This window comes from Pleurodeles waltl, chromosome 10 (assembly GCF_031143425.1).
Source record: "Pleurodeles waltl isolate 20211129_DDA chromosome 10, aPleWal1.hap1.20221129, whole genome shotgun sequence".
Classification (NCBI taxonomy): domain Eukaryota; kingdom Metazoa; phylum Chordata; class Amphibia; order Caudata; family Salamandridae; genus Pleurodeles; species Pleurodeles waltl.
In genome coordinates this window covers 438,587,951-439,164,666 of record NC_090449.1, presented here as the reverse complement: position 1 = coordinate 439,164,666, position 576,716 = coordinate 438,587,951, and the positions used below count along the sequence as shown (strand labels likewise).

The window sequence follows — 576,716 nt, the reverse complement described above, 5'->3', positions numbered from 1 at the left end:
CGCGTCAAGGTTTGGTGCACCTCAGTCCAGAATGGTTCTAGCTGGGGACAGTCCCAGAACATGTGTTTGAATTCTACCCCCAATGAGCCACATCGTGGGCAGCTCTCGCTCTCTTTCCCAGAGTATTTGTTGATTCGTGCAGGTGTAAGGTATGCCTGGTGGAGCACATAAAAATTAATGAGCTTGAATCTGGCATTTCGTGTCATTTTAGGGAGGCCCCTCAGAATACGCCCCCATTCTTCTTAGAGATATTTTGGTTCAGATCTTTCTCCAAAGTTTGTTTAAGAAGGGTCGGGGGTCAGTCCTGTCTGCTCGCATCAAACCATAAAGGGTTGAGACTGCTTTATGCTTGCCAGTTGCGGAAGCCATATATGATCATGCCACCTGTATTGGAGGTTCTTCCCCTCTCCCCCGCCATTGCCTACGAATACTGGCCGCTAGTGCCCCATGTATTAAAAAGTGCCCCCACCTCCCCCCCCCCCGGTAGTCCAAATTCCGCTCTGAGGGCCTCAAAGGACATCAATGATCCATCCTTCAATAATGCACCCACCGTAAGGATCCCGGCCTCCACCCAGGCCTTGAGTTCATTCCAAGAACCCCTATGCGGTAAGGCCCGTAAAGATAATAGAGGGAGTTCTGGCGATTAGGGGGTCCCTATTTTAATTTTACGCAGGAAAGCTTTCCAACACTGAGTCAGGATTTTTCATTCAGGAGGGTCATGTTTCCCATCTCCGGTAGTTCTTGATAAAACTTCGAACAGCCTGGGCCCTGACGGGGTGAACACCTTTACTCTCGCTCCTGTTTCTACTCTGCTCGATATCCATTGTGTTAACCATTGGAGTTCAGCCACAAAATAGTAGGTTTCGAAATCGGGGACCGCTAGCCCTCCGTCTGTGGATTGTCTTTGGAGTTTGGCCAGGGTTACTCTCCTCCGCCCCTCGCCCCATATGAATGTCACTACCATTGTTTCTAATTCTTTAAAGATGGCCCTGGGAATCCAGATTGGGAGCACTGTGAAGTGGTATAGTAGTCGTGGGAGCACGATCATTTTGAGAATCGCTATTCTCCCTGCTACTGATAATGGCAAGGTCTGCCAAAAGGACATACAGGACCTTTTAGAACGTATGGAGCAACCTATGTTGCCCTCTAGGATGTCTTGGGGATCATGATAAATTTTAACTCCCAGATAAGGGAGACCGCTCGGGACCCATCTGACCAGGTCTAGGTTCAGCAAACAAACCGGTTACTTTCAGTCCTGAGTATCCCCCAAGCTGAGACAGCATTTGTTGCGCTCGGGGTAAATCTCTTTGGACATCCTCCAGAAATATTAAAAGGTCACCAGCGTAAAGGGCTATTCAATGTCTTTCGCCTCCTGCTGAAATTCCCAGACCACCATCTTCCGCTCTTGCCGCAGCAGCTACTGGTTCCATTGCCAAGGCATATAAAAGCGGTGATAAAGGGCAACCCTGCCTGGTACCCTGCTCAACTATGTAGCTTATGGATATTGCCCGTCCCGTGCACACTCTGGCTGTGGGCTTGGTATACAAGAGTTTCACCCAGGAGATATATTTGGGCCCTAGTTTAAGCCGGGCCATCACAGTATAAAGGAACTCCCATTCCAAGCTGTCAAAAGCTTTCTCTATGTCTACCGCCAGGACTCCAGTGGGAGTGGCTGCAGATGACTGGTCCCTCATGATTGCTAGTAGTCTACGAATGTTGCGGCCAGGAATGAAACCAGCTTGATCTGGGTGTATCAGTGTAGTCATAAGTGGGAGGAGTCTGGTTGCTAAGATCTTACTTAGGATTTTGTAGTCAAGGTTTAACATGGACTATGGCCTATAGGTCCCCATTTCTGTTGAGTTTTTACCAGTTTTCATGAGGGGAATTATGACCGCTTCCTGGGCTGTTGCAGGTAGTACGCCCTGCTCTCTGACAATTTTGTATAGGTTTTCCAATCTAGGTCTGAGTATGTCTACGTAAGTGGCATAAAATTCAATAGGAAGTCTGTCTGTCCCTGGGGTTTTCACCTAGCCAGGCTTTTTATGGCCTCCCTGATTTCTGTCTGTGTAATGGCCCCTCCCAGTCATTCCTGAATCCAGGTGAAAGTGAACCGAGTTACAGCTCGGATAGGTAACCCTCAGTGGCTTCCCTGACGTAATTGAGTCTACTCTTATATAGGTATTCATAGTAGGTTGTGAAGTATGAGTTGATTTGTTCTTGCCTGTATATGTGAACCCCCTGCTCAGTGGCTAAGTCCAATGTGACTGGGGACCAGTGGGATTGAGATACAACCCGTGCAAGCATTCGGCCCGCTTTGTCTCTCTCTCCATGTACTCGAGTGAGGTAATTTCTACAATCAAAGCATCGGAGGCGTTCTGTACAATCTGCCACTTCTGCTCTAAGCTCTAGTATAGAGTTCTGTAGGCGCGGTTTCCCGGGTCTACTTCTCTCAGCCTCTCTCAACTTGTCTTCAGCCTGTTCGGTGTCCCTGAGGAGAGTACTACACACCCCCACTGCCCCTGCTATACACCTCCTCCTTACCACCTCCTTAAAGGCATCCCATTCACTCAGGGGGTTAATAGCGGATGCTTTGTTATCCTAAAAAAAATGAGTGATGTGTTTCCACAACTCTCCAAGGAAGAGCGAGTCCTCCAGAAATTCCGGTTTGAGCCTCCATGTGGGGATGGGGGGGGGTCCACCTTAATGACAACAAAAGGAGGTTGTGATCAGAAAGTGTGCGGGTTAAATATTCCGCATTGTGTACATGCGGGTAGACATCTGGCATGCAGAAGAACGCATCCAATCTAACATGCAACTCATGTAAGTGGGAAAAGAAAGAGTAGTCTCTTTCGTCTGGGTGTAATCTACGCCAGGCATCAATCAGCCACCAGTCCTTTTGCCAGGTTGAGAACTGCCAAGCCACCCTCACTAGAGGAGAATCATTCAGTGGCGGGTGTGATCTGTCCATAGCGGGGTCTCCGACACAGTTGAAGTCGCCCCCAACACCACTGAGGATTGCAAATACAGGGCTAATAGACCAGATATGCGCATGAAAAACTCTCCCTGGTCCGAGTTGGGTGCATACACATTAATCAACGCCAGCTCTCTGCCCTCCAACCTGCCCCGAACCACCACAAATCGGCCTTCTGGGTCTATGAGGTTATCCAGCATCGGAAGGGGACCCCGGCCCGAATCCAAATTTGGGTACCCCTCGCGTAAGCAGAATATGAGGTGTAATATGCCTGGCCTCTCCATCGCTTTTGGAGCGCTTTTCCTTCTGCTTGTGTTAAGTGTGTTTCTTGGAGCGTTGCTATCTGAATTCCCCTTCGCTGTCAATAAGAAAAAATCTTGTATCTCTTAACCATCGAGTGCATGCCCCTGATGTTCCACGTGAGGTACTTATAGGAGTTTAGTATTACCATTTCGGAATCCCCCCCTCTCGGTTAGATACCAATTTGTACCAACACACACTCCACCCATTTTAGTAGTCTCACATGTCAGCTCCAATTTCCCTGTGAATTCTTTTAGTGGCTCACCTATCCCCGTAAATGAAACCCAACAGGTAACAACCCAACTCCCCATCCCCGGGGCAAAAGTAGGAACGTCTCTCATCCAAACTAGAAAAGGAATTAAACCAGTCTATTAAAGTAGGGGGTGCTCTTAGATCGAACAAGAAGTATACCGTAACACCCTCTCCCCACCTCAGGGGGAGAGTAGTACACAGGAATTTTGTAGTCCCTGTCCTCCTGCAAGTTCAGCAGTTCTCTTCTCGCAGGACTAGATAGCGATCTCAATGCAGGCCGCTACGGTCATGGTAGTCAAGCCAGTTTTCCATCTTGGAACTCGGGTTTTCCTGTAGGTGAGTCCGGGAGAGAGTCTTTCAGATGATACAGTCTGAGGTGCCCGGCGTCACGTCTGGGCCAGTCTTGTCTGATGAGTGTGAAAGTTCTGATTCCTGTTCCGAATCTGATTGTTCTAATTCTTCTTGAGTCTGCTTATAGGAGCCAGGGTCAGAGCCACTCAAGGAAGCCGCAGCCTCCATCGCTTTTTATCTCTCTTTCAGCATTTCAATAGGAGATGGACTACCCATTGTACCGGCTTTAAGGTGTCTGCTTTTCCTCTTTCGTTCTAGGCGGGAGCCCCCTGATTTGTGTGCACCTCTTCTGCCGTACTGAAGAATAGTATGCCATTTTTAGTCACTACTCTCAATTTGGCAGGGAACATCATTCCATATTGGATTCCCATTTTGCGGAGTTTCTGTTTGGCGTCCCTGAAGGAGGCTCTTTGCTTCTGTACTTTTTTGGAGAAGTCTGGGAAGATACGGATCACATGGTTGTCCGTGTACTGTCTCCTCTTTCCTGCATTGGCTGAGTAGATAGTCTCTGTCCCTATAGTGGAGTAGTTTGGCTATTATTTGTCTCGGGGGAGCCCCGGGAGGAGGGGGCTGAGCCCGGACCCTGTGCACTCTTTCAATTGCAAAGAAGGGAGACAATCCATCCTCGGCCACATCCTCCTTCAGCCAGCGTTCAAGAAACTCCACCAGGTTGGATTTTTCAGTGCGTTCGGGTAGGCCAATCACTCGGATATTTTTTTGTCGTGATCTGTTTTCCGCGTCTTCTGCTCGCAGTTCCAACTCTCAAATCCGTTTTTCCATTTGTTGTGTCATCTTGGCAGTGTCTTTAATTTCAGGTCGCAGTTCCTCCAACTGCCTGTCCGTGGCAGTCACTTTTTCAGCCAGGCGGCAGTGGTCGTCTCTGAGCACAGTAAGGTCAGTGGCCAATGTGTCAATTTTTCCTTCTAGTGCCACACGAAAAGCCGTTCTGGCCTGCAGCACATCCTGACCTCGCCTTTCTTCTGGGGTGGGATTCAGGGCATCTCCCTGGTCGGTCATCTCTCTTGAGGTGGGCCCATTCCTGGGTTCTGTTTCCCTTTTCCGGACCGTTTTGCCCATCTTGTGCGCCATCCAGCGTGCTCACCGTAGGTGACTGTGCCTCTGTCCACCTGGACCCACCCATGCAATAGATCAGGGCGAATTGCAGAAGAAGCTGTCAACCTCTCATCCTGCCGAGCCGCCCCCGATTGAAGCAACAGGAGGGGCCCACAAACCGGTCCCGGGCTACCGCTCCGTTCCGCGGTATCCACGCTCCACCCTTAGCGCCGTCAAGCTCCGACAGAGCTCCCCGTCAACTCCATTCTGGCTCCTCCCCCTATCGTCAGAGGGATTCTATTACCAGAAAGGGAGAGGAAAGAGGGGGGCACCCCACTGTCCTCTGCTGGCACAATTTTGCAGACAGGGCCTCCACAGCAAGAGGGGCCACCCTAGGCCCCCAGGGGCCAGGGATGGGCGAGAGCCCCCTCACCGGGACGTCTCTGTTCTGGGATGGCTCTTCCGGGGGCTCCGATCCCCTCCCAGCCCCACGCAGTCACCCGGAGCTTCTGCTCCACTCAGGATGCCCCCAAGACCCCTCACCTCGGTGTCGTAGAGGAAAAACACCTTTGCACGCTTTCAGGCAGCGTCTACACCGATATTATTATGCCGGTCGCCATCTTTGATTTTTTGCGGCTCCGAGCCACTCCGTTTTGCTGCCTCAAACTCAGGCCGCAGGCTGTAAAGCCGCCTGCAGCCCGACCGCCAGTCTCCTCGCACCCTTAGCCCCACTGCTGGCTGGGCTGCGGGACCGCTGAACTGCACGATTCCCCGAGACGGGGAGACGAGGACGGGAGCCCCACAAAGAGGCTGCTACCGTCATGGAGTCTGGCCACGCCCCCCTAGGCAGATTCCTGATGACCTCAAGAAAAGAAGAAGGACTGCTGAACTGAAAACCCCACAGAGAAGAAAAGGAGACAACACCTGACTCGGCCCCAGCCCTACCGGCCCGTCTCCTGCTTCAAAGACCCTACAAAAGGAAAGCGTTGCATTCTGCAGGACCAGCAACCCCTGAAAAGCCTCCAGGGTACTGCCTGCATCACCGAAGACCAAGAAACTCCCGTGGACAGTGGACCAGTCCAACAAGAAGAAGAGGAAACTACTTCCATGGGACTCCCACCTCACTCCAGATGCGTGAGTCCAAAACCACTCTTCACCCGATGCCCACCGCCCGTCCACGACAACACCTGCAGGGGGAATCCCGAGGACCCCCCTGACTGCGACTGACCTGGACAAAGATATCCGATGCCTGGAGGAGCACTGCACCCGCAGCCCCCAGACTCAAGAGAAACTGACCACCGGCGCAGCAGTGACCAGCAGGCGGCCCTCCGCCCAATCTGATCAGTGGCTTGTGTGAGGAGCCCCCCTATGCCTTGCCTGCAGCGCCTAAGTGACCCCAGGGGTCCCCCCATAGAGAACCCGACACCCTGTTTGCACCCTGCACCCGGCTGCCCTGTGCCACTGAGGGTGCATGTTTGGTACCTACTTGGGGCTCCCCCATTGCTTGTCTAAACCCCCCCCGGTCTGTCCTCTGACAACACGGGTACTTACCTGCAAGCAGTCCGGAACCCTGTCTCCATAGGGGCCCACGTTATTTTGGCTCCTGTTTGACCTCTGCACCTAACCGACCCTGTGTAGCTGGTGCTTGGTGTTTGGGGTTATTTTGAACCCCCAACAGTGGGCTACCTATGCTCCGGAGACTGAATCTGTAAGTTGGTTACTTAACTCCAAAACTGTACTGTACTCCCCCAGGAACTGTTGCAAATAGCACCATGCCCACTTTTAAAATAGCTTTTTGCCATTTTAAGCATGCACATTGTTGATTCCATTTAAAGTCCTGATTATACCTATGCAAAGTACCTTTCATTTAATGTACTTACCTGCAAATTGAATCTTGTTGTTCTAGAAATAAATTAAGAAAACATATTTTTCTATATAAAATCCTATTGGTCTGGAATTAAGTCATTGAGTGTGTGTTTCTTCCATTGCTTGTGTATGTACAACAAATGTTTAACACTATCCACTATCCGCCTAACTGCTCGACCACACTACCACAAATAGAGCATTAGTATTATCTATTATTGCCTCTGTCAAACCTCTGGGGAACCCCTGGACTCTGTGCACACTATATCTCATTTTGATATAGCTTATACAAAGCTACCTTTCTACATCAATGCACTATTTTCTTTACCTGATCCGGTTCATGCAATTGAACAGAAAAATAATAAAAGATTGTGCTCTGCACTGTTTAGTGTGTTAGAACAGTTGTGCAGTGATAGAACAAAAACATATTCTGCATCTTCTATTAGAAATCTTGTAAATCTGTACACTGGATCCATACTCTTCACTCTAAATACTCAAGAAGATGCACAAGAATTCTTGATGGTCCAACTTGGTATCTTAGAAGAAGAAATGTTACCTATTGATGAGTTATTTGGATTACATTCCTGATTATGACCTTGGCGGATGGGCTACTCCATCACAAACATGATGGATAACCCGCCCATCATATTGCAAGTTTCATTATATGCTATGGAACTTGTAAAACAGCGGACAGGATATCCGTCAGGTTTGTGATGGAGTATCCCATCTGCCAAGGTCGTAATTAGGCCCTAAATTACTCATGGCAGCATGATTGTGAAAATTGTTCCTTTTCTTCAAAAACAGAACTGGACTCAGAACAATGTATCTACTTAACTCCACCAGAGTGTAAAACTGTCAGTTTTGAGAAATTGTTTGAGGATACAGAATAATACCTGCACAAAATGCAACTCAGATCTTCTATAAACTTTCAATATAAGAAGAACTGGCAAGTATACCAACCTAATGCTACAGCGATGCATTGCAGATGGAACTAAGGGGTATGTTTAAGCAAAGTGAGGAAGCGACACTTTTCTTGTACCCCTTACCGTACCCCTAATGCCACAATGTGCGTGCCGTATTTAAATTACGGTGCACCATGGCGGCAGTTAGGGGACTAGCATCAAAATGTTTGATGCTAGTCCGGCGCTTTGCAGGATTAGCGCTAATCCTGCAAAGAACCCAGAGGCCCATTGTAACATATAGAAGCCTCCTTTTAATACCTGCTCTGAGCAGATGTTAAAAGTGCCGAAAAAAATGGTGCAATGGAATCTCTTAGATTTGCTTGCACCATTGTTTTCGCCTCCCTAACAGCCAATTTGTAATTATGGCGTTTTTGGCCTTCTAACGCCACATTAGCATAAAAAAAATGACGCTAATGTGGAGTTTGAATGGCGCTAGGGGCTCTTAAATATGCTCCTAAATTTCAAACACAAATTAGAAATTTTAAAGCTGGACCAATCTCTATTTCTGGTAGAACATATATCTGTATGGGTATTATTTTTCATGGAGGATTAAGTATTACATCTGGATTCTACACCATCTTTCTAAAAAATACAACTCAATGTACAGAGTGTAATGATAGCAACCTTGAATTCAAGCAGAGATTACCCTACAAACTACCAAATTCTTAACTTCTCTTACTTGAACCAAAATCCTAAGGAGCATTACTATTAGAAAAATTGAATAATGCACTTCTGGAGCTTCTAAAACACCAAATTAGGACATCATGTGGCCTATCAAGGCAGCTGTCTTAATAATGGATTCCAAATCATGAAATATACCAATTCTTCAAGAATGCAGCAGATAAACCACTAAATGTGCATCACAGGTCAGAAACTAACAACCAGGACAAAGTTCTACTGAAGAGAAAACGAAATACTGCTAAACAAATGTTTGAAGAACAGCTTGAAAAACAGTAAAAGAGTTACACCACTGATATACTCTACTCTCTAATGGATTACTATATTTTATAACATCATGTGGCATACCAAAGGTGATGTCTTTATATGCCTTTTCACCTATCAGTATGATTCAGACACATTAATTGTATTATAAAACGACAATATACAATAAATTATCTAACAACTATAGGTAAAACAGGTAAATATTTGTAGTGAGTGTGATGCATATTAATGTTAATTTGAAATAACATACTATGTACTTATGGGGATTTGTTTACAATATATATGATTGTTTTTTCAGCCACCATTCAAAGATGAGTACCTAAACACATTTCATACACAGTGCAAAAGTATAGAAGCTGAGAACGGTGAAGGAAGGGAATATAACATGATTAAATAATATGAATAGTTGCTATACAATGATATAAATGCTTTATGTTTTATTTGCGATATCTTATTTTATTACAGATGATGAACTTTTAATAGAGAAATTTATTACAAAAAATCGAACTTATATTTAAATTTTCTCTCTTTCCACACAGATTGAGGGACATGTTTTTGTATCACAATGTAGGTAAGTAATTACTTCTTTCTTCATTCATACACTGTAGGAAGCTGCCTATATAGTGCACTAAAACGAAGTACACTGGGCAGAGAGGCCAGTGGATCCCCAAATGTTTGCATAGGCACAAATAGATAGGTCTTGTATTCTTTTTGTGGGAGTGTGGGCGAGAAGCCAGGCTGACCAAGGAGTCATTTTAGACCAATTTTGAAAAGTAACAGTTACTTTTATATATGCGTTGAGCCTAAGAACTTCGTTATAAGGTAAGCAGTTTTTAAATTACAAATACTTTGCTGTTTCAAAAATCAACACAGTGCAATTTTCAGAGCCTTCATTGTTAGCCTATGGAAGGAAAACAAGAATGCAGTTTCTCAGGTGAATACATAGCTTACAACCCCAGTCTTCAGGGCTTCAGGCTGGCACTGGGCAAGGTTCAGGTTGGTACCAAGTGTGCACCCACCGTGGCACCGGGGCGGCTGGGTGCCAAGGTCGAAGTCGGAGCCCAATTTTAGTCAGTGGAGACTCTGGGGACTGAAGACCCGTTGCTCTCAGGTAAGTACAGGCGATGTCAGAGGTTGGTCTCTGGGGGTTGAGGCAAGCATCGGGATGGGGGCCACAAGGCAGCACCAAACGGACACCCTCATTGGCACAGGGGAGGCTGGGTGCAGTGTGCCAACACAGCATCTGGTGCCCAGTGCTATCTAATGGAGACAGGTGGTATCCGCTGCAGAGATGCTTACATGTGAGTAGATTCGGGTCAGGAGTGGATCTCCTGGGGTTAAAGCAAGGACAAGGGGGTCACAAGGCAGCACCAAAACTTACACCCTCAGTGGCACAGGGGAGGCCTGGTGCAGAGGGCCATCACATCGGCGGGCTCCCAATGTTAGTCAAAGCAGGAGATCACTTTCAGAAACTGGCTGCAGGTTCTGGCCAGGGGGCTGGTGAGAGGTCAACACATAGCTGTCCAGGTAAGTTAGGATGCCAGTTGACACCAAGGGTCCAGCTCCCTAAGGCCCAGGGGCTCCAGGTGCAGGAGTGTCTTTTGGCGTCAGAAACAGCTTACCCAGCAGGTTGAGGTTAGGGGAAGCCCTCGGATTTAGGCTGCAGGTGTTGCTGTGGAGTCCACCCGGGTCAGCCCATGACAGACTCTGGGTCAGAAGCGCTGGGGAACCTTCACTGGACTGGTGGGACACTTGGACGCGGGCCATGGACATTGGGTGCAGTGGTGGTTCCAGACTGCAGTTTCGCAGTTCCTCAGACAGACTTCTTTCTTCTTTGGAGATGTTTATTTCTTCTATTGGATTTAGATTTTGGTGGACGGTATGAAACTGAACCATTGTGATGGAGTAATCTGTCTGCTGAGTTCTAAATCAGGCCCTAAGTAGGTAGTGGGAGGATGGGAAGTGCAGTGGGTGGAGCTGAGGAGGCTCAGGATGCAGGAGAGTGATAACAAGGTAAGGAGCACTGGGGCGAGGAAAGGGAGTCAAAATTGAAAAAAACTGAGGCAAAATTAGCAGAAATGAGAGCAGAGAGAGGCACACAAAACCAGGAGAAAATGAGCTGAAAATTGGGTACAAAGGTATAAACACAGGAGAATGAGCTATAAACAAGAGCAGAAAATGGGGCACACAAAGGGGTAAAAACGAAGCATACAGAGACACAAACAAGGACTGAAACGAAGCATACAGAGGCACAGACCTGGGTTGAAACTAGAAGAAAATGGGCTCAGAGAGGCACAAAACAAGGGCAAAATGAACAGAAAATGGGGCAGAGAAGAGTCACAAAACAAGGGAAAATAAACAGGAAGAGACACAGATGGGCAAAAACAAAGCACGAAGAGGCTCAAACAGGCAGAAACAAACAGAAAATGGGACAACAACGAAGCAGAAAGAGGCACAATTAATCCGGAGACAAAAGAAAAATAGGGCACAAAACAGTCAGAAAGCAGGGAAAATGGGGTACAAACAAAGGCAAAAACAAAACACACAGTGGCCCATACAAGGGCTAAAACGCAGCACAGAAAGGCACAGAAAGGCATAAACAAGTGTTAAAATGAGAAGAAAGTTGGCACAGAGAGGCACAAAATAAGAGGAAAAATGACACAGACAAGGGCAAAAATGAAGCACAAACAATGGAAAAATGAGCCCATCCTGCAATGTGATCTCAAAATGTGCACTGTACAAATAAAGGATTTAAGCACTCGTGTTTACACTGCACTCACTGGTACATATGAGATAGCCTTTGAACACTTGAGCTCATAATGTGTGCTTTACAAATTTTGGGCCAGATTTGCAAGGAACTGGTGCGGCGCTGCGCCAAAATTGACAGCACTGAATCAGTTCTGAATCGCAGGGATGTGTCATACTTACAAAACTATGGCGCACCCCTGTGTTTCCTCTAGTGCTGGCTCTAAATTTTGCTGCCAGTGCCAAAGCAGGCATCCTTGCACCAAAGCGCAAGGGTGTCTGCGCTGAAGGGAGTGATTGTTCATGTGCTGAAACATGTCCCTTCCTCCACATAAACAATTTACAATGGAGATTTGGCACGTCTATTTGTGAGGCAGAATGCAGCACACATAGAAGTAGCAAGTCGTTGTTACTGAATGATTGTTTATGTGCAGGAAGGGACACTTTACTGCACATAAACAATCATTCATGGTGTTTTGCTCTTTCTATGTGTGCTGAAGAATGCAGCACACATGGAAAAAGAAAAAACAAGGAGAAATAAAAGTATTTCCCCTTGCTGCGCCATGCTAGTGCAACCCCTGGGGTGGCGTTAGTTTTTGATGCTGCGTCAGATTTAATATTCCTTGTAAATCTGGGGCAGCGCCAAAAGCAATGGGTGTTTTGGTGTAACACCCACAGCAACACTCATTGCAAGCCCCTCTGCCACAGAAAACTACTGCATCTGAGCGGCCCTTATTTTCAAGGGGGAGTTCAGACACAAGAAATTAGCATAGCACCTCTTTGTATATATGGCGCAGTGCACAGCCCCACCTGAGCATCACAAAAAGTGACTCTCTGGTGCTGCTAGGGGCTTCTAAATATGTCCCTTTATTTTTTAAAGTACATGATCAAGAGTTCAACCTGCACTCAATTATCCAGTGGCTCGATGCAGTCTTACATGGTGTGACAGGGCACTCCAGGGGCTCACTTCTGCATACACCAACCCCGCACCAGCCTCAGAATTCTGTACAGAGGGAGCTCCGGAGCTGCTGGAAGCGGGAGTCTTGGAAGGCTTGCTTTGGGGTTACCAGAGAGGCCCTGTGGCCCAAAACCCACTGCAGCAAAGAGTGTTTGACTGGACTATCTGAGGCCTGCTCATGCATGTGTTATCAACATGCTCCTGTGCACAACTATTTCCCTTGATGAACCACCAGAGGCCCCCCATTTCACTTTCCAAAGTGGGCTCTGCAACTTTCATTGAACTTCACTGTGATTAGCTGCCAATGTCGTGCTTTTCAGTGTGTTATACACACAATTCACTATATCTATAGCATTCATATCCTTATCCAGTTCAGTCAATATTTTGTGTACCTCAATGTGATTCATATCCAATTTCAGTAATGCACATATTAATTTCACGTACGCTGTTATTTACCTCACTGTTATTTCTATCCATCTCAAGATTTGTTATATATAAAGCATTCTCTAATGTCATTTTTTAAAATGAGCTTTTATGTTATATTAGCTCAATAAAAAATAGTAAACTTTCCATCAAAAGATCACAGTAGAGTACACACATGGAACAACATATTGTATGACCAGGGCCACTGGAATTATATAGTTCTGCAGCATGGGCATGTTTTTGCATGATTATAGACTTGCTGCATTTGGCACATAATCCACTATCTGTTACAAAATACTCAAGTTTGAACAAAAACAAATGTTGTTTCTAGCGCAAACAGATCAAAACGTATGAAAAACATGACAACACATGGTCCTGTGCACTGGCACTGGAATGCCTTTTGAAAACATTCTTTGGTCATTTGCTTGTTGCTGCATTTGGCATTCAGTTGGTACTAATAAGATGAAAACTTTTCACAGACAACCAATCAGTAGATTTGTAGAGAGCTACTTGTCACCCATTGAAGTATCCAGGAGCTGGCACGGTCCAGATGATTAGCCAAATAGCCAGGTTTTCACGGACTTTCGGAACTCTGGAAGAGATGGGGAGGGCCATAGATGAAAGGGTAGCTTGGTCTGTGACTTCGCTACTAAGTAGGAGAAGCAGCGACCTCTGCATCTGCTACATCAGATGGATGAAAATTAGAGAAACGAATGCAAAGGTGTCCGGTGGGCTGATGGAAGTTCAGGCGGTGGTTCAAGTAGGCAAGTCTGCCATTGTATGAGGCCTTGTATGCATGGATCAGGATCTTGAACTGGCATCTTTTCTATACAGGAAGGCAGTGGCGTTTCTAGAGGTAGGCAGTGATGCAGGTTCATCTAGGGAGATCCAGAATGAGTCTGACTGTGGTGGTCTGTACTGTCTGTAGTCATAGGAGGTGATCTGTGATCCCATGTAGAGAGAGTTTCTGTAGTCCATTTGGCTGGAGAAGAGAGCCTTGGTGTAGGAGGCTGGACTGGCTTATAGTGAGTACCAAGGGGTACTTACACCTTGCACCAGGCCCAGTTATCCCTTATTAGTGTATAGGGTGTCTAGCAGCATAGGCTGATAGATAATGGTAGCTTAGCAGAGCAGCTTAGGCTGAACTAGGAGACGAGTGAAGCTCCTACAGTACCACTAGTGTCATATGCACAATATCATAAGAAAACACAATACACAGATATACTAAAAATAAAGGTACTTTGGGCCATATTTATACTTTTTGACGCAAAACTGCGCCAATGCAGTTTTGCGCCCAAAAAATTAGCGCCGGCTAACGCCATTCTGAAGCGCCATGCGGGCGCCGTATTTATTGAATGACATTAGCCGGCGTTAGCCGCCGGCGCTGTCTGGTGTGCGTTTAAAAAAACGCCGTACACCAGGCAGCGCCGGCGTAGGGGGAAAATGGCGTATGGGCGTCCACAAATGGTGCAAGTCAGGCTGAGGCAAAAAAATCGCCTCAACCCGATTTGCGCCATTTTTTTACGACGCCCAACCCCCATTGAAATGACTCCTGTCTTAGCAAAGACAGGAGTCATGCCCCCTTGCCCAATGGCCATGCCCAGGGGACTTCTGTCCCCTGGGCATGGTCATTGGGCATAGTGGCATGTAGGGGGGCACAAATCAGGCCCCCCTATGCCACAATTTTTTTTAAAAAAAAATACTTACCTGAACTTACCTTAATGTCCCTGGGGTGGGTCCCTCCATCCTTGGGTGTCCTCCTGGGGTGGGCAAGGGTGGCAGGGGGTGTCCCTGGGGGCAGGGGAGGGCACCTCTGTGCTCATTCTGAGCCCACAGGTCCCTTAACGCCTGCCCTGACCCAGGTGCTAAAATCCGGCGCTAATGCGGGTTTTTTAGACCCGCCCACTTCCGGGCGTCATTTTTGCCCGGGAGTATAAATACGACGCATATGCATCGGAGTCATTTTTTAAGACAGGAACGCCTACCTTGCATATCATTAACGCAAGGAAGGTGTTCACGCAAAAAAATGACGCTAACTCCATGAACTTTGGCGCTAGACGCGTCTAACGCCAAAGTATAAATATGGAGTTAGTTTTGCGTCGAATTTGCGTCTAAAGAAACTAAGCAAATTCGGCGCAAACAGAGTATAAATATGCCCCTTTATTTTTATGACAATATGCCAAAGTATCTCAGAGTGTACCCTCAGTATGAGGATAGCAAATATACACAAGATATATGTACACAATACCAAAATATGCAGTAATAGTATTAGAAAACAGTGCAAACAATGTATAGTTACAATAGGATGCAATGGGGACACATAGGGATAGGGGCAACACAAACCATATACTCCAAAAGTGGAATGCGAACCACGAATGGACCCCAAACCTATGTGACCTTGTAGAGGGTCGCTGGGACTATTAGAAAATAGTAAGGGTTAGAAAAATAGCCCACCCCAAGACCCTGAAAAGTGAGTGCAAAGTGCACTAAAGTTCCCCAAAGGACATAGAAGTCGTGATAGGGGAATTCTGCAGGAAAGACACAAACCAGCAATGCAACAATGATGGATTTCCAGTCGAGGGTACCTGTGGAACAAGGGGACCAAGTCCAAAAGTCACAAGCAAGTCGGAGATGGGCAGATGCCCAGGAAATGCCAGCTGTGGATGCAAAGAAGCTGCTACTGGACAGTAGAAGCTGAAGGTTCTGCAAGAACAACAAAGGCTAGAGACTTCCCCTTTGGAGGATAGATCCCCCACACCATGGAGAGTCGTGCAAAAGTGTTTTCCTGAAGAAAGACCACCAACAAGCCTTGCTAGCTGCAAATTGTGTGGTTAGGGATTTTGGATGCTGCTGTGGCCCAGGAGGGATCAGGATGTCGCCAATTGCGTCTGGGGACAGAGGGGGCGTCGAGCAAGACAAGGAGCCCTCTCAAAAGCAGGCAGCACCCGCAGAAGTGCCAGAACAGGCACTACAAAGTAGAGTGAAACAGTGCTCACCCAAAGTTGCACAAAGGAGTCCCACGCCGCCGGAGGACAACTTAGGAGGTCGTGCAATGCAGGATAGAGTGCCGTGGACCCAGGCTGGACTGTGCACAAAGGATTTCTGCCGGAAGTGCACGGAGGCCAGAGTAGCTGCAAAAGTCGCAGTTCCCAGCAATGCAGTCTGGCGTGGGGAGGCAAGGACTTACCTCCACCAAACTTGGACTGAAGAGTCACTGGACTGTGGGAGTCACTTGGACAGAGTTGCTGGATTCAAGGGACCTCGCTCGTCGTGCTGAGAAGAGACCCAGGGTACCGGTGATGCAGTTCTTTGGTGCCTGCGGTTGCAGGGGGACGATTCCGTCGACCCACAGGAGATTTCTTTGGGGCTTCTAGTGCAGAGAGGAGGCAGACTACCCCCACAGCATGCACCACCAGGAAAACAGTCGAGAAGGCGGCAGGATCAGCGTTACAGAGTTGCAGTAGTCGTCTTTGCTACTTTGTTGCAGTTTTGCAGGCTTCCAGCGCGGTCAGCAGTCGATTCCTTGGCGGAAGGTGAAGAGACAGATGCAGAGGAACTCGGATGAGCTCTTGCATTCATTATCTAAGGAAACCCCAGAGACAGGGACCCTAAATAGCCAGAAAAGAGGGTTTGGCTACCTAGGAGAGAGGATAGGCTAGCAACACCTGAAGGAGCCTATGAGAAGGAGTCTCTGATGTCACCTGTTGGCACTGGCCACTCAGAGCAGTCCAGTGTGCCAGCAGCACCTCTGTTTCCAAGATGGCAGAGGTCTGGAGCACACTGGAGGAGCTCTGGGCACCTCCCAGGGGAGGTGCAGGTCAGGGGAGTGGTCACTCCCCTTTCCTTTGTCCAGTTTCGCGCCAGAGCAGGGCTAAGGGGTCCCTGAACCGGTGTAGACTGGCTTATGCAGAAATGGGCACCATGTGTGCCCATGAAAGCATTTCCAGAGGCTGGGGGAGGCTACTCCTCCCCTGCCTTCACACCATTTTCCAAAGGGAGAGGGTGTAACACCCTCTCTCAGAGGAAGTCCTTTGTTCTGCCATCCTGGGCCAAGCCTGGCTGGACCCCAGGAGGGCAGAAACCTGTCTGAGGGGTTGGCAGCAGCAGTGAAACCCCAGGAAAGGCAGTTTGGCAGTACCAGGGTCTGTGCTACAGACCACTGGGATCATGGGATTGTGCCAACTATGCCAGGATGGCATGGAGGGGGCAATTCCATGATCATAGACATGTTACATGGCCATATTCGGAGTTACCATTGTGAAGCTACATATAGGTAGTGACCTATATGTAGTGCACGCGTGTAATGGTGTCCCCGCACTCACAAAGTCTGGAGAATTGGCCCTGAACAATGTGGGGGCACCTTGGCTAGTGCCAGGGTGCCCTCACACTAAGTAACTTTGCACCTAACCTTTACCAGGTAAAGGTTAGACATATAGGTGACTTAGAAGTTACTTAAGTGCAGTGTAAAATGGCTGTGAAATAACGTGGATGTTATTTCACTCAGGCTGCAGTGGCAGGCCTGTGTAAGAATTGTCAGAGCTCCCTATGGGTGGCAAACGAAATGCTGCAGCCCATAGGGATCTCCTGGAACCCCAATACCCTGGGTACCTCAGTACCATATACTAGGGAATTATAAGGGTGTTCCAGTAAGCCAATGTAAATTGGTAAAATTGGTCACTAGCCTGTTAGTGACAATTTGAAAGAAATGAGAGAGCATAACCACTGAGGTTCTGGTTAGCAGAGCCTCAGTGAGACAGTTAGTCATAACACAGGTAACACATTCAGGCACACTTATGAGCACTGGGGCCCTGGCTGGCAGGGTCCCAGTGACACATACAACTAAAACAACATATATACAGTGAAAAATGGGGGTAACATGCCAGGCAAGATGGTACTTTCCTACACAACCCCCCCCAAACGAAGGACAATAAGACTAGCCATGACCTGATGAGTCTTCATTGTCTAAGTGGAAATATCTGGAGAGTCCATCTGCATTGGAGTGGCTACTCCCAGGTCTATGTTCCACTGTATAGTCCATTCCCTGTAGGGATATGGACAACCTCAATAATTTAGGATTTTCACCTTTCATTTGTTTTAGCCAAAGTAGAGGTTTGTGGTCTGTCTGAACAATGAAGTGAGTGCCAAACAGGTATGGCCTCAACTTCTTCAGTGCCCAGACCACAGCAAAGGCCTCCCTCTCTATGGCAGACCAACGCTTTTCTCTAGGGGTCAACCTCCTACTTATAAAAGCAACAGGTTGATCCTGGCCCTCAGAATTAAGTTGTGATAGGACTGCCCCTACTCCTAATTCAGATGCATCAGTTTGGACATAGAATTTTTTAGAGTAACAGAGCACATGGCCTGCTTCAGCTCCTCAAAAGCTTTCTGACAGTTTGCTGTCCATAATACCTTTTTAGGCATTTTCTTGGATGTGAGGTCATTAAGGGCCATATTTATACTTTTTGACGCAAAACTGCGCTAACGCAGTTTTGCGCCAAAAAAATTAGCGCCGGCTAACGCCATTCTGAAGCACCATGCGGGCGCCGTATTTATTGAATGGCGTTAGCCGGCCGGCGTAGCCGACCGGCGCTGCCAGGTGTGCGTGAAAAGAAACGACGTACACCAGGCAGCGCCGGCGTAGGGAAAAATGGCGTTTGGGCGTCCCAAAATGGGGCAAGTCAGGCTGAGGCAAAAAAATCGTCTTAACCCGATTTGCGCCATTTATTTTGGGCGCCCAGACGCCATTAACATGACTCCTGTCTTAGCAAAGACAGGAGTCATGCCCCCTTGCCCAATGGCCATGCCCAGGGGACTTGTGTCCCCTGGGCATGGTCATTGGGCATAGTGGCATGTAGGGGGGCACAAATCAGGCCCCCCTATGCCACAAAAAAAAATAAAAACTACTTACCACAACTTACCTTTTCTTCCCTGGGATGGGTCCCTCCATCCTTGGGTGTCCTCCTGGGGTGGGCAAGGGTGGCAGGGGGTGTCCCTGGGGGCAGGGGAGGGCACCTCTGGGCTCATTCTGAGCCCACAGGTCCCTTAACGCCTGCCCTGACCCAGGCGTTAAAAAGAGGCGCAAATGCAGGGTTTTTGCCCCGCCCACTCCCGGGCGTGATTTTTGCCCGGGAGTATAAATACCACGCACATGCCTGGGAGTCATTTTTTAAGACGGGAACGCCTATCTTGCATCTCATTAACGCAAGGAAGGTGTTCACGCAAAAAAATGACGCTAACTCCATGAACTTTGGCGCTAGACGCGTCTAACGCCAAAGTATAAATATGGAGTTAGTTTTGCGTCGAATTTGCGTCGAAAAAAACTACGCAAATTCGGCGCAAATGGAGTATAAATATGCCCCTAAGGGGCTGCAATGGAGCCATAGTTCTTAATGAACCTCCTGTAATACCCAGTGAGGCCTAGGAAGGCTCTCACCTGAGTCTGAGTAGTAGGGGGAACCCAATCTATAATAGTTTGGATTTTCCCCTGAAGTGGTGCAATCTGTTCCCCACCAACAAGGTGTCCCAGATAAACCACCTTCCCCTGCCCTATCTGGCACTTTGAAGCCTTGATAGTGAGGCCTGCCTTTTGTAGGGCCTCTAAAACTTTCCATAGGTGGACCAGGTGATCATCCCAGCTGGAGCTAAAGACAGCTATATCGTCCAGATATGCTGCACTAAAAGCTTCCAGCCCTTGCAGGACTGTATTCACCAACCTCTGAAAAGTGGCAGGTGCATTTTTCAATCCAAAAGGCATTACTGTAAATTGGTAATGGCCTCCAATGGTTGAAAATGCAGTTTTTGCTTTTGCATCTTCTGATAATTTGATCTGCCAATCAAGTCAAAAGTGCTTAGATACTTGGCAGATGCCAGTGTATCTATGAGCTCATCTGCCCTGGGTATAGGGTGAGCATCAGTTTTGGTTACCTGGTTGAGACCTCTGTAGTCTACACAAAACCGCAATTCCTTCTTTCCATCCTTGGAATGAGGTTTTGGTACAAGTACCACAGGAGAGGCCCATGGACTTTCAGAGTGCTCAACCACTCCCAGTTCTAACATTTTCTGCACCTCTTGCTTTATGCAGTCTCTGACATGGTCAGGCTGCCTATAGATCTTACTTTTGACAGGCAAGCTGTCTCCAGTATCTATAGTGTGCTCACACCAAGAAGTGGTACCTGGCACAGTAGAGAAGAGTTCAGAAAACTGACCCAGGAGATTTATGCAATGGTCTTTCTGCTCAGCAGTAAGACAATCAGCCAAAACTACACCTTCCACTAGAGCATCTTGTTCTGTGGAAGAGAAGAGATCAGGTAGAGGATCACTGTCTTCTTCCTGTCCCTCATCAGTTGCCATGAGCAGGGTGAGATCAGCCCTGTCATAGTAGGGTTTCAGGCGATTGACATGGAGCACCCTAAGGGGACTCCTGGCAGTGCCTAAGTCAACTAAGTAGGTGACTTCACCCTTTTTCTCAACAATTGTGTGGGGTCCACTCCATTTATCTTGGAGTGCTCTTGGGGCCACAGGCTCCAAGACCCACACTTTCTGCCCTGGTTGGTACTGAACCAAAACAGCCTTCTGGTCATGCCATTTCTTTTGGAGCTCTTGGCTGGCCTGAAGGTTTTTACTGGCCTTTTTCATGTACTCAGCCATCCTTGATCTGAGGCCAAGTACATAATCCACAATATCTTGCTTTGGAGCTTTTAAAGGTTGTTCCCAACCCTCCTTGACAAGTGTTAGTGGACCCCTAACAGGGTGTCCAAAGAGGAGTTCAAAGGGGCTGAAGCCCACTCCTTTCTGGGGTACCTCCCTGTAGGCAAAAAGGAGGCATGGTAAAAGGATATCCCATCTCCTGCGGAGTTTTTCAGGGAGTCCCATAATCATGCCTTTGAGAGATTTGTTAAATCTCTCCACCAGTCCATTTGTTTGTGGATGATAGGGTGTAGTGAACTTGTAAGTCACACCACACTCCTTCCACATGGCCTTTAAGTAAGCAGACATGAAATTGCTTCCCCTGTCTGATACCACCTCTTTTGGGAAGCCCACCCTGGAAAATATTCCCAGGAGGGCCTTTGCCACTGCAGGTGCTGTAGTGGTCCTTAGAGGAATTGCTTCAGGATATCTTGTGGCATGGTCCACTACCACCAAGATAAACCTATTGCCTGAAGCAGTAGGAGGGTCAAGGGGGCCAACTATGTCAACCCCTACCCTTTCAAAGGGAACCCCAACCACAGGCAGTGGAATAAGGGGTGCCCTTGGAGTGCCACCTGTCTTGCCACTGGCTTGACAGGTTTCACAGGACTTGCAAAATTATTTTGTGTCCTCTGACATTCTAGGCCAATGAAACAAGGGAACAAGTCTGTCCCAAGTTTTCATTTGTCCCAAATGTCCAGCTAGGGGAATGTCGTGGGCTAGAGTTAGGAGGAACTTTCTGTACTCCTGAGGAATCACTAACCTCCTGGCAGTTCCAGGTTTAGGATCCCTTGCTTCAGTGTACAAGAGGTTGTCCTCCCAGTAAACTCTGTGAGAGTCACTGACATCCCCATTAGCTTGTTTGACAGCTTGCTGTCTTAGACCCTCTAGTGTGGGACAGGTTTGCTGTGCCACACTCAGCTCCTCCCTGGCAGGCCCCCCTTCACCCAAAAGCTCAGCAGTGTCTGCTTCCAGCTCCTCTGGTGTAGGTTCTGCACAGTGTGGAAATTCTTCTTCCTCAGAAGTAGAATCCACTGTAGAGGGAGGGATAGTAGGTAGTGCTTTACTTCTACTAGCCCTAGCTTTAGGGAGCACTTGGTCCATTGTTCCAGGATCCAAGTCACCCTGTCCTTTTTGCTTTTTGGCCTGAGCCCTGGTTAAAGCAAAAATATGCCCTGGGATGCCCAGCATTGCTGCATGGGCCTCCAACTCCACATCTGACCAAGCTGATGTCTCCAAATCATTTCCTAGTAGACAGTCTACAGGTAAATCTGTGGCTACCACAACTTTCTTTGGATCAGTAACCCCCCCCCAGTTGAGATTTACAACAACCATGGGGTGGCTAAGTGTGTTGTTGTGAGCATTGGTTACTTGGTACTGGTGGCCAAGTAGGTGTTGTTTAGGGTGGACCAGTTTCTCTATTACCATAGTAACACTGGCACCAGTGTCCCTGTAGGCCTGAACCTCAACACCATTTATTAGGGGTAGCTGCTTGTACTTATCCATGTTAAGGGGACACGCAACTAAGGTGGCTAAATCAATAGCCCCCTCAGAGACTAACACAGCCTCTGTGGTCTCCCTAACAAGACCAACCCCAACTAAGTTACCAAAAGTGAGCCCAGCTACTCCCTTGGATTGGCTATTAGTAGGTTTGCTCCCACCACCACTGCTATTAGTAGGGAACTAGGTGTAGCAGTAGGGGTTGTAGTGGTAGGAGGCTTGGTGCTTTTCTTTGGACAACTGGGATCTGTTGTCCAATGGCCTTTTATTTTACATAAATAGCACCATGGTTTCTTGTCTTTGTTTTGATTAGAAGAGGATTTGGGCCCACCACCCCCACCAGAGTGTTTTTGTGGGCCTGATGAAGACTCATTTTTAGATTTGTCCCCACCCTTGTCAGAAGACTTACCATCCTTCTTCTTGTTGTCATCTTTGTCACCCCCTGTATGAACTTTTCTGTTCACCCTTGTTCTGACCCATTTGTCTGCCTTCTTTCCCAATTCTTGGGGAGAGGTCAGATCAGAGTCCACCAAGTACTGGTGCAACACATCAGACACACAATTATTAAGAATATGCTCTCTCAGGATCAAGTTATACAGGCTGTCATAATCAGTAACTTTACTGCCATGTAACCACCCCTCCAAGGCCTTCACTGAATGGTCAATGAAATCAACCCAGTCTTGTGAAGACTCCTTTTTGGTCTCTCTGAACTTTATCCTGTACTGTTCAGTGGTTAAGCCATAACCATCCAGGAGTGCATTCTTAAGAACTGTAAAATTATTGGCATCACTCTCTTTCACAGTAAGGAGCCTATCCCTGCCCTTTCCACTAAATGATAGCCATAGGATAGCAGCCCACTGCCTTTGAGGGACATCCTGTACAACACAGGCCCTCTCAAGTGCAGCAAACCACTTGTTAATGTCATCCCCCTCCTTATAAGCGGGAACTATCTTGTGCAGATTCCTGGAATCATGCTCTTTTGCAGGATGACTATGGGGAATACTGCTGCTGCCACCATGGGTTTCTAAACCCAACTTCTGTCTTTCCTTCTCTAGTTCTAAGGACTGTCTATCCAAATCCAGCTGTTGCTTCTTAAGCTTCAGTCTGGTTTGTTCCACTCTCAATTTATTGAGCTCCCTTTCTCACAATCTGTCATCAGGGTGGGTGGGAGGGACATGTCTTGAAACAGAGGTATGGTGAGAATTGACAGAAGGAGACCTATCCCTTACAGAAGGCACCCTAACAGCTTGGTTAACAGAAACCTCACTTCTACTGTGGTGAGAAGGAATACTCTTGTTATGATGTGAGACATCACTATCTGTATGGTGTGACTCTACAACAGTACCAACTATGCTAGGCTGTCTAGTAATGGGCAGGCTAGGAAGTTTCTTTCCTGAATCTTTTCCTAGGGGAGTCCCTGGATCAGATTGGGAACCATTAGCTACTTTTTCAACAGATGGGGCCCTTCTGGCCTTATCTTGTTCTTTAAGCATATTAAGCAATAATTCCAAAGAAGGATTCTTCCCTACACTCAAACCTCTCTCTATGCAGAGACTCCTTGCTCCTTTCCAGCTAAGGTGATCATATGCAAGTTTGGACAGATCAACAGTTTGGCCTGTGCCAGACATTTTTAGAAAGAGTTTAAGTGACAGAAAAAGAGAAAAAGTTTTTCAGAACTTTTTAGAAAGACAGAAAAAAAAAACTTTTAAAACTTTTTAAGAACTTTTAGAAAGTTTAGAGGTACTTTTCAGCACTTTAGAAAAGAGGTGAGAAAAGAAATGCAAAACCTTTTGGTTAGGTGTACATACACTGAACTTGTTTTGTATATTTTTCTCTTATGAAAAGTACAATGACAAAAGTGGTTAGTATTCTCAAAGCACTTATCCCACCACTGCACAACCAATGTAGGAGGCTGGACTGGCTTGTAGTGAGTACCAAGGGGTACTTACACCTTGCACCAGGCCCAGTTATCCCTTATTAGTGTATAGGGTGTCTAGCAGCATAGGCTGATAGATAATGGTAGCTTAGCAGAGCAGCTTAGGCTGAACTAGGAGACAAGTGAAGCTCCTACAGTACCACTAGTGTCATATGCACAATATCATAAGAAAACACAATACACAGATATACTAAAAAATAAAGGTACTTTGGGCCATATTTATACTTTTTTTTGCGTCAAAAAAATTAGCGCCGGCTAACGGCATTCTGAAGCGCCATGCGGGCGCCGTATTTAATCAATGATGTTAGCCGGCGTTAGCCGCCGGCGCTGCCTGGTGTGCATGGAAAAAAACGACGTACACCAGGCAGCGCCGGCGTAGGGGGATATGGAGCTTGGGCGCCAAAAAATGGGGCAAGTCAGACTGAGGCAAATTTTTCGCCTCAACCCGATTTGCGCCATTTTTTTCGACTCCCAACCCCCATAGAAATGACTCCTGTCTTAGCAAAGACAGGAGTCATGCCCCCTTGCCCAATGGCCATGCCCAGGGGACTTCTGTCCCCTGGGCATGGTCATTGGGCATAGTGGCATGTAGGGGGGCACAAATCAGGCCCCCATATGCCACAAAAAATAAAAAAATAAAAATACTTACCGGAACTTACCTTAATGTCCCTGGGATGGGTCCCTCCAGCCTTGGGTGTCCTCCTGGGGTGGGCAAGGGTGACAGGGGGTGTCCCTGGGGGCATGGAAGGGCACCTCTGGGCTCCTTCCGAGCCCACAGTTCCCTTAACGCCTGCCTTGTCCAGTCGCTAAAAAACAGCGCAAAAGCGGGCGTACGTCATTTTTTTTGACCCGCCCACTCCCGGGCGTGAATTTTGCCCGGGAGTGTAAATACGGCACACATGCCCCGGAGTCAATTTTTTAGACGGGAACGCCTACCTTGCATATCATTAACGCAAAGTAGGTGTCCACGCTAAAAAATTACGCAAACTCCATGGACTTTGGCGCTAGACGCGTCTAACGCCAAAGTATAAATATGGAGTTAGTTTTGCGTCGGAATTGCGTAAAAAAAAACGACGCAATTCCGGCGCAAACAGAGTATAAATATGCCCCTTTATTTTTATGACAATATGCCAAAGTATCTCAGAGTGTACCCTCAGTATGAGGATAGCAAATATACACAAGATATATGTACACAATACCAAAATATGCAGTAATAGTATTAGAAAACAGTGCAAACTTGAGCTTCGGGTAGCAATTTGAATATGTTCTTAATCTTTATTTCGGCCAATTTGGCCATAAAAGATGTACACAAAAAACACACATATGAACATGTAAAACCATCAAGGAAAAGTAAACAGGAAACACATCAGATAAAAGACCATACAATTAAAATAAAAACTTAAAGTTAGATAGGAGCCTGCAACTTTAAAATACGGGTACGAATATGCCAGACATTGGTAAGGAATTTGGCTAGTGCAAACACAATTGGACCTGAAACATCAGTTTTTAAAATTCTGTACACCGGGAGGTACTCCCTAAAACCAAGGTTTCTAATAAGTGGTAGGAGCCAATATTTCCTGGCGGCCTTGTAAGTTGGACAAAACAAGACCACATGCAGATCACTTTCCTCTGCTCCCACACATGTCGGACATAGCTTGGTAGATGGCAGTGTTGACCAGGAGCAGGTGTAAGATCGCAGAGGCAATGTGCCATATCTCCATTGGAGAAATAGCTTCCTGGCCAGCACAGGAGACATAGCATCCAGAACCCTCTCCAAGCGGTATGAGTCCTTGCTTTGCGCGAATACAGATGTTAATGACCCCTCGTTCTTGCAGTCTAGGGCCATAGCTAATTTCTGCTCGTGGTAAGCACTGACCAAAGCTCTTCGTGAGATCCTTAGTGAGGCGTTAGCTGGATCCGACCACAGGTCAGGGAGGCCCAATCCCATACAGGACTTTTTTATATATTTTATCCACGGGATCTGTAGAGCTTTAGGGTGGGTTAAAAACTCCCTCAGTTCCGCCCTATAAGAAGAGAGTTCTTCGGTGCTCCATAGCCTTCGCCAGAAGACTATGGGTCTGAGACCTAATTCATCTGCTCTTGGTCTCAGACCCAGATCCATCCTCAGGGGGAGGAGCGGAGTACTGGACGGGAGTGCTACTATCTGTCTAATGAAGTTGTTCTCAGTTATAGACAAACTGCAGGAAGCTGTGTGACCCCACAGTTCCGCCCCGTACATCAGAGCTCCTCTAGCCTGTGCCTTGTATATCTGGATAAGCGGCCCCAGCGGTCGATATGTGGAGCTTCTCATCAACCGAGCAATGCCGCCAGTGGTCTGCACTAATTTAAGATTAACCCTAGTCTGGTGAGTTCCCCAGGACATGGTTTCATTCAACGTTACACCTAGATATTCAAAGGTGGAGACTCTCTCTAAACGTGAAGCTCCCAGTAAGGGGTTCGGGCGTGATCTTGGAGTTGGGTTCAGAACCATAAACTTGGTTTTGTTAGGATTGATTTCTAACCCCCTATCTGTGCAAAAAGCCACAAAAGAATCAAGGATCCTCTGTATCCCCATGGGGTTTTGGACAGCAGCAGGGTGTCATCTGCAAACATGATTGCAGGCACCCTGCTGCCATTCAATTTTGGGGCATCAGTGTATTCAGTTCCATTGAGATGGGCGATTACCCCGTTGACGAAGAGGCAGAACAGGGTCGGTGCCAATACACAGCCCTGTCTAACCCCCCTGTCAACGGGGAATCTGTCCGTTAATTCCCCGTATTTCCCGCACCTGACCCGGGCATAGTTATTATGGTGCAATCTCTTTAAAATTATCAGGATGTCTGGGGGGACCCCCATCTCAGCCAGAACACTCCAGAGTTTCCCTCTGGGCACGAGGTCGAACGCAGCCCTCAGATCTACAAATATAGTGTATAAACTACCCCCTTCCAATATTGCTGCCCTCCAATAGATAACGTTCAGACGAAAAACCTGGTCCACTGTAGAAACTCCCTTTCTAAATCCCGCCTGATACGGACTGAGGGCACCCGTTTCTTCCACCCAGTCCTGAAGCCGATTCAGCAGTATCCTGCCAAACAGCTTCTGTGACACGTCAATTAGACTGATTGGTCTGTAGTTGGCTGGGAGCAGGGGCGAGCCCTTTTTAAATATAGGAACCACCTCTGCCCCCAGCCAAGTACTCGGAATTTCCATGCCACACAAAACTCCATTAAACACTGCAGCCAGATAGGGGGCCCAAACACCGGGCTCCTGCTTTAACAGGTCCCCGGGCAGGCCATCCAATCCTGGCGCCTTTCCAGCTTTAAGTCCCATTAGTGCTACCTTCACCTCCCCCACTGTTATCAAATCCCCGCCATACTCTACCAGTCCAGTACCGAAATCAATCTTAGTTTCTCCCTGCTCGGAACTGTAGAGAGACTGGAAGTGTGCCTGCCACACCCCTGCTGCAATATTTGGTTCTATTGCCGAATGGAGGTTCCCCGACCCCCCGTTTAATACTCTCCAAAACCTTCGGTGGTCTCTTGTTGCGAGGGAAGTGGTAAGCTCCTCCCACTGGTTCTCCTCCCATTCGGTTTTAGCATGGATGACCAGTTTTTTATAAGCCCGTCTACTTTCTCGCAGCTTCTCTCTATCTGTTCCCTCCTTGATGCATCTGAGGAGTTCTCCCTTTGCCTTCCTGCAGACTGCATTGTACCATAAGGAGTTATGTTGTTGGATCCTCTTCTGATTCTGGACCCTGGTAAAAAGCTCAGAGGCCGCTCCCTTTATAAGGTCCTCATGAGCCTGATATAATTTCTCATGGTGGAATATATTGCCCACATCGTTGGCTAGCTCTCCCACTTTTTCCAGAATGGGAATTAAACCTGTGTAGAGCTTCGAAAGTTTCACTTGGCTCGTAGCTAGTTTATCCCACCTGATTCTTCTCCTGTTATTGTCTAATAGTAGTTCAGGTTTGGACTCCCCCATGGTTGTTATGGAGGCCTTTGGCCCAGGATGGCTAAGATCGAGTTCAAGGGCGTTATGGTCACTATCCAGTCTCTCCACCACCCTAAAGTCCAGGATAGAAGACCAGTTCACTATCTGTACAAGAGCATAGTCCAAGCGGGACTCTCTTCCCACTCTGTTGTACGTGGTTTTGCTTGGTACATCAGACTTAATACGTCCATTGCAGGCTCTAATTCCATGCTTTAGGGTGAGAGCAGTAATCTGCAAAGCCACAGGCGTCCATGCCTTTGGGGAAGGTGCTACAACAGAGGGTACTGACCACCTGAACTCTTCTTCCATGGGAAATCCCTCTACGAGACCGACCAACGGCTCGAAATGGGAATTTAAATCCCCTCCCACTATGTAAGGGATATCTCTTGGCATTTCCGCTAAATATACTGAGAGCTCCTCTATAGTGGGGGATTCACGCGAAGCTCCCACTGGCCTGGAGTAAATATTTATCAGGGCAAGTTTCGCTAGGTTCGGCCAGGCTAATAAAACCACTAGGATATCATCTGATGGCACCGGTAGGCGTGAAGCCTGACATCCTAAGTGGGAAGCCACCCAAGTTGTGAGTCCACCAGAGGGGCGGCCCTTACCCTCCCACCTAGCCGAGATGGAAAATGACTCGTAACCTTGATGGTTGTAATCTTCCCTTGCCCAAGTCTCTTGAAACATGCAAACATCCCCGGACTCAATGTAAGTTATCCAATCTTGGGTGCCCAGTTTGCTGGCTAAACCAGCCACATTCCACCAAATTAGTCTCATGTGCGCTGGAGAAGCCACAGAACAGATTGCAGGGATGGAGTGGGGGGAAGAGCCAGTACCAAAGCCAGAAACTACACCAATTACTCTAACAGGGTCATTTTCAGAAGTGGGTTCAGCCGGATCAGGCAGTTTACTGGGACCATTATCCGAGGTCACAGGATTTGAGTTCGGGTTTGGGGGCAGTCAGTCCACACCATCCAGACCATTCAGACAGTTAAAACGATTGTGGTCCAAAAAGGGAGTCTCCGAAGGTCGATAAACTGGACGTGGAGCATATCCCCTATGTCTAGATCTTCGTTCCACCCTTGTCCAGTTACCTTGTGACAAGTCATGGTGCAAGCGAATGGGAGGGAAAAAGAAAGAAACTGGCAAAGTCTGTATGGTAGAATCCAGTGATCTATTTGACCCAGCACAAATGTATAGTACTGTTCCAGGGTCTCGAAAAGACACAATGAAACAGTCCCCTGCTATTGATTTCCCCGACTTCCCCAACCATGGTCCCCTTCTTACCATAATGATCTCATTGTTGAGGTGAGCTGGAAGAGGTCTGTTCCAATTCAACCATTTAATGGTTTTCCTCTTGAGTGAGTGATAGTTCTCATTTTCACCCAATTCTAGAGAGGGAACACCAGCCAACACCACCATGAGGCTGTTAGCCTCTGGTGGTAAGTCGGGTCCTCGTGGTCTGGGGGCAGGCTTACCAGGGAGTATACGTTGGAGTGCTGGGCCATCTGTATCTGATGGTAGGATGTTAGAGTTAGTAGGTAAAATTGGAACTGGGATAGCCATAGGTGGCTGTAAAAGAGGGGCGGCAGTGGTGCCCAAGGGAGGCCCCGTGTGAATCGGTGGGTTTTGTATATTGGGGCAGGTTCCTATTGGTAGATTGGACTCAGTGGTTCTACTCTGTTTGTTGTCCAAAATTTTCAGGGTGGTTAAAGTTGCCTCCAGAGTGGTCAGCCTGAATTCTATTTTCTGCAAGCTCTCGCTAATGGGCAACAAGAGTGATCTAATTAAGGATTCAATGCTCCCCAAAGAGCTACCGGGAAGTAATGTGTTAAGTGGACTCTTCCCTTTGTCGCTAATGGAAGCAGTGGTAATAATATTAGTACCCTTGGGGGGAGTAGCCTTCTGCACATTAACTAAAGGCCTGTCCAACATAGGTACGGACTTGAGTGACTTTCCAAAATCAGAGTGGGGGATCTTTTTCTTCCCCTGACCACCCCTCATCTTCCTTCTGCGTTTATTTGGTGGTAGGTCATACACCTCTGCCACCACAGTTTGCTTTAGCTTATTAATCTTGATTTTGGCTCTGGTGTGTGTTTGGGTGAATAAGTCAACTGCCGAACTACTGGCAACTAATAGTGGAGTGGTGTCCGTAGTTTGTTTGGGAGGTGGGCCAGAAATGGGAGAACTATCCCGGAGTAATAGGGGAACGTCTTCTTGGGATGAAAGATCCGGGCTGCCATTGAGGGAACCTTCCTCTTGGGAGATAGGATAGGGAGTTATGTCACTGAGGGGCCTATTTTTCATGTGTTCAATCGAGCGACGACGCTCTGTCCTACGCATCTCCAGAGAGGTTTCGATTCCCCCATCACCCTTTACCGATTTAAAGTAATTGTCCAGAGTCCCAGTGTTGGCTCCCCCCTCCTTCGCTGCTGTTCCACCTAGGGCTGATGATGGCATACCCAGAACCTTTTTCGCATACCAAGTAGGATCAAGGAAATGCAGGTGAAAGAGAGTGGGCCCAGCCCAGCCTCCTGCGTGCCCTGACAGCCACAGACGGTCCCGCCCTTGTCCCGGGCTTATCCTTGGGCGCTCCCGCGACGCGGAAGTAGCTGTTTGAATTTGTAAGAGAAAAGTTAAGCTATGAGTGGGGATAGCGGCCAGGTGACAGGAGGCGCGGGTTAACAGGACTGCTGGGAGACGTAGTCCTGTCCCAACGCTCGCAGCCCTGCACTCGCCCAGTCCCTCACTGAAACTGTCCGTAGGTTTTGCACAAGCGGATCTCACGCCGCAGCGGGACCCGCAAGGCGGGTTCCGCAAGAAGTAGAGGAGAGTCCAAAGGCAAACCAGCAGCAAACAGCAAGTCCGACGGTATCCCAGGGGAGTGGAGCTCAGAAGTGGTTTTTCAGGCTGTGAGTGGGGCGGGGCTTGCAGGGAGAGCGGCCAGGTGACAGGAGGCGCGGGTTAACAGGACTGCTGGGAGACGTAGTCCTGTCCTGTCGCTCGCAGCCCCTGCACTCGCCCAGTCCCTCACTGAAACTGTCCGTAGGTTTTGCACAAGCGGCTCTCACGCCGCAGCGGGACCCGCGAAGCAGAGGAGAGTCCAAAGGCAAACCAGCAGCAAACAGCAAGTCCGACGGTATCCCCTGGTTATGGTTTCCCAATTACTTTTAGATGTGAGGCTTCAAGGAGCAGCCCCCTCCCGCTCTGCCGTGCTCTTTCCACTGCTTCTGCACGCGCTAAAGTTTAGGTTTCCATCACATGTACGTCGCTTCAACTCACAAATCAGTAAACGCGTGAGCTACAGCACCTTATAACCCAGGGGACAAAGCAACTGCAGCGGCTCCCTCCTATAAGCTGCAAACGACAAAAGAATAAACATGAGAACTTTTTCATGTAAACAGCTTTTGTTTTCCGTGCCTTCGTATTCAACGAAGGGTACTCCCCTACAAGATGGCCGCCACACTTTCACCGAGCCAGCAAGCAGGGCGTGTTCGTGTCGTGAGGCTGGATGTCGTACCCGCAGAGGCGGAAGACCACGGCGGGCCTGAACAAGACGGCGGCGGGAGACTCCACCCGGCCGGCTCCCGTCCGCAACGGGGAGGACACCAACCCGGCTCCGGAATCCACCGACACGATCAAGGTGACCGAAAAGAGTGGCCGGAGCTCTCCCGAACAGCAGCCGCCGATCCTCCTCTGCAGCGTCTGCAAGCGTCAGTCTTTGGAACGGTAGTTTGCAGCTTTGGAACGGTTTTCACCAGTCGCAGCCCCAGCAGGCTGTAGTTGCTGCCCTCACGCGGCTTAGAGCAAAGGTTGAGGTTAGATTATGTATTCACCAAAACACGGTCAGCTATCGCATGTACTCCCCGAAATCGGTCCAATGGAACTTTTGTTTTGTCAAGTTACAGCCAAGAAAGCAGGCTCAGTCGGGGGTCGGACCTGCTGCGCAGCGGGGCTTTCTCAGCAATTTGAATAGCTTACGCGCTAAAGACTCGAGAGGGACTACATATCCCAAGCTGCTTTGAGGCCCCAGGAGGCGGCCATTTTCACCTGCACCCACTTGACACCAACGAGCGCTATAAAGCGTGTGGGGGCACTTCGCTTCGCGGGGCACGCGCGGGCCGCACCTGGGTGAAGCCCGGGCCAAGGGCGGGCCCGTCCACGCCCGGCAGAGCCCAGAAGAGGCTGGGCTGGGTCACCCCCTAACATTTGACCATTCAAGTAGGCATCATTGATCTTAGCTCTATGCGCTATTGCCAACACTGTGCCATCCCGTAGGTTGCTTCATTATACTGATACTCTGTAGAACATTTTATCACCAATAACCGTCCCAGATGGGTAAAAGGAAAGAAGGAAAGCAATAGAGGCTGGGGCAGGGGCTGTGCTAAAAGCTAAGCGAAAAAGACACAAGCATGCAGCTAGTAACTGCGTTATGGACAGAATTGACTCTCTTTTGGGTGAATACAAGTGAATTTTAACTACTCCTCACAGAAATAATTCTAACGGCACTGTGGGGGAGGACTCCCCAACCAATAGGAGGGCTGGCCCAAAGAAAATTGCTGAGATTTTTGTGAAATGTGGGCAACAAGATACAGCTACTACAGGGCAGGGAGAGGGCAGGAATGTTATCACCCACACTGCTCCATCTCCAGTGCAGGAGCTACCACTGGGCTCTAACGATTTCATCCAGTGCAGCAACCGCTTTAATCCAATAATTAACACCCTAGAATCACATGATGACATCGACCCAGGTATAAGGGTGGATGGGCTAGCAGCCGCAAGCACACACTTAACCCACATAAACCCACAGCACACTCAATGCATACAAGATTTAAAAAAGGAAGTACTAGAACTTAACCTCTTTTTTAACTCCTTAACTGCAATAGTAAAACAGTTAACTCTTGCAGATGGCACGGCCACCATTAACCTTACCCAAAGCCCATCCCTACAGGCACTATGACGAATCTGCCCATTCTTTCAGCACCCAGCTGTGATGGCCTCCTCTCAGTCGGTGCTAAGACCAAGAACTTACTCCACCCTCCTTCGAACAACAGTTTAGGCACAGGGAAAACACTAGATGACCATCACAAAATCCCTAAACTCATGAGCAATACTGCCCCAAGATACTCTGCACAGCCTGCCATTGATTGGTCTCAATCAGGTAATGTAGTTCTAATGGTCAACGTTCCCAAGTTAAACACATCGACACATAAGGAAGGGGCAGACTCTATTAAAAACAAGGCAATCCATTGGATTTGCCATGTAAGAGGCTGTCGCTCTGTAATACGTGAGGACATAATCAATGTAGCAAGATGGCCAGACCCGGGAACACACTTTGACATTTTAAAACTGACACTCAAGGACGGGACCATGGTGGACAATTTGGTGGCCCTAGATGCTAAAACAAGCCCACCAGCACATTCGCGCATCCAGTTCAAATACCCTAGGTCACCTACACACTGCGGGGATTGCCCGAGCTGCTGCCCAGCAAAAAATGTATCTACCCTTGGCGAGAATGATTGACTTAAAGCTTCATCTAAAATCTACGCTGATAAACCTCGCAACCAACTAATATCAATCACCCCCAGGACTGCTGCAATTCCTAACACTGCCAGTGCAAGTATTCTCTCTCCCATTCATGACATATTCCCCAAGACCTTTGACAGTTCACTTTGCAAATATGACAATACTGCACCTTTCATCTTGCAGGAATATTGCCCACCAAATCCAGAACTGATAGCCAAGCCTGCAAGCACTTCCCTCACCAGCTCCACTAGAGGAATATCACCACTCACCCCAGGTCTCACTAACCAACATTGGCATTGATCTACTTCTTCCCACTCAACCATACCTGCCAAATCAATCTCTGGCAGCTAATCATGTAAATACCAAGCAACTAGACAGGATAGTTCAACCACTCACTGGGGTACGACTTGTCTCATGGAACGTGGCAGGTTTGAAATCTATTCTCCCTCTTCCATCCTTCACCTCTTTTATTGATGAACATGACATATGTCTTCTTCAAGAGACAGACATGGTCAACTAATCCACTTTTTCGAACAGGCTATTCAAACTTCTACATCCCTGCCGTGCCCAGTACTAGAGGCAGGCCTTCAGGGGGCTTGACTATTTGGATCAGAACATCACTTAACTGTCATATATTACAGCTACCCACTGATTCTCCCGACCTGTTAGGTCTTCGTCTATCATTTGGGCCTGACACTGTTGTGAACATTTTCAATATCTACACCTGAGGGGTCGGGGGGGGTCAAGTCTCCAAAACACTTTGGGGGTCATTCTGACCCTGGCGGCCGGTGACCGCCAGGGTCACCGACCACGGGAGCACCGCCAACAGGCTGGCGGTGCTCCCAAGGGCATTCTGACCGCGGCGGTTCAGCCGCGGTCAGAAAGGGTAAACCGGCGGTCTCCCGCCGGTTTACCGCTGCCCCATTGAATCCTCCATGGCGGCGGAGCGCGCTCCGCCGCCATGGGGATTCAGACACCCCCTACCGCCATCCTGTTCATGGCGGGAAACCCGCCATGAACAGGATGGCGGTAGGGGGTGCCGCGGGGCCCCTGGGGGCCCCTGCAGTGCCCATGCCAATGGTATGGGCACTGCAGGGGCCCCCGTAAGAGGGCCCCACAAAGTATTTCAGTGTCTGCAAAGCAGACACTGAAATACGCGACGGGTGCAACTGCACCCGTCGCACCCCTGCAACTACGCAGGCTCAATTCTGAGCCGGCGTCCTCGTTGCAGGGGCATTTCCGCTGGGCCGGCGGGCGCTCTTTTGGAGAGCGCCCGCCGGCCCAGCGTAAATGTTTGAATGGCCGCCGCGGTCTTTTGACCGCGGTGCGGTCATTTGTCGGCGGTACCTTGGCGGATGGCCTCCGCCGTCCGCCAAGGTCTGAATGACCCCCTTTGTGTCCTGGCAGCCCTTTTGCAAAACTGCCCCTGCCATCATAAAACCATTGTGGCAGGTGACCTCAATGTCACATTCGAACCTCTAGACTGGGATGATCTCAGGTCCACAGACGAGGAGGATCGAGCTTGGTCTATCCCCGCCCTGTGCATTCCACCCATTAAAAGATGGACGCAGGTCGCAGTCCAAGTTAAGTCACTGACCATGGAATTCGGGCTCAGTGCGTTAAATGGCAGAACCAAATCAGCCGCCAAAGGCCATCACACATTCAACAAAACCAACCACACCAGCAGAATCGACTACTGTCTATTTGACATAAGATTATGGCGCCTAGTCATTGATATGACGATCGTTGAAAGAACTGAAAGTGATCATAATCCTCTCTCTGTTCACACGTTAGCCTTGGGCAACCTCTCGCCCACCATTAACTCCTCAGTAGCAGCACCAGAGGGTATTAGCCTGGTTAACGACAAACGACACTTAAAGTGCGACAAGGTTGCGGTTCGGCCCGCACTCATCAACGCAGCCAATAACTCCCTAAAGACTACATTAATGAACCTAGAGGTGGGTCCCGCAATCCCCTATAAGGAAATAAGCTTAATCCACACCTCATGCTTCAGGGATATCGCAGCCCACTTCTCAGTATCCACAGCCCATGATGGCAAGAGACCCATAGGTAGGCACCGCTGGTTCAATAAAATGTGTTGGTCCCTAAATAAGCGCTTAATCCAAGCTATTAAATCTAAGGATGCCCCCGATCTGCCTAGCTAGAAAGTCCTACAAGTCAGCCATACGCAAAGCCAAGCGTGACCAAGACGATAAGTGGTAGACAGCACTTAGTGACGCTGTGCGCAAGAGGAACTGTAGTCTGTTCTGGTCCCTGGCAGCGCGAGGCCCAGAAAGCAGTGAATTGGACATTACAACCAACATCGCCCCGAAAGACTGGGTAGATCATTTTAGCAGGCTGTACTCCCATGACCATGATAGCCCCACTCCTGTCTGCATGGACCCCTGCCTAAACACTTCTTTAGCACCCACAACTGAAGTACCCCAGCTGTTCTCTCAAAGTGACATAACTTATTCCCTAGGCACCATAAAAAGCAGCAGGGCCCCTGGCTCGGATGGTGTCCCAGCTGACCTGTTCTCAACCGACATAGCTTCCTGGTCAAGATACCTCACCATCATAGCAAACGCAATGGCATCTGGGCGCCTGTCCCTGAGTCCTGGAAAGGGGCTATTGTTATCCCAATCTTTAAAAAGGGCGACAGATCACTCCCCTGCAACTACAGACCAATTAGTCTAATTGACTGTGTGCAAAAAGTCTTCTGCCATTGCCTCTTGGGAAAGATCGAAGACTGGATGACTGAACATGATATCCTTAGTCCCCTCCAAACCGGTTTCCGGAAGAAAATATCTACCACTGATCAAGCCCTCAGGTTCCTATTTTTATACTGGAAAACAGTGCTCATTGGTAAAGGGAGCCTTTACGTTGCTTTTGTGGATCTAAAGTCTGCTTTTGACCTAGTACCTCGCAACAAACTATGGGACACTCTCTCCTGAATGGGAATCCCGGAGAATGTCCTAGCAATATTGATGCGGCTCCACGAGGACAACTAAGCACGAGTTAGGTGGGACAACAAGGGGCAACTAACTGATAGAATCCATGTATCAAGGGGTGTGCGACAAGGGTGTGTCCTTGCCCCGACCCTCTTCTCTCTGTATATCAATGAAATCGTCCCTTCCCTGCTTAGAGTGGAGGCTGACGCACCATCACTTGGCACACAAAAAATCCCTATCTTGCTCTTTGCAGATGATACTCTCCTGATATCCAAGACCCCTAGTGGACTAAGGAAACTCCTCACGTGCTTTGAGAAATTCTGCTCAACGCGGGGACTTGAAATCAATGCCTCTAAAACAAAACTAATGACCCTTAATCCCCATAGATCCTTTAGAGGGAAGTTTACACTAGAGGGCACCACACTTGAGAAGGTGGGCATTTTCAGCTACCTGGGTATAACATTGACTGACAACATGTCTTGGAAATCACACATAGGAAACCAAGCCTTAAAACTAAAGCAAACAACAGGGGCACTATAAAAAAAACTTCCACCTCTCATACACAAAACCAATTCGCCCAGCAATACAGATATTCAAAGCCCAGGCTGTGACCTCAGCACTTTACGGGGCTGAACTATGGAGTTATGCCAAAATCCAAGACATAATCATCACTGAGAACAACTTCCTGAGAAACCTTGTGTCCCTTCCACCAAGCACTCCACTGTTCCCCCTTTTTAAGGATCTTGGCATAAAACGCATCGGTCATAAAGCCCGCCTACGCCCTCTGCTGTATTGGCGGCGTCTCTGGACTACCCCAGAGCTTGAAACCTTTACTGAAGCCCTGCAGGTTATTTTAAAAGCTGATCATCTTCACAGAATCCCCTGGCTACGATACATCAAGGTGTCACTTTACTCACTCGGGCTCAGTGAACCCTGGAATTCACCAACCATCTCTGTCTTTCCCTCGAAAAGCGAACTAAAGAAACTATATTGGCAAATGGCAGATCACGAAGATATAGGGGCCGCACTTCAAACTACATTATCTTGTGATTTTGTTAACCTAAAAGCGACATGCAAGTATGAGGCTTTTTGGGACATAATCACGGTCCCAATGGAAAGGAAACTGTACTTTCAGCTCTGCATTGGAATGCTACCATTAAGACTTTTCACCAGCCGCTGGTCACACAAAGAATCAACCGCCTGTCCAGCCTGCAAAGCCCCTGTCGAGAATCTCCCTCATGTCCTTTTTGCCTGCCCCACGTACACCGCCTCGCGTAGGAAATGGCTGGCCCTGGCATGCAGACTGCTGGAAGTCCACAGCTCTGAAATCGACCTGGGGATACTCATATCAGACACTAGGCCAACGCTAGTGATCGCCGTTGCCAAGTTCCTCAGAGTTAGCTGGTTTGTCAGAAGGAAATTCTTATCTGTCTAATGATTCCAACAAGACTGTCCCATCGCACTGTGTGAGTGTATTTTATCTTTATTCCATTTTTTTATCATTATATGTATCGTTATATTTATTACCTTGTGTATTTATTTGTATTTATTGCTGCTATGCGCTTTTATGGCTCTTGTAGCCGAAATAAAGTTTCTTTGACTTGACTTGAATAGCTTACGTAGCATGCGGAGGATGAAGAAGCAGGGGAAGGTACGGAGTTAACCTGAGGCATCATGATTAGCTTGTTGTCCAGAATAATGCTTAGGTTCCCAGCATGGTTAGTGGGAGTAGGAGTAGATCCGAGTTCTGAGGGCCACCAGGATATGTCCCATGGGGAGCTTTTATTTCTGAAAATCAGTATCTCTGTCTTATCTGTGTTGAGCTTCAGGCAGTTGTCCTTCATCAAGTTAACAATGTCTGTAATGCTGTTGTGAGAAATGGTCTTGGTGTTGGTGGTGTCTTCGGAGAGGGAGAGGAAGAGTAGTGTGTCATCAGCATTGAATTTTGGCGATGCTGGCCAGGGGTGTCATATACGTTTTGGAGAGGGTGGGGCTGAGCGAGGATCCTTGGGGTACTCCAAAGATGATTTCCTTAGGTTTGGAGTAAAAGAGGGGAAGGCAGATTGTTTGCATTCTTCTGGAGAGGAAAGAGGTAAGTCACCAGAGAGCTGCTCCTTGGATCCTTATGTTGCACAGCCTTGTGATGAATGTATGTTGGGAGACCGTGTTGAAGGCTGCTGAGAGGTCTAGGATAATAAGAGCCTCAGTCTCTCCTCAGCCAAGTAAGGCTCGGACATCATCAGTAGCTGCGATGAGGGCTCTCTCTGTGCTGTTGTTGCTGCGGAATCCGGATTGAGAGAAGTCGAATAGGTGGTTCCATTCCATACTTGAGAAGATTTGTTGGTTGATGTTTTTTTCTTATACCTTGGACAGGAGCGGGAACAGTCAGATCAGTCAATAGTTGTTCAGTTTACTGGGGTTTGCTGATGGTTTCTTTAGTAGGGTGCTGACTTCTGTGTGTTTCCTTTCCTCAGGGAAAGTGGACATGGCAATTGAGTTGTTGAACAAGGTGGTGAGTACATGGTTGAAGATGTGGTGATGGCATGGGTCGACTGGGGCCCTGAGTGGATCAATTTCACAATGGAGGCTATGCCCTGTAGGGCAATTGGGTCCAATTGGGTCTCATTCTGGTAATCAGATATCTGCGGTAGTAGCAGGGTTGTTGTGTTGTTGCAGAAGTTGATGGCCTTGTGCTTGGTTTTGATGTTTCTATGGTTGTTGGGGATCTTGTAGTGGAAAATGTTTGCATGGTTGTTGCAGAATTCCTGTGAAGGGGTTATGTTGTTTGCTGTGGCTGAGGAATTGGAAAAATGTTTTACGATGCTTAAGAGTTTGTTGCTGTTACTCGAGCTTGATTTGATGTGTGAGGCTGATATGTTTCCAATTCATAGTCGTGAAACAGTGCCTGGAGTGACAAAAGACTTTTGTAATCTTTTTGCTCTGCATGGATGGCGCTAACTAGTCCTATGCTTAAAGACTGTGCTGTAAAAATGGCAAGGGTCTGATTGAGATCTTGACACAAAGGTTTCTCCGTCACAACGGTGACTGCTATCCTGTCCTTCAAAAAATAAATGCTATAGGATATAATGGGATTTATATTTTGGCAGACGAGATATCCATCACCGTTGTGACTGAGTAACTCATGTGCCATGATCTCAATCAGGCCCTTTGTCTCTTTCTAGCTTGGTATGAATTGAACTGTAAAATCCTATGCTTAAAAACGTTTCTAGAAAAATTGACATTTAAAGTGAGCAGATTCGGAGTGCCGGTGGTAGTTTGTAGGGTGTTCCATAGAAAGGAGCTGCCCTCCATCTAAACTTGGGAACTACCCAGAGTTCTCTACCTCTTTTTTCACATAATTTATGAGGCACTATAATCCTGAAACAATAAAGATATATACATTTGTGTGCATGCATATATATATATATATATATATATATATATATATATATATATATATATATATATATATGTATGAATTTTTATATATGCATGCTACCTAGCAGCGATCGCCACTAGGTAGCTGTAGTTAGGACCTAGTTTCTAAACAAAAAACGTTTTTTTACTTGTTTATATCTTTGGCGCCACTTGACAATTCTTCACAAAACTTTTTTTTTTTATTTGCCAGTCAGTTTCTGTCTGGAAAGTTTGTGTGTGATCGGTCCAGGGGGCTGAGAAAAAGGAGGTGTCCCAAAACACATTTTCCCCATTAATCTTTCCATTGAGATTGTAAACAGCAATAGCGCTGAAACTACTGGATGGAATTTTCTCAAATTTGGCAGAAAGGTAGGTCCTGGTCCAGAAGCAAATCCTTTTTTATTTAGGTCTAAATCTGTTCAGTAGTTTTATAGAAATAAAAGACAATCTAAATTGGTACATCTAGGGATGCAAAGGATTTGCGACTCCTCCCAATCTCATGATGCAATCTGATTGGCTGGCAAAACTTCAACAAAGAAGCCATTGAAGTGTTGGCAGCCATCTTGGGACTTGGCTGACCGAGTCCCTGAAAAAAAAAAAAAATACAAAATAAAATATGAAAGCTACTAAAATGTATCCACAAAAGCATATAAAAATGAATGTCTATAATGACAAGTTAAAAGACACTTGAGCATTGGGTAAAAGGGGCAATTTAAAACATCAGCAGTGGCGCCAATAAAGCCGAATTCAAAAGTCAATAGTGGTCATTACGACCCTGGCGGTCGGAAACCGCCAGGGGTAATGTAGCGTCCGTACCGCCAACAGGCTGGCGGTACGGAGGCCCTCATTACGACCGCGGCGGTACCGCCGGGGTCGCACCGCCGGGGCCGGCGGTTTCCTGCCATTTTAGCCCCAGTGGTGATAATCCGCCAGGGCAGCGCCGCAAGCAGCGCTGCCCTGGGGATTATGAAACCCCTACCGCCGGACTGTTTCTGGCGGTTTGCACCGCCAGGAAAAGGATGGCGGTAAGGGGTGTCCTGGGGCCCCTGCACTGCCCATGCCACTGGCATGGGCAGTGCAGGAGCCCCCTAACAGGGCCCCGGCCAGCTTTTCACTGTCTGCATAGCAGACAGTGAAAAGCGCGACAGGTGCAACTGCACCCGTCGCACGACCGCAACACCGCCGGCTCCATTAGGAGCCGGCTCCTATGTTGCGGCCCAGCTGGAATGTCATTATGGGGGCCATGGCGGTTACTGCCTGGCGGGCGGCGGTAGCCGCCCGCCAAGGTTGTAATGACCCCCAATGTCTTTTTAAAAATTGCTAATTATATCAGGGACAATTGAAGCCAGGAAATGTTTCACTTCGGCAGATGGTAAAATATCCAAATAGTTTCCAAGGAAAACCAAGGAGCACTCATGTTCCAAAGTCTGAGCTCCAGCAGAGGCAGCAGCATTCCGTGTTGTGCCCAATGTTGAGTTAAAAGCTGCATGATAGATGAAGAGCAACTCATAGACAGCTTTCAATAGCAAACACACCCTCAAGGCGCATGTCTGGTAAGGAGCTGTAGGAAAGTACCATCTTGCCTGGTATGTTACCCCCATATTTCACTGTAAATATGTTGTTTTAGTCTATGTGTCACTGGGACCCTGCCATTCTGGCATTGGGGGGACAATTCCATGATCCTGCGGGTCTCTAGTATAGTACCCGGGTACTGCCAAACTGCCTTTCTGGGGTCTCCACTGCAGCTGCTGCTGCTGCCAACCCCTCAGACAGGTTTCTGCCCTCCTGGGGTCTAGGCAGCCCTGGCCCAGGAAGGCAGAACAAAGGATTTCCTCTGAGAGAAGGTGTAACACCCTCTCCCTTTGGAAATAGGTGTGAAGGCTGGGGAGGAGTAGCCTCCCCCAGCCTCTGGAAATGCTTTGATGGGCACAGATGGTGCCCATCTCTGCATAAGCCAGTCTACACCGGTTTAGGGATCCCCCAGCCCTGCTCTGGTGCAAAACTGGACAAAGGAAAGGGGAGTGACAACTCCCCTGACATGCACCTCCCGGGGGAGGTGCCCAGAGCTCCTCCAGTGTGTCCCAGACCTCTGCCATCTTGGAAACAGAGGTGTCTGTGGCACACTGGACTGCTCTGAGTGGCCAGTGCCAGCAGGTGACGTCAGAGGCTCCTTCTGACAGTCTCTTACCTCTCTTGGTAGCCAATCCTCCTTCCTAGGTAGCCAACCCTCCTTTTCTGGCTAGTATATATTCAAAAAATTGTTCAGAGCAGAACACTAGATCAACATCCCGTGATAATTGTGAGAGCCAAAGCCATGCCAAAAGTGAATTAAAAAGTGCCAAACAATCCAATGACAATCGATCTGTTTAAAATAAATTATGTTACACAGAGAGGGTTGTCACACTTAAGAGATGACCATAATATTTGACCAGTACGACATAAAGCTATAAACTAATGTGATAATTCCATGTGTAAGGGATAGTATGAAATGAATATGAACGCCTCCATATTCGAGCCAAAGATCACCGAAAAACCCAAATAGAAAAAGAGTGTCCGAAAACCAGCTAGTAAGGTGTAAACAGAAGAGAGAAAGTGCAATAGAATAAGAATAAAAATTAACATCACACCCAAATGTTCATGAGAGACCTGCACCTAATACTAAATCACATAATGATTAAAAAGCCTACCTTGATTCAAATTAAATCTTATGTAGGAAATCAGTCCTATGAAAACTATGTAAAGTCTGTGGAAAAAGTCAAAACCATTACATTAAGTAATCCAAGTCTATTTAAAAAGTCCAAAATACGCATCTGTATCCAAATACCAGCAAAAAATATATAGTAATCGGGTCTGGACTGACCTTTAATCAGTACATAGTATCCCATAGTATGTCATCTAATGAAGAAATCCTAATGCGTTCCCAAACCACGAGGTACGGGGAAAAGAATAATCGGCGACTGAGTATATGGCTTGTAAAAACCTAAAGCGAAGAAGATGTGAACCAATAAGAACCTAATATTAGCCTAGAGTACACCCAAGATGCACATAGTAACAGATAAGCCCTTACCTATCTTCAAATAACTATCAATATCTAGAAGAGACACTCCGTGGTGCGGTACTCCCACGTCGCGCTTAGTAACTGGGAGACAAAATCGTAGGTGGTTCGTATGGGGCGGATGCGTAATGAAGTAACCTCCCGTCAAAGGTGAGGAAATAGAAAACGGACCAACATCAATTAACAAGCGCCATCTTGGTATTCTACGAGTAATTGTTACTATGTGCATCTTGGGTGTACTCTAGGCTAATATTAGGTTCTTATCGGTTCACATCTTCTTCGCTTTAGGTTTTTACAAGCCATATACTCAGTCGCCGATTATTCTTTTCCCCGTACCTCGTGGTTTGGGAACGCATTAGGATTTCTTCATTAGATGACATACTATGGGATACTATGTACTGATTAAAGGTCAGTCCAGACCCGATTACTATATATTTTTTGCTGGTATTTGGATACAGATGCGTATTTTGGACTTTTTAAATAGACTTGGATTACTTAATGTAATGGTTTTGACTTTTTCCACAGACTTTACATAGTTTTCATAGGACTGATTTCCTACATAAGATTTAATTTGAATCAAGGTAGGCTTTTTAATCATTATGTGATTTAGTATTAGGTGCAGGTCTCTCATGAACATTTGGGTGTGATGTTAATTTTTATTCTTATTCTATTGCACTTTCTCTCTTCTGTTTACACCTTACTAGCTGGTTTTCGGACACTCTTTTTCTATTTGGGTTTTTCGGTGATCTTTGGCTCGAATATGGAGGCGTTCATATTCATTTCATACTATCCCTTACACATGGAATTATCACATTAGTTTATAGCTTAATGTCGTACTGGTCAAATATTATGGTCATCTCTTAAGTGTGACAACCATCTCTGTGTAACATAATTTATTTTAAACAGATCGATTGTCATTGGATTGTTTGGCACTTTTTAATTCACTTTTGGCATGGCTTTGGCTCTCACAATTATCACGGGATGTTGATCTAGTGTTCTGCTCTGAACAATTTTTTGAATATATACTATTGTTATAGTCATTGTTCTCATATATATGTTTTGCAGCCCTGACGAAGTCTGTGAGATGATTCTCTCATAGGACGAAACACGTGTTGGCTATGGTTGCTACATGAACATTAAGACTATGGATGCTACATGAATATCTAATTCAAGGAGGATTGTTCTACTTATGGCAAACCTTGTGTTCTAAGAAATAAATGATTTATGAACTTTCTATGTTGTTATTACCATGTCCATACTGAAGTTTCTAAACCGTATTAACTTTCAATCTTCTGATCACGAGTGCCCTGACAGCTGGCCTTTTCATTGTTAGTTTCCCTTGAAACATTGGAGGATTAAGGAAGATCCTCTTGCCAGGATCACCGTGCCACATTGTGGAATACTAATATTATTACATGGACTCACTGTGAGCGCCCAAATCCTATGATTTTCTTCCTATGTGTTTTTGTTCTAATTCTTTGATGTTAACATAGGGGTGCTGCTCCAGCCCATTGACAAATTTGTTTAATTTTCTTATTTTATAGTGTTTTGCCTGTACTCTATTTCGTGAATATGGATCGTGATAAATTAGCAGCAGACATCTTTGGTAGTTTAGAGCAGACAGGGACTTTACCTAAGTCACATTCAATCGGTGCCCAACACACCAAAATGGGGCTCCGGGATAAGTTTGTTAAATTAGAGAAATTAAAGAAACAGGAGGTATCCAAATGGTGGGATGGGGCCACCTTGAAACAATACCTAAAACTTAACAGGATACCTAGAGGGTTACGGTCACATATTTTTCCCACTTTTGATGATCTTGATCCAGACCTATTAGATAGTTGGGAACAGGAACTGGTATCAAGTTCACTCAGACTCATGAAAATTTTAATAGAGAACTCTGAGAGAAAAGTGACTAGATTGCAATCAGAAATCTCTAAACTAGAAATAGAGATTAAAAATATGAATATGGAGGAACCAACTGCAAAAAAAATTACAATTCTGAATGAAATTATTGAACAACATCAAAATGAGATTACCCAAAAAAAAGCACGTAAACTCAGACGAGATGAATTGGATTATAAAAATGGCAGGATCTTTACATTCGCCCGTAAATATGATCATCTAGTCAAAAGCTATGAACCTCCACAAAACTACGATGCAGGTTCTTCATCCTCACTTAACAGCGTTTCAACTAACAACAGTGATACAAGTGCCAACTCTAATCTTTCCAGACAAGATACGGTAATGCAACAAGGCACTCCATCTTTTTTAGCAGAGGTGCAGAGGATAAGACAGGGACAATGGGAAGGAAGTCGATACAGGGTGGACCCAGAAAAACCAGGAGGGGTGGCAGAGGTAGAAAACACAGACACAAGGAAAGGGATGAAAACCAGATCTTGGAACAGGGGGAAATAAATAACTCTGATGGCTGCTCTATCAATATCATTAATCTCTCCAACCTGAAACTTACTACCCACGACCTAAGTCTCCTTAGTAAAGGACTGGGGTTCTGTCCAGGAGATTTTGGAGATTTTCAGAGAACGAAAATTGACTTTTTCAAATTTACTAGACGTTTAAAGTTGAGGAGGCACTTTGCCAATCAGCCTGACAGCAGGGACACTAGTACCCTTTTTGACGGTCACAGTGACGGTCAACATTTGTCCATTATAGACGTCCAGAATACAGCTACCTTACTGTCGATTACAGACAATGAACAGGATCCCACTACCATAACACGCATCTTATCAGATCTTGACATCCCTTCAGACTCACTCCAAAGTGGCTTGAGGAGAAAATCAGTCTGGACACCTACCTTGACGAAGGACAACTGTATAGATACTTTTTTTAAGGTTGTCTGGCATGACTTAAATAAAGTAGAGTCAAAAAATTTGAGTCGGCAACATGGTTGGCATCAAAACCTCACTCAAGTAGAAAAGACCAATTTGAAACTTTTACAAACCAATAAGGAGATTACCATCCGGGAGGCGGATAAAGGGGGAAACATCGTAATTATGAACACTGCAGATTATGACCTAGAGATATATAGACAATTAGATGATGTTATCTGCTATGAGAAGATTTTGACAGACCCCATCCCCGTGCTTGAGAATAAAATTAATAGATTTTTACACGATTGTCTGGACCACTCACTTCTAAAAGAGGAGGAATATATGTACTTACGTGTTCACAGACCTAGAAATCCTTGTATATATGCACTTCCTACAGTGCATAAAAACCCAACTTCCCCTCCGGGCAGGCCAATTGTTTCAGGTATTGGTGGTCCCACAGAAAAACTTTCGGAATATGTTGATATTTTTTTACAGCCCATTGTAGGTAACTTACCATCTTATATCAAAGATACCAAACATATCCTTAGCATACTTACGGACATCACCTGGGAACCAGGGATGACTCTAGTTACACTAGATGTTACTTCCCTCTACACTAGTATTAACCATGAACAAGGAAAGGAAGCATTACGCCATTTTCTTTATAAAAGACCGGCAAGCCTTTATGGCCACACTCAAATGTTGATTAACATGGTCGATTTGATCTTGAATAATAATGTTTTCTTGTTTAAAAATGACTGGTATCGCCAGAAACAAGGCGTAGCTATGGGATCTAAATTTGCACCAGCATATGCTAATCTTTTTATGGGATTGTTCGAACAAAATAAGATCTGGAGCAAAGAGGGCAGCAAGTGGATTTCAGATATACTCTATTGGGGCAGATACATTGATGACTGCTTGATGATTTGGACAGGCGATTTACAAGAACTTGACAACTTTATCAACTATCTAAACATTAATGAGTCTAATATTAATTTTACTTCGGAACATAGTACGACCAGCATCCCCTTTCTGGACGTCGAACTTCTCATTCACAACAATAAAATAGAGAGTTGACTATATAGGAAAAGTACTTCCTGTAACTTTGTTTTACATGCTAAGAGCGCACATCCAGTCCATCAAATTAATTCAATACCATATGGTGAGATGGTAAGGGCAAGACGCAATTGTAGTCGTGAAGAGGATTTTGGACTTTGCATAGAAGATATGAGTAAGAGATTTCTAGCCCGGGGTTATTCCTCTAGGGTGATAGATAGGGCCCGGAAAAGGGCCACACGTCTAAAAAGGACAGACATATTGGCTAAAAAATCCCGTCCAAGTGACAAGACTATTCGTTGTATTGTTGATTATACGAAAACCGCCACTTTACTACACAAATGTATGAAGAAACATTGGTATATTTTAACATCAGATCCTATTCTTAAAAAAGTGATTCCAGATACCCCGGTTTTTACCTATAGAAGAGGTAGAACTCTTAAAAATTTCCTATGCCCTAATTTTCGCAGTAAACCAAACCAGGACAACTGGCTTAATATCCGTGGAAAAGGCTTTTTCAAGTGTGGACATTGTGGAATGTGTAGATGGGCCAAGTCAGGTATAACTTCATTTAAGAGCCCTACTGGTGGTCAATACTACATTAATTGTAATATCACATGTGATAGTAATTTTGTCATCTATATGATTATGTGCAGATGTGGCCTATACTATATAGGTAGCACTATCAGACCACTCAGAATTAGGGCAAGTGAACATTTCAGAGCCCTGAGACAGGGAGATGAAAGATACCCCATAGTAAACCATATGCAACATTGCCCTAAACAGAATAACATTTGTGGCTTTGATTTCTTTGGTTTTGACCATATCGTTAGAGACCCTAGAGGAGGGAATAGAGAGTTGGCCCTCCGAAAAAGAGAATGTTACTGGATCCTGAAACTTAGAGCGGTAGAAGATGGTCTTAACAGCAATTTCGAAATGGAATACTATTTGGGTGATTAATGCAACTTATGCTTACCTAACATGGTAATTGACAACTAGCTATGTCACAGGGTTTTCTTACTTTTGTTATGAATGTATTAAGCTGGGTAATAATGAATTGTTCTTTAGCCTTAGGCTAATTGAATTGTATGCTATATTGGGACTTATATACAGCAGATTGTTTGAGAACATGGGATTGGAGTTGTTCTCTTGAAGGATGCATAACTTTACTGATCTACTTTGTGACAGACTACACCAATGCTTATTCTTCTCCTCATGTATTATTCATATGCACTGTACTAGACCATTAGTAACAATTGTAATAAGTAATTATCATTAATCTATATACCATATATCTACCCTCTTGTATGCCATATATTGTATTCCTGCCATTTGTGAGGTTTACACATGATGTGAATGTGGAACGCCGCATTGTAATATAGGAATTATCATTAATCTATATACCATTTATCTACCCTCTTGTATGCCATATACTGTATTCCTGCCATTTGTGAGGTTTTACACATGATGTGAATATGGAACGCCGTATTGGTGCACTATACTTTCTTTCTCTCTTTATTCCATCATTGAGCTACATAACCTTTCTATTTTAGACTTAGTTCTTGATACTTTTTTCCTCTAGTACACATTGGGGTCTCTCTAGTTATACTGGCTTCCCTGATTTGTTATTATACTATCATAGCATTGGATATGTGTATTTTGAAGGAGCCTTGATGTTACTTGGACGTACCGTTTTGCAGTTTTTCTCGTCGCTAACAATTACTCGTAGAATACCAAGATGGCGCTCGTTAATTGATGTTGGTCCGTTTTCTATTTCCTCACCTTTGACGGGAGGTTACTTCATTACGCATCCGCCCCATACGAACCACCTACGATTTTGTCTCCCAGTTACTAAGCGCGACGTGGGAGTACCGCACCACGGAGTGTCTCTTCTAGATATTGATAGTTATTTGAAGATAGGTAAGGGCTTATCTGTTACTATGTGCATCTTGGGTGTACTCTAGGCTAATATTAGGTTCTTATTGGTTCACATCTTCTTCGCTTTAGGTTTTTACAAGCCATATACTCAGTCGCCGATTATTCTTTTCCCCGTACCTCGTGGTTTGGGAACGCATTAGGATTTCTTCATTAGATGACATACTATGGGATACTATGTACTGATTAAAGGTCAGTCCAGACCCGATTACTATATATTTTTTGCTGGTATTTGGATACAGATGCGTATTTTGGACTTTTTAACCTCTTGGGTGCCTTGGACGAGATGATCTCGTCCAAGGCTACAGTTCCCCTGTGCCTTGGACGAGATCATCTCGTCCATGGCACAGGGGAACTTGGGGGCGCGCTAGCGCGCCCCCCGTGCACCCCCCTTCACCCTCCAAGTCGGGGATGGAAGGGGAAGACCTTCCCCTTCCACCCCCGACCCCCCCACCCCGCCCTGTGACGTCAGCGCGCGCGTGCGCTGATGTGTCACAGGGGCCTCCCTCGTCGCGCTGGAAGCTCTGCTTCCAGCGCGATTGAAAAAGAAATGCAAAAGCATTTCTTTTTCAATCACTTGGGAGGCCCGGAGGGGCTTCAAAGGGAAGGAAAAGTATTTCCTTCCCTTTGAAGTCCCTCCGAGGGTTTCAAAAGCCGGATTGCTTGCAATCCGGCTTTTGAAACCCCACTAGACACCAGGGATTTTTTTTTTTTCTTTGAAATTGACAAAAGGGAGCGACCCCTTGGGCAAGGGTCGCTCCCAGGGGGGGCATTTTTTTGAAAAGGCCTTTTCTGCCCACCCTGGGGGCAGAAACCTCTAGGCACCAGGGACCATTTTTAAAAAAAAAATTTATTTTTTTGTTTCATTTTTTTTTATTGAGGTGGGGAGCGACCCCTTAGGCAAGGGTCGCTCCCCTTGGGGGAAAATTATATTTTGGCCATTTCTGCCCCTCTTCGGGGCAGATTGGCCTATTTTGATGAGGCCAATCTGCCCCCAAGGGGGGCAGAAACCACTAGACACCAGGGATTTTTTTTTTTTTTATTGTTATTGACAAAAGGGAGCGACCCCTTGGGCAAGGGTCGCTCCCAGGGGGGGCATATTTTCGGGAAGGCCTTTTCTGCCCCCCCTGGGGGCAGATCGGCCTACTATCAGGCCGATCTGCCCCCAGGGGGGGCAGAAACCTCTAGGCACCAGGGACCTTTTTTTTTTTTTTTCTTTCTTTTTTTTTTTTTTTGGTGGGGAGCGACCCCTTAGGCAAGGGTCGCTCCCCTTGGGGGAAAATTATATTTTGGCCATTTCTGCCCCCCTTGGGGGCAGATTGGCCTATTTTGATGAGGCCAATCTGCCCCCAAGGGGGGTAGAAACCACTAGACACCAGGGATTTTTTTTATTTTTTATTGTTATTGACAAAAGGGAGCGACCCCTTGGGCAAGGGTCGCTCCCAGGGGGGGCATATTTTCGGGAAGGCCTTTTCTGCCCCCCCTGGGGGCAGATCGGCCTACTATTAGGCCGATCTGCCCCCAGGGGGGGCAGAAACCTCTAGGCACGAGGGACCTTTTTTTTTTTTTTTTTCATTTTTTTTTTTTTTGTGGGGAGCGACCCCTTAGGCAAGGGTCGCTCCCCTTGGGGGAAAATTATATTTTGGCCATTTCTGCCCCCCTTGGGGGCAGATTGGCCTATTTTGATGAGGCCAATCTGCCCCCAAGGGGGGTAGAAACCACTAGACACCAGGGATTTTTTTTTTGCGTGAATTTCACGCAAAGGGAGCGACCCCTTAGGCAAGGGTCGCTCCCTGGGGGGGAGGGCAATTTATTTTAGGCCATTTCTGCCCCCCCTGGGGGCAGATCGGCCTATTATTAGGCCGATCTGCCCCCAGGGGGGGAAGAAACCTCTAGGCGCCAGGGCAAATTTTTTTTTTGTGTTTTTTTTTTTTGTTCTTTCTTTTTTTTAGAGATGGGGAGCGACCCATCAGGCAAGGGTCGCTCCCCTGGGGGGCAAATTGTATTTAGACCATTTCTGCCCCCCTGGGGGCAGATTGGCCGATTTTAGGTCAATCTGCCCCCAAGGGGGCAGAAACCACTAGGCACCGGGGATTTGTTTTTTGGCGCCAATGTCACGCAGGGGGAGCGACCCCGTAGGCAAGGGTCGCTCCCGGGGGGGGGGAGGGGGGGCAAATTTATTTTAGGCCATTTCTGCCCCCCCGGGGGACAGATCGGCCTATTATTAGGCCGAACTGCCCCCGGGGGGGGGGCAGAACACTCTAGGCGCCAGGGCAATTTTTTTTTTGTGTTTTTTTTTTTTGTTGTTTCTTTTTTTAGAGATGGGGAGCGACCCATCAGGCAAGGGTCGCTCCCCTGGGGGGGCAAATTGTATTTAGACCATTTCTGCCCCCCTGGGGGCAGATTGGCCAATTTTAGGTCAATCTGCCCCCAAGGGGGCAGAAACAACTAGGCACCGGGGATTTGTTTTTTGGCGCCAATGTCACGCAGGGGGAGCGACCCCGTAGGCAAGGGTCGCTCCCGGGGGGGGGGGTGGGGGTTGGGGGGGCAAATTTATTTTAGGCCATTTCTGCCCCCCCGGGGGACAGATCGGCCTATTATTAGGCCGAACTGCCCCTGAGGGGGGGGGCAGAACACTCTAGGCGCCAGGGCAATTTTTTTTTTGTGTTTTTTTTTTTTGTTGTTTCTTTTTTTAGAGATGGGGAGCGACCCATCAGGCAAGGGTCGCTCCCCTGGGGGGGCAAATTGTATTTAGACCATTTCTGCCCCCCTGGGGGCAGATTGGCCAATTTTAGGTCAATCTGCCCCCAAGGGGGCAGAAACAACTAGGCACTGGGGATTTGTTTTTTGGCGCCAATGTCACGCAGGGGGAGCGACCCCGTAGGCAAGGGTCGCTCCCGGGGGGGGGGGGGTGGGGGTTGGGGGGGCAAATTTATTTTAGGCCATTTCTGCCCCCCCGGGGGACAGATCGGCCTATTATTAGGCCGAACTGCCCCCGGGGGGGGGCAGAACACTCTAGGCGCCAGGGCAATTTTTTTTTTGTATTTTTTTTTTTTGTTGTTTCTTTTTTTAGAGATGGGGAGCGACCCATCAGGCAAGGGTCGCTCCCCTGGGGGGGCAAATTGTATTTAGACCATTTCTGCCCCCCTGGGGGCAGATTGGCCAATTTTAGGTCAATCTGCACCGGGGATTTGTTTTTTGGCGCGAATGTCACGCAGGGGGAGCGAGCCCGTAGGCAAGGGTCGCTCCCGGGGGGGGGTGGGGGTTGGGGGGGCAAATTTATTTTAGGCCATTTCTGCCCCCCCGGGGGACAGATCGGCCTATTATTAGGCCGAACTGCCCCCGGGGGGGGGCAGAACACTCTAGGCGCCAGGGCAATTTTTTTTTTTTTTTTTTTGTTTCTTTTTTTAGAGATGGGGAGCGACCCATCAGGCAAGGGTCGCTCCCCTGGGGGGGCAAATTGTATTTAGACCATTTCTGCCCCCTGGGGACAGATTGGCCAATTTTAGGTCAATCTGCCCCCAAGGGGGCAGAAACCACTAGGCACCGGGGATTTGTTTTTTGGCGCCAATGTCACGCAGGGGGAGCGACCCCGTAGGCAAGGGTCGCTCCCGTGGGGGGGGGGGGGTGGGGGTTGGGGGGGCAAATTTATTTTAGGCCATTTCTGCCCCCCCGGGGGACAGATCAGCCTATTATTAGGCCGAACTGCCCCCGGGGGAGTGGCAGAACACTCTAGGCGCCAGGGCAATTTTTTTTTGTGTTTTTTTTTTGTTGTTTCTTTTTTAGAGATGGGGAGCGACCCATCAGGCAAGGGTCGCTCCCCTGGGGGGGGAAATTGTATTTAGACCATTTCTGCCCCCCTGGGGGCAGATTGGCCAATTTTAGGTCAATCTGCCCCCAAGGGGGCAGAAACCACTAGGCACCGGGGATTTGTTTTTTGGCGCCAATGTCACGCAGGGGGAGCGACCCCGTAGGCAAGGGTCGCTCCCGGGGGGGGGTGGGTGTTGGGGGGGCAAATTTATTTTAGGCCATTTCTGCCCCCCCGGGGGGTAGATCGGCCTATTATTAGGCCGATCTGCCCCGGGGGGGGGGGGGGGCAGAAACCTCTAGGCGCCAGGGGAATTTTTCTTTTTTTTCTTTTTTTTTTTTCTTTGTTTTTTTTTTTAGAGATGGGGAGCGACCCATCAGGCAAAAGTCGCTCCCCTGGGGGACAAATTGTATTTAGGCCATTTCTGACCCCCTTGGGGGCAGATTGGCTGAGTTTAGGTCAACCTGCCCCCAAGGGGGCAGAAACCACTAGGCTCCGGGGATTTGTTTTTTGGTGCCAATGTCACGCAGGGGGAGCGACCCCGTAGGCAAGGCTCGCTCCCGGCGGGGGAGGGTGGGGGTTGGGGGGGCATATTTATTTTAGGGCATTTCTGCCCCCCCCCCCTGGGGCCGGCTGAGCTACAGGCCAAACACGACAGGTAGGCACCTTGCAAAAAACACCTCTGTTTTCTGTGAAAAAATATGTTGTGTCCACGTTGTGTTTTGGGCCATTTCCTTTTGTGGGCGCTAGGCCTACCCACAGAAGTGATGTACCATTTTTATCGAGAGACTTAGGGGAACGCTGGGTGGAAGGAAATTTGTGGCTCCTCTCAGATTCCTGAACTTTCTGTCACCGAAATGAGAGGAAAAAGTGTTTTTTGGGCCAAATTTTGATGTTTGCAAAGGATTCTGGGTAACATAACCTGGTCAGAGCCCCGCAAGTCACCCCATCTTGGATTCCCCTGGGTTTCTAGTTTTCAAAAATGCACTGGTTTGCTAGGTTTCCTCAGGTGTCGGCTGAGCTACAGGCCAAAATCCACAGGTAGGCACTGCTTTTTATAAAAAAATGTGATGTGTCCACGTTGTGTTTTGGGCCCTTTCCTTTCGTGGGCGCTAGTCCTACCCACACAAGTGAGGTATCATTTTTATCGGGAGACTTGGGGGAACGCTGGGTAGAAGGAAATTTGTGGCTCCTCTCAGATTCCAGAACTTTCTGCCACAGAAATGTGAGTAACATGTGTATTTTTAGCAAAATTTTGAGGTTTGCAAAGGATTCTGGGTAACAGAACCTGGTCCGAGCCCCGCAAGTCACCCCTCCTTGGATTCCCCTAGGTCTCTAGTTTTCAGAAATGCACAGGTTTGGTAGGTTTCCCTAGGTGCCGGCTGAGCTAGAGGCCAAAATCTACAGGTAGGCACTTCGCAAAAAACACCTCTGTTTTTTTCCAAAATTTAGGATGTGTCCACGTTGCGCTTTGGGGTGTGTCCTGTCGCCGGCGCTAGCCCTACCCACGCAAGTGAGGTATCATTTTTATCGGGAGACTTGGGGGAACGCTGGGTGGAAGGAAATTTGTAGCTCCTCTCAGATTCCAGAACTTTCTGCCACAGAAATGTGAGGGACATGTGTTTTTTTAGCCAAATTTTGAGGTTTGCAAAGGATTCTGGGTAACAGAACCTGGTCCGAGCCCCGCAAGTCACCCCTCCTTGGATTCCCCTAGGTCTCTAGTTTTCAGAAATGCACAGGTTTGGTAGGTTTCCCTAGGTGCCGGCTGAGCTAGAGGCCAAAATCTACAGGTAGGCACTTCGCAAAAAACACCTCTGTTTTTTTCCAAAATTTAGGATGTGTCCACGTTGCGCTTTGGGGTGTTTCCTGTCGCCGGCGCTAGGCCTACCCACGCAAGTGAGGTATCATTTTTATCGGGAGACTTGGGGGAACGCTCGGTGGAAGGAAATTTGTAGCTCCTCTCAGATTCCAGAACTTTCTGCCACAGAAATGTGAGGGACATGTGTTTTTTTAGCCAAATTTTGAGGTTTGCAAAGGATTCTGGGTAACAGAACCTGGTCCGAGCCCCGCAAGTCACCCCTCCTTGGATTCCCCTAGGTCTCTAGTTTTCAGAAATGCACAGGTTTGGTAGGTTTCCCTAGGTGCCGGCTGAGCTAGAGGCCAAAATCTACAGGTAGGCACTTCGCAAAAAACACCTCTGTTTTCTCCCAAAATTGTCGATGTGTCCACGTTGCGCTTTGGGGTGTTTCCTGTCGCCGGCGCTAGGCCTACCCACGCAAGTGAGGTATCATTTTTATCGGGAGACTTGGGGGAACATAGATTAGCAAAACAAGTGCTATTGTCCCTTGTCTTTCTCTACATTTTTTCCTTCCAAATATAGGAGAGTGTGTAAAAAAGACATCTATTTGAGAAATTCCCTATAATTCACATGCTTGTATGGTCACCCCGGAATTCAGAGATGTGCAAATAACCACTGCTCCTCAGCACCTTATCTTGTGCCCTTTTTGGAAATGCAAAGGTTTTCTTGATAGCAATTTTTTACTCTTTATATTTCAGCAAATGAATTGCTGTATACCCGGTATAGAATGAAAACGCACTGCAGGGTGCAGCTCATTTATTGGCTCTGGGTTCCTCGGGTTCTTGATGAACCTACAAGCCCTATATATCCCCGCAACCAGAGGAGTCCAGCAGACGTAACGGTATATTGCTTTCCATAATCTGACATTGCAGGGAAAAGTTACAGAGTAAAACATAGAGAAAAATTTATGTGTTTTTCACCTCAATTTCAATATTTTTCTTTTTCAGCTGTTATTTTCTGTAGGAAACACTTGTAGGATCTACACAAATGACCCCTTGCTGAATTCAGAATTTTGTCTACTTTTCAGAAATGGTTAGGTTTCTGGGATCCAGCATTGGTTTCATGCCCATTCCTGTCACTGACTGGAAGGAGGCTGAAAGCACAAAAAATAGCAAAAATGGGGTATGCCCCAGTAAAATGCCAAAATTGTGTTGAAAAATTGGGTTTTCTGATTCAAGTCTGCCTGTTCCTGAAAGCTAGGAAGCTGCTGAGTTTAGCACTACAAACCCTTTGTTGATGCCATTTTCGGGGGGAAATCCACAAGCCTTCTTCTGCAGCCACTTTTTCCATTTTTTTTAAAAAAAACGAAATTTTCACTGTATTTTGGCCTGCATTACTTTTCTTACTATTACTTACCTGTTTTGGGTTTGTGTACATATGACTTGTGTATATTACTTACCTTCTAACTGAGGGTACTCACTGAGATACTTTTGGCATATTGTCATAAAAATAAAGTACCTTTATTTTTATTAACACTGAGTATTGTGTTTTCTTATGATATTGTGCTATATGATATAAGTGGTATAGTAGGAGCTTTGCATGTCTCCTAGCACCACATAACTGCCATTGGAAAGTACATGGAATGCTGGTCTAATCAAAGAAACAGGAGTACCCTTCAGAAAACAGGCCAATTTTGCGACCCCCGCATTGCAGTGGCTGTGAAGGGACACCTGCTTGCAGATCATAGAATGACTAACAGTAGTCTCACATTCGCTTCCGCTAAGAAAGACCTCTGTTTCACAGTTCAGACAATTATAATCAAAAGGCAAGTCCCACTCTTCCTTCATATAGCTATCACAGAAATGCTCATACCTGCCCACAGCAAGATGTTTCAAGGATTTCGAAGAACGAAAGGTGGATATCGGCAGATTAATAATGCCATGCATGAGCCAGACAGTCGAAGGACTCTGCTATCATAAAAGGCAATGTTTCCAACTTTTCTATATGAAGCATGGTGAAACTCACTCCCCTTTTGGCCATTGCCTGTTGTTTCTCTGATAAATTAAAAGCAGCGAACAATTTACTACCGTTAATGTATCTCCATGGAACAAGGCCATTTTTCAATGTTTGTAACGTCCAACCAAGCTGCATAATAGAACGCAGCTGACTTTGTCCATGGTATAACCGGGACATGTCTGACTGAATGATATCAATAGTAGACAACACTATGTTTGTGAGTGAATAAATTCTGTTGGGCAGGGTGTTCATGCCATTATCTACAAACGCCAAAGCCTTTTCTAAGTTTTCCTTATCTATCTGCCTTAAACGTGCAGCAGCTTCTATCTGAGAAAGTTTCCACATCTCATTATACATGGCATATACAAATCTTTTAGAGCGCTGTTTCCTAGGACCTAACAGGAAGTCCTGCAAGTCCAAATCTTCAGAAAGTGTGTTCAGTGTTTAACTGTGGCTAACATGTTAGACTATATCCATTGTGCACACAGCTTACCCACACTGTATGTAGTAACTATCCCTGTGTGTTGACCTTAGATGAAGCGAGGATCTGGCCGGCTAATCTTAAAACCCCCCCGAGGAGTTTAAAAAACGAGCCTGACATCCATTGGTGTCTATTGGCCAAACTAACCACCCGCCAGGACTGGAAAGTGAAGAATTATAGGTACCAGCCTGAACTTTTGCATCTAGCTCTTCTTCTGTGTTATTCAGGAAGAATTGCCATCATTAAATTTAGCCGGAGTGGGGATATTGGGCGTGTTCATTTCTTTTATTTTTGCTAACCTGAGGCAGGACGTCTGTTGAACTGTGTCATTGAAAAAAATAATTTGTACAGGAATCAGGCATGCTCTAAATAAGCCCTCCTAACCCTGTGTTTGCCAATCTTGTGTCCCCTATACACTATTTAAATCAATATTGTTCTTCCAGTGATCGTAACCTTCAATGGTAAGACGGGAAACAAAGGCATCTGAATATATCAGTTTTGTATCTGTTAGCAAAATTGGCCTAATTTTTGAAGGAGGCAATTTGAAAAAATATGGCTCGGAATTTCTTGTGTCATGCCCAGAAAAATAAGTGATTTTTTCTAAATAATTTTTTGGGCTCCCCACCGGTGGCGATGAACAATGTTCCCACTGTGTGTAATTAAGTACAGGTCTATGTCTGGTTGCACAGTGCAGGTAGTAATGTTCCCAATTATTGTAGCAGAACATTTCTCCATAATTCATTGTATTCATTTATACATCATCACTTTCAAATATTGAATAGTCCTTCATTTCAGTTAACATAGAATCAACTGTCTGGACATCTCAATCATCGGATACAACACCGGGTGTGATAACATCTGTCATGGATATTTAGAATACATATGGAATTTGAATGACCTCAGTTGGCCCGTATAATTCAATGGGAACTTTGTCCTACACATTCCCATCAGAAACAGGTACAGCTGAAATGTTCACCAGAGACAAATCTCTGCGAATATTGTGTGAGGAATGATGTGAGGTTAGAACTTCATCTACCGGCGCTACAGTTGCGCGTTCTGGAATGTAATGACCATTTAGAAGTAATAAAAAAACTGTCACAAAACCAATCTATACAAATAAGGTACAAAATATTAGGCAGAACCATAAATAGTTCCAGGGATATATCATGCAGTTTGTTTTAAGCTATAGATATAGTATGCATGTCTTTGAATCATTTGCTTGAGTGGATGAGTCTGAAGAAAGTCATCAATGTCGATGAAGTAACCAGAGCCAGTCTCTGCAAAAACAGGAGCAAGTTTAGTACTTGTAGATGTGTTCACTTCACGTGGAGGCTCATAGTAAATAGTGCCATCAGTCTATGTTGTATTGGTGTATAAGACGGACAATTCTTGACTAGGTGTTGCAGTAGAAGTGGTGACTGGAACCAACAAGAGCTCCTTCTCCGCCCTCCCCATGGTCGAGGAGGAATTTATAGCATTGTTGGACATTGTATCATAGTCAATAGTAGTGTTGTTCACTCTGTTCTGAAGAGGAATGTCCTGTTGGGTAGTGAGAGGGGATTGGGAACTAAACAAGGGTCCTCTGGGTCTACTGTGCAGGATCGACCACATGTGTAGTTTGACATTGTCAATTGAAACAAATCTGTTTCCTCAGGAACCAAGTAATGGTGATAATATTACAGTTCTGGTACCGTGTGTTCCCAAGACTGAGACTGGTGCTCTGTAGGATGGACCAAATTCCTTCTTTAAAGCAATCTTTTCCCGAACTAGGGGCCAGATGTAGCAAAAAAATATTTAGCGAGTTGCAAATTGCGAGTCACAGCGACTCGCAATTTGCAACTCGCACAATATTATGCAGAAAGGTGTCTCAGACACCTTCTGCGACTCGCTATGGGGTCGCAAAGACCCACCTCATGAATATTAATGAGGTGGGTCGCAGTTTTAAAGGAAAACGAGCTGCAAAAAGAAAAACTTCCGAAACCATTTGGTTTTGGTTTTTTCAGAGTAGGCAGTGGTCCATAGGACCAGTGCCTGCTCTGAAAAAATATTCTTTTTGGCATTCACAAAGGGGAAGGGGTCCCATGGGGAACCCTTCCCTTTTGCAAATGTGTTACCATCCACTTCAAGTGGATGGTAACTGCGAGTTGGTTTGCGACTGCATTCGTGGTCACAAACCAACTCTGCATGGCGATGCGGTCGCAAATAGGAAGGGAACACCCCTTCCTATTTGCGAGTCGCAGCCTCAAATTGCGAGTCGGTACCGACTCGCAATTTGAGGTTGTGCATCGCGTTAAGCCTTTTGCGTGTCGCAAACTGCGTTTTTCGCAGTTTGCGAGGCGCAAAAGGCTTCCTACATCTGGCCCCAGATCTCCAACTTTAGGAATCCAGCCAGTGGAAGTTGCTGGAATTTCCCTTATTCCTAAGGTGGCAGCATTGGTGGATGATTTTTCATCTTGAAAGTATTGAAGCTCCTGTAAGACAGTGAGACGTTCATTTATGTCAAAAGGTGTTTCTGCTGCCACCATACCTGAACCATCAAGATCCGGGACATATATAGGTATCCCAAAGAGAACCTCATAGGGAGTTTGTCACCCCAAGGACCGTCTTGGCAGATTATTCAGTGCTCTCTGGCCCCCATATAGGTGATGAAGCCAGCTGCGGCCAGAATCTAATACTCTAGCTGTTAAGGACTGCTATAGATCATGGTTCCGCTTCTCCACAACCAAATTTCCCTGGGGATGGTATGGTGAAGAGTAATGGAGTTCAACACCCATCGTCCCCATGGTGTCCCTGAATGCCTTAGAGCCAAATGCAGGGCCCTGGTCCGAGTAGAATGCTGCAACCGCATATGTACCGATAAAGATCAGCAAGTCTTTTATAACAGTTCGAGCATCAGCCGACCACTGAGGCCATACCCACAGGAATCTAGAACAAGAATCTACAGCGACTAGAATGTATTTGTATGCACCATCCGGTTGGAGTGGACCACAGTGGTCCAGGTACACACATTGTAACGGCCTACTGGACACTGCGAGGGATGTTTGTGGTAGGCGTTTGATAATAGAGCCCTTTATCTGCTGGCAGATGTCACAACAACGGACATATTGCTTTGTATTTTTTTATAGACCCAGCCACCAGAATCTTTTCTGTGAGAGTGTTACCGTGGCCGAAATACCAGCATGAGCAGAAGCTACACCCTTGTGTGCTGCTTTTACTAGATCTAATCTCTGGTCTTCGTTGGGGATTGCTCGATCTCCAACCCCAGGAAGTGTAGCATAAGCAACATTCTGTGCACTGATGTGGTACGAATATTTTGTATGGCATGCTTTTGGGAGAGGCTTGCCTTCATCCGAAGCTTTCACAGCAGTCACTATTTCATTATCCAATCTCGTGTGGGAGCGAGTCACTGTAGCCACTGAAGCTGTAGCTACTGCGTATTTGGCTGCTTTGTCAGCCAAAGTATTACAGATAAAGTGTACGCCTACATGTTGGTGGCCCAATGTATGTACTACATGGACGCATGGCAGCTTATCCTTAAGATCAGCCACTCTCCCCAAAATGTCTTGTGTTTTATGGTGTTCCCTTTAGAATCTCTAAACCTGTTCAGTTTCCAATGATTAAGATAATCATTGTATTATTGAATACAGTAATATGAATCACAGACTATCAAAGTCAGTCTTCCTGTCTCCGTTTATTCTAGCACTAAAATAAGGGCTTTGAGTGTGGCTAACTGAGATGTGCATTACCCTAGGGTCTGTGTGTAGGTATTATGAGGGTGGAAGACTCCATCCTTCATCACTCCACTCACGGCACCACAAGCAGCTGAGTATTGATATTTGTTACCTACAGCTGGTTGGGCTGAACCATCAGTATAAATGACAGTATCATAGTTATCTAAAGGTAAAAGATGGAGAGGAGCGGGGCACTCTTGTTCATATTGGAGAAATTCTTGTGTCTGAAGTTTAGGATCAAAAATATAATCAACATCAGTAGCTGTCAGAGAGGTCGCCCACTGAATCCATCATGGGTTTAATGCTTTAGTGTTAGGAACGCTCGCTTTGGTGACGGCATCTAGTGCGATTCCCCTGGGCAAGTGGTCTCTCTTTTATGACAGCCATCTGAACTGCAGTTCGAATTTTTTCTACGGGTGCAAAGAGTTGCTCGGCATTTGAGGATAAATGTGATTTATATGCTATGGGCACCATGTTATCCTCATTGAAGGTGACATACATAAACCTAAGGGCACCAACAACTATTCTGATGACCAAATTCTTTTTATTGTCACAGGTGTGTAAGTGTTTAGCTTCTAGCATGTCCCGCTGCAAATCCATAAGGATGCGCGTGTGTTCAACTGTCCAGTGTCTGCTAGAAAAATCTGGACGTATTAAGTCGTATAGTGACTTGGTGCATTGTGCATAGTCAGGGATGTATGTTCTGCCAAAATTAAAGAAACCAAATATAGACTGTAATTTCCTTAGCGTATTTGGTGGGTGCAGTTGTGCACATTTCTCTAGGAAGTGCGGGGCTAGGCTCTTTCCTTCGCTTGATAGCTCATATCCCAGGAACAATACACCTAGAAAGGCAATCCTGCTTTCCTTAAAGTTGAATTAATAACCAACTCCTGCAAACCCCATAATTATTCGATCATTCCTTACAAGATGAATGTTCAGGTCGTCGTCCGTGAGGTAAATGTCGTCCACATAGGATACCGCCTCTGGATCAATATCATGTAATAATGATGTTACTCGGGCGGAGAACAGTCCGGGACTATTCTTATAGCCCTGGGGTAAACGGCAAAAGCGTTTTTGTGAGCCAAATGAGAATGCACTCAGGTCCCAACTTTCTTCCGCTACATTCTGGCAGAAGAACCCATTGGAGATGTCCAACGTTGTTTTATATTTTTGGCGCACTATATTATTTATCAGTGCTGTGCTATGTGAATTTTGTGTCGCATATGTACGTGTATGATTGTTTAAGTGTCTGTAATCTAAGACTATTCTATAGGAATGGTCTGGCTTTGCAACCGGGAATAATGGATTATTCATTGCAGAGGCGCAAGGCTCAATTACCCCCTGATATTCTAGCTGAGCGAGTATTTCCCTCACTGGAGCTTTAGCCTCATGTTTGAGTGGATATTGTGTCTGAGGCTGGGGTGTAGACCTGATAGGTATTATATGACACAGAGAGTCCCTGTCTGAACCTACATGATTGCAATATAATGCAGGTGCCTGAGCTAGAGCCCAACTGACAGCGTAGGCTTCCTGTTTCGCCTCTGGAACAAGATTAGAGAAAGAAGGCAAAATTTAATTTTTCCCATGTGGGAGCTTACGGACGTGTTCGGGCGGCCAATCTCTTTCGGCCAATAGGATGTCACAGTTAAGTTCGTCCCAAAAGAGCACACGTCTCCCTCAATTTGGATCTTTAGATCCTAAAGTCTATCTGGTGGGAGTACGTGCCCGTCCGCCGTTTCAACTGCAACAAAATCGCTCGTTGATGTCGCATCCAGATGATCTTTCAGACTCTGGCGACATATCTTGACCTCTGCTGCGCTGTCTAGCAGTGTCACTGCCCACGTCTTGTTCTTCAGCAATGTTCTCAAGTGTATTCGCATTTTTAAGCGAAAGTTCTGCCACCTTTTTCTTTTTAAACTGTGGCTTTTGTTGCAAAGTATCCTCTTGTTTTTTTTACTGTAGACTGTGGTGAGTCTTTCTTTTGTTTCACGTAATCAGAACGTTGGTCAGGAAGGCCCCCTCTCTTGCTACGCCTATCCGGAGCATCCTGAAAGGAACGAGAGGGACGTGAATCAGTATATCTATCAGGAGTTCTTATATTCTCCCTATTTCTGAGAGTATATCTCCTTTCGGAGTTCTACGGATGCGGAGAGTCTGCTCTCTGTTTCTGTCTCTCTTTAAATTGTTTTGGCTTCTCCCAGCTCTTTTTCAAACCCTCTTGTGTCTGTTTTGTACCTTCCTTAGGGGTGGTACTCAGTACTTCCAATTTCTTTGGCTTGGCTCCCAGACTATCCCGTCCTATACTAGTATAGGTATCGGAAATAATTTTTGGTAGCTGCCTCTCTTGATCTAAATGTGGAGTTTCTCTGAGACGCTGGCGTAAAGTCAGTGCTATCGCTTCCCCTTCAATGTTACTGAGTATTATCGATGTTACTGCGTCAAAATTACTCATCAATTTCACCCCCAAATCTAGGGCAGGTGCTGCCTCATGCTCATTCTGTATTTGTTTTAACACCTCCGGTAAATTGGCAAGTGTCGGGGTACCATGTGTGGTAGTATATATTGCAGCAAAGACTATACCCCAGGTGGCACAGTCATCCACCAAGGAAGCCATCCCGAAGGACAAGCACATTGTTAGAATTCTATGTTTCTCATGTGGTCCCCTATGGGTAAACACAGCTTCCAGCTGATTTGTTTTCTGGGCTATCCAATAAGGTATTTTCTCCCGTTCTGTGGGAACATTACCCATAATATTACCCATAATAGTTTGTTAATCGCAGTAGCCAATTGGTATCCAGCAGGTGCTGGTGGTGCTGGACGCGCTGGTGTTGTGTTCAAAGTCCACATTACGAACTGAACAAGCCGTCTATATAATGTTACTACTTCATTATATACGTTTCGCAGATCTGCTGCTTGCAAATTTTGTCTACCCGGGTGAGGTGTGTATGTGGCAAACATAGGCCACGTAGGTCCGTCATGACCTAAGGGACAGAGGGCCAGATGTAGGAAAATCCTGAATTGCGACTCGCAAATTGCTAGTCTGAGCGACTCGCAATTCAGGATGCAGGATGGTGTCCCTGACACCATCTGCAACTTGCAAGGGGGTCGCAAAAACCCACCTCATTAATATTAATGAGGTGGGTTGCAATTTGCGACCCCCTTGCGACACACAGCACTCACAGAGATGGTGGCCTGCTGGAGACAGCAGACCACCATGTCTGTGACTGCTTTTAAATAAAGCATTTTTGTTTTTTTTGTAATGCAGCCCGTTTTCCTTCAAGGAAAACGAGATGCATTACAAAATGAAAAAATGAAACGTGTCAGTTTCATTTTTTCAGAGTAGGCAGTGGTCTATAGGACCACTGCCTGCTCTGAAAAAATGTTTTCCAGGCCATTCACAAAGGGGAAGGGGTCCCATTGGGACCCCTTCCCTTTTGCGAATGGGTCACCACCAGTGTGACACTGGGGGTAACTGCGATTGCTCTGCGACCGCGTTCGTGGTCACAAAGAAATCGTGCATCGTGCTGCGACTCGCAAATAGGAAGTGGAACACCCCTTCCTATTTGCGACTCGCAGTCCCGTTTTGCGAGTCGATAACCAGGTTACCGACTCGCAAAACCGGAATAGGGCATCGCGATGTGGGTTTTGCGCGTCGCAAACAGCAAAAATCGCTGTTTGCGACGCATAAAACCGTTGCTACATCTGGCCCCTAATCTCATGCACTGTATTACATGTGGTAGGGCGCCTTCAAACCAGTTCTGATGCTCCTGATAAGTGAGCGGTATTTCATGATACTGGTATGCTTGGTACCATTGAGGTACATTAGCAATTCTATGTGTGAAATGTAACTGACCTGCAGTCTTCCTCAGGAAAGGTGACCCAGGAGTAGAACGTTTCTGTTTGGTTAGCTTCATTTGCTTCTACTATGAAAGTGACATACCCGCCCCCTTCTTTAAGCCATGCGCTACTAGATGTAATGTTAATGCTTGTCTAGCATTCTCAGGAATTTCTATGTCCATTTTTTTTTTTGTGTGCTTTTTTAGAGATGGAACACCAAGTGGGGAGTATATTCCTCTTATGAGTCTGAGCTCGAACAACCTACAGCCTAATTAGGTGTTCCCTGTTCAGCTGAGGAGGATTTCCCAAAGACCATGGACATCTCCGCATAATGGTACTTAGGGTACCTGTCGTATGTGAGACAGTGATAGTCGGGGTACCCGTAAATTAGTGCCTCAACACCATTGTTGGTGGCACCATGTCGTAGTTGGGACTCTTGCTCTGGGAAAGACTGCTGGTTCAAGGATGACAGTCCTCATGTTTGTAGGCGGCTATGCCCATCCTACAACAAGTCGCAACTGTAATCCCAACCCCTCTCGCTCACTAGCAGTACCTCACCAAAAACCCAAAGAGTTAAAGGTGATTTGTCGCAGCCATTACGCATGGACTCAGAAGTATGACATCTCAGGGATTATTGTGGTTAAGCGGAGATAACCTCTTTCTTGCAGAGATATCATGCAAACACAGGCAATGACGAAGATGCAGTAATGTTTCAATAGTTTTTATTTAATAAAATGCGGTAAATCACATGGGCTGCAATGATTAGGATAATGAACAGTGCAAGAAATAGAATTGTAAAGACAAGAGTCATGATTATTGTAGGAAAGTACCATCTTGCCTGGCACGTTACCCCAATTTTTACTTGTATGTCAGTTTGTTTTTGCCTGTCTCACTGGGATCCTGCTAGCCAGGACTCCAGTGCTCATAGTTTGTGGCCTGAATGTGTGACCCTGTGTAGTGACTAACTGTGTCACTGAGGCTCTGCTAATCAGAACCTCAGTGATTATGCTCTCTCTGTCTTTAAAATTGTCACTATAGGCTAGTGACCATTTTCACAAATTCTAATTGGCATACTGGAACACCCTTATAATCCCCTAGTATATGGTACTTAGGTACCCAGGGTATTGGGGTTCCAGGAGATCCCTATGGGCTGCAGCATTTCTTTTGCCACCCATAGGGAGCTCAGACAATTCTTACACAGGACTGCCACTACAGCCTGAGTGATATAACGTCCACATTCTTTCACAGCCATTTTACACCGCACTTAAGTAACTTATAAGTCACCTATATGTCTAACTCTCACTTGGTGAAGGTTAGGTGCAAAGTTACTAAGTGTGAGGGCACCCTGGCACTAGCCAAGGTGCCCCCACATCATTCAGGGCAATTTACCCAGACTTTGTGAGTGCGGGGACACTATTACATGCATGCACTATATATAGGCCTATATGTAGCTTCCCAATGGTAACTCCGAATATGGCCATGTGACATGTCTACGATTATGGAATTGTCCCCCCATGCCAAATCTAGTATTGGGGTCTCAATCCTATGCATCCCCGGGGTTCCAGCATCGACCCCGGGGACTGCCAAACCAGCTCTCTGAGGTTTTCACTGAAGCTGCCAACCCACAGACAGGCTTCTGCTCTCCTGAGGTCTGGGCAGCCCAGGCCCAGTAAGGCAGAACAAAGGATTTCCTCTGAGAGAGGGTGTTTTCCCTCTCCCTTTTGAAATAGGTTTTAAGGGCCTGAGAGGAGTGGCCTTTCCTGGCCCCTGGAAATGTTTTGAAGGGCACAGTTAGTGCCCTCCTTTCATAAACCAGTATACACTGGTTCAGGGAACCCCCAGCCCTGCTCTGGCGTGAAACTGGACAAAGGAAAGGGAAGTGACCACTCCCCTGTCCATCACCAACCCAGGGTTTGTGCCCAGAGCTCCTCCAGTGTGTCCCAGACCTCTGCCACCTTGAATCCAAAGGTGTGAGGGCACACTGGAGGCCTCTGAGTGGCCAGTGCCAGCAGGTGACGTCAGAGACCCCTCCTGATAGGTGCTTACCAGACTAGGTGGCCAATCCTCCTCTGAGGGCTATTTAGGGACTCTCCTGTGGGCTTTTCCTCAGATAACGAATGCAAGAGCTCACCAGAGTTCCTCTGCATCTCCCTCTTCGACTTCTGCCAAGGATCGACTGCTGACTGCTCCAGAACACTTGCAAAACTTCAACAAAGTAGCAAGAAGATTACCAGTGACATTGTAGCACCTAATCCTGTTGGCTTTCGCGACTGTTTCCTGGTAGTGCATGCTCTGGGGGCTGTCTGCCTTCACCCTGCACTAGAAGCCAAGAAGAAATCTCCAGTGGGTCAATGGAATCTTCCCCCTGCTACCACAGGCACCAAACTTCTGCTTCACCGGTCCTCTCGGTCCCCTCTCATCGTGATGAGTGTGGTCCCTGGAACACAGGTCCTGGATCCAAGTGACCACGACAGTCCAGTGGTCCATCAGTCCAAATTTGGCGGAGATAAGACCTTGCCTTCCCTTGCCAGACAGTAATCCTGTGTACTTCATGAACTGCAGCTGTTAAGGCTTCTGTGTACTTTTGCAAGGAATCCTTCATGCACAGCACAGCCCAGGTCCCCAGCACTCCTTCCTACATTGCCCAACTCACTGAGTTGACCACCGGCTTCGTGGGACCCTCCTTTGTAGTGTTGAGATGACCGCCATGCTCCGTTTTCTTGAACCCATGTTAAAGTACTTCTGTGGGTGCAGCCTTCTTCTGCATGAGCTCCCTGTGTTGCTGAGGGCCCTCTCTGTCTCCTCTTCCAAGTGGCAACCTCCTGGTCATTGCTGGGCCAGGCAGACCCCTTTTTCTTTAAACACGACCTTTGCAGCTAGTAAGGCTTGTTTGCGGCCTTTCTGCAAAGAAACAACTCTACATCCTCCAGCATTCCGTGGGACATCTTCTGTGCAAAGGAGAAGTTCCTGGCATCTTCCGTTGTTGCAGAATCTTCAGCTTCTTCCACCCGGAGGCAGCCATTTTGCTCCTTTATCTGGGGTTTAGTGGGCTCCTGTCCCCTGGACACTTTTGTGACTCTTGGACTTGGTCCCCTTCCTTTACAGGTCCTCAGGTCCAGGAATCTGTCTTCAGTGCTTTGCTATCAGTTGTGGTCTTTGCAGAATCTCCTTTCACAACTTTAGTGGGTTTCTGGGGAAGTAGTGTCACTTTACTCTCACTTTTCAGGGTCTTGGGGTGGGGTATTGTAAGGAAATGCCTCCTTGGCATAGTTACCCCCTGACTTTTTGCCTTTGCTGATGCCAAGTTATGATTTGAAAGTGTGCTGAGGCCTGCTAACCAGGCCCCAGCACCAGTGTTCTTTCCCTAACCTGTACCTTTGTCTCCACAATTGGCACACCCTGGCATCCAGGTAAGTCCCTTGTAACTGGTACCCTGGTACCAAGGGCCCTAATGCCAGGGAAGGTCTCTAAGGGCTGCAGCATGTCTTATGCCACCCTGGGGACCCCTCACTCAGCACCTGTACACTGCTTGCCAGCTTGTGTGTGCTGGTGGGGAAAAAATGACTAAGTTGACATGGCACTCCCCTCAGGGTGCCATGCCAACCTCACACTGCCTATGGCATAGATAAGTCACCCCTCTAGCAGGCCTTACAGCCCTAAGGCAGGGTGCACTATACCACAGGTGAGGGCATAGGTGCATGAGCACTATGCCCCTACAGTGTCTAAACAAAACCTTAGACATTGTAAGTGCAGGGTAGCCATAAGAGTCTGGGAGTCTGTCATACACAAACTCCACAGCACTATAATGGCTACACTGAAAACTGGGAAGTTTGGTATCAAACTTCTCAGCACAATAAATGCACACTGATGCCAGTGTACATTTTATTGTGATATACACCCAGAGGTCATCTTAGAGATGCCCCCTGAAAACATACCCGACTTCCAGTGTGGGCTGACTAGTTTTGCCAGCCTGCCACACAATAGACATGTTGCTGGCCACATGGGGAGAGTGCCTTTGTCACTCTGTGGCTAGTAACAAACCCTGTACTGGAGGGAGGTGCTTCTCACCTCCCCCTGCAGGAACTGTAACACCTAGCGGTGAGCCTCAAAGTCTCACTCCCTTTGTTACAGCGCCACAGGGCATCCCAGCTAGTGGAGATGCCCGCCCCCTCCGTCCACGGCCCCACTTTTGGCGGCAAGGCCAGAGGAGATAATGAGAAAAACAAGGAGGAGTCACTGGCCAGTCAGGACAACCCCTAGGGTGTCCTGAGCTGAGGTGACTCTGACTTTTAGAAATCCTCCATCTTGCAGATGGAGGATTCCCCCAATATGATTAGGGATGTGCCCCCCCCCTCAGGGAGGAGGCACAAAGAGGGTGTAGCCACCCTCAGGGCTAGTAGCCATTGGCTACTAACCTCCCAGACATAAACACCCCCCTAAATTGAGTATTTAGGGGCCCCCAGAACCAAGCAAGATAGATTGCTGCAACCTGAAGACGAAGAAGGACTGCTGACCTGAAGCCCTGCAGAGAAGACGGAGACACTAACTACTTTGGCCCCAGTCCTGCCGGCCTGTCTCCCCACTTCAAGAAAAACTGCAACAGCGATGTGTCCCCCAGGGTCCAACGACCTCTGAAGCCTCAGAGGACTACCCTGCATCTAAAAGGACCAAGAACTCCTGAGGACAGCGGCCCTGTTCCACAAAGACTGCAACTTTGCAACAAAGAAGCAACTTTTAAAGACCATACGTTTCCCGCCGGAAGCGTGAGACTTTCCACTCTGACCCGACGCCCCTGGCTCGACCTGCGGAAAACCAACACTACAGGGAGGACTCCCCTGCAACTGCGAGCCCGTGAGTAGCCAGAGTTGACCCTCCTGAGCCACCCCAGCGATGCCTGCAGAGGGAATCCAGAGGCTCCCCCTGACCGCGACTGCCTGCTTCAAAGAACCCGACGCCTGGGAAACACACTGCACCCGCAGCCCCCAGGACCTGAAAGATCCGACCTCCAGTGCAGGAGCGACCCCCAGGTGGCCCTCTCCCTTGCCGAGGTGGTGGCTACCTCGAGGAGCCCTCCCCTTGCCTGCCTGCATCACTGAAGAGACCCCTGGGTCTCCCATTGAAACCTATTGCAAACCCGACGCCGGTTTGCACTCTGCACCCAGCCGCCCCTGTGCCACTGAGGGTGTACTTTTTGTGCTGACTTGTGCCTCCCCGGTGCCCTACAAAACCCCACTGGTCTGCCCTCCGAAGTCACGGGTACTTACCTGCTGGCAGACTGGAACCGGGGCACCCCCTTCTCCATTGAAGCCCATGCGTTTTGGGCACCACTTTGACCTCTGCCCCTGACCGGCCCTGAGCTGCTGGTGTGGTAACTTTGGGGTTGCCCTGAACCCCCAACGGTGGGCTACCTTGGACCCAACTGTGAACCCTGTAAGTGCTTTACTTACCTGAAAAACTAACAAATACTTACCTCCCCCAGGAACTGTTGAATTTTGCACTGTGTCTGATTTTAAGATAGCTTATTGCCATTTTTGCCAAAACTGTACATGCTATTGTGATGATTCCTGATACCTGAGTGAAATACCTTTCATTTAAAGTATTGTTTGTAAATCTTGAACCTGTGGTTCTTAAAATAAACTAAGAAAATATATTTTTCTATATAAAAACCTATTGGCCTGGAATTGTCTTTGAGTGTGTGTTCCCCATGTATTGCCTGTGTGTGTACAACAAATGCTTAACACTACCCTCTGATAAGCCTACTGCTCGACCACACTACCACAAAATAGAGCATTAGAATTATCTCTTTTTGCCACTATCTTACCTCTAAGGGGAACCCTTGGACTCTGTGCACACTATTCCTTACTTTGAAATAGTATACACAGAGCCAACTTCCTACACTGGTGGATCAGCAGTGGGGTACAAGACTTTGCATTTGCTGGACTACTCAGCCAGTACCTGATCACACAACTAAAATTCCAAAAATTGTCATTAGAAACTGATTTTTGAAATTTGAGCTATTTTTCTAAATTTTTAAAAGTCCTGCTAGGGCCTGTGTTAGTCCCTGTTAGCAATTCTTTTAGAGTTTAAAAGTTTTGTAAAAGTTTGAATTAAGTTCTAGAGATAGTTTTAGATTCTTAAAAAGTATTCCAACTTTTAGAAACAAAATGTCTACTACAGAAGAGATAGTGATGGAACTCAACCTCACCCCTAACCTGCATCTTAGGATGTCAGAGTTAAGGTCTCTCTGTAAAATCAAAAAGATAAAAACTGGTTCAAACCCTACCAAAGTACAGCTCCAGGAGCTCTTGGCAGAGTTTGCTAAAAACAACCCCTCTAATAATGGCCTCACAGAGCGGGACACTAGTGATTTGGAGGAACTCCCACCTCCAGTCCTAGATAGGGAGACCAGGGTTTCTCCAACCCTGACTCCACAAGTGATAGTCAGAGATGCTGCTTCTCTCACAGGAGAGTCCAGCAACTCTGGAAGCATTGAGGGCAGCCTCAATTAAGATGACCTCCTGTTATCCAGGATGGCCAAAAGATTGGCTTTGGAAAGACATATCCTAGCCACAGAAAGGGAAAGGCAAGAGATGGGCTTAGGTCCCATCAATGGTGGCAGCAATTTTAATAGGGTCAGAGATTCTCCTGACACGCTAAAAATCCCCAAAGGGATTGTAACTAAATATGAAGATGGTGATGACATCACCAAATGGTTCACAGCTTTTGAGAGGGCTTGTGCAACCAGAAAAGTAAACAGATCTCACTGGGGTGCTCTCCTTTGGGAAATGTTCACTGGAAAGTGTAGGGATAGACTCCTCACACTCTCTGGAAAAGATGCAGAATCCTATGACCTCATGAAGGCTACCCTGATTGAGGGCTTTGGATTCTCAACTGAGGAGTACAGGATTAGGTTCAGGGGGCTCAAAAATCCTCGAGCCAGACCTGGGTTGATTTTGTTGACTTCTCAGTCAAAACACTGGATGGTTGGATTAATGGCAGTGGTGTAAATGATTATGATGGGCTGTACAATCTGTTTATGAAAGAACACCTGTTAAGTAATTGTTTCAATGATAAACTGCATCAGCATCTGGTAGACCTAGGACCAATTTCTCTCTAAGAATTGGGAAAGAAGGCAGAACATTGGGTAAAGACTAGGGTGACCACGACTTCCACAGGGGGTGACCAAAAGAAAGGGGTCACAAAGACTCCCCAGGGGAAGAGTAATGAGACATCCAAGGGTAAAAGTAAAGAGTCTTCTACAGGGCCCCAAAAACCTGCTCAGGAGGGAGGGTCCAAAGCCTCTTCACAATCCAATTTTGGGTACAAGGGTAAAAACTTTGGGCCATATTTATACTTTTTGACGCAATACTGCGCTAACGCAGTTTTGCGTCAAAAAAATTAGCGCCGGCTAACGCCATTCTGAAGCACCATGGGGGCGCCGTATTTATTAAATGACGTTAGCCGGCGTTAGCCGCCGGCGCTGCCTAGTGTGTGTGAAAAAAAATGACGTACACCAGGCAGCGCCGGCGTAGGGGAATATGGAGCTTGGGCGCCAAAAAATGGGGCAAGTCAGGCTGAGGCAAATTTTTCGCCTCAACCCGATTTGCGCCATTTTTTTCGACTCCCAACCCCCATTGAAATGACTCCTGTCTTACCAAAGACAGGAGTCATGCCCCCTTGCCCAATGGCCATGCCCAGGGGACTTCTGTCCCCTGGGCATGGTCATTGGGCATAGTGGCATGTAGGGGGGCACAAATCAGGCCCCCCTATGCCACAAATAAAAAAATAAAATTATTACTCACCTGAACTTACCTTATGTTCCCTGGGATGGGTCCCTCCATCCTTAGGCATCCTCCTGGGGTGGGCAAGGGTGACAGGGGGGGTCCCTGGGGGCATGTGAGGGCACCTCTGGGCTCCTTCAGAGCCCACAGGTCCCTTAACGCCTGCCCTGACCAGGCGCTAAAAAACGGCGCAAAAGCGGCTGGACGTCATTTTTTTTGACCCGCCCACTCCCGGGCGTGAGTTTTGCCCGGGAGTGTAAATACGGCGCACATGCCTCGGAGTAAATTTTTTAGACGGGAACGCCTACCTTGCATATCATTAACGCAAAGTAGGTGTCCACGCTAAAAAATGACGCAAACTCCATGGACTTTGGCGCTAGACGCGTCTAACGCCAAAGTATAAATATGGAGTTAGTTTTGCGTCGGAATTGCGTTAAAAAAAAACGACGTAATTCCGGCGCAAACAGAGTATAAATATGCCCCTTTGAACCCAAGAAGGCCTGGTGTCGTAGCTGTAACCAGCAGGGACTCCAAACTGGAGACAAGGCCTGTCCCAAGAAAGGTTCCACTTCTACTACTACTCCAGTTAGCACTGGAATAGCCAGTCTCCAGGTGGGATCAACAGTGTGCCCAGAGCAAATCAGGGTTCATACTGAAGCTACATTAGTTTCTGAGTGTGGGGTGGACTTAGCCACACTGGCTGCCTGGCCCCCTAATATGCAAAAATACAGGCAGCAACTCTTAATTAATGGGACTAGTGTAGAAGGCCTGAGGGATACAGGTGCTGGTGTCACCATGGTGACAGAGAAACTGGTTTCCCCAGGACAATACCTGCCTGGACAAACTTATTCAGACTAAAGTATATCCCATGGCTATGGTAGCTTTAGAATAGGGAGGGGTCAATGGCCTGAAACAGGTAGTAGTCTCCTCAAATATCCCTGTAGACTGTTTGCTTGGAAATGACCTGGAGTCCTCAGCATGGGCTGAGGTAGAACTCAAAACCCATGTAGCCATGCTGGGTATCCCTGAACTGGTGTGTGTCAAGACAAGGGCACAGTGCAAAGCTCAGGGTGAAAAAGTGGTGTTGGAGCCTGGAATAATGGCCCAACCCTCCAAGAGGAAAGGAAAGAAGACTGGGGAACCAGCTTCAACACAACAAAAGAAAGGGAACCTCTCTTCCCAGGAAGGAGTTCTGCCCTCTGAGGGAACTGAGCCCGTGGAGTTGGTACCTTATCAGGTTGAACTCTTAGGCCCAGGGGGACCCACAAGGGAACAGTTGTGTAAGGGGCAAGAAACATGTCCCTCTCTTGAAGGCCTTAGGCAGCAAGCTGCTGAAGAGACCAAAGGAAAAATCTCTGGAACACATAGAGTCTATAGAGAAGATGGACTCTTCTACACTGAGGCAAGAGATCCCAAACCTAGTGCCACTAGGAGAGTGGTAGTGCCTCAGGAGGTTAGGAAGTTCATTCTGACCTTAGCTCATGATATTCCACTTGCTGGGCTTTTGGGACAAACCAAGACTTGGGAGAGGTTAGTCAACCATTTCTGTTGGCCCAACATGTCCCAGAAAGTAAAGGAGTTTTCTGTCTCCTGTGCCACCTGTCAAGCCAGTGGTAAGACAGGTGGACACCCAAAGGCCCCCCTCAATCCACTTCCAGTGGTGGGGGTTCCCTTTGAAAGAGTGGGTGTGGACATAGTGGGGCCACTTGAACCTCCCACAGCCTCAGGGAACCAGTATATCCTAGTGGTAGTGGATCATGCTACTAGGTACCCTGAAGCAATTCCCCTTAGGTCCACTACTGTCCCTGCAGTAGCTAAAGCACTCATAGGTATCTTTACCAGAGTGGGATTTCCTAAGGAGGTGGTGTCTGACAGGGGTACCAACTTCATGTCAGCATACCTGAAACACATGTGGAATGAGTGTGGGGTGACTTACAAATTCACCACACTATACCATCCACAAACCAATGGTCTTGTTGAAAGATTTAACAAGACATTGAAAGGCATGATCATGGGGCTCCCTGAAAAGCTCAAAAGGAGATGAGATGTTCTCTTGCTATGTCTTCTTTTCGCCTACAGAGAGGTGCCTCAGAAGGGTGTAGGGTTTTCCCCCTTTGAACTTCTGTTTGGCCATCCTGTCAGGGGACCACTAGCTCTTGTAAAAGAAGGCTGGGAGAGACCTCTTCATGAGCATAAACAAGATATAGTGGACCTTGTACTAGGCCTACATTCCAGGATGGCAGAGTATATGGAAAAGGCAAGTAAAAACCTTGAGGTCAGCCAACAACTCCAGAAGATGTGGTATGACCAAAAGGCTGCTATGGTTGAATTTCAGCCAGGGCAGAAAGTCTGGGTTCTGGAGCCTGTGGCTCCCAGGGCACTTCAGGACAGATGGAGTGGCCCTTACCCAGTGCTAGAGAAAAAGAGTCAGGTCACCTACCTGGTAGACCTAGGCACTAGCAGGACCCCCAAAAGGGTGATCCATGTGAACCGCCTCAAACTCTTTCATGACAGAGCAGATGTGGATCTGTTGATGGTGACAGATGAGGACCAGGAAGCGGAGAGTGAACCTCTCCCTGATCTCCTTTCCACTAGCCCTAAAGATGGCTCAGTAGATGGAGTGATCTATTCAGACACCCTCTCTGGCCAACAGCAATCTGACTGTAGGGAAGTCTTACAACAGTTTGCTGAGCTCTTTTCCCTAACCCCTGGTTAGACACACCTGTGTACCCATGATGTGGAGACAGCATGCCTGTCAAAAACAAAATTTCCTGACAGTCTGACCAAGTTAAGGAAAGCATCAAAGTGGAAGTCCACAAGATGCTGGAATTGGGAGTCATTGAGCACTCTGACAGCCCCTGGGCTAGCCCAGTGGCCCTAGTCCCCAAACCTCACACCAAGGATGGTAAGAGAGAGAGGAGGTTTTGTGTGGACTACAGAGAACTTAATTCTGTCACCAAGACAGATGCCCATCCCATGGGCAGATGAATTAATTGACAAACTAGGTGCTTCCAGATATTTAAGTACCTTTGACTTGACAGCAGGGTACTGGCAAATCAAAATGGCACCAGGAACAAAAGAAAAGACAGCATTCTCCACACCTGATGGGCATTATCAGTTCACTGTTATGCCCTTTGACTTAAAGAATGCCCCTGCTACCTTCCAACGGTTGGTGTATCAAGTCCTTGCTGGCTTGGAGTCCTTTAGTGCAGGTTATCTTGACGATATTGCTGTCTTTAGCTCCAGCTGGCAGGATCACCTGGTCCACCTGAAGAAGGTTTTGAAGGCCCTGCAAGCAGCAGGCCTCTCTATCAAGGCATCCAAATGTTAGATAGGGCTGGGAACTGTGGTTTACTTGGGACACCTTGTAGGTGGAGGCCAAGTTCAGCCACTCCAACCCAAGATCCAGACTATTCTGGACTGGGTAGCTCCAAAAACCCAGACTCAAGTCAGGGCATTCCTTGGCTTGACTGGCTACTACAGGAGGTTTGTGAAGGGAAATGGATCAATAGTGACACCCCTCACAGAACTTACCTCCAAGAAAATGCCTAAGAAGGTAAACTGGACTATAGAATGCCAACAGGCCTTTGACACCCTGAAACAAGCTATGTGCACAGCACCAGTTCTAAAAGCTCCAGATTACTCCAAGCAGTTCATTGTGCAGACTGATGCCTCTGAACATGGGATAGGGGCAGTTTTGTCCCAAACAAATGATTATGGCCTTGACCAGCCTGTTGCTTTCATTAGCAGGAGGTTACTCCCCAGGGAGCAGCATTGGAGTGCCATTGAGAGGGAGGCCTTTGCTGTTGTTTGGTCCCTGACGAAGCTGAGACCATACCTCTTTGGTACTCACTTTGTAGTTCAAACTGACCACAGACCTCTCAGATGGCTAATGCAAATGAAAGGTGAAAATCCAAAACTATTGAGGTGGTTCAGCTCCCTACAGGGAATGGACTTTATAGTGGAACACAGACCTGGGACTACCCATGCCAATGCAGATGGCCTTTCCAGGTTCTTCCACTGAGAAAATGAAGACTCTCTTGGGAAACGTTAGTCTCATCCTCTTTCATTTGGGGGGGGGGTTGTGTAAGGAAATGCCTCCTTGGCATGGTTACCCCCTGACTTTTTGCCTTTGCTGATGCCAATTTATGATTTGAAAGTATGCTGAGGCCTGCTAACCAGGCCCCAGCACCAGTGTTCTTTCCCTAACCTGTACCTTTGTCTCCACAATTGGCACACCCTGGCATCCAGGTAAGTCCCTTGTAATTGGTACCCCTGGTACCAAGAGCCCTGATGGCAGGGAAGGTCTCTAAGGGCTGCAGCATGTATTATGCCACCCTGGGGACCCCTCACTCAGCACATGCACACTGCTTGCCAGCTTGTGTGTGCTGGTGGGGAGAAAATGACTACGTTGACATGGCACTCCCCTCAGGGTGCTATGCCAACCTCACACTGCCTATGGCATAGATAAGTCACCCCTCTAGCAGGCCTTACAGCCCTAGGGCAGGGTGCACTATACCACAGGTGAGGGCATAGGTGCATGAGCACTATGCCCCTACAGTGTCTAAACAAGTCCTTAGACATTGTAAGTGCAGGGTAGCCATAAGAGCATATGGTCTTGGCGTCTGTCATACATGAACTCCACAGCACCATAATGGCTACACTGAAAACTGGGAAGTTTGGTATCAAACTTCTCAGCACAATAAATGCACACTGATGCCAGTGTACATTTTAGGTGAAATACACCCAGATGGCATCTTAGAGATGCCCCCTGAAAACATACCCGACTTCCAGTGTGGGCTGACTAGTTTTGCCAGCCTGCCACACACCAGACATGTTGCTGGCCACATGGGGAGAGTGCCTTTGTCACTCTGTGGCTAGTAACAAAGCCTGTACTGGGCGGAGGTGCTTCTCACCTCCCCCTGCAGGAACTGTAACAGCTGGCGGTGAGCCTCAAAGGCTCACCCCCTTTGTTACAGCACCACAGGGCATCCCAGCTAGTGGAGATGCCCGCCCCCTCCGGCCACGGCCCCACTTTTGGCGGCAAGGCCGGAGGAGATAATGAGAAAAACAAGGAGGAGTCACTGGCCAGTCAGGACAACCCCTAAGGTGTCCTGAGCTGAGGTGACTCTGACTTTTAGAAATCCTCCATCTTGCAGATGGAGGATTCCCCCAATAGGATTAGGGATGTGCCCCCCTCCCCTCAGGGAGGAGGCACAAAGAGGGTGTAGCCACCCTCAGGGCTAGTAGCCATTGGCTACTAACCTCCCAGACCTAAACATCCCCCTAAATTGAGTATTTAGGGCCCCCCAGGACCAAGCAAGATAGATTCCTGCAACCTGAATACGAAGAAGGACTGCTGACCTGAAGCCCTGCAGAGAAGACGGAGACACTAAGGCCCATATTTATACTTTTTGACGCACAACGCAGTTGTGCCTCAAAAATGTTACCGCCGGCTAACGCCATTCCAACGCACCATGCGGGTGCCTTATTAATGGAATGACGTTAGCTGGCGCTGCGGACTGGTGTGCGTAAAAAAATATGACTCACACCAGGCAACGTTGGCGTATGGGAAAATGGGGGTTGAGCGTAAAAAAACGGTGCAAGTCAGGACTGAGGCAAAATTCAGGCCTCAAACCGGATTTGCGCCATTTTTTTTTACGCCCAGCCTCCATTGACATGACTCCTGTCTTAGCAAAGACAGGAGTCATGCCCCCTTGCTCAATGGCCATGCCCAGGGGACTTCTGTCCCCTGGGCATGGTCATTGGGCATAGTGGCATGTAGGGGGGCCCAAATCAGGCCCCCCTATGCCACAAAAAAATCGGATAAAAATACTTACCTGAACTTACCTTTCCTTCCCTGGGATGGGTCCCTCCATCCTTGGGTGTCCTCCTGGGGTGGGCAAGGGTGGCAGGGGGTGTTCCTGGGGGCAGGGGAGGGCACCTCTGGGCTCCTTCCGAGCCCACAGGTCCCTTAACACCTGCCCTGACCCAGGCGTTAAAAAACGGCGCCCATCAGACTGTGCGCCGTTTTTTAAGGCCCACCCCCTCCTGTGCGTCAAAATGACGCCAGAGTATAAATAAGGGGCACAGGCCTTAAAGTCATTTTTTGGAAGGGAACGCCCTCCTTGCATATAATTAACGCAAGGCTGGTTCCCCCTTCCAAAAAATGACGCACATGGTGGAATTTTGACGCCCGCGGGGTCGGACGTCAAAGTATAAATATGGGGCAAGGTTTGCGCCGATTGTGCGTCAATAATTTTGACGCGCATTCGGCGCAAACAGAGTATAAATATGCCCCTAACTGCTTTGGCCCCAGTCCTGCCGGCCTGTCTCCCCACTTCAAGAAAAACTGCAATAGCGACGCGTCCCCCAGGGTCCAACGACCTCTAAAGCCTCAGAGGACTACCCTGCATCTAAAAGGACCAAGAATTCCCGAGGACAGCGGCCCGGTTCCACAAAGACTGCAACTTTGCAACAAAGAAGCAACTTTTAAAGACCACCAGTTTCCCGCCGGAAGCGTGAAACTTTCCACTCTGCACTCGACGCCCCCGGCTCGACCTGCCGAAAACCAACACTACAGGAAGGACTCCCTGGCGTCTGCGAGCCCTTGAGTAGCCAAAGTTGACCCCCCTGAGCCCCCCCAGCGACGCCTGCAGAGGGAATCCAGAGGCTCCCCCTGACCGCGACTGCCTGCTTCAAAGAACCCGGCGCCTGGAAAACACACTGCACCCGCAGCCTCCAGGACCTGAAAGATCCGACCTCCAGTGCAGGAGCGACCCCCAGGTGGCCCTCTCCCTTGCCCAGGTGGTGTCTACCTCGAGGAGCCTCCCCCCTTGCCTGCCTGCATCGCTGAAGAGACCCCTGGGTCTCCCATTGAAACCTATTGCAAACCCGACGCCTGTTTGCACTCTGCACCCGGTCGCCCCTGTGCCACTGAGGGTATACTTTTTGTGCTGACTTGTGTCCCCCCCAGTGCCCTACAAAACCCCCCTGGTCTGCCCTCCGAAGTCGCGGGTACTTACCTGCTAGCAGACTGGAACCGGGGCACCCCCTTCTCCATTGAAGCCTATGCGTTTTGGGCACCACTTTGACCTCTGCACCTGACTGGCCCTGAGCTGCTGGTCTGGTAACTTTGGGGTTGCCCTGAACCCCCATCGGTGGGCTACCTTGGACCCAACTGTGAACCCTGTAAGTGCTTTACTTACCTGAAAAACTAACAAATACTTACCTCCCCCAGGAACTGTTGAATTTTGCAGTGTCCGATTTTAAAATAGCTTATTGCCATTTTTGCCAAAACTGTACATGCTATTGTGATGATTCAAAGTTCCTAAGATACCTGAGTGAAATACCTTTCATTTAAAGTATTGTTTGTAAATCTTGAACCTGTGGTTCTTAAAATAAACTAAGAAAATATATTTTTCTATATTAAAACCTATTGACCTGGAATTGTCTTTGAGTGTGTGTTCCTCATTTATTGCATGTGTGTGTACAACAAATGCTTAACACTACCCTCTGATAAGCCTACTGCTCGACCACACTACCACAAAATAGAGCGTTAGAATTATCTCTTTTTGCCACTATCTTACCTCTAAGGGGAACCCTTGGACTCTGTGCACACTATTCCTTACTTTGAAATAATATATACAGAGCCAACTTCCTACAGGTATCTTGGACACCCTTAGTGTTTTCTTATACTCCCAGCGACCCTCTACACACTACACTAGGCCAGGGGTCCCTAAGTGGTTCGCATTCCACTTTCTTAGTATATAGTTTGTGTTGCCCCAGGCCTATTGCATCCTATTGTATTCTACAGTGTTTGCACTACTTTCCTAACTGTTTACTTACCTGATTTTGGTTTGTGTGTATATTTTGTGTATTTTACTTACCCCCTAAGGCAGTATATCCTCTGAGATATTTTTGGCACATTGTCACTAAAATAAAGTACCTTTATTTTTAGTAACTATTGTGATTCTTATGATATAGTGCTACATGATATAAGTGGTATGGTAGGAGCTTTTCATGTCTCCTAGTTCAGCCTAAGCTGCTCTGCTATAACTACCTCTATCAGCCTAAGCTTCCAGAACACAACTGATCTACTAATAAGGGATAACTGGACCTGGCACAAGGTGTAAGTACCATCAGGTACCCGCTATAAGCCAGGCCAGCCTCCTACATTGGTGGCAGCGGTGGAATGAGTACTTGTAACTGCTTTACCACTTTGTCATTGGTGCTTTTCATAAGAAAAACATATTCTAAATACTTACAAATATACACAGTTAACCTAAACAGTTTAACTCTCTTTCTAAAAACTTTTCTAAAAAGTTTCTAAAACATTTTCAAAAGCTTTGAAAAGTTTGAAAAGTTTTTCTCGTTTCTTTAAAATTTTCTACAAACATTTTTCTCTCTATCTTAAACTCTTTCCTAACAATTATGTCTGCAGTAGAGCTTACTCCTACAGTTGTCCAGACAACCTATGGTAGTTTAAACTTTAAAAGTTTGAGAGGTCTCAGCATAGAAAGAGGTTTAAGCATTGGTAAGAACCCTACCAAAGATCTTCTCCTTAGCCTTCTCCTAGAAAGTGACCAGAACCAGTCTGGCACATCCCAGGACCAGGAGGTAGAGGAGGGGGTACCCAGCAAGAATCAGGGGAGGGCCCTGAGGACTCTGGGGAGGGTTCATCTAAAGAACTGTCAGCTAATAGGCCATCTAGTGAAGCTAGTAGTGGGAGGGGGGTCACACATCAGTAGGGCATCTTTCACTCCAAAAGGCCAGGTATCTAGGGTTCAGGTAGTTAGAGACAGGACCACTTCTGCACATTCCCACTTTTTATCTGTGTCTCAGAATTTCCAAGCCTCCCACCAAGAGAATAACACCCTAGACGGGGAGCTCAGAAAGCTGAGGTTGGAAGAGGCCAGGCTGAAGCTGAGACAGCAGCAGTTGGCCATAGACAGTGAATCTCTAGATGTAGAAAGGGAAAGGCAGAGGTTGGGGTTGGTTCCCCATTGTGGCAGCAGCAGTGTTCTTGATAGTAATCCTGTAGGAGAACAAGATTCTAGGAACCTGCAAAAGATTGTCCCCCCTTACAATGAGGGGGTTGACATCAGCAAGTGGTTTACTGCACTTGAGAGGGCCTGTATGGTACAGTTGGTCCCTCAAAGGCAGTGGGCTGCTATCTTGTGGCTCTTTTTCACTGGAAAGGGTAGGGATAGGCTCCTTACTGTCAGAGAAAGTGATGCCAATAATTACAAAGTTTTGAAGGATGCTCTCTTGGATGGACCACTGAACAATACAGGATTAAGTTCAGAGACACCAGAAAAGAGTCCTCTCAAGACTGGACAGATTTTGTTGACTGCTCAGTGAAGGCCTTGGAGGGTTGGTGACATGGCAGTAAAGTATCTGAATATGAAAGCCTGTATAATCTGATCCTGAGAGAGCATATTCTTAACAATTGTGTGTCTGATTTGTTGCACCAGTACTTGGTAGACTCAGATCTGACCTCTCCCCAAGAATTGGGAAAGAAGGCAGACAAATCGGTCAGAACAAGAGTGAACATAAAAGTTCATACAGGGGGTGACAAGGTTGGCAAAAAGAAGGATGGTAAGCCTTCTGACAAGGTTGGGGACAAAAGTAAACATTCTAAGTCTTCATCAGGCCCACAAAAATCCTCTGGGGGTGGTGGGTCCAAATCCTCTTCTAACAATCAGAAAAAGCTGTGGTGTTATTTATCTAAAGTAAAAGGCTATTGGGCAAGTGATTCCACTTGTCCAAAGAAAAACACCAAACCTCCCACCACCACAACCACAACCCCAACTGCAACCCCTAGTGCCCCTAGTAATAGCAGTGGTGGTGGGAAATCTATTACAAATAGCCAATCCAAGGGTGTAGCTGGGCTCACTGTTGGCAATGTAGTTGGGGTTGGTCTTGTTAGGGATATCACAGAGGCTGTTTTAGTCTCTGATGGTGGCATTGACTTTGCCACCTTGGTTGCTTGTCCCCTTAATATGGATAAGTACAAGCGACTACCCCTAATCAATGGTGTTGAGGTTGAGGCCTACAGGGACACAGGAGCCAATGTAACTATGGTGATAGAAAAACTGGTCCACCCTGATCAACACCTACTTGGTCAGCAGTAGCAAGTGACTGATGCTCATAACAACACTCTTAGCCACACCATGGCTGTTGTGAATCTCAACTGGGTGGGGGGGGGTTACTGGTCCAAAGAAAGTTGTGGTATCCACTGATTTACCTGTAGATTGCTTACTGGGCAATGATTTGGAAACATCAGCTTGGGCAGAAGTGGAGCTGGAGGCTCATGCAGCAATGCTGGGCATTCCTGGGCATATATTTGCTTTGACAAGGGCTCAGGCCAAGAAGCAAAAAGGACAGGGAAACTTGGATCCTGGAACAATAGACCAAGTGCTCCCAAAAACTAGGGGTAGGAAGGGGACACCCCTGCCCACTATCCCTCCCTCTACAGATGATTCCCCTTTTGAAGAAGACAAATCCTCTCCCTGTGCAGAACGTACACCAGAGGAGCTGGCAGCAGACACTGCTGAGCTTTTGGGTTCAGGGGGGGCCAGCCGGGGAAGAGCTGAGTGTGGCACAGTAAACCTGTCCCACATTAGAGGGTTTAAGAAAGCAAGCTGTCAAACAGCAGAATGGGGATGTCAGTGATATCCATAGGGTGTATTGGGAAGATGACCTCTTGTACACAGAGTCAAGGGACCCTAAACCTGGAGTTGCCAGGAGATTGGTCATTCCCTTGCAGTACAGAGAGTTCCTTCTTACCCTGGCACATAACATTCCTTTGGCTGGGCATTTGGGCCAGACGAAAACTTGGGAAAGAATTGTCCCCTTGTTTCACTGGCCTCATATGTCAGAGGACACTAAAGAGTTGTGTCGCTCTTGTGTGACCTGCCAAGCCAGTGGCAAGACTGGTGGCACTCCAAAGGCCCCCTTAATTCCACCTCCAGTAGTTGGGGAGCCCTTTGAAAGGGTAGGGGTTGACATAGTTGGCCCCCTTGACTCTCCAACAGCTTCAGGCAATAGATGTATCTTGGTGGTAGTGGACCATGCCACTAGGTACCCTGAAGCCACCCCCTTAAGAACCACTACAGCTCCTGCAGTGGCAAATGCCTTCCTGGGAATCTTTTCCAGAGTGGGTTTCCCTAAGGAAATGGTGTCAGACAGAGGTAGCAACTTCATGTCTGCATTCCTAAAAGCAATGTGGAAGGAGTGTGGTGTTACCTACAAGTTCACCACCCCTTACCATCCACAAACAAATGGTCTGGTTGAGAGGTTTAATAAAACTCTCAAAGGTATGATAATGGGACTCCCTGAAAAACTCAGAAGGAGATGAGATGTCCTGTTACCTTGCCTCCTTTTTGCTTACAGGGAGGTACCCCAAAAAGGAGTGGGCTTCAGCCCCTTTGAACTCCTCTTTGGGCACCCTGTGAGAGGTCCTCTTGCTCTTGTGAAGGAGGGTTGGGAACAACCTTTAAAAGCTCCTAAACAGGACATAGTGGACTATGTACTTGGCCTAAGATCCAGAATGGCTGAGTATCTGAAAAAGACCAGTAAAAACCTTCATGCCAGCCAGGAGCTGCAAAAGCAATGGCATGACCAGAAGGCTGTCTTGACTCAGTACCACCCAGGACAGAAGGTGTGGGTATTGGAGCCTGTGGCCCCAAGAGCACTCCAGGACAAATGGAGTGGACCCCATCTAATTGTTGAAAAGAAGGGTGAGGTTACCTATTTGGTAGACCTGGGCACTGCCAGGAGTCCCCTTAGGGTGATTCATGTCAACTGCCTGAAACCCTACTATGACTGGGCTGATCTCACCCTGCTCATGGCAACAGATGAGGGACAGGAAGAAGAGATTGGCCCTCTCCCTGATCTCTTCTCCACCACTGAAGCTGATGGCCTAGTGGAGGGAGTAGTCTTAGCAGATTGTCTTACTGCAGAACAGAAAGTAAACTGTGTCAATCTCCTACTTTAGTTTTCTGAACTCCTTTCACTTGTACCAGGTACTACTTCCTGGTGTGAACTTACAATTGATACTGGAGACAGCCTGCCTGTCAAAAGTCAGATTTATAGGCAGCCTCACCATGTCAGAGACTGCCTTACACAAGAGGTGTAGAAAATGTTGGACTTAGGGGTGATTGAGCCTTCAGAAAGCCCCTGGGCTAGCCCAGTTGTGCTTGTACCAAAACCTCACACCAAAGATGGAAAGAGAAAGATGAGGTTTTGTGTGGATTATAGAGGGCTCAATCAAGTAACCAAGACAGATGCTCACCCTAAACCCAGGGCAGATGAGCTTATAGATACACTGGCTTCTTCCAAGTATCTAAGCACTTTGATCTAACTGCATGGTATTGGCAGATTAGGTTATCAGAAGATGCTAAACCCAACACTGCATTTTCAACCATTGGAGGGCATTATCAATTCACAGTGATGCCCTGTGGTTTGAAAAATGCACCTGCCACTTTCAGAGGTTGGTGAACACAGTCCTGCAAGGGTTAGAAGCTTTTAGTGCAGCATATCTAGATGATATTGCTGTCTTTATCTCAACCTGGGATGATCCCCTGGTCTACCTATGGAAAGTTTTAGAGGCCCTGCAAAAGGCAGGCCTCACTTTCAAGGTCTCAAAGTGCCAGAAAGGGCAGGGTAAAGTGGTTAATCTGGATCTAGGCCACCTAGTAGGTGGAGAACAGATTGCACCACTACAGGGGAAGATTCAGACTATCATGGACTGGGCTCCCCCGACAACTCAAACCCAGGTGAGAGCCTTCTTAGGCCTCACAGGGTACTATAGGAGATTCATAAAGAATTATGGCTCCATTGCAGCCCCTCTTAATGATCTCACTAGCAAGAAGATGCCTAAGAAGGTATTGTGGACAGCTAGCTGTCAAAAAGCTTTTGAGGAGCTCAAACAGGCCATGTGCTCTGCACCTTTCCTAAAAAGCCCTTGTTACTCCAAGAAATTAATTGTACAGACTGATGCATCTGAATTGGGGGTTGGGGCAGTACTCTCACAACTGAATACTGAGGGCAGGATCAACCAGTTGCTTTTATCAGCAGAAGGTTGACCCCTAGAGAAAAGTGTTGGTCTGCAATAGAGAGGGAGGCCTTTGCTGTGGTCTGGGCACTGAAATACTTGAGACCATACCTGTTTGGTACTCACTTTATTGTTCAGACAGACCACAAACCTCTACTTTGGCTGAAACAAATGAAGGGTGAAAACCCTAAATTGTTGAGGTGGTCCATATCCCTACAGGGAATGGACTATACATTGGAACATAGACCTGGGAGTATCCACTCCAATGCAGATGGACTCTCCACATATTTCCACTTAGATAATGAAGACTCATTTGGGCAAGGTTAGGCGTATTGTCTTCGTTTGGGGGGGTTGTATAAGAAAGTACCATCTTGCCTGGCATGTTACCCCCTTTTTCACTGTATGTATGTTTGTTTTGCCTATGTGTCACTGGGATCCTGCCAGGCAGGACCCCAGTGGTTATAATGTATGCCCTGTATGTGTTCCCTGTGTGGTGCCTAACTCTATCACTGAGGCTCTGCTAACCAGAACCTCAGTGTTAATGCTCTCTCTCTGCTTTAAAATTGTCACTGCAGGCTAGTGACTAATTTTACTAATTCTCATTGGCACACTGGAACACCCTTATAATTCCCTTGTATATGGTACCTAGGTACTCAGGGTATTGGGGTTCCAGGAGATCCCTATGGGCTGCAGCATTTATTTTGCCACCCATAGGGAGCTCAGACAATTTTTACACAGGACTGCCATTGCAGCCTGAGTGAAATAACGTCCACGTTATTTCACAGCCATTTTCACTGCACATAAGTAACTTATAAGTCACCTATACATCTAACCCTCACTTGGTGAAGGTTAGGTGCCAAGTTACTTAGTGTGTGGGCACTCTGGCACTAGCCAAGGTGCCCCCACATTGTTCAGGGCAAATTCCCCAAACTTTGTGAGTGCGGGGACACCATTACACGTGTGCACTACATATAGGTCACTACCTATATGTAGCGTCACAATGGTAACTCCAAACATGGCCATGCAACATATCTAGGATCATGGAATTGTCCCCCCAATACCATTCTGGTATTGGGGGGACAAGTCCATGCATCCCCTGGTCTCTAGCACAGAACCTGGGTACTGCCAAACTGCCTTTCTGGGGTCTCCACTGCAGCTGCTGCTGCTGCCAACCCCTCAGACAGGATTCTGCCCCCTGGGGCCTGGGCAGCCTGGTCCCAGAAAGGCAGAACAAAGGATTTCCTCTGAGAGAAGGTGTTACACCCTCTCCCTTTGGAAATAGGTGTGAAGGCCTGGGGAGGAGTAGCCTCCCCCAGCCTCTGGAAATGCTTTGATGGGCACAGATGGTGCCCATCTCTGCATAAGCCAGTCTACACCGGTTCAGGGATCCCCCATCCCTGCTCTGGCGTGAAACTGGACAAAGGAAAGGGGAGTGACTACTCCCCTGACCTGCACCTCCCAGGGGAGGTGCCCAGAGCTCCTCCAGTGTGTCCCAGACCTCTGCCATCTTGGATTCAGAGGTGTTGGGGCACAATGGAGAGCTCTGAGTGGCCAGTGCCAGCAGGTGACGTCAGAGACCCCTTCTGATAGGTGCTTACCTCTCTTAGTAGCCAAGCCTCCTTTCTCAGTAGCCAAACCTCCTTTTTGGGCTATTTAGGGTATCTCCTCTGGGCTATTCCTCAGATAACGAATATAAGAGCTCACCAGAGTTCCTCTGCACTTCCCTCTTTGACTTGTGCCAAGGATCGACTGCTGACTGCTCCAGGACGCCTGCAAAACCACAACAAAGTAGCAAGACGACCACCAGCAACATTGTAGCGCCTCATCCTGCCGGCTTTCTCGACTGTTTCCTGGTGGTGCATGCTCTGAGGGCTGTCTGCTTTCACCCTGCACTGGAAGCCAAGAAGAAATCTCCAGTGGGTCGACAGAATCTTCCCCCTGCCAACGCAGGCACCAAAATACTGCATCACCAGTCCTCTGGGTCCCCTCTCATCCTGAGGAGCATGGTCCCTGAAACACAGGAGCTGGGTCCAAGTGTCTCCCACAGTCCAGAGGCCCTTCTGTCCAAATTTGGTGGAGGTAAGTCCTTGCCTCCCATGCCAGACAGCAAACCTGTGTACTGAGTGATTTGCAGGTGCTCCGGCTTCTGTGCACTTTCCCAGGACTTCCTTTGTGCACAGCCTAGCCTATGTCCCCAGCACTCTGTCCTGCATTGCCCAACTCACTGAGTTGGACTCCGAAGTTGTGGGTCCCTCCTTTGTGACTCTGAGTCAACTGCTGTCCTCAGATATTCTATGTGCCTGTTCTGGTACTTCTGCGGGTGCTGTCTGCTTTTGCAGGGGCTCTCTGAGTTGCTGAGCATCCCCTCTGTCTCCTCTTCCAAGGGGCAACATCCTGGTCCTTCCTGGTCCCCAGCAGCACCTAAAATCCTCAACCACAACTCTTGCAGCTAGCAAGGCTTGTTTGCAATTTTTCTGCGTGGAAACACTTCTGCTTCCTCCAGCATGCCGTGGGGCATCTTCTGACCAAAGGAAAAATTCCTGGCATCTTCCGTTGTTGCAGAATCTTCAGCTTCTTTCACCCGGAGGCAGCCATTTTGCACCTTCATCCGGGATTTAGTGGGCTCCTGCCCCCCCCCGGACACTTTTGTAACTCTTGGACATGGTCCCCTTCTTTTACAGGTCCCCATGTCCTGGAATCTGTCTTCAGTGCTTTGCAGTCAGTTGTGGTCTTTGCAGAATCTCCTATCACAACATTTTTGTGTTTCTGGAGAAGTAGGGTCACTTTACTCCTCCTTTCAGGGTCTTAGGTTGGGGTATCTCGGACACCCTTAGGCCCGTATTTATACTTTTTGACGCTAAACTGCGCTAACGCAGTTTAGCGTCAAAAAAGTTTGCGCCGGCTAACGTCATTCTGAAGCGCCATGCGGGCGCCGTATTTATTGAATGGCGTTAGCCGGCGCAAGCAGACCGGCGCTGCCTGGTGTGCGTGGAAAAAAACCACGTACACCAGGCAGCGCCGGCGTTGGGAAAAGTGGCGCTAGGGCGTCTTAAAAATGGTGCAAGTCAGGTTGACGCAAAAAATCACCTCCACCCGATTTGCGCCATTTTTAACGACGCCCAGACGCCATTTACATGACTCCTGTCTTAGTAAAGACAGGAGTCATGCCCCCTTGCCCAATGGCCATGCCCAGGGGACTTATGTCCCCTTGGCATGGTCATTGGGCATAGTGGCATGTAGGGGGGCACAAATAAGGCCCCCCTATGCCACCCAAAAAAAAAACAAAAAAAAGAAATGTATACTTACCTGAACTTACCTGAATGTCCCTGGGATGGGTCCCTCCATCCTTGGGTGTCCTCCTGGGGTGGGCAAGGGTGGCAGGGGGGGTCCCTGGGGGAAGGGGAGGGCACCTGTGGGCTCATTTTGAGCCCACAGGCCCCTTAACGCCTACCCTGACCCAGGCGTTAAAAAGTGGCGCAAATGCGGGGTTTTTTGACCCGACCACTCCCGGGCGTGATTTTTGCCCGGGAGTATAAATACGACGCATTTGCGTCGCCGTCATTTTTTTAGACGGGAACGCCTTCCTGGCATCTCATTAACGCAAGGAAGGCGTTCACGCAAAAAAATGACGCTATTTGCCCATACTTTGGCGCTAGACGCGTCTAACGCCAATGTATAAATATGGCGTTAGTTTTGCGCCGAATTTGCGTCGAAAAAAACGACGCTAATTCGGCGCAAACGGAGTATAAATATGCCCCTTAGTGTTTTCTTACACTCCCAACAACCCTCTACACACTACACTAGGCCAGGGGTCCGTAAGTGATTTGCATTCCACTTTCTTAGTATATGGTTTGTGTTGCCCCAGGCCCATTGCATCCTATTGTATTCTACAGTGTTTGCACTACTTTCCTAACTGTTTACTTACCTGATTTTGATGTGTGTGTATATTTTGTGTATTTTGCCTACCTCCTAAGGGAGTACATCCTCTGAGATATTTTTGGCACATTGTCACTAAAATAAAATACCTTTATTTTTAGAAGCTCTGAGTATTGTGATTCTTATGACATAGTGCTATATGACAGAAGTGGCATGGTAGGAGCTTTGCATGTCTCTTATTTCAGCCTAAGCTTCTCTGTTATAGCTACCTCTATCAGCCTAAGCTGCCAGAACACTACTAATCTACTAATAAGGGATAACTGGACCTTTCAAAAGGTGTAAGTACCATCAGGTACCCACTATAAGCCAGGCCAGCCTCCTACAATTATGAAGACCCCCACCATCTTGTGTTAGCAGGGAAAAACAAAAAGGTGGTCATTACAACCCTGACGGTTGGTTTTAAAGCGGTGGTAAGACCGCCAACAGGCCGGCAGTAAAAAAAATTGCAATTACGACCGTGGCGGAAACCGCCAACAAAGACAGCCACTTTAACACTCCGACCGCCATGGCGGTACAAACAAACAGCATTGCGGTCACTGCCAACAGACAGGCGGAAGACAAAGTACCGCCCACAGTATCACAACTGGTCAATTCGCCACCTTTTCCGGGGTGGATTCACTGCGGATAATAACACGGCGGAAACAGGATTCCGAAGGGAAAAGCTCACCTCTACACACCCCACGAGGAACTAGGACACCATGGAGCCGGAACTCTAAATTCTCCCTGCGATAAACACGTGAGTACTGCACCTACAACACAGGGGAGGGGGAGGGAAAAACAGGGACACACACATGCAACACCCCCACCCCCACCCTCACCCACTACAACACACACACTAATACATATTAATACATGATAGTCACACCCCCCAACCCCCCCGGAAGAATGCAAAGACAAAAGGAAATTAGTGGAACCATTGTAATATATTAAAATCAAGTAGGCAAATATATATATATATACACCATAAACAAAATATACACCAAGCATAGTAGTCCAGGTAGTGCTCCAATTAAGTGCGTGGAACACTGGGCACACAAGATCCCCGACCACGACGGAGAGAACACTGCAGGGGCATCAGAGAGCAAGAAAACAGGCACCTCAGGGGGAGGGAAACGGGGGGCACGACGCCAAATCCATGAGAGGGCCACATGCCCACTGTCCAATCCTGGGGAATGCAAAGCCACAGTCTCTCAAGTCTCTACAGTGGGTCGGTTGCCCACTGTTCAATCCTGGGGAGTGCAAAGCCACAGTCTCTCAAGTATCCACAGTGGGTGGGTTGCCCACTGTTCCATCCTGGGTAGTGCAAAGCCACAGTCTCTCAAGTCTCTACAGTGGGTGGGTTGCCCTCTGTTCAATCCTGGGGAGTGCAAAGCCACAGTCTCTCAAGTCTCTACAGTGGGTGGGTTGCCCACTGTTCAATCCTGGGGAGTGCAAAGTCACAGCCTCTCAAGTCTCTACAGTGGGTGGGTTGCCCACTGTTCAATCCTGGGGAGTGCAAAGCCACAGCCTCTCAAGTCTCTACAGTGGGTGGGTTGCCCACTGTTCCATCCTGGGGAGTGCAAAGCCACAGTCTCTCAAGTGGATAACAGTCTCCACTGGTTCTGGAGGAGGCATTGTGCCCAGAGTACTTCATCCTGCTAAGGACAGAGGTAGTGGATGTATCTCTCCACTGGTTCTGGAGGGGGCTTTGTGCCCAGAGTACTTCATCCTGCTAAGGACAGAGGTAGTGGATGTATCTCTCCACTTGTTCTGGAGGGGGCTTTGTGCCCAGAGTGCTTCATCCTGCTAAGGACAGAGGTAGTGGATGTATCTCTCTACTGGTTCTGGAGGGGACTTTGTTCCCAGAGTGCTTCATCTTGCTAAGGACAGAGGTAGTGGATGTATCTCTCCACTGGTTCTGGAGGAGGCTTTGTGCCCAGAGTGCTTCATCCTGCCCGTGACGGACTCAGTAGCATCAGTGCCCTTTGCGCTCATGGGGCAGCAGTGCTTGAGGTGGCGGTGCCCTGTTCAGCGGGGCTTGAGGCGGCGGTGCACTGTTCAGCTGTGCTTGAGGTGGCGGTGCCCTGTTCAGCAGGTGCTTGGAGCGGCGGTGCCCTGTTCAGCGGTGCTTGAGGCGGCAGTGCCCTGTTCAGCGGTGCTTGAGGTGGCGGTGCCCTGTTCAGCGGTGCTTGAGGCGGCGGTGCCCTGTTCAGCGGTGCTTGGAGCGGCAGGCTCCTTTGTAGTGACTCAGCCTCTGGCGGTCCTCTGTAGCCCAGCGGGGCTTCTGCTGGCGGTCCTCTCTGGCCCAGCGGGGCTTGTGCTGGCAGTCCTCTCTGGCCCAGCGGGACTTGTGCTGGCGGTCCTCTCTGTCCCAGCGGGGCTTGTGCTGGCGGTCCTCTCTAGCCCAGCGGGGCTTGTGCTGACGGTCCTCTCTGGCCCAGCGGGGATGATGGCGGTGGCCTCCTGGGCAGCGGGGATGATGGCTGTGGCCTCCTGGCCAGCGGGGATGATGGCTGTGGCCTCCTGGGCAGCAGGGATGATGGCGGTCTCCTCCGCCGTGCTGCTCTTCCCAGACTTTCCTGGTTTCTTGTGTCCCTTCCCCACCTTGGAAGGTGTCGCAGCTGATGCCAAACTCCCACCGGGACCACTGGGAGCGGCTTTGGTGGCTGGAGTCTTCCCCCTCTCCTGCCGGGCACTGGCCTACCTTTGATGCTTCACAGGTGGGGGACTGTCTGTGCTGTGGCTCCGTGCTACACAGGCTGCGCTGGTGGAATGGTGCACTCCAGATTCTGGTGACTACAGGCACCACTGGTCCCGGAGATGTTGTGGCTGAGGTGCTAGTTCGGGACCTAGGAGACGGACGGGGTGGGGGAGGTGTGGGAAAGAGGTCAAGGTTGGACAGGAAAAGTTTTTGGGAGACACTGGGACGGGTAGCTGGAGGGGGTTTGGGAGTGGAGGAAGAGGTTGTGCTTGTGGGAGGTGTTCATTTGCTGACTTTGAGTGAAGGTGCATGCGCTGGAGGCTGTTGTGAGGTGGATGGCTGTTCGGTGGGTGTGTGCCTGCATTTGTGTATCTTGGGAGGGGGCGTCACAGACACACTGGGAGAGGACACAGGGGATGTGTAAATGGTAGTGGAGGTGGTGACTGCACGTGAGCGGGGTGTGGTGGTGTGTGTGTTGGTGATGGCAGTAGTGGCTGTTGATGTAGTGCATGCAGGTGTGAGTGGAGACGAGACTGGGAGGTAGGAGGGAGACGAGGAAGAGGGGGACACAGTGGAGGCAGTGGATGTTGGTGTGTCTGCATGTGTGTGATGCTTGCGTGAGTGCCTGTGGGATATTTGGTGCTTATGTCTGCCTGAGCTTCCCTTGTATGTTGACGTGTTTGCATGCTGGTCTGAAGGTGTGCTTGGGATAGGCTGGGGTACAGGGGATTGGGTCTGGGTGGAGGAAGTTGGAGGGGGAGGCTAGAGACAGGGACAATGGCTGCCATCAGTGCTGAGGCCAGAGTCTGAAAAGCTTGCTGAAGGGCTGCCTGACCAGAATGAATGCCCTCCAGGAATGTATTTGTTTGTTGCAACTGCCTTTCTACACCCTGGATGGCATTCAAAATGGTAGATTGCCCAACAGTGAGGGACCTGAGAAGGTCAATGGCCTCCTCACTGAGGGCAGCAGGGCTGACTGGGGAAGGGCCTGAGGTGCCTGGGGCGAAGGTGATGCCCACCCTCCTGGGTGAGCGGGCACGGGGCAAAGGCTGAGGGGCTGCTGGATGGGTGGTGCTGGTAGGGGGGGTGGTGGCTGTACCTGTAGATGCAGGGGGCACAGATGTTGCCACCACCACAAGGGAGCTCCCATCAGAGGATGAGTCCGTGTCGCTGGTGTCAGCTCCTGTCCCCGCCGTGGAGCTCCCCTTGTCGTCCATCCCACTGATGAACTCTGAGTCCGTAGTTTTGCCCTCCAGGGCCATGTGAGATGCAGCTCCCTCGTGCTCTGGTGCCACTACTCCTCCGCCTGATGATGCTAATGCACACAAGAACAGGGAGACCACAAAAAGGGGGAGGACGACAGAAGAAAGACATGTTGAGTGCATGCATTACCGCTACTGTTGGCGGACACGACAGATACACAAGCCCCCTGCACTACGCCGCGCTCTTGGGCTCCACTGTTCAATTCCAGGGAAATGGCCTACTAGGCTATGGACGACATCTGCACACATGGATGACACAGGGGCATGACTAGGTGTACTTGACACTCTACTGAGGTAGGGTGGGGTGCCACATGGCCTGCCTTATGGATGGACCTTGCCTACTAAACTCGCCCTGGCCTAGGGAAATCCACAGCCCACCTCCCCCACCCAGACACCTCCACTGCGCACTAAATCGTCAGGATGAGAGCCCCTTGTGGCTGCTGTGATGCCCTCAAGCGCCCATCCAACTCCGGGTACGCCACCGCCAGGATTCTGAACATCAGGGGCGTCATGGTGCGATGGGCACCCCTCCCACGTTCGGAGGCCATCCCCAGCTGAGCCTCCGCCGTCTTCTTGCTCCAGCGGCGAATGTCTTCCCATCTTTTCCGGCAGTGGGTGCTCCGTCTGTGGTAGACCCCCAGGGTCCAGACGTCCTTGGCGATTGCACGCCAAATATCTCTTTTCTGTTGGGTGCTGACCTACATGATTTGTACAGGGGGAAGAGAAACTTATCACCAACTGCACCGTCACAGTTATTGGCCCCCATCCCTACCCTTGGCATGTGGCACATGCACTCACCGTCGTTTCATGCACGCCCCACTCTCCCCCATAGCCCATACAGCATGCTCCCAGTGTACTTACCTGTTTGTCTGGAGGACCACAGAGTAGCGTGTACTGGGGGAGGACCACATCCAAGAGTTTCTCCAACTCCTCCAATGTGAAGGCAGGGGCCCTTTCCCCAGACACTTGAGCCATTGTCTCTTCCAGACCGAGGTCACAGCAGCACTTGCAGTGTAGGTCCTCTCCTGTCGAAGATCAGGTATCGAGTGATTGAACAGATAGAAAATGGCGGTCACTTCCGCGGCGGTGCGTACCATCACCACCGGCGTACCTTGCCATTGGCTCCTGGGACCCATAGGGTCCAATATTAACCAATGCAGCATTGTGCCGCGGTCTTCGACAGCCTACCGCGACGGTGTACAATGCCAGCGCAGTTACCTCACATCCTATTGTCCCACTTTACAGGTCAGAAAGCTGCCATTTCAGGGGCCCACATGGCTTCACTTTTAACTGCATCACACATACGTAGGCCTAGACTCAACACACATACAGGCCACTTTTTGGATTATGATTCGTGTTCTGTGTAAGCTGTGGCTACGTACCTCTGAGTTGTTTGACTCTGTGCTCGCTGTTGTCCTTCATAGGCACCGTCCACTGGGACATGTGAGGAGATGGCGGCATCCTCCGGTGTACCGACCGTTGGTGGACCTGTCGACAATGGAGGAAAGACATGTGATCATCACCTACAGGCTTGACCGTGCCACAATCCAGGAACTGTGTACCCAGCTGGAGCCAGACCTGATGTCAGCTATCCACCATCCCACAGGAATCCCCCCTCAAGCATTTCCTTGCTAGTGGGTCATTTCAAACAACAGTGGCCATAGCATCAGGGATGTCCCAACCTATGTTTTCCAACGTGTTGTCCAGAGTGTTGTCTGCCCTGCTGAAACACATGTGGAGCTACATCGTTTTCCCTCAGGTGGAGGATTTGCCTACAGTGAAAGGTGATTTCTATGCCCTGGGACATATCCCCAACATCATAGGTGCCATTGATGGGACCCATGTGGCTTCGGTCCCCCCCGCCCACAGGAGTGAACAGGTGTACGGAAACCGGAAATGTTATCATTCGATGAATGTACAGATGGTATGTTTGGCCGACCAGTACATCTCCCATTTGAATGCCAAGTTCCCTGGCTCAGTACATAACGCCTACATCCTGCAGAATAGCAGCATCCCTTATGTGATGGGTCAACTCCAGAGGCACCGTGTGTGGCTATTAGGTGAGCACCTGGAAGCAAGACAGTGGGAATGGTTGTCTGGGTCTGGAATATCCCTACAGGTTAGTGTGTGTCTAACAGTTGTCCCTCGCCATTTGCAGGTGACTCTGGTTACCCCAACCTGTCGTGGCTACTGACCCCAGTGAGGAATCCCAGGACAAGGGCAGAGGAACGCTACAATGAGGCCCATGGGCGAACTAGGAGGGTGATTGAATGGACCTTTGGCCTCCTGAAGGCCAGGTTCAGGTGCCTCCATATGACAGGTGGATCCCTATTCTACTCACCAAAGAAGGTGTGCCAGATCATCGTGACCTGCTGTATGCTTCACAACTTGGCTTTGCGATGACAGGTGCCTTTTCTGCAGGAGGATGGTCCAGATGGCGGTGTTGTTGCAGCTGTAGAGCCTCTGGACAGTTAAGATGAGGAAGCAGAAGAAGAAGACATGGACAACAGGGACTCAGTGATCCAGCAATTTTTACAGTGAAACACAGGTAAGAATACAAACCTGCCTACTACATGTACTTTAACACTACTACCTCTCTACTGTCTGTCGTTTTCACCCAGTGTATGGTCACTGAGTTGTCACTTTCCCTTACGATTTCACAGATGTGTGTCCCACAGTGTGACTTCTGCTTTGATTCATCATGGACTACAGCTGTGTGACATAGGTATGTTGACATTACAAATGAAAGAGCTTTTTGCCACAGTAATTGCTAATACACTATTTCAAAATCACAGACTGACTCCAGATTGTTTTGTGCTTTAAGGGTGTTTATTTTAGTGCTCAATACTGGAGGGGGTAGCAAAATGGTGAGGGGTGATGGTGGAGGAATATCCATGGCAGAGTCCAGTCTATTAGTCTCACAGGTGCATTGCCCAAATGGGCATAGGAAGTGGAGCTGGGGCAGTTTAAGGATGGACAGGGTGACAAAATGGGACAGCAGGATGACATTCAGGGTGGTCTCATTTCTTGGCGGGGGTCTTGGCATTGTTCTCTGTCTTTGTCCTCGATCTCAGGGACTGTTTGCGAGGTGGTTCTCCCTCTGCAGGGGGTGGGGTGCTGGTCCTGTTCACTAGCGCCGGTGGAGGTGGTGGGCAGTACATCGTCCAGGCTAGTGTCAGGGGCCCCTTGTAGTGCCACAGTGTCCCTCCTGGTGTTGAGTACTTCCTTCAGCACCCCTACAATGGTGCCCAGGGTGGAATTGATGGTTCTGAGTTCCTCCCTGAAGCCCAAATACTGTTCCTCCTGGAGGCGCTGGGTCTCCTGAAACTTGGCCAGTACCGTTGCCATCGTCTCCTGGGAGTGGTGGTAGGCTCCCATGATGTTGGAGAGGGCCTCGTGTAGAGTGGGTTCCCTTGGGCCTGTCCTCCCCCTGTCACACAGCAGCCCTCCCAGTTCCCCTGTGTTCCTGGGCCTCCGTCCCCTGGACCGTGTGCCCACTACCACTGCCCCCAGGTACCTGTTGTTGTTGGGGTGGTGGGTTAGCCTGGGTTCCCTGTAGTGGTGGACACACTACTGATTGACGTGTCCTGGGGACGGAGGTATGGGCCCGCTGGGTGGGTGCTGTGCTGGTGTTTTCAGAGGGGGGAAGCTCTGTGGTGGCCTGTGACTGTGTGAGGGGAACAGACTGTCCCGAGGTCCCCGATGGGCCAGGCTGGTCATCTAGATCCAGTTGGACAGAGGTGCTGTCATCACTGTAGGCCTCTTCTGTTGGTGGTGTGGACATGTGTGGACCCTCCTGTCCGGTGACGTTGGGTAGAGGTCCTGCAGGGGTATAAAAGGATGTTTATTACATCTGTGTGTGGTATGGTGTGCAGTGGGTGTGTGACCGTGTACCCCAGTGCTTGCATTCCTGTGTGGGACCTTGTGGGATGATGGTTTAGGGGGGTGTATGGGTATGTGCAGTGGCCATGCTTTAGTGATAGGTGTCCATGCTTTGTTGTTGCATGCAGGGCTTGGTGTTAGGTAGGGTGGGGATGTAATAGTTAAGATTTGACTTACCAGAGTCCATTCCTCCACCTACTCCTGCGAGGCCCTCAGGATGCAGAATCGCCAAGACCTGCTCCTCCCATGTTGTTAGTTGTGGGGGAGGAGGTGGGGGTCCGCCGCCAGTCCGTTGAACCGCAAGGTGGTGTCTTGAGACCACGGAATGCACCTTCCCCGTAGGTCGTTCCACCTCTTCCTGATGTCCTCCCGATTTCTTGGGTGCTGTCCCACTGCGTTGACCCTGTCCACTATTCTTCACCATAGCTCCATCTTCCTTGCAATGGAGGTGTGCTGCACCTGTGCTCCGAATAGCTGTGGCTCTACCCGGACAATTTCCTCCACCATGACCCTGAGCTCCTCCTCCGAGAACTTGGGGTGTCTTTGCCGTGCCATGGGGTGGTGTAGGTGATGTGTGGGGTGGTGTTTGGAGTGATAAGTGTGCTGATATGTAGTGGTGTGTAGTGTGAGGTGCTTGGAAGTTATGTGGGTGATTGTGTTGTGTGCCTGTGGATGCTAGTATTGTTGATGGTGGTCTCTCTCTCTTGCCTTCTCTCAGTAATTGTGGTCGTAGGGGTTTGTAGGTGATGTGGGTGTGTGTTTTATATTGTATTGGGTGTGTGGGAGTGGTATGTGTATGTGTATCAGGTGTGTGTATTTTGATTTGTCCAATGTGGCTGTGTTTTGGAGATGTGTGTGTATTTTGAGCGCGGCGGTGTGTACCACCAATGGAATACCGCGGTTGAAAGACCGCCCCATGGATTCGTGGGTCGTGATGGTGTGGGCGTATTTCTGTTGGCTTGACGGTGGAGGTTTTGTTTTTGCCAGTTTATCACTGACCTTTGGTGTGGCGGACTTGTGTGGGCATCTGAATATTGGCGGATTCCGTGTTGTGGGTCATAATAGCTGTGGCGGATTTCCGCGGCTGCGCAGGTGTGTTGGCAGTCTTCTGCACGGCGGTAAGCGGCTTTTACCGCCAATGTTGTAATGACCGCCAAAATGTCCTCGTACCCTATTGTGATAGGCCTAACCTTCTACCTAGAGTAGAGCTGGGTATGTTAAACTTAATCTGCCAATGCCATGTCACTGGAAGGACCCCCCCAACCCTAGTTACCTTGAAATGAGGTCTTGAGCTCAGACTTCGGAAGAACATGAAATCCGGGGCAGCGCCATGGCGACGTGCAGCATCGATAGCAGCAATGGTATCTGGTCAGAATCCCTCTGATTATCTGGTTAAAGTGTGATATATTTATACAGATCTACTTGGGCCCCTGACATAGGTTGTTCCAAAACAATAGATAACACTGTATGCTTGGGACGGTAATTTCTAATGTGAGCACCTACAGTTTGTCTTTGTCGCATGAGTTGACGCCTTAGCGCGGTGACACTGATAACCTAACTCTAAACAAAAGGGCCTAAGTATAAACAATGCAGCCATCTTAGAAGAATTAATTAAATAAATGATCTAAGACAGAGAAAGCTAAGTAGGTTAAAAGGTAGGTGTAGGTAGGTAAAAGTAGGTGACAGGGGCACAAGTCTGCAAGCCAAAGGCTAAGCTAACTCCTGGTATCCCATTAAAACAAACTAGGATTCACTACACAGGTCTGTGCTGGGGGTCCATGCATTGGTGTTGCATGCAGGCATTGGTATTGGGATGGGTGTGTTGTGATGCTGCGGTATAGTCGTAAAGGGTTGTGGGTAATGTGTGTGTGTGTTTTATAGTGCTGTAGGTGTGTAGGTGTGTGGGTGTGTGTGTATGTGTGTCAGGTGTGTGTTATTTAAATTGACCAATGTGGTGTTGTTTTGTATGTGTGTGTGCATTTTGAGGGCAGCGGTATGTACTGCCAGTGGTTTACCGCGGTTGAATGTCTGCCGCTGTAATTCATGGGTTATCATGTTGTGGGCATATTTCTGTTGGCGTAACGGTGTTTGTTTTGGTACTGCCATTTTCTCACTGACCTTTGGGCTGGCGGACTTGTGTGTGTCTGTATAGTGGCGGATTTCTATGTGTGGGTCATAATACGTGTAGTGGTATACCGCCGCGGTCGCAGTATGTTGGTGGCAGTCAGCATGGCGGTAAGCGGCACTTACCGCCAATGTCATAATGAGGGTCATAGTGAGGATCAGGCCTATTTGTTCTAAACCCCCCGAAGAGTTTACAAAACATGTATGGCACCCATTGGTGTCTATTCGCCACAATAACCAACCCCCAGGATGTGAAAGTGATGTGTTAAGTGTTCCATTCTGGACCTACTCATCGAGCTGATCTTCAGATGCATTTATGTACTTTTGCCATTTATAAAATTTTGCAGGGGCAGGAATACTGGGCACATTCAAATCCTTAATGTTTGCAATGCCTGAACAACTTGTCTGTTGTACAGTTTAATTAAAAAATATAATTTGAACAGGTATAAAGAATCCTTTCCCTTTATTTGTCAATATTTTTTTCCCCTCACACATTTCAAGTCTATCGACTTCAAACAATATTCATAGCCCTCTACAGCTAACCAGGAAACAAAGGAATCAAAATAAATACATTTTGGATCAGAAAGTAAAATGCGTGGGCTTTCCATTACTGACAATTTAAAGTAATACGACTCAGCATTTTTAACATTGTGCCCAGAGAAATATGCAAACTTATCAGCATACGACACTGGCAGAGTCAGACAGTGTTCCCACTGCGTATGATTAAAAATAGTCTTTGGGGTACTTGCTCTGTGAATAAAATGATGTCCTTAAGAATTATAGCAGAACATATCTCCATACATTTCTTTGGATTTGTAAATGTAGGAGGCTGGCCTGGTTTGTAGTGGGTACCTTGGGTACTTACACCTTATACCAGGTCCAGTTATCCCTTATTAGTGAAGTAGTAGTGTTCTAGCAGCTTAGGCTGATAGAGGTAGCTATAGCAGAGCAGCTTAGGCTGAACTAGGAGACATGCAAAGCTCATGCAATACCACTTATAGTTACACATTACTTATAAACAAGTAAAGACAATACTCAGGGGGTTATTCTAACTTTGGAGGAGGTGTTAATCCGTCCCAAAAGTGACGGAAAAGTGACGGATTTACCAACAGCCGTATTACTAGTCCATTATATCCTATGGAACTCGTAATACGGCTGGTGGTATATCCGTCACTTTACCGTCACTTTTGGGACGGATTAACACTCCTCCAAAGTTAGAATAACCCCCTCAGTGTTACCAAAAATAAAGGTAGTTTATTGGGGTGACACAGTACCAAAAATATCTTAGAGGCAATACTCCTTCTGGAGGTAAGCATTATACACAATATATACACTAGACACCAAAATAAGGTAAGTAATTAGACATAGGATAATGCAAACAATAGGAAATGCTATAGAATGCAAAGGGAGAAAATAGGTCTAGGGGCAACACAAACCATATACTAAGAAAGTGGAATGTGAATCACAAATTCCCCCCTAGACAAGTGTAGTGTGTGCAGAATCGCTGGGAGAGTAAGAATACAGTAAAGGTAAGCAAATTATCCCACCCCAGAGCCCAGAAAAGCAGGAGTTAAGAACTGCAAGTTTCCTCAGGATACACTGCACCTCGTGACATGGATTATTGCAGTAACCAACCAGGTCTGCAAACAACAATTGCTGGATTCCTGGACCTGAAGACCTGAAAAAGAAGGGGACCAAGTCCAGAAGTTGAACGAAGTTCTAGGAAGGACAGGAGCCCCTGCCAACCCAGAAGAGGGTGCAAAAGAAGAGTCCCCAGTTGGAGAAGGACTACAGGAATGCACCCTAGGAAGTTGCCAGTAGGTTCCTGCATGATGCAAAGGATGTCCCACGACGTGAAGATGGATACAGACATGATTTCATGTTGGAAGTCGCCAACAAGCCTTGATTATGATAAAGTTGCGTTTTGCGTCAATATGGCGCTGGCTGGACCCAGGAGGGACCTGGGGACCTCAACTCTTTTTGAGGAGGAAGAGGGGGCCCTCAGCAGTTTAGAGAACCCTCAGGATGCCAGGCAGCACCCACGGGAGTCCCAGGACACGGGCACAAAGGAGGTGCAAAATGCAGTTGGTGTAGCACTACAAAGAAGGGTCCTACGCCGCTGGAGGTCAACTCAGCAAGTTGAGCATTGCAGGAAGGAGTGCTGGGGACCTGGGTCAGGCTGTGCATGAAGCAATTTTGCAAATAGTGCTCAGGCGCCTCAGGAGGTGAAGAAGACACAGTGCGCAGGGGTACTGTCGCTCTCAAGGAAGGCAAGGTCTTACCTCCTCCAAACTGCATCAGCAGGACCTCAGGGCAGTCTACATTGATGGGGTCTACCCTCTGTGCCCTTAGGAGCACGCTCATGGCTGTGAGAGAAGGTCAAGGGTACCGGTGATCGTCTTGGAAAGTGCCTGCGTGAGCAGTGGAGTGACTCGGTCACCCCACGGGAGATTTCTTCGGTCCTTCTGGTACAGGATGAAGACAGGGAGTCCTCAGAGCGTGCACACCGTGGACACTGTTGCAGTTGCTGGCTGGCGCGGAAGTTGCAGAAGAAAAGTATCCCTTGTGGATACTTTGTTGCTGTTACAGCGGTTCCTGGAGCAGGCTGCGTTCGTCAGAGGATGAAGTAGTAGTTGCAGAGGATTCTTGAAGGAAACTTGCAAGCAGAATCTAAAGAGAACCCACAGGAGAGACCCTAAATAGTCCTGAGAGGGGGATTGGCTACCTTATCAGGTAAGGACCTATCAGGAGGGGTCTCTGACGTCACAGGCTGGCACTGGCCACTCAGAGCCCTCCAGAGTGCCCCCACACCTTGAAAAGCAAGATGGCTGAAGTCTGGGACACACTGGAGGAGCCCTGGGCACCACCCCTAGGGTGGTGATGGACAGGGGAGTGGTCACTCCCCTTTCCTTTGTCCAGTTTCATGCCAGAGCAGGAGACAAGGGGTCCCTGAATTGGTATAGACTGGCTTATGCAAGGAGGGCACCATCTGTGTCCTTCAAAGCATTTCCAGAGGCTGGGGGGGTACCCCTCCTCAGCCTGTAACACATATTTCCAAAGGGAGAGGGTGTAACACCCTGCTCTCAGAGGAAATGCTTTGTTCTGCCTTCCTGGGACTGAGCTGCTCAGACCCCAGGAGGGCAGAACACTGTCTGTGAGGTGGCAGCAGCTGTAGCTGCAGTGCAAGCCTCAGAGAGTTGGTTTGGCAGTACTGGGGGTCCATACTGGAGCCCCCAGGATATATGGAATTAGCTCCCCAATAGCATATTTGGAATCGGGGACAATTCCATGATCTTAAACATGTTACATGGCCATATCGGAGTTACCATTGTGAAGCTACATATAGGTATTGACCTATATGTAGTGCACGCGTGTAATGGCATCCCCGCACTCACAAAGTCCCGGGAATTGGCACTGAACTATGTGGGGGCACCTTTGCTAGTGACTTTGCACCTAACCTTCAGCAAGTGAAGGTTAGACATATAGGTGACTTATAAGTTACTTAAGTGCAGTTAAAATGGCTGTGAAATAAGTGTGCGTTATTTCACACAGGCTGTAATGGCAGTCCTGTGGAAGGGTTTGTCTGAGCTCCTATGTGTGGCAAAAGAAATGCTGCAGCCCATATGGATCTGCTGGAACCCCAATGCTCAAGGTACCTCGGTACCATATACTAGGGACTTAATGGGGGGGTCCAGTGTGCCAATTGAAATTGGTAAATGAAGTCACTAGCCTACAGTGACAAATTTATAAGCAGAGAGAGCATACACACTGAGGTTCTGATTAGCAGAGCCTCAGTGACACAATCAAACACTATACAGACACACTCATTAGGCCATAAACTATGAGCACTGGGGTCCTGACCAGCAGGATTCCAGTGAGAAAGGCAAAAACATATTGACATACAGGTAAAAATGGGGGTAACATGCCAAGGAAGATGGTACTTTCCTACACAACCCCCCCCCCCCCCCAGCGAGGGAGAATTAGGCTAACCTTGCCCAGATGATTCTTCATTGTCTAAGTGGAAATCTTTGAAGAGTCCATCTGCATTGGAGTGGGTACTCCCAGGTCTATGTTCCACTGTATAGTCCATCCCCTGTAGGGAAATGGAACACTTCAACAACTTAGGGGTTTCACCTTTCATTTGTTTAGGCCATAAAAGAGGTTTGTGGTCTGTTCGAAAAATGAAGTGAGTCCCAAAGAAGTAGGGTCTCAGCTTCTTCAGGGCCCAGACCACTGCAAAGGCCTCCCTCTCTATGGCAGACCAATGCTTTTCTCTAGGGGTCAACCTCCTGCTTATGAAAGCAGCAGGTTGATCTTGGACCTCTGTGTTCAGTTGTGATAGTACAGCCCCTACTCCTAATTCAGAAGCATCTGTTTGAACAATGCATTTTTTGGAGTAGTTTGGGTTCCTCAAGACAGGTGCAAAACACATTGCCTGCTTAAGCTCCTCAAAAGCTTTCTGACAGCTAGCTGTTCACAATACCTTTTTAGGCATTTTCTTGCTGGTGAGGTCATTAAGAGGCGCTGCAATGGAACCATAGTTCTTAATGAACCTCCTGTAATACCCAGTGAGACCTAAGAAGCCTCTGACCTGGGTCTGTGTAGCAGGGGGAACCCAGTCCATAATGGTCTGAATCTTCCCCTATACTGGTGCAATCTGTTCTCCACCTACCAGGTGGCCCAGAAAACCACTTTCCCCTGCCCTATCACTTTGAAGCCTTGATTATTAGGCTTGCATTTTGCAGGGCCTCCAAAACTTTCCAGAGGGAGACCAGGTGATCATCCCAGGTGGAGCTAAAGACAGCAATATCATCCAAATATGCTGCACTGAAAGCTTCCAAACCTTCGTGGACTGTAGTTATCAGCCTCTGAAAAGTGACAGGTGTATTTTTCAAACCAAAGGGCATAACTGTGAATCGGTAATGCCCTCCTATGGAAGAAAATGCAGTTTTTGCTTTAGCTTCTTCTGACATTTTGATCTGCCAATACCCTGCAGTCAAGTCAAAAGTGCTCAGATACTTGGCAGATGCCAGTGTATCTATTAGCTCATCTGCCCTGGGTATAGGGGAGCATCCGTTTTTAGTTACTGTATTGAGACCCCTATAGTCCACACAGAACCTCATTTCTCTCTTTCCTTCTTTGCTATGCAGTTTGGGGACAAGTGCCACTGGGCTGGCCCAGGGGCAATCAGAAGGCTCTATAACTCCAAGGTCTAACACTTTCTGAACTTCAGCTTTTATGCAATCTCTGACATGGTCAGGTTGCCTGTACATTTTTCTTTTGACACGTCAATGTGTCCAGTGTCAATTGCATGTTCACATCAAGTAGTTGTACCAGGTGTGAGTGAGAAGAGTTTAGAAAACTGATCAAGGAGATTTTTACAGTCTTCCTTCTGCTCAGCAGTAAGGCAGTCTGCCAGAACCACTCCTTCCACTAAGCCATCAGCTTCAGTGTTAGAGAAGAGATCAGGGAGACAGTTACTCTCTTCTTCCTGTCCCTCATCTGTAGCCATGAGCAGGGTTAAGTCAGCCCGGTCATAGTAAGGCTTTAGGCGATTGACATGAAGCACCCTAAGGGGACTTCTGGCAGTGCCCAAGTCTACCAGGTGGGTGACCTCACCTTTATTTTCTACAATTAGATGGGGTCCACTCCATTTGTCCAGGAGTGCTCTTGGGGCCACAGGCTCCAATACCCACACCTTCTGTCCTGGGTGGTACTCTATCAGGACAGCCTTCTGGTCAAACCATTGCTTTTGGAGCTCTTGGCTGGCCTGAGGGTTTTTAGTGGACTTTTTCATGTACTCAGCCATTCTACTTCTTAGGCCAAATATATAATCCATAATGTCTTGTTTTGGAGCTTTTAAAGGTTGTTCCCAACCTTCCTTAACAAGAACAAGGGGACCCCTAACTGGGTGACCAAATAGGAGTTCAAAGGGACTGTAGGCCACTCCCTTTTGGGGTACCTCCCTGTAGGCGAAAAGGAGGCATGGTAATAGGACATCCCATCTCCTTCTGAGTTTTTCTGAGAGTTCCATAATCATGCCCTGAGACTTTTATTAAACCTCTCAACCAATCCATTAGTTTGTGGATGATAAGGGGTGGTGAACTTGTAGGTGACAACATATTCCTTCTACATTGCTTTTAGGTATGCAGACATGAAGTTACTACCTCTGTCTGACACCACTTCCTTAGGGAAAACCACTCTGGAAAAGATTCCCAGGAGGGCCTTTGCCACTGCAGGAGCTGTAGAGCTGTAGTGGTCCTTAAGGGTATAGCTTCTGAATACCTTGTGCACGGTCCACCATCAGAAGGATGAATCTATTGCCAGAAGCTGTTGGTGGGTCAATTGGGCCAACAATATCAACCCCTACCCTTTTAAAGGGCACCCCAGCCACTGGCAGTGGGATCAAGGTGGCCTTTGGAGTGCCCCCAGTCTTGCCACAGGCTTGGCTGGTGACACAGGAGCGACAAAACTCCTTTGTGTCTTCTGACATATGGGGCCAGTACAAATGTGGAACAAGTGTGCCCATGTTTTACTCTGGCCTAAATGCCCAGCTAAAGGGATGTCATGAGCCAGAGTTAGGAGGAAGTCCCTGTACTGAAGGGGGGTGACCAATCTCCTGGAGGCACCAGGTTTAGGGTCTGTTGCTTCAGTATAAAGTAGACTATTCTCCCAATAAACTCTGTGTGTGTCAGTGACATCACCATGTTGCTGCTTGACAGCTTGCTGTCTGAGGCCCTTCAATGTGGGACAGGTTTGCTGTGCCACATTCAGCTCTTCCCTGGCAGGCCACCCTGTACCCAAAAGCTCAGCTGTATCAGCTTCCAGCAACTCTGGTGTAGGTTCTGCACAGGGAAAGAATTCCTCTTCCTCAAAAGGGGAATCATCTGTGGAGGGAGGGATAGTGGACAATTGTTTGCCCTTCTTACCCCTAGTTTTTGGGTGCACTTGGTCCATTATTCCAGGATCCACCTTTCCCTGTCCTCTTTGCTTCTTGCCCTGAGCCCTGGTAAGAGCAAATATATGCCCAGGAATGCCCAGGATTGCTGCATGGGCCTCCAACTCCACTTCAGCCCAAGCCGAAGTCTACAAATCATTGCCTAGCAGACATTCTATAGGTAAATCAGTGGCTACCACAACTTTCTTTGAACCAGTAACCAACCCTCCCAGTTGAGATTCACAACAGCCATGGGGTAGCTTACAGTGTTGCTATGGGCGTCTATCACTTGGTACTGGTGATAAAGTAGGTGCTGCTCAGGAGCAACCAGTTTGTCTTTCACGATTGTGACTCTGGCTCCTGTTTCCCACTAGGCCTCAACCTGAACACCATTAATCACGGGTAGCTGCTTGTACTTAGCTATATTAAGGGGACAAGCAACTAAAGTGGCTAGGTCAATGCCACTAACCCCAACTACATTACCAATGGTGAGCCCATCTACACCCTTTGATTGGCTATTAGTAATGCTCTTCCCCCCACCACTTCTATTACTAGGGGCACTAGTGGTTGTAGTTGGGGTTGTGGTGGTGGGAGGTTTGGTGTTTCTTTTTGGACAATGACTGTCAGTTGCCCAATGGCCTTTGGCTTTACACAAATAACACCAAGGTTTCTTATATTTGTAAGAAGAGGATTTGGACACACCACCCCCAGAGGATTTTAGAAGGCCTAATGAAGACTCTGATGGTTTTTTATCTTTGTCCCCACCCTTGTCATGTGACTTACCATCCTTCTTCTTGTCATCCTTGTCACTCCCTGCATGAACCTTTCTGTTCATTCTTGTTCTGACCCGTTTTTCTGCCTTCTTTCCCAATTCTTGGGGAGAGGTCAGATCTGAGTCCACAAGATACTGGTGTAACAATTCAGACACACAATTATTCAGAATATGTTCTCTCATAATCAAGTTATATAGGCTTTCATAGTCGGTCACCTTACTGCCATTTAACCAACCTTCTAGGGCCTTCACAGAACAGTCTACAAAGTCTGTCCAGTCCTGTGATGACTCCTTGCTGGTCTCTCTGAACTTGTCTGTACTGTTCAGTGGTTAAGCCCAGACCATCCAAGAGTGCATTTTTCAAAATTTGACAGTTATCTGAATCATCCTCTCTGACACGTGGCCTGGGGTTAAATACTATGCAGCCATCATTTCACTTACTTCTCCTCGTGACCAGATGAAGCTGCTACTGCACCGCCACAAAGTAAGTTTCTTCCTTGTTAAACAGTAGCAGATGTTGAGGTGAGTGGGTTATAGATTTGCTCTTCCCCAAATGTGACGTTGGATAACTCACAGGAGCAAGTAGGTATTTCGGGATGTCCTGTTTATTTGATATACACCCCCACCATGACCGCCTTGTTTCACTCGTTCCGCCTTTCTCAACTGTCTCTCACGGTTTCCCACATTCCAGAATACCCCAGCTCCATCTATCTTGTGACATACGAGACGCATGTACACGAGAACACCACAGATTTCGTTGTAGGAAACAAGGATGTTTGCTCAACTCTACTGAGGCACAGTTACCTCCTTTTCTTGTCTGAGGTACTACTACCTTTGAGGTGAACATTAAGATGCTAATCTCTAATAGAAGTGAGATCTGCAGTAGTGCATTAGGTGTACTTCATACAGTCTCCTTCTAACAATGGTGTGATATTCAAAACAGCCTTGCTTCAGAAGTCTGTCAGTCCTTGACACTAAATATTATAAACATGTGACCTAGATCTGTGCTGGGGGGTTAAGGTTTTTCCTAAAACCTATACTGCATTTACAGTGCTGTGCGAAACCTGTTTGCCTCTGTACCAGAAAAGATTGAGATTTCTTTTCACCAGTTTAGGATTTTGGCCCAAGCAGTGATCGCAGGGGACAGAAATGACCAACTTTCCCAGTTGTCAGTAGCATTCAGCTGCACTTCTATCATACATTATCCAAGGTTGATATGGAGTATAGAAGAACTAATGAGCTGCATGTATATTGTGCTGGCAGTTTGTGTATCTTATTGTACACAGTTTTGGTGTGTAGAGTAGTAGTGTTTTTATATTTAGCCTGTGATAGTATTGGACTGGTTTCTCTCTTTGATAAAATATGTTGCTGTTGGAAGGGATATTCAGCTGCTCTGTATAGCACTTGCCAACACAGAGCCTTGGAGAAGTTCTTCTCTCTGCTTGTTCCAGCTGCTTCCAAATAATTGTTGAGATGCCCATCCATTACGGCGCAGACTGCTACTGCTGAACTAAAGCCAGTGTGCATGGAGGTGCAGAGATGTAAGGACAGGAAATTATGCCTGAGCACTTAAGTCTCCTGTAGGTTGCATTATTCCGATATCTAAACACAGTAGTTACTCTCTTTGTAATTTAAAGGGCATGATTTTGTAGTTCTTTTCATGAAATGTCAACTGACATCATTCCTTTAGCCTCTAGTCTTGCCATTCTGTAGTCGTAAAACCTGGAACCAAGGCGTAACCGATTCATCAGTATTGCCTAGTAAGCCCATGCATTAGTGTTTCCTTGGGGAATTTATATGAATATCTTGTAACGTTCAGTTTTTGTGTTCTTGGTGTAGAATCTTTCTTACTCAAGGTTTGACAGTGCGGCATTAACTTGACGCCTATTGTGTTCTCTGATAAACCGCAAAAAAGATGCTTCAGAAATGAGACCGCAAGCACTGTGTACCTACAGTGGTCAGAAATTATTTTGATGCAATTTGTACAACACCCCTGTACTGACTGATGCAAGTCATCCATTTGACCCCCAGATATTGCATGGTAGCACTCTGCAGTTTGGGGACTCCAGCTTACCCCGCCAACATCACTTTGCAGTGCCAACAGCTTCTGGAAAGGACAAGCCACCCTAACTCTTGGGCTTGGCAAAGATAAAGCAAGGCTGTGCGCTCAGAGATCCCATAGCAGAAAAGATCTAGAATCCATCCTGGAGGTGAACTGATGATGTACTGGAGTGTAATCTGTATCTGACTGTGACGCGCGGGTTCTATCTTCCTCTGCTGGAGACACAGAGTAGAAGGTTCTCCCTTTATAAAGCACCTGTAAGCTCTGCCCGCTGAGCCACGCCCCGTCCACCCTCGAAGTAGGTAAAGGAATGCCCGCCTTTTACCAGGATGATGGACAGCTTTCCAAAATGACCCCAATGCGTTTACCGCCGATTCCGGTGGTGCGTTGTTGATGCTCCGAAGCACGAGGACATCTCCACAAAGACGCACTAGTAACAATAACATTGCCAAAGGCACACAAGGTTGCTGGAGACGTTTACCCCGTGGCCCATCACGTACCCCTAGTGTACAATATAAACAGGGCGTATAAAACATGATAGGTAACGATTACTGACATACTCGTAGAAAATACTCCGGTTGGGTAGACCACGATGCTCATTTTACAGAAACTAAACCGCAACAGGAAGCACTTAGAAATATAAACGTAGCAGGTGCCGCAGTTGAAGATCAGCCTCTGGAAAGGACAAGCCACACTAACTCTTGGGCTTGGCAAAGATAAAGCAAGGCTGTACGCTCAGAGATCCCATAGCAGAAAAGATCTAGAATCCTTCCTGGAGGTGAACTGATGATGTACTGGAGCGTAATCTGTATCTGACTGTGACGCTCGGGTTCTATCTTCCTCTGCTGGAGACACAGAGTAGAAGGTTCTCCCTTTATAAAGCACCTGTAAGCTCCGCCCGCTGAGCCACGCCCCGTCCACCCTCGAAGTAGGTAAAGGAATTCCCGCCTTTTACCAGGATGATGGACAGCTTTCCAAAACGACCCCAATGCGTTTACCGCCGATTCCGGTGGTGCGTTGTTGATGCTCAGAAGCACAAGGACATCTCCACAAAGACGCACTAGTAACAATCACATTGCCAAAGGCACACAAGGTTGCTGGAGACGCTTACCCCGTGGCCCATCACGTACCCTTAGTGTACAATATAAACGGGGCATATAAAACATGATAGGTAACGCTTACTGACATACTCGTAGAAAATACTCCGGTTGGGTAGGCCACGATGCTCATTTTACAGAAACTAAACCAATAACAATAAAATACACACACACTCTTTTAAACCTGTCTGACTAAGTATTTTTTACCCATGATTCTAATTATGTATTGTATGTGCATGTGTGTGTGTGTGTGTATAAATATATATATATATATATGTATGTATGTGTATATGTTGTTTCTGTGTCTGGCATGTTTGTGGATCATTGCATGGGTTGTTATACTAGATATCTATGAATTTCTGCTCTCTTTTTATCACACTTATCTACTCATCACTCTTATGTCATGTCTCTATCAAACTATCCTCCATTCTCACTCGGACTCATCCCAAATCCCTTCGACCACTTTCATCTCCTAAATATCTCTGCCTAAGCTCTTCCCTCCACCTCCACATCTAACTCACCAAACGTCACTCTACCTCTGTGACCTCCCACACAACCCTACTAAATTCTCCTGCATTCATCTCACCCTGCTACTATGCTCTCCCTAACCCTTCCACATCCTCTTTCTCCTCCGCTCCCCTTTTATTCATCTCAAGCCTTTGGATTGAGTAAATGAAGGATAAACTCCCAACTAACACTTCTGGATTTCTTTCCTCCTCCACCCCTCCATTACTCCAGTCAATCTAACTAACAAACTCTCATATCCGCAACTCAAATTAACTCATAATAATACTAAAACTGTACTCCTTATTTAAATTATACTAATCCATCACTAATTCTTGTTGGGTACCGGAGTAGCGTGCTACTCATCGAAAAGCGCTTCGACGCCTCGTCAGGGGTAGTAAGCGCTATATAAATACGATTACAATTACAATTACAATAAGAAGTCTCTCTCTTCCCTTGCCAGAGAAGGATAACCAAAGAATAGCAGCCCACTGTACACTAGGGACCCTCTGAAATTTACAGGCCCTCTAAAGTGCAGCAAACCACTTGTATATGTCATCACCATCCTTGTAAGGAGAGACAACTTTGTGCAGATTTCTAGAGTCTAGAGGTTCCCTAACATTTCAATTTCTAAAACTGCTGCTGCCACCATGGGGAACTAACCCTAACACCTGCCTTTCTTTCTCCACAGCCAGGGATTCCCTGTCTAAGGCCAACTGTTGCTGCATTAGCCTCAGTCTGGCCTCCTCTAACCTCAGCTTTCTGAGTTCCCCATCTAGGGACTAGTCCTCAGGGTTAGATGTGTGGGATGTCTCTGAAACAGAGGTAAGATGAGAGTGTGCAGAGGTAGATCTATCTCTAACAGGGGCCACTCTAGTGACCTGGCCTCTAGGGGTGAAAGGAGCACTACTTGTTGTGTGAACTCTTCCCACTTCCATTTTTACTAAGTGGCTTATCGACAGATAGATCTGTGGAAGTACCCTCCCCAGGATTTTCAATTTTCTCCTCTGAGCCTTCCTGGTTGGAATCAACCTCTACTCTCTTTCCCTGTCTGATCTGGACCAGTGGCGAGTCTCTGGTCATCTTGGAGGAGAAGATTTAAGAGGAACTCCTTATTGGGGTTCTTCCCAATCCCCAAACGTCTTTCAATTCAGAGACCCCTCAAACTTTTAAAGTTAAGATTCTCATATGTTGTTTTCACAACTTTAGGGGTAGCATCTACAGAAGACATGTTGAAAGAGAAAAAAAGTTTGGGAAAGTGAGTAAAAAGTTAGTAGAATAACAGGGCTAACTTTTTAGAAAAAAAAAAAGCTTTTCCGAACTTTGTAAAGGCTTTTTCAAAGTTAAAAATAACTTTTAGAAAGTTAGAAAATTACTTCTAGGTGTATATTATATATGCTCTAAATATCGGAGCAAGCTTTTCTTGTGAAAAGCACCAGTAACAAAGTGGTAAAGCAATTGCAAGTACTTATCCCACCTCTGCACCACCAACGTAGGAGGATGGCCTGGTTTGCAGTGGGTACCTTGGGTACTTACAATTTTTACCAGGTCCTGTTATCCCTTATTAGTGAAGTAGTAGCATTTTAGCAGCTTAGGCTGATAGGAGTAGCTATAGTAGAGCAGCTTAGGCTGAACTAGGAGACATGAAAAACTAATGAAATACCACTTATAGTTACACAGTACTTATACACAAGTAAAGACAATACTCAGTGTTACCAAAAAGGTAGTTTATTTGGGTGACACAGTACCAAAAATATCTGAGTGTTATACCACCAGAAGGAGTATTGCCTCTAAGATATTTTTGACACCAAAATAAGGTAAGTAATTAGAGACAGGATAGTGCAAACAATAGGAAATGCTATAAAATGTAATGGGAGAAAATAGGTCTGGGGCAACACAAACCATATACTAAGACAGTGGAATGTGAACCACGAATTCCCCTCTAGACAAGTGTAGTGTGTGCAGAATTGCTGGGAGAGTAAGAATCAGTAAAGGTAAATAAATTACCCCAGCCCAGAGCCCAGAAAAGCATGAGTAAAGTACTGCAAGTTTCCTCAGGACTCTACACCTCGTGATATGGATTATTGCAGCAACCAACCAAGTCGGCAAACAACAACTGCTGGATTCCTGGACCTGAAGACCTGCAAAAGAAGGGGACCAAGTCCAGAAATTGAAAGAAGTTCCAGGAAGGGCAGGAGCCCCTGTCAACCCAGAATAGGGTGCAAAAGAGTAGTCCCCAGTTAGTTGAAGACAGCAGGAATGCACCCAAGGAAGATGCCAGCGGGTTTCTGCATGATGCAAAGGATGTCCCACGATGTGAAGAGGGATTTCTTGTTGGAAGTCGCCAGTGCTTAATTTGTAAATAAAAACGTGCCGGTGCTCAAAGCCTTCCTCTTAAACACGCGGCTGCTGCAATTAAATGTGAGAACACGGAATACTGAGGCAGCGTAATCCTGAAGCCATGAAGGCCTCTTCAATCCATTTAAAGTGAATCCCTGCCTCTTCAGCTCACTTTTGAAGCTTTCTGCTTTCTCCCATTGTAACGCGTTTTCGTTTTTCTCTTCCTCTGTCTTTCCCATATGTGTCTTTTGCTCGCAGCAAATGCTTGGGGAAGAAGAATAAGCGCCGGCCCTAAAAATTAAGTGCAGGTGCTCAGCACCAGAAACAAGCGCAAATTAAGCACTGGAAGTCGCCAACCAGCCTTGGTTATGACAAAGTTGCGTTTTGCATCAAAATGGCGCTGGCTGGACTCAGGAGGGATCTGAGGGCCTCAACTCTGTGTGAGGAGGAAGAGGGGGCTCTCAGCAATTTAGAGAGCCCTCAGGATGCCAGGCAGCACCCACAGGAGTAACAGGACACGAGGACAAAGGAGGTACAAAATGCGGTTGGTGCAGCACTACAAAGAAGGGTCCGACGCCGCCAGAGGTCAACTCAGCGAGTTGAGCATCACAGGAAGGAGTGCTGGGGACCTGGGCCAGGCTGCACATGAAGGAATTTTGAAAATAGTGCACAGAGGCTTCAGGAGGTGAAGAAGACGCAGTGCACAGGATAACTGTCGCTCTCAGGGAAGGCAAGGTCTTACCTCCCCCAAACTGTGTCAGCAGGACCTTAGGACAGTCTATGTTGATGGAGTCCACCCTCTGTGTTTCTAGGAGCACACTCGTCGCTGTGAGAGGAATCCAGGAGTACCGGTCGTCGACTTGGAAGGTGCCTGCGTGAGCAGTGGAGTGACTCCGTCACCCCACAGGACATTTCTTCAGTCATTCTGGTATGGGATGAAGACAGGGAGTCCTCAGAGTGTGCCCACTGTGGACACTGTTGCAATTGCTGGCTGGACCTGAAGCCAGAGCAGAATAAAAGTTACCCTTGTGGATACTTTCTTGCTGTTACAGCGGTTCCTGGAGCAGGCTGCGGTTGATCCGAGGTCAGAGGATGAAGTAGTAGTTGCAGAGGATTCCTGAAGGAAACTTGCAAGCAGAATCTGTAGAGAACCCACAGGAGAGTCCCTAAATAGCCCTGAGAAGGGGATTGGCACCTTATCAGGTAAGGACCTATCAGGAGGGGTCTCTGACGTCACCTGCTGGCACTGGCCAGTCAGAGTCCTCCAGAGTGCCCCCACACCTTGCAAAGCAAGATGGCTGAAGTCTGGGACACACTGGAGGCACTCTGGGCACCACCCCTAGGGTGGTGATGGACAGGGGAGTTGTCACTTCCCTTTCCTTTGTCATGTTTCGCACCAGAGCAGGGGGCAAGGGGTCCCTGAACCAGTGTAGACTGGCTTATGCAAGGAGGGCACCATCTGTGTCCTTCAAAGCCTTTCCAGAGGCTGGGGGACGCTACCCCTCCCCAGCCAGTAACACCTATTTCCAAAGGGGGATGGTGTAACACCCTGCTCTCAGTGGAAATGCTTTGTTCTGCCTTCCTGGGACTGAGCTGCTCAGACCCCAGGAGGGCAGAACCTTGTCTGTGAGATGGTAGCATCTGTAGCTGCAGTGCAAGCCTCAGAAAGGTGGTTTGGCAGTACTGGGGGTCCATAGTGGGCGCCCCAGGATGCATGGAACTGGCTACCCATTACCAGATTTGGAATGGGGGGACCATTCCATGATCTTAGACACCTTACATGGCCATATTCGGAGTTACCATTGTGAAGCTAGATATAGGTATTGACCTATATGTAGTGCATGCATGTAATGGCGTTCCCACAAAGTCTGGGGAAATGGCCCTGAATTATGTGGGGGCACCTTTGCTAGAGCAAGGGTGCCCTCACACTTAGTAACTTTGCACCTAACCATCAGCAAGTGAAGGTTAGACATATAGGTGACTTATAAGTTACTTAAGTACAGTGAAAATGGCTGTGGAATAACGTGTGCGTTATTTCACGCAGACTGCTGTGGCAGTCCTGTCAAAGGGTTTGTCTGAGTTCCTTATGGGTGGAAAAAGAATGCTGCAGCCCATAAGGATCTCCTGGAACCCCAATGCCCTGGGTACCTAGATACCATATATTAGGGACTTATAAGGGGGGTCCAGTGTGAAATTGGTAAATGATGTCACTAGCCTACAGTGACAAATTTAAAAGCAGAGAGAGCATAAGCACTGAGGTTCTTATTAGCAGAGCCTCAGTGACACAGTCAAGCGCTGTACAGACACACACATTAGGTCATAAACTATGAGCACTGAGGTCCTGACCAGCAGGATCCCAGTGAGAAAGGCAAAAACATACTGACACACAGGTGAAAATGAGGGTAACATGCCAAGGAAGATGGTACTTTCCTACAACCCCTAGTGGAGATGTGGGGTCCTTGAAAGCCCTTGAGGCGAAGGCAAGGCCCTGGTCTGATTGGAAAGCCGCAACAGCATATGTGCTGATAAAGACTTGAAATCTTTAATAACAGTTCGAGCATCAGCCAAACATTGTGGCCAAACCAATAGAAATCTACAGCATGAGTCAACAGTGACCAAAATGTATTTGTATGCACTGTCAGGTGTCAGGGGACCACAATGGTCCAAGTATACACATAGTAATGGTTTGTTAGAAATTAGGAGGGGTGTCTGTGGTGGGCGTTTGACTGTGGACCCCTTTATTTGCTGACAGATGTCACAACAAAGGACATACTAATTGGTCTGTTTATATAGACCTGGCCACCAATAATGTGCTTGTAACAATGATACTGTAGCCGCCACACAAGCATGGGCAGAAGCAACTCCCTCATGCACTGCTTTGATCAATTCTGGTCTTTGATCTTGGTTGGGAATCACATGATTACCCACCCACGGTATTACAACTAGGGCAGTATTGAGGCATGATATGCGGTAGGAATATTTGGCAGGATATGCCTTTGGGAGGGGCATGCCGTCAGCCAAAGTTTCCACAGAAGCCAGTGTTTTATCTTCCAATATAGTTCTAGAATGAGTTACTGCAGCAACAGAAACCATAGCTCCTTCTGATTTGGTTTCTTCATCAGCCAAGGTATTGCCAACGATGTGTATTCCAACATGCTGGTGTCCTAGTATATGTACAACATGGAAATTAGGTAGCGTTTCCTTCAGATCTGCTACTTTTCCCCACAGAGGTCTGTGTTTGATGGTGTTGCCTTTTGAATCTCTGAACCCATTCTGACTCCAGTATAGCAGACATTCAATGAAGGACTGGACACAATAGTACAAATCACAGACAATCAACGTCAGTTGTTTTGGATCGGTGTGTTCCAGTGCCATCATCAGAGCTTTAAGCTCTGCCAATTGTGCAATGCAGTCCCCTAAAGTCTGCGTATAAACATGCTGTGAATTGAATTCACCATCCTTCATGTAGCCACTCACGACTGCACAAGCAGTGGAGTATTGATGTTTTGTGCCTATAAGTGGTTCGGCTGAGCCATCAGTGTACATATTTTTTTTATATTGTTCAATTCTTGAGTTTGTAATTTTGAGTCAAAAATATAATCAACATCAGTGGCCGTCAGTGACATTGCCCCTTGAATCCAACATGGTTGTAGTGCTTTAGCGTTGGGAATGGGCCCTCAAGGGCTGGAATCGGAGACACGATAATGATACATTTCTCCTGGGCCACAGGTCTCTGATGGTAGACATCTGAACAGCAGTGAGAATTTTCTCAGTGGGAGCAAAGCAAAGTTCTTCTGTAGAGTACAAATGTGATTTGTATGCAATCGGGACAGTCTCACCCTCATTGAACGTTACATAGGTGAAACCAATGGCACCAGCAATCACTCTGATGACAAAGTGTTTTTTGTTGTCGCTTGTGTGTAAGTGTTTAGCTGCAAGCATGTCTTGTCTTGCTCTGAGAATGCGTGTGTGTTCGACTGTCCAGTATTTACTGGAAATTCAGGACGTATCTAGTCATATAAAGGTTTAATGCATTCTGCATAACCTGGAATGTATGTTCTGCCAAAATGTAAAAAGCCCAACAAGGACCGGAGCTATTTGATGGTGTTTGGAGGTTGTAATTGTGCATATTTTTCTAAAAATTGGGGAGCTAGGCTCTTGCCTGCATCTGATAATTAGTATCCCAAAAGCAGGACACTAAGGAAGACAATTTTTGTTTTTTTTTAAATTGAATTTGTAGCCTAATTCGGCGAATCCCTCAACAGTGCGGGCTACCCGTCTTACATGTTGTATGAGGTCGTCGTCCCTGAGGTGGATGGTATCTACGTAGGACAATGACGCAGGGTCAATGTCATGTAAAATAGATGTGACAAGAGCTGAAAACAGTCCTGGACTGTTCTTGTATCATTGTGGGAGTGTGAAAAATTGCTGAGAGCCTAAACCACTGAAACTTTTTAAGTCCCTAACTTCAGGTGCTATATTTTGGCAGAAACATCAGTTGGAAATATCCAACGTTGTTTTATATTTTTTGTGAACTATGTTGTTCATAAGTGCTGTGTACATTTTGGATAGCAAATGTGTGTATGACTGTTTAAATGTTTGTAGTCTAAGACTTTTTTGTATGAATGGTCTGGTTTAGCTACGGGGAACAATAGATTGTTCATTGGTGGGCACAGAGTTCAATTCCACCCTGGTACTCTAACTGTGTGAGTATTTCCCTCACAGTGCTTTAGCTTCATGATTTATTGGATATTGGGTTTGAGGTTGGGATTTAATGGGTATTTCATGATAGGGGGAATCTTTATCCCACCGTACGTGGTTGCGATATAACGCGAGTGCCTGTGCCACTGCCCAATCAATGGGATGAATTTCTGCGAGCTTTCTTCGAAACAAGGGGCAAGAAAGACTGTTCAATAATCTCTTCCCCATAGGGTAGATTACGGACAAATTCTGGTGGCCAATCCTTCTCGGCGAACAAAATATTGTAAATGGTAACAACGCGATCCCAAAAGATGGCATTTGTTGTGCTTTCAATGTCACCTTCTAATTGTATAGTTACTTTATACACCCTATAGGGCGTGGAGACACGCATGTCCGCAGTCTCAACTTAAAAGAAGTCATCTGCTGTTTTCACCTCCAGGTGCTCTTAAACATACCAGCAAACTATTGTGACCTCTGCTACACTGTCTAGCAGTGCAAATGCTCACTCCCTGTTCTTCATTAAAGCCCTCTTCCTGAGTGGCATGTCGTATTGCAATTGCTGCCACTTTTTTCTTTTTTAATTGGTGTTTTTGTTGGGGAAGTTTCTCTCTTTTTTAACACGAACTTCGGACAAGTGTTGTGAGTCCTTTCTTGGTTTCTTGTACTCTGTTCGCTGCTCTGACCGCCCACCTCTTTCACTGCGTTTTCCTGGTTAGTCCTGAAAGGAACGAGATTGGCGTGTATCAGCATATTGATGTAGGAGGCTTGCCTGGTTTGTAGTGGGTACCAAAGGTACTTGCACCTTATACCAGGTCCAGTTATCCCTTATTAGTGAAATGTAGTCAGCATCTAGAAACCAGGCTGTCTAGTGGTAGCTGTAAGCAGAGAAGCCAAGGCTGCACTAGGAGACATGCAAAGCTCTTGCAATACCACTGTAGTCACAGAGTAATCACACAAATGAAAGACAATACTCAGTGTTACAAAAATAAAGGTACTTTATATTAGTGACACTATGCCAAAAATACTTTGGAGACTATACTCCCTTAGGAGGTAAGTAATATACACAACATATACACTAGTAACCAAAAACAGGTAAGTAAACAGTCAGAAAACAGTGCAAATAGTGAAAATCACAACAGGTTGCAATGGGCCTGGGGGAACACAAACCATACACTAAAATAGTGGAATGCGAATGTCGGTTTCCCACCTATGCAAGTGTAATGTGTAGAGGAGCGCTGGGAGTCTAAGAAAACACCAAAGGTAAGCAATAGAACCCACCCCAGAGCCCAGGACAGCAGGAGTAAATCACAGTAAGTTTCCTGAAGCACACAAGAAGTCCTGATAGAAGATTACGCAAGAACCAGAAGAGACTGCAAGACACCTGCGATGGATTCCTGGACCTGAAGACCTGTGGAAGATGGGGACCCAGTCCAAGAAGCACTGAAAAGTCTAGGGAGAACAGGAGTCCCTGCTCCTGCTAACCCGGATGAAGGTGCAAAAGAAGAACCACCGGTGAGAAGACAAAGTCAGTTATGCACCCAAGAAGACAGATGCGGGTTCCTGGTTGGTGCAGAAGATGTCCCCCGTCGGATGGATGATTGCAGTCTGGTTTGTGTCACTGGATTCTGCCAACAGCCTTGGCACATGCAAAACTCGTGGTCAGCGGAAGATGATGCTGCCCGGGACTAGGAGGGACCTGGTGGCCTATACCCAGGAGGGGGAGACAGAGGGGGCTCTCAGCAACTTAGAGAGTCCTCAGAAGACCAGGTAGCACGCACAGGAGTCCCACAGCATGGGGGCAAAGAAGGTGCAAATGTGGCCCACGCAGCACGACACAAAGGGATCCCATGCCGCCGGAGAACCACTCAGGAAGGTGTACGTCGCAGGATGGAGTGTTGGGGGCCTAAGCTGTGCACGAAGAACTTTGTGGAAGGTCGCACACAAGCCTTGGCAACTGCGAGTAACTCAGTGCATGGGGGTACTGTCTTGCATGGGGAGGCTATAGGAGGCTGGACTGGCTTGTAGTGGGTACCAAGAGGTACTTACACCTTGCACCGGGCCCAGGTATCCCTTATTAGTGTAGAGGGGTGTCTAGCAGCTTAGACTGATAGAAAAGGTAGCTTAGCAGAGCAGCTTAGGCTGAACTAGGAGACGAGTGAAGCTCCTACAGTACCACTAGTGTCACTTGCACAATATCATAAGAAAACACAATACACAGATATACTAAAAATAAAGGTACTTTATTTTTATGACAATATGCCAAAGTATCTCAGTGAGTACCCTCAGCATGAGGATAGCAAATATACACAAGATATATGTACACAATACCAAAATATGCAGTAATAGCAATAAAAAACAGTGCAAACAATGTATAGTCACAATAGAATGCACTGGGGGCACATAGGGATAGGGGCAACACAAACCATATACTCTAGAAATGGAATGCGAACCACGAATGGACCCCAAACCTATGTGACCTTGTAGAGGGTCGCTGGGACTGTAAGAAAACAGTGAGGGTTAGGAAAATAGCTCACCCCAAGACCCTGAAAAGTGGGTGCAAAGTGCACCTAAGTTCCCCAAAGAGCACAGAAGTCGTGATAGGGGAATTCCGCAAGGAAGACCAACACCAGCAATGCAACAACGATGGATTTCCTGACGAGAGTACCTGTGGAACAAGGGCACTAAGTCCAAAAGTCACGATCAAGTCGGAAGTGGGCAGATGCCCAGGAAATGCCAGCTGTGGGTGCAAAGAAGCTGCCACCGGATGGTAGAAGCTGTGGATTCTGCAAGAACAACAAGGGCTAGAAACTTCCCCTTTGGAGCATGGATGTCCCACGTCATGAAGAGTCGTGCAGAGGTGTTTCCGTGCAGAAAGACCGCAAACAAGCCTTGCTAGCTGCAAGGGTCAGGGTTAGGGTTTTTGGATGCTGCTGTGGCCCAGGAGGGACCAGGATGTCGCCAATTACGTGAGGAGACAGAGGGGGCGTCCAGCAAGACAAGGAGCCCACTCAGAAGCAAGCAGCACCCGCAGAAGTGTTGGAACAGGCACTATGAAGTGGAGTGAACCGGAGCTCACCCGAAGTCACAAAGGAGGGTCCCACGACGCCAGAGGACAACTCAGGAGGTCCTGCACTGCAGGTTAGAGTGGCGGGGACCCAGGCTTGGCTGTGCACAAAGGAAATCCTAGAAGAGTGCACAGGAGCCGGAGTAGCTGCAAAACACGCGGTTCCAAGTCTAGCGTGGGGAGGCAAGGACTTACCTCCACCAAACTTGGACTGAAGAGTCACTGGACTGTGGGAGTCACTTGGACAGAGTTGCTGAGTTCAAGGGATCTCGCTCGTCGCGCTGAGAGGAGACCCAGAGGACCGGTGATGCAGTTCTTTGGTGCCTGCGGTTGCAGGGGGAAGATTCCGTCGACCCACGGGAGATTTCTCGGGAGCTTCTAGTGCAGAGAGGAGGCAGACTACCCCCATAGCATGCACCACCAGGAAAACAGTCGAGAAGGTGGCAGGATCAGCGTTACAAGGTCGCAGTAGTCGTCTTTGCTACTTTGTTGCAGTTTTGCAGGCTTCCAGCGCGGTCAGCAGTCGATTCCTTGTCAGAAGGTGAAGAGAGAGATGCAGAGGAACTCTGATGAGCTCTTGCATTCGTTATCTAAGGAATTCCCCGAAGCAGAGACCCTAAATAGCCAGAAAAGGAGGTTTGGCTACTTAGGAGTGAGGATAGGCTAGCAACACCTGAAGGAGCCTATCAGAAGGAGTCTCTGACGTCACCTGCTGGCACTGGCCACTCAGAGCAGTCTAGTGTGCCAGCAGCACCTCTGTTTCTAAGATGGCAGAGGTCTGGAGCACACTGGAGGAGCTCTGGGCACCTCTCAGGGGAGGTGCAGGTCAGGGGAGTGGTCACTCCCCTTTCCTTTGTCCAGTTTCGCACCAGAGCAGGGCTGAGGGATCCCTGAACCAGTGCAGACTGGCTTATGCAGAGATGGGCACCATCTGTGCCCAGCAAAGCATTTCCAGAGGCTGGGGGAGGCTACTCCTCCCAAGCCCTAACACCTTTTTCCAAAGGGAGAGGGTGTAACACCCTCTCTCTGAGGAAGTCCTTTGTTCTGCCTTCCTGGGCCAAGCCTGGCTGGACCCCAGGAGGGCAGAAACCTGTCTGAGGGGTTGGCAGCAGCTGCAGTGAAACCCCAGGAAAGGCAGTTTGGCAGTACCCGGGTCTGAGCTAGAGACTCGGGGAATCATGGAATTGTCTCCCCAATGCCAGGATGGCATTGGGGTGAAAATTCCATGATCTTAGACATGTTACATGGCCATGTTCGGAGTTACTATTGTGACGCTATACATATGCGTGTAATGGTGTCCCCGCACTCACAAAGTCTGGGGAATTTGCCCTGAACAATGTGGGAGCACCTTGGCTAGTGCCAGGGTGCCCACACAGTAAGTAACTTAGCACCCAACCTTTACCAGGTAAAGGTTAGACATATAGGTGACTTATAAGTTACTTAAGTGCAGTGGTAAATGGCTGTGAAATAACGTGGACGTTATTTCACTCAGGCTGCACTGGCAGGCCTGTGTAAGAATTGTCAGATCTTCCTATGGGTGGCACAAGAAATGCTGCAGCCCATAGGGATCTCCTGGAACCTCAATACCCTGGGTACCTCAGTACCATATACTAGGGAATTATAAGGGTGTTCCAGTATGCCAATGTAATTTGGTGAAATTAGTCACTAACCTGTTAGTGACAATTTGGAAAGAAATGAGAGAGCATAACTACTGAGGTTCTGGATAGCAGAGCCTCAGTGAGACAGTTAGTCATAACACAGGTAACACATACAGGGCACACTTATGAGCACTGGGTCCCTGGCTGACAGGGTCCCAGTGACACATACAACTAAAACAACATATATACAGTGAAATATGGGGGTAAAATGCCAGGCAAGATGGTACTTTCCTACACCCCCCCCCCAAACGAAGGACAATAAGACTAGCCATGACCTGATGAGTCTTCATTGTCTAAGTGGAAATATCTGGAGAGTCCATCTGCATTGGAGTGGGTACTCCCAGGTCTATGTTCCACTGTATAGTCCATTCCCTGTAGGGATATGGACCACCTCAACAATTTAGGGTTTTCACCTTTCATTTGTTTTAGCCAAAGTAGAGATTTGTGGTCTGTCTGAACAATGAAGTGAGTGCCAAACAGGTATGGCCTCAACTTCTTCAGTGCCCAGACCACAGCAAAGGCCTCCCTCTCTATGGCAGACCAACACTTTTCTCTAGGGGTCAACCTCCTGCTGATAAAAGCAACAGGTTGATCCTGGCCCTCAGAATTAAGTTGTGATAAGACTGCCCCTACCCCTAATTCAGATGCATCAGTTTGGACAATTAATTTTTTAGAGCAACAGGGGCTTTTCAGGACAGGTGCAGAGCACATGGCCTGCTTCAGCTCCTCAAAAGCTTTCTGACAGTTTGCTGTCCATAATACCTTCTTAGGCATTTTCTTAGATGTAAGGTCATTAAGAGGGGCTGCAATGGAGCCATAGTTCTTTATGAACCTCCTGTAGTACCCATTGAGGCCTAAAAAGGCTCTCACCTGACTCTGAGTTGTAGGGGGAACCCAATCTATAATAGTTTGGATTTTCCCCTGAAGTGGTGCAATCTGTTCTCCACCTACCAGGTGTCCCAGAGAAACCACTTTCCCCTGCCCTATCTGGCACTTTGAAGCCTTGATAGTGAGGCCTGCCTTTTGCAGGGCCTCCAAAACTTTCCATAGGTGGACCAGGTGATCATCCCAGCTGGAGCTAAAGACAGGTATATCATCTAGATATGCTGCACTAAAAGCTTCCAGCCCTTGCAGGACTGTATTCACCAACCTTTGAAAAGTGGCAGGTGCATTTTTCAATCCAAAAGGCATTACTGTGAATTGGTAATGGCCTCCAATGGTTGAAAATGCAATTTTTGCTTTTGCATCCTCTGATAACTTGATCTGCCAATACCCTGCAGTCAAATCAAAGGTGCTTAGATACTTGGCAGATGCCAGTGTATCTATTAGCTCATCTGCCCTGGGTATAGGGTGAGCATCAGTTTTGGTTACCTAGTTGAGACCTCTGTAGTCAACACAAAATCTCATTTCCCTTTTACCATCTTTGGAATGAGGTTTTGGTACAAGTACCACAGGAGAGGCCCATGGACTTTCAGAGTGCTCAACCACTCCAAGTTCAAGTATTTTCTGCACCTCTTGTTTTATGTAGTCTCTGACATGGTCAGGCTGCCTATAGATCTTACTTTTGACAGGCAAGCTGTCTCCAGTATCTATAGTGTGCTCACACCAAGAAGTGGTTCCTGGCACAGTAGAAAAGAGTTCCAAAAACTGACCCAGGAGATTTATGCAGTGGTCTTTCTGCTCAGCAGTAAGACAATCTGCCAAAACTACACCTTCCACTAGAGCATCTTGTTCTGTGGAAGAGAAGAGATCAGGGAGAGGGTCACTCTCTTCTTCCTGTCCCTCATCTGTTGCCATGAGCAGGGTGAGATCAGCCCTGTCATAGTAGGGTTTCAGGCGATTGACATGGAGCACCCCAAGGGGACTCCTGACAGTGCCTAAGTCAACTAAGTAGGTGACTTCACCCTTTTTCTCAACAATAATGTGGGGTCAACTCCATTTGTCTTGGAGTGCTCTTGGGGCCACAGGCTCCAAGACCCACACTTTCTGCCCTGGTTGGTACTGAACCAAAACAGCCTTCTGATCATGCCATTGCTTTTGGAGCTCTTGGCTGGCCTGAAGGTTTTTACTGGACTTTTTCATGTACTCAGCCATCCTAGATCTTAGGCCAAGTACATAGTCCACTATGTCTTGCTTTGGAGCTTTTAAAGGTTGTTCCCAACCCTCCTTCACAAGTATTAGGGGACCTCTTACAGGGTGCCCAAATAGGAGTTCAAAGGGGATGAAGCCCACTCCTTTTTGGGGTACCTCCCTGTAAGCAAAAAGGAGGCAAGGTAACAGGACATCCCATCTCCTGTGGAGTTTGTCAGGGAGTCCCATTATCATTCCTTTGAGAGTTTTATTAAACCTCTCAACCAGTCCATTTGTTTGTGGATGATAGGGTGTGGTGAACTTGTATGTCACACCACATTCCTTCCACATGGCCTTTAAGTAAGCAGACATGAAATTGCTTCCCCTGTCTGATACCACCTCTTTTGGGAAGCCCACCCTGAAAAAGATTCCCAGGAGGGCCTTTGCCACTGCAGGAGCTGTAGTGGTTCTTAAAGGAATTGCTTCAGGATATCTGGTGGCATGGTCCACTACCACCAAGATAAACCTATTGCCTGAAGCAGTAGGAGGGTCAAGGGGGCCAACTATGTCAACCCCTACCCTTTCAAAGGGAACCCCAACCACAGGTAGTGGAATAAGGGGTGCCTTTGGAGTGCCACCTGTCTTGCCACTGGCCTGACAGGTTTCACAGGACTTACAAAATTCCTTTGTGTCCTCTGACATTCTAGGCCGATGAAACAAGGGGACAAGCCTGTCCCAAGTTTTCATTTGCCCCAAATGTCCAGCTAAGGGAATGTCGTGGGCTGGAGTTAGGAGGAACTTTCTGTATTCCTGAGGAATCACCAATCTCCTGGCAGCTCCAGGTTTTGGATCCCTTGCTCCAGTATACAAAAGGTTGTCCTCCCAGTAAACTCTGTGAGAGTCACTGACATCCCCATTTGCTTGTTTGACAGCTTGCTGCCTTAGACCCTCTAGTGTGGGACAGGTATGCTGTGCAACACTCAGCTCCTCCCTGGCAGGCCCCCCTTCACCCAAAAGCTCAGCAGTGTCTGCTTCCAGCTCCTCTGGTGTAGGTTCTGCACAGGGTGGAAATTCTTCTTCCCCAGAAGTTGAATCCACTGTAGAGGGAGGGATAGTAGGTAGTGTTTTACCTTTACTAACCCTAGCTTTAGGGAGCACTTGGTCCATTCTTCCAGGATCCAAGTCACCCTGTCCTTTTTGCTTTTTGGCCTGAGCCCTGGTCAAAGCAAAAATATGCCCTGGAATGCCCAGCATTGCTGCATGAGCCTCCAACTCCACTTCTGCAGCAATGCTGATGTCTCTAAATCGTTCCCTAGTAGACAGTCTACAGGTAAATCTGAGGCAACCACAACTTTCTTTGGACCAGTAACCCCCCTCACCAGTTGAGATTCACAACAGCCATGGGGTGGCTAAGAGTGTTGTTATGAGCATCAGTCACTTGGTACTGGTGACCAAGTAGGTGTTGTTCAGGGTGGACCAGTTTCTCTATTACCATTGTAACACTGGCACCTGTGTCCCTGTAGGCCTGAACCTCAACACCATTTATTAGGGGTAGTTGCTTGTACTTATCCATATTAAGGGGACAAGCAACCAAGGTGGCCAAATCAATGGCCCCCTCAGAGACTAACACAGCCCCTGTGGTCTCCCTAACAAGACCAACCCCAACTAAATTACCAAAAGTGAGCCCAGCTACTCCCTTGGATTGGCTATTAGTAGGTTTGCTCCCACCACCACTGCTATTACTAGGAGCACTAGGTGTAGCAGCAGGGGTTGTAGTGGTAGGAGGTTTGGTGCTTTTCTTTGGGCAACTGGGATCAGTTGTCCAATGGCCTTTTATTTTACATAAATAGCACCATGGTTTCTTTTCTTTGTTTTGATTTGAAGAGGATTTGGGCCCACCACCCCCACCAGAGTGTTTTTGTGGGCCTGATGAAGACTCATTTTTAGATTTGTCCCCACCCTTGTCAGAAGACTTACCATCCTTCTTCTTGCCATCCTTGTCACCCCCTGTATGAACCTTTCTGTTCACCCTTGTTCTGACCCATTTGTCTGCCTTCTTTCCGAATTCTTGGGGAGAGGTCAGATCAGAGTCTACCAGGTACTGGTGTAACAAATCAGACACACAATTATTAAGAATATGCTCACTCAGGATTAAGTTATACAGGCTTTCATAGACAGAAACTTTACTGCCATGTAACCACCCCTCCAAGGCCTTCACTGAATGGTCAACAAAGTCTACCCAGTCTTGTGAAGACTCCTTTTTGGTTTCTCTGAACTTGACACTGTACTGTTCAGTGGTTAAGCCATAACCATCAAGGAGTGCATTCTTAAGAACTGCAAAATTATTGGCATCACTTTCCTTAACAGTAAGGAGCCTATCCCTACCCTTTCCAGTGAAAGATAGCCATAGGATAGCAGCCCACTGCCTTTGAGGGACCCCCTGTACATTACAGGCCCTCTCAAGTGCAACAAACCACTTGTTAATGTCATCCCCCTCCTTGTAAGGGGGAACTATCGTATGCAGATTCCTAGAATCATGCTCTTTAACAGGATTACTATCTGTAATAATGCTGCTGCCACCATGGGGTCCTAACCCCAACCTCTGTCTTTCTTTTTCTAAATCAGAGGACTGCCTATCTAAATCCAGCTTTTGCTTCTTGAGCTTCAGCCTGGATTCTTCCACTCTCAATCTATTGAGCTCCCTTTCTAACACTCTGTCATCAGGGTGGGTGGGTGGGGCATGCCTTGACACAGAAGTATGGTGAGAATGAACAGAGGGAGACCTGGCCCTAACAGATGGCACTCTAACAACCTGGCTAACAGAAGTATCACTCCTACTGTGATGAGAACTCACATTAGTACCAGCATTGCTAGGTGGCCTGCTAATGGGCAGGTTGGGAAGGTTCCCCTCCAAATCTTTTGCTAGGGGTGCCCCAGGGTCAGATTGGGAACCATCAGCTAATTTCTCATCAGAAGTGCCAACTAAGTTCTTAACTTGTTCAATGAGCATATTAACCAACAGTTCTCTAGAGGGATTCTTCCCTACCCCTAAACCTCTTTCAATGCAGAGACTCCTTGCTCCTTTCCAGCTAAGGTGATCATAAGCAAGTTTGGACAGATCAACAGTTTGACCTGTGCCAGACATTATAGAAAGTGTTTAAGGGACAGAAAAAGTTTTTGGAACGTTTTAAAGAACAGAAAAAAAACTTTTAAAACTTTTAAAGAACTTTTTAGAAAGTTTAGAGGTACTTTTCAGCACTTAGCAAAGAAGTGAGAGAAGAAAAGCAAAACTTTTTGGTTATGTGTGCATACACTGAACTTCTTTTGTATATTTTTCTCTTATGAAAAGTACAAAATGACAAAGTGGTAAGTAGTTGCAAAGTACTTATCCCACCGCTGCACAACCAATGTAGGAGGCTGGACTGGCTTGTAGTGGGTACCAAGAGGTACTTACACCTTGCACCAGGCCAGGTATCCCTTATTAGTGTAGAGGGGTGTCTAGCAGCTTAGACTGATAGAAAAGGTAGCTTAGCAGAGCGGCTTAGGCTAAACTAGGAGACGAGTGAAGCTCCTACAGTACCACTAGTGTCACTTGCACAATATCATAAGAAAACACAATACACAGATATACTAAAAATAAAGGTACTTTATTTTTATGACAATATGCCAAAGTATTTCAGTGAGTACCCTCAGTATGAGGATAGCAAATATACACAAGATATATGTACACAATACCAAAATATGCAGTAATAGCAATAGAAAACAGTGCAAACAATGTATAGTCACAATAGAATGCAATGGGGGCACATAGGGTTAGGGGCAAATCAAACCATATACTCTAGAAGTGGAATGTGAACCATGAATGGACCCCAAACCTATGTGACCTTGTAGAGGGTCGCTGGGACTGTAAGAAAACAGTGAGGGTTAGAAAAATAGCTCACCCCAAGACCCTGAAAAGTGGGTGCAAAGTGCACCTAAGTTCCCCAAAGAGCACAGAAGTCGTGATAGGGGAATTCTGCAAGGAAGACCAACACCATCAATGCAACAACGATGGATTTCCTGACGAGAGTACCTGTGGAACAAGGGGACTAAGTCCAAAAGTCACGATCAAGTCGGGAGTGGGCAGATGCCCAGGAAATACCAGCTGTGGGTGCAAAGAAGCTGCCACTGGATGGTAGAAGCTGTGGATTCTGCAAGAACGACAAGGGCTAGAAACTTCCCCTTTGGAGGATGGATGTCCCACGTCGTGAAGAGTTGTGCAGAGGTGTTTCTGTGCAGAAAGACCACAAACAAGCCTTGCTAGCTGCAAGGGTTGCAGTTAGGGTTTTTGGATGCTACTGTGGCTCAGGAGGGACCAGGATGTCGCCAATTGTGTGAGGAGACAGAGGGGGCGTCCAGCAAGACTAAGAGCCCACTCAGAAGCAAGCAGCACCCGCAGAAGTGCTGGAACAGGCACTACAAAGTGGAGTGAACCAGAGCTCACCCGAAGTCACAAAGGAGGGTCCCGCGACGCCGGAGGACAACTGAGGAGGTTGTGCACTGCAGGTTAGAGTGGCGGGGACCCAGGCTTGGCTGTGCACAAAGGAAATCCTGGAAGAGTGCACAGGAGTCGGAGTAGCTGCAAAACACGCGGTTCCCAGCAATGCAGTCTAGCATGGGGAGGCAAGGACTTACCTCCACCAAACTTGGACTGAAGAGTCACTAGACTGTGGGAGTCACTTGGACAGAGTTGCTGAGTTCAAGGGACCTCGCTCGTCGTGCTGAGAGGAGACCCAGAGGACCGGTGATGCAGTTCTTTGGTGCCTGCGGTTGCAGGGGGAAGATTCCATCGACCCACAGGAGATTTCTCGGGAGCTTCTAGTGCAGAGAGGAGGCAGACTACCCCCACAGCATGCACCACCAGGAAAACAGTCGAGAAGGTGGCAGGATCAGCGTTACAAGGTCGCAGTAGTCGTCTTTGCTACTTTGTTGCAGTTTTGCAGGCTTCCAGCGCGGTCAGTAGTCGATTCCTTGTCAGAAGGTGAAGAGAGAGATGCAGAGGAACTCTGATGAGCTCTTGCATTCGTTATCTAAGGAATTCCCCAAAGCAGAGACCCTAAATAGCCAGAAAAGGAGGTTTGGCTACTTAGGAGTGAGGATAGGCTAGCAACACCTGAAGGAGCCTATCAGAAGGAGTCTCTGACGTCACCTGCTGGCACTGGCCACTCAGAGCAGTCCAGTGTGCCAGCAGCACCTCTGTTTCCAAGATGGCAGAGGTCTGGAGCACACTGGAGGAGCTCTGGGCACCTCCCAGGGGAGGTGCAGGTCAGGGGAGTGGTCACTCCCCTTTCCTTTGTCCAGTTTCGCACCAGAGCAGGGCTGAGGGATCCCTGAACCGGTGCAGACTGGCTTATGAAGAGATGGGCACCATCTGTGCCCATCAAAGCATTTCCAGAGGCTGGGGGAGGCTACTCCTCCCAAGCCCTAACACCTTTTTCCAAAGGGAGAGGGTGTAACACCCTCTCTCTGAGGAAGTCCTTTGTTCTGCCTTCCTGGGCCAAGCCTGGCTGGACCCCAGGAGGGCAGAAACCTGTCTGAGGGGTTGGCAGCAGCAGCAGCTGCAGTGAAACCCCGGGAAAGGCAGTTTGGCAGTACCCGGGTCTGAGCTAGAGACTCGGGGGATCATGGAATTGTCTCCCCAATGCCAGGATGGCATTGGGGTGACAATTCCATGATCTTAGACATGTTACATGGCCATGTTCGGAGTTACCATTGTGACGCTATACATATGTCATGACATATGTATAGTGCACGCGTGTAATGGTGTCCCCGCACTCACAAAGTCCGGGGAATTTGCCCTGAACAATGTGGGAGCACCTTGGCTAGTGCCAGGGTGCCCACACACTAAGTAACTTAGCACCCAACCTTTACTAGGTAAAGGTTAGACATATAGGTGACTTATAAGTTACTTAAGTGCAGTGGTAAATGGCTGTGAAATAACGTGGATGTTATTTCACTCAGGCTGCACTGGCAGGCCTGTGTAAGAATTGTCAGATCCCCTATGGGGGGAACAAGAAATGCTGCAGCCCATAGGGATCTCCTGGAACCCCAATACCCTGGGTACCTCAGTACCATATACTAGGGAATTATAAGGGTGTTCCAGTATGCCAATGTAATTTGGTGAAATTGGTCACTAGCCTGTTAGTGACAATTTGGAAAGAAATGAGAGAGCATAACCACTGAGGTTCTGGATAGCAGAGCCTCAGTGAGACAGTTAGTCATAACACAGGTAAGACATACAGGGCACACTTATGAGCACTGGGTCCCTGGCTGGGAGGGTCCCAGTGACATATACAACTAAAACAACATATATACAGTGAAATATGGGGGTAACATGCCAGGCAAGATGGTACTTTCCTACAGAGGCAAGCTGTTACCTCCACCAAAGTTGGACAGCTGGACCTTGGGACTGGCGGGGTCACTTTAGTCTACCACCCGTGTTGCTGGATCCACGCTCGTCATCTGGAGAGGGGACCTACACCACCGGTCGTCGCTGCAGAGAGGTGTCTGCTGAAGCAGGGAAGAGACTTTATCACTCCACAGGATATTCCTTCAGTTCTTCTGGTGCAGGCTGAAGACAGGCAGTCCTTGGAGGATGCACGACCTGGAAACTGTTGCAGTTGCTGGCAGGAGTTGAAGTTTCAATGTTGCAGAAGTCATCCTTGCTTCTTTGTTGCAGTTTGTTGAGTTCCTGGAGAGTTCAGCTGCGGTTCCGTTGGTAGAAGATGAAGTAAAGGATGCAGCGGATTCCTGCCGGAGTCTTGCAACCCGAATCTGAAGAAACCCCCAGAAGAGAGACCCTACATAGCCCTTAAAGGGGAATTGGTCACATAACCAGGGAAGCACCTATCAGGGAAGGTCTCTGACGTCACCTGCTGGCACTGGCCACTCAGATGCTCCCAGAGTTCCCTGCCCACCCTGAAAACAAGATGGCAGAACCCAGGGACTCCCTGGAGGAGCTCTGAGCACCACCCTTGGGGTGGTGATGGACAGGAGAGTGGTCACTCCCCTTTCCTTTGTCCAGTTTCACACCAGAGCAGGGACTGGGGGTCCCTAAACCGTTGTAGATTGGATTATGCAAGGAGGGCACCCTCTGTGCCCTTCAAAGCATTTTCAGAGGCTCTGGGAGGCTACCTCTCCCATTCCTGCAAAAACATATTTCCAAAGGGAGAGGGTGTAACACCCCTCTCCCAAAGGAAATCCTTTGATCTGCCTTCCTGGGCTTGAGCTGCTCAAGAAACAGGAGGGCAAAAACCTGTCTGTGAGGTGGCAGCAGCTGGGACTCCCTGGAAAACCTCAGAAGACTGGCATGGCAGTACTGGGGGTCCATAGTGGAGCCCCCAGAGTGCATGGAATTGTGCAACCAATACTAGAATCAGTATTGGGCTACAATTCCCAGTTGTTAGACACCTCACATGGTCATAGTCGGGGTTACCATTGTGAAGCTGGACTTAGGTACTGACCTATGACCAGTGCACGCGTAAAATGGTGTTCTCGCACTCACGAAGTCTGGGAAAATGGGCCTGGATGACGGGGGGCACCTCTGCTACTGTGGGGATGCCCTCACACATAGCTACTTTGCACCCAGCCTTCAGGGTTGGAAGACCTGACATATAGGTGACTTATAAGTGACCTGGTGCAGTGAAAAAGGCTGTGAAATAGTACATGCACTATTTCTCAGAGGCTGCAATGGTGGTCATGTAGAAGCCTTTGCATGAGCTCTCTATGGGCGGCAAACGTAATGCTGAAGCCCATAGGGATCCCCTGGAACCCCAATGCCCTGGGTACCTAGGTACCATATACTAGGTACTTATAAGGGAGGACCCGTATGCTAATCTGAAGTGAAATACTGGGATCCCAGTATGTAAGGTAACATTTGGAAACAGAGAGAGCATGAGCACTGGGGTCCTGGTTAGCAGGACTCCAGTGACAATTTAGAGCACAGTGAACCATGCTGACAAGCAGGCCATTAACCATAAGCACTGGGGTCCTGACTAGCAGGGTACTTTCCTACAATTGATATCTGTCAGGCTTTATTATACTATCTCTATTCCTAAGATTATAGCAGCTTTGAGGGGTCTCCAAATGCGGACACTCTCCCCTTTCTTTTTTAGACATTTGTTGTTTTTTATCCCAGCGTTTTCTAGGACCTTCAGGTGCTTGCTTGGTAGAATCTTTATTAGATTTAACCTGTAATTGTGGTTTAATGGGTCTGGCCCCCAGACTATCTCGACCAATACTAGAGTAGGTCTCGGCGATAATCTTTGATAGGTCACGTTCTTGATCTTGCGCAGGAACTTCCTGGAGGCCCATACGCACTGCTAGTGCAACTGCCTCCCCTCTGAGATTACTCAATATTATTTATTACACTGTGGCAAAATTGCCCATCAACTGCATCCTCAAATCGAGGCAGCCCTGTATTCATCTTGAATTTGTTTTTAACACCTCCAGAAGATTGGCAAGTGGTGGTGTACCTTGTGCGGTAGTATAGAGCGTGGCAAATATTGTGCCCCACGTATCACAGTTATCTACTGTGGGAACCATCCCAAATGGCAAGCACATATGTATTATTCTATGTTTATCCTGAGGACCTGTATGGGGAAAATCTGCCTGTAGCGCATTGATTTTTTGAGCTAACCAAAACAGAATCTCCTCTCATTTGGCGGATACTTTACCCATGATCAAATGTACAGTTGCTGGCGTAACTGCATGTGATTGCGCTGGGGCAGTCCGTATTGGGTTGGTATTTAGGGCCATATTTATACGTTTTGACGCAAAACTGCGCTAACGCAGTTTTGCGCCAAAAAAATTAGCGCCGGCTAACGCCATTCTGAAGCGCCATGCGGGCGCCGTATTTATTGAATGGCGTTAGCCGGCGTTAGCCGACCGGCGCTGCCTGGTGTGCGTGAAAAAAAACGACGTACACCAGGCAGCGCCGGCGTAGGGAAAAATGGCGTTTGGGCGTCCAAAAATGGGGCAAGTCAGGCTGAGGCAAAAAAATCGTCTTAACCCGATTTGCGCCATTTTTTTTTGGCGCCCAGACGCCATTAACATGACTCCTGTCTTAGCAAAGACAGGAGTCATGCCCCCTTGCCCAGTGGCCATGCCCAGGGGACTTATGTCCCCTGGGCATGGTCATTGGGCATAGTGGCATGTAGGGGGGCACAAATCAGGCCCCCCTATGCCACAAAAAAAAATTAACAAAAATACTTACCACAACTTACCTTTTCTTCCCTGGGATGGGTCCCTCCATCCTTGGGTGTCCTCCTGGGGTGGGCAAGGGTGGCAGGGGGTGTCCCTGGGGGCAGGGGAGGGCACCTCTGGGCTCATTCTGAGCCCACAGGTCCCTTAACGCCTGCCCTGACCCAGGTGTTAAAAAGAGGCGCAAATGCGGGGGTTTTTGCCCCGCCCACTCCCGGGCGTCATTTTTGCCTGGGAGTATAAATACCACGCACATGCCTGGGAGTCATTTTTTAAGACGGGAACGCCTACCTGGCATCTCATTAACGCAAGGAAGGTGTTCACGCCAAAAAATGACGCAAACTCCATGAACTTTGGCGTTAGACGCGTCTAACGCCAAAGTATAAATATGGAGTTAGTTTTGCGTCGAATTTGCGTCGAAAAAAACGACGCAAATTCGGCGCAAACGGAGTATAAATATGCCCCTTAATGTTTGCATTACAAACTGGACTAACAGTCTGTAAATTGCCGTGAGCTCAGTATATAAGCGGCCAACCTCAGCTACCGCCAAGGCTGCATCAGGGTGCGGTGTGTATGTGGCCAGTAAAGGCCAGGTAGGACCATCATTGCTCAGTGAACCTAACCTAACATGTGATATTGATAGGGGTAGGGTGCCATCAAGCCAATTATTATGGTCTTGATAAGATGAGGGTATCTCTAAATATGCATAAGCTCCATATTGTGCAAGTATGTTAGCAGGTGTATAATAATAAAATGTGTTAGTGTTCCCATCAACTGCTGAAAAGGTGACCCAAGGATACAATTTTTCCGTTCTATTGGCCAGATGAGCCTCCCTAACAAATGTGACTGGACTCCACAGGCTGTGAGGCCATTTTTCAACAAATGTGCTGCGAGGGGTGGTCACATGTTTGCTGCAATTGCTTCCCTTTGTGGGTTTGCCATGGTAATGGTAAAGATATTTGCTCAGAGATAAGGACACAGAATGGGATTGATCCTTTTGAGGTTCAAGCTTGAACAACCTACAGTGTTAGTTAGGTACTACTACTTAGCTGAGGAGGAAATCCTCAACACCACGGACGTCTCTGTTTATATTAATGAGGTACCTTTAGCACAAAGTGAGCCAGAGATACTTAAGTGGAACCAAAATAAGTGACTGACCAAACTCTGGCAGCACCTTGTCAGAGAGGTTCTCACAGAGAGGACTCCTCAGGGTATCTCATCCCTTTCCTCAGTTACATTAGTCTCACACAGACAGAGACAAACAGGAGCAGAGGATAGTTCAATAAGGTTTAATGAATTAACTGCATCATAGATAAAATGGCATGTTTTACAATAACTAGGATGATAAAACATGCTAGAACAAAATTGTGACTAGAAGAGTGAAACACAAAAACAGTCACACCATACTGTCACTAGGAATAATATATGTATTTCCTACCTAAGCTATGTTAGAGCACATCGTGATAAGCCCTAATCCGCCCTTCAGGTTTCCCCCTGGGAAGCATCATCCCCCATACCTGAGCAAGGAAGCCTGTTGCAGTAGGCTGGCCTGGTTTGTAGTGGGTACCTTGGGTACTTACACCCTACACCAGGCCCAGTTATCCCTTAATAGAGATAGTAGTAGTGTTCTAACAGATTAGGCTGATAAAGGTAGCTATAGCAAAGCAGCTTAGGCTGAACTAGGAGACATGCAAAGCTCCTGCCATACCACTTATAGTCACACAGTACTTCTACACAAGTAAAGACAATACTCAGTGTTACCAAAAATAAAGGTAGTTTATTTGGGTGACTCAGTACCAAAATATCTTAGAGGCAATAGTCCTTCTGGAGGTAAGCATTCTACACAATATATACACTAGACACCAAAATAAGGTAAGTAATTAGACATAGGATAATGCAAACAATAGGAAATGTTATAGAATGCAAAGGGAGAAAATAGGTCTCAGGGCAACACAAACCATATACTAAGAAAGTGGAATGTGAATCACAAATTCCCCCCTAAACAAGTGTAGTGTATAGAGAATCGCTGGGAGAGTAAGAATACACTAAAGGTAAGTAAATTACCCCACCCCAGAGCCCAGAAAAGCAGGAGTAAAGTACTGAAAGTTTCCTTAGGACACACTAGAAGTCTTGATTAGAGTTATTGCAAGAACCAAGCAACAAATGGTGGTTTCCTGGACCTGAAGACCTGCAAAGGAAGGAGACCAAGTCCAGAAGTTGAAAGAAGTTCCAGAAAGGACAGGGGCCCATGCCAACCCAGAAGAGGGTGGAAAAGAAGAGTCCCCAGTTGAACGAAGACTGCAGAAATGTTCCCTAGGAAAATGTCAGCGGGTTCCTGCAAGATGCACTGGATGTCCTACGAAGAAAAGCTGGATGCAGGTGAGTTTTGGCACTGGAATTCTCCAACAAGCCTTGGTTCCGGCAAAGTCGCATTTTCTGTCAAAATGGTGCTATCTGGCCTCGGGAGGGGCCTGAAGGCCTCACCTCTGTGAGAGGAAGAAGAGGGGGCTCCCAGTACTTTAGAGAGCCCTCAGAGCACTAGATAGCACCCACAGGAGTCACAGGACACGGGGACAAAGGAGGTGCAAAATGCGGTTGGTGCAGCACTACAAAGGAAGGTCCCACGCCACCGGAGAACATCTCAGCGAGTTGAGCGTTGCAGGATAGAATGCTGGGGGCCTGGGCCAGGCCTTGCATGAAGGAATTTTGTAAATAGTGCACAGAGGCCTCTGGAGGTAAAGAAGATATGGTGCACATGGGTACTGTCATTCTCGGGGAAGGCAAGGTCTTACCTCTTACCAAATTGGGACAGCAGGACCTCAGGACAGTCTGCGTCGATGGGGTCTACACTCTGTGTTCCAAGGAGCATGCTCGTTGCCAGGAAAGGAGTCCAAGAGAACCAGTTGTCGACTTAGAAGGTGCCTGTGTGAGCAGGGAAGTGACTCTGTCACTTCATGGGAGATTTCTTTGGTCCTTCTGGTGCAGGGTGAAGATAGGGAGTCCCCAGAGTGTGCACACCATGGAATCTGTTGCAGTTGCTGGCTGGAGCGAAGTTGCAGTGGAAATGTAGCCCTTCTGGATACTTTGTTGCTGTCCAGCGGTTCCTGGAGCAGTCTGCGGTTGATCCGAAGTCAGAGGATGAAGTGGTAGTTACAGAGGGTTCTTGAAGGAAATTTGCAAGCAGAATCTCAAGAGAACCCACAGGAGAGACCCTAAATAACCCTGAGAGGGGGATTGGCTACCTTATCAGGTATGGACCTATCAGGAAGGGTTTCTGATGTCACCTGCTGGCACTGGTCACTCAGAGCCCTCCAGAGTGCCCCCACACCTTGCAAAGAAAGGTGGCTGAAGTCAGGGACACACTGAAGGAGCTCTGGGCACCACCCCTAGGGTGGTGATGGACAGGGGAGTGGTCACTCCCCTTTCCTTTGTCCATTTTTGCGCCAGAGCAGGGACTGGGGGTCATTGAACCGGTGTAGACTGGCTTATGCAAGGAGGGCACCATCTGTGCCCTTCAAAATATTTCCAGAGGCTGGGGGAGGCTATCCCTCCCCAGCCTGTAACACCTATTTCTAAAGGGAGAGGGTGTAACACCATGCTCCACTAGGAAATGCTTTGTTCTGCCTTCCTGGGACTGAGCTGCTCAGACCCCAGGAGGGTAGATCCCTGTCTGTGAGGTGGCAGCAGCTGTAGCTGCATTGCAAGGCTCTGAGAGCTGGTTTGACAGTACTGGAGGTCCGTAGTGGAGCCCCCAGGATGCATGGAATTGGCTCCCCAATACCAGATGGTGCCCTCCTTACATAAGCCGTCTACACCGGTTCAGGGATCCCCCCAGCCCTGCTCCGGCATGAAACTGGACAAAGGAAAGGGGAGTGACCACTCCCCTGACCAGCACCTCCCAGGGGAGGTGCCCAGACCTCCTCCAGTGTGTCCCAGACCTCTGCCATCTTGGATGCAGAGGTGTGAGGGCACAATGGACGTCTCTGAGTGGCCAGTGTCAGCAGGTGACGTCAGAGACCCCTCCTGATAGGTGCTTACCTTTCTCTGTAGCCAATCCTCCTCTGTGGGCCATTAGGGTCTCTCCTGTGGGCATCTCACCAGATAACGAATGCAAGAGCTCACCAGAGTTCCTCTGAACTTCCCTCTTCGACTTCTGCCAAGGATCGACCACTGACTGCTCCAGGACGCCTGCAGAAGCGCAACAAATTAGCAAGAAGACTGCCAGCTACATTGTAGTGCCTCATCCTGCCGGCTTTTTAGACTGTTTCCTGGTGGTACATGCTCTGCGGGCTGTCTGCCTTCACCCTGCACTGGAAGCCAAGAAGAAATCTCCTGTGGGTCGACGGAATCTACCCGTTGCTAACGCAGGCACCAAACTTCTGCATCATCGGTCCTCTGGGTCCCCTCTCATCCTGACGAGCGTGGTCCCTGGAACACAGGAGCTGGGTCCAAGTGTCTTCGACAGTCAAGTGTCCCTTCTGTACAAATTTGGTAGAGGTAAGTCCTTGCCTCCCCACGCCAGACAGTAATCCTGTGTACTGTGTGAACTGCAGCTGCTCGGGGATCTGTGCACTTTTGCAAGACTTCCTCTTGTACTCCGTCCTGCATTGCCCAACTTGCTGAGTTGGATTCTGGCATCGTGGGACCCTCTTTTGTGACTCTGAGTCAACTGCTGTCCTCAGATCTTCTAAGTGCCTGTTCAGGTGCTTCTGTGGGTGCTGCCTGCTTCTGCGAGAGCTCTCTGTGTTGCTGAGTGCACCCTCTGTCTCCTACTCCAAGGGGCGACCTCCTGGTCCTTCCTGGGCCCTAGCAGCACCCCAAATCGACTCTTGCAGCTAGCAAGGCTTGTTTTCAGTCTCTCTGTATGGAAACAACTCTGCATCCTCCAGCACGCTGTGGGACATCTTCTGACCAAAGGAGAAGTTCCTGGCACCTTCCGTTGTTGCAGAATCTTCAGCTTCTTCCACCCAGAGGCTGCCCTTTTGCACCTTCGTCCGGGGTTTAGTGGGCTCCTGCCCCCCCTGGACACTTGCGTGACTCTTGGACTTGGTCCCCTTCCTTTACAGGTCCTTGGGTCCAGGGAACCGTCTTCAGTGTTTTGCAGTCAGTTATTGTCCTTGCAGAATCCCCCATCTCGACTTTACTGTCGTTCTAGGGTAGTAGGGTAACTTTACTCCTACTTTTCAGGGTCTTGGGGTGGGGTATCTTGGACACCCTTAGGCCCGTATTTATACTCCGTTTGCGCCGAATTTGCGTCGTTTTTTTCGACGCAAATTCGGCGCAAAACTAACGCCATATTTATACTTTGGCGTTAGACGCGTCTAGCGACAAAGTATGAAGAAAGAGCGTCATTTTTTTGCGTGAACGCCTTCCTTGCGTTAATGAGATGCAAGGAAGGCGTTCCCGTCTAAAAAAATGACGGCGACGCAAATGCGTCGTATTTATACTCCCGGGCAAAAATCACGCCCGGGAGGTGGCGGGTCAAAAAAACCCGCATTTGCGCCTGAATTTAACGCCTGGGTCAGGGTAGGCGTTAAGGGACCTGTGGGCTCAGAATGAGCCCACAGGTGCCCTCCCCTGCCCCCAGGGACATCCCCTGCCACCCCTGCCCACCCCAGGAGGACACCCAAGGATGGAGGGACCCATCCCAGTGAAGTACAGGTAAGTTCAGGTAAGTATAATTTTTTTAATTTTTTTATTTTTTTTGTGGCATAGGGGGGCCTTATTTGTGCCCCCCTACATGCCACTATGCCCAATGACCATGCCCAGGGGACACAAGTCCCCTGGGCATGGCCATTGGGCAAGGGGGCATGACTCCTGTCTTTACTAAGACAGGAGTCATGAAATGGCGTCTGGGCGTCGAAAAAATGGCGCAAATCGGGTTAAGACGTTTTTTTAGCGTCAACCTGACTTGCGCCATTTTAAGACGCCCTAACGTCATTTTTTCCCAACGCCGGCGCTGCCTGGTCTACGTGGTTTTTTTCCACGCACACCAGGCAGCGCCGGTCTGATTGCGCCGTCTAACGCCATTCCATAAATACGGCGCCCGCATGGTGCTTCAGAATGGCGTTAGACGGCGCAACATTTTTTGACACTAAACTGCGTTAGCGCAGTTTAGCGTCAAAAAGTATAAATATGGGCCTTAGGCCCATATTTATACTTTTTGACGCTAAACTGCGCTAACGCAGTTTAGCGTCAAAAAGTTTTGCGCCGTCTAACGCCATTCTGAAGCGCCATGCGGGCGCCGTATTTATGGAATGGCGTTAGACGGCGCAATCAGACCGGCGCTGCCTGGTTTGCGTGGGAAAAAACCACGTAGACCAGACAGCGCCGGCGTAGGGGGAAAATGGCGCATGGGCGTCTTAAAATGGGGCAAGTCAGGTTACGTCGAAAAAATCGTCTTAACCCGACTTGCGCCATTTTTTAACGACGCCCATCCCCCATCAACATGACTCCTATCATTGTAAAGATAGGAGTCATGCCCCCTTGCCCAATGGCCATGCCCAGGGGACTTCTGTCCCCTGGGCATGGTCATTGGGCATAGTGGCATGTAGGGGGGCACAAATAAGGCCCCCCTATGCCACCAAAACAAAATATAAAAAAAAAAAAATTATACTTACCTGAACTTACCTGAATGTCCCTGGGGTGGGTCCCTCCATCCTTGGGGGTCCTCCTGGGGTGGGCAAGGGTGGCAGGGGGGGTCCCTGGGGGCATGGGAGGGCACCTGTGGGCTCATTTTGAGCCCACAGGCCCCTTAACGCCTGCCCTGAGCAGGCGTTAAAAAGTGGCGCAAAAGCGCCGTTTTTAGCCACGCCAACTCCCGGGCGTCTCTTTTGCCCGGGAGTATAAATACCACGTAAAGTCCTGGGAGTCATTTTTTAGACGGGAACGCCTCCCTTGCATATCATTAACGCAAGGAAGGGGTTCACGCTAAAAAATGACGCACATTCCGGGAACTTTGGCGCTATTCGCCTCTAACGCCATAGTATAAATATGGCGTTAGTTGGCGTTAGTTTTGCGTCGAAATTGCGTCAAAAAAAACGACGCAATTTCGGCGCAAACGGAGTATAAATATGGCCCTTAGTGTTTTCTTACACTCCCAGTGACCCTCTACACACTACACTAGCCCTGGGGTCCATTCGTGGTTCGCATTCCACTTTCGGAGTATATGGTTTGTGTTGCCCCTAGGCCTATTTCTCCCTATTGCATTCTATTATGATTCTACATTGTTTGCACTACTTTTCTAACTGTTACTTACCTGATTTTAGGTTTGTGTGCATATATTTTGTGTATTTTACTTACCTCCTAAGGGAGTATGGGCCAGATGTACGAAACGATTTTACCCATTCTGTGTCTATGGGAAAAAGCTTTCGTACATATGGCCCTATATCCTCTGAGATACTTTTGGCGTATTGTCACTAAAATAAAGTACCTTTATTTTTAGTAACTCTGAGTATTGTGTTTTCTTATGATATAGTGCTATGTGATATAAGGGGTATAGTAGGAGCTTTGCATGTCTCCTAGTTCAGCCTAAGCTGCTCTGCTATAGCTACCTCTATTAGCCGAAGTTGCTAGAACACCTCTAATCTACTAGTAAGGGATAACTGGACTTGTCACAAGGTGTAAGTACTACAAGGTACCCACTATAAACCAGGCCAGCCTCCTACATTGGTAGTGCAGCAGTGGGAAAAGTAATTGTAACTGCTTTACCACTTTGCCATTTGGTGATTTTCATAAGAAAAACATATACCAAATATTTCAATATATACACATTGAACCAAAACAGTTTAACTGTCCTTCTCTAAAACTTTCTAAAAAGTTTCTGAAAAGTTCTGAAAACTTTTAAAAGGTTTCAAAAAGTTTGAAAAAGTTTTTTCTCTGTGCTTTCAAAAGTTCTAAAACTTTTTCTCTCTCTGTCCTAAACCTTTTCTATCATGTCTGCAGCAGAGCTCACTCCCAATATTGTTCAAGCAACCTATGAAAGTTTAAACTTTAAAGGTTTGAGGGGTCTCTGCATAGAAAGATGTTTAATCATTGGTAAGAATCCTACCAAAGACTTTCTCTTCAATCTTCTCCTAGAAAATGACCAGAACCAGTCTGGCCCATCCCAGGAACAGGAGGTAGGAGGGGAGGGTACCCAGTCAGACTCAGAGGAGTTCCCTGAATAGATTGGGTAGGGTTCTTACAAAGACCTGCCACCTAGCAAGCTACCTAGTGACACTGGTAGTGGGAGGGGGTCACACATTAGTGGGGAACCTTTCACTCCTAAAAGCCAGGTTACTAGGGTCCAGCAAGTTAGGGACAGGTCTCTCTCTGCCAATTCCCAAATTTCCTCTGTATCTCACCAGTCCCAAGCCTCCCACCCTGAGGATAACTTAATGGAAAGGGAACTCAGAAAGCTGAGGTTGGAAGAGGCCAGGCTGAAGCTTAAACAGCAGCAGCTGGCCTTAGACAGGGAATCTCTGGATGTAGAGAGGGAAAGGCAGAGACTGGACTTAGTTCCCCACGGTGGCACCAGCAGTGTTTTTGATAGCAATCCTGTTAGAGAGCAATATTCCAGAAACCTGCATAAGATAGTCCCCCCTTCCAAGGAGGGTGGTGACAATAACAAGTGGTTTGCTGCACTTGAGAGGGCCTGTATGGTACAGTTGGCCCCTCAAAGGCAGTGGGCTGCTATCTTGTGGCTATCTTTCACTGGTAAGGGTAGGGATAGGCTCCTTACTGTCAGAGAAAGTGATGCTAATAACTACACAATTTTGAAGGATGCACTCTTGGATGGATTTGGCTTAACCACTGAACAATACATGATTAAGTTCAGAGACACCAGAAAAGAGTCCTCTCAAGACTGGACAGACTTTGTAGACTGTTCAGTGAAGGCCTTGGAGGGTTGGTTGCATGGCAGTAAGGTGAAAGACTATGAAAGCCTGTATAATCTGATCCTGAGAGAGCATATTCTTAACAATTGTGTGTCTGATTTGTTGCACTAGTACTTGGTAGACTCAGATACCTTGCCTCCTTTTTGCTTACAGGGAGGTACCCCCAAAAAGGAGTGGGCTTCAGCCCCTTTGAACTCCTCTTTGGGCACCCTGTGAGAAGTCCCCTTGCTGTTTTAAGGAGGGTTGGGAACAACCTTTAAAAGCTCCTAAACAGGACATTGTGGACTATGTGCTTGGCCTAAGATCAAAAAGGCTGAGTACAAGAAAAAGGCCAGTAAAAACCTTCAGGCCAGCCAAGAGCTGCAATAGAAATGGCATGACCAGAAGGCTGTCCTGACTCAGTACCACCCAGGACAGAAGGTGTGGGTATTGGAGCCTGTGGCCCTAAGAGCACTCCAGGACAAATGGAGTGGACCCCATCTAATTGTTGAGAAAAAGGGTGAGGTTACCTACTTGGTAGACCTTGGCACTGCCAGAAGTCCCCTTAGGGTACTCCATGTCAACCGCCTGAAACCCTACTATGACAGGGCTGACTTAACCCTGCTCATGGCTACAGATGAGGGACAGGAAGAAGAGACTGACCCTCTCCCTGATATCTTCTCCACCACTGAAACTGATGGTGTAGTGGAGGGAGTAGTTTTGACAGACTGCTTTACTGCTGAGCAGAAGGAAGACTGCAAAAATCTCCTTGATCAGTTTTCTGAACTCTTCTCACTCACACCTGGTATAACTATGTGGTATGAACATACAATTAACACTGGAGACAGTTTACCTGTCGAAAGTAAAATTTACAGGCAACCTGACCATGTCAGAGATTGTATAAAAGCTGAAGTTCAAAAAATGTTAGATCTTGGAATTATTGAGGTTTCTGATAGCCCCTAGGGTAGCCCAGTGGTGCTTGCCCCCAAACCTCATAACAAAGAAGGAAAGAGGGAAATGCAGTTTTGTGTGAGCTACAGAGATCTCATTACAGTAACCAAAACAGATGCTCACCCTTTACCCAGGGCAGATGAGCTAATAGATACACTGGCATCTGCCAAGTATCTAAGCACTTTTGACTTGACTGCAGGGTATTGGCAGATAAAAATGTCAGAAGATGCTAAAGCAAAAACTGCATTTTCCACCATAGGAGGGTATTATCACTTCACAGTGATGCCCTTTGGTTTGAAAAATGCACCTGCCACTTTTCAGAGGCTGGTGAATACAGTCCTCCAAGGTTTGGAAGCTTTTAGTGCAGCATATTTGTTCGATATTGTTGTCTTTAGCTCCACCTGGGATGATCACCTGGTTCACCTCTGGAAGGTTTCGGAGGCCCTTTAAAGGCAGGCCTAACTATCAAGGCTTCAAAGTGGCAGATAGGGCAGGGGAAAGTGGTTTATCTGGGCCATCTGCTAGGTGGGGAACAAATTGCACCACTTCAGGGGAAGATACAGACCATTATGGGTAAGAATGATGGAGGTGGGTAGAGTAAAAGAATTACATGTATATTCCCCTGACATCTTGGCCATAGTTATACAACCAATTTTGGGCTCCCCTGTTTTGTGTATAAACATCTACAATAGACCTGATCCTTCTCACCAGCTCTCTCCAACTATAGAGCTTTTGAATTATATTGTAATGGATTTTTATTCAACCCATCATTTGGTTATAGATGGGGATTTTAATGTGCCAATTGAGCCCAACCTTGTCTTTGCTGAGGCCGCGCAGACTGAAGACTGTATATGGAACATCCCTCCTTACTCCGCCCCGTTAAATCCCCCTAAAGTTAGTAATAGGGCTCGGCAGGTATTAGACCTTATGATACTCCGTGGCCTTTCCACTGGTAATGGGCGTTTTCCTGCTGATACCCCTGCTAGTCCAACTTTTTTTAGGGGGTCTTACAGCAGCTTTTTGGACTTTGACCTTTTTGACTTGAGGGTTTGGCATCATATAAGAGATGTGAGAGTGGGCAACCAGTATACCAGCGATCATGCCCCTCTTTTGGTAGTATATGATAGACAGTATCTTTCAGGTCTTATGTCTTCCAAGCCTCCTCCGGACTCTGAAATTACTAATGTCCTGAAGGTCTCTAATAATAAGCGCGTGGTAGGATGGGAATCTTTCCAGAACTCTAACAAACTATGGGGCAAATTATATGCCTTAGTTTTCAATCACCCACTCTTTGTCGACCACTCTTTATTCACTTCAATTGAGGTTATGACCCTACACCTGGATCTTTTCTCTTACCTAAGAGATCTATTTTTTAAATCTGTCAGGGAACCAGTTCATCAATCATCTAACTCCAATAATAAGTTGTTCGACAAGAGATGTAGAAAGGCCAAGAGCTCCCTGATAGAAGCATTAAGAACAAAAGATAGAGATGAAATAGCTTTTGCTAGACGCAATTATGCTTCCACATGTAAGTCTTGCAAAATTGACTGGGAAGAGGCATTATGGAAAGACTTGGCCCAGGCAGCCAGACTTTCAGATTCCAAATGCTTTTGGTCCTTGGTGGCCCGAAAGGACCGAAATCAAGCATTAAAGCCAGAGTGTCACATCTCTCCTGAAGTCTGGCTCACTCATTTTAGGAAACTGTGTGGGTCCCCATTTGAATGTGAACCTGTAAGCTATTCGGAATCATTATATTTAGATTTGCCTTCGATTACTTTGACACCTTTCTCATTGTCAGAATCAGAGCGCGCCATCACAGCCCAAAAATTAGGGAAGGCTCCAGGGCCAGATGGCATTCCCTCAGATATGTATAAATCAGATTTGACTAAATGGGGCCCATATGTGAATAAGGTCTCAAATGTCGTCTTGGCAAGCAGATCTTACCCCCGGTCATGGAAAGAAGCAACCATTGTACCCATCCATAAAAAAGGGGAGAGGGGAATCCAAGTGAATTATCATCCTATCAGCCTCCTAGATAATCTACAAACATTCTTTTGTCATCAACTATTAAGTAGGGTAAAAAAATGGCTAGACGATAACCAAGCGCTCAGTCATCTCCAGGCGGGGTTTAGAGATAAGGTAAGCACAATCGACCGCTTTCTCTCAATCAAATGGAAAACAGTTGACGTGGATTCGGGCCATCTTTTTGTGGCATTTGTAGATCTGAAATCCGCTTTCGATCTTGTTCCACGCCAAAAGTTATGGGAAGTTATGAGCAGAGCGGGGGTCCCAGATTCTATGATAAATATAATTAGAGATCTCTACACTGGCAATTGTGCTAGAATCCGCTGGGGCTTGAAAGGTGAACTTACATCGGAGATTCCCACAAACAGTGGCATGAGGCAGGGATGTGTGTTGGCTCCTACACTCTTTCTCTTATTTATAAACGCATGCATCCCCTACCTCTTGAAATGCTCTAATGACGCCCCTAGATTGGGAGGGCAAAAGATACCATGCCTGTTATTTGCAGATGACACCTTGTTATTATCACAAACAGAGTCTGGCCTTTCCAATTCGCTCTCAATGTTTGTGGCTTCTGCATAGATCATGGCTTAGAAATCAACTCAGCTAAAACTAAATACATGGTGTTTGGGGACAGAAGACACAAAATGAGAAGACGCATTTGCTTGGAGGGCGTCCAAATGGAAAGAGTGGGAGCCTTTGATTATCTAGGGTTGAAACTAAAAGATTCCCATAAATGGTGCGCCCACCTGCAGAAATCATCAACATGCTTGAAACAAAGGGCAGGTGGTGTTGAAAGATTTGCAGCTAGGTCCCCCAGATTTGCCATCACCCCTGCCATAGAAATATATAAATCTCAAGAAAGGGGCGGGGGCCTTATACGGAGCTGAATTATGGGGCTACTGCAATTTGGAGAACTTAGAAAAAGTGGAAAACTACTTCCTGAAGAAGATGTTGAGGGCCCCCACCAGCATTCCTACACTGCCAATTCGAATGGATGGATCTCAATCTCTATTTCATTAGCCATATCGCTGCTCTAAGGCCACTCTTATATTGGATTCAGATTTGGTGTTCAGATTTTCTCATCCCCTATAGAACTGGGCTGAGTAATCTGGTGAGCACATGCTCTACTACTAAAATCAAGTGGTGTTCCTATGTGGAGCGGTTGTTCTCTATTATTGGGCTGGGGAACTACTGAACAGATCCCTCTTACATCCCAAAAAATGCCACCCAGATCTTGAAGGACGCTTATTGGCTAAACGTCCAAACATCATATTTGGCATTAGCTCCTCCTTCCATCATGATTGACAATTTCTTACAAATCAAATGCCACTATGAGTTTGAGCATTATATGGACATAATACTCTCTCCATTTGCACGTGCCTTGTATATCAGATTTAGAATAGGGGTTCTTCCCCTGTGTTCCTTAACCTACAATTGGTCCAACTCAGTTAATAAGTCCAATTTATGCCTAATGGGCTGCGGGAATGAAGAAACCATTATTCATGTTCTTTTCCAATGTCCCGCATACACTAAACAAAGGGCTTGTTGGATCATTCCCTTTTGTAAACTTATGGACCTTAGGAACTGCTTACCAGCCTTGAGGATATTCAAATCAGATCCATCTGCGCCATTGGCATGCTCTTTGGCAAAATTCTTTTAATCCATTTGGCATCTCCGAATTGGAATTTTAAAAGGTAAATCTTCCCCATGTGCATTGGCTGTGGGCAACGCAATCTCATAAGTCGGTGCACTATATTGTACGACCATTAATATATTTTAGATCAGTTACCATTGTATAGTAGATACTGCAAGCTCCTGTTTATACTCGTTTATTTATTTAAACTAACATGCAACTTACTTTGTTTTAAGCTTTTATTGTATTGTACGGTTACATTTCAAAAGCCAACGATTTTATATTCTATCCTTCTTTTAAATACTTTGTACTGTGCTTTTATGGTATATTTTTAAAGCTGATTGATGATTGATTGACTGGGCTCCCCCTACAACTCAGACCAAGGTCAGAGCCTTTTTCGGTCTCACTGGTTATTACAGGAGGTTCATTAAGAACTATGGCTCAATTGCAGCACCTCTTAATGACCTCACCAGTAAGAAAATACCTAAATAGGTATTGTGGACAGCTAGCTGTCAGAAAGCTTTTGAGAAACTTAAGCGGGCAGTGTGCTCTGCACCAGTCTTAAAGAGCCCAAACTGCTCCAAAAATGCATTGTCCAAACAGATGCTTCTGAATTAGGGGGGGGCTGTACTATCACAACTTAACACAGAGGGCCAGGATCAGCCTTTTGCTTTTATTAGCAGGAGGTTGACCCCTAAAGAAAAGTGTTGGTCTGCCATAGAATGGGAGGCCTTTGCTGTGGACTGGGCACTGAAAAAGCTGAGACCCTACTTGTTTGGGGCTCCCTTTATTGTTCAGACAGACCACAAACCTCTATTATGGCTTAAACAAATGAAAGGTGAAAACCCTAAATTGCTGAGGTGGTCCATTTCCCTACAGGGGATGGAGTATACAGTGGAACATAGACCTGGGAGTACCCACTCCAATGCAGATGGACTCTCCAGATATTTCCACTTAGACAATGAAGACTCATCTGGGCAAGGTTAGGCTTATTGGCCCTCGTTTGGGGGGGGGTTGTGTAGGAAAGTACCATCTTCCTTGCCATGTTACCCTCATTTTCACATGTATGTCAGTATGTTTTTGCCTGTCTCACTGGGGTCCTGCTGGTCAGGACCCCAGTGCTCATAATTTATCGCCTAATGTGTATGCCTGTGAAGTGCCTAACTGTGTCACTGAGGCGCTGCTAACCAGAACCTCAGTGCTTATGCTCTCTCTACTTTTACATTTGTCACTGTAGGCCAGTGACTTCATTTACCAATTTCAATTGGCACACTGGACCCCCCTTATAAGTCCCTAGTATATGGTACTAAGGTACCCAGGGCATTTGGGTTCCAGGAGACCCATATGGGCTGCAGCATTTCTTTTGCCACCCATAGGGAGCTCAGACAAACCCTTACACAGGACTGCCACTGCAACCTGCGTGAAGTAGTGCACACACTATTTCACAGCCATTTTCACTGCACTCAAGTAACTCATAAGTCACCTATATGTCTAACCTTCACTTGCTGAAGGTTAGGTGCAAAGTTACTAAGTGTGAGGGCACCCTTGCACTAGCAAAGGTGTCCCCACATAGTTCAGGGCCATTTCCCCGGACTTTGTGAGTGTGGGGACGCCATTACACGTGTGCACTACATATAGGTCAATACCTATATGTAGCTTCACAATTGTAATTCCAAATATGGCCATGTAACATGTCTAAGATCATGAAATTGTCCCCCCATTTGAAATCTGATATTGGGGAGCCAATTACATGCATCCTGGGGGCTCCACCATGGACCCTCAGTACTGCCAAACCAGCTCTCTGAGGCTTGTACTGCAGCTACAGCTGCTGCCACCTCACTGACAGGGTTCTGCCCTCCTGGGGTCTGGGCAGCCCAGTCCCAGGAAGGCAGAACAAAGCATTTCCTCTGAGAGAAGGGTGTTACACCCTCTCCATTTGGAAATAGGTGTTACAGGCTGGGGAGGGGTAGCCTCCCTCAGCTTCTGGAAAGGCTTTGAAGGGCACAGATGATGCCCTGCTTGCATAACCCAGTCTACACTGGTTCAGGGACCCCTTCTTCCCTGTTCTGGCGCAATACTGGACAAAGGAAAACAGAGTGACCACTCCCCTATCCATCACCACCCCAGTGGTGGTGCCCAGAGCTCCTCCAGTGTGTCCCAGCCTTCAGCTATCTTGCTATACAAGGTGTGGGGGCACTCTTGAGGGCTCTGAGTGGCCAATACCAGCAGGTGAGCTCAGACACCCCTCCTGATAGGTCCATACCTGATAAGGTATCCAATCCCCCTCTGAGGGCTATTTAGGGTCTCTCCTGTGGGCTCTCTTGAGATTCTGCTTGCAAGTTTCCTTCAGGAATCCTCTGGAACAACTTCAGACTCTTCCAACACGAAATGTCATCTGAAACGATCTTCATGCCGTGGGACATCTTTTGCATCATGCAGGAACCCACTGGCATCTGTCTAGGGTACATTTCTGAAGTCTTCGACAAACTAGGGACTCTTCTTTTGCACTCTCTTCTGGGTTGGCAGTGGCGCCTGTCCTTCCTGGAACTTCTTTCAACTTCTGGACTTGGTCCCCTTCCTTTACAGGTCTTCAGGTCCAATAATCCAGCAGTTGTTCTTTGCAGACTTCGTCAGCTGTTGCAAAATCAAAAAAATGAGGTGTGGTGTGTCCTAAGGAAACTTGCAGTACTTTACTCCTGCTTTTCTGGGCTCTGGAGTAAGGTAATTGACTTACCTTTACTGTATTCTCATTCTCCCAGCGATTTTGCACACATTGCACTTGTCTAGGGGAGTGTTAGACCTGACAGCCTTAGGGTGGTCACCCCTAACTTTTTGCCTGCCTCCCTCCACTTTTTGGACTGTGTTATTGCTGGTTTTCAGACTCTGCGCACTTTACCACTGCTAACCAGTGCTGAAGTGCATATGCTCTCTCCCTTTAAACATGGTAACATTGGATCATACCAAACTGGACTATTTAATTTACGTATAAGTCCCTAGTAGAGTGCACCATGTGTGCCCAGGGCCTGTAGATTAAATGCTACTAGTGGGCCTGCAGCACTGATTGTGCCACCCACTTAAGTAGCCCCTTAACCTTGTCTCAGGCCTGCCATTGCAAGGCCTGTGTGTGCAGTTTCACTGCCAATTCGACTTGGCATTTAAAAGTACTTGCCAAGCCTAAAACTCCGCTTTTTCTACATTTAAGACACCCCTAAGGTATGCCCTAGGTAACCCATAGGGCATGGTGTTGTGTAGGCAAAGGACAGGACATGTACCTTTGTAGTTTACATGTCCTGGTAGTGTAAAACTCCTAACTTTGGGGGTCATTACGACCCTGGCGGAAGGCGGAGAACCGGCGGTAAGACCGTCTTAACCGCTATGGTCATCCGCTGGTTCTCCGTTCCGCCCGCCAGGGCGGAAGCGACCGCCGGGCTGGAGACCTGGGTCTCCAGCCCGGCGGCCGTCACTATACCGCCGGCGGTATTTGGACCCGGCTTACCGCCGTGGATTTCCAGCGGTTTGAACCGCCATGAAATCCATGGCGGTACACACTATCAGTGCTAGGGAATTCCTTCCCTGGCACTGATAGGGGTCTCCCCCACCCCTCACCCCCACCCCTCCCCTACACCACCCACCACCCCTGCCATCCCCAAAGGTGGCAGGGCCCCCCTCCCCACCCCGACCCCCAACATCACAGAACTCACACAGACACGACACGCACGCAGGCACCACCAACGCACACACGCACACACACCGACATACATGCCTACATCCACACACTCAGTAAGACATGCACACCCATATACAGACATACACGCACACATCCATACAGACATACATACAGACATACACGCACTCATTTCCATAACACGCAACACACCCGCAAGCATACACACACTCACACACCCCCTCTACATACACAGAAGCACACCCCCATGCACCCACACAACACACAACACCCCCCGACCCCCCTCCCCTAACGGACGATCGACTTACCTGTTCCGTCGATCCTCCAGGAGGGGACGGGAGCCATGGGGGCTGCTCCACCGACACCACACCACCAACAGAACACCGCCGCGCCGAATCACAGGACGTGATTCGCTGGGCGGTGTTCTGTTGGCGTGGCGGTGGAGGTGGAGCAACCTCCAATTCCCTGCCGCCCGCCAGTATGGCTGTTGGCGGCTCTCCGCCCTAAAAAGGACGGAGAGCAGCCAACAGTCATAATACGCCGAGCGGCAAACCGCCACTACTGGTGGTCTTCCGCATGGCGGTCCCTCGGCGGTCTTGTAAAAAGACCGCCAAGGTTGTAATGACCACCTTTGTTTTTACACTGCTGTGAGGCCTGGTCCCTTCATAGGCTAACATTGGGGCTGCCCTCATACATTGCTTGAGTGGTAGCTGCTGATCTGAAAGGAGTAGGAAGGTCATATTTAGTGTGGCCAGAAGGGTGATATAAAATTTTGCTGACTGGTGAAGTTGAATTTAATATTACTATTTTTGAAATGCCATTTTTAGAAAGTAGAGCATTTCTCTGCACTTAGGGCCAGATGTAGCAAAGGTTTGCGAGTCGCAAATGGCCCGAATCGCTATTTGCGACTGCGCAAAATTGGAAATGGGATGCAAAAAAAACATTTCAGACTCGCAAAAAGCGATGCGAGCCGTTACCGACTCGCAAAATGTGCGACCCTATTTTGCGACCAGCAAATAGGAAGTCGCAATTTGCGAGTCGCAAACCATATGCAATTGCAACTCGCATATTGCGACTAGTCGCAAAAAGCCCAGTTGCATGTCCCATTTACCACTAACTCAGAGCAGGTGGCAATCATTACCAAAGTATAAAAGGAGACCCAGAAGGCATCTGGGTTACTCAAGATGGCGGAGATATACCTGATAGCAGTGAGGAGGAGAGTCCACGCAGCCCAGCAGAGGAGGAGGAGGAGCCAGAGACAGGAGAAGATTTACAGAATAAGGCAGACTCTTTTTCAGCAAACTGAGCAGGAGATCTCCGACAAATACCGACTTAGCAGCGCAGCTATACTTGAATTAATTGAATTACTCAAACCACAGCTAGAACGCCAGACTCTGCGCGGCTGCGCCATCCCTACGCATGTGCAAGTGCTATGCTCACTGCACCTCTTGGCCTCGGGGAGCTATCAGGGGGTCATTGCTGTGGCAGGTGGGGTATCTCAAAGTGCACTATCAAGGTTCCTCAGGGCATTCCTAGATGCCATACTCACACACATGTCTCACTTCATATACCTATCCAGGAATGAGGCAGAAATTAACAGAACCAAGCTGGACTTTTACCGGATTGCCAACTTTCCCCATGTCATAGGGTGTGTAGATGGGACACATATTCAAATATGCCCCCCTGCAAACCTGGAATATCTGTTCCGCAATAGAAAGTGTACCCACTCACTCAATATTCAGGCTGTTTGTGACGCCCATTATGTCATCACTGACATTGTCGCAAAATTTCCAGGCAGTACCCATGACTCCTACATTTTTAGGCACTGTGGGATACACCAACGCCTGGAACGTGGGGAGTTTGGAGACGGATACCTCCTAGGTAGAGCTGCATACACCTTGTAGACATACACACAGATCAATGTGCACACCAACCAGGACTTTCTAACAGTGTACTGTTTGTGCCCAACAGGTGACAGTGCATATGCACTACGGCCATGGATAATGACTCCATTCTTAACACCCAGCAATGAATGCGAGAGGCGATACAACAGTGCACATAAGAGGACCAGGAACCTGATTGAACGCACCTTCGGATTGCTGAAAGCAAGGTTCAGATGCCTCCACCGCAGTGGAGGTGCCCTCCAGTATACCCCCATTACAGCATTCAAAATGGTTGTTGCATGCGCCATCCTGCACAATATTGCCACCCGACGTGGGCTACCTCTCACCCCTGCAGACCCAGATTCTGAGGATGAAGAGCAGGAGGAACCACAACGCCATCATGGGGATTGGAGCATCGCAAATCAAGGCAGACTGAGACGGCAACACATCGCAACCCAATACTTTGGAAGGTACGTGTCAACTTCAACCATACTCACCTATTGATCAAAAACTCCATTTGTTAAGTGGAACAAAAAAACTATTTAATATGTGCAGAAATTAAACTATTTACAATGACAAACTGTTCAGGGACTTCAAAAAGCCAACCATGCATGGGGCACATTGCCGTCATGTGCCCCAACATCAGGGACAGGGTTTAGTCTCTGACCTACGGCGGCCTCTGCCAGCCTGGCTGGTCCCAGGTTGTACTGCAGTGCTCTGCCTGGTACTCCCACTCCGGAGCACCCTAGTGTCACCAGCAGAGACACTGCTCACAGTGGAGCCCTCTTCGCTGTCCTGGGGGGTGTCCCCTGTACCCTTGGACACATGCCGTGCCTCCATTAGATCGATCACATGGGTGATCCGACCCAGGCCTCTTACCACATCCCCTGCAAAGTGGCACATTTCCGCTTGGAGGCCGACTGTCCTTCTTGACAGGCCAGTGGTGTTGACTGCCAGTCTGCCAATTGATGAGGCCATCCTGTCCAGCCTCTAGAGCAGCTGGCGGTCCCTGCGCCGCCCACCCTCGCTCTGTGACAGAAGTCCAGCCACCAGTTCCCGCATGGACAGGGCTAGGTCCCCAGTGTTTGTGCCAATGACGTCCAATTGTGTATGGAGCTGCTGCATGCTGGTCTCATTGCTCCTTACAAAGCGGTGCAAAACCCCACTAATTCTCCCTAACATTTGCTTCTGCAGGCGCTGACCACATAGTAGTTGTGCCTTGGTCATGGTGGTCGATGGACGCCCGGACTCAGCCTGCAGCCCTGCTCTCCTCAACCTGTGTCGCCTGCGCAGCGGTGGATGCCCTGTGAGCTGTACCATGGCACTCCTGGCTGTTGCTGGCGCAGCCTCCGGAACCACTGTTGCAGCAGGTGTAGTCATCAAGGGGATGGTGTTGGTGGTGCAGGTGGGAGTGGTGGCAGCTCCTGTGCTTTCCTCATGGGGCTGGCTGACTGTTGGCACCTGGCTGCTGTGGCTTGTGGTGGTGTCTTGTGGGAGACCTGTGGGACATGGGGAACAGACTGTCAGTGTCTACTATCTGTTGCACACTTCCTAATAAACATTTGCCTATTGACTGCCTACTTGACTACATTGCCCATGATGCATCCTTCTGGTGTTTGCTACCCTGCAATGGAGCTATCTTGGTTGTGCATGCCACTGTGTACATGTTGGGTGGGGGTATGGCATTGATGGGGGTACAGGCATATCACATGGTACTCACCGGTTGATGTTGTGGGCTCAGAGGTGTCCAGATCTCCGAATCCTGTAACTGCCTCCTGCTCCAGGGTCTCCTCCACCCTTTCCTCCAGGGGTGTGGGTGGTGGTACGGATGATGGTCCCCCTCCTGTGCCTCTCATCTCCTGGAGCCTTTCTGCCACCCTCTCCTTGGTCCGGGAGCGGAGGTCATACCACCTCTTCTTCATCTCATGCACACTCCTGTGGCTGACCCCCAGGGAGTTCACTTTTTACTGAATTTCCAGCCAGAGTTGTTTTTTTGTTGAGTCTGGCACATTGAGGGCTGCCTTCCCAAAAAGATCATCATAGTGCTGACAGCATTCTTCTGTCAGCACCTCCAGCTCCTTCTCAGAAATTTTTTGTTTCCTCTTTCTGGGTGTTTCTGCCATTGTAGCTGCTGTTCCTCCTGTTGGCTGTTCAGCAGTTTAAAATGGGTGTGGTCCTCCCTCCTCCCAGGTGTATTAGTAAACTTCCTGGCTGTGATGTCATCATCATGTGCCAGGAACTGTTTCCAGAGTGTTCTGGAGTGGTTTCTGGAGTGTTCTGCAGCACCTGCAATCAATTTACATGGTACTCGCAATTTGCGACACCCACTCGCAAATTGCGAGTCTGTTTTTTGCGCGGTCGCAAACAGCGACCTCGCAGACAGCGGACTCGCTATCTGCGTTGCGACTCCGGGTGCGAGTCGCAATTTGGCCACAGAACTTGTACCTGCATTCCTATTAGCGACACGCAATTTGCGAGTCGCACATGCTCGCAAATTGCGAGTCGCTAATTTTTTTTTACCTACATCTGGCCCTTAAATCTTTCTGTGCCTTACAATCCATGTCTGGCTGGGTTTAGTTGACAGATCCTTGTGCATTCACTCAGACACACCCCAAACACAGGATACTCAGCCTCACTTGCATACATCGGCATTTTGAATGGGTCTTCCTGGGCTGGGAGGGTGGAGGGCCTGCTCTCACACAAAGGACTGCCACACCCTCTACTGGGACCCTGGCAGACAGGATTGAACTGAAAGGGGACCTGGTGCACTTCTGAGCCACTCTTTGAAGCCCCCCCCCCTTCAAAGGCACATTTGGGTATATAAACAGGGCCTCTGCCTCTTCCTACTCAGACACTTCCAGGAGAAGAAACCTGTAACCAGAACCTGCATCCTGCCAAGAACTGCCCTGCTGCCCAAAGGACACACCTGACTGCTTTCTGTGAAGGACTGCTGCCTTGCTGCTCTCTGGCTGTGGTGAAGAAGTGCTCTCCAAGGGCTTGGAAAGAGCTTGCCTCCTGTTCCCTGAAGTCTCAGGACCAAAAAGACTTCACTCTTGCAACTGGACTTCTTGTGCGGCAAAAATTTTAGGCACAGCCTGCTAAGAACGACGCACAGCCTGTCCCGCGGTGAGAAATTCACTGCACGCCAAACCGGAAAAACGCAGCGTGACTTCGCAAGGAGAAGATCGACGCGCCGCCTATGTTGAGACCGGAACTTCGGCGCACGGCCCACCGGATTGACGCACAGCTGACCTGGGACGACGCAGCCCGACTTCCTCAGAGGAATCGACGCAGCGCCTGCTGTGAGGTAGAAAATTCCACGCAATACCCACCAGATCAACGCAGCGCTTGTCACATCGCTCCGCAAGCCCAGGATTCCACGCATAGACCCTGGGGTGTCTGAAAACCCCGCAACCCGAAGAGGAACCACGACGGGCAGTGGGAATCGATGCACAGCTGTCCCGACATGAACACGAAATGACGCATCGCCGTGTGCAGCCCGAGAAATCGACGCACACGCCTTTGTTTCCATGCTTCTCCTCCTCTGCGGGCCTTTGCAGAGATTTTTTACGCGAGCCAGGTACTTTGTGCTTGAAAGAGACTTTGTTTACTTTTAAGAGACTTAAGACACTTTGGGGGTCATTCAGACCCCGGTGGGCGGCGGGAGCCGCCCGCCTGGCGGGAACCGCCGAATGACCGCACCGCGGTCAAAAGACCGCGGCGGCCATTCTGTGTTTCCCGCTGGGCTGGCGGGCGACCGCCAGAAGGCCGCCCGCCAGCCCAGCGGGAAACCCCTTCCCACGAGGACGCCGGCTCCGAATGGAGCCGGCATAGTGGGAAGGGTGCGACGGGTGCAGTTGCACCCGTCGTGAATTTCAGTGTCTGCAATGCAGACACTGAAATTCTATGTGGGGCCCGCTTACGGGGGCCCCTGCAGTGCCAATGCCATTGGCATGGGCACTGCAAGGGCCCCCAGGGGCCCCACGACACCCCTCACCGCCATCCTGTTCCTGGCGGTCGGAACCGCCAGGAACAGGATGGCGGTGAGGGGGTCGGAATCCCCCATGGCGGCTCAGCAAGCTGCGCCGCCATGGGGGATTCCTCAGGGCATCGGAAAACCGGCGGGACACCGCCGGTTTTCCTGTTCTGACCGCGGCCAAACCGCCGCGGTCAGAATGCCCTGCGGGGCACCGCCAGCCTGTTGGCGGTGCTCCCGCCAACCCCGGCCCCGGCAGTCCTTGACCGCCGGGGTCGGAATGACCCCCTTTATATCACTTTTTAGTGATATCTCTACATTAACTTATTGCATTTTTGATCGTTTTGACCTGCAAATATTCCGATAAATATTATATATTTTTTTAAACACTGTGTGGTGTATTTCTGTGGTGCTATGTTGTGTTATTGTATGATTTATTGCACAAATATTTTACACATTGCCTTCTAAGTTAAGACTGACTGCTCAGTGCCAAGCTACCAGAGGGTGGGCAGTGGGATAATTTGGATTGTGTGTGAATTACCCTGACTAGAGTGAGGGTCCTTGCTTGGACAGGGGGTAACCTGACTGCCAACCCAATTCCCCATTTCTAACAGGGGGAATTTGTGATTTGCATTCCACTTTCTTAGTATATGGTTTGTGTTGCCCCTAGACCTATTTTCTCCCATTGCATTCTATAGCATTTCCTATTGTTTGCACTATCCTATGTCTAATTATTTACCTTATTTTGGTGTCTAGCGTATATATTGTGTATAATACTTACCTCCAGAAGGAGTATTGCCTCTAAGATATTTTTGGTACTGTGTCACCCAAATAAACTATCTTTATTTTTGCTTACACTGAGTATTGTCTTTACTTGTGTATAAGTACTGTGTGACTATAAGCGGTATTGCAGGAGCTTTGCATGTCTCCTAGTTCAGCCTCAGGTGCTCTGCTATAGCTACCTCTATCAGCCTAAGCTGCTAGAACACTACTACATTTCACTAATACAGGATAACTGGACCTCGTATAAGGTGTAAGTGCCCAAGGTACCCACTACAAACAAGGCCAGCCTCCTATAGAGCCCAGTCCATAATGGTCTGAATCTTCCCCTGTAATGGCTTAATCTGTTCTCACCTACCAGGTGGCCCAGATACACCACTTTCCACTGCCCTATCTGGCACTTTGAAGCTTTGATAGTTAGGCCTGCCTTTTGCAAGGCCTCCGAAACTTTCCAGAGGTGACCCAGGTGGTCATCCCAGGTGGAGCTAAATAAAGCAATGTCATCTAAGTATGCTGCACTGAAAGCTTCCAAACCTTGGAGGACTGTATTCACCAGCTTCTGAAAAGTCGCAGGTGCATTTTTCAAACCAAAGGGCATGACAGTGAATTGATAATGCCCCCCTATGGTAGAAAATGAAGTTTTTGCTTTAGCATCCTCTGACAATTTGATCTGACAATACCCTGAAGTCAGATCAAAGGTGCTTAGTTACTTGGCAGAAGCCAGTGCATCTATTAGCTCATCTGCCCTGGCTGTAGGGTGAGCATCAGTTTTGGTTACAGTATTCAGACCCCTGTAGTCCACACAAAATCGCATTTCTCTCTTTCCTTCTTTGCTATGTGGTTTGGGGACAAGCACCACTGGGCTGGCCCAGGGGCTATCAGAAGCCTCAATAACTCCTAGATCCAACATTTTCAGAAGCTCAGTTTTTATGCAAGCTCTGACATGGTCAGGCTGCCTGTAAATTTTACTTTTGACAGGTAAACTGTCTCCAGTGTCAACTGTATGTGCACACCAGGTAGTTGTACCAGGTATGAGAGAAAAGGGGTCAGAAAACTGTCCTAGGATATTTTTGCAGTCTTACTTCTGCTCAGCAGTATGGCAGTCTGCCAGAACCACTCCTCCCACTAAGCCATCAGCTTCAGTGTTGGAGAAGAGGTCAGGGAGAGGGTCACTCTCTTCCTCCTGCCCCTCATCTGTGGCCATGAGCAGGGTTAAGTCAGCCCTGTCATAGTAAGGTTTCAGGCGATTGACATGAAGCACCCTAAGGGGGCTTCTGGCAGTGCCCAGGTTCACCAGAAAAGTGACCCCACCTCTTTTCCACAATGAGATGGGGTCCACTCCATTTGTCCTGGAGTGCTCATGGGGCCACAGGCTCCAATACCCACACCTTCTGTCCTAGGTGGTATTCTGTCAGGACAGCCTTCTGGTCATGCCATTGCTTTTGGAACTCTTGGCTGGCGTGAAGGTTTTTAGTGGCCTTTTTCATGTACTCAGCCATTCTAGATCTTAGGCCAAGTACATAGTCCACAATATCTTGCTTTGGAGGTTTTAAAGGTTGTTCCAAACCCTCCTTAACAAGAGCAAGGGGACCCCTAACGGGGTGACCAAATAGGATTTCAAAGGGGCTGTAGCCCACTCCTTTTTGTGATACCTCCCTGTAGGCGAAAAGGCATGGCGAGAGGACATCCCATCTCCTTCTGAGTTTTTCAGAGAGTCCCATGAACATGATCCTGAGAGTATTATTAAATCTCTCAACCAATCCATTTGTTTGTGGATGATAAGGAGTGGTAAACTTGTAGGTAACACCACACTCCTTCCACATTAGCTTGAGATATGCAGACATGAAGTTACTACATCTGTCTGATACAACTTCCTTAGGGAAACCCACCCTGGAAAAGATTCCCAGGAGGGCTTTTGCCACAGCAGGTACTGTAGTGGTCCTTAAGGGCATAGCTTCTGGATACCTTGTGGCATGGTCCACCACCACAAGGATAAATCTATTGCCAGAATCTGTTGGAGGGTCAAGGGGGCCAACAATGTCAACCTCTACCCTTTCAAAGGGCACCACAACCACTGGCAGTGGGATTAAGGGGGCCTTTGGGGTGCCACCAGTCTTGCCACTGACTTGGCAGGTGACAGAGGAGCGACAAAACTCCTTTGTGTCTTCTGACATATGAGGCCAGTGAAAATGTGGAACAAGTCTGTACCATATTTTACTCTGGCCTAAATGCCCAGACAATTTAATGTCATGAGCAAGAGTTAGGAGGAATTTCCAGTACTGAAGGGGGATGACCAGTCTCCTGGTGGCACCAGGTTTAGGGTCCCTCGCTTCAGTATAGAGGAGATTATTCTCTCAGTAAACTCTGTGGCTGTCATTGACATCCGTATTCTGCTGTTTGACAGCTTGCTGTCTGAGACCCTCTAATGTGGGGCAGGTCTGCTGTGCATCACTCAGTTCCTCCCTGGCAGGCCCCCCTGCACCCAAAAGCTCAGCTTTATCAGCTTCCAGCTCCTCTGGTGTAGGTTCTGCACACGGAGAGGATTCCTCTTCCTCAAAAGGGGAATCATCTGGAGAGGGAGGGATAGTGGACAAGGGTTTGCCCTTCCTACCCCTAGTTTTTGGGATCACTTGGTCCATTGTTCCAGGATCCAAGTTTCCATGTCCTCTTTGCTTCTTTGCCTGAGCCCTAGTAAGAGCAAAGATATGCCCAGTAATGCCCAGCAATGCTGTATGAGCCTCCAACTACACCTCAGCCCAAGCTGAAGACTCCAGATCATTGCCCAGCAGTCATTCTACAGGTAAGTCAGTGGCTACCACAAATTTATTTGGAGCAGTAATCCCCCAGTTGAGATTCATAACATCCATGGGGTGTCTAAGAGTGTTGCTATGGGTATCTGTCACTTGGTACTGATGACCACGTAGGTGCTGCTCAGGGGCAACCGGTTTCTCCATCACCATTGTGACACTGGTAACTGTGTCCCTGTAGGCCTCAACCTGAACACCATTAATCAGGGGTAGTTGCTTGTACTTATCCATATTAAGGGGACAAGCAACTAAGGTGGTGAGGTCAATGCCACCGTCAGAGACTAACACAGCCTCAGTGATCTCCCTATCTAGACCAACCCCCACTACATTATCAATGGTGAGCCCAGCTACACTCTTTGACTGGCTATTAGTAGTGCTCTTCCCACCACCACTGCTATTACTAGGGACACTGGTGGAAGCAGTAGGGGTTGCGGTGGTGGGAGGTTTGGTGTTTCTTTTTGGACAATGAGGATCAGTTGTCCAATGACCTTTGGCTTCACATTGATAACACCATGGCTTTTTATTATTGTTAGAAGAGGATTTGTTCCCAACACCCCAGAGGATTCTTGTGGACCTGATGAAGACAAAGAAGATTTTTTATCTTTGTCCCCACCCTTGTCATGAGACTTACCATCCTTCTTCTTGCTTCCTTAGTCACCCCCTGTTCATCCTTGTTCTGACCCGTTTGTCTGCCTTTTTTCCCAATTCTTGGGGAGAGGTCAGATCTGAGTCCATAAGATACTGATACAACAAATCAGACACACAATTGTTCAATATATGCTCTCTCAAAATTAAGTTATATAGGCTTTCATAGTCACTCACCTTACTGCCATTTAACCAACTTTCTAGGACCTTCACAGAACAGTCTACAAAATGTATCCAATCCTGTGATGACTCCTTTCTGGTCTCTCTGAACTTTATCTTGTATTGTTCAGTGGTTAGCCCCAGACCATCTAAGAGTGCACTTTTAGGAATGTGGTAGTTATCTGCATCATCTTCCCTGACAATAAGGAGTCTGTCTCTCCCCTTGCCAGGGAAATATAGCGACAGGATAGCAGGCCACTGAACTTGAGGGACCCTTTGAACTTTACAGGCCTTCTCAAGTGCAGCAAGCCACTTGTATATGTCATCTCCATCCTTGTAAGGAGGGACAACTTTATTCAGATTTTTGGAATCAAATGAGGGTTCCCTAACATTAGAATTCCTGAAACTGCTGCTGCCACCATGAAGAACTAACCCCAAACCCTGCCTTTCCTTGTCCACAGCCAGGGATTTCCTGTCTAAGGCCAACTGTTGCTGCTGTAGCCTCAGCCTGGCCTCCTCTAACCTCAGCTTTCTGAGTTCCCTATCTAGGGACTGTTCCTCACGGTTAGAATTCTGGGATACTTCCGAGACAGAAATAACACTGGAATTTGCAGAGGCTGATCTGTCCCTAACTTGAGCAACCCTAGTGGCCTGGCCTCTAGGTGTGAAGAGAGCCCTACAAGTGTGTGAACCCTTCCCACTCTCAGTTGTACTAAGGGGTCTATTAACAGACAGATCAGTGGAAGCACCTGCCCCAGGATTGCCAGTGTGCTCCTCTGAGCCTGCCTGGTAGGAATCTTCCTCTTCTCCCCCCTATGTCTGATCTTGACCAGTGCTGAGTCCTTGTCATCTTTCAGGAGAAGATATAAGAGGAACTCCTTATTGGTCATAGGTAGTTTTTACAAGTCTAGGGGTAGCTTCTATAGAAGACATATTAAAAGAGAAAACGTTTAGGAAAGTGAGTAAAAAGTTAGTAGACTAACAGAGCTAACTTTTTTTGAGAAAAGAAGAAAACTTTTCAGAAACTTTGTAAACCTTTTGCAAAGTTTTAAGAACTTTTTAGAAAGTTAGAAATGACTTTTAGGTGGAGATTATGTATAGCTCTAAGTATTGGAGCAAGCTTTTCTTGTGAAAAGCACAGGTAACAAAGTGGTAAAGTAATTGCAATTACTTATCCCACAGCTGCACCACCAATGTAGGAGGCTGGCCTGGTTTGTAGAGGATACCTTGGGTACTTACACCTTATATCAGGTCCAGTTATCCCTTATTAGTGAAATGTAGTAGTGTTCTAGCAGCTTAGCCTGATAGAGGTAGCTGTAGCAGAGCAGCTTAGGCTGAACTAGGAGACATGCAAAGCTCCTGCAATACCACTTATAGTTACACAGTACGTATACACAACTAAAGACAATACTCAGGGTTACCAAAAGTAAAAGTAGTTTATTTGGGTAACACAAGGCCAAAAATATCTTAGAGGCAATACGTCTTCTGGAGGTAAGTATTATACACAATATATACACTAGACATCAAAATGAGGTAAGTAATTAGACATAGGATAGTGCAAACAATAGGAACTGCTATAGAATGCAATGGGATAAAATAGGTCTGGGGGCAACACAACCATATACTAAGAAAGTGGAATGCGAATCATGAATTCCCCCCTAGACAAGTGTAGTGTGTAAAGAATTGCTGGGAGAGTAAGAATACAGTAAGGGTAAGTAAATTACCCCAACCCGAAGCCCATAAAAGCAGGAGTAAAGTACTGCAAGTTTCCTTAGGGCACACTACAAGTTGTGATTAGAGGTATTGCAAGAACCAAGCAAGACTACAAACAACAAATGGTGGATTCCTGGACCTGAAGGCCTGCAAAGGAAGGATACCAACTCCAGAAGTCGGAAGAGGTTCCAGGAAGGACAGGAGCCCCTGCCAACCCAGAAGAGGGTGCAAAAGAAGAGTCCCTGCTTCGACAAAGACTGCAGAAATGCACCCAAGGAAGATGTCAGCAGGTTCCTGCATGATGCACTGGATGTCCCAGGGAGAGAAGTTGGATGCAGGTGAGTTTTGGTACTGGATTCCTCCAACAAGCCTTGGTTCTGGCAAAGTCGCGTTTTGCGTCAAAGTGACACTGTCTGGACCCAGAAGGGACCTGGGGGCCTCAACTTTGTGTGAGGAGGAAGAGGGGTCTCTCAGCACTTTAGAGAGCCCTCAGAACACCAGACAGCACCCACAGGAGTCCCAGGACACGGGGATAAAGGAGGTGCATGTTGCAGTTGGTGCAGCACTACAAAGGAAGGTCTCACGCCGCCGTAGGACAACTCAGCAAGTTGAGCATTACAGGATAGAGTACAGGAGACCTAGGCCAGGCTGTGCATGAAGGAACTTTGCAAATAGTGCACAGAGGCCTCTGGAGGTGAAAAAGACGTGGTGCACAGGTGTACTGTCGTACTCAGGGAAGGTAAGGTTTTACCACCTCCAAACTGGGACAGCAGGACCCCAGGACAGTCTGTGTTGAAGGAGTCCACCACCTGTGTTCCAAGGAGCATGCTCGTCACCAGGAGAGGAGTCCAAGAGAACCAGTTGTTGACTTAGAAGGGGCCTGCTTGAGCAGGGAAGTGACTCCATCACTCCACGGGAGATATCTTCGGTCCATCTGTGCAGGGCAAAGACAGGGAGTCCCCAGAGCATGCACACCATGGAAACTGTTGCAGTTCCTGGCTGGAGCTGAAGTTGCAGAGGAAGAGTAGCCCTTCTGGATACTTTGTTGCTGTTGCAGCGGTTCCTGGAGCAGTCTGCAGTCGATCTGAGGTCAGAGGATGAAGTAGTAGTTGCATAGGATTCCTGCTGGAAACTTGCAAGTACAATCTGGAGAGAAACCCACAGGAGAGACCCTAAATAGCCCTGAGAGGGGGATTGGCTACCTCATCAGGTATGGACCTATGAGGAGGGGGTCTCTGATGTCACCTGCTGATACTGGCCAGTCAGAGGCCTCTAGAGTGTCCCCACACCTTGGAAAACAAGATGGTTGAAGTCTGGGGCACACTGGAGGCGCTCTGGGCACCACCCCTAGGGTGGTGATGGACTGGGGAGTGGTCACTCCCCTTTCCTTTGTCCATTTTCACACCAGAGCAGGGACAAGGGGTCCCTGAACCAGTGTGGAATGGCTTATGCAAGAAGGGCACCATCTGTGCCCTTCAAAGCATTTCCAGAGACTGGGGGAGGCTACCCCTCCCCAGCCTGTAACACCTATTTCCAAAGGGAGAGGGTGTAACACCCTGCTCCCAGAGGAAATGCTTTGTTCTGCCTTCCTTGGACTGAGCTGCTCACACCCCAGGAGGGCAGAACCCTGTCTGTAAGGTGGCAGCAGCTGTAGCTGCAATGCAAGCCTCAGAGAGCTGGTTTGGCAGTACCGGGGGTCCATGGTGGAGCACCCACGATGCATGTAATTGGCTCCCCAATACCAGCTTTGAAATGGGGGGAAAATTCCATGATCATAGACACCTTACATGGCCATATTCGGAGTTGCCATTGTGAAGCTACATATAGATATTGACCTATATGTAGTGCACACGTGTAATGGCGCCCCCGCACTCACAAAGTCCCAGGAATTGGCCCTGAACTATGTGGGGGCACCTGTGCTAGTGCACGGGTGCCCTCCCACTTAGTAACTTTGCACCTAACCTTCAGTAAATAAAGGTTAGACATATAGGTGACTTATAAGTTACTTAAGTGCAGTGAAAATGGCTGTGAAATAGTGTGTGCACTATTTCATGCAGGCTGCAATGGTAGGCCTGTGGAAGGGTTTGTGTGAACTCTTTATGGTTGGCAAAAATAATGCTGCAGCCCATAATGGTCTCCTGGAACCCCAATGCCCTTGGTCCCTAGGTACCATATACTAGAGACTTATAAGGGGGTCCAGTGTGCCAATTAAAATTGGTAAATGAAGTCACTAGCCTATAGTGACAAATTTAAAAGCAGAGTGTTGCGCCACGGCCGCGTGCACGGGCCGATGCGGCGCAATTCACTGGGAATGCGGCAGCCCGCGGGCAGGCAGCAGGGGAAGCCGCGGCTCGGTTTCAGGGTCGCGGCACCCGCCGCGGCCCTTTTCTCCGGCCGCAAGTTCCAGGGCAGGCGCGGCGGGATAGGAGACCCCAAATCGGGTCTCAATCCTTGCCGCACTCAGCGTGTAAGAATAGATAAACACACCTGGGATTCCTGGGACCCCCTCCTTGCCACCACTCACCTTTTCACACAGCCAAAAGCCGTATGCCTGCACATGACTCATTTTTATGCATGCTTTTCCCCTTCCCAGCATGCTGTTCACTTCCTCTCTTCCCTGCATGCATTGTTTCTCTTTTCTTAGGAGCATGTTTTCTATTCTAGTTATGACCTTTTCCCCAAACCAAGATGGTGGTTTTACTACTTCCTGTTTTCCCCTTCCTGTCTAGGGGTATATAAGGGGAATCTATCTTCCTTCTCATTGCGTTGCAACACTCCTGCGGTGGTAGTCACACTCCGGCTGGTTTCCTCTTGTGGCGCCAGTTGTTCTTGATCTGTCTTCCGTCTCCAGAATTCCTGAATTCCAGAATCTTAAGTCCTAATGTCCTTGTGTCCTCCTTCTGTTTAAGGGAGTTCCTGTTGGAGGTTTTTTACCCTTTTGGGGTTTTTCCTCTGGGACTCCTTCTGGAGGGCACAGACTGTAGTGGCTTACTATTGTCAAACAGCACCGTGGCTACCGGAAGGGGTCGCCCCTACCTCGGCCAGAGCAGGACTTGCAGGAACCGGGGCCGCGCACCACCTCTCTCCAACCTCGACGGTAAGCCCTGGGTGAATCATGACAGATTGCAAAGCCCAAAACTCCAGTTGTTGTCCGGAACCATGGAGAGTCCTGTGATGAGTACAGAACCAACAAGCCAAACCCTGCTTCTGACTATACAACAACAGGCCCAAGAACTCCAACAGCTACGTACGAAAACACTATCTACTGACAAGCCTTCGCCTCTAGAACCACCGATGTTCCTACGGTCTCAGCCACTACGCCTCGCTTCTCCGGGGATCCTAACAAATTAAGAGAGTTCCTGGATGCATTGACAGTCTATTTCGCATTCCGCCCCTCACAGTTTATGCAAGACAAGACCAAGGTGGGGTATTTGATTAGTGCCCTATCTGGGCCAGATTTAGCATGGGCAACTCCTTTAGTGACAAGCAACGACCCTAGCTTATCTAATTATTCCAGCTTTGTCACTGCCTTTAAGCAGATGTTTAAGCGCCCTGGACTTGAGTCTTCAGCAGAAGAAGCTCTCTGCGATATTCAACAAGGAAATCAAGACGTATTACAATACATCACTTGTTTCAGACAATTGGCAGCAGAGACTTCCTGGGTGGAGCGTACTTTGGTGACCCTGTTTCGCAGGGGTCTCAGAGAGGACATTAACGACGAACTGGTGCACTGTGCCAGAGTAGAGAATCTTAAGGGGTTAATGGATCAGACCCTGATGATAGAATACCGGTTAAATGAGCGAAGGATGGAGAGAAAGAAGAGTCGCTTACCATCACACTCGGTGACGTCCCGCACCCTTCCTCATCGTTCCGAGGAGGTTTGTTCTGAAACTAAGGGTGCTAACGATGAAGAGCCTATGCAAATCGATATGGCTCGAGGGCCGTTATCATCTAGTGAGCGGGAAAACAGACGAAGGAAAGGACTTTGTCTGTATTGTGGTGCTGCTGGTCATCTAATTCGCACATGTCCCGTCCGTCCAGCCAAGCCTTTTGGAAACGCCAATTCCTGTCCTCAGTGAGAAGGGTGAGGACGGGATATTGCGAAATACCTTCCATTTGTTCCTCAAGGGAGGAAGGAACTGCTCTTTTCCTTTTACCCGTTATCCTCCACTTAACAGATGGCCGGGAAGAAAGGGCACTGGCCTTGCTGGACTGTGGAGCCAGTGGTATCTACCTAGACGAAGCCTGGGCCCAGGAAAGACAGATTTTGCAAATACCTAAGGAAGTACCAGAACAAGTCCACACGGTGGATGGATCACTCTTGGCCTCAGGACCAGTACAGTATACCATCCCTACCCTATGTCTCCAATTCGGGAAAAATCAAGAAAACCTTTCTTTTGATTTGATTTCTTCACCACATCACGTTATGATCCTGGGAATTCCATGGTTAACTCGGCATAACCCTTACATTAACTGGGAAACAAGAACCATTTCTTCATCCTCTCACTTCTGCCAACACCACTGCTACTTAGCAGGAGACTATTGGTCCCCAAAGAGTCTCTTAATGGCACCCCCTAAGGTGGGATGTTCTATTAACGTCCTACAGGGAGTACCCAGACATTATCAAGAATATGCCGATGTCAGAAAGACCTGAACTGCCACCCCATAGAGAATACGATTGCGCCATTCCTTTGGAACCAGATGCCGTGGTTCCTTTTGGGTGAATGTACTCTCTAACAGAACCTGAGAAGCAGATCCTCAAGGAATACCTAGAGGAGAACATACAGAGTGGATTGATTGCTCCCTGCTCTTCACCTGCAGGGGCTCCTCTCTTCTTTGGACCAAAGAAGACGAAAGATTTGCATCCCTGTATTGATTTTAGAGGATTAAACAAGATCACTACGAAGGATCGATACCCGCTACCTCTTATTAAGGACATCTTAGAAGCTGTCCGAGGGGCAAAGAGATTCACCAAGTTGGATCTTAGAGGAGCATACCATCTTTTAAGGATAAAGGAAGGTGATGAGTGGAAGACCGCCTTCAGAACACCTTTCAGTCACTATGAATACTGAGTAATGCCGTTTGGACTCACCAATGACCCCTCCATTTTTCAAAGATTCATGGACTCTATTTTTTCTGATCTTCTACATCAAACAGTGGTTGTTTATCTAGACGACATTTTAATATTTTCTGTCCACCCAGAACAACACACTAAACATGTCCTTCAAGCCCTAGATAGACTCAGACAACATAATTTATTCTGCAAACCAGAAAAATGCGAGTTTGATCGAACAGAGGTAAAATACCTGGGATATTGCATTAACCAAACAGGTGTTGCCATGGATTCAGATATGATTCAAGCTAAACTGGATTGGCCGTCCCCCTCTTCCATCAAAGAAACTCAGTGTTTTTTGGGATTGGCCAATTTCTATCGACAATTTATAGTGGACTTTGCCCAGAGAACCAGTTATATTACTCAAACCCTTAAGAAAGACAACCTAAGGAAGGGTTTTTGTTGGACACAAGATGCAGAGTTGGCTTTTCCAGAATTGAAGAAAGCCTTCATTCAAGCTCCCATTTTACGGCACCCAGACACCAACAAACAGTTCATTGTTGTCGCAGACGCCTCAGAAAGAGCCATAGGGGCTGTCTTACTACAGAAATAAGATGATGATGAGTTAGAGCATTTGGTATTCTACCTTTCACACATATTATCTGATTCAGAGCGGAATCATTCGGTGTTAGAACGAGAGTTACTCGCCTTGAAGACAGCGTACACGGAATGGAGACACTTCCTGATGGGCTCAAAAGAACCCTTTGAAGCCCGGACAGATCACCGAAACTTACAATGCTTGAGAAACTTTCAGTGTCAGAATAGCCGGCAGGCTCGATGGGCTTTCTTTTTTAGTCAATATGATTTTTACATTACATACATCCCTGGTTCTCAGAATATCTTGGCCGATGCTTTGTCTCGGCGTTACCCTGAGTGTAGCGATTCTCCTGTACAGAACCTATTCGAAAGTAACAAGATCATTAGTTTAGTACAGACATTCCTAGACCAGGTCAGGTCAGAATATTCCCATCTGGAAACTACAGAGATAAACAAGTTGCGCCCGCAACTTCATATAGATCAGGGATACTATTACCATAACAAAGCCCTGTTCTTACCCACTAAGTTAGTCCAGACAGAATGTGGTTCTAAAAATTCTGGACCCATGTAATTTACTTGCCACAGCAGTACGATTTTAGTATCAAAAGACCGATAATGACTAGTACACTAAGCATGAGCATTTTCTCTCAATTCCAGCAGCGTTTTCACCTCGAAATCGCCATTTTCGTCCTGCACTCATGGCTCCCATTTTATACACGACAGCCATTTTTAAAAGTTGCCCTCACATAGGCTTATAATACAGTCAGATTTGATTCCAAGGACACGTACACCTTGATTGACTTTTCTCTGACCTGGGCAAGCTGGAACCATTGCCTCAGGCCAAACCTGTTTGGTCAGTCCCTCTCCAAGTGGCCGAATCAGATAGCATCAAGGCACACCATGCCATAAAACCCTTATTATCGCTCACACACCCTGCCTAATCTTGCTCACACCTGCACCTGCTCTTTTCTTCTTCTTACTTTACGAGGGGGAGGTGCCCGTTTTTATTGGGGGTCCACACTTATCTGATGTAAAATACTAGGCCTTGCCGGGTAATTTATTATGGGTTGGATGACATGAAATATGAGGTTTCATCATGACACTGTTTTTTCCTTTGTAGTGAAAACATGTGAATGACCAACCAAAATGTCAAGAATGTTTGCCTGAAGCTTAAAAAACTGAATATAAGGAAACCTGACTTTGCATTGAAACACAGTCTCCTGAGAACATACAAACCGTGCTGTTGTACTTCTAGGACGCTTGTTACTTGGTTGCAGCCAATAAATTCGATCTTTAACTTCACCTAGAAGACTCTGAGTTTCTGTGGTCTGAATCAGGAAAGTACCCGAGGTCTTTGGGTGTACCCTGGCACCACTGGGTTACCGGATCAGTACCGGTTCTGAAAAACCCAGTACCTCAGTTGGCGCCCAACGTAGGGCGATACCAGCGGTACCGGTCCAAGCCTGAGGTCCGTGAGGAGCTTCGTGTGAAAATTCTGGAGGAAGGCCGCCACTTCATCGACCCCAGCATGTCGACGTGGTCTGAAAGTCTTTGCTGCGAGGTTCCCCGCTTCCCGACGGCTACGAAGGACTGCTGCCCTGGCTATCGCCCTGATTTGGACCCTTGATGTTTGGTAGAGCGAAACGATAAGACGAGTCTTCTGGTGATGTCATCGATATTTTCAGTTAAATATAAGTGGAGCGTCTCCCAGTCCTTAGTTGGACACTTGGTTTGGTCCTTAGTTGGACATTTGGTTTGGTATCCCTTCGGGATCACTTTGATTTGGAACTTGCAAGTACCAAAGCCGAAGGACTCGTGTATTCACGAGACTATCGTAAACGATAATCCTTTGAAGTTTGAAGCTAGACTAGTGAGCGAAGATGCCTGGTCTTAGCAGACTTGGAAATTTGTTTTGTCTTGGTTGTAAAAGGGACTCCCGGTTGGAGGACTCATGTCCGGTTCCTCCGATTGGAACTCCAACCTATGAACTATATGTGAAGCACGGAGTGGGCCCCATCACGTTTAATAAAGTATGGGTCTGCTATTCTTGGAAATAAATGTCTGTGAGGCTGTTTTTGCAGTTTTTTGGAACACTATTGAGAAAAGTTTTCTTTTCTCTTGTAAATATGACTTACAACTAGGATCTGCAAACGGTTCTGTAAGTAAATTGCAACGGCGCTATTTATGAAAAATGGCTAAAGCGCGCTGTATTGTGTGTCCTGAGTGTTTTCTGTTTATATCTGAAATGAGCTCAATGTGTGTTTGTGGGTCTTCTTGATGTTTTCAGTTTGTTAAGTAAAATGTTGGTTAATTAATATTAAGTAGAAACTTAGAAAAAATCCAGAAATTAACCATGTGATGTGCTAACATAGCTATATGTTGCTCTTTAATTTATAGAATGAGCAATTGTGCACATATACAAAACTGCCGTTAAATGCTTAATAAATTAGAAAACACATTCAATAGATATAAATAGGGCCCCCCAAAAAAAAACGAAATTATCTATTTTTGCAAAAAAATAAATAAATTTACAGCATTTTTCTTAGATGCATTGTATTAGATGTTCACAGGCAAACTTTTCAGCTGCAGTATATTTGATAGGAATGTTCAATTCAGCCAGCCCTTTCCCAGTTAAACACGGTAGGAATTTTGCATAACCTTCCTTTTAAATGAAAGTGGCGCAAAAATGTGACGCATTTCAAGTTAGGCTTATGCGCTTAGGCTTGTGAGTTAATGTATCCCAAATAATAGGCAAGGGATGCGGCTTGCTTTTATATGTGGAATTATCACAAAAAAAAGAATAATTGGGTTTAAAAAAAAAAAAAGAAAATTATTAATTATGGAAAAATTATTTAAAAAATAAGTGCCTTTCAAAATCGTTTTTTAATATTTATAAAGCTTAATACCTATACTATGACCTCCTAGCATTAAATTTAATTTAAGTTATGTTGCACCGCTAAAATGACATTTATATGTGCAATTTTCCCTTGGCGCAGGAGCAAACAAGCTCATTTCTATAAAGTATAAGTTAATATTTTCAATGGCTGAATCATGAATTGTGTAATAGACATTCTGGTAATGCATATTATGCAAGAAAATTGTAGGATATTGATTTTTAATGCCTAAAATATCAAAGTCGATTTTGGGCAAAAGCACTGTTTAAACTGCATTTTCTTTCATTCAGAGTACTTTTTAAAGTGTCTCAGGCTTCAGTAAATGCATACATTTAGGTTTGATATATATTTGCAGGTTGTGCCTTCTTATGATTCAATGAGGCAATGTGCCAGTACAAAGGCTTGTTTTAATATCGAGGTTGAAGGTTCTAACTTCAGCTGGGCCTACTGAGACGTTCATTCATTCGAGGTTGATGAAATATGTACCATTGCATGGGATTGCAACAAGCATTTATTCTAACAACTGGTATGTGTGTTATTAAGGTTTGTGAATTATTCACAGTAAATGTAGTTTAATAATCTGGAAATAGAGATAAAAAATTTTAGCGCCTAAAAAGGAATTTTTTTTTTTTTTTAAATAGAGTGAATTATTGCAGGTTAGAAGGAAAACAGGAAGGCCTACTGTCTTTGACAGATTCAGAGTGGCAGAAGCTAGGAGAGCTACAGAGGCTGGCTCAAGTCACGCTGCTGAGATGCTATCTTTAGTTTTCCCATAAACAATGGAGGAGGCTGTCATGTTGACACTTGTGACCTTTTAAATTAGGGCCTTGTCTCTGTGAAATGCAGAATGACCCTACGGGCCTCTAAAAGTGGGATTTCTGGTTTCTCCAGAAGAACATCAATACAATTAAAGAACTTAGGCCCATATTTATACTTTTTGACGCTAAACTGCGCTAACGCAGTTTAGCGTCAAAAAATTTAGAGCCGTCTAACGCCATTCCGAAGCGCCATGCGGGCGCCGTATTTATGGAATGGCGTTAGCCGGCGCAAGCAGACCGGCGCTGCCTGGTGTGCGTGGAAAAAAACCACGTAGACCAGGCAGCGCCGGCGTAGGGGGAAAATGGCGCTAGGGCGTCTTAAAATGGCGCAAGTCGGGTTGACGCTAAAAAATCGTCTTAACCCGATTTGCGCCATTTTTTCGATGCCCAGACGCCATTTAAATGACTCCTGTCTTAGTAAAGACAGGAGTCATGCCCCCTTGCCCAATGGCCATGCCCAGGGGACTTATGTCCCCTGGGCATGGTCATTGGGCATAGTGGCATGTAGGGGGGCACAAATAAGGCCCCCCTATGCCACCCAAAAAAAATTGAAAAATATAAAAAATTATACTTACGTGAACTTACCTGAATGTCCCTGGGGTGGGTCCCTCCATCCTTGGGTGTCCTCCTGGGGTGGGCAGGGGTGGCAGGGGGGGTCCCTGGGGGCAGGGGAGGGCACCTGTGGGCTCATTTTGAGCCCACAGGCCCCTTAACGCCTACCCTGACCCAGGCGTTAAAAAGTGGCGCAAATGCGGGGTTTTTTGACCCGCCACCTCCCGGGCGTGATTTTTGCCCGGGAGTATAAATACGACGCATTTGCGTCGCCGTCATTTTTTTAGACGGGAACGCCTTCCTTGCATCTCATTAACGCAAGGAAGGCGTTCACGCTAAAAAATGACGCTCTTTGCCCATACTTTGGCGCTAGACGCGTCTAACGCCAAAGTATAAATATGGCGTTAGTTTTGCGCCGAATTTGCGTCGAAAAAAACGATCATGGGCGCCTCCAATATCTCATTCATTGGAAAGGCTACCCTATGAGAGAGTGTTCCTGGGAAGACGCCCTTTTGGTTCATGCCCCTCTTTTGTTCTGTTGTTTTTTCCGGCTTTTTCCTCACAAGCCTGGGGCCTCGGGGGGGACCTACTGTTGCGTTGCGTGCACGGGCCTCTGCGGCGCAATTCACAGGGAACGCGGCAGCCCGCGGGCAGGCAGCAGGGGAAGCCGCAGCTCGGTTTCTGGGTCGCAGCACCTGCCGCAGCCCTTTTCTCCGGCCACAAGTTCCAGGGCAGGGGCGGCAGGATAGGAGACCCCGAATCGGGTCTCGATCCTTGCCGCCCTCAGCGCGTAAGAATAGATAAACACACCTGGGATTCCCGGGACCCCCTCCTTGCCACCACTTACCTTTTCACAAGGCCAAAAGCTGTATGCCTGCACATGACTCATTTTTATGCATACTTTTCCCCTTCCCAGCATGCTGTTCACTTCTTCTCTTCTCTGCATGCATTGTTTCTCTTTTCTTAGGAGCATGTTTTCTTTTCTAGTTATGACTTTTTCCCCAAACTAAGATGGTGGTTTTACTACTTCCTGCTTTCCACTTCCTGTCTAGGGGTATATAAGGGGAATCTATCTTCCTTCTCATTGCGTTGCAACACTCCTGCGGTGGTAGTCACGCTCCGGCTGGTTTCCTCTTGTGGCGCCAGTTGTTCTTGATCTGTCTTCCGTCTCCAGAATTCCTGAATTCCAGAATCTTAAGTCCTAACGTCCTTGTGTCCTCCTTCTGTTTCAGGGAGTTCCTGTTGGAGTTTTTTTACCCGTTTGGGGTTTTTTCTCTGGGACTCCTTCTGGAGGGCACAGACTGTAGTGGCTTACTATTGTCAAACAGCACCATGGCTACCGGAAGGGGTCACCCCTACCTCAGCCAGAGCAGGACTTGCAGGAACCGGGGCCGCTCACCACCTCTCTCCAACCTCGACGGTAAGCCCAGGGTGAATCGTGACACAGAGGGAGCATAAGCACTGAGGTTTTGGTTAGCAGAGCCTCAGTGACACTATTGAGCACTATACACACACACTCATTAGGCCATAAACTATGAGCACTGGGTTCCTGACCAGCAGGATCCCAGTGAGACAGGCAAAATCATACTGACATACAGGTGCAAATGGGGGTAACATGCCAAGAAGGATGGTACTTTCCTACACCGTGGCGGTCCGAACCGATGGACCGGAGATGATCATCTCCGACCCGGCGGTCCAAAGAGGGCCGCAGTAGTATTAGGAGCCGGCCTTCAGACATGGTTTCCGCGGCGGTAGCAACGCTACGAAAACAATGGCAGAAGGGCTACCAGTGACAGGGAATTCCTTTCCTGTCACCTGTAAACGGCTTTCCTCCCCAAGCAAGCACTAGATCCCCCTACACTCCTTCAGCCACAGCACCCCCCACACCCACTCCTGACACAGCGACCCCCTCCTCCACCCCCTCTTGACAGAGCACCCCACCCCCATCCTCGCATACATGCATAGACACCCATAGGCACCACGCATACACACATTCACCCACACTTACATAGACGCATCCTCTCACACGCAACCATGCGCTCATTCATAACAACATCTATACATGCATTCTTGCATGCATACTCACACCCATCCAAACATGCATTCTCACACGCATACACACTGCCATCTATACACACATTCTCACACGCATACACACTGACATCCATTCTCCCATTCTCACACGCATACACTGACATCCACAGATGCACTCACTTCAACATTCAGACACGCCTACAACCACACATACACACATTCAAGCACACACGCAGACACCACACACTCATACATGCACACACAACACTCCCCACCCTTCCACCCTTCTCCCCTATCGGACGATCACCTTAGCTGTTCTGGGGAGAAGGTTGTCCGGCAGGGAACGGGATGGGGTACTTCCACCATCGGCAGCACCCCAACCTGCAGGACACCTCCAGGCTATATTATGGACCATAATATGGTGGGCGGTGTCCTACTGGCGGGCGGGGCCGCTGGTGGAACCGCCAGAGCGCCTCCGCCCGCCAGCACAACTACTGCCGGATTTCCCCCAAATTGTGGTGGAAATCCAGCAGTTCCTGTGATTTGGAGGGCGGGACACCACCAGCACTGGCGCTCTCCTGATGCCCGCGGCTTTGGCGATCTTCATGGAAGACTGCAAAGTCATAATGAGGGCCTAAGTGCGACTACAGTGGTATTGCATGAGCGTTTCATGTCTCTTAGATAAGCCTTGGCTGCTCATCCACAGCTACCTCTGGAGAGCCTGGCTTCTAGACACTGACTACACTACACTAATGAGGGATACCTGGACCTGGTACAAGGTGTAAGTACCATAGATACCCACCATACACCAGGCCAGCCTCCTACAGTTACCCACAGGGTTTAATGGCAGGAGGGGCTCCTGTACACTGAGGCCAGATACCTCAAACCTGGTGCAACCAGGAAAGTGGTAGTGCCCCAGCAGTTCTGAGAATTTCTCGTCACTCTAGCCCATGACAGCTGGGCATTTGGGCCACAATAAAACTTGGAGTAGGTTAGGTAACCACTTTTATTGGCGAGGAATTTGTCAAGAGTGAAGGACTTTTGCCAGTCCTGTACTACCTTCCAAGCCAGTGGCAAAACAGGTGGACACTTAAAGGTCCCCTTAATGCCACTAGATGTTGTTGGGGTATCCTCTGAAAGGGTAGGGGCCACTCCTTGGCCCTCAAACAGCTTCAGAACACACATATATACTAGTGGTAGTAGATCATGCCACTAGATATCCTGAGATTATACCCCATAGAGCCATTACTGCACGTGCAGTTGCCAAGGCTCACCTGGGTATTTTTACCAGAGTACGGTTTCCTAAGGAGGCAGTATCAGACAGGGGCTCAAACTTCTTGTCTCCATACTTAAAACACACGTGGGAGAAATGTGGGGTGACCTATATGTTCACCACCCCACACTATCCTCAAACAAATGGGCTGGTTGAAAGGTTTAACCAGACCCTAAAAGGCACGATTGAGGGACTTTCTGAAAAAACTTAGAAGGCAGTGGGATGTCCTGCTTTCTTGCCTGCTGTTTGCCTACAGGGAAGTGTTACAAAACAGGGTAGGTTTCTCTTCATTTGAACTTTTGTTTGGGCACCCTGTTAGGGGACCACTAAGTCTTGTTAGGGAAGGGTGGGATTAGCCTCTCAAAGAGCCCAAGCAAGATTTTGTGAACTATGTGTTTGGCCCACGTTCCAGGATGGCTGAGTGCATTGAGAAAGCCAGCCAAAATATTCAGGCCAGCCAGGAGCTACAAAAGCTCTGGTATGACCAGAAAGCTGCCATGGTTGAGTTCCAACCGGGCAGAAAGTTTGGGTGTTGGAGCCTGTTGTGCCAAGGGTCCTCCAGGACAAATGGCCTGGGCCCTATCCCATCCTTGAAAGAAAAGGGTAGGTCACTAACTTAGTTGACTTAGGCAGTTGCAAAAATCTCAAAAGAATCATGCATGTCCACCTAAAACCCTACTATGACAGAGCTGATGTGACCATGCTCATGGTTACCGATGAGGAACAGAAGGATGAGAGTGAGCGATCTCCTCTCCAGCAACCCACAAGATGGATCTGTAGATGGAGTGGTCTTATCAGACACCCTCACAGACCAACAGCAAACTGATTGCAGGCAAGTCCTCAACCAGTATGCTGAGTTATTCTTCCTAACCCCTGGAAAGACAAACTGGTGTATCCATGATGTGGACACTGGTGACACCTTGTCTGTCAAGAACAAACTGTATAGATAGTCAGACCATGTCAGGGAAAGCATCTAGGCAGAAGTTACAAAGATAATGGATGTGGGTGTCATTGAACCCTCAGAGAGCCTTTGGGCTAGCCCAGTAGTTTTGGTCCCCAAACCTCACTCTAAAGGACAGAAATAAGAAATGAGGTTTTTTGTGGACTACAGGTGCCTCAATGTCACTCTCAAAACAGATGCCCATCCAATTCCAATAACTGATGTGCTCATAGACACACTAGGGGCAGCCAAATATCTGAGTACCTTTGATTTAACATCTGGGTACTGGCAGATTGGCCTGACCCCATGAGCAAAATAGAGGTCAGCAGTTTCTACTTCTAGTGGCATTATCAGTTCACTGTTATTCCTTTTGGATTAAAAAATGCACCTGCCACCTTCCAGACGTTGGTGAACCAAGTCCTTGCTGGACTGGAATCTTTTAGTGCAGGTTATCTGGATGACATAGCTGTCTATAGTTCCACCTGGAAAGATCACAAGATCCATCTAGGGAAAGGTTCTTTAGGCTCTGCAGAAAACAAACAAGCCTCACTATCAAGGCCTGTAAGTGCTAGATAGGGTAGGGAAAAGTTGTTTACTTTGGCCACCTGGTTGACGGAGGCCAGGTACAACCCCTACCACCTAAGATCCAGACCATTCTGGCTTAGAAATCTCCCACAACCGAGACACAGGTCAGGGCATTTCTTAGCTTGACTGGGTATTATCAGAGATTTGTGAAGGATTATGGCACCATAGTGGCCCCTCTCAAAGAACTAACCTCCAAGAAAATACCCCAAAAGGTTAACTGGACAGTGAGTTATCAAAGGGCCTTTGAAACTTTGAAGAATGCTATGTGCTCTGGTCCAGTCCTACAAGCACCAGTTGGCTCTAGACAATTCTTAGTCCAAACAGATGCTTTTGAAATGGGGATAGGAGCAGGCCTTTCCCAGAAAAATGATGATGAACATGACCAGCCAGTTGCTTTTATATGCAAGACACTACTCCCTGGGGACAAGAATTGGAGGGCCATAGAGAAGGAGGCCTTTACTGTGGTTTGGGCCCAGAAGAAGCTGAGGCCATCCCTGTTTGGCTCTCACTTCATAGTTCAGATTGACCAAAGGACTCTGAGATGGCTATAACAGATGAAAGGTGATAACTCCAAACTGCCTAGGTGGTCCATTTCCCTTCAGGAGATGGACCTTCAAGTGGAACACAGACATGGGACTACCCATACCAGTGCAGATGGCTTTTCCAGGTTCTTCCACTTAGACGATAAAGACTCACTAGGGAAAGGGTAGTCTCATCCTCTTTTGTTGAGTGGGGGGAGTAGTGTGATGAAAGGTCTCTTTTTGACATGGTTAGCCCCCACATTTTGCCTGCTATGGATGTAGCCTAGAAGTTGTTAGTCCCCAGGGCCCCTGCTAACCAGGTTCCCTGGGCCGGAGCTCTTTCCCTAAACTGTTGCGAGACATTGGCATTATTAGAGACATCCATAGCTACCTACATAGGTCCCTAGTAAACAGTACTTAGGTACCCAGGGCAGGAGGTACTAAGGGTAGGCCCCTGTGGGCAGTAGCACAGACTGTGCCACCCTCTAGGACCATGCATTCAGCTGAACCCAACACTGCCTTTTCAGGTTGAGTGTCCTGATGCCAACCTAAAATATAAACTCAATATGGCACACTGCCTGTGTGCCTAGTCCACTACACACTGCATGCATTATAGATAAGTCACCCCTCTGGCAGGCCTTCCAGCGCTAAGGCTGGGTGCACTATACTGTATGTGAGGGCATAGCTGCATGAGCAATGTGCCCCCACTGTGTCCTTGCCAAGTCTGGGACATAGTGACTGAGCAGAGCAGCCATTTAAATGCATGTGCTGGATACTGCCCAGTACGGGTTTCACACCAACATGATGGCCACTCTGAACTCAGAGTTTTTTTTTATATCAAATATCTCAGAACAATAAAAACAAACTGATGCCAGTATTGGATTTATGACAAAATGTACCCAGGGGCCACCTTAGAGGTGCCCTCTGCAAAAGCTAACTACCCTAGCATGGTTGCTGACTGGTTCTAACCAGCGTGCCACCTCCAGGCAGCCAATCTACAACCCTGGGGTGGGAGATTCTTCTCCTTGGGTTATAGAACAACACCCTTCTTGGGTGGAGGTGCTAACACCCCCTCCCTCAGAATAGTGCACTGCCCTGGAGATGAGCTTCAAAGGGCCTACCGCCTTTTAAACTTGACCCCCAGGCCTGCTGCTAGATGCAGATGGCTGCCCCTGTTACCAACCCCCACTTTTGGATGGAGCAATGGTGGGAAATTCAAACAAAGAGTAGGAGGAGTAGCCCCATCTGGCATGCACCACCCGTAAGGTGTTGCCTGAGAGGTGGACCCTCCATTTCATTTTTCTCCATCTTGGATGGAAGGAAAATAGCCAATCAGGTATAGGGAAGTGACCCCTGCCCATAGGAAGTGGTCACTTAGTGGGTGTAGCCACCCTAAGGTAGATTACCAATCGGTCACTACTAGGTTCCCCCTAAAACACCTACTGAATACAGTATTTAGTGGGCATCCCTAGACCAGGAAGTTAGATTTGACTGACAGAAGAAGACCAGCACAAAGGAGATCTGAAGCACAAGAACTGTGGACCTGCTGCATCAAAGAAAAAGCACCAAACCCTTCCTGCTGCACCCAGGACCCGACAGTCGCTGCTGAGGAGCTGCTGGACAACTGGACAACTCTAGAAAAACCCCAAAGGACCTCCAGGCTGTGCAAATTACCAGTGAACTCCCTCCAGAGTGGAAGTACCACTCTAAAACCACAAGAAACCAACCAGTCAGTGAGGGTCACTTCACTGATGAGCCACTAACTCCAGAACCAGACACTGCAACTGGATCAAACTGGACCCCAATAACTGTGAAGACAAACCCTGCGAGTGTGCCAAGTTTGGTGGCACTGCAACCTCTAGCGGCCAAACTCTGCCAATACCTGGTGTATTGGTCAGCCTATGCCCGACACTAGGAAAGACAACCCACCTGGGGCTGAAAAAGGACCAGGAGGAAGCTCCCATCAAGGGACTTCAGAAACAACCCAGACCTCCCACTAGAGTGCCCCCGTTGTCCTTCAATTGGCCCTTGAACTGGCCTTCCTTCTGCTTCCAAGGGCATCCTTGAGAACAGCTCCTGGCTCACCGATTCGTTCTGCACTCGCCCACTTTGTGCTCTACACCGAAGAACCTGTTGTGTCCCGAGGGTCCCCCACCCCTTGTGACCTCAACACTCCAAGGGGACCCCCAGGAATCATCTTCAAACTTACCTCACTTACCTCTGCCGTCCTTTTCCAAGTGGTCCCTCGCTGTGGCCCTGCACAAACTCCAGAGACCTTTTCCCGCTGCTCCCGCTGGAACCAGGAGCGCCCAAATTTCTCCAGCTGGCAGTGTGCCCACCGATGACCTTGACTAACCTGCAAAAGAAGAACTTGGTAAACCCACTGTGTGATTTTATATGTAATTTTAAAGCTTATCCACAACCGATTCCTATGGTGCATAATTTCGAACAAAAAACTATTTATTAAACTTCAAAAATTCATATCTCAAAAAGCACTTAACCAATTTTGATGCTCTTGGTCTTAACATTTATATAACAGTCTGAATTATTTTTATAAATTGGTCTTGCGATATTCCTTTCAGTGTGTGTGCTGCAAGATTGATCCTGTGAGTACAACAAACGCTTTGCACTTCTCCAAGATTAGCCTAACTGCTCGGCCAAGCTACCTTAAAAATTAGAGCATTAGGTGATCTAGTTTTTACTCCTGGAAACCAACCTGTGGTTGCTTGCCCCCCCTGCAAAGTGTGCCTAGCTTTGCACACTACAAGGAGGGCTAGTCTCCTACATGGCACTTTTTGGAATGGTTAACCCCCCACACTTTTTCCATGATATTGATGCTGACTAGACTGAGTGTGTGCTAGGATCCTGCTAACCCAGCACCAGTGTTCTTACCCTAAACTGTACCATTGTTCCCACCATTGGCACACAGCTAAGTCCCTTGTAATAGGTATCAGTGGTACCAAGCACTCTGTGACAAGGGAGGGTCCCTAAGGGCTGCAGCATGTATTTTGCCACCCTAAGGGACCCCTCACCAACCACATGCACACCGCCATTACAACGTGTGTATGCTTGCAGGGGAAAAAAGTAAAGTTGACATATCAGCCCTTCCGGGTACCATCCATACCAACCACTGCCTGTGGCATAGGTAAGTCACCCCTCTAGCAGGCCTTACAGCCCTAAGGCAGGGTGCACTATACCACAGGTGAGGGCATAGCTGCATGATCAATTTGCCCCTTTAGTATCTAGGTCCAGGCCTGAGTCTTTGAGGCTCACTGACAAGTGTTGCAGTTCCTGCAGGGGGAGGTGTGAAGCACCTCAGCGCAGAGCAGGCTATGTTCCTGACCTCAGCACAAAGGTTCTCACCCAAAGGGGTCAGAATCTTGTCTGCTATGGCAGGCCTGCACTTGAGGGTTGGGTACAATATAGGGGGAATTTCTAAGATGCCCTCTGGGCAATTTGCAATAAACCCAACACTAGCATCAGTGTGGGTTTATTGTGCTGAGTAGTTTAATACCAAACTTCCCATCACTCAATGAAGTCTTCATGGAGTTGTGGAGTTTGTAGTGACAAACTCCCAGACCATGTACGTAATATGGCCACACAGCACTTACAATGTCTAAGAATGGATTTAGACACTGAAAGGGCACATTGCTCATGCAGCTATGCCCTCACCTATGGTTTAGTGTACCCTGCCTTAGGGCTGTAAGGCCTGCTAAAGTGGTGACTTACCTATGCCACAGGCAGTGTTTTGTAGGCATGGCACCCAGAGAGAGGTGCCATGTCGACTTTGCCTTTTTCTCCCCACTAATACATACAATATGCAGTGGCAGTGTGCATGTGTGTGACGAGGGGTCCCTTAGGGTGGCATAATATATGAGGCAGTCCATTGAGACCTTCTCTGGTCACAGGGCCCTTGGTACCACGGGTACCCTTTACAAGGGACTTAGTTGTGTGCCACAGGTGTGCCAATTGTGAAAACAATGGTACAGTTTTAGGGAAAGAACACAGATGCTAGGGCCTGGTCAGGAGGATCCTAGCATACACTCAGTCAAATTAGCATCAAATATGAGGCAAAAAAGTGTGGGGGGGTACTGCAACAAGGGCCCAGTTTCCGATAAGGATGATTTTAATGTTTGAAGCTACCCACTACAAACCAGGCCAGCCTCCTACACATGGCGGTATGAGTGGAGATGTGGCAGGTTGGCAGAGGCCAACCCTACACACTCATAATGTGGCAGTCTGCACAGCCAACCTGTTGGCGGTGGGACCCCCACATTTACCCTGGTGGTCAAAATGACCCCCTTAGTACTTACAACCATGAAAGAAAAAACTCAGGGGGTCATTATGACCCTGGCGGAAGGCGGAGAAGCGGCTGTAAGACCGCCAACAGGCTGGCGGTCTTACTTTGTAGAATTATGACCCTTCCGCCCGCCAGGGCGGAGACGACCGCCGGGCTGGAGACCAGGGTCTCCAGCCCGGCGGCCGTCACTATACCGCCGGCGGTATTTGGACCCGGCTGACTGCCATGGATTTCATGGGGTTTGAAACCGTCATGAAATCCATGGCGGTAAGCACTATCAGTGCCAGGGAATTTCTTCCCTGGCACTGATAGGGGTCTCCTACACCCCCCACCCCCATCCCGACTCCCTCCCCTACACCCCCCACCACCCCTGCCACCCCCCAAAGGTGGCAGGGCCCCCCTCCCCACCCCGACCCCAACATAACATCACTCATACACACACGACATGCACGCAGGCACCACCACCACATATACATGCACACACCCCAACAAACATGCAAACATCCTCACACACAGTCAGACACGCACATCGACATTCAAACATATACGCACACATCCATACAGAGATACCTACAGACATACACGCACTCATTCCCAAACACACAACACCCCCGCAATCATACACAATCTCACACACCCTCTCTACATACACACACACACACCCCCATGCACGCACACAACACACAACACCCCTCCACCCCCTCCCCTCACAGACGATTGACTTACCTGGTCCGACGATCCTCCGGGAGGGGACGGGAACCATGGGGGCTGCTCCGCCGACACCACACCGCCAACAGAACACCGCCACGCCGAATCACAGGATGTGATTCGCTGGGCGGGGTTCGGTTGGCGTGGCGGTGGAGGTGGAGCAACCTCCACTTCCTCGCCGCCCGCCAGTATGGCTGTTGGTGGCTCTCCGTCCGTAAAAGGACGGAGAGCTGCCAACGGTCTTAATAGGCTGAGCGGCAAACCGCCAACAATGGCGGTCTTCCGCACGGCGGTCCCTCAGCGGTCTTGGAAAAAGACCGCCGAGGTCAAAATGACCCCCTCAGTGTTACAAAAATAAATCTACTTTATTTTGGTGACACATATACAAAAAGTACTATAAAGACTCTACTCCCTTAGGAGGTAAGTAATACACAAATTATATACCCTAGTATGCAGAAATAGACATAAAAACAGTTAGAAAACAGTGCAATTAGTGAAAATCACAATAGTCAGAAATGGGCCTAGGGGAAGCACAAACCATATACTATGAAAATGGAATGCAAAAGTCGGTCACCCACCTAGGCAAGTGAAGTGTCTAGAGAGAAGCTGGGAGTACTAGAAGAGCCCAAAGGTAAGTACCACAACCCACCCCAGCGACCAGGAAAGCAAGAGTAAATCACAGTAACTTTCCTAGAACACACACAAAAATGAGAAGAATTATGAAAAAACCCAGAAGAGACATCAAGACACCAGCAGTGGATTCCTGGACAAGAAGACCTGTGGAAGAAGGGGACCAAGTCCAAGAAGCACAAGAGTCCAGGAAGAACAGGATCCCCTGCTAACCCGGATAAAGGTACAAAAGGAGAACCACCGGTGGAGAAGAAAAGTCAGTACTGCACCGAAGAAGACAAAGTCGGGTTCCTGGAGGATGCAAGTGATGTCCCACGCTGGATGGAGGATTGCAGTCGGTTTTGCATCATCGGAGTCTGCCAACAAGCCTTGGCACACGCAAAGCTCGCGGTTAGCGAAAAATGGCGCTGCCCAGGGCCAGGAGGGACCAGGTGGACTCTACCCAGGAGGGGGAGTCAGAGGGGGCTCTCAGCAACTCAGAGAGCCCACAGAAGACCAGGCAGTGCACACAGGAGTCCCACAGCATGGGGACAAGAAAGTTGCAGAAGAGGCCCATGCAGCACTATGACAAAGCCTCCCACGCCACCGGAGACCCACTCAGGAAGCTGTGCATTGCAGGATAGAGTGCTGGGGCTGGAGCTACAAGATGCACAAAGAACTTGGAGGAAGGATGCCAACAAGCCTTGGCAGCTGCGGTGAACAGGGGTACTTTTTTGCGTGGGGAAGCAGGGTCTTACCTCCACTAAAGTGGGACAGCTGGAAGTGAGGACTGTCGGGACCACTTCAGTCCACCACCCGTGTGTTGTGATTACCTCATCTAGGTCTAATTCTTGTGTTGTGTGCAGCCAGCTTTCCCAGGGGTGCTGGCTGAATCATGTTACATTAAATAATAAATGTGGTTAACTGCATTGAAGTGCCATTGCTGGGTTTAATCAAAGCTTGTTAGTTGTTGCTGTTACTGTGCACAGTTGTCTTTGCCAAGGCTTGTTTATTCTGCTCCCAGGAGAAGGGTTTGTAAACACCTGAGCCTCTGCATGTTTCTAGACAGCTGCTGTCCTGATTACTAGGCAACACCCTCGTGTTCTTCTGTTTGCCATGTGCTACACATGACTTCTTCCAAGAGAGACTATAAATAGCCTCACCCAGGTCAGGCAGTGCTTGACTTTCTTTCCTGTTTCTGTGGAGCTGAGGTCAAGAGGGTCAGCAACTCTTCCAAGCTTCTTCACTGTTTCCAGACAACCAAGGAAAGTACTAAGCTGAGTTTCACAGACAGCCCAGCAGATAATTCCCCAAGGCTTTCTCACTGTTGCGCGGCATCCAGGATCCAGGACTTCTTCCAGTAAAAGTAAGTGACAAAATGAAAGGCACTCACAGTAGCGTGAATGCTTTTGAACTAATCATTTGTGTATTTAAAAAAAAATACTTTGGTGACTTTCATTTCAGAAAGAGAGACATTCAAGGTAGTTAGCAAGAATGTCTGAAAGACTGTTTAGTCTTGATTATTTTTATTATTACTCTTATCCAATCGCTTATTGTCTTTAACTTGTGACCTGTGAAAGAAAACGACACGCCTAAAACTGCGTACTAAGAATATAACCCTCATTAACTTTTATGTGCCACTTGTTACTAAGAAAATCACAAATTCCTACAAATCATTTTCAGCTTTGACCCATACTGAATGTCAGTGATTGTCACAAAAATGAACATGGGGGCCATCATATTTTGAAAGCCTTCAGAGCTTTATTGTTCAACCAGTGCTTAAGCATATTTGCTTGTGGGAAGAAAATATTCCTGTTTTGTTTGTTTTAGTTACGTTACGAGTTTAGTGTGTGCAACAACATCAAGAGTGATTACTTAACACGATATAGGACAGAGAGAAGTCCCGGGCAATAGTGGCGCATTCCTGCTAGCCCTATGGAGTGGTGAGAAAGTACAAGGAAGCGAGTTGAGTGACAGGTGATAACTGGGGGTCTGAGTAAGTGCATTAGTGTTAGTTGTTTAAAGGGTAGCATATCACTCATACCTGTTCCTTTTCCGTATAGAGCCTGATTCCTCAACAATGCAGTGACACCGACCACCTGCACCCTCAATACTAGGGGCCCAGCTGGACCACGCAGCAGTGGCAGTATCTCTCTCTCTCTCTCTCTCTCTCTCACTCTCTGTCAATCAGATCCGCCTCCCTTAGGGGACACCTGCCAGAACTCCCATGTTAAGATTAACAGTGCCGAGAGGTGTCCTGAGAGGACGGGGGAACCGTCATTGCCCCCGCAGACGACCTGCTTTTCAGGTGAGTGCTCAAGCTCTCACATCATGTTGCAGGATCCATGCAGCTCAGCAGGAGAAGGGATCCATGCAGCCGGTCGTCGTCGCAGTTGGTTCCTGCAGAAGCAGGGGAGTGACTCCTTCATCCCAAGGGAGATTCCTTTGCTCTTCTGATGCAGGCTGAAGACAGGCTGTCTTCAGAGGATGCACAACCGGGAAACAGTTGCAGTTGCTGGCAGGAGCCGGAGATACAATGTTGAAGAAGGCGTCTTGCTTCTTTGTTGCAGCTTTTAGAGTTCCTGGAGGTTCCAGATGCAGTTTTGTCAGTGAGAAGTCACTGTGGGGGATGCAGAGGATTCCTGCTGGAGTCTTGCTATCTGAATCCAAGGAACTACTTAAAGAAGAGACCAGAAATAGCCCTGAAAGGGGGTTGGTCACCTAACCAGGTAAGTACCTATCAAGGGAGGGCTCTGAAGTCACCTGTTGGCCTTGACCACTCAGATCCTCCAAGAGTTCCCTGCCAACCTTGAATCCAAGATGGCAAAACCCAGGGACCCTCTGGAGGAGCTCTGAGCACCACCCCTGGGGTGGTGATGGACATGGGAGTGGTCACTCTCCTTTCCTTTGTCCAGTTTTACACCAGAGCAGGGACTGGGGGTCCCTGAACCGTTGTAGACTGGTTTATGCAAGGCAGGCACCAAATGTGCCCTTCAAAGCATTATCAGAGGCTTGGGGAGGCTTCCCCTCCCAAGCCTGCAACACCTACTTCCAAAGGGAGAGGGTGTAATACCCCTCTCCCAAAGGAAATCCTTTGTTCTGCCTTCCTGGGGTCAAGCTTTTCAAGCAACAGGAGGGCAGAAACCTGTATGTGAGGTGGCAGCAGCTGGGTATGGCTGGAAAACCTCAGAAGGCTGAAATGGCAATACTGGGGGTCCTCAAAGTAGCCCCCAGAGTGCATGGAATGATACAACCAATGCTTACAAAAGCCTTGGGGTAAGATTTCAACATGTTTGATACCAAACATTCCTATGTTCAGAGTTACCATTATGTAGCTGGATGTAGGTAGTGACCTATGTCCAGTACACGTGTAAAATGTCATCCCCGCACTCAAAAAGTTCAGGAAAATTGTCCTGGAGGTTGTGGGGGCACCTCTGCTAGTGCAGGGGTGCTCTCACACACAGGTACTTTGCTCCCTGCCCTGAGGGCCTGCCATAGGGGTGACTTATAAGTGGCCTTTGCAGTGAGAAAGGCAGTGAAAGGGTGCTTGGACTTTTTCACACAGGCTGCAATGGCTGTCCTGCAGAAGTCTTTACATGGGATCCCTATGGGTTGCAAACTACATGCTGCAGCCCATAGGGATCCCCTGGAACCCCAATGCCCTGGATACGTAGGTACCATATACTAGAGACTTACAAGGGGGAACCAATATGCAAATTGTGGGTGAAATACAGAGTTTTGGGAGAGAGAGCATAATCACTGGGGTCCTGGTTAGCAGGATCCCAGTGAACACAGTCAAGCACACTGACATCAGGCAGAAAAAGGTGGTAAGCATGCCAAGAAAGAAGGTACTTTCCTTCTTTCCCTTCTTTCCCGGTGCTATCCACTCCTGGTGGGACTCGTTGTCCCAGGAGTCTGCTTGCTGCTGGGGGCCGAACCCTCAACGCGGGCGCATAAAGCACGCCTCGCAGCTCCGCTGGTTGTTCCCCTTATTTCCCTCCTTTCCCGGTGCCATCCACTCCTGGTGGGACTTGTTGTCCCAGTAGTCTGCTTGCTGCTGGGGGCTGGACCATCAACGCGGGTGCATAAAGCGCTCCTCGCAGCTCTGCTGCACGGGATGCGCTCGGGCCGCGGCCAGGCAAAGCCTGGGCCAAGGGCAGGCCCGTCCATGCCCGTCATAGCCCGTTGGAGACCGGGCTGGGCAATCCCTCTGAGTCCCAAGCATTTTTACTCAGTGGGCTCATGATTCTTGTCAGCACGACTATTAAGATTGGTGCTTCATTGGTGCAGTGGTTAAGGAATGTTGATTGGAGCGCCCTGGTCATCAAGCCCGGGGTGGGATTTCTTCCCCCAGACTCTTCCTCTTTTTTGGATCTAAATTGTAGCGTACTTCACGCGCTTACCATCATCCGGAAGAGGCCGAACAGGGCGAATCACTGTGGAAAATCTACAAGTAAGGAGGATTAATAACTTTCTCTTATAGCAGGGGAAAATGGGGAAAGGAAAGCTATTGATATTGCCACCCCTCGGATTGGTGTAAAAAAAGTATAAACTAGGTTAAGTACCCAAACGAGATCTGGGCCCAATACAGACCTTAGCGCTCTTCATGCTATCGACTAGTTATTCGAAGAGGCCATATTACATAGTAATTCACACTCATCTTGTACTGGTAGTGGAACGCTTAAGAAAAAGAAAATCCCACCCATGTTCAACAAGAGCAAGAGTGGGAACCTACAAGCCAAGTGCACTCACGCTAATATTGACAATGCCAAGGCCCCCCAGGAGTTAGAGGGGCTATTTCCTCACACTCCTCTGATATTTCCTGAGGGCGATCCGGATCTCTCCTGCTTGCCAGAAAGATGTGACATTTTCAAGGGCCGAACCTATTCCCATTCCTTTAAGTCCTGTGGTCAAGGTGGTCCCTAACATTTTGTGTGTAAATTGTTTTGGGCCTCTGGATGAGGACATGGATTTGTCTACATGTACATCTCATCCTGATACGGGAGTTATTGTGGATGCTATCACAAATTCTGTTCCTATTGTCTTGGCTCCCACTCCTGAGGGTCTGCATCCTTCAAACAAACTATTAGAGTTGACTCCTGTTTTACAGAAAATTGATGAGATAAAATCTATTATGTTATAATTAACGGGTCTCATGAAAAAGAATTTATTACAGAGTAATAGTTGCAAGTGCCCGCTTTTATGTCAGGAGGAAGGGGCGGTGGGAGATCTGTCATGTCTAGGCCCATACCAGGAACTGATAAATTTCCACAGATGAATGACCCGGTCCAGTCTGTTGTTATTCCGACTACTTCTAGTACAGGGGTCAAACACCAGGAAGCACATGCAAGTGTTATCTGGAAGCTAGAAAGCCAAGGTCTTATTTCTAGGTCTCATCAGGGATTTTCTACACTTGCCTCTACGCAGTCCTGTGTCGTAGAAGTAGGGCCTAGGAGAGAGGGTAACCAGCCTCTTCCCCATAGGATTGCCAATTCTCCTACTCTTCCCTCTCCTCCACTACCCAAAACAACAATTGAACCCCAGCAACATCAGAGGATGTATTGGAGACGTAATAGTCATACTATCTATATGATCAACATACCCATGTTATTGCCAGGTGCCTTTGAAGATGAAGAGTCTTTGATAAATAAATCTATCCATTGGCTATGTACCCCGCGCAACTGCCTTTCAGTTATCCGCTCTGATATTTACCTGGTGAAAAGGCATTGCGTTGTGGGTTCAAACTATGACTTCATCTCTGTTTGTTTCTCCAACAGGGATCTGCTGGAGGAATTGATAGACTTTGAAGCAAGCACACAGTATTTGAATCCCTTGAGAGGAACTGCTATTAGCCTTGCAGTTCAGCAACCCCGTTCCAGGCTCTAGGAAGATTCTTACTCCTACTTCCGTCTGTTTATCACAAGCTGAAATGGGATCCACTACCTTGCCCCCAGTAACCGGATGACTACATTTTATCCAAATAGTGCCCCTGGGGTCACCCTATAGTGTTTTACATCTTGAGGGAAACGTTGTTCCCTGAGATGACCTCGAGCTGACAAAGACAATGTTATCATTGATGCCATGGAATTTAGTAGGATTTGGAAAGAAACTGGGAGATACAGAATGGACCACCTATATCAGTAGGCAGGACATGTGTCTATTTCAAGCAACCTGGGTTGAGCAACAGACCCATATTCAAGGGTTTACTTCATTTAGCATTCCCGCTCAACCGCCAGTTAAGGGTTCGCGTCGCGCCAAAAGAGGATTAAATAAGAAGCTATGTTGTCACCACTTGCTATTAAATATAGATTCGGTTGATTTAATGGGAGTTCAACTTACTTTTGGTTCGGACTTAAAGATCATAATAATAAATGTATATGCCTGTTCAGTTTCACAGGGCTTAGAATCTCAGACATTAAGTCAACTGTCTGAATTCTTGGATTCCCTACATCCATCGACTCTGGTAGTAATAGGAGGTGACTTGAATTGCACCTTTAAACCATCCATTCTGAATAGCGGGCTAACTGATGAAGAAGACGAACTGTGGGGAATTCCGCAATTAACAAAAACAACTCTCGAGTGGCCTCACAGCTGGCTGCATTATGTTTAAAATATGGCCTTAGGGCATGTAATGGACGCACATCCTCTGATATGGACATGATGCCGATATTCAAGAGAAGCATTTCCGCTAGTATTATCGATTACTTCTTAGTGGATGTCAGATTGTGGCCCATGTTAAACGACATGAAGGTGGATGCTCGTCCTGAGAGCGACCACAATCCTCTACTCCTTAGTTTGAGTGGAGACGAATTTAGGAGGTCCATTCATGCAAAGAGGTCAGCGGTCCCCACTGCTGTATTGAGCAATAATTGTACTAGAGTTTGTTGGCCTAAGGTTATGTCTAACCCTTAATTGTTATTGGGGATTCATAAAGCTTTTATTGATTAGACATCGGACTATGTAGATCATGAAGCAAATAGTACCCCTATTCTTAATATACACGAGTCACTGCTAAACAGGCTTCAGAATATTTTCTATAAAAACGTTTTGCCTAAACGTATACCTTCCAACACGACAGCAGCCAACACATGGTTCAATAGTGACTGTGCAAAGGCGAAGTTGGCGCTTAAGACTGCAATTATGGATGGTACCCGGGGGAAGTTCGTTCCTCCAGATGCATATACAAAAAAGTATTAATGCAGGCAAAAAAGTATTGGGAAGATGCTGTTTGGCAGGATTTGCTCGCTGCAGTAGAATTAAAAAATAATAGGTTATTCTGGAAACTGGTATCTAAATGACAAAGAGGGAATAGGTCCAGCTTCAGGAACCACATTCAACCTGAGGTTTGGGTGACACATTTCTCCCAACTCTATGCTGCTCCTTCTGAGTCGCCAAATAGTATTGTGTGTGACCTTGCTTTTTTATCCCGAGTTACCCTCTGTGATAGTTCCAAGCAAACCGACCAGGATCCTCAAACATTTGAGGATATCATTAATTTTTCCCTGGAGGAGACAACAAATGCGATTCAATCCCTAAAACCAGGCAAGGCCCCAGGACCCGATAAGATACCAGGGGCCATATTTATACTTTTTGACGCGAAACTGCGCTAACGCAGTTTTGCGTCAAAAAAATTAGCGCCGGCTAACGCCATTCTGAAGTGCCATGCGGGCGCCGTATTTAATCAATGACGTTAGCCGGCGTTAGCCGCCGGCGCTGCCTGGTGTGCGTGGAAAAAAACGACGTACACCAGGCAGCGCCGGCGTAGGGGGATATGGAGCTTGGGCGTCAAAAAATGGGGCAAGTCAGGCTGAGGCAAATTTTTCGCCTCAACCCGATTTGCGCCATTTTTTTTTACTCCCAACCCCCATAGAAATGACTCCTGTCTTAGCAAAGACAGGAGTCATGCCCCTTTGCCCAATGGCCATGCCCAGGGGACTTCTGTCCCCTGGGCATGGTCATTGGGCATAGTGGCATGTAGGGGGGCACAAATCAGGCCCCTCTATGCCACACAAAAAAAAAAAATATATACCTACCTGAACTTACCTTTATGTCCCTGGGATGGGTCCCTCCAGCCTTGGGTGTCCTCCTGGGGTGGGCAAGGGTGACAGGGGGTGTCCCTGGGGGCATGGGAGGGCACCTCTGGGCTCCTTCAGAGCCCACAGGTCCCTTAACGCCTGCCTTTTCCAGGCGCTAAAAAACGGCACAAAAGCAGCCGTACGTCATTTTTTTTGACCCGCCCACTCCCGGGCGTGAATTTTGCCTGGGAGTGTAAATACGGCGCACATGCCTCGGAGTCAATTTTTTAGACGGCAACGCCCACCTTGCATATCATTAACGCAAAGTAGGTGTCCACGCTAAAAAATGACGCAAACTCCATGGACTTTGGCGCTAGACGCGTCTAACGCCAAAGTATAAATATGGAGTTAGTTTTGCGTCGAAATTGCGTAAAAAAAAACCGACGCAATTCCGGCGCAAACAGAGTATAAATATGCCCCCAGGTGATTTAAACAAATCCAAACTGACGATCTGGTCCTGGTATATAAACCTGATTTCCAATTGCTGCAGGGGTGCAATCCCGGGCACTTGGAAAGGTGCAGAAATCATTCCAATATACAAAAAATGAAATGCCAACTTACCTGTCAATTATAGACCAATTAGTTTAATTGATAACGTGCAAAAAGTCTTTTCGAAACAACTTCTGGATAGACTGATGGAATGGATACATGACAACCAGGTTCTATCCCCATTGCAGGCAGGCTTGCGCCCAAAAATCAGCACAATACACCAGGTATTTAGATTGGTCCTCCTGCATTGGAAGTATGTTGTCCTCGAAAAACAACCTTTATACTTTGTATTTGTGGATTTGCGAACAGCTTTTGTTCTGGTCCAAAGAAATAAGTTATGAGAAGTATTATTTAGGCTAAAAATACCTTATAATATAGTTGATCTCCTGAGGCGGTTGCATGAGAATGCTTACGCACAGGTGAGATGGGGTGAACGAGGCGAGTTGACAGACAAAATTCCCACTTATAGGGGAGTGCGCCAAGGTTGTGTTTTGGCTCTACTTCTGTTTTTACTTTTTATCAATGAGGTAGTCCCTATATTGCTCTCTTGCCAGAATGATGCCCCAATACTGAATTCCCAAAGAAACCCATTCTACTTTTTGCTGAGGATTCTCTTCTTATTTCTAAGACGCCAATGGGTCTTCAAATCCTTGTAGATCACTTTAAATCCTTCTGTTCGGACTACGGTCTGGAGTTGAATGTCGACAAAACTTGGTTAATGGTGTTCGGCACAAGACCCAGTGGTAGATGTTCCATTATCCTAGATAGGTCTATCTTGACCCTGGTAAATTCTATTGATTATGTAGGAGTGAGGATTGCTAGTAACATGCTTTGGGAGGAACAGATTGGGAAGAGTGCGGGGCTTCTCTAGAATAGAGCAGCTGCAATCCTACACTTTTACAAAAGCTCTGTGTCTAAAGCTGTATCCCCTGCTATTAACATTTATTTGGTTAAAGCTCAAAGTGCGGATGCTTATGGTGCAGAAATATGGGGATTTTCTGATTGTAAAAAAATAACTGTAGGTGAAAACCATTTTGCCAGGGCTTTAATTGCTTGCCCGAGGAGTACCCCGTTAAAACCTCTGTTTCTGGATCTGAGGTTCAAACGAATAATGGATTTGATTATTCTAAAACCATTATTATACTGGGTGAGGATTTGGACGGTACCTGAACTTGCCATATATAGAGATTCCTTTTGTGACATTTTCAAAAAAACCAATGTGACTTCTATCCCATGGGTCAAACACATGTCTAAATGGTTTCACACTTTAGGAATGACAAGATTTTAGGAAAATCCACAGGGATTGGAGAAGTCACATAGTTCCATTGTGAAAATTTCCTATTGGACCAATATAAGTAACGAGTTAACTCGTAGCAGTTTGGATGGTCGTTTGACTATCTCTTTCTTGGATTTTAAATCAATCCCACACTTCGAACCATATTTGGACCATATACCTGATTTGTTGGGGAATGGGTTGTATGCAAGTTTCCGATTTGGGAGCCTTCCGCTGCTAACTATGACTAGCAAATGGGGGTCTGCCCCCTTGTCTGATCTGTGCTCCGCATGTCTTGGTAACCCTGAATCAGAGGAGCACTTTATGTTCTTTTGTCCAGCTTATTCTACTCCTCAGTCTAATTGGATCTGTACTATCTGCTGTGCTTTGGGTGTGACTCAATATAGAGTAGCAATGAGAATATTAAGGAGTGATACATCCAAGCCATTGTATCTCACAGTTAGCAAGTTCCTTGTGGCTGCGTGGCTTATAAGGAAGAGTTTTTTAAATGAGTAGTTTTTTATGAATCATTTCTATGCGTATGTATTTTATAATTTTTATTTATATGCTATATTTTAATGTATTATTTTATATCTCGATTTTATAGCATTTCTATATTATCTTGTTTGTATTTTGATGCTTTGATGGTCTTGTTACCGCATAAAGCTTGTGCATGATGATGAAGGTACTTTCCTACAGTAACACTGACATTTCCTCTCACAGTTCTTCCCTGGAGGGTCCCTCTGGGCCTAAGAGATCTGGGTGGTAAGGCTTAAGCTCTGCAGGCTAGGTTCCCTCCAGGAAGGGTGAATCCTTTTCCTGAGAAAAAGGGTCATGATCCGGGATCTGGTTTGAAGCTGGTCCTCCAGTCTCCCTGCCTTTTCTCTAGGGAGGCTGCTCCACTATTTCAGGATCCAGCTCTCCTTTTTTCTTCCTAAGTTTGTTCTGTGCCCTAGTCTTGACACATGCCCATTATTGGATCCCTAGCATTGCTGCATGGTTCTTCAATTCTACTTCAGCCCAGGGGGAATGCTCCAGGTCATTTCTAAGCAGGCAATCTACTGGGATAGATGAGGACACAACCACTTTTTTTTGCCCTACTAATTCCCCCACCAATCAAAGATTACCATAGCCATGGGTTGGAACTCTGTCTCACTGTCAGCACTGGTGACAGGATAAGACTTCCCTACCAGGTACTGATTTGAGTGGACCTGAGTTGCCATGGTAATACTAGCCTCAATGTCCCACAGTGCTTCCACTTTCTCACATTAATCAAACTATGCTGCCTATATTTTTGCATATTGCTTGGCCAGGCAGCACAGGATAATTCTACCCGACCCTCAGTGACTAATGCTGCCTTTCTAGGTTCACTGTCATGGTCAGGCCACACCTCTGAACTCATCTGGAGATTGGCAACTGCATTTACTGCAGATTGACTAGAGGCATTCTTTTTATTTTTACAGCTAGAGTCTCCAGTTTGGTGCTCTTTAGTTTTGCAGTCATGGCACCAAGCCTTGTTGGGATCAAAGTGTTTTCCTTTGTACCTACCCATAGACTGTAAACAGTCTCTGGGCCCACCCTCCTGTGCATGTTTTTAGGGGGCCTAAGAAGAGTCTTTTTTATATTTGTTTTGGCTGCCATCTTTCCCTTGGGGGGCTTTTTGGTCTCTTTCTTTTGGTCTCCCCCCACAGTGGTGATTTTGGTTACCCCTGTCTTTACCCAATGGTCTGCCATCCTCTCCAATTCTTGAGAGGGAAGTGGACCCAGGCCTACCAGATGTTGATGTAGCCTATCATTGAAACAATTACTTAGCATATTCTCTTTCATGAATAGGTTATACAGCCCATCATAATTGTGTACCTTGTTCCTAGCTAACCAATCACCCAGCATTTTTACTGAATAGTCCACAAAGTCTATCTAAGTTTGGTGCTGGGTTTTTCGAGCCTCCCTGAACTTTATACAGTACTCTTCAGTTGTAAATTGAAAGACCTCAATCAGGATGCTTTTCATGAGGTCAAAGGGTTGATTTAGAATTTGCCTCATTCAGTGACAGGAACATATCCCTGCACTTTCCCAGAGAATAACTCCCACAACAGTGTGTCCCAATGCTTTTTCTCAATTTCCCATTCAAGATAGTCTCTTTTAAAGGCAGAAAACCATTTGACTATATCATCCCCTTCAGTGAAGGGAGGGACAACTCCTTTTGGGAGTTTGATGTTAAAGGATTTCTTCCTCAACACTTGTATGCTGCCACCAGAGATGGGTCCTAGGCCCAACTGTTTTCTCTGTTTCTTTAGTTCCAAAAGCTGTCTCTCTAAGGCCAGCCTTTTGGTCAACCTGGAAATGCCCAGGTCTGCTTCTGTGGGTGCACAGTGCTACAGAGAGAGAAGCTAGCCTCGTCTCCTCTATCCACAGATTTCTCATCTACCACAGATGAATCATCATCTATTTCATCTGGGGGATTATTTCTTTCTGGTGGGCCACCATAAACCTAGGTTTCTCTACAGTGGGGCTTTTCCAAGTACAAAATTGATGCAGTCTTCAGAGTCTACTTAATTGGTCATAGCTATATGCCTCATAAGGTTCCAGGTTGAGCTGCTGGTTCTGGGACTCTGCGGCTGTCATTTTACTTTACAAAAGTTGGGACGTTTTTAAGAATTTGGAATCCCGTTTTTGGATAGGGCAACTAAAGTAAGACTTGTAAAACGCTTTGCTGGAATGGTAGGGACCTCATCAGATGCCTAATGTTTAGCCAATTGAAAATAAAAAACAATTATGCTAAAGGCAATTTGGAGAGTTATCCGTGCGCTCACAAAACTAACAGAGGGTGTCAGCAAATGCAGAGTCTTTATCCCACCACTGGTTCGCCAAATGTAGGAGGCTCACCCTCTTTGCGGTGTGCTAAGTTAAGTACACTGTGCAGGGGGTCCAGGACATCACATGTTGGTTTAGAGGGGTAAAAACTAGATCACTTAATACTCTAATTTTTAAGGTAACTTGGTCAAGAAGTTAAGCCAATCTTGGAGAAATGCCTAGCATTTGTTATACGCACAGCATCAATCTTGCAACACACACACTCAAAAGAATAACTCAAGACCAATTTATATAAATACTTCAGATTTTTAAATACATTTTAAAACCAAGATCATCAAAATTGGTTAAGTACTTTTTGAGATATGAATTTTTGAAGTGTAATAAAAATAGTATTTTCTGTGTAATTACGCACCATAGGAATCAGTTATGGATAACCTTTAAAATACATATAAAATCACACAATGTTTAACATGTTCTTCATTTGATGACTGGTCGAGGTCGGTGGTGGGCACACTGTGTCAGCTGGAAAAGTTCAGGTGACTCCCGGTTCTGACAGGCTCAGTGGGAGAAGTTCTCTCGAGCTTGTGCAGGGCCACTGCGAGGGACCACTTGGAAAAGCACTGCACAGTTAAGTTTAACAGTAAATCCTGAGGGTCCCCTTGGCGTTTCAAAGTTGCAAGGGGTGGGAGACCCTTTGGGCACAGCAGGTTCTTCGGTGCAGTGCATGGAGTGGCCTGGTGCAGAGCGAATCGGTGAGCCAGGAGCTATGCACAAGGATGCCCTCAGAAACAGGAGGTAGGCCGGTTCTAGGGTCAGTTGCAGGACAATGGGGATACCCTGGTGGGAGGTCCAGGTTGTTTCTGGAGTCCCTTGACTGGAGCTTCTTCCTGGTCCTTTTTCAGTCCTGGGTTCGCTGTCCTTCCTGGTGTCCCATGTGGGCTGAACAACACCTTGGGTATTGGCACGGTTTGGCCGCTAGAGGTCTCAGTGCCACCAAGCTTGGTAAACTGGCAGGGTTTGTTCTCACACTCTTTTGGGTACAGTTTGGTCTAGCTGCAACATCTGGTTCTGGAGTTAGTGGCTGGTCAGTGAAGTGACCCTCACTGGTTTAATGTTTTCTTGTGGTTTTAGAGTGCTACCTCCATTCTGGAGGGAGTTCTCTAGTAATTTGCAAAGCCTGGAGGTCGCCTGGGCTTTTTGTAGAGTTGTCCATTTGTCCAGCAGCTCATCATTGGCAATTGTTGGGCACAGCAGGCAGGGTTTGATGCCTTTTCTTTGATGCAGCATGTCCACAGTTCTTGTGCTTTGGATCTTCTTGGTGCTGGTCTTCTTCTGTCTGTTGAGTCTGATTTCCGGGTCTATGGATGCCCACTAAATACTGTATTTAGGGTGTTTTAGGTGGAAACTAGTAGTGATCAATGGGTCATCTACCTTAGGGTGGCCACACCCACTAAGAGGCCACTTCCTGTGGGCAAGGGTCACTTTCCTACACCTGATTGGCTATTTTCCATTCATTCAAGATGGAAGAAAATGAAATGGAGAGTCCACCTCGCAAGCAGCACCTTAGGGGTGGTGCATGCCAGATGGGACCACTCCGCCTACTCTTTGTTTGAATTTCCCGCCTTTGCTCCCACTAAAATTGGGGGTTGGAAATGAGGGAAGCCATCTGCTGCTAGCAACAGGCCTGGGAGTCGAGTTTCAAATGCTGTAGGCCCTTTGAAGCTCACCACAAGGGCGGTGCACATTCCTGAGGTAGATGGTGTTGACACCACTAACCAGGAAGGGCTTGGTTCTGCAACCCAGAGAGAAGAATCTCTCACCCCATGGTTGTAGATTGGCTGCCTGGAGGTGGCAGGCTGGTTAGAATCAGTCAGCAAACATGCCAGGTTAGTTGGCTTTTGCAGGGGGCACCTCTAAGGTGACCCCTGGGTTTGTCATAAACCCAATACTGATACCAGTTTGGATTTATTATTCTGAGTTGTTTGATACCAAAAAACCCAGGGTTCAGAGTGGCCATTATGTTGCTGTGAAACTCGTACAGGCCAGTGTCCAGCACATCCATTTAAAATGGCTACTCCGCTCACTCACTATGTCCCAGAGTTGGCAAGGACACAGTGGGGCATATTGCTCAGGCAGCTATGCCCTTGCACACAGTATAGTGAACCCTGCCTTAGGGCTGGAAAGCCTGCCAGAGGGGTGACTTATCTATAATGCATGCAGTGTGTAGTGGTCAGGGCACACAGGAGGTGTGCTATGTCAAGTTTGTATTTTAGATTGGCATTGGGACACTCAGCCTGCAATGGTAGTACTGGGTGCATCTGAATGCATGGCCCTGGAGGGTGGCACAACGAATGCTGCTTCCCTCAGGGGCCTACCCTTAGTAATTCCTGTCCTGGGTACCTAAGTATCATTTACTAGGGACTTATGGGGGCAGCTAAAGGTGTCTCTAATTGTGCCAATGCATCACAACAGTTTAGAGAAAGAGCTTTGGCCCAGAAAACCTGGTTAGCAGGGGCCCTGGGCACTAACTACTTCTAGGCTACATCACATACCAGGCAAAAAGTGGGGGCCAACCATGTCTAAAAGAGGCTTTTTCTCACAGGCCACTTTCCCACACATGGGATCTACCTGTGCCCCCCTCCACCCCCAGTGTTCATCTAACCCCCCTCAGCTCGTGACCCAACCCCATGGGTACTTACCTGCAAACTGTTCTCTTGCAAGTTTCCCCAGTCTCCGTTGGTTTCCATTGGGCACCCAACACCAACTTTGACCTCCTGTGATGCTGGTGGTGCACCCTTGGTGTCAACTTGAACCTTGCCCTGTGGACACCCTAACCCCCGAAGACTGGGACCATAATTTGAGTACTTACCTTTAAACTGTGTATGAATATTTTCCCACAGGACTGCAATGCCTTCAATGACATTTGCACTGTGTTGTGATATTGAAAAGTATTACTTATCTGAAACCTTTACGTACTGTGATTTACAATTAAAGTACATTTGATACTTGAAAGTGATATATTCTTGAAATTGTACTTACCTGCAACAAAGACCCTTTTGGTTCTAGAAGTAAAGTAACAATATCTTTTTTTGCTATATATAATAAAAATTGGCCCGGAGTTAGTCATTGAGTGTGTGCCTCATTTCTTGACTGTGTGTACAACAAATGCTTAGCACTACCCTATGATAAGACTAACTGCTTGGTCACACTGCCACAAAAGAGAGCATTAGTATTATCTACTTTGGCCTCTGCAAAGCCTCTGGGGATCCACTGGACTCTGTGCACACTATACCTCATGTTGGTATAGTATATAGAGCCAGCTTCCTACAGTCATTACCTCCAGTTACCTCTACAAGCACACAAGAAATGATGTTATTTACAACAATACTTACCTGCATGATAAAGTAGAAATACTTATCTGTGTTGTAAATGTCTGCATGTAATGGATGCGTTGTAAAGGCTGGTTTCTTGTTTTATATTCTGTTAAATGTGTGGTATATTATTTTTTTGTCCACATAATACCCTTTCAGAATATGTGATATTAAGTTCAATATGTAATATTAATTTTAAAGCAAATCACAGAAGTTCAATACAAGCCATATTCATTTAAACAGGGGTCATTTTCATTTAAACATTGCTTGTATTAATTTTGATGTGTGCTTTAGTCATTTCAAAGCATGCCACCTTGATCTCACATAGTTTTATATTCACTTAAAAAAATGTCATATTCATGTTAATCATTGTCATATTAATTTTGATATGGGCCATATTAATTTCACCAGGTGTAATATTCATTTGAAAGTGGTTCATATTCATCTTAACATGTCTCATAGTTCTTTCAATGTATGTCTCATTTATTTTAACACATCATATTAATTTTATCATGACTCGTATTCATTGCAACACGTATCTTAATCATGTCAATGTGTATCATGTTACGTTCAATGCAAGCCGTATTCATTTTGATAAATGTCATGTTCTTTTTAACGTTACTTGGATTCATTTTAAAACATGTCAAATTAATTTCAATGAAGTTCATGTTCATTTCAACTTATGTCATATTAATTTTAACATGCGTTATATTCCTTTCAATAAATGTTATATTTATTTGAATGGAGGTTGTATTCATATTAACACTTGTGTTATTCATTTTAAGGTGCAACTTATCCATCTTAATAAATACAATAATAATTTAAATATGTATCATATTAATTTCAACGCATGCCATAAATATGTCCATAAATCTCATGAGAATTCTTAGCTCTGGTGATACTCATTTGAAGGCATGTCAAATTCAGTTCAATGAGGCTTACGTTCATTTCCACACAAGCCATATTCATTTTAAATAATCTCCTATTTATTTCTGTATATCTCATATTCATTGCAATCTGGGTAATAATAATTTCAACACAGTTCATATTCATTGCTATATGGGTAATGTTAATTTCAGTGTGTGGTATGTTATTTCAATTTGCAATATATTCTTATTAGAATATAACATATTAATTTAAGTACCTTATATTCATTTCAATGTAGGTCAGATTCCTCCTGGCATAGGCCAGTCATTTCAAGAAATGCCCCATTCGTTTTGATGAATATTGCAGTTGTTTCAGTGACTGCTATATTGTTTTCAGTGCAGGCCTTATTTTTTTTAGCATGATTGATATATATTTTAGAATATCTCTTATTCAATTCGGAGTGTGTTATTTCTTTCTTTCACTAAATAGCATATTCACTCTGCCAGGTTTCATATTTGTTTTGGTTCAAGGTGGATTCACTCTGCCAGGTATCATATTTATTTTGGCACATATTGTATTCATTTTGGCATGTGTCACATTCATTTTGCAGCATGCTATGCGTTTCTGAAGGTGTCCTATATGGGGAGCTGTGGTTTTGACATGAACAGCTTCCCATAGTTCTGTTGCTCTTGTAAATACTTTCTGAAAAGGCCAGAGCCCAGTGAGTTGAGTGAGACAGTGCTTAGAGTCTTTACTTTAGGAACATGAGACAATGAAGGTACAAACTCAAAGGCCAAATGCCATTATAACTAGCAACGATATGATGAAATAGGTGACACACATATTCTGTGCATTCACTTAATAAAGATATTTCCATGCTCACATGACAGTGAATGTGACCTGCCTGGATATCTCATTGTTGATATTTTGCTGCCAAAGTAGAAAACAAACCATAAAGAGGAAAACATGCACATCCATACGAGCGCTGGTGTTTTGGGGAGTCCTAAAGATGAAGACCAAGCAGACATAAGCATTCATTAAGCCTTTAGCCAGTATTTATTGAGTCGAATTTACATGATAAGTTCAAGGCCTTAAACTGCAAGTTATTGAATGGGTTACGCATGAATGAATTACAGGATGTAGAGAGCAGAAGTAAGAGTGGAAAGGAGGAATTTTGGGAAGCAAGGGACACTCGACAATTATCTTCAAGTCCCAGCGAGAATGGGAAGAGAACTGATAAATAATTTTAATGCGCAGTCAAGGCTATTTTGGTCTGCATAAAATTCCGATGTATATAGGTGACACAACCGGGAGTATTGGTGATTCCAGTCATGTCCAAGCATCAGAGTTCTTTTAGGGCTTGAATTTGCAGACAAAGTGTTTCTGCTGTCTGCAGCCACTGTCATTCCATTTCTCAAAACCTGCAAAAAGAAAAGTCATATTAAAAGGAAGAGTTATTTAAAGCGTTTCACTAGCTCATAGCAAATTTTAGAAAATACAAAATAATGTAATGTCACTAGGGAGGTATGAAAAAGCTTCTTCTGCAAACACAGAAGAACATGAGCAATATATGTGAAAGGGAGAAATATATATATAGTCGGCAGCACAACATTTAGACCAGAAATGGTTTACAACAGGATAGTCGTGGTACACTGCATCTTACATCTGTGAATAGAATACACAAGTTTAGAATAAGTGTTCAAGACCCCAGCAAACTCAACCTCAAGAACATACACAAAGCCACCCCCAGTGTTGTAATGATAAAAATAACGGAGAAGAGACCGTCAGAGCCAGTGCAGCCGTTTAGCATGGGGAAGCAAAGAAAAACATTCTTACTTTTGAAGGTTGCGTCATTAATGGGGCAAGGAGGAGAGGGACTCAAGCTTAATGGATGGTAGCAGAGAAAGACTAGGTAGGCATTGTGGTAAGGTGACATTCTCAATGATGAACGATTATGGCACTATAACTATGTCTCAGGTATATGGGGTTTGCAGTTTCCTTAATAAATAGTTAATATTGGATATTAATATGTACAGCGATTACAGACAGATACATACAAGAATGCAAAAACAAACTGAAGTCTGTACACACAGAGCAAACCAGGACAACATACACATCAAGGAAAAATAAGAGAAATCTATGGCCCATATTTATGAAAAAGTGGCGCATCAGAGCTGATGTGCTACTTTTTCTGCACCCCATTACCAGCACCCATTGACACCATGGTTGCATTGTATTTATCATAGGGCACACCATGGAGGTCGTTAGCACAATAGTGTCACAATTTTTTATGCTATTGTGGCGGTTTGCTACACTAGCGTCAAAAATGTTGACACTGTTATACCAAAGTGCAAGGAGGCCCATAGGTTTCTATGGGTGCGTCATTTTATTGTCTGCTTTGAGCAGGCATTAAAAATGATGCCAAAAATGGCACATTGACATCTGTTAAATGTCACTGCGCCATTTTTGCAGGCCTCCTAGTGCCGGAATGCCCCTTTCGCATACATTATGCCTGACGCAGACATAATGTGACACAAGGGGTTACAAAGTAATGCAATGGGTACATTGTGCCACTTTGTAAATGTGACGTGGGGAAAAAGACACCTTAGTGCTGTCTTATCATCAAAAAGATTAAGCTAAGGTGGCGCCAGGGACTCTTAATATGCCCCTATATATTTTAAAAGGTATGACAACCGCAAGAAGGCAAAATCAACCTCTGGCATCCACTTCCTGAAGATTATATTTTAGGGCTTCATTTGATGGAGAGTTTGGACATGATGAGGAAGTAAGTTGCAATGGAGAGAGACAAGTAGGACCGGATCTCAATGAAGCATTAGTCAGTTTTGATGAGGATGAAGATTCTGGATGGCAATCCATAGTTTATGGGTATGTTTGTAATACATAATGGTAGTGAAAGATAGGTGTGCAGACGCTGATTGAAACCATTCGGGAGGCCACAGGGCAAGCAGGGGTTACTGGGCCTCAACTGTGGTGCTTGGGGACGTTTCCTACTAGTGTCCTGTGGTTCGCCCTACTACAGCACTGTACATTTTACTACACCTAGGCATTGTAATAAATATATACGTGAGTAGCATACAAATGTATTGTGAATAGGCCCCAGGGTGTTCCAGTACGTCAGAGAAAAAGAGCTGAGATACCTAGTGGTAGAGAGGACACACGGTTGCTGAGAGATTTATGCATCAACGGTATCAACACATCAGATTTAGAGACCTGTGGCATATACGAGATAATTGATGAAAATACAGTAAGGCATCAAACAGCTTTCAAGGAGAAAGCAAGAGTTATGATTGTCATAAACTTAAAGGTTCAGATGGAGTGCACGTTATCCATCTTTGGACTCAGAGGAAAGGACCTTCTGTCCAAAAAATGATGGGATCCTGTAACGTGAATCAATCAATAGGGGAAAAGGGTACCTTGACGAGTGAGCTAGTGTCTTTGGGGAAAGAAAGGGAAGACAAGTCGGATCATAAAGTGGGTCTAGTCATGTAATTGAATGAAGCACTTCTATGGTACCTAAAGAAGTTAGCGCAATAATATTGAGGTACTTCTTGTAGTATGCTAAGAGACAGTGTGGAGAGCAACGGATTGCTTGATTGCACCCATATTATTACTCCTGAAAAGTGATGAAACCTACAATCTGTATAGTGTACCCGCAATGCAATAAAGGCACCACAACCTGAGTCATTACCATTCAGGATCTACAGCTACAACTACAGTCAGAACAATGCAAACATTTTTCCCTACATTCACTGTGGATGTCACTACAGCACATGGGACATTACAACACAGGTAAGTATTGATAGTCATTAAATAGATGTCTATCTAAATTACACAGTGGGGGTCACCCCTGTGTAGTTATGATTTGGATAGACATTTTTAATTTCCTATAACTGTTGACCCAGTAATTGAATATACACAATATTTTCCAAATCAGTATAGAGTCAAATAAGGTCTGGCACAGCGATTTTCCTGCAGGTCTGTGCAGAGGAAAAAAGTAAAAAATTGATAAAATGGGGCGAAAAGGAAGTATTTTCCAATTTTACATCCTATAGAAAATTCTGCTCATGCCTACAGCCCAAAAAAGGTGAACTGATTTGCACCAAACTGGGCACTACAGTAGAACTTTACTTAGAAAGCATGCTTTTATTGGTTTGCTATAAATCTGTTGAGACGTTTTTGAGATATCATTAGTTTAAAGAGTTGCTGAGCAGTTTTTAAAGGGTTAAGAGTTTTGTATATCTCTGACATTTGAGATTCACAAACTATTTGTGAGACCAGCAAATTAAAAAAGAGTGATCTGAAAAAGTGAGCCTTTTGCCCCATCATCTCTTTCACAACCACAATTCCAAAGTGAGAACTTCTGTACCTGTACCAAGAAGTCTGGCTGGCTTCTGCAGAAAAAGAAACACTTTCTTATACCAGCTATTACAGGATACAAGCACAGTCCTCCTTTCCTTAACATTATAAATTAAATGACAGCTTATGGAGCAAGCCACAAGCCACAGCGGGGGGCACTCAAACAGGAACATGGGCAGAGTCATTAAAAAAAAAAAAAATACTTAATCAATTTTAGCAGGTCCAAGAAAGAAGAAATAATACAAAAGATGTAATCAATAACTTACATGATCGTAATAGAATAACACATTCTCAAATTCTCCCGGGAAGGGTAATTCATATAGCTTATGTAAAATCAATAAATAGAACTCAATTCCCAATTAGAGTTAAAAATGCTAAAGTCTTGTATTATTATATTATTATTATTATGAGGGTGAAACAAGACTTATCCCCCAAAAGCACTTAGACTTTTGTAATGCACCAATATGTTGTGCATAAAGTTGCTCCTTGGAATGCACAAGTTTAATTTTTACCTCCCAAGCCGCGTGAGATGGTGTTAGAGATGACTTCCAGGCCTGAAGAATTAATGATTTGGCAATCAGAGAGGCGATAAACAGAATTTGCTGTGCACAAAGTGATAGCCCGGTATGGCTAGAGATACCAAACAAAGCTCCAACAGGATCTGGGGTGAGGGTAGCCCGGACCTCAAGACTTAGCCACTGGAATATTTTTTCCCAGTAGTCTGCAAGCTTGGGACATGTAAAACATAAGTGAAGCCAGTCCCTCTGGATGCCGCTACATGTATGTAGGGCGGGTGAGGTGCGGGTTGGGGGTCAGGGTAATTTTCAATCAGGGCAGGTGGGGGGGTCAGGTTTTTAAGGGTCCGGGGTGGGAGGTCGGAGTAATTTTGTTTTTAGGGGTGGGGGTTGGGGTAGGACGCGGTCAGGTGAATGGTGCTGGGAGAGGGTTGAGGAAGTTTTTAGGGGTGGGGTGGTTGCTTTTTTTTTAAAGGGTTGGGGTAGTTTTGTTTCTAGGGCGGTGTGGGGGGTTAGGGTACTATGGTTTTTAGGGTGGGTGGGAGGGATGGGGTAATTTTGTTTTTAGGGGTGGGGGATCGGGGTAATTTTGTATTTAGGACAGGTTTTTAGGGGCAGGGGTAGGGGGTTGGGGTAATTTTGTTTTCAGGGGTGGGGTAGTTTTATTTTTGGGGTGGGTTGTTTAAAGGGTGGGTGTGTGGTTGGGGTAGGTTTTAGGCTTCAGGGTGGGTAGTTTTTAGGGGCGAGTGGGTTAGTTTTATTTTTGGCGAGGGTGGGGCAGTGTAGTTTTATTTTTAGGGCAGGAGTAATGGGGTCGGGTAATTTTGTTTTTAGGGGTGGGGCAGTTTCATTTTTGGGGTAGGGTCAGTTTTTAGGGTGGGTGGATGGGTCGGGGTAGGTTTTAGGGCTCAGGGTGGGTGGGGGTATCGGGTACTTATAATGGGCGGGCGGGGGGTCGGGGTAGTTTTTTTTTTAGGGAGAATTGGGGTCAGGGTAGTTTTATTTTTAGGGCGGGTTGGGGTAGTTTCATTTTTAGGGCGGGGAGGTCAGGGTAGTTTTATTTTTAGGGTGGGTGGAGGGATGGCATTCAAAAACAACGCATGCCGTTCCACACATGCCTTTACTAGGCATGCTTTTACAATGAAAAATCATTGTAAAGGCATGCGTGGTAAAGGCATTCACGGGAACAACACAGTTGTTGTTTCAACTGTGTTGTTCAGGCATGCGTGGTTGGCGCATGCGTTGTTCCATCATACATCCAATAAAAGAGCTTCGGACTTGGTGTGGTTGATCCTATAGCCACCGAAATCTGGAAAAAACGTGATTTTCACAAAGGCCCTTTCAATGTTCGAGGACTCTAGAAGATAAAGAATCACATCATCTGCAAACAATTTCAATTTGGGTGCTTAGGGACTAGGAGGATTTATAGAGTTTTCTTGACAAAGAGCCACAGCTAGCGATTCAATAAAAAGTGCAAAAAGCACGGGAGAGAGAGGACAGCCTTGACGCGTACCTCAACCGACTTACAAGGTCCCTGCTATTCGTGCATTGACTAAGATCTTGGAAGGAGCCTTGGAGTACAGATTTTGCAGTACCTGAATAAACTGCCTGGGGAACTTGAACCTGTCTATGATCAAAAACAAAACTTCCCTTTGAACTAATCCAAATGATTTCTCTACATCAAGCATTATAATAGCAGCCGGCTTGTTGTTGTGAGAAAAGTAATTGATGGCCTGAACTAGAAAATTAGTATTTGTCAACATCAAGGCAGTGCGCGCTCTACGGGCGACAAAAATGCAAAAACCTTGCAATTTCAAGCTAACGTAATCTATGCATTGTGCTGATATGCTGTTGTTTAACCTTTTGCATTGCAGAGTTTAATCCTGAAGACTTATGTTCAGCGTGCATATAAATACTGTTCATATGCAATGTACTGCTGCAGGCTTTCAGACTGTGTCAGGGTGTGGTCCCTTTCCAAGGCCTTCTAGAAGCTTTCCCTGCAGCATGCCTGGGTGTGGTTTGTGGGCTGGGCTAAGACTCTATAAAAGGGAGTCAGCCCAGCTCCACATGCTCACTATTCAGAGGTCCCGGTGCAGAGCAGCAGCATCTTCCTGAGCTCCTGTTCCGGAGGCCTACTTTGATTTTCCCTTTTACTTTGTTGGTGATTCTTGATCAGGGCAGTAAGACGGAGGTCAGGCTGGGCCCCCGATCCCGTTCTCAAAGGCTTCCGAGTTCTTGGGCCTAATTTGCATGATGAAACACTTTGGTTCTTGTGTGTGTGAATGTGAGCTTGGTGTTTAAAAGGCATTCACATGCTGAACATTCGAATTGGCAAGACGCGCAATTCATTTCTTGTGCTTCATTTCATGTTATTCATTGTGCGCTACCATTTCCTGGCATTCACATGGTGGCATTCGAATCGGCAAGACGCGCGATTCATTTCTTGGGCTGAATTCATGTTCTTCATTGTTCACTACCATTTCATGGCACTCACATGGTGGCATTCGAATCGGCAAGACGCGCAATTCATTTCTTGTACTTAATTCATGTTGTTCATTGCGTGCTACCATTTCATGGCATTCACATGGTGGCATTCGAATCGGCAAGACGCGCAATTCATTTCTTGTGCTGAATTCATGTTCTTCATTGTTCGCTACCATTTCATGACACTCACATGGTGGCATTCGAATCGGCAAGATGCGCAATTCATTTCTTGTACTCAATTCATGTTGTTCATTGCGTGCTACCATTTCATGGCATTCACATGGTGGCATTCGAATCGGCAAGACACGCGATTCATTTCTTGTGCTTAATTCATGTTGCTCATTGCACGCTACCATTTCATGGCATTCACATGGTGGCATTCGAATCGGCAAGACACACGATTAATTTCTTGTGCCGAATTCATGTTCTTCATTGTACGCTACCATTTCATGGCACTCACATGGTGGCATTCGAATCGGCAAGACGCGCAATTCATTTCTTGTACTTAATTCATGTTGTTCATTGTACGCTACCATTTCATGGCACTCACATGGTGGTATTCGAATCGGCAAGACGCGCAATTCATTTCTTGTACTTAATTCATGTTGTTCATTGCATGCTACTATTTCATGGCACTCACATGGTGGCATTCGAATCGGCAAGACGCGCAATTCATTTCTTGTGCTTAATTCATGTTGTTCATTGCACGCTACCATTTCATGGCATTCACATGGTGGCCTTCGAATCAGCAAGATGCGTGATTCATTTCTTGTGCTTAATTCATGATAGTTATTGTATGTTACCAATTCCTGGCATTTACGTGGTGACATTCGAATCAGCTAGATGCGCGATTCGTTTCTTGTGCTTAATTCATGTCATTCATTGTGCGCAACCATTTTATGGCATTTACAAACTCTTGTGGAAATCCGCAGTGTGCGTAATTCATGTTCCTGCATTCTAAGAAACTAAAGTGCTAAAATTCTAGATGTTATATTGCGTGTGCATAATAAGTCCCTTAAGTACATTTCCTATAGTGTTATAGAATGCATTCAGATTATTTTCTGGTCCCCATGCAAAGGCTATGTTTTGAATTTGAAAACGTAATTGTAGAAGGTTCTGATGTTTTCTAATCCTTGTGTAACATTTCATTGAGAGGTTCATTTGAACAAGTGTATTAATCTTTCTTGATTCCTTCACAGATGACCAGATATCTTGAGGCCTAGCTATTTAGTCCATGCTAAGTTATCCATGTTTCTAGTATAACAATGCTTAGAATCATAGTCTAGTAATGATTAATGTGATATAATTTTTATATTGTGTGTTTTAACCTTTTTGCGTCCTACAGGTCTCCTTCCTAGCAGTTCCCTTCCTAATCCCCTTTTCCCCACTTGGACTCTCTGAGACTCTGTGATATTCTAATCAGAGTATTGGAGCTGTTTTGTGGTGGACGTGTTGGGAACGTGCACAGACCCCGAGGATCTGGTGACTCTGACAGTATTAATCGATAAAAGCCTGCCTAGAAGAAAACCATACTGATCCTCCTGAATTATCACTTGCACCACGGAGGTGGTTCTATGTGCCAAAATCTTTGCCAGAGGTTTATAGTCATAATTTAACTGATCAGGCTGTAGGAGTCTGGTTTCTCGGGAGGCTTACCCTTTTTTCAAAAACTAACAATAGTAGCCCTTGTAAAGGAGGCTGGGATCTCTACCCCTTAAGTATTTTGTGAAAAAGACTGACCAAGAACTCTGCTATTTGGCCCAGTAGAGCTTTATAGACTTCAGCCGGAAGACAATCTTCGCCACAGGCTTTCCCATTGGATGAGCCAAGAACCACCTCCTTCGCTTCTTAGAGTGAAAAGGGCGCTATTAAAATTTCCTGGGATTCAATCAATCAATGAATCAAAAAATTTATAGAGTGCGCTACTCACCCGTGAGGGTCTCAAGGCGCTTGTGTGGGGGGGGGGTGAGGGAGGGGTTACTGTTCGAACAACCATGTCTTGAGGTTTTTTCCGAAGAGTAGGAGGTCTTTGGTTTTGCGGAGGTGGGTGGGGAGAGAGTTCCAGGTTCTGGGGGCGAGGTAAGAGAAGGCCATGCCTCCTGTGGTGGTTCGTTGGATGCGGGGGACTGTAGCTAGTGCGAGGACGGCTGATCGGAGGTTGCGGGTGGGAGTGTGGAAGTTTACTCTTTCGTTGAGGAAGGTCCGGCCAGTGTTGTGGAGGGATTTGTGTGCGTGGATGAAGATCTTCAAAGTGAGTCTCTTGTCCTTGGGGAACCAGTGAAGGGATTTGAGGTGTGGTGAGATTCGTTTGTGGTGGGGGAGGCCGAGGACAAGGCGTGCGGCTATGTTCTGGATTCTCTGGAGTTTGCGTTTGAGTTTGAGTGTGGTGCTGGCGTAGAGGGCGTTACCATAGTCTAGTCAGCTGCTGATGAGTGCATGGGTGACTGTCTTCCTGGCCTCTGGGCGAATCCATTTGAAGGATTTTTTTAGAGTGCAGAGTGTGTGGAAGCAGGAGGATGTTAGTGCGTTGATTTGCTTTGTCATGGAGAGAGAGGGGTCCAGTATGATGCAGAGGTTGCGTGCGTGGTTTGCGGGGGTGGGTGCAGGGCCTAGGGCGGTGGGCCACCAGGAGCCGTCCCATACGGTTTTGTTGGGGCCGAAGATGATGATATCGGTTTTGTTGGAGTTAAGCTTGAGGTGGTTAGTTGTCATCCAGTTGGCGGTGTCGAGGAGAGCAGCGTGTAGGTTGGTTTTGGCGGTGGTGGGGTTGCGGGTGAGGGTGAGTTGGGTGTCGTCTGCGTAGGAGAGGATAGTGATTCCGTGTGGTCTGAGGATGTTGGCTAGGGGGATCATGTAAATGTTGAAGAGTGTGGGGCTGAGGGAGGGCCCTTGGGGGACTCCGCAGATGATCTTGGCAGCGGTGGAGTGGAAAGGTGGAAGGCGGACTCTTTGGGTCCGGTTGGTGAGGAAAGAGGTGAGCCAGTCAAAGGCTTTGTGGCGAATTCCTGTGTTGTGGAGGCGTGTGTGGAGTGTGTGGTGGCAGACAATGTCAAAGGCTGCGGAGAGGTCTAGGAGGATGAGTGCGACGGTCTCAGCTTTGTCGACTTTGGTCCTGATGTCGTCAGTGCATGCGATGAGGGTGGTTTTCATGCTCTGGTTCTTGCGGAACCCGGATTGTGAGGGGTCAAGAGTGTTGTTTTCTTCAAGAAAGTGGGATAGGCGGGTGTTGACTAGTTTCTCTGCAACCTTGGCGGGGAAAGGGAGGAGGGAGATGGGGCGATAGTTGGAGAGGGCCTCCAGGTCGGCTTTGTTTTTCTTTAGGAGAGCAGTGATTTCTGCGTGCTTCCAGGGGTCTGGGTAGGTGGCGGAGTCGAAAGAGGAGTTGATTATGTCACGGAGTATGGGGGCGATGGTTGGTCTGGTTTTGTTGTAAATGCGATGAGGACAGGGGTCAGAGGGGGATCCGGAGTGGATGGAGTTCATGTTTTTTTCGGTTTCTTCGTGTGTGGTGGGGGCCCAGGTGGTGAGTGTGATGGGGGGGTCATGAGTGGGGGTTGAGTTGGGTGAGTGCGGGGTGTGTGTGGTGGGTGTGTGTGGTATGAAGCTGTTGTGGATGTCCAGGATTTTGTGGTGGAAGTGGTTGGGGAGGGCATCACATAGGGGCTGTGTGTGTGTGGTGTCTATGTTGCTGTCTTTGGGTTTGGCTAGCTCTTTAATGATGGTGAAGAGTTCTTTGCTGTTTTGGGAGTTGTTGTCAAGGCGTGTCTTGTAGATCTCTTTTGGTGGTGTGTATGAGTTGGTGATGGGTGCGAATGGTGGTTTTGAGGGTGGAGAAGTTGGTTGTAGTGGGTTCTTGTCACCATATTTTCTCCGCTTAACGGCATTTGCGCTTGGAGTCTTGGAGTTTGGGGGTGAACCATGGGGCGTTCTTGATGTTGCGGGTGGCGATGTGTTTCTGAGGGGGGTTAGTGTGTCTGCGCAGGTAGTGATCCATTTAGAGAGGTTGTGTGCCCCTGCATTGGGGTCGTTGGTTTGGGGGGGAGGTTGTGAGCCAGTTGGGAGTTCAGGCGTTCTGTGGGGATCTTGTCCCACATGCAGTACGGTGTGGTGTGTTGATGGTGGTGTGTGGGGGGTTTGGTGAAGGAGAAGTGGACGCAGTGGTGGTCAGTCCAGTGGAGTTTGGTGGTGTGGGAGCAGGCTGTGTGTTGGCTTGAGGTGAAAATTGCGTCAAGCATGTGTCCTGCTGAGTGGGTGGGTGCGGTGACTGTGAGAAAGTAGCTTCTTTCTAGCCTTGTTACCCCCACTTTTGGCCTGTTTGTGAGTATATGTCAGGATGTTTTCACTGTCTCACTGGGATCCTGCTAGTCAGGGCCCAGTGCTCATAGTGAAAACCCTATGTTGTCAGTATGTTTGTTATGTGTCACTGGGACCCTGCTAGCCAGGACCCCAGTGCTCATAAGTTTGTGGCCTATATGTGTTCCCTGTGTGATGCCTAACTGTCTCACTGAGGCTCTGCTAACCAGAACCTCAGTGGTTATGCTCTCTCTGCTTTCCAAATTGTCACTAACAGGCTAGTGACCAATTTCACCAATTCACATTGGCATACTGGAACACCCTTATAATTCCCTAGTATATGGTACTGAGGTACCCAGGGTATTGGGGTTCCAGGAGATCCCTATGGGCTGCAGCATTTCTTTTGCCACCCATAGGGAGCTCTGACAATTCTTACACAGGCCTGCCACTGCAGCCTGAGTGAAATAACGTCCATGTTATTTCACAGCCATTTACCACTGCACGTAAGTAACTTATAAGTCACCTATATGTCTAACCTTTACCTGGTAAAGGTTGGGTGCTAAGTTACTTAGTGTGTGTGCACCCTGGCACTAGCCAAGGTGCCCCCACATCGTTCAGGGCAAATTCCACGGACTTTGTGAGTGCGGGGACAACATTACACACGTGCACTATACATAGGTCACTACCTATGTATAGCATCACAATGGTAACTCCGAACATGGCCATGTAACATGTCTAAGATCATGGAATTGTCACCCCAATGCCATTCTGGCATTGGGGAGACAATTCCATGATCCCCCGAGTCTCTAGCACAGACCCGGGTACTGCCAAACTGTCATTCCGGGGTTCCACTGCAGCTGCTGCCAACCCCTCAGACAGGTTTCTGCCCTCCTGGGGTCCAGCCAGGCTTGGCCCACGAAGGCAGAACAAACGACTTCCTCAGAGAGAGGGTGTTACACCCTCTCCCTTTGGAAAAAGGTGTCAGGGCTGGGGAGGAGTAGCCTCCCCCAGCCTCTGGAAATGCTTTGATGGGCACAGATGGTGCCCATCTCTGCATAAGCCAGTCTACACCGGTTCAGGGATCCCCCAGCCCTGCTCTGGTGCGAAACTGGACAAAGGAAATGGGAGTGACCACTCCCCTGACCTGCACCTCCCTGAGGAGGTGCCCAGAGCTCCTCCAGTGTGCTCCAGACCTCTGCCATCTTGGAAACAGAGGTGATGCTGGCACACTGGCCTGCTCTGAGTGGCCAGTGCCAGCAGGTGATGTCAGAGACTCCTTCTGATAGGCTCTTACCTGTGTTGCTAGCCTATCCTCCTTCCTAGGTAGCCAAACCTCCTTTTCTGGCTATTTAGGGTCTCTGCCTTGGGGAATTCTTTAGATAACGAATGCAAGAGCTCATCAGAGTTCCTCTGCATCTCTCTCTTCACCTTCTGCCAAAGGATCGACCGCTGACTGCTCAGGACGCCTGCAAAACCGCAACAAAGTAGCAAAGACGACGACTGCAACCTTGTATCGCTGATCCTGCCCCCTTCTCGACTGTTTCCTGGTGGTGCATGCTCTGGGGGTGGCCTGCCTCCTCTCTGCACTAGGAGGTCTGAAGAAATCTCCTCTGGGTCGACGGAATCTTCCCCCTGCAACCGCAGGCAACAAAAGACTGCATCACCGGTCCTCTGGGTCCCCTCTCAGCACAACGAGCGTGGTCCCTGGAACTCAGCAACTCTGTCCAAGTGACTCCCACAGTCCAGTGACTCTTCAGTCCAAGTTTGGTGGCAGTAAGTCCTTGCCTCCCCACGCTAGACTGCATTGCTGGGTACCGCGTGATTTGCACCTGCTCCGGCTCCTGTGCACTCTTCCAGGATTTCCTTCGTGCACAGCCAAGCCTGGGTCCCCGGCACTACTTCTTGCAGTGCACAACCTCCTGAGTTGTCCTCCGGCGTCGTGGGACTCCCATTTTGTGTCTTCGGGTGAGCTCCGGTTCACTCCTCTTCATAGTTCCTGTTTCCGGTATTTCTGTGGGTGCTGCCTGCTTCTGTGAGGGCTCCCTCACTTGCTGGGCACCCCCTCTGACTCCTCATCCAAGTGGCGACATCCTGGTCCCTCCTGGGCCACAGCAGCATCCAAAAATCCTAACCGCGACCCTTGCAGCTAGCAAGGCTTGTTTGCAGTCTTTCTGCGTGGGAACACCTCTGCAAGCTTCTTCGCGACGTGGGACATCCATCCTCTAAAGGGGAAGTTTCTAGCCCTCTTTGTTCTTGCAGAATCCACAGCTTCTACCATCTGGTGGCAGCTTCCTTGCACCCTCAGCTGGCATTTCCTGGGCTCCTGCCCACTCTCGACACTGTCGCGACTATTGGACTTGATCCCCTTGTCTTACAGGTACTCAGGTCCAGAAATCCACTGTTGTTGTATTGCTGGTGTTTGTTCTTCCGGCAGAATCCCCCTATCATGACTTCTGTGCTCTCACGGGGTAGTAGGTGCACTTTTCACCTAACTTTCAGGGTCTTAGGGTGGGCTATTTTTCTAACCCTTACTGTTTTTAAACAGTCCCAGCGACCCTCTGCAAGCTCACATAGGTTTTGGGTCCATTTGTGGTTCACATTCCACTTTTGGAGTATATGGTTTGTGTTATCCCTATACCAATGTGCTCCTATTGCAACCTATTGTAATTCTACACTGTTTGCATTACTTTTCTTGCTATTACTTACCTAATTTTGGTTTGTGTACATATATCTTGTGTATATATCTTATCCTCATACTGAGGGTACTCACTGAGATACTTTTGGCATATTGTCATAAAAATAAAGTACCTTTATTTTTAGTAACTCTGTGTATTGTGTTTTCTTATGATATTGTGCACATGACACCAGTGGTATAGTAGGAGCTTTACATGTCTCCTAGTTCAGCCTAAGCTGCTTTGCCATAGCTACCTTCTATCAGTCTAAGCTGCTAGAAACACCTCTTCTACACTAATAAGGGATAACTGGACCGGGCACAAGGTGTAAGTACCTCTGGTACCCACTACAAGCCAGGCCAGCCTCCTACAGTGACCAGTTGTTTGAGTCCGAGGTTGGTGAGGTTGTCTATGAGGGAGGTTGAGTTGTGGTCTTGAAGGTTCTCCAAGTGAAAGTTGAAATCACTGAGGAGGATGAGTTTGTGGAGGTGAGGGCGTGCGAGCTGATGGTGTCGGCGATGGTGTCGCAGAAGGCGGGGCGTGGTCCTGGTGGTCTGTAGATTAGTGTACCTCTGAGGGTGGAGTTGTGGTAAATGTGGATTAGGAAGTGCATGTGTTCTGTGTTGTCGATAGTCTCTTGGGAGCTGGTGGTGACTTTGCTGGTGTCCCTGTGTAGGATGGCGATGCCACCACCTGGCCTGTTGTGGTGGTCTTTGCGTTGGAGTTTGTATCCCTTGGAGGTGGCGATGGTTATGTCGGGTTCCCAGGAGGGGCTGTTCCAGGTTTCCATGAGTGAGGCGACGTCTGGTGAGTGTGATGTGATGAGGTCCCAGAGTTCTATGGCAAGACCAAACATCAGTCATTTAATTCATGTCCTCCTGCACGCACAACGAGCAGTATCTCCTTAATCACCTAGTCAGAAAATCGGAAGACAGGCAGGCCGGTACTCGCAGATTCCTTAATACTTGTCGTCCTATACAGATGCAGCCTTGTCACCGAGCCACACTTCCCTTACGAGCCAAGGTCTGAGGGAGCCGCGGTTTGCCTAGCTGATTCGAGTCCAATCCAGTGCTGATAGAGATCCTGAAAACCATTGCGTCCTCGGACGTGTTCTCAGACGCATGGAGACCAGCCATCTTACTGCCCTTCCTGGAAAAGGCTCAGCCACGGAGCATGACAGGAGCTCCACGTGACAATTCCTAGTTTGAATTTTTTATTAGATCGCAGCCTACCAAGACAGCGCAGCTGTCGGGTTTGCTAAAGACATCTTGGGGACACTCTGAAAGTTGACAGATGAATGCATTCTGCCCACTGCTTGCCATTGGCTTTGAGGTTTGTAACACACATTTTCATGCTTTACATTTGCTGGTTTTATTTGCTTTAGGCTGTCCAACTTAAGTTTGTACCTTTCCTTGCCAAAACCTTTTTAACAGTATCCATCCACATGCTCCCTTTATGTAAATAGCCCTGTAATTTTGTTCTTATCTCATCACATTTGCTGTGCATTCAAAGATCAAAGTCATATGTAGGGGCTTTCTTCTGACGGCACTTGTTCACTTTTCTTTCTCTGACTTCAAAGTGAGAGGATTTATGTCACACTCTTGCTGGATACTTGGGATAGGAAAAAAAAATTCTAGCAAACAACATTTAAATGAACTGTGTAACTATTTCTGAATATATCAGAATTGGGAACACAACTTAAGCAAATTTTCTGTCATTTCTGAAGTGTGTTAGAAACAAATACTTTAATATGATAAAAACAAAACATTACACTAGGGGGTGCAATTTCCACACATTTTCATCTGTGCACTAAATAATTTTGTTAGAAAAACTGTATGTCTGTGCAAATATAGTGGTCATTTGAATTGGAAATGTGTTGTCTGTAATGGCAGTGTGCTACCACACCATGAATGCTTCACTCTATGCAGCTCCACTCTACTCTGCACCACTCCACACCACTGCACTCCACTCTGCACCACTTCACACCACTACACACTGCACCAGTCCACTCTATGCCACCGCACTCTGTGCCACTTCACACAATCACTCTCTACTTTACCCTGTACCACTCTACAATCAATGCCAAATCACATTTCGCCACTCTACTGTACACCACTGCTCTCTTCACCACTGCACTCTACACCACTCCAGTCTAGACCACACCAATCTACTTTGCACAACTCCACTCTACCCCACTGTACTCTACGCCAATCTGCAGCGTTGCACTCAACACCTCTGCACTGTATTCCAATACACTTCACGCCAATGCAGTTTATCTGTAACACTCAACTCTATGCCCCTGCACTCTATGCCAATTCACTGTACAACACTCCAATCTACTGTACACCACTGCTGTCTATGCCACTGCACTGTTCACCACTTTATGCCATTACACTCTATGCCACTCAATGCAAATGCACTCTACACTGTACCACTCCACTTTATGCCATTTCACTTTGCTCTGAAACAATCTATTCTACGTCACTGCTCTCTATACTACTCTACACCACTGCACTCTGGCACCCTACTCTGCAGCACTGCACTCTCCACCAATGAACCACACACTGCTCTACTCCCGCACTACTCCACTCTAGGCCACTGTACTCTATGTCACTGCAATGTACAGCACTACACTATACTCTGGACCACTCTTTGCTACTCTAATCTGCACCACTCTATGCCACTGCACTCTCTACCACTCAGCTCTGCTCTGCACTCCATGCCACTGCACTCTATGCCACTCTACTCTACTATGCGCTACCGCCCTCTGCATCACTCAACGCTGCGCCATTCCACTCTGCACCACTCCACGCCATTCTATTCTGTGCCACTCTGGTCTGTGCCACTGCACCCTGCACCATTGCAGTCTGCTCTACTGCACTCTAGGCCACTGTACTCTATGTCACAGCACTGTACAGCACTATACTCTACTCTGGACCACTCTATTCTACTCTGCACCACTCAAAGCTACTGCACTCTCTACCACTTGACCCTGCTCTGCACTCCATGCCACTGCACTCTATGCCACTCTAATCTACTATGCACTACAGCCCTCTGCATCACTCAACTCTATGCCATTTCACTCCGCACCACTCTACGCCACTCTATTCTGTGTTTCTGCACTCTGCGCCATTGCACTCTGCACTACTGCATTGTACTATGCACCACTCTAATCTACTCCTCTGTATTCAACAATGCTGCATTGTATGCTGCTGAATTCAAAGCCAGTGCATTCTGCAACACTACACCAATGCCCTCTACACCAGTCCACTCTACTCTATGCCACTCCAGTGTATACCACTCTACTTCAATATTTGCCATTCCACTCTACACCACACCACAACACTGTCCTCTATGCCACTAACTTTTAGCTTTGCTGAACAGCAACGAGCCTGGTGTACAAAATGCCTACTGGAAAAGCCAATAGCTCTTGCATAGGTGAGACCTGTTGGCTTTGCCAATGGTTGTTTATCGTTACCCGTCCTTTCTCGCCAACGCGATCAATTGCAAGACCCTGGCTTTTTATGCGAGTCAGTAGATTGTAGGAACACGGGCTCATTAACATGCAAAAGCAACAAAGAAACGTGATTAAACCTATATAAAAATTCTGGTGAGTGCAGAGTGTGGCCAATCAAGTGTCCGTGTCAAAACGAGGTTTAATTTGTTTGTACAATTATTTTTTTGTTCTAGAGCGTTTTGTTGAAACTGAAAGCCTGTTGACTATGGTAAAAACGTGGGACCATACAGGTCCAGGCTTCTAATTATTGTAGAAACGTTTTCTTCTATTTAACCCTAACATGTCTTCTCGGGGATCATCCATTGATTGCAAGGATTCAGAACGTTTTTTCCCTTTTGATTGATTTTCATGGGTGTCTAAACTATAAAGGGTAAGAACATGCATATCTGTTTTTAAATGCAAGATCTGTGGAGGAGGGCCTTGGTTTTCTGAGGCTCTAACACAAAATGTGCAACAGTTCTGATGTTTTGGGATGTTCACGTCTTTTTGATGGTGAACATGGAGTGACTTGGCGCACGGGTGCATGAAACATATATAGCGGACACATAACAAATATTTTCCGGGTAGGCACATAAATGACTTGGAAGAGGTAGGTTTTTTTTTGGATATATATCTGCATGCAGGTGACACCGACTTCTTTCTGTGAACTACTAGTATTAGCTCAGGAGCCCTTTGCCGACCGTTATAAAAGAACATGGTAATAATACCATTGTTTTGCTGTTACACTTTTGATTTTTAGGCCCAGATTCACAAGAATGTGGCACATCAGTACTGATTCGCCAGATTTCTTACGTCCCCCCACCGCCACTTAACAACACCATGGGTGCGCCGTATTTACAATATAGCGCACTATGGCGCACGTTAGGCAGATAGCATCTACATTTTTGGCACTACTGTGGCGCTTTGCTGCACTAGTGTAAAAAAGTTTGATACTAGTGTAGCAAAATGCAGGGAGGCCCATTGACTTCAATGGGTGCATCCTTTTAATGCCTACTTTGAGCAGGTATTAAAAATGATGACAAAAATGATGCAATGAAATCTTGTAGAATTCACTGCGTCATTTTTGCAGGCCTTCTAATGCTGGAACGTCCCCCCCATGCATACATTATGCCTGACGCAGGCATAATGTGGTGCAAGGGTCGTAAAGTGAGGCAATGCATGCATTGCACCACTTTGTAAACATGGCACATTAGCTTGAAAAAACGACGCTAATGTGGTGCAAGGTGGCGCTAGGCTGGCCCTTAGTGTATGGTCATTTGTCTTCCATTAGTCCTGAAGAGGCCTGGATGGGTGTATAGGTCGAAAATCGGCGACTTGTGTTTTTTCATTGGGCAAGCTATTTTAAAAGGGATTTTGACTAGAGTATTTTATTGGAAAGGAATGTAGCAATAAATGGACTTGTCTAGTTATGACCTTTCCCTTGCTACCTCATGGTGTATGATGTATTTGAAATATATTATATACCACTTATTTGATTAAAATGTGGTTTGGATGGGCACGAAGTGACCAGAAATGTGTACATTTTATATTTTGTGACGTGGCTATGTTGATTTAGATATATTAATATTTCATTTGCATTTTAATATTGTCGAGATGTCTACAATGTATTTCATGCATGCACTCTCCAGTGTATAATAACGATTAAGAAATATACACAAGAGGCCAAGGATGTGTGTCATATGTTTTAGCTAAGTTTGTCAGTTTACGGTTACGCAAACAAATTAGTTTTATTTTGCAACTTAAGTATTCTGTTGATTTATCATTGTGGTTTTCACTAGATCACTTGGCTGGAATGCGGTGACAATCACTTCGAGGTCACAACATTCCAGGGAGTGTCAAGCTTCTGGAGGAGATTTGAATGTGGTCAGTTACGATCAGTTTGCTTCCTGAGGAGGTTAGATTTACATGCAATGAATCTACTAATTAAGGTTTATGAAGAACCTTTGAAGTGAAAAGCGTATTCTTAACACTGGTGACAAGGGAGAAACTTCCTAGATAAATCGAAACCCACGCCACCCATATTAACGGTCTTTTGAAGTGATATTGTGAACACCGAGGTGAGCCACCAAGAGAGAGTGGAACGGCTGTTTATGTTTTTGCTGACCCGAGGTGTGGGTGGAACTTTGCCGCATTTTGGAGAGAGGTGTGCCCTCGTTGCTGTCTGTGAGCAAAATGATGACGCCGTGAGCATGTGACGTTTCGTCCAGCATGATTGACGTCATAAGAACGTGACATTCCATCCAGCGTGACTGAATAAAACTGGGGCACGTGAGTACTGGAGAGCAAGCAGTTTTGTTGCAGCAACATTTCTTCTAACGCACAAGGGAAAACTTGATCATAAATGCCTACACCCATTTGTGATGAATCCTTTTCACACGGGTCACTCGGCAACAAGCGGTGATCCGTACACCAATAATATTTAATTATTTATTGACAGGTGGATCACTCAGCAACAAGCAGTGATCCGCACACCTTTGAGATTACTTGGTGATCTGCACACCATTGATATTAATTATTTGCTGACAATAAATGAGGCAGAATTTCATTTTTCTCCCTCTCTCTCTCAAAATATATATATATATATGTATATATATATAAATATATATACACACACAAGTTATTTGCTGGTCTTCGTTTCAGTGATCATCACACTGTAGTCCTCTTGAACAACTGAGAAGTAGGTTGTTAGCCCAAAGTACTTCTACTGTTACGGAACCTCCTCATTTCCTTTCAGAAAAGGTGGTCCTATTTTGTCATGGAAAAGATAGAAGCAGATTTTTGTTTCATACTTACTTGCGATTGGTGAAGAAAAAATGTCTGCAGTACGCAAACAAGCTGTACTATTACATAATTTAGGAATAGAAGGAAGAAATGTGTATGAGAGTTTGGAGGAAATCATCATTGGTCATGGGGAGGGTGAACCAGGTACTGTTTTGACATGTCTGTAATGATGTTGGAGAACCATTTTGGTGCACAGATTAATGTGGTACTGGAAAGGCACACATTTTTCATGAGAGTGCAGGGGAAACCGGAGAAAATTGGCACATATGTTACAGCCTTGAAAACGTTAGCTAGTAACATGCACATTTGAACAGCTGACTGATTCCTTTTTCAGAGACCAGATTGTCAGGTGCACAAACAATGTCAAAGTACAAGAAAAATTATTAGGAAAAAATCCTACTTTGAAAGAGGCGATAGCTATAGTTGAAGGTATGGAGAATACTAATATGTGGGTGCGGGAAATGCGTGATGAAAAAGAAAAAGGCAACATGCTTGTGGATGAGTCAGTGAATTAAGTAAGAGGAGTAGGTTGACATGCAGAGAAGGAAGTAGACAAACATGAGAGAATGAAGAGCAAGGAGGGAGATAAAAAAGTTTGAGAAGAAATGTTCTCAAAATGATATTCTAATATCAACAAAAAGTTGAGATGTGAGATATTTTAGATGTGGGAGCGAAGGATATCTTTTCAATAGTCCTAGATGTTTCACAAGGTTAGCAGTCTGCAAGAGATTTGGTAAGAAAGGGCACTATGCCAAGGTGTGTAGATAGAATAAACAACAGGCAATGAGTTGTACTGCAGGAGAAGACAAATTTGAAGAAAAATGTATTTTTAGTATAAAGGATGATGCATGTGTGGACGCAGATCCAATAGAAATGCCAGAATGTGAAATTGTGGTGGGAGGAAAAAAAGTCGTTGTACTTGCTGATTTTAGGATCACCATAAACGATTATTGGGAATGGAAAAATTGAATTACTACCACCAGATATAAATCCTGTTGGGTACGGAGGCAAAAAAAGGATCCAAGATTTAAGAGGGCCCAGCACCATTCCAACACCAAATTAGCTTCATTTTTGTGACGCCAATGTAGCGTTGGAAGGCCAAAAAACGCTGCACCATATTTGCAAGCATTGCACCACTTTGCAACCCCTTGCGCCGCATTATGCTTGCACCAGGCATATTGTATGCAAGGGGGGTGTTCTGGCACTGGGGGGATGACAAAATGGTGCAAAGAAATCTAAGAGATTTCCTTGTGTCATTTTTATTGCCACCTTTAACGTCTGCCAAGAGCAGGCGTCAGAGGGAGGCTTCCATTGTTTTCAATGGGCCTCTGAGTGCTTTGCAGGATTAGCGTCAACATTTTTCGCGCTAATCCTACAAAGTGCCGGACTAGTGTAAAAAATGATGACGCTAGTACCCCTGTCTACTGCCATGGTGCGCCGTATTTTAAATAAGCCGCACACATGGTGGCGTTAGAGGGGTGCTAAGGGGCACAAGAAAAGTGGTGCTGCACCAGGTGCAATGTCACATTTTTCATAAGTCTGCCCCTAAATGTTTTGGGTTATTCGGTGATGAGAATTCAATTTGATAAGCGTGAAATAACTCAGAAAGTGTATGTAGTGAAAAGGGGTGATAACCTTTTAGGTTGGAGACATCAAAGGGACATCGGGATAATATTACATCCAAATTCCATACAGAAAGTGTTAATAATGGCAAATGAAGGATTCTCAGATGAGATAGTTTCTAGGGTTCCTAAAGTATTTGGAGATGATTTAGGGTTAATAAAGAATTTTGAACATGTAATTGTTCTCAAGAATGGTGCAATACCATGTGTGTCTAAAGTATGGAAAGTTCCTTATATGATGTTAGCACCCCTCAAACAAGAATTGAAAAAATTAAAAGAAAGAAGAGTAATTGAAGAAATTGAGTGCTCAAAGTGGTTGGCCCCCATTGTTCTTGCACCAAAGGATGGGGGTAGAGAGATTTGCATGTGTGTTGACTTGAGAGAATTGAATAAACACATCTGGGTTGAAATTACCAAATCTTTCTGAAACTCTGGCCTTAATAAAAAATGCTAAGTTATTCAGTGTGATGGATTTGTCCTCTGCTCACCACCAGGCTATGCCCCATCCTGATTCTACGCCATTAACATCACGTCTAACCTCTTTAGGAGCATTTAGAGTCATCTGGATGCCCTTTGGACTGGCTTCTGCAATGGCATGCTTTCGGAGGGTCTTGAAGAAAGTGTTAGAAGGGTTGGAAAAGTTTTGTTTTTCCAGGATGATATTTTGGTCTATGGACGAAAACAATGTGAACATGAAAAAATATTGTGGAAGGTGTTGGAGTACTTACAGAATGCAGGCTTGGTGATAAAAAAGGAAACGTGTAAGTTCAGAGTATCCACTGTAACTTATCTAGGGCACACTATCTCAGATGAAGGTATAAGTCCAAAAATGGATTTGGCAAATAGTATTGTGGAAGCTCCAAAACCAGAAAACAAAGACCAAGTACGATAATTTCTTGGTTTGGCTGAATTTTGTCCAAAATGTATCTAACATTTTGCTAGTGTTTCTCAATCATTGAGGTTGCTGCTAAAGAAGGGTGCCCACTTCAAATGGACTGAAGAATGTGATCAGTCTTTCGACAGTATTACATGCAGCATTGGGAAATTATCAACTTTGAAACATTTTGATGCTCACAGGAACACAATTTTACTGACCAATGCCAGTCTGAAGCATTTGGGTGCAGTTGTAACCCAAATGGTGAATGGTTAAATGAAGGTGATAGCTTTTGCTTCTCACTTGTTAAAAGGTGCTGAAGAGCATTATTCAGTTATTGAACAAGAGGCCTTAGCAGTATATTGGGCAATTATCCACTTTAAGTTATTTTTCTGGGGAATACCATTTGTGGTCAGATCAGATCATCGACCTCTCACTCGTATGTTCTTATGTAAGGAGATGGAGAATGTATCCGCCAGGATCAGGAGGTGGTCAGATGGATTGACCAGTTATAATTTTACAGTTGAGTATATACCTGGAGCAGGGAATGCAATGGCAGATTGTCTCTCTAGACTGCTGATCAACCAGAATGTAGATGTGTGTGAAAAAGTAGTTGTAGATTGGGTATGTGAATCAGCCCTGGAGGAAAGTGAGTGGGATGAATGCTATTTTGAACAACTTAGAATTATCTACATTAAAGGTACTCATTGTAAATGGTTGGCCAAACAAGAAAAATATACCAACTAATGTGGAAGGATTTCTTTGTGTAAAAGACAAACATTAGTGATGGGAAATACTAAGAGGGGAATAGGTGGTGCCTCCTGATGTTTTGAGACATAATTAAATTAACTTGACTCATGAAGGGTATTTAGGAAGAAATGTGACCAAGGCTAGTTTGCATGAATGGTACTGGTGGCCAAGAATGTATCAAGAGGTTGAACTGGTGGTAAAGGATTGATGGCATTGTGGGAATAATGACAAAACAAAGAAAACTCACACAGTTCCTCTGTCACCTGTTGAGGTTCCAGTGGAGCCACGGACTAAGCTAGGTCTATCTGTAGCAGGGCCGTTTGATCTTCTAGCCAATGATGAACGATATGTTATACTGCTGGTAGACTATGGCTGTCATTATGAACATGGCGGGAAAGACCGCCGACTGCTGTGTCGGCTGCGAACAGAATCCTGCCATCGGCGGTGAATGGAAACCCGCCATATCATGAACGAAAAACTCAACCACGCCAAAAATTCCCATAACACCACTCCCCGCCATGACTCTGTCTGCGGGAATCCCAGCCCACCCCACCCCTCCACCGCCAAGCACACCCACATCCTGCCCTCCAAATAATGATGCACAAATCACCTCAGCGGACAGTGGAGGCCGGAAGACCATTGGCGGCTGCGACCACCATGGAAGGCAAGTGGACTCAACAGCAAGAAGTGCACACATTGGACAGGCGTATCACCCACATACTTGGCACACATCCAGAACCCCATAAAACACCCCTAGACACACCCCAGAATCCCTTGCAACAAAAGCAGGACAGGGAGATGGAGAGCACCAGAGCCAGACAGCGAATGCCAGCATACAGGACCCTCAGAAGAGCACCCTTACCTCGTCCCCAGTCCCGACACCATCCACCACACTCACTATGTCCCCCCCAAAAATCCACGCTTCACTGAAAGGGAGTTAAGGACCATGGTGGACAAGATCCTGAAGGTGGAGACACAAATCTTCGGGTCCGAGGTGCAGCACACACCCATCGTCTGGAAATTGGAGCAGTGGCAGACCATTGTGAACAGGCTGAATGCAGTGGACACCATCCACGCACCAGGGACGACATCCGGAAGAGATGGAACGACCTGCAGGGGAAGGTCCGTGGCATGGCATCCAGGCACCACATCGCAGTGCAGAAGACTGGGGGAGGACCGCCACCAACACCACCCGACTACAACGACTGGGAAGAAAAAGGTACTCGCCATTCTGCACCCAGAGGGACTCACAGGTCTCACTGGAGGAATGGACTCAGGAAAGTCATCTACAATTACCCCATATACACCACAGCTACAATGCATGCACCACCCCACCCCACCCACACCCACCTGGACCTACACCCCACCCAGCCATTACCTACTACATCCACCCCTCTGCATGACCCCAAACCCACTAACAGGGCCACATCACTCCCGCTGTGCACAGCCACCCACCCCTGCACGTACCCACAATGGAACAATACCCCCCACCACAATGCAACCCCACACTGGCGCAAAAGGCAATGGCAACCACACAAAGGCACCCTGAAAGTAACACCAGCACAAAATAGTCCAGTCCTGTACACCTCAAACCTACATGCATATGTAACAGACATGTCTATGTCCCCAAACAGGCACCACCACCCATGCAACCCTAACGGACGGGACAAGGAGTGCCACTGCCCTCCAGGGAGTCAGAGGCACCTCACAAGGCACTGGTGAAGGATCCCTGGACACTGATGAGCAGGCAGACCCCCCACACAGTCCTGGATTCTCACCATGCAGCAGTCCCACCCAGGAAACCACTGACACCCCTACCACCCAGTCAAGACCAGCAGGCCAGGGCAGGCGTACCCACACCAGTGTACCCAGGGCACAGACTGGTGGAACACTGTTACAGAGGCCACAGTCTCCCACTCCCAACATGCAGGAAGGCGAGGGCCCAAGTACAAGTGGCACTGCCAGACCTGTGCAGGGGACACAGGCACAGGGGGCTAGGACAAGTTCAAGGGTCTCAGTGGGCCAGGGGGGAGGCCACAGGATGGATGCAGCAGCCCAGGACATTATTTCAGAGGTATTGGGGGCCTACCAACATACCCAAGACAGGTTGGCACATATTGTGTCCACCCTGGAGCAAAGTCAGAGGATGCAGCAGGAACAACACCAACAGGCCATGGAGCAGTGGAAAGAGCACAATGCCACAATGGCAACCATAGCTGGAGCACTGCTGCAGTTGGTCAAAAACCAGTCTGACACCCACACCAGACACGAGGCCCCCACAACAGCCCTGGACAACCAGCATCAGATGACCCAAGCAGTAGAAACATCCCAGGAAATACCCTCCCAGGAAACCCAAGGGCCAACCATGTCACCCCAAGAAGCTCCACAGTAGGTGCCCAAACATACTCTTAGGCCAAGATATGGCACTGGAAACCCAGCTAAGAACAAGGCCCCCCAACAATTGACTCTGCTACTAATGCAAAGCAACCATCCCACTCATTCCCCAACAACACTTAGCTGAGGGCAATTTGAAGTACTGTTTGACAAAATGGACCCATCAATACCATCCAACAAGGCTGCCACCAAGTTGGTTTTGAGGACCCCCAACCCTTATGACTCCCATCATTGTATACAGAATAATTCACTCACTTCTACCAATAAAACACATTTCATACCTGTAACACTGTCCCCTGTCTTAAATTGTGAACAAAGTGGAGTATGGATGCAACTGGCAGAGAACAACTTTATTGTCAATTTTGTGCATGATGGTAGTCCTGTGTGCCCAAATGGTGGCAAGGAGGGAATACATATATTTTCAGTCAGTACCATGCAGAAGTGGGCCATGTATTGCCTATCATGACCAACCCCCTCCATATGACAGAGCACACTGACGGTATTAGTCACTAACCCCAATGACAGGCTTAAGTCCCACAGAGTTATTGGCAGTAGAGTTGTATCAGTTGGTTCCTGGAATTTACATCTTCCCCTTCCTCATCCTCACCATCGCTCTCCTCACCTCTCCGAGGTAGCTGATCAGGACCTATAGCACCCTCCACCTCCAAGAGGGGGATAGAATGTCTCACTGCCACGTTGTGCAGCATGCAGCAGGCCACCACTATTCTACACACCTTCTCAGGCCCATAGGCCAGGGAACCCCCAGAGATATGTAGACACCAGAATCTAACCTTCAGGAGACCTATAGTTCGCTCTATTACCCTCCTAGTACGTCCATGGGCCTCATTGTAATTCCTCTCTGCATCCGTCCTGGGATTCCTCACTAGTGTCAGCACCCAACGCAAGTTTGGATAGCCAGAATCACCTACAAAATGGTGCAATACAGACTCATCATTGTTATGACAGACAGGTTGGTTTTCTGCAATGTGTCAGTTAATGACATGCAAACTTACCTAATCCACCCTATGTCCTCTTGTAGTTGTTCCATCTTCTGTGGCACACTACTGTCCCTCAACAAAAAGGAATCATGGACTGAACCTGGAAACATGGCATTCACATGGGAAATGTACTGGTCTGCAGTACATACCAATTGGATGTTCATGGAGTGAAAGTTCTTCCTGTTTCTGTACACCTGTTCACTCACTCTTGGGGGGATGATAGCTATGTGTGTGCCATCAATGGCACCTATGACATGGGGAATGTTGGCAAAGGCATAGCAGTCAGACTTGATGGCAGGGAGGTCAGTACTTTGGGGAAACTTCACATAGGATTGCAGATGTTGTACAAATGCATTCAGAAATCTTGTCAGTACCTGGCTGAACTTTGGCTGTGAGAAACCAGCACCCATGCCCACTGTCACCTGAAATGAGCCAGTGGCCAGGAAATGGAGTGCGGAGAGCACCTGCACCTCAGTTGGAATGGCATGCTGATTTTGATTTCCCGGAGTTAGTGCAGGATCCAGTAATGCACAAAGGTCCTGAATAGTTGCACGTGTGAGTCTGTAAGTGATTATGATCTGATGCTAAACCATGGTCCCCATATCTACAAGTGGTCTGTACACCGATGGTGCCCTTCCTCGCCAAAAGGGTCGATACCTACGAGGGGTTACAAAAAGGAGTGATGAAGACACATACATAGGCACACTTGTCATCATCTGTGCACAACATTGTTCATTGCGTGTCTCTACAATAACTGCTACCTGGCAGATATACATGTACATCACAAGGAGGGAACAGAGTATTTCATGTGTGCTACAATACTGAATGGACAGAGGCCTAGGTGCATCATGTGGCTAGTAGGGCCTGCATTGTGAATATTGATTAATTATAGATGCGTAGGTAAAGGCAAAATATCTGCCCACTGTAAATCTGCCCTTTCGTTGTGGAAGTGACCTCATACCGCTAGTGGTTGACGTCACAGCATAAGGCGGTGTTTACCGCTGTTCGCACCCTCGTTGGTTAACATGGGTACCAATGGGGAATCCTGGCGTATCATGATCGCCGCTGGTGGTGACGGTGCACACCGCCGCTGAACGTACACGCATTTGTCATCGTTTTGTTAACTTGACTCCATGATCTCGTGTGGACAGGTACTCCACTCTGTGTACTGCTGTGGACTGCCTCTGGCTATGAATGTGCCACGTGTTGCAGGGGAAAGGGCCCCTGCCTTCACCCAAGAAGAATTGGAGAAGCTAGTGGCCGGGGTCCAGTCCTTGTACGCGAAACTATACGGACAGCCAGAGGTACAGGTGAGTCTGGGTTTGGAGGGCACTGTGTTTGTGTAATGGATGGTGTTTATTGCACATATGTGTGCACCTCTGAGCCTGCATGGGCAATGGTGCATGCCATGCTGCGTGCAACTGTCCTGTATGTCTGAGAGTACTGTCCGTCCCATAGTGGACGTTTAGCCAGCTGTTCCTATCATGCAAGTGCCTGACCTCTGTGTTCCATTTCTGTGTCGCCCTTCTAGGTCAGCGCCCAGCAGAAGAGGGCACATTGGCATGCCATCGCCAAGGAGGTGCGGAACCTGGGGTGAACAACCAGCAGAGCATCCACTGTCGAAAGATGTGGGAGGATCTGCGGCGCTAGGCGGGAAAGATCACTGAAGCCCAGCTGGGGAAGGCCTCCCAACGTGGAAGGGGTGCCCTTTGGGCAATGACCCCCTCATGCGACAGATCCTGGCGGTGGTGTACCCAGACCTGGATGAGCGCTTGAAGGCTGCACAGCAGTCAGAAGGGGTGAGTACTCATTGACCATACTTCAGTCTGGAAGGATGTCTGGGTATGCAATAGGGTTCATGCTGCTTAGAGGCAGGGAATTTGACTGGTGTCCATCTACTGTATGTTTCCCAAAGGGTGTAGGGGTGTCCCTGTCAGCTTTCATCTACTTCTACTCCTAAGGTATTTCAGGGGATGGGTGTGGAGCAGTATTCTTGTCAGTAGTCAGGGGCATGTCCATGGGCATAGTGAACGGTGCTGCCTGTTGGGTGTGTTTTCTGGGTGGGTGTATGTCTGACCATTATGTACCTGCATTCAGCTATTTACAAGTGTCTCTCCTGTTTTGTCTCCCCATCCCTGTTCTCTTGTGTTGGTTTGGTACAGCATCAACATCAGGCGAGGGAGCTGAGACACCGGCACGTGGGAGGCAGCGGCCCATGGATCCTCTGAGGCAGAGACAACGGACGCCCAGGGGACCAGTGGATGGGAGGGCGAGGGGACTTTCACGGGGGAGGCTACTACCACAGGAGGTAGTGACTCTGAGACCTCCTGCGATGGGGGTCCCCCGGCGGTGGCGGACCCTAGTGCACACGCCACTACCGTTACATCTTCCGCCACCCCCATTCCATCACCGCCCTCCCTTCTGCTCCCACCGAGTTGCCCGTGCACGCCCACCCAGAAAGGTGGGCATCTCCTTCGCCCCAGGTACCTCCTCCCCTGCTCCAGTCAGCCCTGCTGCCCTCACAGAGGAGGCTATTGACCTCCTGAGAACCATCTCTATAGGGCAGACAACCATTGTCAATGCCATCCAGGGGCTAGCACTAGAGGTGCAGCAGATAAATGCCTATCTGGATGGCATTCACGGTGCCGTGTCTGCCCTACAGAGATCTTTTCAGGCTCTGGCCTCCTCTTGGATGGCAGCCAGTTTTCCTGGCCATTCCGTCCCCCCTCCAACCTCCTCTACCCCTTCCAGCACCCAACTCCCTTCACCCTTTCAAAGCACACATTCAGACACACTGACAGGCACATCAACCCACGAGAAGCACACTTCAAAACACGAGCATCACACCTCCCACCACAAGCATTCACACAGCCAACAGACACCTGCACACACAACAACGTCCACTTCCCTCAGTGTGCCCACCTCTTCTGCCTCCCGGTCTGTCCCCTCTACATCCACACCCTCATGCACTGCACCTTCACTCACTATTACTGCTTCTCTTCCTGCACTCAACACAATAGCAGACAGCCATACATACACCCCTGGCCATTCCGTCCCCCCTTCAAAGGAGAAGCCCACCCCCCTCCACAAGAAAGTCAAAGGCCCACCCCGTCGAAAATCCCTACCCCCATCACCCCCTGCCCCCTTCCGTGAGGTGCCTTGATGCCCATATGGTGCCCCATTATGTGGAGTACCCAGCACTTGTGGGAGTCGGGGGCCCGTTGTGGCCCACTACAATTGTGAATCTACGGACAGGCCATTGGCCCTGTTTGCACTGTTTGGCTCAGTGAGCTTCATATTAAAGTTTCTGTGTGGCCTGTGTTTGCGCTTCACGCCGTTAACCCTGGTCATTTGTTTCACTTTTTTATGGGTGTGGGGTTTTTGTATGTACTATGGTCGAGTTGCATTAGCCTTGTGTTGGGTAAGTTTTTCTTGCTGTGGGGTGTATGACTTGTGCTGCTGGGAAGGGTTGAGGGGCGTTGCCGGATGGGTGGAGTGGGTGGGTATGTAACTGTGCCCTTTCCTCCCTTGTCGTAGGTTGCGGTACTTACTGTTGTCGTCTTTGTTGGCGGTCTCGGTCGTGTAGGTACATGGCAAGGAACAGGGCTGACATGATCTGCAGCTCTCTATCCATGGCTGCCACAGCGTGTTCTGTGGGACTCCGGTGCGTGGTTCCTTATATTTGGTTCATTTCTGCCTGGCTTTGTGTGGCAGTGGTTCCTGCCCTGGAGCTGGCGGCGTAATGGAAGTTCATAATTTGATGGGCAAGTTGGGCTTTTCCGACGGCCTGTGGGCGGACTCTGCCGTCATTGGCAGCACTCAACTCCTGGCGGTGGCTGTGTTGCATTTGGATCATTATTTGGCGGTCTGGACCGCTCCTCTGTTGGCAGTTTCTACCGCCACCGCTGGTGGAGCGGAATAGACTGCCATGTTCATAATGAGGGCCTATATGTCTAAGTGGGTGGTTATGAAGTGTGGCTACAGTAAACACTACAATGGTAATCACATTTTTAAAAGAAGAATTTTCTAGGGACGGTGTTCTAAAAACCCTTACAACTGATAATAGGGTACAGTTTGTATATCAGGAAATAAAAAAAGTTTCTTAAAGAATTGTCAATTACTCATTTCAAGACAGCCCTGTATTCACCTCAAGCCAATGGTTTAGCAGAGAGTATGAATAAGATATACAAAAATTGTGCACAGCGTGCGCTCTTTAATAAGACATCTCTAGAGGAAATGTTGAGAGAAACCTGGTGGGCACACCATGTCACTCCTAATAGTGTAACATCTATGGTCCTCATTATGAGCATGGCGGTCCAGACCACCATGCAGGCAGTGGCAGAAATAACTGCCACAGGCATGGTGGTCTGGACCACCACCATATAATAAACAAGGGAAGACCACCACAGGCAGACCTCCGCCACTGCCAGGCTTCCGCCGACAGGCAGCTTGACGATGGCAGATTTCTCTATCCGACAGGGCATCGCTGTCCTCTGAATAGAGAGCCCTTGTTCCTCCAAACTTTCCCCTGCGGTTTCCTCAGGGCCCCTCGCGCTCAGCCCCATCACGCAGGTCAAGTGATACACGTGACGGGTGCTGCTGCACCCGCCACACTGCGGCATTGACGACGGCTCCATGTGGAGCCGTTGGCAATGTCCAGGCCCAGCATTCCATTGGGCCAGTGGGTAGAAACACTGTTTCTACCCGCCGGCCCAGTGGAATGTATATTATAGGGCCTGCAGGGTCTTCTACAGGCTGGCGGTCTATGTTTGGAACACCAGCATGAACACGACTGGGAATTCTGCCATGTTCATAATGAGCCCCTATATCTCCATTTGTTTCACCTAAAGACAGGAAGAAACATTGTAAACTCAATTCTGTTAGGCTAAAAATAGGTGGGGAACAAAATGTGGACTTTCCAAATGATGAGCGGGTTTTGCATAGGAGTAAACATCAAAATACAAATAAAACTCACTTTGATGCTAATAATTGTGCATATGAATCAAAGTTTCAGGTCGGTAACAAAGTTTTAGTGAAAAGACCTAAGAAAGGGGTTTTCAAAATTCATGGGTTCTTTTGTGATAACTTCTCTTAAAAGGAATGTCACAGTTTTAGACTCAGGGGATGTCTGGTGTTTATCTAGATTAACAAAACTAAATGACGATGGTTCAGAAACTATGCTGAAGGAGAGCCTTGGGATGGAGGATTTGAATGATGATAAAAAGTTTTTGTTAAGAAAAGAGAGATATAAACCTGCTAGGCACAAGGACTACGTAATGGAGAAAGTTACAAACTGTAGACCTAATCAAGTCATGAAATGGAAGAATTTTATTAAATAAGGGAACCTTCAACTGTTATCCATAAAATGAATGTATGTTTATGTATATAATATGTTTCATTTTCTTTTTGTACACGTATAATTTCCATGATGTAATTTGTTTCAGTAGATGCTTATTATTTTAATAATATTGATTTTTAACTGTTGTGTTCTCATAGATATATAAGGGAGGGAGGTGTGCTGTGGTTTGCACTAGATCACTTGGCTGGAATGCGGTGACAATCACTTTGAGGTCACAGCATTTTAGGGAGTGTTAAGCTTCTGGGGGAGATTTGAATGTGGTCAGTTACGATCGGTTTGCTGCCTGAGGAGGTTGGATAAACATGCTACAAATCTAATCAAGGTTTATGAAAAACCTTTGAAGTAAAAAGCATATTCTTAACTTTTATCCTCATACTTCCCTTTGTCTTTTTGTCACAAATGCGGCCTCGGCTGCACTGCCCAAGACTTTCCTAGAGGAGGCAAAGTGGTTCATCATTGATTCCAGCGGGTCTATTATCGTAGAATCAAATGTCTTTTAGAAATTAATGGGTAGGCAATATGGAACTGGGGCTTTGCCAGATGGAATGAGCTTAATTGCATTTTAAAATGTATTTTTGTCAAATGGCTTATTTTTATATTAATCTTTTTCGAGACAGATAGCTGTCATTGGAAAATTCTGGAGAAACTTTCGGCATATCTATTTAGATGTGGCTATAGCAGGAGTGTATAGCTTGGAGTCGAGTTTCCAGAACACATTGACAATGGCATCCATTGCTTATTGCGTTGAAGTCATATTTAAGCCGTTTAATTGTTATTGAAGCTAATGTATCTTCAGTGTGCCTATATAAAATTTATTTAGCTTTTATATCAGCCATTAACCTGACTAAGAAGGATAGGATTTATTTGTTTTTTTAGCCATGTGTTATGACGCTGCACAAAGTAGTCTATATGTAATATTTCTTAAGAAGTATAGACCACCAACAGTACCAGCTTGCCAGTCAGCTCCCAGTCTCCAACTGAACTCCACAGAACATTACTACCATGGAGACCGTGAACATTTCAGGCATGAGCTGCTGCACTTACTTTAAGAGAAAATGGGGCATATTTATACTCTGTTTGTGCCGAATGTGTGTCAAAAAGTTTGACGCACATTCGGTGCAAACCGTGCACCATATTTAAACTTTGACGTCCAAGCCCGCAGACGTCAAAATTCCTCCATGTGCGTCATTTTTTGGATGTGGGAAACTGCCTTGTGTTAATGACATGCAATGTAGGCGTTACCGCCCAAAAAATGACTTTAAGGCCTGTGCGCCTTATTTATACTCCTGCGTCATTTTGACGCACAGGAGGGGGCTGCCTTTAAAAAACGGCCCCAGTCTGATGTGCGCCGTTTTTTAATGCCTGGGTGAGGGCAGGTGTTAAGGGACCTGTGGGCTCACTTCCATGGTCTCTGACCATGGAAAGAGTCCAGAGGTGTGCCCTTCCCTGCCCCCCTCGCCCACCCCTGGAGGACAGCCATGGATGGGGGGACCCATCCCAGGTAATTACAGGTAAGTTTGGTAAGTATTTTTTTAATTTTTTTAAAGTGGCATAGGAGGGCCTAATTTGGGCCCCCCTGCATGCCACTGGGCCCAATGACCATGCCCAGGGGACAGAAGTCTAAGACAGGAGTCATTTCAATGGGGGTTGTGCATCAAAAATTGGCGCAAGTCCGGTTTGAGGCACCATTTTTTTACACACAACCCCCAGTTTCCCCTAACGTCATACCTTAAATAAGGCACCCGCATGGTGCGTAGGAATGGCGTTAGCCGGTGGTAAAATGTTTGACGCAAACCAGCGCCGGCGTAAAAAAGTATAAATATGGGCCAATGTAGCTAATGTATCAGTATAACACATCCCCTTACATAACAATACAATAAAGGAAACAAGGTAAACATGTAGTGTGGAAATGATAACATCAACAGCATAAGATAAAGATAGATGTAAAACTATAAAGCAACTCATGATGTGTTACACGCATAACAAATATGTAGTGTTGCACAGTAATACAAGGGCCCCTGCAGGCAAGCACTAATTCATAAATTAGTCCCTGAAATGTTTAGATATTTTCCTAGATCACATGGTAGAATTAATTCCAGAAGTATTTCTCCTGAAAGAGTAATTGGATGAAGTTGTTTGACCCCATGCGTCCTTGCTCCTGGCAGGACTTTGTCACCTTTTTCATCTGGCAACCTGTTGCCCCTGTACTTCACTAGTCAGGACCTGCTCCACTAACTCACACAGCGAGCTGTCACCACATGTCTCCTAATGGAGGTAATGGCAAAAGGCCCCATAAATTTAGTCACTCCTATCCTCTCCCAAAGTGGTTTCTTCACTAGTACCAGTTCTCCTACATTCCATTTTTAGCTTTTCACTGAGTTTTTCACATCATATCTGCAAAAATACTTCTGCTGATATGACCTGATTCTGGCACCCACCTACTCTTTATCCAAAATAGCAGTTCACTTGCTGTTGGCAACCATTCAGGATTTAATTTGGAAATGTCTACCCTACCCCTCAGGATGAACTCAAAAAGGGATTTCTGTGTCACACAATAGAGAGTGATGTGATGTGCCCACCACGTGTCTCTTAGAATCCCTTCAAGAGGAAAGCTAATTTCTATGGCTCTTTACACACAGGCCTTCACTACCCTGTTCATGTGTTCCACAACACCATTGGCCTGTGGTGCATAGAGAGCTGTTCTTTGATAGGTGACTCCAAAATCAGTCAAAAACCTTTGCATTTCTTGTGCGTAACTTGCACCCCATTTTCAGTGACTAAATACTTGGGTACTCCTTCACTTGCAAACTCATCCCTGAGAAATTCTAAAACTGTCTTGGTACTCACTGTGCCCACACACCTTGTGGATACCAATTTAGAGGTATAGTCCACTAACAACAACACAAATCTCTCAGTTGGTGGCAACAATTCAAACAGGCCCATTATATCCAGACCTAACTTGGTCCATTGCTCTTCTGGCTCAACAACTGGCGATAAGGGAACAGAATTAGAGACTTGGGTTTTATCATTAGAGGCACACTAACATTCCTTAACCGCTTCTTCTACATGCCGATCCATGCCCGGCCTTCAATTCTTCTCCCAATCCTGAGCTTTAGTAAGAATTTTGCCAAGATGTCCCTCATGACCCAGGTTTATTATCTTGGACACCATGTTCATGGGAGGAACAACTTTCCCTCCTCTCTTGAGGTTACCTTGATATAGTGTGAGTTCATTCCTTACTGACCAAACTTTACCAACATAGGTTTTTACTGTGGAAAACAACACATCTTCCTTTCTACACTTCTCCCTCTCCTCTCTTGAAATAGTGGGCTCCCTGACCCAACTTAAACAGTTCACTTCAATTGTGGCCACTTCACTCTTGGTCGCTACCAGCAACCATGACAAGCAGTCAGCCACCTTGTTCGCCACACCAGAAAGATATTTCACCTGACAATTAAATTGTTCTAAACCTTCATGCCAATGTTTAAGCCTCAAGTTTAGCCTCTCACTTTGGTTGCAAGAAATGATTTGCACCAGTGGGTGATGGTCTGTCCTCACTAAGAAAAGAATACCCCGCAAACACAACTTGAAGTGCCTCATTGCCCAAACTATAGCTAAGGCTTCTCTTTCAATAAATGAATAGTGCTCCTCTGCTTTCTTCAGCCCTCTAGAGGCAAATGCGACTGCCTTTTCTTCACCACCATCTACTTGAGTGCGTACTGCACCCAATTCTTTCATATTGGCATCAGTGTTAAGGATGGTTTTCTACATAGTGCCAAAATGACTAAGGGTAGGCATTATACTAATTTCATTCTTCACTGTCTTGAACATTATATCACACTCATTAGAGCATGCACACTGAATACCTTTTTTAAGCAGCACTCTGATAGGTTCCATTACACTGGCAAAAAGCTTTTGAGTAGAACTCTGCGAGTCCAAGGAAAGGCCTTATTTGCTCTTTATCACATGGAGTGGGAGCATTCACAATGCTGTCTGCCAACTCCAATTTGGGTTGAATGGCTTTGATCGATATAACATGGCCTAGGTATGTGAGAGACGTTACTCCAATTTTACATTTCTTTTTTTTTTACTCTGAGACCCTTATCTGTCACTTTTCTTAATACTCTTCTCAAAATCTCATCACGCTCACACCCATCTTTACCATATACAAGAATATCATATTGAAAAAATTGTATTTTGGGTAGGTCACTAAGGATCTTTTTCATAATTTTCTGAAAACAAGCTGCAGCCGAGGCTAGCCCAAATGGCATCCTCACAAATCGATGAGCACCCAGCAGAGTTACAAAGGAGGCAAAATGCCCCGAATCCTGGTCTAATCGTACTTGGTGGTATGCCAAGGAGAGATGTAGTACACTAAAATTCTTTGCTTCTCCAGCATAGTGAATGATTCTGCAATATTAGGGAGTGGTTGGAGATCCATCCAGATCCACTTGTTGAGACTTCTCAAGTCCACACACATCCTGATAGATTTTCCACTGTCCTTGGATGCCACTACCGCTGGCACCAACCAATCTGAGGATTCAATCTCCTCCATGATTTTCAAGCCAAACAATCTTTCCAGTTTTCTCTTCAAAAGTTAAAGCATGATATCAGAAACCTTACTTACCATGTGCACACACGGTTTGGCACCTTGTTTTAGTACTATATGATGCTCAAAGTCCATGAGCAGACCCAACCTGTCACTAAATACTTGTGGAAACTCTTTGAAGACATTTCTTACCACCAGTACAATCATCAATCAACATGACCTGATCACATTGTGTGCATTAGAATGTAAAATTATCCTTAGGACTCTTTGTTACCTTCAACTTAGGTGGTTGTCCTCCCTTTTGGCCACATACATCTTTCCAATGGTCTCTCTGCTCTTAAATTCAATCTTCATTACCACATAACCTAACACATAAATGTATGCACAACCATAACTAACCAGGATGATATCTGGAGGAAGTAGCTTTTCATTAGGAAATGCTTCATCCTCTAACTCATTTCCAATCATTGTAAGTGGGGAACCCAAGTCTGCCAAAACAACAGACTGTTTTCCTGAAATATCAACCTCACATTCAGGTATGATTATCAACCAAGCATCCACTTCACTACCATAGCCTTTCACACATAACACGACTGTCCATAGACCATCCGTTATATTTGCTACATTCTCTACCATTCACACTCTCTCTTGTGGACCTGCATACCCTTGCATAATATCCTCTGAGGCCACACTTGAGGAATGTGGAGTTCTTTGCATCACAGTTCAGACTACTATCAATTGAACTAAAACTCCACAATGAGAACACTTGATTTTAGTAGTCTCAAATGGAGTTTTAATTTTAACCATCCCTCCAGGAGTCACTTTAAAAATGTCCCCCTCCACACCTTGCTGCGTTTCCCTTCACCCCACTTCATGCATGCTACTTGGGGTAGAAATGTTAACCAGATATCATCACATGACTCGTCATCTCCTTTACCCAGCTAGATGTGTTTTCTACTCTTTCGACTATAGCAATCGTCTCTTTGAGTGAACGATTCCTCGACAGTAGTTTCTTTTGTACCCTACTGCTGTTTATACACCTCACCAATTGATCTCTGTTAGAAATGGGGTCTCTAGTTGGCAGAAGTATACACCCTCGTCCAAGTAGGGACCACAATCCTAGTCAGGGTAAATCACAACACAATCCAAATTATCCTTTGCCAAACCTCCGGTAGTTTGACACTGAACAGTCAGGCTTAACTTAGAAGGCAATGTGTAAAGTATTTGTGCAGAACCTATACCATAACACAGTGAAAACACCACAGAAAGACACCACACATGTTTGGAAAAATAAAGAATATTTATCTGAATACAATACTGTTCAAACAATGAAAATCCAATGTACACAAGCAAAGGTATGAATTTTTAAAGATTAAATCCAACTAAAGCACATAGAAAACATAATAGTTACAACTAGGGCTATCATGGCGTCGTTGGCGGAGTTGTTCCCAACAATCCGACACACCTGTATGGCTCACGGAGTCACATGGACCCCCCAGATAGAGTACCTTTTGAAAACGAAGAACAAGGACGTTCCACGGGGTTGGAAACAGGCAAAGCCGGAGTCGGTTCAGCGTCAATCCCTTATGGCTTCAGAGAAAAGAGGCATTGGTTCTGCGCTGCAAAGCAGGTGGAGGTGACTCATCAGTACCGTCCAGATGCAGGGGGAGATGATGCGTCATCGTCCACGATGTGTCGATTTCTTGTGACCCGGCAGGGGTCGCTGGTCCTGGTCCGTTAGCATGTGATGTGTCAACTTCGCAGTGTTGCGATCACCTTGGGTGATGTCAACAGAGTTGCGGCAACATCGTACTTGCATTCCAGGCTGCGGTTGTTGCGTGCAGCGAGGTCCACGGAGCGGGAGCAGGCTGCGGCGTTGCTGACATGACTGAAGTTGTTCTGGAGTCACTGAAGTCGGGTACTAGCAAAAAGCTAGTTGTTGAAGTCTTTGCTATCCCTCAGACTTCAGAACAGGAGACAACCTCAATCCAAGCCCTTGGAGAGCACTTTTGGGGGCAAGGCAGAGTCCTTCCAGCACAGTCAGAGTCTAGCAGGCAGCAAGGCAACAGCAGGGCAGCACTCCTCCTCAGGAAAGCAGTCCAGAGAGTCCTTTGGACACCCAGGCAGATCTTCTAACAGAGTTCAGGTGTAGGTCCAGAAGTGTCTGAGTTGGTGGGGTCAGAGACCCAGTTTATATACCTAAAAATGCGGGGGAGTCTTCAAAGGATGGTTTTGAAGTGCACAAGATCTCCTTTCAGCCCAGTCCTGTCTGCCAGGATGCCACTTGGGGGTTATCAGTCCTTTGTGTGAGTACAGGCTACTGGCCTTTGAAATGTAAGTGTCAGGCCCTGGAAGACTCATTCAGTATGCAGATGAATGCAGATGTGACTGAGTGTTCTGTGTTTGTGGTTGTCTAGGTGAAATGCACAAGGGAGCTGTCAACCAGCACAGACCAGACATTGATTGGAGACACACTGTAAGGCACAGAGGTTTTAAGTGCAGAAAAATGCTCACTTTCTAAAAGTGGCATTTGTAAAATAGCAATATAAAATCCAACCTCACCAATAAGCAGGATTTTATATTACCATTTTGGCCATATTAAATATGACCTGGTTACCCCTTTCAGATCAGAATCTACCACCGAAAAAGTACATGAAGGCAGTCCTAATGCTAGTCTATGAAAGGAGCACACAGTAGTGGAAAACACATTTAGTAGTTTTTCACTACCAGGACACATAAAATGCATATGTACATGTCCTGCCCTGTATCTGCATAGCACCATGCCCTATGGGTTACTTAGGGTCTACCTTAGGGGTGACTTACATGTAGAAAGAAGGGAATTTAAGGCATGGCAAGTACTTTTAAATGCCAAGTCGAAGTGGCAGTGAAACTGCCCACACAGGCCTTGCAATGGCAGGCCTTAGACATGGTAAATGGGCTACTTATGTGGGTGGCACAATCAGTGCTGCAGGCCCACTAGCAGCATTCAGGGGCATATTTATACTCCATTTGCGCCGAATTTGCGTCGTTTTTTTCGACGCAAATTCGACGCAAAACTAACTCCATATTTATACTTTGGCGTTAGACGCGTCTAGCGCCAAAGTTCATGGAGTTAGCGTCATTTTTTTGCGTGAACACCTTCCTTGCGTTAATGATATGCAAGGTAGGCGTTCCCGTCTTAAAAAATTACTCCGATGCATATGCGTGGGATTTATACTCCCGGGCAAAAATCACGCCCGGGAGTGGGCGGGTCTAAAAAACCCGCATTAGCGCCGGATTTTAATGCCTGGGTCAGGGCAGGCGTTAAGGGACCTGTGGGCTCAGAATGAGCCCAGAGGTGCCCCCCCATGCCCCCAGGGACACCCCCTGTCACCTATGCCCACCCCAGGAGGACACCCAAGGCAGGAGGGACCCATCCCAGGGACATTAAGGTAAGTTCAGGTAAGTATTTTTATTTTATTTTTTTGTGGCATAGGGGGGCCTGATTTGTGCCCCCCTACATGCCACTATGCCCAATGACCATGACAGAAGTCCCCTGGGCATGGCCATTGGGCAAGGGGACATGACTCCTGTCTTTGCTAAGACAGGAGTCATTTCAATGGGGGTTGGGAGTGAAAAAAAAATGACACAAATCGGGTTGAGGCGATTTTTTTGCCTCAGCCTGACTTGCACCATTTGTGGACGCCCATACGCCATTTTCCCCCTACGCCGGCGCTGCCTGGTGTACGTGTTTTTTTTTAACGCACACCAGACAGCGCCGGTGGCTAACGCCGGCTAACGTCATTCAATAAATACGGAGCCCGCATGGCGCTTCAGAATGGCGTTAGCCGGCGCTAATCAAACATTCACCCCCAGTCACAGATCTGGGTTTAATCCATAGTTTTTTTGTATGAGGCTGGCATGGTTTGCAGTGGGTACCTATGGTACTTATACCTTATACCAGGTCCAGTTAGCCCTAATTAGTGAAATGTAGTCAGTGTCTAGAAGCCAGGCTCGCTATGGGTAGCTGTAGCTGAACAGCCAAGGCTCATCTAGGAGACATGAAAAGCTCATGCAATATCACTGTTGTCACACAGTACTCACACACATGAAAGAGAATACTCAGTGTTACCAAAATAAAGGTACTTTATTTTGGTGACACAAATGCCAAAAATACCGTAGAGACTATACTCCCTTAGGAGGTGAGTAATACACAAATTAAAATTTACATTAGTATGCAGAAATAGCTGTAAAAACAGTAAGAATACAGTGCAAATAGTGAAAATCACAATAGTTAGAAATGGGCCTGGGGCAACACAAAGCATATACTAAGAAAGTGGAATGCGAATGTCAGTTTCCCACCAAGGCAAGTGTAGTGTGTAGAGGGATGCTGGGAGTATTAGAAAACACCAAAGGTAAATAATAGAACCGACCCCAGAGCCCAGGAAAGCAGGAGTAAAGCTCAGTAACGTTCCTAGAACACACAAGAACAGGAGGAATAAGATTATTCAAGAACCAGAACAGACTGCAAGACTCCAACAGTGGATTCCTGGACTTGAAGACCTGTGCAATAAGGGACCAAGTCCAAGAAGCACAGAAGAGTCCAGGGAGAACAGGAGCCCCTGCTAACCCAGATGAAGGTGCAAAAGAAGAACCACCGGCGAGGAACAACAGTCAGTACTGCACCCAAGAAAATGGATGCGGGTTCCTGATTTGTGCAGATGATGTCTTCTGCCGGATGGAAGATTGCAGACTGTTTTGCATTGCTGGATTCCGGCAACAAGCTTTGGCACACTCAAAGCTCATGGTTAGCGGAAAGTGGCGCTGCCTGGGACCAGGAGGGACTTGGTGGACTCTACCCAGGAGGAGGAGTCAGAGGGGGATCTCAGCAACTCAGACAGTCCACCGAACACCAGGCAGACAGGAGTCCCACAGCATGGGGACAAAGAAGGTGCAAAAGGAGGCCCACGCAGCACTACAACAAAGGATCCCATGCTGCCAGAGAACCACTCAGGAAGCTGTGCATAGCAGAATAGAGTGCTGGGTGCTGGAACTGCACGGTGCACAAAGAACTTCATGGGAGGATGCCAAGAAGCCTTGGCAACTGCAAAACACGCAGTACACATGGGTATTGTCTTGCATGGGGAGACAAGTTCTTACCTCCAACAAAGTTGGACAGTTGGACATCAGGACCGTTAGGACCACTTCAGTCCACCTCCCGTGAGGCAGGATCCACGCAGCTCATCAGGAGAAGGGACCCACGCCGCCAGTCGTCCTTCCAGAGAGGTGCCTGCTGAAGCAGGGGAGTGACTCCTTCACTCCAAGGGAGATTCCTTTGTTCTTTTGGTGCTGGTTGAAGAAAGGCTGTCCTCTGAAGATACACAACACGGGGAACAGTTGCAGTTGCGGGCAGAAGCTGAAGATACAATGTTACAGAAGTCGTCTTTGCTTCTTTGTTGCAGTTTGTAGAGTTCCTGGAGGGTCCAGATGCAGTTTCTTTGGTGAGAAGATGAAGTAAAGGATGCAGAGGATTCCTGATGGAGACCTGCAATCTGAATCTGAAGAACCACCCAAGCTAGAGATCCTAAATAGCCCTGAAAGGGGGATTGGTCAGCTAAACAGGTAAACACCTATCAGGGGAGGGCTCTGACATCACCTGCTGGCACTGGCCACTCCGAAGCTCCCAGAGTTCCCTGCCAACTTGGAATCCAAGATGGCAAAACCCAGGGACCATCTGGAGGAGCTCTGAGCACTACCCCTGGGTGGTGATGGACAGAGGAGAGGTCACTCCCCTTTCCTTTCTCCTGTTTTGTACCAGAGCAGGGACTGGGGGTCCCTGAACTGGTTTAGACTGGATTATGCAAGGTGGGCCTCAGCTCCCCTTCCGAAGCCTGTAACACCCATTTCCAAAGGGAGAGGATGTAACACCCCTCTACCAAAGAAAAACCTTTGTTCAGCCTTCCTGGCCTTGAGCTGCTCAAGCAACAGGAGGGCAGACACCTGTCAGAGAGGTGGCATCAGCTGCGGCTGCATGGAAAACCTCAGATGGCTGGAATGACAATACCGGGGGTCCTCTAAGGAGCCCCCAGAGTGCATGGAATCATACATCCAATGCTTGCAAAAGCATTGGGGTATGATTCCAACATGTTTGATACCAAACATGCCTATGTTCAGAGTTACCATTATGTAGCTGGACATAGGTAGTGACCTATGTCCAGTACAAGCGTAAAATGGCATCCCCGCACTCTCAAATTCAGGGAAAATGGTCCTGGAGGTTGTGGGGGCACCTCTGCTGGTGCAGGGGTGCCCTCACACGCAGGTACTCTGCAAATCAGTCTTGATGCTGCTCCCCATGATAACAGTCCAGCCTGAACTGCTAGGCCAGGTCCTCCCTGGACTGGAAACAAGCATCCTGGAACCGGCTTCGGGGTATCACCCCTACTTAGCCATGCTAGCTTGAAACCAGTGGACCAGTGAGCATTGGACTCTTGTCTAGGCATACCCTTCCCACTTAGGGTGATAAAGGCAAAAAGAATAGAAGATAGATGAAATGCAGAACAAATCGAAGGATTCACCCCCAGTCACATAACTAGGTTTAACCAATTATTAAATGATTAGCTTTTTTGCTTACCACTCCACCCTAGTTTGGACCCAGCCATGTGCAAATCAGTCTTGACCCTGTTCCCCATGGGAACAGTCTGGCCCAAACTGCCAGGCAAGGCCCTCCGTGGCAGCAAAGGTGCCCCCACGCTCTCCAAGGCCAATTCCCCAGACTTCTGCTGGGATACCATTACATGCGTGCACTACATATAGGTCAATACCTATATGTAACTTCACAATGGTAACTCCAAATATGGCCATGTAAGGTGTCTAAGATCATGGAATAGCCCCCCATTCCAAATCTGGTATTGGGGAGCCAATTCCATGCATCCTGGGGACCCACCATGGACACCCAGTACTGCCAAACCAGCTCTTTGAGGCTTGCACTGTAGCTACAGCTGTTGCCACCTCACAGCCAGGGTTCTGCCCTCCTGAGGTCTGAGCAGCTCAGTCCCAGGAAGGCAGAACAAAGCATTTCCTTTTGGAGGAGGGTGTCACACCCTCTCCCTTTGGAAATAGGTGTTACTGGCTTGGGAGAGGCAGCCTCCCAGAGCCTCTGGAAATGCTTTGAAGGGCACAGATGGTGTCCTCCTTGCATAAACCAGTCTACACCAGCTGAGGGACTCCCAGTCCCTGCTCTGGCGTGAAATTGGACAAAGGAAAGGGGAGTGACCACTCCCCTGTCCATCACTACTCCAGGGGCGTAGCCCAGAGCTCCTCCAGTGTGTCCCAGACTTCAGCCATCCTTTTTTCCAAGGTGTGGTGACACTCTGGAGGCCTCTGAGTGGCCAGTGCCAGCAGGTGACGTCAGATACCCCTCCTGATAAGTGCATACCTGGTTAGGTAGCCAATCCCCCTCTCAGGGCTATTCAGGGTCTCTCCCGTGGATTCCTCTTCAGTTTCGGCTTGCAAGTTTCCATCAGGAATCCTCTGCATCCACTGCTTCATCCTTTGACCTCACATCGACCACAAACTGCTCCAGGAACCACAGTAACTGCAACAAAGTATCCAGAAGGGCTACTTCAACTCCAGCCACCAACTGCAACAGTTTCCACAGTGTGCATGCCCTCTCTTCACCCTGCAGCAGAAGGACCGAAGAAATCTCCAGTGGAGTGATGGAGTCACTTCCCTGCTCCAACAGGCGCCTTCTAAGATAATGATCTGTTCTCTTGGACTCCTTTCCTGGCGACGAGCGTGCTCCTTGGAACACAGATAGTGGACTCCTTTGACACAGACTGTCCTAAGGTCCAGCTGTCCAAATTTGGAGGAGGTAAGAGCTTGCCTTCCCCGTTTGCAACAGTACCCCTGTGCACTGCATCATCTTCAGCCCCTGAGGCCTCTCTGCACTATTTGCAAGAATCCTTTGTGCATAGCGTGGCCCAGGTCCCCAGCACTCTACCCTGCAACGCTCAACTTGATGAGTTGTTCTCCGGCAGTGTGGGAACTTCTTTTGTAGTGCTGCAGCAATTTGCACTTTCCTTGTCCACGTGTCCTGGGACCTCCGTGGGTGCTGCCTGGTCATCTGTGGGTTTCCTCCAGTGTTGGGAGCCCCCTCCACCTCATCAGTCTGAGTTGAGGGCCCTAGGTCCCTCCTGGGTCCAAGCTGCGCCATTTTGACGCAATCTGCAACCTTGCTTGAATCAAGGCTTCTTGGACGAATCCAGTGCTGCAACTCACCTGCATCCAACATCTCCAAGTGGGACATCCTTTGCAGCACGCAGAAAACCACAGCCATCTTCTTTGGTGCTTTTCTGCAGTCTTCTTCCAACCGGAGACTCCTCTTTTGCACCATCTTCTAGGTTGGCAGGGGCTCCTGTCCTTCCTGGAATCTTCTGCGACTTCTGGACTTGGTCTCCTCTCTTCACAGGTCTTCTGGTCCAGGAATCCACCATTTGTTGTTTGCAGTCTTGCTTGGTTCTAATAACAACTTGTAGTATGTTCTAAGGAAACTTGCAGTACTTTACTCCTACTTTCCTGGGCTCTGGGGTGGGGTATTTTACTCACCTGTATGTTTTTCTTGCACTCCCAGCAATCCTCTACACAGGGCACTTGCCTGGGGTGGGGGGGGGGAATTCGTGATTCGCATTCCACTTTCTTCGTACATGGCCTGTGCTGCCCCTAGGCCTATTTCTTCCTATTGCATTTTATGGTATTTCCTATTGTTTGCACCATCCTATGACTATTTACTTACCTGATTTTGGTGTCTGGTGTATATATTGTGTATCATACTTACCTCCAGAGGGAGTATTGCCTCTAAGATATTTATGGCCTGTGTCACTAAAATAAAGTACCTTTATTTTTGGGAACACTGAGGCCTGCATTATGACATTGGCGGAAAATCCCACTTACCGCCACGCTGACGGCCGTCAACTTACTGCGGCAGTGGCTGATATCCGTTCAACATATTATGATACACACACACACCAATACGAAAGAATTCAGCCACATACACAAATCAGCCAGAACAAAGGTCAGTGATAAACTTGCGGTATCAAAACCCACACCATTATCCCAATAGAACAACGCCGACAACATTATGACCCATGAATCACCATGGCGGACATTCATTGGCGGTAAACCATTGGCGGTATATAATGCCGCACTCACAATGGGCACCCACAGACAAAACAACACCACATTGGACAATTCAAACAACACATACCTGACACCCATACACACACCACACCCACACACCCACACCACTATAAAACACACACCCAGAGTACCCACAACCCTTCACGACTATACAGAGGGACACCAAGACCACTGACACTACTAGAGCCACACACCACTCACACTTATACACCATTCACGCACTCCACATCACACACCCCAACACATTACCCAACACACCCTCACCAACACACCTCACATAACACCTATGGCACCACAAACACACCCCGGGGTATGTATCCATCTCCTATTCATCCGCAGCGGTAGGTATCTAAGGGATACAAGAGTGAGGAGCCTGTCACAAACTGAACATTGGAGCCACAACAGGAGTTTGCAATCTGTTAACTTGTAATGTGTCAGTGTGATTTGTCCAATATGTGCCTATTTCTCCTGTGATGCAGCATGAATCCATAGGGCTGCCCACCCCGAAATGGCTTCTGCCAGTCCTGTGTGGAAGGACAGGTGGAAGTGAGGTAATTCCGCTGATGTTGTGCGCCGTGGCGGGAGGCTGTCCGGAACCGCAGTGCAACTCCTCATTGGTTTATATTGGCCTCTATGGGGTACAGTGGCCAATGGTGATCTACGCCGGCTGTGACGGTATCTACAGCTGCGGACGTGACTGCCATTTTCTATCTGATTCCTCACTTGTTTCCTGACCTTCCACAGGAGAGAACCTACACTGCATGTGCTGCTGTGACCTGTGTCTGGAACCTACCATGGCCTGTGTGACCGGGGAAAAAGCTCCAGCCTTTACTTCAGAGGAGTTTGATAGAGTGATGGATGGGGCCCTACCCCAGTACGGACTGCTGTATGGGCCTCCAGACCAGCAGGTGAGTACACTGTGGGCACGATGCATGTGGCATGGATGAATGCAGTGGTGTGTGTGAAGGCCTCATGTAAGGGGGGTGGGTGGATGTCCTCTTTGCGGCGTACAGCTTGTGTGCTGGGCTATGTTTGTGCCAATGGTATTGGGAACGGGTATTGTGGGCCATATGTGTAACTGGCTTAACTGTTTGTCTAATGGTGTTTTCCTGTGTGTATTGCCTCTGCAGGGCAGCACCCATCAAAAGAAGGGTATATGGAGTGCCATCGCCATGGAGGGTGCAGACCCTGTGGGTCTATGGCAGACGGAGCAACCACTGTCGCAAACGGTGGGAGGACCTGAGATGCTGGGCACAGAAGATGGCGGAGGCCCAGCTGAGGATAGCTTCCCAATGAGGAAGGGGTGCCCATCGAACCCTGACCCCACTGATGACCTGCATACTGGTGGTGGCCTATCCAGAGCTAGATGGGCATTTGAGGGCATCATAGCAGCCACAAGGGGGTGAGTACAGTGCCCATCATTACAACTTACGCCTGGTGGGGTAGTATCCGGGTGGTGGATGTGTGTCAGTGGGTGCCCCTAGGCCAGGCCTGACATAGCAGCATAGGTCCTCTGGTGGCTAGGGTTCTGAAGGGATAATCCTGCCTACCTAGCATGTAAACATCCACTACTGGTCAGTTGGTGGTGTGTGCCCCTCCTCATGCCTTGGTGGCTAGCAATATCAGTGGTGGTTCAATGCATAGTGCATAGGCCTGTTCCCTGTGTGTGAGAGTGCTGTGCACGTTAACGGTGGTGTTGGTGCAGCCATTGACCCAGTGTATCCTTTGTCTCTCTCCCCCCTTTTTTGTTTTGTCATCCTGTCCTTATGTGCATTAGCATCATCTGGTGGAGGAGCAGAGGTACCAGCAACGGAGGGAGCTGCATCCCACAGGACCCAGGAGGCAGAGTCCACTGACTCTGAAGGCAGAAGTGGTACGGAGGACGAGGGGAGCCCCATGGCGGAGACGGGAGGGGACACTTCAGACTCAGGTACCTCCTCCGATGGAATCTCCCTGGTGGTGGAGGACACTTCTGTGACCACCCCAGCTATAGGTACAGCCTCCACCTCGGTACCTGCACCACTCTCCCAGAAGCCCCTCAGCCAGCTGCCAGTGCCCGCTCACCCAGGAGGGTGGGCATCTCCTTCGCCACAGGCACCTCATGCCCTGCCCCAGTTAGCCCTGCTGCCCTGAGTAAGGAGGCTATTTACCTCCTGAGATCCATCTCTGTAGGGCAGTCAGCCATTGTGAATGCCATCCAGGGGCTGGCAGCCGAAATGCAACAATCTAATACATTCCTGGAGGGCATTCACACTGGATTGGTGGCCCAACAGAGATCGATTTGGGCTCTGGCCTCCTCTCTGATGGCAGCCATTGTCCCTGTTTCTACCGTCCCCCCTCCAACTTCCACCTCCCAGTCCCATTCTCCTCAACCCCAACTCATCCCAGGCACACATACAGACGAGCATGCACATAAGACAACACCCAAGAGTGTCACAGGCAAACACAAGCACCACACTTCATCCCACAGGCACTCACACAAACACCATTCATTTGTATACACAACAACATCCACTATTTCCACTGTCTCTCCCTCCTCCCCCTCCTCCATCTCCCACCCAGTTACGTCCACACTCACACCTGCATGCACTACATCATCATCCATTACCAGCATCATCACCACACCAAGCAGAACACACACCTCACTTGCAGACACCTCCACAAAGTCCACTGTGTCCTCTCCCACTGTCTGTCCCTCCCTCCTAAAGTACACAAACGCAAGCACTCACACACCCAACAGCCATCCACCTTACAACAGCATACAGCCCATGCACCTGCACCCAAATCCAGCAAACACCTCCAACAACCACTCCCTCATCCTCCACTCCCATTCATTCTCCCTCTTCCCGCCCCAATGTACCTAAGAAACTGTCCCTATCCACCACTGACCTCTTCCCTACCCCTCCCCATCCATTCTGCATGTATGGCCAGGGTAGGAAGAACCCAGCCAAGCACCTCAGCCACACAGTCCATGGGCCCAGTTCCATCTGCACCTACTCGTGGTAGAAAGGGATCCAGGCCACATTTACTGAAGGGGAAGGAGCCTGCACCAACCTGCCTAAAGGGGAAGGAGCCTGCACCATCAGGCAAGAAGGCAAGGTGCCTGCACCTTCCACCCGAAAGGGCAAGGAGCCTGCACCTGCAGCCTGAAATGGCAAGGAGCCTGCACCAGAAAGCAAGAAGGGCAAGGAGCCTGCAGCAGCAGGCAAGAACTGCAAGTAGCCTGCACCTGCCAACCGAAAGGGCAAGGAGCCTGCACCAGCAGGCAAGATGTGCAAGAAGACTGCACCTGCCACCCGAAAGTGCAAGGAGCCTGCACCAGAAGGCAAGAAGTGCCAGGAGCCTGCACCAGCAGCTGTCAAGGAGCCCCCACCACCAACCATGGTTGTGCATCCATCCGAGGGTGCAGGAGCCTCCCATCACCACCAGCACCACCACCACCACAACCACAGTGCATCCATCTGAGGGTGCAGGGGATGTGCAGGAGCCTCTCACCACCACCAGCACCACCACAGTGCATCCATCCGAGGGTGCAGGGGATATGCAGGAGCGTCGCACCACCACCAACACAGTGCAGCTCTCACCACTGGCGGAAACAATGTAATCCTGCCTCCATGGGCTACTGTGCGCCTGTCCCCTCCAGAACCAGTGGGTAAGTCACCCACTCGAGAGACTGTGGCCTATCACTCCCCAGGACCAAGCACAGGGTATGTTGTCCCTTCCAGAACCAGTGGACAAGTCACCCACTCAAGAGACTGTGGCCTTGCACTCCCCAGGACCAAGCACAGGGCATGTTGCCCCCTCCAGAACCAGTTGGCAAGACACCCACTTGAGAGACTGTGGTCTTTCACTCCCCAGGACCAAGCACAGAGCATGTTGTGCCCTCCAGGATCAGTGGGCAAGCCACCCACTCAATAGACTGGTGCTTATCACTCCACAGGACCAGGTAGAAGACATGTTGCCACCTCCAGAACCAGTGAAGAAGACACCCACTTGTGAGACTGTGGCCTATCACTCCCTAGGATCAAGCACAGGGCATGTTGCCCACTCCAGAACCAGTGGTCTTGTTTCTGCTCCCGGCTAAGGTGCCTGCCTATTTGCCAACTGATGCCCCTGCAGTGTTCTCTCTGTGTTGATGCAGGTGACAAGTGGGGCCTTGGTGGAGGCTGGCCTGGTTTGTAGTGGGTACCTTGGGTACTTACACCTTATACCAGGTCCATTTATCCCTTATTAGTGAAGTTGTAGTGTTCTATCAGCTTAGGCTGATAGGGTTAGCTATAGCAGAGCAGCTGAGGCTGAACTAGAAGACATGCAAAGCTCATGCAATACCACTTATAGTTACACAGTACTTATACACAAATAAAGACAATACTCAGTGTTACCAAAAATAAAGGTATTTATTTGGGTGACACAGTACCAAAAATATGTTAGAGACAATAGTCCTTCTGGAGGTAAGTATTATACACAATATATACACTAGACACCAAATTTAGACAAGTAAATAGTCATAGAACAATGCAAACAATAGGAAATGCTATAGAATGCAATGGGAGAAAATAGGTCTAGGGGCAACACAAACCATATACTAACAAAGTGGAATGAGAATCACAAATTCCCCCTGTAGGAAGCTGGACTGGCTTGTAGTGAGTACCAAGGGGTACTTGCACCTTGCACCAGGCCCAGTTATCCCTTATTAGTGTATAGGGTGTCTAGCAGCTTAGGCTGATAGATAATGGTAGCTTAGCAAAGCAGCTCAGGCTGAACTAGGAGACGTGTGAAGCTACTACAGTACCACTTAGTGTCATATGCACAATATCATAAGAAAACACAATACACAGTTATACTAAAAATAAAGGTACTTTATTTTTATGACAATATGCCAAAGTATCTTAGAGTGTACCCTCAGTGAGAGGATAGGAAATATACACAAGATATATATACACAATAGCAAAAATATGCAGTATAGTCTTAGAAAACAGTGCAAACAATGTATAGTTACAATAGGATGCAATGGGGAAACATAGGGATAGGGGCAACACAAACCATATACTCCAGAAGTGGAATGCGAACCACGAATGGACCCCAAACCTATGTGACCTTGTAGAGGGTCGCTGGGACTATTAGAAAATAGTGAGAGTTAGAAAAATAACCCTCCCCAAGACCCTGAAAAGTGAGTGCAAAGTGCACCAAAGTTCCCCTAAGGACAAAATAGTCGTGTTAGAGGGAGAATGCAAGGAAAACACAAATCAGCAATGCAACAACGATGGATTCCTGTCTGAAGGTACCTGTGGAACAAGGGGACCAAGTCCAAAAGTCACAAGCAGCTCGGAGATGGGCAGATGCCCAAGAAATGCCAGCGGTTGGTGCAAAGAAGCTCTTACTAGGCTGAAGAACTGTGAATACTGCAGGAACGACAAGGGCTAGAGACTTCCCCTTTGGAGGATGGATCCCCCACGCCTTGGAGAGTCGTGCAGAAGTGTTTTCCCGCCGGATGGACGCCAACAAGCCTTGCTACACGCAAATCGTGCGTTTGGCGTTTTTGGACGCTGCTGGGGCCCAGGAGGGACCAGAAGGTCGCAAATTGGACCTGCAGAGAGAGGGGACGTCGAGCAAGACAAAGAGCCCTCACTGAAGCAGGTAGCACCCGGAGAAGTGCCAGAAACAGGCACTACGAGGATGCGTGAAACGGTGCTCGCCGAAGTTGCACAAAGGAGTCCCACGTCGCCGGAGACCAACTTAGAAAGTCGTGCAATGCAGGTTAGAGTGCCGTGGACCCAGGCTTGGCTGTGCACACAGGATTTCCGCCGGAAGTGCACAGGGGCCGGAGAAGCTTGCAAAGTCGCGGTTCCCAGCAATGCAGCCCAGCGAGGTGAGGCAAGGACTTACCTCCACCAAACTTGGGCTGAAGAGTCACTGGACTGTGGGGGTCACTTGGACGGTGTCGCTGGATTCGAGGGATCTCGCTCGTCGTGCTGAGAGGAGACCCAAGGGACCGGAGATGCAGCTTTTTGGTGCCTGCGGTTGCAGGGGGAAGATTCCGTCGACCCACGGGAGATTTCTTCGGAGCTTCTGGTGCAGAGAGGAGGCAGACTACCCCCACAGCATGCACAAGCAGGAAAACAGTCGAGAAGGCGGCAGGATCAGCGTTACAGAGTTGCAGTAGTCGTCTTTGCTACTATGTTGCAGGTTTGCAGGCTTCCAGCGCGGTCAGCGGTCGATTCCTTATCAGAAGGTGAAGAGGGAGATGCAGAGGAACTCGGCTGAGCTCATGCATTCGTTATCTCAAGTTTCCCCAGAGACAGAGACCCTAAATAGCCAGAAAAGAGGGTTTGGCTACCTAGGAGAGAGGAAAGGCTACTAACACCTGAAGGAGCCTATCACAAGGAGTCTCTGACGTCACCTGGTGGCACTGGCCACTCAGAGCAGTCCAGTGTGCCAGCAGCACCTCTGTTTCCAAGATGGCAGAGGTCTGGAGCACACTGGAGGAGCTCTGGACACCTCCCAGGGGAGGTGCAGGTCAGGGGAGTGGTCACTCCCCTTTCCTTTGTCCAGTTTCGCGCCAGAGCAGGGACTAAGGGGTCCCTGAACCGGTGTAGACTGGCTTATGCAGAATTGGGCACCTCTGTGCCCAACAAAGCATTTCCAGAGGCTGGGGGAGGCTACTCCTCCCCTGCCTTCACACCATTTTCCAAAGGGAGAGGGTGTCACACCCTCTCTCAGAGGAAGTTCTTTGTTCTGTCATCCTGGGCCAGGCCTGGCTGGACCCCAGGAGGGCAGATGCCTGTCTGAGGGGTTGGCAGCAGCAGCAGCTGCAGTGAAACCCCAGGAAGGGCAGTTTGGCAGTACCAGGGTCTGTGCTACAGACCACTGGGATCATGGAATTGTACCAACAATGCCAGGATGGCATAGAGGGGGCAATTCCATGATCATAGACATGTTACATGGCCATATTCGGAGTTACCATGGTGAAGCTACATATAGGTAGTGACCTATATGTAGTGCACGCGTGTAATGGTGTCCCCGCACTCACAAAGTTCAGGGAATTGGCTCTGAACAATGTGGGGGCACCTTGGCTAGTGCCAGGGTGCCCTCACACTAAGTAACTTTGCACCTAACCTTTACCAGGTAAAGGTTAGACATATAGGTGACTTATAAGTTACTTAAGTGCAGTGTAAAATGGCTGTGAAATAATGTGGACGTTATTTCACTCAGGCTGCAGTGGCAGGCCTGTGTAAGAATTGTCAGAGCTCCCTATGGGTGGCAAAAGAAATGCTGCAGCCCATAGGGATCTCCTGGAACCCCAATACCCTGGGTACCTTAGTACCATATACTAGGGAATTATAAGGGTGTTCCAGTAAGCCAATGTAAATTGGTAAAATTGGTCACTAGCCTGTTAGTGACAATTTAAAAGTAATGAGAGAGCATAACCACTGAGGTTCTGGTTAGCAGAGCCTCAGTGAGACAGTTAGGCACCACACAGGGAACATATACATGCACACCTATGAGCACTGGGGCCCTGTGTGACAGGGTCCCAGTGACACATACATATAGGCCACAAACCTATGAGCACTGGGGTCCTGACCAGCAGGATCCCAGTGACACATAACAAACATACTGAAACCATAGTGTTTTCACTATGAGCACTGAGGCCTGGCTATCAGGATCCCAGTGAGACAGTGAAAACAGTGACAAACACCCTGACATACACTCACAAACAGGCCAAAAGTGGGGGTAACAAGGCTAGAAAGAGGCTACCTTCTCACACAACCCCCCCCCAAACGAAGGACAATAAGGCTAACCTTGGCCAGTTGAGACTTTATTGTCTAAGTGGTGATAAGTAGAGAGTAGCTCTGCAATAGACTGGTTACTCCCTTTATCATCCACTATATGGTTACTTCCCTGTGGGGATGTAAACCACCCTGTTTGAAGTTTTTTAGCTAAGCAACAATGTGAAGATGTATTTTCAGAGTTTCTATCAGTAAGTTTTAGTTTAGAGCAGTGGGAATTGTCCACTGAACCTATTTGTAGTGATGGAAATGCCAGACAGGGATGCTGTCTCAGAAAAGCCATAGCTGGGCAAAAACTTTGTCCATATGGCTGGAAGAGAGAACAGGGATGCTGTTTCTCTTGGGTTGGAGCAGGGCAGGGATGCTGTCCTATCAGCTCCACACTAGGGCAGGGATGCTGTCCTAAGTGTTGTGAGGCAGTGCAGAGTTTCTGCACTAAAGTTTCTCTGGGAGGGTTGGAGGGATGCTCCATGTTAACTAAAATGGTGCTCTTTTTCTCACCAATGTTAGTTATCCCACAGAGAGGTACTTCCACCTCAGGGAGTCCAGCTTTGCCAGCTGATGATTCCCTTGGAACAGGTGCCACCCCAGGAGAGGTTTCTCCCACCACAGGAATAGTATCCTGAATGGTAGGGTGGTTAGGGGATACTGTGATACCCTTTTTACCTGTTGCTGGAGAGGGATCCTGAGTTTTCAGGCCTTCTCTCCTTTGCTTTTTCATTTCACTTGAAATGAGAGGGAACAATTCCTCAGGGATGCCCAGCATGGCTGCATGGGCATAAAACTCTACATCAGCCCAACCTGAGGCCTCTAGGTCATTACCTAAGAGACAGTCTACAGGTAAGCTAGGTGATACCACCACCTGCTTAGGGCCAGTAACTCCACCCCAACTAAACTGAATTATAGCTAAGGGAAGAAACTTAGTGGAGTTATGGACATCAATAATCTTATACTGTTGTCCAATGATGTGTTGTTCAGGAGGCACTAGGTTTTCAGTCACCAAAGTGAAACTGGCACCTGTGTCCCTGTAGGCCAAGGCCTCAACACCATTTATTGAAACTGTCTGCCTGTACTTATCCATTGTAAGGGGACAAGCAGCCAGTGTGGCAAGGCCAATGCCACTAGGTGTGACAGAAACTGTCTTGGGACTGATTACATCAGTTTCCACTATGGACCCATAAGTGAACCCAACTACACCCTTTGCTTGACTGTTGCCAGCAGTCCCACCACTAGTATCACTACTGCTAGGGGCACTAGAGCTTGATGTATTAGTGGTGGTAGGCTCAGGGGGTTTACCTGGACAGGACTTATCCCCTGGCCTATGGCCTCTGTTTTTACACACAAAGCACCAAGGCTTTTTAATGTGTGCAGGTTGGGAAGAAGAGGAAGAATTTGTTTTATCCCCACCCTCTGAAGAGTGTTTAAGATTTGAAGTGGGATCTTTGGTTTTACCCTTATCCCCATGCTTATCTTGAGATTTTTCACCATCTTTCTTCTTATTGCCATCTTTGTCACCCCCTGTATGAACTTTTCTGTTCACCCTTGTTCTGACCCATTTGTCTGCCTTCTTTCCCAATTCTTGGGGAGAGGTCAGATCAGAGTCTACCAGGTACTGGTGCAACAAATCAGACACACAATTATTAAGTATATGCTCTCTCAGGATTGTGTTATACAGGCTTTCATAATCAGTAACTTTACTGCCATGTAACCACCCCTCCAAGGCCTTCACTGAATGGTCAATGAAATCAACCCAGTCTTGTGAAGACTCCTTTTTGGTCTCTCTGAACTTTATCCTGTACTGTTCAGTGGTTAAGCCATAACCATCCAGGAGTGCATTCTTAAGAACTGTAAAATTATTGGCATCACTTTCTTTCACAGTAAGGAGTCTATCCCTACCCTTTCCACTAAATGATAGCCATAGGATAGCAGCCCACTGCCTTTGAGGGACATCCTGTACAGCACAGGCCCTCTCAAGTGCAGCAAACCACTTGTTAATGTCATCCCCCTCCTTATAAGGGGGAACTATCTTGTGCAGATTCCTGGAATCATGCTCTTTTGCAGGATGACTATGGGGAATACTGCTGCTGCCACCATGGGTATCTAAACCCAACTTCTGTCTTTCCCTCTCTATTTCTAAAGACTGTCTATCCAAATCCAGCTGTTGCTTCTTGAGCTTCAGTCTGGTTTGTTCCACTCTCAATCTATTGAGCTCCCTTTCTAACAATCTGTCATCAGGGTGGGTGGGAGGGACATTTCTAGATACAGAGGTATGATGGGAATGAACAGAAGGAGACCTGTCCCTTACAAGGGGCACCCTAACAGCTTGGCTACCAGCATAATGTGAGAGCACATCATCAGTATGATGTGATTCAACCTCTGTACCAACTATGCTAGACTGTCTAGTAATGGGCAGGCTGAGAAGTTTCTTTCCTGAACCTTTTCCTGGGGGAGTCCCTGGATCAGATTGAGAACCATTAGCTACTTTTTCTACAGATTGGGCACTTATGGCCTTATCCTGTACTCTAAGCATATTAATTAACAGTTCTAAGGAAGGATTCTTCCCTACACTCAAACCTCTCTCTATGCAGAGACTCCTTGCTCCTTTCCAGCTAAGGTGATCATATGCAAGTTTGGACAGTTTAACATTTTGGCCTGTGCCAGACATTTTTAGAGAGAGTTGAAGTGATAGAAAAAGAGAAAAAAGTTTTCAGAACTTTTTGGAAAGACAGAAAAAAAACTTTTTAAACTTTTAAGAACTTTTTGAAAGTTTAGAAGTACTTTTCAGCACTTAGAAAAGAGTGAAAAGAGGAAATGCAAAACTTTTTGGCTATGTGTATATACACTGACCTTGTTTTGTATATTTTTCTCTTATGAAAAGTACAATGACAAGAGTGGTAAGTAGTCTCAAGCACTTATCCCACCACTGCACAACCAATGTAGGAGGCTGGACTGGCTTGTAGTGAGTACCAAGGGGTACTTGCACCTTGCACCAGGCCCAGTTATCCCTTATTAGTGTATAGGGTGTCTAGCAGCTTAGGCTGATAGATAATGGTAGCTTAGCAAAGCAGCTCAGGCTGAACTAGGAGACGTGTGAAGCTACTACAGTACCACTTAGTGTCATATGCACAATATCATAAGAAAACACAATACACAGTTATACTAAAAATAAAGGTACTTTATTTTTATGACAATATGCCAAAGTATCTTAGAGTGTACCCTCAGTGAGAGGATAGGAAATATACACAAGATATATATACACAATAGCAAAAATATGCAGTATAGTCTTAGAAAACAGTGCAAACAATGTATAGTTACAATAGGATGCAATGGGGAAACATAGGGATAGGGGCAACACAAACCATATACTCCAGAAGTGGAATGCGAACCACGAATGGACCCCAAACCTATGTGACCTTGTAGAGGGTCGCTGGGACTATTAGAAAATAGTGAGAGTTAGAAAAATAACCCTCCCCAAGACCCTGAAAAGTGAGTGCAAAGTGCACCAAAGTTCCCCTAAGGACAAAATAGTCGTGTTAGAGGGAGAATGCAAGGAAAACACAAATCAGCAATGCAACAACGATGGATTCCTGTCTGAAGGTACCTGTGGAACAAGGGGACCAAGTCCAAAAGTCACAAGCAGCTCGGAGATGGGCAGATGCCCAAGAAATGCCAGCGGTTGGTGCAAAGAAGCTCTTACTAGGCTGAAGAACTGTGAATACTGCAGGAACGACAAGGGCTAGAGACTTCCCCTTTGGAGGATGGATCCCCCACGCCTTGGAGAGTCGTGCAGAAGTGTTTTCCCGCCGGATGGACGCCAACAAGCCTTGCTACACGCAAATCGTGCGTTTGGCGTTTTTGGACGCTGCTGGGGCCCAGGAGGGACCAGAAGGTCGCAAATTGGACCTGCAGAGAGAGGGGACGTCGAGCAAGACAAAGAGCCCTCACTGAAGCAGGTAGCACCCGGAGAAGTGCCAGAAACAGGCACTACGAGGATGCGTGAAACGGTGCTCGCCGAAGTTGCACAAAGGAGTCCCACGTCGCCGGAGACCAACTTAGAAAGTCGTGCAATGCAGGTTAGAGTGCCGTGGACCCAGGCTTGGCTGTGCACACAGGATTTCCGCCGGAAGTGCACAGGGGCCGGAGAAGCTTGCAAAGTCGCGGTTCCCAGCAATGCAGCCCAGCGAGGTGAGGCAAGGACTTACCTCCACCAAACTTGGGCTGAAGAGTCACTGGACTGTGGGGGTCACTTGGACGGTGTCGCTGGATTCGAGGGATCTCGCTCGTCGTGCTGAGAGGAGACCCAAGGGACCGGAGATGCAGCTTTTTGGTGCCTGCGGTTGCAGGGGGAAGATTCCGTCGACCCACGGGAGATTTCTTCGGAGCTTCTGGTGCAGAGAGGAGGCAGACTACCCCCACAGCATGCACAAGCAGGAAAACAGTCGAGAAGGCGGCAGGATCAGCGTTACAGAGTTGCAGTAGTCGTCTTTGCTACTATGTTGCAGGTTTGCAGGCTTCCAGCGCGGTCAGCGGTCGATTCCTTATCAGAAGGTGAAGAGGGAGATGCAGAGGAACTCGGCTGAGCTCATGCATTCGTTATCTCAAGTTTCCCCAGAGACAGAGACCCTAAATAGCCAGAAAAGAGGGTTTGGCTACCTAGGAGAGAGGAAAGGCTACTAACACCTGAAGGAGCCTATCACAAGGAGTCTCTGACGTCACCTGGTGGCACTGGCCACTCAGAGCAGTCCAGTGTGCCAGCAGCACCTCTGTTTCCAAGATGGCAGAGGTCTGGAGGACACTGGAGGAGCTCTGGACACCTCCCAGGGGAGGTGCAGGTCAGGGGAGTGGTCACTCCCCTTTCCTTTGTCCAGTTTCGCGCCAGAGCAGGGACTAAGGGGTCCCTGAACCGGTGTAGACTGGCTTATGCAGAATTGGGCACCTCTGTGCCCAACAAAGCATTTCCAGAGGCTGGGGGAGGCTACTCCTCCCCTGCCTTCACACCATTTTCCAAAGGGAGAGGGTGTCACACCCTCTCTCAGAGGAAGTTCTTTGTTCTGTCATCCTGGGCCAGGCCTGGCTGGACCCCAGGAGGGCAGATGCCTGTCTGAGGGGTTGGCAGCAGCAGCAGCTGCAGTGAAACCCCAGGAAGGGCAGTTTGGCAGTACCAGGGTCTGTGCTACAGACCACTGGGATCATGGAATTGTACCAACAATGCCAGGATGGCATAGAGGGGGCAATTCCATGATCATAGACATGTTACATGGCCATATTCGGAGTTACCATGGTGAAGCTACATATAGGTAGTGACCTATATGTAGTGCACGCGTGTAATGGTGTCCCCGCACTCACAAAGTTCAGGGAATTGGCTCTGAACAATGTGGGGGCACCTTGGCTAGTGCCAGGGTGCCCTCACACTAAGTAACTTTGCACCTAACCTTTACCAGGTAAAGGTTAGACATATAGGTGACTTATAAGTTACTTAAGTGCAGTGTAAAATGGCTGTGAAATAATGTGGACGTTATTTCACTCAGGCTGCAGTGGCAGGCCTGTGTAAGAATTGTCAGAGCTCCCTATGGGTGGCAAAAGAAATGCTGCAGCCCATAGGGATCTCCTGGAACCCCAATACCCTGGGTACCTTAGTACCATATACTAGGGAATTATAAGGGTGTTCCAGTAAGCCAATGTAAATTGGTAAAATTGGTCACTAGCCTGTTAGTGACAATTTAAAAGTAATGAGAGAGCATAACCACTGAGGTTCTGGTTAGCAGAGCCTCAGTGAGACAGTTAGGCACCACACAGGGAACATATACATGCACACCTATGAGCACTGGGGCCCTGTGTGACAGGGTCCCAGTGACACATACATATAGGCCACAAACCTATGAGCACTGGGGTCCTGACCAGCAGGATCCCAGTGACACATAACAAACATACTGAAACCATAGTGTTTTCACTATGAGCACTGAGGCCTGGCTATCAGGATCCCAGTGAGACAGTGAAAACAGTGACAAACACCCTGACATACACTCACAAACAGGCCAAAAGTGGGGGTAACAAGGCTAGAAAGAGGCTACCTTCTCACACCCCCCTAGACAATTGTAGTGTGTGCAGAATCGATGGGAGAGTAAGAATACAGTAAAGATGTAAGGAAATGCCTCCTTGGCATGGTTACCCCCTGACTTTTTGCCTTTTGCTGATGCCAAGTTATGATTGAAAGTGTGCTGGGACCCTGCTAACCAGGCCCCAGCACCAGTGTTCTTTCCCTAAACTGTACCTTTGCTTCCACAATTGGCACAGCCCTGGCACTCAGATAAGTCCCTTGTAAATGGTACTCCTGGTACCAAGGGCCTTGATGCCAGGGAATGTCTCTAAGGGCTGTAGCATGTCTTATGCCACCCTGGGGACTCCTCACTCAGCACATGCACACTGCCTCACAGCTTGTGTGTGCTGGTGTGGAGAAAATGACTAAGTCGACATGGCACTGCCCTCAGAGTGGCATGCCAACCTCACACTGCCTGTGGCATAGGTAAGTCATGAGCACTATGCCCCTGCAGTGTCTAAGAAAAACCTTAGACATTGTAAGTGCAGGGTAGCCATAAGAGTGTATGGGCTGGGAGTTTGTCAAACACCAACTCCACAGTTCCATAATGGCTACACTGAAATCTGGGAAGTTTGGTGTCAACCGTCTCAGCACAATAAATGCACACTGATGCCACTGTGGAATTTATTGTAAAATGCACCCAGAGGGCATCTTAGAGATGCCTCCTGAGTACCAATCCGTCTTCTAGTGTTAGGCTGACCAGTTTCTACCAGCCTGACACAACCAGACAAGTTGCTGGCCACATGGGGAGAGTGCCTTTGTTACTCTGTGGCCAGGAACAAAGCCTGTACTGGGTGGAGGTGCTTCTCACCTCCCCCTGCAGGAACTGTAACACCTGAAGGTGAGCCTCAAAATCCCACCCCTTTTGTTACAGCGCCACAGGGCATCCCAGCTAGTGGAGATGCCCGCCCCTCGGGCCACTGCCCCCACTTTTGGTGGCAAGGCTGGAGGAGATAATGAGAAAAACAAGGAGGAGTCACCTACCAGTCAGGACAGCCCCTAAGGTGCCCTGAGCTGAGGTGACCCCTGCCTTTAGAAATCCTCTATCTTAGTTTTGGAGGATTCCCCAATAGGATTAGGGATGTGCTCCCTCCCCTCAGAGAGGAGGCACAAAGAGGGTGTAGCTACCCTCCAAGACAGTAGCCATTGGCTATTGCCCCCAGACCTAAACACACCCCTAAGTTTAGTATTTAGAAGCACCCAAGAACCCAGGAAATCAGATTCCTGCAACCTGAACTAAGAAGAAGGAATGCTGACCTGAAAGCCCTGCAGAGACGACAGAGATGACAACTGCTTTGGCCCCAGCCCTACCGGCCTGTCCCCTGACTCGAACAACTGCAACAGCGACGCATCCAACAGGGACCAGCGACCTCTGAAGCCTCAGAGGTCTGCCCTGAACCTAAGGACCAAGAAACTCCAGTGAGCAGCGGCTCTGCTCAACAAACAGCAACAATGTTGCAACTTTTCTGCAACTTTCAAAGACCTCACTCTTCCGCCCGGATGCGTGAGGCTTCACCCTCTGCACCCGATGCCCCCGGCTCGAGATCCAGAGAACCAACACCACAGGAAGGACTCCCAGGCGACTGCAACACCGTGAGTAGCCCGAGACAACCCCCCTGGACCCCCACAGTGACGCATGGAGAGAGAACCCAGAGCCTTCCCCTGACCGCGACTGCCTGCAACAAGGGACCTGACGCCTGGACCAAGCACTGCACCCACAGCCCCTAGGACCAGAAGGAACCCAACCTCAGTTCAGGAGTGACCCCCAGGTGACCTTCTACCTAGCCCAGTTGGTGACTGGCCCGAGAAGCCACCCTGTGCCTAGCCTGCACCGCTAGAGTGACCCCCAGTTCCCTCCATTGAATCCTATACAAAACCTGACCCCTGCTTTGCACACTGCACCCACCTGTGTGCCACTGAGGGTGTGTTTTGTGTGCCTAATTGTGTCCCCCCCCCAGTGCTGTACAAAACTCCCCTGGTCTGCACCCTGAAGACGCGGGTACTTACCTGCTGGCAGACTGGGACCGGAGCACCCCTGTTCTCCATAGGCGCCTATGTGTTTTGGGCACCTCTTTGACCTCTGCACCTGACCGGCCCTGAGCTGCCTTGAACCCCCAACAGTGGGCTGCCTATGCCCAGGAACTGAAACTTGTAAGTGCATTACTTACCTCACAACCTGACCATTACTTACCTCCCCCTGGAACTGTTGATTTTTGCAGTGTCTACTTTTAAAATAGCTTATTGCAATTTTAACAAAAACTGGATATGTTATTGCTCTAATTCAAAGTTCCTAACTTACCTGTGTGGAGTACCTTGCATTTTACGTATTTACTTCAAATCTTAAACTTGTGGCTCTAAAAATAAATTAAGAAAATATATTTTACTATATAAAAACTATTGGCCCGGAGTTAAGTCTTTGAGTGTGTGTTCTTCATTTATTGCCTGTGTGTATGCAGCAAATGCTTAACACTACCCTCTGATAAGCCTACTGCTCGACCCCACTACCACAAAATAGAGCATTAGAATTATCTAATTTTGCCACTATCTTACCTCTAAGGGGAACCCTTGGACTCTGTGCCCACTATCTCTTACTTTGAGACAGTATATACAGAGCCGACTTCCTACATTGGTGGATCAGCGGTGGGATCTAAGACTTTGCATTTGCTGGACTACTCAGCCAATACCTGATCACACAACTAAATTCCACAAATTGTCATTAGAAACTGATTTTTGAAATCTGAGCTATTTTTCTAGATTTTTAAAAGTCCTGCTAGGGCATTGTGCAAGTCCCTGTTAGCATTTCTTTTAGAGTTTAAAAGTTTGTAAAAGTTTGTAAAAGTTTGGATTTAAGTTCTAGAAGTAGTTTTTAGATTCTTAAAAAGTAATCCCAACTTTTAGAGTGATAATGTCTAACACAGATGAGATGGTGGTGGAACTCAACCTCACCGCTTACCTGCATCTAGGGATGTCAGAGTTAAGGATTCTCTGTAAGCTAAAAAAATAAAAAGACTGGGTCCAACCCTACCAAAGTGAAGCTCCAGGAGCATTTGGCAGAGTTTGCAAAGGACCATCCCTCTGAGGATAATCCTACAGAGTGAGAAATTAGTAACCAGGAGGATGATTCCCTCCCTTCTGTCCTAATTAGGGAGAACAGGGTCTTTCAAACCCTGACTCCACAAGTGATAGTCAGAGAAACTGGGTCTTCCACAGGGGAGACCAGTAACTCTGGAAGCATTGAGGGCACCGTCAATGAAGATGATCTCCTGTTAGCCAGGATGGGCAAAAGATTGGCTTTGGAGAAACAGCTCCTAGCCATAGAGAGGGAAAGACAAGAGATGGGGTTAGCTCCCATCAATGGTGGCAGCAACATAAATAGGTCAGTGTAGGAAAGTACCATCTTGCCTGGCATGTTACCCCCATATTTCACTGTATATATGTTGTTATAGTGTATGTGTCACAGGGACCCTGCCAGCCAGGGCCCCAGTGCTCATAAGTGTGCCCTGTATGTGTTCCCTGTGTGATGACTAACTGTCTCACTGAGGCTCTGCTAACCAGAACCTCAGTGGTTATGCTCTCTCTGCTTTCTAAATTGTCACTAACAGGGTAGTGACAAATTTCACCAATTCACATTGGCATATTGGAACACCCTTATAATTCCCTAGTATATGGTACTGAGGTACCCAGGGTATTGGGGTTCCAGGAGATCCCTATGGGCTGCAGCATTTCTTTTGCCACCCATAGGGAACTCTGACAATTCTTACACAGGCCTGCCACTGCAGCCTGAGTGAAATAACGTCCATGTTATTTAACAGCCATTTACCACTGCACTTAAGTAACTTATAAGTCACCTATATGTCTAACCTTCACCTGGTGAAGGTTGGGTGCTAAGTTACTTAGTGTGTGGGCACCCTGGCATTAGCCAAGGTGCCCCCACATCGTTCAGGGCAAATTCCCCAGACTTTGTGTTTGCAGGGACACCATTTCACGCGTGCACTATACATAGGTCACTACCTATGTATAGCGTCACAATGGTAACTCCGAACATGGCCATGTAACATGTCTAAGATCGTGGAATTGGCACCCCAATGCCATTCTGGCATTGGGGAGACAATTCCATGATCCCCCGAGTCTCTAGCACAGACCCGGGTACTGCCAAACTGCCTTTCCCGGGGTTTCACTGCAGCTGCTGCTGCTGCTGCTGCCAACCCCTCAGACAGGTTTCTGCCCTCCTGGGGTCCAGACAGGCCTGGCCCAGGAAGGCAGAACAAATGACTTCCTCAGAGAGAGGGTGTTTCACCCTCTCCCTTTGGAAAAAGGTGTCAGGGCTGGGGAGGAGTAGCCTCCCCCAGCCTCTGGAAATGTTTTGATGGGCACAGATGGTGCCCATCTCTGCATAAGCCAGTCTACACCGGTTCAGGGATCCCCCAGCCCTGCTCTGGCACGAAACTGGACAAAGGAAAGGGAAGTGACCACTCCCCTGACCTGCACCTCCCAGGGGAGGTGCCCAAAGCTCCTCCAGCGTGCCCCAGACCTCTGCCATCTTGGATTCAGAGGTGTGCTGGCACACTGGACTGCTCTGAGTGGCCAGGGCCAGCAGGTGACGTCAGAGACTCCTTCTGATAGGCTCTTACCTGTGTTACTAGCCTATCATCCTTCCTAGGTAGCCAAACCTCCTTTTCTGGCTATTTAGGGTCTCTGCTTTGGGGAATTCTTCAGATACTGAATGCAAGAGCTCACCAGAGTTCCTCTGCACTTCTCTCTTCACCTTCTGCCAAAGGATCGACCGCTGACTGCTCAGGACACCTGCAAAACCGCAACAAAGTAGCAAAGACGACTACTGCAACATTGTATCGCTTATCCTGCCGCCTTCTCGACTGTTTCCTGGTGGTGCATGCTCTGGGGGTAGCCTGCCATCTTCTTGCACCAGGAGCTCTGAAGAAATCTCCCGTGGGTCGATGGAATCTTCCCCCTGCAACCGCAGGCAACAAAAGACTGCATCACTGGTCCTCTGGGTCCCCTCTCAGCACGATGAGCGTGGTCCCTGGAACTCAGCAACTCTGTCCAAGTGACTCCCACAGTCCAGTGACTCTTCAGCCCAAATTTGGTGGAGGTAAGTCCGTGCCTCCCCAAGCTAGACTGCATTGCTGGGTACCGCGTGATTTACAGCTGCTAAAGCTCCTGTGCACTCTTCCAGGATTTCCTTCATGCACAGCCAAGCCTGGGTCCCCGACACTCTAACCTGCAGTGCACAACCTCCTGAGTTGTCCTCCGGCGTCGTGGGACTCCCTTTTCTGACTTTGGGTGAACTCCGGTTCACTCCTCTTCCAAGTGCCTGTTCCGGTACTTCTGCAGGTGCTTCCTGCTTCTGTGAGGGCTCCCTGACTTGCTGGGCGCCCCCTCTATCTCCTCATCCAAGTGGCGACATCCTGGTCCCTCCTGGGCCACAGCAGCATCCAGAAACCCTAACCGCGACCCTTGCAGCTAGCAAGGTTTGTTTGTGGTCTTTCTGCATGGGAACACCTCTGCAAGCTTCTTCACGATGTGGGACATCCATCCTCCAAAGGGGAAGTTTCTAGCCCTCTTCGTTCTTGCAGAATCTACAGCTTCTACCAACCGGTGGCAGCTTCTTTGCACCCTCAGCTGGCATTTCCTGGGCATCTGCCCACTCTCGACATTGTTGCGACTCTAGGACTTGGTCCCCTTGTTCCACAGGTACTCAGGTCCGGAAATCCACTGTTGTTGCTTTGCTGGTGTTGGTCTTCCTTGCAGAAACCCCCTATCACGACTTCTGTGCTCTCTGGGGGTTATAGCTGCACTTTACACCTACTTTTCAGGGTCTTGGGGTGGGCTATTTTTCTAACCCTCACTGTTTTCTTACAGCCCCAGCGACCCTCTACAAGCTCACATAGGTTTGGGGTCAATTTGTGGTTCGCATTCCACTTTTGGAGTATATGGTTTGTGTTGCACCTATCCCTATGTGCTCCTTTTGCAATCTACTGTAACTTTACATTGCTTGCATTACTTCCTTTGGCTATTACTGCATATTTTTGGTATTGTGTACATATATCTTGTGTATATTTGGCATCCTCATACTGAGGGTACTCACTAAGATACTTTGGCATATTGTCATAAAAATAAAGCACCTTTATTTTTAGTATATCTGTGTATTGTGTCTTCTTATGATATTGTGCATATGACACCAGTGGTATAGTAGGAGCTTTGCATGTCTCCTAGTTCAGCCTAAGCTGCTCTACTATAGCTACCTTCTATCAGCCTAAGCTGCTAGAAACACCTCTTCTATGCTAATAAGGGATAACTGGACCTGGTACAGAGTGTAAGTAGCCCTTGGTACCCACGACAAGCCACTGTTGTTGCTTTGCTGGTGTTGGTCTTCCTTGCAGAAAGCCCCTATCACGACTTCTGTGCTCTCTGGGGGTTATAGCTGCACTTTACACCTACTTTTCAGGGTCTTGGGGTGGGCTATTTTTCTAACCCTCACTGTTTTCTTACAGCCCCAGCGACCCTCTGCAAGCTCACATAGGTTTTGGGTCCATTTGTGGTTCACATTCCACTTTTGGAGTATATGGTTTGTGTTATCCCTATACCAATGTGCTCCTATTGCAACGTATTGTAATTCTACAATGTTTGCATTACTTTTCTTGCTATTACTTACCTAATTTTGGTTTGTGTACATATATCTTGTGTATATATCTTATCCTCATACTGAGGGTACTCACTGAGATACTTTTGGCATATTGTCATAAAAATAAAGCACCTTTATTTTTAGTATATCTGTGTATTGTGTTTTCTTATGATATTGTGCATATGACACCAGTGGTATAGTAGGAGCTTTGCATGTCTCCTAGTTCAGCCTAAGCTGCTCTACTATAGCTACCTTCTATCAGCCTAAGCTGCTAGAAACACCTCTTCTATACTAATAAGGGATAACTGGACCTGGTACAGAGTGTAAGTACCCCTTTGTACCCACAACAAGCCAGGCCAGCCTCCTACATTGGTTGTGCAGCGGTGGGATAAGTACTTGCAACTACTCACCACTTTGTCATTGTGTACTTTTCATAAGAGAATAATAGACAAAACAAGTTCAGTGTATGTACACCTAACCAAAAAGTTTTGCCCTTCTTCTCTTACACTATCTGCTAAGTGCTGAAAAGTACTCCTAAACTTTCAAAAAGTTGAAAAAGTTTTTTTCCTTGTTCCTTAAAAAGTCCTGAAACTTTTTCTATCCTTTATCTGTCTCTAAACCTTTTTCTCTCATGTCAGAGTGTAAGTACCCCTTGGTACCCACTACAAGCCAGGCTAGCCTCCTACAGTGAGAGAGAATACTGACATCCTAAAAATCCCCAAAGGGATTGTCACAAAATATGAAGATGGTGATGATATCACCAAATGGTTCACAGATTTTGAGAGAGCTTGAGCAACCAGAAAAGTAAACACATCTCACTGCGGTGCTCTCCTTTGGGAAATGTTCACTGGAAAGTGTAGGGATAGACTCCTCACACTCTCTGGTAAAGATGCAGAATCCTATGACCTCATGAAGGCTTCCCTGATTGAAACTGGGATCGGGATCCCCCAGCCCTCCTCTGGTGCAAAACTGGACAAAGGAAAGGGGAGTGACCACTCCCCTGACCAGTACCTCCCAGGGGAGATGCCCAGAACTCCTCCAGTGTGTCTCAGACCTCTGCCATCTTGGATTCAGAGGTGTTGGGGGCACACTGGACTGCTCTGAGTGGCCAGTGCAAGCAGGTGATGTCAGAGACCCCCTCTGATAGGCTCTTACCTTTCTTGGTAGCCAATCCTCCTTTTCTGGCTATTTAGGGTCTCTCCTCTGGAGTATTCTTCAGATAACGAATGCAAGAGCTCACCAGATTTCCTCTGCACTTCCCTCTTCGACCTCTGCCAAGGTAAGTCCTTGCCTCCCCACACTAGATTGCAAACCTGTAAACTGCGTGATTTGCAGCTGCTCCGGCTTCTGTGCACTTCTCCAAGGATTCCTTTGTGCACAGCCTAGCCTGGGTCCCCAGCACTCCGTCCTGCAGTGGTCAACCCTCTGAGTTGGACTCCGATGTCGTGGGACCCTCCTTTGAGCCAGCTCCAGTTCACAAATCTTCTAAGTGCCTGCTCCGGTACTTCTGCGGGTGCTGCCTGCTTCTGTGGGGGCTCTCTGAGTTGCTGAGCGCCCCCTCTGTCTTCTCCACCAAGCTCCAAGGGGCGACATCCTTGTCCTTCCTGGTCCCCAGCAGCACCCAAAAACCTCTACCGCAACCCTTGCAGCTAGCAAGGCTTGTTTGTGGTATTTCTGCGTGGGAACACCTCTGCAACCTCCAGCACGACGTGGGATATCTTCCATCTAAAGGAGAAGTTCCTAGCTCTCTTCGAGGTTGCAGAATCCTAAGCTTCTTCCATCCGGAGGCAGCCTTCTTGCACCTTCATCTGGGGTTTCCAGGGCTCCTTCCCCCCCGGACACTATCACAACTCTTGGACTTGGTCCCCTTGCCTTGCAGGTCCTCAGGTCCAGGAATACGTCTTCAGTGCTTTGCTGATGTTTGTGGTTCTTGCAGAATCCCCCTATCACGAGTATTGTGTCCTTTTTGGGGTAGTAGGGGTACTTTACTCCTACTTTTCAGGGTCATGGGCTGGGGTATCTTGGACACCCTGACTGTTTTCTTACAGTACCAGCGACCCTCTACAAGCTCCCATAGGTCTGGGGTCCATTTGTGATGCGCATTCCACTTTTGGAGTATATGGTTTGTGTTGCCCCTAGACCTATGTTGACCTATTGCATCCTACTGTAATTCCACACTGTTTGCATTGCTTTTCTTACTATTACTTACCTGTTTTGGGTTTGTGTACATATAACTTGTGTATATTACTTACCTTCTAACTGAGGGTACTCACTGAGATACTTTTGGCATATTGTCATAAAAATAAAGTACCTTTATTTTTAGTAACTCTGAATATTGTGTTTTCTTATGATATTGTGCTATATGATATGAGTGGTATAATAGGAGCTTTGCATGTCTCCTAGTTCAGCCTAAGCTGCTTTGACCTAGCTACCTTCTATCAGCCTAAGCTGCTAGAAACACTGCTATTCTACTAATAAGGGATAACTGGACCTAGCACAGGGTGTTAGTACCACAAAGTACCCACTATAAGCCAGGCCAGACTCTTACATTGGTGGTACAGCGATGGGTTAAGTACTTGCAACTGCTTTACCACTTTGCCATTTGATACTTTTCATAAGAGAAACATATACCAAATAGTTCAGTATATGTACACTTAACCAAAAAAGTTTCCTTTTCTATTCTAAAACTTTTAACAAAGTTCCGAAAAGTTTTTGAAAACTTCTAAAAGTTTTCCCAAAGTTTGAAAAAGTTGTTTCTGTGCTTTCTAAGGTTCTAAAACATTTTCTCCCACTACCCTAAACCTTTTCTAAACATGTCTGTTGTAGAGCCCACTCCCAAATCTGTTGATGCAACATATGAGAGTTTAACCTACAAAAGTTTAAGGGGTCTCTGTCTGGAAAGAGGATTGAGTATAGGTAAGAATCCTACCAAAGAGTTTTTCTTTAACATCCTTGTTGTAGATTACCAGAACCAGTCTGGACCATCACATGAGAGGTTAGAAAATGAGTAAGCTTACCAGTCTGACTCAGGGGAGTTCAATGAGAAAGCTGGGGAGGATTCTTACAATGACCTGCCCCATAGCAGGGCACCTAGTGATACTGGTAGTGATAGAGGCTCCCACAATAGTAGGACATCTTTCATCCCTAGAGGCCAGGTTACTAGGGTCCAGACAGTTAGGGACAGGTCTCCCTCTGAAACTTCTCACATTTCCTCTTTGTCAAAACATTCCCAACCCACCCACCCTGAGGATAACTTGTTACAAAGGGAACTCAAAAAGTTGAGGGTTGAAGAGACCAGAATGAGGGTTAAACAGCAGCAGCTGGCCTTAGATAGGAAATCCCTAGACATAGAGAGGGAAAGACAGAGGTTGGGGTTAGTTCCCCAGGGTGGCAGCAGGCAGTATTTCTGATAGCAATCCTGTTAGAGAGCAAGATGCCAGGAATCTGCACAAGATAGTCCCCCCTTACAAGGAGGGGGATGACATTAATAAGTGGTTTGCTGCACTTGAGAGGGCCTGTATGGTACAGTTGGTCCCTCAAAGGCAGTGGGCTGCTATTTTGTGGCTATCTTTCACTGGAAAGGGTAGGGATAGGCTCCTTACTATCAGAGAAAGTGATGCCAATAACTACAAAGTTTTGATAGATGCACTCTTGGATGGATTTGGCTTAACCACTGAACAATACAGGATTACATTTAGAGACACCAGACAATAGTCTTCTCAAGACTGGACAGATTTTGTGGACTGTTCAGTGAAGGCCTTGGAAGGGTGGTTGCCTGGCAGTAAAGTTTCTGACTATGAAAGTCTGTACAATCTTATTCTGAGAGAGTATATTCTTAACAACTGTGTGTCTGACTTGTTGCACCAATACCTAGTGGAGTCTGATCTGACCTCTCCCCAGGAATTGGGAAAGAAGGCAGACAAATGGGTCAGAACAAGAGTGAACAGAAAGGTTCATACAGGGAGTGACAAGGATGGCAAGAAGAAGGATGGTAGGTCTTCTGAGAAAGGTGGGGACAAAAGTAAGCACTCTGAGTCTTCATCAGGCCCACAAAATCCTCTGGGGGTGGTGGGTCCAAATCATCTTCTAATAATCAACCAAAAAAGCCTTGGTGTTATTTGTGTAAAGTCAAAGGCCATTGGACAAGTGATTACACTTGTTCAAAGAAAAACACCAAACCTCCCACTACTAATAGCCAATCCAAGGGTGTAGCTGGGCTCACTATTGGCAATGTAGTTGGGTTTGGTCTTGTTAGGGAGACCACAGAGGCTGTTTTAGTCTCTGATGGTGGCATTGATTTTGCCACCTTGGCTGCTTGTCCCCTTAACATGGGTAAGTACAAGCAACTTCCCCTAATCAATGGTGTTGAGGCCTACAGGGTCACAGGAGCCAGTGTAACTATGGTGATAGAAAAACTGGTCCACCCTGATCAACACCTACTTGGTCAGCAGTACCAAGTGACAGACGCTTATAACAACACTCTTAGCCACCCCATGGCTGTTGTGAATCTCAACTGGGGGGGGAGGGGGTTACTGGTCCAAAGAAAGTTGTGGTAACCACAGATTTACCTGTAGACTGTCCACTAGGAAATGATTTGGAGACATCAGCTTGGGCAGAAGTGGAGTTGGAGGCCCATGCAGCAATGCTGGGCATATTTGTGCTTTGACAAGGGCTCAGACCAAGAAGCAAAAAGGACGGGGTGACTTGGATCCTGGAACAATGGACCAAGTGCTCCCTAAAGCTAGGGGTAAGAAGGGTAAATCCCTACCCACTAATCCTCCCTCTACAGATAATTCCCCTTCTGGGGAAGAGGAATTTCCTCCCTGTGCAGAACCTACACCAGAGGAGCTGGCAGCAGACACTGCTGAGCTTTTGGGTGGAGGGGGGCATGCCAGGGAAGAGCTGAGTGTGGCACAGCAAACCTGTCCCACATTGGAGGGTCTCAGACAGCAAGCTGTCAAGCAGCAAAATGGGGATGTCAGTGACAGTCACAGGGTATATTGGGAAGATAACCTTTTGTACACAGAGTCAACAGACCCAAAACCTGCTCCAGCCAGGAGATTGGTCATTCCCCTGCAGTACAGAGCTCACCCTAGCACATGACATTCCTTTGGCTGGGCATTTGGGCCAGACGAAAACCTGGGAAAGACTTGTCCCCTTGTTTCACTGGTCTCATATGTCAATGGACACCAATCATTTTTGCAAGTCTTGTGTGACCTGCCTAGCCAGTGGCAAGACTGGTGGCACTCCAAAAGCCCCTCTAATTCCACTTCCAGAGGTTGGGGTGCCCTTTGAAAGGGTAGGGATTGACATAGTTGGCCCCCTTGACCCTCCTATTGCTTCAGGCAATAGATTTATCTTGGTGGCTGTGGACCATTCCAGAAGATATCCTGAAGCCATACCTTTAAGGACCACTATGGCTCCTGCAGTGGCAAAGGCCCTCCTGGGAATCTTTTCCAGGGTGGGTTTTCCTAAAGAGGTGATGTCAGGCAGACGTAGCAACTTCATGTCTGCATACCTAAAAGCAATGTGGAAGGAGTGTGGTGTTACCTACAAGTTCACCACCCCTTACCATCCACAAACAAATGGTCTGGTTGAGAGGTTCAATACAACTCTCAAAGGTATGATAATGGGACTCCCTGAAAAACTCAGGAGGAGATGGGATGTCCTGTCACCTTGCCTCCTTTTTGCTTACAGGGAGGTACCCCAAAAAGGAGTGGGCTTCAGCCCCGTGGAACTCCTCTTTGGGCATCCTGTAAGAGGTCCACACACTCTTGTAAAGGAGGGTTGGGAAAAACCTTTAAAAGCTCCTAAACAGGACATATTATACTATGTACTTGGCCTAAGATCCAGAATGGCTGAGTATGTGAAAAAGGCCAGTAAAAACCTTCAGGCCAGCCAGGAGCTGCAAAAGCAATGGCATGACCAGAAGGTTGTCCTGATCCAGTATCACCCAGGACAGAAGGTGTGGGTATTGGAGCCTGTGGCCCCAAGAGCACTCCAAGACAAATGGCGTGGACCCCATCTAATTGTTGAGAAGAAGGGTGGGGTTACCTACTTGGTAGACCTGGGCATTCCCAGGAGTCCCCTTAGGGTGATTCATGTCACCCGCCTGTAACCCTACTATGACAGGGCTGATCTCTATTGCTCATGGCAACAGATGAGGGACAGGAAGAAGAGAGTGACCCTCTCCCTGATCTCTTCTCCACCACTGAGGCAGACGCCTTAGTGGAGGGAGTAGTTTTAGCAGATTGTCTGACTGCAGAACAGAAAGACAACTGCATCAATCTCTTAAGCCAGTTTCAGACCTCTTTTCACTGTACCAGGTACAACATCCTGGTGTGAACATACAATTGACACTGGAGACAGCCTGCCTGTCAAAAGTAAAATGTATAGGCAGCCTGACCATATCAGAGACTGCATAAAACAGGAGGTGCAGAAAATGTTGGATTTAGGGGTGATTGAACCTTCTGAAAGCCCCTGGGCCAGCCCTGTGGTGCTTGTACCTAAACCTCACACCAAAGATGGAAAGAGAGAGATGAGGTTTTGTGTAGATTACAGAGGGCTCAATCAGGTAACCAAAACTGATGCTCACCCTATACCCAGGGCAGATCAGCTCATTGATACACTGGCTTCTGCCAAGTATCTTAGCACTTTTGATCTAACTGCAGGGTATTGACAGACTAGATTGGCAGAAGATGCTAAACCCAAGACTGCATTTTCTACCATTGGAGGGCACTACCAATTCACAGTAATTCTCTTTGGTTTGAAAAATGCACCTGCCACTTTTCAGAGGTTGGTGAACACAGTCCTGCAAGGGTTGGAGGCTTTCAGTGCAGCATATCTAGATGATATTGCTGTCTTTAGCTCAACCTGGGATGATCACCTGGTCCACCTATGGAAAGTTTTGGAGGCCCTGCAAAAGGCAGGCCTCACTATCAAGGCCTCAAAGTGCCAGATAGGACAGGGGAAAGTGGTTTATCTGGGCCACCTGGTTGGTGGAGAACAGATTGCACACCTACAGGGGAAAATCCAACTATCATGGATTGGGTGCCCCTTACAACACAGACCCAGGTGAGAGCCTTTTTAGTCCTCGCAGGGTACTATAGGAGATTCATCAAGAACTTTGGCTCCATAGCAGCCCCTCTTAATGAACTCACTAGCAAGAAAATGCCTAAGAAGGTGTTATGAACAGCAAGCTGTCAGAAAGCTTTTGAGGAGCTCAAACAGGCCATGTGTTCTGCACCTGTCCTAAAAAGCCCATGTTACTCCAAGAAATTCATTGTTCAAACTGATGCATCTGAATTAGGGGTAGGGGCAGTACTATCACAACTGAATTCTGAGGGCTAGGATCAACCAGTTGCTTTTATCAACCATATCTCTAGAGGGAATGGACTATACAGTGGAACATAGACCTTGGAGTACCCACTCCAATGTAAATGGACTTTCCAGATATTTCCACTTAGAAAATGAAGACTCATCTGGACAAGGCTAGTCTTATTGTCCTTCGTTTCTGGTGAGTTGTGTAGGAAAGTACCATCTTGCCTGGCATGTTACCCCCATTTCCACTGTATGTATGTTTGTTTTTCCCCTTGTGTCACTGGGATCCTGCTAGGCAGGACCCCAGCGCTCATAGTATGTGCCCTGTATGTGTTCCCTGTGTGGTGCCTAACTGTATCACTGAGGCTCTGCTAACCAGAACCTCAGTGTTTATGCTCTCTCTGCTTTCTAAATTTGTCACTGCAGGCTAGAGACTAAATTTACCAATTCGCATTGGCACACTGATACACCCATATAATTCCCTTGTATATGGTACTGAGGTACCCAGGGTATTGGGGTTCCAGGAGATCCCTATGGGTTGCAGCATTTCTTTTGCCACCCATAGGGAGCTCAGACAATTCTTACACAGGCCTGCCACTGCAGCCTGAGTGAAATAACGTCCACGTTATTTCACAGCCATTTTTCACTGCACATAAGTAACTTGTAAGTCACCTATATGTCTAACCCTCACTTAGTGAAGGGTGGGTGCAAAGTTACTTAGTGTGTGGGCACCCTGGCACTAGCCAAGGTGCTCCCACATCGTTCAGGGCAAATTCCCCGAACTTTGTGAGTGCGGGGACACCATTACACGCGTGCACTATACATAGGTCACTACCTACGTATAGCGTCACAATGGTAACTCCAAACATGGCCATGTATCATGTCTAAGATCATGGAATTGTCACCCCAATACCATTCTGGTATTGGGGGGACAATTCTATGATCCCCCGGGTCTCTAGCACAGAACCCGGCTACTGGCAAACTGTCTTTCTGGGGTTTCCACTGCAGCTGCTACTGCTGCCAACCCCTCAGACAGGATTCTGCCCTCCTGGGGTCTGGGCAGCCACATCCCAGGAAGGCAGAACAAAGGATTTCCTCTGAGAGAGGGTGTTACACCCTCTTCCTTTGGAAATAGGTGTGAAGGGCTGGGGAGGAGTAGCCTGCCCCAGCCTCTGGAAATGCTTTGATGGGGACAGATGGTGCCCATCTCTGCATAAGCCAGTCTACACCGGTTCTGGGATCCCCCAACCCTGCTCTGGCGTGAAATTGGACAAAGGAAAGGAGAGGGACCACTCCCCTGACCAGTACCTCCCAGGGGAGGTGCCCAGAGGTCCTCCAGTGTGTCCCAGAACCATCTGCCATCTTGGATTCAGAGGTGTTGGGGGCACACTGGACTGAGTGGCCGGTGCCAGCAGGTAACGTCAGAGACCCCCTCTGATAGGCTCTTACCTTTCTTGGTAGCCAACCCTCATTTCTTGGTAGCCAAACCTCCTTTTCTGGCTATTTAGGGTCTCTTCTCTGGGGTATTCTTCAGATACAGAATGCAAGAGCTCACCAGAGTTCCTCTGCACTTCCCTCTTCAACTTCTGCCAAGGATCGACCGACGACTGCTCCAGGACGCCTGCAAAACCACAACAAAGTAGCAAGACGACTACCAGCAACATTGTAGCGTCTTATCCTGCCGGCTTTCTCAACTGTTTCCTGGTGGTGCATGCTGTGGGGGCTCTCTGCTTTCACCCTGCACTGGAAGCCAAGAAGAAATCTCCCGTAGGTCGACGGAATCTTCCCCCTGCTGATGCAGGCACGAAAAGACTACATCACCAGTCCTCTCGGTCCCCTCTCATCCTGACGAGTGTGGTCCCTGGAACACAGGCGCTATATCTAAGTGACTCCCACAGTCCAGTGATCCTTCAGTCCAAGTTTGGTGGAGGTAAGTCCTTGCCTCCCCACGCTAGACTGAAAATCAGTGTACTGCGTGATTTGCAACTGCTCCGGCTTCTGTGCACTTCTCCAAGGATTCCTTTGTGCACAGCCTAGCCTGGGTCCCCGGCACACTGTCCTGCAGTGCTCAACCCTCTGAGTTGGATTCCGACGTCGTGGGACCCTCCTTTGTGACTCTGAGCCAGCTCTGGTCCACAAATCTTCTAGGTACCTGCTCTGGTACTTCTGCGGGTGCTGCCTGCTTCTGTGGGGGCTCTCTGAGTTGCTGACCGCCCCCTCTGTCGCCTCCTCCAGGGCGCGACATCCTGGTCCTTCCTGGTCCCCAGCAGCACCGAAAAACCTCTACTGCAACCCTTGCAGCTAGCAAGGCTTGTTTGTGGAATTTCTGAGTGGGAACACTTCTGAAACCTCCAGCACAACGAGGGACATCTTCCATCCAAAGGAGAAGTTCCTAGCTTTCTTCGTTGTTGCAGAATCCTAGGGTTCTTCCATCCGGAGGCAGCCTTCTTGCACCTTCATCCGGGGTTTCCTGGGCTCCTGCCCCCCCCGGACACTATCGCGACTCTTGGACTTGGTCCCCTTGCCCTGCAGGTTCTCAGGTCCAGGAACCCGTCTTCAGTGCTTTGCTGGTGTTTGTGGTTCTTGCAGAATCCCCCTATCATGACTATTGTGTCCTTTTGGGTTAGTAGGGGTACTTTACTCCTACTTTTCAAGGTCTTGGGGTGGGGTAGCTTGGACACCCTGACTGTTTTCTTACATTCCCAGCGACCCTCTACAAGCTCCCATAGGTCTGGGGTCCATTTGTGATTTGCATTCCACTTTTGGAGTATATGGTTTGTGTTGCCCCTAGACCTATGTTCACCTTATGCATCCTATTGTAATTCTACACTGTTTGCATTACTTTTCTTACTATTACTTACCTGTTTTGGGTTTGTGTACATATAACTTGTGTATATTACTTACCTTCTAACTGAGGGTACTTACTGAGATACTTTTGGCATATTGTCATAAAAATAAAGTACCTTTATTTTTAGTAACACTGAGTATTGTGTTTTCTTATGATATTGTGCTATATGATATAAGTGGTATAGTAGGAGCGTTGCATGTCTCCTAGTTCAGCCAAAGCTGCTTTGCCATAGCTACCTTCTATCAGCCTAAGCTGCTAGAAACGCCTCTATTCTACTAATAAGGGATAACTGGACCTAGCACAGGGTGTAAGTACCACAAGGTACCCACTATAAGCCAGGCCAGCCCCCTACAAGGAGCCGGAAGGAGATTTGGACGGCGAATGATGCAGATTTCAGTGGGCACTGTGAACCATAAAAGCTTGTGCTCACTCTCTTTGATTGCCTTCTGGTTCATATTTTTGCATGGATCTCATGATTTAGAGCAAGACGTAGAACCCAAATACCATAGATAGTCATCATGAGTGTCTGTGATAGACATATGCAGATCACAATTGTGACAGGGCTTAAACCCTGACTCTTAGGGGGTGACATTTCTTTTCCTTGAGAATTGCTGAAGTAAACTGTTCAGAGGAGAGAATCTCCGGATCCACCAAAGGGTGCAGAACAAAGGAAGTGAGGTCAGGGCAACAGGGTAGGCATTACATCGTCCAGTAATGTCAGCACTACTTTCCTTCCGGCCTTGACATGGAGCTAGCACTCTTACGAGTGTGGGAGAGCTATGTCAGAAGTTTCTGGATCCAGTCTAGCCTCTGGGATATTCAAAAGATGTGGAATATGCAAGTAGAGTATTTTTATTTTTTTATTTTAAATACATTCGGTCCAGAAAGTTTGGACTATTTAAAATTGAAAAGAAAAGCACAGTCTTACATAGTTGTATAAAATCCATTGGAATCGCAATAACTCATCATAATTCATAATAACAGTCATTCAAGATACTATAAAAATCTAATAATCAACTAGCATATAAAATATTTCAGTAAAATCCTTACAACTAAGATTAAAATCGGACTTAAAATACTACAATTAACAAGTTTTGACATTAAAAAAAACATCTCTGAAAGCTTGTGCGGTCTCAGTTTGCTCCTAAAAAGGTAGCAAATTCTTGCTAAAATACAGAAAAGGATGTCGCATATAAGTTAATAAATTCAAAATAATGACAGGGTACGTGGCATAATTTAGAAAATAAAAGAAGGAATGAAGAAATATGGATCTTGTTGAAATCTCCCTATATAAACAAACAAAGGCTCCACCTAGAACTCTAGGGGCCCTCCACAGTGATGAGCCTACGGCGAATACACCAAGCCTCCGATAAAAATTTGGTAACTGAGGAGGCAACCAGTGTGGATGTTTCATATTTGCATATTCTGGTGGCATTGGCTCTGTCCAACAGTGATAGATTTTTACAGAGGGGGATAATCCACTCTCCTCTAGGGCTCTTGTTTGAGGGACAGAAGAACAGAATATGCTTGATTGTTTCTTTATAATGAGGGCAAGATATACATCTATCAGTTGAAGGGATGCTGGATGACCAGTGGGCCGTGTAATTATTAATAGGCAGGGAACCATATCTAAGCTGTAGATAAAGGGCACGAGCATATGGTGGCATGGGGAGGTTCATAAAAGTCTCAGGCCAAGGTTCATGTTTGAATTGGAGGAATTCTGTTGTTAGCATACCCAGCCGGTTTTGGCGCAGTATATCTTCGTTGGCTTTTTCCCAGTATCTTCTTTTAACAAGTTGTCTCGCGTTATTGGGAATCAGTTCCGGATGTTCCCAGTAATGGGAGAGACCTATTTTAACCCAAGCAGATTTCATCTCCTGCAGCCATTGGATTTTGGTCGGGCCCTGAGGAGTAGCAATGAGTTCCCTCACCTCTGCCCTGTATGGTTCGAGTTCGGGAGTTGTCCAAAGGTGGATCCAATAGGAAAGCGATCTCAGGGCCACTATGGTTTTGATGCTGTTTAATCCTAAGTCGAGCCTGAGAGGAATCATTGGGGTACCTACCCCTAACCGGGAAACCTGTCTAAGGAAGTTGTTTTCTTTTGTTTGTAAAATATCCAATCTTCTATGTAATCCCCAGACTTCCGCTCCATACAGGGCCGCCGCACGGATTTGGGCATTATAGATCTCGGCAATTATAATCAAAGGGGAACTCAGAGCCTTTCTAGACCTGCGTACTAGGGCCCCACCTCTTTGACTTAAGATAAGTGCCCCTTTATCAATGGCTGCCTCCCATTTTCCTGTGGTCGATAATCTAATTCCCAGATAGTCAAACTCTTCCACTTTCTCCAACGGTATTGAGTTCATTTCAATTCTAACACATGGTCGTTTCCTTAAAGAGCTGTATATCATAAGTTTAGTTTTTTTAGCATTGAAGTCAAGCCCAAAATCCCTACAGAAAGCACAAAATTGGTTAACCAAATTTTGGATCCCCATGGGAGATTTAGCTAGCAGAATTGTATTGTCTGCGTACAATAAACAGGGGATTTTTTCCCCAGCCAATTTGGGCGAGTCGTTTATGCAATTCTCCAAATAACGGATACAGTTATTAATATAAAGCAAAAAAAGGGTAGGAGCCAGAACGCACCCCTGCCGGACACCTCTATTAATAGCCACAGGATCTGTCAACTCACCCTCCTTGCCGCATCTAATTAGGGCATAGGTGTTGTCATGAAGCCGGGTGATAAGACTCAAAAGACCTGAAGGAACCCCCATATTGGAGAGTGTTGACCATAGCATGTTCCTGGGGATCAAATCAAATGCAGCTCTCAGGTCTATGAAGACCACATACAGATTCCCCCCCCCAAGTCCACATTCTTCCATTTAATTGCCAGGAATCTCAGGACTTGGTCAATAGTGCTCACAGCAGGTCTGAACCCTGCTTGTAGATTAGATAGGGCATTAGATTCCAGGATCCATTCATTGAGGTGGCACAAAAGGTGTTTAGCATACATTTTTTGAAAATTGTCCAGGAGACTAATCGGATGATAATTAGCTGGAATATTGGGGCAACCTTTTTTAAAGATGGGGACTATCCCAGCCCCTTTCCATGAGTGAGGGATAGGGGCTCCAGCTGCGATTGCATTGCAGATTCGGTTGAGATAAGGAGCCCATATATCGGGTCTTGTCTTGTATAAATCGCCCAGAATCTTATCAGGACCTGGAGCCTTTCCACAATTTAGTGAATCTATAGCAGCACTTGTTTCAGCTAAAGTAAATATGATCAGGGTAGCGTCTTGGGATATTGGAACATCGAGGGACCTAGAGGATACCTCGGGAGGACCTGCATATAATTGGCCAAAATGCTCAACCCAGGTTGCAGGAAGGATTGATGTACCAGGTACAGAGGCAGAGTCTCCACAGTTTTCGGCTATTAATTTCCAAAACCTGGAGGTATCTTTTGATTTAGCGGTTTCCAGGATAGCTACCCATCTAGCCTCTTCCCAGCTTCTGCGTGCCTTGGTACATTCGTTCTTGTAATCTTTTCTGGCTGTTCTTATAGGTTCAACTTGGCCTGTTTTTAGAGCTTTCATTAAAGTGAGCTGTGCTTCCCTACATAAATTATTAAACCACCGTGCCCGGCACTTTTTCTTGGGATTACTGGTGATCTCTTTTGTGAAAAGGTGTTTTAGGGAATCAAACAATTTACTGTGGGCTGCTAAAAGCCTATCACCCTCATCATCTTCTTTATAATGAAGCATACTCTCCATTTGATTGGCTAGCAGATTGTATGTTGATGAAAGATGCTCAGGGGATGTAGTCACAAACTCCCATTTTATATTCTGTCTATTATTTGATAAAGCTAGTTGATGGGCATAAAGCTTAGAATGGGGTGTCTCAAGTAAAGGGAATAGGCCTCTAGTCGATAAAATCAATGGGTCGTGGTCACTCTCTTCATGCTCTTGTACTCTCATATCAACCATATGGCCCCACAGTCGAATATCGAGGAGTATGTAATCAATCTGACTTCTAGACCTTCCTCGTTTGAAAGTGGGATGCAGATTTGTGTCAGAGCAGGAGCGACCATTGCAGGCTCGAAGGCCATAAGTTATTGTAATATCAGCCACTAAATGAGCTGTTTTGTTCAATCTTGGCCTTTTATTAGAGACTAGCTGTGGAATCCCCCAATAGGCATCCTCTTCTTGATATAGCTCTTGAACCAGGGGGTTGGGCTCAAATGTAACGTTAAAGTCCCCTCCAATCAGAATAAAGTGAGAAATATTATTAAGTAAGCTATCCAATAAAAATAGAGCATCGTGATCTACAAGGGTGCCCTCACTCCTGTTTTAAACATTAATTATTAGTAAAGATTTCTCCTCGGGGATCGTTAACAATAGGGCCTGTAGGTCAGGGCAGCCCGTATCTTTTGCTACAGCTTTACTTCTGAGAGAACTACTTAGACATATAAGTAGCCCTCCCGAAGGTCTCCCAGAGGGTGACTTTCTAGCTGGAACCCAATAGCTTCTAAAACCTAATCTATGTTTGGGACCCGTCGCCCAGGTTTCTTGGAATAGACATAGTAAATGTTTGTCAATAAATTGACCCCATTCCGGATTTTGCATTTTGCTTTCCAGCCCTGCTATATTCCAACTAAGAACTTTGGCAAGATCATTGGATTTGATATGTCTACCTTCCCTTGGGGGAATATAGTTGCCTGTATCTGTGTTGTCCTGTGTGGTGTACACTTCACAAAGTGCTGGGCCTGATAAAATCATATCTAATGAGGTATCTAAACAATAGAGCCCTGGATCCCTAGAAGTGATTGTGGGATGAGGAGCCCTTTCCATATTGGCTGAATGAAAAGTGTTTTCAGAAGTTCCCCGATTATCAGGGTCCGTCAAAGACAATGGAATTGCTAAAGTAAGAACATTAGGGACAGTATAATTAGTGTGCTCAGAAGCAAGAGTGTAGGAATCCTCTCCCCGCGGGCCATCGCATAGTCAATCTATCTCCGAGAGTGACAGCGATGGATGTCTAGGACCAAGAATAGGGCTGAACCGTGTCTCAAGTCATGGGAAACTTTCCGAAACAATAATGGTTGCCTATTTATGGCCGTACGGACGGATAGAATGCTTGAAGTCTACACAGAGAGACCATGCCTACTGAGGGATATGGCCTATCTGCATTTAATGCAAGCTGCCGTACAAGAGCAGGGGAGTCAAAATTGATGACAATACAGTCCCCTGTTCCGATCTTTTCTAGAAAACCCACCCACCCAACCCTTCTCACCATCAAGATCGAGGATGTCATGGAGAATGCAAACCCCGCATTAAGATGTAACCAATGAATAACCTTGTTTTTGAGCTCAATAAAAGATTCCAGGGATTTGGTTTTAAGTACAGGCACATTAGAAATAACCAAGACATATGGGCATGACTCCGGGGGGAGTTGCAATGCTCTTATTCCAATTGGACCAATGGTCTGGGTCCTTTGCAAGGAGCCAGAGAGAACGTGATCACAAGTAGGATTAAAGGTACAAATACTAGGCACTGGATTTAACGGAAGGAATATCCTTTCTGGGGGATGGACAGGAGCCATCAGCGGAGATATAATCAAAGTATTTGGTACTCTGGCAGGACTGGTTGAATCTTGATTTAAAGAGGGAAAGTGTCTCTTGCTCATTAGGGCAGGTCGTCTATTAACACTAACCTGCTTGTGAGTAGGATAGAATGGTACGAACAGGGTTGGGTGTCTATAGTGGTAGAGGGTACTGGCTTCTGGGTCTTAATAAAAACTTCTAGTTTCTCCTCTATTGTTTGAAGGCGGGTTGCAATTGGAAGAAGCAACTTGGAGATCTCTTCTCTTATGAGAACCCTAATAGACTCCTTTAACTGTTGGTCGCTGGTGAGAAGCGAGGAGGATGGATCCATGACCTTATTAGAGAGCTGAGTCGGATGGAGGGGACTCAGGGTCCTGGTACGTTTATTTAAAATGACAGGCTCCCTACGTTTCCTTTTGCCCTTGGGATTGGGAATGACAGTGGTAGAATCTTGGGGCCTTGGAGTGAATCCCAAACTATTGGGATGCAAACGAGCCCATCTTGGTACTGTTAGAAACCCCGGACCATACGATGATTTGTACACTCCACAACCCCTGCTGCAGATGGCAAGCAAACAGAGGAACCCCCAGGAGCAAAAAAGAAGGGGAATGGCCTGGCCCAGCCTCTTATAGTCGCAGACGGGCATGGGACGGTCCCGCGCGCGTCCCGCGGCAAAGGGTCTTGGAGGGGCTGTCCCCACCCCAAACACCAAGGACCAGTGGGCGAGAGGGCCTGGTTCCTGCCCCTACCTCGCAAGAAGTCAGCAAAATCTATAAGCGCGATCCGCGGCAGCGGGCGCGGAAAGAGTCTTAAAGGGGCTGTCCCCACCCCAAACACCAAGGACCAGTGGGCGGGGGGGGCTGGTTCCTGCCCCTACCTCACAAGAAGTCAGCAAAATCTAATAAGTGCGATCCGCGGCAGCGGGCGCGGAAAGAGTCTTAAAGGGGCTGTCCCCACCCCAAACACCAAGGGCCAGTGGGCGAGGGGGGCCTGGTTCCTGCCCCTACCTCACAAGAAGTCAGCAAAATCCAATAAGCACGACCCACGGCAGCGGGTGCGCAAAGAGTCTTAAAGGGGCTGTCCCCACCCCAAACACCAAGGACCAGTGGGCGAGGGGTGCCTGGTTCCTGCCCCTACCTCGCAAGAAGTCAGCAAGATCCTCTGTCCACAGAACCGGCACAGCTGCAAGTCAAAATCCTCTCCTTACAGCCCTCTGAAAGTAGGATGTCAGGGGGGTGGCCCAGCCCAGCCTCAGTCAGGCGCTGAGCGGTAGCAGGAGCGCAAACTGAAATTTAAAGGGCTCCTGCCCTCGTTCCAAGTGACACCTTCTCCTCCAGGCAAGACGCGCTTCCCGCGGGAGCGCGAAGTGAAATTTAAAGGGCTCCTGCCCTCGTTCCAAGCGACACCTTCTCCTCCAGGCAAGACGCGCTTCCCGCGGTAACGGGAGTGCGAAGTGAAATTTAAAGGCTCCTGCCCTCATTCCAAGCGACACCTCCTCCTCCAGGCAAGACGCTGCAAGTAGAGTATCCCTCAGACAATGGTGAATGCACCGTTGCTCCGACTGGGCACTCCTGTTATTCCAAAGTCAAACTAAAGCGATTTTGATGCATTACCAGAGCAGGAGGAGAAAGACAACTACTTCTGCCCAATACCTTATTTATCAGATCTACCTATTAGCTCCAAAAGTGTTCATGGGATGTGACATCTGCTTCTAACATAAGGGGAGACCCATACAGTTGCCACAAAACCTCAGAGATTACTGATGAAAATGGTATGCTGGGGAAGGTAGAACCTACGAGCATGCTAGAGCCCATCTCTGCTTCAACGTTTCCAGAGCAGAATTGGCACTGGCACCAAATAGTCGTGTCAACAAACAGCATGTTTATAAAGTAGCTTACACATCTCCCAAGAATCACAAAGAGCGCATCCAGGCATGTCTGCAAATTATAAATGATTACCTTGGCAGAAGTAGCCAAATTCTTTGAATCAGGAAGAATTGTAGGCAAGGCATTAGGAATAACCTTGGATTACAAGGGCTACACCACAAAATTCTTTGGCATGGGATGCTTTGCCTGGAAAGTAAGGTCCCCAAGAGCTGGCCTGTGATGCAAAACAATTTGATAGCTAATCACTGGAGAAGAGAAAGTCTTGAGCAAGGCATCCAGAATGCCATCCACAAGGGCATCATTAAAGGGGAAAGAGAGGTGCGGAAGAAGATGTCACGGATGCAGGATTTCCATGAGTATGTTTGTTTGTCATTTCCAGTGTAGGGATTGGCTGCTTAAAGAACCCTGCAAGTGATGATCACAAAGGAAGCACTTTCCTCTGTAGGTGAACCATGATGTTATTACAGGGCCGCCGCAGGCATGGTGTCTAGGCCACTGCCATTATGAAGGTCCAAATAAAGGCCTGTAGCAGTTTTAGGTGAGGTTTAAATACCTCCTCATCATCATCCTTATCATGTGGAATGAAATAAGGAAACTGAATCAAAACAATGCTGAATGTTTGTGATAGGATAGGGACCGGCTTAAAGGGTGCACACACACACACACACACACACGCATACAGCACAAACACACAAATAATTCAATCATAATTGTAGTTCAAAATAATTAAGAAAAATACCGATCTAATGCGTCCTTTTGTCAGACAATCTCAATAATTTCAGCCAGCGACGTCTGGATTAATATGTTAGATTTTGAAAACAGGCTTTCCCCACAAGAATGGCCTGCCTAGTGCAGATCATATATACTGGATAATAACAAAATCAACAGCATTATTGTTAGACTGGACATCCTTAGGGTGGTCATCCCCCAACTTTTGCCTGCCTCCCTCAACTTTTCTGACACTGTTGTTGTTGGTTTTAGGACTCTGCACACTTTACCACTGCTAACCAGTGCTAAAGTGCATATGCGCTCTCCCTTAAACATGGTAACCTTGGTTCATTCCCAATTGGCATATTTGATTTACGTGTAAGTCCCTGGTAAAGTACACTACCTGTGCCCAGGGCCTGTAAATTGAATGCTACTAGTGGGACTGCAGCATTTATTGTGCCACCCACAAAAGTAGCCCCTTCACCATGTCTCAGGTCTGCCATTGCAAGGCCTGTGGGTGCAGGTTCACTACCACTTCTACTTGGCATTTAAAAGTACTAGCCAAGCCTTAAACTCCCCTTTTTCTACTTATGTCACCCCTAATGTAGGCCCTAGGTAACCCCGAGGGCAGGGTGCTATGTAGGCAAAAGGCAGGACATGTACATGTGTGTTTTACATGTCCTGGTAGTGGAAAACTCCTAAATTTGTTTTTCCTCTACTGTGAGGTCTGTTACTTTCATAGGATAGAATTAGGGCTACCCTCATATACTCTTTGAGTGGCAGATTCTGATCACAAAGGGGTAACCAGGTCCTATTTAGTATGGCCAGAATGGTAATGGAAAATCCTGCTTATTGGTGAGGTTGGATTTTATATTACTACTTTAGAAATGCCACTTTTAGAAAGTGAGCATTTCTTTGCCCTTAAAATCCTTCTGTACCTTACAGCCTATCTCCAATCGACGTCTGGGCTGGGCTGGCTGACAGCGCCCTTGTGCATTTCACCCAGACAACCAGAGACACACACAGCTGAGCCGGAATGCAGCAGCCGATTTCCCGAGTGGAAAATCGACGCAGCATCTGCCATACCAGACCGACATAACACCTGTGACTTCTTCCCGCACGCCCAGGATTTCCCTGCATCGTCCCTGGGCACCACAAAGATCCCCGCATCGCAGTGAGGATCCAAGACTGCACGCCGAAAAATGACACAAAGCCCCTTGCAGCGTGGAAAGAAACGACGCATCATCTGTGCTACATCGAAAAATCTGACACACACCCTATGTTTTCAGGCATCTCCTCCTCTGCGGTCTTCGTGTGTGGCAAACCAATCAAGAGACAACTGTTGATATTTAAGACTTAAGACTCTTTAAATTTGCAAAAGTGATATCTCAACTTGTGTTTATTGGATTTTGACCTTAATTTAACCAGATAAATATCATATATTTTTCTCCTGTGTGGTGTATTTTTGTGGTGTTTTCACTGTGTTACTGTATGATTTATTGCACAAATACTTTACACATTGCCTTCTAAATTAAGACGGACTGCTCAGTGCCAAGCAACCAGAGGATGGGCACAGGATAATTTGTGTTGTGTTTGACTTACTCTGACTAGGATTAAGATAGCTAATTGGACAAAGGTGTATACCTCTGCCAACTAGAGACCCCATTTCTAACAATTATTATATTTTTATGTTCAATGTACAGGCATCCTGATATTTAGTTCTTCTATATATTAGTTATGCATCTCTCACACTGACTTGGAAAGGCTAGTGTCTGACTGGAGACAGCTGCATTTCACGCATACAGCAATTAAGGATGGATTTATGGAAAGTGGCGCTGCACCGAGTGCAGTGCCACTTTTGCTGCGCTCCTTAGCACCCCCCTATCGCCACCATGTCTGCGCCGTATTTAAATTACAGTGCACCATAGCGCAGGATATGACCGTATTGATGTACTCTGCAGGAGTAGCACCAAAATGTTGGCGCTACTCCTGCAGAGTACCTAGGGGCCCATTATAAATAATGGAAGCCCCCTTCTAACGGCTGCTCATGAGCAAGCATTGAAAGTGCCGTAAAAAATGGCACAAGGAAATCTCATAGATTTCCTTGCGCCATTTTTCCGGCCCCACATAACGGGGGAACTCCCCCTTTGCATACATTGTGCCTGGCACAGGCATAATGTAGCGCAAAGGGTGACAGAGTGGCACAATTCATGCATAAATAGGGCACTGGGATTTCGGCCTCTTTGGACCACAGTGACGTCAAAAATAATTACGTTATTGTGGCTCAAGGTGGTGCTAGGGCATTATAAATATGCCCCTTAGTCTGGTCTTGGGTGGATAGTAGGCCTCCTAGTATGGGACTCTAGAGATTTGCAATGCCATTTACAGGATGAGGGATAAACCTTTTGGTCTGAAATGCAGCAAAATGTGCTACTACGGGTAACAAATGTGCCTACTGAACTGACAAGCCAATGTCATCCATACTCACCACCACTGCAGCTAAGTTCACCACAATGCTCATCTCCCTTGTGATTATCTGGTTGACCACTGAGCCAGGCTTTGTAGTTGTACATGGAACCATCATTCCATTTCCAGCGACGGTTCTAAAACAGATGATCACATTATTATTAATTCTCACTTTCACTCATTTTGTAAAGATTACTCCTGGATGCTCAGCATGGTTAACACAGCTTCTCACTTGGCTCCAGCCCCTGCCCTTCCTCCACCATTCCTGGCCCTTTTTAGATCAAAGCCTACAAGACAGCGCAGCTATCTGGTTTGCAACAAGACATCATGGGGATATTCTCCCTGGGAATGCATTTCGCCCATACCTTAGCATTAGCTTTATGGTTTGTAACCCGTATTTGCTTGGTTCATATTTGTTGATTTCATTTTTTCAGGCTGTCCACCTTGAATTTGCCCCTCCCGTAGAGCATCTCTTGCTTACTGTATCCTTCCACCAGACTTTGATTTCTGTAAATAGGCCGTTATATCTTGTTCTTCTCAATTGCAGTGCATTCAAAGACAGAGGTCAAACTCCAGACTTTGTCTTCCAAGGGAGTTTGGAGTTTGCCATTCTTTCTCTGACTTCACAGTGAGAGGATCTATGTGACAGTCACGCTGGCTATTGGGGGTGTAATGAGGAAGGCTGTAGGATGTTATTTTTTCTAGCACACAACAAGATTTTAGTTTCTGTAAAGAACTGTGTAGACATTTCAGAATATATTTGAATTAGCAAAGAACAAATGAACAACACTTCAAAATCTGCCACTGAACTCCATGCCACCATACACTGCATCACTGCACTGTACTCTGAACCATTCATCTCTACTGAACTCTACACCACTGCACTCTAAGCCACAACACTCTATGCCACTGCACCCTACGTAAATCCACTCTGTGTCACCCTAATCTACTCTGCACCACTGCACTCTATGTCTGTTTACACCACTGCACTCTACTCCAGTCCACTCTACTGTACGCCACTCTACTCTACCCTGTACCACTCCACTTTATCCTGCAGCACTGCACTCTACATAAGTGCACTCTGTGTCCCTTTACTCTGTGCCACTGCATTTTGCACCACTGCAGTCTACTCTGCACCCCTTCATTCTGCACCTCTCTACTCTTCACCACTCTATTCTATGCCACTGCCCTCTACTCTGAACCACTGCACTCAATATCACTGCACTCTAGACCAATGCATTCTACACCACTTTACTCACAACCAATGCACTCTATGCCACAGCACTCTACACCAATCTACTCTGCGCCACTGTACTCTTTGCCACTTCATTATAGGCCACTCTACTCCACTCAATGACACTCCAGTCTATGGCTTTACACTCCATGATTCACCACTGAATGACACTCTACTCTATTAAACGCTTTTCCATTTTTTTCTATTCTACCACACTTTGCTCAACTCTGCAATGCTCCACACAACTCCCTCTATGCCATTCTATGCCCCTTTATTCCAATCTATTTTGTGGCACACTAATCCACTCTACTCCACTCCACTCTATGCCACTCAACAATACTCTACTCCACAACACCCTACTCCAGTCTATGCCTTTCCACTCTACTACACTACTGCACTCTATGCCACTCCTTTCTTTGAAAATCTACTCTGCTCTACACCACTTTATGTACCTCCGCGCTGCTTAACACCTCAACACTCTACAATGCCACTCTACTCTGTGCCACTCTATTCCACACCCTTCCACCCTACAACACTCTACTCCCGCTACGATGCTCCAAGTCTCACCTCTTGATGAGATTCTATGCATTGCAAGTCTACAGCACTTTACACCACACCACTGTATGACACTGCACGCCACTCCATGACAGTCTATGCCACGCCACTCTATACCATGCCACTCTCCTTTACGCCATTAACTTTCAGCCATGCTGAACAGTAGCCACGTCGGTGTACAACATGGCTTAAACACATTGGCAAAGCCAATCGCTCTTGAAAGGCGAGACCTACAGGATTAGTCAATGTTTGTTGCAAGCTAACATCCTCTTGCTGCTGTGTTTTTCCCATTTCAGAGCTTCAAACCCCTTCTTTACTGTGGTGCTCTGGCATACCTTTTTCGTTTATTACTATTTGATTCTCTCACCCCTTCATCTCGATAATTTGCTGAGGTTGGGTTATGCAAGGGAATGCAGAGTAACCAGCAGCCATCTGGCAGCACACAAAGTTTACATGAGAAAGGTGTGAAATAGCCCCCAAAGGCATTTTGTTTTCCTCTTTCCTTGCCCTAGTATTGATGGTGTCTTATGAGTGTATTCCTCATCATCATTTGAGCTTTATTTCAGCAACAAATGCCATAAAAGCACTGGATATACACATATAAAACCATAGTTCATCGTACAACAAATAAAATACAATACAATCCTCACGATAATAGGTTCCACATAACCAGAGCACAGGGCATAAAAATCGCACACTAGGTGCTCTGTCAGCATATACATATGTCTTGATTATTCTTGAAAGTTTGTGGACCTATACCATGAAAGTTGATTAAGGATTGTAATCTAGGTCATACAGACAGAACACTAAAGTTTTACCTGGTAGGTTAAAATTTCTAAGGGAATTACACTCTCCTACCCTAAATAAAAGCATGACACCTGATATAATATACATATGTAAACCAAAAACTAATAATAAGCAATATAAAAATTTGATCAAAAAACACGGTTTCTGTCATTTTGGTAGAACAAGTGTATTAACGTTTAAAAATCTTACTCTGGTGTGCCATATTGCTGCTAAGAACTTTGACACTGTGCACACCAGAGGCCCGTGAGTACTAGTTCTGCAAATCTTAAGGGCCAGATGACAATCCTTGATGCCCAGGGTATTGCAGAGAGGTTTTATCCAACAGGCCCTTTGCTTTTTATATGTGGGGCAATGGAATAGGACATGGCTGATTGGTTCCCTAATGTTACACCCCATCGGCAAAGGTCTATTGGACCAGCAGATTGTTCCACTTAGAAGTAAGATCACATATTAGTAAAGATCCTATTCTAAATCTAGTGTAAAGTGCACATGCCACAGGATGTAATATAATATTAAAAAAGTGCTCCAACTCATAATGACACTTAAATGATAAAAATCTGTCAGTCATACTACCCGACCGGACAGCTGCTAATGTTGACGTTTGCACACCAACCCAGTATGCGTCCTTCAAGTTCTGCAAAGCATTTTTTGGAAGATGTGAAGGATCAGACCAGTAGGAACCCAACCCAAGTTTGAAGAAAACGCTTTTTACATAGCTGCACCATGGGATTTTTCCAACCTGGGAGTCTCTCAGGAGCTCTCCTAGCCATGTCCTATAAGGATCTAGTGCTGCTGTGGACCAGATCCGAATCCAGTATTGCAACGGCCTCAAGGCAGCAATATCTGCAATAGAGTGCAGGTTCAAGTCCATTCAGATTGGCAAGGTAGGAGAACTCAACGGAACCTTTAACAGGGCCTTAATGAAGGATATCTGTGCTATTTCTATATTGAAGTGTTTACCATGGCCCCATAGCTCAGCACCATACAAGGCCCCCGCTGTGGCTTATGTTGTATAAATTTCTATGGCTGGTGAGAAGGAAAAGATATGCGTTCTAGCAACAAATCTCAAAATGACCCCTGTCTTTGTTTAAGGGACATGGTACATTTTGTCAAATGTGCTGACCATTTATGGGAATTTTCTAATCTGACTCCCAAGTAGTTGAAATCAATTACACATTCAAGGGCCTTGCCATCCAGCACTATGCTTTTCTTTAGTCTGAATTTTGGATCACCAAGTGCCATACATTTAGTTTTAGTGCTATTTATGTGAAGGCTATGATCCCTGCAAAACCTTGAAAATGTCTCCAGAAGCCTGGATAATCCAAAAGCAGTTTGGGAAAAGAGCAGGATATCATCAGCAAACAACAGGCACAGTGTCTTTATCCCACCCAATTTAGGGGCGTTGTTTAACCTGTCGAATAGATATGGAATACATGCATTTATAAAAAGTAAGAAGAGAGTAGAAGCCAGACACAGCCCTGTCTAACACCTTTCTGTATTGGGAACTCATCAGATAGCTTTCCATCCTTAATCAAGTTTAGCAGAGGGACATGGACTCCAATTTTACCCAAGATCTCCCATAGCTTAAACCGGGGGACCAAATCAAAGGCAGATCTGAGGTCTACAAAGGCGATGAACAACCTACAGCTGCCCAGGTCCACCACTTTCCACTTGACTTTGTCTACCTTGGCCGTCTTCCGCCTAAAGCCCGCCTGCAGATGACTTAGAACCCCATTCTCTTCTATCCAAGCTCTAAACCTACCCAAGATCTGATGGAAAAATATCTTCTGGGGATTACCTAAAAGGCTAATCCGTCTGTAATTATCCAGAGCCGTTTTGTCTCCTTTCTTGTGGATAGGGATGATTATTGCACCTTTCCAGGAGGGGGAGAGGATCTTGCTCTCCAAGATAGCTTTTGATACTTGATTAATATAAGGGCCCCATAATTTCAGATCAGACTTCCACAGGTCAGAGGGTATCCTGTCTAGCCCAGTAGCCTTCCCTGGTTTTTGGGTCATAATGGCTGCCTAGCTTTAATTTCTAGTGAACTGAATAATAGAACCTGCCCCATCAATCTTATCCATGTCTAGACTCTTTATGTCAGCTGAGGAAACAAACTCCTGACTGTAAAGTTTAGTAAAATATTAATTTCAGTTTTTTGCAGTGATGTGGCAGTTAGTCCTAGAGCTTGAGTTTAGTCCATTGTGGGAAACCAGGGACCAAAATTGCTTTACATTGGAACGCTTGGCTGCTATCAGCAGTTCTTGCCATATGTCCTCTGCCCACTGCGCCTTACTGGACTTGATTGCAGCAGCATAGTCGCACCTTGCCAAGATTATTGCTGGTCTATTCAGTTGTCTAACCACTTCCACAAAGCCACACTTGGCCCTCCTGCAAATGTTGTTAAAACATCTATTTTGTTTGTGCCTCCCGCTTCCCCTATTATACCTGATAAAGAGGGCCTTTAGGGAAGCAAAAAGCTCAGCATGTTTTACCATAATCTGGTCTGGAGAGTAAGGATTGGAAGCAAGGGCAACTGTGTAACTAGAGACTAAGTCATGCATTCTGGCAACTAATGCACCTGTGTTCGTAAAAGCTTCCCATCGTAATAAACGATGGTTGCTTGCCACCTCCAGGGGGAGCATAATCTCCTGTTCTTGTTGGTTTATCCCATGGTCAGAGAACCACCTCTTCCACTCTAGCGTAAGGGGAAAATGATCACTGTAACATTGCTCTCCCACTTTGAGGTCCTTAATTTCCTGCCAAATCACAACATCGATGAGCCAATAATCAATCAGGCTATTACAAGACCCTCTGGAAAAGGTAGGGTGAGCTGGAGTGTCTAATGGAAAATGCCTATTCCCTGGCCATAGGCCATACGACAGCATCAGGTCAATAACCTGCAACACCCTTGAACTAGACTTAGGATGGAAAAAGATGGAATTCCCCATATTGCATCCTCTTCCTGAGTTAACTCATCAAAGAGGGAATTAGGCTCTAAAAAAGCATTAAAGTCACCAGCTATAATTACAAAATGTGAGGTAGTTCTGCCACAAGGGTATTTAGCAAGGAGATAGTTTCTGAGGTTTTACTAGGGGGACCTGGTCTATTGTAGAGATTGACACACAGAAGTAGGGGACCCAGTTTTGGCTTGATTGAAACTGCCAACATGTCAGCTGAGTCCACATGAATTTCCTTCACTATTCCTACCTGGGAAATCTTTGTCCACGTGATAAGAATCCCTCCTGCCCTCCCGGCTGGTGAAGGGTTGGCCTCCTTGCAGAATGAGATATACCCCTGTCTATGCATGTTCGTAGTAGCCCATGGTTCCTGAAGAAGGCAGATGCTACAGGAATCAATGAGGGAACCCCAATCAGGATCATCAATCTTGTTCCGTATCCTCGCTATATTCCATGTAATTAATGAGGGGTAAAAGGGCCTCAATCCTAAGTCGATGTTTCTGACAGCCTTGGGACAAGGTGCTAACTTCAATCTTACAGTATCATCAACGACATTTGGGCTCTCATCCTGTATGTCACCCCCTGTAATAATCTCCTGGGGGCGCCCATTCGGGTCTCTGTGTAAACTGCCGCCCTCATACAATCAGATGGTATTCAAGGGGGCTACTGTTTCTCTTAGTCAATCAATGTCTGAAAGGTCAGAACTTTGTGTTTTCTTTGGCGATCTCCTCTGCTTGCCCAAGGTCTCAAGTTCCCTCCAGGTGGTAGCCGCAGAATGAGCCCTTAAAGAAGAAGCTGGTTCCACGTAGCCCGTAGTGGAGACCCCACTCTCGGGGGTGACAGATAGCTCCTTAGCTGGGGTACCCCAGTCGGGCCAATTGGTTCTGAGGACAATATTTGATCTATTATGTAGTGGGTTGCGGGCCTCCAGGGATATCAGGACTTTTACCAAATCAGGGCTGGCTAAGACTAGCTCAATGATATCCCAATGACCTGACTTTCTTAATGACGCCTGGCGGAGATAATGTCTGAGTGTATGATGGAGCCACATTTTCTGACATGTCTTATCCAATGGGTAGCTTTATTTTTTAGCGACAGGCTGTCTTCCTGAGTATTTGTAGGTAGTTTTGGGACTATGCAATTATATATTAAGCGGACACTATTATAATTAGTTTCTATGGATTGCCTGGCGAGAAAATTCCATGACTCACCCATGCAGGAGCTGGGCTGTAGAGAATGACTTCTGTAGCTAGACACCCTGCGGGCCTTTTTACTGGTTCCCAGTGTTGGTCCTAGCCTGATTGGTGACTTGTCAGGCCCTACGCCGGGTACATTCCTCCACTCTTTAAGGGTAGGCAGGGTGGATGTAAGACTTTTTCCGGGGGGGTCTCCCCAGCCCTGTTCTTTACCTCCAGAAGAAGTAAGACAAGAACCTCCATCAGCATTAGTTTTAGGTCCTTTACCTCTTGTTTTATATCTGTAATTAGGTTGACAACTTCGATCTGAAAGTTTCCACCTCTAATATGCCTGCTGCATAGTTCCAAATTAGGATCCGAACAGCCTTCCTCTGGATGATGATCAAAATCTCCCAGTAAGAATAATCGATTAGAACAAAGTATACCATGCACTACAGTGGTTCTGTTAGTGACACCCACGTCTATTGTTTGCATGGGATGTTGTCTTTCGGCCTCTGGATCAACTGCGCCATCAGACCCCTCTGATGCTAACAAGTTTGAAGCGGGATCTGTAGAGCTAGCTGAATTATCCTTTTTGGGCATTTTAGGCCTAAAAAAGGATGAAAGAGAGACGCTATTTGGCCTCTTGGCGACTCAACTCAACAGAGACTCAACCTCTTCAATTAAGGTGTCAATTTCATTAGCGGGACAGTTAGAAAATCTCTTCGAGGTTTAATGAGATTTGGCTATTTTAGATGAAGTAGCTGCCGCTACAAGGCTCCCATGTGCTTTTCGCTTCCTGATCCTTTAGTTAAGATCAGATAAACCACAAATTATAAACAAGAGTGTTTAGGATGTCAAACTGTAGGCCTCTACCTTATTCTCAAGAGGTGTGGGCCGACCCGGCCTCTTCCGGACACTGACGGGCACGGAAGTGCCCACCCTTGGACTGGGCTTTGCCCGGCTGCATCCCGTGCAGCGGGATCCCAGATGTGCTTTTAGCGCTCTGCTTCTTGGCTTCGACCCCCACCTGGGGTCCACTGGGACAAGGAGTCCCTCCGATGTCTGGTGCTGTTGCTCGACCCTTATGAGTGTATTAAAATGACACACTTGGAGGCAGATTTAACAGCCCCTAGCGCCACCGGAGAGTCACTTTTTGTGATGCTCCAAGAGCGCTAACCACTGCTCCATATTTACAAGGAGGTGTAATACAATTTTTTGTGGCGTTACGTCTCCTTGTAAATATGGGCCCCTCCGATGCAGCTTTCTACCATCAGAGGGGCGTGCAATGGTGTAGGAAAGTATCATCTTTCTTGGCATGTTAACCCCATTTTTACCTGTATGTCAGTATGTTTTTGCCTGTCTCACTGGGATCCTGCTGGTCAGGACCCCAGTGCTCATAGTTTATGGCCTAATGTGTGTGGTGTGTATAGTGTTTGAATGTGTCACTGAGGCTCTGCTAATCAGAACCTCAGTGCTTATGCTCTCTCTGCTTTTAAATTTGTCACAATAGGCTAGTAACTTCATTTACCAATTTCCGTTGGCACACTGGACCCCCCTTATAAGTCCCTAGTATATGGAAACGAAGGTATCCAGGGCATTGGGGTTCCAGGATATCCATATGGGCTGCAGCATTTATTTTGCCACCAATAAGGAGCTCAGACAAGATCTTCCACAGGCCTGCCATTGCAGCCTGCGTGAAATAGTGCACACACTATTTAAGTAACTTATAAGTCACCTATATGTCTAACCCTCACTTGCTGAAGGTTAGGTGCAAAGTTACTAAGTGTGAGGGCACCCTTGCACTAGCAAAGGTGCCCCCACATAGTTCAGGGCCATTTCCTGGGACTTTGTGAGTGCAGGGACGCCATTACACGCATCCACTACATATAGGTCAACACCTATATGTAGCTACACAATGGTAACTCTGAATATGGCCATGTAAGGTGTCTAAGATCATGGAAGTGTCCCCCCAATCCAAATCTGGCAATGGGGAGCCAATTCCATGCATCCTGGGAGCTCCACTATGGACCCCAGTACTGCAAACCAGCTCTCTGAGGCTTGCACTGCAGCCACAGCTGCTGCCACCTCACAGACAGGGTTCTGCCTTCCTGGGGTCTGGGCAGTTCAGCCTCAGGAAGACAGAACAAAGCATTTCCTCTGGGAGGAGGGTGTTACACCCTCTCCCTTTGGAAATAGGTTTAACAGGCTGGGGAGGGGTAGCCTCCCCCAGCCTCTGGAAATGCTTTGAAGGGCACAGATGGTGCCCTCTTTGAATAAATCAGTCTACACCGGTTCAGGGACCCCTTGTCCCTGCTCTGGCGAAAAACGGGACAAAGGAAAGGGGAGTGACCACTCGCCTGTCCATCACCACCCTAGGGATGGTGCCCAGAGCTCCTCCAGTGTGTCCCAGACTTCAGCTATCTTGCTTTGCAAGGTGTGGGGGGCACTCTGGAGAGCTCTTAGTGGCCAATGCCAGCAGGTGATGTCAGAGACCCCTCCTGTTAGGTCCTTACCTGATAAGGTAGCCAGTCCCCCTCTCAGGACTTATGGTCTCTCCTGTGGGTTCTCTTCATATTCTACTTGCAAGTTTCCAGCAGGAATCCTCTGCAACTACTACTTCATCCTCTGACCTCGGATCAAGCGCTACCTGCTCCAGGAACCGCTGTAACAGCAACAAAGTATCCATAAGGGATACTTTTCCTCTGCAACGTCAGCTCCAACCAGTAATTGCAACAGTTTCCACGGTGTGCATGCTCTGAGGACTCCCTGTCTTTCACAGAAATCTCCAGTGGGGTGACGGAGTCACTCCCCTGCTCACGCAGGCACCTTCTAAGTCGACGACCGGTTCTCTTGGACTCCTCTCCTGGCGATGAGCATGCTCCTTGAAACACAGAGGGTGGACCCCATCGACTCAGACTGTCCTGAGGTCCTGCTGTTCCAATTCGGGGGAGGTAAAACCTTGCCTTCCCCCAGAATGATGGTACCCCTGTGCCCCGCATCTTCTTCAAATTCCTTCATGCAGAGCCTGGCCAACGAACCCAGCACTCTATCATGCAATGCTCAACATGCTGAGTTGCTCTCTGGTGGCATGGGACCTTCCTTTGTAGTGCTGCACCAACTGCATTTTACACCTCCTTTGTCCCCGTGTCCTGGGACTCCCGTGGGTGCTATCTGGTGCTCTGAGGGTTCTCTGAAGTCCTGGGAGCCCCCTCTTCCTCCTCACATAGAGTTGAGGCCTCCAGGTCCCTCCTGGGCCCAGATAGTGCCTAGTTGACTTTGCCGGAACCAAGGCTTGTTGGAGGAATCCTGTGCCAAAACTCACATGCCGCTAACTTCACAATGTGGGACATCCTTTGCATCATGCAGAAACACGCTGGCATCTTACTAGGGTGCATTTCTGCAGTGTTCGTCCTATCAGGAACTCTTCTTTTGCACCCTCTTCTGGGTTACCAGGGGCTCCTGGCCTTCATGGAACTTCTTTCGACTTCTGGACTTGGTCTCCTTCCATTGCAGGTCTTCAGGTCCTGGAATCTACTGTTTGTTGTTTGCAGACTTGGTTGGGTCTTGCAATAATTCCAATCACGAGCTGTAGTGTGTCCTAAGGAAACCTGCTGTACTTTACTCCTTCTTTTCTGGGCTCTGGGATGGGGTAATGTACTTACCTTTGCTGTATTCTTATTCTCCCAGTGATTCTGCACACACTACACTTGTCTAGGGGGGAATTCGTGATTCGTGTTCCACTTTCTTAGTATATGGTTTGTGTTGTCACTAGACCTATTTTCTCCCACTGCATTCTATAGCATTTCCTATTATTTGCACTATCCTATGTCTAATTACTTACCTTATTTTAGTGTCTAGTGTATATAGGAGTATTGCCTCTAAGATATTTTTGGTATTGGCTTTACTTGTATATAAGTACTGTGTAACTATAAGTGGTGTTGCATGAGCTTTGCATGTCTCCTAGTTCAGCCTAAGCTGCTCTGCTATAGCTACCTCTATCAGCCTAAGCTGCTAGAACACTGCTACATTTTACTGATGAGGGACAACTGGACCCGATATAAGGTGTAAGTACCCAAGGTACCTACTACAAACCAGGCCAGCCTCCTACAAATGGGTGTTGCAGTGGGCGTTCCACCGCAACACCCACTGCTTTTGACACTGCCTCAGATTGACGAGTTGTAAACCTGAGGCGGCGCCAAAACATAACGCCACCCCAGGGGTGCTGTTAGCATAGCAAAACGAGGAGGAAAGCTTGTATTCCTCCTCGTTTTTTTGCTTTTTCTATGTGTGCTGCATTCTGAAGTACACATAGAAGAAGCAAAATGCCATGGATGATTGTTTAAGTGCAGGAAGGTGTCCCTTTCAGCACATCAACAATAAATTCCAAATAACGCTTTGGTACTTCTATGTGTGCTGCAATGCCAAATCACCATACTATATTGTTTATGTGAAGGAAGGGACCCCTTCCTGCAAATAAACAATCTATCCCCTCAACGCAGATAACCTTGCACTATGGTGCAAGGATACCTGAGTTGGCGCAGGTAGCTTAATTTATCGCCGACGCAAGGCTTCGCTGTATTCCTGAAAATACAGTGCATCCCTGTGTTTCAAAAGTGGCGCAGCACTGCGCTGCGCCACTTTGGCTTAAATCAGGGCCTTGGTGTTATGCTACCTCATAGCTTCCTGGCAAGCATAATCTGTCTGATTTTTTAAATGTTTTTCGTTACTCGCAGGCCAACAACTTTTACTAACAAGCCCCCTTAAATTAATTACAATTTAGAATGATATCTTATTATTAAGTTCAAGAATCCATAAAGTGTTATTGGTGCAGCGTGTTAATAACGATGTATTACAAAAGGATTTTTCCTCCTTCCAAATGACAGAACTTGGGATCTATCCATATTTATCATTACAAGAATTGTGATGTAGTAACTGATAAGTTTGACCGAGTGCCTTTAAGGACCCATGGGAGTTTGATCAAGGACCACTAAGTAGTCCCCATAGATCAAGATGTTAACATGCCTTTCTGGAAATTTAGGTGGGAACGATATAACAGACTTTAGGACACCTAGTAAATCGACCAAAAAGGGCAAATAATGCTGGAGCCAGAACGCATCTATGTTTAAACCATTTCTGATACGGATTTTATTTATCAATTATACTCTCGTTCCACGGTCTTAGCATGTAAAGCTTTTAGCAATCCTATAGACTGACTTAGGACCCAATTCCCTAAATCTAACCCAAAAGCGTCTGTCGATTAATAAATCTCAGCGCCCAAATTCACGGATCACAGATATAACATTCATCATCGACTTCTCTGAAATCTCAATGCTCCACTGAGTAAATATATGGTGGTTAGCTCTGGGTTAAAGATACTCTGCTCACAAGGAGTCATTTCCTGCTCTTCTATTAGTTCCCCCAAGCATTAAAGAAGAGGTTTTGAAAAACGTTTTGCCGAACAATCGAGAAGAGAAATTAATCTATAATGAACTTGGCTGCTAAGTATGCTTGATATGTAAAGCAAGCCAGCAAGGAGGTAGAATCGAAGTGCTGCTACAAGAAAGAAAAATTTAGCCCAAAAAGAAGGTTTGTTTTTCAAACATTATTATAAGTCCGATTGAGACCCAAAGCTTTTACTTTGGTTAATGTATATCTAGGTAGGTTACGATGGAAAAGTCCTCTGCATGGTAAAGGCGTGGATCCCTGCCCTGACTGCTCAATTGTATTGTTTTCTGGATTCCTAATGCTAATTTTGCCAGAGGCAAACAAGGGTTATATGTCTACACCATGGCATAGGGATGTTTTACGGATTGTGGTCTTGTTGGACCGGGGGGGTTGCCGAAGACTATCCTCATAGACTACTGCATTCACTAGGAGTTAAGCAGAAAGAGCATGATGGCAGCAGCATACCGTACAGAGATTAGTAGTAGTGAGCAGGACCTTTTTACTCTGAGTCATTGGAGTGAGGCCTACAGGCTCACTCAATTTTTTACAAGTTCCACTGCTGTGTGCTTAACTCGTCCTCGGCCTACATCACGTAGATGTGGAGTGCTGCATTAGGTCAGGGTTAGTGACTGCATTGGTTGTATGTGTGCCTGGTAAGGGTAAAGTAGAAAGATGAAGCAGTACTGTGCAGTACATTTGTGGTTAGTACATGTACTGGGTGCACGTATGCTGAGAGGTATACACTATATGAGAGATGTAATGCTGTGCAGTGCATGCGTAAGCTCAGCATGTGCTGAGTGTGTGTGCTTGAGTGGAGTACAATATGAAGATTGAAGCGTTATGCAATGTACACATGTTGAGTGTGTGTGCTGGCAGTGTGTATGTTTGTTAATAGCACACCCTGATTAAACATAGAAAAACTTCAGTGCTAAGAAGTGCACAGATTAAGTGTGTGTACTGAGTGCCTGTGTACACTTAAGGGTACAATACATAGAGATAAAAGTGCTGGACTCAAAGTGTGCTGTAGAACTACACTGAGGGAGGGTGCTGCAATGGTGCATTGTAAGGAGGACCCTAGGTTCTGTTTTGGCAAGCTAGGCCTGTCTGGTAAAGATATGAAGAGGAGAGAATCCCCCCAGACAGATTTGTGTATAACTGCGTTCCTGTGAGCTGGGTGAGGACACACTGGAGGGAAAACAAAGAGACTCCCCTTACATTTCAAAAGACTACTATTTGACTCAGTGATTAATCACAAGGAGGGTCTGGGGCACATCTCAGGGGGGAAGATGGGGCTGATAAGAGAGTCAAAGTGTAGGGCAGGTGCTCTGGGATTAACCTTTTGATGTACATACGACTGATTATGACATCCAGGTGTGAACTTTGCTTACTCCCAAGAATTGTGTTGCGGACAATCAGCTCCAGAGTTGGGCCTGCTGCAGCAGACTTCTTTCATGAAGGAAGGAGGAAAGAAGTGCAGAACCCCAATATGCAATTTAAAAGACCCAGACTCTAAATTACATTTGGTGTCTGGAAATGGACTGTAAGATGGGAACGTTTAGCCCCTAAAACTTGGTTATCTGCCAAGCAGTGTGAAAGGGAAGCTCTGCAAGACTTCTGCCTGTACCCAGGACTGGAGATCAAGGCCAGCTAGTCTCCCGGCTGGGTGAGGAAACATCAACCAGAGAAGCCAAGTCCACCTGCCCTGGAGCACCAGCACCTGTCTCGTTACCAAGACCAGTTGTGAGGAAGAGGAGAGCATTGGAGGGAGCAAGGTCCAGTGGGGAGTCCTACAGTGATGACTCCCTGCATGAGGTGTGAGGATTCAGAGTTGCACAGAATGGGCCATCACCCATATGTAGGATTACTTTCGGAACCCCTGAATGTCAGGAGAGGGCTGCTGTTGACTGAGCTGTGTGTTGAGGGCTGTGTGGGTCTTGCTACACCTTTACCGCTGCACTGCTGTGATCCTGTGGCCACCAGTAAAGAACCATTTCAAAGAGTGTCAAGACTTCTGACTGTCTGGGCTAGGGCGCTGAGGCTGGAAGAGCCTGTGCACTTATCTCCATATACCACTGCAACCCCATATGCCCGCAAGGGCTGCCCGTTCCAATGTTGCCAAAGGTTTTGTGCCACTGTCTGAAGAAGCGACTGAGGCGATGACTCGCCGGTTGGACTCACGCTGCAAGGGAACATCCCCCAACTCATCACGGAGAACTGCCGGGGATGACATTGCATCCTTGCTGGCTCCATTCCGGAGCTGAAGAAAAGATTCCCCACCCCTGTTATCAAGTCAACTTACCACCTCTTTACAAGCAGAGAGCTGTTCCAACATCTGAGAGATCTCCGGCAGTGCTGACTGGAAAGAGAACCTGCACCGCTGGGTGCTGCTGTATGGTCTGCTAGCAGTATAACCTCTCAGAACTGAGTAGGACTCAAAGGTGCACATTTGAAGGAGCCCACTGCATCGCTGAACTCTTCTGTACTGCAGAGTGAGTAAGATGTGAATTGTGCCATTTGAGCCCCAGGGGAACTTGATGCAAACAAGTGCTGTGGGGCCAGAGACACTTTTGACTAAGGGCCTGATTTAGATTTGGTCCCGCTGTCGCTTTTTCATCAGAAAATCCATCCACCTACTAGGCGGTCCACCCTCTCTATTTAGATGCTGGCAGGCTAGGGACGATGGTCAGTCGGCGTCCCGCCATCGTTGCCAGAATCTTCCACCTATGACATAATAGGCAAAACCAGCTGTTAGTGAGACCACAGACAATAATTCCACCGGCCCAATCACGATGTGCTTTCCCGTCGACTTAACTGTGGTGGGAAAACCTCCACAGCTGAGTTGGAGGTTATGAAGGGATATAAAACCGAAACTATTTTTTCTACTTCCGTTTTCATCATGAGCCCAATCGTCCAGGCCCTTCCTTTGCTGCTGCGACTTGACTGCGAGCCAAATCTACCTCATCGTTACCAGAATTGAAGGTATAATTTTAACTTGTTTCCTTTTGAATTGTCTGCTTACATGAACTCTGAACTAGTGTATTTAAAAATTTTACATTTCACTTACAAGCAATTTATGACAAATGTCTAATGTATGTGTGTGCTAGACCTGTCAGCCTTTGGGTGGTCTTCCCTCAAACATTTTGCCTGCTTGTCTTTAAGAGACTGGCTCTCTATAAAGTGTACGAAAATGGCGTGCACTGTGTAGAGTCCACGCAACCCCACTATGGTATCCAGAGGTAAAAAGCAGACCACCTAGTGCTCTATTTTTTTGGTAGTGTAAGTGAACAGTTAGGCTAATTCAGGAGATGTGCTAAGAAGGTCATGTACTCACAGTATCAATAAATTCTTACACACACTTGAAAGAATAACTCAAGACAAATTTACAAAAATAATATAGATTTTTTTATAAAAGTTTTAAGACCAAGATCACCAATATAAGGTAAGTACTTTTTTTGTTACGATTTTTCAAAGTTTAGAAAATACTGCTTTTCTGTGCGTAATTACACACCATAGGAATCAATACGTAAAACTTTAAAAATGTATATAAATTCAGGCAATGCTCTCACAGATGTCACCTTCTATTTTTAGGTCAAGGTCATCAAAGTGTCCAATGAGTCAGGCGGAGAATATCGGGTGTTTCCTATTTCAAGCGTGAGCAGCGGCTGAAGGTCTTGGAGCTGGTGCCCAAGGAAGAAGGGGAGCACTTGGAAGCATGCTGCAAAGATGGATTTAAAGACAAGTCAGGCGGTACCCTTTGGAAGGTGGAGGTCACAAGGGGTTAGAGACCCTTAAAGCACAGCTGGTTGGTCAATGCAAGGGCCAGGGAGGCTTGGTGCAGCGCAGATAGGTCATCCAGGAGTTATGTGTCTTGAAGTCCTTGGAGTCAGGAGCAGGTCACTTGGAGGGTGGATTGCCAGTCAGCAGGGCCACTCTGAGGGGTCGTTCTTGGGTATCCTGAAGTTCCTTGACTGGTGCTTGCTTCTGGGCTTTTGGGAGTCCAGAGTGGACTTTGCTTCTGTGTGTCTGACATAGGGGGTCCAGTAATCTGGGTAGTGGTACGCCACAGCTGTGGAGAGTCACAGTGCCACCACATGTGGCAAGGTGGAAGGTCTTGTCCTTAAGGGCTATTGTACAGAATTTGGCTGGGCTTCTGGGTCCAGGTCATTGGTCAGCAGCTGGTCACTTTACCCGACTTTGCGGGTTCCTTTCCTGTTGGGTGCAGGGAGTGATACTTTCACTTAAAGGGAGATTCTTGGCAATTTTTAGAAGGATGGAGGTGCTCTAGGGTTTTGCAGAGTCATTCTGGTTCTCAGGCGACACCTCAGCATTGATTGACGAGCCCTTGGAGCAGCATGGAGGGTCTGGTGCCTTGTTCTCTGCAGCACAACTTCTGTTCTCATGCCTTTGGTCTTCTTTACCCTGATCTTCTTGTGTCCTTTGAATTTGAAGTCTTGATCTACTAAATACAGTATTTAGGGGGCATTAGGCGGGTACCTGATAGTGACAAGTGGGCCATCTACCTTAGGGTTGCTACACCCACTAACTGACCACTTCCTGTGAGAGGGGGCCACAACCCTAACCCTGATTGGCTATTTTCCTGCCATCCAAGATGGAGGAAGACTAAATATAGTGGTCACCTCGCCTGCCATACCTAAGGGGTGGTGCAGAAAGAGAACGGCCAGTCCTCCCACTCTTGCTAGTTTTCCTGCCGTTTTTTTTTTTTCATCATCACTTTACTTTATTTCGGTAAAAACATACCATAAAAGTACAATACATAACAATCCAAGGAAAAGGTTATAAAATGAATACAAATAAGATAAATAACAAGCTCTAAAAACAGAAATATTTAAAACAAAATAAAACAATGACTAAAAAGTTTTCCTTTTTCCATAAATATAATGCTTAATAAACATCCAGCCTCAGCTAAAACATCAAACTAATGGTCTTAAACTTAAATACGGCAACTGTACACTATAATACCTGCTTCTAAAATCTGCTACTAAGTCTTATTCTTTAAAATCCCTCATCTAAAACGCCAAATTGATTCGAAATATTTTGCCACAGGGCAGACTATTTGTGCAGATTAATCTGATTTAAGTACTCTCACAGCAGATAAACAGTTCCTAAAACCCAAATGGAGAGAGTACTGCATCCATAAAGGGCTCAAACTCATAATGGTATTTGAATTGCAAAAAACTATCAGTCATGGAAGAGGGCGCGACTTCAGCTAGTTGCACAGTTTGGACTTTAAGTAAAAAAGCATCCTTCAAGGTCTGAGCGGCATTTTTGGGAATAGAAGAGGGATCCTTCCAGTAGGACCCCGAGCCAAAATGAAATAAGGACCATTCAACATAGGCACACCACTTGATTTTGGTGTTAAAATTAGTGCCCACCAGTTTGGACAGCCCACATCTAAATGGAATAAGAGTGTCTGATGACCATAACCGGGATCCAGAACAATGGTGGCCTTAAGGTGGCAATCTGGTTAATTGGAAAAAGATTTAGGTCCAATCGGATCGGCAAGGAAGGGGCACTTGAAGGAACTCTTAGCAGCATCTTTAGAAATTGATTTTCCGCCCTAGCCAGGTCCTCCAAATTGCAGTGGCCCCACAGCTCAGCACCATACAAAGCCCCCCCGGCTTGTGATTTATACATTTCAAGAGCAAGAGTCAAAGCAAATCTGGGGGATCTGGTTGCAAATCTCACAATGCCACCAGCCCTTTGCTTCAGGCCCATTAATGATTCTGGAGGTGGGCATGCCAGTTGTGTGAATCTTCTAGTTTTACGCCTAGGTAATCAAAAGTGTCCACTCTTTCCAGTAAGGCACTCTCTAGACAAACAGGTCTTTTCATTTTGTACTTTTTATCTCCAAACACCATATATTTCGTTTTTAATGAGTTAATTTCCATGCCATGATCTTTACAGAACTCCACGAACCTCGCAAACAAATTGAAAGGCTCATGGCTGTTCAGGAAAGTAACAAAGTATCATCAGCGAATAAAAGACATGGGGGCATATTTATATTCTGTTTGCGCCGGAATTGCGTCGTTTTTTTTGACGCAATTCCGACGCAAAACTAACTCCATATTTATACTTTGGCGTTAGACGCGTCTAGCGCCAAAGTCCATGGAGTTTGCGTCATTTTTTAGCGTGGACACCTACTTTGCGTTAATGATATGCAAGGTAGGCGTTCCCGTCTAAAAAATTGACTCCGTGGCATGTGCGCCGTATTTACACTCCCGGGCAAAATTCACGCCCGTGAGTGGGCGGGGCAAAAAAAATGACGTACGGCCGCTTTTGCGCCATTTTTTAGTGCCTGGAAAAGGCAGGCGTTAAGGGACCTGTGGGCTCTGAAGGAGCCCAGAGGTGCCCTCCCATGCCCCCAGGGACACCCCCTGTCACCCTTGCCCACCCCAGGAGGACACCCAAGGCTGGAGGGACCCATCCCAGGGACATTAAGGTAAGTTCAGGTAAGTGTTTTTTTTTTTTTTTTTGTGGCATAGGGGGGCCTGATTTGTACCCCCCTGCATGCCACTATGCCCAATGACCATGCCCAGGGGACAGAAGTCCCCTGGGCATGGCCATTGGGCAAGGGGGCATGACTCCTGTCTTTGCTAAGACAGGAGTCATTTCTATGGGGGTTGGGAGTCAAAAAAAATGGCGCAAATCGGGTTGAGGCGAAAAATTTGCCTCAGCCTGACCTGCCCCATTTTTTGGCGCCCAAGCTCCATATCCCCCTACGCCGGCGCTGCCTGGTGTACGTCATTTTTTTTCACGCACACCAGGCAGCGCCGGCGGCTAACGCCGGCTAACATCATTGAATAAATACGGCGCCCGCATGGCGCTTCAGAATGGCGTTAGCCGGCGCTAATTTTTTTGACGCAAAACTGCGTTACCGCAGTTTTGCGTCAAAAAGTATAAATATGGCCCATGGAATCTTCTGCCCTCCCATGATAGGGGCATCACTAGAGCAATCCAAGAGGTAGGGAATACATGCGTTGATAAATAAGAGAAACAGAGTGGGCGCAAGTACACAACCCTGTCTCACACAGCGATCTGTGGGAAATGCTGAAGTCAGTTCACCTGCCAGTACCCATCGTACTCTGGCACAATTTCCTGAATAAAGATCTCTAATTATATTAAGCATGGAGCCAGGGACTCCAGCTTTGCTCATAACTTCCCACAGTTTAGGACGCAGGATAAGGTCAAAAGCAGATTTCAGGTCAACAAATGCCACAAAAAGGTGGCCTGAGTCCACATCTACGGTCTTCCACTTTATAGTAGTAAAGCAGAAAACCTGGTAGATAGTACTGACCTTGTCTCTAAACCCTGCCTGAAAGTGGCGTAATGCCTTGTTTTTCACTATCCATTGCTTCAGCCTACTTAGCAACTGATAGCAGAATATTTTCTGCAAGTTATCTAGTAGGCTGATAGATCTGTAATTCCCTGGAAGGCTTTTCTCGCCTTTCTCGTGTATGGGCACCATTATTGCCTTCTTCCAAGAGTCAGGATAAGACCTATTGGACAAGGCAATATTCGATATCCTATTTATATACTGAGTCCATTTGATCAAGTCTGATTTATATAAATCTGAGGGAATTCCATCCGGGCCAGAAGCCTTCCCTGATTTTTGGGCAACAATTGCCAACTCGGTTTCTTTTAAAGTAAAGGGAGGCAAAGGGATCGCTGGTGAATAGAGTGACGATATCTCTCCAGAACTGGTGGCATCGGAATCAGGTGTGAAGCCATACAGCTCCCTAAAATAAGATAACCAGATGTCAGGGGCAATATGGCATTCTGGGTTGGATGAGAGGTTTGGGTCTCTGCGTGCAACCAGAAGCCAAAAAAGTTTGGCATCGTTGGCCCTAACAGCCTCAGCCAGTTCACCCCATAATCTCTCCTAATGCTCGAGTTTGCACATCTTGCAGGTGGAGGCATAGAATCTTCTTGCCCTCACAATAGCTTCCTGATCTTTGGATCTTAACGCTTTAATCAAAAAACTCTTAGCCTCTCTGCACCTCTTATCAAACCACTTACTACTAGATGGAGAGGAGGGGTTACTTCGGTTCGTGACAGTTTTGGAAAACAACTCCTTGAGGGCGGCAAAGAGGTCCACATGAGAGGACATAACTTCCAACGAAGTTAATAAAAAATGGTCGTCAAAAAGCTGATGTCTGGAAACTAAGACACGAAGTTTATCCTGCAACTTATTAGACTTCTGAAAAGAATCCCATCTCACAGCACGCCTGTTGCTGGATAGCTTCAAGGCGCCATGAGCTTTGGAAACAGGATAAAACAGAGCTCCTAATAAAAGGGTTCTGTCATATACAATTTGGAGAGGCGCGTGGTCACTAGTGTGCCGTGTGCCCACCTTCACATCTATTATAGAGTGCCATACCCTTAAATCGAAGATAACATAATCCAGGGCACTACTATATGATCCCCTAAAAAAGTTGATCTAGCGGGGATGTCAGCTGGAAAGCGGCCATTACCAAGGCGAAGACCAAGAAGTATTATAAGATCTGTTATCTGCAGCACCCTTTTACAAACAATAGATAACACTGGCTGAGTTAGAAGAGAGGGAATATTCCACACTTCATCTTCAATCTGCGTGGCCTCAATAAAGGCAGAATTGAATTCAATTGGCGCATTAAAATCGCCCACAATAATAATACGATATTTACGGTGAAAGTCTGAAATTAGGGTATTCAGGAGATCTATAGTAGCAGACTGATGGTTAGAAGGGCCTGGTCTGTTGTAAATGTTGATACATAAAACTGGAGTACCTGAGTTTGGCAGTATTGCTATTGCCAAAATATCAGGGGAATCTACAGAGATCTCCTTTGCTTCACCCACCTCGGTTGTCTTAACCCAAGTACATAGTCCCCCTATTGCCCTACCCATAGAAGACTGCATAGCGTTTTTAGTATAAGAACAGAACCCCTGCCTATACACGCTTTCCGTGGCCCACGTTTCCTGAAACATACAAATACCAAAAGTTTCAACATAAGCCCCCATTCAGAGTCAACTAATTTACTTTTAATGCCAGCCACATTCCAGGACAAAAACTTCCCTGTTAAGTGTGCAGTACGACAAATAGGTTCACTAGTTAAAGCAACTGGGAAATAGGTGTTAATGTACTCGTCGTGCGGTGCAAAAATTAGGATTCGTCGTAGAAGCAATTTGGGAATCCCGTAGGGTGTGAACTCCTAAACTTGATTTTTTTTTTTAATATGATGGAGTCAGTAAATCAAATCTAATACTAGGGTTGCAAAAACTAGAAAAACATAGTCAGTCAACATCTGAAGTAGCCCCCTGGAGCTCAGAATCGCATACAATGATACATTTGGAAGCGGGACCCATGTCAGTCTCAGCGACTAGGCTGTATGTCGGACCAGTAAGAGCATGATGGTCTGTGGCATTATTTGATACCGGCATAGTCATGTTTGATGGAGAAGACCGTCTCATGCTTCCCAAAGCAGAACTGCTGTCGCTGAAAAATATATCAAATTCCTTCCTCGTGTAATTGCGTGCTTCCATCTGTAGTAGGCCCGTGGCCAGATGGGAACTTATAAGGTTGAGTTTTATAATATCCCGCCCACCGGATCGGCCACTTAGCCGTTTGTCCGATACGATGTCGGCATGAATAATTGAGCCACAGCCTCCGACATGGGGAATCCAGTGTAAAAGCTTGTTAATTAAAGAAAATTTGTCTTCCCGCGATTGTACTGAAAGCGGAGGGACATTGCACATATAAATGCAATTTTCAATGGGCATGGAAGAGGACTGGCCAGATACTGATATAATGTCCCGATTCGAGTCAAAATAAGAGAGACAGGGTATAAATTTTGCAGAAGGTGACACAGCAACTCTACTGTGATAAGTCCTTTGTTTGGGACCCTGAACAGCCTTGGAATTGGACGGCAAATCTGTTGACAAGGACACAGGAGCCGAAGAATGGTTACTTGACAAAGGTGATGGCTTCGGTTCACGAGGAAGAGGTAGGTCAGACTTCTTAAGAAGCTTAAGAACTTCAAACAATAAATGCTTCAACTCACCTACTTCACTCTTTAAGCTAGAGACCAATGCTAAGAGATCTTTTCTAGGGGAATCGCAATTGGAAAGCAGTGGAACCGAGGGGATCTGTTGGACACTATCCAAGTCTTGTAGTTCCAGTATGGAGAAATGGTTTGAGCAAGAGATCCCATGAATAATTGCATCGGTGTCTGAGGCTTCCGAGTTGGAATTAGGTATAGAGTGTAAGGGAGAATTAGCATTTCGAGAGGGGCTTTTAGGAACAGGTATTTGAGGCGGCACACTAGTAAGCTGGGTGTCAGTGGAAGAATGATTTCCAGCTGTTAAAAACGGTATTAGAGTACCCGATTTCAGCCTCTTCCGGACATTCCTCTCTTTTTTATTAAGAATCAGCTCCACTTCTTCTATTAAATTATCAATCTCTTTGGACGCACAATTGGTGTGAGGGTACGTGACTCTGTTGGGTTTTAAAATGTTTGATTTGGCAGGGCCCAGTTAAGGACTAGCTCTTGCCTTGCGTATCCCCATTCTGTGCAAGGATCTCTGCGCCAGTATAGAAACAATTTGAAAAAATAAAAAACACGGATGTACCAAAAAAGCCCCAAACCGTACCTTGGGGACCAGAGGGGGAGCCCAGCCCGGCCTTGGACGGTCTCTGACGGGAACAGATGGGCCACACTTGGCCCGGGCTTCGCCCGGGTGCGTTACCGCACGAAGCGTTGCGTGGCGCGCCTAAAAGCGTCTGTATTCGGGAAATGTAGCAGGGATCCTGGGGGATGGAGTCCCTTTCCTCCCCCGGCAGCAGGAATGACTCACCGCGTTGCCGGTTTTAACACCTAAAGTGGCAGTAAAACCATTGGGTGGCCATATGCTGCTAGCAGTAAAGGTGGAAGTCAGATTTTGAAGGCAGCAAAGCCTTTGAAGCTGACCGGTGGTGTAGAGTGCGTGCCAGGGGGAGGTATAACACCTCTACTCAGGAAAGGCTTCATGCTTTTGTTCCTCAGAACAAAAGACCCTCACCCAGGAGTCCAGAATTGTGTCTGGTGGTGGCATGTTGGTTAGGACAAGTCAGCAACCATGGCAGGGCTGTGAGGTTTTGCAGGGGGCACCTCTAAGGTGCATTTCATAATAAATTCAACACTGGCATCAGTGTGGGTTTATTATTCTGAGTTGTTTGATACCAAACAATCCAGGGTTTAGAGAGGCCATCGTGGAGCTGGGGAACTCATAATGACCAGTGTCTAACACATGCATTTCCTATCGCTTCCCTGTAAACTTACTATGTCTAAGAATTAGCAAAGCCACAGGAGGGGCATATTTGCTCATGCACACATATATCCTCACATGCAATATAGTGCACCCTTCCTTTAGGGCTGTAAGGCCTGCCAGAGGGGTGACTTACCAATATTGCATGCACTGTTAGTGGGCATTGTACTCTTGGTGTGTGCCATGTCAAGTTTGCAACTATGGATATACCTTATCATGCACTTGGAATGACAGTCTGCATGAGGCTGGTGTGGGGCCTCTCAGAGTGGCACAATTGGTGTTGCAGCAATGGGGTTCCCACTTCAGTACCCATGCCCTAGGTAACAGGGATACCATTTACTAGGGACTTATAAAGGTGGCTGAAGTGCCGAGCATAGTTTTGGGGAAAGAGATCTGGCCCTGGGAACCTGTTTAGCAGGGGCCCAAGGTACTTACAGTATGAAACCACATAATTTTCCAGGCAAAAAGTAGGAGCTATCATGTAAAAAGAGTCCCTTTCTCACACTACCCCCCCAAACGAAAGGGGATGAAACTACCCTTCCCCTCAGCAATCTTCATCTTCTAAGTGGAACGGACCTCATCAGAAGTTTGGGGTTTTCACCTGTCATCTGTTGGAGCCACCTGAGAGGCTTGTGGCCGGTCTGAACTATAAAGTGAGAGCCAAACTGGTATGTCCTCAGCTTCTTCAGGGCCCAGACCACAGCAAACGTTTCCCTCTCTCTGGAACTCCATTGTTGTTTCCTTGGGAGTAGTCTTCTGCTTATAAAAGCAACAGGTTGCTCATGTCCCTCATCATTTGTTTGGGCTAGGACTGCTCCTATCTCATGCTCAGAGGCATCTGTTTGGACAATTAACTTCCTGGAGCTTCCAGGACTGAGGAAGAACATATTACTTCCGTCAGAGTGTCAAAAAGCAATTTGACAACTCACTGTCCAGTTGATCTTTTTGGGCATCCTTTTAGAAATTAATTCTTTGAGTGGGGCCACAATGGTGCCATAATCCTTCGCAAATCTACCCAGTCAGGCCACGGGATGCCCTGACTACTGGAAAAATTGCAACATATCTAATTATGCTTTTCAACTACTACATGATGCTGAAAAAGAGGAGGCTCTGTGTATCCCCCAATTGCCCTTCCCGCACAAGATAAGAACCGATAAGAGAGGGAAGCATTTATTTAACCAATTGAGAAGCAATGATTCTCTTATTGTGAATGGGGGATTCCCCTCGGACTCCGCCACACAATACACGCATAAATCTCCAAGAGAGGGGCCATTTTGGATTATGTGGTAGTTGGCTGTAGCCCATTTTACTAATTGGTCGATTTAAAGGTAGTGAACACTTCCATTAGCAATCATTGTTTGTTGATCTTCTCCCTGGAATTTAATATGTCTCCCATTTGCTTGTGTCTGATAGGACCTCCTCTAAATTTGATATGAAAACAGGGAGAACCCAGTGGAATCACCGATTGATTATTGGCTTAAAGAGTAAATTAGAAATTGCACTTAAAAATTTAGATACCTGGGTGTGATATTTATTGGATGGTTTTAGCATGTTTATGAAGTAGATGGAAGCAAACGCCAATCAAAAGCCACATAATGGTAATTTTAAGCCTACCCCTCTCTTGATGTTTTTATTAAACAGAGAAGTGAATGTCCTAGTTAAGGAACAATATTTGCATTATTCAGCTTAGAGAAATTAAAGAGGGCCCCTATTAAAGAGGTGAAGGAGTCGGTTAGAGGCGTACCTGAAAAATGAGGGTGGGGCACTGTCAAGGGAGAGTCGAGGTCCTTTTGGGTTTTAGTAGCAGAGTGGTGTGGGTAAAGAGTTAGATCTTTTCCCTTGTTCATCAAGGAAGCTAGTTGGATTGACTTTATCTCTAAGCTTTATGCAGCAAATATAGGGGCAGATGATTTTCCCAAGCTACAAAGGGGTAAACAAACCCATAATTCTCCATCAGTAAAGGAAATTGAGCTTGCCATTCAAGGAATGCATGGCTCTGCTGCAACGAGCGCATATGAAGTCCCAATTTCTGTTATAAAACAAGAAGCAACCCTTTGGAGTAAACTATTGTTTCTAATTTTTGAAAAGTTGTTATAAGAATAGGAGAGCTGTAGGATGCTGGCCTCGCTTATAGTGGGTACCTAGTGGTACTTACACCTTGTGCCAGGTCCAGTTATCCCTTATTAGTAGAATAGAGGTGTTTCTAGCAGCTTAGACTGTTAGAGGAAGCTATGGCAAAGCAGCTTAGGCTGAACTAGGAGACATACAAAGCTCCTATTATACCACTTATATCATAAAGCACAATATCACAAGAAAACACAATACTCAGAGTTACTCAAAATAAAGGTACTTTATTTTAGTGCCAGTATGCCAAAAGTATCTCAGAGGATACACTCACTTAGGAGGTCAGTAATATACACAAATTATATGTACACAAACCCAAAACAGGTAAGTAACAGTAAGAAAAGTAGTGCAAACAATGTAGAATCACAGTAGGATGCAATAGGTGGGCATAGGTCTAGGGGCAACACAAACCATATACTCCAAAAGTGGAATGCGAATCACAAATGGACCCCAGACCTATGGTAGGTTGTAGAGGGTTGCTGAGACTGTAAGAAAACAGCAAGGGTATCCAAAATACCCCACCCCAAGACCCTGAAAAGTAGGAGTAAAGTTACCCTACTACCCCAGAAAGACAGAATAGTCGTGATAGTGGATTCTGCAAGAACCACAAGCACCAGCAAAACACTGAGTACGGATTTCTGGACCTGAGGACGTGTAAAGGAAGGGGACCAAGTCCAAGAGTAATGCAAGTGTCCGGGGGGGCAGGAACCCACTAAACCCTGGATGAAGGTGCAAAAGGGCTGCCTCTGGGTGGAAGAAGTCAAAGATTCTGCAAAAACAAAAAGGGCTAGGAATTTCTCCTTTGGATGGAAGCTGTCCCACGGCGTGCGGGAGGTTGCAGATGTGTTTCCAGGCAGAAATACCACAAACAAGCCTTGCTAGCTGCAAGAGTAGCGGTTAAGGATTTTGGGTGCTGCTGGGGACCAGGAAGGACCAGGATGTCGCCCCTTGGAGGAGGAGACAGAGGGGGTGCTCAGCAACTCAAAGAGCTACAGCAGGAGCCGGCAGCACCAATACAAGTACCAGAACAGGCACTTAGAAGATCTGAGGACAGCAGTCGACTCAGAGTCACAAAGGAGGGTCCCACATCGTCGGAGTCCAACTCAGCAAGTTGGGCAATGCAGGACGGAGTGCTGTGGACCCAGGCTAGGCTGTGCACAAAGGAAGTCCTGGAAAAGTGCACAGAAGCCGGAGAAGCTGCAAATCATGCAGTACACAGGTGTGCTGTCTGGCGTGGGGAGGCAAGGACTTACCTCCATCAAATTTGGACAGGAGGGCCACTGGACTGTGGGAGACACTTGGACCCAGCTCCTGTGTTCCAGGGACCACGCTCGTCAGGATGAGAGGGGACCCAGAGGACCGGTGATGCAGAAGTTTGGTGCCTGTGTTGGCAGGGGGAAGATTCCATCGACCCACGGGAGATTTCTTCTTGGCTTCCAGTGCAGGGTGAAGGCTGACAGCCCTCAGAGAATTCACCACCAGGAAACAGTCAAGAAAGCCGTCAGGATGAGGCGCTACAATGTTGCTGGTAGTCGTCTTGCTACTGTGTTGTGGTTTTGCAGGCGTCCTGGAGCAGTCAGCGGTCGATCCTTGGCAGAAGTTGAAGAGGGAAGTGCAGAGGAACTCTGGTGAGCTCTTGCATTCATTATCTGAGGAATAGCCCAGAGGAGAGACCCTAAATAGCCAGAAAAGGAGGTTTGGCTACTAAGAAAGGAGGCTTGGCTACTGAAAGAGGTAAGCACCTATCAGGATGGGCCTCTGACGTCACCTGCTGGCACTGGCCACTCAGAGCAGTCCATTGTGCCCCAACACCTCTGAATCCAAGATGGCAGAGGTCTGGAGCACACTGGAGGAGCTCTGGGCACCTCCTCAGGGAGGTGCAGGTCAGGGGAGTGGTCACTCCCATTTCCTTTGTCCAGTTTCGCACCAGAGCAGGGCTGGGGGATCCCTGAACCGGTGTAGACTGGCTTATGCAGAGATGGGCACCATCTGTGCCCATCAAAGCATTTCCAGAGGCTGGGGGAGGCTACTCCTCCCCAGCCCTGACACCTTTTTCCAAATGGAGCCGGCGGAGTTGCAGGGGTGCGACGGGTGCAGTGGCACCCGTCGCGTATTTCAGTGTCTGCATTGCAGACACTGAAATACTTTGTGGGGCCCTCTTACGGGGGCCCCTGCAGTGCCCATGCCATTGGCATGGGCACTGCAGGGGCCCCCAGGGGCCCCGCGGCACCCCCTACCGCCATCCTGTTCCTGGCGGGAGACCCGCCAGGAACAGGATGGGGGTAGGGGGTGTCAGAATCCCCATGGTGGCGGAGCGCGCTCCGCCGCCATGGAGGATTCTGTAGGGCAGTGGTAAACCGGAGGGAGACCGCCGGTTTACCCTTTCTGGCTGCGGCTGAACCGCCGCGGTCAGAATGCCCTTGGGAGCACCGCCAGCCTGTTGCCGGTGCTCCCGTGGTCGGTGACCCTGGCAGTCACCGGCCGCCAGGGTCAGAATGACCCCCATAGTCTACTATGTCCTGTTTATGAGCTTTTAAAGGTTGTTCCCAACCCTCCTTCACAAAAGCAAGTGGACCTCTTACAGGGTGCCCAAAGAGGAGTTCAAAGGGGCTGAAGCCCACTCCTTTTTTGGGTATCTCCCTGTAAGCAAAAAGGAGGCAAGGTAACAGGACATCCCATCTCCTTCTGAGCTTTTCAGGGAGTCCCATTTTCATACCTTTGAGAGTTTTATTAAACCTCTCAACCAGACCATTTGTTTGTGGATGGTAAGGAGTTGTGAACTTGTAAGTCACACCACACTCCTTCCACATTGCTTTTAGGTATGCAGACATGAAGTTGCTACCTCTGTCTGACACCACTTCCTTAGGGAAACCCACCCCTGGAAAAGATTCCCAGGAGGGCCGTTGCCAGTGCAGGAGCTGTAGTGGTCCTTAAGGGGATGGCTTCAGGATACCTTGTGGCATGGTCCCCTACCACCAAGATAAATCTATTGCCTGAAGCTGTTGGAGGGTAAAGGGGGCCAACTATGTCAACCCCTACCCTTTCAAAGGGCATCCCAACCACTGGAAGTGGAATTAAGGGGGCCTTTGGAGTGCCACCAGTCTTGCCACTGGCTTGGCAGGCCACACAAGAGCAACAAAACTCTTATGTGTCCTCTGACATATGAGGCCAGTGAAACAAGGGGACAAGTCTTCACAAGTTTTCGTCTGGCCCAAATGCCCAGCCAAAGGAATGTCATCTGCCAGGGTAAGAAGAAACTCTCTGTACTGCAGGGGAATGACCAATCTCATGGCAGCTCCAGGTTTAGGGTCCGTTGACTCTGTGTACACGAGGTTATCATCCCAATACACCCTATGGCTTTCACTGACATCCCCATTCTGCTGTTTGACAGCTTGCTGTCTTAAACCCTCTATTTTTGGACAGGTCTGCTGTGTCACACTCAGCTCTTCCTTGGCAGGCCCCATGCACCCAAAAGCTCAGCATGAGCTGCATGATTGCTGCATGAGCCTCCATCTCCACTTCTGTCCAAGCTGATGTTTCCAAATCATTGCCCAGTAAGCAATCTACAGGTATCAGTGGCTACCACAACTTTCTTTGGACCAGTAACCCCCCCCCCAGTTGAGATTCACAACAGCCAAGGGGTGGCTACGAGTGTTGTTATGAGCATCAGTCACTTGGTACTGCTGACCAAGTAGGTGTTGATCAGGGTGGAGCAGTTTTTCTATCACTATAGTTACACTGGCTCCTGTGTCCCTGTAGGCCTCAACCTCAACACCGTTGATTAGGGGTAGTTGCTTGTACTTACCCATATTAAGGGGGCAAGCAACCAAGGTGGCAAAGTCAATGCCACCATCAGAGACTAAAACAGCCTCTGAGGGGGCGTGGCCAAGATGGTGGCGTGAGAGGACGTGTCCGTCCAAGCTCCGCCGCCCTGGCCCAGAATATCATCGAGCGGCCCAGCAGGGGGACGCCCTGAGGCCCCCCCGAGGCGGCGGGCGCTGCTGCGGTCTGGTGGACGCCCAGCGGAGACTGAACGGCGTGTGGCGCTGCTCGCAGCAAGCGAGGAGTGCCCGGTCCTGATTTGCACCTGGGGCCACGGAGCGCTGGTGGCCCTGGAGACCGCCCCCCAGACATCCTGGCTTGTATCCACAACTTTGGGCTTAAGGAGAATATCCTACAGCGGGCTCGCAATCTTCAGCAGGTACTTTTTAGAGGACACGAGCTCCAATTATTCCATGACCTCTCTGTTAGGACCTTGCAGAGGAGGGGAGAATTTAAGCCCATTACGGAGCACCTGCAGGCACACGAGGTGTCTTACTCCTGGGGCCACCCGTTCCGCCTAGTCTTCAGGTGGGAGGAACAGCTCCGGCAAGTGAGATCCATATTGAAAGCGGATCGGATCCTGGGCTTGGAGGAGCGCTTCCAGGACGCGAGCGAGAAAGCGAGCTTGCCTGGTGGGGAACGCCCGCGTTGGCGGCGGAAGGAGAAAAGAAGGAAACTGCAGCTCCCTACGGCTTCGGAGCTGAGGTCGGAGCGGGAATCCGTTCTGAACAGCGTGGCCGCTGGAACTAATGCCTAGAGGAGAGGAAATCGGAGAGGCCCGAACTGCGGATGCCCACGATGCTTACGGCCTGCTGGCCGCTGAAGAGGGTCGGGCGGCGGGGGCGATGGACTTGGTTCGCCAAACATGAACAGTTCTACTGCCCTGTGGAGACTTTTCCTTGTGAAGATGGATGTGCGAGGACTTCTTGGTTGTGAGCACCTGTTGTGCGCATTGGTTGAATGTTGGTGGGTTTCCCTGCAATGCTGGCTTTTGTGTGGAGATATTCTCAGGCCCTGGTGTTTGAGGTGGTTGATGATCTGGCCTGGGGGGTGGTCTTCCCGTGAGGTCTCTCCCTTCTTGATTACTGCTTCCATTTTATGGTATGATTATTAAATGTACAAGCTTGAATGTCCGCGGGCTCAATAATCCAACGAAGAGGCTAGCCATCCTGTCCGCCTTAGAGAGGTCGGGGAGTCACATATGCCTGCTGCAGGAGACACATCTCGTCCAAAAGGACATTTATCGCATGCACTCTAAGTGGTTCCCTAGGCAGTTTTGGTCTTCGGCATCATCGAAGCATGCAGGGGTTGCTATAGTATTAGCGCACTCATTCCCCGGGGAAGTGGTGTCAAAACTGCATGAGGAGCAAGGTACGCTTCTGGCCATGAGAATGAGGTTGGGGGCTTTTTCTTTTACTACTGCTTCCTTATACGCACCTAATACCCAGCAAGAAGTCTCCTAAAACAGGCTTTGACCCTGCTGCTGCAATCTCCGGACAGTGCCATCCTGGTGGGGGGCGATTTTAACCTGGTGATGGATGGTGACTTGGACTGCTCCGGTCACCGTTATGGGCAGACAGGGTTTTTGACAGTGGCTGGTCGTCAGTGGCTGGGTGAGTGCGGCCTGGAGGATGTGTGGAGGAGGGCGCACCCCACGCTAAGGGATTATTCCTTTTACTCAGCAGCGACTAAGACATACGCTAGGCTTGACCTTTTCTTGGCCTCGCAAGAGTTCCTTCCCCGAGTTAGGGAGTCAGCGATTGAGCCTCGAGCCCTGTCGGATCACGCTCCGGTCACTGTTGAGGTTGCTATGAGTATGGAGCGGGTGGGGGCATCGGGGTGGTGATTCAGGGACTCAATGCTTCAGAAGGTGCAACAGAAGAGGCGATCCGTAGTGCAATAATAGACTACCTTAGCTTGAATGACGATGGGAGCACCTGCTTGGCGACGCTCAGCAGCGACTAAGACATACGCTAGGCTTGACCTTTTCTTGGCCTCGCAAGAGTTCCTTCCCTGAGTTAGGGAGTCAGCGATTGAGCCTTGAGCCCTGTCAGATCACGCTCCGGTCACTGTTGAGGTTGTTATGAGTATGGAGTGGGTGGGGGCATCGGGGTGGCGATTCAGGGACTCAATGCTTCAGAAGGTGCAACAGTAGAGGCGATCCGTAGTGCAATAATAGACTACCTTAGCTTGAATGACGATGGGAGCACCTGCTTGGCGACGCTGTGGGAGGCACTGAAGGCTGTGGTGAGAGGCAAGGTGATGATGCTGTCCGCCAAGGATAATAAAGCAAGGAGACAGATGAGAGAGGATTTAGAACAGAGAGTGATGGTACTGAAGTGTTCACATAAACATACCGGTGCTCCAAGAGTCTGACGAGAGCTTGAGAAAGTAAGGAAGCAGTTGAAGAGGTTGGATTGGGACAAGGCAGAGTATGCAGTAGCGCGCCTTAAGCATAAGTATTATATAGGAAGTAATAGATGTGGGAAACTATTGGCACACCGTCTACGTGCGCAGCGTGCGGCGTCAATGATAAAAATGGTTTGTTCTCCCTCGGGAGCAGAAGCGCCCACGAGCGATCAAATTGCGGAGGCGTTTGCACAATTCTATTTGGGACTATATGGGGCTGAGGATCCTGGTAATGTAGCTCCTGAGGCCTTCCTAGAGGGTATAGCAATTACTTCTTTGGCCGAGAGAGAGAGACGACTTCATTAGATCAACCTATAAGGGCGGAAGAGGTCATATCAGCAATTGCACGTTTGCAGGTCGGGAAGTCACCTGGCCCCAATGGTTTTTCGGCACTTTTCTATAAGACCTTCTGTATGGAACTTGTACCGATAGTAGTGCGGCTTTTTAATTCCTTTCGTAAGACGGGAGCTCTCACGGCCAGTATGCTGGATGCCACTATTGTGGTTATTCCTAAGCCGGGGAAGGACCCTGAGGAATGCGCCTCCTATAGGCCGATCTCCCTCTTGAATATCGATGCCAAATTGTTCACTGGAATACTGGCACGCTGTCTCAATTATTATATGCCGGGCCTTGTGGATCCCGATCAAGCAGGATTTATACCGCACAGGCAGTGTAGTGATAATACCAAGCGATTGCTTCATCTATTGGATAAAACCGATCGCTCACGCACGGAGGCGCTCTTCCTTTCTATTGATGCCGAAAAGGCGTTCGATAGAGTCCATTGGCCATACCTGTTCAGGGTGCTTGAGCGCTTTGGGTTGGGCCCGTGTTTTATGGCATGGATCCGTTGTATCTATCAGGCGCCTCGGGTGACGGTCCGGGTCAATGGGACGCTCTCTTTGCAGTTCTCAATCCAACGAGGGACCCGGCAGGGGTGCCCGCTTTCGCCTCTCCTGTTTGCGCTCTATATGGAGCCCATGGCGCAGCGGCTATGGGATAACCCTCAGATCACGGGCGTGAAGTTTGGGGGCGATGAGCACATCATTTCATTGTATGCGGATGATGTGATTCTTACCCTGGCGGAACCCGGGACCTCACTGCCCGTACTAATGGGGATACTAAATGAATTTGGCCGGGTCTCGGGATTCCGGATGAATATGCTAAAGTCGCAGGCCATGAGCAGGTTTATCAGTGCCGAGCATGAAAGAGATCTGAAGGCCCGATTCCATTTTATATGGTCTTCCTCGAAGCTCCCGTATTTGTGGATCGATTTAGCGCCTTCTGTTTCTCGTACGGCGATGCTGAATTACACTAAACTGACCCGGGAGGTGCAGCGCGATCTAGACACCTGGTGGAGACTTAGACTGTCTTGGTTGGGCAGGGTGGCGGCGGTGAAGATGACCATCCTACCACGAGTTCTGTATGTGTTTCAGGCGCTTCCGGTGGCGCCCCCGCCACGAATGACTGCAACCCTTCAAACGGCGGTTCTGAGATTCATTTGGGAGGGAAGGGCGGCGCAGCTTCCACGTCGGGTGATGTATCGCCCCAAGGAGGTGGGAGGACTGGAGGTCCCCTGCCTCTTACGATACTTTCAGGCAGCACAATTGCATTTTCTATTAGAATGGAGTCACCCGTCTTCCGAGAAACATTGGTGCTTTATGGACCAAGCGGTGGCGGGCTCCCATATATGGAAAGAGCCCTGGCTCCGGCGCCGACATAGAGCGTGCGGGCTGTACGCATCCCCGGTCACGGAAGTAACGATGAGGGTGTGGGATGTGGTGGCTAGCAGATTGGGCTGACGACGTTCCCATCCCCCACTAAGTCCAGCCTCTGTTGGAGGGGGTGTGGGGGCGGGGGTTCACTTGTGCACCTACTATGGCATTGCCCTAAGCTTCATCGGTATTGGGAGAATATTATAGACACAATTGACGCAGCGTTTGATACTCAGATCCCCAGATTCCGAGATCATTGAAAGGACGGCAGATGGCCTTGGCCCTAAATGCGGCACTGCAGCTGATATTAGCTATGTGGGGTAATGCCATGCCAGTGTTTACCCCAGAAAAAGATAGTCGGCATGCCAAAGCAACAAAATCATACAAATACTGTCCAAAGATTACCTTAAAAATAAATGGATGTTCAATACCTTTTGTTGTCAACAGTGGTACATCGATAAATATAATGCCTGAAGAGAAATTCAATGTACTGTTTCCATTACCACGTTTTACGGCGTCAGAGACTAAAGTGTGTACTTGGTCTGCATTAACGCCCATGAAGAGTCAAGGTTCAATTGTAACAACAGTGAAACATAAGAAAACAAAGGTACAGGCACCGATCCATGTACTTCGAGGTACAGCAGCAGGTGCCAGTTTGCTCAGTTTCAACACAGCTGCTAACATGGGAATTATTTCTGTGAATTACAAAATGAATGCTCATCACAAAATAGTAAGTCAATTCCCTTCATTATTTCATGGTTTAGGACTATGAAAGTTAAAGTACTTATTAATGAGGATGTCAATCCTGTTGTTCAGAGACCTAGACAAATTGCTTTTCATATACAAGAAGCTGTTGAAAAAGAACTTGAATTGCAACTTAAACATGTTACTGAATGCTCCACTGGCCCAACACCATGGGTTTTTCCCATAGTAGTAGTGCCCAAAAAGGACAGTGAAGGAGCTACACTTATATACGGTGACATGCATCAAATTAATGAAATCTAGGACCACACATTGCTGACATGATAATGCAATTGGATGGTGCCAAGGTCTTGACTTGATTTAAATAAAGGTTATCATAAATTGGACCTTGAAAAAAGCTGCAGGTACACTACAACTTTTTCTACACATGTTTGTTTGTTTAAATACAAGAGACTTAGGGGGTCATTATGACCTCGGTGGTCTTTTCGCAAGACCGCCGAGGTACCGCCGTGCTGAAGACCGCCAGTGGTGGCGGTCTTCCGCGCTGCGTATTATGACCGCTGGCAGCCCTCCGTCCTTTTTCGTACGGAAAGCCTCCAGCAGCCATACTGGCAGACGGCGGGAAAGTGGAGGTTGCTCCGCCACGTCAACAGAACACCGCCCACTGAATCACGTCCCATGATGCGGTGTGGCGGTGTTCTGGTGACGGTGTTCTGGTGGCGGAGCTGCCCCCATGGATCCCGTCCCCTCCCAGAGGATCAACTGACAAGGTAAGTTGATCGTCCATTAGGGAAGGGGGTGGGGGGTGTTGTGTGTTGTGTGCGTGCATGGGGGTGTGAGAGTATAGAGGGGGTGAGTGAGTGAGTGTATGCGTGCAGGGGGTGTTGTGTGTATGGGAAATGTGTGCGGGTCGGACAGTGTGCATGTCTGTTTGTATGTGTTGTCGGGGTGTATGTGTGCATGTAGGGGTGTGTATATGTGCATACTGGGGGTGTGTGCGTGTAGAGGTGTGTATATGTGCGTGTTCGGGGTCGGGGTGGGGAGGGGGGTTGTGCCACCTTTTGGGGGTGGCAGGGAGATGGGGGTGTGGGGGGAGGATTCGTGGGGGGTAGCGTGGGGTGGGGGAGACCCCTATCAGTGCCAGGGAAGGAATTCCCTGGCACTGATAGTGCCTACCGCCATGGATCTCATGGCGGTTCCCAACCACCCGAGATCCATGGCGGTATGCAGGGTCCTTATACCGTTGGTGATCTAGTGACCACCGCCGGGCTGGAGACCGCAATCTCCAGCCCAGCGGTCTTCACCGCCATGGCGGTCGGAATGGTGAAGTGGCAGATGACTGCGGCGGTAACTGCTGCGGTCATAATTCCATTTTCTTTCCGCCGGCCTGTTTGCGGTCTTACCGCTGCTTTACCACTGACCGCCAGGTTCGTAATGACCCCAATAGTTTTGGTGTTCTGTTGTGAATACATTAAATTATAGTGATGACAAATTAGTTTTCATAGCTACACAGAAGGATCACAATAGAGCTCTCACACAAGTATGTCAATTACTCGCTGATATAGGTTTTACTTTGAATGCAGCCAAGTGTGAGTTCAGCAAGACAAAACTGAAATTCTTTGCAAATATCTTTTCTGATGGGGGTATGACACCTGACCCTGCAAAAGTACAAGCTTTGTCAAATGCTGATGACCCCCACAAGATGTTTAAATGGTACGTTCTTTTCTTGGCATGACCAGTTACTGTTCAAGATACAAACAGGATTGCCATGGTTAGTGCTCCATTTGCCACTGGTTGTGCTTCTTTACGAGAGTTGACAAATAAAAATGTGTAGGAAGTTGGCCTGGTGTGTGGTGAGCACATATGGTGTTAACCCTTTATCCCAGGTCCAGGTATCCCCTATTAGTGAGGTGTAGACAGTGTCTAGGAAGCCAGTGTTCTCTAGAGGTAGCTGTGGATCAGCAGCCAAGATTTATCTAGGAGACATGCAAAGCTTACGCAATACCACTGTAGTCACACAGCACTCACAGACATAAAAGAACCACAGTGTTACAAAAAAATCAAGGTACTTTAATATGGTAACACAAATACTAAACACTGAATAGGCAATACCCCAACAGGTAAGTAAACACACTATTATATGTACATTAGAAGTCAGGAATTAGCATAAAAAGCAATAGAAAACAGTGAAAGTAATAGATAGTACTGAAGGCCTCAGGGGGAGACCAAAGCATATACTAAGAAAGTGGAATGCGAAGATCGGGCCCCCACTCAAGGAAGTGGACTCAGTAGAGAGGAGCTGGAGGAACTCAGAATCTCACAAAGTAAGTACCAGAGTGCCCCCCCAGCGACCAGGAGACAAGAGGTAAGTACCTGGTTTTCCCCAAACCCACCAAAAGGACTTCAGAAGAGGATTTTGCAAGATCCAGACAAGACTGCAAGAAACCAAAGGTGGATCCTGATAGAGGAGGTCCTGTAAAGGAAGAGGACCAAGTCCAGTTTACGTTGGAGTGTCCAGTCATGACAGGAGCCACTACCCACCTGTCTGTGGATGCAGGAATAGGTCAATGGTGGACGAAGACAGTCAGCGGTGCATCACTGGAGCAGCTCAAGAGTTCCTGAAGTGATGCAGTCGATGTCCCACGCCGGAAGAGGGACTGTAGATGGTCAGTGGTGTGGAAAGACCACCAACAAGCATTGGCAAAGGCAAATGATGTGGCAAAAGAGAAATGCAGAGCCACCGGGGACCAGCAAGATCCAAGGGGACTCAACCCACAGAGGGGAGTCCCAGTTGACTCCAGCAGTGATAAGAGTCACAGGAAGAGGAGGCAGCCCTCACAGGTGATTCACAGACAGCAAGTACAGGAATCATGGTGAAGCCCAGCAAGCACACCTAGAAAGGAGTCCCAAGTCGCCGGAGAAGCACGCACACCCTGTGCTGGGGGCTGGGGCTACACAGAGCCTGAAGATCATTTGGAGGATATGCTAATTGGCCTTGGTAGCTGCAAGAGATACAGTGCATGGGGGTACTGTCCTACGTGGAGAGGCAAGGGCTTACCGTCTCCCGAGTTGGACAGCTGGTAGAGAGGACCAAGGGAACCACTCCAGTCCACCACTCGTGATGCAGGATCCATGCAGCTCTAGATGAGAGAAGATCCACACTGCCGGTTGTCATTGCAGATGGTGCCTGAGGATGCACAGGGGTGACTCCTTCACTCCAATGGAGATTCCTTCTTGCTTCTTGTGCAGACTGAAGACTCACCACCTTCAGAAGATGCACAGCTGGAGAAATGTTGCAGTTACTGGAAGGAGCCGTGGGAACAATGTTGCAAGCAGAGGTATCGTTGTCGATGAAGATTGACGGTTCCTGGAGGGTCCAGTTGCAGTTCCAGTGGCCAGAAGGTGAAGTCCTGCTGGAATCTTGCACATCAAATCTGAGGACCCACCCAAGAGGGAGACCCTAAATACCCTAAAAGGGGGATTGGTCACCTAGCAGGGTGACCGTCTATCAGGTGTGGGCTGTGGCATCACCTCTCTGACCTTGCCACTCAGATACTTCCAGAGGCCTCTGCCCACCTTGGATTCAAGATGGCAGAATCCAGTGCCCACCTAGAGGTGCTTTGGGCACCACCCCTGGGGTGGTGATGGACAGGGGAATGGATACTCCCCTTTCCATTGTCCAGTTTCACACCAGAATAGGGCCCGGTGGGCTCTTGACTGGTGCAAATCAGTTTATGCAAGGAGGGCACCAAATGTGCCCTTCAAAGTATACCAGTGGGTTAGGGAGGCTACCCCTCCCAAGCCATGTAACACCTATTTCCAAAGGGAGATGGTGTTACCTCGCTCTCTCAAAGGAAATCCTTTGTTCTGCCTTCCATGGCTTGAGCTGGTCAAGCAGCAGGAAGGCAGAAGCCTGTCTGTAGGATGACAGTAGCACGGGCTGCCTGGGAAAACCATGCAAACTGGTAGGAGCAAAGCTGGGGGTCCTCTAAGAAGCATGGAATCATACAGCCAATACTTCAACCTGCCCAGGTTCAGAGTTACCATTATGTAGCTGGACACAGGTGCCCAGTGCACGGGTAAAATGGCTTACCCGCACTTACAAAGTCCAGGAAAATAGAGCTGGAGTTCATAGGGCAACTTTGCTCATGCAGCAGTGTCCTCACACACAGGTACCTGCAACCTGCCCTCTGGGCTAGGAGGGCCTACCATAGGAGTGACTTACATTGACCTGGTGCAGTGACCTGAAGTGAAAGGATACATGCCCCTGTTCACCCAGGCTGCAATGGGAGGCCTACAGACACATTTTACATGGGGGGCATAATACATGCTGCAGCCCATGGGGAACCCCTGGTGCCCCAGTGCCCTGACCACCTGGATACTACATACTAGTGACTTATATGGGGGCACCAGTATGCCAAATGTAGGATGTACAAAGTCAGGAACAACCAAATTTAGGTGGAGAGAGTACAGTCACTTTGGGTCCTGGGTTAGCAGGATCCCAGTGAACAGTCAACGCACACTGACAGCAGGTAAAAAGTGGGGTTAACCATGCCAAAAAGAGTGTACTTTCCTACAATTTCTTTTTTTTCAGTGGTCACAGGAATGAGAGAAACGTTTCAAGAGACACAAACATACCATTGAAAATGCTACAGAAGTGGCATACTTTAATCCAAAGCTTCAGACAGAGGTTGTGGTCAACACTAGCCTGGTCGGGTGAGGTGCTATTCTTGCATTGCATAGTAGACACCCACATGCTCAATGGCATATTGTCGCCTATTCTATTGGAAGTTTGTCTGAAACAGAACGTCTCACAGCCTGAGAAAGAAAGTTTGGCTGTGGTATGGGCTTATGAGCATTTCCATGTGTATGAAAAGCTGTGGTAACTGATCAGAAAGCTTTGTTGACCATCTTTGGCAATCCAAAAGCAAAGATGCCTCTTTGCATTGAATGATGGGGACTACAATTACAAGAGTACAATTGTACAACTGTGTATCGGTCAGGAAAGGATCACAATTTTGCTGACTTCTTTTCAAGAGAGCCCATACAAGGTCAAGGTTCTCCTTCCAAGACAGCTGAGGCCTACATTAATTTCAGTGTCAAGTCAAGTACACCAGCTGCTGTAACGTTAGCCCAGACTGTCACTGCCCTGAGCCATGATAGTGATCTGCTGATGTGGAAAGACATAATTGCACTGTCAAGGAACAAACGCATTCAACCTCCCAATAATGATAGTAAATATCAAAAATACAAAAATGTCAAAGATGAATTGTCTATAACCCAGAAAGAAATTATATTACAAGGGCCTATGATCCTGATTCTGGAGAGTATGCAACAGAAAGTAATTGAAGTGGCTCACAAAGGATATTGTGGTATTGTTTTCACAAAGAAATCTCTGGTTTCCATACATAGATGAATGAGTTGAAAAGGAACTCAAGGCTTGTCACATATGCAATTGCCTGTCAACCAAAGTTACTCAACATACTCTGAACATGTTGGAACTCCCTAAACATGCCTGGGAGAGAATGGTCATCGATTTCTTTGGTCCATTTCATAATGGACATCATTTACTGGTGATTGTATTTAAATATTCATGTTTTCCTTTGGATGAAGATCTATCATCCATGACTTATGAAAGAATAATTGAAAAACTTGATGGCATCTTTGCCACATGGGGAATACCACCCATTGTAAAGACTGACAATGGTCTACCCTTCAATAGTAAAGAATTTAAAGAATTTCTGGTGCATCTGAATATAAATCATCAAAAGATCATATCTTTATGGTCACAGGCCAATGGACTTGTTGAGCATTTTGAGCACACTAATAAAAGCAGTGCTTCATGCAACTCATACAACTCTTGAAAAGCTCAGCTTGAAAACAGAATTGAATTCTTCTCTACACGCTTATTGTTCGACACCCCACTTGACCACAGGTGAAAGTCGGGAGAGCAATGACAAGCAAGTTACCTCAATGGAACATGTCCGAACTCCCTAAACATGCCTGGGAGAGAATAGTCATCGATTTCTTTGGTCCATTTCATAATGGACATCATTTACTCATGATTGTAGATAAATATTCACGTTTTCCTTTGGATGAGGATCTCTCATCCATGACTCACAAACGAATAATTGAAATACTCGATGGCATCTTTGCCACACGGGGAATGCCAGCCATTGTTAAGACTAACAGTGGTCCACCCTTCAGGATTAAAGAATTTAAAGAATTTCTGGAGCATCTGAACATAAATCATCACAAGATCAAAACTTTATGGCCACAGGCCAATGGGCTTGTTGAGCATTTTATGACACCAATGATACATTCCTGGACCTGATGACCTGTGGACGAAGGGTACCAAATCCAAGAAGCACTGAAGAGTCCAGGGAGAACGGGAGCCCTTGCTAACCTGGATGAAGGTGCAAAAGTGGAACCACAGGTAAGAAGACAAAGTTAGTTATGCAACCAAGAAGACGGATGGGGGTTCCTGGTTGGTGCATAAGATGTCCAACGCCGGATGGATGATTGGAATCTGGTTTGTGACGCTGGATTCTGCCGAGAAGCCTTGGCACATGCAGAACTCCAGGTTGGTGGAAGATGGCGCTGTCCGGGACCAGTAGGGACCTGGTGGCCTCTACCCAGGAGGGGGAGATAGGGCTTTCAGGAACTCAGAGAGCCCTCAGAAGACCAGACAGTACGCACAGGAGTCCTACAGCACAGGGACAAAGAAGGTGCAAATAGAGGCCCATGCAGCACAACACAAAGGGGTCCCATGACGCCAGAGAACGACTCAGGAAGCTGTGTGTCGCAGGATTGAGTGCTGGGGGCCTAAGCTGTGCTGTGCACAAAGAACTTCTTGGAAGGCCGCACACAAGCCTTGGCAACCGCAAGTCACGCGGTGCATGGGGGTACTGTTTTGCGTGGGGTGGCAAGCTCTTACCTCCACTAAAGTTAAACAGCTGGACCTTGGGACTGTCGGGTCACTTTAGTCCACCACCTGTGTTATTGGATCCACGCCTGTCATCTGGGGTGGGACCCACGCCACCAATCGTCGCTGCAGAGAGGTGCCTGCTGAAGCCGGGAAGCGACCCTGTCACTCCACAGGAGATTTCTTTTGTTCTTCTGGTGCAAGCTGAAGACAGGCAGTCCTCTGAGGATGCACGGCCTGGAAACTGTTGCAGTTGCTTGCAGGAGCTGAAGTTAAAATGTTGCAGAAGTCGTCTTTGCTTCTTTGTTGCAGTTTTGTAGAGTTCCTGAAGGGTTCAGCTGTGGTTCCATCAGTAGAAGATGAAGTAAGGGATACAGAGGATTCCTGCTGGAGTCTTGCAATCCGAATCTGAAGAAACACCCAGAGGAGAGACCCTAAATAGCCCTGAAAGGGGGATTGGTCACCTAACTAGGTAAGCACCTATCAGGAGGGGTCTCTGACATCACCTGCTGGCACTGGCCACTCAGGTGCTCCCAGAGTACCCCACCACCTTGGAATCCAAGATGGCAAAACCCAGGGACACTCTGGAAGAGCTCTGGGCACCACCCCTGGGGTGGTGATGGACAGGGGAGTGGTCACTCCTCTTTCCTTTGTCCAGTTTCACGCCAAAGCAGGGACTGGGGGTCCCTGAAACCAGTGTAGACTGGATGATGCAAGGAGGGTACCATCTGTGCCCTTCAAAGCATTTCCAGAGGCTCTGGGAGGCTACCCTCCCACCCCTGTAACACCTATTTCCAAAGGAAGAGGATGTAACACCCCTCTCCCAAAGGAAATCCTTTGTCCTGCCTTCCTGGGCTGGAGCTGCTCAAGCAACAGGAGGGCAGAAAGCTGTTGTGAGGTGGCAGCAGCTCGGGCTGCCTGGAAAACCTCAGAAGGTTGGTATGGCAATACTGGGGGTCCACTGTGGAGCCCCCAGAGTGCATGGGATTGTGCAACCAATACTGGAATCAGTATTGGGGTACCATTCCCAGTTGTTAGACACCTTACATGGCCATATTCAGGGTTACCATTGAGAAGCTGGACATAGGAATTGGCCTATGTCAAGTGCAAGCGTAAAATGGCGTCCCCGCACTCACAAGGTCTGGGAAAATGGACCTTGATGATGTGGGGGCACCTCTGCTAGTGCAGGGGTGCCCTCAAACACAGGTACTTTGCACCAGCCTTCAGGGTTGGAAGACCTGATATATAGGTGACTTATAAGTGACCTGGTGGAGTGACAATGGCAGTGAAATAGTGCATGCACTATTTCACACAGGCTGCAATGGAAGTCCTGTAGAAGCCTATGCATGGGCTCCCTATGGATGGCAAAATAAATGCTGCAGACCATAGGAATCCCCTGGACCCCAATGCCCTGGGTACCTAGGTACCATATACTCTGGACTTACAAGGGGGGACCAGTATGCCAATTTGGAGTGAAATACTGAGTTACCAGTATGTAAGGACAAATTTGAAACAGAGAGAGCATGAGCATTGGTGTCCTGATTAGCAGTACTCCAGCGACAATTTAGAAAACAGTGAAACATACTGACAAGTAGGCCATAAAGCATAAGCACTGGGGTTGTGACTAGCAGGATCCCAGTGACACAGTCAAAAACACACTGACATCAGGCAGAAATTGGGGGTAACATGCCAAACTTTCTTACAATCCAGGACCTATGATCCTGCCTGCAGAGGAAAATGGGAGAAATGAAGGGCGACGTGTTTCTTTTGAAGCAGGACTTGCAAAATGTGACACAAGGGTAGTGGAGGCTGAGGGCCGTATGTGAGAAAGTAGCCTCTTTCTAGCATGGTTGCCCACATTTTTGGCATGTTTGTGAGTGTTTGTCAGTGTGTTTTTACTGTCTCACTGGGATCCTGCTAGCCAGGACCACAGTGCTCATAGTTTAAAACCCTATTTGTCAGTGTGTTTTGCCTGTCTGTGGGAGGCTGGCCTGGTTTGCAGTGGGTACCTTGGGTACTTACACCTTACACTAGGTCCAGTTATCCCTTACTAGTTAAATGTAGTAGTGTTCTGGCAGCTTAGGCTGATAGAGGTAGCTATAGCAGAGCATCTTATGCTGAACTAGGAGACATGCAAAGCTCCTGCAATACCACTTATAGTTGCACAGTACTTATACACAAGTAAAGACAATACTCAGTGTTACCAAAAATAAAGGTAGTTTATTTGGGTGATACTAGGCCAAACATATCTTAGAAGGAATACTCCTTCTGGAGGTAAGTATTATACAAAATATATACACTAGACACCAAAATAAGGTAAGTAATTAGACATAGGATAGTGCAAACAATAGGAAATGCTATAGAATGCAATGGGAGAAAATAGGTCTAGGACCAACACAAGCGATATACTAAGAAAGTGGAATGCGAATCACAAATTCCCCCCTAGACAAGTGTAGTGTGTAGAGAATCTCTGGGAGAGTAGGAAAACCACAAAGGTGAGTAAAATACCCCACCCCAGAGCCCAGAAAAGCCGGAGTAAAGTACTGCAGGTTTCCTTAGGACACACTATAAATCGTGATTAGAGTTATTGCAAGAACCAAGCAAGACTGCAAACAACAAATGGTGGATTCCTGGACCTGAAGACCTGCAAAGAGAGGAGACCACGTCCAGAAGTCAGAAGAAGTTCCAGGAAGGACAGGAGCCCTTGCCAAGCCAGAAGAGGGTGTAAAAGAAGAGTCCCCGGTTGGACAAAGACTGCAGAAATGCACCAAAGGAAGATGTCTGGGAGTTCCTGCATGATGCAATGGATGTCCCACGAAGAGATGTTGGATGCAGGCGAGTTTCGGCGCTAGATTTGTCAAACAAGCCTTGGCTAACGGCGAAGGCAAATTCTTACCTCCTCCAAATTTGGACAGCAGGACCTTAGGATAATCTGAGTCGAAGGGGTCCACTACCTGTGTTCCAAGGAACACGCTTGTCCACAGAGGAGTCCAAGAGAACTGGTCGTCGACTTAGAAGGTGCCTGCGAAAGCAGGGAAGTGACTCCGTCACTTATAAGTCCCTAGTATATGGTACCTAGGTACCCAGGGCATTGGGGTTCCAGGAGATACTTATGGCTGCAGCATTTCTTTTGAGACCAATAAGGAGCTCATACAAACACTGTTTCTCAGCATTTTTCACTGCACTAAATAACTTATAAGTCACCTATATGTCTAACCTTCATTTACTGAAGACTTGGTACAGAGTTACTGGGTATGAGGGCACCCTTGCACTAGCAAAGGTGCCCTCATGTTGTCCAGGGTCAATTCCCCGGACTTTGTGAGTGTGGGGACACCATTATAAGCGTGCACTACATATATGTCAATACATATATGTAGCTTCACAATGGTAGCTCTCAATATGGCAATGTGAAGTGTCTAAGATTATGGAATTGTCCCCAAAATCCAAATCTGGTATTGGGGGGCAATCCCAAGCACCCTGGGGGCTCTACCATGGACCCCCCAGTACTGCCAAACCAGCTCTCTGAGGTTTCCACTGCAGCCCCATATATTGTGTATAATACTTCCCTCTAGTAGGATTAGTGCCTCTAAGATATTTTTGGCCCTGTGTCACTAAAATAAAGTTACTTTATTTTTGGTAATACTAAGTGTTGTCTTTTATTGTGTATAAGTACTGTGTACCTATAAGTGGTATTGCAGGAGCTTTGCATGTCTCCTAGTTCAGCCTAAGCTGCTCTGCTACAGCTACCTCTAGACAGCTTGAGCTGCTAGAAACAATACCTACAATTCAGTAAGGTGGATCATTGGACCTGGTATAAAGTGTAAGTACTGCTGGTACCCACTACAAACCAGGCCAGCTTCTCACACCATAATCTACAATGGAAGACACCCCACATGCACTTCAAACCACAGTCTCAGGACCTCAGGAAACAGTACATCATCTCGAAAGGGGGGCAGACAACACAAAGGGCCACTCAAGGCACAACAACCTAAGAATTATGGAGATCTTTGGAGGGTGCAGTAGGCTCTTCCCCAACTCAGTTTGTGACCACCTGGCAGAATTAGTCTTTACCGAAGGGGGAGCTGTCTCCATGCTTTTCAGTTGAGAGGGCTGACAGATCCCTGGTGCAGGGGCCATTGCTGGATGCCCCGCCTCAGCCCATAATTGCCCTCATCTTAAACTTGGCAGATTTTTACAAGATCATTAAAGCCTCTTGACTACAGGAGACCCTGACATGTGACTCTGCTAGATTAATGGTTTTTCCTCACTACCCACTTAAAGTTCAGCAACAGAGACATCCTTTTCTAGCAGTCAAGCAGAAAATACAAGAGATCCAATTGAAAAAATGCTGCTTTTCCCATCTATGCTGAAGGTCGTATTCCAGAGTAAAATGCTTTTCTTTGATACACCAGAAGTGGCTTGGGCATGGTGCAATGCTATCTGTATTTAACCACTGGTTCCATCTTGAACACTGACTCCATTTTGTGTTTAGCTTAGCTTCAAACACTGCCACATTGGTGGTGCAGGTATTTTTCCATGCACAGCTTGTTAAATCGTTTTTGCTTTTTCTCACTAGGAAAGGGAACACAACATGGGGGAGAAATGTAGATAAGGATGTACCAGGCTTATAATGTTTATGGTAGAGCAGGGTACAGCTTGGTCTTGGAAATAAACTGTAAGATCTGGCCAGTCTCTGTGTTTTTTCAACACTGACCTGATACGGCCAGCGCTTGAATTTCATAACTCACTCAAAGGGAGTGGGAGTTTCTAGAACTTCCTCTTAAGATTGTTTAGAGTATATAAGGTCGGGAAGCTTGACAGCTGGGAGAAGAAGGAACTCATCTCTGGGAATGGGCGCATTGCCCAGAGAGTAATCCCATCAGAATAGTTCTCTCTTGTCGTGGTCGTCAGGGATCAACAACCTGAAGCCTTCAGACAAGGGATGATGTCGGAGTCAAGCCCCATGGTGATGCATTTTTAATTCTTATTTCTAGCTTTGCTTGTGTGCATTCGTGGATACATAGTCACTATCTATATATATTATGTCCATTGTTGATATATTGCATTTTCTTTGATCATTATTAATCTACTGCTGTGATTATTTTAAGAGTTGCACGTGTGTTGTTCACGTTCTAATCTTCGTGTACCTTGGGAAGTGCCTTAATAAATTCATTACTCAGACTAAGAGTGCTGCATTCTTTGCATTCCTTTCACTTCGTCCCCTCTCAGACTGAAGTAAAGCAGAACACATGCCTGGTGGATAGACCTTTAGTCCTTCTTTTTGGCAAGTGGTGTTTTCCTCGCCCACTCATCACAACTACGTAGGCTGAGCTTGGGTCAGCTGCTGCATCAGTCCCAGCACACGCAGTGGCGGCACCACTCTGCTACTTACGGCGGACTTCCTGTGTCCTCACTGCTTGAGGTCCTTGGAACCAGACTTGTGACTGGGGGTGTTTGAAAAGTTTCAACACTCCCTCCCTCCATCATTTTATTTTGTTTTGTGATGTTGCTTTGTGCACCCTAAGTTACAGGGGTATGCCCAGACGTGGGTCCCTTGCTCACTGCACCACTGGATTCAAGCTAGCCTGGCTGATGAAGGGTGATACCCTGAAACCGGTCCCAGGATGCTTGTTTCTTGTCCAGGGAGGACCTGGCCTGGCAGTTTGGGCTGGACTGTTCCCATGGGGAACAGGGTCAAGACTGATTTGAATATGGTTGGGTCCAAACTGGGGTGACGTGGCTAGCAAAATAACGATGGATTAAACCCAGATCTGTGACTGGGGGTGAGTGTTTGAAAAGTTTCAACACTCTGTCCATCATTTTATTTTGTTTTGTGATGTTGCTTTCTTTTATTTACGCCAGACAATATTACACATAGATGGGACCAACACAAGGCATAGATTGCCTCTTCCGTCTGGCTAATAGCACTGCACTAACCACCCCATGACTGACCAAGCTAACACCAAAAACATTGACCCATTTTTATACTTTGTGACGCAAAACTGCGGCGGCGCAGTTTTGGTCAAAAATATTACCGCCGGCTAACGCCATTTTGGTGCGCCGTGCGGGCGTCATATTTATACTTTGACGCACGGCGGCGCAAACAGCAGGTGGGATTCATTATTTCTGACGCACACTGCGGCGTCAAGTCGTAAAGAAAACGACGTTAACGCAGCGGAAATGACTGTAAGTCGATTTACAACACCGCAAAACAGATATGCGCCGTTTTTTGATGCAATAGCGACAAAAAACCCAGCGAACACTGCCAGTTCACCAGAGGAGAGCCAAAATGGATCCCAGATGCCACTACAGACCCCAGGAAGATGACAGCAGACCAGGAACCAGCCAGGAGGATCCACACAAGAACCAGGACACTTTTAAGAAGAAAAGAAAGTGTTGCTTCAGTGCAGAGGAGCAGGAAATCGTGGTTAAAGAGGTGACGGAACACCAGCACCAACTGTTTGTCACCTCAAAGTTGCCGATCAGTAGGAGAGAGGCTATATGGCAACAAATTGTTGACAAGATTAACAGTGTGGCTGAAGTACGCAGAACAGTCATCGAGTGCAAGAAACGCTGGCATGACTGCAGGCGCAGGACCAAGGAAAAGATGGCCAGGAACAGGAAGGCAGCACTGCAGACTGGAGGGGGGAGTCCAGCACACCAAGAGGCCCTGGACCACATGGAGGAGATGGTTGCAGCCGTCATCCCTGAGGAGGTCGTCACAGGGATTCAAGGACAGGACAGCGCAGACTACCAGGAGACAACACAGATGCAGGGTAAGTCGCATGGGGAATTGAAATGCACTAATGTCAACTGCAACCGGGGGGGGGGAATATCTACTACACATTGCATGTAAGTCATCATATACATGGAGTGGCATGGGTAAAGGGGCACGGCATGGGGGCATGGCCTGCACAAACATAAGCTGGGGCACACCATTACACTACACCAACAACAGTCCCATGGGGGCATGCTGTCATGCCAACGATGGAGCAAAGGGAAAGCCACGACAGGAGGGAAGGCCACTACGTCAAACTGACATCCTGGCACTCGTTAGCCAACATACCTCCTACATTAACTAGGGCCCTATTAGCAATCCTCTAGCCAAACCGACAACTGCAATGTAACTGCAACAACAGTTGCCACAACCACCTCTGATCTGTGTGCAGCTCAAGTAGCCAATGGCAGTAACCTCCCCATGGAACATACATACCTAAATTAGGGGGTGAGGATGACATCTGCAACAATCTCCTGAAACAAGACAAAGGCCCCAGTACACTCAAATGTCAATGCCCATAGTTGTCACCAACATCAGCCAATGTAAACAACAATAGGAGCGACACAGCACTAAGGACACACCCATGCTGCATATGTCAGGGTCCATCCTGTGCCTGGGTAACAATGCAACATCCCAAATGTCATACTGCTCAGACAACAGCATTGAGGAGGGGACACATGTAACTGGTCACTGAAATACACCTGCACAGTCAGAGGACGAAATAGGACACTGATACGACTATCAGGGCAATCCAATGTAACACACATTACCCAACATCAGCAGGACACATTAACAATGTCAACATCCATATCACATCATAACATTGCCATGCATATGCAACATGTCAATTACAATTAAGTCGATGTGAACGATCAGGGATTGGGGCAGGTCCTGATAGTTAAGTGTGCTGCCAGGGCCATCAGAACATCCACAGCCAGTGAAAGGTCTCACCATGAGAATAGATATACACGGAGGGTCGAGTAGGACAAAAAGGTGGCAATTCTCTATTTGGCATTAGGCAACACCTAGAGGCAATGAGGCTGACAAGTCTGATAACTCAATAACATACATGTAACACACAGGTGGGCCATAGGCCTGAAACAATGCCCATCTGAAGGACTGCAGATATTAATACAAAACAAGATCAAAAAGTGAATTCATCAAAAGGCAGGCACGTCACGTCAAAATTGTCACAACACAGACACACTAATTGTACCCTGTTTCATTGCAGAGGAAGATGGATCTCCTGCCGATATGCCTGTCCCAGATTTCCCTGATGACATGGATGACGAGCCGATAAACATTCCTCAGGAGACCATCCTAAAGGTCCTTGAAACCCTGCAGACCCCACCTTCAGTCACAAGGAGGAGCACAGAACAAGCAGCCATCGCAGAGGAACCACCCACCACCCCAATTGTAAGACCTGCCAGCTCCAATACAGCTGAGGACTCAGACGACACTGGCACCAGCTTTGAGAGAACTGTAGTTGGAGTACAGTGGGAGCTGGCCAAGGAGGTGCGGGTGGGGATGCAAAATATGGCAGCCAGCCTTGAGGGGGTGCGTTCGTGCATGATGTCATCTGCAGATCAGGCAGCAGCTATGCAAGCCCTAACATCTATCTTGCAGGAACTGCAGAAAACCCAGAAGGAAATCAGCACAGCTGTAATACAGTTAACCCAACACCTACAACAGCAATCCTGTCAACGCGTGCACGAATGCAACATTGAACCCCTCAGGGCCGACCTGGCTGCCTACCATTGTGATGTGGCTGCTATTCTCAAGAACCAGCAGATCCTCCTTGCTGCAGTACTGCCCTTAAGACCTTTACAGGGAGCAGCGACCGGGATGTCTGACTCCACGTCTTCTAACACTGAGGTGTGTGTTGCCCCTTCACAACCAACAACAACAAGGACAAAGCAGGCAACACACACATCAGAAGAAGAAGACATGGAACAGATCACATTCACAAGGAAAAGTACCCAGAAGCACTAGTCCCTGCCACATGGCCGACATTTACCAAGGTCCTGCGCTTTGTAACTTGCCAGTCTTGCAACAACTGTACTCAAGCACTGTTCTGCAAACCACTGGATATCTTGTCACCCAGCCCAGTGATTGTCTCTCTCCTACTCATTGCCAAATCCTGTCCCTCTGCACTGTCTGAAACAGCAACCCCAGCATGACAAAAGCATTTTGGTAAACCCTTGTGTTGGATCCCAATTTAAAATGTCACTATAATGGACTCACAGTCATGGACAATGTACATATAGCACTACAGCACTTTTCAATAAATAGCACTTACACCACAAATCTGTCCCTGGGTAATGTGACATATCAACTGCGCAGTAGATAATTGGAATGTCCCTACTGTCAAATAACGTAGCTTCTCAATACAACTGTCCAGATATTTTGTAGTTAGAGAAATCTGCACAGTGACCATGATTGCATCATACTCTGCCCATCCTGAGCGAATAATCTGATGAAGTGAGAAACCATAGACCACCATGCTGTGTTTGACAGAAGAATGCTTCCTCAGGGGATAACTAAGTCATCAAATAGTTCCTTCTAAATGTTGTCAACATGCATAACACAAGAAACATGCCACACTAATCTAAGTAAACACTAAAAAAACTACACAAATGAAGGTGTCTGAGTTAACATACAAATAGGTAATCATGCTGAACTGTGTCACAAATGATGTATGAGGGTCATGAAGAGAAGATTACAAGATTGCCAATGAGAGCTCATCTTATAAGGGTGTGCATGATCATCACACTGCAGTCAGATCTAAAACTGTTTCCCCAATATCAAGTCTGGAAGCACTGTTAGTGACTTTGAAAACACACTTATCAACAGAAACACATTGTCATCCATATTAACTGTGATTGGTGGTTGCAACAAAGGGTAGACACTTTGCAAGGTAGCTCTGGGTTAGCTGCTAATCGTACAGCTCATTTGGGATTTGTTTGTAGCATAGGACACAGATGTTATAGTACAAAAGAGATGTACAAGGAATCCAAACCCACGATCAAGTACCATTCAACACATACTATTAAGGGGTAACCAAATATTTATTAAAAGCTAACCATAGATGAGGAAACTGAGGGAAAAATCTTACCTACCCTAATCTACCCTGACTACTCTTTACCCACAACTGTCCCTAACTAACCTAAGCTATACTTACTTATCACATGTAACAAAACGTTCTAAACATCTACCCCCCAACCCCCTTATGAGACGGGAAACATTGAGGACAACACATACTAACCTAAACACATACTATACTATCCTATACAAATATATATATTTTAGGTAAATAGTTTTTTAATGTTTTTTTTGTTTTTTGTTTTATTTTATATTATTTTTTCATACAAGAACCCCAACATAGCCCCCCACCACCCACACATGTAATAAGTCCAAATAAAAACAAGCAGGACCCCCTACCCCCACCCACTAACACTAACTAAACTAACAGCCTATACTAACCTACCACTAAGCCCCCTAAGCCCACTAAGTATAAGAACAAGGAAAGAGGAGGGAGGGGAGGGTATCATGTCCATCTAATCAACTGTCTAGAGGTTGGCCCTCCGGAGGGTCCTCTTGATATCCTTCACCCGCCGTTTAATGTGCCGCACGTCCCGGCTCAGGTGGCTCACCTTGCGCAGCACTTTGTCCATCTTGTTTTCTAGTCTATTGAAGGCGGCAGGGTCAACAGCTGGAGCAGTGGCAGTCTGGTTACCGGTGGAGGAGGTCTGTGTGGGCTGTCCTGCACCGGTGGCAATGCTGGGACCAGGAAGTCCAGCAGATGTAGATGCAACAGAGGCAGCTGTGGGTGGGGCCACCTGGCTCTCATTGGTGGTTGTTTCTGGGTTGGCTGTGGTGGGCACAGTAGGCCCACCCTGTGGGAAGGCTCGCCAAGCCCCGGAGGCGCGTTCATGGCGATATCGCCGGGCCATCCTCCGGACCCCCGACTCCACCAGCAGGATGTGCTGGTATCGCATGGCCCGGCGCTGAAATTCACGGACCTGGTCTGGAGTCATGTTAGCTGCTGTGAAGACAAATGCAGATATGCCACATTAGTAACTGCACTGTGTGAAACAGCACAGCAAGTTAATCAGACAATAGATCTACTGTACTTCTAACAGCTCATATCACTATACAGAGCATTGAATGTCCCTGAGGAAGTACATGGCAGGCCAGACAACAAAGGTCACATCACACAAAGCACATTCATAACCCACAAGATGGGTAACAACTGGCCTTGACTTGCAATCTGAGTTCTGACAGTTATCAGCTAAGAATCATGCTGCATATCCTCCACCAAGAGCTGGGCTACAAATGTCAGTGTACGGAAAGCAAAACTAAAGCCACATGGTCTGCAAGTTGTAACTGGAATTTCCAGTATGGTACCAAGTGCCAAACCTGAGTGTGTATACTAGTATGCAACCAAAACGTCACTTCTTCACAGGTATGTGTAACATACTGGTAGCATCAATACTAGGTACCCCATTCACAAACCCATGGCCGTGTTTGAGGGGGGGGCGGTGGATATACAACTATAATTTGCCAACAACATGTACACCGAGGAGTGTATAGGCTAATCCACACATGTTTGTCTCTACAGACACACCACAGGTAAGGTCTATCTACATTTTGGAGTCAGCAAACCCTAGAGCACTCATAGGGTCAGACATGTCAGGAAAATCAGAACTTAGCACACAACATATACTTCCAGTGAGGCCTGACTTACATCAGACACAAAGTTGCTAGAACACCCATGAGCATGAATTGCATGCACACCTAGGCCATTACACTCAGGTTCCACAGACTTGATGCACTGCATGTGGAAGTACATGATGCTAGGAGGTTCTACCTACTGTTTCAAAATTACGTAGGTAAATAGGGAAGCAGATGTCTATTGGAAAGCTATTAGCTCTACCAATCTTAGAGAATATGGGTCTGACAGGCTGACTAAATTGGGGCTAACTTCCATTGCGACTCTTGGTGATACAAGTGTCAGACACATGACTATCCCCTGCACTCACAGGGGGGCCTACAGGGATGTCCTACAATCCCTACATGATAGCATTGGATACGCATTGGCTAACTCCAAACATGTGAAAACTGCATTCCCACTCATGGAGCAAGTGAAAAACTTGACCCCAGCATCACACTTTGGTATGCGTCCAACTCACACGAGTCCATAACCAACAAACACAACACATAACAGACATATCAACACTTACTGTAGTGGTCGGGGTCCACAAATGTCGCCACCTCTCCCACAGTGTAGGGCGCCGGTCCACCTGTAAAGTATGGAAGGAAGAAATGTGCTCAAAATCTGTGCACAGTGCAACATTTTCACTATAATTTACAATATGTAGGCTGAATAAGTAAATGGCAGCCATTCAGACATGATGGTACTGCATCTGATATTTCACGGCCAACTTGTACATAGCATGGGTCTCCTGTGACAGTTACACACATATCTGCACACATACATTGGCCCTAACTATCATATGGTTGCAAACTTGCCCCATAATTGGTGAGCACGAAAACATATGGAGTGTAATCGTCTCATCATGTGCATCCAAGAGAAACATCCAACGCCTGGTTACTTGAGGACTGCATTACCAGTCAAACATGCCTTGTGGCCATGACACATTTATTGCACATAGGCCCAATGTACAGAGGGAGGGGCAGGGACTCCTGTAAGCCATCCTGTTGTTACAGTATAGTCAATTGATGTGGCCCAGCTATGGTGATTTGCACCAACCATGGAGATGTAAAGCCATGTGCATACACTTGGTCAGCCATCCATATTTGGATTGTGGCTCAACCAATTCCAACAAACATCTTATGATGTTAGCTGAGGGCACCTTACACCTTAACACGATGTATTCAAATCATGAACTGACATTTATCCTAAAAGATTAAGAAACACAATAATCCCACACATTCATAGTACTTCTGTGAACGCTTTCCTTCCACACTCACCAGACTCACATTGGACCAATGTTTGAGCCACTTTGCTATTATAAATTGTTGTGAAGGCAGCACTAATTTTCAGCATCATGTAGTGATTCTAAAGTCAGTCTAGCAATTGCATCAACATAGTTGGCCTAAATGTTGGTAGATCTGTACTTCTCTGTCAATAGTACCCTATATAGACATGATTGGCTCCTATTTTGTTAGCTGTGCTGACATAAAGGCCGCACCAATTTCCTTCATGGTAAAGTTACCTGTAAGTTTGCTGAGCACGTGCTACCTGACACCCAGCAATTGTGATCCTTGCCATAGTGCATCAATGATCCCCTCATATGTCCCCAAAATTACACACAGTCATCAAGTTAGGTGGCAGACATTGCACTAATCCACTGATGTCACAACAGAGCATTCATTTGTGCACAATAACAATAGTCGTACTCACCAACAGTGCCACCAATCATGATTCCCAGGTGGTCCAAGAGATCCTGCTCCCTGGTGATGAGGTCAGCCCACCGGTGCTTCAGCTGGTGGTCACTCCTCTGGCTGGCATACACACGCTGCAGGTGATGCAGCACCTTTCCCCACCGGATTCTGCGCGCCTCTGTCGGGTAGCCCTGTATGACCCTGCCCCCTGCCTGGATCATGAGCGGCATGAAATGTGTCACCAGCCAGATGAAGCCCCCCAACTCCTCTTCCCCCATCCTGCCAAGACGTGGCCTACCAGACATACTTATAGAAGAAGATAAGGAATAGGGGTAAAAGAAAAAGAGAAAGGGGAAATGGGTGAAAGTAGGGGTAAAAGGACAGAAAAAAGTAAACCTAAACACTAAAAGAGCCCAACTATCCCCAAATTAACACTACCCACAACAGACTCCCTCAAACAAGAAATACACAAGATAAATGGACAAATGTAGACAAAAAAACAGTACTACAGTATACACAAACAAAATTTATTTCACAAAAGGACTTTACAGATAGCACACAGGACAAATACAAGCACAAAATCGCTGGACAACACTCTCTACACAGCCACACAGTCGAGAAGGATCATAGACTGCAAAGTGAAAGTGAAAGTACACCCACTGTACATGATCTGTAAACAGGATATCCTATTACATCACTTCCTGAATGAAAAGTCCCGCCTTTTTCACGTTATGCGTCATTTTTTGTTGCACAAAACTGTATTTGTGTCATTTTTTTTGACGCATAGACATGAATATTAACCCACATCCATATAATGATACATGGACTGTACAAATATCTGGATGCAGGCTATATTTCACTCCTGTGCATAAAATAAAAACGACGCAAAAACAGTTTTGTGCAACAAAAAATGACGCACACCGATAGGGACGTCAAAATCACAGTGCATTACCTGGTTTGGGGCATTTATTTATTTTTTTGGTTATTTTACTTTTGGAACACATCAGAGATTAGCTAATTGAAGACAGTATGGTGTTGATGGTGTATGTTCACATGTGTGACATCATACTGCAGCGGAACATCATCCACTACACCCTTCACAGTATGTTTACAATTGGCTGACGTCATAGATGGTCATATGTGTGGCCCACACATATGTATGGCACAAATTGTGCATGTTTGCCATAAGGATAGGATAGCAATGTGACGCACAAATGTACAATACCTAATTGCCTTTGGCTCAAAGTGTGTGCTTTGACAACTAATTTGTTGGTTGACCAGGTGTGTGTGTACATCACATGAAGCATTATTGTACATTTGGTTGTATGAATGCGACGTCCATGTGTCCAACCCTAAGATGCAAGTAAATATTGGAATGAGCAAGGACATCTGTTAGTCATACATGTAACAACACCCGCAAAGTATACTTCCATGTTTTAGGGTCACGTAGACACCACATGTGACATAGCATGCACCAGATGGATGGCAGACGCATGTTCATGTCAAAGGTCCACAATTTCTACATCCTATGTCCTAGAGTATTGGTAAGAGCTTCCTAGGCACTAGTTGATGAATCCCACAGTGAGTCATACACATGCATTGATGAAGTGGGTACCATGTTGTTTGCACAGACAGACAAGGGTCAATCTCATATGTATGATGACACCACAGTTGAGGCCATAGAAGTAAGCCCCAACTATCAAGTGGCTGTGGTGAACCAGCATACAAGACAGCACGTGTCCACATATTTCCAGTGATCAATTGCACATAGGTGTCTTGTTCATGTGTGTGGTCCAATGATGATCCTGTAGATTTGTTGGGATGTAATTTGTCACAGTTCAGACCAGGACTCATCATGTGTCAGTGGCAGCTATTCCTGTAACTACTGAGTATCCTTTGTTGATCAATGTGAGTAGAGTAGATGTGGACATGTGAACCAACATGTGGATGGTCCCACCCTGTCACTAAAGACGTGTAATGAAACAGTCAACAGGGCAACCTTGGTGTGCTGAGTGAGATAATTTCTCAATTGTCATGTTCCAGCAGGTGTCAATACAAAATTTGTACACAGGTTGGCCTCTGCACTTCCCACTGCATCTGGGAACATCATAGCCTCTTGGCTGTTTATTCTCGCAGCTATTCAGCACACACGGCCCATCACTATGTTGTGCGCACTGTGATGCTGTGTGTGAACTGTCATGGTCCTGACATTTGTGTATTAGTCATGTACATTATCAGAGGTTGCTGGTTGTGCTGAAAGCCCCGTAGCCAAGCCCTGCCTATGACCCTGGGACACTGTCACACTTTGTCATTCATGCATAAATGCAACCCAGAAAAGGGATTGGCCATGAATTTTGCATTTCCAAGAGGATTGAACTCAAATGGTACAGTTAAAAGGCAGATGATGCTATACAATGTATTTGTGTATGCATGGTAGAAGCCCATGCCCAATGCCCCCTGATGAATGGCAGGTTTGACAACGCAAGTGTGGTACATATGTAGACACAGGGATACTTTAGTGTGACGCACTGACAGTTGCCAGTCAGGCTGACAGAATGCAAGATGATTCAGGAGCCAGCTACTGGACAAGTTACATAATCAGTGGTCTGACTGAGACTGTTTGGATGACAAACTAGACAGATGACATGTCCATCTGTGTATGTCCTGTGTTTTTGAAGGTGACAAATGAACCCAGTGGCTGTGTTACACGGCTTTATTACTATAAATGGTTGACGATGTATTCAACATCAGTGTGTTCCTGTTGACATGTTGCTGTTGTGGTGTATGTGTTGTGTGTCCTAGTGGGTTGCTGTGCAGTGTATATATATGTAGGTTTTTGTACTTACCAACAAGTAGTCCATTGCCATACCGTCCATCCTGGATGTGTTGATTGATGGTGCAGTGATGGAAGATGTATGAGTCATGTACACTACCAGGATATTTAGCCACGATGTTGGTGATCAATCCCTGGTGATCGACAATGGCCTGCACATTGATGGAATGTGTGTGCTTCCTGTTGCGGTAGAGGTGTTCAGTTGCAGCAGGTGGCACAAGGCGTACATGTGTGTAGTCAATTGCACCAAGGACGTGTGGGAAGCCACTGATTGCGTAGAGCCCCTGTTTAGTTTCCTGTGCTTCTGCAGTGTGTTAGGGAAGTAGATGTGGCGGGGTGTCAGTCGAATTATGGCATCCAGTACTTTGGGCAAAAAGGCGGAGAATGATGGTTGTGATATTCCGCCTACCAGGGCACCAGTTGTTTGAAAAGAGCCACTTGCCAGCATATGAAGTACGGCAAGCAGCTTGGTTTCTGTTGGGATGGTGCGGGGTGTCACCAAAGTGGGGGCCAACTGCTGTTCAATGTTTCGCAGCAGCTGCTGAATGGCCTGCCAGTTCAACCGGTACCTCTGTATGATGTTGTGTTCCCTGAGGCCCTGAAGGGTTGTTCTTGGGCGGAATATCCTCTCCTGCCTTCTGCGCTGCCTTTGGGGTCCCTGCTGGTGTTGTTGTAGCTGCTGTTGTTGTTGCTGGGCTCTGCGTGCATGCTGGATTAGAATGACCTCCATGGCTCCCTGTTGCTGCTCTGCTGCTCTGCTGTTTGTTCTGTGTGTTCTGATTAAATACAGGTGTGTTTGCCCCAGCAAATCGGGCTGTGTGTCATTTTCTGGCTCCACCTCCCGGCCGTGCGTCATTTTTGCCCGAAAGCATAAATACGCTGCGCAGCCGTTTAAGACATTTTTGGGACGGGAACGCCTACCTTGCATATAATTAATGCAAGGCGGGTTGCCGCATCCAAAAAATGACGCACACGGCGGAATTTTGTCGTCTGCGGGCGTCAAAGTTTAAATACGGGGCAACGTTTGCGCTGATTGTGCGTCAAACTTTTTGACGCACAATCGGCGCAGACGGAGTATAAATATGCCCCATTGTCCGCTTCTTGACTTGGAATGTCAATGGCATCCTTGATCCTGTCAAGAGAGGTGCAGTACTGAAATGGCCCAAAAGATATTCCTCTGGGATACTCCTTCTTCAAGAAACTCTCCTGGTGGGAAATAGTTGCCCATTTCTCGCACATATGGCATACACACAAATTTACCATGCCGGCTTCACCTGAGGGTCCTGGGGGACGGCCATCCTGTTACACCGACACGTCCCATATTCATAGATAAAGCATGGCATGACAGTCTAAGCTGATACACAACAATATCTGGTTTTCTGCCCAACCACCCCATTGTGTTAGCAAGAGTCTACCCCGCTCTATCTCTCACATACGATTTCTTGCAAATTGTGGGGAGCTTAGTGACACAATTCCCAAGGGAATGCTGGGTGCATAGGTGGGACTTTAACGTGGTGGCTGATTAGGAGTTGGACTGGACTTCCGTGGCTGGGAGAGCAGGGCCTGGGGCTGTCCCCACTTGCATGGTTTAATTGGGTTATAGGCTTGGTGGATGCTTTGTGGGTCCTGCACCCACAGGACCACTCTGGGGCCAACAAAGTTTTGTCACAACTTGACTATTTTCTTTTACCTGCCTCAGACTTCTACCAGGTTAAGTACACCCACATGTGTGCTTGTGTTCTCTCTGACCACTCACCTCTGAAAATATGGCTGCAGCTAGGCCCTCAACACTGTCAGCTGGGCTATCATTTGAATGTATAGTGGCTTGAGGATATGGGAACCAAGACTCATGTGTATGTGCAGACAGCCATAAAAGGGTCCCTGGACACGAACAATGGCATGGTTGAGTCCTCGTACTCTATCTTGGAAGCATTAAAGGCCACTATCAGAGGGAATATCATTAGTCACATTTCAAGTAGGTGCAAGAAATGCCCAACCTGGAAGCATGCATCCTAGAGTTGGAGATGGCTCATGCCATGTCTGGCTCCCGCACCTTGATGAGGGACTCCTTCCACCAACATGCTATACTACATCAGCTGCTCATAAGTGAGACTCTGATTGCTTGACTTGCCACCCTGAGCTGCATTTATCAATGGGGTTACAAAACTAGCAAGACTCTCAACTGGCTCTGTACCAATACAACAGGCCAAACACCAATTCCTTACGTAACCAATGGGGGGGTGGGAATCCGGCTTGTGGAGGATGCACCCGTTGCAGAATTCTTTGCCACTTACTATATACTATACAGCATTGAACACTCCTCTGCCTGAGGTGGACCCTACAGCTATCTGAGACTTTGTGAATTACATTCACACATGCCACCTGATACACCTTGAGTGGGACTCACTGGGTGGGGACTTCACTGGTAAAGAACTGAGGGGAGGCCCTGTCTCAGTTCTGATTGGGCAAAACTTCGGGTACCAATGGCTTCCTGGTGGAGTTCTTTAAATTGTACAAGGGACCACTCACCGACCCTCTCTGCAAAATGTTTTGGCAGGCGTAAGAATCAGGCATATTCTCACCTGACTTCCATCTGGCTGAAATTGTAGTTATACCGAAAAAGGGGCTTCCGAATGGTGAATGCTCCCTCCATCTCCCTACTAAATGCAGAGAGTAAAATATGAGTTAAGGCTGAATCTCGTGATCACCACCCTTGTCCACACTGACCGATCTGGCTTTATTCCCCAAATGACCCCACAGCATGACATCCAACGCAATTAGAATGTGCTAGCATTTGCTGGTAGACTTCAGGAAGCACAGGGACTCCTCTTGGTGATTTCTACAAGGCGTTCAACTCTGTCTGGTGGGACTACCTGTTTTGTCTATTTCACAAACTGAATTTTGGACTCAAGTTTATCAACTGTGTGTGACTACTGTATACCGACCTCCAAGCAAGGGTGATTGTGGGATGCTCACTGTCCAATCAATACCCACTACATAGGGGGAAAAGGCAGCGATATCCCCTGTCGCCCTTATTATTTGCAATAGCAATCAAACCCTTTGTGGGGTGGTTGGCGGTGGATTCTCTGGTTAGGAGTCTGAAGTTGGCTTCTGGGATCTCTGACAGGATTGCATGATATGCTGATGGCGTTCTCAGTTTCCTTAGTGACTCGCTAGACTCCGGTCCCTAACCGCTCCTGATACTGGGGGTCTTTGGGGCTTTCTCCAAGCTTCTTTTGGTTAAAGCCAAATAGTCGGTGTACCCAATGGAGTTTCTTTTGTTGCTGCTCAGTTGGGCCTATATAGGTCCTAGGCGAGGGATTCCAGTATTTGGGAGTATGCATGACTGAGGGCCCCACCGGCCCTGGGAACACAATATTCCACCTCAACTGGAATGAGTGTCCATGATTTTGGTTCTGGACAACATTATCACTGTCCATTCCCGGACATTCTGTCATATTAAAAATTGCCATCCTGCCCCGTCTGCTATAGCAGCTGCAGAACTACAACTTCCCTCTTCCGCCCTCCTTCTTCAATAAGTTGGACTCTTTGCTCCTGGATTTTCTGTGGATACAACAAACCCCATGGATTGCCCTCTCTAAATGCCATAAATCCTCTTACGATGGAGTTATTGTAAGTCCAGACATTCTCTTGTACTACAAGGCCTCCCACCTCATTACATAAATTAAAGGTGATTAAATAATACGCCTGACCCCACCTATGCTACAGAAAGATGAGCAATGCAAGACACACCCCTCTGTCACTTGCTGTATGGAGGAGTCACCCCAGACAATCTCCCATCAGCTACAAAAGTAACACAGGTTTGGAGGGAGACCCATAACACCCTTGGATAGGCATGACGCCTGACAAAGGGAACCCCACTGTGGCACGGGACCTGGCTGCTACAGGTTATGGCCTTGGAGGACTTCAAATTCTGGGATGCTATAGACATCTCAACCCAGGAGGACCTCGAGCTGCAGGCAGAATACAACATAAACCGTTAGCAATTCTTGCAGTCTATGCAGCTCCAGCACATTTAGGGCCAGACTTACAAGGCCCTAGTGCCACCGGAGCGTAATTTTTTGTGCCGCTCCGGTGGTGCTGTACAGTATGCCACATTTACAAGGCGGCGTTAAGCCACTTTTTGTAACCCAACACCACCTTGTAAATATGGGTCCCTTCTACGCAGTTTCTGCAATGGGTATTGTTGTGAGCGTTCCACCACAACACCCATTGCTTTTGATGCTGCCCCAGATTTACAAGGAGGTGTAAATCTGTGAAAGCACCCAAACACTAACGCCACCCCAGGGGTTTCCCCAGCATGGCACAATGAGGAGGAATACTTTTGTTCCTCCTCGTTTTTACTTTTTCCATGTGTCTTGCATTCTGCAGCACACATAGAAACAGCAAAAGGCCATGAATGATTGTTTATGTGCAGGAAGGTGTCCCTTCCTGCACATAAACAATCATTCAAAAATGATGATTCAGTACTTCTATAGGTTCTGCATTCTGCAGCATGCATAGAAGTGCCAAATCGCCATTGTAGATTGTTTATTGCAGGAAGGGACACCTTCCTACACACAACCAATCAATCACCTCAATGCAGACACCCTTGCACGATGGTGCAGGGGTGCCTGCATTGGCAGCTAAATTTAGCAATGGCACGGGGAAAACACAGGGGTGCACTGTATTTTAGTAAATAAGACGAATACCTGCGTTTCTAAAGTGACGCAACACAGCGCTGCCAATTTTGGCCCTGCATAACTTTTTAGGTAATCTGGCCCTAAGTGTCTTATGGACATACTGGTCCATAGCCCAGAGAAACCAAAGTACTCCTGAACAAACTGACCAATCACAAAATCTTGCAGATATATTGCTTGTTGGTGGTTAACACACCTGATACTTTTGAACAAATGACGGAAGCATGGTCTGGGAAATCTCACCAATGATGAGTGGAGGGAGTCTTGCGCCTCCCCCGCAAAACATTGTTCGCCCCACAGTTTTACCTCATTCAGTGGAAATACCTAGACTGCGTTTATTACACTCAGTGTAGGCTGTGGACAATGGTGGTGGTGCCTGTGCTGTGCGGCACATTTGGGGGACTTTCTCCATATAGTCTGAATGTGCCGAAGGCTGATCCCTTTCTGGGTGGGGGTGTTGTTGTTCCTAACTGGGTTCTGTGGTGGGCATTGCCCATTGATCCAAAACTAGCCCACCTCCATATCACCAAGGAGATAGATGCAGACAGATACTGTACTCCAATGCTGTGGCTGGATTTGGTGATAGCGAAGAGGAACACTGCCAAAACCTGGAAGGACAGTAACACTGTCATTTGAGCTGTGGAAAGCTACATGAGCCTGGTAATTCCTATTTACAAAGCCAGAGGCCGACCTCTCTAATACCCTAAGATATGGGCTTCATTGTGTCAGTACCAGTATCGTTCACCAGGGGGTCGAAAATCCTTGCCCTTCCATGGATGATTAAATTCAAATTTATGGAAACAAAGCTTGAGCTGGGGTCAGAAGGCCATGGGGCTCGACTGATGAGCGATACAATGAGTGTTGAGACCTCATATTCTCTGCTAATTTGTTACAATGCTATATTGTTGGCTCAGTTGGTCTGGCATCTTGTACGCTAAATTGTATATACGTCTGCTGTACCTAACCTGTATAAAACCAATACAAATATGTTATAAAATAAAGCTTCCATGATAGAGAGGTGTCAAAAATTAGCCCCAAATATGGATAGTTGTGAAATTTTACCAAAGTATTGTTGCCTGACTTCAAAGTATTCAAGATGGAGCTCCCAGAACCACAGGACATGGTTTGTGAGTTAGTGAAGATAGTATGTTAGACATAAAATCGGAAAAAGCTAATACTAACTTCTTCAGTGCCCTTAGGGTACAGGCCAATAGTATTGCATCATATGAATATAATAACACAGGAAGGGCAGTTCCGTTAATCTTTTGTACATTAACCTCACATTTTAAAAGATGAAAATAATATTATTTGTTTATAAAATAAATAAATGTTTTGCTAAAATACGTCCTCACATTCCTCTTTTTTATCTAAAAGGTTCTGTCATCTCCGCATGCAGGCCAAACCTCATCCAGGCCCTAACATTACGATGGTTTTCGGCGAGGTATAAGACCACTACTTTAACTTCATCCAGGCTTATTTCTAGTTGTTGGACCATAACCTTGAAAGATTTGCACAGGTACCAAGGTGCTCACTAAACCCATATGGACAAATATCCTGGATGTTCTAACGATTCGCCCATTCCCACATTCTGTTGAATATTACCCTCCCTAAGATCTTGACCAAGGACTCAACAAGTAAAATCAGCCTGTAGCAGCTTGGTTCCAGTCTGTTATTTTATTTTTTAAATCGGGACAATGATGGAAGTGACCATGATGGAGGTAATTTTGCAATAAAACAATTGTTGAAAACATTTGTTGAAAGTGGCTCCCAGAAAACCAAGGGCCAGATGTATCAAGCATTTTTGCATTTGCAAACAGTGCGAATGGCCGTTTGCGAATGTAAAAACGCCTTTCAGTATGTATGAAAGGCATTCGCTATGCAATTTTAAGGAATCGCTAAAATAGCGATTCCTTCAAAATTGCAAGCCCGTTTAGCGAATCGCAAATTGAGATTCTCTAAATAAGAAATCGCAAATAAGGAATCCTTATTTGCTATTTCTTAAGCACATGTATCAAGCTTTCCCTTAATGAGAATTGGGCATTAGGAAATCACAATTACCACCAAATACAACTTGATGGTAACCATGTGCAAATTTTAAAAATGCATTAAAAATGCATTTTTAAAATTGACATGTAATGCACACATGCCCCTTTGGCATGTGTGCGCCTTACATGTCCTAAAATATTTTTTTGGGGTGCAGCAGAGGGGGCCTTAGGCCCTCAGCACCCTAGGGTTTGCATTTCCTAAATTGCGAATTCCAATTAGGAATTTGCAATTTGGGAAATGCAAAAAATTTGCAATTATGGGCCTACAGGCCCATAGGTGCGAATAGGAAAAACAATGTGAGGCACCCAACAATTTTACAGTCAAGGTATGTGTCAACATAATTTGATAATATGCAAGAAAAAAGAGCAACCGGGGCACTCCAAAATAATAAGTCCAAGATGAGTAAAATTGCAGGAAATAATTTAATCCTTTGTATTGGGAAAACAAATTAGTACTCAAAGATATTCAAGTCCACATGTTAGTACAGGCATATGGGAGTTCAGAAACAGCCAACACGTGTTTCGTCCTCATGGACTTTTTCAATGCTCAGAAACTAAGGTTGAAGAAGGCCAGTTCATAGAGTGCTTCTGTTAAACCTCAGATGTAGTTCTATACCTACAATGATGAGTAATCCAGCAGAATGTAAGGTTGTCCCTTGTGATAGAGGGAAAGGTAAACTTCCAAAGCAGAGGGACTGTACCGTGGAGTGTATCCGTAGTATAGGATAACACTAAATAGACCAGGCCTGCACTCCTCCAGAATCCGAGAGTCAGGAAAAAGAACGGTGTGTACGATCATATGCAGCGCATGATACCGCTGCTGTATTATGTGAAAAAAAACTAATAATTTGATAATAATATAGAAAACTTTTCAGTCGAAGTTTGAAATAGTTCTATAATGTATAGTCCAATCAAAGTAATTTATTGAATCATATCTTCCAGCAGCTTGAATCCCACCAATTCATCCATTGGAAAATCATAACACATTCCAAGCCAACACGTGTTTCGTCATGGGAAAATTTCCCCAAACAACTTCTTCAGGGCTGGAAATTATAAGCAAATTATTTGAGTTAGAAACCCAAATGCTCAAATACAATAATTGGGTGTTGTACAAAAAACCCAAATCCAACCAAAAAAGAGACCAAGACACCCAAAGAAAGTGAGAGGAAAGAGAAAATATATATATTAAAAATAAAATTAAATAAAAAGAGAGTAAAAGCCTGTCACAAACAGCAACTTACCCTCAATAGTAGAAATCACGATGTTCTCATGTCAAAATGCCATAGCGCGAGTACGCTGACCGCATTCATAAGACCCCAGAAGTCAATAAAAACGCTGCAAGTGCCGGAAACTTCGACGACGGACACATTTTCAATGACATACAAATGGGACAAAAGGTCCCGTGAAACTTGTAAGAAATAAATAGAATCGGTCCAATTTGTTGCTGAAAATTACAAGTGCACAAATCCATATCTCTCAAACTATAGATCCCCAATTTCAAGTACCCACTGCACCTTATTGATAACCAAACCCCAGTACACCAGTTTAATATTTTTAACCTAGCTCAAATTAACAATTAAATTTAAAGTGAAGACTTAAACGCTCAGCCAGAGCTTTTGTATTTCACAAACCAGTAACCTCTAAAACAGAAGCTAACTCCCAATGGGTCATATTCAAATTGTGTAAGCACCTTCTCAAACCCCCTACATTATGGGGGGATACCCCAAAAGAAAAAGAAACCAATAAAAATGTATCCGAAAGCAAGAAATATACAGAAAGAAAAAGTAAATGAAAATATAAAGACCCAGAATACTACATGTCAAAATAATATACCCAAATTTGACTCATTGATGTTATAGTCACATTTCAAACCCCACTATCATATGTAAATTGATCTATATTTAAGAATTTTGGTTGTCAACTCCAGTAACCCAAGGAGTGTTAAAGTCCAAATAATGGTAACAGCAAGTCATGCAAAAAAACAACACATTAATTGTACACATGAATTGAACCTATTACAGAGACTCAATTATTATATACAAATGGAATTCACATTTCAATCTCCCAAAAAGTACTCCAACTCTCTGTCGGAATTGAGACCCAATTCTACGGCCCTCAGTCTCATTATCCATAATGCCTCTTTCTTTTGTAAGGACAATTCTCTATTGCCTGCCCTTGGATCCCTAGGGACATGTTCAAATAAAAAAAAATCAAAACTTTTGTGAGCAGATTGTGAATCACAGGTTAATATATGTGCCACTATAAGATATCTTACATCACAATTTTTAAGTACTCTAACATGTTCCTCAATTCTGAACTTAAGTGGGCGTGTAGTACTCCCCACATATATTTGAGTACACTCACAACGTATTATGTAAATAACATATGTGGTATTGCAATCAATTGCTGATCTAATTGTGAATACTCGCCCAACAGTAGAAAATTCTTTAGTGTTATGGCATGCCCAACGACATACCCCACATCGACTGCACTTGAAAAAACCTGTTCCTCGTGGAGATAACCAAGTGCTTTTAGATAAAGTAGTAGTAAAACTAGGACTCAGAATGTTCTTCAAAGTCCTACCTTTCCGATACGATGTAGGCACTGATATTAAATTCTTTAGTGATTCATCTTGAAGTAATATATTCCAATGTTTCATCATGAATTTTTTCGAAATCAGAGAGGCATCATTGTAGTCTGTTATAAATCGGACCTTGTTGGATTGCTCAACCAGATTGTTCAGATCCTTGACTCTCAAAGTGTCACTTCTCACCAGTTGTTTGGCTCGATGTTGTGCCCTTTTAACCACCTTGTTAGAGTAACCTCGTGCTCTAAATCTCCTACCCATATCATCAACATGGTCTAAAAAAACTCACAATCCAAGCTACAATTACGTCGTGCCCTCACAAGTTCCCCAAAGGGAATTGATACCACCTGATGTCTAGGGTGTGCACTCCTGGCATGTAGAATAGAGTTACATGCTGTGACTTTACGAAAAAGCCTACTTAGAATCTTACCATCCGCAAGGAAAAGTTCAACATCCAAGAATTCAATGTTCTCAGAACTAAATTGGTAAGTGATTCTTACATTCATGGAATTTGAGTTGAAAAATCTGCAAAATTCCACCAGTTTGTCCTCCCCACCAGTCCAAATCAGAAAACAATTGTCTATGTAATGACCCCAAAATAATATATAAGTCTGCCATTGAGTAGATTCAGGACCCCAAAACCATTTATCCTCAAACCACCCCATGAAAAGATTCACATAGGAGGGGGAGAATTTGGAGCCCATCGCTACACTTTTGTTGAAACCAATCTTTATTGAACAGAAAAAAATTATTTGTAAGGATCAAATCAATCATCTCAACTATCATTGCGGTGTGATCCCATAGACTTGCTGATCTTTTATTCAGAAAATATCGTATGGCCTCCTGTCCTGACTCATGGTTAAAGCAGGTGTATAAAGATACCACGTCCAATGTGACTAATAACATATTACTCTCCCAATCTATGTACCTCAGAATACTGAGAATATGTGTGGTGTTTTTAATAAAGGATGGAAGATTATAAACCAGGGGTTGTAGAAAACAGTCCACGAATTCCGGAAGTTTCTCAGTAGGACCTAATATACCAGATACAATTGGTCTACCCGGTGGAAAAGGTAGTCCCTTGTGTACTTTAGGTAATGTATAAAGACAAGGATATCTTGGATGATCTATCTTCAAATAGAGATATTCGTCTCTACAGAGTAATCCCTGTTGTTGCCATGCAAGTGGCTTATTGTTGATTTTATACATAAGGTTGGGAATGGGATTACCACTGACTCTTTCATAACATGTCTTGTCATTTAATTGCGACAAAATCTCATTGTCATAATCTGTCTTATTCATGATAACCACATTCCCCCCTTTATCTGCTTGCCTAATAATGATATCCTTCTCATGTCTGAGTAATTCCAATGCAGCTAATTCATCTGAACTCATGTTTTTCGTGAAATGTCGATATTTATTCTTTGCCAAGTAATTGTCATAATCCTGACATACTAAATCGAAGAATTTATCAAAAGGATTCATACCTAATAATCTCAGAGTCCAACACGACTTTCTCTTCAAACCACTAGAAATACTCCTACTAGATACTAAATCCAAATCCTGTAGTACTCTTGAAAGAATATCAGGATCTTCATCTCGTTCAGCTATAGATAATAAAAGTGCAATAGGGTCAGAATCGCTATTTGCGATTCGGTAATAGCATTTGTGATTTTTAAGAAATTGCTATTACCGAATCGCAAATATGATACATTCCATTTTGCGACTCAGAAATAGCGATTTCTTAAAAATCGCTATTAGAGAATCGCAAAGTGGATTCTTGATAGTTCTGCACCCAAATTACATAAAACAGATCAATGGAAATGTCATCTGGTCCAGAGCTCTACTTGATGAACTGCATAGAGTTTTTTTGAAGTACTCTTTGCTAACAAGGCACATTTTCAGTACCTTATGTTTTACATCACGTGTAAGGAACTTTAAAAGATTGCTTGCGCCTTGTATTTGCCAAACGTACTGTATGCATCAAATAGAATAGTTGCAACCACCTGGGTTGTTTGTTTATTTAATGTAAGTTAAGTATTCTACTACACTTGATTGACAGGTACAGCTGACCTTGTTGCACTTCATTACTGTCCCAAGAACATTTTTAAAGTATTTTTCGCAAGATGGAAACAGTAGGTGAAAGGAACATGTTGTGTTCAGGGTATTCAAAACAAATCAAATTATATTGTTTATGTCGTCAACTTAATGACAAAAGATATATGTTCAGATTTAATCAGAAACAATTTTTTACAAACCTAGATAGAAGCAGTTTGCATGTGATTTGTTTGGGAGCAACATGTAGCACTCTAAGGCACATTAAACTTCGAATTTGAAAAACGATTCATGAAGCGTTTTCCGACATGTCACTTGCACCCTCGCCATGCATTGCTAACTACTCCACATATTACATCAGTCATGACATCTTCTATGACATCATTGATAATATCCCTGCAGCATTTCAAATAAAATTATTGATGAGTAAACTGTCCATGGTGAGGGCGCGAGTTAAAGTTACCTTAGGGCACAAGTAAAATCTGAACTTAACGTTCCTGTAAACTTTGGATTTTTTATTTGATTCACACACATACTGTGGCTCTAATTGGCGGAGGTAGGCACCTGTCCAATTAGGGATCCCAGTCCTAGTCAGGGTAAGCCTGATACACACTCTAAATTAACCTGGGCTCACCCTGTGGTAGCTTGGCACAGAGCAGTCAGGCTTAACTTGAGAGTCAATGTGTACACTTAAAACAGTAGCACAGGGTCATCACTTCAAAAAGACTCCACACCAAGTTAGAAAAATAGATTATAAAACAAGACCAAAACGACCAAAACAACAAAAATCCAATACGCAGAAGTCGGGATATGAACTTTAAAGCATATTTGCAACTGTAGTGCTTAGAAACTTTAATCGACAATCGGGCTATCTGGTTGAGCTAGTCTGGGGTAAATCCAAAGGTTCAGGCCTACCACGATGGAGCATGACCCGGCTACAGGGACCAACCTTATCCCGCTGAAACAGTACCTTGGGTGGAGGGTTGCGTTGGCATTGAGGATCCGATGCTAGGAGCATAGGAAGCGATACAAAGGCGATGCATTGGTTCTGCTCTGTGCAGTCAGGGGATGCATCATCATAGAGCCAAACAGTCATCAATATGATGTCCTCATGGTGCGGCATCGAACCCTTTATGATGAAGGTGATGTGTTGTCATAGAGCCACACAGCCAGTGATGTGGAAGGTGATGCACGAGGCTGATGGAGATGCGTCACTCCAGACCCACACAGTCAGTGATGCAAATTTCTCATCCTTAGTGGGAGTGGTGATGCATCTGCATCGAGGAGATATGCAGCGATCCTGATCAGCGCAGTGTGGTGATGCTTCGGCATTGAGAGTTGCAGCACAGGAGAACCCACTTCCAAGGGTCCAGGACTGGATTGGCACCACTTGGCAGGGTAGGACTCGCAGGTGGCAGAGTCCAGGTACTGTCAGGGATGTCCCCACACAAAGAGCTGCATACCCCCCTGTAGTGTGTCTGGAGCCAGGGCACGAAAGGGAGGATCTGTGTGCACTTCACATACCCTCTTTGAAGCATCCCCACTTCAAAGGCCCCACTGAGTATAAGAACTGGGCTTCTGACCCTACCAATTCAGTACGCTTGTGGACCTGAAGATACTCTCCCAGGAAGAAGGGCTGCTGTCCTGCTGAAGGGACTGTCACTCTGCTGGAACTCTGCTGGACTTGCTGGACTCCTGCTTTGATGTGCCTGCCCTACTGCCTGCTGTCTCCCTGCCTGGGAAGGAGAAGGACTAGACCTGAGTTTCTACGTCCCCAGAAAAAAGTAACTTGAAGGGCTTACTGGCTTGCCCCCTGTTCTGCAGCCTCAGGGACATTAAAGACTGCCTGCATATTCATGTTCAAGTGTCAGCTCCTCCCTCCCATCTAGCTCAGGAAGCCTCATCAGCTGGTGATAGGTGATCAGGATGAAAATGGCACACCTCAGTGCCCTTTGTGTGTGACTGTCTAGAGGGAATGCACAAAGGCCAGCTGTCATGCAGCCCAAACGTGTATTGAGGCAGGCAGCAGGCGCACAGGACTTAAGAGCAGAAAAATGCCAACTTTCTAAAAGTGGTATTTTTCAAGGTTGCAATCATAAATCCAACTTCACCATTAAGGAGGATTTATTATCACAAATCCATAGGTACCAAATACAACAGTCCTACCCTTTCTCAATCAGGAATTACACTTAATAAATGTATTAAGCAATCCTCAAAGTTATCATATGAGAGGGGTAGGCCTCACAGCAGTGAAAAACAAATCTGGGAGTTTTTCACTACCAGCACATGTAAAACTAAAAAGTATATGTCCTGCCTTTACTTACACCATAACCCGCTCTATGGGTAACCTAGGGTCAATCTTAGGGGTGGCTTATGTGTAATAAAAAGGAAGTTTAAGGCTTGACAAGGGGTTTTACATGCAAAGTCGACATGGCTGTAAAATTGCACATACAGGCTCTGCAGTGGCAGGCCAGAGGCATACTTAAAGGGCTACTTGAGTGGGTGACACAATCAGTGCTTCAGGCTCACTGGTATCATTTAATCTACAGGTCTTGGGCACATATAGTTCATTTTACTAGGAACTTATAAGTAAATTAGGGCCCATATTTATACTTTTTGACGCTAAACTGCGCTAACGCAGTTTAGCGTCAAAAAGTTTTGCGCCGTCTAACGCCATTCTGAAGCGCCATGCGGGCGCCGTATTTATGGAATGGCGTTAGACGGCGCAATCAGACCGGCGCTGCCTGGTTTGCGTGGGAAAAAACCACGTAGACCAGACAGCGCCGGCGTAGGGGGAAAATGGCGCATGGGCGTCTTAAAATGGGGCAAGTCAGGTTACGTCGAAAAAATCGTCTTAACCCGACTTGCGCCATTTTTTAACGACGCCCATCCCCCATCAACATGACTCCTATCATTGTAAAGATAGGAGTCATGCCCCCTTGCCCAATGGCCATGCCCAGGGGACTTCTGTCCCCTGGGCATGGTCATTGGGCATAGTGGCATGTAGGGGGGCACAAATCAGGCCCCCCTATGCCACAAAATATTATTAATAAAAAAAAAAAAAAAACTTACCTGAACTTACCTGAATGTCCCTGGGGTGGGTCCCTCCAGCCTTGGGTGTCCTCCTGGGGTGGGCAAGGGTGGCAGGGGGGGTCCCTGGGGGCATGGGAGGGCACCTGTGGGCTCATTTTGAGCCCACAGGCCCCTTAACGCCTGCCCTGAGCAGGCGTTAAAAAGTGGCGCAAATGCGCCGTTTTTTGCCACGCCAACTCCCGGGCGTCTCTTTTGCCCGGGAGTATAAATACCACGTAAAGGCCTGGGAGTCATTTTTTAGACGGGAACGCCTCCCTTGCATATCATTAACGCAAGGAAGGGGTTCACGCTAAAAAATGACGCACATTCCGGGAACTTTGGCGCTATTCGCCTCTAACGCCATAGTATAAATATGGCGTTAGTTGGCGTTAGTTTTGCGTCGAAATTGCGTCAAAAAAAACGACGCAATTTCGGCGCAAACGGAGTATAAATATGGCCCTAGATTTGCCAGTTGTGGATACACCAATGGTACCAGATTTTAGAGGTGAGTGAACTCATGCACTTTGGCATTGGTTAGCAGTGGTAAAGTGACCAGAGTTCGAAGGCCAAAAAAACAGATCAGCAAAAGTGAGGTAAAGCAGCAAAAAGTTTGGGAGAAGACCACACTAAGGCGGTCAGGTCTAACATATTTCTATCTATCTATCTATCTATCTATCTATCTATCTATCTATCTATCTATCTATCTATCTATCTATCTATCTATCTATCAATCTATCTAACTATCTATCTATCTATGCATATATTTATATATCTATCTATCTAAATATATATATGTAAGGAAATGCCTCCTTGGCATGGTTGCCCCCTGACTTTTTGCCTTTGCTGATGCTATGTTTACAATTGAAAGTGTGCTGAGGCCTGCTAACCAGGCCCCAGCACCAGTGTTCTTTCCCTAACCTGTACTTTTGTATCCACAATTGGCAGACCCTGGCATCCAGATAAGTCCCTTGTAACTGGTACTTCTAGTACCAAGGGCCCTGATGCCAGGGAAGGTCTCTAAGGGCTGCAGCATGTCTTATGCCACCCTGGAGACCTCTCACTCAGCACAGACACACTGCTTGCCAGCTTGTGTGTGCTAGTGAGGACAAAACGAGTAAGTCGACATGGCACTCCCCTCAGGGTGCCATGCCAACCTCTCACTGCCTATGCAGTATAGGTAAGACACCCCTCTAGCAGGCCTTACAGCCCTAAGGCAGGGTGCACTATACCATAGGTGAGGGTACCAGTGCATGAGCATGGTACCCCTACAGTGTCTAAACAAAACCCTAGACATTGTAAGTGCAGGGTAGCCATAAGAGTATATGGTCTGGGAGTCTGTCAAACACGAACTCCACAGCACCATAATGGCTACACTGAAAACTGGGAAGTTTGGTATCAAACTTCTCAGCACAATAAATGCACACTGATGCCAGTGTACATTTTATTGTAAAATACACCACAGAGGGCACCTTAGAGGTGCCCCCTGAAACTTAACCAACTATCTGTGTAGGCTGACTGGTTCCAGCAGCCTGCCACACTAGAGACATGTTGCTGGCCCCATGGGGAGAGTGCCTTTGTCACTCTGAGGCCAGTAACAAAGCCTGCACTGGGTGGAGATGCTAACACCTCCCCCAGGCAGGAGCTGTGACACCTGGCGGTGAGCCTCAAAGGCTCACCCCTTTGTCACAGCCCAGCAGGGCACTCCAGCTTAGTGGAGTTGCCCGCCCCCTCCGGCCACGGCCCCCACTTTTGGCGGCAAGGCTGGAGGGAACAAAGAAAGCAACAAGGAGGAGTCACTGGCCAGTCAGGACAGCCCCTAAGGTGTCCTGAGCTGAGGTGACTCTAACTTTTAGAAATCCTCCATCTTGCAGATGGAGGATTCCCCCAATAGGGTTAGGATTGTGACCCCCTCCCCTTGGGAGGAGGCACAAAGAGGGTGTACCCACCCTCAGGGCTAGTAGCCATTGGCTACTAACCCCCCAGACCTAAACACGCCCTTAAATTTAGTATTTAAGGGCTACCCTGAACCCTAGAAAATCAGATTCCTGCAACTACAAGAAGAAGGACTGCCTAGCTGAAAACCCCTGCAGAGGAAGACCAGAAGACGACAACTGCCTTGGCTCCAGAAACTCACCGGCCTGTCTCCTGCCTTCCAAAGATCCTGCTCCAGCGACGCCTTCCAAAGGGACCAGCGACCTCGACATCCTCTGAGGACTGCCCCGGCTTCGAAAAGACAAGAAACTCCCGAGGACAGCGGACCTGCTCCAAGAAAAGCTGCAACTTTGTTTCCAGCAGCTTTAAAGAACCCTGCAAGCTCCCCGCAAGAAGCGTGAGACTTGCAACACTGCACCCGGCGACCCCGACTCGGCTGGTGGCGATCCAACACCCCAGGAGGGACCCCAGGACTACTCTAAGACTGTGAGTACAAAAACCTGTCCCCCCTGAGCCCCCACAGCGCCGCCTGCAGAGGGAATCCCGAGGCTTCCCCTGACCGCGACTCTTTGAATCCTAAGTCCCGACACCTGGGAGAGACCCTGCACCCGCAGCCCCCAGGACCTGAAGGACCGGACTTTCACTGGAGGAGTGACCCCCAGGAGTCCCTCTCCCTTGATCAAGTGGAGGTTTCCCCGAGGAACCCCCCCCTTGCCTGCCTGCAGCGCTGAAGAGATCCCTAGATCTCCCATTGACTTCCATTACAAACCCGACGCTTGTTTCTACACTGCACCCGGCCGCCCCCGCGCTGCTGAGGGTGAAATTTCTGTGTGGGCTTGTGTCCCCCCCCGGTGCCCTACAAAACCCCCCTGGTCTGCCCTCCGAAGACGCGGGTACTTACCTGCAAGCAGACCGGAACCGGGGCACCCCCTTCTCTCCATTCTAGCCTATGCGTTTTGGGCACCACTTTGAACTCTGCACCTGACCGGCCCTGAGCTGCTGGTGTGGTGACTTTGGGGTTGCTCTGAACCCCCAACGGTGGGCTACCTTGGACCAAGAACTAAGCCCTGTAAGTGTCTTACTTACCTGGTTAACCTAACAAATACTTACCTCCCCTAGGAACTGTGAAAATTGCACTGTGTCCACTTTTAAAACAGCTATTTGTGAATAACTTGAAAAGTATACATGCAATTGAAATGATTCAAAGTTCCTAATGTACTTACCTGCAATACCTTTCAAACAAGATATTACATGTTAAATTTGAACCTGTGGTTCTTAAAATAAACTAAGAAAAGATATTTTTCTATAACAAAAACCTATTGGCTGGATTTGTCTCTGAGTGTGTGTACCTCATTTATTGTCTATGTGTATGTACAACAAATGCTTAACACTACTCCTTGGATAAGCCTACTGCTCGACCACACTACCACAAAATAGAGCATTAGTATTATCTATTTTTACCACTATTTTACCTCTAAGGGGAACCCTTGGACTCTGTGCATGCTATTCCTTACTTTGAAATAGCACATACAGAGCCAACTTCCTACATTGGTGGATCAGCGGTGGGGTACAAGACTTTGCATTTGCTGGACTACTCAGCCAATACCTGATCACACGACAAATTCCAAAATTGTCATTAGAAATTCATTTTTGCAATTTGAAATTTTTCTAAATTCTTAAAAGTCCTGCTAGGGCCTTGTGTGTTAAGTCCCTGTTTAGCATTGTCTTTTAGAGTTTAAAAGTTTGTTAAAAGTTTGAAATTAGATTCTAGAAACAGTTTTAGATTCTTTAAAAAGTCTTCCAACTCTTAGCAAAATAATGTCTGATACAGAGATGAATGTGGTGGAACTCGACACCACACCTTACCTCCATCTTAAGATGAGGGAGCTAAGGTCTCTCTGTAATATCAAAAAAATAACCATTGGCTCCAGACCTACCAAAATTCAGCTCCAGGAGCTGTTGGCAGAGTTTGAGAAAGCCAACCCCTCTGATGATGACCTCACAGAGGAAGAAATTAGTGACTTGGAGGCCAATGTCCCTCCTCCAGTCCTAAATAGGGAGAACAGGACCCCTCAAGTCCTGTCTCCAACTGTGTTAGTCAGAAATAGTGAGTCCCTCACAGGAGGGTCCCACATTTCTGAAATCACTGAGGATGCTCTCAGTGAAGATGACCTCCTGTTAGCCAGGATGGCCAAAAGATTGGCTTTAGAGAGACAGCTCCTAGCCATAGAAAGGGAAAGACAAGAGATGGGCCTAGGACCCATCAATGGTGGCAGCAATATAAATAGGGTCAGAGATTCTCCTGACATGTTAAAAATCCCCAAAGGGATTGTGACAAAATATGAAGATGGTGATGACATCACCAAATGGTTCACAGCTTTTGAGAGGGCTTGTGTAACCAGAAAAGTGAACAGGTCTCACTGGGGTGCTCTCCTTTGGGAAATGTTCACTGGAAAGTGTAGGGATAGACTCCTCACACTCTCTGGAAAAGATGCAGAATCTTATGACCTCATGAAGGGTACCCTGATTGAGGGCTTTGGATTCTCCACTGAGGAGTACAGGATTAGGTTCAGGGGGGCTCAAAAATCCTCGAGCCAGACCTGGGTTGACTTTGTTGACTACTCAGTGAAAACACTAGATGGTTGGATTCAAGGCAGTGGTGTAAATAATTATGATGGGCTGTACAATTTATTTGTGAAAGAACACCTATTGAGTAATTGTTTCAATGATAAACTGCATCAGCATCTGGTAGACCTAGGACCAATTTCTCCCCAAGAATTGGGAAAGAAGGCGGACCATTGGGTCAAGACAAGGGTGTCCAAGACTTCAACAGGGGGTGACCAAAAGAAAGGGGTCACAAAGACTCCCCAGGGGAAGGGTGATGAGACAACCAAAACTAAAAATAGTAAAGAGTCTTCTACAGGCCCCCAAAAACCTGCACAGGAGGGTGGGCCCAGAGCCTCTTCACAAAACAATGGGTACAAGGGTAAAAACTTTGATCCCAAAAAGGCCTGGTGTCATAGCTGTAAACAGCATGGACACCAAACTGGAGACAAGGCCTGTCCCAAGAAAGGTTCCACTCCAAACTCCCATCCAGGTAACACTGGTATGGCTAGTCTCCAAGTGGGATCAACAGTGTGCCCAGAGCAAATCAGGGTCCACACTGAAGCTACTCTAGTTTCTGAGGGTGGGGTGGATTTAGCCACACTAGCTGTCTGGCCGCCTAACATGCAAAAATACAGACAGCAACTCTTAATTAATGGGACTAGAATAGAGGGCCTGAGGGATACAGGTGCCAGTGTCACCATGGTGACAGAGAAACTGGTTTCCCCTGGCCAATACCTGACTGGAAAAACTTACACAGTCACCAACGCTGACAATCAGAGAAAAGTACATCCCATGGCAATGGTTACTTTAGAATGGGGAGGGGTCAATGGCCTGAAACAGGTGGTGGTCTCCTCAAATATCCCAGTGGACTGTCTGCTTGGAAATGACCTGGAGTCCTCAGCATGGGCTGAGGTAGAACTAAAAACCCATGCAGCAATGCTGGGTATCCCTGAACTGGTGTGTGTGAAAACAAGAGCACAATGCAAGGCACAGGGTGAACAAGTAGAGCTGGAGTCTGGAAGAATGGCCCAGCCTACCAAGAGAACAGGAAAGTCAGTTGGGAAACCAACTGCAACACAGCAAAAGAAAGGGAACCTCTCTTCTCAGGAAGGAGTTCTGCCCTCTGAGGGAACTGAGCCTTTGGAGCTTGAACCTTATCAGGTTGAGCTCTTAGGCCCAGGGGGACCCTCAAGGGAGGAGCTGTGTAAGGGACAAGAAACCTGTCCCTCTCTTGAAGGCCTTAGGCAGCAAGCTGCTGAAGAGTCCAAAGGCAAGAAAACTGGAACACACAGGGTCTATTGGGAAGATGGACTCCTGTACACTGAGGCCAGAGACCCCAAACCTGGTGCCACTAGGAGAGTGGTAGTGCCTCAGCTGTTCAGGAAGTTCATACTAACATTGGCCCATGACATTCCCCTTGCTGGACATTTGGGACAAACCAAGACGTGGGAGAGGTTAGTCAACCACTTCTACTGGCCCAATATGTCCAACATGGTTAAGGAGTTTTGCCTCTCCTGCCCCACCTGTCAAGCCAGTGGTAAGACAGGTGGACATCCAAGAGCCCCCCTCATTCCACTTCCAGTGGTGGGGGTTCCCTTTGAAAGAGTGGGTGTGGACATAGTTGGTCCACTAGAACCTCCCACAGCCTCAGGAAATATGTATATCCTGGTAGTAGTGGATCATGCTACCAGGTATCCTGAAGCTATTCCCCTTAGGTCGACTACTGCCCCTGCAGTAGCCAAGGCCCTCATTGGTATCTTTACCAGAGTGGGTTTCCCTAAGGAGGTGGTGTCTGACAGAGGTACCAACTTCATGTCAGCATACCTAAAGCACATGTGGAATGAGTGTGGAGTGACTTATAAATTCACTACACCATACCATCCACAAACTAATGGCTTGGTTGAGAGATTCAACAAGACATTAAAAGGCATGATCATGGGGCTCCCAGAAAAACTCAAAAGGAGATGGGATGTCCTCTTGCCATGTCTGCTTTTCGCTTACAGAGAGGTGCCACAGAAGGGAGTAGGATTCTCACCCTTTGAACTTCTGTTTGGTCATCCTGTAAGGGGACCACTTGCCCTTGTTAAAGAAGGCTGGGAGAGACCTCTCCATGAGCCTAAACAGGACATAGTGGACTATGTACTTGGCCTTCGCTCTAGAATGGCAGAGTACATGGAAAAGGCAACCAAAAACCTTGAGGCCAGCCAACAGCTCCAGAAGTTTTGGTATGACCAAAAGGCTGCACTGGTTGAGTTCCAACCAGGGCAGAAAGTCTGGGTTCTGGAGCCTGTGGCTCCCAGGGCACTCCAGGACAAATGGAGTGGCCCTTACCCAGTGCTAGAAAGGAAGAGTCAGGTCACCTACCTGGTGGACCTGGGCACAAGCAGGAGCCCCAAGAGGGTGATCCATGTGAACCGCCTTAAGCTCTTCCATGACCGGGCTGATGTGAATCTGTTGATGGTAACAGATGAGGATCAGGAGGCAGAGAGTGAACCTCTCCCTGATCTTCTGTCATCAGACCCAAAAGATGGCACAGTAGATGGAGTGATCTACTCAGACACCCTCTCTGGCCAACAGCAAGCTGATTGTAGGAGAGTCCTACAACAGTTTCCTGAACTCTTCTCCTTAACCCCTGGTCAGACCCACCTGTGTACCCATGATGTGGACACAGGAGACAGCATGCCTGTCAAGAACAAAATCTTTAGACAATCTGACCATGTTAAGGAAAGCATCAAGGTGGAAGTCCACAAGATGCTGGAATTAGGAGTAATTGAGCGCTCTGACAGCCCCTGGGCTAGCCCAGTGGTCTTAGTCCCCAAACCTCACACCAAAGATGGAAAGAAAGAGATGAGGTTTTGTGTGGACTACAGAGGGCTCAATTCTGTCACCAAGACAGATGCTCATCCAATTCCAAGAGCTGATGAGCTCATAGATAAATTAGGTGCTGCCAAATTCTTAAGTACCTTTGACTTGACAGCAGGGTACTGGCAAATAAAAATGGCACCTGGAGCAAAAGAGAAAACAGCATTCTCCACACCTGATGGGCATTATCAGTTTACTGTTATGCCCTTTGGTTTAAAGAATGCCCCTGCCACCTTCCAAAGGTTGGTGAATCAAGTCCTTGCTGGCTTGGAGTCCTTTAGCACAGCTTATCTTGATGATATTGCTGTCTTTAGCTCCACCTGGCAGGATCACCTGGTCCACCTGAAGAAGGTTTTGAAGGCTCTGCAATCTGCAGGCCTCTCTATCAAGGCATCCAAATGCCAGATAGGGCAGGGAACTGTGGTTTACTTGGGCCACCTTGTAGGTGGAGGCCAAGTTCAGCCACTCCAACCCAAGATCCAGACTATTCTGGACTGGGTAGCTCCAAAAACCCAGACTCAAGTCAGGGCATTCCTTGGCTTGACTGGGTATTACAGGAGGTTTGTGAAGGGATATGGATCCATTGTGACAGCCCTCACTGAACTCACCTCCAAGAAAATGCCCAAGAAAGTGAACTGGACTGTGGAATGCCAACAGGCCTTTGACACCCTGAAACAAGCAATGTGCTCAGCACCAGTTCTCAAAGCTCCAGATTATTCTAAGCAGTTCATTGTGCAGACTGATGCCTCTGAACATGGGATAGGGGCAGTTTTGTCCCAAACAAATGATGATGGCCTTGACCAGCCTGTTGCTTTCATTAGCAGGAGGTTACTCCCCAGGGAGCAGCGTTGGAGTGCCATTGAGAGGGAGGCCTTTGCTGTGGTTTGGTCCCTGAAGAAGCTGAGACCATACCTCTTTGGGACTCACTTCCTAGTTCAAACTGACCACAGACCTCTCAAATGGCTGATGCAAATGAAAGGTGAAAACCCTAAACTGTTGAGGTGGTCCATCTCCCTACAGGGAATGGACTTTATAGTGGAACACAGACCTGGGACTGCCCATGCCAATGCAGATGGCCTTTCCAGGTTCTTCCACTTAGAAAATGAAGACTCTCTTGGGAAAGGTTAGTCTCATCCTCTTTCGTTTGGGGGGGGGTTGTGTAAGGAAATGCCTCCTTGGCATGGTTGCCCCCTGACTTTTTGCCTTTGCTGATGCTATGTTTACAATTGAAAGTGTGCTGAGGCCTGCTAACCAGGCCCCAGCACCAGTGTTCTTTCCCTAACCTGTACTTTTGTATCCACAATTGGCAGACCCTGGCATCCAGATAAGTCCCTTGTAACTGGTACTTCTAGTACCAAGGGCCCTGATGCCAGGGAAGGTCTCTAAGGGCTGCAGCATGTCTTATGCCACCCTGGAGACCTCTCACTCAGCACAGACACACTGCTTGCCAGCTTGTGTGTGCTAGTGAGGACAAAACGAGTAAGTCGACATGGCACTCCCCTCAGGGTGCCATGCCAACCTCTCACTGCCTATGCAGTATAGGTAAGACACCCCTCTAGCAGGCCTTACAGCCCTAAGGCAGGGTGCACTATACCATAGGTGAGGGTACCAGTGCATGAGCATGGTACCCCTACAGTGTCTAAACAAAACCCTAGACATTGTAAGTTCAGGGTAGCCATAAGAGTATATGGTCTGGGAGTCTGTCAAACACGAACTCCACAGCACCATAATGGCTACACTGAAAACTGGGAAGTTTGGTATCAAACTTCTCAGCACAATAAATGCACACTGATGCCAGTGTACATTTTATTGTAAAATACACCACAGAGGGCACCTTAGAGGTGCCCCCTGAAACTTAACCAACTATCTGTGTAGGCTGACTGGTTCCAGCAGCCTGCCACACTAGAGACATGTTGCTGGCCCCATGGGGAGAGTGCCTTTGTCACTCTGAGGCCAGTAACAAAGCCTGCACTGGGTGGAGATGCTAACACCTCCCCCAGGCAGGAGCTGTGACACCTGGCGGTGAGCCTCAAAGGCTCACCCCTTTGTCACAGCCCAGCAGGGCACTCCAGCATAGTGGAGTTGCCCGCCCCCTCCGGCCACGGCCCCCACTTTTGGCGGCAAGGCTGGAGGGAACAAAGAAAGCAACAAGGAGGAGTCACTGGCCAGTCAGGACAGCCCCTAAGGTGTCCTGAGCTGAGGTGACTCTAACTTTTAGAAATCCTCCATCTTGCAGATGGAGGATTCTCCCAATAGGGTTAGGATTGTGACCCCCTCCCCTTGGGAGGAGGCACAAAGAGGGTGTACCCACCCTCAGGGCTAGTAGCCATTGGCTACTAACCCCCCAGACCTAAACACGCCCTTAAATTTAGTATTTAAGGGCTACCCTGAACCCTAGAAAATCAGATTCCTGCAACTACAAGAAGAAGGACTGCCTAGCTGAAAACCCCTGCAGAGGAAGACCAGAAGACGACAACTGCCTTGGCTCCAGAAACTCACCGGCCTGTCTCCTGCCTTCCAAAGATCCTGCTCCAGCGACGCCTTCCAAAGGGACCAGCGACCTCGACATCCTCTGAGGACTGCCCCGGCTTCGAAAAGACAAGAAACTCCCGAGGACAGCGGACCTGCTCCAAGAAAAGCTGCAACTTTGTTTCCAGCAGCTTTAAAGAACCCTGCAAGCTCCCCGCAAGAAGCGTGAGACTTGCAACACTGCACCCGGCGACCCCGACTCGGCTGGTGGCGATCCAACACCCCAGGAGGGACCCCAGGACTACTCTAAGACTGTGAGTACAAAAACCTGTCCCCCCTGAGCCCCCACAGCGCCGCCTGCAGAGGGAATCCCGAGGCTTCCCCTGACCGCGACTCTTTGAATCCTAAGTCCCGACACCTGGGAGAGACCCTGCACCCGCAGCCCCCAGGACCTGAAGGACCGGACTTTCACTGGAGGAGTGACCCCCAGGAGTCCCTCTCCCTTGATCAAGTGGAGGTTTCCCCGAGGAACCCCCCCCTTGCCTGCCTGCAGCGCTGAAGAGATCCCTAGATCTCCCATTGACTTCCATTACAAACCCGACGCTTGTTTCTACACTGCACCCGGCCGCCCCCGCGCTGCTGAGGGTGAAATTTCTGTGTGGGCTTGTGTCCCCCCCCGGTGCCCTACAAAACCCCCCTGGTCTGCCCTCCGAAGACGCGGGTACTTACCTGCAAGCAGACCGGAACCGGGGCACCCCCTTCTCTCCATTCTAGCCTATGCGTTTTGGGCACCACTTTGAACTCTGCACCTGACCGGCCCTGAGCTGCTGGTGTGGTGACTTTGGGGTTGCTCTGAACCCCCAACGGTGGGCTACCTTGGACCAAGAACTAAGCCCTGTAAGTGTCTTACTTACCTGGTTAACCTAACAAATACTTACCTCCCCTAGGAACTGTGAAAATTGCACTGTGTCCACTTTTAAAACAGCTATTTGTGAATAACTTGAAAAGTATACATGCAATTGAAATGATTCAAAGTTCCTAATGTACTTACCTGCAATACCTTTCAAACAAGATATTACATGTTAAATTTGAACCTGTGGTTCTTAAAATAAACTAAGAAAAGATATTTTTCTATAACAAAAACCTATTGGCTGGATTTGTCTCTGAGTGTGTGTACCTCATTTATTGTCTATGTGTATGTACAACAAATGCTTAACACTACTCCTTGGATAAGCCTACTGCTCGACCACACTACCACAAAATAGAGCATTAGTATTATCTATTTTTACCACTATTTTACCTCTAAGGGGAACCCTTGGACTCTGTGCATGCTATTCCTTACTTTGAAATAGCACATACAGAGCCAACTTCCTACAATATACACATATATATGATTAATTAGGTAAATATGTCATTCACAACATTAATGTTTAAAAAAATTTAAAAACACAGAAATTCACCAGTTATAGGTAGCAGAGCTAACTGTAACTCGCGTTGCACCCCCACCATGTACTGCTCGTGACCTCACATATTACATCACTTGTGACATGTTCTGTGACATCATTGATGACATCAACAATGACATTATCAAAGCTTTTTTGTACACTACTCTACAAACTAGTATGGCATTAGAGGTCTGAAAGTAGGTACACAATAGCTCAGAATAATATGAAGCATCATTAATGCTATCACAGGCATGGCAAGCATTTGTTGTGTGCAACATTGACCACATACCATACTCTACAAGGGTAGTCTAGTTTGCATTAACAACAAACCATAGATTTATGGGAAATCCTCATTGCACACAGCGTTTAATGTGTATACAACTGTTCAGAGAAAGCCAAGTGCCTCAAGATACTCAATGCCTGTTTCAACATTAATGCCCTACTACGGACAGCTTTTTGTTTAAGTTTGAGTTTATTTAAAATACTTAAACAGCACACAATAAAAAGTTAGGGGAAAGAATAATGAATTGGGAACATTATTTACAGATACGATAATTTGAAGATACACTAAGAATTACAATTCTGCTGTATAAAATTGTACTTGAAATACAATCATAACTGGTAATAAAGGAAGGGGAGGGAAGGGAAGGGAAGGGAAGGTAATGAAAGGAAAGGCAAGGAAAGGGAAGGGAATGGAAGGAGGATGAAATAATGCATACATTTTCAACATTTATGTAATAATTCATAATAAAACCTGTAGACATCCCATTGTTACAGATTTGAAAATATAAGCATGTAATTAAAGACAGAAAGATAATATGCATGTTAACTTAAGCAGGTTTCTGGGTCTCATCTGATGTTAGGATATCCTTACTGTCAGGCAAGCTAGCTTTTGATAAAAATGTAGTAATTGGAATCTATAGTAAATCTATTTTTATAGCTAAGGAAATAGGTGTAACATAGCTAGTATCAAGTCTATGATTGAAGCATATAGCGTACTGGAGAGTTAAAGGTAACAGCCTGCGCATTTTTCCAATTACTAGCGATTGGATGGCAGGCAACAGCTGATAGAAGGTCCACCAGGTTATTACCTTGAGTATGGTCAGGCCATGCTGGAGCAATGGCACCTAGTAAAATAGGGGTAAACGAAAATTATATGTTGATTTCAAAAATGGTATTAATATTATTCCATCCTCGCTCCCAGAATGAACAAATATTAGGACGGTCGAAGAGTATATGTTTTAAATGTGGGGAGTTACTGGACCAACAAGATGGTCTTCAATCAGAGGAGGAAAATTGATGTAGGTCAGCAGGAGTAAGCAATAAACTGTGGTAAATGAAGAAAAGGGATTATAAAGTAATAGCTCTGGTGAATCAGTGTATCTTAATCAAAATATTGTCCCATAAACTAATAGGCCAACAGTCCCTAAATCTGCCTCCCATGATAGCTCAGTTTTTGACTTAGATCAATCAGTAGAGGAGATTAGTACTTTATAGATTGTAGAGGGTTTGGAAGTGGTGGCTTGTAGTAGAATGTTTGAAAATGAGTCAGTGGAGGGAGGAGCTGTTTAAGAAATATTAGATATATGATGCGTTAAGGATTTATGAAGGAGATCAAAATGGTTCTTAAATGAGGAGGTTAGGCAAATGTGATTTGAAGTTCTGAAAAGGAGAGAATGTGACCATTAGCAAAAACGTGAGCTATCCAATGGATACCTTTGTTCCTTCAAGTTTTCCAGTACATGGAATGTTTGTTAATTTGGATGTTGCAATTATGTCAGATAGTTTGTTGGAGAAGACTGGGGAAAAAAAGTGGGGGTAAACAAATGTAAGGATGATAGAATGCAGTGTGAGTGGGTGATGACAGGTGTACACATTTGGGAAATACAAGTTATAAATGACAATATTTCTTGAAAATCAAATGGTGCTATATTGGATTTTTCCAGCAGAAGCCACAAGGGAGTACGGGAAGAGTAAGAAGAATTAAGCCAGTGAGTGTTGAGATGCAAGCCACTCGAACGCTGTATGGTTAAGCAGGCTTTATTCCAAATACAGCCCCGACCGCAGTACACAAATAGGCACTACATTTCTCCACCTGCCTCACTCGAATCTTCCCATCACATTCCATACAAGTCATTCCCTAGCTAGCGTTAGTTACACAGAGCGAGCACAGCTATTAACACTCCATTCCCATTATAACATTCCATCCCCATTATAACACATCTCCCCCTTTACATTTATGCAACTTCTATATATACATATTTACAAAAAAAACTTTACATTAAAGTACTATAGCACTAACCAAAAAAAAACACTTCGTAATACTATTATTAAATCTAAAAAATCTTCTATAACAGTATTACAGCAGTTGATGAGATCAATTTACCCATTAACACACATATTCACTAAGCTTTCCAGGTCTTGTGATTCTCCTACCACATCTACTAAACCTATCTTCCCTTCCGATTGTGCCACCCACTTGTACCTGAACTCCGTTGGTTGTACCACCCTCTTGTACCTGAAGTCTGTTATCTCTATCTGCCCGTGCAATACTAATTTGTTGTGTTGGAACATTCACCTCACTCTGTGAATGCATGTTTTCCTCCATTACCTCATCCAGTAACCATTGGGTTCTAATCACACCATTATTTTCTCTACCCCTGTATGGTGAGAATCTGCTTAAATGCCACACTTTTCCATCCTCTAGCAGTTCAGCATTACACAACACTTTTACAACTTTTAAGGGAGGATAGAATTTTCCCTTCCCGTACTTTTTGAAACCAGGAACTTTCACTTTTACTCAATCACCCACCTGTACATTTACAACTTTGCATTTGTGTTTGCTGTCAAAATATTTATTTGACCGAGTTTGTGCAATTTTAATATTTCCTTTAACATCTTCAATTGTCCAGTTACTCTTTCTTCCACCCATCATCCATCCTATGTTGTCTTTTCTTAATGGAATCCTTCCTCTCATTATCTCAAAGGGACTATGACCCGTAGCACTGCAAGGTGTTGTCCTATACGAACAAACCGTTCTCCACACCTCCTTTTCTCAGCACAATTTTGCACTGTCAGCCAACTGTATACTATTCTTTACTACCCTGTTAAAGCGTTCGACAGCTCCATTACCTGCAGGATGATAATTGGACGTAGTCATATGTTTTATACCACATCTCTACAAAAATGCCTTAAATTTATCAGACATGAATTGCGGCCCATTATCTGTAACTGTAAACTTAGGAAAACCTTCTCTCAAGAAAACTTTATCCAAAAATTCAACAATAGACAAGGAATCAATTTTACTTGTAATTTCAATCTCTGGCCATTTAGAGAAATGATCAAGTATCACAACAATGTATCTGGACTCTCTATCCTCATGTATTTGTCCTGTGATCTAGACCAATCTTCTCCCAAGGTATGTCCGGACATTTGCTAGGAACCAAAGGTGGTTTAAATGTAGACAAAGTCTTCTCCGATTCATTGCACAGAACACATTCTCTTACTTTTCTTTCTACGGCCACATCTATCCCTGGCCACCAATATAACTGCTTAATTTTGTTTTTAGTCTTAGATATGCTTAAATGACTATCGTGGCAGATATCCAGTACTTCATTCCTAAGCACTTCCGGTGGAATAAGCCTACCATTACACATTAATCTTCCGCACCCTACAGACAATTCCTCTTTCACTTCCCAAAACACCTTTACATTATTGTCAAGATTTTTTTTATGTGGCCACCCATTACATAACAAGATCTGAATTTTGCTCAAAACCTCATCTTCATCCAAATCTTTTTTCCACTCCTCTCCAATGATCCCCTGAACATCTTCTACAATGTCAGCCACACAACAATCCTCCTGATCATTTACATCTTCCTCAGTTCTAGCTAAAGGCATTCTACAAAAAAAATCAGCAATTTTATTCTTGACTTCCGGCACGTAACATACCTCATATTTATAATCTAAAAGTCTTATGGATAGACGGGCAATACGTGGAGAAGCTTTAAATAAGCCTTTTGTTGTTAACACTTTAATGAGTGGTTTGTGGTCGCTTCACAGGATGACATTCATACCCCATTCGAACGACCAAAAATGCTCCAAACCCCAAACACATGCAAGAGCTTCTCACTCAATAACAGAATATTTAACTTCCTTATCTGTTATTGAACAGGAAGCAAATGCAATAACACATTCTTTACCACAGTCGTCAACTTGTGTAAGAACCTCACCCAACCGTCTACTATTGGCTTCCGTAGTCACAATGCATTGCAAATTTGGATCAAAGCCTTGTCGAGCAGGTGCTCTAATAATGTAATTTAATCTTTTTGAACACTGCCTCACACTCCTCAGACCACTCAAACTCACATTTCATTTTTAATAACTGCCTGATGGGAAAGGTCTTATGTGACAAATTATGCACCTATTTAGCATAATATTCAGCCAGACCTAAAAATGCTCTGACTTCATCTTTATTAGTAGGCGTCAGTGAATCTTTTATCGCAGCCACTAAGCTAGCTTTAGGTTCCACACCCTTACAGCTAATCTCATGTCCGAAATAGGTGACACTCCTTTTAGATATTTTACACTTGCTGTATTCAGCCGTAAGACCGTTGTCCCTCAACGCCTGAAGAACCCTCTTAACATTAGCATCATGGTTTGATTTTGTATCCCCCATAATTAAAATGTCATCCTGAAAAAAAAATACATCATGAAACTTGCTAAATAATTTAAACATTAGTCTTTGAAACTTAGCTGCTGCCGATGCTAATCCAAAAGGAACCCTCACAAATTTATAACAACTGAATGGTGTAATAAAAGCTGCTATCTGGATGTAACAAAATTTGGTGATACGCTGAAGTAAGGTCGATTGTGGTAAACCGCTCTTTACCTTTAGTCAGAGCCACAATTTCATTGATTCTTGGTAAAGGGAATTGATCTACCAAAATGTTCTTATTAAGATCTCTAAGGTCCACGCATAATCTCAATTTACCATTAGAGTGTCTAGCCACTACTAATGGAGAAATCCAATCAGATGCTTCAACATGCTCGATAATACCAGTATGTAGTAATTTATCTGACTCACAGGAAACTTCACTTCTAATACTTGAGGGTATGTTCCTAGCTTTATGGACAACAGGTATAGCATCCTCCTTCAACAAAATCCTGTGTTGAAACTTTTTTAAATTACCAATGGTACCGGAAAACACTTGAGGAAATTGATTTTTCATGGATTTCTCATTTACTACTCCCTCCTGAATCACAGATACCGGTTCTGCGCTATTTGGGTCAAGTATCATACCCAGCGCACCCTGGTCCCACTAACCTAGAACTGAAGGTCTAGACGTAGATACATACATTTTGCATTCAGCTTCACAATCTTTAAAAACAAATAACAATTTATTGTAACCTAATCAATAGATTGGTTCCCCAGTAAAACATTTTGGTGAAATATCCGGTGTAACCAGATCTCCACCAACAACATTCCTAAACTTTTTTTACTAAACCATTTCATTCACAATTATATACGGTGACCCAGAGTCTGCAGTAACCATGATATTAACTCCTCCCACTGATACCTCGCATTTCGTTTTTTTCAGTTGTCCATCAGATACAGAGGACTCAGTATCTTTTATATTAAGAACCCACATACTCCTGTCATCACTGTCCGAGGTTGAAGCTGAATCAGTGGCCCTTTCTAACAATTTAATCACAGACTCTTTTTTCCTTCTGCAAACTTTGACAAAATGGCCCATAATGCCACATCCAGAACATTTGTTATACCGGGCTGGACAGTTTCCTATAATTTGCGTAAAGTCCCAACAACCCACACCTGAAACACGTAACCTTAGTCTTATGATCCTCTTTCTCCTTCTTCTTGGATTTACTGGGATTATACTTTTTCGGTTTATTGTCTGTCACAACTGAATACTTCTTCGTCTCAGTAACCTTGTTGACAAGAATACCGGACTCAAGTCTGGGCTCATCCTCATTTTTGTTTCTCCGCAAGACAGCTTTTGCACATCTCCTAGTCAATCAGCTTTTTTGACTACCTCAATTACTTTGCTCACTGTGCCACTGGATTCAAGCTAGCCTGGCTGATGAAGGGTGGTACCCTGAAACTGGTCCCAGGAGGCTTGTTTCTGATCCAGGGAGGACCTGGCTTGGCAGTTCGGGCTGGACTGTTCCCATGAGGAACAGGGTCAAGACTGATTTGTATATGGCTGGGTCCAAACTGGGGTGGCATGGTGAGCAAATGAACGATGGATTAAACCCAGATCTGTGACTAAGGGAAAGTGTTTGCATTGTTCAGCACTCAGTCCATCATCCTTTTGTGTTGCTAAAGTTGCCTCGAGTGGGAAGGGTATGTCCACACGTGGGTCCCTTTCTCATTGTGCCACTGGATTCAGGCTAGCCTGGCTGATGAAGGGTGATACCCTGAAACCGTTCCCAGGATGCTTGTTTCTGGTCCAGGGAGGACCTGGCTTGGCAGTTCGTGCTGGACTGTTCCCATGAGGAACAGGGTCAAGACTGATTTGCATAGGGCTGGGTCCAAACGGGTGGCATGGTGCGCAAAAGAAAAATGGATTAAACCCAGATCTGTGATTGGGGGTGAGTGTTTGCATTGTTCAGCCCTCCGTCCCTCATCCTTTTGTGTTGCTAAAGTTACCTCAATTACCTCATGTAAAGGTGATTCCCCTTTAGTCCACAAGCAATCCTGTTGTCACCATGCATACCTATTTGATCTCTAATGAGCTCATCATATAAAGTACCAAATCTACACGTAAATGCCAAATTCTTCAAAGCAGAAACATATTCTTCAATTGTTTCATCTTTCTCCTGCTTTCTGTGAAAAAATTTGTAGCGATCAATGCCAACACAAACAGTGGGAGCATAGTATCTATCCAAATTCTCTAAAGCATGTATGAAGACATCTCCATGCTCTCTTTGTTTTTTTTCCATTCTGTTGTACATTTTAAGCGCTTGTGGTCTCAAACAATGTAACAAAATCTTCTTTTTTTCTCCTCTGAGAAATCATTATCTTCATCACATGCAGAAATATAGTTCAAAAAATATTCACGCCATTCTTGCCATTTTGTAGATGTATCACCACTACCAGGTTCAAAAGATTGTGGTGGAGGTAAATTCAAATTACTCAAAGCCATTATATGTATTGTACGCTGAATTGCTTATTAAACACAGTGAATATCTGATACATATTCTTAATTTGATTTAGTTTCAGTATTGTCCCAAAATTTGTAACCACCTTCAAAATGGTTAGCGGTCTAGTTGTACTAATGCACAATCCAGCTTCACCTAGCTCTGCAGTATGGTTGGCGGTCTAATTTTCAGACTATCCTATCTGACAAGACACAGCACGACACGGTGGAGCGATGGCCAGTCGCAGCGCGAGGAATGACAGAAACAGGATGCGCGATGAGCGCGTGCTCCGTTGCAATACAGAGAAGTGATGGCCAGCCACAGCGCGAGGAACAGCCGTACAGGACACACAATGCGCGCGAGCACCGTAAAAAACGGTAAGCTTCAGAAGGCCAAAGCGTACACAGGTACTCTTCTCGTACCACAGAGTAACTTATTCTGAAATTGATTCTTTCCAAGTTGTCCGCTCACCCGCTGATTCTGTAACATGTAATTTCATGTAAATTAACAGAAGTTCGTAATATGTGTGGTTGTCGGGGCTCTGAGTCGTCGCCAAATTTGTTGAGATGCAAGCCACTCGAACGCTGTATGGTTAAGCAGGCTTTATTCCAAATACACCCCCGACCGCAGTACACAAATAGACACTACATTTCTCCACTGCACCGACCAACTGCCTCACTCGAATCCTCCCATCACATTCCATACAAGTCATTCTCTAGCTCGCGTTAGTTACTCAGGGCGAGCACAGCTTTTAACATTGCATTCCCATTATAATATTCCATCCCCATTATAAAAGTGAGCTCATTGTTTTAGGAAGAAAGCGTCATGATATCGTTTAAAATTAGAGAAGTTGAGGCCTCCTTGATATTTGTTTTTCTTTTAAGTTGATAGGGCTACCTGAGATTTCTTACCTTTCCATATGAAATTAGAGAGTAGAGAGCCTACTTTTTAAAATATGAGTTTGGGATGTGAGTTGGAATCATTGAAATGCTGCTTAATATGATAAGAGTTAACATGAGCTTATAAGAGTACAATCTGCTCCACCAGGAAAAAAATAGTGGATTCCATATGGCAACTATATCATTTACAGACTTAATAATGCAATCAAAATGTACTTCAGAAGTATTTTTAATGTTGTTTGTAAACCATAAACCTAAATACTTCATTTTAGCAGGTTGCCATCTGAAGTCAAAGAGTTGAATTTTTGTTTGTTACAATCATAGGCAACTACATGCCAATTATTTAAAAGTTAAAACTCCAGACAGAAATACCTCTCCATCAGAAATATTTTTTTTCTTTCAAAATATATATTCATTAAAAGATGTTCATTTTCAATCATTAGATAAGGACATTACTTTGACTGACATTAATAATACTGAAGCTCTTTAAAAAAAAAAAAAAAAGGACAGCCCTTGGACCAGACGTTTCACAATTGAATTCTATGCCTCCTTTGCAAAGATTCTTCTTCCATACCTTCTACTTTTACTTCATTTTTTAACCAGGATGCGTGTCAAGGTACTTTTCAGGAGGCGATCATTTGACTAATTCCAAAAGAGAACAGAGATCATAATTATAGTAAAAACTACCGAGCCATATCCTTAGTTAACTCAGATTTTAAGATCCTTGCCAATATATTAGCTATGAGTATCAACCATAATCTACCAGACCTTATTGGCCTGGAACAATAATTTTTTGTCAAAGGCAGACTACGTTCTGATATTGATCGTGTTTTCTTCAATGTCTTTGGCAATGCTTCTACATTAGGTTATTATTTGGCAGTCCATTGCCTTAGACGCTGATAAAGCCTTTGACAGGGTTGTGTGGGACTTCATGTTTGCAGCACTAAAATGCATTGGTTTCCTGCCCAAAATGTGTAGCTTGATCTCTTTACTCTACACTGGCCCTAAAGCTGCCATTTTTGTTAACGGCAACATATCTGATTATAGGTGTATGCGAAGTTCACCCCCTTATCCTTTCTCCCTTTTAATATTGCACTGGATCCCTTCCTAACTAAAATTCAATGAGATCCCAAAATTTCCAACCTACAACATGGTAAGATGCACATTTAATTATCTTTGTATGCGTATGTAGGAGGCTGGCCTGGCTTGTAGTGGGTACCAGAGGTACTTACACCTTGTGCCAGGTCCAGTTATCCCTTATTAGTGTAGAAGAGGTTTTTCTAGCAGCTTAGACTGATAGAAGGTAGCTATGGCAAAGCAACTTAGACTGAACTAGGAGACATGTAGAGCTCCTACTATACCACTGGTGTCAGATGCACAATATCATAAGAAAACACAATGCACACAGAGTTGCTAAAAATAAAGGTACTTTATTTTTATGACATTATGCCAAAAGTATCTCAGTGAGTACCCTCAGTATGAGGATACGTTATATACACAAGATATATGTACACAAACAAAAATTAGCTAAGTAATAGCAAGAAAAGTAATGCAAACAGTGTAGAATTATAATAGATTGCAATAGAAGCACATAGGTATAGGGGCAACACAAACCATATACTCCAAAAGTGGAATGCGAACCACGAATGGACCCCAAACCTATGTGAGCTTGTAGAGGGTCGCTGGGACTGTAAGAAAACAGTGAGGGTTTAGAAAGATAGCCCGCCCCAAGACCCTGAAAAGTAGGTGTAAAGTGCACCTACTACCCCCAGAGAGCACAAAAGTCGTGATAGGGGGATTCTGCAGGAAGAACAAACACCAGCAATGCAACAACAGTGGATTTCCGGACCGGAGTGCCTGTAAGACAAGAGAACAAGTCCAATAGTCGCGACAGTGTCAAGAGTGGGCAGGAGCCCAGGAAATGCCAGCTGAAAGTGCAAGGAAGCTGCCACCAGTTGGAAGAAGCTTGGAGTTCTGCAAGAAAGAAGAGGACTAGGAACTTCTCCTTTGGAGGATGGATGTCCCATGTCGCAATGAAGCTTGCAGAGGTGTTCCCACGCAGGAAGACCACAAACAAGCCTTGCTAGCTGCAAGGATCGCGGTATAGGTTTTTGGGTGCTGCTGTGGCCCAGGAGGGACCAGGATGTCACCACTTGGAGGAGGAGACAGAGGGGGCACCCAGCAACTCAGGGAGCCCTCACAGAAGCAGGCAGCACCCGCAAAAGTACCTGAACAGGCACTTGGAAGGAAAGTGAACAGGAGTCCATGCGAAGTCACAAAAGGGGGTCCCACAACGCCGGAGGACAACTCAGAAGGTTGTGCACTGCAGGAAGGAGTGCCGGGGACCCAGGCTTGGCTGTGCACAAAAGAAATCCTCGAATAGTGCACAGGAGCCGGAGCAGCGGCAAATCACGCGGTACCCAGCAAAGCAGTCTAGCGTAGGGAGGCAAGGACTTACCTCCACCACACTTGAACTGAAGAGTCACCGGACTATGGGAGTCACTTGGACAGAGTTGATGAGTTCCAGGGACAACGCTCGTCAGGATGAGAGGGGACCCAGAGGACCAGTGATTTTGTCTTTTGGTGCCTGCGTTAGCAGGGGGGAGATTCCGTTGACCCACAGGAGATTTCTTCTGAGCTTCTGGTGCAGGGTGAAGGCAGGCTACCCCCAGAGCATGCACCACCTGGAAACAGTCGAGAAAGCCGGCAGGATGAGGCGCTACAATGTTGCTAGTAGTCGTCTAGCTACTTTGATGCGGTTTTGCAGGCGTCCTGAGCAGTCAGCGGTCAATCCTTTGGTAGAAGGTGAAGAGGGATATGCAGAGGAACTCTGGTGAGCTCTTGCATTTGTTATCTGAAGAATTCCCCAAAGCAGAGACCCTAAATAGCCAGAAAAGGAGGTTTGGCTACCAGGTTAGGAGGATTGGCTACCAAGAGAGGTAAGAGCCTATCAGATGGAGCCTCTGACGTCATCTGCTGGCACTGGCCACTCAGAGCAGTCCAGTGTGCCCCCAACACCTCTGTTTCCAAGATGGCAGAGGTCTGGGACACACTGGAGGAGCTCTGGGCACCTACCCTGGGAGGTGCAGGTCAGGGGAGTGGTCACTCCCCTTTCCTTTGTCCAGTTTCACGCCAGAGCAGGGCTGGGGGATCCCTGAACTGGTGTAGACTGGCTTATGCAGAGATGGGCACCATCTGTGCCCATCAAAGCATTTCCAGAAGCTGGGGGAGGCTACTCCTCCCCAGCCTTCACACTTATTTCCAAAGGGAGAGGGTGTAACACCCTCTCTCAGAGGAAATCCTTTGCTGTGCCTTCCTGGGCCAGGGCTGCCTAGACCCCAGGAGGGCAGAAACCTGTCTGAGGGGTTGGCAGCAGCTGCAGTGGAGACCCCGGAAAGGCAGTTTGGCAGTACCCGGGTTCTGTGCTAGAGATCCGGGGGATCATGGAATTGTCCCCCCAATACCAGAATGGTATTGGGGTGACAATTCCATGATCTTAGACATGTTACATGGCCATGTTCAGAGTGACCATTGTGACGCTATACATAGGTAGTGCCCTTTGTATAGTGCACAAGTGTAATGGTGTCACCGCACTCACAAAGTCCAGGGAATTTGCCCTGAACGATGTGGGGGCATCTTGGCTAGTGCCAGGGTACCCACACACGAAGTAACTTTGCCCCCAACCTTCACCAGGTGAAGGTTAGACATATAGGTGACTTATGAGTTACTTAAATGCAGTGGTAAATGGCTGTGAAATAACGTGGAAGTTATGTCACGCAGGCTGCACTGGTAGGCCTGTTTAAGAATTGTCAGAGCTCCCTATGGGTGGCAAAAGAAATGCTGCAGCCCATAGGGATCTCCTGGAACCCCAATACCCTGGGTACCTCAGTACCATATACTAGGGAATTATATGGGTGTACCAGTAAGCCAATGTGAATTGGTAAATTTAGTCACTAGCCTGTTCGTGACAAATTTGAAAAGCAGAGAGAGCATAACCACTGAGGTTCTGGTTAGCAGAGCCTCAGTGAGACAGTTAGGCATCACACAGGGAACACATACAGGGCACATACTTATGAGCACTGGGGCCCTGCCTGGCAGGGTCCCAGTGACACATAGACACATAGACTAAAACAACATATATACAGTGAAATATGGGGGTAACATGCCAGGCAAGATGGTACTTTCCTACAGCATACAGTCCTTTTATACTGTTCCAACCCTTCTCAGTTCCTTCTGTCTTTCATGGAGTATGTTTTGTTTTCTTCCATCTGTCAGGTTATGAATTAGATACTCATAAATTTGAAATACTCCCCTTAAATATTAGTTGCACTATGGACAACATTTAACTGTATCAAACCCTTCACAGTCACTCAACCTACATTGAAAAATTAAGATGATAAAAGCAAAAAAGTGGCTACTGTAAACAGTGTTTACTCTTTGGAGAGAATTTGCTCTATACCGCACTGGCTGTTTGTGGTGGGGGTTGGCCACAGGACCTGGCCTGTGTCCACACCCTACAGCAATCCACTGCAGGCAGCCAACTCAATGCTGTGCACAGCCTTTCCTCACACACGGAGTGGGGTTTGGCATGCTCAGCAGAGGGTTGGACTCTAGGTCCAGTGGACCCCATCCCCTTAGACCAAAGCATACATAAAGGGCAGAGTGGCATGCAACCCCCTCTTCATTCCTTAATTATCCCCTGCGACCTCATCTCCCAGGAGCCATTCAAATACAATGTGGCGGGAGGCTGTGTGGCCTCATCTGCAACATTAAGTCCCCAGGGACACCACCGCCAGGGTCAAATACAATTAAACAGGAGAGGAGGGTGTGAAGCCCCCTTCCCCAGGCCTTGATGGACCTGGGTACCCCAACCCCCAGGGCCAATTACAATAAGAAAGAGGAGGGGCAGTGTGGCCTCCCTCCCTGAGCTTTCTTAGGCCCCCTGGGCTCAATATCTTGTTTAAAGGGGAAGGGACAGGAAGCAGCATTTTTTGTAAGTACATGGGGAGGGAGCGTGAGTAGGGCCCTTCCTCTTGACCATTTTGAACAACAGGGAGCCCACCCCCATGGGCCAGTCATATTATTTAAGGGGCACGGGCATGCAGTCCCCTCCGTAAGCCATGTTTTTCCCAAGGGACCCCATCCCTGGTGCCCAATAGCTCGATTGAGAGAGGGGGGCTGAGCTGTTTTGGGCCAGAGGACTCCTTCACCCAGAGCCCAATGTGTTTAATTAGGGAATGCCCCCTACCTGAGCCTTCTTAGGCCTTGGGATCAAATATAACAAAAAAAGGGGAGGGGGAGCTCAGCACCCCCTGAGGCCTGTAATGGCTGCCAGCAACATTTTTCTCTTACTGCTGGCAGTGCTTGCTCCTGCGGGAGAGATATTGCTCAAGCTTTCTGCGGAAGTCGGAAAGCTCTACATTTTTAACTTTCCACTCCTGCAAGACTCTCATGAACCTCTCAAGAACCCTATTGTCTAGATATACAAACATTTTTTAAACCTTAATTTCTCAAATATTATTGAACAGATTAACAACAAATCACAAAAAAACACAATCTCTGAACCAAGACCCAGCTTGCTACCAAATTTGTTTTAATTCAGTTCAGCAGTTTTTTGTGATAGTGCTTTTTAGAAAAGTCTATGCAAAATGCATGGTGTTAGAAATGGGGTCTCTAGTTGGCAGAGGTATTGTCCAACTAGGTACCACAATCCTAGACAGGGTAAGTCACACACAATTCAAATTATCCTGTGCCCACCCTCTGGTAGTTTGGCACTGAGCAGGCAGGCGTAGAAGGCACTGTAAAAAGTATTTGTGCAATAAAACACAGTGAAAACACCACAAAAATACACCACACAAGTTTAGAAAATTAGATAATATTTATCTCAATAAACTAAGGTCAAAACGACAAAGATTCAATAAGCACAAGTTGAAATATCACTTTTAAAAGGTTTAAAAGAGTCTCAATCTTTAAAAAAAAAAGCAGTTGTCTCTTTGTGACACACAGTACCTGGTATGCATCAAAAATAATTATGCACGGAGACCGCAGAGAAGGAGATGCGTTTAACATTAGGGTGTTATGTGGAATGTTCTGACGTGGCACAGATGATGTGCCATTTCTTTCCACGCTGCAAGGGGCTTGCGTTGTTTTTCAGCACACAGTCTTGGTTTCTCACTGCAGTGCAGGGATATTTCGACACCCAGGGACAATGCAGGGAAAATCCTTGATGCGCTGGAAGAAGGCATGGGCACTGCGTCGATCCGGTAGGCGCTGTGTAGAATTTTCCATCGTAAGGCAGGCGCTGCATCGAATTTCCAGTTGGGAAATCAGGCTGCGTCGTTCCAGCGGCTGTGCAGCGATTTCTCTGTCACAATGAAGTCTTCACGTCGATTTCGGCAGGTAGTGCGTTGTTTTTTGATGCACAAGTAGTTTTCTGAATAGATGAAGTCTTTTTGGCCCTGAAACTTCAGGAAACAGGAGGCAAGATCAACCCAGCCCTTGAAGAGCACTTTTGGGGAAGGCAGAGTCCTTCTCAGCAAAGTCAGAGGCCAGCAGGGCATCATTCCTTCTCAGCAAAGCCGTCAAGATTAGTCCTTTGGGCAGCCAGGCAGCTCCTCTGACACGGTGCAATTGCAGGTCTAGAAGTGTCTGGTTAGGTGGGGTCAGACACCCAATTTACATACCCCAAAATGCCTTAGAAGTGGCAGAGACTTCAAAGAGTGCTTTTGAAGTGCACAAATTCCCCTTTCAGTTCAGTTCTGTCTGCTAGGGTCCCTGTAGAGGGTTTAGCAGTCCATTGTTTGAGGGCAGGCCACTGGCTTTTGAAATGTAAGTGTCAGGCCCTACACGCTTCCAGCCCAGGAAGACCCACTCAATATGCAAATTAATGTGGTTGTCTGTGTGAAATGCACAAGGGAGTTGTCAGCAGCACAGACCAAATGGTGATGGGAGACAGGCTGTAAGGCACAAATGGTTCTCAGTACAGAGAAATGCTCACTTTATAAAAGTGGCATTTCTAAAATAGTAATAATATAAAATCCAACCTCATCAATAGGCAGGATTTGCCATTACCATTCTGGCCATACTAAATATGACCTGGTGTAGGAAATTACCATCTTCCTTGGCATGTTACCCCCATTTTTACCTGTATGTCAGTGTGTTTTTTCCTGTCTCACTGGGATCCTGCTGGTCAGGACCCCAGTGCTCATAGTTTATGGCCTAATGTGTGCGTCTGTAAAGTGCTTGACTGCGTCACTGAGGCTCTGCTAATCAGAACCTCAGTGCTTATGCTCTGTCTGCTTTTAAATTTGTCACTGTAGGCTAGTGACTTAATTTACCAATTTCAATTGGCACACTGGACCCCACTTATAAGTCCCTAGTATATGGTACCTAGGTACCCAGGGCATTGGGGTTCCAGGAGATCCTTATGGGCTGCAGCATTTCTTTTGCCACCCATAAGGAGCTCAGACAAACCCTTTCACAGGACTGCGACTGCAGCCTGTGTGAAATAACGCACATGTTATTTCACAGCCATTTTCACTGCACTTAAGTAAGTTATAAGTCACCTATATGTCTAACCTTCACTTGCTGAATGTTAGGTACAAAGTTACTAAGTGTGACGGCACCCTTGCTCTAACAAAGGTGCCCCCACATAGTTCAGGGCCATTTTCCGGGACTTTGTGAGTGCGGGGACACCATTACACGCGTGCACTACATAGAAGTCAATACCTATATGTAGCTTCACAATGGTAACTCCAACTATGGCCATGTAAAGTGTTTAAGATCATGGAATTGTCCCCCCATGCCAAATCTGGTATTGGGGAGCCAATTCCATGTATAATGGGGGCTCCACGATGGTCCCCCAGTACTGCCAAACCAGCTCTGTGAGGCTTGTACTGCAGTTACAGCTGCTGCCACTTCACAGACAGGGTTCTGCCCTCCTGGGGACTGAGCAGCTCAGTCCCAGGAAGGCAGAATAAAACATTTCCTCTGAGAGCAGGGTGTTACACCCTCTCCATTTGGAAATAGGTGTTACAGGCTGGGGAGGGGTGGCCTCCCCAATCCTCTGGAAATGCTTTGAAGGGCACAGATGGTGCCCTCCTTGCATAAACCAGTCTACACTGGTTCAGGGACACCTTGTACTCTGCTCTGGCGCAAAACTGGACAAAGGAAAGGGGAGTGACCACTCCCTTGTTCATCACCACACCTAGGGGTGGTGCCCAGGGCTCCTCCAGTGTGTCCCAGACTTCAGCCATCTTGCTTTGCAAGGTGTGGGGGCACTCTGGAGGGCTCTGAGTGGCCAGTGCCAGCAGGTGACATCAGAGACCCCTCCTCATAGGTCCATACCTGATAAGGTAGCCAATCCCCCTCTCAGGGCTATTTGGGGTCTTTCCTGTGGATTCTCTTCATATTTTACTTGAAAGTTTCCAGCAGGAATCCTCTGCAACTACTACTTCATCCTTTGACCTCAGATCAACCGCAGCCTGCTCCAGGAACCGCTGTAACAGGTACAAAGTATCCACAAGGGATACTTTTCTTCTGAAACTTCAGCTCCAGCCAGCAACTGCAACAGTTTCCATGGTGTGCACGCTCTGAGGACTCCCTGTCTTCATCCTGCACCAAAAGGACCGAAGAAATCTCCTGTGGGGTGACAGAGTCCCTCCCCTGCTCACACAGGCACCTTCCAAGTCGATGACCGGTACTCCTGGACTCCTCTCACAGTGATGAGCGTGCTCTTAGAAACACAGAGGGTGAACCCCATCAACACAGACTGTCCTGAGGCCCTCCTGACGCAATTTGGAGGAGGTAAGACCTTGCCTTCCCTGAGAGCGACAGTAACCCTGTGTACCGCGTCTTCTTCACCTCCTGAGGCCTCTGTGCACTATTTACAAAATTATTTTGTGCACAACCTGGCCCGGTTCCTCAGCACTCTGTCCTGTGATGCTCAACTCACCGAGTTGAGCTCCGGCGGCGTGGGACCCTTCTTTACAGTGCTGCACCAACCACGTTTTGCACCTCCTTTTTCCCTGTGTCCTGGGACTCTCCTGGGTGCTGCCTGGCATCCTGAGGGCTCCCTGAAGTTCTGAGAGCCCCCTCTTCCTCCTCACACAGAATTGAGGCCCCCAGGTCCACCCTGGGTCCAGCCAGCGTCATTTTGATGCAAAATGCAACTTTGTCGCAACCAAGGCTTGTTGGTGACTTCCAACATGAAATCACATCTGCATCCATCTTCACGTCGTGGGACATCCTTTGCATCATGCAGGAACCCGCTGGCATCTTCCCAGGGTGCATTCCTGCAGTCTTCGGCCTACCAGGGACTGTTCTTTTGCACCCTCTTTTAGGTTGGCAGGGGCTCCTGTCCTTCCTGGAACTTCTTTCGACTTCTGGACTTGGTCCCCTTCTTTTGCAGGTCTTCAGGTCCAGGAATCCAGCAGTTGTTGCTTGCAGACTTGGTTGGTTACTGAAATAATCCATATCACGAGGTGTAGTGTGTCCTAAGGAAACTTGCAGTACTTTACTCCTGCTTTTCTGGGCTCTGGGGTGGGGTAATTTACTTACCTTTACTGTATTCTTATTCTCCCAGCGATTCTGCACACACTACACTTGTCTAGGGGGGAATTTGTGATTCGCATTCGACTTTCTCAGTATATAGTTTGTGTTGCCCCAGACCTATTTCTCCCATTGCATTTTATAGCATTTCCTATAGTTTGCACTATCCTATGTTTAATTACTTACCATATTTTGGTGTCTAGTGTATATATTGTGTATAATACTTACCTCCAGAAGGAGTATTGCCTCTAAGATATTGTTGGTACTGTGTCACCAAGATAAACTACCTTTATTTTTGGTAACACTTTACTTGTGTATAAGTACTGTGTAACTATAAGCTTTGCATGTCTCCTAGTTCAGCCTAAGCTACCTCTATCAGCCTAAGCTGCTAGAACACTACTACTTCACTAATAAGGGATAACTGGACCTAGTATAAGGTGTAAGTACCCAAGGTACCCACTACAAACCAGGCCAGCCTCTTACACCTGGTTACCCCTTTCAGTTCAAAATCTGACACTCAAAAAGTATATGAGGGTAGACCTAATGGTACCCAAAAATGCCTTTGAAGTGGGGGAGACTTAAAGAGTGGTTTTGAAGTGCACAATTTCCCCTTTCAGTTCAGTTCTGTCTGACAGGGTCCCAGTAGGGGGTTTAGCAGTCCATTGTGTGAGGGCAGGCCGCTGGCTTTTGAAAATTGTCAGGCCCTCCACCCTTCAGCCCAGGAAGACCCCCTCAATATGCAGATGAATGCAGGTGTGAATGAGTGTCCTGTGTTTGTGGTTGTCTGGGTGAAATGCACAAGGGAGCTGTCAACCACCACAGACCAGACGTTGATTGGAGACAGGCTGTAAGGCACAGAGGGTTTTAAGTGGAGAGAAATGCTCACTTTCTAAAAATTGCATTTATAAAATAGTTATTTTAAAGCAAACCTCACCAATCAGCAGGATTTTCCATTACCATTCTGGCCATACTAAGTATGACCTGGTTACTCCTTTCAGATCAGAATCTACCACTCAAAAGGTATATGAGGGTAGATCTAATGTTAGTCTGTGAAAGGAGCAGGCCTCACAGTAGTGGTAAACACAGTTAGGAGTCTTCCACTACCAGGACATGTAAAACACATATGCACATACCCTGCCTTTTACCTACATAGCACCCTGCCCTATGGGTTTACCAGAGCCTACCTTAGGGGTGACTTATATGTAGGAAAAGGGGTGTTTAAGGTTTGGCAAGTACTTTTAAATGCCAAGTTGAAGTGGCAGTGAAACTGCACACACAGGCCTTGCAATGGCAGGCCTGAGGTATGGTTAAGGGGCTTCTTAGGTGGGTGCACAATCAGTGCTACAGGCCCACTAGTAACATTTAATTTACAGGCCCTGGGCACATGTAGTGCACTTCACTAGAGACTCATCAGTAAATCAAATATGCCAATTGGGGATGAACCAATGTCACCATGTTTAAAGTAGAGAGCATATGCACTTTAGCACTGGTTAGAAGTGGTAAAGTGTATAGAGTCCTAAAACCAGCAAAAACAGTGTCAGAAAAGTGGAGAGAGGCAGGCAGAAAGTTGGGGGATGTCCACCTTAAGGCTGTCAGGTCTAACACATTGGGATTTTGTGTTTTGGGACTTCCCTTTTTTCTCAGCCCCCACTTGACGGATCATCCTAAAACTTTCTATGCACAAACTAGGCTAAACAGAACACTTTGTTTGGAAGATTTCATATATGTATAATTTCTATATACTTGGTAATTCTCTTACCCCAAAGTACCTTGCATACATTTCTTATCTTATTACCCAAAGGCAAAATAATACTCTTTAGAGATTCTTTGAACAAATCATTGTAACTACTGAGTGAAGGAGATGTGAGTACATGTTAAACTCCCATCTTCGCTACAACTCCTCCCTGGCCAGTCACTTTCTCAACAAGGGTGAAAGAAGGACTTAACACTGCTACTGTTTCTTTGTTATTCTGCTCACAGTGTCAGCTAAAGTATACATAGTGGAACACATATATGTAGGCCCCCTTTACTCTTCTGTAACCATGCATATTGTGGTTCCTCACCTTTTCTGGGTCATGGAGTCCAATCCAAACAGGATGGGACTTCTGATAGGCTGCAATATGCGAGGCAATGATGCTTGCTTCAGAATCATCCATGATGGAAGCCAAGTGTGCCCCATGTCCATAGTCTTGGCACTCAAACTGTATGGACAGAAACACATGCATTGGACACATGTATGTAAAGCACTCAGTTTTGATTCACATTAGAAAAATTCTCATAACAAGCAGATTTTATTTTTATTAGCTGTTGACTTTCATCCCTAACAATACCAGGTGTTAACCAGTCACTCCTAGTCCCACCATGAGCAGACTGAATCCACCATCACCCAATCATTTTTACAACAACCAGAGACAATCTGACCCACTAGCAACAGCCATCAACTTCAACCCTACCATTAGGAGATGCCCTTTGTTATGAGCGAGGCAGCTTTTACCCCACAGTATTAGACATTTATTATCAGCAATCAACCATCTGCACTTTCATAACCCTTGCCAGAAACTTCTATTATCATTAACTAGTCATCCCCATTCATGTCCAAAAGCAGAACATTTTCCCCCCATCAACATACTTATTCCTACCACCACAAAGAGAAATCACGTATTTCCACCACCTTCATAGCTTCACTACCATGAACACAGCTAGTGTCACTCTCTACAAACCTACACCATCATGAGAGTAACACATGTGTTGCAAATTTCAGGAAAGCTCAATTAGCTTTAACACATCCATTCCCAACTTGAGTAAACTACCAACACAAGTAGTACACATCCACCTTCCCTTCACAAGCAACCATTAGCATACACACCAATGACTGACTAGGTGCCTGAGTGAGTGTGATTGTACAGCATGTTTAATTAATTAAACCACAGTAGTCCATGTGATCCAGAGACGTACATCTGCCCGAAATAAACCAGCATACAATCAATCTACACGGAAAATCATTTACATTATGATATCTGACATGGCTTTAGCTCTTATGGACCAACATTGGATATGTCAAAATTAAACTGTCCCGATATACACTGTACTAATGTACTGAGAACATTTTATAACTGATTAGGAGCAGTGAGGTTATTTGATAACTTTGGGATTACAGCATAATTCTAACATTCTACCGTAGAACAGAGCCGAAAGGAGAATTGATTCAGTAAGTTCTCTTGTGATGTTTATAGTATTGATGTGGCAGACCTGCCAACTTCACCAAAAACATTACAGTGTGGGGGGGGGGGGGTGGGGCCTTGGAGGGGGTGGGGTCTCTTGCGAAGAAGCACCTAAGAGGCACTTTTGTCTCACCCGGCCCCAAACCCCGTCCACCAAAACAAAAAGAACGCTTGCTGAGGCTACTGCCGATGTTCTGAGGATGTCCCGAGGTAAAAGTCTCTGAAACCAAGCTGAAAACCAGCTGAAGGGCTTGTTTTCCCTGCCACCGTGTGATATTGGCTTCTCACAGAGAGACCATGTGAAGGGAGCCAATATCGTGTTTCACACGGTGGCACCATGTGAGTTGGCAGGTCTGATATGGTTATACCATTTGATTTTCTGTTACACATGCACTGGAGAAGTGTCTGGCTGTTGGAACCTGTTTGGTGGTCAAAGAGAGAAATTAGGGATTGATGGCCCTGAATGTATCAACGGGGTGTCTTTGTCTCTGGTAGTCTGGGGCCATACTATTATGAAGTCCAGTAAGTGAGCACTAAGTGCATTATTTTAGTACTGGACCCTGAGGATAACCGGGTAGAGCAGTCTGAATTTTACTCTGGGAGGTGATGTCGGGTTAGGGACTCAGTACTCACACTCAACTGTAATAAATGAGTGACCTTCTTGTTTTTTCTTAACTTAGAAAGTATCAGGTTTCATAGCAGGACCAACACATTTCAGCTTCCAATTGTAGCCTTGTTCACAGTATCTGCCATTTCATTTTCAGTCTCACGTTTAAAGTGCAAGCGAAAAAACTGAAACAGAAAAACATTTGCATTGCAGTGGTAACTTAAGGCCTGATTTAAATTTCTGCGGAGAGGAAACTCCATCACAACAGTGACAGATATCCCATCCACCAAAATCTGAATCCCACAGGAAACAATGGATTTAAATGTTGGCAGATGGGATATCCGTCACTGTTGTGACAGAGCTACCCCTATGACAAAATCGTTTTCAGGCCCATAGTCTTTTTTTCAAAATCCCTGACAGAAAAGCTCATTACATCAGTGTGTGGATAGAGTGCATAGATTGCAGTTCAATAATATCCCTAGTGAGGTATTAATTTTGTGAATTATTATTAGACATTCAATGATACCATAAATGAAAATTGGACAATATAAGAACTCATCATATAATATATATGTTATGTTAAATTCACAGTAGACAAATTGCTGTGAGCGTGGCAGACAGTGTGTTATGTGGTGTTTCATGTGCTTTACTCAACATAACTTGTGAATTGCAGTAGTTTTGCATGTTTGAACCAGAATCATAACTCAGTTTTTAACTGTGTTGTTTTCAGTGAATTTCATGGATGTGTACAGCAGGAATTGGACGAAGGTTCTGGACTTTGATCAGGCTCTACGCCTAACCCCTAGCAAGCAGCCAACATCAGCTGAGTGGCAATGTGGGGAGTCATCCCTGCTGTTCACAACCTTTGGCTTTGCGCTGCAGATCCACCCTTTTTAACTGTTTTATTGTTTTTCCAGCACATAACAATCCACACATGATAGGCTCATAAGGATACTATGTGGTCATTGACAAGTTACCCCCTCTACACCCACCTTTTTCTCAACTGTCCCGACCATTAGATAGACCCTCTCTGAGTTATACTTCTTGGAGGGTGAATTCTAGGTGGGGCCGCCATTCCCATTGGCCACATGATTTTCATTAAGTTAATTGTTTATTTGCCATTTCCCCCAAATCTTGCTGAATTTCCTTTCACATGCTATGCTCTCACATCCCACATTTTCTGCTTCCATGCATCTGTTCATACATACCCTCCTACCACATAGCCTTCATTAGAATTTGGGTCTATGCCCAAAACTTGGCCAAGTACCTGTTTGCAATGATAAATTCCAGCATGCAAAACAGTAGTTGCAGTCTCAGAATGTCTATTTCACTGGAGATGCCCAGCATAACAACTTGGGGTGTTTTGGGAATGTTTATCTCCACTATAGCTCCAAATTCCTGTAAGACTTCTTCTTCCCAGTAAACATTCACCCTAGGGCAATTCCAGAGTGTATGTATTCAGGTATCATCATCTCTGATTCATCTAAGCAAGTGCAGATCTGGCATGGTTCCCTAGTTAAGCAGTTTGCCCTGTTGTAGTATATTTAATGGAAAATATTAAACTGTGTTAATCTCAATCTTGGTTTGATTGCTACCTTTCTGGGGTGCATAAGAGTCACTTCCGAATCAATGTCCTTTAAGACTTCCAACCAGGGGCGGCTCCACCGCTATGGCAGAGGAGCGTCACCCCCCGCCAGCAGCAGCAGCTGGAAACCTTTCACTATAAAATGTTAATAAAAACCGTTTATTATCATTTTACAGTGAAAGGGGTGGAACCATGGTGCTGTGACAGGGACGAGGGGAGTGCACAGCACTCCCCCTCAGTGTGCATGTATGTTTGGCCAGCTGTCTAGGGCCAGCCAAACACACATGTACACTGGGCTCTCTCCAATCCAGCAATGCAGGTGCTGCGTTATTGGGTTGGAGACAGTAGGCAGAGACTTCCACTCTACCACGGAGCGCCCTGGCTGGGAGCTCCATCCGACCCTAATGCTGTTTTCATTCATCTCTGGCAGGCACCAACTGGTATTCTCATTGAAGTGTGACAAATCATCTCCCCCAACCTTACTAACTCTCCCTGCATTTCTATCCCTATCTGGTCCCAGTGTTGAAATCCTGGGAGTTTTTTAACTTCTTTTAATAATGTCCCCATCCATAATGATGTGACTGATATGATTTTCCTGGCCTGCCTGAAGACTCTGGTTGTGTCGTTCCATGCTTTCAGTGTCACCCAGGTCAGCGTGGGCAGGTATCTTCTGTCTTTTCTCCCATACACGTAATGTATATCTGTGGCCTTCCTCATCTCAGCTTTCTCTAATTTGATTGCTGGCTCAATGTGCAGAGCGAATCCCCATTCATAAATGACTTGGAGTTGTGTGGCCCTACAGTATGCCTGGATATCTAGAAGAGCCAGCTCCCCATTATATACTGCACAAAGCTATCTTGGGGGTGCCCACATCCCAAAGCAAAATGCGTAACATTTTGTCGTTGTGGTCAAAGTAAGTATCATGGATCATGAAGGGGGTGTTTAGTGGCACATATAACAGTTTTGCTAGTGTGATCATTTTAAAAAACAGAAGTTCTTCCTTTTCAGAAATTCCCCCAGAACTCAGTCTAGGTTTAGTTTCAGGAATTGGCCTGTCTTCATTGTTATCTAAAAAAATTCCCAGATACTTAAAGCCTGTTCTTGATACTCGGAAGACCCCACTCAGCCCAACATGATTCCTGCAGTCCCCAATCTGCCAAAGTACAGAATTCTCCCAGTTGATGCAGTAGCCCAGGTCTGTTTCGAAGCTACAAAAAAATCGACAGAATAGTCGGGTTCTACATCTCTGGATTGGTGAGATAAATCAAGGTATCATCTACATAAAACAATATCTTTTCTGGTTAGTGGGTCACTGTAGGGAAATCCACTGAATCAGACCTGAGCGTCACCTAGCACTCCAACAGCTCCATGCACATAGTGAACAACAGGGACCCACCCCTTTTTTAAATGGAATCATTATGTTTTAATATTTTCCCTTTTTTATATTTAGCAAAAAATCATGATTTCAGCATAAAATGATGGCTCGGTTGCTACACAGAAATTGCAGCGTGTGATTGTGATGGCTCACTGACAAGATATGAAAATCCTAAATATTGTGATACAAAATTATTGTGACAAAAATATCGAGCACAAAAGTATCGTTATCCTAAGCTTAATTTTGAAAGTACAGTAGGGAAAGCGTTGGACTCAGGAGGGGTCAAATTCACTATTTCCACTCCAGTCAGTGCAACAGTAGAGAAAGTGTTGGACTCATGACGGGTAGAATTTACTATTCCCACGCCAGTCTATGCAACAGTAGGAAATGCATTGGACTCAGGAGGGGTAATTGTACTATTCCCACTCCAGTCAGTGCAACAGTAGGAAAAGTGTTAGACTCAAGAGAGTAAAATTTAACATTCCAACTCCAGTCTGTGCATCAGTAGGGAAAGCTTTGGACTCAGAAGGGGTAAAATGTACTATTCCCACTCCAGTTTGTGCAACTATATATATATATATATATATATATATATATATAGAGAGAGAGAGAGAGAGAGAGAGAGATGGATAATGATATATATAAATAGATATATTTATATATAGATATAGATATATGTATAGATATATATGTATAGATAGGAAATACATTTGAAAAATCATAGAAATTCACTGAAAAAAACAAGGTTACAGGGACATTATAGTTAGGAAATAGAATTTATAAACATGTAGACATTCACTGAAAAAAAACAAAGGTTCCAGGGACACTATAGTTAGGCTTTGAATTTACTCTCATAATACCATACAAATTCAGCAGTTATAGTTACCTGAGCTAACTATAACTTGCGCCTCCGTAATGCATTGCTTATGACCTGACATAATACATTACACATGACGTAGTCAGTGACATCACTGATGACATCTCAAATGACATCACTGATGATATCACAGATGACATCAACTGAACCACTCACACACCCAATCTATCGATCATAGAAACTGTCATAGAACCACAGACATACAACTACTCACATACTCATTTACAAACCCAGTAAACAACAGACACACACGCCTGCACACACTTACACATCTACTGACACAACCATTCTCTCACCTACACAGTACTAACTAATTCACATAGACACATAGTTACTCACACAAGTCAAAGACCATTTCAGTCAATTACCCAGCCACTTCTACACCTATACAACCACTCACATACTCACTTACACACTCACACAGCTACTGACACACCCATCACTCACCTATACAACCCTTCGCACAACCAGACACACCATTTGCTTACTAACACACTGCACAGTCACTCACCTGTCTTCTATTTCACCCACTGACACAGTCATAAACCTCATGTACAGCCAATCTCTCACTCATACAGTCATTGAGATGGATACTAACTCACATATCCAGCTACCAACACACTCACCTATACAGACACTAACACACCCAGTCACTCACCCATACAGTTATTCAAACATTGACTCACTCTCCGATACATTTACTGACAAAGCCACTTATTTATGGATACTGTTGCTCATACAATAACTCACTCACCCATAGTCATTAAGTCAGCCACTCAGTCAACGACACTGTCACTAACACACTCAATTACTCACCCATACAAGCAATCACACACCCACACTTTACCCGTACAATTACTCACACATCAACTAAGTCAATCAATCAAGCAATTCACACAGCCACTTTGCCAGCTATATAGCTACTTTCACATTCACTCACTTTCCCATAAAGTCACTGAAACGTACACATACTTATTCATTGAGGCTCTGACACACCCACTAACTCACTGATACAGTTACAAAAACACTCCGTAACTGAGCCATACAAGTAGTCACACACGCACTCACATGTAAATCCACTCACACGCCCAACCACTGAACCAGTGCATCTACTCAGAAACATACTCATTCACCCATAAAGATACTTACACATCCGCTCACTCTCCCATACAGTGACTGACTTTATAAGCTTTTCACCCAAAGACACACTCACACATCAATACAACCAGTTGCACTGACTGGATGATGTCTTCAGTGATGTCATTTGAGATGTCATCAGTGATATCATGAGTGATGCCACTGAAATGTCATGAGTGATGTAATATGTGAGGTCATAAGTAGTGCATTACGGGGACGCAAGTTATAGTTAGCTCAGGTAACTATAACCGCTGAATTTCTATGTTTTTTTGTGAGTAAATTCAGAACCAACTATAATGTCCCTGTAACCTTTGTTTTTTTCAGTGAACTTCTAAGGTTTTTCATACTTCTATTTCCTAATTATAATGTACCTGTAACCTTTGTTTTTTTCAGTGAATTTCTATATTTTTTTAACGTATAATAATTTAATTACTATACAATAATCCAACCACCGCTGCGCATGGCTAAAGGGAGTTGGCCACAGTCAGTCTCTCTGGGTGTGGGAATAGGTGTAAGAGGGTGTATCTGGGGTCGGAGTGGCTGTGAGACTCTCTGTCTGGGTGTGCGAGAGCATACATCAGTGTCTTAGTGGGTGTGTCAATGTTTGAGTGGGTCTGTGAGTGGGTGCATGATGCTATGAGTTATCTGTGAGTGGGTGTATGAGTGTCTCAGTAGGTCTATGTGTAGGTGCATCAGTGTTTCAGGGGGTCTGTGAGTGGGTGCATGAGGGTCTGAATGGGTCTGTAGGTGGGTGCATGAGGGTCTGAGTGGATTTGTGAGTGGGCATGTGAGGGTTTGAATTGGTCTGTGATTGGGTGCATGAGGGTTTGAGTGGGTCTGTGAGTGGATGTGTCAGTGTCCTTGTGGGTCTGTGACTGGGTGCATGAGAGTCTGAGTGGATTTGTGAGTGGATGTGTGAGGGTCTCAGTGGGTCTGTGTGTATCAGTGTCTCACTTGCTCTTCGAGTAGGAGCATCAGTGTGTGAGTGGGTGTGTGTGCGACATTGTCTCAGTGGGTCTGTCAATGGGTGTATGAGGGTCTGAGTGGATTTGGGAGTACGTGCGTGAGGATCTGAATGGGTCTGTAAGTGGGTGCATCAATGTTTGAGTGGGTCTGTGAGTGGATGTGTCAGTGTCTGTGTGGGTCTGTGAATGTGTGTGTGAGGATCTGAGTGCATCTGTGAGTGAGTGCGACAGTGTCTGAGTAGGTCTGTGAGTGGGTGCCTGAGGGTCTGAGTAGATTTGTGAGTGGATGTGTGAGGGTCTGAATGGGACTCTGAGTGGATGCATGAGGGTCTGTGTGTGGGTGTGTGAGGGTCTGAGTGGGTCCGCGAGTGGGTGCATCAGTGTCTGTGTGGGTTGAGTGAAGAAAGCCATTCAAATGGAGATCAATTTTATAGAAGTATCCCCATCCCCAGATAGGGATTCTCCTGCCAAAAAAAGGAAGAATAGGAAGAATAGGGTCTTTTTAAGACAAATCTAACTCTGGGGAACGGCTTCAGCAACCAACAAGGAGCTGATTAGTCGACCAGGGATGGGAGCTCCCACCGCCATTGAGAAAGTACTTGACTCTACCATTGTAACTTAGCTTGGCAGTCATATTCAAGCAGTAGTAGAGCCCATCTTTAGTGTTTTATATTAAAAGATGGTAACATTTTTACAGAATACAATGGAAGGGCTAAAAGTGAAGTTGGGGGAGACTGAAACAGCACTTATTGACTTGAACAATTTGTCAACTGAGAATCAACTTCTCCTTGCTGAAATCCCAATGAGGTTATGTTGCCTACAAGGGTTCCTTCTCCTTCTTCCAATAGGAACCCGCAAAGACCGGCAATATCTTCCCTTTCTGAGTTGAAGGGGCCAGTAGATAACATCTTCAGACTACAACTCCCCCCTGAAGCGACACCACTGGTAGCTGTACTGGTGGGTGTTCCCCCTCTAAGAGAGGGGATATCAGAATCCACCTCTGAGCTGATTCACAAAACTAAATTCTGTTGTAATGATGGGGTGGGGATTGGGCCCCAAGTTTCCTTACATATTAGCATGGCTATAATGGTGGGCTGGGATAATACAAGTGGAAAACAGAAGAGGGGGACTGTATAGTTCTCAATTTTGTTTTTCTCGACGTAGCAGGGGGGCTGATCTACAAGAGGCTTTCTGTACATCCTGCGGGTATCAGAACATTGTCACTTGTTTTTTTCTATCCTCCTATGAGCTTTGGTCATACAGTGCTGGTTAGATTTCCTTTGAGAGGGCCACTACCTCAGGAAACAAGTATTCAGGGTGCCCCTCCTTAACGTGTCAAATAGATTTCAATTGCTGAGCCACTTAGATGCTAATGGCTGTCTGGACTCTGAGGCTATTCTATCACCACAGATTAGGGATCATAAGGAGCTTGAGAGACCCCCCATTCTGACACTTTAGCCAGATTCCAATTTGAATGTGCTTAGCTGGAACATTGCAGGATTAAGTAGTAAAAGAGATGATGAGAGGTGGTACAACTTATTATTAGACCAGCATATAGTAGGCCTATAAGAAACTTGAGATATGGATAATACAGTCCTTATGAACGGATATACCCCTCATTGTGATCCTGCTCTACCCTCTGAGTCAGACAGGGCTAAAGGGGTTTACTCACTCTAATTTCCCTCAAGATTCCATGTATTCCTCAGAAGCTTGATACAGGCTCCAGTAAATTATTGGTGGTCCAATTGTTTTTCAAAAATATGTCTGACCTACCGACTGTGAATTTTTGTAACTCCTTTGCAAGTGTTTGACCCACTAATCATTTGCTATGTTTAAAATCATTTTTAAAGATGTGTGAGGAAAGGCAGAATACCCCCTATTGGGTTATTATTTTGGGTGATTTTAACTTGCATCAATGCTGGAGTGGGTGCCATGTTGATGATGATTTTGGTCCAGAGAATCATTAGGTGCCCACTTTGAGCATACATCCCGAGGAGAGCTGCTAGAGGAAATCGTTGCTAATTGTACCCTACAACTTATTGTGGATAAGAAGGAGGGAAAAAGTATCCCATCTTTCATTGACAGTAAGGAGACTATCCCTACCCATTCCATTGAAAGATAGCCATAGGATAGCAGCCCACTGCCTTTGAGGGACCCCCTGTACCATACAGGCCCTCTCAAGTGCAGCAAATCACTTGTTAATGTCATCCCCCTCCTTGTAAGGGGGAACTATCTTGTGCAGATTCCTGGAATCATGCTCTCTAACAGGATTGTTATCAGGAATACTGCTGCTGCCACCATGGGGTCCAAACCCCAACCTCTGTCTCTCCTTCTCCAGGTCTAGGGATTCCCTGTATAGAGCCAGCTGTTGCTGTTTAAGCTTCAGTCTGGTCTCTTCCACTCTCAACTTGTTGAGTTCCCTTTCTAACATTTTGTCTTCAGGGTGGGTGGGTTGGGAATGCTTGGACACAGAAGATATATTGGAATTAACAGAGGGAGACCTGTCCCTAACAGCTTGCACTCTAACAATCTGGCCTTCAGGAACAAAAACATCCCTACTATGATGAGAGCTTCTATTACTACCAGCATTTCTATGTGGTCTGCTAAGGGGCAGATTAGGAAGAGAACCCTGTACACCTCCCCCAAGGGGCTCCCCTGTGAGCTATCTACCAACTTCTCAGATGAAGGGCCACCCTGGGCCTTATCATTCTCAATGAGCATGTCAAACAGTAATTCTCTAGAAGGGTTCTTTCCTACCACTAAACGTCTATCAATGCAGGGACTCCTTAGGCTCTTAAAGTTAAGATTGTCATATGTTGTATTGACCATTTTAAGAGAAGTTCCTACATCAGACATGATAGAAGAAGGTTTAGGGTCAGTGAGAAGAGAGAAAAAGTTTCAGAACTTTTCAAAGAACAGGAAAAAAACTTTTTCAAACTTTTTGAAACTTTTTAGAAAGTTTAGGAGTACTTTTCAGCACTTAGCAGAAAGTGTAAGAGAAGAAAAGCAAAACTTTTTGGTTAGGTGTACATACACTGAACTTGTTTTGTATATTTTTCTCTTATGAAAAGTACAATATGACAAAGTGGTAAGTAGTTACAAGTACTTATCCCACCGCTGAACAACCAATGTAGGAGGCTGGCCTGGCTTGTAGTGGGTACCAAGGGGTACTTACACTCTGTACCAGGTCCAGTTATCCCTTATTAGTGTAGAAGAGGTGTTTCTAGCAGCTTAGGCTGATAGACGGTAGCTATAGCAGAGCAGCTTAGGCTGAACTAGGAGACATGCAAAACTCCTTCTATACCACTGGTGTCAAATGCACAATATCATAAGAAAACACAATACACAGATATACTAAAAATAAAGGTACTTTATTTTTATGACAATATGCCAAAAGTATCTCAGTGAGTATCCTCAGTATGAGGATGCCAAATATACACAAGATATATGTACACAATACCAATAATATGCAGTAATAGGGAAAGGAAGTAATGCAAGCAGTGTAAAGTTACAATAGATTGCAATAGGAACACATAGGTATAGGGGCAACACAAACCATATACTCCAAAAGTGGAATGCGAACCACGAATGGACCCCAAACCTATGTGAGCTTGTAGAGGGTCGCTGGTACTGTAAGAAAACAGGGAGGGTTAGAAAAATAGCCCACCCCAAGAACCTGTAAGGTAGGTGTAAAGTGCACCTACAACCCCCAGGGAGCACAGAAGTTGTGATAGGGGGATTCTGCAAGGAAAACCAACACCAGCAATGCAACAACAGTGGATTTCCAGACCTGAGTACCTGTAAGGCAAGGGTAGCAAGTCCAAGAGTCACAACAGTGTCGAGAGTGGGCAGGAGCCCAGGAAATGCAAGCTGAGGGTGCAAGGAAGCTGCCACTGGATGGAAGAAGGTTGGTGTTTTGCAAGAACAAAGAGGACTAGGAACTTCCCCTTTGGAGGATGGATGTCACATGTCGTGAAGAAGCTTGCAGAGGTGTTCCCACGCAGAAAGACCGTAAACAAGCCTTGCTAGCTGCAAGGGTGGCGGTTAAAGTTTTTGGATGCTGCTGTGGCCCAGGAGGGACCAGGATGTCGCCACTTCGATGAGGAGACAGAGGGGGCGCCCAGCAAGTCAAAGAGCCTTCACAGAAGCAGGCAGCACCCGCAGAAGTACCAGAACAGGCAATTGGAAGAGGAGTGAACCGGAGTCCACCCGAAGTCAGAAAAGGGAGTCCCACAACGCCGGAGGACAGAAGGTTGTGCACTGCAGGTTAGAGTGTCTGGGACCCAGGCTTGGCTGTGCACGAAGGAAATCCTCGAAGAGTGCACAGGAGCCGGAGCAGCTGCAAATCACGCGGCACCCAGCAATGCAGTCTAGCGTGGGGAGGCAAGGACTTACCTCCACCAAACTTGGACTGAAGAGTCACTGGACTGTGGGAGTCACTTGGACAGAGTTTCTGAGTTCCATGGACCACGCTCGTCGTGCTGAGAGGGGACCCAGAGGACTGGTGATGCAGTCTTTTGTTGCCTGCGGTTGCGGGGGAAGATTCCGTCGACCCACAGGAGATTTCTTCAGAGCTCCTGGTGCAAGAAGGAGGCAGGCTACCCCCAGAGCATCCACCACCAGCAAACAGGCGAGAAAGCCGGCAGGATGAAGCAATACAAGGTTGCAGTAGTCGTCTTTGCTACTTTGTTGCGGTTTTGCAGGCATCCTGAGCAGTCAGCGGTCGATCCTTTGGCAGAAGATGAATAGGTAGATGCAGAGGAACTCTGGTGAGCTCTTGCATTCGGTATCTGAAGAATTCCCCAAAGCAGAGACCCTAAATAGCCAGAAAAGGAGGTTTGGCTACCTAGGAAGGAGGATAGGCTAGTAAGAAAGGTAAGAGCCTATCAGAAGGAGTCTCTGACATCACCTGATGGCACTGGCCACTCAGAGCAGTCCAGTGTGCCAGCAACACCTCTGTTTCCAAGATGGCAGAGGTCTGGGGCACACTGGAGGAGCTCTGGGCACCTCCCCTGGGAGGTGCAGGTCAGGGGAGTGGTCACTCCCTTTTCCTTTGGCCAGTTTCGCGCCAGAGCAGGGCTGGGGGATACCTAAACCGGTGTAGACTGGCTTATGCAGAGATGGGCAGCATCTGTGCCCATCAAAGCATTTCCAGAGGCTGGGGGAGGCTACTCCTCCCCAGCCATCATACCTATTTCCAAAGGGAGAGGGTGTCACACCCTTTCTCAGAGGAAATCCTTTGTTCTGCCTTCCTGGGCCAGGGCTGCCTGGACCCCAGGAGGGCAGAAACCTGTCTGAGGGGTTGGCAGCAGCTGCAGTGGAGACCCTGGAAAAGGCAGTTTGGCAGTACCCGGGTTCTGTGCTAGAGACCCGGGGGATCATGGAATTGTCTCCCCAATGCCAGAATGGCACTGGGGTGACAATTCCATGATCTTAGACATGTTACATAGCCATGTTCGGAGTTACCATTGTGACGCTATACATAGGTAGTGACCTATGTATAGTGCACATGTGAAATGGTGTCCCCGCACTCACAAAGTCCGGGGAATTTGCCCTGAACAATGTGGGGGCACCTTGGCTGGTGCCAGGGTGCCCACACACTAAGTAACTTTGCACCCAACCTTCACCAGGTGAAGGTTAGACATATAGGTGACTTATAAGTTACTTAAGTGCAGTGGTAAATGGCTGTGAAATAACGTGGACGTTATTTCACTCAGGCTGCAGTGGCAGGCCTGTGTAAGAATTGTCAGATCTCCTTATGGGTGGCAAAATAAATGCTGCAGCCTATAGGGATCTCCTGGAACCCCAATACCCTGGGTACCTTAGTACCATATACTAGTGAATTATAAGGGTGTTCCAGTATGCCAATGTGAATTGGTGAAATTGGTCACTAGCCTGCTAGTGACAATTTGGAAAGCAGAGAGAGCATAACCACTGAGGTTCTGGTTAGCAGAGCCTCAGTGAGACAGTTAGTCATCACACAGGGAACACATACAGGGCACACTTATGAGCACTGGGGCCCTGGCTGGCAGGGTCCCAGTGACACATAGACTAAAACAACATATATACAGTGAAATATGGGGGTAACATGCCAGGCAAGATGGTACTTTCCTACAGTCAACATGCCAGGGGTGCCATATTTATCCCAGAAAAGTGCCCTGAGGGGACCACACAGTCTCTAACCAATAGCCAATTGGATCCCCTCCTAACAGTGATGCAATTCCTGTGATGTGTGGCATCTGGCTATTCCAGAATGCCACATTCTTACCCTTTTCAAGATGGCATGACCCTTCCTTGGTCATGAGGAGTAAGGTAGCTAACCCCAGAGGTGTGGCTACCTGAGAGAAACAAACCCACAGTAAGACCGGTTTGGGGATGAAATTCCCCTCTCTGGCCCTGCCTTCCTACTGTCTGCAGGAACAAAAGGCATCCTGCTCAGGCCTGTTGGGCCAGGTGGCCCTTCAAAAGTGGCTTCCCCTTCGAAGCTCCCCTCTGGACTAACCCGAGTGGCCATTCTGGCAGAGGAGGTGACACCTCGCTGCCCTTTGTTCCTGAGCCTAGGAGTCATTCACACATCTCCCCAGGTGCTCAGAAACTTGTCTGAGTGTGTATACCTTTGTGAGGCTGCTGAACAGGCAAAGCACAGAAGGGCAACTTTCTAAAAGCTATTCACCATTAATAGGGACATTTATTTTGACCTGGACATCCAGTCACATTTAATGCCACGGTTAAGTTGATACCTCACATGACCCACTTTGGTAGTCCCAGTCAAATGTTAGTCACGTGGGGCTGCCACACAGTATCCCTATATTAGCCAGAGGGGCTAGAAACTTTACCCATAGCAAAACAAAAATTTGAAGGTCTTGCTGCTAAGACATATTGCAAAACAAATGTCTTGCTTAGCAATATATTGCTCCCTGCCACAGAACTCGATAGACCTTCCTTAGGGGGAACTTGTAGAAAATGCTAAGAAGTATGGTAGCTTCGCCATAGGTTTAAATGGCAAAGTAGAATTGCCAGTGCAAGCACTGTCTTTCCACTCTGAAATGTCAGGCTGAGAGCCATTTTGTACATTGTCACAAGAAGGGTGGCACAAACAGTATTTCAGCCCTGAGTGGACACTCGGTCTTACATGCCCTGGGTACACTAGGTACCATGCACTTAGGACTTATAAGCAAGTCAGGTTTTGCCAATTAGGTGTATACAATTTGAGATGCAAGTTGTATGGGGTTAAAACACTGGCATTGAGGTCTGGTTAGCAGGCCTCAGTGCACTCACAGAGCCGAAAAACCATCAGCATCAGTCCAACAATGTGAAGGTGAACATGCAAAAAGAGGCATTTTACTTACATCGCCCCCCTGGATGATGAGCAACTTAACTCTTATCTTAGTGATTATCATCATCTAAATAGAAAACCTGGATAGGCCATCTGCATTGGCATGGTCAATCCCAGGTCTGTGTTCTACTATAAAGTCCATACAGGGTAGGAAAATGGACTACCTCAAAAGTTTGGGATTCTCTCCTTTCATCTGTATAAGCCAGTTGAAAAGTCTGTGGTCAGTTTGAAATTTGAAGCGAGCCCCAAACATGTAGGATCTTAGCTTCTTCAGGGACCAAACCACAGCAAAGGATTCCCTTCTAATGGCACGCCAACACTGCTCTATAGGGAGGAGTTGTCTACTAATAAAGGCATCTGGTTGATGATGACCCTGGTCATTCAGTTGTGACACAATTGCCCATTCCCTTGTATTGAAGAATTATTTTGGACAACAAACACTTTACAAAAGTCAGGTATTTTTAGGGCAGATGTTGATCACGAAGCTGCCTTAAAGGTGTTAAAGGCCTTTTGACAGGATTCAGTTCAGATGACTTTTCTCAGCTGCTTTGTGCAGGTTAACTGTTAATGTTGCCACTATGGTACCACAGCCCTTCACAAACCTCTTATAGTACCCTGTCAGGTCTAAAATGGGTCTGACCTGAGCCTGTGTTTTCTGAGTTTCCCAGGCTGGAATTTTCTGGGTCTTGGGCTAGAGAGGTTCTACATGGCCTCCACCAACTTGGTGGCCCAGGTACACCTCAGACCCTTGCCCAATCTGGCACGTACTTGCCTTGATAGTCAGCGCTGCCTGTTGAAGGGCTTGATGCACTTCCTTGAGGTGGACCACATGATCCACCCAGGTGGAACTGAATATAACAATATCATCAAGATATGCTGCAAGGAAACTTTCCAGACCTGACGGAACTCTGTTAACCAACCTCTGGAAGGTGGCAGGGGGATTTTTCAACCCAAAGGGCATCACCTTGAACTGAGAGTGGTTTTCTGGTATTGAAAAGGCAGACCCCTTCCTTGGAACCAGGTGTGAGGGCAATCTGCCAATAACCTGATGTCAGATCAAAGGTACTCAGATATTTAGCAGCCCTCAACCTTTCTATGAGCTCATCAGCTCTTGAAATGGGGTGAGCATCAGTATTGGTGACTATGGTCAGGCCTCTATAGTACACACAAAACCTTAGCTCAGGTTTTCCTTTTGGATTAGCTATGGGCACCAGAACCACTGTGCTGGTCCATAGACTATTAGAAGGCTCAATCACCCCCAACTCTAGCATCTTTGTAACTTCTGCTTTATGCTAGTCTTGACCTGGTCTGACAGACTGTAAATCCTGCTTTTGACAGGTAAACTGCCACCAGTGTCCACATCAAGGATACACCAAGTTGTCAGACTTGGGGGGTCAAAGAAAATAGCCCAGCAACCTGCTTATGTAAGTTAAGACAGCCTACCTGCTGCTGATCTGAAAGTAGAAGGGAGTACAAATCCTTCCACTGAGCTATCCTTGACATTGGTAGACGTCAGGGAGAGGTTCACTTTCCTCTTCCTCTCTCTCACAATGATCATGTTGCTATCTGCTCTGTGATGATTCAACTTGAGCCTGTTCACATATATCACCCTACGAGGATTTCCTGGGGTACCCAACTCCACCAAGTATGTGACATCTCCCTTCTTTTCCTAGATACTGTAAGGCCCAGTCTATTTATCTTGAAATGCTCCGGGTGCTACAGGCTCTGACACCCAAACCAATTGTCCTGCCCAGTATCCTACCAGGGAAGTCTTTTGGTCATACCAATGCCTCTCAAGCTCCTGGATGGCCTCCACGTTTTTGCGTTCCTTCTTCATGTACTCTGCCATTCTGGAGTGAAGGCCTAGCACATAAGACAGGACATTCTGTATGGGTTCTTTGAGAGGCATCTCCCAACTTACTCTCACCAAACTTAAAAGATCTCTGACAGGGTGTCCAAAGAGTAGTTTAAAAGGGCTGGAACCAACTCCCTTCTAGGGAATCTCCTTGAAGACAAACAACAGGCATGAGAGAAGAATAGCCTATCTCTTCCTGAGTTTTTCAGGCAAACTCATAATCATGCTTTCCATGGTCATGTTAAAACTTTCAACAAGGCCATCACCTTGTATAAAGTATGGTGTGGTGAACTTGTAAGTCACCCTACACTCGCTTCACATTGCCTTGAGGTAAACAGACATGATGTTTGTACCTCTATCTGAAATTACCTCCTTAGGGACACCCAACCTAGTAATAATACTTAGCGGGGCTCTGGACAGTGCAGCAGCAGTAGCTGTCCCAAGGGGTATGGTGTGGATATCTAGTGGCATGGTCCACTAACCACTAATATAAACCTATACCTGAGGTAGTAGGTGAGTCTAAGGGACCAACAATGTCAATCCCTACACTCTCAAAGGGGACCCCCACCACTGGAAGTGGTATCGGGGGCATTTGGCTTGCTTCCTGCCTTGCCACTGGCCCGGCATGTCACACAGGAGAGACAAAACACCATCATCCTTTCTGACATCTGGGGCCCATCAAAATGGTTGACTAATCTGTCCCTGGCTGTAGTCTGTCCCAGATGCACACCCAAGGGGATGTCATAAGCTAGGTTGAGTATGAATTCTCTGTACGGCTGTGGGGCCACCGCTCTCCTAATTGCCCCTGTTTTGAAGTCCCTTGCCTCACTGTACAGGACTCCCTCCTCCCAGTACACCTTATGGGTATCACTGGCGTCTTCTTCCGCCAGCCAGACACCTAGATGTCTCAGGCCATCAAGAATGGGACAATCTTCTGTCCCTGGTTCAAGTCCTCTCTGGAGGGACGAACTGCTCCTTGAAGTTCTGCCAAGTCAAGCAAGTTCTCAAGGCAGTAACCTCTTCTTCAGAGACCAGGCCCTCCCCCTGTAGTTTGGGCTCCTTCTGGCTCCGAGGACTCTTCGCAGAAGCCTTCCTAGGCTTCCTACCTTTTTGCTTGTTTCTAGGAAGTGGGTCAATTGTTTCAGGACCCACAGTCCAGTTTCCTTCCCTTAAGACCTTCTGTGCTCTAGTGGAGACACAAATCCACTCAGGGAGACCCAACATTGCTGCATGAGTCCTTCTCTCCACCTCACCCAGGAAGACATTTCAAGGTCCTTGCCCAATAGACACTGCACCAGGATGGCAGGGGACACGGCTACTTTGTTAGGGCAAGTAACTGCTCCCCACTCAAAGTCTACCATAGCTATGGGATGTGACTTTGCAACATTGTCAGAGTTGACTATTTCAAGCACCTCACCTGGTAAGATCTAGCTTGCGGAAACCAGCTTTTCCACAACAATGGTTATGCTGGCACCTGTATCCCTCAAGGCCTGAACTTCCACCCCACTGTGTTTTGGCCACTGCAAGTGCTTTATCATACTGGCAGGCCAGTGAGCCAAAGGTTCAATTTCCCCACCACCCAGGGAAACTAATGCAACTTCAGTTTACCCTTTGCAATTCCCAGGGACAACTTCCACCCCAATCTCTACACTGTCAATCCCCTTGGGAGTGTCACCAGTGGGTGTCTTTTTGGTACGTGCTGCATCACCCCTCTTGTGCCCTGGCTGTCTACGGTCAAAGCACACCCTAGCCTTTGAAGAGTCAAAATTCTTTCCCTGATACCCCCTCCCTTTAGGTTTGGATGTGGCTCTTCCCACACCCCGGGCTTCTTTTGGGTACTCGTTGACTCATTGGGCTTATCTGTCTTTTTAAACTTCCCCTCATCTTTCACCTGAAGTGGGGCCTGTCTGCCCTTTTAGACAACACCGGTCCAAGTTGGGTGACCAAGTCTGACAGGACAGAGGTCTAGTGGGCCAGAAAGGAAACTTTGGACAGTTACCTGGCCATTAGAGCATTTCTAAAGTAAGATCCAAACTTTACAGGATGACTGCCATAGAAAACAATGGAGTGGTCCTGATGCTGAGGGATGCAGGCTTAACGACCCTCAAGGATGTTCCTGATGCTGTGCAGTCCACGCGGCTGAAGTCTGGTTGAGTCCTCAGTCCACAGGTGAGTCGGGGTGACTCTGTCTTTGGATCTTGGTGTCCCACAAAGTTCTCTTTGCAGGATTCTAATGGCACCCAGATCTTGTGATTTTGCAATACAGTGGTCATGGTCAAATCTTTGGTGGAGGCTGGTGACCACCTTAGGTGACAAATCCAGTCACAACCACTCATGAGTCCAGCAGACAGGGGTGCACCTTTTGGCTATCGCCAAACTGTCCTTTTAGGTGCCTGGTGTTTGGTAGAGGTAAACTTCTGCATTGACTACCAGAGATGTGACTAAGGCTCTTCCAGGTTTAATGTCTCCAGTACTGTTCTGGGGGGACAGCCAACTGAACCTTGGAGTCTCTACATCTCTACTTTGGACTGGGTATCAACTTTTCTCCAAGCCAGGCACCCAAAACAGGATCCAAAATCCACTATTCCAAAATGCAGCAGGTGCAGTTGCTCAAGCACCAAAGCCTCCCTTTGTGCACTTCCAATGGGTGCAAAAGTGGTCTTCTTCTTTTCCTCATTCTAGGTTCAACAAGTACTGAGGGACAACATGCCAGGGGTGCCATATTTATCCCAGGAAAGTGCCCTGAAAGAACCAGGCAATCACCAGCCAATGGGCTACTGGGTCCCCTTCTACCTAGTGATGACATTTCTATGATGCGTGGCATCTGGCTATCCCAGAATACCACATTCTTGCCCCTTTTTAAGATGGTACAACCCTTCCACGGTTGTGAGGAGCAAGGTAGCCCATCCTACAGGTGTGGCTACCTTAGGGCATCATGCCCACTGGAAAACTGGTTTGGGAACAAGTTTCCTCTCTCTGGCCCTGTCTCCACGCTGACTATAGGAACAAAGGGCATCCTGCTCTTGCGTGTTGGGCCAGGCGGTCTATCAAAGGAGGCTTTCCCTTTGAAGCTCACCTCTAGGCTAACCACCTGAGTGGCCATTAGGGCAGAAGAGGTGACACCTCACTGCTGCGGTGCTGCCCTTTGTTCCTGAGCCTAGGCGTCAGTCACATGTCTCCCCAGGTGGTCAGAAACTTACAAGAGTGCGTAGGAAAGTACCATCTTTCTTGGCATGTTACCCCCATTTTTACTTGTATGTCAGTATGTTTTTGCCTGTCTCACTGGTACCCTGCTGGTCAGGACCCCAGTGCTCATAGTTTATGGCATAATGTGTGTGTCTATATAGTGCTTGACTGTGTCACTGAGGCTCTGCTAATCAGAACCTCAGTGCTTATGCTCTCTCTGCTTTTAGATTTGTCACTGTAGGCTAGTGACTTCATTTACCAATTTCAATTGGCACACTGGACCCCCCTTATAAGTCCCTAGTGCATGGTACCTAGGTACCCAGCGCATTGGGGTTCCAGGAGATCCTTTTGGGCTGCAGCATTTCTTTTGCCTCCCATAAGGAGCTCAGACAAACCCTTTCACAGGACTGCCACTGCAGCCTGTGTGAAATAACTCACACATTATTTCACAGCCATTTTTCACTGCACTTAAGTAACTTATAAGTCACCTATATGTCTAACCTTCACTTGCTTAATGTTAGGTGCAAAGTTACTAAGTGTGAGGGCATCCTTGCACTACCAAATGTGCCCCCACATAGTTCAGGGCCATTTCCCAGGACTTTGTGAGAGTGGAGGCGCCATTACACTCGTGCTCTACATATAGGTCAATACCAATATGTAGTTTCATAATGGTAACTCCAAATATGGCCATGTAAGGTGTCTGAGATCATGGAATTGTCCCCCCATTCCAAATGTGGTATTGGGGAGCCAATTCCATGCATCCTGGGGGCTCCACCATGGACCCCAAATACTGCCAAAACAGCTCTCTGAGGCTTGCACTGTAGCTACTGCTGCTGCCACCTCCTGAGGTCTGAGCAGCTCAGTCCCAGGAAGGTAGAACAAAGCATTTTCTTTGGGAACAGGGTGTTACACCCTCTCCCTTTGGAAATAGGTGTTACAGGCTGGGGAGGGGTAGCCTCCCCCATCCTCTGGAAATGCTTTGAAGGGCACAAATGGTGTCCTCCTTGCATAAACCAGTCTACACCGGTTCAGGGACTCCTTGTCCCCTGCTCCGGCACAAAACTGGACAAAGGAAAGGGAAGTGACCATTCCCCTATCCATCCCCACCCTAGGGGTGGTGCCCAGAGCTCCTCCAGTGTGTCCCAGACTTGAGCCATCTTGCTTTGCAAGGTGTGGGGGCACTCTAGAGGGATCTGAGCTTACCTGATAAGGTAGCCAATCCCCCTCTCAGGGCTATTTAGGGTCTCTCCTGTGGGTTCTCTTCAGATTCTACTTGCAAGTTTCCAGCAGGAATCCTCTGCAACTACTACTTCATCCTCTGACCTTGGATCAACCGCAGCCTGCTCCAGGAACCACTGTAAAAGCAACAAAGTATCCAGAAGGGCTACTTTTCCTCTACAACTTCAGCTCCAGCCAGCAACTGCAACAGTTTCCACGGTGTGCATGCTCTGAGCACTCCCTGTCTTCACCCTGCACCAGAAGGGCAGAGGAAATCTCCTGTGGGGTGACTCTCCAAGTCCTTCTAAGTCGATGACCAGTTCTCTTGGACTCCTCTCCTAGCGATGAGCATGCTACTTGAAACACAGAGGGGTGACCCCATCAACACAGACTTGAACTCAGGTCCTGCTGTCGCAATTCGGAGGAGGTAAGACCTTGCCTTCCCCCAGAACGACAGTACCCCGTTGGACCACGTCTTCTTCACCTCCTGAGGCCCCTGTGCACTATTTGCAAAATTTCTTCATGCACAGCCTGGCCCAGGTCCCTAGCACTCTATCCCGCGACGCTCAACTCGCTGAGTTGGTCTCCGGCGGCGTGGGACCTTCCAATGTAGTGCTCCACAAACCGCATTTTGCACCTCCTTTGTCCCCATGGCCAGGGACTCCAGTGGGTGCTATCTGGTACTCTGAGGGCTCTCTGAGGTTCTGAGAGCCCCTTCTTCCTCCTCACACAGAGTTGAAGCCCCCAGGTCCCTCCTGGGTCCAGATAGTGCCTAGTTGATGCAAAACGTGGTTTTTCTGGAACCAAGGCTCGTTGGAGGAATCCAGTGCCAAAACCCGCCTGCATCCAACTTCACATCATGGGACATCCAGTGCATCATGCAGGAACCCACTGACATCTTCCTTGGGTGCATTTCTGCAGTCTTCGTCTAACTGGGGACTCTTCTTTTGCACCCTCCTCTGGGTTGGCAGGGGCTCCTGTCCTTCCTGGAACTTCTTTTGACTTCTGGGCTTGGTCTCCTTCTTTTGCAGGTCTTCAGGTCCAGGGATCCACTGTTTGTTGTTTGCAGACTTGGTTTGTTCTTGCAATAATCCCAATCATGAGGTGTAGTGTGTCCTATGGAAACTTGCAGTACTTTACTCCTGCTTTTCTGGGCTCTGGGGTGGGGTAATTTACTTATCTATTCTGTATTCTTACTCTCCCCGCAATTCTGCACACACTACACTTGTCTAGGGGGAATTTGTGATTTGCATTGCACTTTCTTATTATATGGTTTGTGTTGCCCATAGACCTATTGTCTCCCCTTGCATTCTATAGCATTTCCTATTGTTTGCACTATCCTATGTCTCATTACTTACCTTATTGTGGTGTCTAGTGTATATATTGTGTATAATACTTACCTCCAGAAGGAGTATTGTCTCTAAGATATTTTTGGTACTGTGTCACCCAAATAAACTACCTTTATATTTGGTAACACTGAGTATTGTCCTTACTTGTGTATAAGTACTGTGCAACTATAAGTGGTATAGCAAGAGCTTTGCATGTCTCCTACTTCAGCCTAAGCTGCTCTGCTATAGCTACCTCTATCAGCCTAAGCTGCTTGAACACTACTACATTTCACTAATAAGGGATAACTGGACCTGGTGTAAGGTGTAAGTACCCAAGGTACCCCCTGCAAACAAGGCCAGCCTCCTGCAACTGTGTATTTTGCAGCTGCCTTGGCTTGTTGGCATCCTTCCATGAAGTTCTTCGTGCACCGTGCAGCTCTGGCCCCCAACATTCTATCCTGTGACGCACATCTTCCTGAATGGTTCTCCCGCAGTGTGGGATCCTTTGTTGCAGTGCTGCATGGGCCTCCTTTTGTACCTCCATTGTCCCCATTCTGTGGGCCTCCTGTGCACACCGCTTAGTCTTCTGTGGGCTCTCTGAGTTGCTGAGAGCCCCCTCTGACTCCCCCCAGGTAGAGTCCACCAGGTCCCTCGTGCTCCCAGGCAGTGCCATTTTCCACTAACCACGAGTTTTGCATGTGCTAAAGCATATTGGTGGAATCCAGTGCTGCAAACCAAACTGCAATCCTCCACCATCTAGGGTGGGACATCATCTGCAACAACCAGCAACTCTCATCCATCTTCTTGGGTGCAGTACTGACTGTTGTTCCTCACCGGTGGTTCCTTTTTGCACCTTCAGCCGGGTTATCAGGGGCTCCTGTTCTCCATGGACTTTTCTGTGCTTCTTGGACTTGGTCCCCTTCTTCCACAGGTCTTCAGGTCCAGGAATCCAGTGTTGGTTTCTTGCATTCTACTCTGGTTATGGCATTATCTTCTTTCTCTTGTTCTTGTGTGTTCTAAGAAAGTTACTATGATTTACTCCTGCTTTCCTGGGCTCTGGACTGGGTTCATTTACTTACCTTTGTTGTTTTCTAATACTCCCAGCACCCATCCACACAATACACTTGCCTAGGTGGGAAACCAACATTTGCATTCCTCTTTCTTAATATATGGTTTGTGGTCCTCCTAGGCCCATTTCTAACTACTGTATTGTGATTTTCTCTATTTGCACTGTTTTCTGTTTTTACACCTGGTTGTGAATACTAGTGTATATAATTTGTGTGTTACTAACCTCCTAAGGGAGTATAGTCTCTATGGTATTTTTGACATTTGTGTCATCAAAATAAAGTACCTTTATTTTTTATAACACTGAGGGGGTCATTCTGCCAGGGTCGACGACCACGGAAGCACCGCCAACAGGCTGGGGGTGCTTCCCAGCCCATTCTGACCGCGGCGTTAAAGCCGCGGTCAGAAAAGGGAATCCGGCGGTTTCCCGCCGGATTTCCCCTGCATGGGCTGAATCTCCAAGGCGGCGCTGCAAGCAGTGCCGCCATGGAGATTCCGACCCCCTTCCCGCCATCCTGTTTCTGGCGGTTTTTACCGCCAGGAACAGGATGGCGGGAACGGGTGTCGTGGGGCCCCTGGGGGCCCCTGCACTGCCCATGCCACTGGCATGGGCAGTTCAGGGGCCCCCTAACAGGGCCCCATAAAGATTTTCACTGTCTGCATTGCAGACAGTGAAAATCGCGACGGGTGCAACTGCACCCGTCGCACCCCTGCAACTCCGCAGGCTCCATTCGGAGCCGGCTTCATTGTTGCAGGGCCTTTCCCGCTGGGCCGGCGGGCGCTCTTTTGGCAGTCGCCCGCCGGCCCAGCGGGAAAGCGAGAATGGCCTCCGCGGTCTTTTGACCGCGGAGCGGCCAAATGGCGGTGACCGCATGGCGGGCGGCTACCGCCCCCCCGCCGCGGTCAGAATGACCGCCTGAGTATTTTCTTTCATGTGTGTGAGTACTATGGGGGTCATTCTGACCCTGGCGGTCCATGACCGCCATGGCGGAGGGCGGAGGAAGCACCGCCAACAGGCTGGCGGTGCTTCCTGGGCGATTCTGACCGCGGCGGTAAAGCCGCGGTCAGAAAAGGGGAGCCGGCGGTTTCCCGCTGGCCCAGGGAATCCGCCATGGCGGCGCTGCTTGCAGCACCGCCATGGGGATTCCGACGCCTTCCCGCCAGCCTGAACCAGGATGGCGGGAACGGGTGCCGTGGGGCCCCCTAACAGGGCCCCACAAAGATTTTCACTGTCTGCTGTGCAGACAGTGAAAATCGCGACTGGTGCCACTGCACCCGTCGCACCCCTGCAACTCCGCCGGCTCCATTCCGAGCCGGCTTCATTGTTGAAGGGGCTTTCCCGCTGGGCCGGCCGGCGGTCTTCTGGGGGTCACCCGCCGGCCCAGCGGGAAAGCCGGAATGGCCGCCGCGGTCTTTTGGCAGGAACCGCTTGGCCGGCGCCGACCGCCGACCGCCGACCGCCACGGTCGGAATGACCGCCTATGTGACTACAGTGGTATTGTATGAGCTTTGCATGTCTCTTAGATAAGCCTTGGCTGCTCAGCTACAGCTGCCCCTAGAGAGCCTGGCTTCTAGACACTGCCTACATTTCACTAATAAGGGATAACTGGACTTGGTATAAGGTGTAAGTACCATAGGTACCTTCTACAAATCAGGGCAACCTCCTACAAAAACTATATCGAATTTCAATGTCATTTTATAGAGGAAGTTGGGGAGGTCCCAGAATGAATTTCACTTTCAAATTGGGACAAATATCAATAGTTTAATTACATTTGATTAAAAACACCGGTCAAAACAGCATGGACTTGAAGCAGGCTCTGACATTGGCTTAAACCCCTCACAATTACAGTCAGGCTGTGCAAAAGGTGTTGTACAAAAGGAGGCCTTCGTTAGACATTGACCAGCAACGCAAGTATGCAAGTAGGCATGGTAAAGGACCGATGACTGTGTGAGCCCGGGATAAGTCCATTTGTGGAATGTGACCTGGCTGGGGACACTAGCTTCATCTTCAGTCAGAAGAGCTGTAGATGGCAGCCACCAGCACTGCCTCTAATGCTCTGAGTGGTGGTTTCATGATTTGCATTTAGGATCCTGCTCTGTAATAACATCTCTGATTGATGCTGCTTGCATGGTACCTCCCAATTGTTTGATACAGTATCCTCCACTTCAAGAATTATGGACATTTTCCACACTTCTAAATGCAGTAGACTTCTTACAAAGAAACCTCCAGATGTGGCTAACATTGCTTGGAAGAGCATGCACTTTTCTGAGTAGTGAATATAGAAAGCATGGAAGCCTGCCAATGTTACTAGAAGTGGAAAATATTTACTTGCAGTGAGATTGTTTGACATTACTACAGGTGCAGATACAAGCTTCATGTTATGAAACAATTAACACACTACCATAGTTAAATGTACACTAGAAAGAACTAGATAGAACCTGGACTTCTCAGCAAGTAAGTTGTATTTTACAGCGACGATATCAGCAAATGTAGACATGGTTGATATGCTTTAAAAGAGAAGCATCAGCACTTTTCACCAAGAGCATACAGAGACAAATAACGAGGGGGTGCCATTTTTAAGCAATTTGAAAAATACAATGTGGATCAAGTAGCAATGGTTAGACCTTATTTGGACGTTAAAGGCCAATATGCTAGGTGATTCTTGAATTTTACACTAAGATCCCTTTTAGAAAATAAAGTGCAAAATTGTGCATTAAAATCACATTGGTCCAGGTGTGTTGGCCAAAACATGATAATTTCTAAATTCCACAAAAATCGCCAATCACCTTTTCTCCATGTGTATCTAGCTATCATGTTGATCCTTTGGTCCCTCTCTAACTTTCTCTATATTCTCCCCATCTCCTAATCTATGTCCTCACTGACTCTCTCAACCTTTTGCCCACTACTCATTTTTTAATGCTGCTGTAACTATCTTCCTGCTACTGTCTCTCATGCTCTCTCTCTTGTATTTTCTATTTACTCTCCTTTCTTTCCCTCAATCGTTTCTATACTCTCTTCTTTTCTAAAACCTCTTCTATCTAGCTTCTCTTCTATCTTCTGTGAACTTTTTATTCTTCTCTAGCGACCATGTGTGGAAAGTGTAGCTTTTCTTGGCTATGCATAGCCATTAACAGCATCTTCCATTTTTCTTTGAGCACTATGCTTTTTGCTGTACCCCAGTCCCAGAAGTCTACCATCCTGTGAGCCTCCCGGCACCAGAGAACTCTCCTGCAATCATGGAATGAAGAAGTTAGTGCAACATGGCCATCATATCTCAGCAGTTTTTGGTCAATTCTTGTTTGCCGGGAGTTCAGCCTACATGTATTTGGTGGGTTTAACTTTTTAGGGCAGATGACAACTCGATGTCTACCACACTACATTTATGGTGTGGAGGACTTCAACGAGAGGTCCACAGTACTTGAAAAGAAAATATTTCTGGTAAAAACTACAGAATAATTTTCTTTTCCAGAATGAAAGTCAGGACAAGTGGGAAATGCTTCCAACAAGACATTTGATGTTTCATTTTGCTATATTGCACATCATACTGTGAGCATTGATGTAACACAGTGATACAAAAATGAAAGCATAGTGTGCTTATGGAATCTGCTGGGATCCACAAAGCTTCTCACCGCAAGTTCCTTCTCTTCTTCTGAAACAATACTATTACTCCATTTGTGTGACTGGGGTATCAGCCGAGAAAAGAAAGGCTCCCTAAGCCCCCTAGGACAAAAAGAAACATCACAATTCTGCCTTATTAATTGACCAATTCTGGGTATAAGAGTAGCAGTGGTATTTAGACCAGGGCTCTGTCGGCACCCAGGAAATCCTGACAGGCCCAGAAATTTCTAAAAATAAGGCACCTAGTGTAGTCTGGGATGGTGTGGTTTGCGTAGATCTCAGTATCTTTTCCTACCCAGAATTCCGTGCAAACAGCAAACTGTAGCTACATCACAGATTTTCCTCATGCTGGAATCTGTGACGATCCATAAATTTCATACCACCCAGGGCTCCCACACTTCTCCCCCAAAAAATGCTACCTCCAATGTTTACCAAGTATTATGCATTTAGTATATTTTTTATTTGCTATGTTTATAATTTAAAGTTAATGCAGAATTTTAAAGGTGTCCAAACATTTCAAAAAAGAGATGCATACTATACAGGTATTAAATTACAACATATAAAAATCAGAAAATGTTAGTTGACGTTCTGTGGAGATGCCTAGCGAGGTGAATTATAATACAAATGTTTTCTGCCTCAGATGCCCTGATTGTGGCTTCCACAATATTTGGTTCAAGGAGATAAATCCTCAGCATGTTGACCCTGGCAATGTTATCTATACATTAAACCATTTTTGAAAGATAGTCTGCTATAGCAGCCCCTTGTGACATGGCAGACTATGTATTGGGTAATTGCGGATTTAAGCCAGCTAGTTAGGGCATTTGTAGCCTTATGCAATAAAGTGGATTACCCTGGTTCATGCAAGCAAAATAAAGATCTCTAGAGCAGGTACATTATCTCACCAAGCTATATTTCACATTAGGCCATTGTGAACTGGAAGGATGACAGTCAAATGTAAGTCGCACCTGTAGGAGGCTGGCCTGGCTTGTAGTGGGTACCAAGGGGTACTTACACTCTGTACCAGGTCCAGTTCTCCCATATTAGTGTAGAAGAGTTGTTTCTAGCAGCTTAGGCTGATAGAAGGTAGCTATAGCAGAGCAGCTTAGGCTGAACTAGGAGACATGCAAAGCTCCTACTATACCACTGGTGTCATATGCACAATATCATAAGAAAACACAATACACAGATATACTAAAAATAAAGGTACTTTATTTTTACGACAATATGCCAAAAGTATCTCAGTGAGTATCCTCAGTATGAGGATGCCAAATATACACAAGATATATGTACACAATACCAAAAATATGCAGTAATAGCAAAAGGAAGTAATGCAAGCAATGTAAAGTTACAGTAGATTGCAATAGGAGCACATAGGTATAGGGGCAACACAAACCATATACTCCAAAAGTGGAATGCGAACCACTAATGGACCGCAAACCTATGTGAGCTTGTAGAGGGTCGCTGGGACTGTAAGAAAACAGTGAGGGCTAGAAAAATAGCCCACCCCAAGACCCTGAAAATTAGGTGTAAAGTGCACCTATAACCCCCAGAGAGCACAGAAGTCGTGATAGGGGGTTTCTGCAAGGAAGACCAACACCAGCAAAGCAACCAAAGTGGATTTCCGGACCTGAGTACCTGTGAAACAAGGGGACCAAGTCCAAGAGTCGCGACAATGTCGAGAGTGGGCAGATGCCCAGGAAATGCCAGCTGAGGGTGCAAAGAAGCTGCCACCGGATGGTAGAAGCTGTGGATTCTGCAAGAACGAAGAGGGCTAGAAACTTCCCCTTTGGAGGATGGATGTCCCATGTCGTGAAGAAGCTTGCAGAGGTGTTCCCACGCAGAAAGACTGCAAAAAAGCCTTGCTAGCTGCAAGGGTCGCGGTTAGGGTTTTTGGATGCTGCTGTGGCCCAGGAGGGACCAGGATGTCGCCACTTGGATGAGGAGACAGAGGAGGCGCCCAGCAAGTCAGGGAGCCCTCACAGAAGCAGGCAGCACCCGCAGAAGTACCAGAACAGGCACTTAGAAGAGGAGTGAACCGGAGTCCATGCAAAGTCACAAAAGGGAGTCCCACGATGCCAGAGGACAACTCAGAAAGTTGTGCACTGCAGGTTGGAGTGACGGGGACCCAAGCTTTGCTGTGCATGAAGGAAATCCTGGAAGAGTGCATAGGAGCCGGAGCAGCTGCAAATCACACGGTACCCAGCAATGCAGTCTAGCGTGGGGAGGCAAGGACTTACCTCCACCAAACTTGGACTGAAGAGTCACTGGCCTGTGGGAGTCACTTGGACAGAGTTGCTGAGTTCCAGGGACCACGCTCGTTGTGCTGAGAGGGGACCCAGAGGACCGGTGATGCAGTCTTTTGTTGCCTGCGGTTGCAGGGGGAAGATTCCGTCGACCCACGGGAGATTTCTTCAGAGCTCCTGGTGCAAGAAGGAGGCAGGCTATCCCCAGAGCATGCACCACCAGGAAACAGGCGAGAAAGCCGGCAGGATGAAGCTATACAAGGTTGCAGCAGTCGTCTTTGCTACTTTGTTGCGGTTATGCAGGCGTCCTGAGCAGTCAGCGGTCGATCCTTTGGCAGAAGGTGAAGAGGGAGATGCAGAGGAACTCTGGTAAGCTCTTGCATGCGGTATCTGACGAATTCCCCAAAGCAGAGACCCTAAATAGCCAGAAAAGGAGGTTTGGCTACCTAGGAAGGAGGATAGGCTAGTAAGAAAGGTAAGAGCCTATCAGAAGGAATCTCTGACGTCACCTGATGGCACTGGCCACTCAGAGCAGTCCAGTGTGCCAGCAACACCTCTGTTTCCAAGATGGCAGAGGTCTGGGGCACACTGGAGGAGCTCTGGGCACCTCCCTTGGGAGGTGCAGGTCAGGGGAGTGGTCACTCCCCTTTCCTTTGTCCAGTTTCGCACCAGAACAGGGCTGGGGGATCCCTAAACCGGTGTGGACTGGCTTATGCAGAGATGGGCAGCATCTGTGCCCATCAAAGCATTTCCAGAGGCTGGGGGAGGCTACTCCTCCCCAGCCTTCACACCTATTTCCAAAGGGAGAGGGTGTCACACCCTCTCTCAGAGGAAATCCTTTGTTCTGCCTTCCTGGGCTAGGGCTGCCTGGACCCCAGGGGGGCAGAAACCTGCCTGAGGGGTTGGCAGCAGCAGCAGCTGCAGTGCAAACCCTGAAAAGGCAGTTTGGCAGTACCCGGGTTCTGTGCTAGAGACCCGGGGGATCATGGAATTGTCTCCCCAATGCCAGAATCGTATTGGGGTGACAATTCCATGATCTTAGACATGTTACATGGCCATGTTCGGAGTTACCATTGTGACGCTATACATAGGTAGTGACCTATATATAGTGCACGCATGTAATGGTGTCCCCGCACTCACAAAGTCCGGGGAATTTGCCCTGAATGATGTGGGGGCACCTTGGCTAGTGCCAGGGTGCCCACACACTAAGTAACTTTACACCCAACCTTCACCAGGTGAAGGTTAGACATATAGGTGACTTATAAGTTACTTAGGTGCAGTGGTAAATGGCTGTGAAATAACGTGGACATTATTTCACTCAGGCTGCACTGGCAGGCCTGTGTAAGATTTGTCAGATCTCCCTATGGGTGGCAAAAGACATGCTGCAGCCCATAGGGATCTCCGGGAACCCCAATACCCTGGGTACCTCAGTACCATATACTAGGGAATTATAAGGGTGTTCCAGTATGCCAATGTGAATTGGTGAAATTGGTCGCTAGCCTGTTAGTGACAATTTGTAAAGCAGAGAGAGCATAACCACTGAGGTTCTGGTTAGCAGAGCCTCAGTGAGACAGTTAGGCATCACACAGGGAACACATACATATAGGCCACAAACTTATGAGCACTGGGGTCCTGGCTAGCAGGGTCCCAGTGACACATAACAAACATACTGAAAACATAGGGCTTTCACTATGAGCACTGGGCCCTGACTAGCAGGATCCCAGTGAGACAGTGAAAACACCCTGACATATACTCACAAACAGGCCGAAAGTGGGGGTAACAAGGCTAGAAAGATGCTACTTTCTCACACAACCCCCCCCCTACGAAGGACAATAAGGCTAAGCTAGGCCAGTTGAGACTTTATTGTCTAAGTGGTGATAAGTGGAGAGTAGCTCTGCAATAGACTGGTTACTCCCTTTATCATCCACTATATGGTTACTTCCCTGTGGGGATGTAAACCACCCTGTTTGAAGTTTTTTAGCTAAGCAACAATGTGAAGATATATTTTCAGAGTTTCTATCAGTAAGTTTTAGTTTAGAGCAGTGGGATTTGTCCACTGGACCTATTTCTAGTGATGAGAATGCCAGGCAGGGATGCTGTCTCAGTAAAGCCATAGCTGGGCAAAAGCTTTGTCCATATGGCTGGAAGAGAGAACAGGGATTCTGTTTCCCTTGAGTTGGAGCAGGGCAGGGATGCTGTCCTTTGAGCTCCACACTAGGGCAGGGCTGCTGTCCTAAGTGTTGTGAGGCAGTGCAGGGTTTCTGCACTAAAGTTTATCTGGGAGGGTTGGAGGGATGCTCCATGTTAACTAAAATGGTGCTCTTTTTCTCACCAATATTAGTTAGCCCACAGAGAGGTACTTCTACCTCAGGGAGTACAGCTATGCCAGCTGATGATTCCTTTGGTACAGGTGCCACCCCAGGAGAGGTTTCTCCCACCACAGGAATGGTATCCTGAATGGCAGGATGGTTAGGGGATACTGTGATACCCTTTTTACCTGTTGTTGGAGAGGGATCCTGAGTTTTCAGGCCTTTTTTTCTCCTTTGCTTTTTCATTTCAGTAGAAATGAGAGGGAACAATTCCTCAGGGATACCCAGCATGGCTGCATGGGTATAAAACTCTACCTCAGCCCAACCTGAGGTCTCGAGGTCATTACCTAAGAGACAGTCTACAGGTAAGCTAGGTGACACTACCACCTGCTTAGGGCCAGTAACTCTACCCCAACTAAGCTGAACTATAGCTAAGGGAAGAAACTTAGTGGAGTTATGGACATCAATAATCTTGTACTGTTGTCCAATCATGTGTTGTTCAAGAGCCACCAGGTTTTCAGTCACCAAAGTGATACAGGCACCTGTGTCCCTGTAGGCCTGGGCCTCAACACCATTTATTAAAACTGTCTGCCTGTACATATCGATTGTAAGGGGACAAGCAGCCAGTGTGGCAAGGCCAATGCCACTAGGTGTGACAGAAACTGTCTTAGGACTGACTACCCCAGTTTCTATGATGGACCCATAAGTGAACCCAACTACACCCTTAGTTTGACTGTTGCCAGCAGTCCCACCACTATTACCACTACTGCTAGGGGCACTAGAGCTTGATGCATTAGTGGTGGTAGGCTCAGGGGGTTTACCTGGACAGGACTTATCCCCTGGCCTATGGCCTTTATTTTTACACACAAAGCACCAAGGCTTTTTAATGTGTGTATGTTGTGAAGAAGCGGAAGAATTTGATTTATCCCCACCCCCTGAAGAGTGTTTAGGATTTGAAGAAGGATCTTTGGTTTTACCCTTATCCCCATGCTTATCCTGAGATTTCTCACCATCTTTCTTCTTGCCATCCTTGTCACCCCCTGTATGTACTATTCTGTTCACCCTTGTTCTGACCCATTTGTCTGCCTTCTTTCCCAATTCTTGGGGAGAGGTCAGATCTGAGTCCACTAGATATTGCTGTAACAAATCAGACACACAGTTATTCAGAATATGCTCTCTCAGGATTAGATTGTACAGGCTTTCATAGTCAGAAACTTTACTGCCATGTAACCACCCCTCCAAGGCCTTCACTGAATAGTCAACAAAGTCTACCCAGTCTTGTGAGGACTCTTTTCTGGTTTCTCTGAACTTAATCCTGTATTGCTCAGTGGTTAAGCCAAATCCATCCAAGAGTGCATTCTTCAAAACTGTAAAATTATTAGCATCACTTTCCTTCACAGGAAGGAGCCTATCCCTACCCTTTCCTCTGAAAGATAGCCATAGGATAGCAGCCCACTGACTTTGAGGGACCCCCTGTACCATACAGGACCTCACAAGTGCAGCAAACCACTTATTAATGTCATCCCCCTCCTTGTAAGGGGGAACTATCTTATGCAGATTCCTAGAATCATGTTCTCTCACAGGATTGCTATCTGGAATACTGCTGCTGCCACCATGGGGTCCTAACCCCAACCTCTGTCTCTCTTTTTCTAAGTCTAGGGATTCGCTGTCTAGAGCCAGCTGTTGCTGTTTAAGCTTCAGCCTGGACTCTTCCACTCTCAACTTATTGAGTTCCCTTTCTAACATCCTGTCATCAGGGTGGGTGGGTTGGGAATGTTTTGACACAGAAGAATGATGTGAATAAACAGAGGGAGACCTGTCCCTAGCAGTTGGCACCCTAGCAACCTTGCCTGCAAGAATAAAAACATCCCTACTGTGATGGGAGCTTCTATTACTACCAGCATTGCTAGGTGGTCTGCTAAGGGGCAGATTAAGAAGAGAACCCTGCAACACTCCTACTGGGGGCTCCCGTGAGTCAGAGTGTGAGCTATCTATCAACTTTTCAGATGTGGTGCCACCCTGGGCCTTATCATTCTCAATAAGCATATTAGACAGTAACTCTCTAGAAGGGTTCTTTCCTACCACTAAACCTCTATCAATGCAGAGACTCCTTAGGCTCTTAAAGTTAAGGTGGTCATAAGAAGTATTGACCAAATTAAGAGGGGTTCCTACACCAGACATGATAGAAAAGGTTTAGGGACAGATAAAAGAGAGACAAAGTTTTAGGACTTTTTAAAGAACAGGAAAAAAAAAAAACTTTTTCAACTTTTTAGAAACTTTTTGAAAGTTTAGGAGTACTTTTCAGCACTTAGCAGATAGTGTAAGAGAAGAAAAGCAAAACTTTTTGGTTAGGTGTACATACACTGAACTTGTTTTGTATATTATTCTCTTATGAAAAGTACACAATGACAAAGTGGTAAGTAGTTGCAAGTACTTATCCCACTGCTGCACAACCAATGTAGGAGGCTGGCCTGGCTTGTAGTGGGTACCAAGGGGTACTTACACTCTGTACCATGTCCAGTTATCCCTTATTAGTGTAGAAGAGGTGTTTCTAGCAGCTTAGGCTGATAGAAGGTAGCTATAGCAGAGGAGCTTAGGCTGAACTAGGAGACATGCAAAGCTCCTTCTATACCACTGGTGTAATATGCACAATATCATAAGAAAACACAATACACAGATATACTAAAAATAAAGGTACTTTATTTTTATGACAATATGCCAAAAGTATCTCAGTGAGTATCCTCAGTATGAGGATGCCAAATATACACAATATATATGTACACAATATCAAAAATATGCAGTAATAGCAAAAGGAAGTAATGCAAGCAATGTAAAGTTACAGTAGATTGCAATAGGAGCACATAAGTATAGGGGCAACAAAAACCATATACTCCAAAAGTGGAATGCGAACCATGAATGGACCCCAAACCTGTTGGGGGCTTGTAGAGGGTCTCTGGGACTGTATGAAAACAGTGAGGGTTAGAAAAATAGCCCACCCCAAGACCCTGAAAAGTAGGTGTAAAGTGCACCTATAACCCCCAGAGAGCACAGAAGTCGTGATAGGGGGTTTCTGCAAGGAAGACCAACACCAGCAAAGCAACCAAAGTGGATTTCTGAACCTGAGTACCTGTGAAACAAGGGGACCAAGTCCAAGAGTCGCGACAATGTCGAGAGTGGGCAGATGCCCAGGAAATGCCAGCTGAGGGTGCAAAGAAGCTGCCACCGGATGGTAGAAGCTGTGGATTCTGCAAGAACGAAGAGGGCTAGAAACTTCCCTTTTGAAGGATGGATGTCCCACGTCATGAAGAAGCTTGCAGAGGTGTTCCCACGCAGAAAGACAGCAAACAAGCCTTGCTAGCTGCAAGAGTTGCGGTTAGGGTTTTTGGATGCTGCTGTGGCCCAGGAGGGACCAGGATGTCGCCACTTGGATGAGGAGACAGGGGGGGCACCCACTAAGTCAGGGGGCCCTCACAGAAGCAGGCAGCACCCGCAGAAGTACCGGAACAGGCACTTAGAAGAGGAGTGAACCGGAGTCCATGCGAAGTCACAAAAGGGAGTCCCACGACGCCGGAGGACAACTCAGAAGGTTGTGCACTGCAGGTTAGAGTGTTGGGGACCTAGGCTTGACTGTGCACGAAGGAAATCCTGGAAGAGTGCACAGGAGCCGGAGCAGCTGCAAATCACGTGGTACCCAGCAATGCAGTCTAGCGTGGGGAGGCAAGGACTTACCTTCACCAAACTTGGACTGAAGAGTCACTGGACTGTGGGAGTCACTTGGACAGAGTTGCTGAGTTCCAGGGACCACGCTCGTCATGCTGAGAGGGGACCCAGAGGACTGGTGATGCAGTCTTTTGTTGCCTGCGGTTGCAGGGGGAAGATTCCGTCGACCCACGGGAGATTTCTTCAGAGCTTCTGGTGCAAGAAGGAGGCAGGCTACACCCAGAGCATGCACCACCAGGAAACAGGCGGGAATGCCGGCAGGATGAAGTGAAACAAGGTTGCAGTAGTTGTCGTTGCTACTTTGTTGCGGTTTTGCAGGCGTCCTGAGCAGTCAGCGGTCGATCCTTTGGCAGAAGGTGAAGAGGGAGATGCAGAGGAACTCTGGTGAGCTCTTGCATTCGGTATCTGACGAATTCCCCAAAGCAGAGACCCTAAATAGCCAGAAAAGGAGGTTTGGCTACCTAGGAAGGAGAATAGGCTAGTAAGAAAGGTAAGAGCCTATCAGAAGGAGTCTCTGACGTCACCTGATGGCACTGGCCACTCAGAGCAGTCCAGTGTGCCAGCAACACCTCTGTTTCCAAGATGGCAGAGGTCTGGGGCACACTGGAGGAGCTCTGGGCACCTCCCCTGGGAGGTGCAGGTCAGGGGAGTGGTCACTCCCCTTTCCTTTGTCCAGTTTCACGCCACAGCAGGGCTGGGGGATCCCTAAACGGGTGTGGACTGGCTTATGCAGAAATGGGCAGCATCTGTGCCCATCAAAGCATTTCCAGAGGCTGGGGGAGGCTACTCCTCCCCAGCCTTCACACCTATTTCCAAAGGGAGAGGGTGTCACACCCTCTCTCAGAGGAAATCCTTTGTTCTGCCTTCCTGGGCCAGGGCTGCCTGGACCCCAGGGGGGCAGAAACCTGTTTGAGGGGTTGGCAGCAGCTGCAGTGCAAACCCTGAAAAGGCAGTTTGGCAGTACCCGGGTTCTCTGCTAGAGACCCGAGGGATCATGGAATTGTCTCCCCAATGCCAGAATGGCATTGGGGTGACAATTCCATGATCTTAGACATGTTACATGGCCATGTTCGGAGTTACCATTGTGACGCTATACATAGGTAGTGACCTATATATAGTGCACGTGTGTAATGGTGTCCCCACACTCACAAATTCCGGGGAATTTGCCCTGAACGATGTGGGGGCACCTTGGCTAGTGCCAGAGTGCCCACACACTAAGTAACTTTGCACCCAACCTTCACCAGGTGAAGGTTAGACATATAGGTGACTTATAAGTTACTTAAGTGCAGTGGTAAATGGCTGTGAAATAACGTGGACGTTATTTCACTCAGGCTGTACTGGCAGGCCTGTGTAAGATTTGTCAGATCTCCCTATGGGTGGCAAAATAAATGCTGCAGCCCATAGGGATCTCCTGGAACCCCAATACCCTGGGTACCTCAGTACCACATACTAGGGAATTATAAGGGTGTTCCAGTATGCCAATGTGAATTGGTGAAATTGGTCACTAGCCTGTTAGTGACAATTTGTAAAGCAGAGAGAGCATAACCACTGAGGTTCTGGTTAGCAGAGCCTCAGTGAGACAGTTAGGCATCACACAGGGAACACAAACATATAGGCCACAAACCTATGAGCACTGGGGTCCTGGCTAGCAGGGTCCCAGTGACACCTTACAAACATACTCAAAACATAGGGCTTTCACTATGAGCACTGGGCCCTGGCTAGCAGGATCCCAGTGAGACAGTGAAAACACCCTGACATATACTCACAAACAGGCCGAAAGTGGGGGTAACAAGGCTAGAAAGAGGCTACTTTGATGACTCTGTCCCAGCACAATTGGCTAATCAAAGCACTATGCGCTCTTGGAATTTGGAGTTTCTTCATTGGACATTGCATCTCATTAACTAGTATGTCCAGTATTGACAGCTACTTAAGTATCAACAATAGTAGGAAACAACATGAAAGTTGCTGTCTCAAGAACAACATAAAACATCAGTGCCCCCTACAGTTGTGCAATCGCTTCACAAAGCAAATTATAGTTTGACATACTATCTGTGAAAGCTAAGATGGAAATTCAGCTAATGCCCATTGAATTCTTGGCTTCTCATCTGTGAATGTGAACTTGTGTTAGTACCAACTTTCACATCAGTTCCTCACATACAACACTATGGCATTTCTCAGCATTCCATCTTATCCCCTCCATTATTCTACACCTACATGACCCCCTTAGCAAAGCGGATTAACTTATTCAACCTCACCTGTTACATCTATAAAGATGACTCTGAAATAATTTAAAAAATGGATGGTCTGGAATACCTCTACAATTTGAAACTTGATGACTGCCTCCCAGGCATAAACACACACATGACAAATAACCATCTAAAGCTCAATACATTAAAGACAGAGAATATGACCTGAAGACAATGGTAAAAAATCCTGTCTACCGCAATATGGCACTCTGCTTGCTCAAGCAGCTCCAATGTGTTAACTTCACTGCTCACATGGGGACAATTCATACAGAAGAATACATGTGATGCGCACTGCCTGCCTGGTTGCTTATGCAGGAGCACTCCCCTCCCCATCTCTTCTATGTGACACTTGCTGTCCGAAGTGCAAAATGCATTTACCAAATTTTATAAAACGTTCTACCGGTTCACCCCTGAAGGCTCCCACATTGACATTGCAGCCTTCTTGGATGGTGTCCTGTTGCCTCAGATCACCGCGAGAAGCTTCAGGAGTTAGATGCACCCAAAACACCTGTTGAAATAAAGGAAGTAATACACTCCTTAGCCATGCACAAAACCCCCGGCCAAGAAGGGCTGCCTTTAGAATTCTATGGCTCATTTTCTAATCCCCTGATTCCATGACTAGAAAAACTGTATGCATCAGCCACCGCTGAAAATACTTTACCTTTCTCCCCAAGTGAAGTTCTTCTTATATCCATTCCTACACTGGAGAGATACAGCTAATCTAGCCTCCTTTAGGCCCTTGGCAATCCTTAACATTGTTCATAAAATTTTAAGCAAAGTACTTGCTGAACACTTAGGGGCATATTTATACTCTGTTTGCGCCAAATGTGTATCAAGAATTTTGACTCACAATCGGCGCAAACCCTGCCCCATATTTATACTTTGACGGCCGACCCCGCGGGCGTCAAAATTCCACCATGTGCTCCATTTTTTGGAAGGGGGAACCAGCCTTGCGTTAATGATATGCAAGGTAGGCGTTCCCTTCCAAAAAATGACTTTAAGGCCTGTGCCCCTTATTTATACTCTGGCGTCATTTTGGCGCACAGGAGGCGGTGGGCCTTAAAAAACGGCGCACAGCCTGATGGGCGCCGTTTTTTAACGCCTGGGTCAGGGCAGGCGTCAAGGGACCTGTGGGCTCGGAAGGAGCCCAGAGGTGCCCTACCCCTGCCCCCAGGGACACCCCCTGCCACCCTCGCCCACCCCAGGAGGACACCAAAGGATGGAGGGACCCATCCCAGGGAAGTAAAGGTAAGTTCGGGTAAGTATTTTTTCGGATTTTTTTTTGGTGGCATAGGGGGGGCCTGATTTGGGCCCCCCTACATGCCACTATGCCCAATGACCATGCCCAGGGGACATAAGTCCCCTGGGCATGGCCATTGGGCAAGGGGGCATGACTCCTGTCTTTGCTAAGACAGGAGTCATGTCAATGGAGGTTGGGCGTAAAAAAAAAATGGCGCAAATCCGGTTTGAGGCCTGCATTTTGCCTCAGACCTGACTTGCACCATTTTTTGACGCACAACCCCCATTTTCCCATATGCCGGCGCTGCCTGGTGTGAGTCATTTTTTTTAACGCACACCAGTCCGCAGCGCCGGCTAACGTCATTCCATAAATAAGGCGCCCGCATGGCGGGTTGGAATGGCGTTAGCCAGCGGTAATATTTTTGAGGCACAACTGCGTTGGTGCAGTTGTGCGTCAAAAAGTATAAATATGGGCCTTAGTGCCTTTAATTCCCCACCTTATACATCCAAAAACAAAATGACTTTTTGCAAAGGGAGAGCACATCACTTAATATCCATATGCTCTTTAGAATTGTGGAGTCTGCCACTGGGCCACTGGGCCCTGGCTCTGAGCAGCTTGCATGGAGCCGGACCTGGAAAAAGCCTTTTATTCCCTTCACTGGAACTACCTCTTTGTGCTGTTACAAAGGTTTGGGCTAGGTAGACAATCTACATATGACTAGACTTCTTTACACCTCCCACAGCAAGGGACTGAACAGGGCAAAGTGGTTTGGACCCAGTACCATTTCTTGGAGGCACTAGGTAGATTTTCCCACTGCCCCCCAACTTTTTCCACCAGCAATGGAACCTGTAGGCATTAGATTGCATCACTGAGGGACCATCTGGGGCATCTCCATGGGGGACCAAGTCCACTCTGTCTCCCTCTATGCTGACAATATGTTGTTGTACCTCAAAGATGGGGCTGCTGACCACACCAACATCACATGTATGCTCTGAGTCTTTGCAGCTGTGTCCGATTTGAAGGTTAACTGGCAGAAATCTTGCAATTTCCACTCTTTCCATGCACCCTGGAGGGTAGACCTGATGTTGGCGGAGAAGCACCTAAATGGCAGTACAGCACATTTCGCTACTTAGAGGTAAGAATCCATCATGATATCCAATAACTACTGGACTGTAACATTGCCAGAGCAACATCAGCACTTTGAAGTCAAGTTGCATTTTGAAGACCTTTGTCAGTCTCAAATATGGTTGGCTGCATTGTCCTTTCCAAAATGGCAATGTCTTCTTGACTACCATGTTTCTTGCCAATATCCTACTATGTCTACTGGGGAAATTGTTTCACGTCCTGGACACTTTGCTAGGAGATCTTTTGTGGCGGATTGGGCACCGTAGAGTCACATTAGCAAAATTACAGCATTCCTCAGACAAGGACAGCCTTGGTGCTCCCTGTTTTGAACACTATTACCTGGCAGCAGAGCTGCACCTATTGTGCTTTTGGGTGGTCGAGTGGTATCTGGATGACATGGCTACAACACTAGCCCCTTGGAGATTAGACAGCCTCCCACAGCTGTTCCACCCCTCATCACACTCAACACCCCCCACTCTCAACTATTGTGGACAGCGCTTCTTTGTTTTTGCAGAGACCTGTGGATAACAGCTTGGAACACTCCCTACGTACCTGCTATTCCCCTCCCTGAGGAACAGGAATTTTCTGACCTCTCCCAACTTAAGACAATGTCAGTCTGTGGGTATACTGGCTATGGGCAACCTCTTACAGGAGGACCTCTCCTGTCCTGTCCTTTGATGCTCTAGTGGAGCAATTTAGGCCCATATTTATACTTTTTTAGTGACACATTAGTTGTATTTTGTAAGTTTGCACTGCTTTTGCATCAAAAAACGACGCAAATGCAGCGCTAAAAAAAGTATAAATATGGGCCTTCATGTCCACAGAGAAGAGTTCTTAAGACATCAGACATTAACACAGGCTTTTTGCCCTCTTGGAATATTACGTTGGCAGAGCTACAAACTCACAGTGTCATAGAATACCTTTGCACACTGGGCAGCAGTTGTAGGCATATTAGTTGCTAGCAAAGGCGTTTGGGAAATTCTCACAGATCTCACTGACTGGTCTTCAGGATAAGTGAGAAACTATAATTGAGAGATAAATATTAGGAGAGAATACTGGCTGACCAGGTTACATTTTCTAGAGAGGCCACATTTAAACGTGTCCAGTTTAATATCCTCAACAGAGACTATCTTTCATCATCTAAAGTGAACAAATTCTTTCACAGGGCAAATGCTTTTTGCCCTCGCCATAGTTCACCTGACGTTGACCTACTACATATGCTATGGTCCAGCCCACCCTTGTCCCATTTCTGGTCAACAATCATGTCACAATTAGCTCAAATTACAGGACCAACTGCCTTAAACCAGTGTAAACAAGTGGAAGGTTTGCACCCTGGGATCTTTCCAACGCACCAAGAGAAATAAATCACAAGCACAATTTCTAGACCTTGCGTTGCTCCACTCAAAATCTGCTATCACATCACTGGAAGGCCACCATGCCTTTGTATGTGTCTGCATGGAGGGAGTCACTGCAGATCTAGGGTGGGGCAGAAAGTAAAGCTCTTTGGAGAGAAGAAGCCCGAAGCCTCCATAAATACTCGCTTTCTCAGGGCTGGGTTGAACTTTTGCTACGCTCCCAGTCTGAAACTACGGCTGTCATACTCCCAGCCTAGATAGGACCTCTCTCTAAAAAACAGTGAGAGCATCTTCCACTGATGTGCCTGGGGCATCTTCTCTCTGACTCAGGTTGAACTCTTGTGGTATCTCCCTCCTCTGCGACCTCTTAACACAATACACTTGACTCCTTTAAATGTGTTAGGATAGATACGTTTCCAGTAGTGTGTAGCATAGTCAGCGGTCTATTGATATACATTTGCAATAGATTTGTTTAAACTATTTACAGTGTCTCCAGACCTTGCCTATGAATGTACTTTCATCCTATGCCTACTACGTTTGTAGATTTGTTTTGGATTTTCTTCCTCTTTCTTCACACACACACTATGATATGCATAGCAAATTTAACTGTCCCTATAAAGTCTCAATATAGACACTATTTATGTTTAACATGTGCACTCATGCATGCCCCGTAGCAAGGCACGGTGCACAGATGGGTTCCTCCTCTGAGTTTTATCAAGGCTACTTCTTGACAAAGTGCTAGAAGTATTTCATGAAGCCCAAACTTACGACAGACTACCGAAATCCATCCAAGAAGCTTTCTTAGTTATGTTACAAAAACCAGACCAAAACCCTACACGCGTGGCTCTTACATATTTTTATCCATGATCAATACAGACGTAAGGTGTTGTAAAGGCCCTGGCTTATAGGATAAAAGGGGTGATTACCCAGCTAAAACATGACGACCAGTTTTGATTTATCTGCAGTGCATCACCCTCATGAATATTCACAGGCTGACACACGTGATGCACTTTAGACATGCCTCTGGGATAGAGGCAGCCCGGGTCACCTTAGATATCGAAAAAACTTTGATACCCTGAATTGGGATAATTTCTTGGCTCTACTGTGATGAAATGGGTCTCTGTGCTTTACACAGACCCCACAGCAAGGGTCAGATCGGGCGGGTATATAGCAGGAGCTTGAAACATAGAGAAAGGTACAAGGCAGGGCTGCCCACTCTCTTCGTTACTATTTTTCCTAGCCATTGGTGATTTGTCTACGGGCAGTAATAGGAAAGTGGGCAGTGTGTATGGGAGGAGTGGAGAATATTGTCTCCCAGCATGTGAATGATATCCTTATATATCTAAAACAGCTTGTGGTATCAGTACCATGTCTAATGCAGGAACTGCAGAGGTTTGGAAGGGGACCTGACCTCTTGGTCAGTCAAGACAAAAAACGTATATTTCATCTAGCAGTACTGGAGGTAAGTCATTACCATTGTGCAAGCCTTGCCACAGATTGGACTACAATGGAAACTGGAGACACTTAAATATCTGGGGATACACGTGGCTCATATGTCAGAAAAGAAATACTCTCTCAATATAGGAAGAGGGCTGACAGGCTTGAGAGCCTCTTTGATGTCCTGCAAGTAATTGCCGTTGTCAGTGGTAGGTAAAATTTCATTAGCAAACATGGTGGTGCTCCCCAGGTGTTTATACATACTCCAGAATGCATTGTGCCTGATTCTTTGATATACATTCAAAGAACTTGATAGTACGCTAGTGACTTTGGTCTGGAAGTGGAAGCAAAGCAGGTTAGGCCCGGAAATCCTAAAATCTGACCACCATCAGGGAGGTCCTGGACTCTCTGACCTTGAGCTGTATTACCTGGTGTCACAACTGCAACACAGGGCTAGGTAGTATGCCGATGGGACAACTGGGAAAAGGGCCTACTACTTGGTGTCCTCAGCAGCAGGGACTTGCCAGTGACTAAGCTTGAAGACCCCTGCCCATACACCGTTCAGCAGGTCTCTGAGTGTGAGACATCACTGTGAAGAGGGTAATACGAGAAACGCCATTCTCCAAAAAGCTACCAATATGGTGATGCAACCAATCCTAAAACTCAGGTGAGCAATGTCTATGGCTAAATGGAGGGACAGAAGATCTGACACACTTGAAACTATTACGGAAGTAACTGCATCACCTTTGATAAGACATGAGGGATGTTTTTGGTGGGCCTAGGGCACTTCTTGTAGTTTGCTGCACTAACCAGGATGGTGAGAGGGTTGTGGCCTAGTTTATCAGCAGTGCCCAGTGAGATGCGCACCCTAGAAACACTATTAGAAATAGGGTCTGGACTGTTATCCAATCCCTACAGAGCTCGTAAGGACGATCGACCTCATATACCTTTCCCCACGCAATGTAAATGGAAGGCAGATCTGCCGGAACCCATGTCAGATATGGAATGGGCCAGGACCTTTGGTCTGGTCAAGGAAGTATCTACCAGAGAAAGCTTGATTCAAATGTACCCACTTCTGTGTTGCAGACCAAGCATACCTGCCCTTATGAAGCTCTGCAAGACATACTTGGCCCACTCCAATGAATACCAAGATGTATCGAGGGCAGTGTGGGGTTCACCCACATGATCTGGGGATGTAATACGATTGCTCAGTATTTGCAGATGGTAGTCCGGTAACTAAGGCAATTGGCCAGAGTCCAACTTGAGCACTGCTTAGCTAGGTTTATCCCGTGTCCTAAAGAGGGGAATTCACAGTATAGATTTGCACAGCTGTGTCTGCTGTTAGCTAAAAGTAGGGTTTCTATCGGGTGGATGTCCCCTCTGGGGCCCACAATCCTGGCTTGGGCCAGAGGCATGACTGAATGGGCCTGGGCAGAGTTGGAATGAATGTGTGCGGTTCGAATGGAGGAGCATTTGGAGGACAATTGTCGGAAATGGGAAGACATGCTGCATGGCGTGGCAGCGGCACTAGAGGTTCCCCCCCAGCCAGAAGCCCAGAGGAGGTGGCACAGGCCCAAAGTTGGAGTGGGCAGGTTTAACATACTGTGTGTATAGCAACACACAACTAGCCTCGAGAGTAGACTAATGCCAGCTGGCAATTGGGCCAAGGGCATACGGATGGAAGGCACTTATTGACTACCTGGTACACGTTTTGTCAAACGGGGGTAGCAGGTTGTGAGATGCAGGGGGGAGGTTGGTGGATACCGAACTTAGATTTCATGAATAGTCAAATGCTTAGTGGAAAACACGAACTATGCTATATTATACATTTCTTAATGCTCTACCATGGCTGTGCATTGTAGACTGGTATGCTTGTTAACAGTGGCAGTAACTGTTTTTTCTCTTCTGTTTTTTTCTCAAAACTGAAAATAAACCATTAAAAATAACATGTGAACTAATTGTCTTTGAAATGCAGAAAGTGCTGTATAAGTTAACAAGCAAAAGTTTACCAAGACATATTTTGGTAAAAAATTGAAGCATAGTCTATAACTCAAACAGAGAAAATGTATTAATAAATCACTGAGAGATTGATAAAAAGCGAGTTAAAACTAATGGTGGTCATGCCCACCGGTATTAATACATACAAACCATTTATTGAATATGGACTATGTAATTGGTTTGATTCACTCCTTATCGTTGGTTTTGATTTGTGATCACTTTTAAGGGGCTATCACTCCTGTGAAACATAGAGGTGACTGTTTTGTTCAAACACATCATTAGGTGTGGCCTCGATCTGTTGGAACCCACGTCAGTTAAGAAATGGGCCAGGGCCTGTGCTCTGATCTAGGAAGTATCTAGGTGTGGCCTTGAGACAGTTTCAGTTGTTTTGTCAAATTTTCTGCCACTATCGTCCCGAGGACTGCTACTGCCAACAGGATGAGAGCTAGCTGAATGTGGGAGCATCTCTCTCTTTTGTGCTTCTTCTGTTTTGGATTTCTCTGGCCGAGAATTTCAAGTCTCATCCCTCTTTCTTGCTGACACTAAAAGACAGTCTCATTGAAACCACAAACATCTGAAAATAGTATACGTATGGGATAGAAACCACAATTCATTATTTCATACATCTGTGATCCAAGAGATGGCGAACATAACAGCTAATTTTGTATCCAGATTAGGGGACATAACGTAGGTTCTAAAGAATCATTTGGCAAGCACTGAGGACCTGCAACGAAATGGGATCTTGCCCTTGCTGTTGTGAAGAGAAATACTAGACAAGAAGGAAGCTGCCTATTATACAGAAGAAAGCTGCATCAACAAGATACTGGCCCAGCTGTGTGGAAGCGAAAGGTGCTGGCCAAAGGCTAGACCTACACCAACTGAGAACTACTACAGTATGAGCTCCATGGAGACAAAACTGTGCTGCTAAAGAATTTGGTGAACTCCTACCCCCATGCCTACACTGACCGCCCTTATATGGGTGTGAGCATGGTTTACCCTCCTAGGATTCATTCCAGGGTTACCAGCACAGCTTCAAGCATCATACAGCACAAGATTAAGCTGGTAGTTACTCTGCGAAAAGGCAAAACTGGAACCTGGGAGCCCTCACTGTTCCGAAGTATTTTGAGAACCTGTGGTGTCTCCCATTAGGTCCCAAGAGCACACATCACTTAGAAGCCCAAACCACAATTGTTTTTTTTCTCCATTTTTCAGCCTCCCAGGATTCTTTTTGTGCCGGATGGTGTGTTATTGTCCTTTACCCCTGTGCGCGGAAAAGGTTTTGAAAGCCTAGTACCAACACAGGCACCCGTGCACAATAGTGTTAGGGTGCTTGTGTTGCATGTAGGATTGTTTTTGTGCATAATTCCTTGCTGTTTACTCCACTGCAAGTCTTGTCCTATATCTAGAAGTTTTCAAGCACCAATAAAAGTGTCAAGGTTAATATCTCTATGATTAATCTTCCTGCTGGAAAGAAATTGGAATTTTGTCTATTGGCAGTTTTGACTAATGTAAAGTAGGGTTAATATGCCTGCTACAGCGAACATGCACCATGCAGATCACAGAACTGTATTTAATGTGCACAGCTCAGTGGGTTAATGCTTTTGTCACAGAGAGCCGTTTGTAACTTCCATTTAATAGTTTACAATCATAATATAGCATAGTGAGCTACGAACTTTATCAAAGAGCTCCAGCCAAACTGCAAGGTAGAGGTTCGAAAGGTATGTGTTTTCCAGTAGCTGGCTTGGGTAGAAATACATTCTTATTGGTAAATCCAGCCCCAACCACTGTGTTATATTTTGAATCCTTAGCGTGTGCTTCTCCAGACCAAATACTTGTAAAACATGCCTACCTGCATGAATGACATGTAAATCCTAAACCTGGTATTCCCCTTTGTCTATGTCACATTTCCTATACACATTTACACACGTATGATTCATTGTCTTGTATGAATGTGTATGATGTAAAGTGTTATGACATCCTACACAGATCCCTCAAAGCTCTAGTACAACCAGAATCAAACCATCTATATGGCTGATTGTGCTTCCGGGATGCAGGTACTTCCAATAAACTAGATACAGCATTAGACATCTTTGCAAAGGCCCCTAAAATATCACATGGATTACTTATGTTCGATCTGCAGATAGCCAACTCCTTTTAACAACTGAAGTACAGAGACTTATGGAAGTCATTAGGTATAGTCTGAGACCACCTAAGCATCCTAAACTTACTTGTCGCCTTTATTGTCCCAATGGTACAGACCCTAAAGTTTAAAGTCAATGGAGACGAATTAATCGAGATACCCACTGGGTGTTTTTAGGAGGCTGGCCTGGCTTATAGTGGGTACCTAGTGGTACTTACACCCTGTGCCAGGTCCAGTTATCCCTTATTAGTAGAATAGAGGTGTTTCTAGCAGCTTAGGCTGATAGAAGGTAGCTATGGCAAAGCAGTTTAGGCTGAACTAGGAGACATGCAAAGCTCCTACTATACCACTTATATCATATAGCACAATATCACAAGAAAACACAATACTCAGAGTTACTAAAAATAAAGGCACTTTATTTTTATGACAATAGGCCAAAAGTATCTCAGTGAGTACCCTCAGTAAGAAGGTAAGTAATATACACAGGTTATATGTACACAAACCCAAAACAGGTAAGAGTAAGAAAAGTAATGCAAACAGTGTAGAATTACAATAGGATGCAATAGGTGAACATAGGTCTAGGGGCAATACAAACCATATACTCCAAAAGTGGAATGCGAATCACGAATGGACCCCAGACCTATGGGAGCTTGTAGAGGGTCGCTGGGACTGTGAGAAAACAGTCAGGGTGTCCAAGATACCCCACCACAAGACCCTGAAAAGTAGGAGTAAAGCACCCCTACTACCCCAAAAGGACACAATAGTCGTGATAGGGTGATTCTGCAAGAACCACCAAAACCAACAAAGCACTGAAGACGGATTCCTAGACCTGAGGACCTGCAAGGCAAGGGGACCAAGTCCAAGAGTCACGATAGTGTCCAGGGGGGGGGGGGCAGGAGCCCAGGAAACCCCGGATGAATGTGCAAGGAAGCTGCTTCTGGATAGAAGAAGCTTAGGATTCTGCAACAACGAAGAGGACTAGGTACTTCTCATTTGGATGGAAGATGTCCCACGTCATGCTGAAGGTTGCAGAAGTGTTCCCTCGCAGAAATCCTGCAAACAAGCCTTGCTAGCTGCAAGGGTTGCGGTAGAGGTTTTTGGGTGCTGCTGAGGACCAGGAAGGACCAGGATGTTGCCCCTTGGAGGAGGAGACAGAGGGGGCGCTCAGCAATTCAGAGAGCCCCCACAGAAGCAGGCAGCACCCGCAGAAGTACCAGAGCAGGCACTTAGAAGATTTGTGAAGTGGAGCTGGCTCAGAGACACAAAGGAGGATCCCACGACATCTGAGGCCAACTCAGAGGGTTGAGCACTGCAGGACAGAGTGCTGGGGACCCAGGCTATGCTGTGCACAAAGGAATTCCGCAGTACACAGGTTTGCAGTCTAGCGTGGGGAAGCAAGGACTTACCTCCACCAAACTTGGACTGAAGGATCATTGGACTGTGGGAGTCACCTGGATAGAGGTCCTGTGTTCCAGGGGCCACGCTGGTCAGGATGAGAGGGGACCCAGAGGACCGGTGATGCAGTCTTTTTGGTGCCTGTGTTAGCAGGGGGGAAGATTCCTTTGACGCACGGGAGATTTCTTTTTGGCTTCCAGTGCAGGGTGAAGGCAGATGACCCCCAGAACATGCACCACCAGGAAACAGTCGAGAAAGCCGGCAGGATGAGGCGCTACAATGTTGCTGGTAGTCGTCTTGCTACTTTGTTGCAGTTTTGCAGGCGTCCTAGAGTCAATCCTTGGCAGAAGTCAAAGAGGGAAGTGCAGAGGAACTCTGGTGAGCTCTTGCATTCATTATCTGAAGAATTCCCCAGAGGAGAGACCCTAAATAGCCAGAAAAGGATGTTTGGCTACCAAGAAAGGAGGATTGGCTACCAAGAGAGGTAAGGGCCTATCAGTGGGGGTCTCTGACGTCACCTGCGGGCACTGGCCACTCAGAGCAGTCCAGTGTGCCCCCAACACCTCTGTTTCCAAGATGGCAGAGGTCTAGGACACACTGGAGGAGCTCTGGGCACCTGCCCTGGGAGGTACTGGTCAGGGGAGTGGTCACTCCCCTTTCCTTTGTCCAGTTTTGCGCCAGAGCAGGGCTGCGGGATCCCTGAACGGGGTAGACTGGCTTATGCAGAGATGGGCACCATCTGTGCCCATCAAAGCATTTCCAGAGGCTGGGGGAGGCTACTCCTCCCCATCCCTTCACACCTATTTCCAAAGGGAGAGGGTGTAACACCCTCTCTCAGAGAAAATCCTTTGTTCTGCCTTCCTGGGCTGGGGCTGCCCAGACCCCAGGAGGGCAGAATCATGTCTGAGGGGTTGGCAGTAGCAGCAGCTGCAGTGGAAATCCCAGAAAGGTAGTTTGGCAGCACCCGTGTTCTGTGCTAGAGACCCGTGGGATCATGGAATTGTCCCCCCAATACCAGAATCGTATTGGGGTGACAATTCCATGATCTTAGACATGTTTCATGGCCATGTTCGGAGTTACCATTGTGACGCTATACATAGGTAGTGACCTATGTATAGTGCACGCGTGTAATGGTGTCCCCACACTCACAAAGTACGGAGAATTTGCCCTGAATGATGTGGGGGCACCTTAGCTAGTGCCAGGGTGCCCACACACTAAGTAACTTGGCACCCAACCTTCACTAAGTGAAGGTTAGACATATAGGTGACTTATAAGTTACTTATGTACAGTGAAAAATGGCTGTGAAATAACGTGGACGGTATTTCACTCAGGCTGCAGCGGCAGGCCTGTGTAAGAATTGCCTGAGCTCCCTATGGGTGGCAAAAGAAATGCGGATGAGAATTGGTAAATTTAGTCACTAGCCTGCAGTGACAAATTTAGAAAGCAGAGAGAGCATAAACACAGGTTCTGGTTAGCAGAGCCTCAGTGATGCAGTTAGGCACCACACAGGGAACACATATAGGCCACAAACTTATGAGCACTGGGGTCCTGGCTAGCAGGATCCCAGTGACACATGACAAACACACTGACAACATAGGGTTTTCACTATGAGCACTGGGCCCTGGCTAGCAGGATCCCAGTGAGACAGTGAAAACACCCTGACATATATTCACAAACAGGACAAAAGTGGGGGTAACAATGCTAGGAAGAGGCTACCTTCCTACAGTGTTGGTCACTGAAGATACTCATCAGTATCCCAAAGTCGGAAATGTAGGAAAGAAATGATGCAGAAACAAAAACAAAGTCTATAAAAGACAACCTCTCCCTACAACAGTTGGGTTAATGGCTTTTCTGGACATGGACATCTTGTCTACTGTATGAACTAAATAAAATGTATTTAACAATGCATTTAGGCTTATGCTCTGATGGCTGTGTTTGAAGTGTATACCAGACATTTTAGGCCAATTAACGTTTTGCCCCAATTTACTCTCGGATGCCTACACAAGTGAACATTGTCATTCCCTGCCACCACAATATGTGCGGTTGACACTTTAAAACCTTTTTAAGTTCCTGACAAAAGAGTTCAAGCTTTGAATACTTCGGGCCTCCTGGCAGCAAGATTTGGTGTTATAAAAAATTATCAATAACAGCTTATTTGAACCTGAAGAGAATGTTATAGCCTGCAAGTTAGCAGCTCCAGAGGATAGCACTTGAAACCTTCCTTTGAAGGCCAACGAAACAGATGATCAGCCCTCCCTTTGGTATGCCTGGATTCTAACACTGGGATAAAGAAGGTTTTATACCCCTCTACAAATAGTTGTTCACAATAGCCCAAGTCTCCTGGAGACAGGTTACTGTGAATCTTCTAACAAAGGGCAACCACTTTGAGTTGTTAAACCTCCCCACAATATTAGCAATGTTCCAGGTAATACATTTACAACCCTTCTCATTACTGTTGTCCATAAGATCTCCACTTGACTGAGGAGATAGGGCCATCCTCACTTCCTCCCATTGAGTAGTCAGTTGTGCATCCCCCGTCAATCAATCACAAGCATCCAGTGAAGTTAAAGGGGCAAATCTATTTGAAGAGACCAGATCCAGTGGGTTAGAATTCCGATCTACCCTGGCCAGCATGTGCTGACTCTGAATTTGCCACTGATCATGCTGAGAAACACCAAGAGATAATTTGTAGAAAAAGCCCAAAGGAAGCGCCAAAATGGAAGCAACAGGGCCATTCAAGGGGGGGCGCCTGATAGAAGCTAAGACCCCCCCTGCTCTGTGCAGTCTGTTAATGTTTATAATCATAAAATCACCATCCAGGGTTTTCTTCGGTGACGGCTGTTGGAATTTGAAATGGGTGGGGCGCCCCTTGTTTGCTTTTAACATGTGGGAGCGTTTCACATCAGTACTCACTTTATTTCACTATATTAAGAGGTATTTATTAAAACTGTTAATAAATGCTTCTCAATATAGTGATATAAACTCATGTACTAAAGTGAAACACTCCTGCATTTTAAAAGCATGCAAGAGACTAGAGCACTTTTAAATATGTCATTTCAGGATGCACACATCCTGTGCTCACATACTTAAAAAAAAAGTACTCTCTTGTATGTTTTTAACATGCAGGAGCGTTTCACTTAAGTGCATTTGTTTATATTACTATATTGAGAGGCATTTATTAACACTTTTAATAAATGCCTCTCAATATAGTGATATAAATGGATGCAATAAAGTAAAAGGCCCCTCATGATAAACGCACACAAAGAGAGCACTTTTAAATATGTGAGCTCCGGGTGAGCGCTCTGATTGCCAGCCTGCGGTTTGATTTTATTGTTTCAAAAACAGTAAAAACAAACCACAGGCTGGCAGCGATGATGGCAGACCTCCATCCCCCCACCTCCACTTACCTGCAAATCCTGCTTTGGAACACGTACGGTGGCCCGTAACACGGTGTGCTGCTGCTGTTCCATTCCAGGATGTCAGGCTTGAGAGTGTCAAGCGTGCCCTTGTGGCCGCTGATTGCTCAAGATCATAGAGTCTCATGATTCTGTGACCATGATACGCATGCCTGCAATCCTTCACAGGCTGCAAGCAGCACCCTTTCCCGATACGTCACTGGTGACGAGCTTGGGAAGAGTGTTGCTTACAGCCTGTGAAGGTGATTGACAGGCAGTCCCAGGAATACAGGGCCTATGCCCTAGACGACTGGGTCTGCTTGCAAATATGATGCTGTTGGCATCATGAATGGGAGGTCTCTTCAGACTCCTGAACATTGCAGGATAGGGCTAGTGCTAAGTCAGCCCTTAGCCTACAAAGGTTTTTTTTTTTAAAGGGAGATGCTGAGGGACACTTGCTCAATAGAGCATGTGTCCCACTCGAAAGTGCCTGGCTGCCTGACTCATCAGAGCAGCTATAAGCTCAAACTGAAAGCTCTTATTTCATTTGAAAAAAACTTATGTGGGTGGTAGTTGCTCATTGCAGTTACCATCCACATAACTTGAAAACCAACATGGGTCGGGCCTGGGCCCTCTAGTGGTAGCTGCTGCTGGTTTTCTCACCTGTGTCTAGCCAATTAACCAGGCATACCATGTTGATATGGCCTCCAACTTGTGTCCCAAAAACAGTGTTGATGCCCAGCCAATGCACAACTTTGTTCCTCAATTGGTAGAAACTTTCAGAGATATCAGCCACGAGAGGAGGCATGTTACCCAATATTATAACTTAGGGAATGGCAACGGGAGGCAGGTTAGGTGATGCAGATATTGGTAAGGCAGATCTCTCCTCTCATGAAAGGGTGTAACTTCATGACTCTTAGGAATAACAATAGGATTTGATCCTTGAGGCTGAGTTCATTCCCCACTCCTCTGGCCCCAGGGAGAGTTCATGAAGTTGTCCCATGGGCTCTCATTATCCTAATGAGGCTGCTGGATTTGAGCGGATTTGAGCGGCAGCATCACCTGAATTGTGGGGAACTGAGTCCAATCCCACACCATTTGATGACTGTTGGCCTAATTTTTTGCCAACTAGCAGTGCCTCAGCTCTGTCCAAGAACAGGGACGATTGTGGCAGCTGGGCGCATGACAAGAATGCCAGGGAAATTGTGATGTATCAGATCTCATCCTTTTCTCTCAGTTACGTTAGTCTAACACATGTAAAGACTGCATTAGATAAAATGACATGAATTGCAATAATTAGAATGAAAAAACACGCTAGACGCAAAATGGTGAAACACAAGAAAAGTCCCACCATACTGTCACTATGCGTAATATATACAGTTCCTACCTAAGCTATGTTAGAGCACAGCATGATAAGCCCTAATTTGTCAATCAGGATTTCCCCCTGGGAAGACATCATCCCCCATACCTGAACAAGAAAGCCTATTATCTAGAGAGACACCATCCCATGTAGACCAGAGAACCAGTAATCTCAGCAAGCAGCTGTAGCAAAATCAATCAGTATGCGGTTGTGGTCATCTGGCTGGAATCTCCCTCTAAGGTGCATGGGACAGCAAAGTGTTTTTATAATAAAACAGCTGACATTCTGAGAAAATGTTCCCACGTAATGATGTGTATGTTTCTGTGAATGTCGCAGACGCAGTGTACCACTTTGCTGGCAACCCTATCTCACTGCAGCCTTGAGGAAAGCACATAGTGAAAAGAATGTCTTGCTAAGATACGCATTGCTTTCCTAGGCGAAAGAACAACTAGATAAAGAAAATAAAACAGCACCACAAATGTGGCCGAATCTGAAATAATAAAATGAAGCAGATTAAAATGTAACTGGGCTAAGGGGCACAAGCGGCAGGCCTAGATGCTAAAATAACGTGCCTAGAGACAATACTAAAATGGCTATACAACAAAGTTAGATTAGCCCCCGCCTGGCAAGTGTAAGGCCCAGCAATGGCCGCTGCACCATGTGCCCTCCATGTCTTAGCACCCTTCAACCCATCATTGGGCCCAAAGGCATTCTGTGTTAAACACTTCCCAGCGGCGGTAGATGCAGTAGCAAAACAGGAGGGGACAGGGGTTAGTGTGTGGGGCTCCCGGAGTTTGCATTATGCAGTTCCGTTTCATCAGTTCTGCCTCAATTGTGATTAAGCGTTGGCAGATAGGTTCCAGCTTTGCTTCCAAGACTGCAACTATGGTAGCATAGAAAGAGTCCACCATGGCTTCAAGGTTAGCAATCTGAATGTCCAGGTAGTTAGTGTCCCTCACCAGTTGACTTGAGTTACCTATAAGCCACTTAGATTTGCCTCTTGGCTCCACTCTCCTCCTCTTTGCTGCCACTCTGATGCCCCTTCACAAAACTTTGTTAGTAACAGGCCCCGCCAAAATGCCAAAGCCACCTGACCCAGCTAATGAAGGAACTTCCAGGGCTGGGGACACAGATTATGAATCCTCCCTCCTTCTGTTAATTGAAGGTGAGGAGGGAATCAACCCAGAGCCCATGTCAATAGGTGTGGACTGGGACTCACTATGTGGCTCAGAAGGCTCAGAAAGTAGAATAGATATGGGAGACCGGGATAACCTCCAGGTGACTATCACGATTTCTTTATCAGTCATGCTTACAGCCCTTTTCAAAAAGGCATCCATAGTGGTGACCGTGTTGGTGGGGGCATTAGAAACACCAACAGGCAGCTTACGTTTTCAAATATTAAACCTCAAAGATAGCATGGGCTTTTCATACAAGATCTAGTGCTATATCAAAACACCTAATATGCCCTCTGGCCAGACAAAAATAAAGTTCACTTTTGCGGAACTCCAATCGCTCCTTTCATTAGTGGGAAAATTGCTGAGGCCGAGCCAGAGAAATTCCAATAACCCACAAAAACCCGCTTGCCACAGTTACACCATCATACCATAACATTCTAGGCTGAATAATACTTTCAAAAGAGCAACTGCAGCCTTCATATGTTTCGTCAACTTGAGACTTCACGTAGGGTGGAACACTTTGACTGCAATGGACCCAACCAGGCTTGCCCTTGCCAAAGATTTTACCTTCTAGCATAGTCCCTTATATCCAAAACCACTACAAGAGTACACTTCTAAAGCCCCACAGGACCTTAGCGGGCTGTTTAGAGACTCAATGGGTGTCAGGCAGAAGCCAGCAGCACAGTCCAGACCAGGAGGCACATTATCAAGCCCCTTGCCACAGGCAAAGCTGCACTGACCTCCTGGTCCGTGTCTGCTGCCTTCCCCAGCTTCTCTGGCTGCTGCTGTCTTCTGCCTTCTGCCTTTCTCTTCTATCATTTGCCTTTTCATTTCTTCTCTCTGTCGCTCTTTCACTTTTCCATTTTCTGCCTTTTTCTTCTGTCACCCATTGTTGTCCCTAGTGCTTTTTCCTTTCTCCCCTCTTACCACCCTCCCCCCGAAGCACCTTTCCCCCTCCCACCTGACTGCTCCCACTGCCCCCTCCCCTTCTTAATGGTGGCCGCAGCGCTGTGAGAGGGTAGCTGCACTGACCTCCTGGTCGGTGTCTGCTGCCCTTCCCAGCTTCTCTGGCTTCTGCTCCCTTCTGCCTTTCTCTTCTATCATTTGCCTTTTCTTTTCTTCTCTCTGTCGCTCTTTCACTTTAGCATTTTCTGTCTTTTTCTCCAATCACACCTCGTTTTTCCCTAGTGCATTTTCCTTTCTCCCCTCCTCCTCTGACCACCCTCCCCCCACGAAGCACCTTTCCCGCCCTTCTGCCTCCCAGCTGACTGCTCCCCCCACCCCTCCCCTTCTTAACGGCAGCCACAGCGCTGTGAGAAGGCAGCTGCACTGACCTTCTGGTCGGTGTCTGCTGCCCTCCCCAGCTCCTCTGGCTGCTGCTGCCTTTGGCCTTTTCTCTTCTCCTCTCTGCCGCTCTTTCACTTTTACTTTTTCTGCCTTTTTCTTATATCACCCCTCGTTTTTCCCTAGTGCTTTTTCCTTTCTCCCCTCTTCCTCTACCCCCTCACCCGCGAAGGACCTTTCCCTCCCTCCCTCCTCCCAACTGACTTCTCCCCTGCCCCCTCCCCTTCTTAATGGCAGCTGCAGTGGTGTGAGAGGGTAGCTGCACTGACCTCCTGGTTGGTGTCTGCTGCCCTCCCCAGCTCCTCTGGCTGCTTCTGCCTTCTCCCTTTCTCTTCTATCATTTGGCTTTTCTCTTCTCTCTGTTGCTCTTTCACTTTTGCATTTTCTGCCTTTTTCTTCTACCACCCCTCGTTTTCCCCCTAGTGCTTTTTCCTTTCTCCCCTCTTCCTCTGCTCCCACTCCCCCTGCAAAGCACCCTTCCTGCCCTCCCGCCTCCCAGCTGACTACTCCCCCCACCCCTCTTGCCTTCTTAATGGCGGCTTGCAGTGCAGCCATGCAGCAGAGGTGTGCAGCGGGTGTGCCGCTGGCACGCCAAAGGTGCACCAAAGGCAAGCTCGTCTGTGTCGGGACCGCACCCAGTGCCAGGAACCCTGATGACTTCGGCTGAGGAACCTCCCCAATGCTTTGAGACACTCACAGGTGAGTAGCCGCAGTTTATAAGCATTGATTGATTGATTGATTGATTGAGGCAAAAGGCAGGAATGTCCCATATCTACAAGATACAGCAATTTCTGTCCTCTCCCCCTGCGCTGGCGCACCATGGCTTGTCTGGCCCCGACGCAGACACCCCTGCACCATGGTGCAAGGATACCTGTTTCACAGATAGGATTGTTTCTGTGCAGGAGGGGACACCTTCCTGCACAAAAAGAATGAATGGAGGCTTTTTACTCTTCCTTTCCTCACAGAATGAAGCACACATAGAAAGAGGAAAAACAAGAAGGAATAAAGATATTTCTCCTTGTTGAGCTTCCCCTGGGTAGGTGTAAGATTTTGATGCATTTCCAGGTTTACAATGCCTTGTAAATCTGGGAATGCGCCAAAACCCAAGGGTGTTGCATGGGAAAACCCACCGTAACACCCATAGAACACCTCCTTCATGCAGTGTAAGGCAATACAGCAACTTGCACTGCGCTGCCTTATACCATATCCACAAGGCCATGAAAAGCCAAGCAAAATGGCTTTACATGGCCTTCTAGATATGGGCCTGGGTACGTAGATACGGAGTTCAGAATAGTAAATCTAAACTGACTTTTTTGCACATTACCTTCTTGAAATTTTGGTCCTCGATATTTTTGACACCATATATTCTGTCCACCCTAAATTTTTGTTTCCATTATTCTGTCAGTGATCCATTGAAAGGAGGAGCACAAGCACTTTATCTCTGGTTAGCAGGAGAAAAGTACAAAAACTTCTACAGCAAACAAAAATGTATGGTCCAGCAAACGTTGAAAAATCTGGGTTGACCAAGCAAAAAACACAGATTTCCTAAAGGGTAATCACCTGACGTGTTGTGCCTTTAGACCCACTGGCACCTGTAATGCTATCTATATTCAACCACCGTCTCCATCTTGAAGACTGACTCCATTTTGTGATTAGCGTAGATTCCGGTGCCTGCCGTCACATCGCAGGGTTTTTCCACACCAAGCTTGTTTTCCACATAGAACGTGTTTGCGCTTTTTCCTACCAGCACCAGGTTGCACTTTGCAGGAACATAACATGGGGGATGTGGACAGTAGATGTGATAAGACCGTCTCAGCTTGGGAATGTTTTCAATGTTTTCATTACGGAAAAGTACTGGTCTTCTGTCTCTGGAATGCACATCTGGGCAGGGCCCATTCCTTTGCGTGTTTTCGACGTGGACAGAGTACAGCCAGCGCTTGAATTTCAAAACTTACTCGAAGGAAGGCAGAGGTTGCCAGAACCTTCCTTTTGGGTTTGTTTAAGGTATGTAAGGTGGGTAAGCTTGGCACTGAGGCAGAAGAAATTCGTTTTTGGGGGTGGACGCACTGCCCAAATCATATCTCATCAGGGAAGTTTATACTGTCTCGGCTGCCCAGGGTTCCTCAGCTTGATGTTGGCAAGGAGGATGCAGGATTCGATCCCCATGGTGATGCATTTTTATTCTTAATTATCTAGCTTGGCTGTGCATATGATTCATTTTTGATGTTTTGCACTTTTCATGCATGTCATTGTTTAACTGTTGTGAGTTTTTTGGCATTTACATGTTTTATTGCATTCAAGTTTAAATGCTCATGTTTATATTTTCATGTGTTTTTATTTGATATCCGGGAAGTGTCTTAATAAATTCATTACTCAAACTAGGGTTGCAGCATTCCTTGGGATCAGTTTCCTCTTAGATTGAAGCACAGCAGAACAGCCTCATAGTCTCAATTGGCCAAGTATCATGTTTGCACCCAGGGCAGACCTCGCTTTTTAAACAAGAGCTCTTTACATGATGGACCAGCGGCTGCCACTAGAGGGAGCTAGGGCACCTCCCATGTTATTTTTCAAGTTATGTGGATGGTAACTGCATTAAGCAATTACCATTCACATAAGCTGTTTTAAGTAAATATGGGCTTTAAGCCTGTGCTGGGTGCTGCTTAATTAAGTGCCTGGCTGTCTCTCACACTTGCTCTGATGAGTCAGGCAGCCAGGCACTTTAGAGTGGGACACATGCTCTAGTGAGCATGTGTCCCTTAGCATCTCCCTTTTAAAACAAATCCCTATTTAAGCTAAGGGCTGACTTAGCACTAGCCCTGGCCTGCAATGTTCGAGGGTCTGAAGAGACCTCCCATTCATGATGCTAACAGCATCATATTTACATGCAGTCCTGGGTGTCTAGGGCATAGGCCCAGTATTCCTGGGACTGCCTGTCAATCACTTTCACAGACTGCAAGAAACACCCTTTCCCAACTTGTCACCTGTGACGTGTCGAGAAAGGCTGTTGCTTGCAATCTGCGAAGGATTGGAGGCATGTGGCTTGTGGTCACAGTCATGAAACTCTCATGCACTCTCAAGCCTGAAATCCTGGAATAGAATAGCAGCAGCACACCCTTTTGTGGTCCTCCATGCGTGTTCCAGGGCAGGATTTGCAGGTAACTAAGGGGGGGGGTGGAGGCCTGCCATCATGCCTGCCTGCGGTTCGATTTTACTGCTTTTGAAACAATAAAATCAAACTGCAGACTGGTACAGCAGAGCACTCACACGGAGCTCACATATTCAAAAGTGCTCCCTTTGTGTGTGCTTTTATCATGGTAAAAGTATACAAGGGAGCACTTTTAAATATGTGAGTACAGGATGTGTGCATCATGAGCTGACATATTTTAAAGTGCTCTAGTCGTTTGCATGCTTTTAACATGCAGGAGCATTTCACTTTAGTACATCAGTTTATATCACTGTATTGAGAGCAATTTATTAACAGTTTTAATAAATCCTTCTTATAGTCACATAAAGTGATGTACTAAAGTGAAATACTCCCACATGCCTAAAGCAAGCAAGAGGCACCCTACCCCCCCACCCTAGGCACTAAATAAAACAAATACCCCAACCAACCCCCCCCACTCCTGTCCCTAAAAAAACAATATCCCGACCCCCCACCCTAACCCTAAAACAAAAAAATACCCAAATCCCGCCCTGAAAGAAATACACAACCCCCCACCCATCCTAATTCCTTAATATACCCCACCCTTGCCCCATCCCCACTTACCTCACCGTATCCTCCGCGTCCTCTCACAACGCGTGGCTTTTTCTGTGCCTTAACCATGCATATACATAGTTTAACACATGCATGGTTAAGGCACAGAAAAAGCCATGCATTATTCCAGCAAGCATGGTTACGCTTGCGTGGGGAACGTCCACGTTCTTAAGGATGCATTGTTAAGGACGTTTCCTCACAGTTTTTGAGAGAAGGGGGCAACTTGTTGTGTGCTGCGTGAAGCTAAGTGTACTCTGACGTCACTGCTCGCTTGTAATAAGTTATTGTTTATTGATAGTCCAATGAGATCTCCATCATTATTAACCCATGGATAGCCTACAAGACTGCCATCATTGCCCCCATAGAACCCTAAACAACCGCCATAATCAATAACCTGTCAAGGGCCCTATGAGATCTCGATTCTAATCACTCCAGGGATATCACTAAAATTGCATTACTTACTTCTGCTTCCGACCAAGAGAGGGCATTTCGAAAGTATCCATAACAATTGGCTTTGTAGTAAAACCATCCAGGAGGGCAACTGGATCGAGCCTTTGGACCTGTTTGGAAGGAAAGTCACAACAATCATGTTAGACAATATTCTCAATGTACCTTAGGGGCATATTTATACTCTGTTTGTGCCGAATTTGCGCCTTTTTTAATGCAAATTCGGTGCAAATCTAAATCCATATTTAGATTTTGATGTTAGACACGTCTAGCGTCAAAATATTCGAGTTTGCACCATTTTCTAGATGCATGAACCTGCCTTGAGTCAATGAGATGTAAGGTAGGCATTCCCATCCAAAAATGGTGCTATCCCCATAGATCCATATTTATCCCCCGTGCTAAAATGACGCACGGGTGGGAGGAGGGGCTAAATGCACCATTATTTAACTTAACGACTGGGTCAGACCAGGCTTTAGGGGACCTGTGGACCCATTTCCATGGTTAAACAAAATGGAATGGGTCCACAGGTGCCCTCCCAAGCCCCAGGAACAACCCCACCCACATGAGAGGGACACTAGAGGATGGGGGACCCCATCCCAGGTAAGTAGGGAGAGTATTGGTAAGTATTTTTTAATTTTATGTTAAAGTGCCATTGGGGCCCTAACTTGGGGCCCACTGCATGGCACAGGGTGCAATGGCCATGCCCAGGGGACACTTGTCCCCTGTGCTGGCCATTGGGGTGGTGGGCATGACTCCTGTCTTTCATAAGACAGGAGTCATGCTTTTGGTGGTTGTGAGCGAGAAAATTATGCGAATCTGGTTAGAGGCATTTTTTGCCTCTAAACAGGCTAGCGTCATTTTCTGACGCACAACCCCCTCCCTCCCTACCACCATCCGCACCCGGCTAGCGGCTTTCTTGAAGACACTAGCCCAAGTTTAGCGCCAGCTTGCGCCATCAATAAATACAGAGCCCAGCTGGCGTTGTTAAATGGCGCAAGCCGGCGCTAAACTTTTTGCCGCAAAACTACGTTAGCGCAGTTTTGCAGCAAGAACTATATATATGGGCCCACGTGTGACAAAAATCAGTAATGCAATGATTCACCGTTACAGAGATTAAGCTGTTACGACTAGAGGTAGCAGCCTGAGTCAAGATTCACAAATGTTATTCTCAGTTTTAAAAGACTGTTTTTAACTACGTGTAAACACATAGTAATAGAGGAGTCCAGTTCAAGTACAAAAGTCTATTCGGCTTCCACAACCATAAAAGAATAAACACATATTAAATTCATCAGCGTAATGCATCAAATGAATCAGTCAAAATAAAAACAGACTTCATCATAAAATCATGAAAACCATCACCTGAACATACAGAAAAAAGTACATAACCATAACACATCCTGATATAAAGCGCTTCTCAAATAAAACTTATAACAGCAGAACAGACTTCAGGAGTTTCAAGATTCATTAAAAATCTAAATCCTTCACGATATGAATTAGAAGAGCACATACACAATACAGACACTAAGAACTTTATTCTCTGATATTTGTATAGTGCAAAGAAAAGAAGAAAGTACCACCAAAAACTGTAAGGGTACTCAATCTGGTCCTAGTCAAGGAGTCGCCCAACTAATCAATTATGTATGTGAGAGACTTGAATGCCAATCTTTTACATAAACGAGCTTAGCTCATTACGAGTTTGTGCCATATCTCTGGCTGAAAGGATCTGTGACGAGGGCCCAGTGACTGGCAAAGATAGAGCACCTTCATGTTTGGACAGCTAGAGCTCTAGAGTTGTATACTTGATTTTGGGACACCTTTCAGGGTCAGGTGGGGAAAGCGCATGGCTTTCAGTTCCTGACTGGAGGGAGCGAGAAGTCGCTGCCCGGTTCATAACACACGCTGTTCAGCCTGAAATTAATAAAACCAGGGGCGTAATGCAGAGCCCCCCTCAAACCTTCAGGGCTCTCCTCGCCTTTTGAGGAGTGGGGGGCACAATTCAGTCCAAGGCCAAAAAAACTCTGTGAAATACAGGAGACACAGGAGGCCTTCTTCATGTTCTGCACAGGGCATCATTTTGCGTTACGCCACTGAAAAGTGCAACAATTTCTAGGTAATCGGGCCATATGTACAAACACTTTTTCCCATAGACACAGAATGGGTAAAAACCTTTGCTATATCTGGCCCCAAGTGCCTGCTCTTTGAGGCCATGTTGTTCTAGGTAGCAGTGGGCAAGAGGTTACATCATAGGTAAATGTGTATGTGATGTGCATTGTCAGTCACTGGGTATGGTTTAGGGACAATAAGTACTCACCAGCAATAACCTCTGTGAGAGCCATACTGCTCAGGAGGAGCATTGCGTACCCTGCAAATGTCATGATACCCCAAAGGTTCTCTCTGAAATAAATAAAACAAATCATAGTGACATCAGAAATAATGCAGTCAAAATCGTTTGTGAGGACATGGACATCCAAAATGTATGTCATTTTGCACACAGATGTTCTAGATCTCTATTGGAGTGTGTTCTTCATTTATTTAAACTGTAGGCTTTGTCTGGAGGAGCAGCCTGCTTTAGATCGGTTGAAATCAAGTGTAAAGTACTGGTGTCTAATAATACCCAGTAGTGTTTATGCCAACGCTTGCCAGGGCAAGAGTTGGCAGAATACTGTATTTTATTGTAGTGGCAATTCCATTTGTAAGGGTAGAGTCCATCAGAGTGGTGTATCGTTGGCCTAGCTAATTGTGGAGCAAGGCTCTACTTTTTTGCTAATGGATGAGCACAGAAGAAACTAAATTGAAACTACCTAGGAAGTATTGCTGCTTGACTAAAAATAAGAAGCATTGATAGCCTTGTATAAATGGTGCATTCACTATCTGGTAATACTGATATATGACTGACTCTATACCATCCATGATTATATTTTAGAACCGGAGCATATTCACAAAATCTGTTTCAGTTTAGACGATTGGTCAGCTGTGTTCAATACCTCTACATACCTTGTCCCAGTCTCAATCATTACATCATAAAGTTCATCGCACTTCTCAGAAACAGGAAAGAAAACAGGGATACTTAAACATAAGCCTGCCAATCCTCAGCTGGGTGGTATGATAAACATAGCATTTCCCAGCACTACCTGTTGGGCTCTGGAAAGAATATTCAGCGTATTAACTGTTCACATTGGTAGACATTATAAGTAATGGGTTTAACATTAATAAGTCGAATGTAGTTCTCCTTCTGGATCTGAACAATGCCTATGACCAAGTATGGCACGCAGGATGGATCTACAAGCTCATTAAACTCAGGTTCCCAAGCTACCCTGTACTTGGTAGTGCCTGGCAGAATGCACATTTCATGTAATATACGAGAGGCATGCTCACCAATATGCGCTATCTTTCCCAGGGTGCCTAAGGGATCAATTTTTGCACCATTTCTCTTCAATCTGTTTATAAATGACTTTCTCACAAACCTAACAAAGAGAGACCTTGCTTTCTACACTGACGATCTTGCCATCATCTCTCAGTTGTTAGGTGAAATGGAAGAGGCTAATAACTTTGAAACATACCTCAACAGACTCTCTGTCTAGTACAGTGACTGGCAGATGAACCTGAACACAAGCAATAACCTTGCTGTGCTGCCCTACGTCAAAGTAAAAGGGCAAGCATGTTCCAAATGTGTTGTATCCATGGCATGTGACACATTCCTGTCTTTTACCCCTGTGCTGGTGCCGTTTACATGGTGCAAGGGTGCCTGTGTTGCATGCAGGATTGTTTTTGTGCAGGAATGGAAACTTTCCTGCACAAAAACAATCTCCTGAGGCTTTAACCTCTTTCTATGTGTGCTGCAGCATTCCTTGCACCATATCTTTGAGGCCACTTTGCATAGTTTTGAATGACCTCATAGATATGGAATAAAGCAAGGTACTAGAAATCACTGCATTGCCTTACTCTGTGCGAGGAAGGCGTTCCATGGGCTTTGCAGTGGATGTTCCTCCGCAACATCAATGGATTTTGACGCATCCCCAGATTTGCAAGGCCATGTAAACCTGAGTATGTGTCAAAACCTTATGCCTCCCAGTTGAAACGTAACCAGGAGAAATCTCTGTATTCCTTAAATATGAAACACAGTGCAGCAGAGCAAGGTGACTTGCTGCGCTGCATCACTTTTTCATAAATTTGACCTATAAGGTTTTGGTGCATTTGGTGCATCCTCAGGTTTACCAGGGTTGGTAAATTTGGGGATGTGTCAAAATCCATGGGAGTTGTGTGGGAACACCCACTGCAGTGCCTATGGAATGCCTCCTTTGCGCAGAGTAAGGCATCACTGTGATCTATGCAGCTTTGCCTTACTCCATATCTACGAGGCCATTCAAAGCCACACAAAGTGGCTTTGCGTGGCCTCATAGATATAGTTGCAAGGAATGAGCCGCCGTTACATCACAAAAAATGATGCAACGGCAGTGCAAGAGCTCATAAATATGCCCACAAGTTTGGACTTTAATTACATTTTGTGGACATGTGTGCTGAGGATTGTAAGGGCCAGATTTATGAAAAAGTGGTGCAGTACAGCGTCGCAAGTCACCATGCTGCGCTGCACTGCATCACTTGGAAAGGGCAGGAATGCTCCTTATTTAAGGAATATGGAGCATTTCTGTCCTTTCCTCCTACACTGGCGCATAATGGGCTGGCTAGCGCCAACACAGGCACCCTTTCACCTTGATGCACGGTGTCTGCGTTGCATGCAAGGTTGTTTTTGTGCAGGAAGGGCCACCTGCCTGCACAAAACAATCCTTAAGGCTGTTTCCTCTTTCGAATGCAGCGCACACAGAAAGAGGAAAAAACGAGGAGAAAAAACATATTTCTTCTTGTTCCGCCTCACCTGTGGAGGTGTAAGAGTTCGGTACATCCTCAGGTTTACCAAGGTTTGTAAATCTGGGGTTGCGTCAAAATCCAGGGGAATTTCATGGAACACACACAACACCCATGGATCGCCTCCCTTGAGCAGAGTAAGGCATTGCAGCGATCTGCGCTGCTTGTCTTACTCCATATCTATGAGGCCATTCAAAGCCACGCAAAGTGGTTTTTCTTTGCAATCAAGCAAGGAATGCGCCACTGGAGCATCACAAACAGTGACTTAACGGCGGAGCAAGGGGCTCATAAGTATGTCCCCTAATATCCCTGAGCCTTAAAAAATAATTTCAACCTTGTGTAATGTAACTGGTGTTTACGTAAAGCGCTCCAACACCCTTAGGCAGAGTTAGCGCTATACAAAAACTGCAAAAACAGAAAGGGCGCCAAAACAGCTTTTTCCTGTCAGATACAAACAGAATTGAAACTCTACATTGCAGAAGTGCTCACGTTGCCCATTAAAGTGACTTCAACTTCCGACTCGGCGGCCATCATCCTTGTGACGACTCGGTCATGATCCCGGATTCCACTCCAAGCCTAAACCATTCCCATATTTGACACTTATTGAAAAATTAACGGACATTCCAACGAACTTTGACCCTTAACCAGGTCAGAATCTCTCCCCACACCGACCGCTGTAGCTGTGATGTCTAATCTTACCTGTCCTTCAATCGCTGGTGTTTGTCTCTGCTGTGTAGCCGTGACCATAGATGCGGGGCTGTGTGTATATGTACCGTTTTGAGCGTAGCTATCACTGTTTGCTCTAGGAGGGATGTAGGCGTAATGACAGTGAATTTCGGATTAGTAAATATAGCCTCACCCAAAGCTCCCTGCTGGAAAAGCGTTGTCGCGCCTTCCTTCTGGTCATCTATTTGCCTTTCGTTCAAACCTTCGAAGGTCAGGAGAGATTTTGAAAGAAGATAAATAAAAAACCTGAATGCAGGCATCTGTCCCGGACCTGAACCACTTAAAAATGGCAATAGCATTATGCTCCGTTTACCTAACAGGGAAGAGATATTGTTTCTCTGGTGATGTGCTTTGGTTAAATGTGTAACATTATTCCGGGGTATTTTCTTTCTTCTGAGAAGTTGTTAGACAGTTCTCCACTTACTGTCTATTTTCCTTCTGAATATGATACAAACCCATTAAGATGTGTAATTGCTTAGGTAATCACAGCTGGGGAGAAGGATTTTCAGCAACCTGGTCAGCTGCCCTTTTCATAGTATTGGAAATCAGTGGCAGTATTTTGTTCTCCGCAAAACAATGATAATGTTGGACATCGACCAGGATTTTCATATTTTGAGCAGGTCACACTCAGAAATAGGCAGGAGAAATGAGCCTGGGAATCAGATGTTTCCCCCAGGTGGTTGAAGTTGATGAGACAACTTATCAGTATTAAAGGTGGGACTGTATGTGCACTTTCATCACCAGAATACTGAGAACTTAATCTCAGATGGAAAGTAGTCGCCAACAGCCTTTACACTATATTTATTACACCCTGCAATAAAGATGGGACCGGGCTGTAATTAAACCTTAAAATATATGCACAGTTAAAAAATAAACCAACCAGTAAAAATTGCACAGTTAAATAAACATGAAAAGGACCTCGGAGTAGTAGGAGATAAGAAATTGCACCGTTCAGAGTTTTACCATCTGCTGGAATACACCTGATAAAACCTAGTTTTATAAGGCAGAGTTTCCACCTACTGAAGATAGATGCAAAATGTACAAGCAAAGTGCCTGGAATCCCGAACAGGAAGTGGATACGGGCCTGATAACTTTGGAACTCGTTTAATCCAATTCTAGGCCCATTAATTCCTGGTGGCCAGAATATGGGGTGAAGATAGCTGCTCGGAGCCGGAGTTCCGACCTCAGTACTCCCCATCCACTTACCTGCCATCCCCTAATGAGTGTCAATTAATCATCAAGCAATACTAAGTAGTCACACTGGGTACTGACATGCCAATCAAAATAGAATGTGATCAGTATGATGTGATGTCAGTGATGCCGTTAACAAGCGATGAAGATCGCGTAACATAACTTTTACCGTACTTTCACTGGCTGATTCCTTTCTTTGTTAAAATGGCAGTTACAACTTAACATCCACTTTCTCAGTGTTTGTATTGAATAGCTGAACTCAAAGCAAATCTGCGTTGTATACCAGTTTAGAGTCAGGCTTTTCACTGTACCTTAAAGTTTGGATATCCCGTGCCTCAAGGATGCTCAGGACATGGAGTCAGCAGTACCATATACAATGGTCATTGCCAAAATCTATAGGTCTGACTAGTAACTGAAAATGCATGCCAGCTATATCACCTTTGTTAATGCTTGTTTCTAGACCGGTGCTTCACAGAGTTTTTTAGAACCACGACCAAAGGGGTAGCCAGAACAGTAAAATCGTCCCACTTAAACTAAAGCGATAATGCCACCAAGCAACCAAAGCAAGTGATTCAAACCTTCCTTAGAACAGCTTTGTTGTCCCTTCCATCGATGCATCTATCCATTCTTTCTTTCACCCTTCCATCCATTTGCTGATATCCACTATTTCACTTTTACATTCTGTAATTCATTCATTCTTTTATTCACCATTCAATCTTTCCACATTACATCCATCCATCCCTCCATTCTGCGAACCATCTACACACCCTTTCATCAATACACTTTGCCATCCATATGCCTTGGCATCCACCCACTCTGCCATCCATCCACTCAACTATCCACCCATCCATCCACTCAGCTATCCATCCATCTAGACACTCTGCCATCTATCCATTCATCTATCCATCATCCACTCTACCATCCATCCATCTACCCACTTTGCCATCCATCTATCCACCCATCCACTCTGCCATCCTTCCATCCATCCAAACAGCCACCCATCTACTCTGCTGTCTATCCAGATACTCTGTTATTTATCCATTAACTCTGCCATCTATCCATCCTCTGTATCCATCCACTCTGCCACCTATCCATCCACTCTGCCATCCAAACACCCTACCATCCATCTACTCACCATTCATCCATCAATTCATCCACTCACCCATCCATCCATCCACCTGCCTTCCATCCATCCATTCACTCTGCAATCCATCCATTCATTCTGCCATCAGTCCATCCATCCACTCTGCCAGCCATCCTTCCATTCGTCAACTCTGCCATCCATCCATCCACTCTGCCATCCAGCCATCCTACCAATCTGCCATCCATCCACCCTTCCATCCATCCATCATCTTCCCACCCACTCTGCCTTCCATCTACCCCCTTTGCATTAATTCACTCATATTTTCACCCACTCGTGCATCCATCGCTTTACTCTGCCATCCTTTCATCTGCCCATCCACCTATCTACTTATCCCTTTACTCTGCCATCCTTTCACCTTTTCATCAACCTATCCATTCCCTCATCCTTCCATCTTTTCCTCTGCCATCCTTCCACCTGTCCTCCACCTATCCATTCATTCACTCACTCATCCATCCACCCATCCCTCTATTCTTCCATCCTTTCACCTGTTCATCCACCTAACAGTCCCTCATCCTTTCATCCACTCACCCACTCACCCACATACTCATTCATCCACCCATTCATCCATCCTTCCTTCTTTTCATCCTTCCTTCCAATATTTATTTTTTCTTTCTCTGTTCTATTTACCCATCCGCCTTTTTTCCTTGCTCGTGCATGATCTTCTATTGATGCTGTATTCCAGTGTTAATGATAAGCTTTTGTCTGACGAGTTGGAAGTAGAAGAGGCTCGTGAAGTACACCAACCCCACTGTAGTTGCAAAAGTGGGGAGTTCATGATGCCTCTCACCGCAACCCACTTTTTAGAACAAGAAACGTTCATGCCCACCTAGCTTTAATTGCCAAGAGGAGGGGTATTTTTTAATGTAACTAAAGCATCATGCGGCAGTGCACTCTCACAGACAGCACATATTTTATTGACATGACCACTAAATTTGCACAGACATACAGTTTAATTGATAAAACTATACTGAGCACAAATGTTAATGTGTGGAAATTGGGTTTCAGGAATATTTATAATTTGTGCATCACCAGGTAAAATGTCTTGATTGGCTTTGATCATATTAAAATATTTGTTTCCATCACAATTCAGCATTACGAAAAAAAATGCTTAATTTTTGCTTTTGTAACTGCTGAATGCGTACAGTTTATTTACAGGATTTACAATTTGTTGCGTTTTACAAAACAATATGTCATACAGACTTTGGCCCTCATTACGACCCTGGTGGTGGGTGATAAAGTGGCGGTAATACTGCAAACAGGCTAGCAGTAAGTACAGCCAAATTATGACTATGGTAGTGATATCTCCAATAGACGGCCAATGTACCACACCAACCGCCAGGGCATAAATAACAGCCACCATGGCGGTAGCCGCCTACAGCCAGGCGGAAGTCAAAGTTCTGCCCACCATATTCAGACCCTGCAAACCGCCACCTTTTCCGGGGCGGTACCAACGCCAACAAAAGCCTGGTGGCAACAGAGCACAAAAGTGAAAGGACTCACCATTGGAGATACAGGGAAGAACGCGTGCATTACATGTAGGTCAATACCTATATGTAGCGTCACCATGGTAACTCCGAACATGGCCATGTAACATGTCTAGGACCATGGAATTGTCACCCCAATGCCATTCTGGTATTGGGGGGACAATTCCATGCATCACCGGGTCTCCAGCATAGAGCCTGGGTACTGCCAAACTAGCTTTTTGGGGTCTCCACTGCAGCTACTGCTGCTGCCAACCCCTCAGACAGGATTCTGCCCCCCTGGGGCCTGGGCAGCCTGGTCCAAGGAAGGCAGAACAATGGACTACACTCCCTCTCCCTTTGGAAATAGGTTTGAAGGGCCTGGGAGGAGTAGCCTCCCCTGGCCTCTGGAAATGCTTTGAAGGGCACAGATGGTGCCCTCTCTGCATAAGCCAGTCTACACCAGTTCAGGGATCCCCCAGCCCTTCTCAGGTGCGAAACTGGACAAAGGAAAGGGGAGTGACCACTCCCCTGACAAGCACCTACAAGGGGAGGTGCCCAGAGCTCCTCCAGTGTGTCCCAGACCTCTGCCATCTTGGATGCAGAGGTGTGAGGGCACAATGGACAGCTCTGAGTGGCCAGTGCCAGCAGGTGACGACAGAGACCCCTCCTGATAGGTGCTTACCCTTCTCAGTAGCCAATCCTCCTCTGTTGGCTATTTAGGGTCTCTCCTGTGGGCATCTCACCAGATAACGAATGCAAGAGTTATCTCCAGAGTTCATCTGCACTTCCCTCTTCGACTTCTGCCAAGGATCGACCGCTGACTGCTCCAGGACGCCTGCATAACCGCAACAAAGTAGCAGAAGACTACCAGCAACATTGTAGTGCCTCATCCTGACGGCTTTCTTGACTGTTTCCTGGTGGTGCATTCTCTGAGGGCTGTCTGCCTTCACCCTGCACTGGAAGCCAAGAAGAAATCTCCCGTGGGTCGACAGAATCTTCCCCCTGCCAACGCAGGCACCAAACTTCTGCATCACCGGCCATCTGGGTCCCCTCTCATCCTGACGAACGTGATCCCTGGAACACAGGAGTTGGGTCCAAGTGTCTTCGACAGTCCAGTGGCCCTTCTGTCCAAAATTGGTGGAGGTAAGTCCTTGCCTCCCCACGCCAGACAGTAATTCTGTGTACTGCGTGAACTGCAGCTGCTCGGACTTATGTGCACGTTTGCGAGACTTCCTTCGCGCACAGCCTAGCCCAGGTCCCCAGCACTCTGGCCTGCATTGCCGAACTTGTTGAGTTGGAATCTGACGTCCGTCGTAGGACCCTCCTTTGTGACTCTGATTTGACCACTGACCTCAGATCTTCTAAGTGCCTGTTCAGGTGCTTCTGCGGGTGCTGCCTGCTTCTGCGTGAGCTCTCCGTGTTGCTGAGCGCCCCCTCTGTCTCTACCTCCTGGTCCTTCCTGGGCCCTAGCAGCACCCAAAATCCTTAACCGCGACTCTTGCAGCTATCAAGGCTTGTTTGCGGTCTTTCTGCGTGGAAACAACTTTGCATCCTCCAGCATGCAGTGGGACATCTTCTGACTAAAGGAGAAGTTCCTGGCACCTTCTGTTGTTGCAGAATCTTTGGCTTCTTGCACCTGGAGGCAGCCTTTTTGCACCTTCATACTGGTCTTAGTGGGCTCCTGCCCCCCCTGGACACTTGCGTGACTCTTGGACTTGGTCCCCTTCCTTTACAGGTCCTCAAGGAATCCGTCTTCAGGGTTTTGCAGTCAGTTGTTGTCCTTGCAGAATCCCCTATCTCAACTTTACTGTCTTTCTGGGGTAGTAGGGTAACTTTACTACTACTTTTCAGGGTCTTGGGGAGGGGTATCTTGGACACCCTTAGTGTTTTCTTACACTCCTAGCGACTCTCTACACACTACACTAGGCCTGGGGTCCATTCATGGTTTGCATTCCACTTTTGGAGTATATGGTTTGTGTTGTCCCTTGGCCTATTATTCCCTATTGCATCCTATTGTGATTCTACATTGTTTGCACTACTTTTCTAACTGTTACTTACCTGATTTTGGTGTGTGTGCATATCATTTGTTTATATTACTTACCTCCTAAGGAAGTATATCCTCTGAGATACTTTTGGCATATTGTCACTAAAATAAAGTACCTTTATTTTTAGTAACTCGTGAGTATTGTATTTTCTTATGATATAGTACTATATGATATAAGTGGTATAGTAGGAGCTTTGCATGTCTCCTAGTTCAGCCTAAGCGGCTCTGCTATAGCTACCTCTATCAGCCTAAGCTGCTAGAACACCTTTATTCTACTAACAAGGGATAACTGGACCTGGCACAAGGTGTAAGTACCACAAGGTACATAAGCCAGGCCACCCTCCTACATAAAGTTGTATAAAAAAAGGACCCTTCCCAGTCCATAGTTCAAAGGGCACAGTCGAAGACCCAACTCGAATCCTGACCATATCCAGATAGAACACTGCAGGGGCATCAGTTTACAAATAGGCAGGCACCTCAGGGGGAGGGGGCACCTCTGCGGGATGGAGGAACAAGCCCACTGGTTCTGGAGGGGGCAACATGCCCGTTGTTTTTTGTCCTGGGGAGTGCAGGGCCAGAGTGTCTCGAGTGGGTGTCTTCCCCACTGGTTCTGGGGGGGGCAACATGCCCATTGCTTTTTGTCCTGGGGAGTGCAAGGCCACAGTCTCTCGAGTGAGTGTCTTCCCCACTGGTTCTGGAGGGGGCAACATGCCCATTGCTCTTTGTCCTGGGGAGTGCAAGGCCACAGTCTCTTGATGGGTGTCTTCCCCACTGGTTCTGGAGGGGGCAGCCTGCACAGTAGCCCCTGGAGGGTGGACTACATGGCGTCCGCTGGAAGTGATGGCTGCATGCTGGTGGTGGTTGGGGAAGGCTCCTGGGCAGCCCCTGCACTCTGATGGCTGCATGCTGGTGGTGGTTGGGGGGGCTCCTGGGCAGCCCCTGCACTCTGTGATAGCTGCATGCTGGTGGTGGTTGGGGGAGGCTCCTGGGCAGCCCCTGCACTCAGTGATGGCAGAACATCCACGGCTGGTGGTGGTGGCCATGTGACAGCTGCTGGTGGTGGCGGTGCTTGCCGGACAGCTTCCGCTGGTGTAGAGAGCCTCGTGTCCGCCTGGTCATGGGTTTGGGATCCCTTACCCTTACTGGCATAGGTGGATGGGCTCTTCCCCTCTCTGCCTGGTGGTGCAGACTCCTTCCCCTTCCTCACAGCTGGTGCCGGCTCCTTCCCCTTCCTCACAGCTGGTGCAGGCCCCTACCCTTCCCTCACTGCTGGTGTAGGACTATTCCCTTTCATCCCTGGTGGTGCTGGCTCCTTCCCCTTCAGTGTTGTAGGTCTGGTATCCCTACCACCACGAGTAGGTAGTGCTACCACTGTACCCGTGGACTGCTTGGCTGAGATGCTGGGCTGTGTCCTTGGTACCCTGCCCATATGTGCAGGACGGGGGGAGGGGTAGGGAAGAGGTCAAGTTGGGCAAGGAAAAGCCTTTTAGAAATGGGGCGGGAGGAGGGAGGAGTAATGGGAGTGGAGGATGAGGGAGTGGTTGTCGGAGGTGTATGTCTGCTGGATTTGTGTGCAGGTGCATGGGCTTTATGCTGATGTGAGGTGGATGGCTGTTGGGTGTCTGAGTACTTGTGTTTGTGTCCTTCAGGAGGTAGGGGACAGACACAGTGGAAGAGGACACAGGGGAGGCGGGCATGGATGTTGTGGAGGTGTCTGCCAGTGAGGTGTGTGTTCTGCTCGGTGTGGTGATGCTGGTAGTGGATGTTGATGTAGTGCATGCAGGTGTGAGTGTTGACATAACTGAGAGCGGGGTGAACGGGAGACAGTGGAGGCTGTGGATGTTGTATCTGCAACAGGATGTTGTTTGTGTGAGTGCCTGTGGGATGAAGTGTGGTGCTTGTGTTTGTCTATGCCACTCTTGTGTGTTGCCTTGTGTGCATGCTCGTCTGCCTGCGTGCTTGGGCTGGGTTGGGGTTGAGGAGAATGGGACTGGGAAGTGGAAGTTGGAGGGGGGACAGTAGAAACAGGGACAATGGCTGCCATCAGAGAGGAGGTCAGAGCCTGAATCGATCTCTGTTGGACCGCCAATCCACCGTGAATGCCTTCCAGGAATGCATTGCATTGCTGCATCTGGGATGCCAGCCCTTTGATGGCATTCACAATGGTTGATTGCCCTACAGAGATGGATGTCAGGAGGTCAATAGCTTCCTCATTCAGGGCAGCAGGGATCAACGGGGCAGGGCCTGAGGTGCCTCGGGCGAAGGGGATGCCCACTGTCCTGGGTGAGCGGGCACGGGCATCTCGCTGAGGGGCTGCTGGGAGGGCGGTGCTGGTACGGGGGTGGCGGCTGTACCTGCAGCTGGGGCGGTCACAGAGGTGTCCGCCACCACCAGGGAGCTCCCATCGGAGGAGGTACCTGAGTCTGTGTTGTCCCCTCCAGTCTCCGCCATGGTGCTCCCCTCACCCTCCCTCCCACTGGTTCCCTCGGGGTCAGTGGACTCTGCCTCTTGGGGCCTGTGGGATGCAGCTCCCTCTGTCACCAGTGCCTCTGCTCCTCCGCCAGATGATGATAATGCACATAAGGACAGGATGACAAAACAAGAAAGGGGAGGAGAGAGACAAAGGATACCCTGGGTCAATGACTGCACCAACACCACCGTTGACGTACACAGCACCCTCACACACAGGGAACAAGCCTACGCACTATGCATTGCACTACCAGTGAAATGGATAGTCACCAAGGCATGAGGAGGGGCACACACCGCCAACTGCAGCACACCTGGTACCCACCAGCCCTGCCCAGAAGTGAATACTAATAAGCTAGGTAAGCAGTATTTTCCATTCAGATCCTTAGCCACCAGAGGACCTGCAATGATTAAATACCAAGACACACCACCATAGTTCTTATAGTCCCTTCCTTAGTACGCTGTGCCAATCAAAGTTCAGAGTACACGTCAGCATCAAGCAAGAGCTATAAGAATGGATATGAGGTTGCCACAACCTGAAAATATCATGTAAAGCAGCTGGAGGACACGGCCATGATAAGTTGTGTAGAGTCGTCCCGTGTAGTGAAAGCAGGTACAGACGGCTCATATCCATTCTTACGGCTCTTGCTTGATGCTGAGAACCTCGCAGCATTTCTGGAACTCCAGTACCTCCCAGGGGAGGTGCCCAGAGCTCCTCCAGTGTGTCCCAGACCTCTGCCATCTTGGAAACAGAGGTGTTGGGGGCACACTGGACGGCTCTGTTTGGCCAGTGCCAGCAGGTCATGTCAGAGGCTCCTTCTGATAGGCTCTTACCTCTCTTGGTAGCCAATCCTCCTTCCTTGTTAGCCAAACCTCCTTTTCTGGCTATTTAGGGTCTTTGCTTTGGGGAATTCTTCAGATAACGAATGCAAGAGCTCACCAGAGTTCCTCTGCATCTCCCTCTTCACCTTCTGCCAAAGGATCGACGCTGACTGCTCAGGACACCTGCAAAATCGCAACAAAGTAGGAAGACGACTACTAGAAACCTTGTATCGCCTCATCCTGCCGGCTTTCTCTACTGTTTCCAGATGGTGCATGCTCTCGGGTAGCCTGTCTCCTCTCTGAACCAGGAGCTCTGAAGAAATCTCCTGTGGGTCGACGGAATCTTCCCCCTGCTAACGCAGGCACCAAAAGACTGCATCAATGGTCCTCTGGGTCCCCTCTCAGCCTGACGAGCGTGGTCCCTGGAACTCAACAACTCTGTCCAAGTGACTCCCACAGTCCAGTGACTCTTCAGTCCAAGTTTGGTGGAGGTAAGTCCTTGCCTTCCCATGCTAAACTGCATTGCTGGGTACCACGTGATTTGCAGGTGCTCCGGCTCCTGTGCAATCTTCCAAGATTTCCTTTGTGCACAGCCAATCCTGGGTCCCCGACACTCTATCCTGCAGTGCAAAACCTTCTGAGTTGTCCTCAGGCGTAGTGGGACTCCCTTTTGTGACTTCGCATGGACTCTGTTTCACTTTCCTTCCAATGGCCTGTTCAGGTACTTTTGTGGGTGCTGCCTGCTTCTCTGAAGGCTCCCTGAGTTGCTGGACGCTCCCTCTCTCTCCTCCTCCAAGTGGCGACATCCTGGTCCCTCCTGGGCCATAGCAGCACCCAAAAACCTGTACCGCAACCCTTGCAGCTAGCAAGGCTTGTTTGTGGTCTTTCTGCGTGGGAACACCTCTGCAAGCTTCATCGCGATGTGAGACATCCGTCCTCCGAAGGACAAGTTCCTAGTCCTCTTCTTTCTCGCAGAACTCCAAGCTTCTTCCAACAGGTGGCAGCTTCCTTGCACCCTCAGCTGGCATTTCCTGGGCTCCTGCCCACTCTCGACACTGTCACGACAATTGGACTTGGTCCCCTTGTCTTACAGGTGCTCAGGTCTGGAAACCCACTGTTGTTGCATTGCTGGTGTTTGTTCCTCCTGCAGAATCCCCCTATCACTTCTTCTGTGGTCTCTGGGGGTAGTAGGTGCACTTTACACCTACCTTTCAGGGTCTTGGGGTGGGCTATTTTTCTAACCCTCACTGTTTTCTTACAGTCCCAGCGACCCTCTACAAGCTCACAATCGTTTGGGGTCCATTTGTGGTTCGCATTCCACTTTTGGAGTATGTGGTTTGTGTTGCCCCATACCTATGTGCTCCTGTTACAACTTATTGCAATTCTACACTGTTTGCATTACTTTTCTTACTATTACTTACCTAAGTTTGGTTTGTGTACATATATCTTGTGTATATATCTTATCCTCATACTTAGGGTACTCACTGCGATACTTTTGGCATATTGGTGGTCATTACAACCCTGGCGGATGGTGTTAAAGCGGCGGTAAGACCGCCAACAGGCCGGCGCAAAAAAAATGGGAATTATGACCGTGGCGGAAACCGCAAACAAAGACAGCCACTTTAAGACTCCGACCGCCACGGCGGTACAGACAAACAGCGCGGCGGTCACCGCCAACAGACAGGCAGGAGACAAAGTACCGCCCACAGTATCACAACCTACCAATCCGCCACCTTTTCCGGGGCGGATTCACCGCGGATAAAAACACGGCGGAAACAGCCATTTCAAAGGGAAAACGCTCACCTCTACACACTCCACGAGGAAGGAGGGCACCATGGAGCTGGAACTCCATATACTTCCTGCACTAGTCTTCCTGCTCCTATACGACGATCAACGCCGGCGGCGAAGACAACGGTGAGTACTGCACCTACGACGTAGGGGAGGGGGAGGCAAAAGACAGGGACACACACACGCAGCACCCCCACCCCCATCCTGACCCTCACCCACTACAACACTCACACCAATGCATATCCAGACATCACAGTAACAACCCCCAACACCCCCGGAAGAATGCAAAGACCAAAGGAAATGAGTGGAACCATTGTAATATATCAAAATATAGTAACCAAATAGCTACATATAATATATACACATAAAACAAAATATACACCACGATTAGTAGTGCAGGTAATGCACAAGTCATTGTCCGTGGACCACTGGGCCCAAAATGCATGGGCGAGGCCCACACACGATACCTGATCAAAACGGAGAGAACACTGCTGGGGCATCAGATAGAAATACAACAGGCACCTCAGGGGGAAGGGAAGGGGGGGCACCTCAGCCAGATGAGTGCACCACGCCAGATCCACGAGGGGGCTCCATGCCCATTGATGTATCCTGGAGAGTGTAAAGCCACAGTCTCTCAAGTCTCTACAGTGGGTGGGTTGCCCACTGTACCATCCTGGGGAGTGCAAAGCCACTGTCTCTCAAGTCTCTACAGTGGGTGGGTTGCACACTGTACCATCCTGGGGAGTGCAAAGCCACAGTCTCTCAAGTCTACAGTGGGTGGGTTGACCACTGTACCATCCTGGGGAGTGCAAAGCCACAGTCTCTCAAGTGGATAAGAGTCTCCACTGGTTCTGGAGGGGGCCTGGTGCCCAGAGTGCTTCATCCTGCCAAGGACTGAGGTAGTGGATGTATCTCTCCACTGGTTCTGGAGAGGGACTGGTACCCAGAGTGCTTCATCCTGCCAAGGACTGAGATAGTGGATGTATCTCTCCACTGGTTCTGGAGGGGGCCTGGTGCCCAGAGTGCTTCATCCTGCCAAGGACTGAGGTAATGGATGTATTTCTCCACTGGTTCTGGAGGGGGACTGGTGCCCAGAGTGCTTCATCCTGTGCAGGACAGACGGAGTGGATGCATGTCTCCACTGGTTCTGGAGGGGGACTGGTGCCCAGAGTGCTTCATCCTGTGCAGGACAGACGGGGTGGATGCATGTCTCCACTGGTTCTGGAGGGGGACTGGTGCCCAGAGTGCTTCATCCTGTGCAGGACAGACGGAGTGGATGCAGGTCTCAACTGGTTCTGGAGCGGGACTGGTGCCCAGAGTGCATCACTCACCCCGTGACGGTCCCAGTTGCGTCACTGCCCCTGCCGCTCATGGGCTAGCGGTGCTTGAGTTGGCGGTCCTTGCCCTGTTCGGCGGTGCTTGCCCTGTTCAGCGGTGCTTGCCCTGTTCAGCGGTGTTTGACTTGGCGGTGCTTGCCCTGTTCAGCGGTGCTTGCCCTGTTCAGCGGAGCTTGCCATGGCGGTCCTTCATTGCCCAGCTGGGCTGGGGCTGGCGGTCCTTCATTGGGTAGCTGGGCTGTGGCTGCCGGGGTCCTCCTGGGCAGCTTGGCTGTGGCTGGCGGTGGCCTCCTGGCCACTGACTCTGGCGGTGGACTCCTGGCCAGTGACGATCGGGCTGCCCTCCTGGGCACTGACTCTGGCCGTGGCCTCCTGGCCACTGACGATCGGGTTGCCCTCCTGGGCACTGACTCTGGCAGTGGCCTCCTGGCCACTGACGATCGGGCTGCCCTCCTGGGCACTGACTCTGGCCGTGGCCTCCTGGCCACTGACGATCGGGTTGCCCTCCTGGGCACTGACTCTGGCAGTGGCCTCCTGGCCACTGACGATCGGGCTGCCCTCCTGGGCCCTGACACTGGCGGTGGCCTCCTGGCCAGTGACGATTGGGCTGCCCTCCTGGGCACTGACTCTGGCGGTGGCCTCCTGGGCAGCGGGGATGATGGCAGTCTTCTCCGCCGTGCTGCTCTTCCCAGACTTTGGCGATTCCTTCTGCCCCTTCCCCACCTTGGGAGGAGTCACAGCTGAGTCAACACTCCCCCCGGGACCCTTGTGAGCGGCTTTGCTGGCTGGAGTCTTCCCCCTCTCCCGCCGGGCACTGTCCAACTTCTGGTGCTTCACAGGGGGGGGGGACTGGCTGTGCTGTGGCTCTGTGTCACACTGGCTGCCCTGGTGCCCGGTGCACTCCACATACCTGTAACAACAGGCACCACTAGTCCCGGAGATTTTTTGGTTGAGGTGCTAGTACGGGACCTATGAATTGGAGGGGGGCTGGGAAAGAGGTCAAGCTTGGTCATGAAAAGTTTCTTAGGAACACTGGGACAGGTAGCTGGAGGGGGTTTGGGAGTGGAGGAAGAGGAGGTGGTTGTAGGAGGTGTCACTTTTGTGGCTTTGGGTGCAGGTGCATGCGCTGGAGGCTGTCGTGAGGTGGATGTATGTTGGGTGGGTGTGTGCCTGCATTTGTGTACTTTTGGGAGGGGGCATCACAGACACACTGGGAGAGGACACAGGGGACATGTAAATGGTAGTGGGGATAGTGGTGTGGTGGTGGTTGTGCTGGTGCGGGACCTAGTGGCTGTAGTGGTAGTGCATGCAGGTGAGAGTGTAGACGAGACTGGGAGGGAGGAGGGAGACGACGAGAAGGGGGACACAGTGGAGGCAGTAGATGTTGGTGTGTCTGTATGTGTGTGATGCTTGTGTGAGTGCCTATGGGATGTGTGGTGCTTATGTTTGCCTGAGCTTCCCTTGTGTGGTGAGGTGTGTGCATGCTGGTCTGATGGTGTGCTTGGGATAGGCTGGGGTACAGGGGATTGGGTCTGGGTGGAGGAAGTTGGAGGGGGGAGGCTAGAGACAGGGACAATGGCTGCCATCAGTGCTGAGGCCAGAGTTTGCAGGGTTCGATGAAGGGCAGTCTGACCAGAATGAATGCCCTCCAGGAATGCATTTGTGTGTTGCAATTCCCTTTCTACACCCTGGATGGCATTCAAAATGGTAGACTGCCCAACAGTGAGGGACCTGAGGAGGTCAATGGCCTCCTCACTGAGGGCAGCAGAGGTGACAGGGGCTGAGGTGCCTGGGGCGAAGGTGATGCCCACCCTCCTGGGTGAGCAGGAACGGGGCGAAGGCTGAGGGGCTGCTGGGAGGGCGGTGCTGGTGGGGGGGTGGCAGCTGTACCTGTAGAAGTGGGGGGCACAGATTTTGCCACCACCACAAGGGAGCTCCCATCGGAGGACGAGTCCGTGTTGCTGGTTGCAGATCCTGTGACCGCCGTGAAGCTACCCTCGCCCTCCGTCCCACTGTTGTATTCAGAGTCCGTGGTTTGGCCCTCCATGGCCATGTGGGATGCAGCTCCCTCGTGCTCCGTTGCCACTGTACCTCCGCCTGATGAAGCTGATGCACACAAGAACAGGGAGACCACAAAAAGGGGGGGGGATGACCGAAGAAAGACAGGTTGAGTGCATGGCTTACTGCTACCGTTGGCAGACAATACAGACACACCAGCCCCCTGCACTACGCCGCGCTGTTGGGCTCTACAGATGCAGTTCCTGGGATATGGCCTACATGGCTATGGTCGACATCTGCACACATAGATGACACAGGGGCATGTATACCTGTACTTGGCACTCTACAGAGGTGGGGTGGAGTGCCACATGGCCTGCATTACGGAGGGGCCTAGCCCACGGAACTCGCCCTGGCCTAGGGAAACCCACAGCCCTCCTCCCCCAACCACACCCTTCACTGCACGCAAAGTACGCAGAATGATGTTTTACTCACCCCCTTGTGTCTGCTGTGATGCCCTCAAGCGCCCATCCAACTCACGGTAGGCCACCGCCAGGATCCGGAACATCAGGGGGGTCAGGGTGCGAAGGGCACCCCTCCCACGTTGGGAGGCCATGCCCAGCTGAGCCTCCGCCGTCTTCTTGCTCCAGCGGCGAATGTCCTCCCATCTTTTCCGGCAGTGGGTGCTCCGTCTGTGGTGGACCCCCAGGGCCCGGACGTCCTTGGCGATGGCACGCCAAATATCCTTCTTCTGGTGGGCGCTGACCTAAATGAAATGTACAGGGGAAGAAGAGAATAATTACCAACTGCACCGTCGAAGTGGGTGGCCCACATCCCTACCCTTGCCATGTGGCACATGCATTCACAGTACTTCATGCACGCAGAACGGTGCCCCCTTCATTCTTACAACAGCCCTCTCCACTCAGGCATAGCCCATACAACGTGCTCCCTGTGTACTTACCTGTTGGTCTGAAGGACTGTAGAGTAGCGTGTACTGGGGGAGGACCCTGTCCACAAGCTTCTCCAACTCCTCTGCAGGGGCCCTTTCCCCAGATGCACGAGCCATTGTCTCTTCCAGACCGAGGTCACAACAGCACTTGCAGTGTAGGTCCTCTCCTGTCGAAGATCAGGTATCGAGTGATTCAACAGATAGAAAATGGTGGTCACGTCCACGGCGGTGACATCCGCGGCGGTGCGTACCGTCACCGCCGGTGCACTTCATCATTGGCTCCTGGGAATCATAGGGTCCAATGTTAACCAATGCAGCATTGCGCCGCGGTCTTCGACCGCCTACCGCGACGGTGTACAACGCCAGCGCAGTTACCTCACATCCCATTGCCCCATTTTAGAGGTCAGGCAGCCGCCATTTCAGGGGCCCGCTTGGCTTCATTTTTAAGTGCGTCACACATACCTAGGCCTAGATTCAACTCACATACAGGCAACTTTTTGGATTATGATTCCTGTTCTGTGTAGACTGTGGGTACATACCTCTGAGTTGTTTGACTCTGTGGTCGCTGTTGTCCTTCCTAGGCACCGTCCAACTTGTGAGGAGATGGCGGAATCCTCCGGTGTACCGACCGCTGGTGGACCTGTTGACAATGGAGGAGCGACATTTGATCATCACCTACAGGTTTGACCGTGCCACAATCCAGGAACTGGGTACCCAGTTGGAGCCTGACCTGATTTCAGCAATCCGCCATCCCACAGGAATCTCCCCTCAAGTGCAGGTGCTATCAGTGATCCATTTCCTTGCAAGTGGGTCATTTCAAACAACTGTGGCCATGGCATCAGGGATGTCCCAGCCTATGTTTTCCAACGTGTTGTCCAGAGTGTTGTCTGCCCTGCTGAAACACATGCGGAGCCACATCGTTTTCCCTCAGATGGAGGATTTGCCTACAGTTAAAGGTGACTTCTATGCCCTTGGACATATCCCCAACGTCATAGGTGCCATTGATGGGACCCATGTAGCTCTGGTTCCCCCCCACAGGAGTGAACAGGTATACAGGAACCGGAAGAGTTATCATTCGATGAATGTGCAGATGGTATGTTTGGCAGACCAGTACATCTCCCAGGTAAATGCTATGTTCCCTGGCTCAGTGCATGACGCCTACATCCTGTGGAATAGCAGCATCCCTTATGTGATGGGTCAACTCCAGAGGCACCGGGTGTGGCTATTAGGGGACTCTGGTTACCCCAACCTGTCATGGCTACTGACCCCAGTGAGGAATCCCAGGACCAGGGCAGAGGAACGCTACAATGAGGCCCATGGCCGGACTAGGAGGGTGATCAAATGCACCTTCAGCCTCCTGAAGGCCAGGTTCAGGTGCCTCCATATGACAGGTGGTTCCCTATTCTACTCACCAAGGAAGGTGTGCCAGATCATCGTGGCCTGCTGTATGCATCACAATTTGTCTTTGCAATGACAGGTGCCTTTTCTGCAGGAGGATGGTCCAGATGACGGTGTTGTGGCAGCTGTGGAGCCTGTGGACAGTGATGAGGAGGAAGCAGAGGAAGAAGGCATTGACAACAGGGACTCAGTTATCCAGCAATATTTCCAGTGACACACAGGTGAGAATACATTCCTGCCTACTACAAGTACTTTCACACTTCTATCCTCTATCCTGTCTGTCGATTTCAACCAGTATATGGTAACTGAGTTGTACATTTCCATTACGGTTTCACAGGTGTGGTTTCCAACGTGTATCATCTGCTTAGATTCCTCATGGACTTGAGATGTGTGCCATAGGTATGTTGACATTACATTTGAGAACGCTTTTTGTCATTGTCATTGCTAATACACATTTTCAAAATCACAGACTGACTCCAGATTGTTTTGTGCTTCAAGGGTGTTTATTGCAGTGCTAAATATTGGAGGGGGGTTGTAAAATGGTGATGGGTGATGGTGGAGGAATGTCCATGGCAGAGTCCAGTCTATTAGTCTCACAGGTGCATTGCACATATGGGCATAGGAAGTGGAGCCGGGGCAGTTCCAATATGGACAGGGTTACAAAGTGGGACAGTAGGATGACAATCAGGGTGGTCTTATTTCTTGGCGGGGGTCTTGGCATCGTGCTCTATCTTGTTCCTGGTTCTCAGGGACCGCTTGCGGGGTGGTTCTCCGTCTGCAGGGGTGCTGGTGTGGTGGTCCTGTGGCGGTGCCTCCTGTCCACTAGCGCCGGCGGAGGTGGTGGGCAGTTCATCGTTCATGCTAGTGGTCAGGGGCCCCTTGGAGTGCCACAGTGTCCCTTCTGGTGTTCAGTATCTCCTTCAGCACCCCTACGATGGTGCCCAGGGCGGAGCTGATGGTTCAGAGTTCCTCCCTGAAGCCCAAATACTGTTCCTCCTGCAGGCGCTGGGTCTCCTGAAACTTGGCCAGTACTGTTGCCATCGTCTCCTGGGAGTGGTGGTATTCTCCCACGATGGAGGAGAGGGCCTCGTGGAGAGTTGGTTCCCTAGGCCTGTCTGCCCCCTGTCGCACAGCAGCCCTCCCAGTTCCCCTGTGTTCCTGTGCCTCTGTCCCCTGGACCGTGTGCCCACTAGCACTGCCCCCAGGTCCCTGTTGTTGTTGGGGTAGTGGGTTATCCTGGGTTCCCTGAAGTGGTGGACACACAGCACAGCTGATTGACGTGTCCTGGGGACGGAGGTATGGGCCCGCTGGGTGGGTGCTGTGTTGGTGTTACCAGAGGGGGGAAGGTCTGTGGTGGGCTGTGCCTGTGTGAGGGGAACCAACTGTCCCGAGGCCCACGATGGTCCGGGCTGGTCGTCTAGATCCAGGTGGACAGAGCTGCTGTCATCACTGTGGGCCTCTTCTGTGGGTGGGGTGGAGATGTCTGGACCCTCCTGTCTGGTGACGTTGGGTAGTGGTCCTGCAGGGGTGGAAAGGCATGATTATTGCATCTGTGTGTTTCATGGTGTGCAATGGGTGGGTGAGCGTGTACCCCAGTGCTAGCATTCCTTTGTGTGGGCTTGTGTGATGATGGTTGAGGGGGGTGTTATGGGTATGTACAGTGTGCATGCTTTAGTGATGGGTGCCCATGCTTTGTTTTTGCATGCAGGCCTTGGTGTTGGGATGGGTGGTTTGTGATATTGGTACATTTGTGAGGAGTTGGAGTGATAGGGGTGGGGGGGAGGGTGGGGGTATGTGATAGCATGCAGGTAGGGTGGGGTATATGATAGTTCAGATTTGACTTACCAGAGTCCATTCCTCCACCGACTCCTGTGAGGCCCTCAGGATGCAGAATAGTCAAGACCTGCTCCTCCCATGTTGTAAGTTGTGGGGAGGAGGTAGGGGTCCACCGCCAGTCCGCTGTACCGCGATGTTGTGTCTGGAGACCACGGAGTGCACCTTCATCCGTAGGTCGTACCACCTCTTCCTGATGTCGTCCCGATTTCTTGGGTGCTGTCTCACTGCGTTGACCCTGTTGACTATTCTTCGCCATAGGTCCATCTTCCTAGCTATGGAGGTGTGCTGCACCTGTGAGCCAAAAAGCTGTGGCTCTACCCGTACGATTTCCTCCACCATGACCCTGACCTCCTCCTCCGAGAACATGGGGTGTCTTTGCCGTGCCATGGGGTGGTGTAGGTGATGTTTGGGGTGGTGTATGTGGTGATAAGTGTGGTGATATGTAGTGGTGTGTGGTGTTTTGTGCGTGGAAGTTGTGTGGGTGATGGAGTTGAGTGTCTGTGGCTGCTAGTTTGTGGAGGGTGGTGTCTCTCTCTGTGCTTCGTTCTCAGTTGTTGTCGTAGGGGTTTGTGGGTGATGGGGGTGTGTGTTTTATATTGTATTGGGTGTGTGGGAGTGGTGTGTGCATGTGTATCAGGTGTGTGTATTTCGAATTGTCCAATGTGGCTGTGTTTTGGAGATGTGTGTGTATTTTGAGCGCGGTGGTGTGTACCGCCAATTTAATACCGCGGTTGAAAGACCGCCACGTGGATTCGTGGGTCGTGATAGCATGGGTGTATTTCTGTTGGCGTGATGGTGGAGGTTTTGTTTTCGCCAGTTTATCACTGACCTTTGGTGTGGCGGACTTGTGTGGGTGTCGGAATTTTGTCAGATTTCGAGATGTGGGTCATAATAGCTGTGGCGGAATTCCGTGGCCGCGCCGGTGTGTTGGCGGTCTTCTGCACAGCGGTAAACGGCTGTTACCGCCGATGTTGTAATGAACCCCATTTTCATTAAAAAAAGTACCTTTATTTTTAGTAACTCTGTGTATTGTGTTTTCTTATGATATTGTGCATATGACACCAGTGTTATAGTAGGAGCTTTACATGTCTCCTAGTTCAGCCTAAGCTGCTTTGCCACAGCTACCTTCTCTCAGCCTAAGCTGCTAGAAACACCTCTTCTACACTAATAAGGGATAACTGGACCTGGCACAAGATATAAGTACCTCTGGTACCCACTACCAGCCAGGCCAGCCTCCTACATTGGTTGTGCAGCGGTGGGATAAGTACTTGTAACTACTTACCACTTTGTCATTGTGTACTTTTCATAAGAGAATAATATAGAAAACAATTCATTGTATATACACCTAACCAAAAAGTTTTGCTTTTCTCCTCTTAAACTTTTTACAAAGTTTTGAAAAGTTTCTCTAAACTTTTAAAAGTTTTCTAAAAGTTAGAAAAAGTTTTTTTCTCTTTTCTTTAAAAAGTTCTGAAACTTTTTCTTCCTTCTCGCTATTTCTAAACCTTTTACTATCATGTCTGTAGATGACTCTACTCTTAAAATGGTCAATACTACTTATGACAATTTGAATTACAAGAGCCTAAGGAGTCTCTGATTAGGAAGAGGTTTAGTGATAGGAAAGAACCCTACCAAAGAATTTCTATTTAACATGCTTATTGTAAATGATGAGTCCCAAGCAGGCACATCAAATAAGAGGTTAATAGAAGGTTCCCAGTCTGACTCAGAGGATCTCCTTGAGGGAGGTAGGGAGGGTTCTGATCAGGATCTGCCCCCTAACAGGACACCCAGTAATGTTGGTAGGAATGGAGGTTCCCATCACAGTAGGGAAGTCTTTATTTCTAGAGGCCAAGTTGCTAGGGTCCAGTCAATTAGGGACAGACCCCCCTCAGTTGTTTCAAACTTGTCTTCTGTGTCCAAGCATTCCCAACCCACCCACCCTGAGGATAACTTGTTAGAAAGGGAACTCAAATGTTGAGGGTTGAAGACACCAGACTGAAGCTTAAACAGCAACAGCTGGCCTTAGATGGGGAATCCCTAGACCTGGAGAAGGAAATACAGAGATTGGGGCTTGGACCCCATGGTGGCAGCAGCAGTATTCCTGATAGTAATCGTGTTAGAGAGCATGATTTCAGGAATCTGCACAAGATAGTCCCCCCTTACAAGGAGGGGGATGACATCAACAAGTGGTTTGCTGCACTTGAGAGGGCCTGTATGGTACAGTGGGTCCCTCAAAGGCAGTGGGCTGCTATATTGTGGCTATCTTTCACTGGAAAGGGTAGGGATAGACTCCTTACTGTTAGAGAAAGTGATGCTTACAATTCTGCAGTTTTGAAGGATGCTCTTTTAGATGGATTTGGCTTAACCACTGAACAATACAGGATTAAGTTCAGATATACCAGAAAAGAGTCTTCACGAGACTGGACAGACTTTGTAGACTGTTCAGTGAAGGCCTTGGAGGGGTGGTTACATGGCAGTAGAGTATCTGACTATGAAAGCCTGTATAATCTTATTCTGAGAGAGCATATTCTGAATAACTGTGTGTCTGACTTGTTACACCAATATCTAGTTGAGTCAGATCTGACCTCTCCCCAAGAATTGGGAAAGAAGGCAGACAAATGGGTCAGAACAAGAGTGAACAGAAAAATTCATACAGGGGGTGACAAGGATGGCAAGAAGAAGGATGGTAAGTCTTTTGAAAAGGGTGGGGACAAAAGTAAAACTGAGTCTTCATCAGGCCCACAAAAATAATCTGGTGGGGGTGGTGGGTCCAAATCCTCTTCCAATAAACAACCTAAAAAGCCTTGGTGTTATTTGAGTAAAGTCAAAGGTCATTGGACAACTGATGCCAGTTGTCCAAAGAAAAACACCAAACCTCCCACTACCACAACCCCTACTGCAAATTCTAGTGCCCCTAGTAATAGCTGTGGTGGTGGGAGCAAACCTACAAATAGCCAATCGAAGGGAGTAGCTGGGCTCACTATTGGTAATGTAGTTGGGGTTGGTCTTGTTAGGGAGACCACAGAGGATTTGTTAGTCTCTGAAGGTGCCATTGATTTGGCCACCTTGGTTGCTTGTCCCATTAATATGGATAAGTACAAGCAACTTCCCCTAATAAATGGTGTTGAGGTTCAGGCCTACAGGGACACAGGTGCCAGTGTTACCATGGTGATAGAGAAACTGGTCCACCCTGAACAACACCTACTTGGTCAGCAGTACCAAGTGACAGACGCTCATAACAACACTCTTAGCCACCCCATGGCTGTTGTGAATCTCAACTGGGGGTGGGGGGGTACTGGTCGAAAGAAAGGTGTGGTTGCCTCAGATTTACCTGTAGACTGTCTACTAGGGAACAATTTAGAGACATCAGCTTGGGCAGAAGTGGAGTTGGAGGCTAATGCACCAATGCTGGGCATTCGTGGGCATATTTTTGCTTTGAGAAGGGCTCAGGCCAAAAAGCAAAAAGGACAGGGTAACTTGGATCCTGTAACAATGGACCAAGTGCTCCCTAAAGCTAGGGGTGGCAAGGGTAAATCCCTGCCTACTATCGCTCCCTCTACAGATGATTCTCCTTCTGAGGAAGAAGAATTTCCTCACTGTGCAGAACCTTCACCAGATGAGCTGGCAGCAGACACTGCTGAGCTTTTGGGTGGAGGGGTGCATGCCTGGGAAGAGCTGAGTGTGACACAGCAAACCTGTCCCACATTAGAGGGTCTCAGACAGAAAGCTGTCAAGCAGCAAAATGGGGATGTCAGTGACTCACATAGAGTTTACTGGGAGGACAACCTCTTGTACACAGAGGCAAGGGACCCAAAACCTGGAGCAGCCAGGAGATTGGTCATTCCCCTGCAGTACAGAGAGTCCCTCCTAACTCTTGCACATGACATTCCTTTGGCTGGACATTTGGGCCAGATCAAAACATGGGAAAGGCTTGTCCCCCTGTTTCACTGGCCTAGGATGTCAGAGGACACTAAAGATTTTTGCAAGTCTTGTGTGACCTGCCAAGCCAGTGGCAAGACTGGTGGCACTCCAAAGGCTCCCCTTATTCCACTGCCTGTGGTTGGGGTGCCCTTTGAAAGGGTAGGGGTTGACATAGTTGGCCCCCTTGACCCTCCTACTGCTTCAGGCAATAGGTTTATCTTGGTGGTTGCGGACCATGCCACAAGATATCCTGAAGCAATTCCTCCAAGGACCACTACAGCTCCTGCAGTGGCAAAGGCCCTCCTGGGAATCTTTTCCAGCGTGGGGTTTCCTAAAGAGGTTCTATCAGACAGGGGTAGCAACTTTATGTCTGCATACTTGAAAGCAATGTGGAAGGAATGTGGTGTAACCTACAAATTCACCACTCCGTATCATCCACAGACTAATGGACTGGTAGAGAGGTTTAATAACACTCTCAAAGGAATGATAATGGGACTCCCTGAAAAACTCAGGAGGAGATGGGATGTCTTGTTACCTTGCCTCCTTTATGCTTACAGGGAGGTACACCAGAAAGGAGTGGGCTTCAGCCCCTTTGAACTCCTTTTTGGACACCCTGTAAGAGGTCCACTAACACTTGTGAAGGAGGGTTGGGAACAACCTTTAAAAACTCCCAAACAGGACATAGTGGACTATGTACTTGGCCTAAGATCAGGAGTGGCTGAGTACATGAAAAAGGCCAGTAAAAACCTTCAGGCCAGCCAGGAGCTCCAAAAGCAATGGCATGACCGGAAGGCTGTTCTGATCCAGTACCAACCAGGACAGAAGGTGTAGGTATTGGAGCCTGTGGCCCCAAGAGCACTCCAAGACAAATGGAGTGGACCCCATCTAATTGTTTAAAAGAAGGGTGAGGTTACCTATCTGGTAGACCTGGGCACTGCCAGGAGTCCCCTTAGGGTGATTCATGTCAACCGCCTAAAACCCTACTATGACAGGGCTGATCTCACCCTGCTCATGGCAACAGATGAGGGACAGGAGGAAGAGAGTGACCCTCTCCCTGATCTCTTTTCCACCACTGAAAATGATGCTTTAGTGGAGGGAGTAGTTTTGGCAGATTGTCTGACTGCAGAACAGAAAGACAACTGCATAAATCTCCTTGGACAATTTTCTGAACTCTTTTCAATTGTGCCAGCTTGCCTGTTGAAAGTAAAATCTATAGGCAGCCTGACCATGTCAGGGACTGCATAAAACAAGAGGTTCAGAAAATGCTTGATCTAGGAGTGGTTGAACCTTCTGAAAGCCCATGGGCGAGTCCTGTGGTGCTTGTACCAAAGCCTCACTCAAAAGATGGAAAAGGGAGATGAGGTTTTGTGTACACTACAGAGGTCTCAATCAAGTAAAAAAAACTGATGCTCACCCTTTACCCAGGGCAGATGAGCTCATAGATACACTGGCATCTGCCAAGTATCTAAGCACCTTGGATTTTACTGCAAGGTATTGGCAGATCAAACTGGCTAAGGATGCTAAACCTAAAACTGCATTTTCAACTATAGGAGGGCTCTACCAATTTACAGTGATGCCCTTTGGTTTGAAAAATGCACCTGCCACTTTTCAGAGGTTGGTGAATACAGTCCTGCAAGGGTTGGAGGCTTTTAGTGCAGGATATCTAGATGATATAGCTGTCTTTAGCTCCACCTGGGATGAGCACCTGGTCCACCTTTGGAAAGTTTTGGAGGCCCTGCAAAAGGCAGGCCTCACTATCAAGGCCTCAATGTGCCAGATAGGGCAGGGAAAGTTGGTTTATCTGGGACACCTGGTAGGTGGAGAACAGATTGCACCACTTCAGGGGAAAATCCAAACAATCATGGATTGGGTTCCCCCTACTACTCAGACCCAGGTGAGAGCCTTCCTAGGCCTCACTGGGTATTACAGGAGATTCATTAAAAACTATGGCTCCATAGCAGCCCCTCTTAAGGATCTCACTAGTAAGAAGATGCCTAAAAAGGTATTGTGGACAGCTAGCTGTCAGAAAGCTTTTGAGGAGCTCAAACAGGCCATGTGCTCTGCACCTGTCCTAAAAAGCCTATGTTACTCCGAGAAATTCATTGTTCAAACTGATGTATCTGAATTCGGGGTAGGGGCAGTCTTATCACAACTGAATTCTGAGGGCCAGGATCAACCAGTTGCTTTTATCAGCAGAAGGTTGACCCCTAGAGAAAAGCGTTGGTCTGCCAGAGAGAGGGAGGCCTTTGCTGTGGTCTGGGCACTGAAAAAGTTGAGGCCATACCTGTTTGGCACTCACTTTATTGTTCAGATAGACCACAAACCTCTTCTTTGGCTAAAACAAATGAAAGGTGAAAATCCTAAATTGTTGAGGTGGTCCATATCTCTACAGGGAATGGACTATACAGTGGAACATAGACCTGGGAGTACCCACTCCAATGCAGATGGACTCTCCAGATATTTCCACTTAGACAATGAAGACTCATCAGGTCATGGCTAGTCTTATTGTCCTTCGTTTGGGGAGGGGGTTGTGTAGGAAAGTAACATCTTGCCTGGCATGTTACCCCTATATTTCACTGTATATATGTTGTTTTAGTCTCACTGGGACCCTGCCAGGCAGGGCCCCAGTGCTCATATGTATGTGCCCTGTATGTGTTCCCTGTGTGATGCCTAACTGTCTCATTGAGGCTCTGCTAACCAGATCCTCAGTGGCTATGCTCTCTCTGCGTTCCAAATTTGTCACTAACAGGCTAGTGACTAAATTTACCAATTCACATTGGCATACTGGTATACCCATTTAATTCCCTAGTATATGGTACTGATGTACCCAGGGTATTGGGGGTATAGTAGGAGCTTTGCATGTCTCCTAGTTCAGCCTAAGCTGCTTTGCCTTAGCTACCTTCTATCAGCCTAAGCTGCTATAAACACCTCTATTCTACTAATAAGGGATAACGGGACCTGGCACTGGGCGTAAGTACCACAAGGTACCCACTATTAGCCAGGCCAGCCTCCTACAATACTGGAAAAGGGCAAAGGTGTCAGAGGACAGGTTGTCCCACAGAGGTTAAACTATAGGATGAACCTGGACAACAGTTCTCCAATATACAGTCAGGGTATGTTGATTGGCCCACACTAGGTCTCCATGTTAGATTTTCTTTTTTAGCTTGACATCTCTTTCTAATAGTGACTTTCAACATAGTTTTCTACAAACACGAGAATGTGTTGCACACGCATTTATTTTTAGAATACAGAATTTCCATGAGCCTTTCATTAATTTGTAAAGAGATAACACTGCATGGAGCGTGTAATGCATCTATGGCTAACTTAGTGTGTTATTTGAAGGGAGTTCCCATATCCTTGATTAAGCCAGTTGTCACATCAAGGTGATGGAACTGCCACATGTACTTCTGTGCCTCAAATGTATGGTCCAATACTCTGGTGTGTCTTTTTTACAGGAACTGAACTAGAGCTGGTCTTTGTCTTTCCGGCATGTGTGATTTTGGAGTGTACAACCTGTATTTCACTGTCTGTAGTGCTCTTTGTAGTGTGCACTAGACTTATGCCTTGCTACGCAACTGGTTTAGACTACAAACATGATATGCTAGTGTATCCTTTGCAGGGGTACCGTCAGTGTTGTCTTATGTCTCTACTGTTGCTTCAGGATGCTTACTATGAGTCGCCTGCCCCACTTTGGAAAGATGCTTCCACTCCTGGTTCCTTGGCATTTGGCTTGTCTTCTGAAGCTTCACGCCCAGCACTGATGCCTTCTGTTTCTGCTGATTGGGCTGGTAATGACCATGTTGGTTCCTTGGTACTTGCTCTTCAGGCCTCGGTGGATCTGTTGTCTGTGGATGTGCGTTCCCTCCTGAACCCAAATCATTGTATGGAGATGAAACACATTTCGGGGATACCATCCTACATGTCTGGTGCCTTCTACACTCTATAATTTGGCTCCTTGTTTGTAAATGTGTTTTATTCATTTTTCAATAGCTTGTATAATTTTTAATTGGGCATTTAAAATTGCTTTAAGTATTTGCTTGGATTATTAAAGTATCTTACTATGTATTTCAGCCTTTTTAGATTCCTTTCACTGCTACTATATTTTTTTAGAGTAGTCTCCTTTCCGATCAAGGGTGGGGTATTGCATGGCCTGGGCTAGGTCTTCATTTTGGATTTTAATTTTTAGCTTGACATCTCTTTCTAATGGTGACTTTTCACATAGTTTTAAACTAACAAGAGAATGTGCTGCACATACATTTATTCTTGGTAGGCATTGTTGCCATGTAGTCAGCACACAGTCCAGAGATGAACAATCAGAAAGCAATGCTCTTGTTTTCCTTTTCTGTGCTCATTAGGAGACAATCCATTTATGCTACATGAACCAAAGTAGCTGTTCTGCACCTCTATAACAGTGTGATAGTGAAAGTGTTTTACAATATAAACAGCGTCCATGCTAACCTCGTTGAGAGGAGCACTTCATACCAGATGATCATGGAAACGCTGTGAACTGTGACTGGGATGCAGCCCTGTTGCCTTTGACTTCCATCCTGCAAAGCAAGTTAACCTGTACATTTAGGCCAACGTCTTGACATCTAAGGCCAAGGTTTGGGGGTTAGACTATTCCAACTGATTTGGCAGAGGGTACTCCCACTATGCTATCTTTCGTATAATATTAGATACAGATAGGAGTGAGCCAACATTGGTCACAATTATAATGGTTGATGTTGCAAAGTCATTTTTTTGCCCTGTTCACCCCTATGTTTTGTTGCTGACAGGTGCTGATGATAACTGACTCTGACTGTGCCCTGGGCTCTGTTAGCCAAACCCAGGCCACTGCTATGTCAAAACACACACATGTAGTACACTAGGTATTAGGGTGCCCTTCTAGTTGGCCTGACAGACCCTGTAAATCCCTAGTATATAATAGGGCAAGGGTGTACAATCTGCCTTTAAGACCCTAGTATCTAATGGGTCATGGAGATTAGATGCCCAGCAGAATTTCTACACTTGCATGTGTGCACTGCTGTGTGCTTTCTGTCCTTTTAAATGCAGGCCTGCCTTGCAGCCTGTCTTTAAAAGTTAAATTCATCCCTTTTGCATGACAGCCCTTATAGATCCCTAGTAAATAATATGGCACAGGATGCTAACTACCTATAAGATCCTAGTACATAATAAGGCATGGGAGCAGAGGCAAAGCAGAATTGCTGCCGTTTGCATGTGGGCACTGCCGGAGGTTTCTGTCTCTGGCTCTGCAGACTGCATTTAAGTGGACATTGTATCCCAATTCGACTTTGGTGCTATGGGCACTATAAATGTGATGATCTTCCTTATTACCACATATTAGGTACCCCCGGGGTCTCCCCTAGGTGTCCCGGGGGGGGGGGGTCACATAACTATAAGCAGGGGCCTTATAAAATATGTTTTATAAACCCTGGTGTGGGAAAAACTGATAATTTCATTTCCCCCCATTGTAGATATTGGCCTTCATAGGCATCATTGCAATATTGCTTTTCATTGCAATTATAGTAAGGAAAAGTATAGAAAAGTAATTCAAGGACTTATAAGATTTGTTTTGATAAATCCAGCAATTTGACATTGGTGAATTTATCAAAATGTATACAGAAAATAAGTATAAGTTATAAGGCTTTTCTTTCAGTAAGCCAAAATCCAGTCTTCTGAAGGCCCCCTCTGAATGCTGAGTGCTAACAAGATTAGCGGAGCTGCTTTATTAAGTGATAAGTGGCTGTCCAGGGGGAGCCTATCTGGTGAAGGGCTGCTCTGGGGCTACACAGGAATGCCAGAGCAGGGGAGGGGTAGTAAAACATAAAGCCTCAAAGGAGAGCAAGAGAGGAGGGAATGCCAGATCACCTAACCCCTACCTTCTGGATCCCTGAGCCAGATACCAGGCTTATGGAAGGAATTTGCAGATGTTAGGAGGAGAGCTATGGAAATGAGCCACATTGGGGGCTGGTTTAGTCAGATATTACTGCTCTGCTGAAATTTCAGCCAGCATGGATTTAGAAAGAATGGTGCTTTATGGGACAGGAATATGCCACACTTTGGAGGAAGTGGTCATGCATCTGGGTGTCACTCAGCATTCAATTGGCTGAGGTGCCCCCCTTCCTGATGCCCAGGAGCTGGGCATAGGTATGTGAGAGGTGCATAGCCTCTCAGATCTGCTGCCTGAAACTAGAAGAGGAAGAAGGACTGCCCAGCTGGAATCTGGATCTGCACCCTTGGCCTGCACTTCTGAGTGAACTGCGCCTGCTCCACAATCTGGTACTACAGCCCTGCTTCAAGAAGGACCCAGGAGTGGACTCCCTGCAGCTACAGGTTAACCGAGCTTCACCTGCATCATCCCTAGCAAGAGTCCCCAGCCTGGAGTGCATCAGGTGGACTTATAAGGATTTGGCCAGGTGCATTGTGGGAATTGTGGTCCAACTTTCCAAGGACCATCCAAGAGATTCCAGACCCTTGGATTTTGGACCCTTTGTACCTGTAAGGAGGACTTTAGGAAACACCTCCTTAAGTTTGGAGAATTTTGGTAAAGTCGGCAGTTTGTGTTTCTAAGCACTAGGAAGTGTTTATTCTTTAAAACATTCATATTTTTGGTTCCATGGACCAACCAGGAGATTCCAGACCCTTGGATTTGTGTTATGGACCTTTTGTACCTGCAAGGAGGACTTCAGCAAATGCCTCCTGAAGTTTGGAGAATTTTGGTAAAGTTGACACTTTCTGTTTCTAAGCGCTAGAAAGTATTTATTCTTTAAAAATTCATATCTGATTCCCTACATTGGATTTGTGCTGTTTTGGTGTGTAGGAGGCTGGCCTGGTTTGTAGTGGGTACCTTGGGTAAGTACGCCTTACACCAGGTCCAGTTATCCCTTATTAGTGAAATGTAGTAGTGTTCTAGCAGCTTAGGCTGATAGAGGTAGCTCTAGCAGAGCGGCTTAGGCTGAACTAGGAGACATGCAAAGGTCCTGCAATACCACTTATAGTTACACGGTACTCAAACACAGGTAAAGACAATACTCAGTGTTACCAAAAATAAAGGTAGTTTATTTTGGTGACACAAGGCCAAAAATATCTTAGAGGCAATGCTCCTTTTGAAGGTAGTATTATACACAATATATACACTAAACACCAAAATAAGGTAACTAATTAGAAATACGATAGTACAATCAATAGGAAATGCTGTAGAATGCAATGGGAGAAAATATGTCTAGGGGCTACACAAACCATATGCTAAGAAAGTGGAATGCGAATCACAAATTCCCCCCTAGACAAGTGTAGTGTGTAGAGAATCGCTGGGAGAGTAAGAATACAGCAAAGGTAATTAAATTATCCCACCCCAGATCCAGGAAAGTAGGAGTAAAGTACTACAAATTTTCTTAGGACACACTACAAGTCGTGATTAGGGTTATTGCAAGAACCAACCAAGGCTGCAAACAACCAATGCTGGTTTCCTGGACCAGAAGACCTGCAAAGGAAGGAGACCAAGTTCAGAAGTCGAAAGAAGTTCCAGGAAGGACAGGAGCCCCTGCTAACCCAGAAGAGGATGCAAAAGAAGAGTCCTCAGTTGGACGAAGACTGCAGAAATGCACCCAAGGAAGATGTCAGCGGGTTCATGCATGATGCACTGGATGTCCCACGAAGAGAAGTTAGATGTAGGCGAGTTTTGGCGAGTTTTGGCTCTGGATTCCTCCAACAAGCCTTGGTTACGCCAAAGTTGCGTTTTGTGTCGAAGTGGCGCTGTCTGGACCCAGGAGGGACCTGGGGGCCTCAACTCTGCACGAGAAGGCCTCAGAAGATCAGACTGCACCCACAGGAGTCCCAGGACATGGGGACAAAGGAGGTGCAAAATGCAGTTGGTGCAGCACTACAAAGGAGGGTCCCACGTCACCGGAGGTCAACTCAGCGAGTTGAGTAGCGCAGGATAGAGTGCTAGGGACCTGAGCCAGGCTGTGCACGAAGGAATTTTGCGAATAGTGCACAGAGACCTCAGGAGGTGAAGAAGACGCGGTGCACAGGGGTACTTTCGTTCTCGGGGAAGGCAAGGTCTTACTTCCTCCAAATTGAGACAGCAGGACCTCAGTGTCGAAGGGGTTCACCCACTGTGTTCCAAGGAGCAGGCTCGTCGCCAGGAGAGGAGTGCAAGAGAACCGGTCGTCAACTTAGAAGGTGCCTGCTTGAGCAGGGGAGTGACTCCGTCACTCCCTCAGAGATTTCTTCGGTCCTTCTGGTGCAGAATGAAGACAGTGGGTCCTCAGGGCATGCACACTGTGGAAACTGTTGCAGTTGCTGGCTGGAACTGAAGTTACAGAGGAAAAGTAGCCCTTCTGGATACTTTGTTGCAGTTACAGCGATTCCTGGAGCAGTCTGCGTTGATCCGAGGTCAGACAATGAAGGAGTAGTTGCAGAGGATTCCTGCTGGAAACTTGCAAGTAGAATCTGAAGAGAACCCACAGGAGATACCCTAAATAGCCCTTAGAGGGGGATTTGCTACCTTATCAGGTATGGACCTATCCGGAGGGGCCTCTGATGTCACCTGCTGGCACTGGCCACTCAGAGGCCTCCAGAGTGTCCCCACACCTTGGAAAACAAGATGGCTGAAGTCTGGGACACACTGGAGGAGCTCTGGGCACCACACCTGGAGTGGTAATGGTCAGGGGAATGGTCACTCCCCTTTCCTTTGTCCAGTTTTGCACCAGAGCAGGGACTGGGGCTCCCTGAACCGGTGTAGACTAGCTTATGCAAGGAGGGCACCATCTGTGCCCTTCAAAGCATTTCCTGAGGCTGTGGGAGGCTACCCCTCCCCAGCCTGTTACACCTATTTCCAAGGGGAGAGGGTGTAACACCCTCCTTTTAAAGGAAATGCTTTGTTCTGCCTTCCTGGGACTGAGCTGCTCAGACCCCAGGAGGGCAGAACCCTGTCTGTGAGGTGCTAGCAGCTGTAGCTGCATTGCAAGCCTCAGAGAGCTGGTTTGGCAGTACTTGGGATCCATGGTGGAGCCCCCAGGATGCATGGAATTGGCTCCCCAATACCAGATTTGGAATGGGGGGACAATTCCATGATCTTAGACACCTTACATGGCAATATTCGGAGTTACCATTGTGAAGCTACATACAGGTATTGACCTATATGTAGTGCACGCGTGTAATGGCACCCCCGCACTCACAAAGTCCCGGGAATTGGCCCTGGACAGTGTGGGGGCACCTTTGCTAGTGCAAGGGTGGCCTCACACTTAGTAACTTTGAACCTAGCCTTCATTAAATGAAGGTTAGACATATAGGTGACTTATAAGTTACTTAAGTGCAGTGAAAATGGCTGTGAAATAATGTGTGCACTATTTCATGCAGGCTGCAGTGGCAGTCCTGTGAAAGGGTTTGTCTGAGCTCCTTATCGGTGGCAAAAGAAATGCTGCAACCCAGAAGGATCTTCTGGAACCCCGATGCCCTGGGTACCTAGGTACCATTTACTAGGGACTTATAAGGGGGGGTCCAGTGTGCCAATTGAAATTGGTAAATGAAATCACCAGCCAATAGTGACAATTTTAAAAGCAGAGAGAGCATAAGCACTGAGGGTCTAATTAGTAGAGCCTCAGTAACACAGTTAAGCACTATACACAACACACACATTAGGCCATAAACTATGAGCACTGGGGTTCTGATCAGCAGGATCCCAGTGAGACAGGCTAAAGCATACTGACAAACAGGTAAAAATGGGGGTAACATGCTAAGAAAGATGGTACTTTCTTACATGGTGTTTATATACTCATAAAAATATAACCTATTTTTTTAAATTGGTGTGGTATGTTTATTGTGTGTTGTGTCTCACTTATTTACTGTATTGGTGTTTTTGAGTGCTTCACACTCTTGTCTCCTAAGTTAGGCATTCCAGCTCGATTACAGCTACCAAGGGTTGAGCAAGGGGCTAATTTCCTGAGACCTTCACTGAACCTATATTTGGTTAGTGGCCTTATTGCCAGTGGTAGGTTCATGCTTACCACTACTAATAACCCACTTTCCAACAGTTTAGGAGTTTGGATGTGGTCCTGTGAGCTAGCTAAACTAAACCAACAATTACTGAATATATATGTAGAGTATGTCTCTATATTGTAATGTTATTGTTGTTGTATACACAGTCCTACTAATCTCATAGGAACCGTATAACAGGTAGAGAGGGTTTCTTGGCATGCTGAGTCAATGCCTTTGGATACCTTGGGCTAGCTGTGGCGGGTCTCACAGGAAAGGTTTGTAGAAGGAGGCTAGGCCAGCACAACTTTAGTATTGCATCAATTTTTGTTTTAGCTTTAATGAAATGAGGAGAATTCAGCTGTTGTGACGAAGCACCATAGCAAGATCAAACACTGAATTTGTTGATGTAGCTTTTCAAATTGCTGGTGTAGGTCTTTTTTAGACCTGGCATCCTTGGCGTGGTCTCCTCTGTCTTTTGACTCTGCTTCCCATGTTTTGACTGTGTGCTGGACTCTGTTTTTGCTGTTTTGGTTCTCTGGGCACTTTACCACTGCGGATCAGTGCTAAAGTGCAAGTGCTCCCTTTGTAAATTGCATGTGTAATTAGCTTCTCCATGATTGGCATATTTGATTTACTAATAAATCCCCAGTAAAGTGCACTAGAAGTGCCCAGGGCCAGTAAATCAAATGCTACTAGTGGGTCTGCAGCACTGATTGTGCCACCCACATAAGTAGCCCTGAAAACATGGCTCAGGCCTGCCACTGCAGTGTCTGTGTGTGCAGGTTCAAACTGCCAATTTGACCTGGCAAGTGTACCCACTTGCCAGGCACAAACCTTCCCTTTTTATACATGTAAGGCACCCCTAAGGTAGGCTGTAGGTAGCCCCATGGGCAGGATGCAGTTTATGTTAACCCCTTAGCTGCTGGGCCGTTTCCCCCCGTGCTGAGCCCTTTTTTGGCTATTTGGGGTAGTTCGCGCTTAGGCCTTCTTAACTTTTTGTCCACATAAGCTATCCATGCCAAATTTGCGTCCTTTTCTTCCAACATCCAAGGGATTCTAATGGTACCCAGAGTTTGTGGTTTCCCCTGGAGGAGACCAAGAAATTAGCCAAAATACAGTGAAAATTTCTTTTTTTCCAAAAAAATTGGAAAAAAGGGCTGCCGAAGAAGGCTTGTGGTTTTTTCCCTGAAAATGGCATCAACAAAGGGTTTCTGGTGCTAAAATCACCATCTTCCCACCTTTCAGGAACGGGCAGACTTGAATCAGAAAACCACATTTTTCAACACAAATTTGGCATTTTACTGGGACATACCCCATTTTTACTATTTTTGGTGCTTTCAGCCTCCTTCCAGTTAGTGACAGGAATGGGTGTGAAACCAATGCTGGATCCCGGAAGGCTAAACATTTCTGAAAACTAGACAAAATTCTGAATTCAGCAAGGGGTCATTTGTGTAGATCCTACAAGGTTTTCCTACAGAAAATAACAGCTGAAATAAAAAAATATTGGAATTGAGCTGAAAACAACAGCCATTTTTCTTTATGTTTTACTCTGTAACTTTTTCGTGCAATGTCAGATTTCTGAAAGCAATATACCATTATGTCTGCTGGACTCCTCTGGTTGCGGAGATATAAAGGGCTTGTAGGTTCATCAAGAACCCTAGGTACCCTGAGCCAATAAATGAGCTGCACCCTCCAGTTGGTTTTCATTCTATACTGGGTATACAGCAATTCATTTGCTGAAATATGAAGAGTGAAAAATAGTTATCAAGAAAACCTTTGCATTTCCAAAGTGGGCTCAAGATAAGGTTTTGAGGAGCAGTGGTTATTTGCACATCTCTGAATTCCGGGGTGCCCATACTAGCATGTGAATTTCAGGGCATTTCTCAAATAGACGTCTTTTTTACACACTCTCTTATATTTGGAAGGAAAAAATGTATAGAAAGATAAGGGGCAATAACACTTGTTTTGCTATTCTATGTTCCCCCAAGTCTCCCGATAAAAATGATACCTCATTTGTGTGGGCAGGGCTAGCGCCCGCGTCAGGAAATGCCCCAAAACACAACGTGGACACATCACATTTTTTGACAGAAAACAGAGCTGTTTTTTGCAAAGTGGCTACCTGTAGATTTTGGCCTCTAGCTCAGCCGGCTCCTAGGGAAACCTACCAAACCTGTACATTTTTGAAAACTAGAGACCTAGGGGAATCCAAGATGGGGTGACTGTGGGGCTCTGACCAGGTTCTGTTACCCAGAATCCTTTGCAAACCTCAAAATGTGGCTAAGAAAACACGTTTTCCTCACATTTCGGTGACAGAAAGTTCTGGAGTCTGAGAGGAGCCACAAATTTCCTTCCACCCAGCGTTCCCCTAAGTCTCCCGATACAAATGATACCTCACTTGTGTGGGTAGGCCTAGCGCCCGCGACAGGAAATGCCCCAAAACACAACGTGAACACATCCCATTTTTTGACAGAAAACAGAGCTGTTTTTTGCTAAGTGCCTACCTGTAGATTTTGGCCTCTAGCTCAGCCGGCACCTAGGGAAACCTACCAAACCTGTGCATTTTTGAAAACTAGAGACCTAGGGAAATACAGGATGGGGTGACTTGTGGGGCTCTGACCAGGTTGTGTTACCCAGAATCCTTTGCAAACCTCAAAATGTGGCTAAAATAACACGTTTTCCTCACATTTCGGTGACAGAAAGTTCTGGAATCTGAGAGGAGCCACAAATTTCCTTCCACCCAGTGTTCCTCCAAGTCTCCCGATAAAAATGATACCTCACTTGTGTGGGTAGGCCTAGCGCCCGCGACAGGAAATGCCCCAAAACACAACGTGGACACATCACATTTTTTCATATAAAACAGTGCCTACCTGTGGATTTTGGCCTCTAGCTCAGCCGGCACCTGGGGAAACCTAGCAAACCAGCGCATTTTTGAAAACTAGAAACCCAGGGGAATCCAAGATGGGATGACTTGTGGGGCTCTGACCAGGTTCTGTTACCCAGAATCCTTTGCAAGCATCAACATTTGGCCAAAAAAACACTTTTTCCTCTCATTTCGGTGACAGAAAGTTCTGGAATCTGAGAGGAGCCACAAATTTCCTTCCACCCAGCATTCCCCCAAGTCTCCCGATAAAAATGGTACCTCACTTGTGTGGGTAGGCCTGGTGCCCGCGACAGGAATAGATCACACAACGGTCAATGTTGGTACTTACATGAGGCAGCTGTTGACCCTGGGGTGAACCATTCCTGACGCAGGCACTAGGTGTAGGCACTCAAGTGGGGTAGTGTTTTTATCAGGACAGGTGAGGAATCACTGGCTGTTAGGAATTTTGTGGATCCCAGCATATTCCTGTAGTTTGTGTGACTGAAATGCAAGGAAAATAGAGTTTTTATTCAACATTTCAGCTTTGCAGGGTATTCTGGGTAAGAAAACTTTGGGGAATCCACACAAGTAACACCTCTGTGGACTCCCCCGAATGTCTAGTTTCCAGATATTTTGGGTTTAGTGTGTTTCTCTATATGGCCGCCGATCCCAGGACCAAAAACACAGGTGCCTGCCTTACAAAAACAGTTTGTTTTGCAATAGATAATTTTGATTTCTCCACTATACGATTTGGGCGCTGGAATTTGGGGCTTAACTAAATTGGGGAGCTCCCTAGAGAGCACTCTCTCTCTCTCTCTCTCTGCTCTGCCCCTTTCTTACGAGGCACAGCTGCGATCGGGGGCCAGGAAACACTTTCAGAAGGCCTTGTAAGAAAGGGGAGAGTCTCCCCTTTCTTACGAGGCCTTCCTGAAACTGTTTCCTGGCCCCCGATTGCAGCTGTGCTGCGGTCGGGGGCCAGGAAACACTTTCAGGAATGCCTCGTAAGAAAGGGGAGACTCTCCCCTTTCTTACGAGGCCTTCCCGAACGTGGGGAGGGCTGTTTGTGGCCATTTTCCCCATCGGAGCAGGAAGCGAAGGTAAAGGCTGCTTCCTGCTCCGATAGGGAAAACAACATTGTAACGTCAGCGCACCTCGCGGCGCGCTGACGTCACAAAGGGGCGGGCGGGGGGCAGGGGGGAGACACGGAAGAGCTTCTGTGTCTCCCAGGGATTAAAAAAAAAAAAAAATCCTCAGGTGTGACGCACCCGAGGATTTATTAACCCCCTCCCTGGTGTCGCCCACTGGTCGGGACCTGCACCAGGGAGGTAGTGTGGGCATCGCAGTAAAGAGGTCAAAGGTGGGACATGTACTGATGTGTTTTACATGTCAAAACAGTGAAATACTGCCAACTTTGTTTTTCACTGTTGCAAGGCCTATCTCTCTCATAGGTTAACATGGGGACTGTCTTTAAATATATTTTAAGTGCAGTTCCCCTTTGGAAGCAGATAGAGATGTTGAGTTTGGGATCTCTGAACTCACAATTTAAAAATACATCTTTTGGTAAAGTTGTTTTTTTAATTATCTGTTTGAAAACACCACTTTTAGAAAGTGGGCATTTTCTTGCATAAACCATTCTGTGACTCTGCCTCCTTGTGTATTCCCTGTCTGGCTCAGACCGACAGTTGAGTTGTTTGTGAATCCCCTCTAGACAGTGACACAAAGCGAGCTGTGTCATAGCCTACATATCCTGATGGGCCATCTGGGCTGGAGTGGAGGGAGGAGTGGTAACTTACACCTAAATGGGCTGTGCCTGCCCTCACACAATGCAGTCTCCAATCCCCTGGTGTGTGTCTGGAGCCAGGCCTGGGTGAACAACAGAGACTGTCCTTTGAAGTTTGCCTACTTCAAAGGCAGAAAGGGGTATAAGTAGTGGACCTAAAACCCCAGATTTTCAGATTACTTCCAGAACCAAGAGGATCCCACGCCAAGGAGAAGAGCTGAAGAGCTGGGAAGGAGTACTGCTCCTCTGCCTGTGACTGTGCTTTTCTGGGTTGGCCTGCAGTTGCTGCTTCTGCCTGAAAGAGGACAAAGACTGGACTTTGTGGTATATTCCTGCTTGTGAAGAATCTCCATGGGCTTGGACTGAGCTTGCCTCCTGTTTTGAAGTCTCAGGGCCATCAAAGACTTCCTCTGCCAGCACTTGGACTCTCTGCTGAGACTCCTGCCCTGCCAAGTGGGGCCTTATCTAGTCTCTGGGTCCTCGAAAGGTGAAGCTGGTAGAAAAAGGCTTAATTCCATGGACAGGACGCCGTGCGAGGGAAGTTTTGACGCACCACCTGCATCACGGCTTAAGAATGACGCAACCTCTCGCAGCGCGGTTTTTCTATCACCCACCGGCTGGATTTCATATGCATTCTCTTTCGGTGTCAAAATCATCGTGAACCTGCACGGATCCAAAGTGTCCCGTCCCGAAATTGATGCATCGCTCTCTTATGGGAGAGAAAAACGATGCATATCCCACTCGACCGGAGAAGAAACAACGCTCTGTCTCACTTGCGAGTGGAGCATCGCTGACCTTTCCGACGCACGCTTGCCCGTGCAGCTTTATTTTTTATGCAAACCAGGTACTTTGTGTAAAACAACATTTCCTTTGTTTTATATGGAATAAGACTCTTTTTATTTTAAAAATTCATATTTTGATGTGTGTGTTGAATTTTGTTTGTTGTGGTCTTGTTTGATTTAGATAAATATTGCCTATTTTTCTTAACTGGTGTTTATTTTGTAGTGTTTTCACTGTATTACTGTGTGTGTTGGTACAAAAACTTTAAACATTGCCTTTGGGATAAGCCTAACTGCTTGTGCCAAGCTACCAAGGGGGTGAGCAGGGGTTGTCCAAAGTGTGTATCTCCATTGCCCTGACTAGAGTGAGGGTCCCTGCTTGGAGAGAGTGTAAACAGACTGCCAACCAGAGACCTAATTTCTAACAGGTCTCCAGCTTATTGATAAGCTGTTGGTAGTAGGGTAGCAGCCCACTGCACGCCAGTACAGGTGCATCTTTACAATGTAAGAATCCAGTAAGGGATGGACATTTTTTTATTTACACAAAGCATCCTCAGTGGAGTAAGCTTGCCTGCCTTTCATAATGCATTGTATAGGCTGGTGCCAACCTGACATCACACAAGGTGGTAAAGCCCAAGTCAGCAACTTAAAGATTTGTTTATCACAGGAAGACAGGCCTTGGTCAAAATGAGGCATGGAATGGTCTATCCTTGTCATTTCCATGGTCAGCATCAATACTCTCAATCTTGTCAACACTATACATGCAGTGATGTTTGTGATTAACTGCAGGCAGTCCTAAGAGCAGGTGTACCGGAGATGATTGTGATTCATGATCCTCTTCCTTCTCATGTTAATTCAGTTATTTGCAATCATTGTTACAAAGACATTCACACAATGAGAACAAATATTGCCATACATTAAACGTGTTCCCTTGTGACAAGAGGGTATTGCGCTTCATTTAAACAGATGACAAACAGGCAACTTCACTGTGTGCTGCTACTGCACTCAAAAATTACATCATTAGTGTCATCATAAAGACGTAGGTAAAAGGTCAAAGAGAGTACTTCCTATTGACTAGGTTGTAGATAGAACAATTTAGGGTGGTTCATGTCCTAAGGTATACCAAGTGTGTCCTGAGGAGCATTCGATTTGATTTGTGGTTTAGTCATCCATTGAACAGAGTTTCCACTCAAACAGAGCCAAAAAGAAAAAAAAAACAGACTCAAGTCTTCCTACTCTGCACCCTTACTAAACCATCAACAGAAAAGGTATTCAGGTTCCTCACCTGTCTCTTCCCTAGCTGCATCTCAGGCATCCTCCCGGGACCCAAAGGTCTAGAAACTGCCTTTCATTCAGCACACCCACCCTATTGCAGCTGGGATTCCAACTTACGTGGTGACTCCAGTACTCAGACAATAAAGGTCTCGCTCTGCACATACTTCTCAATCCCTTGGACAACATACAGCAAACCAACCCATTACAAATGCAGCACACTCAACCTCATCCTGTCAGTATGATCCACAATCCACTGCAAGGCCCCTATATCCCAGGACTAGGACAACTTTGCCATCCCTCTTCGATCCTTCATGCCACACTTCTGCATTATGGCAATCCAATGTGAGAAAAATTGACATTTTGCTTTTTTATAAACTTCCCCATTGATGACCTCCAAGAAGAACTCATCAGCTTGTCAAAATGCCTCAAGCCTGCATCAGATGGCAACATGCTGCTCAGCACAACTCTGAAAAAACATGTAAACCCAGTGCTTCATAGGAAGATAAAGGCATACATGGAGATTAACCAAACTCACCCAAGAACCTCACCCAACTCAAGCATTCCTCTCTGCAGGCATTCCCCTTATCACAACTAAGACTACTTTCTACATTACTATCATCAAAGAAGCACACAACAGAAACAAAGCACACTTACAAGCAGATAAGCAATTGTCTACTCAAACCCTCAATCCCCCAATCAGTTGACAACTAAAATGCCACCAACCACTTTTTTGCAGAGAAGATCAACAAAGGGATATCTACATAGAATACACAAGACAGACCTCTAAAGCACCTCTGATCCCTGTCACTCCACCTTCCAGTGGAACGTCTTCAACCTCATATTGTCTGCTGAACTCACTAACATTCTGAATTTAATCAAGGCCTCCTCCTACAAAGGTGACAATTCTTCCATCGCCCACCATTACATCTATTTGAGATGACCTCACATCCCGTCAACATCGTCAATGCCTCTTGCATTCAAGGAATCTTCTAGGAGACCGTCAAGACAGGGCAGATTCTCCACTTTCCAAAGAAATTGACCCTGGGTCCAAATGATTTTGGCAACTTACTCTGAATTACCTACTTATTCTTCCTAGGAAAAATCAACAGAAGACTCTACCTGGCTACAAAAGCATATTAACAATCACAATGTTCTTAATGATTAGCTACTTAAGACTGCTCTGCAGCATAGAGACAGTTACTCTTCCAGTAGTCAACAATGCCTTCCTCAACAACACATAAACAGATCTTACTAACTAATCATATTCTGTCTCTGCCACATTCAACACAGCTAACCACCAAGCACAAATAAACGCAGTTAAAACATTTGTGGGCTTCTACAACACACTGCTGCAGTTGTTGTCCTAGCTCACCAGCAGCCATCAACTTACCTAGCTAATGATTCCCATTTCTCCTCATCGCTCAAGCATCTGTAAAACAAATCTCTGATTCATAGCTCCAAGCTTTCTCAGAGCTGACAAACAAAGCAAAATCACTTGTATTCACCCTTGACTCATTCTTCACAGTTATAGAATATAGTGCCTGGAAAAACAAAGCACCATGGCACCAGGTCCCCCTCCTCAAGAAAGTGAAACCCTTTTCACCTGTACCCAACTACAGAACAACATGGGAAGCTTTGTCTTTCCCATCTGGTTGGAGCCAATACTCTGCTCATCGGCCTTCCAGAACTGTTTGGCCCTGCAGGCTTGCCACTTTATCTGCCATAATCCTGCACAAGTACGCATCCACAGCTGGATTTTGGGTTCTGAGATCAGCCCACAGTGGATGAAGCAGATGTCAGGCCACCTCTGCTAAATATGCAAAAGTGCCTCACAACAATCGATGACAAAATTGACTCCCTCATGCATCATATGGTGCATACGAGGAAGCCTGTAGAATGTTGAGTCTCTGGCTTTTGAAGACAACTCAGCCACCAGAAACAACAAAAACATACTTGCAGATGGAGAAGGCCCCAGAGATAAATAAAGCATGAGGATTTTGGAAGATCATTGGTCAACAAATGACATACATATATTGGGAGTGCTAGAGTTAAGGGGCACTGGGAAGCTGGAGACATTCATCAAAAGTGTACTTATAAAGTTATTTAAAATAACACATTTTTCATCATTGCCTTTTGTGGTGCACACAGAGGTTCATAGCACCAAGTGACCACCACCAGATGCATCTACACTGTTAAACATAGCTCATTGCTCACTTTCAGAGACCAAGATGCCAGCCCAAGAGATGTATGTATTGACTATATAATAAAATATGAATGATTGCAGAATTCACAGTTTGGTAGATTTGTTAAAGAGTTTTTCCTAGGAAGAAAAGGGTTTTCCTTCCTCATAGAGAACCATTGTTTTATTTACTCATACACTTTCTAACAGTGGCATTTCCACAATGGTAATAAAATCCACCTATACCAATAAGCAGGGTTTCTCACTACCATTCGAAACATACCAAGCATGCGACTAATCACCCTTAAGGGTCTCAAGGCGCTGAGTGTGTGTGAGGATGATGGATCTGCAGATTAGTTGAAGAGGCAGGTCGTGAGGTCCTTCCTGAATTGTGGCAGCAATTGTGATTGCCTTAGGTGCCTGGGGTTAGACATATATAAGGGCATTACTGATGCAAACCTATGAGAGGGGCAGCCCTCCTAGCTGTGAGACACCCAATCACCTGTTTGTCACTACTAGGACATGTCATACAACAAGGGAGGTGTCCTACCTTTTACCTTTACTGCATCCTGCAAATACGGCTACCTAGGGCCTACCATAGGGGTGACCTATATGTAGTAAAAGGGGAGTTCCAGGCCTGACAAGTAGTTTGACTTGCCAAGTCAGTGTGGCAGTAAACTGCACATGCAGGCTCTGCTGTGGCAGGTCTGAGACAAGTTTGAAAGGCTACTTCTGTGGGTGGTGCAATCTACACTGCAGGACCACTAGTAGCATGTATTCACAGGCCCAAGGGTATATGGCATACCACTTTACAAAGGACTTACTGTAGGAGGCTGGCCTGGCTTATAGTGGGTACCTTGTGGGACTTACACCTTGTGCCAGGTCCAGCTATACCTTATTAGTAGAATAGAGGTATTTCTAGCAGCTTAGGCTGATAGAGGTAGCTATGGCAAAGCAACTTAGGCTGAACTAGAAGACATGCAAAGCTCCTACTATACCACTTATATCACATAGCACAATATCACAAGAAAACACAATACTCAGAGTTACTAAAAATAAAGGTACTTTATTTTAGTGACAATATGCTAAAAGTATCTCAGAGGATACCCTCACTTAGGAGGTAAGGAATATACACAAATTATATGTACACAAACCCAAAATCAAGTAAGTAATAGTTAGAAAAGTAGTGCAAACACTGCAGAACACAATAGAATGCAATAGGGAGAAATAGGCCTGTGGCAACACAAACCATATACTCCAAAAGTGGAATGCGAACCACAAATGGACCCCAGGCCTAGTGTAGTGTGTAGAGGGTCGCTGGGAGTGTAAGAAAACACTAAGGGTGTCCAAGATACCCCACCCCAAGAGCCTGAAAAGTAGGAGCAAAGTTACCCTACTACCCCAGAAAGACAGATTCCTGGACCTGAGGACCTGTAAAGGAAGGGAACCTAGTCCAAGAGTCAGGCAAGTGTCCAGGGGGACAGGAGTCCACTAAACTCCGGATGAAGGTGCAAAAGGACTGCCTCCGGGTGGAAGAAGCCAAAGATTCTGCAACAACGGAAGGTGCTTGGTCAGAAGATGTCCCACGGCATGCTGGAGGATGCAGAGTTTTTTCCATGCAGAAAGACCACAAACAAGCCTTTCTAGCTGCAAGAGGCATGGTTGAGGTTTTTGGGTGCTGCCAGGGCCCAGGAAGGACCAGGAGGTTGCCCCTTGGAGGAGAAGACAGAGGGGGCGCTCAGCAACATGGAGAGCCCACACAGAAGCGAGTTGCACCCGCAGAAGTACCTAAACAGGCACTTAGAAGATCTGAGGATGACGGTCGACTCAGAACAACAAAAGAGGGACCCACGACCTCATAGATCAACTCAGCGAGTTGGGCAATGCAGGATGGAGTGCTGGGGACCTGGGCTTGGCTGTGCACAAAGGAAGTTTTGCAAAAGTGCACAGAAGCCCGAGTGGCTGCAGTTCACGCAGTACACAAGATTACTGTCTGGCGTGGGGAGGCATAGACCACCTCCACCAAATTTGGACAGAAGGGTCACTGGACTGTCGAAGACACTTGGACCCAGCTCCTGTGTTTCAGGGATCACGCTCGTCAGGATGAGAGGGGACTCAGTGAACCGGTGATGCAGAAGTTTGGTGCCTGCGTTGGCAGGGTGAAGATTCTGTCGACCCACGGGAGATTTCTTCTTGGCTTCCAGTGCAGGGTGAAGGCAGACAGCCCTCAGAGCATGCACCACCAGGAAACAGTCGAGAAAGCTGGCAGGATGAGGCGCTACAATGTTGCTGGTAGTCTTCTTGCTACTTTGTTGCAGTTATCTAGGCGTCCTGGAGCAGTCAGCAGTCGATCCTTGGCAGAGGCCGAACAGGAAAGTGCAGAGGAACTCTGGTGAGCTCTTGCATTCGTTATCTGGTGAGATACCCACAGGAGAGACCCTAAATAGCCCACAGAGGAGGATTGGCTACAGAGAAAGGTAAGCATCTATCAGGAGGGGTCTCTGACGTCACCTGCTGGCACTGGCCACTCAGAGCTGTCCATTGTGCCCTCACACCTCTGCATCCAAGATGGCAGAGGTCTGGGACACACTGGAGGAGCTCTGGGCACCTCCCCTGGGAGGTGCTGGTCAGCGGAGTGGTCACTCCCCTTTCCTTTGTCCAGTTTCGCACCAGAGCAGGGCTGGGGGGATCCCTGAACTGGTGTAGACTGGCTTATGCAAGGAGGGCACAGTCTGTGCCCTTCAAAGCATTCCCAGAGGCCAGGAGAGGCTACTCCTCCCAGGCCCTTCACACCTAATTCCAAAGGGAGAGGGTGCAACATCCTCTCTCAGAGGAAATCCTTTGTTCTGCCTTCCTGGGGCTGCGCTGCCCAGGCCCCAGGGGGGCAGGAACCTGTCTGAGGGTTGGCAGCAGCGGTAGCTACAGAGAAAACCCCAGAAAGTTAGTTTGGCAGTACCCAGGCTCTATGCTGGAGCCCCGGGATGCATGGAATTATGGGTGACAATTCCATGATCCTAGACATGTTACATGGCCATGTTCAGAGTTACCATGGTGACGGTACATATAGGTATTGACCTATCTGTGGTGCACGCGTGTAATGGTGCCCCCGCACTCACAAAGTCTGGGGAAATTTCCCTGAACAGTGTGGGTGCACCTTGGCTAGTGCCAGGGTGCCCTCACACTAAGTTACTTTGCACCTAACCTTCACTAAGTGAGGGTTAGACATATAGGTGACTTATAAGTTATTTAAGTGCAGTGTAAAATGGCTGTGAAATAACGTGGACGTTATTTCACTCAGGCTGCAGTGGCAGTCCTGTGTAAGAATTGTCTGAGCTCCCTCTGGGTGGCAAAAGAAATGCCGCAGCCCATAGGGATCTCCTGGAACCCCAATACCCTGGGTAACTCAGTACCATATACTAGGGAATTATATGGGTGTCCCAGTGTGCCAATCAGAATTGGTAAAATTAGTCACTAGCCTGCAGTGACAATTTTAAAAGCAGAGAGAGCATAAACACTGAGGTTCTGGTTAGCAGAGCCTCAGTGATACAGTTAGGCACTACACAGGGAAGACATATAGGCCACAAACTTATGAGCACTGGGGACCTGGCTAGCAGGATCCCAGTGACACATATCAAACATACTGACAACAGAGGGTCTTCACTATGAGCACTGGGCCCTGGCTAGTAGGATCCCGGTGAGACAGTAAAAACACCCTGACATATACTCACAAACAGGCCAAAAGTGGGGGTAACAAGGCTAGAAAGAGGCTACCTTCCTACACTTAAACATAAAATAAATAAGCCAAACTGGTGTAGGCCAATTACACCAAGTTTTAGGGGAGACAACACATGCACGTTAGCACTGATTAGCAGTTGTAAAGTTCCCAGAGTCCTAAAGCCAAAAGAAAGAGGGTCAGAGAAATAGGAGGAGAAAGGCAAAACGTTTTGGCATAACCCTGCAGAAAGGGACATTTCCAACAGGTACCATTTACTGGGGACTTAAGGAGGCTAAAGCCCTGTGCCAATTGTAAACAATTAGACATACCTTGTTTTTAAGGAAAGAGCACTGGCACTGAGGTCTGTTTAGAAGGCCTCTGTGCACTGTCAGAGTCACAAACCCGCATCTAGTTGTTCTTAAAGTGGGTAAAAAGTGGAGGAAGCCCAGCTTCCTACACAACCCCTCAAAGCTATCACACCCAGGAAACTCAGCCCACATCTGGGGGAGTTTTCCTAGTGTGTAAAGCGAGGAAGAGTGAGGAAACTGGCTGCGCTACTGCAGGGCCTACTGTGCCTCACATCTTCCTGTCAAGGTCACTGCCTGTGGGCACTTGACCTATCCCCACAGTAATAGGACCGCTTTTAAAGTGAACTAGACCTGGTCCCTTTTTTCTCCTTTCCTTAAAGTTAGAGGCATATACATCTGCCTACTCTAGCCAGGAAAACACCCAGCTTACCTAAAGATGTTACCCATAACTGGAGTAAGCCATCATGACCAGCAGAGCCAGGGGGCATAATTGTTATTTGATATTGGGTCAGACCACCATGCCAAGGACAGTGCAGCTATAAAGGCTATCACCCAGCAGAGGCTACTGACAGCTGTCATCACCCAGAACCACACCTTTAGCTCTCCACTGACAGGTGGATAGGCTAACTAATAGGTTTGTTTGGGGTTGGGGGGTCCTGCTGTTTTCGAGTAGGGGTTTACTACATCATGCAGCAAAAAACCCTTATCCATCCCCTCTTCTGTCAGCTGAGGGGTCACAACCTCCTGCTGATAGTTGCCTTGTCCATAACTCCACTACGTTCCTTCCTTGCAGGACTTTTTATGGGGCAGGTAAGTCCTTACCAGTGGCAACTCTAGAGTTCTTACTTACTGAAGCAGAATCTCCCTGACTTACTGGAAGTTATTTTAAAAGTTGCCCTCCTTTCCTACACTTCTTTTTCCTGCCTTTCTTTTGGGCCCTACTTTTACTACCTATAGGTTCAGCACCTCCAGAATCCTTCGGCATTTCCAAGGAGACCATCAAGGGGGAGGTCTGGATTGACTATCACCCTCTGCCAACTAAGGCTATCTCTAAGGTTAAAGCTACAAGCCTAGCGTCGCTTTTCCCTGGACAACCCTTACTCTCCTAGTCTCTCCTGGTAAATACTGGTCTGGGATACAAACATGTCATGTGCAATGGTGTGACTGACACAAGTATCCCTCAGGGCAGAGATTGGGATGCCATTCCTCTGAATGTGATGGAAGTTTCTGTTTCCCTCTCAAATCACCAACTCACCTTCTGGCCGTACTTTCCACTGAAAGGCTAAAAGGAAGTACACATCTGAGGAACAATCCTCCAAGGCTATCCTAACAACCCAAGTGCTCATCTTTTCCTTGAGACAAGTTGAGTCCCCTCTGTAGTGCCCAACCTGCTGCCAGTCAAAGCAGGTCCTACCTTCTAGGACTTTTTTGAGTGTGGGGTCCCCACTACTCTGTTTTCCACTAGAGATGGGGTGGGGTGCACTATGCTCTTTTTTAGGAATCTCGCTCCCTGAAAGAATGTCCTTGGAGGAATTATCACCTCCTTCTTTTCCCTTCTGTGGGGCTAACACTCCTTTCTTGGGACCGCCCCACTTGCTGCTTTTCGGAAGTCCTAGCCCAGACCCATTCATCAGCCATCTTAGCCATTTCTCTGGGACTAGTAAACTGTATCTATTAGATGCTGATATCAGTTTTCTGATATACAGTGTAGGAAAGTACCATCTTTCTTGGCATGTTACCCCCATTTTTACCTGTATCTCAGGATGTTTTTGCCTGTCTCAGTGGGATCCTGCTGGTCAGGACCCCAGTGCTCATAGTTTATGGCCTAATGTGTGTGTCTGTATAGTGCTTGGCTGTGTCACCGAGGCTCTGCTAATCAGAACCTCAGTGCTTATGCTCTCTCTGCTTTTAAATTTGTCACTATAGGCTAGTGACTTCATTTACCAATTTCAATTGGCACACTGGATCCCCTTATATGTCCCTAGTATATGGTACCTACGTACCCAGGGCATTGGGGTTCCAGGAGATCCTTATGGGCCGCAGCATTTCTTTTGCCACTCATAAGGAGCTCAGACAAACCCTTTCACAGGACTGCCACTGCAGCCTGCATGAAATAGTGCACACATTATTTCTCAGCCATTTTCACTGCACTTAAGTAACTTATAAGTCACCTATATGTCGAACCTTCATTTAATGAAGGCTAGGTGCAAACTTACTAAGTGTGGGGGCACCCTTGCACTAGCAAAGGTGAACCCACATAGTTCAGGGCCAATTCCCTGGACTTTGTGAGTACGGGGACGCTATTACAAGTGTACACTACATATAGGTCAATACCTATATGTAGCTTCACAATGGTAACTACGAATATGACCATGTAAGGTGTCTAAGATCATGGAATAGTCCCCCCATTCCAAATCTGGTATTGGGGTGCCAATTCCATGCATCCTGGGGGCTCCGCCATGGACCCCCAGTACTGCCAAACCAGTTCTCTGAGGCTTGCAATGCAGCTACAGCTGCAGCCACCTCACAGACAGGGTTCTGCTCTCCTGGGGCCTGAGCAGCTCAGTCCCAGGAAGGCAGAACAAAGCATTTCCTTTGGGAGCAAGGTGTTACACCCTCTCTCTTTGGAAATAGGTGTTACAGGCTGGGGAGCGGTAGCCTCCCCCAGCCTCTGAAAATGCTTTGAAGGGCACAGATGGTGCCCTCCTTGTATAAGCCAGCCTACACCGGTTCAGGGACCCCTAGTCCCAGCTCTGGCGTGAAACTGGACAAAGGAAAAGGGAGTGACCACTCCCCTGTCCATCTCCACCCTAGGGGTGGTGCCCAGAGCTCCTCCAGTGTGTCCCAGACTTCAGCCATCTTGCTTTGCAAGGTGTGGAGACACTCTGGAGGCCTCTGAGTGGCCAGTGCTAGCAGGTGATGTCAGAGACACATCCTGATAGGTCCATACCTGATAACGTAGCCAATCCCACTCTCAGGGCTATTTAGGGTCTCTCCTGTGGGTTCTCTTCAGATTCTACTTGCAAGTTTCCAGCAGGAATCCTCTGCAACTACTACTTCATCCTCTGACCTCGGATCCACTGCAGCCTGCTCCAGGAACCGCTGTAACAGCAACAGAGTATCCAGAAGGGCTACCTTTCACCTGCAACTTCAGCTCCGGCCAGCAACTGCAACAGTTTCCACAGTGTGCATGCTCTTAGGACTCCTGGTCTTTACAGTGCACCAGAAGGACCGAAGAAATCTCCTGTGGAGTGATGGAGTCACTACCCTGCTCAAGCAGGCACCTTCTAAGTTGACGACCGGTTCTCTTGGACTCCTCTCCTGGCAACAAACGTACTCCTTGGAACACAGAGGGTGGACCTCACGGACACAGACTGTCCTGAGGTACTGCTGTCCAAATTTGAAGGAGGTAAGACCTTGCCTTCCCCCAGAACAACAGTACCCCTGTCTTCTTCACCTCCTGAGGCCTCTTTACACTATTTGCATAATTTCTTCATGCACAGCCTGGCCCAGGTCCCCAGTACTCTATCCTGCGATGCTCAACTCACTGAGTTGTTCTCCGGCGGAGTGGGCCTTTCTTTTGTAGTGCTGCACCAACTGCATTTTGCACCTCCTTTGTTCCCTGTGTCCTGGGACTCCCATGGGTGCTATCTGGTGCTCTGAGGTCTCTCTGAAGTGCTGAGAGCCCCCTTTTCCTCCTCACACAGAGCTGAGGCCCCCTGGTCCCTTCTGGGTCCAGATAGCACCTACATGACGCAAAACGCGACTTTGCCGGAACCAAGGCTTGTTTGAGGAATCCAGCGCCAAAACTCACCTGCATCCACCTTCACAACGTGGGACATCCAGTGCATCATGCAGGAACCCACTGACATCTTCCTAGGGTGCATTTCTGCAGTCTTCGTCCAACAAGGGACTATTCTTTTGCACCCTCTTCTGGGTTGGCAGGTGCTCCTGTCCTTCCTGGAACTTCTTTCGACTTCTGGACTTGGTCTCCTTCCTTTGCAGGTCTTCAAGTCCAAGAGTCCACCATTTGTTCTTTGCAGACTTGGTTGGTTCTTGAAAATACTCTAATCACGACTTGTAGTGTGTCCTAAGGAAACTTACAGTACTTTACTCCTGCTTTTCTGGGCTTTGGAGTGGGGTAATTTACTTACCTTTAGTGTATTCTTTCTCTCCCAGCGATTCTGCACACACTACACTTGTCTAGGGGGGAATTTGTGATTCGCATTCCACTTTCTTAGTATATGGTTTGTGTTGTCCCTAGACCTATTTTCTCCCATTGCATTCTATAGCATTTCCTATTGTTTGCATTATCCTATGTCTAATTACTTACCTTATTTTGGTGTCTAGTGTATATATTTTGTATAATATTTACTTCCAGAAGGAGCATTGCCTCTAAGATATTTTTGGTACTGTGTCACCCAAATAAACTAACTTTATTTTCTGGTAACACTGAGTATTGTCTTTACTTATGTATAAGTACTGTGTGACTTTAAGTGGTATTGCAGGAGCTTTGCGTGTCTCCTAGTTCAGCCTTAGCTGCTCTGCTATAGCTACCTCTATCAGCCTAAGCTGGTAGAACACTACTACATTTCACTAACAAGGGATAATTGGACCTGGTGTAAGGTGTAATTACCCAAGGTACCCACTACAAACCAGACCAGCCTCCTACATTGGTGGTGCAGCGATAGGATAAATACTTGCAATTGATCTACCACTTTTGTTACTGGTGCTTTTCACAAGAAAAGCTTGCTCCAATACTTAGAGCATACATAGTATACACCTAGAAGTAATTTTCTAACTTTCTAAAAAGTTATTTAATCTTTGCAAACGTTTTTACAAAGTTAAGAAAAGTTTTCTTCTTTTGTCTAAAAAATTAGCTCTGTTAGTCTACTACCTTATTTCTCACATTCCTAAACTTTTTCTCTTTCAATATGTCTTCTGTAGAAGCTACCTCTAGAGTTGTAAAAACTACCTATGAGAACTTAAACTTTAAAAGTTTGAGGGGGTCTCTGCATTGAAAGAAGTTTAGGGATTGGGAAGTAACCCAATAAGGAGTTCATCTTAAATCTTCTCCTCCAAGATGACCAGGGACTCAGCACTGGTCCAGATCAGACAGAGGGGAGTGGGGGGTGGAGGATGATTCCAACAAGGAAGGCTCAGAGGAGCAAACTGATAATCCAGGGGGTTCCTTCCACTGATCCCTCTGTTAACAGGCCCCCTAGTGTAACTGGGAGTGGGAAGGGTTCACACACTAGTAGGGCTCCCTTCACCCCTAGAGGCCAGATCACTAGAGTGACTTTCCCATGTTACCTCTCTTTCAGAGATATCCCACACATCTAACCCTGAGGACCAGTTCCTAGATACGGAACTCAGAAAGCTGAGGTTAGAGGAGGCCAGACTGAGGCTATTGCAGCAACAGTTGGCCTTAGACAGGGAATCCCCGGCTGTGGAAAAGGAAAGGCAGGGTTTGGGGTTAGCTCCCCATGGTGGCAGCAGTAGTTTCAGAATTTCAAATGTTAGGGAACCTTCATTTGACTCTAGGAATCTGCATAAAGTTGTCCCCCCGTACAAGGATGGAGATGACATATATAAGTGGTTTGCTGCACTTGAGAGGGCCTGTAAAGTTCAGAGGGTCCCTCGTGTTCAGTGGGCTGCTATTCTCTGGCTATTCTTCTCTGTCAAGGGGAAAGACTGACTCCTTATTGTTAGAAAGGATGATGCAGATAATTACCAAATCCTTAAAAGTGCACTCTTAGATGGTCTGGGCTTAACCACTGAACAATACAGGATAAAGTTCAGGGAGACCAGGAAGGAGTCAATACAGAATTGGACAGACTTTGTAGACTGTTCAGTGAAGGCCCTAGAAGGTTGGTTAAATGGCAGTAAGGTGATAACTATGAAAGCCTGTATAACTTAATTCTGAGAGAGCATATATTGAATAATTGTGTGTCTGACTTGTTGCATCAGTATCTTGTGGACTCAGATCTGACCTCTTCCGAAGAACTGGGAAAGAAGGCAGACAAATGGGTCAGAACAAGGGTGAACAGAAAAGTTCATACCGGGTGTGACAAAGACAGCAAGAAGAAGGATGGTAAGTCACATGACATGGGTGGGGACAAAGATAAAAAACCATCAGAGTCTTCATCAGGCCCACAAAAATCCTATGGCGGTGGTGGGTCCAAATCCTCTTCTCACAATAATAGGAAACTATGGTGTTATCTGTGTCAAACCAAAGGTCATTGGGCAACTGATCCTCATTGTCCAAAAAGAAACACCAAACCTCCCACCACCACAACCCCAACTGCAACCACTAATGCCCCTAGTAATAGCAGTGGTGGTGGGAAGAGCACTACTAATAGCCAATCAAAGGGCGTAGCTGGGCTCACCATTGGTAATGTAGTTGGTGCTGGTTGGTCTAGTTAGGGAGATCACTGAGGTTATTTTAGTCTCTGATGGTGGCATTGACCTCTCCACTTTAGTTGCTTGTCCCCTTAATATGGATAAGTGAAATCAGCTACCCCTGTTTAATGGTGTTCATGTTGAGGCCTACAGGGACACAGGTGTCGGTGTCACAATGGTGATGGAAAAACTGGTTGCCACTGAGCAGCACCTACTTGGTCACCAGTTCCCAGTGACAGACGCCCATAGCAACACTGTTAGCCACCCCATGGCTATTGTCAATCTCAATTGGGGGGGGTTTACTGTTCCAAAGAAAGTTGTGGTAGCCACTGATTTACCTGTAGAATATGTGCTAGGCAATGATTTGGAGACTTCAGCTTGGGCAGAAGTGGAGTTGGAGGCTCCTGCAGCAATGATGGGAATTCCTGGGTATACCTTTGCTCTCACTAGGGCTAAGGCCAAGAAGCAAAGTGGACAGGGAAACTTGGATACTTGAACAATGGACCAAGTGCTTCCAAAAACTAGGGGTAAGAAGGGCAAACCCTTGTCCACTATCCCTCCCTCCACAGATGATTCCCCTTTTGAGGAAGAAGAATTCTCTCCCTGTGCAGAACCTACACCAGAGGAGCTGGAAGCTGATACAGCTGAGCTTTTGGGTGCAGGGGGGCCTGCCAGGGAAGAGCTGAGTGTGGCACAGCAAACTTGTCCCACACTGAAGGGCCTCAGACAGCAAGCTGTCAAACAGCAGAATGGGGATGTCAATGACAGCCACAGAGTTTACTGGGACAATAATCTCCTCTATACTGAAGCAAGGGACCCGAAACCTGGTGCCACCAGGAGACTGGTCATTCCCCTTTAGTACAGGGAATTCCTCCTAAATCTTGCTTGTTACAATCCCTTGGCTGGGCTTTTAGGCTACAGTAAAACATGGCACAGACTTGTTCCACATTTTCACTGACCCCATATGTCAGAAGACAAAAAAGGAGTTTTGTCGCTCCTGTGTCACCTGCCAAGCCAGTGGCAAGACTGGTGGCACCCCAAAGGCCCCCTATATCCTACTGCCAGTGGTTGGGGTGCCCTTCAACAGAGTAGGGGTTGATATTGTTGGCCTCCTTGACCCTCAACAGCTTCTGGCAATAGATTCATCCTTTTGGTGTGGACTATGCCACAAGGTACCCAGAAGCTATTCACTTATAGCTCCTGCAGTGGCAAAGGCCCTCCTGGGAATCTTTTCCAGGGTGGGTTTCCCTAAGGAAGGTGTATCAGACAGAGGTAGTAACTTCATGTCTCCATACCTCAAGGCAATGTGGAAGGAGTGTGGTGTTACCTACAAGTTCACCACCCCTTATCATCCACAGACAAATGGACTGGTAGAGAGGTTTAATAAAACTCTCAAAGGAATGATAATGGGACTCCCTGAAAAACTCCGGAGGAGATGGGATGTCCTGTTACCTTGCCTCCTTTTTGCTTACAGGGAGGTACCCCAAAAAGGAGTGGGCTATAGCCCCTTTGAACTCCTATTCCGTCACCCTGTAAGGGGTCCCTTTGCTCTTGTTAAGGAGGGTTGGGAACAACCTTTAAAACCTCCAAAGCAAGACATTTTGGACTATGTACTTGGCCTAAGATCTAGAATGGCTCAGTACATGAAAAAGACCACTAAAAACCTTCAGGCCAGCCAAGAGCTCCAAAAGCAATGGCATGACCAGAAGGCTGTCCTGACAGAATACCACCCAGGACGGAAGGTGTGGGTATTGGAGTCTGTGGCACCAAGAGCACTCCAGGACAAATGGAGTGGACCCCATCTCATTGTAGAAAAGAAAGGTGAGGTTACCTATCTGGTGGAACTGGGCACTGCCAGAAGCCCCTTTAGGGTTCTTCATGTCAACCGCCTGAAACCTTACTATGATAGGGCTGACTTAACCCTGCTCATGGCTACAGATGAGGGGCAGGAGAAAGAGAGTGGCCCTCTCCCTGACCTCTTCTCAACACTGAAGCTGATGGCTTAGTGAAAGGAGTGGTTCTGGCAGACTGCCTTACTACTAAGCAGAAAGAAGACTGTAAAAATGTCCTAGGACAGTTTTCTGAAATCTTCTTACTCACACCTGGTACAACTACTTGGTGTGAACATACAATTGACACTGGAAACAGTTTACCTGTCAAAAGTAAAATTTACAGGCAACCTGACCATGTCAGAGATTGTATTAAAACAGAGGTTCAGAAAATGTTGCATCTAGGAGTTATTGAGGCTTCTGGTAACCCCTGGGCTAGCCCAGTGGGGCTTGTCCCCAAACCGCATAGCAAAGATGGAAAGAGAGAAATGCGGTTTTGTGTGGACTGTAGGGTTCTTAATACAGTAACCAAAACTGATGCTCACCCTATACCCAGGGCAGATGAGCTAATAGATACACTGGCATCTTCCATGTATCTAAGCACCTTTGATTTGACTGCAGGGTATTGGTAGATCAAATTGTCAGAGGATGCTAAAGCAAAAACTGCATTTTCTACCGTAGGAGGGCATTATCAATTCACTGTTATGCCCTTTAGTTTGAAAAACGTACCTGACACTTTTTAGAGTCTGGTGAATACAGTCCTCCAAGGTTTGGAAGCTTTCAGTGCAGCATACTTAGATGATATGGCTGTATTTAGGTCCACCTGGGATGACCTCCAGGTCCACCTCTGGAAAGTTTTGTAGGCCCTACAAAAGGCAGGCCTAACTATCAAGGCTTCAAAGTTCCAGGTAGGGCAGGGGAAAGTGGTTTATCGGGGCCACCTGGTGGGCGGAGAACAGATTGAACCACTGCAGGGGAGATTCAAACCATTATGGACTGGGTGCCCCCTACTACACAGACCCAGGTCAGAGCCTTCGTAGGTATCACCGGGTATTATAGGAGCTTCATTAAGAACTATGGCTCAATCACTGTCCCTCTTAATGACCTCAACAGTAAGAACATGCCTAAAAAGGTATTGTGGACAGCTAGCTGTCAGAAAGCTTTTGAGTAGCTTCAGCAGGAAATGTGCTCTGCACCTGTCTTGAAGAGCCCAAACTACTCCAAAAAACTAATTGTCCAAACAGATGCTTCTGAATTAGGTGGTAGGGGCTATACTATCACAACTTAACTCAGAGGTTGTGGGACACCCCCGCGCCGCACGGCCACCAGCTGCTGTGTGTGCCCCCTCGCCTTGCCCCTGCCTCGCTGCCTGCCTCGCTGCCGGCTGACGCCGCTGGCGTCGGTTTTGCTTGTTTTGTCTAGCATTTGTGCTTGTTTGAACTGCATTTTCCTCCCGTGTTAGCAGCTTTTGCCTGACTTTTGTGCCTGTATTTTTTTTCTAATCAGTTTCTTCATTTTCCTCCCGTGTTACCAGCGTTTGTCTGACTTTTGTGCCTGTATTTTTTCTAGTCAGTTTCAGCCCTTTGCGTTCTCCTGCCTGTCTGCCCACCTCCCTCCCCGCTCCCCGCTTCCCGCCACCACCGCTGACCACGCCCCTTTTTCCTTTCTGTTCCCTCCCCGCTCCCGCCTCCCAGCTGCCCCGCCCACCCGCGCACTTCGCCTTATATGGCGACCGTGCGAACGCGCAGCGGTCACGCGCAGCGGGCGCGCCGATGGTGCGCCGAAGGCGCGCCAAAGGTAAGCCCGTCTGCGCCCGTCCGCGACCGGATCGCGTCCAGCGCCAGGACCCCTGGCCAAAGAAGATCCAGACCGACCCGCCTGACGTACTCCGCCGCCACCCTCATCGCTCTCAACACCGGCCGACTCCCAGACTGCCACCAAGCCACACCACGACGCACCCACGGACCCTTCAGCTGCCACGCCTGCAAGTTCTCCCGCACCCAGACCAGACGCACACCAGCACCCGCCAAGTCGAACACCAGCAGCACCCACCTCAAGTGCATCCTGCTCAACACCCGCTCCATCCACAGACACGCCATCGAACTCTGGAACCTCCTAGACGCCACCGCCCCGGACGTTGCCTTCCTCACGGAGACCTGGATGAACGCCTCTTCAGCTCCCGACATCGCCATCGCTATCCCAGAGGGCTACAAGATCGTCCGGAGGGACCGAAACGCCAACCAGATGGGAGGAGGCATCGCCATCATCCACAGAAACACCATCCGGATCACGACCAGCACCGACATCACCCTGACCAGCGCCGAACACCTGCACTTCCAGATCCACACCAACCCGAACACTACCCTCAGAGGCACCCTGATCTACCGACCCCCTGGTCCACGCACGCAATTCAGCGAGGACATCGCCGACTTCGTCAGCCCGCATGCCCTCCCCTCCGCTGACTACATCCTCCTGGGAGACCTCAACTACCATCTGGAGAACAACAACGACCACAACACCAGCACCCTGCTCGACAACCTCGCCAACCTGGGACTCAAGCAACTGGTGTCCACCCCCACCCACCTCGCCGGACACACACTCGACGCCGTCTTCTCATCCAGCACAGACATCCTCTTCAGCCACGCCACAGAGCTTCAATGGACGGACCACAGCTGCGTCCACTTCACCTTCAAGAGAACGACGACCCACCAACACCAGCAACAAGCCGCCCACAGAAGCTGGAACAAGATCACAGCAGACCAGCTCGCCACCTCCCTGAGCCAGCACCCTCCTGCCAGCTCAGCGAACCCCAGCCAGGCCGCCGACAACCTCACGAAGTGGATCAGCAACTGCGCGGACGAGCTCGCCCCGCTGATGACCCCGCCTAGCAGACCCGGCAGCAAGAAGGCCCCATGGTTCACCGACGAACTCAAGTGCTCCAAGAAGAACCTCCGAGCCCTCGAGAAAGTCTGGAAAAGGGAACCAACACCGGACAACAGGACCTCCTACAAACTTGCCACCCGGAAACACCACCAGCTGATCCGCGCCGCCAAGAAAACAGCATTCAAGGACCGGTTGGACAACAACGCACACAACAGCAAGGAACTCTTCAACATCGTGAATGAGCTCTCCAACCCCAGCGCAGGAAACAACGAAATCACCCCATCACAAGACCTCTGCAACTCCCTCGCTTCATACTTCCACAACAAGATCACGGACATACACAACAGCTTCAACAACCAACCAACGCACACCATGACCGAACAACCACCCCCCACCACCACCCTCCACGCCTGGACCCCGATCAGCACCGAAGACACCATCCGCACGATGAACTCCATCCACTCCGGATCACCGACCGACCCCTGCCCTCACCACGTCTTCAACAAGGCCGACGCTGTCATCGCACCCCACCTGCGAGACATCATCAACACATCCTTCGACACCACCATCTTCCCCGAGAGCTGGAAACACGCCGAACTCAGCGCTCTACTCAAGAAACCAACAGCGGACCCCACCGACCTCAAGAATCACCGCCCCATCTCGCTTCTCCCGTTTCCAGCCAAAGTCATCGAGAAGACCGTCAACAAGCAGATGGCCGCCTTCCTCGAGACGAACGGATCCCTCGACCCCTCACAGTCCGGCTTCCGAGCCAACCACAGCACCGAGACCGCCCTCATCGCCGCCACCGATGACATCCGAGCCCTGATGGACAATGGAGAAACAGCGGCCCTCATCCTCCTAGACCTCTCCGCGGCATTCGACACGGTCTGCCACCGCACCCTAGTACGGCGCCTCAGCAACATCGGAATCAAGGACAAGGCGCTGGAATGGATCATCTCCTTCCTCGACGGAAGAACACAGAGAGTCCGCCTACCACCGTACAAGTCAGAGGCCTCCGAAGTCATCTGCGGCGTCCCACAAGGATCATCTCTGAGCCCCACCCTCTTCAACGTCTACATGAGCCCCCTCGCGGCCATCGTACGCAAACACAACCTCAGCATAATCTCCTACGCCGACGACACCCAGCTGATCCTCTCCCTGACCAACGACCCCGCCGCCGCCAGAGCCAACCTGCACGAAGGGATGAAAGAGGTAGCCGAGTGGATGACGACCAGCCGCCTGAAACTGAACTCGGACAAGACGGAGGTTCTCATCCTGGGCTCTTCACCCTCCGCCTGGGACGACTCCTGGTGGCCTCCCGCCCTGGGCACCGCACCCAAACCGACAGACCATGCACGCAACCTGGGCTTCATCCTGGACTCCTCCCTCTCCATGACCAGGCAGGTCAACAACGTCTCCTCGGCGTGCTTCAACATCCTACGCACACTTCGGAAGATCTTCTGGTGGATCCCCACCGAGACCAGGAGGACCGTCACCCAGGCCCTCGTCACCGGCCGACTGGACTACGGTAACGCCCTCTACGCCGGTACCACCGCCAAGCTCCAGAAGAGACTCCAGCGGATCCAGAACGCCTCAGCCAGACTCATCCTCGACATCCCACGATCCAGCCACATCTCCGGACATCTGAGAGACCTGCACTGGCTCCCCGTCAACAAGAGAATCACCTTCCGCCTCCTCACCCACGCACACAAAGCCCTACACGACCAAGGCCCGAGCTACCTCAACAGCCGAGTCAACTTCTACGCTCCCACGCGCCACCTCCGATCAGCCAACCACGCCCTCGCCGCCGTCCCCCGCATCCGAAGAGCGACTACAGGAGGAAGGTCCTTCTCCTACCTGGCCGCCAAGAACTGGAACTCCCTCCCGACCGACCTGCGCCTGACCCAAGACCACCTCTCCTTCAGGAAGAAGCTGAAGACCTGGCTATTCGAGCAGTAGCGGCACCCCCCCCCCCCCAGCGCCTTGAGACCCTACGGGTATGTAGCGCGCTTTATAAGTGTCATTGATTGATTGATAGAGGTTCAGGATCAATCTGTTGCTTTTATCAAAAGGAGGCTGAACCCTAGAGAAAAGAATTGGTCTGCCATAGAGGGGGAGGTCTTTGCTGTGGTCTGGACCTTGAAGAAGCTGAGACCCTACTTGTTTGGGAATCACTTTATTGTTTAAACAGACCACAAACCTCTATTATGGCTTAAACAAATGAAAGGTGAAAACCCTAAATTATTTAGGTGGTCCATTTCCCTACAGTGGATGGACTTTACAGTGGGACATAGACCTGGGAGTACCCACTCCAGTGCAGATGGACTCACCAGATATTTCCACTTAGACAATGAAGACTCATTAGGTCATGGCTAGTCTTATTGTCCTTCGTTGGGGGGGGGTTGTATAGAAAGTACCATCTTGCCTGGCATGTTACCCCCATATTTCACTGTATGTATGTTGTTTTAGGCCTTGTGTCACTGGGATCCTGTCAGGCAGGACCCCAGTGCTCATAGTATGTGCCATGTATGTGTTCCCTGTGTGGTGCCTGACTGTATCACTGAGGCTCTGCTAACCAGAACCTCAGTGGTTATGCTCTCTCTGCTTCCCAAATTTGTCACTAACAGGCTAGTGACTAAATTTACCAATTCACATTGGCATACTGGTACACCCATATCATTCCCTAGTATATTGTACTGAGGTACCCAGGGTATTGGGGTTCCAGGAGATCACTATGGGCTGCAGCATTTCTTTTGCCACCCATAGGGAGTTCTGACAATTCTTACACAGGCCTGCCAGTGCAGCCTGAGTGAAATAACGTCCATGTTATTTCACAGCCAATTACCACTGCACTTAAGTAACTTATAAGTCACCTATATGTCTAACCTTCACCTGGTGAAGGTTGGGTGCAAAGTTACTTAGTGTGTGGGCACCCTGGCACTAGCCAAGGTGCCCCCACATCGTTCAGGGCAAATTCCCCGGACATTGTGAGTGCGGGGACACCATTACACGCGTGCACTGTACATAGGTCACTACCTATGTACAGCGTCACAATGGTAACACCGAACATGGCCATGTAACATGTCTAAGATCATGGAATTGTCACCCCAATAGCATTCTGGCATTGGGGGGACAATTCCATGATCCCCCGGGTCTCTAGCACAGAACCCAGGTACTGCCAAACTGCCTTTCCGGGGTCTCCACTGCAGCTGCTACTGCTGCCAACACCTCAGACAGGTTTCTGCCCTCCAAAGGATTGACCGCTGACTGCTCAGGCCGCATGCAAAACCGCAACAAAGTAGCAAGACGACTACTAGCAACCTTGTATCGCTTCATCCTGCCGGCTTTCTCGACTGTTTCCAGGTTGTGCATGCTCTGGGGGTAGTGTAGGAAAGTACCAGCCTGCCTGGCATGTTACCCCCATATTTCACTGTATATATGTTGATTTAGTCTATGCGTCACTGGGACCCTGCCAGGCAGGGCCCCAGTGCTCATAAGTATGTGCCCTGTATGTGTTCACTGTGTGATGCCTAACTGTCTCACTGAGGCTCTGCGAACCGGAACCTCAGTGGTTATGCTCTATCTGCTTTCCAAATTTGTCACTAACAGGCTAGTGACTAAATTTACCAATTCACATTGGCATACTGGTACACCCATATAATTCCCTAGTACATGGTACTGAGGTACCCAGGGTATTGGGGTTCCAGGAGATCCCTATGGGCTGCAGCATTTCTTTTGCCACCCATAGGGAGCTCTGATAATTCTTACACAGGCCTGCCAGTGCAGCCTGAGTGAAATAACTTCCACGTTATTTCACAGCCATTTACCACTGCACTTAAGTAACTTATAAGTCACCTATATGTCTAACCTTCACCTGGTGAAGGTTGGGTGCAAAGTTACTTAGTATGTGGGCACCCTGGCACTAGCCAAGGTGCCCCCACATCATTCAGGGCAAATTCCCCAGAGTTTGTGAGTGCGGGGACACTATTACACGCGTACACTGTACATAGGTCACTACCTATGTACAGCGTCACAATGGTAATTCCGAACATGGCCATGTAACATGTCTAAGATCATGGAATTGTCACCCCAATGCCATTCTGGCATTGGGGGGGACAATTCCATGATCCCCTGGGTCTCTAGCACTGAACCCGGGTACTGCCAAACTGCCTTTCCGGGGTCTCCACTGCAGCTGCTACTGCTGCCAACACCTCAGACAGGTTTCTGCCCTCCTGGGGTCCAGGCAGCCCTGGCCCATGAAGGCAGAACAAAGGACTTCCTCTGAGAGAGGGTGTACCACCCTCTCCCTTTGGAAATAGGTGTGAAGGCTGGGGAGGAGTAGCCTCCCTCAGCCTCTGGAAATGCTTTGATGGGCACAGATGGTGCCCATCTCTGCATAAGGCAGTCTACACCGGTTCAGGGATCCCCCAGCCCTCCTCTGGCGCAAAACTGGACAAAGGAAAGGGGAGTGACAACTCCCCTGACCTGTACCTCCCAGGGGAGGTGCCCAGAGCTCCTCCAGTGTGTCCCAGACCTCTGCCATCTTGGAAACAGAGGTGTTTGTGGCACACTGGACTGCTCTGAGTGGCCAGTGCTAGCAGGTGACGTCAGAGGCTCCTTCTGATAGGCTCTTACCTCTCTTGGTAGCCAATCCTTCTTCCTAGGTAGCCAAACCTCCTTTTCGGGCTATTTAGGGTCTCTGCTTTGGGGATCTCACCAGATAACGAATGCAAGACCTCACCAGATTTCCTCTCCATCTCCCTCTTCACCTTCTGCCAACGGATCGACCGCTGAATGCTCAGGACGCCTGCAAAACCGCAACAAAGTAGCAAGACGACTACTAGCAACCTTGTATCGCTTCATCCTGCCGGCTTTCTCGACTGTTTTCAGGTGGTGCATGCTCTGGGGGTAGCCTGCCTCCTCTCTGCACCAGGAGCTCTGAAGAAATCTCCCGTGGGTCGACGGAATCTTCCCCCTGCAACCGCAGGCAACAAAAGACTGCATCTCCGGTCCTCTGGGTCCCCTCTCAGCACGACGAGCGTGGTCCCTGGAACTCAGCAACTCTGTCCAAGTGACTCCCACAGTCCAGTGACTCTTCAGTCCAAAGTTTGGTGGAGGTAAGTCCTTGCTTCCCCACGCTAGACTGCATTGCTGGGTACCGCGTGATTTGCAGCTGCTCCGGCTCCTGTGCACTCTTCCAGGATTTCCTTTGTGCACACCCAAGCCTGGGTCAACGACACTCTAAACTACAGTGCACAACCTTCTGATTTGTCCTCTGGTGTCGTGGGACTCCCTTTTGTGACTTCGGGTGGACTCCTGTTCAGTTTTCTTCTAAGTGCCTGTTCAGGTACGTTTGCGGGTGCTGCCTGCTTCTGTGAGGGCTCCCTACGTTGCTGGGCGCCCCCTCTGTCTCCTCATCCAAGTGGCGACATCCTGGTCCATCCTGGGACACAGCAGCATCCAAAAACCGTAACCTGTGACCCTTGCAGCTAGCAATGCTTGTTTGCGGTCTTTCTGCGTGGGAACACCTCTGCAAACTTCTTCACGACGTGGGACATCCATCCTCCAAAGGGGAAGTTCCTAGTCCTCTTCGTTCTTGAAGAACACCAAGCTTCTTCCAACAGGTGGCAGCTTCCTTGCACCCTCAGCTGGCATTTCTTGGGGTCCTGCCCACTCTCCACACTGTTGCGACTATTGGACTTGGTCACCTTGTCTTACAGGTACTCGGGTCCGGAAATCCACTTTTGTTGCATTGCTGGTGTTTGTTCTCCTTGCAGAATCCCCCTATCACGACTATTGTGCTCTCTGGTGGAAGCAGGTGCACTTTACACCTACCTTTCAGGGTCTTGGGCTGGGCTATTTTTCTAACCCTCACTGTTTTCTTACAGTCCCAGCGACCCTCTACAAACTCACATAGGTTTGGGTTCCATTTGTGGTTCGCATTCCACTTTTGGAGTATATGGTTTGTGTAGCCCCTATTCCTATGTGCTCCTATAGCAATCTACTGTAACTTTACATTGCTTGCATTACTTCATTTTGCTATTGTCTGCATAATTTTGGTTTGTGTACATATATCTTGTGTATATAACTTATCCTCATACTGAGGTTACTCACTGAGATACTTTTGGCATATTGTCCTAAAAATAAAGTACCTTTATTTTTAGTATATCTGTGTATTGTGTTTTCTTATGATATTGTGCATGTGACACCAGTGGTATAGTAGGAGCTTTACATGTCTCCTAGTTCAGCCTAAGCTGCTTTGCCATAGCTACCTTCTATCAGCCTAAGCTGCTAGAAACACCTCTTATACACTAATAAGGGAGAACTGGACCTGGCACAAGGTGTAAGTACCTCTGGTACCCACTACTAGCCAGGCCAGCCTCCTACATTGGTTGTGCAGAGGTGGGATAAGTACTTGTAACTACTTACCACTTTGTCATTGTGTACTTTTCATAAGAGAATAATATACCAAACAAGTTCAGTGTATGTACACCTAACCAAAAAGTTTTGCTTTTCTCCTCTTACACTTTCTACTAAGTGCTGAAAAGTACTCTAAAACTTTTTAAAGTTTCTAAAAAGTTTGAAAAAGTTTTTTGCTCTGTTCTTTAAAAAGTTCTGAAACTTTTTCTCTCTTCTCAATGTCTCTAAACCTTCTCTTATCATGTCTGTCGTAGAGTCTGCTCTTAAAATGGTCAATAGTACTTATGACAATTTGAATTACAAGAGCCTAAGGCGTCTCTGCTTAGATAGAGGTTTAGTGAAAGGAAAGAACCTCACAAAAGAGTGTCTATATAACATGCTTATTGTGAATGATGAGTCACAAGCAGGCACTTAAAATGAGAAGTTAATAGATGGCTCCCATTCTGACTCAGGGGATAACCTTGAGGGAGGTGGAGAGGGTTCTGTTCCAAATCTGCCCCTTAACAGACCACCTAGCAATGCTGGTAGTAATAGGAGCTCCCATATTAGTAGGGATGTTTTTATTCCTGGAGGCCAGGTTGTTAGAGTCCAGTCAGTTAGGGACAGATCTCCCTCTGATGTTTCCAATTTATCTTCTGTGTCCAAACATTCCCAACCCACCCACCCTGAAGACAACATGTTAGAAAGGGAACTCAAAAAGTTGAGAGTGGAAGAGACCAGACTGAAGCTTAAACAGCAACAGCTGGCTCTAGACAGGGAATCCCTAGACCTGGAGAAGGAGAGACAGAGATTGGGGTTTGGACCCCATGGTGGCAGCTGCAGTATTCCTGATAGTAATCCTGTGAGAGAGCATGATTCCAGGAATCTGCACAAGATCGTTCCCCCTTACAAGGAGTGGGATGACATCAACAATCGGTTTGCTGCACTTGAGAGGGCCTGTATGGTACAGGGGGTCCCTCAAAAGCAGTGGGCTGCTATATTGTGGCTATCTTTCAATGGAAAGGGTAGGGATAGGCTCCTTACTGTTAGAGAAAGTGATGCTAACAATTTTGCAGTTTTGAAGGATGCACTCTTGGATGGATTTGGCTTAACCACTGAACAATACAGAATTAAGTTTAGAGACACCAGAAAAGAGTCCTCACAAGACTGGATGGACATTGTTGACTGTTCAGTGAAGGCATTGGAGGGGTGGTTACATGGCAGTAAAGTTTCTGACTATGAAAGCCCGTATAATCTTATTCTGAGACAGCATATTCTGAATAACTGTGTGTCTGACTTGTTACACCAATATCTAGTGGACTCAGATCTGACCTCTCCCCAAGAATTGGGAAAGAAGGCAGACAAATGGGTCAGATCAAGAGTGAACAGAAAGGTTCATACAGGGGGTGAAAAGGATGGCAAGAAGAAGGATGGTAAGTCTTCTGACAAGGGTGGGGACAAAAGTAAAACTGAGTCTTCATCAGGCCCACAAAAATCCTCTGGTGGGTGTGGTGGGGCCAAATCCTCTTCAAATAATCAAGTTAAAAGCCTTGGTGTTATTTGTGTAAAGTCAAAGGCCATTGGACAACTGATGCCAGTTGTCCAAAGAAAAACACCAAACCTCCCACTACCACAACCCCTACTGCAAACTCTAGTGCCCCTAGTAATAGCAGTGGTGGTCGGAGCATACCTACTAATAGCCAATCCAAGAGAGTAGCTGGGCTCACTTTTGGTAATTTAGTTGGGGTTGGTATTGTTAGGGAGACCACAGAGGCTGTGTTAGTCTCTGAAGGTGCCATTGATTTGGCCACCTTGGTTGCTTGTCCCCTTAATATGGATAAGTACAAGCAACTTCCCCTAATAAATGGTGTTGAGGTTCAGGCCTACAGGGACACAGGTGCCCGTGTTACCATGGTAATAGAGAAACTGGTACACCCTGAACAACACCTACTTGGTTACCAGCACCAAGTGACAGACGCTCATAATAACACTCTTAACCACCCCATGGCTGTTGTGAATCTCAACTGGGGGGGGGGGGTACTGGTCCAAAGAAAGTTGTGGTTGCTTCAGATTTACTCGTAGACTGTTTACCAGGGAATGATTTAGAGACATCAGCTTGGGCAGAAGTGGAGTTGGAGGCTCATGCAGCAATGCTGGGCATTCCTGGGCATATTTTTGCTTTGACACGGGCTCAGGCCAAAAAGCAAAAAGGACAGGGTAACTTGGATCCTGGAACAATGGACCAAGTGCTCCCTAAAGCTAGGGGTAGCAAGGGTAAATCCCTACCCACTATCCCTCCCTCTACAGTTGATTCTCCTTCTGAGGAAGAAGAATTTCCTCCCTGTGCAGAACCTTCACCAGATGAGCTGGCAGCAGACACTGCTGAGCTTTTGGGTGGAGGGGGGCCTGCCAGGGAAGAGCTGAGTGTGGCACAGTAATCCTGTCTCACATTAGAGGGTCTCAGACAGCAAGCTGTCAAGCAGCAAAATGGGGATGTCAGTGACTCACATAGAGTTTACTGGGAGGACAACCTCTTGTAAACAGAGGCAAGAGACCCAAAACCTGGAGCAGCCAGGAGATTGGCCATTCCACTGCAGTACAGAGAGTTCCTCCTAACTCTGGCACATGACATTCCTTTGGCTGGGCATTTGGGCCAGATCAAAACATGGGAAAGGCTTTTCCCCCCGTTTCACTGGCCTAGGATGTCAGAGGACACAAAAAAGTTTTGTAAGTCTTGTGTGACCTGCCAAGCCAGTGGCAAGACTGGCGGTACACCAAAGGCTCCCCTTATTCCACTACCTGTGGTTGGGGTCGACATAGTTGGCCCCCTTGACCCTCCTACTGCTTCAGGCAATAGGTTTATCTTGGTGGTTGAGGACCATGCCACAAGATATCCTGAAGCAATTCCTCTAAGGACCACTACAGCACCTGCAGTGGCAAACGCCATCCTGGGAATCTTTTCCAGGGTGGGTTTCCCAAAAGAGGTTGTATCAGTCAGGGGTAGCAACTTTATGTCTGCATACTTGAAGGCTATGTGGAAGGAATGTGGTGTAACATACAAATTCACCACACCTTATCATCCACAGACTAATGGACTATTAGAGAGGTTTAATAAAACTCTCAAAGGAATGATAATGGGACTCCCTGAAAAACTCAGGAGGAGATAGGATATCCTGTTACCTTGCCTCCTTTTTGCTTACAGGGAGGTACCCCAGAAAGGAGTGGGCTTCAGCCCCTTTCAACTCCTCTTTGGACACCCTGTAAGAGGTCCACTAACACTTGTGAAGGAGGGTTGGGAACAACCTTTAAAAGCTCCCAAACAGGACATAGTGGACTATGTACTTGGCCTAAGATCCAGAATGGCTGAGTACATGAAAAAGGCCAGTAAAAACCTTCAGGGGAGCCAAGAGCTCCAGAAGCAATGGCATGACCAGAAGGCTGTTCTGATCCAGTACCAACCAGGACAGAAGGTGTGGGTATTGGAGCCTGTGGCCCCAAGAGCACTCCAAGACAAATGGAGTGGACCCCATCTAATTGTTGAAAAAAAGGGCGAGGTCACCTACTCGGTTGACCTGGGCACTGCCAGGAGTCCCCTTAGGATGATTCATGTCAACCGCCTAAAACCCTACTATGATAGGGCTGATCTCACCCTGCTCATGGCAACAGATGAAGGACAGGAAGAAGAGAGTGAGCCTCTCCCTGATCTCTTCGCCTCCACTGAAGAGGATGCTCTAGTGGAGGGGGTAGTTTTGGCATATTGTCTGACTGCAGAACAGAAAGACAACTGCATAAATCTCCTTGGACAGTTTTCTGAATTCTTTTCAACTGTGCCTGGCACCACATCTTGGTGTGAACACACAATTGACACTGGAGACAGCATGCCTGTCAAAAGTAAAATCTATAGGCATCCTGACCATGTCAGGGACTGCATAAAACAAGAGGTTCAGAAAATGCTTGATCTAGGAGTGGTTGAACCTTCTGAAAGCCCATGGGCGAGTCCTGTGGTGCTTGTACCAAAGCCTCACTCAAAAGATGGAACAAGGGAGATGAGGTTTTGTGTAGACTACAGAGGTCTCAATCAGGTCACAAAAACTGATGCTCACCCTATACCCAGGGCAGATGAGCTCATAGATACACTGGCATCTGCCAAGTATCTAAGCACTCTTGATTTGACTGCAGGGTATTGGCAGATCAAATTGGGTGAGGATGCTAAACCTAAAACTGCATTTTCAACTATAGGAGGGTGTAGGAAAGTACCATCTTGCCTGGCATGTTACCCCCCATATTTCACTGTATATATATTGTTTTAGTCTATGTGTCACTGGGACCCTGGCAGGCAGGGCCCCAGTGCTAATAAGTATGTGCCCTGTATGTGTTCCCTGTGTGATGCCTAACTGTCTCACTGAGGCTCTGCTAACCAGAACCTCAGTGGTTATGCTCTCTCTGCTTTCCAAATTTGTCACTAACAGGCTAATGACAAAATTTACCAATTCACATTGGCATACTGGTACACCCATTTAATTCCCTAGTATATGGTACTGAGTTACCCAGGGTTTTGGGGTTCCAGGAGATCCCTATGCGCTGCAGCATTTCTTTTGCCACCCAGAGGGAGCTCTGACAATTCTTACACAGGCCTGCCAGTGCAGCCTGAGTGAAATAACTTCCACGTTATTTCACAGCCATTTACCACTGAACTTAAGTAACTTATAAGTCACCTATATGTCTAACCTTCACCTGGTGAAGGTTGGGTGCAAAGTTACTTAGTGTGTGGGCACCCTGGCACTAGCCAAGGTGCCCCCACATCGTTCAGGGCAAATTCCCCGGACTTTGTGAGTGCGGGGACACCGTTACACACGTGCACTGTACATAGGTACAGCGTCACAATGGTAACTCCGAACATGGCCATGTAACATGTCTAAGATCATGGAATTGTCAGCCCAATGCCATTCTGGCATTGGGGGACAATTCCATGATCACCCGGGTCTCTAGCACAGAACCCGGGTACTGCCAAACTGCCTTTCTGGGGTCTCCACTGCAGCTGCTACTGCTGCCAACCCCTCAGACAGGTTTATGCCCTCCGGGGGTCCAGGCAGCCCTGGCCCAGGAAGGCAGAACAAAGGACTTCCTCTGAGAGAGGGTGTAACACCCTCTCCCTTTGGAAATAGGTGTGAATCCTGGGGAGGAGTAGCCTCCCCCAGCCTCTGGAAATGCTTTGATGAGCACAGATGGTGCCCATCTCTGCATAAGGCAGTCTACACCGGTTCAGGGATCCCCCAGCCCCACTCTGGCACGAAACTGGACAAAGGAAAGGGGAGTGACCACTCCCCTGACCTGCACCTCCCAAGGGAGGTGCCCAGAGCTCCTCCAGTGTGTCCCAGACCTCTGCCATCTTGGAAACAGAGGTGTTTGTGGCACACTGGACTGCTCTGAGTAGCCAATGCCAGCAGGTGACGTCAGAGGCTCCTTCTGATAGGCTCTTACCTCTCTTGGTAGCCAATCCTCCTTCCTAGGTAGCCAAACCTCCTTTTCGGGCTATTTAGGGTCTCTGCTTTGGGGATCTCACCAGATAACGAATGCAAGAGCTCACCAGAGTTCCTTTGCATCTCCCTCTTCACCTTCTGCCAAAGGATCGACCGCTGATTGTTCAGGACGCCTGCAAAACCGCAACAAAGTAGCAAGACGACTACTAGCAAGCTTGTATTGCTTCATGCTGCTGACTTTCTCGACTATTTCCAGGTGGTGCATGCTCTGGGGTAGCCTGCCTTCTCTCTGCACCAGGAGCTCTGAAGAAATCTCCTGTGGGTCGACAGAATCTTCCCCCTGCAACCGCAGGCAACAAAAGACTGCATCACTGGTCCTCTGGGTCGCCTCTCAGCACGACGAGCATGGTCCCTGGAACTCAGCAACTCTGTCCAAGTGACTCCCACAGTCCAGTGACTCTTCAGTCCAAAGTTTGGTGGAGGTAAGTCCTTGCCTCCCCACGCTAGACTGCATTTCTGTTTCCCGTGTGATTTGCAGCTGCTCCGGCTCCTGTGCACTCTTCCAGGATTTCCTTCGTGCACAGCCAAGCCTGGGTCCACGACACTCTAACCTGCAGTGCACATCCTTCTGAGTTGTCCTCCGGCGTCGTGGGACTCCCTTTTGTGACTTCGGGTGGACTCCGGTTCACTTTTCTTCTAAGTGTAGGAAAGTACCATCTTGCCTGGCATGTTACCCCAATATTTCACTATATATATGTTGTTTTAGTTTATGTGTCACTGGGACCCTGCTAGGCAGGGCCCCAGGGCTCATAAGTGTGCCCTGTATGTGTTCCCTGTGTGATGCCTAACTGTCTCACTGAGGCTCTGCTAACCAGAGCCTCAGTGGTTATGCTCTCTCTGCTTTCCAAATTGTCACTAACAGGCTAGTGATCAATTTCACCAATTCACATTGGCATACTGGAACACCCTTATAATTCCCTAGTATATGGTACTGAGGTACCCAGGGTATTGGGGTTCCAGGAGATCCCTATGGGCTGCAACATTTCTTTTGCCACCCATAGGGAGATCTGACTATTCTTACACAGGCCTGCCAGTGCAGCGTGAGTGAAATAACGTCCACGTTATTTCACAGCCATTTACCACTGCACTTAAGTAACTTATAAGTCACCTATATGTCTAACCCTCACCTGGTGAAGGTTAGGTGCAAAGTTACTTAGTGTGTGGGCACCCTGGCACTAGCCAAGGTGCCCCCACATCGTTCAGGGCAAATTCCCCGGACTTTGTGAGTGCGGGGACACCATTTCACGCGTGCACTATACATAGGTCACTACCTAAGTATAGCGTCACAATAGTAACTCCGAACATGGCCATATAATATGTCTAAGATCGTGGAATTGTCACCCCAATGCCATTCTTGCATTGGGGAATCAATTCCATGATCCCCGGGGTCTCTAGCACAGAACCCGTGTACTGCCAAACTGCCTTTCCGGGGTCTCCACTGCAGCTGCTGCTGCTGCCCAACCCCTCAGACAGGTTTCTGCCCTCCTGGGGTCCAGGCAGCCCTGGCCCAGGAAGGCAGAACAAAGGATTTCCTCTGAGAGAGGGTGTGACACCCTCTCCCTTTGGAAATAGGTGTGATGGCTGGGGAGGAGTAGCCTCCCCCAGCCTCTGGAAATGCTTTGATGGGCATAGATGCGGCCCATCTCTGCATAAGGCAGTCTACACCGGTTTAGGGATCTCCCAGCCCTGCTCTGGCGCGAAACTGAACAAAGGAAAGGGGAGTGACCACTCCCCTGACCTGCACCTCCCAACGGAGGTGCCCAGAGCTCCTCCAGTGTGCCCCAGACCTCTGCCATCTTGGAGTCAGAGATGTTGCTGGCACACTGGACTGCTCTGAGTGGCCAGTGCCATCAGGTGACATCAGAGACTCCTTCGGATAGGCTCTTACCTTTATTACTAGCCTATCCTCCTTCCTAGGTAGCCAAACCTCCTTTTCTGGCTATTTAGGGTCTCGGCTTTGGGGAATTCTTCAGATACCGAATGCAAGAGCTCACCAGAGTTCCTCTGCATCTTTGTAAAAGTGAATGAAAATGGACCGCTTGCTAACATTAAGGCCTTAATCACTGTTTATACCCTGCGGGGAATGATTTACGCAGCATTTGGGTTAATTTGGAATTCAAGCTAAATGTTCAGATTTTTTATGAAAATCATTGACCCACAAACTCACGGAGTGCTTCAGGAAGGTCCAAAATGGACCGTTTTCAATTGTTGCATCTTTTATATCTTTATGATATGTTGAAGTGAATCATGACTTTTGGGGCTTAAATAATCATGGTTAGGGACATTGCCATGCTCTCAAGGGGCCAAAATGCCTAATTTTATGATTTTGTAAAAGTGAATGAAAATGGCACGCTTGCTAACATTAAGGCCTTAAACACGGTTATACCCTATGGGGATTGACTTACACAGCATTATTGGTAATTTGGAATTCAAGCTAAATGGTCAGATTTTTGATGAAAATCATTGACCCACAGACTCACAAAATGCTTCAGGAAGGTTCAAAATGGACTGTTTTGAATTGGTGCATCTTTTAATGCTTGATAATATGTTGAAGTGAATCATCACTTTTGGGGCTTAAATATGCATGTTTAGAGATATTGCCATGCTCTCAAGGGGCCAAAATGCCTAATTTTGGCCCATATTTATACTTTTTGACGCTAAACTGCGCTAACGCAGTTTAGCGTCAAAAAGTTTTGCGCCGTCTAACGCCATTCTGAAGCGCCATGCGGGCGCCGTATTTATGGAATGGCGTTAGACGGCGCAAGCAGACCGGCGCTGCCTGGTTTGCGTGGGAAAAAACCACGTAGACCAGACAGCGCCGGCGTAGGGGGAAAATGGCGCATGGGCGTCTTAAAATGGGGCAAGTCAGGTTACGTCGAAAAAATCGTCTTAACCCGACTTGCGCCATTTATTTTCGACGCCCATCCCCCATCAACATGACTCCTATCATTGTAAAGATAGGAGTCATGCCCCCTTGCCCAATGGCCATGCCCAGGGGACTTCTGTCCCCTGGGCATGGTCATTGGGCATAGTGGCATGTAGGGGGGCACAAATCAGGCCCCCCTATGCCACAAAAAATTATTAAAATAAAAAAAAAAAAAAACTTACCTGAACTTACCTGGGGTGGGTCCCTCCAGCCTTGGGTGTCCTCCTGGGGTGGCCAAGGGTGGCAGGGGGGGGTCCCTGGGGGCAGGGGAGGGCACTCTGGGCTCATTTTGAGCCCACTTGTCCCTTAACGCCATGCCTGACCCAGGCGTTAAAAAGCGGCGCAAATGCGCCGTTTTTTAGCCACGCCCACTCCCGGGCGTCACTTTTGCCCGGGAGTATAAATACCACGTAAAGGCCTGGGAGTCATTTTTTAGACGGGAACGCCTCCCTTGCATATCATTAACGCAAGGAAGGGGTTCACGCTAAAAAATGACGCACATTCCGGGAACTTTGGCGCTATTCGCCTCTAACGCCATAGTAGAAATATGGCGTTAGTTTGCGTTAGTTTTGCGTCGAAATTTCGGCGCAAACGGAGTATAAATATGCCCCAAAATGCTTCAGGAAGGTCCAAAATTGACCATTTTCAATTGTTGTATCTTCTAACTCTCTATGATGTGGTGAAGTGAACCATCACTTTTGGGGCTTAAACAAACATGTTTAGAGACATTGCCATGCTCTCAATGGGGACAAAAGTCATAGGTTTGAGATTTTATACAAGTGAATGAAAATGGCCGATTTACTAACATTGAGGACTTAAACAGTGTTTGTGCAATGCGGGAAGTGATTTGAACGGCATTTGGAGTCATTTTGAATTCAAGCTAAATGTTCAGGTTTTTGATGAAAATCATTGACCGACGGACTCACGAAATGCTTCAGGAAGGTCCAAAATAGACCGTTTTGAATTGTTGCATCTTGTAATTTTTTATGATACGTTGAAGTGATTCATCACTTTTGGGGCTTAACTACGCATTTTTAAAGATATTGCCATGCTTTCACGGGGCCAAAATCCCTAATTTTTGAAATTTTTAAAAGTGAATGAAAACGGACAGCTTGCTAATATTAGGGCCTTAAACACTGTTTACACCTTGCGGGGTGTGATTTAACCAGCATTTGGTATCATTTTGAATTCAAGCTAAATGGTCAGATTTGTGATGAAAATCATTGACCCACGGACTCACAAAATGGTTCAGGAAGGTCCAAAATGGACCATTTTAAATTGTTCTATCTTTTAACTCTTTATGATGTGTTGAAGTGAATCATCACTTTTGGGGCTTAAATAAGCATGTTTAGAGATATTGCCATGCTCTCAAGGGGCCAAAATACCAAAAAATTTTAATTTGAAAAAGTGAAGGAAAATGGCCCGCTTGGTAACATTAAGGCCTTAAACACTGTTTATACCCTGCGGGGAGTAATTTAAACAGCATTTTCAGTCATTTTGAATTCAAGCTAAACGGTCAAATTTTGGTGAAAATCATTGACCCACGGACTCACAAAATGCTTCAGGAAAGTCCAAAATGGACCGTTTTTCAATTCTTCCATATTTTAATTTTTTATGATATGTTGAAGTGAATCATGACTTTTGGGGCTTAAATAATCATGTTTAGAGACATTGCCATGTTCTTAAGGGGCCAAAATGCCTAATTTTATGATTTTGTAAAAGTGATTGAAAATGGACCGCTTGCTAACATTAAGGCCGTAAACACTGTTTATACCCTGCGGGGAGTGACTTACACAGCATTTGGGTTAGTTTGGAATTCAAGCTAAATGTTCAGATTTTTTATGAAAATCATTGACCCACAAACTCACGGAATGCTTCAGGAAGGTCCAAAATGGACCGTTTTCAATTGTTGCATCTTTTATTTCTTTATGATATGTTGAAGTGAATCATGACTTTTGGGGCTTAAATAATCATGTTTAGAGACATTGCCATGCTCTCATGGGGCCAAAATGCCTAATTTTATGATTTTGTAAAAGTAAATGAAAATGGCCCCCTTGCTAACATTAAGGCCTTAAACACTGTTTATACCCTGTGGGGATTGACTTACACAGCATTATTGGTAATTTGGAATTCAAGCTAAATGGTCAGATTTTTGATGAAAATCATTGACCCACAGACTCACAAAATGCTTCAGGAAGGTTCAAAATGGACCATTTTCAATTGTTGTATCTTCTAACTCTTTATGATGTGTTGCAGTGAATCATCAGTTTTGGGGCTTAAACAAACATGTTTAGAGACATTACCATGCTCTCAATGGGCCAAAATCCCAAATTTTTGAAATTTGAAAAAGTGAATGAAAATGGCCCGCTTGGTAACATTAAGGCCTTAACCACTGTTTATACCCTGCGCGGAGTGATTTAAGCAGCATTTGGAGTCATTCTCAATTCAAGCTAAATGGTCAGATTTTTGATGAAAATCATTGACCCACAGACTCACAAAATGCATCAGGAAGGTCCAAAATGGACCATTTTAAATTGTTCTATCTTTTAACTCTTTATGATGTGTTGAAGTGAATCATCACTTTTGGGGCTTAAACAAACATGTTTAGAGACATTCCCATGCTCTCAATGGGGACAAAAGTCATAGGTTTGAGATTTTATACAAGTAAATGAAAATGGTTGATTTACTAACATTGAGGACTTAAACAGTGTTTGTGCACTGCAGGAGGTGATTTAAACGGCATTTGGAGTCATTTTGAATTCAAGCTAAATGTTCAGATTTTTTATGAAAATCATTGACCCACGGACTCACAGAACGCTTCAGGAAGGTCCAAAATGGACTGTTTTGAATTGTTGCATCTTTTAATTCTTGATGATATGTTGAAGTGAATCATCACTTTTGGGGCTTAAATAAACATGTTTAGAGATATTGCCATGCTCTCAAGGGGCCAAAATCCCTAATTTTTTAAATTTGAAAAAGGGAATGAAAATGGCCCGCTTGGTAACATTAAGGCCTTAAACACTGTTTATACCCTGCGGGAGTCATTTAAACAGCATTTGGAATCATTTTGAATTCAAGCTAAACGGTCAAATTTTGGTGAAAATCATTGACCCACGGACTCACAAAATGCTTCAGGAAGGTCCAAAATGGACCGTTTTCAATTGTTGTATCTTTTATTTCTTTATGATATGTTGAAGTGAATCATGACTTTCTGATGGATACAACTACCTGTGGATTCCTCACCTAATGAATACTCCCATGGCGCCAGCATTCGACGGAAATCTTCTTACTAGTCTCTGCACGTCGACGAGGACGTCACTCTAGCCCACGCGACGCCGTCTGACGTCATACAGGCAATAAGAGGTCCTCGACGACGTGCCGATGACAGTTCCCTTTTTTCCGTGCATTCGAAACGGTTATCTTCGAGGGAGCTACTGTTACCTTCGTGGTTACAGTGTATTGTCTGCTGCGTAGTCTTCTCTGCGGTAATAATGTCTCAGAGGAAGTCGGGTTTCAAGCCCTGTCGAGAGTGTGGGGGCAAGATGTCAGTTACAGATCCTCACTCCGACTGTCTATGGTGTTTGAGCTCCGACCACGACGTCTCGACTTGCGATTCATGTCAACACATGAATCCGAAGGCCCTCAAAGAGCGTGAGGCCAAGTTATTCATGGCAAAGTCAAAGAAGAAGGAGAAACATCATAAGAAGTCTTCTTCGCCAAGGTCTCACCGGCGTCATCGAGACTCCCGGCGCCGTAGAGACTCACGACGTCATTCCAGCAAGGAGTCTCGTTCGAGGTCACCTTCGGCTCGGCGTCGGAGGACTTGGGAGGTCAGCCCCACGGTCACGCCGCATCCATCGACGCCGTTGCCCTCTCCGGCGTCACCGACTTCGCCTGGTCAGGCGTCAGTGATTGAGGTGGTGCAGCCTCTTGTGTTTTCTCCGGCGTCGCAGACGTCGAGGCCGGCGTCGGGGTCGCCCTCGATCCAGGCACCCCAGTATCTGGCTTTTCCCACTCCTGGAGCCGATAGTACCGCGTTTCTTAATGCGATGTATACCATCTTTCAGCAGATGGCTCCAGGAGCTGCTCCGGCTGGTCCTTCGGGGCCCTTGGCCTTTTCGTTGGGTGATCCTGCGCCTCTTCGGCCGGCACCCTTTATGCCCTTTCTCCCTTTTGGGAATGTGGGCTCGGCGCCGGTGCCGGCGTCGGTGGCCGCTCCGGTGGCTTCGGATGTTTCGGCCCCGGAGGTTGCCCTTCCGTCGAAGTCAGGATTTTGCCCTGTGACTCCGGTTGGTCCATCGGCTCCAAGACCTCGTCCTCCGGCTCCTACCTCGGCGCCGAAGCTGCCTGTGGCGCCGGACGCGGCGTCAGATGCTTCTGGAGATCGGCGCCGTTCTTCGACGTCGGCAGAGGCCATGTCGACTCCGCGTATCGAGGAGAGACTTCATTCGAGGAGGCGTGCTCTCCGTCTTTTAGAAGAGCAGGAGTACCAGCGAGTCTTAGAGGAGGGAGAGATTGAGGACTCTGGAGACGGGCTACATGGTTTGGATACAGCCAGTGGGCTGGACACTTCCCCTGAGTGGGACCTTTCATCTCCAGGGGAATATACGGAGGAGGCTGCTTCCTTTCATGCTGTGGTGAGGAAGGCAGCGAGCTTTTTGGACCTGCCTTTGCCGGTGGCAGAGGCGAAGCAGAATTTGCTGACAGAGGTATTGCATCCGGCCTCTGCTGCAGCTGAGCCTCTCTTGCTATTTAATGAGGCTTTGCTGGATCCGGTGTTGGAGGTGTGGAAGAAGCCGGTGTCTTCCTCGGCCGTTCATAGGGCTGTGGCCAGGAGGTATCGAGCTGCACCATCTGACCCTGGCTTTCTCTCTAGACACCCTACGCCGGAGAGCTTGGTGGTGCAAGCCTCCTGTTCCTCAAAGTCAGCGCCTGGTTCCTTCCCGACGGTGCCTGGAGACAGAGACTCCAAGAAACTGGATGCGCAGTCCAAGAAAATATTTTCGTCATGCAGTTTGGCGTTGAAGGCCACCAACGCAACGTGCATTCTGGGGAGGTACATCCATGCTCTGATGGATGATATTTCGTCTTCATTTACGGAGCTCCCCCAGGGTCTCTTGGATGTTGTCTCGGACGCCCAGGCTGCCGCGACCCAGATTATCCAGTCTGGGCTGGACACGACCGACTCGGTGGCCAGGGCGATGGGCACGGCTGTGGTGGCAAGAAGACAGGCCTGGCTCCGAAACTCAGGGTTTTCTGCGGATGTGCAGTCGACCCTGCTGGACCTCCCGTTTGATGGGGACAGACTGTTTGGAGCCAAGGCAGATTCGGCCTTGGAACGATTTAAGGAGAGCAGAGCCACAGCCAAATCGTTAGGACTGCAAGCTCCTTCTTCCTCTGCCTCTTCTAGATTTTTCAGGAGGTTTCGGGGATTTGGGCGTGGCTCTTCTTCCTCTTCCTTTCGGGGGAGGTTCCAGCAACCCGCCTCTTCCCTCCCCTATAGGTCATTTAGAGGGAGGGGGAGGGGTGGGGCCCGTACCAGAGGAGCCTCTCAACAGCACTCTGCCTCTTCCTCGTCCTCTGGAGGGGTGCAGCAGGGGAAGCAGCCTTAGGCTTCCACCGTTTCCCACTCACCCCTCTCCTGTAGGGGGAAGATTACAGCATTTTCTCCACAAGTGGAAGTCTATCACCACGGACACTTGGGTTCTCGGCATTGTGGGGAAAGGCTACGCCCTTCCCTTTCGGGAGTTCCCGCCCCTCATCCCGCCCCGCCCATCTTATTGTTCAGAAGAACACCTCCTGTTGCTAGAACAGGAGGTTCAAGTCCTCCTTTCAAAGGGCGCGGTAGAGTTGGTCCCAGAGCAGGAAAAGGGTCGAGGTTGTTACTCAAGATACTTCCTGATTCCCAAAAAGGATGGTCAGTTGAGACCAATCCTGGATCTGAGGATCTTGAATTGGTTCCTCAAACAGGAAAAGTTCAAGATGCTGACCCTAGCACAGGTGCTTTTGGCGTTGAACAAGGAAGATTGGATGGTGTCTGTCGACTTGCTGGATGCTTACTTTCATATCCCGATACTCAAGTCGCACAGGAAGTATCTCCGGTTTGTGGTAGGGTCGCAGCACTATCAGTTTGCGGTCCTCCCGTTTGGTCTTACTTCAGCACCTCGAGTCTTCACAAAGGTGATGTCAGTGGTTGCGGCGGAGCTCAGAAGGAAGGGGATAGCAGTATTCCCTTACTTGGAAGACTGGTTGATCAAAGCCAAGTCCCCGGAGCTTGTGTCGCATCATCTGCAGTCAACAACCCAGTTGTTGTTCGACCTGGGCTTTTCGGTGAACGTGCCCAAATCTCACCTGGAGCCCTCTCAGCGCCTCCTGTTCATAGGGGCAGTACTGGATACAACATTGAGTCGAGCCTTTCCTCCGCCTCAGCGGATTCAAGATATTCAGGAATTGGTTCCAATGTTTCGAAATGGAGCGGTAGTTCCAGTCCTCAAGGTCCTTCGTCTGCTCGGTCTGTTCGCCTCCTGCATTCTGTTGGTCACGCATGCTCGCTGGCACATGAGGGCTTTTCAGTGGTGCCTCCGAAGGCAGTGGTCTCAACACAAGGGAGATTTAGAAGGTACTGTCAAGATCTCCAGAGATGCTGCTGTGGAATTGAAGTGGTGGATTGCGGGCAACAATCTTTCACAGGGAAAGCCGTTCGCGCAGTCGCCACCAGTGGCCACGGTCATAACGGATGCTTCCACCCTAGGATGGGGAGCTCATCTGGGGGATCTGGAGATCAAAGGGCTTTGGCCTCCAGAGGAACAGGTGTTTCATATCAATCTGTTGGAGTTACGGGCGGTACGTCTGGCTCTCAAGGCCTTCCTCCCATCCCTTCGTGGTCAGTCGGTACAGGTCCTGACGGACAATACTACCACGATGTGGTACATAAACAAACAGGGAGGAGTAGGGTCGTACCTTCTCTGCAGAGAAGCTCTTCGGCTATGGTCCTGGGCAAAAGACCATCAGATTTGCTTGGTGGCAAATCATCTGGCCGGGGTCTTTAATGTACGTGCGGACAGTCTCAGTCGCCAATTCTCGGCAGACCACGAGTGGCGTCTCCATCCAGATCAAGTCTGTTTAATCTTCCAGATGTGGGGGTTTCCTCGGATAGATCTGTTTGCCACTCGGGAGAAAGCGCATTGCCCGTTATTCTGCAGCCTCCAGTATCCGATGCAGGGAGCGTTGGGGGACGCGTTTCAGATAACCTGGTGCGACCAGTTGCTTTACGCGTTTCCCCCCATACCCTTGATTCCTCGAGTGTTGAGGAAAATTCGCCAAGACCGGGCCCAAGTCATCTTAATAGCTCCGGATTGGCCAAGGAGGGTATAGTACTCCGACCTTCTCCAACTCTCACGGTGCTCTCCGCTCCGTCTCCCTCTCAGGGCAGACCTCCTCTCGCAGTCGCAGGGGCAGGTTTTACACCCCAACCTCCAGAGTCTGCACCTACATGCTTGGAGATTGAACGGGGCAACCTGAGTTCCTTCTCTCTCCCGCCTGATGTAGTGGATGTTATCTTAGCGGCCAGGCGACACTCCACTAAATCTATCTACGCTAATAGGTGGTCTAAATTTGTTATGTGGTGTGGAGAGAGACAGATTGATCCCTTACATGCTCATCTGTCACATGTTTTGTCTTTTGCACTGTCTCTAGCGCAGAAAGGTTGTGCAGTGGCTACCATTAAGGGTTATTTGTCGGCCTTGTCAGCCTTCATTTGTCTTCCAGACCAACCATCGTTATTTAAATCCCCTATTGTTCTCAGATTCTTGAAAGGTCTTCTGAATCAATATCCTCCAAAACCATTCGTTATGCCTCAATGGGATTTGTCCTTGGTCCGGACTTTCCTTATGGGGTCCCCTTTTGAGCCTATGCATTCTTGCCCCTTAAGGTATTTGGTTATTAAAACAGTATTCCTGGTAGCTATAACATCTGCAAGGAGAGTGAGTGAGTTGCAGGCCTTATCGGTTAAACCCCCTTATATAACGTTTTATGGGGATAAGGTGTTGTTGAGGACCAAGGCTGCTTTCCTTCCGAAGGTTGTTTCACCCTTCCATTTGGCTCAGACAATCACTTTGTCCACGTTTTATCCTCCGCCTCATCCTTCAAAGGAGGAAGAAAGACTACATCGCCTGGACCCAAAAAGGGCGTTGAGCTTCTATATCGACAGAATGAAGGATATCAGGCTGGAGGATCAGCTGTTTGTCGGATACGTGGGCAAGAGGAGAGGAAAGGCAGTCCACAAGAGAACACTCTCCAGGTGGGTTGTTCTTTGCATTAAAATCTGTTACTCTTTGGCAAAGAAGGATCCGCCTGAGGGCATTAGAGCTCACTCCACCAGAGCTAAGTCGGCCTCTTCGGCCTTGGCCAGGGGTGTTCCTGTGGTCGACATCTGCAAGGCCGCAACTTGGTCGTCCCTTCACACTTTTGTGAAACATTACTGTTTGGACTCTGAGGTCAGAAGGGACGGTCATTTTGCACGGTCAGTGCTGCAGGATTTCTTGGTTTGACCATTTAGGCACCCACCGCCGGGCGTGGTACTGCTTTGGGACTCTATTCATTAGGTGAGGAATCCACAGGTAGTTGTATCCATCAGAAGAACGAGTTACTTACCTTCGGTAACGACTTTTCTGGTGGATACATTAGCTACCTGTGGATTCCTCACGGTCCCACCCGCCTCCCCGTTGCCTTTCTGGTCTCTCCAAGCAATCCTTGAGTGTGCTCCTTTTGGTCTTCAAAGTTGCAATACATTTTGCATATATGATATTTGTATATATGTGTATATTTATATATAAATCTATATATATTGTGTATATACATGATTCGTATGTATAAATATATTTATTTGTTTAAAAAAAAAAAAAAAAAGAAGGTTATATTAAATTTACAGCTATTTTATTGCAATGTTGTGTGATTTACAATATTAAGAGATGTTGCTTTGCTCTTTCATTACATTGGGTTATTATTATTCTCATGCACGTAAAAAATGTTGGTACTGTCATCGGCACGTCGTCGAGGACCTCTTATTGCCTGTATGACGTCAGACGGCGTCGCGTGGGCTAGAGTGACGTCCTCGTCGACGTGCAGAGACTAGTAAGAAGATTTCCGTCGAATGCTGGCGCCATGGGAGTATTCATTAGGTGAGGAATCCACAGGTAGCTAATGTATCCACCAGAAAAGTCGTTACCGAAGGTAAGTAACTCGTTCTTTGGGGCTTAAATAATCATGTTTAGGGACATTGCCATGCTCTCAAGGGGCCAAAATGCCTAATTTTATGATTTTTTAAAAGTGAATGAAAATGGCCCGCTTGCTAACATTAAGGCCTTAAACACTGTTTATACCCTGTGGGGATTGACTTACACAGCATTTGGGGTCATTTGGAATTCACGCTAAATGGACGGATTTTTGATGAAAATTTTTGACCCACAGACTCACAAAATGCTTCAGGAAGGTCCAAAATGGACCATTTTCAATTGTTGTATCTTCTAACTCTTTATGATGTGTTGAAGTGAATTATCACTTTTGGGGCTTAAATAAACATGTTTAGAGACATTGCCATGCTCTCAATGGGGACAAAAGTCATAGGTTTGAGATTTTATACAAGTGAATGGAAATGGGCGAGTTACTAACATTGAGGACTTAAAAAGTGTTTGTGCACTGCGGGAAGTGATTTAAACGGCATTTGGAGTCATTTTGAATTCAAGCTAAATGTTCAGATTTTTTATGAAAATCATTGATCCACAGTCTCACGGAATGCTTCAGGAAGGTCCAAAATGGACAGTTTTCAATTGTTGCATCTTTTATTTCTTTATGATATGTGGAAGTGAATCATGACTTTTGGGGCTTAAATAATCATGTTTAGAGACATTGCCATGCTCTCAAGGGGACAAAATTCCTGATTTTTGTGATTTTATAAAAGTGAAAGAAAATGGCTGATTTGTTACGGTTGAGGCCTTAAACAGTGTTTGTGCGCGATTGAAAAAGAAATGCAAAGTATTTCTATTTCAATCACTGGGGGAGGCCCGGAGGGGCTTCAAAGGGAAGGAAATGTATTTCCTTCCCTTTGAAGTCTCTCCCAGGGTTTCAAAAGCCGGATTGCTTGCAATCCAGCTTTTGAAACCCCACTGGACACCAGGGATTTTTTTATTTATTTTACAAAGTGACATAAGGGAGCGACCCCTTGGGCAAGGGTCGCTCCCAGGGGGGGGCCATTTTCTAGGAACGCCTTTTCTGCACCCCCTGGGGGCAGAAATCTCTAGGCACCAGGGATTTTTTTTTTTTTTTTTTTAGGTGGGGAGCGACCCCTTAGGCAATGGTCGCTCCCCTAGGGGGCAAATTATAATTAGGCCGTTTCTGCCCCCTTGGGGGCAGATTGGCCTATTTTGATGAGGCCAATCTGCCCCCAAGTGGGGCAGAAACCACTAGACACCAGGGAGCTTTTTCTTTAAATTTCACGCAAGGGGAGTGACCCCTTAGGCAAGGGTCTCTCCCTCGGGGGGCAAATTTAATTTAGGCCATTTCTGCCCCCCTGGGGGCAGAAACCTCTAGGCACCAGGGCAATTTTTTTTTGTGTTTTTTTTTTTTTGTTTGTTTGTTTTTTTTAGAGATGGGGAGCGACCCATCAGGCAAGGGTCGCTCCCCTGGGGGGCAAATTGTATTTAGGCCATTTCTGCCCCCCTTGGGGGCAGATTGGCCAATTTTAGGTCAATCTGCCCCCAAGGGGACAGAAACCACTAGGCACCGGGGATTTGTTTTTTGGCGCCAGTGTCACGCAGGGGAGCGACCCCGTAGGCAAGGGTCGCTCCCGGGGGGGGTTGGGGGAGGCAAATTTATTTTAGGCCACATCTGCCCCCCATGGGGGCAGAAATGTCTAGGCGCCAGGGCAATTTTTTTTTTTGTGTTTTTTTTTTTTGTTTGTTTGTTTTTTTTTAGATGGGTAGCGACCCATCAGGCAAGGGTCGCTGCCCTGGGGGGCTAATTGTATTTAGACCATTTTCGATTTTAGGTCAATCTGCCCCCAAGGGGGCAGAAACCACTAGGCACCGGGGATTTGTTTTTTGCCGCCAATGTCACGCAGGGGGAGCGACCCCGTAGGCAAGGGTCGCTCGTGGGGGGAGCAAATTTATTTTAGGCCATTTCTGCCCCCCTGGGAGCAGAATCATCCAGGTGCCAGGGTAAAAAAAAATTTTGTTTTTTTTTTGTTTGTTTATTTGTTTGTTTTTTAGAGATGGGTAGCGACCCATCAGGCAAGGGTCGCTGCCCTGGGGGGCAAATTGTATTTAGACCATTTCTGCTCCCCTTGGGGGCAGATTGGTCGATTTTAGGTCAATCTGCCTCCAAGGGGGCAGAAACCACTAGGCACCGGGGATTTGTTTTTTGGCGCCAATGTCACGCAGGGGGAGCGACCCCGTAGGCAAGGGTCGCTCCCGGGGGGGGGGTGGGGGTTGGGGGGGCAAATTTATTTTAGGCCATTTCTGCCCCCCCCCGGGGCCGGCTGAGCTAGAGGCCAAACTCCACCGGTAGGCACTTTGCAAAAAACACCTCTGTTTTCTGTGAAAAAATATGTTTCCACGTTGTGTTTTGGGCCATTTCCTTTTGTGGGCGCTAGGCCTACCCACAGAAGTGAGGTACAATTTTTATCGAGAGACTTAGGGGAATGCTGGGTGGAAGGAAATTTGTGGCTCCTCTCAGATTCCAGAACTTTCTGTCACCGAAATGAGAGGAAAAAGTGTTTTTTTAGCCAATTTTTGAGGTTTGCAAAGGATTCTGGGTAACAGAACCTGGTCCGAGCCCCACATGTCACCCCATCTTGGATTCCCCTAGGTCTCTAGTTTTGAGAAATGCACAGGTTTGGTGGGTTTCCCTAGGTGCCGGCTGAGCTAGAGGCCAAAATCTACAGGTAGGCACTTTGCAAAAAACACCTCTGTTTTCTTTCAAAAATTTGGATGTGTCCACGTTGTGCTTTGGGGCGTTTCCTGTCGTGGGCGCTAGGCCTACCCACACAAGTGAGGTATCATTTTTATCGAGAGACTTGGGGAACGCTGGGTGGAAGGAAATTTGTGGCTCCTCTCAGATTCCAGAACTTTCTGCCACAGAAATGTGAGGAACATGTGTTTTTTTAGCCAAATTATGAGGTTTGCAAAGGTTTCTGGGTAACAGAACCTGGTCCGAGCCTCACAAGTCACCCTATATTGGATTCCCCTAGGTCTCTAGTTTTCAGAAATGCACAGGTTTGGTAGGTTTCCCAAGGGGCCGGCTGAGATAGAGGCCAAAATCTACAGGTAGGCACTTTGCAAAAAACACCTCTGTTTTCTTTAAAAAATGTGGATGTGTCAACGTTGCGCTTTGGGGCGTTTCCTGTCGTGGGCGCTAGGCCTACCCACACAAGTGAGGTATCATTTTTATCGGGAGACTTCGGGGAATGCTGGGTGGAAGGAAATTTGTGGCTCCTCTCAGATTCCAGAACTTTCTGCCACAGAAATGTGAGGAACATGTGTTTTTTTAGCCAAATTATGAGGTTTGCAAAGGATTCTGGGTAACAGAACCTGGTCCGAGCCTCACAAGTCACCCCATCTTGGATTCCCCTAGGTCTCTAGTTTTCAGAAATGCACAGGTTTGGTAGGTTTCCCTAGGTGCCGGCTGCGCTAGAGGCCAAAATCTACAGGTAGGCACTTTGCAAAAAACACCTCTGTTTTCTTTTGAAAATTTGGATGTGTCCACATTGCGCTTTGGGGCGTTTCCTGTCGCGGGCGCTAGGCCTACCCACACAAGTGAGGTATCATTTTTATTGGGAGACTTGGGGGAACGCTGGGTGGAAAGAAATTTGTGGCTCCTCTCAGATTCCAGAACTTACTGCCACAGAAATGTGAGGAACATGTGTTTTTTTAGCCAAATTTTGAGGTTTGCAAAGGATTCTGGGTAACAGAACCTGGTTCGAGACCCACAAGTCACCCCATCTTGGATTCCCCTAGGTCTCTAGTTTTCAGAAATGCACAGGTTTGGTAGGTTTCCCTAGTTGCCGGCTGAGCTAGAGGCCAAAATCTACAGGTAGGCACTTTGCAAAAAACACCTCTGTTTTCTTTCAAAAATTTGGATGTGTCCACGTTGCGCTTTGGGGTGATTTCTGTTGCGGCCGCTAGGCCTACCCACACAAGTGAGGTATCATTTTTATCGGGAGACTTGGGGGAACGCTGGGTGGAAGGAAATTTGTGGCTCCTCTCAGATTCCAGAACTTTCTGCCACAGAAATGTGAGGAACATGTGTTTTTTTAGCCAATTTTTGAGGTTTGCAAAGGATTCTGGGTAACAGAACCTGGTCCGAGCCCCACATGTCACCCCATCTTGGATTCCCCTAGGTCTCTATTTTTCAGAAATGCACAGGTTTGGTAGGTTTCCTTAGGTGCCGGCTGAGCTAGAGGCCAAAATCTACAGGTAGGCACTTTGCAAAAAACACCTCTGTTTTCTTTCAAAAATTTGGATGTGTCCACGTTGCGCTTTGGGGTGTTTCCTGTTGCGGGCGCTAGGCCTACCCACACAAGTGGGGTATCATTTTTATCGGAAGACTTGGGGGAATGCTGGGTGGAAGGAAATTTGTGGTTCCTCTCAGATTCCAGAACTTTCTGCCACAGAAATGTGAGGAACATGTGTTTTTTTAGCCAAATTGTGAGGTTTGCAAAGGATTCTGGGTAACAGAACCTGGTCCGAGCCCCACATGTCCCCCCATCTTAGATTCCCCAAGGTCTCTAGTTTTGAGAAATGCACAGGTTTGGTAGGTTCCCCTAGGTGGCGGCTGAGCTAGAGGCCAAAATCTACAGGTAGGCACTTTGCAAAAAACACCTCTGTTTTCTTTCAAAAATTTGGATGTGTCCACGTTGCGCTTTCGGGCGTTTCCTGTCGAGGGCGCTAGGCCTACCCACACAAGTGAGGTATCATTTTTATCGGGAGACTTGGCGGAACGCTGCGTGGAAGGAAATTTGTGGCTCCTCTCAGATTCCAGAACTTTCTGCCACAGAAATGTGATGAACATGTGTTTGTTTAGCCAAATTTTGAGGTTTGCAAAGGATTCTGGGTAACAGAACCTGGTCCGAGCCCCACAAGTCACCCCATCTTGGATTCCCCTAGGTCTCTAGTTTTCAGAAATGGGCAGGTTTGGTAGGTTTCCCTAGGTGCCGGCTGCGCTAGAGGCCAAAATCTACAGGTAGGCACTTTGCAAAAAACACCTCTGTTTTCTTTCAAAAATTTGGATGTGTCCACGTTGCGCTTTGGGGCGTTTCCTGTCGTGGGCGCTAGGCCTACCCACACAAGTGAGGTATCATTTTTATTGGGAGACTTGGGGAAACGCTGGGTGGAAGGAAATTTGTGACTCCTCTCAGATTCCAGAACTTTCTGCCACTGAAATGTGAGGAACATGTGTATTTTTAGCCAAATTGTGAGGTTTGCAAAGGATTCTGGGTAATAGAACCTGGTCCGAGCCCCACAAGTCACCCCATCTTGGATTCCCCTAGGTCTCTAGTTTTCAGAAATGCACAGGTTTGGTAGGTTTCCCTAGGTTCCGGCTGAGCTAGAGGCCAAAATCTACAGGTAGGCACTTTGCAAAAAACACCTCTGTTTTCTTTCAAAAATTTGGATGTGTCCACGTTGCGCTTTGGGGTGTTTCCTGTCGTGGGCGCTAGGCCTACCCACACAAGTGAGGTATCATTTTTATCGTGAGACTTCGGGGAACGCTGGGTGGGAGGAAATTTGTGGCTCCTCTCAGATTCCGGAACTTTCTGCCACAGAAATGTGAGGAACATGTGTTTTTTTAGCCAAATTATGAGGTTTGCAAAGGATTCTGCGTAACAGAACCTGGTCCGAGCCTCACAAGTCACCCCATCTTGGATTCCCCTAGGTCTCTAATTTTCAGAAATGCACAGGTTTGGTAGGTTTCCCTAGGGGCCGGCTGCGCTAGAGGCCAAAATCTACAGGTAGGCACTTTGCAAAAAACACCTCTGTTTTCTTTCAAAAATTTGGATGTGTCCACATTGCGCTTTGGGGCGTTTCCTGTCGCGGGCGCTAGGCCTACCCACACAAGTGAGGTATAATTTTTATCGGGAGACTTGGAGGAATGCTGGGTGGAAGGAAATTTGTGGCTCCTCTCAGATTCCAGAACTTTCTGCCACAGAAATGTGAGGAACATGTGTTTTTTTTAGCCAAATTTTGAGGTTTGCAAAGGATTCTGGGTAACAGAACCTGGTCCGAGCCCCACAAGTCACCCCATCTTGGATTCCCCTAGGTCTCTAGTGTTCAGAAATGCACAGGTTTGGTAGGTTTCCCTAGGTGCCGGCTGAGCTAGTGGCCAAAATCTACAGGTAGGCACTTTGCAAAAAACACCTCTGTTTTCTTTAAAAAAATTGGATGTGTCCACGTTGCGCTTTGGGGCGTTTCCTGTCGCGAGCGCTAGGCCTACCCACACAAGTGAGGTATCATTTTTATCGGGAAACTTGGGGGAACGCTGGGTAGAAAGGAAATTTGTGGCTCCTCTCAGATTCCAGAACTTTCTGCCACAGAAATGTGAGGAACATGTGTTTTTTTAGCCAAATTTTGAGGTTTGCAAAGGATTCTGGGTAACAGAACCTGGTCCGAGCCCCACAAGTCACCCCATCTTGGATTCCCCTAGGTCTCTAGTTTTCAGAAATGCACAGGTTTGGTAGGTTTCCCTAGGTGCCGGCTGCGCTAGAGGCCAAAATCTACAGGTAGGCACTTTGCAAAAAACACCTCTGTTTTCTTTTGAAAATTTGGATGTGTCCACATTGCGCTTTGGGGCGTTTCCTGTCGCGGGCGCTAGGCCTACCCACACAAGTGAGGTATCATTTTTATTGGGAGACTTGGGGGAACGCTGGGTGGAAAGAAATTTGTGGCTCCTCTCAGATTCCAGAACTTACTGCCACAGAAATGTGAGGAACATGTGTTTTTTTAGCCAAATTTTGAGGTTTGCAAAGGATTCTGGGTAACAGAACCTGGTTCGAGACCCACAAGTCACCCCATCTTGGATTCCCCTAGGTCTCTAGTTTTCAGAAATGCACAGGTTTGGTAGGTTTCCCTAGATGCCGGCTGAGCTAGAGGCCAAAATCTACAGGTAGGCACTTTGCAAAAAACACCTCTGTTTTCTTTCAAAAATTTGGATGTGTCCACGTTGCGCTTTGGGGTGATTTCTGTTGCGGCCGCTAGGCCTACCCACACAAGTGAGGTATCATTTTTATCGGGAGACTTGGGGGAACGCTGGGTGGAAGGAAATTTGTGTCTCCTCTCAGATTCCAGAACTTTCTGCCACAGAAATGTGAGGAACATGTGTTTTTTTAGCCAATTTTTGAGGTTTGCAAAGGATTCTGGGTAACAGAACCTGGTCCGAGCCCCACATGTCACCCCATCTTGGATTCCCCTAGGTCTCTATTTTTCAGAAATGCACAGGTTTGGTAGGTTTCCTTAGGTGCCGGCTGAGCTAGAGGCCAAAATCTACAGGTAGGCACTTTGCAAAAAACACCTCTGTTTTCTTTCAAAAATTTGGATGTGTCCACGTTGCGCTTTGGGGTGTTTCCTGTTGCGGGCGCTAGGCCTACCCACACAAGTGGGGTATCATTTTTATCGGAAGACTTGGGGGAATGCTGGGTGGAAGGAAATTTGTGGTTCCTCTCAGATTCCAGAACTTTCTGCCACAGAAATGTGAGGAACATGTGTTTTTTTAGCCAAATTGTGAGGTTTGCAAAGGATTCTGGGTAACAGAACCTGGTCCGAGCCCCACATGTCACCCCATCTTAGATTCCCCAAGGTCTCTAGTTTTGAGAAATGCACAGGTTTGGTAGGTTCCCCTAGGTGGCGGCTGAGCTAGAGGCCAAAATCTACAGGTAGGCACTTTGCAAAAAACACCTCTGTTTTCTTTCAAAAATTTGGATGTGTCCACGTTGCGCTTTCGGGCGTTTCCTGTCGAGGGCGCTAGGCCTACCCACACAAGTGAGGTATCATTTTTATCGGGAGACTTGGCGGAACGCTGCGTGGAAGGAAATTTGTGGCTCCTCTCAGATTCCAGAACTTTCTGCCACAGAAATGTGAGGAACATGTGTTTGTTTAGCCAAATTTTGAGGTTTGCAAAGGATTCTGGGTAACAGAACCTGGTCCGAGCCCCACAAGTCACCCCATCTTGGATTCCCCTAGGTCTCTAGTTTTCAGAAATGGGCAGGTTTGGTAGGTTTCCCTAGGTGCCGGCTGCGCTAGAGGCCAAAATCTACAGGTAGGCACTTTGCAAAAAACACCTCTGTTTTCTTTCAAAAATTTGGATGTGTCCACGTTGCGCTTTGGGGCGTTTCCTGTCGTGGGCGCTAGGCCTACCCACACAAGTGAGGTATCATTTTTATTGGGAGACTTGGGGAAACGCTGGGTGGAAGGAAATTTGTGACTCCTCTCAGATTCCAGAACTTTCTGCCACTGAAATGTGAGGAACATGTGTATTTTTAGCCAAATTGTGAGGTTTGCAAAGGATTCTGGGTAATAGAACCTGGTCCGAGCCCCACAAGTCACCCCATCTTGGATTCCCCTAGGTCTCTAGTTTTCAGAAATGCACAGGTTTGGTAGGTTTCCCTAGGTTCCGGCTGAGCTAGAGGCCAAAATCTACAGGTAGGCACTTTGCAAAAAACACCTCTGTTTTCTTTCAAAAATTTGGATGTGTCCACGTTGCGCTTTGGGGTGTTTCCTGTCGTGGGCGCTAGGCCTACCCACACAAGTGAGGTATCATTTTTATCGTGAGACTTCGGGGAACGCTGGGTGGGAGGAAATTTGTGGCTCCTCTCAGATTCCGGAACTTTCTGCCACAGAAATGTGAGGAACATGTGTTTTTTTAGCCAAATTATGAGGTTTGCAAAGGATTCTGCGTAACAGAACCTGGTCCGAGCCTCACAAGTCACCCCATCTTGGATTCCCCTAGGTCTCTAATTTTCAGAAATGCACAGGTTTGGTAGGTTTCCCTAGGGGCCGGCTGCGCTAGAGGCCAAAATCTACAGGTAGGCACTTTGCAAAAAACACCTCTGTTTTCTTTCAAAAATTTGGATGTGTCCACATTGCGCTTTGGGGCGTTTCCTGTCGCGGGCGCTAGGCCTACCCACACAAGTGAGGTATCATTTTTATCGGGAGACTTGGAGGAATGCTGGGTGGAAGGAAATTTGTGGCTCCTCTCAGATTCCAGAACTTTCTGCCACAGAAATGTGAGGAACATGTGTTTTTTTTAGCCAAATTTTGAGGTTTGCAAAGGATTCTGGGTAACAGAACCTGGTCCGAGCCCCACAAGTCACCCCATCTTGGATTCCCCTAGGTCTCTAGTGTTCAGAAATGCACAGGTTTGGTAGGTTTCCCTAGGTGCCGGCTGAGCTAGTGGCCAAAATCTACAGGTAGGCACTTTGCAAAAAACACCTCTGTTTTCTTTAAAAAAATTGGATGTGTCCACGTTGCGCTTTGGGGCGTTTCCTGTCGCGAGCGCTAGGCCTACCCACACAAGTGAGGTATCATTTTTATCGGGAAACTTGGGGGAACGCTGGGTAGAAAGGAAATTTGTGGCTCCTCTCAGATTCCAGAACTTTCTGCCACAGAAATGTGAGGAACATGTGTTTTTTTAGCCAAATTTTGAGGTTTGCAAAGGATTCTGGGTAACAGAACCTGGTCCGAGCCCCACAAGTCACCCCATCTTGGATTCCCCTAGGTCTCTAGTGTTCAGAAATGCACAGGTTTGGTAGGTTTCCCTAGGTGCCGGCTGAGCTAGAAGCCAAAATCTACAGGTAGGCACTTTGCAAAAAACACCTCTGTTTTCTTTCAAAAAATTGGATGTGTCCACGTTGCGCTTTGGGGCGTTTCCTGTTGCGGGCGCTAGGCCTACCCACACAAGTGAGGTATCATTTTTATCGGGAAACTTGGGGGAACGCTGGGTAGAAAGGAAATTTGTGGCTCCTCTCAGATTCCAGAACTTTCTGCCACAGAAATGTGAGGAACATGTGTTTTTTTAGCCAAATTTTGAGGTTTGCAAAGGATTCTGGGTAACAGAACCTGGTCCGAGCCCCACATGTCACCCCATCTTGGATTCCCCTAGGTCTCTAGTTTTGAGAAATGCACAGGTTTGGTAGGTTTCCCTAGCGGCCGGCTGAGCTAGAGGCCAAAATCTACAGGTAGGCACTTTGGAAACAACACCTCGGTTTTCGTTCAAAAATTTGGATGTGTCCACTTTGCGCTTTGGGGCGTGTCCTGTCGCGGGCGCTAGGCCTACCCACACAAGTGAGGTATCATTTTTATCGGGAGACTTGGGGGAATGCTGGGTGGAAGGAAATTTGTGGTTCTTCTCAGATTCCAGAACTTTCTGCCACAGAAATGTGAGGAACATGTGTTTTTTTAGCCAAATTTTGAGGTTTGCAAAGGATTCTGGGTAACAGAACCTGGTCCGAGCCCCACAAGTCACCCCATCTTGGATTCCCCTAGGTCTCTAGTGTTCAGAAATGCACAGGTTTGGTAGGTTTCCCTAGGTGCCGGCTGAGCTAGTGGGCAAAATCTACAGGTAGGCACTTTGCAAAAAACACCTCTGTTTTCTTTAAAAAAATTGGATGTGTCCACGTTGCGCTTTGGGGCGTTTCCTGTCGCGAGCGCTAGGCCTACCCACACAAGTGAGGTATCATTTTTATCGGGAAACTTGGGGGAACGCTGGGTGGAAGGAAATTTGTGGCCCCTCTCAGATTCCAGAACTTTCTGCCACAGAAATGTGAGGAACATGTGTTTTTTTAGCCAAATTTTGAGGTTTGCAAAGGATTCTGGGTAACAGAACCTGGTCCGAGCCCCACAAGTCACCCGATCTTGGATTCCCCTAGGTCTCCAGTTTTCAGAAATGCACAGGTTTGGTAGGTTTCCCTAGGTTCCGGCTGAGCTAAAGGCCAAAATCTACAGGTAGGCACTTTGCAAAAAACACCTCTGTTTTCTTTCAAAAATTTGGATGTGTCCACGTTGCGCTTTAGGGCGTTTCCTGTCGCGGGCGCTAGGCCTACCCACACAAGTGAGGTATCATTTTTATCGGGAGACTTCGGGGAACGCTGGGTGGAAGGAAATTTGTGGCTCCTCTCAGATTCTGGAACTTTCTGCCACAGAAATGTGAGGAACATGTGTTTTTTTAGTCAAATTATGAGGTTTGCAAAGGATTCTGGGTAACAGAACCTCGTCCGAGCCTCACAAGTCACCCCATCTTGGATTCCCCTAGGTCTCTAATTTTCAGAAATGCACAGGTTTGGTAGGTTTCCCTAGGGGCCGGCTGCGCTAGAGGCCAAAATCTACAGGTAGGCACTTTGCAAAAAACACCTCTGTTTTCTTTCAAAAATTTGGATGTGTCCACATTGCGCTTTGGGGCGTTTCCTGTCGCGGGCGCTAGGCCTACCCACACAAGTGAGGTATCATTTTTATTTTGAGACTTGGGGGAACGCTGGGTGGAAGGAAATTTGTGGCTCCTCTCCCATTCCAGAACTTTCTGCCACAGAAATGTGAGGAACATTTGTTTTTTTAGCCATATTTTGAAGTTTGCAAAGGATTCTGGGTAACAGAACTTGGTCCGAGCCCCACAAGTCACCCCATCTTGGATTCCCCTAGGTCTCTACTTTTCAGAAATGCACAGGTTTGGTAGGTTTCCTTAGGTGCCGGCTGAGCTAGAGGCCAAAATCTACAGGTAGGCACTTTGCAAAAAACACCTCTGTTTTCTTTCAAAAATTTGGATGTGTTCACGTTGCGCTTTGGGGTGTTTCCTGACGCGGGCGCTAGGCCTACCCACACAAGTGGGGTATCATTTTTATCGGGAGACTTGGGGGAATGCTGGGTGGAAGGAAATTTGTGGTTCCTGTCAGATTCCAGAACTTTCTGCCACAGAAATGTGAGGAACATGTGTTTTTTTAGCCAAATTATGAGGTTTGCAAAGGATTCTGGGTAACAGAACCTGGTCCGAGCCTCACAAGTCACCCCATCTTGGATTCCCCTAGGTCTCTAATTTTCAGAAATGCACAGGTGTGGTAGGTTTCCCTAGGGGCCGGCTGCGCTAGAGGCCAAAATCTACAGGTAGGCACTTTGCAAAAAACACCTCTGTTTTCTTTCAAAAATTTTGATGTGTCCACATTGCGCTTTGGGGCGTTTCCTGTCGCGGGCGCTAGGCCTACCCACACAAGTGAGGTATCATTTTTATCGGGAGACTTGGGGAACGCTGGGTGGAAGGAAATTTTGGCTCCTCTCAGATTCCTGAACTTTCTGCCACAGAAATGTGAGGAACATGTGTTTTTTTAGCCACATTTTGAGGTTTGCAAAGGATTCTGGGTAACAGAACTTGGTCCGAGCCCCACAAGTCACCCCATCTTGGATTCCCCTAGGTCTCTATTTTTCAGAAATCCACAGGTTTGGTAGGTTTCCTTAGGTGCCGGCTGAGCTAGAGGCCAAAATCTACAGGTAGGCACTTTGCAAAAAACACCTCTGTTTTCTTTCAAAAATTTGGATGTGTCCACGTTGCGCTTTAGGGCGTTTCCTGTCGCGGGCGCTAGGCCTACCCACACAAGTGAGGTATCATTTTTATCGGGAGACTTCGGGGAACGCTGGGTGGAAGGAAATTTGTGGTTCTTCTCAGATTCCAGAACTTTCTGCCACAGAAATGTGAGGAACATGTGTTTTTTTAGCCAAATTTTGAGGTTTGCAAAGGATTCTGGGTAACAGAACCTGGTCCGAGCCCCACAAGTCACCCCATCTTGGATTCCCCTAGGTCTCTAGTGTTCAGAAATGCACAGGTTTGGTAGGTTTCCCTAGGTGCCGGCTGAGCTAGTGGCCAAAATCTACAGGTAGGCACTTTGCAAAAAACACCTCTGTTTTCTTTAAAAAAATTGGATGTGTCCACGTTGCGCTTTGGGGCGTTTCCTGTCGCGAGCGCTAGGCCTACCCACACAAGTGAGGTATCATTTTTATCGGGAAACTTGGGGGAACGCTGGGTGGAAGGAAATTTGTGGCTCCTCTCAGATTCCAGAACTTTCTGCCACAGAAATGTGAGGAACATGTGATTTTTTAGCCAAATTTTGAGGTTTGCAAAGGATTCTGGGTAACAGAACCTGGTCCGAGCCCCACAAGTCACCCCATCTTGGATTCCCCTAGGTCTCTAGTGTTCAGAAATGCACAGGTTTGGTAGGTTTCCCTAGGTGCCGGCTGAGCTAGTGGGCAAAATCTACAGGTAGGCACTTTGCAAAAAACACCTCTGTTTTCTTTAAAAAAATTGGATGTGTCCACGTTGCGCTTTGGGGCGTTTCCTGTCGCGAGCGCTAGGCCTACCCACACAAGTGAGGTATCATTTTTATCGGGAAACTTGGGGGAACGCTGGGTGGAAGGAAATTTGTGGCCCCTCTCAGATTCCAGAACTTTCTGCCACAGAAATGTGAGGAACATGTGTTTTTTTAGCCAAATTTTGAGGTTTGCAAAGGATTCTGGGTAACAGAACCTGGTCCGAGCCCCACAAGTCACCCGATCTTGGATTCCCCTAGGTCTCCAGTTTTCAGAAATGCACAGGTTTGGTAGGTTTCCCTAGGTTCCGGCTGAGCTAAAGGCCAAAATCTACAGGTAGGCACTTTGCAAAAAACACCTCTGTTTTCTTTCAAAAATTTGGATGTGTCCACGTTGCGCTTTAGGGCGTTTCCTGTCGCGGGCGCTAGGCCTACCCACACAAGTGAGGTATCATTTTTATCGGGAGACTTCGGGGAACGCTGGGTGGAAGGAAATTTGTGGCTCCTCTCAGATTCCGGAACTTTCTGCCACAGAAATGTGAGGAACATGTGTTTTTTTAGTCAAATTATGAGGTTTGCAAAGGATTCTGGGTAACAGAACCTCGTCCGAGCCTCACAAGTCACCCCATCTTGGATTCCCCTAGGTCTCTAATTTTCAGAAATGCACAGGTTTGGTAGGTTTCCCTAGGGGCCGGCTGCGCTAGAGGCCAAAATCTACAGGTAGGCACTTTGCAAAAAACACCTCTGTTTTCTTTCAAAAATTTGGATGTGTCCACATTGCGCTTTGGGGCGTTTCCTGTCGCGGGCGCTAGGCCTACCCACACAAGTGAGGTATCATTTTTATTTTGAGACTTGGGGGAACGCTGGGTGGAAGGAAATTTGTGGCTCCTCTCCCATTCCAGAACTTTCTGCCACAGAAATGTGAGGAACATTTGTTTTTTTAGCCATATTTTGAAGTTTGCAAAGGATTCTGGGTAACAGAACTTGGTCCGAGCCCCACAAGTCACCCCATCTTGGATTCCCCTAGGTCTCTACTTTTCAGAAATGCACAGGTTTGGTAGGTTTCCTTAGGTGCCGGCTGAGTTAGAGGCCAAAATCTACAGGTAGGCACTTTGCAAAAAACACCTCTGTTTTCTTTCAAAAATTTGGATGTGTTCACGTTGCGCTTTGGGGTGTTTCCTGACGCGGGCGCTAGGCCTACCCACACAAGTGGGGTATCATTTTTATCGGGAGACTTGGGGGAATGCTGGGTGGAAGGAAATTTGTGGTTCCTGTCAGATTCCAGAACTTTCTGCCACAGAAATGTGAGGAACATGTGTTTTTTTAGCCAAATTATGAGGTTTGCAAAGGATTCTGGGTAACAGAACCTGGTCCGAGCCTCACAAGTCACCCCATCTTGGATTCCCCTAGGTCTCTAATTTTCAGAAATGCACAGGTGTGGTAGGTTTCCCTAGGGGCCGGCTGCGCTAGAGGCCAAAATCTACAGGTAGGCACTTTGCAAAAAACACCTCTGTTTTCTTTCAAAAATTTGGATGTGTCCACATTGCGCTTTGGGGCGTTTCCTGTCGCGGGCGCTAGGCCTACCCACACAAGTGAGGTATCATTTTTATCGGGAGACTTGGGGAACGCTGGGTGGAAGGAAATTTTGGCTCCTCTCAGATTCCTGAACTTTCTGCCACAGAAATGTGAGGAACATGTGTTTTTTTAGCCACATTTTGAGGTTTGCAAAGGATTCTGGGTAACAGAACTTGGTCCGAGCCCCACAAGTCACCCCATCTTGGATTCCCCTAGGTCTCTATTTTTCAGAAATCCACAGGTTTGGTAGGTTTCCTTAGGTGCCGGCTGAGCTAGAGGCCAAAATCTACAGGTAGGCACTTTGCAAAAAACACCTCTGTTTTCTTTCAAAAATTTGGATGTGTCCACGTTGCTCTTTAGGGCGTTTCCTGTCGCGGGCGCTAGGCCTACCCACACAAGTGAGGTATCATTTTTATCGGGAGACTTCGGGGAACGCTGGGTGGAAGGAAATTTGTGGTTCTTCTCAGATTCCAGAACTTTCTGCCACAGAAATGTGAGGAACATGTGTTTTTTTAGCCAAATTTTGAGGTTTGCAAAGGATTCTGGGTAACAGAACCTGGTCCGAGCCCCACAAGTCACCCCATCTTGGATTCCCCTAGGTCTCTAGTGTTCAGAAATGCACAGGTTTGGTAGGTTTCCCTAGGTGCCGGCTGAGCTAGTGGCCAAAATCTACAGGTAGGCACTTTGCAAAAAACACCTCTGTTTTCTTTAAACAAATTGGATGTGTCCACGTTGCGCTTTGGGGCGTTTCCTGTCGCGAGCGCTAGGCCTACCCACACAAGTGAGGTATCATTTTTATCGGGAGACTTGGGGGAACGCTGGGTGGAAGGATATTTGTGGTTCCTCTCAGATTCCAGAACTTTCTGCCCCAGAAATGTGAGGCACATGTGTTTTTTTAGCCACATTTTGAGGTTTGCAAAGGATTCTGGGTAACAGAACCTGGTCCGAGCCCCACTTGTCACCCCATATTGGATTCCCCTAGGTCTCTAGTTTTCAGAAATGCACAGGTTTGGTAGGTTTCCCTAGGTGCCGGCTGAGCTAGAAGCCAAAATCTACAGGTAGGCACTTTGCAAAAAACACCTCTGTTTTCTTTCAAAAATTTGGATGTGTCCACATTGCGCTTTGGGGCGTTTCCTGTCGCGGGCGCTAGGCCTACCCACACAAGTGAGGTATCATTTTTATTTTCAGACTTGGGGGAACGCTGGGTGGAAGGAAATTTGTGGCTCCTCTCCCATTCCAGAACTTTCTGCCACAGAAATGTGAGGAACATTTGTTTTTTTAGCCAAATTTTGAGGTTTGCAAAGGATTCTGGGTAACAGAACTTGGTCCGAGCCCCACAAGTCACCCCATCTTGGATTCCCCTAGGTCTCTATTTTTCAGAAATGCACAGGTTTGGTAGGTTTCCTTAGGTGCCGGCTGAGCTAGAGGCCAAAATCTACAGGTAGGCACTTTGCAAAAAACACCTCTGTTTTCTTTCAAAAATTTGGATGTGTTCACGTTGCGCTTTGGGGTGTTTCCTGACGCGGGCGCTAGGCCTACCCACACAAGTGGGGTATCATTTTTATCGGGAGACTTGGGGGAATGCTGGGTGGAAGGAAATTTGTGGTTCCTGTCAGATTCCAGAACTTTCTGCCACAGAAATGTGAGGAACATGTGTTTTTTTAGCCAAATTATGAGGTTTGCAAAGGATTCTGGGTAACAGAACCTGGTCCGAGCCTCACAAGTCACCCCATCTTGGATTCCCCTAGGTCTCTAATTTTCAGAAATGCACAGGTTTGGTAGGTTTCCCTAGGGGCCGGCTGCGCTAGAGGCCAAAATCTACAGGTAGGCACTTTGCAAAAAACACCTCTGTTTTCTTTCAAAAATTTGGATGTGTCCACATTGCGCTTTGGGGCGTTTCCTGTCGCGGGCGCTAGGCCTACCCACACAAGTGAGGTATAATTTTTATCGGGAGACTTGGGGAACGCTGGGTGGAAGGAAATTTGTGGCTCCTCTCAGATTCCTGAACTTTCTGCCACAGAAATGTGAGGAACATGTGTTTTTTTAGCCAAATTTTGAGGTTTGCAAAGGATTCTGGGTAACAGAACTTGGTCCGAGCCCCACAAGTCACCCCATCTTGGATTCCCCTAGGTCTCTATTTTTCAGAAATCCACAGGTTTGGTAGGTTTCCTTAGGTGCCGGCTGAGCTAGAGGCCAAAATCTACAGGTAGGCACTTTGCAAAAAACACCTCTGTTTTCTTTCAAAAATTTGGATGTGTTCACGTTGCGCTTTGGGGTGTTTCCTGTCGCGGGCGCTAGGCCTACCCACACAATTGGGGTATCATTTTTATCGGGAGACTTGGGGGAATGCTGGGTGGAAGGAAATTTGTGGTTCCTGTCAGATTCCAGAACTTTCTGCCACAGAAATGTGAGGAACATGTGTTTTTTTAGCCACATTTTGAGGTTTGCAAAGGATTCTGGGTAACAGAACCTGGTCCGAGCCCCACATGTCACCCCATCTTGGCTTCCCCTAGGTCTCTAGTTTTGAGAAATGCACAGGTTTGGTAGGTTTCCCTAGGTGCCGGCTGAGCTAGAGGCCAAAATCTACAGGTAGGCACTTTGCAAAAAACACCTCTGTTTTCTTTCAAAAAATTGGATGTGTCCATGTTGCGCTTTGGGGCGTTTCCTGTCGCATGCACTAGGCCTACCCAGACAAGTGAGGTATCATTTTTATCGTGAGACATGGGGGAACGCTGGGTGGAAGGAAATTTGTGGCTCCTCTCAGATTCCAGAACTTTCTGCCACAGAAATTTGAGGAACATGTGTTTTTTTAGCCAAATTTTGAGGTTTGCAAAGGATTCTGGGTAACAGAACCTGGTCCGAGCCCCACAAGTCACCCCATCTTGGATTCCCCTAGGTCTCCAGTTTTCAGAAATGCACAGGTTTGGTAGGTTTCCCTAGGTTCCGGCTGAGCTAAAGGCCAAAATCTACAGGTAGGCACTTTGCAAAAAACACCTCTGTTTTCTTTCAAAAATTTGGATGTGTCCACGTTGCGCTTTAGGGCGTTTCCTGTCGCGGGTGCTAGGCCTACCCACACAAGTGAGGTATCATTTTTATCGGGAGACTTCGGGGAACGCTGGGTGGAAGGAAATTTGTGGCTCCTCTCAGATTCCGGAACTTTCTGCCACAGAAATGTGAGGAACATGTGTTTTTTTAGTCAAATTATGAGGTTTGCAAAGGATTCTGGGTAACAGAACCTCGTCCGAGCCTCACAAGTCACCCCATCTTGGATTCCCCTAGGTCTCTAATTTTCAGAAATGCACAGGTTTGGTAGGTTTCCCTAGGGGCCGGCTGCGCTAGAGGCCAAAATCTACAGGTAGGCACTTTGCAAAAAACACCTCTGTTTTCTTTCAAAAATTTGGATGTGTCCACATTGCGCTTTGGGGCGTTTCCTGTCGCGGGCGCTAGGCCTACCCACACAAGTGAGGTATCATTTTTATTTTGAGACTTGGGGGAACGCTGGGTGGAAGGAAATTTGTGGCTCCTCTCCCATTCCAGAACTTTCTGCCAAAGAAATGTGAGGAACATTTGTTTTTTTAGCCATATTTTGAGGTTTGCAAAGGATTCTGGGTAACAGAACTTGGTCCGAGCCCCACAAGTCACCCCATCTTGGATTCCCCTAGGTCTCTAGTTTTCAGAAATGCACAGGTTTGGTAGGTTTCCTTAGGTGCCGGCTGAGCTAGAGGCCAAAATCTACAGGTAGGTACTTTGCAAAAAAACACCTCTGTTTTCTTTCAAAAATTTGGATGTGTTCACGTTGCGCTTTGGGGTGTTTCCTGACGCGGGCGCTAGGCCTACCCACACAAGTGGGGTATCATTTTTATCGGGAGACTTGGGGGAATGCTGGGTGGAAGGAAATTTGTGGTTCCTGTCAGATTCCAGAACTTTCTGCCACAGAAATGTGAGGAACATGTGTTTTTTTAGCCAAATTATGAGGTTTGCAAAGGATTCTGGGTAACAGAACCTGGTCCGAGCCTCACAAGTCACCCCATCTTGGATTCCCCTAGGTCTCTAATTTTCAGAAATGCACAGGTTTGGTAGGTTTCCCTAGTGGCCGGCTGCGCTAGAGGCCAAAATCTACAGGTAGGCACTTTGCAAAAAACACCTCTGTTTTCTTTCAAAAATTTGGATGTGTCCACATTGCGCTTTGGGGCGTTTCCTGTCGCGGGCGCTAGGCCTACCCACACAAGTGAGGTATCATTTTTATCGGGAGACTTGGGGAACGCTGGGTGGAAGGAAATTTGTGGCTCCTCTCAGATTCCTGAACTTTCTGCCACAGAAATGTGAGGAACATGTGTTTTTTTAGCCAAATTTTGAGGTTTGCAAAGGATTCTGGGTAACAGAACTTGGTCCGAGCCCCACAAGTCACCCCATCTTGGATTCCCCTAGGTCTCTATTTTTCAGAAATCCACAGGTTTGGTAGGTTTCCTTAGGTGCCGGCTGAGCTAGAGGCCAAAATCTACAGGTAGGCACTTTGCAAAAAACACCTCTGTTTTCTTTCAAAAATTTGGATGTGTCCACGTTGCGCTTTAGGGCGTTTCCTGTCGCGGGCGCTAGGCCTACCCACACAAGTGAGGTATCATTTTTATCGGGAGACTTCGGGGAACGCTGGGTGGAAGGAAATTTGTGGTTCTTCTCAGATTCCAGAACTTTCTGCCACAGAAATGTGAGGAACATGTGTTTTTTTAGCCAAATTTTGAGGTTTGCAAAGGATTCTGGGTAACAGAACCTGGTCCGAGCCCCACAAGTCACCCCATCTTGGATTCCCCTAGGTCTCTAGTGTTCAGAAATGCACAGGTTTGGTAGGTTTCCCTAGGTGCCGGCTGAGCTAGTGGCCAAAATCTACAGGTAGGCATTTTGCAAAAAACACCTCTGTTTTCTTTAAAAAAATTGGATGTGTCCACGTTGCGCTTTGGGGCGTTTCCTGTCGCGAGCGCTAGGCCTACCCACACAAGTGAGGTATCATTTTTATCGGGAAACTTGGGGGAACGCTGGGTGGAAGGAAATTTGTGGCTCCTCTCAGATTCCAGAACTTTCTGCCACAGAAATGTGAGGAACATGTGTTTTTTTAGCCAAATTTTGAGGTTTGCAAAGGATTCTGGGTAACAGAACCTGGTCCGAGCCCCACAAGTCACCCCATCTTGGATTCCCCTAGGTCTCTAGTGTTCAGAAATGCACAGGTTTGGTAGGTTTCCCTAGGTGCCGGCTGAGCTAGAAGCCAAAATCTACAGGTAGGCACTTTGCAAATAACACCTCTGTTTTCTTTCAAAAAATTGGATGTGTCCACGTTGCGCTTTGGGGCGTTTCCTGTCGCGGGCGCTAGGCCTACCCACACAAGTGAGGTATGATTTTTATCGGGAGACTTGAGGGAACGCTGGGTGGAAGGAAATTTGTGGCTCCTCTCAGATTCCAGAACTTTCTGCCACAGAAATGTGAGGAACATGTGTTTTTTTAGCCAAATTTTGAGGTTTGCAAAGGATTCTGGGTAACAGAACCTGGTCCGAGCCCCACAAGTCACCCCATCTTGGATTCCCCTAGGTCTCCAGTTTTCAGAAATGCACAGGTTTGTTAGGTTTCCCTAGGTTCCAGCTGAGCTAAAGGCCAAAATCTACAGGTAGGCACTTTGCAAAAAACACCTCTGTTTTCTTTCAAAAATTTGGATGTGTCCACGTTGCGCTTTAGGGCGTTTCCTGTCGCGGGCGCTAGGCCTACCCACACAAGTGAGGTATCATTTTCATCGGGAGACTTCGGGGAACGCTGGGTGGAAGGAAATTTGTGGCTCCTCTCAGATTCCGGAACTTTCTGCCACAGAAATGTGAGGAACATGTGTTTTTTTAGTCAAATTATGAGGTTTGCAAAGGATTCTGGGTAACAGAACCTCGTCCGAGCCTCACAAGTCACCCCATCTTGGATTCCCCTAGGTCTCTAATTTTCAGAAATGCACAGGTTTGGTAGGTTTCCCTAGGGGCCGGCTGCGCTAGAGGCCAAAATCTACAGGTAGGCACTTTGCAAAAAACACCTCTGTTTTCTTTCAAAAATTTGGATGTGTCCACATTGCGCTTTGGGGCGTTTCCTGTCGCGGGCGCTAGGCCTACCCACACAAATGAGGTATCATTTTTATTTTGAGACTTGGGGGGAACGCTGGGTGGAAGGAAATTTGTGGCTCCTCTCCCATTCCAGAACTTTCTGCCACAGAAATGTGAGGAACATTTGTTTTTTTAGCCAAATTTTGAGGTTTGCAAAGGATTCTGGGTAACAGAACTTGGTCCGAGCCCCACAAGTCACCCCATCTTGGATTCCCCTAGGTCTCTATTTTTCAGAAATGCACAGGTTTGGTAGGTTTCCTTAGGTGCCGGCTGAGCTAGAGGCCAAAATCTACAGGTAGGCACTTTGCAAAAAACACCTCTGTTTTCTTTCAAAAATTTGGATGTGTTCACGTTGCGCTTTGGGGTGTTTCCTGACGCGGGCGCTAGGCCTACCCACACAAGTGGGGTATCATTTTTATCGGGAGACTTGGGGGAATGCTGGGTGGAAGGAAATTTGTGGTTCCTGTCAGATTCCAGAACTTTCTGCCACAGAAATGTGAGGAACATGTGTTTTTTTAGCCAAATTATGAGGTTTGCAAAGGATTCTGGGTAACAGAACCTGGTCCGAGCCTCACAAGTCACCCCATCTTGGATTCCCCTAGGTCTCTAATTTTCAGAAATGCACAGGTTTGGTAGGTTTCCCTAGGGGCCGGCTGCGCTAGAGGCCAAAATCTACAGGTAGGCACTTTGCAAAAAACACCTCTGTTTTCTTTCAAAAATTTGGATGTGTCCACATTGCGCTTTGGGGCATTTCCTGTCGCGGGCGCTAGGCCTACCCACACAAGTGAGGTATCATTTTTATCGGGAGACTTGGGGAACGCTGGGTGGAAGGAAATTTGTGGCTCCTCTCAGATTCCTGAACTTTCTGCCACAGAAATGTGAGGAACATGTGTTTTTTTAGCCAAATTTTGAGGTTTGCAAAGGATCCTGGGTAACAGAACTTGGTCCGAGCCCCACAAGTCACCCCATCTTGGATTCCCCTAGGTCTCTATTTTTCAGAAATCCACAGGTTTGGTAGGTTTCCTTAGGTGCCGGCTGAGCTAGAGGCCAAAATCTACAGGTAGGCACTTTGCAAAAAACACCTCTGTTTTCTTTCAAAAATTTGGATGTGTTCACGTTGCGCTTTGGGGTGTTTCCTGTCGCGGGCGCTAGGCCTACCCACACAATTGGGGTATCATTTTTATCGGGAGACTTGGGGGAATGCTGGGTGGAAGGAAATTTGTGGTTCCTGTCAGATTCCAGAACTTTCTGCCACAGAAATGTGAGGAACATGTGTTTTTTTAGCCACATTTTGAGGTTTGCAAAGGATTCTGGGTAACAGAACCTGGTCCGAGCCCCACATGTCACCCCATCTTGGATTCCCCTAGGTCTCTAGTTTTGAGAAATGCACAGGTTTGGTAGGTTTCCCTAGGTGCCGGCTGAGCTAGAGGCCAAAATCTACAGGTAGGCACTTTGCAAAAAACACCTCTGTTTTCTTTAAAAAAATTGGATGTGTCCACGTTGCGCTTTGGGGCGTTTCCTGTCGCATGCACTAGGCCTACCCAGACAAGTGAGGTATCATTTTTATCGTGAGACATGGGGGAACGCTGGGTGGAAGGAAATTTGTGGCTCCTCTCAGATTCCAGAACTTTCTGCCACAGAAATTTGAGGAACATGTGTTTTTTTAGCCAAATTTTGAGGTTTGCAAAGGATTCTGGGTAACAGAACCTGGTCCGAGCCCCACAAATCACCCCATCTTTGATTCCCCTAGGTCTCTAGTGTTCAGAAATGCACAGGTTTGGTAGGTTTCCCTAGGTGCCGGCTGAGCTAGTGGCCAAAATCTACAGGTAGGCACTTTGCAAAAAACACCTCTGTTTTCTTTAAACAAATTGGATGTGTCCACGTTGCGCTTTGGGGCGTTTCCTGTCGCGAGCGCTAGGCCTACCCACACAAGTGAGGTATCATTTTTATCGGGAGACTTGGGGGAACGCTGGGTGGAAGGATATTTGTGGTTCCTCTCAGATTCCAGAACTTTCTGCCCCAGAAATGTGAGGCACATGTGTTTTTTTAGCCACATTTTGAGGTTTGCAAAGGATTCTGGGTAACAGAACCTGGTCCGAGCCCCACTTGTCACCCCATATTGGATTCCCCTAGGTCTCTAGTTTTCAGAAATGCACAGGTTTGGTAGGTTTCCCTAGGTGCCGGCTGAGCTAGAAGCCAAAATCTACAGGTAGGCACTTTGCAAAAAACACCTCTGTTTTCTTTCAAAAAATTGGATGTGTCCACGTTGCGCTTTGGGGCGTTTCCTGTCGCGGGCGCTAGGCCTACCCACACAAGTGAGGTATCATTTTTATCGGGAGACTTGGGGGAACGCTGGGTGTAAGGATATTTGTGGTTCCTCTCAGATTCCAGAACTTTCTGCCCCAGAAATGTGAGGCACATGTGTTTTTTTAGCCACATTTTGAGGTTTGCAAAGGATTCTGGGTAACAGAACCTGGTCCGAGCCCCACTTGTCACCCCATATTGGATTCCCCTAGGTCTCTAGTTTTCAGAAATGCACAGGTTTGGTAGGTTTCCCTAGGTGCCGGCTGAGCTAGAGGCCAAAATCTACAGGTAGGCACTTTGCAAAAAACACCTCTGTTTTCGTTCAAAAATTTGGATGTGTCCACATTGCGCTTTGGGGCGTTTCCTGTCGGGGGCGCTAGGCCTACCCACACAAGTGAGGTATCATGTTTATCGGGAGACTTGGGGGAATGCTGGGTGGAAGGAAATTTGTGGTTCCTCTCAGATTCCAGAACTTTCTGCCACAAAAATGTGAAGAACATGTGTTTTTTTAGCCAAATTTTGAGGTTTGCAAAGGATTCTGGGTAACAGAACCTGGTCCGAGCCCCACAAGTCACCCCGTCTTGGATTCCCCTAGGTCTCTAGTGTTCAGAAATGCACAGGTTTGGTAGGTTTCCCTATTTTCCGGCTGAGCTAGAGGCCAAAATCTACAGGTAGGCACTTTGCAAAAAACACCTCTGTTTTCTTTCAAAAATTTGGATGTGTCCACGTTGCGCTTTAGGGCGTTTCCTGTCGCGGGCGCTAGGCCTACCCACACAAGTGAGGTATCATTTTTATCGGGAGACTTCGGGGAACGCTGGGTGGAAGGAAATTTGTGGCTCCTCTCAGATTCCGGAACTTTCTGCCACAGAAATGTGAGGAACATGTGTTTTTTTAGTCAAATTATGAGGTTTGCAAAGGATTCTGGGTAACAGAACCTCGTCCGAGCCTCACAAGTCACCCCATCTTGGATTCCCCTAGGTCTCTAATTTTCAGAAATGCACAGGTTTGGTAGGTTTCCCTAGGGGCCGGCTGCGCTAGAGGCCAAAATCTACAGGTAGGCACTTTGCAAAAAACACCTCTGTTTTCTTTCAAAAATTTGGATGTGTCCACATTGCGCTTTGGGGCGTTTCCTGTCGCGGGCGCTAGGCCTACCCACACAAGTGAGGTATCATTTTTATTTTGAGACTTGGGGGAACGCTGGGTGGAAGGAAATTTGTGGCTCCTCTCCCATTCCAGAACTTTCTGCCACAGAAATGTGAGGAACATTTGTTTTTTTAGCCAAATTTTGAGGTTTGCAAAGGATTCTGGTTAACAGAACTTGGTCCGAGCCCCACAAGTCACCCCATCTTGGATTCCCCTAGGTCTCTATTTTTCAGAAATGCACAGGTTTGGTAGGTTTCCTTAGGTGCCGGCTGAGCTAGAGGCCAAAATCTACAGGTAGGCACTTTGCAAAAAACACCTCTGTTTTCTTTCAAAAATATGGATGTGTTCACGTTGCGCTTTGGGGTGTTTCCTGACGCGGGCGCTAGGCCTACCCACACAAGTGGGGTATCATTTTTATCGGGAGACTTGGGGAATGCTGGGTGGAAGGAAATTTGTGGTTCCTGTCAGATTCCAGAACTTTCTGCCACAGAAATGTGAGGAACATGTGTTTTTTTAGCCAAATTATGAGGTTTGCAAAGGATTCTGGGTAACAGAACCTGGTCCGAGCCTCACAAGTCACCCCATCTTGGATTCCCCTAGGTCTCTAATTTTCAGAAATGCACAGGTTTGGTAGGTTTCCCTAGGGGCCGGCTGCGCTAGAGGCCAAAATCTACAGGTAGGCACTTTGCAAAAAACACCTCTGTTTTCTTTCAAAAATTTGGATGTGTCCACATTGCGCTTTGGGGCGTTTCCTGTCGCGGGCGCTAGGCCTACCCACACAAGTGAGGTATCATTTTTATCGGGAGACTTGGGGAACGCTGGGTGGAAGGAAATTTGTGGCTCCTCTCAGATTCCTGAACTTTCTGCCACAGAAATGTGAGGAACATGTGTTTTTTTAGCCAAATTTTGAGGTTTGCAAAGGATTCTGGGTAACAGAACTTGGTCCGAGCCCCACAAGTCACCCCATCTTGGATTCCCCTAGGTCTCTATTTTTCAGAAATCCACAGGTTTGGTAGGTTTCCTTAGGTGCCGGCTGAGCTAGAGGCCAAAATCTACAAGTAGGCACTTTGCAAAAAACACCTCTGTTTTCTTTCAAAAATTTGGATGTGTTCACGTTGCGCTTTGGGGTGTTTCCTGTCGCGGGCGCTAGGCCTACCCACACAATTGGGGTATCATTTTTATCGGGAGACTTGGGGGAATGCTGGGTGGAAGGAAATTTGTGGTTCCTGTCAGATTCCAGAACTTTCTGCCACAGAAATGTGAGGAACATGTGTTTTTTTAGCCACATTTTGAGGTTTGCAAAGGATTCTGGGTAACAGAACCTGGTCCGAGCCCCACATGTCACCCCATCTTGCATTCCCCTAGGTCTCTAGTTTTGAGAAATGCACAGGTTTGGTAGGTTTCCCTAGGTGCCGGCTGAGCTAGAAGCCAAAATCTACAGGTAGGCACTTTGCAAAAAACACCTCTGTTTTCTTTCAAAAAATTGGATGTGTCCACGTTGCGCTTTGGGGCGTTTCCTGTCGCGGGCGCTAGGCCTACCCACACAAGTGAGGTATCATTTTTATCGGGAGACTTGGGGGAACTCTGGGTGGAAGGATATTTGTGGTTCCTCTCAGATTCCAGAACTTTCTGCCCCAGAAATGTGAGGCACATGTGTTTTTTTAGCCACATTTTGAGGTTTGCAAAGGATTCTGGGTAACAGAACCTGGTCCGAGCCCCACTTGTCACCCCATATTGGATTCCCCTAGGTCTCTAGTTTTCAGAAATGCACAGGTTTGGTAGGTTTCCCTAGGTGCCGGCTGAGCTAGAGGCCAAAATCTACAGGTAGGCACTTTGCAAAAAACACCTCTGTTTTCGTTCAAAAATTTGGATGTGTCCACATTGCGCTTTGGGGCGTTTCCTGTCGGGGGCGCTAGGCCTACCCACACAAGTGAGGTATCATGTTTATCGGGAGACTTGGGGGAATGCTGGGTGGAAGGAAATTTGTGGTTCCTCTCAGATTCCAGAACTTTCTGCCACAAAAATGTGAAGAACATGTGTTTTTTTAGCCAAATTTTGAGGTTTGCAAAGGATTCTGGGTAACAGAACCTGGTCCGAGCCCCACAAGTCACCCCGTCTTGGATTCCCCTAGGTCTCTAGTGTTCAGAAATGCACAGGTTTGGTAGGTTTCCCTATTTTCCGGCTGAGCTAGAGGCCAAAATCTACAGGTAGGCACTTTGCAAAAAACACCTCTGTTTTCTTTCAAAAATTTGGATGTGTCCACGTTGCGCTTTAGGGCGTTTCCTGTCGCGGGCGCTAGGCCTACCCACACAAGTGAGGTATCATTTTTATCGGGAGACTTCGGGGAACGCTGGGTGGAAGGAAATTTGTGGCTCCTCTCAGATTCCGGAACTTTCTGCCACAGAAATGTGAGGAACATGTGTTTTTTTAGTCAAATTATGAGGTTTGCAAAGGATTCTGGGTAACAGAACCTCGTCCGAGCCTCACAAGTCACCCCATCTTGGATTCCCCTAGGTCTCTAATTTTCAGAAATGCACAGGTTTGGTAGGTTTCCCTAGGGGCCGGCTGCGCTAGAGGCCAAAATCTACAGGTAGGCACTTTGCAAAAAACACCTCTGTTTTCTTTCAAAAATTTGGATGTGTCCACATTGCGCTTTGGGGCGTTTCCTGTCGCGGGCGCTAGGCCTACCCACACAAGTGAGGTATCATTTTTATTTTGAGACTTGGGGGAACGCTGGGTGGAAGGAAATTTGTGGCTCCTCTCCCATTCCAGAACTTTCTGCCACAGAAATGTGAGGAACATTTGTTTTTTTAGCCAAATTTTGAGGTTTGCAAAGGATTCTGGGTAACAGAACTTGGTCCGAGCCCCACAAGTCACCCCATCTTGGATTCCCCTAGGTCTCTATTTTTCAGAAATGCACAGGTTTGGTAGGTTTCCTTAGGTGCCGGCTGAGCTAGAGGCCAAAATCTACAGGTAGGCACTTTGCAAAAAACACCTCTGTTTTCTTTCAAAAATATGGATGTGTTCACGTTGCGCTTTGGGGTGTTTCCTGACGCGGGCGCTAGGCCTACCCACACAAGTGGGGTATCATTTTTATCGGGAGACTTGGGGAATGCTGGGTGGAAGGAAATTTGTGGTTCCTGTCAGATTCCAGAACTTTCTGCCACAGAAATGTGAGGAACATGTGTTTTTTTAGCCAAATTATGAGGTTTGCAAAGGATTCTGGGTAACAGAACCTGGTCCGAGCCTCACAAGTCACCCCATCTTGGATTCCCCTAGGTCTCTAATTTTCTGAAATGCACAGGTTTGGTAGGTTTCCCTAGGGGCCGGCTGCGCTAGAGGCCAAAATCTACAGGTAGGCACTTTGCAAAAAACACCTCTGTTTTCTTTCAAAAATTTGGATGTGTCCACATTGCGCTTTGGGGCGTTTCCTGTCGCGGGCGCTAGGCCTACCCACACAAGTGAGGTATCATTTTTATCGGGAGACTTGGGGAACGCTGGGTGGAAGGAAATTTGTGGCTCCTCTCAGATTCCTGAACTTTCTGCCACAGAAATGTGAGGAACATGTGTTTTTTTAGCCAAATTTTGAGGTTTGCAAAGGATTCTGGGTAACAGAACTTGGTCCGAGCCCCACAAGTCACCCCATCTTGGATTCCCCTAGGTCTCTATTTTTCAGAAATCCACAGGTTTGGTAGGTTTCCTTAGGTGCCGGCTGAGCTAGAGGCCAAAATCTACAAGTAGGCACTTTGCAAAAAACACCTCTGTTTTCTTTCAAAAATTTGGATGTGTTCACGTTGCGCTTTGGGGTGTTTCCTGTCGCGGGCGCTAGGCCTACCCACACAATTGGGGTATCATTTTTATCGGGAGACTTGGGGGAACGCTGGGTGGAAGGATATTTGTGGTTCCTCTCAGATTCCAGAACTTTCTGCCCCAGAAATGTGAGGCACATGTGTTTTTTTAGCCACATTTTGAGGTTTTCAAAGGATTCTGGGTAACAGAACCTGGTCCGAGCCCCACTTGTCACCCCATATTGGATTCCCCTAGGTCTCTAGTTTTCAGAAATGCACAGGTTTGGTAGGTTTCCCTAGGTGCCGGCTGAGCTAGAGGCCAAAATCTACAGGTAGGCACTTTGCAAAAAAACACCTCTGTTTTCGTTCAAAAATTTGGATGTGTCCACATTGCGCTTTGGGGCGTTTCCTGTCGGGGCGCTAGGCCTACCCACACAAGTGAGGTATCATGTTTATCGGGAGACTTGGGGGAATGCTGGGTGGAAGGAAATTTGTGGTTCCTCTCAGATTCCAGAACTTTCTGCCACAAAAATGTGAAGAACATGTGTTTTTTTAGCCAAATTTTGAGGTTTGCAAAGGATTCTGGGTAACAGAACCTGGTCCGAGCCCCACAAGTCACCCCGTCTTGGATTCCCCTAGGTCTCTAGTGTTCAGAAATGCACAGGTTTGGTAGGTTTCCCTATTTTCCGGCTGAGCTAGAGGCCAAAATCTACAGGTAGGCACTTTGCAAAAAACACCTCTGTTTTCTTTCAAAAATTTGGATGTGTCCACGTTGCGCTTTAGGGCGTTTCCTGTCGCGGGCGCTAGGCCTACCCACACAAGTGAGGTATCATTTTTATCGGGAGACTTCGGGGAACGCTGGGTGGAAGGAAATTTGTGGCTCCTCTCAGATTCCGGAACTTTCTGCCACAGAAATGTGAGGAACATGTGTTTTTTTAGTCAAATTATGAGGTTTGCAAAGGATTCTGGGTAACAGAACCTCGTCCGAGCCTCACAAGTCACCCCATCTTGGATTCCCCTAGGTCTCTAATTTTCAGAAATGCACAGGTTTGGTAGGTTTCCCTAGGGGCCGGCTGCGCTAGAGGCCAAAATCTACAGGTAGGCACTTTGCAAAAAACACCTCTGTTTTCTTTCAAAAATTTGGATGTGTCCACATTGCGCTTTGGGGCGTTTCCTGTCGCGGGCGCTAGGCCTACCCACACAAGTGAGGTATCATTTTTATTTTGAGACTTGGGGGAACGCTGGGTGGAAGGAAATTTGTGGCTCCTCTCCCATTCCAGAACTTTCTGCCACAGAAATGTGAGGAACATTTGTTTTTTTAGCCAAATTTTGAGGTTTGCAAAGGATTCTGGGTAACAGAACTTGGTCCGAGCCCCACAAGTCACCCCATCTTGGATTCCCCTAGGTCTCTATTTTTCAGAAATGCACAGGTTTGGTAGGTTTCCTTAGGTGCCGGCTGAGCTAGAGGCCAAAATCTACAGGTAGGCACTTTGCAAAAAACACCTCTGTTTTCTTTCAAAAATATGGATGTGTTCACGTTGCGCTTTGGGGTGTTTCCTGACGCGGGCGCTAGGCCTACCCACACAAGTGGGGTATCATTTTTATCGGGAGACTTGGGGAATGCTGGGTGGAAGGAAATTTGTGGTTCCTGTCAGATTCCAGAACTTTCTGCCACAGAAATGTGAGGAACATGTGTTTTTTTAGCCAAATTATGAGGTTTGCAAAGGATTCTGGGTAACAGAACCTGGTCCGAGCCTCACAAGTCACCCCATCTTGGATTCCCCTAGGTCTCTAATTTTCAGAAATGCACAGGTTTGGTAGGTTTCCCTAGGGGCCGGCTGCGCTAGAGGCCAAAATCTACAGGTAGGCACTTTGCAAAAAACACCTCTGTTTTCTTTCAAAAATTTGGATGTGTCCACATTGCGCTTTGGGGCGTTTCCTGTCGCGGGCGCTAGGCCTACCCACACAAGTGAGGTATCATTTTTATCGGGAGACTTGGGGAACGCTGGGTGGAAGGAAATTTGTGGCTCCTCTCAGATTCCTGAACTTTCTGCCACAGAAATGTGAGGAACATGTGTTTTTTTAGCCAAATTTTGAGGTTTGCAAAGGATTCTGGGTAACAGAACTTGGTCCGAGCCCCACAAGTCACCCCATCTTGGATTCCCCTAGGTCTCTATTTTTCAGAAATCCACAGGTTTGGTAGGTTTCCTTAGGTGCCGGCTGAGCTAGAGGCCAAAATCTACAAGTAGGCACTTTGCAAAAAACACCTCTGTTTTCTTTCAAAAATTTGGATGTGTTCACGTTGCGCTTTGGGGTGTTTCCTGTCGCGGGCGCTAGGCCTACCCACACAATTGGGGTATCATTTTTATCGGGAGACTTGGGGGAATGCTGGGTGGAAGGAAATTTGTGGTTCCTGTCAGATTCCAGAACTTTCTGCCACAGAAATGTGAGGAACATGTGTTTTTTTAGCCACATTTTGAGGTTTGCAAAGGATTCTGGGTAACAGAACCTGGTCCGAGCCCCACATGTCACCCCATCTTGCATTCCCCTAGGTCTCTAGTTTTGAGAAATGCACAGGTTTGGTAGGTTTCCCTAGGTGCCGGCTGAGCTAGAGGCCAAAATCTACAGGTAGGCACTTTGCAAAAAACACCTCTGTTTTCTTTCAACAAATTGGATGTGTCCACGTTGCGCTTTGGGGCGTTTCCTGTCGCATGCACTAGGCCTACCCAGACAAGTGAGGTATCATTTTTATCGTGAGACATGGGGGAACGCTGGGTGGAAGGAAATTTGTGGCTCCTCTCAGATTCCAGAACTTTCTGCCACAGAAATTTGAGGAACATGTGTTTTTTTAGCCAAATTTTGAGGTTTGCAAAGGATTCTGGGTAACAGAACCTGGTCCGAGCCCCACAAGTCACCCCATCTTTGATTCCCCTAGGTCTCTAGTGTTCAGAAATGCACAGGTTTGGTAGGTTTCCCTAGGTGCCGGCTGAGCTAGTGGCCAAAATCTACAGGTAGGCACTTTGCAAAAAACACCTCTGTTTTCTTTAAACAAATTGGATGTGTCCACGTTGCGCTTTGGGGCGTTTCCTGTCGCGAGCGCTAGGCCTACCCACACAAGTGAGGTATCATTTTTATCGGGAAACTTGGGGGAACGCTGGGTGGAAGGAAATTTGTGGCTACTCTCAGATTCCAGAACTTTCTGCCACAGAAATGTGAGGAACATGTGTTTTTTTAGCCAAATTTTGAGGTTTGCAAAGGATTCTGGGTAACAGAACCTGGTCCGAGCCCCACAAGTCACCCCATCTTGGATTCCCCTAGGTCTCTAGAGTTCAGAAATGCACAGGTTTGGTAGGTTTCCCTAGGTGCTGGCTGAGCTAGAAGCCAAAATCTACAGGTAGGCACTTTGCAAAAAACACCTCTGTTTTCTTTCAAAAAATTGGATGTGTCCACGTTGCGCTTTGGGGCGTTTCCTGTCGCGGGCGCTAGGCCTACCCACACAAGTGAGGTATCATTTTTATCGGGAGACTTGGGGAACGCTGGGTGGAAGGAAATTTGTGGCTCCTCTCAGATTCCTGAACTTTCTGCCACAGAAATGTGAGGAACATGTGTTTTTTTAGCCAAATTTTGAGGTTTGCAAAGGATCCTGGGTAACAGAACTTGGTCCGAGCCCCACAAGTCACCCCATCTTGGATTCCCCTAGGTCTCTATTTTTCAGAAATCCACAGGTTTGGTAGGTTTCCTTAGGTGCCGGCTGAGCTAGAGGCCAAAATCTACAGGTAGGCACTTTGCAAAAAACACCTCTGTTTTCTTTCAAAAATTTGGATGTGTTCACGTTGCGCTTTGGGGTGTTTCCTGTCGCGGGCGCTAGGCCTACCCACACAATTGGGGTATCATTTTTATCGGGAGACTTGGGGGAATGCTGGGTGGAAGGAAATTTGTGGTTCCTGTCAGATTCCAGAACTTTCTGCCACAGAAATGTGAGGAACATGTGTTTTTTTAGCCACATTTTGAGGTTTGCAAAGGATTCTGGGTAACAGAACCTGGTCCGAGCCCCACATGTCACCCCATCTTGGATTCCCCTAGGTCTCTAGTTTTGAGAAATGCACAGGTTTGGTAGGTTTCCCTAGGTGCCGGCTGAGCTAGAGGCCAAAATCTACAGGTAGGCACTTTGCAAAAAACACCTCTGTTTTCTTTAAAAAAATTGGATGTGTCCACGTTGCGCTTTGGGGCGTTTCCTGTCGCATGCACTAGGCCTACCCAGACAAGTGAGGTATCATTTTTATCGTGAGACATGGGGGAACGCTGGGTGGAAGGAAATTTGTGGCTCCTCTCAGATTCCAGAACTTTCTGCCACAGAAATTTGAGGAACATGTGTTTTTTTAGCCAAATTTTGAGGTTTGCAAAGGATTCTGGGTAACAGAACCTGGTCCGAGCCCCACAAATCACCCCATCTTTGATTCCCCTAGGTCTCTAGTGTTCAGAAATGCACAGGTTTGGTAGGTTTCCCTAGGTGCCGGCTGAGCTAGTGGCCAAAATCTACAGGTAGGCACTTTGCAAAAAACACCTCTGTTTTCTTTAAACAAATTGGATGTGTCCACGTTGCGCTTTGGGGCGTTTCCTGTCGCGAGCGCTAGGCCTACCCACACAAGTGAGGTATCATTTTTATCGGGAGACTTGGGGGAACGCTGGGTGGAAGGATATTTGTGGTTCCTCTCAGATTCCAGAACTTTCTGCCCCAGAAATGTGAGGCACATGTGTTTTTTTAGCCACATTTTGAGGTTTGCAAAGGATTCTGGGTAACAGAACCTGGTCCGAGCCCCACTTGTCACCCCATATTGGATTCCCCTAGGTCTCTAGTTTTCAGAAATGCACAGGTTTGGTAGGTTTCCCTAGGTGCCGGCTGAGCTAGAAGCCAAAATCTACAGGTAGGCACTTTGCAAAAAACACCTCTGTTTTCTTTCAAAAAATTGGATGTGTCCACGTTGCGCTTTGGGGCGTTTCCTGTCGCGGGCGCTAGGCCTACCCACACAAGTGAGGTATCATTTTTATCGGGAGACTTGGGGGAACGCTGGGTGTAAGGATATTTGTGGTTCCTCTCAGATTCCAGAACTTTCTGCCCCAGAAATGTGAGGCACATGTGTTTTTTTAGCCACATTTTGAGGTTTGCAAAGGATTCTGGGTAACAGAACCTGGTCCGAGCCCCACTTGTCACCCCATATTGGATTCCCCTAGGTCTCTAGTTTTCAGAAATGCACAGGTTTGGTAGGTTTCCCTAGGTGCCGGCTGAGCTAGAGGCCAAAATCTACAGGTAGGCACTTTGCAAAAAACACCTCTGTTTTCGTTCAAAAATTTGGATGTGTCCACATTGCGCTTTGGGGCGTTTCCTGTCGGGGGCGCTAGGCCTACCCACACAAGTGAGGTATCATGTTTATCGGGAGACTTGGGGGAATGCTGGGTGGAAGGAAATTTGTGGTTCCTCTCAGATTCCAGAACTTTCTGCCACAAAAATGTGAAGAACATGTGTTTTTTTAGCCAAATTTTGAGGTTTGCAAAGGATTCTGGGTAACAGAACCTGGTCCGAGCCCCACAAGTCACCCCGTCTTGGATTCCCCTAGGTCTCTAGTGTTCAGAAATGCACAGGTTTGGTAGGTTTCCCTATTTTCCGGCTGAGCTAGAGGCCAAAATCTACAGGTAGGCACTTTGCAAAAAACACCTCTGTTTTCTTTCAAAAATTTGGATGTGTCCACGTTGCGCTTTAGGGCGTTTCCTGTCGCGGGCGCTAGGCCTACCCACACAAGTGAGGTATCATTTTTATCGGGAGACTTCGGGGAACGCTGGGTGGAAGGAAATTTGTGGCTCCTCTCAGATTCCGGAACTTTCTGCCACAGAAATGTGAGGAACATGTGTTTTTTTAGTCAAATTATGAGGTTTGCAAAGGATTCTGGGTAACAGAACCTCGTCCGAGCCTCACAAGTCACCCCATCTTGGATTCCCCTAGGTCTCTAATTTTCAGAAATGCACAGGTTTGGTAGGTTTCCCTAGGGGCCGGCTGCGCTAGAGGCCAAAATCTACAGGTAGGCACTTTGCAAAAAACACCTCTGTTTTCTTTCAAAAATTTGGATGTGTCCACATTGCGCTTTGGGGCGTTTCCTGTCGCGGGCGCTAGGCCTACCCACACAAGTGAGGTATCATTTTTATTTTGAGACTTGGGGGAACGCTGGGTGGAAGGAAATTTGTGGCTCCTCTCCCATTCCAGAACTTTCTGCCACAGAAATGTGAGGAACATTTGTTTTTTTAGCCAAATTTTGAGGTTTGCAAAGGATTCTGGTTAACAGAACTTGGTCCGAGCCCCACAAGTCACCCCATCTTGGATTCCCCTAGGTCTCTATTTTTCAGAAATGCACAGGTTTGGTAGGTTTCCTTAGGTGCCGGCTGAGCTAGAGGCCAAAATCTACAGGTAGGCACTTTGCAAAAAACACCTCTGTTTTCTTTCAAAAATATGGATGTGTTCACGTTGCGCTTTGGGGTGTTTCCTGACGCGGGCGCTAGGCCTACCCACACAAGTGGGGTATCATTTTTATCGGGAGACTTGGGGAATGCTGGGTGGAAGGAAATTTGTGGTTCCTGTCAGATTCCAGAACTTTCTGCCACAGAAATGTGAGGAACATGTGTTTTTTTAGCCAAATTATGAGGTTTGCAAAGGATTCTGGGTAACAGAACCTGGTCCGAGCCTCACAAGTCACCCCATCTTGGATTCCCCTAGGTCTCTAATTTTCAGAAATGCACAGGTTTGGTAGGTTTCCCTAGGGGCCGGCTGCGCTAGAGGCCAAAATCTACAGGTAGGCACTTTGCAAAAAACACCTCTGTTTTCTTTCAAAAATTTGGATGTGTCCACATTGCGCTTTGGGGCGTTTCCTGTCGCGGGCGCTAGGCCTACCCACACAAGTGAGGTATCATTTTTATCGGGAGACTTGGGGAACGCTGGGTGGAAGGAAATTTGTGGCTCCTCTCAGATTCCTGAACTTTCTGCCACAGAAATGTGAGGAACATGTGTTTTTTTAGCCAAATTTTGAGGTTTGCAAAGGATTCTGGGTAACAGAACTTGGTCCGAGCCCCACAAGTCACCCCATCTTGGATTCCCCTAGGTCTCTATTTTTCAGAAATCCACAGGTTTGGTAGGTTTCCTTAGGTGCCGGCTGAGCTAGAGGCCAAAATCTACAAGTAGGCACTTTGCAAAAAACACCTCTGTTTTCTTTCAAAAATTTGGATGTGTTCACGTTGCGCTTTGGGGTGTTTCCTGTCGCGGGCGCTAGGCCTACCCACACAATTGGGGTATCATTTTTATCGGGAGACTTGGGGGAATGCTGGGTGGAAGGAAATTTGTGGTTCCTGTCAGATTCCAGAACTTTCTGCCACAGAAATGTGAGGAACATGTGTTTTTTTAGCCACATTTTGAGGTTTGCAAAGGATTCTGGGTAACAGAACCTGGTCCGAGCCCCACATGTCACCCCATCTTGCATTCCCCTAGGTCTCTAGTTTTGAGAAATGCACAGGTTTGGTAGGTTTCCCTAGGTGCCGGCTGAGCTAGAAGCCAAAATCTACAGGTAGGCACTTTGCAAAAAACACCTCTGTTTTCTTTCAAAAAATTGGATGTGTCCACGTTGCGCTTTGGGGCGTTTCCTGTCGCGGGCGCTAGGCCTACCCACACAAGTGAGGTATCATTTTTATCGGGAGACTTGGGGGAACGCTGGGTGGAAGGATATTTGTGGTTCCTCTCAGATTCCAGAACTTTCTGCCCCAGAAATGTGAGGCACATGTGTTTTTTTAGCCACATTTTGAGGTTTGCAAAGGATTCTGGGTAACAGAACCTGGTCCGAGCCCCACTTGTCACCCCATATTGGATTCCCCTAGGTCTCTAGTTTTCAGAAATGCACAGGTTTGGTAGGTTTCCCTAGGTGCCGGCTGAGCTAGAGGCCAAAATCTACAGGTAGGCACTTTGCAAAAAACACCTCTGTTTTCGTTCAAAAATTTGGATGTGTCCACATTGCGCTTTGGGGCGTTTCCTGTCGGGGGCGCTAGGCCTACCCACACAAGTGAGGTATCATGTTTATCGGGAGACTTGGGGGAATGCTGGGTGGAAGGAAATTTGTGGTTCCTCTCAGATTCCAGAACTTTCTGCCACAAAAATGTGAAGAACATGTGTTTTTTTAGCCAAATTTTGAGGTTTGCAAAGGATTCTGGGTAACAGAACCTGGTCCGAGCCCCACAAGTCACCCCGTCTTGGATTCCCCTAGGTCTCTAGTGTTCAGAAATGCACAGGTTTGGTAGGTTTCCCTATTTTCCGGCTGAGCTAGAGGCCAAAATCTACAGGTAGGCACTTTGCAAAAAACACCTCTGTTTTCTTTCAAAAATTTGGATGTGTCCACGTTGCGCTTTAGGGCGTTTCCTGTCGCGGGCGCTAGGCCTACCCACACAAGTGAGGTATCATTTTTATCGGGAGACTTCGGGGAACGCTGGGTGGAAGGAAATTTGTGGCTCCTCTCAGATTCCGGAACTTTCTGCCACAGAAATGTGAGGAACATGTGTTTTTTTAGTCAAATTATGAGGTTTGCAAAGGATTCTGGGTAACAGAACCTCGTCCGAGCCTCACAAGTCACCCCATCTTGGATTCCCCTAGGTCTCTAATTTTCAGAAATGCACAGGTTTGGTAGGTTTCCCTAGGGGCCGGCTGCGCTAGAGGCCAAAATCTACAGGTAGGCACTTTGCAAAAAACACCTCTGTTTTCTTTCAAAAATTTGGATGTGTCCACATTGCGCTTTGGGGCGTTTCCTGTCGCGGGCGCTAGGCCTACCCACACAAGTGAGGTATCATTTTTATTTTGAGACTTGGGGGAACGCTGGGTGGAAGGAAATTTGTGGCTCCTCTCCCATTCCAGAACTTTCTGCCACAGAAATGTGAGGAACATTTGTTTTTTTAGCCAAATTTTGAGGTTTGCAAAGGATTCTGGGTAACAGAACTTGGTCCGAGCCCCACAAGTCACCCCATCTTGGATTCCCCTAGGTCTCTATTTTTCAGAAATGCACAGGTTTGGTAGGTTTCCTTAGGTGCCGGCTGAGCTAGAGGCCAAAATCTACAGGTAGGCACTTTGCAAAAAACACCTCTGTTTTCTTTCAAAAATATGGATGTGTTCACGTTGCGCTTTGGGGTGTTTCCTGACGCGGGCGCTAGGCCTACCCACACAAGTGGGGTATCATTTTTATCGGGAGACTTGGGGAATGCTGGGTGGAAGGAAATTTGTGGTTCCTGTCAGATTCCAGAACTTTCTGCCACAGAAATGTGAGGAACATGTGTTTTTTTAGCCAAATTATGAGGTTTGCAAAGGATTCTGGGTAACAGAACCTGGTCCGAGCCTCACAAGTCACCCCATCTTGGATTCCCCTAGGTCTCTAATTTTCTGAAATGCACAGGTTTGGTAGGTTTCCCTAGGGGCCGGCTGCGCTAGAGGCCAAAATCTACAGGTAGGCACTTTGCAAAAAACACCTCTGTTTTCTTTCAAAAATTTGGATGTGTCCACATTGCGCTTTGGGGCGTTTCCTGTCGCGGGCGCTAGGCCTACCCACACAAGTGAGGTATCATTTTTATCGGGAGACTTGGGGAACGCTGGGTGGAAGGAAATTTGTGGCTCCTCTCAGATTCCTGAACTTTCTGCCACAGAAATGTGAGGAACATGTGTTTTTTTAGCCAAATTTTGAGGTTTGCAAAGGATTCTGGGTAACAGAACTTGGTCCGAGCCCCACAAGTCACCCCATCTTGGATTCCCCTAGGTCTCTATTTTTCAGAAATCCACAGGTTTGGTAGGTTTCCTTAGGTGCCGGCTGAGCTAGAGGCCAAAATCTACAAGTAGGCACTTTGCAAAAAACACCTCTGTTTTCTTTAAAAAATTTGGATGTGTTCACGTTGCGCTTTGGGGTGTTTCCTGTCGCGGGCGCTAGGCCTACCCACACAATTGGGGTATCATTTTTATCGGGAGACTTGGGGGAACGCTGGGTGGAAGGATATTTGTGGTTCCTCTCAGATTCCAGAACTTTCTGCCCCAGAAATGTGAGGCACATGTGTTTTTTTAGCCACATTTTGAGGTTTTCAAAGGATTCTGGGTAACAGAACCTGGTCCGAGCCCCACTTGTCACCCCATATTGGATTCCCCTAGGTCTCTAGTTTTCAGAAATGCACAGGTTTGGTAGGTTTCCCTAGGTGCCGGCTGAGCTAGAGGCCAAAATCTACAGGTAGGCACTTTGCAAAAAAACACCTCTGTTTTCGTTCAAAAATTTGGATGTGTCCACATTGCGCTTTGGGGCGTTTCCTGTCGGGGGCGCTAGGCCTACCCACACAAGTGAGGTATCATGTTTATCGGGAGACTTGGGGGAATGCTGGGTGGAAGGAAATTTGTGGTTCCTCTCAGATTCCAGAACTTTCTGCCACAAAAATGTGAAGAACATGTGTTTTTTTAGCCAAATTTTGAGGTTTGCAAAGGATTCTGGGTAACAGAACCTGGTCCGAGCCCCACAAGTCACCCCGTCTTGGATTCCCCTAGGTCTCTAGTGTTCAGAAATGCACAGGTTTGGTAGGTTTCCCTATTTTCCGGCTGAGCTAGAGGCCAAAATCTACAGGTAGGCACTTTGCAAAAAACACCTCTGTTTTCTTTCAAAAATTTGGATGTGTCCACGTTGCGCTTTAGGGCGTTTCCTGTCGCGGGCGCTAGGCCTACCCACACAAGTGAGGTATCATTTTTATCGGGAGACTTCGGGGAACGCTGGGTGGAAGGAAATTTGTGGCTCCTCTCAGATTCCGGAACTTTCTGCCACAGAAATGTGAGGAACATGTGTTTTTTTAGTCAAATTATGAGGTTTGCAAAGGATTCTGGGTAACAGAACCTCGTCCGAGCCTCACAAGTCACCCCATCTTGGATTCCCCTAGGTCTCTAATTTTCAGAAATGCACAGGTTTGGTAGGTTTCCCTAGGGGCCGGCTGCGCTAGAGGCCAAAATCTACAGGTAGGCACTTTGCAAAAAACACCTCTGTTTTCTTTCAAAAATTTGGATGTGTCCACATTGCGCTTTGGGGCGTTTCCTGTCGCGGGCGCTAGGCCTACCCACACAAGTGAGGTATCATTTTTATTTTGAGACTTGGGGGAACGCTGGGTGGAAGGAAATTTGTGGCTCCTCTCCCATTCCAGAACTTTCTGCCACAGAAATGTGAGGAACATTTGTTTTTTTAGCCAAATTTTGAGGTTTGCAAAGGATTCTGGGTAACAGAACTTGGTCCGAGCCCCACAAGTCACCCCATCTTGGATTCCCCTAGGTCTCTATTTTTCAGAAATGCACAGGTTTGGTAGGTTTCCTTAGGTGCCGGCTGAGCTAGAGGCCAAAATCTACAGGTAGGCACTTTGCAAAAAACACCTCTGTTTTCTTTCAAAAATATGGATGTGTTCACGTTGCGCTTTGGGGTGTTTCCTGACGCGGGCGCTAGGCCTACCCACACAAGTGGGGTATCATTTTTATCGGGAGACTTGGGGAATGCTGGGTGGAAGGAAATTTGTGGTTCCTGTCAGATTCCAGAACTTTCTGCCACAGAAATGTGAGGAACATGTGTTTTTTTAGCCAAATTATGAGGTTTGCAAAGGATTCTGGGTAACAGAACCTGGTCCGAGCCTCACAAGTCACCCCATCTTGGATTCCCCTAGGTCTCTAATTTTCAGAAATGCACAGGTTTGGTAGGTTTCCCTAGGGGCCGGCTGCGCTAGAGGCCAAAATCTACAGGTAGGCACTTTGCAAAAAACACCTCTGTTTTCTTTCAAAAATTTGGATGTGTCCACATTGCGCTTTGGGG

The 576,716-nt window shown here is 47.2% G+C and overlaps 1 protein-coding gene across 1 annotated transcript; it reads right to left on the bottom strand.

The window, feature by feature from the left end:
• Positions 1 to 201,465: 201,465 nt before the first annotated feature.
• Positions 201,466 to 456,445, bottom strand: LOC138261598 (regenerating islet-derived protein 4-like). The gene is made up of 6 exons (XM_069210703.1): positions 456,339 to 456,445; positions 453,088 to 453,170; positions 450,792 to 450,889; positions 390,783 to 390,920; positions 288,167 to 288,281; positions 201,466 to 201,853 (listed from the first exon to the last, which is right to left on the bottom strand). Exons 2-6 carry the CDS (start codon positions 453,149 to 453,151, stop codon positions 201,786 to 201,788), a joined length of 483 nt encoding a protein of 160 aa, XP_069066804.1. The 5' UTR covers positions 453,152 to 453,170; positions 456,339 to 456,445; the 3' UTR covers positions 201,466 to 201,785.
• Positions 456,446 to 576,716: the final 120,271 nt, after the last annotated feature.

What these genes read in the sequence shown, in the direction of transcription:
- LOC138261598 (XM_069210703.1), bottom strand. Translation starts at nt 453,151, where the DNA reads ATGACATTTGCAGGGTACGCAATGCTCCTCCTGAGCAGTATGGCTCTC. An exon ending in TCTCTTGGTCGGAAGCAGAA is followed by an intron (nt 390,921 to 450,791) that starts GTAAGTAATGCA and finishes CTGTCCATACAG; the next exon opens with TTTGAGTGCCAAGACTATGG. An exon ending in GACTCCATGACCCAGAAAAG is followed by an intron (nt 288,282 to 390,782) that starts GTGAGGAACCAC and finishes CATCTGTTTTAG; the next exon opens with AACCGTCGCTGGAAATGGAA.